General features: G+C 42.6%; 6 protein-coding genes across 6 annotated transcripts; 3 read left to right on the forward strand and 3 right to left on the reverse strand.

The window, feature by feature from the left end:
* Positions 1–5358: 5358 nt before the first annotated feature.
* foxl2a (forkhead box L2a) lies at positions 5359–6282 on the reverse strand (the record flags this gene model as incomplete). Its single annotated transcript, XM_083984689.1, has 1 exon — positions 5359–6282. One exon carries the CDS (start codon positions 6280–6282, stop codon positions 5359–5361), a length of 924 nt encoding a protein of 307 aa, XP_083840815.1.
* A 68096-nt stretch (positions 6283–74378) lies between these two features.
* mrps22 (mitochondrial ribosomal protein S22) lies at positions 74379–81239 on the forward strand. Its single transcript, XM_083984438.1, has 8 exons — positions 74379–74510; positions 75131–75288; positions 75385–75549; positions 75680–75823; positions 79036–79119; positions 79270–79415; positions 79512–79620; positions 80856–81239. Exons 1-8 carry the CDS (start codon positions 74384–74386, stop codon positions 80946–80948), a joined length of 1026 nt encoding a protein of 341 aa, XP_083840564.1. The 5' UTR covers positions 74379–74383; the 3' UTR covers positions 80949–81239.
* A 129-nt stretch (positions 81240–81368) lies between these two features.
* On the reverse strand, positions 81369–95977 carry LOC310995449 (coatomer subunit beta'-like). Its single transcript, XM_083984516.1, has 22 exons — positions 95855–95977; positions 95158–95295; positions 94987–95073; positions 94177–94303; positions 93919–94067; positions 93540–93686; positions 92046–92145; positions 91787–91929; positions 91095–91294; positions 90008–90118; positions 89626–89714; positions 89422–89528; positions 89183–89326; positions 88804–88934; positions 88041–88248; positions 87595–87705; positions 87059–87273; positions 86857–86949; positions 86410–86590; positions 85976–86047; positions 82404–83435; positions 81369–82295 (listed from the first exon to the last, which is right to left on the reverse strand). Exons 1-22 carry the CDS (start codon positions 95855–95857, stop codon positions 82212–82214), a joined length of 3672 nt encoding a protein of 1223 aa, XP_083840642.1. The 5' UTR covers positions 95858–95977; the 3' UTR covers positions 81369–82211.
* A 1840-nt stretch (positions 95978–97817) lies between these two features.
* Positions 97818–100060, reverse strand: LOC310995381 (retinol-binding protein 2-like). The gene is made up of 4 exons (XM_083984430.1): positions 99882–100060; positions 98551–98729; positions 98350–98451; positions 97818–97979 (listed from the first exon to the last, which is right to left on the reverse strand). The coding sequence occupies exons 1-4, from the start codon at positions 99952–99954 to the stop codon at positions 97926–97928; spliced, it is 408 nt and encodes a 135-aa protein (XP_083840556.1). The 5' UTR covers positions 99955–100060; the 3' UTR covers positions 97818–97925.
* Positions 100061–133082: 33022 nt separating this feature from the next.
* Positions 133083–134582, forward strand: LOC310995324 (lysophosphatidic acid receptor 6-like). Its single transcript, XM_083984340.1, has one exon. It carries the CDS (start codon positions 133139–133141, stop codon positions 134012–134014), a length of 876 nt encoding a protein of 291 aa, XP_083840466.1. The 5' UTR covers positions 133083–133138; the 3' UTR covers positions 134015–134582.
* Positions 134583–145187: 10605 nt separating this feature from the next.
* On the forward strand, positions 145188–426708 carry LOC310996161 (calsyntenin-2-like; the record flags this gene model as incomplete). The annotated part of the gene is made up of 17 exons (XM_083985517.1): positions 145188–145251; positions 248849–248971; positions 306615–306810; positions 318611–318819; positions 328826–328975; positions 355572–355757; positions 357594–357851; positions 359440–359561; positions 392041–392203; positions 399530–399696; positions 403119–403267; positions 411010–411221; positions 417759–417929; positions 418076–418221; positions 420136–420259; positions 426213–426397; positions 426487–426708. 17 exons carry the CDS (start codon positions 145188–145190, stop codon positions 426706–426708), a joined length of 2847 nt encoding a protein of 948 aa, XP_083841643.1.
* Between the last annotated feature and the right edge of the window lie 4698 nt (positions 426709–431406).

Here is a 431406-nt window from a genome sequence, read left to right on the forward strand (position 1 = left end):
GGCATTGGGAAACCTGCAACCTGCGTGTGACATGACCGGCAGGGTCGCATCGCCGGTGCCCCGTCGAGCATGCAAGCTGTCAAACCCGGAACGAGTCCAGGTACACTCCTCTCTTTCTCTCTCTTTCCGTCTATGCTGTGCGTGTACAAGTGTGTGTGTGTGTGTGTGCGTGCGTGACGTTGATGAAGCGAGAGGTCAAACGCGTTGCTTCTACAGTCGGTTGACCTCATTCGTCTTGTTGATTATAATCTGTCATCTCTGAGAGCGCAACAAAGGATACAATCGTGGTTATTCAGTGCGCGCTCAGCGGAAAAGACGCATGAAAACAAAACCGCACATCGAGTCAAACCTTTTCACCTCGCGCAGAAATAATTGAGGATTAGTGTGTGATTGTGTGTGTGACTGGGTGAATGCGACGTATGATGTAAAAAGGCGCTTTGGGTATCGTTGCAGGTATAGTAAAGCGCTATATAAATACAGACCATTTAATAGAAACCTCACTTCATCACCTATATGGACATGCGCCTTATTCAGCACCGTGCTCTAATCCTCAGGCCTGTATTGCACATTAATACACTTATATGCAATTATAAATTAAATGAAAAAAAAACAAAAAAAAAAACAGTTGGCCTCTGCTGCATTTAAATCTGCACACTTAGTGTTATTGATTATTCGTTGTTGTTATGAAAATAATTGTCCACAGCTGGCCTCCATGCATGGTTTTGTTTTTGTTGTTGTTAAGGTGTAACTCTCTCTCCAGGCTAATGTCATGATAAATCCTCTGAATCATGCAGCATGCAACCAACTCCAGAGGCTAGAGGTTTTATCAATCACACTATTCACGAATGCAATTATTAATTTGAATGGCACTAAATTTCAGTATAATTTTGTTTAATTTAATACACTAAGCATCCTCTTTTTCTCAAGCAAAACAACATGCACATCCAAGCTGAAGCAAACTTAGCTGAACTTTAGAATAAAAGAAGAAGGAGAAGACAATATGGTTAAAAAGCAGCGCCTGCGTTTTGGAGCCACGAACCTCGGCTGCATGGCCTTATCTCCCTGAGCCCCTGAGACATCCTGTATGCAGGCCCATTGTTCCCGCTGCCCGGCTGAACTGTCAACCTTTCTGCGCAGATGCACACCTGCCGCGCTACACACACACATACACACAAATACATGCAGCTCATACAGCCTGCACAGAGAAGATTGGGAGCTCAAAGTTTGAGAATAAAAAGATGCATATAGGTTTATGTGCATGCGCGCGTTGGTGCCGCATGGGAGTGAGGACTGGTCAATAAATAGCTACAGGCGGTTAAATCTAAAAAAAAAAAAGAATTATATAAATAAAATGCAAACAGCTACTTCAATGTCATCTATAAACAATAATCAATACATTAAACATGTGGACTTTGTTTTTCTCTTTGTTAAAAAAAAAGTATAAACTCGACTCCCAACTTTATAAATCCAGAGCTGTTGAAGCAACAGATCTGCCTGTAGTTTATGTAAAGGTTACTTACACTCGCCGAAACATTTCTTGTAAAACACTTGTGTATTTATTATTTTTCGGAGAGTGTTTAGAATACACTTGCCTTTCAAACGCGCCCTTATCTCCTTATTGTTTACAAAACATTAATGTGAGGAAGCGGAGAATGTACACAGCTACATTTCAGACTGGCCTGGACGGTCCCTCCGCTCCGCGCGCACATGGAGGATGGGCCCCGTGTCTGTCGGTGTTACACACACTGCGGCTGCTCATCAGCATCAGTCCCGGTGCTGCTGCTGCTGCTCTGCTCTGCTCTGTGTTCCCATCATACAGCATGACGACGGAAAGATCTCGTTTTTTTGCTCATTGATCTCGACTGTTCGTTGCTTTTGAATTATCAGCGCGAAGGAAAAAAAAGAAAAAGAAAAGAAAGACTCGGTTTACAGCAGCACATGTGGTGGACTACACAAGTATCCAGACTTCCCCTTTATGCCTTTTATGTTGAATCTGTCTTGAATGGTGATGAACTGAAAAAATGTTCCAATTGAATTCATGTGAATCTCTTATTTAATGATAAAAATATGTATCCGTCTATAACCAGTCAGCAAAGGATCAAACGTGAAGGATCCAGGCGCCTCATTCACATGCATGTCTGTCCACAGAAAATATAAAGTCTTAATCAACAATAATAAACTATATAGAGAGAAAAAAAATGGCGTCGTTCTGTTTGGTTAAAAAATAATAATAATAATTTTGGAGAATGCAAATTTGAGGCTAGAACTTTAGTTTGCATTTAAAATGTGTCAAAAACCCAGCAAATAGACGAAGCCAAGATAAAACAATCTTATTTTGATCTTTTCATAAGTGTTTTTTTGTTTTGTTTCTATACTAGTTATAATAACGAGACTGTTCCTCCTGCGCTCGCTGCATTTATATTTCTCCTTTTACATGAATTTATGAAAAATAAACAAATAAAATAAAGTCTGCTCTTTAATAAGGTCCCCTGTAACAAAACGAAAAATCTTTTAGATAATTTTCATGTCTTTTCTAATTCAAACGTCACCTAATTAGCTGTAATTAACGAAGCCGCAGAGCATTGGCGCTGTGTATGAAAACATGTTAATGTCATTCAATTATCGTCGCTGTGTGTTCCAGTTATATTACACGTAACGTTGGGTCGGTGTTTCCCGCAGCAGCTCAACAGACATGTGCGAGTGAAGGATTGTTTTTCTTTTTTTCTTTTTTTTCTTAGTCCTCGGTGATGAGCCAGTGTTTGACAGACGCTGTGGGTGGATCAAGGTGAATGTGTGGATACACCTCCGGGCGCTCTGAAGTCACATCAGGAGACTTTCGGACTTGTGCTGCTGCTCCGTGAACTCCGGCGCCAGTATCCTGTGTGATCTGTGAAGAGGGGCGACTCCACTCCACAATCTAATTTACAAACGGGGCTATTAGATGTGCGGACTGGAGGTATAATATTGTGTAATTGGTCCACCTTCTATAACGTAATCGGTCTAATTCAATGTGCACGATGGGCTGTGACGTGTTGTCAAAACAGCGCATATTTTTGCAGAGATACAGTGGAAACCAGATGGCGGTGTAATAGTATCGATCCGCTGTGATAATGTGACGGTGATCGTGGTGCTGAGGTCAGCCGGTGTTAGAAGCCTTTCACTCGTCAACATGTCTTGTTTTACGCAGAGGTTCTCGCCGGGCCTCGGGGGTCTGGGGATGGTCCTGTGGGGGCTCTGCACGCGGGGAAGAGTCGACGTAATTCAACAGGCAGATAGATACAACAGAGCTCAGCAGGAGGAGCTGAGGTCTGCTCTGCTTTTTATACTGTAGCACTCTGTCAACAGACGTCAATAGTTTGTTTCTCACAGGACAATCTGGCCTCAATGAGTTCATGATCCATCCTCCAGTGTGATGTCACGTTTTGTAACTTGAGAATTAAATACACACTGTGCCATTTCACACCGTTTTGTTTTGCCCATTGTTTTAAAATCACGCGTTTCCTCCCTACAAATATTCAGTATTGCTATATTTACTCGACAATTAAGTAAACTGCATGAACATTGTTGTCCTTCTTGTTGGCAGCACTCACAAGTAACAGAGAAGAAAAATACAAAAATGTAGCCTAATACAAGCAGCTTCTGAGATTATAGTAATAATTATCATTGTTGTTATTATTATATGGCTGCTGCTACTGCTGGTTTATTGTTATTGAGAATAAGATTAAAGTTAAAACAATTGCGCTGATCCACAACTTCGTGGTCACATGTTCAGCACAAGTGACATATCAAATTGGAATAGGAAATTATAGCCTACATTTGTATTTGATCAGATATTTTTGTTTTTTTATTGTTGTTGCTGTTGTTGTTTTTTTCTATTGCCGCGCTTCAAAAACGAGCCCTCAAAAATATAATGGAATATCTGGCCATGCATTACCTACAATTTCCACGCTACTGACACGCAACCATTTGTGAACTGTGCTTAAGATAAATTACATTAAATATTAATTTTTTTTAAATCATATTTATCGTGAAGCTAATTAAGGAAACACTGAATATTTTTTGAATGTTTGTTGTGGAGCAGCTGTGCACAGAAACAAATTATCAATGACACTAGATGCAAATATTATTATTATTGAAAATGAGAATCTCTTTGTCATTTATTTACACTATACAGATCAGCACAATTTAAGATAAATAATGACCAATTGAGTGAATAAAATGTAATTTTCTGAGTGACATTTTACAAAGTAAACTGGAATAAGTGCAGACCCAAAGCTCGCGCCTTAACTCTGCCCAAACAAACTGCATATTAACAAAATGCTGCTTCACCTTCACAGAGCTGCTTACTGTTGGTTGCTGTTTGTCAACAGTGGTTATCACAGCTTATAAAGCATAGAACAGATTAGTTCATGACCACTGTTTTACTTTAAGAAATACAAGTTTATTAAGAAATTCACAAATCTAGAAAAGAGGGAAAAGTGCTAATTAAAATGAAACATGGCCCCAACATGAAGGAGACAATATAAGCTAATCACGTTTATAAAAAAATAATAATAATTAGAAAGATTAACAAAACCTGTCACTGGCTGGCGTCATATTGGAAATCATATCATACATACAAATGGGATCAAGAAATATGGAAAACCCTGAATTGTGTTTGTGGTAATCTGATGGATCTCTACCCACACATTCACCTTTTCTTTCTTTTTTTTAAACTGAACAATTCACAACCATGCAGACCTTAATGCTCAGTGAGTGTTACTCAGAAGGCCGAACAGCTCTGATTCAATGACATATTAAAGCATTGACTTAATTAGGGTATGTTATGTTCACGTTTCATTTGGCAAATAGTCAGAGGAGAAGCCGTGCGTAAAGTTGAGAGAAATCATTACGCATACCAATAACACACAGCCGAGGCCGTGTCAGCAAAATGTCTATCCCCGGCAAAAAGTTTCTCAGAGGCACAATTTTCGACTCTACAGGCTGAGGCCATCAGTCCAAAGTGTGTAACACAGGCGCACGAAATGGCTCCCAGAGGTTGTGCTACCTGCTGTGTCCTGATGACTTCTTTACCTTCCTCCTTTTCCATTTTTTGGTAAAAACTTGTGTGTTTTTCAACACCAACTCGCGCGCATACCTCCTCGTCTGCATTTACAGATGTCAGCTGGACCCACACAGCTCATCAGAATGGTCTCTTCAAAAAAAAACAATAAAAAAAACAAAAAAATACTCTTGGTTCTGTTTTGAAATCACAGGAATTAACTCTCTCCCACTCAGAGTCCCCCCATTTTTTTCTTTCTTTCTTTCTTTTTTTTTTTTTAAAACACAGACCGTTTGGTAAACTTTTTTTTTTTTTTTTTAAATATCAATCCTCGTGTGTAACGCTGAGTGTTTGGTCTCGTGTTCCCAGTAAGAGCAGTGCATCATGGAGAGCTCCGCCGGCTGACGCGAGCAGGCGAACTGAAGGCCCGCTCCGTTACTGGAGGAGACCGGGGGCGGCGCCGCGGTGGCCGGGCTCAGCTGCTGGGCATGGTGCGGGTGTGCGGGGTGATGGTGGTGACTCATGCCGTTGTAAGAGTTCACCATGCTGGGCAGCGCCATGCTCTGCACCCGGGAGTAGGGGTTATACGAGGAGGGGGGTGACAGCCCCTTCACGTTGACCGGACTCACGTTGCCGCTGGCCATCTGACAGGACGTGTAGGACATCGGGGTGGGCGGCTGGCCTAGCGACCAGGAGTTGTTCATGAAGCTGGACTGCAGGTACTTGGGCGGGGACAGGTAGCCGTAGCCGTCTCCTCCGAACAAGGACTTCCCTGGCTGGAAGTGCGTCGGCGGCGGTCTGAACGGCCGCTTCATCCTGCGGCGTCTCCTGTAGTTCCCCTTCTCGAACATGTCCTCACAGGCCGGGTCGAGAGTCCAGTAATTCCCCTTCCTCTCCCCGCCGCCCTCCCGCGGAACCTTAATGAAGCATTCGTTGAGACTCAGGTTGTGTCTGATACTGTTCTGCCAACCTTTCTTATTTTTCTCATAGAAGGGAAATTTGCTGATGATATACTGGTAAATACCAGACAGAGTGAGGCGCTTCTCCGAGCTCTCGCGGATGGCCATGGCGATGAGAGCGACGTAGGAGTACGGTGGTTTCTGGGACGGGTCCGGCTTCTCCACCACTTTGTCCTGGACCACCGGCTCCTCTTTGGGTCGCTCCTTCTCCTTGTTCGTGTTCGTGTCGTGGATCATTAAGGCCATTGCGTCATCCTCCGAGTTTTGGTAAGTGGCCATCATTGCGCACACCAAAACAAAACAAGTCCAGTCCAGATGCCAACAAACAAAACCTTCTCTTAATGGCGCTTGTAACCTCGATGAGCAGCAGGATGCACTGCAGACCCTCGGGATGCACCGCCGGACTCAAAGTTGTCCTCCAAAACTGCGCGCAGGAGAAAGATTTATTTTGCAGCTCGGTGGGTGACGTGCAACAGACCTTCCTCTCTCTTCAACAGGGATTTTTCTAAACTGGTTAGTGATGCAGGCGCAACCCAAGTTGTGGTTTGTGAGTCAGTAGAAGCCCAGCCCTTTCCTCTTTTTTCACTTCCACTGACAGGCTGCTTCTGCTCCAATGCTCTCCACGCTGCGACGTAGTGCTTCGTGATTTGTGCGTATTTTGAGTTCCGCCTCCGGTGGTTACAGTATAAAGAAAAAATAATCAGCTTCCCCTTAACCTGTTGAAATACGTGTGTATCAGACCCGGGTCAAAATAATACACTCTGGACCCTGGACATGCAATGTGTGTTTACATTAAAATAGATAAGTACTGAGAAAAAAATATGGATATAATTGTGCTATTATGATAAATAACAGGAATCAATTCAAGCTTTCATTCCGCCTTTACATTAAAATCAATATCATAAAGAGAATTTTATGTTAGAAGGAAAGAAAGAACTGATTGATAAACATGTTGCCCAATCCAGTCAAAAATTAAATATTTAATAACTGAATAATTATTCATATCGACAATAATTGGCTACAGTTTTACGCATCTCTATGAATTATGGGTCTTTTGTAGGTGCATTTTCTCGCTTGGACAAACAGTTGTTCCAACAAAAGTTCGTGCCAAACACCTTAAGTCAAACTTGAGCCAAATAATATATCTGCCTAAACCGTGCCAGATGGACGCTCTCACATCCTAACCTCAGTCCAAAGACATGCACATTTGCAAACGGCTGCATGTCCACAGCTCTAAGGAAAAGTCTGGATAGATAGCGCGGCTTAATTAGCTCACATTGAGAAGGGAAGTGCACGGAGAGGTATACATTTCTTTGGCCACCCATGAGGGTCCCCTCGGCTTTCCCTGGGAGTGTATTTCCGTTGCTCTGGGAGTCTGTGCAGGTGGAACAGCATTGGCATGTGTGTCATCACCCTGCACCCAGTCTGCAGCCATGGCCGCAGCAGCAGCAGCAGCAGCAGCAGCTGAAGCGCGGTGAGAGCCAACCATCTCTCAACGTGCAATTACCACAGACTCACGGTTTCAAGCGTTACGACGCGATGTTGTTTCTTGTTTCAATGTCTTTTTCACATGTTTAAGACGGACAGCATTTCCAGATAATCTCAACAAGCGCCATTATGCCATTGTCGGTGTAAGTATTTGGCTTGGGTAAAACATTACATCATTCAGTACATTAATTAATTCAGCCATCAAACCACACAAGATGAGGTAGGCTATAGGCCCACTGCAGAAATGATTAAAAAAAAAAAACGCTTTCTGACCCTACATTTACAAAACGATTTTCCAGTTTAAGAAATGCAATATTGAAAACATTGAGTCTGCCCAGTTGAGACATTTAATTATTTTTTTTTGTTTTAAATGTGCTAAAATAATTCACAGGAGACACACAAATCCACAGAAATATGGTGGAGTGGTTTGTAAGTTTACTCAGCTTTACAGTACCTCGAGAGTTGTTTAGTCTTGTTTTATTGTTCCAGAGAAAGTCTGTGGTCTCCTCGTCTTCCCCCGCTTCTGCACTCAAACAAAAATAGAAGTAAAAAGGAATCACTCAACACAACAGACGTCTGAGGAAAGACCCAAATAGATTGTTTAAAATTAGTCACATCGTGTCTGGTTGTGTAATAATTTCATTATTTGCGTTGTCATCATGAAAGATTTCACACACACACACACACACAAAAATGCAAATATGAAAATAAACTAGCCTGTGTATAGAGGTCAATGTAAACATAATTGAAACGTAAACCAACGTTAATAGCCAATAACATCCTCTAAGAGCCCCCTCAAAGGTCCCTCGGTGGACCCCGTGCATCAACTTCAAAACACAATTAAGCTAGCTTTTACTTTTCTTTTCTTTTTTTAAAGCTAAAAATCTAAGATGTGGACTGAATTTTCCTGAACACGTTTATAGGCTAATAGAGACATTGTCTCGCGAGTGAAGTCATTCCTATAATAGTTGCTAGACAACACTCGTGTTACCTGTTGAGCAAATATTTCCTGATAATTATCCCAACATTTACATAACCTGAACGACATAAACATGAACTTTATGCCATTTCAGACCTGTACCTATAGCTACAGCCATAGGCCGGCCGCCTTGTGTGTCTATGTGTGTGTGTGTGTGTGTGTGTGTGTGTGTGTGTGTGTACGGCTAATGCTCTCTGGATGTTTTATTATCTTTTCCCTCCTCCATTACCTGTAACCTTCCCGCCTCGGAGCTGCCGCAGTCACGCGCGTCACGTCACAACAAAGCAGTAAACTTGCATGTCGACAATCCGTAAACAAAACAAGGAGCCTGAAACTTGAACTGCTTGTAGGCCTCCGCCAGGCGCCCAGGAATGTTAATTTGATCGCCTGTTTTCGTTTGCAAGCCCTTTGATAAGTAATGAACAAACAAATAAATTAGTAAATAAAACAAATGATTAACAGTAAAAAAAAAAAAAAAAAAAGGATGGAGGAACCAATGTGCACATTGATATAAGCTATTGTATGCTAATAAGTTTAGTGTAATGTGATGTGAATTTTTTTTTATTTTATTTTAACTGTAAAATGGTTAGGAAAAAGAGATGACTAACTTATTATTATTATTATGAATTAGACCTGAGTTATAACGGGGGATCCGTCCCGTCCTATGTCCTGTCAAAACGAAGCGTTGACGTTGTATAAAGTGGGGTTTCTGGACTGCGTGAGCTGAGTGAGGCAGTATCACGCACTACTGCAGCAGCCTATCACAGACAGAGACGAGTCCGTGTTTTTCTCTTAAATAAATACACATCCTCCAAAAGTCTTTCTCAAGTTATCGCTTGATCCCCCTCAAATAAATAAAAACGTGCCCTATAAAAAGATCCGACACCTCTCACTGCACCGAGTCACAGCTGAGTGGGGGGGAAAAAATCAATCTGCGTTCATGCAACTTGTAGCAAATTGTAGTGTAGCTATCACAGGCGGCCTACAGGAAATAATATTTCAGTCCTCATGCAGGCTACAGCAGAGCACGTGCGTAAAAATAATAATTTAGCAGAGATCAGTTTTCATTGACAATATTGTAGCTCTGTATGACACAGTCGTCTGCGTCTTCCCTCCACAACACTGACGTAAAACCATAAATGTTCTGTGTTGAACAACCTGAAGCTTTTGCCGCTTTATTTGTCTCACATCCTGTCGGACCTGTGATTTGATACAGGTCAGCTCCAGTGTTTTCTCCTCCAGTGTGCGTGTGGCAGGCCCACTATAGTGAACTGAGGAGCCATCATTGTAACGGGCCCTAATGTAATTTGAAAGAGTGGAATTCCTGTCCTCGCGCACTTCCTGCCCTCGCGGGTCCGGGACTAGGATGTTTATGATAGCGCGTGCGGGTGGAATGCGGCGGACGGATCCACCGGGTCAGTCCGGGACCGGAGAACAACCACCCGGGCTGGAGAGGCTTCAGTCAGCAACTAGATATATAGGACCAGGCGGAGGGAAAACACAGAAGAGAGGTTACAGTGTTTCATTTATTTAATATTTATTATATGTATAAAAACGGTTAATATTGTTAATAAAATTAATATTGAATAGAAAACAAAAATATCTGCAATAATAATTATATTATTAATAAGCATATGACAAGAAAACATAACTGTGATATTATTATTAACAATAATAATAATATTGGCATGCTAGTTGAATATTTTACAGTGTTTTATTTGGCCCTTTATTAAAAATCTATATTACTATTAATATTATCATAATTATTATTAAAAGTAGGCTAATGTTTTTTTTTCTCCCTGATGATAATAAGCTTTATTTTTCGCAAACAATCGCTGCTGTGTAAACATAATACATTAGATAGAATAAGATACAATAAAGTATTTTACCTTAGATGCCCGTTGTCCGAGATGTCCGGGAGTATTTAACATCTGATTCGGATAAGTCGGAGAAAGTCACATGGACATGAACGTGTTGCAAATTATATATACAATTATAATTCTTATAGATGATAAAGTGAACTTCTTTCTGAAAGAGAAATGAACTCAACAGTAGGGGATCGACTTAATAAAGCCAACAAAATGAGCTTATAAAAGGATGAAATGAACAGCAGCCTGCCAAAGACTTTGGTAATCTTTGTCTTTATTTGAATATATGACGCTCATGAAGTGCGCTATGTTAATTTTAACTATCAGGTAGTTGTATGGAATATATAGATGTTAAAAAAAGAGGCCTTCTTGTTTTGGGCAGTGTGGTCCGTGAGCACCGGTCCATCAGAGAGACATCTTTCATTGGTTGTCCCGGTTTGATCTCACAGGGTCGGCCTCTGGTTCATTTGCATCTGGCTTGCCTGCGTGATTAAACATCAACAAGACGCTGCCTCTCCTCAATGGGATCCTTATGAGGTGCAAGGAAAGAGATGGATGATGGGGGATGGAGGGAAAGAGGGACTAGGTGAAGAAGAAGAAGAAGAAGAAGAAGAAGGATGTACCCTCAGCCCACATGCAGCGCATCCAACATGGCTCCTCTCAGAAAGAAGACAGGAGAGATAGAGCAAATAAACACACTGACCACCAGATTCTCATCCCCCCCTCCCATCTCCTTTACATCCCCACCCGCATGGATTAAGGCTCAGGGAGGGATGAGGATGAGAGAAGGAGGAGGGGGGGGGATACACACACAGACATAAACACACACATGGTCTCACTTTTGAGGTGTTGTGTTTATGCGAATCTGCCGCCATAAGGAGAGAATATCTCTATTTAAATAAAAAAGAAAAGAAGAGTGTATTAAGGAGTGTGCTCAGCAGGCGGCGTGTCAGGGACACTTCCTCACCTCGTTAAGTCCATCCCCTCTCCTTCTAACAGTCACATCATTGTGTGCGAGTATACACACAAACCAGCCACAAATCTAACCCACAACCCCCCCTCACCCCTGACCATCACCGTTCATTAGCTCCACTGTGGAGGGTGATGTGTTTTTCTGGTGGCCCGGTGTGTTTACATTTCTTATCGGCTGCAGGAAGCCTATGGGAAGCTCTATGGCCTCCTACAGTAAGTCCTGTCACATGGACGACGTGAGCCATTGGAAAGCCAGGACGACGGTTACTGCTTCTTGATTATTCTTATACACAACACCCCAAACAAACAAGAAGATGACACTTTATTTTGCATATTTCGCTTTATTGACGGGTTTTTTTTTATCTCTCGGTTCAGTAGAAAACACAAGACAGTATCAGCCTGCACACCTTTTTTCTGCACCAAGTGAAAAATAGAAATATAGTGTGAGTATATGTGGGTATGCGGGTGGATTCCAGCCTGTAATCAGTCTTTTTTTTCCCGGCAGAGCAATGGACATGGGAGCAGGAAAAGTAATAGAAGAGATAAAGATGGAAGAAGAGAGCACAAGAACGAGTGAAGAGTCAAAAGTTAAAGAGGGGAGGTGAGGAGCGAGGTGAAAATCGAGGGCAGAGCAGAGGAGAGCCACATTGTGTTCGCGCTAACCTTTACCGAGAGGTGAAGTGCTGCAGCCTCCTGCCAACAAGATTCTCTTTGAGGTTTTCTTGAACTGCTGCCAGGGTTTAAATGATTCACAGGAGCAGACGAATGAACGTACGTACGTGTGCGGCTGTAAGCTGAGGGAGAGCTGTTTGAGTCAGCACGTTGGGATTTTTTTCGTGTTTGTGCCATTCTATTTACGCGAAAGGGTAAACAGTGAGATAAGGAGTTAAGGGGGAGGGAGAGAGAGAAAGAGAGAGAAGGTAAACGGGTGATTTTCAAAGCTTTAGGTGGATGTGACTGCAACAATTCAAACTCACACTAAGCCAAAAATTGTGTAAACTTCCTCAAAAACTCACCGGCTGAACCTTTTCACCTCTCCGAAAACAGCTTTGACGACTTTGACTCACACTCGCAAAATCTCCCAAACCTCCAGACCCATTTCCACATCTTCGTCCCGGGCCGGGGGGATTAGATTTCAGGCCAAATCAAAACAAGTCACTTCGTTAGAGGTAATTACACAGGTAGCCTACCTCACAGGGCAAACAAACATGGCTGCCAGCTGACACCCTGAAGACAGATCAAAGTGTTGGGCCCTGACAAGGAATGGGGAGGAGAACATTCAAACATTGGCGTCCTCTCTTAACCGCTCTCGTACTCAACATCTTCTCTTACATGTTCACGGCCTGGCTGCAGGAATGTGTTCATGGGAGTGTGTGTGTGTGTGTGTGTGTGTGCCTCTTCACACACTTCCTTTTTTTTTATAGGCAGGGGGATTGTGCAGTTGAAAGATGGAGAGGAATCAGAGGTGAACAGAGTGACCTTTACAGTTGAGCTGCATGTGAGAACAGTGTGTGTTAATGGTGCAGAACAGCAGAGATGTGCTGCGTGCACACACTGCTAAGGGCGGTGGTGCTCTGCTTTGGTGGTCTGCGTGAGGAATGATATCGGACATGGTGGATGCCTTACCTGTCAATGTGGCTCTTTTCTATGACAAGTGCATTATAACGGCCACTTTAAAGCCTTGTTTCGTGTCATTTTTCTGTTTTTCAATCTTTGGAGGTATCGCCATGTTTTTTTTTTAAATGTCTAAAAAATGTAGTACAGTAGTAATCTTGTTTTTTTGTGTGTTTTTGTTTGTTGTTACCAAATCCTGGCCCATATACTTGAACACAACCGTGGCCAAAAATACTCGACTAAAGATGTTTGTGTTTCTCTTTCTGTTTCTCAGCCTCCGTTTGAACCACAGGGTGTTGTTAGGGGCGACCAGGCAAGGTTATTCCTCCCCTTCTCTAACATGCCAGCCTACCCGTGTACAATAGAGCCGAGCGTATGTGGGTTGCAGTGAATAAGGTAAGAGATGTTATCTAATCGCTGCATGGAAAGAAGAGAAACGGGAAGCCAGAGGGTCTGAACGCCAGCTGTCCGTTACGGCGCCTTTCTACCTGTTTTCTGTTTCTCTCTCTGTCTCATCAACATTCTGCATTGTTCTTAGCTTCCTCCTTTATCTCTCTATTGATTATTAATTCAGCATAGGTATACCTTGGGGGTTGCCTTGCTATGCTACTTTGCTGATGACAATCTGATTGATTGGTGCAACAGAGGCTGCATTGGGGCTGAAGCGCTGCAAGGGGACATGGTATGGACATAAATGAGACATGATTTGGTTTTACAGACGCAGCGAAGCAATATGAAATATATTTTGTAAGCTAAAAGTTGAATGTGTTGACAAAATGTAGAGAAAAACATAAATCAGCGAGGAAGTAGGCCTGTTGCTGTAGTAAATGACCACATTTTTGGATTTGGTCATCATTTTTCTCCGAACATCAAATTTGCAGACGCTGAGAGATGATGTTTTGGGGCCACTGCTGCCGACTTCAAACACATCCAGTGAGTATAGTTTGAAGATGAGATCGCGAAACCACACGCACCACTAAAACACACTGAGCTCGGCCAACAGAGGCTCGCTCTCTGTAGGATCCGCTTGCACACAGCACACCACACAAACCTCCCCAATCCCAGCTCTCCTGCCTCCGTCCTGACCTCAATAACAAACAGGAAAACCAGGCAATGGAACACACACGCATGAAGAGACAAAATCACTCATATAAAAACACACACACACACACTCATTGCGCATACAGTGGCTGTGGTAACCTTGACGATGGTTAAATGAGTGGGCTAGCCAGGAGCTGGGGATAAGAGGAGAGATTCAAGTTACTGTTTCCAACTGGAACACAGCAGAATCCCCTCTGGCTTCACTTGGACAAATCATAATCACCTAATTACTGCTGGAAAATGTGGAAAAAAAAGGCTGCGTCCAAAAAAACAAAAGGTGAAATCTGGGTAAAAGGAATATTAATCCATCACAGTTTAGCGCTCCAACATAGTATAAACCACCCCCCCCAGGAGACGCCATATTTTTCTCATTGTATACTAATGCTGTGCATTGTGCATGGGTGCGGGTGATAATGCAACTTTTCCTACAAGTTTTACATTGTTCTAGCACAAAAATATTCTATTTCTTTTTTTGGGAGAAAATATAAAGAAAAATGTCAAAAAAAACAACTAAATTAAGTGCCATAATAAAAGGGTTCCCCCAAATTATTTACAAGTAATCATGCGGTTTTACATTTTTTTGAACAAGATATTTTATTTAAGTTATTTATGCTTTTGAAAATTTTTAAATTGTTGATGACTAGATAAATACTGACACTTCATTCTAATTTAATCACAGGTCTTCTATCTTAACTATAAGAGTGATAGTAATGTTTTGGTGTTAAATGCTACACATTGCATTTTTAAATGAGCAAAAGTGCTATTTATTATAGCAGTGGTTCCCGACCTTTTTTGGCTTCCGACCCCATTTTTACATCACAAATTTCTGGCGACTCCGCGATCACGTGATTTGCTGTCAATCAAGATGCGCCAGCTCAGATGTTTTTATATGCTGCATTTTATTTGAACTCAATTTATATTCAGTAAAGTGAAAGTATAGAATACAATTCTTTATCAATTATAGACATTTCAGGCGACCCCCTATTTGAATTCCAGGCGACCCCACGTGGGGTCCCGACCCAAAGGTTGAAAAGCACTGGATTAAAGTGTGGAGCCTGATTCTTCAACTACTACTTCCAGACCAACTATTACCACTGCGATGAAGAATCACAGCCATGTGGTGAGAAACAGGTGGCTGTCAGAGCTGCAGATCATGCAAGGTGGCATCCATCACTGTTTGATTCAGAGTCGGAGAAAAAGAGGAGTGTTGGAAAGGAGAGCACGTCCCAGAAAAGGGCAGAGCAGGGCGAGGTCAGAAAAGGGGGGATAAAAGAAGACAGCGAGAGAGAGGAGAGAGGGAGAGAGGGAGAGCGCTTCCTTTGGTGCATTTTCCCCCGAGGGCAGAGAGGAGGAGAGGGGCTGCTCCCCTGACAGATCTGAAGATGTCCTGTTTTGCTTTTCCTTCTGCTCTCCCTCTTCCTGCAGGAAGCAACATCACGCTGGGCACCAAAGCCTTGGCAAGCGCTGGCTATTCAGATCTGGTACTGATGTGTGCTTCTACACACATGCAGTGGAACAATAATGGACAGACATGCAGATGTGCAAGGAAGTCAAATGCAATTGTTGTGATGTGAGACGCTTAAGAAGTGCTGCAAGTTGGTTCGAGCCTCTTGCATATGCATAGTTTGATTTTTATAGCGTGTCACTTCAATAAATAGCCCTCAGGATGAAATACAGGGTCAGATCTGCAACCGCCACTCAAACATACAGAACAACAGACACAGGATTTCATGTCGTACTGTATGTGTTTTCAAAAATGACAACGTGATATCAAATGTTTAAACGAAAACAAGTTGGAAAAATACTGATGGATGCAAATTGGAGGGGGAAAAAAAAAAAAATCAGATGTCACTTTCTTGTTACACATGTGCACCATATTTTTCTTTGTTCTAAATACAGATTTAAAAAATGTCCAAAATAATACAATACAAATGTCATTGTGTGACACTAGGCAGAAATATCTGATAAAAAATGATCTGTGACTGTGATTTGAAGTAGTTGAAACAACAAAAGATTAGTAGATTAACTGGAATAACGATGAGAACACTGGTGTCGTATTTTCACTGTTATTGTAAATACTGCATTGAGTTGACGTATTCATTAAGTGTGCATAAAAATGGAAATGTATTGTTGAAAATTAGCAAAAAAAAAGTTAAAATAGTAGAATAATTGTAACAGAAAAAGTAAAAGTAGCTGGAATAACAGTTGAAATGGAAATACTGAAAAAGCCAAAGTGGTTAGTGAGAGAATAAAAACACTTCTCTCATGTTTTTATCAACATGAACCAAACGCACTCACACTCACACACACGTAACACTCATTCATAAAAATTTGGCTACATGCACACACGCACACACACGTATATATACACACCGAGGCCTGTGGTGACTTTTGTTCTCATATCCATCCACACGTCTGTGATTCACACTGACATCATCACCAACACACACCCCAGTGCAGCCGGTGTGGAGTCTCCAAGGACCCACTCATGCTCTTTGAGTCTCCATCCAGAGCCAGGCCCTCGTCCCCCCTCTGTCTCCCCCTCTCTCTCTCTCTCTCTCCTACGTACATGAGCCACATCTCCTCCGACTATTCATTCACACTGGCCACCTCTGTGTGTGTGTGTGTGTGTGTGTGTGTGTTTTCCTCTCATTCTTAGTGTGAGACTTTATCTCTGAATCAGATAAGGCTCCGGTACTGGTCTTAAACCTTCAGCAGATCTGTCCAAACACATGAGCTCATGTCAGAGAGCTGCTGCTGCCTGTTAACTCTATGAGCTAATATAGAGTCCATGTGTTTGTTGGTCATGCTGTGTGGAGGTGTGGTGGCTCCTCATCGCTTTCTTCATCCCTCACGTCAGTTTTTTTTATTATTATTATTTCCAATCATTGAATTTTGATCACTTCCACCGAGTCCTTCCATCTTCTTTTTCTTCTTTTTCTTCACCCTCCTCTCCTTTCGCTATCTTTCCTGATGTCTCTTGTAGCTTGAATTTGATCATGGTAACAGTATCAGGTAGTGAGATCTCAAACACAGGACGTTGTCAAGACAACAAAGCTGAAACCACACTGGCAGAGTTTGGCCGGACCTGCATGTTGGTCTCTTTGGTAATGTGTGTGTGTGTGTGTGTGTGTGTGTGTGTGTGGGGGGCTAGGTGACCAAAAAGGGCACAAATGTACGTGTTTCACAGAGAACAATAGCTGGATACGTGAGTTTTTGTGTGCACACGTGTGTTTCATCACCCTGTGTGGCTGTTTGGTGACTGCCTTGCGTGTGTATTACGTCCCTGCGGTGGTGGTGGTGGTGGTGGGGGGAGGAGGGGGGAGGAGGGGGGGTCCGTTAGGAGGAGACTAAGGTTACCCCCCGATAGAGGCAGCGCGGGGTCATCCCGCGGCGGGACACTTCTCGGGGGCGACCCCATCGCCCCTCGCGGCCCCCCGAGCAGACGGGACTTCTGAGGAGAGAAAAGGAAGGACCAGAGGAGAGAGACCCCCGGAGAACAGGACCCCCGGTCTGCCCCCAGACCCCGGACCCCGGCCCCGGCAGGGCCCGACCCAGGCCCAATGTGTTCCCAATCAGGAGAAACACAAACAATACTTTTATTAAAGAGAGCAGACCGCTGAGGCCATTCACACACAGACTCACACTCACACAGGGAGAGACCAGCGCACACACACACACTTTTTTTTTCTCTTAATATAAATAGGAGCCAAATTTGTTTTATTAAGACAAAGATTAAGCAGCTGTAAATCAGCTCTGGCAAATAGCTGTCAAATCACTATTATCACCGTCACCCATGACCCCAGATCCTGCCTTCCCTTTCCTCCTCCGCCCGCTCGCTCCTCCATTCTTCTTGGTCTCTATCCGGGAAAACAAACGGAGGGATTAGGGATTTGTGGAGGGGTAATGGGAGCCAGGTGGAGGAGGAGTGTGACTGTGGGGGTCTCCTGCCAGATTAAGTTGGGGAGCTGCAAGAACCCCAATCCCTCTCACTCCTCCTTCCTAAAGGCAGCTAATGTTTCTTTTGAAGAAATAATCCCGTTTGGCCATCTAATAGCACTTGGCAATTATGAGCCTTTGCAGGGCCGTGTTTGGTATTAACCAGAGCTGGCTACCAGCGAGGGGAGACGGAGGGAGTGGGTCCGCAGGTAGAGACATTAGAATTGATCTAATGTAACATAACGCATGTTAAATGAGACATTATACTGTAAATATCCTGATAGATACGGCGATGGAACCGTTAGTATTTGTTTCCTTCTCAGTTCCCACCACCAAACTAGCTGCGGCACGGTATTCCCAGTTGTGTTTCTTCTGAATTTAGATGTCAGTTTAAAACGTCTTCATTTTTGCCTTTTGTTGTAAATTGAATAACACTGAGCCTGTGGTCGTAGCCTGGTGGGAGGAGTGAGTTTTGCGGCTGTCGCCTAAAAGTTGGAGTGAAGAAGCTCCTTCTATGTCGCCTGCAGTAGTTGTAATGCAGCTGATTAAATAACACAAAGCAATTACAGTGAAGAGATTATGTTATTGTGTTATTGTTATGTTGAGTATGTTTTGCTTTGACCTTGAAAAGTGATAAAAGTAGTGTCACTCAAACATGCCCATACAATAAACAGATTAAATCTGCTCCGTTTGAGATAGTGCTCCAATTACACACATACTAATTCTCCACAGTAAAAAGGCATGCATGCTCAAAATTTGGGATTTTTTAATTTTACAGAAAAACAACATTTCTTTTTTAGATAAAATAAAAATCTGCAAACTATTAGATTAAATTAAAAAAACGAATTATCACAGGCTTTGCTCGTGTATAGTTGAGGTTCTGGAGTTGGTAGACAATAACTAAATTAAATGTACTTTACAATATGTACTTTTGCATGTACATGTACTAAAGCATTACATTTAGATTTAATCATTAGCTGTCTGTCCTCTGCTGGCTTCCCTTTATTTTCATCTTTTTTTTTTGCAGCTTTGAACATCTCCTAATTCTTCTGTGCATTGTGGGAAAACAATGTGCACCAGTGTTACACTTTAAAAAAAAAATCAATATGATCACTGACTTCTTCTCCTTCTATATCTAATGAAGCCATCTTTCAGTTGTAAACACTTGAACTGCTGAGGATTAGTGTGTGTGTCCTGTGGATGTGGGCCACAGCCTTGTAATTATGTCACACATTTGGCCTACAAACGTTGCCCCCTTGTGGATCAGTGCAGAGGATAAACTGACGCACAAAGAGCTTTTTTACTGACAGCCCCGTCTGACTGACTGATCCCAGGCTGATAACAGTTTGTTTTGTTGGTTTTATGTGTTATTTCAAACAGGTCCGGCCTGTTCAGAGACCCACTGTAAAAACACGGAGCGCTCAACGGGCTGCGGGAAGAAATTATTATCCTCTCTGTGTGTTCATTTTTTATTTTTACTGCACACGAGGACGTGGGGTTGAAGTCAGGATGATTAAACAATTACCAGACTTTAGGTTGTGGGTGGATGACTGGATCTCAAGAAGGAAAGCTCCTTCCCTCACACACACACACACACATACGGAGGCACGTTTATACGTCTGTTGCCACTCCAGACCCCCTTTTTCTTAAATCCCAAGCAAGCCGGATGGAAAGGAAGAATTAACCCCTATGCAGAGGGAGGTGAATTAGAAGTCAGACTTTTCACACCTTCTATGCTTTGCGTGGACACACACACATGTGAAATGCAGGCATTCTCCACAAGAGCTCAAGCGTAATATCCAGCAGACTATGGAGAAGTGTGTGTGTGTGTGTGTGTATATGTGTGTGTGTGTTTGAGGGACTCATCATGTCACACCACCTTATCGGCTTCTGTCTCTTCATCATCTGTCTGTTCGAGCTGAGGGGGGGCCTTTTTTTGGTTTTTTTCTTCTATCTTTCAATCAGGTCTGAGCATAATTTGCCACGAGGTTTTGCACATCTCAGAAATCATGTACTTTTCTGTGATTCACCGTCTGGTCTAGACAAATAAACAAAAGACAAGATTGAGTGGAGACATCAGGTAAAAATCTGTGTGAAACGAGTTCACGGAGTGAGAGAGTTTCCTGGTGAAAAGGAAGAAAAAAAAGAAAAGAAAAAGAGATTGTCATTACAAGTCTAACAAGTCGGAGCTAAACTTAGCAGTGGCCCACATCAGCTCCGCTCTGTGTGCACAAGTTGAAAAGTTCATTGTCGCATCAGCTGATTACACAGAGCTCAGATCAGAGCCGTGCTAAATGAAAGGCTTCTGGGTAAAACATTTGTCTGTAGAGGGGAGGGGGGGGGGGGGGGGAAGTTTATTAGTGATTGAAAAGGAAAGAAAACACTTAATTTCTCTTTTGTAGTCTTCCCTTCTTCCCTGCTCTCTACACACTTTTGCCAAGGTTCATTCAGTAAGAGGGGTGGCGAAGGCGAACGTTGCTGCGTTACACATCAAAGGCCAGCACACGCACACGGAGGAACACGCCTGAAATAAAAGGCCTGCGAAAAAACAAACACCGCCCTTTGTTCTGAGAGCCCAGAGCCTGTTTCAGCCGTGATTAGAGAAAGGAACGAGGGAAGAGGAGGTTTGTGCGAGCGAGTGTGAGCGCGAGGTGACGTAATAAGCGGCCATATTTGTTTCATCTGATTCTTTTGAGTGGGATCTGTAAACGGTGAAAGAACCGGAGGGTGTCAGTCAGTAGAGCCCCGGCCGCCAGGAAATGTCACTGTGGTGGGGTTACGACGATGGCACGACATAGCTAATCACTAATTGCTGATTAGCTCTTCCGTAGCGCAGAGATAGCCGCTGGAGGTGGAGCGTGCAATGGCTGCTGGGACGGAGAGGCCTTTAAAAAAAAAAAAAAAACGACTGGAAAATTGTGTTTTTAGTTGTTCTGCAAAGGCGCAAATCTAATCATGAAAGCATTCATATGTGACAAGTACATTGGAATAAATGGAGTTATGTTAGCGATTAAATATGCAAATTGCAATAGGATTATAATCCTTTGATTTGAAGAAGGCAGCATAAAATTTTAACATAATGATCTAGTTTGGTTTGGTTTATTAAAATCCCCATTAGCTTTTGCGAGGCAGCAGCTATTCTTCCTGAGTTATTTTCATTTTCATAAGCCATACCATCTACAAATGACACATACTTAATACATAAAAGCAAAAATACATACAGAAGACACATACTTAATACATAAACATACAAACAAAACATCCAAGACGAACACCAAACATAAACATAACCAGCTCCTACACTGAATCATTACACAACATTTACTATGTATCCTGTCACACAAGGATGCCATGACCCAATTTAGTTCATCGGTGGAATTGAAACCCCAACAAATAAGGACTGTAAGGACATAACGCAAGATATAAAAACAGCAAATTACGTTACTGAAGTATACATAAACTTATGAGAAGAGGAAAATAAGTGGATTTGTTGCAGAAAAGAGTAAGTTGAACAAACAACGACTGGTGGCAGACGACTGAATGAACTGAAGCAGCCGTTTCAGCAGATGCTCACACAGAAACAGGTCAAAGTTGTCTGATGTCTATTTAGCATTCTGAGGTTGCTGCAGTCAAATACAAATGACAGTGCTGTATTTTATGCCGATTCTGTTTGTTGAATTTATGTAAATGAGTGCCGAGCTGTATAGGCGTCGTCGACAGATTCTGCAGTCATTATGAAAATGCTCCTTTAAACCCACCAGAGCAACTCTTTCTTTTAGAAGTGGACAGTTTTCCATGTTAAACAGTCTCAAGCAAATTGTATTAAAATTAATGCTTTTTCCTATTTCCCCATATGAGAGAAACACAGTGAATACAGTGAAACAGTTACGGTTCAAAGTGTTCGTGTGCACGTTAGCAAAACTTCAGTGGAATACGTGGTGCATAAAGTGAAACACTTGATAAACAGCTCAAAATATCAACCAATGCATAATGGTTTTATAGAGTGAAGCCTGGATTTCCAAGTGGCTTTTTGCTAAATACCACGAGTCTTGACGCTGCATGTATCTCTTGTTTTGATATCAAGCATGGATCAAATTACTAATTCTCTATCTGTTTACATTGGACTTGCTTACAGCATGATTTCTTCTTCACCTACATTATCCGGCAACACACTTTGTCTTTTAAATAAACAAAATAAATCCCAAGCGTCTGACTTCTCGCGTCTTTGATGTCTAAATGCCACAGCCATACGTTTCCTATACCGCAATGCTATTACCTCCTTTGTCTCATATCTGTAGTCGGATATCAAGACCAGGCCTCATCCTATGTAGTCCTGTTTGAGCATATTGATCTGAAAAAAGAGTTGTATCTCTCTCTGGTCAGGGAGATTATATCCGACTGCTGTAAATCAGACACAGGTGGATGAACTTCCTCCTTCCTACGTCTGCCTCCCAGCTAACCTCTCCTTTACCCTTCCTTTCTTTCCCTCTTTGTCAGTCTCTTTTTTTTCCTTCCCCTTGACACAACCCCCTCCTTCTCTTTCTATTGTCCAGCTCAAGATATGAAAAAAAACCCGGCTCTAGCCACGTGAGACTCTCCATGCAAGTAGTAGCTGATTCACTGTAAATACATGTACGTATGCTATTTTGTTTTGTTTTTTCACACGTTGGACTTTCTAAATATATAATTGTCATGAGAAATGAAACCAAGAATGCTCAAAATGCGATAAATAAACATACTCGTGAAGGAATGTCCTCTAACAGTAATGGACAAGCAGGCACACATTCACGTCAGCACTGACGCTTTATCAAAGAATTTCTGTGGAAAGGGAGCTGAGCGTTAGAGTTACGACTCTGCTGTTCGGGTTTACAAAAGCCTCAGTGACACGGAACGTCTGACTCAAGTCCCATTCATCTGGGGAAACCTGCAGTGGAGAAATGCGTCGCTCTCTAAACCCCATACATCAGTCGGCCTCTGCAGCTGCCTCAGGCCATTTAGGTTCATTAAAGACGTGCAATGTCGGAGACGTTTATAACTTTTTGGGCATTTTGAGGTAGAACCTGGAGGATGAGTGCTGCTCTGCTATCAGGTTGCAGGAATTAGATGGTAACACAACCTGCTTTGTATTGAAACAATAAAAGAAGAAAACATTCTCTACATTTTATAAATAAAAAGTTACGTTGATGAGACTTAAAACAGTAGCTCATGGCGGCTAATGATAAATCATGTTCGCAAACTTTGCACGTAGATAGAAATACAGCTGTATAACTGATAATAAATGCATTATTCATTTGTTTTTGTTTTGAGAACAAGCTGTAAACACAACTTACAGTCTTTTGCATACACAGTTTTAGTAACAACTGGTTGCTGTACACAGAGAGAAATTAGCATCAAATTTGAATTGTTTTTGTAGCCAAATTTATAATATTCAAAAGTCTTTTCCAACAACTTCTGGCGCTAACTTTGTCTGTCTGCAGTTGGATGCTGCACCGTTTGCAAATATATCACAGTCATTTCACTATGACCTTTAACAACCAATTGCTATTATATTTTTTACATTTAATCATTTTAACCCTCCTTGGAATAAAAGAGCTTGCTTTAAAGACTCATGCGTACTGTATGGTTGTTATGCTAGTTTTGTAATGCTATGATTATGCTGTAATAGCGGTCACTGTACCTTGAGGGTTTACTTTGCCACTGTTTTTCTAACCCTCGTCCTGTGCATTTGTTTACAACAAAGCCAGCGAGAAAGGAAACAATAGAGTGGTAGATAACGTTTTTTATTATTGTTGTTGTTTTTATAAGATGTTACGATGTGTATATTTGCGTGGTTTAATCTGTCATAAACAAGAGATTACGGGTTATGGAGAGCATTTGTGTAGCAGTGCCGCAGAGACGAGAGCTGGGACACCGGGGCGGCGCCCCCCCGATCTTACAAAGATGTTTTTCAGTCAAGAGACGCAATAAGTGACACGCAAGTGGAAGGCAGAGAGCCTCCGTTCTCCCTCGTAACAAGTTAAGCCATTTATTAAACCATCACAATTAATCCAAAACTGTTTAGTTAAGGTAAAAATGTAGAATAGTTAAGCTACAAATCCTGCATAGTTTCTCTTGAAACTCATCATAATCTTATATCTTATATCTCATATTATGGCCCTTCCTTCTATTTCTGTTATTGATAAAATAAAAGAAACTATTTTTAAAGTTACAAACATTGTCCTGAGATGTTGTTGTTCCAGAGCTGAGGATAAACATTCCTTGGTGAAGGCCATTGCTGCCTCTGTCTGTGCGTCCTGTGACAGGCAGCGTATCCGTGGCGTGACTGAGACGGTCTGTCACACAGATCAGGTCAGAGAAGAAGCAACTGTTCTCCAAATGTTTGTTAAGGATAAACATTTCAGTCTTAACTCATGATCATTTCAGTTATTTAAGTGTTTTTGTAGCTGCAAATGTAATCACGAGTTAAAAGTCACACTTTTGTGCAGTAAGTTAAGGAAAAAGCTTTACAGTAAATAATAGCTATCACAGCAATGACTTAAGTGTTTCATATATATATATATATATATTTATATATATTCAAATGATAAAGGATTACAAAGTACATTAACCCAATACGGACTCTCCCTATTATGTAACATAATTTACCATGATTGTTTCTGTAACTCTATCACCTCTAGACTTCAATTTCTGACACCTGACTGTACTTATCATGCTTTGTTTTATTAAACACACGCTTCTATGTATTATTTGAAGCTTGACTTAGCAAGTAATAGACCTTGTAGTTTTTTTAAGACACATAAATGCTGAAGGAATGATTGCCAGGGTAATCTGGGCTTCTTCTTTTTTCTTTCTTTCTTTCTCAAAACCACCGTAGGCATAATACGCCGCTAGATGTTATGACAGATGTAACACCAATATTATGACAGCACTATCATGGAGGGTTTAAAAAGATGTTTCAGACGTAATAGGATAGAGAAGATAAATTCACAATTTCAATCAGTTTTCATTGTGTTGGCCTTCACGTGTGGATGAGTAGAGTCGAGTTTGTTGTATTCCCCTCCGACACTGCACAAACACAAACAGACTCACACTCACAATCATATAATTTCAGTCGTCCTTCAATTGGACTGTCAGGTCACAGAGGAGCACGGAAGTAGAGGGAGCAGCAAGAGAGTGATACGGCAGAAGAATTTAGGCTGAAGCAAAACACATTCAGCAGTGAAGGACACAAATAGATAGTGATAATGAATAACAACAAATAAACAGAAACACGCAGCAAAACACAATTAGAGACGGTGCGGAAAAACAACATGGGAAACAAATCAGAGGTGCAACAACAATAACATCAACACTTCAGACTGAAAACATGTTTCATAAACCAGCAAATAATAGATCATCTATTTGTATATAAGTACATTCCATGATATCACAGGAATTCAGTATAAAGCAGACTAACACTATATGTTAATACATTACAGTCATGGGTAGTTTTAGACCTATTATAAAAGTCTTAAAGGGATACTTCACCCAAAATCATTAAATTCACCAATTTTCTACTCACCGTCATGCCAAGGAAGGGTTTGGAGAACTTTTGGAGTCATCAAAACGCTTGACTGGCTACGGATTTTCATATAATGGCGGCGGATAGAGTTCATTTTTGAATTGTCCAAAACACACACTATGAAACATCCAGATAGCTACATACTGCTCGTCCGTACTGACCCAAGTGCCCTGAAGCCGCCACATGAAAAGGTTGTTAAGAAAAAAATACGTTGATCTCTGTTTTATAGCTCCCAGTGGCTCTGTTGATGTTTATGTGAATGCGCAAGATTTGCTGCGAGATGTTCGTTTGTCGTTGTAAACCATTGGGTGGATGATGTAAACACGGAACAACATCTCGCAGCAAATCTCGCGCATTTTTCATTAATTTAACTTTTTCATGTGGTGGCTTCAGGACACTTGGGTCAGTATGGTCAGTACGGACGAGCAGTATGGAGGTATCTGGATGTTTCATAGACTGGACGATTCAAAAGTGAACTCTATCTGCCGCTATTATATGAAAATCTGTTGCCAGCCGGACCCCCCCTGAAACTCCAAAAGCAGTTTGATGACTCCGAAAGTTCTCCAAACCCTTCCTTGGCATGACGGTGAGTAGAAAATTGGTATTATTAAATTATCGATTTTGGGTGAAGCATCCCTTTAAGTTTGGTTCATCAAATTACAATAAAAGTATGTCTTCTCACCAGGTCCTGGTTGCTTCCAAATAAAAATGTCTACTCAGCCACAGGGGTTTGCTGTACTGTGTTTAGTTAGTGATTGTTTGGTTGTTTTGTGTAAGTACGATGCATCATGATGCTAAATTCCAAATCGAATCTACCTCAGTTGTTTTGAAGTGATGGCAGGATTTGTCAGAGGTCTCTCTCAAGACCTGATCAGGAAACAGTCTAACTGTACTGTAAGGCTGAAGAAATGTATTTGTAATTTTAAGGGACAGACCATATAGAAAAAGGGTTTCTATGAAAATGCATATGATCAGAGTTTAAACTTTGTCTCTATCACAGAAACTATCTCCTGTCTGTCACATCCTGACCTCACCCTATCTGTGCCTCTTGAGGTGTTGACACTCACCATGTTCCTGATATCTGGGAACAACCAATCCCATAAACCCCCCCTTCCTCACCCTGAACGCTTCTTACACCCCCCAACCCCCCACCCCAACCCCCCCTCCTCACAAACCCCACAACCCCCCACCCTCCTTTCCCGTTGCTGCCGAGGCCACAGGCCTCCTGGGAACCGCCTATCTCCACCGAGCACCCTATCAGATTGTTGACACGAACAGATACCCTCGCAATGAAAATATTTTGCTTCTCCTAACACTGACATTGGCCTACATGGACCTACATCTCTGCCCCCGTCGGGATAAACAGCTCCCGTGTAGCGCGTGTGTGTGTGTGGGTGTGTGTATTTGCTGACAGGTGCATTAAATAATCAGCATAGTCATTCTTGATTTCACTGTGTGTGTGCTTGTTTGGTCAGGGAGTCTTACAGTCAGTTAAGGGTGTGAAATGGGGGCAGAGGGTGCAGTGAGGGGAGTTGAAAGGTGTAGGTTGCTATCTCAGCAGGATGAATGTTTGGCCTGAAGTCAGAGTGAGACTGTTGAAGAGTGAAACGATAGAGGAGGAAAAGAAAAGAAAAGAAAACTGAAGTGGCCGGTGGAAAGTAGCTACTGTAAAACTCAACACAGCACAAGAGAAGGCATTTGATCATGATCAACACATGACATGATTACAGCAAATGTTGTTCAGTGGATGCTGCTCTTCAAAAACTGTATCATAATTCTGCCTGTCTATCATTCAGGCTCTTATCCTCATCACCACATGTGGTCCAGCGACACTTGTGCAATAGTTTCCATCAACCACCACCAGTGTCTAGACTCCAGGTGATTAAGTGTGAACGTGATTGATTGGTGATCAAGATCAATGTGGCCAGAAACATTATTGAACAGATATGGTGACGATGGGGTTGTGAGTGGAGGAATTTGATCATGTGAGAAAGCAGAGGTGACAGAGAGACATGGATCTGGAATATACTGCTTTGCCAAAGTAATCCGAAACAGGATTTGTCAGGAGTTGTTTTCGAGGTAAATTCATGCAAAACCGCTGATGCACGTTCCCGTCACGGGCAGTTTTTCATCAAGCAGTCTCTGCATTTATCTCGAAAACAACTCTGTTTCATAACGTCCCATTATTATCTCATAGCGTGGTGAATGTGCAGGTCACAACTTGTCCACCAGAGCGTTTTGGAGTTGTTGGATTGTGTATTTGATGAGTTTGATGAGGGAAACCAAGAAATCCCATTAGCCTCCGTAGTGTAGCTCTGAGCAGCTCATGGCTCTGCTCCGCCGTTCTAAAAATAGCTTGCACCGACAATTAAAGATAATAAACCTACTCCTAAAACGATAGGGATTATGGAAATGGGCCAAGCCAAGCTATTTCTCACCATCAAGGTATCAGGCTCTGTATGCACATAGTTTTCGTTTTATGTGCTGAGATTTTTGATACATGATGCATCTGATAAACTTCTACCACAATCCCAAAACAATCTCATCTTTGCTTTGAATCGTCAACAGAAACCATTTCCAAAGAAAGCATTAAAGGGATAGTTCACCCAAAATTGAAATTGCACTCATTATCTACTCACCCTCATGTCGACTAAGGGCTGGGAGAAGTTTCAGAGTTATCCGTGGCTTCTCTGAGTTACAGGGGGTCTCGGCGTAGCAGTGCATGTCCATATAACGGTTGCAAATGGATACCAACTGTCTTCGTAACAAAAAGTCACACCAAAAAACATCCAAATACCTCCATGCTGCTCGTATGTAATATCTGTCTTGTATTGAAGCCCCGAAATGCAAAATTGTCCCGAAAAAAATTAAATAAGTCTATATTTGAGCTTGAAAAAAATTTTTTTTTGGGACAATTTCGCATTTCAGGGCTTCAATACAAGACAGACATTACATACGAGCAGCATGCATTTGGATGTTTTTTGATGTGTCTTTTTGTTACGAAGACAGTTGGTATCCATGCATTTGCAACCGTTATATGGACATGCACTGCTATGCCGAGACCCCCTGTAATTTCAATTTTGGGTGAACTATCCCTTTAAGAAGTGGGACTTCTCCAGAGTGACAGAGAAATTGTTCCTGTTGAGTTTTCAAATACAAACATACAGTTTATTGTATCTGGGGTGAGGCGAATGTTTGATATTTACCATCAGACATCAGGTAAATTGCTATTTTTTTTTTTTTTTACCTCAAGCTGCCATTCAGCATAGCCAAATGTGGTATTTTGAATAACTAACTGAGGCCAAAATGACCCATATTGCAGCAGGTAAGATGAGAATCCAGAGGAGGCGACGGCCACATTCCTGCCTACAAAGCTAAAAGCTAAAGTCACTTCCTCTCTGTCCTCCCCTTCATCCAACACATTCCCCTGGAGAAGCTGCACTAAAACCGAATCAGCCCTACAGGACCCCCGAGGACCCCGGTGGCCAAACGCGTCCGACGTCCGTGGTTCTGCTTGATTATTTTTACCTGACACAGGAAAGAGCCCACTCATAATAAACGCAGGGCGAGGTGGTGACAGATCTCATTAACCCTATTATGAATGAAAGGGGGGAAAGCGGTACGTCGGTGAGGGAGGGTGTAAGGTGAACGTGTGCCTGGACGTCTCCCCGAGGTTCAGTCCTGACCTTTAACACCACCTGATGGAGAACACACATGCAGATATGCATGCTGCTCATGCACCGGCAAGTGTGCACGTACAATTTTCTTTTCTTTTTTTAATGCTGTCCCAGTAGAGAGATCTCTCATCACAACTCCTAAATCAGTACAAACAAAATAATCTTCATCTCTCTCTTGGGTTTGCTTTAACTTCCACGGTGTGCACTAATGTATTTAAAGAAGTTAAGGAAACTCAAAGTGCCATGGAAGAAAACCTCGTGTCCGGCACATGTCAGTTCAGCCTAATACTTTAGCAGCTACATCAACAGTAAGCTCAGCCAGCCCGAGTCACTGACAGATGTTATGTGTGAGGTCAATCATACCTGATTCCAGCAAACAGACACAGAGCATATGGTCACAATATGTGATGACAGACGAGACAGGCCACTGTTCAGACCAGTGCTCATGTATCTGATGGCAACATACCTCAAGACTGTTGCACTTCACAAGACATGACTGACACTGCTGTAGCTTTGTCTGGATAATAACAATATCATCACATTAAACCATTATAGGTCATTATAAACTAAGAGTTTAGAGTCGTGCTAATGGCTTTGTAACACTGCACCATAGACTTATGGTCTGTCAAGATTGGCTGTACTCCATAAATCACAATGGCAATGCTAATATTTAGGTGTAAACTGCAAAAACTCAAAATCTTACCAAGAATATTTGTCTTATTTCTAGTCAAAACAATCTCATTATACTTAAAATAAGACTCATCACATTAAAAAGTAGCTTGTTTTTAGACACTTTTTTGAAATAAGTAGAAAAATCTGATAGTGGAGCAAGTTTTTCTTTCTTATTACAAGCACAAAAAACTTGCTTTCACTGGCAGATTTTTCTACTTATTTTAAGTAAAAATTAGTTTGAAACAAGTGAAAATGATCTGAAAACAAGTTATTTTTTAGGTGACGAGTCTCATTTTAAATGAAAAGAGATCAGTTTTGACTAGAAACAAGACATTTTGACAAGAAATAAGACAAATATTCTTGGAAAGATTTTGAGTTTTTGCAGTGTAATGCTTACCATGTCCACCATGTTGAACATTTACTAGTTAGTGCAAATATATTATAAAAATGTTGACAGGTTGTATAGCTGCATGAAATAATTAGGACATCACCAAAGTTATTACAGCTCATTCTGAAGGCATATGAATGTGGATGTACTAATAAAGTTAATGCAACCCATTTCACTCCAAACTCGCAAATGTCAACGTCATTGTGGGGTGGCACAGGATTCACTATCCGGGAACTACGCAATCTGGTGCGTGCAATCTCTCCAGTAATCTGCGATGTACTGTTCCGCACAAAATAGTGAACAAAAAAAGAAATAACACGCAACATGCAATAGGTGGAGAATCAAACACAATCAAGCAAAAGAAAAGGAAAACACGTCACATTAAAGCCAGTGTGGAGTTGGCAGTCGGCCATTGTTCTAATGAGTGCCCATTGGGAAATGGACTGATTCCCTCTCAGAGACTTTAAACCAATTTCCTGAGGCCTTCTGACTCCTTTGAAGACGGGGAGGAGGAGGAGGAGGAGGAGGGAGGAGGAGGAGGGGTGGGCACTGAGAGGCTGCATGTGCCACTGGGTCGCCAAGGTGACGGGACATCCCGGCAGGAAAAACAGGAAGTGAGGGTAAGGAGGGACTCTGATTGAACCCCTCCTCGTTCGCGTGCAGTCAGATAAGAAAAGCACTGAGTGGCTGGCTGGCGGCGGCCCCGCCCCTTTCCCCTCTTTCATTTGTGGAAGAACATTAATGGGACTGTGTCACTTAAAATAAACATGGCGACCATACCAACAGGATTTGAATGCGGAAGAATGACTAATGACTCCTAAGGAACGTTTAAAACCTATAAACATACAGAGACATTTCATGATCATTACAGTATTTTGGACGTAAATCCATGTTTGTCTTTTCCAGAGCTGGAGCGATAGGGTGTAAACCTGCAGAAGGTCATTGTTAATCCAATCTATTCTCTCGTGTTATCTCCCTCCCTCCCTCCCTCCTCCTCTCCCACCAAGTCCTTGGACAAGCGAACAGACAAAACAGCTGCTTGTCTACCCAGAAGACACGTTTTCAGGTTCAAGTTTACAGAATCCAAACAATATGCAAAATAGGGCAGGATGCATATTTGCCTATTTAATCATGGCTCGGGGTCTTTCTGTTGCTTCAACAGAATCAATCAGAGCCACTTGTAGACCTCTCAGCCTCTTTGAGATCATTGTAACCCGGCTTGACCCTTTGAAAGAGAAACAAAGTTTTTAGGCAGATAAATGTCAAATTGTTTTCCTCAGAACCTTGGCCATTGGTCTCCACCTCCTCTGAAGTTTCAGTCTGATGTGTGTATAAAGGACACTGTGTTTTGACATGCATAATATGTTTGCTATTTCGTCCCGGAGGAAGTTATACAGGATCCCCCCAGAATGAGAGATGCCTGTGAACACAGCGGTGACACACTTCAACTTAGAGCATACTACATCATATAAACCCCCTGTTATGTATGGATGGAGCGGAATAAGTCCATGCATTGTGTTCTTTCTGTTTTACTGATCTTTGCGTTGTTTATTTTAAACTGCATTGATGAATATTTCAATGTGGGTCACGTGAATGTAAAGTATATCATGTGAGGTGTTGTTTGTAACGATAGACCCCTTAATGAGCTATAGGGATCCATTTCTCCCCGGTTTTATGAAGCATTTTAACTTCTCTCAGATCCTCGTTGTGGTTTTGCATCTCACGACTTCAGTGTTATGGTTCAGTCTCACGACTCTCATGCGTGATGTTTACAGTCGGCAGCTGGTTTTGACCAGAGGGTGCAAAAACGAACTTTTATGTAACTGCAGAAAGATAATAGATGACTGTTGAACAACGTGGCTCCAACCAAGCTGAATGGAGGGTGACTATTGGATTTACATGCATTTGCTATGGTTGACACACAAGCCAGATGCATCATTTTTTTAATACAATTTTTATATTGTGATAACATGTTGTTTGTCTGTTTCCTCTACGTGGCAGAAAAAAAAATTAAATCAATACAATATGAGATAATGACCTTAGACCTGCAGTAATTGATTCTTGGCCTGTGAGCAGCAGAAAAGAGCAGCACTGAAATATTCTCACTTAAATTAACATTTATTTAGTCACATCATGAAAGAAACCATGACAATAAGCCCATTATTAAGTTGTTTTCTTCTCCATTATTGTCTGTGAGAGTTGATCTGGGCGCTAACTCCTGTGATATGATCAGCTCGTTGATAACTTTGCCTTCTGTTGTTCGATGTGAACCAACTATGATCCATATAGACCATAATTATTTTCATGTTTTCATGTTTTACAGGATAGATTTATTTAAGTGAATGGTGGATTTTCGTTTGTTATTCTGGATGCATTTACAGCTATCACTTAGAGACATAAACTAATATTACTATCAAAATGATCTTAATTAAATTACCTGCTTGAATAATAAAAAAACACAACTATCCAATGGTGAACTAAAGAAAAAGGAAAAACAAAACCAGGGAGTCCAAGTTAAAGGCTTTGACTTGTGAAAAGTGAAGTTCATACTTAATCTTCACTGCCCCCCACCCACCCATCCACCCACAGTCTCACCTGAGACCCTGCTGCACCTGAGAGAAGAGACGTCAAGGTGGTTGAGGGTCTGAGGGCTCGTCACAACACCAAGCTGCTCACACATGTCCAAGGACAAAGACCCCAACACCTGTGGGTGCAGAGGTCAGGGGGGAGGAGGAGGAGGGGTTTGGGGTGGGGGTGGGTGAGGGGTGGGGGGGGCTGTTTGGGTGGATTGCGCGGAAGCCGAGAGAAGCGTATTAATGTTACGGAGACATGCATGGTAACCGAGCTAAGTGCTTGAAGGCGTTTAAGAGGATGTGTGTGTGTGTGTGTGTAGCATAACTAGAGAGGGAAATGAATGAGAAAGTGTTGAATGGCAAGTGTGCCGCATGTGTGTGTGTGTGTGTGTCTCTCCACGTCGCTGCCTTTCCATACAGTCCAGGTGTGCGTTGGGGTCTATTGTCATCTAACTGGACTTATCGCCCCCTCTTCTCCCTGTCAGCTACCTGCCCTTTGATGTCTGGGAAGTCTTTCACCCTCTTCCCGTGTGGGTCAACATTCCTGCAGACACACACACACACACACACACACACACACACACACACACACACACACACACACACACACACATACAAAAACACACCTGCGTGTACTCACACACACACACACATACATAACGAAGCATGTGCTGAAATGTGTACACATATAGAAGAGAGGGAGGGGAGGGGAGGAGGAGAGCAAAGGGAGAGGGGAAGGGAGGAATAACAAAAGAAGAGGAGGGGAGTGAAGTACAAGTAAACACTTGTTCTGTATCAAAGAAACCGAGTGTGCTGTGTGAGAACAAGACAACAGAGCATCAACAGCAGCATCAGTGGAAGTGTAGCCTACAGTCCAGTGTTATTCAGTGAATCCGACACAGCTTGGAGGAATGCTGCACACTGTATTAATGTGGATAAAATATAATGTCTGTGGTGGCTTCTGTTCAAGTGTGTGGAAATGATTATGAAACTGTGAAATTATTCAAACTAAAAAAATACTGAAATTGGGGAAAATTGAATTTGATAATATTGAAGATAGTAACCTAGTTATTCGCAGCACTTCTTTACAGTATATATATATACAAAAAACATGCGAAATTGATTAGAAATAGTGACAGGTGTTGAAAGTACTAAGATATTTTACATCAATAATTCATTTGATAGTACTTTTAGACAGTTTAGACAAATTGATCTCTCCTTTCCTTCCGTTAAATATCAAGCTAGGGCTTATCTTATCTTATCTTATCTTAATAGCTATTTAGCAGCTAAATTAGCCGTTTTAGGGAGTTTTTGTAAGTTTTCTCTGCCTCTGGTGATTATTGTGTTTTCAAGACAGGAAGTGATCATACATCCTCTAAAGCAGTTCCGGTAAAAAAAAAAAAAATATTATGGGTAACACTTTATAATAAGTACACACTATTAAGCATTAGTTAAGCGTTAATAAATCCTGAATTCTTCATTTATAATGCATGAATACTCATTAGTATGTAGTTTATAAACACAGTTAGTGCTTATCAATGATGGGTAAAACATTTTTACTGTGTTTATAAACTACATACTAATGAGTATTCATGTGTTATAAATGATGAATTCAGTAGGCTATTTAATGCTTATTATACAACAGTTAGTTCCGACCGGTCCCAACCGAGCAATTTGATTGGACAACGAGACATTCCATAGTGCTGATATACAGTATAACAGCACTGGGACTTTTCACAGACATAATCACTCCGCTGTTCAGCTGGACAGGAGCTAAGTCAGAGCCAGGCTCCCCATACAGGAGCTGCTCCATCTCTCTGCTGCTACTGCTGTTGCTGCTGCTGCTGCTGCTGCTACAGTTATAAACGGACCTGAACATTAAAACCTGGACCTGACCTGGACCGTCTAATTGGCGATAAATCTCTACTAAACCCGGCTGGGGAAAAAATCGCCGCGGGGGCAACTACGTTTTGACGGTGATGTGTTTTGATATTAGCATTAGCTGTTGTTAGCCACGTAGCTCAGCTACTTAGCTTCAACTGTGTTTATATTGATTACATAGATGATAAACAAATGTAATACGGTATCGATAACGTCTCTGTATGTCTTCACGCTGGTCCTGTTGCTGCGGTGCTAATCAGACACGGGCTCAGAACCAGAACCAGCACTGGAAGCAGCTCGGTGGAGAAGCTTGTAGCTCGTAGCAAGCTAGTATGAAATGTTTATGTGTTGCCTGGCAACAGCCTTGTCTCCCTTCCAGTTGCAGAACTATTTCTGTTGGCGGAGCCAAATAAATGATTAAATAAACAAACAAATCATAATCTCTTGTAGTTTATTACTGTTCTAAAAATGCGCTCGTAGCACTGTTGTATAAAAGCAATATCACACTCGAGGTCGTGCTGTTGTACTGTATATCAGCACGGTGTGATTATCTGCGGCACTCGGCCTGCGGCCTCGTGCCTACGACCGAATCACAGCCGTGCTGATATACAGTACAACAGCACTCCCTCTGTGTGATATTGCTTAAATAGTGTGTACTTATTATAAAGTGTTACCAAATTAAGCATCATTTTAATGTCATAGCTGGCTGAAGTTGAGCCAGTCATAGTTTCTTAGCAGGCTAACCAGAGCAAAAGTAGCAAATAAATTAAAATAACAGAATATACAGAAAAAATTACTTCAATAAAACACAGAAATATTCCGCTGACATGTGATATACAGAAGTCAGTTGTTTATTTGTAAGAGCAGATTTGCTGTGTCCACGCTGACTGTACTGTAGATATGCCCCATAATATTATATCACCATAGAAGCACAATGTTTAACCAGAGCCTGGTCTCCTATAACAAGTCCTCGCTCCTCACATCCAGTCTGTCTGTGTCTGTGGTTGTTTTCTCAGCGCTCTTGATGGCTGGCGCTGACAGACGACAGACTGTCAAGGGCCTCTGATCACACAAACAGCTTCACCAGCACACTTTCACTCACTCTTACACCCAGCTTGACTGGCACTCCCACCGCTGGAGTGCAACAAGAGGAAGGGTTAAATATTCAGGACTTCATCTGAGTTTATATACATTTATTAACATTTATTTACAAGTCTTTACATTCACTTTTTAGTAATTGATGTTCAGCAGTGTTGGTAGGAAACTGTTTTATTCTGTCAGGGATGAAGAGAATTAAGGGGTGGTCCACAGGTTCGGTGTCTCCATTTGACCTTTGAGCTTGATGGTGTAGTTTTACATTTCAGGTTAATTGGTGCAGAGATGATGTCTGTGTGTGTGTGTGTGTTTCTGTGCATGTGTGTGTGTCAGGGTTCTGGCCATGCCTGTATATCTTTGTCTCTCTCTCCCAGCCAGGTGCATGGCAGTGCTGTAGTGCTTTTATCCCAGGCAGATCCCTGAGAATGTAGGGAATTTCTCCCAGATGCTCCTGGTCACAGTGCCCCGGCAGCTCCTACTCACACACATACTGATACCCACACACACACGCACACATGCACACACATTCACACTCTCTACTGCCCCCACCCACCCACACCCACACACACACACACACACACACAACCCCCGACACCATTGACAGACACAGCCCAAAGAGCAGACACCTGGCTTTACATGCACACACAGACACACACCCTGGGGAACTGCGGGGAAAGTCAGGGATCAGCAGAAACACTCTAGAGAAACAGGAGAAGACAGAAGGGACCAGATGCAAGATAGTTCTCAACAAGGGAGAGAAGGGGAGAGGGAGGGGAGGGGGACGAAAAAGTGAGACTGAAACAAAGAAGCAACGAGTGAAAGGTCAATGTGACACAGTGAAATGTCATAAAATTCACACGTAAAACCACCTATAAATATTTAAACACTGTACATGACAAGAACGTTTATGTTCAACATCACAGTCAAGGTCGATGTCATTTTGCGCCTCGTTCAGCTTCTGTCTTGGTTCAAAAGGTTGAAACAAAACATAAAAATCAAAGTGTTTATTGAGATTCTGGGCAGCAAAGAGTTAACTGGCTCTCTCAGCGCCTGTCAGTGAGGGCGCGGCCCACCTGTCAGTCAGGAGTTAACACCACCTGAGAGTCCTGTCAGCCGCACTTCCTCTCCTTCCCACCGCCTGCCAATCAACCCATCACACCACAAAACCACAAGGTGTGTGTGTGTGTGTGTGTGTGTGTGTGTGTGTGTGTGTGTGTGTGTGTGTGTGTGTGTATGTGTGTGTGTGTGTGGTTTACATGTGGATTGAAAATAGAGATAACATAAGAATAATAAGAAGAGGCTCTGGTTTTTACTGGATGTCATGCTATTTAAAGGGATAGTTCAACATTTTGGCAAATTGACCCATTGCCATAATCCCTATAGTTTTAGCAGTAGGTTTGTTACCTTTATTTGTCGGTGCAAGCTGTTTTTAGAACGGCGGAGCAGAGCCGTGAGCTGCTCAGAGCTACGCTACGGAGGCTCATGGGATTTCTTGGTTTCCCTCATCAAACTCATCAAATACACATAAGATAATAACAGAACGTTATGAGACAGAGTTGTTTTAGAGGGAACGCGCATCAGCAGTTTTGCATGAATTTACCTCTAAAACAACTCTGTCTGGTAACGTTCTGTTATTATCTCATATGTGGTGAATGTGCAGGTGACAACTTGTCCACCAGAGCGTTTTGGAGTTGTTGGATTGTGTATTTGATGAGGGAAACCAAGAAATCCCATGAGCCTCCGTAGCGTAGCTCTGAGGAGCTCATGGCTCTGCTCCGCTGTTCTAAAAATAGCTGGCACAGACAATTGAAGGTAACAAACCTACTGCTAAAACTATAGGGATTATGGCAATGGGCCAATTTGCCAAAATGTTAAACTATCCCTTTAAAAGAGTGAAGTAAATTGAAAGTGAAATACGTGCATCAGATAATGTGACAACAGAAGAGCGTTGCCACAGAAACCTGTTGCTCGCAGCTCTTCCGTGGCGTTTCTCCTTGTTGTATCACTGACTGGCATGTGCGATAATGTCTTGTCTCAATTCACACGCTGAAAGAATGAAAATCATTTAGCTGGTGGGAAGAGAATCCACATGCTCACACACACACACACACACACACACACACACACACACACACACACACACCTACACACGCACGCACGCACACACACACACACACACACACGCACACACACACACAGCTCATTATCCAAACACTGCAGGATATGGCTCTCCACTCCTCTCCTCTTCTTTCTCTGTCTGTGTGTCTGCACCTCTGAGGCCAAGGTAAACACTAGGTGTGTGTGATACACTCATATCTCAACACACACACACACACACACACACCTCGTCCCCCTGCCAATTCCCCAGATGTGCTTCAATCTAAAGGCAGGTGCTGTGCAGTGCAAGCAAATAGCATCATATCTACTGAATCATTTAAACTGTTTGTTGCCTGTAACGAGCATAAAATCTCTGTATTATACTTTATGTGAGTCCAATTGATTATCGAGAAAAGAACAGAACTGCTTGTTTGCAGATCCGGCCTCAAAAGAACAGCGTCTGTCCCTCGTTGTCTTCAGCGACCGCTTGAACAAGCAGATTCAGCTGGAAGACGGGATTGAAAACAAAAGAGTGAGAGAGAGAGAGAGGGTTTGAAGATGGAGAGAAGAGAGAAAGACGGCGTGTTCAGCTCGTCTGCAGCTGTGTGGCGTCTCTGTCAGTCGGCCGCTCTCCGTTTCACACAGAATTCCTCTGCGGCTCTCTAATAGGTTGACAACACCGCCCCCCGGCCTCACAACGCTGACCTGCTATTGGTTCCTCCCCCGGGGGGAGCGTGGACCTCCCCCCACGCTCGGACAGATACAGACCCCCTTGCACTTTAAAGTGTGTGCATGGATTGAATAGTGTGTGGTGGGTGAAAGAAAGAAAGAAAGAAAGAAAGAAAGAAAGAAAGAGGGAGAGTCGGTGTAGCCTACACCTGTCTGCTGCTGTGCTTGTCATGTTTAGAGGAATGTGTGCGTAAAAGGAATCTCCTGTGAACAGTCGCTCAACACACATTTGTCAATCGTGTGGAAGCGAGGCTGAAATTTTGAAGCAAAAAAAAAAAAGAAAGAAAGGAAGAAAGAGAAGATGAAAGTACTGGCAGTGCTGTGTAGTTTAGAGTCTGTCCTGTTTTATGCTGCGGTCACATCCTGTGGGAATAAATGCCTTTATGAGGCAAGACTTTGTAAGTGATCGTGCATGGGATTCACTGTTGAGACCAACAAGAAGTTCTCCGTCGGTCCTGGATGCTGCTGCTCTGCTGTTTGCGCTACACACACATCTGAGTCCAGATTGTGCAGCAGGATGAAGGCTGCTGTGTCACTGTGTCCCGCCATCGCACTGTGACACAGAATAAAACATGATGCACATGCACTGAGTTGCTTTTATTCACTCCCCATGTGTAGAATATGAACAGATCTGAAAAAACTCCACAAACAAACTGTTTTGTGCAGTGAAATCTCCCACATTGGTCTTTAACAGCTCCTTCTCAGCCCTGATCTATACTGACTTCCTGATTACGACAGTGTGGGTGTGCGTTGGATAGTTTGTAGCCTACATAGCTGAAGTTTGGTTCCACCTGTTCCACATCCACATCAAATTGCTGACCTCTCGGCACCCCAAGCTCAGTCCTGCCTATCTTCTACCTGAGTGAAAGGTCCGATCAGCTGATAACCAAGAATAAACTAAAAAACAACAAGTTCTTTGTTGAACGTGAGAAGATAAATAACACAAGCAACAGCTTCCTGGTTGCAATTGGCTTTTATTTTCACCAATGCAATGACAGAAAAGCACAGATGCAGCCAATAACAACAATGATGGCTCTGCTCAAGTTTGTTGTGCAGTGTTGAGAGTAAACCAGCGATGATGATGTTTACACCACATTTACTTTTAAAGGGTTTTATAATCCTCTCCTCTCAGTTGGAATATTTCAAAAGTACAACATGTGGTGGAGCAGGGGCTGGTGTGTGAAGGCTTAGCCTTGGGTGGAGGTGGGTACAGAGAGACAAGGTCTCACTATCCACGGCTGGTACAGATAGTAACAACTCTCAGGGCGCTGACATGTCATATGAGGCTGAGGATCAAACTGTGTTGGATAATAATGAGTTTAAACACATGGTATGTAGTGTTAAATAATTAAAGGCCAGTTTTATTTTAATAACCAAATAGATACACTCATTATAGTTGATAATAATTTGCCTTTTTCACTTGACATGGCAGGGCTCCAGACTAACTTTTTATAACCTAAAATTTTAAGAGTGCAGGCGAATAATTTAGGGGAGCACACCATAAATCGACTTCGAAATCAAATATTCACATTTCCTTTTCATTCATGATCCTCACACACATTGGCAATGCATCACCTGTAATGACAGATAACACAAATTTTCTGGTTGCACATGCGCAAGTAGATGAAATATTTACTTGAACTTATGGGCATGTTATGGGAACTTATGCCCCCCCTCACCATTTAGGGTCAGTCGGAGCCCTGCATGGTGGCTCCTAAGGATCAAAAGATGGATGTGACATCAAACAGGTGTGTCAGAAGAGCAGTTGTGAGACTCAGAGTTGGCTCTCCACCACTGATGCCTTGGCAAGGCAAAGAGGTGGAGCATGTGTGGAGCAGAGACTTTCAATTTAAAATTCATGCTCTGTAGAGTTTTCATAACTGAAGAAATTAGCACTAGAGACCAAAACTTTTTTTTTTTTAACCTTTTATAAAGTTGGACTTTGAATGAAGAAGTCATTGGGGATTGAGTCTCTTTTAAAGCCACCCTCATGTGGTCATTCAAAGAACTGCAGTATTTTTCCCCCCAATATGAACAATGTTGGCAAAAAAAAAAAAAAACATCTTTGCAATTGTATCCACAAATGAAATGTATTAAAGTTTAAACTGATATATTTCTATAGGTAAAGTAACACTTGTCCTCATCCTTCTTCTTCTTCTTCTTCCTTGTTTTGGCTACAGGCTCAGTGAAAAGAGGAGGACCAAAACTGTCTAACATCTGTGGATCAGACTGAACAGAAGTTCATGGTTCAGCCCCAGACTGAACCCCCAGACTGTCAACAGCAGCCCGATATGGGTAAGAGTTTAACTCCACCACTATGTAAGAGCCTGGGAGGAAACTGCCTGCTTGTAATGACAGTAAACTTTCAGCCAAACTCAGCCGGCGTCGTCCGTACACAGCTCTGTTTGCCAGAGCAGGATCGCATGGAAAATGATAGAGGGAATTTAATGTGCAGTAGGGGGACCACAACAGTTTGTACTCAGTACTTATAAGGTCACTGCGAGAAGAAAAATAAAGGAAGAGAGGGTCAGAGTGGAGGTTAGTGCAGAGGACAGGGATCTATCACAGAGATTGGCAGTGACAGGGCACTGACAGGAGAGCTTACAACACAGGGAATGAAAGAGAAGGTGGAGTGGAGGGGTTATCTGTTGCTCCTGTGCTGCTGACAGCAAGAGGGTACAAATAGTATATCACTTTAACCCAGCAGTGACGGTGAAACACGACTGTACAGACGCGGGCGAGAAATGAAAACAACAACAACAGGCTCTCCATGCAGAGTCACGGTGATGCTGGGAGCAGCAGCGCTAATTAACACAAACAGGAAGAGGGCAGATGGACGCGGAGGGGTCGGAGGGGTGAAACGAAAGAAGGGAACGTGAGGACTCCACAGCGAGCGCTTAACAATCTCTCCATCATTGTCATGTCATCACTCAATTAAAAGGTTAGGCCATGTTTATTCTTTCTATTAGCAAGATTTGGAAAACATCAACAAGCACTTATTACCAAGACTCACCGCCTCCGGGCAAAGCCACTGCTAATTGAACTTGGTGTGTGTGTGTGTTAGAGAGAGGAAGGGGGGAGAGACGATTCTCAAGAGACAATAAACTACTTTTCTAAATTATATTAACCAAAAAAAAGTCACTTTAACAAGTTTTTTACTCGGCTGCATGAATAAAAAAAATTAAAGGTTTGCAATCAGCACTGGAGGTTCAGCACTGTTTTGATTTGTCAATCTCTTGCCAGGAGTCAGATGAGAAAATTGATCCCTCTCTTATCTGTTAAATATGAAGCTATGAAGCCAGGAGACTGGGAATGAGGGGGAGCGGTTAAACTGGCCGTATCACGACTCCTTACTTTTAAGGTTCGGTCTTTTACATTTGGTTCAGTCATTTGTGAGCTTTAGGGTTCACAGTTGTGTTTTCTTTACACACAGCAGAGCTTTTCCCCCCCGTTCTCAGTCCTTGTGCTAAGCTAAGATAACCAGCTCCTCTCAGCAAGAAAGGGATTTAGCCATTTTCCCATGATGCCACAGGGATGAGTCTTAAACCTCAGGGATGATTTAGCATTTTAGCACTTTCTGTTCCCTCAGCCAGAAATCTGTAGAGTTTTTTTTTAAACTCTATTTTGGTTAGATGGCTCAAAATAAAGTCTGTGATTAGATCAATGTGTGTAGCTCCAGTTTTATATACGACATAAAATATGTCAGTAAATACACCAGTTGTGATTTTACGTATCTGGTTGGAAGGAATCCACTTAGCTCCAGATTTACTGCCTCATTGTGTTTGGTGAAGTATTTCTAACTTAGGAAGAGGAACGGCTTTTGTAGAGCCATTAAGCACTAAATCAAAATACGAGTTGGGAGTTTAGTTGTGACGTTGAACTCTGTGACTGCACTGTAATTGTTTATATTCTAACATTACCTGTTTACCTCTGATTATCGTAGTTAGGCTGCGATAAGGTTCAATTTTGAAGATTTGTTTTTTCTTGCAGACAAAAATATCTTGTTGTCATAAACTGTTGTTGGCCACAGACAGAGTTTATTTTCTGCAGTGTAAAAATCCCCTCTGCTTTTTAAAATTTTTTTATTTTAGGGAACCAGGATGATGCTCGATCTATAAAAACAGGTCATCCTCGCAGCGCTGTGCATGATGAACCGTTTCTTTGACAGTGTCGGGGCTGCTCAGACTCAGACATTAGAGTTCACAGATGTTGGAGGCAGACTGTAGGTGTGTGTTTATGAGTGTGTATGGTTGTGTGTGTCAGTGTGACCACATCAACGTGATAAGGTGGTAAATTTGGAAGCACAAGATAAAACACCTCAGCCTGTCTCTGTCTCTGAGTCACTAACTCCTCTTTTCTGTCCTCCTATCTCCCTGTTCTCTCTTCCCATCAGTCGTCTGCTTAAATCATCCTGTAGGGTCCAGATAGGCATCTCCCCTAAATCTCAGACAGGACACACACACACACACACACACACACACACACACACACACACACACACACACACACACACACACACACACACACACACACACACACACACACACTACCACCACCACCATCATCATCATCCACTGCAGAGCGAAGTGAGTGTATGCCTTCGTCTGAGGCCCGTGTGTCACAGTGTGTGTGGGTGCACATAAATTTGTGTGCGATCGAATCTCGTCAAATAAGATAACGATGATGCTGTTTGTGCAAAAAGAGCAAGAATGTGTTGTGGCAGTTGTGCGTGCACGCCTGTTTGCAAGCACACATCAGTGCGTAGATGTGTGCGAGCGGAGCAGGAAGCGAACTCCTCTGCAGCACAATGCTGGCGATAAGGGAGGGTGCATGTGTGTGTGTGTGTGCACTTGTGTGTTACCAGGGAGGTGGGACGGGGTTCAGTGGTAGGACACGCTTGTCCATGCTGGTATTCGTGAGAGGCTCCCAAATACCAGGGCGGGATGTGGAGGAGGGAGGTGGTGGGGAGCCGTGGCAGGGAAATGCCCAAATCCTGGCGTTTTTTTTTTTTTTTTTTTAATCTCTGCAGGCAGAAATGGACAAAATGGACAAAAAAAACAGTGCAACGGAATTATAGGTTTACTTCCATACTGTGTCTCTGACTTCCTGTTTCTTCCTGCAGGGAGACAAATTTATTTGGCAGATGTTTTCGCTCCAAGAAGTCCCCGAGTCTCTGCACTGATTATCATTATAGAGCAAAGGTTCAGCTCCACAGAAATAGAGTAAATATCTGGAAAGACGAGTCGAGCCAGAGCTGACCACTGAGCAGTTTCTGTACTTTGAAGCACACGATCTTCAATCTGCATGTTTTTTTTTTTTTTTTTTTTTTTAGCTTCACTCTCTTTCTCCTCCACTCTGCGCCACATTGGAATGATTGTCGTGGTTTATGGAGATAAAGAAACATATCATGGTTCAATTGAGGCAAATCAACATTGAGGTAGTTACATCCTCAATATGAATAAATAAAAATGAAAATAAAGAAAGAAGACAGGGTATTTGGAATAAGCAAAATTCACTGGCCACTTTATTAGGCACACCTTGCTCGTATCAGGTTGGACCTTCAGACTTGCTTTAAAGGAGAATTCAGGTCATTTTCATCTGTAGCTTAAATAAACACGCACAACCATCAAATTCAAATCTATCTATCTATCTATCTATCTATCTATCTATCTATCTATCTATCTATCTATCTATCTATCTATCTATCTATCTATCTATCTATCTATCTATCTATCTATCTATCTATCTATCTATCTATCTATCTATCTATCTATCTATCTATCTATCATCTGTCTATGAAGACAGTCGACTGTCAGGTCTACCCAGGAAGCGAGCATGAACAGAGCTACGTGACAAAAACACACATGTACGTAGCACTGCTCTCTCTAATAACAGAGTTTATACACAGTCAGTGTTGTGTGGTAAGGAACTGGTGGATGTTGCAAAGCATGTGTAGTGATATTTTGAGCATAATAGAGGCCAAAGTCACGATTTTAAAGTTCTGCCCCCATTGCTTTGCTGTTTAACTGCAGTGTAGCTCAGCTAGCAGGAGGAGAGCTAGGTCCGGGCTGCACAACTTTTTCTCGGGTCTTTTCCTATGGTCGCACTCGGGGACCTAGAGCTGTAGGGCGTTATTTAAAAAATTACCGTAATTCTCCTTTAACTCTTCATAGCAGAGATTCAATGCGGAGCTGGAAACATTCCTCAGAGGTTTTGATCCATATTGATGACGCGATAGCATCATACAGTATCTGCAGATTTGTCGGCTGCGTATCCACAATGTGAAATCTCCTGTTATGGAATATGGCATCAGATGGTTCACTGTGGATGGACATGATGGTCAGTAACAATACTCAGGAAGGCTGAAGGCTGTGCTGTGGTGTTGATGCTTAATTGGTGCAAAGGGGCCCAAAGTGAGCCAGGAAAGTGTGTGAATGAATTAATATTTATTTTCATGTCATGCCACCATTGTGAATTACAAGACACATTTACTGACAAATCAAAAACTAGACAGTCCTTCCTGTTGGTATTACTCGCCACACAAGTAACTAAATAAACATCTTAAAGGTGTTCAGAAATGGTTGTTTGTCCTGTTTGTCGCGCCTCCTTCTGCGAGTTCCCACGAGTTGCCGCACAAGTTTACCCGAGTAAGGAAAACAAATTTGATTGGTCGTTATCGAGCGGGCGGGATATTCAATGTTTGGGGCGAGACCGAGCTCGGTGTGTGTGTGTGTGTCTCACCCGTTTGATTGACGGATGACAGATCCAATATCAGTGGCTGATGAATCGTGAGCAGGCTGACGTATAATCTGTGTGCCTGCACTATTCAATGTGAAAAAAAAATACCCCACTTTCATCCCAGATTCACTCGAAAATAGAATTTTGTACAAAGTTTTGGCTACATCGTCTGATAGATGAGTTAAGACCCACAGTGGGCTCAAATTCAATTTTCTTTTCTGAATACCTTTACGTAAGATTACTTTCAGTAGCCTACTCAGCTGTATATCGCTCTCTGTCTCATTGCCCAAGCCTTTTCAAGAAATAAAGAAAATGCAAATATTTTCAACTGAAAAAGATGTTTTAGCTTCTCAGCATCGCCCAACCACACAAAGTCATTATTTGGATCTACCTTACTAAACAGTTTTTGTCTTATGAAGTCATAGAAAGGACAGTATAACACAAAATGAGGGGGTGGTGTTTGTTTTAGCATATTCATACGGACCAGAAACCAGGAGTGCATGATGCTCTCTGAGGAGGAAAATGCAGAATAACAGAAGTATAAATGGCTGTCAGTGTGTGTGTGTGTGTCCTTTTTTCTTTTTTGTCAGTGCGTGTGTGTGTGTGTGTGTGTGTGTGTGTGTGTGTGTGTGTGTGTGTGTGTGTGTGTGTGTGTGTGTGTGTGTGTGTGTGTGTGTGTGCGCTGCAGCAGGTGTCAGTAGTGACAGAGTGGAATGTCTGTGTAGACTTTGGCTCAGCGCTGCAGTGTGAAGTGATACTCAGCTCTAACTAACACTCGACCTGATTGCTGTTGCTCTGTGCAGCTGTTCTCCAACAACACACACACACACACACACACACGGCTCAGTACATGATACCTGTACTTTATATGCAAATGAAATCGCATAAAGCTGAGTGAACAGAACATTGATACCAGCAGATTCACTCACCCACATCATTTCTTGTGAATCTCAGTGTGCGACTCTTTGTAAATCAATGACCCACTCATTGATGTGATGTGAGAAACAGCTGAATTAGGAACAGTGACGATTTTCTCACACATTATAAACCTGTTTGGGAAGAAAAACACGTCGGTGACACACCTGTGTGCTTGTGTCACGGTCCATAATGCATTGCAAATGTGATTAGTCATGAGTTTCTGCTCATATATGATGACACGTGTGTCCATCGTGTGTGCACATAGCAGCTTCATCAGCTGCACACCTGATGTTGATTAAAGAAAACACACAGCCCAGTTACACACTTCACATCACTAAGTGAGACACACACAAGCACACATGCACACACACACAGACACACACACAGAGCAGACATGGTACAGGAAGAGTATGATGAGGCGGCTGACAGGAGCAAACAAAAGCCGTGCCCCTAAAAAAACACACAAACACAATGAGCATTGAGAGAGCTGCACACACACACACACACACACACACACACACACACACACACACACACACACACACACACACACACACACACACACACACACACACACAGGCGCGCACACACACGCACACACGCTTACGTGTAAATCTGTGCATTGGGCATTTAAAGCCAAAGCATATCCTTCCTCCTCCCACCTTCTTGTCAGTATGTGTGTGTGTGTGTGTGTGTGTGTGTGTGCCTGCGCAGGCATGAGGCTGAGAGAGAGAGAGAGAGCTGGTTATGTTTTATTATTTTTGAAACAAGTATGAAAACAAACAATCAAGTACTTCCTGAGATGTGTGTGTGTGTGTGTGATAGTAGCCAAGACCGTTATGAAAACATGTGTGCAAGGTGCAAGGGTGTGTGTCTGTGTGTGTGTTTGAGAGAGAGAGGGAAAGAGAGAGAGAGTAGCCTTTTCATTATTTTGAAAATAAAGATGAAAACAAACTTAACTGTGTGTGCGTGTGTGTGTGATGCAGTTTAATACCTAAATGCCACCTGTTGACAGATATTTATCCATTCACACACACTGAAACACACAAAGGCGTGATCCCAAACACTAGGGGCTCCTTCTGTTTGGTCCAAATTATTGATAGTTGGAGTGTGTGATAGGCATCAGGCGGCGTGTGGCACGGCGAGGTGAAAGAGAAGCCGAACAGAGGGATGAACGGGGGCGAAAGGTAAATATTTGGTCTATAGTTGAAGTGCTGGTGAAGCTGGAGGTGAAGCTGTTTGTTTGAAGCCTCTCTAGTGTGTAAACTTGGCCACCAGATAAAGACCGAGGCCCTGAGAGATGAAGAGCCAGAGAGTGAGGGAAGGATAACAAAATAAACACAAAACAAATGAAGGAGTGCCTCCTATCTCTATCAGAAACATTTACTGTTCCGTGGCACAACAAATAATGAGGTGACAAGTGAGCAAAACATAAATAGCAGCGCTGTAGTGCGCAAACCCACACAAGAGGGACCAAGACAGAAAAAAGGGGGGGGGGGGAAGAAAATGACGCAAAAGGTAAAAAAAGGGTATGCGACGAACACGCCGATAAAAAGATCAGCTGAAGAAAATATGTCAGTCCCACGAGTCCACAGCTCTCCATAAAGCCACGTCCAAACCGTCCTGTAAAAATATGTGTTTTGGCCGAGAGAGAAAATGCAGGAAAAGGTGATAAAATGAGGCATTACTGGGGAAAAAAGGGGGGGATAGATGAGGACAGGAACATGCAGCGATGGAGGGGGGGAGAGTGGTGGTGTTGGGGTGGGGGGGGGGTGGGGGGGGGGGCAAAGAGACGGCGATGTAAAGATAAGAGCGCTGGCCAGAAAATGGAGAGGTTCAGCCGGGCCAAAGATGGAGAGATAGCTCAGCCAATAAGATCCAGAGTGTGAAAGAAAGAGGCTTTCTGTGGAGTTCAGAGAGGCTGTCAATCCTGAGGAGTCCACGCTCCAGCTGAATATTTATTCAGCAAATAGAATAAAAAGAGGGAGGAGGAGGAGGAGGAGGAGGAGGAGGAGGAGGAGGAGGAGGAGGAGGAGGAGGAGGAGGAGGAGGAGGAGGAAGGGACAGATGGATGGAGGGGAGTTTCTATTTATATTCCCATGGACCAGGGCTGCTCAGTGTGAAGGACCCTGCAAATCTACTGTAGTCCACATTCTCCTCCTATCTGTCCACCCATCAGAAATGTTCAAGATGATCTGGATTTCAGATCAGTTCTTATTGAGCAATAATAACAATTTTAATAATTCCTCTTACACCCTCAGACAGACATCGCTGCACTGTGAGGAAGATGTTGAAGCTCAGCTACAGTACAACTGATACGGAGCCACTTTGAACTCAGCTGCTCTGAAGCTCTTTGCAGTTCATATAATGTGTCATAGAGATTCATTCTGGGATGCTGATGAGACATCCGCTCACCAAGCACTTTATTAGAAACACCTGTCCACCTGCAGCAGCCGTGCAGCGTGTAACAACCCTGCAGATGCAGGTCAGGAGCTTCAGTTAATGTTCACTTCAAAAAAAAAAAAAAAAAAACTCATCTCAGTGACTTTGATTGTTCTTTACTGAGATTTACACTCATAAAGTTTTTACTAAGGCACCTAAAATGTGAGCTGATGGAAGCTAGTTGATGAGAGGTCAGAGGAGAATGAGCAGACTGGGACAGAGAGAGTGGATGGGTTTCTACAGCAGGTGCACACAGGTGCATTTATTACCTATTAGTCTAAACACAGAGCAGCTGTTCGACAGACAGAGCTGAGAGTAGGAATACAGTGGTTCTTATCGTATATATTCAAAATGAATTGTACACTTAAACAGATTGTGTGTGCATTTGTTAAAAGTGGCTAAACCATTTATTGGCTGACCCCGTCCACAGCAGCTCATTGTAACTGTAACTACTGACACAAAACTGTCACTTCAAAGTAAATCTGCTGATGAAGACCATAAGTTGAGTTAAACGTTTTGGACACTGCTTTTTGTTTTCAAAAATTGGCCACATAACATCATTCATGATAAAATTATTATAATTATTTTTTTACCACTAATGATGCTAGTAGAAAAAACTATCAATATAAACCATGTAACCTTCCTAAAATCATCGATTGTTTTAAAGAAACCTGATATGTGTACTTGATTATGATAATTTTGGCCAACTTGTGTCATAGCATATTTTGGCATAATATTATTGACTGTAAATGAAAACATAGGTTATTTTTTTTTTTTAACACCAAGTCAGCAACTTTTTCAGCCCTGAGCAGTGTCTGCAGGTATTGCTAAGGCTGCATACAGCGAGGGTGTAACCTGACAGTCTAAAACCAGGGCAAAGAGCAATTGGCTCTCTTCCTATAATCACACTCTGTTTTCCCCAAAGCAAATGTCCACAAATGTTGCAGTAATCCCTCAGCTGTGCAGCCAAAAATACAGCGACACAACACGGCTCAACCGGCTGATGTGATACACACACACTAGTGTCATGTGAACAATCCTCAGACCTCACAACCGTCTCCTCAGAGGTCCTTTAACTCACCTCAGTATTCAGTCAATAAAAGATATCGCCCACTTATTTGACCCAGCAGCCTCTACTCTCAGGCTTTATTCGAGGCTCTTTGATGCTGATGTATTTTGATTGGGAATTAGTTTTCCTGCCCCCACCACCCCCCTCCCCCTCCCCCTCCTTCGATCGAGTCAACCAGCTAAACAAGAGCCAGCTGTACAAGCCTGTGATTACATCTCATCTCCCCACTGTTTGCCCCAAATTCCCCCCCCAACAGCAGACACATCGCTCCCTGTATCAGCCGATAGGAGCGGAGCTGATGCAAACAGAAGTGCCAGGATTTAAAAAAAAAAAAAAAAAAAAAAGGCAGATTATCTGAACAGGTGTGCATATGTGTGTGTTATATCTGCAGCAGTAGTGTGTGTATGTGTGCCAAAAACCATATTTACGGATGAAAAGGTGAGGGTGGTTCTCTCAAAGCAAGGGTGTGTGAGAGACACACAGTAAGAGATTGAAGCTGATGTTAAGGCAGTGAGCTGTACACACACACACACACACACACACACACACACACACACACACACACACACAGAGCATGCAAAGTGAAGGGCGAGCGCTGCAGCCTGCGCCCTGAGTGTGAGCCTATACACATTCTCCAGATAGCTGGGCTGCTCATATGAAAGGTCCTCGCGTGGCGGGGCAGCACGCTGATTCAGCTGCAGGTTATTGTCCCTCAAAGACGCTTTCTTACAGTGAAAATATTATGATACATCTGCACATATTTAGCTCTCGGCCCTCGCTCACACTCGCACGCAGACACAAGCCTGTAGAGACCTCAGCGGTGCACACACACATACACACTATACTCCCACATCAAAAACACACCTCACGCGTCTAGAAAAAGTCCAAAGAGAGGATTCGGGGGAGAGCTGTCAGACATGCTAAAATGTTGGTGCAGTAAAAAACGCTATCTGCACGTCATCAGCAGCCCATCAGCCCCTGGGGGAAGCCTATTGATCCACATGGCGGCTAATCCGAAACCGATTTAACCCGGAGTGAATTCCCTCCCTGAGAACCACGTGTGTTAAAGCTTTTTGTCATCGCAAAAAACAAAAATGTTTCAATACCAACACCCCTTTGGACATAAGAGGGGGGGGGGACTCTCTGTCTTGTACTTTGAAGTCCACTCACACACACATGACACATCCTTGCATTGTTAGTCATTCTGTTGACTTATATTGTCTCTTTAACCTCCAGACTTGACATGAGCAGCAGGCCACCGCCGACCTCCGGCCCCCTTTCTTTTCTTTTTCTTACCGTATTTTAACCTAAATTCAGCCGCAGCGGATAAAAATAACGTCCGACTGATGTGGTCTCATCAAAATTCATCACAATCGACACTCTCTGGATGCTCGGACCCCACGGAAGAATAAGAAAATCTTGTCTAAATCTTCCATGAACCACAAACACACATGCAGTCAGACAGACGCAGCCCATTGGGAACAGTTACAGCTCTGTAAGTGAAAAGAGAGAGAGAGAGAGAGAAGAGGCTTTTACAACATCCAAGCAGCATCATAATATAATGACACACTTCATTGCGTCTACTGGAACTGTATGTGGTGCGAGACCTCGGGATAACCCCGCGTGACCTCCTCTGGGCCTTTGGACTGAGGCGCCATCAAAACAAGGCCTCATGCAGCAGTCACCTCTCTCTCTCCCTCTCTCTTGTTATTTGTTCAGTATGTAGTACAAATTTCCCCCGTGTTGCAGCCATATAGGAGATCAGCGCGGCGAACTGTGCCCAACCTCGGCTTTACCTTATGGAGCTCGTTACGATGCCACAGAGTTCAGGCCTGACAGATCCAATAACCCCTCCACCGTCGTTCAGGGGAGAAATTGCTCGGAGCGATCCACGCCGAAAAACGCCCCGCGCCTCACCCCGCGTTTAAAGTTATGATCCTTATCGTAATTAATTCAATAAAGCGGTAATGTGCTGCAAACCCGGCACCCCCCTGCCTTGTTCAGCGTGCAGGGGCGTATAGGTTTTCAGGTCCGGGCTCTCTCACTGACTTCAGTGTCGAAGGTAATAGGGAGCAGACAGGAGTTAGACAGCGATAGGTATGTCTGCACCGGTGTGAGTAAAGAGCCCTAATCGAATTTGTTTTAGACTTTAAAAAGATACTTTCAGGGGTTTGTGTTAATAACCTAATAATAATAAGGAGTGGAAAGCCGATCCAAGGTCAACAGTGGACGGGAGGCCATTTTTAATTTGGAAAACTGAAGCCGGCTCCAAATAATTGGCTACCATCCTGTGTGATGCACACAGGGTTGCCACAACATCACACGGCCGATGGGATGTTGAAGTTAATCGCCGCAAACTGGTGAAGAGATCTGAAGGCTGACGTTAATACAAATACACAAACAACCTGTGGAGGGAAGCCCAGGAAGTTTAAATGATGGGAAAGTTGTGGGAAATTAGAAGGAGTGGGAAGGAGTTTAAGTGGTGGAGGGAAGAAAAAAAAAAGTATATTTATTTACACGTTTTGTATGATGAGAAAAAATATTAGGACAAGTTAAACTGAAAATCAAAGCAGCTTTTGGTTTAATTATGTCAAAACCTGAATCTGAGCCGCTGTTAAGTCTCACCATCTTAGTCACTTCCCGTTCTGAGCCACATTACCTGGAATAATATCAATGTTTTCAGTGAAAACACAGAGCATGTCCTCACAACATTTTAGAGTAATTGGGAACGTGACCTGGATTTAGATGAAAAATAATCACGGGTCGTGTGTATTGTTTTACTCCTGCCTTAATTAATTCAACAGACTTCTGCAGATTGAAACACTGATTAGATGTGAAGCGTTTCACACTGCAAGGCTGTGTGTGTGTGTGTGTGTGTGTGTGTGTTGGGGTTGTTTTTGAATGTATTATTATAACTGTATCATGATTGATGCGTCAGATGTCAAGCTATGATTTGACTAATCTCTATGGCAACATGTTTAGGTTTTACTACAGAGCTACTCAGTCTCCACAGTGACAACGGTTTCCTCAGTTCTTTATGATTCATATAGCTAATCAATCTTTTGCATTTCCTCCTCCTCATGTGTATGTGGCGTGTTGTTGACGAACAGTGTCGTCCTGCATGGAAGTTCAGGTTGAACTTCAGATTCAGCAGCCGGGTTTGTTTCCAATACTCTATAAGGATGCATCTATTACATAATGGACATAATTAGCTGTTGTTATATTACCATTATTCATATTGTAGATTAAAGGTCATAGCAAAGGTCATACGCACAGATCATAATTTGAAGTGACGCTGCACACAAGCTGGTGGAGATGTGCGGCTTGAGTTTGACCACACTCTCCGCCTCAGTGGAGACTTTAAGGAAGTAAACACAGACTTTAAACAAACATGGTCGAAGCCTCGGTGACGTCACCGTTGGGTTTCAGAGGAGCAGTTCTGAAGCTCAGACCGGGACGCTCCGTCGTCGCCATCTTGTCCGAACCTGACTCCACCAAACTCTGCATAATCCAAACATACACTCACCTGCCTGTCACTCAGAGCCACTTGCAGAACTTTAAGCCTTTAGAAAAGTGAATTATAGAAAAATTCACCCCGTACGTCATTAAGGAGGAAATTATTTTCTGTACCAGTGTGTAAAGATGTTTATTTTTTTGACATTTTTACTTGGCAGTCCATGGGGATTGACTCACTTTAGGACTCAACCTCTAGTGCCCATTTGAAGAAGTGCAGTTTTTGGTACTTACATGTTGGTTGCGCCACATAAACGAACACTTCTTTCTTGTTGTGATGATTTCTTTACAAAAATAAACGGTCGAAGGTATTATGGACATTACCACTGCACTGCTCGACCGTTTATTTTTGTAAAGAAATCATCATAACAACAAGGAAAGAGTAAGAGTTAGGCTGTCTGAGGTGAGTGACAACATGCAAAAACACAAAGTTTCTACTGTTTCTACTGTACACTATATGAGTTCAGTGGTGTGTCATAAGGATTCCAGTCATGTACCATAGATATTTGATTGTTTTTTGAGTGTTTGTTGTGGTTGAAAGAATTTCCCCCATAACTTAGCGTTGTAGCTATCCCGAGCGCCGGGTAGCCACGGTGTAACTCCGGTTTGCCTGCATCAATTTAAGTCGCGTTTTTTGCTCCCCCCAACACTGGTTGACCACCAGCACAACGATTTAGGGGTCAAAAAGGGCCAGAATTCTCCTTTAATGATTGTGCAGGAAAACAGGTGTGATGCATTTGTTTGGAACATTCATTTTCTGAATATGTGCTTTACTTTTGAATAAGAGTGTAGATGGACCAACTTAGAAAACAAAAATATTCAATGACTATGCCTTGCAAAGCAGTGGGATTTTTACCTATTGGATATTCTGAGGAGGAAGACATGGTGTAAATAGACAATAATGGCACCGTTAAAAAATGGTGCTGACATATTTACCTAAAATTTGAATGTGGTAATAATTCTCCCTCATTCAGTGTTGTTTTTATTTCCTGGTGATTCAATCGGTGGTGGTAAAAGCAACATTTGTGAGGTTGTCGACTGAAATCTATGCAAATTTCTTAAAAAAAAAAGAAAGCAGCTATGGAAATGATCGAATGTTGAGGTCAATGTTTCTGGAAATTGTGTGTGAGTGCGATGACACGGCTGTGGGTACAAAGTGTGTGGTTGTTAGTAGAGTTGGGTTGGTGGGTGGGTGGGTGGTGATGGGGTCGACAGCTCCTCAGTCAGCTCAGGATATTTGACCAACATTTGCACCCGCCTGATACCCCCCGACCCCCCCCCCCCCCCCCCCCCCTCCTCACCCCGAGTCCCCCCCTCAGATTGATTAAATTGGATCAAGATGACACCAATAATTGGCTCAAGCTGGGGCCAGCGCGCAGACCCAACGATCCATATCTAACTCCTTTTGTTGCGATGGTGTCCCTTTTCCCGCGCCGCGCTCCATTTGGAACGGTTTACCTTGGCTCTGTCACAAATGTTTTAGCCCAATCCCCCGCTGAACGCTGAGCGGCCCGCTGACATCATGAGAGCGACGGAAAGGTTACATTTTTCGCAGATGTGTGGGAAATTATCGGCACGCCGGCCTTTTTACGGTCACCCTGTTCACCCCCCCTCCTTTATAGTTGAATACCCCTTGGGTGTGGGAGGATGGGGAGGGGAAGGGGGAGCGACGTATAGAGTGAGCAGTTGAGGTGCTTTGGTGTGAAGCGTTCCCGTTTGATATCAGTATCCGAGACCCTCAGAGAAAAAAAAAACTAGATTAAGAACTCCAGGAGATGATTTATTTGAGTGTCTGAGTGTTAAGACACAGCGATAGGAATCTGTGCTCGATCGATGTGTAGATAACGAAGGAAATAGTAAATTGGACGCCTCACAGAGAGTTTAATATTGGCAACAGTAGAAAGAAGACAAATGAATGTTATCTGTGTCCTTTCCAAATCCATGGGTTATTCACTCCACCAAGCAGAGGACAGACGAGAGAGCTAATCAGCTTCAGTCCCTCCACAAAGTGACTGATTTATTTTCTATGGAGATGGCAAAGCAAAATGTTTGAGGCTCTAATGAATTTAAAGTAAATTGTTACAAAGTGCAGCAACATGAGCGTAGAAAAGCTTAATCAGAAACAATATACACCTCACAGCTCTGGCTAGTGACCTGTCGTCCTCCTGCTAAATTGGTCTGACATGTTTGTTATGCTTAGAAATTCCTGACTACTGGAATCTAAATTCATCCTTCAGGTTGCTGATTTTCCTGGCCGCTGTGTCGTCCTGGCCCCGCTCCCTCTACGCCCCTCTGAAGGCACATAAACATGTCAAGAACTCTGTGAAATTGATATTTGGAGCGGCAGATATCCAATCATCCCCCACTTGCTTTTACACAGATGAGGCATTACATGGCACGGTGGCGGCGGCAGCGATGTGAACAGTGAATTCAGGTAAGTGGTGCAGGTTATCAGTCCGCAGTCGGCTCATGCATTCAATTAGTCTCCGTGGCGCTTTATCTATCGCTCTGCCTCGGCCTCACAGGCGTGTGGGTGAAAAAAAACTCAAGCCTGTCACATCTGATTGAAGCAAAGCCTCGAGGATCCCATCGCGTCGTCACCAAGGATACTAATCAGATTTCCATCCAGTACAGCCACATGCAGGATTTCCTGATCAAACGCTGCGACTCGGCCCCACCGGCCGGCCCCGGCCCATTATCTAACATGTTTTCTATGCGGCAGGGTCAAGCACAGTGTAAAGCTCAGGGAGAAACACTATACCTGTCTCTTGGAGCAGGCTGGAGGTAGAGAGCCACCGACAGGTTAAAAAGGAAAAGGAATTGATCTCAGGAGGGTCAAAGTCGGGACTTGGCTCACATCAGGGGACAAATCCAAATAACACTGGAAAATATTAAGAGCTCTATCAATCTGGAGGATTCTGAAACACTATATGGTTGTTATTAACTGGACCTTCATCTATTTCTTCCTTTTATTAACTATAACTACATGTGTCTGTGAATCACTCATGTATAAGATATTTTATTTATCATAAATTCTATTTTTTTTGCAAATCTCTCGACTAAAAGAGAAGTTCAGATGTGGTAGCGTGGATAAAACAATTAAAGCGAGCTACAGTAATGCTTGGAGTCACTGTGGAGCCAATCACATGGTCCCATGTTTATTGACACAGAGCTGACCTCTGAACCCGGCCTGTGCCTGCCAAGAGCTACGGTATTAGTCATGGTAACTCGGTATGTGTGTATTAGTGTGTGTGTAGTGTGTGAGTGTGTGTGCACGAGTGCATATAAGTGGACGTGTGTGTGTGTGTGAGTGGGATAGTTGGCGGTGGCTGAGCCTCCTTCAACAGCAGCCAACACCAATACCTGTCTAATTTTCCAGATCATGGGAATCAGTGGAGGTGTAAACACACAGGCCTGAAATGATCAACAGATTAAAACTCTGATACAGTTGTTTTCAGGCTGAGGGACGGTTCTCAGCCGCAGGAATAATTATTTACTTTTTTGCTTTCTTCCCGACAGCAAGATGAGGAGATCGATAACACGCCTGGAGGCTAAATACAGTGTGAAGGGTTACACCCCGCCTTTCCGAAGCCCCGCCTTTCCGACAATAGACTTCCATTCATCGTAATAGCGGGGTTTTCTATTTTTTCTAAAGACCCCGCTACTCCGAAAAGGCTATTGGGGGAAACCCCCAGTGCGCAGTGCGCATTGATCCTTTTTTCCTTTTTGGGGTCAAACGGATCATGTGCATAATTAACTGCAAAACAAGCAAATAGGCTACTTCATATTAATGACATATAATGTTCATTATGCTTCTGGCCTGTCTAGCCTCTACCTGGTCTTTTTACTAAACTTAACCAACTCCTTTCTTCATTGCCTAAGCCCAACCAAAGCATCTCCCTCAGTCAGCTGTCAGTGCGAGCGGCGGCTGCAGCAGCCTCGCGCCCGTGTGAGCTCAGGCCGGCTTCAGCCGCGCTCGAGCAGAGCAGGGGGGGAGAAAAAGAAAAAAAGTGTACCGGTATTTCTTTTACTGTGTGGGAGATCTCCAACAACGGAGTCGGGGAGAAAGCAAGTGGGACAGATCTGCCCAGTCCCTGAGCAGCGCACGTTTCACAGACAAGCCGCAACACAGAGTGTAAACAACGTCACGCGGTTCAGCACCTTGGACAGCTGCGGGGGGGTGTCGGAGTAGCGGTGTTTCGAAGTGGGGGTATTTCGGAACAGCGGGGTGTCGAAGTGGAGGTGTGTCGGAATGGAGAGCTGTCCCCAGTGTGAAGCTATAGGAGCTAGCTACATTAGCTTAGCTTAATAAAAATTAGGAAACAGCTTGTGTTGTTCTGTCCACAGTTTATAAAAGTTACATAAAATATAACTTAAAGGTCCAGTGTGTTATAATTGGCAAGGTTTATTGGCAAGATATTTAGATAATTGATCATTTGGGTCTCAATATCTTTGTTTTAAAGTGTAAAAACAGCTCTTTGTGGTTTTTGCAGAGAGGTTGGCTGCAGCTTGCAGGACTGATGTGGTCCAAACATCTGAAGATTCATTGCACGCTGGAAATGAATCATGGCAGCAGACGACACTGACGGAGAGACTTTTTGTAAGTATTGTGTTTCAGCTTCATTCAACAGCTAGGTACTACATCTGTTAGACACTCATCATTAAAACCTCAAGTTTTCTTTTTTTTTAAGGATATTTTTTGGGCTTTTTGTCTTTAATTGACAGTAGGCCTATTGTTGAGAGAGACAGGAACCAGGGAGGCAGAGAGAGGGAGAACAACATGCGTATAGATCGAGGCACTGAAATGCAGCCTCTAAATAACTCATTATCTGCCACAAAACTCATTCATTACACCAATATTTTGTTATGATTCACTAGTGCTATTCCACAAGAACACCACCAGTTACCATCTATTCGTGGACGTGCAGCGGTTGTTCTCTGGCCAGCTGTTCCTCTCTCTGCCTCCGCATCCTCCTCTCAAAGAGCTCCTCATCCGTAGACTCTGGGTCAAGACGGTGAGGAAGTCCATCATATTCAAAGTCGTCGTCCACAAGCTCAAAATCTGACAAATATTCAGCCATGTTGCACAAAACTAGCAGTAGCAAATATCATGTAAACAAGCTGACCGTCACAGAGTGAAGGAGCCTTTTTTTTGTAATTGCTTTATTAACAATTATATACAGATACTGTACTAGCCAGGGGTATTATAAAAATGATATACACAGAGGCAGGGTGAATGAGCCATAGCCTACTGCGTGCGGCACTCAGAGATGACATCATCCAGTTCAGAGGTTAGGAGGTCAATCTACAGACCCCGGATGACGATAACAGGCAACTCCGGACTCAAAGGGGAATAGCACTTGCGAATCATAACAAAATATTGGTGAAATGAACAAGTTTCGTGGCAGATAATGTGTTACTATTTAGAGGCTGCATTTCGGTGCCCCGATCACTCCCACTATATGGATATACACGGCTCTCGAATGGATCTAAATATTGTCCGAACTACTCCTAATGACACCAAAGTTTTTATACCAGAAATAAGGCCCAGGTTGTAAAAAACGACACGTCTCCTTTAACCCTCTGACAGAGCCTGGTTAGCTCTTTTCCCCTTTGCTTTCAGTGTTTATGCTAAGCTAAGCTAACCAGCTGCTGCTCATGCTTCATATTCCCCGGACAGACAAGAGTGTGGTATCAAGTAATCCTCAGAAGGACAGACTGCTCCTTTAGGTATATTTATTCATATCAGAAAAGCGGGATACTTCTTTGTCTGCGAGCTGCAGAGGGAACATCAAAGGTATGACTTCCAGCAGATGGATAGCAGGGGTGAAGAGGTAAAGGTGGAGGTGAGGCGTAGCTCCACTCCCGCCAGATGTTGCAGTACTGGGTGCAAACTGCAGGAGAGGGAGGCAGAGAGCCAGAGAGAGGACGCAGCCTATTTTACCAGCGACAGATGTGATGCTGCCTGAAACACTTCCGTTGTTTTGAAAGCTCGCTCCACATGGACTCAGGAGTTTGTGCAGTAGTGGCCCGACGCCGCTGAGCCGAGCTGCCCGGGTGTCGAGGCCGATAACATTACCAGCATCCGCCGAGAGAGCAAAAGCAGCGAAAAGCCAAGGAAGGGGAAATGGTGTTAGAATGACTAAGATGCCTCAGTGACTGCGCAGAGCATGATGAAGACTGATCGTGGAAAGAGTGAGAGAGAGAGAAAAAGAGGCAGACAGACAAACTGTAGAGACAGAGGAGAAGACAGAGACGGAGAGTGTTGAGTGGTGAGCGTTAGGCCGATTCTGTTTCACTTAATGTAACCGTGGAGGCCTGGGAGCCCCAGCGCTGCCCGCTCTGGGCTCTTTAATGTAAATAGCCGTCGCTGCCCCAACGCTGAAGCACATGTGAACGCACCGTAGCCGTGTTATATGACTCTGTTTAACCGAACAGCACTCACAGACACAGAAATTCCTGCTCCGGCTCTTTTCCCATCAGCCGAGTGAGACAGGCGGAGTGGTGGGGTGGCGGGGTGGGAGGCGGGAGGCAGACGGACATAGAGACAGAAAGAGAGAGAGAGATGAGTGCGGTGAGAGAGGAAACATTTCTTTGGCATGAGGCAAAATACAATTACCAGAGAGACATAGTTCTCGAAGACAGAAGAAAAGCAATTTATGGAGCTAGAGAGAGAGAAGGAAGCAAGAGATCTCCTGGAGTGAAAAGTTCATGATCTCCTCAGAAATGTCCTCTGCGTGGAGTTCAGCGGTCTCTCGGGGACCTGAAGTGCCATGACCTGATTGGCTGTCAGCCTGAGATTGAGGCGCCTGATTGGCTGTGGCACATTCCACATTCTAACCCACTCCAACTTACATTCCCATTGATGTCGCCCTATCGAATTATACTCGGCTGCCGCTGCAGACAGTTGAAGTGTGCTAAATTTGTCCGAACACCGAGTTTAAGAGGATCCAAAACACTCTGCTTCATAAAACTGTGGCCGTTTCCTTCTTTTGGTTAAATATGTTTTGGCAGCACCTGCTCAATATTAGTCGTTTTCACAACCTCCTCTCACAACCTTCCCCTCTTGACCTTATTATGTCACTGATAAGACGCTGTTACAATAGGCTGCAGGGAAAAGTTCAAGTTCACGGTTTGGGTCCTGGTGCAGCTACTACTACAATCAGTCATCGGCCTCATCACATGTGTCAAACGGCAATGTTCGGCCTTGGCAGCCCTCGCCCTGTTGCCCCACGGTCTAAAACAATACACCACATCCTTCCATTGTTGCCCGCCGTGCCCGCCTTGGCAACCGTCTGGCCCTGCATCGCGCCTCCTGCGCCCTGGCGATGTGGGCATATACACAGTATGTTGTGTGGGTGCCCATCCTGTCCCAGGCGTGACGCGTGTGTGCGTGGTCACGCGTGTGTCTCGGCGGCCGGGCCAGCGGCGAAGGGAAGCGGACGTTCACACATGCATGCATAAGCGGGAATCCATTAAGCCCCATGTAAAACAAACTCAACATGTGCTGCTTCCTTTTCCTATAATGGAGAGCTTTTATCCACGCTGACCCACAGGCTGCTGCTGCCGCCGCTGCTGCAGGGCCCGGGGCCGGAGCCCAGTTGAAAGACAAGGCCGGGACCCCGAGGTGACTTCATGTAGGTGAGAGGTCAGAGACGATGTCAGAGCAAATTATAGCTGCTGCTTGATGTGACAGACAGATGGATGGTGACGCATCGGCCATCACAATGAACAGATAATGGTGCATATCTATTGAGAGAGCTGTCATAATGTTTGAGTGACAACATGTTTATTTGGAAAAAGTCAAATATTAATTAAGTTTAAAGTCCCCCTAAACCAAAAATGGACTTTTTGAAATTATTAACATATCAATGTAGTGTTTGGGTTCCTGCTACAAGACATTTCAGCAGCAAAATCGCTAATGCAGCCACAACTGAGCATTTTAGATTTGAAAATGCAGTTTCAAAGCCAGAGTCTGAAAAAGTTGGATTCAGTTTTTCAGCAGTCACAGGATTAATACGTCACAATCCCGAGCAACCAATCCCTGTGAATTTGTTTTGCATCTTATTTGTTGTTCACTGTGATGTGATCTACTTACACAGCTAGATGTTCAAGCATGTCATCATTAGTTGCCGTGGCCCAGAAGTTTAGTCGCCGCCTAGAATGTGGGAGACCAGGGTCAAACCCCGGCGCAACCCTTGTGTTTTGACTTCGCTCCTCCGTTTCTCCTGCCTCATTAACGCACACCGCCGTTACTTACGTAGCAACACGGTGGCGGTGGGTGGGCATGAGTCATGATGCATTTGCATACTCATCAGTATTCATAAGATCTGGATTTTACAATGAGGGTGAAATAGTAGACCTGTTTTTAGCCTATTTGGGAGCTTTTTTAAACAACTTTTTTGTGGGAAAGCAATTTTAATCAAAAAATTGTCATATCACAGCATTTTTTTTTTTACAAATTTTAAAATGCCTCTTTAGGGGGACTTTAATGACTACAACTACTTATACCTGTTAATTTATATATTAATAATATCATTTACCTGCTGTTTATCTTGTAATTCTCCCTGTTTGATGCTTAGTATTCACAAAAATACATTTTATTATTAATTATTTTTGGGAAAAAGTTAAATTATTATGACTTAAATTTTAAGATAGATATAGACTGCCAATTTGAGCAAGTAGGGGTTTGCAATTCTTTTTGAAATATTGAGTACTTTATCTTAATGTTATTTGCCCTCACCACTTCTTAGGCAAATATATTTTCGATCATAGTCTCTATGAGTCTCTATGCAAAACAAAAACAAAAATTGATAAATTGTTGTGTTCCTACAGCGCCAGTATTTCCCCTTGTTATTCTCTAACATCAAGTGATGCTGTTAGATAAGAAAAACATGTAAAGTTTAGAATAACTTTGGGAAAAAAAAGAAAGTCAGCTTTGTGTCAGAGGTGTTCATACTGTATAAAAAGAGTCAGCCAGGCTGTGGCCGTGTCCACGCTACGTTTCAGATAAACAAGCACAACACTTGACTCGAGTTTTGCTATGCAAATGCTTTAATCTGCCACGGTCACAAAAGCCCCCACTGAAACGTAGTCCAGGGCCGTTCTACCTGACGTCCTCTCTGCAGCCGCGCTGAGGCTGTCGAGGCGCCATGAATCCTGTCGTCTCTTGTTTATCAAACCCCAGCATCAGTAGTAACCCTGCAGCTCATGCAAAAATCCCCAGTGATCCTGAAGTACCAAACCCTGGGACTTAAGCTGAAGAGCTGGCAGAGCACCAACAGGAACTGTTAAAGGAGGAGGAGGAGGAGGAGGAGGAGGACGGGGACGGACAGAGGCCATAGTCAAGAGAGAGGTGGATGAACAAATGAGCTCATGCACTGAGGAAAGTGATGAGAATGAAAGGAGCAACATGTGGAAGGAAGAGAGTGTGAATGAGGAAACAATGTCTTCCATGAGTCAGGGGTAATACGAAGGGTAGATTGGGCAACACCTTCTTTTTCTTTCTCGACTGCCCGACAGCGCTGAATATCCAGCCTGTCATAACTTCACCTAAACAAAGGGGCAGTCGGGGCTTTTCGGGGTTTTTTTTGCGAATCAGAGATAACAACATAAACCCCTTCACATTACGTCATGACAAGAGGATGAAGAGGTTTAGTCAACCGCCTTCCGCCAGGTTATAAGGAACAGAAACAAATGAAACCCAGTAGAAACAAAAATTATCTGCACCGCACACTTCCACCAACAGATTGTGGAAAATTGGGAAAGCACTGTTTTACTCAAACCACTTATGCTAACATCCACATCACAACAAAGAAGCTATCCACAAAACCCAACTGAATATTATTCATAACAGTCCCTAGCTGGAGACTGTGGCTCGGTGGTGCGCTAGCCTGAGCACAAATTTCCAAAACAGATATGGATCTTATCTATTCCACATTTCGGATTTGGAAAATTTTTGAAAAAATGTCCCGAAAATTATTTGTCACTTTTAATAAACACTTTTTTTTTATTTTGCTCATGAATCTCATTGGGTTTACATGCTGCAGTGTTAACCACATTAATAAGGCATTTAAAGCATTTTTTTTCTCTTTACAGTTAACACACACACAGCTATACACAGTGTGGTACTAATGCTGTCTCTGTGGTAATCTGAGACCGGAGGGGACTTTTCAGAGGAAAGCAGCTCAAAGCTAAGTGAGAGCAGCTGATGTTGCATCATACTTCAAACATTCTTCAAATTAACAATATGTCAAAGGCTATGGAGCGCTCTCCGGCACACACACATGCACAAACACTCAGATCTCGCTTTAAGATAAGGAACAATGCAACACCTCTGCAGAAATGTCCACGCTCTCTGTGACAGAGAGATGAGGGACTCTGGAAAACAGAAAAATGCATCATGGGACATAAGAAGAAGAAAAAAAAACGCACACACACAAAGGGGGAGGGACGTGATGTGTCGATATCATCTCTAATCCACCACCTCTATTATCATAAGATTATGTTCTGAAGCTGCAGGGGGGTTGAGGGTGTGGGGGGTTGGGGGTGTGGGGGGGTTCTCACCAGTGGCGGACGTCGCAGATGTTTCTGGAACCGTCCGAGGCCAGCTGTTGGAATGTTTTCCCACCGCATGAGGAGGCGAGGGGCAGCGACGCTATTGGCTGCACCCATACTGGGTCACGTGACCCCGGTCATGTGACCGAGGAGGACCTGCCTGACCGGTGGTGGTTTGTCAGCTATGCCCCCCCACCAAACCCCCACTCTCACTCCTCCTTTCCCCCCTCTCGGTCATCTCAACCGGGGCTGACAGAGAGGAGGCGACTGTCAGACACATCAAACGCCACCGGAGCCTCCCACTCACAAGGGGATGGATGGATGGATACACACAGTCTGCAGTGATACACACAGATGGACACACACACATTTAAGGGTTTTGTTGTTTTATTATCATCATTTTATTTTATATATAATTTTCTTTTTCTTTTTTTTTTAAAGCAGAAGTAAGATCCGGTCGTTTTGGCTAACTTCTTGTCAGCCGATGGAGTTAGCATTCCCCGCCCTCGTCATGGATCTATTGGTCCTCGTCTCTACGTCACCACATTCAGGCGCATCCCTTGGCTGCACACACAGCCCTGCATGCCGTTCTCTCTCCTCATTAGATAAAGCTTGTAGGATACAAGAAAAGTTTTCTCCTCGGCTCAGAGCAGAGCAGAGTGACTGACAGACCCGTGTTTCGGTCCAAACACTTTATATAAGTGATTGCTGTCAGAAGATATAACTATTTAAGACTTATATTAACACAAAAATATCGCTTACTTCTGCTTTAATATATACATATTCTATTCCTTCGGCACCTTTAAATTGATGCTGATGGTGGAGTTCACACATACGAAATGGTGCAATTAAGACCCAAAGACTGTGGCAATACTGAAGCAAGATGCAATATATAGAAAGTGCAATAATTATTACTTTGTATGAACCATGAACTTAGTCGTACTGTCTGTAAGTGATCTCTGTTGGTTGTGTGTGTGTGTAAATATGTGAAATGGTGTATGGTTTTAAAATCTGTCTTGCAGGATGTACAGCATTGATTGTCCAAGACAATTTTCCCTCCGGGGACATTAAAGTTTATTTTGATGATTTTGATTTGATACTGTAGACACACATGCACATGCACATGCAAACAAACTCCAGTGCATCTTCTCCGTCGCTTTTACCTGTGCCCGATTCAACAGGTGCAAACTGGGTAATCATCAAAGGAAGGAGGTTAACTGCAGCTGATTGGTTGGAAACAAGCTCGGCTCTAAGTGATTGGTGCTGACAGACACGTCTAAACATCTCTAATGTTGGCTGCTAATTAAGATTAAACCGCCCCACCACTCCTCCACTAGCCCTACCCCCCCTACCCCCCCTGCACGGCTCTGACATGCAATATAATATATGGGTGTAGTGTGTCTGGGTGTGTGCATGAATGTGTGCGAGAGAGGGAGAAGAGAGTGCATGAGTGATGTAAGATGTGTAACGTGGAGCACAAAGTGATGGAGTGTGAAACATCTTGTGACGTTACATTTAAACATTCAGACTCTGCTACATGCTGAAGCTTAAACATTTATTATTCTCATGTAGAAAAACCTACAAAAACACTCATCCTCACACTGCGTCCAGTCAAAACATCGCCATGACAATTACTCCTAATGTCTCTTTTCTGTCTAAAGAGAGAGGTTTTATTCACATATAAAGCTTTTCATTGTGTTTAAAGAACTGTTTTCTACAGTTGCCTGTGATTGTTTTTGGAAAATTATTCTGATAAAAGAAAGAAAATAACCCTTTTTTAATGAGCTGGTTAAATCCAGTTTTAACCAGAGCAGATTCACCAGTGTGTAACCGGCCTTAAGACATAAAGTGGTTGGAAACCACTTGTGGCTCCAAAATATCATCTTCAAAGTAAAGAAATAACTGCACCACATGAATTATCAAATTATCTGTAACACCAAAGAATGAAGTAGTGAAGTAGCTTTAAAAACAAACTCTATGGGCCTTTTTAAATTAACAATATTAGTGGGAATCAGGTGATTATGGTTCCCTCTGACCTGACGCCCTCTAGTGGTTCCTGTCAGGAAAAAAAAAATTACACACATACTGTACAGCCATGTGTAATAATATTTATATGATATATCTATTGTAATAGCAGTAATAATGTTTTTTTTATAAATAAATGATAAGAAGAAAGGACAAAACTAAAATACAGATATGAATATATTTCCACACACATACACGTGTGCATGTGTTTGTCTGATTAAAATGTAAAAATAAGAAAACGTTACAGAAGATGATGACTTTTTTTACCGAAAGAAAAAATAAAAACTAAAGAAGTGAAATGTAGTTGTGATCTGATGTGGATAGAAGTAGATACTATGTAAAATGTGATGTCAGCAGCAGACAGGTAAATGGAAAAAAGAAACTGAGGAGGCTGTCAGAGTGTGTCACCAGCTGCTGTGTGTGTGTGTTTATATGATATGTGTGTTTGTGTTTTAGTTGTTTCACCTCTGTCAACACCAATTCAACCAGGACACAAACTGTCACTCACATTCACATTTACATCATAATTAAATCTCACTGACGCAACAACATGAACTTTTCTCACTGAGCAGATCAATTCATCTGTAATTGTCCTGCTCTGTAACTAATGCAGTAACACACACACACCCTCTCTCCGGTCAGTCCCCTCCCCGGACAACACCAACAACAACAACAGCTGTTAGCATCTCGCGTGTAACTTCACCCCCCCCCCCCCCCCCCCCCCCCCCCTCCAGCGTCAGGGCAGCGGCCCCCCCTCCCCTCCCCTCTCGTGCACGACTCTGCCGTGACAGACATGACAGTTATAAATCACCTCGTCTTCCGCCTATTCCCAACCGGACCCGGGGGCTGCTGGTCGGGAGCTGGAGGCCTGCGGCTAAAATTAGAGGCCGTCTCAATCAACAGGCTGATTTAGTGCTAACAAGTGTGTGTGTGTGTGTGTGTGTGTGTGTGTGTGTGTGTGTGTGTGTTGTGTGTGTTGTTTGTGTGTAGGGCAGATCAGACGACTGATCCCACTGGACTTCCTGTTCCTCTGGGACACTCATTATGTTCACTGTCACCGAGGAAAACCATTTTCCCTCCAATATGAAATATGAAATTGTTTCAAGATGATAATGAACAAAAATAAAGGTCCAATCCACTCAATCCCCCCACCCCATCTCACACACACACACACACACACGCACACACACACACACACACACACTACCCCAACCAAAGCTCATCAAGCAGCGCTGACCTCTGCCCTTTTAAAAAGCTGGGTATTAGCTACCTTATCAGTGCCACGCTCCCCCTGTCACCCCCCAGCCCAGCCCAGCCACCCCAATCCTGAATTATAAAAATAACAAAGTGAGAGTGAAAGAGAGTGGTGGGGTGTGGGTGGGGGGGTTTACGGGGGGTGGCGATGGGGATACAGGAGTGTGTGCTGCTTCTCGCGTTGCATGTAAACCCCCGTAAACCCGGGGCAGGCCGGGGGCTTTAGTTGGAAACAAATGCAGCGCTGGAGGTGTGTGGGCCGCTGTTGGGGAGACTGGCAGTGGGGGGGTGGGGGTGGGGGTGGGAGTCACGGGGGACGAAGGTGAGGCTGAAGCCGGGTTAGTGTGAGCATCTGCATGTTTTTATGTGTGTAACAAGACGAGTTTGTGTGAGAGAGAGTTTCCTACCTAGATATTTACAGTTTATCATTAACTCAGGTCCTGTTTTTGCATCTGTCGGCACCAACACACAAAAAAAACTTCACTACAGAAAAAGTGAGAAACACAAGTGAGTTTTTAAGCTCGGCCTCCATGTGTCGAAGTAAAACCCCCCCCAAAAAAGAAGAAAAACTTTCAGAAAAACTCAAGCGCACGTGGTCGAAGTTAAAAGTTTAATCTGCAGCTTTACTTAAATCCTGTCGTCTTGTGCGTATTTCCACATCACAGTGATCAACCTAGTGATTATTAATCAGCTGGTAGTGGAGGAACTCCCTCGGCCTCTGTCCTAAAGCCACTGACAAACATTTCCAAAAACTTTGGGACACACGTTTTAATACGTTGTGGAAACCAGTGTTACAGAAACCAGCTCTGTGTCTTCTGACAAAGAGAAGTAACTTAATGATCTTTATACTGTATGTTTTCCCCATGTGGATCTCTTCTGTTTTTGGTTCAATTTTTTGTTTCCTTTTTTTTTCTGTAAATTAAAAAAAACACTCAACGCTGTGCAATATCAATTTATTTCGGCAAGCTTTCGGTCTGTGACCTTCTTCTCCTTCTCTGTTTTTGGAGTGTCTAAGTTCAGCTCTCAGAAGAATCCTGCCTATAGAGGAGCCGTGGCCATTTTTTTCATTGTAAATTTAATGGAAAAATATTCTCACATGAAGTCAAGCATCATACCTGGTGTGATCACAACAGCCTCAGTCCAGTTCAGTCAGTGTATCTTTATTATCCCCTTTCTAATACAGGAAAAACACAACAATGACATCATAGCTTGAATAAACCACAGTTATCTTTAATAGTATTTTAAAGTAGTCATTTTATTTAACCACAAATTATGTATATTTCAGTATTTAGTTCATAATGTGAAATACAGCAAAACGCACATAAGACATTCTTTAAATGCCACCTGTTTAAAGTCTCCCTCTCTCTGTGTGTGAGGCAGGAATCAGTGAATATAAACAGATGGATGGAGGTCAGTGAAGGTCATGAGGTGAGGCTGCGCTCTCCTGCCACAGGCATTCGTTCCTCCTGCACTCCCCGACTTTGACCCCTCCACACTGCCCCCTCCCTGACACACACATACACACGCACACACACACATGCACACAGTCTGATTCCCTCGGTGTCAGTCAGAAGCTGCAGCATCATAAAGGAGAAGAGAAACATTTGGTCAACTGGCTGACATTACTCCATGTTAAATGTCCTGGTGGCCTCGTTGGTTCAGACACAAACCATATGACCACAACATCTCCAGTCTGGCTGCAGCGGGGGGCCGTTGTTGTCACAACCCTTCTCTGTCTCTTCACTCATTTCCTGTCTCTTTCCCTGCTGTCAGTTTCAAACTGAGGCCGCATGCAGCTTTTTTTTTTTTTTTCCACATTCAGGAATTTATTACTGTAACTATTCGTCCTGAAATGACGGGGAATTCAACAGATCACGTCGCTGTTTGATTTTCTGTAAAATGCTGAAGGAGTTTTTTTCTTTTTCTTTCAGTAACTGGCTGCATATTGGGAAAAGAAAATCTCTCTCTGAGTTGTAAAGTTTCAGTTTCAGTCCAGAGTCAAGGTCGTTGGAGGTAATGTCACCGTGCCCTCTGCCCCTCCACACCCCCATCCTCCCCCTCCCTCCCTCCCTCCTCCTCCTCCTCCTCCTCTTATCGCTGCGTCTCCTCTGGCCTTCTATCTGCCCTCTCTCCCATCCTCGTTCCTCTTCAAAGGCTGGGAGGACAGCGAGACTGGCCTTGAGCGCCCGCTCCCAAGCCATAACAGCTCACACACAGGTGCACACACACACACACACACACACACACACACACACACATACAACCGTAAGAGAAAGCTGATATGTCACCAAATGATAAGACATAGTAAAACTTTTTTTTTTGACCTTACAGTGCAGAAATTTGGAAATTATCATGTAGAAGTGGTTATTATTAATAATATTTTTCCACATGCAACAGTGCCAGTGTGATAAGAATATTATTATTATTAATATTAATATTATTGTTTTCACACCATTTAAAAATGACACTTACATTTTTCCATCACGCCATAAATAAATCCCATAAGTCAGATGTGGCGAATTTACCCTGTTCCATCGCCTCCCATCAAAAATCCTGCGTATCTGTCGGTGCAGTTGTTTGAGGACAGACATCCTCTGCACACACACACACACACACACACACCTTTCCGTTTCACCCTGCTCTGAACCCATTCTCCGTCCACCGTGCAGAAAGCTAAATAAACATATGTGGCGAGTCATTCCCAGAGTGCCCCCTCTCTACCCACCACCACCACAGCCGCTCAGCCCAGCGGCCCCGTCACCCTCTTCACCCTCCTCTTACACCCCCTGAACCCCTCCACCTCCATCCAACCCCTTCTTCTACACTCAGGTTTCACCTCTCAGCTTCCTGCTGCTCCCAGTCACGCTGACACACACTCTTACACTCAACCTATTGACTGTTGGAGGAGCAGCAGCGGTGGAAGAGGTGCTCTTATTATTGACTTAAGTTAAAGCAGCAATACCATAATGTAAGAGACACAGAGAGAGATATATACTGCATTACAGGCAAACATCTGCAGCATCACAAGTAAATATTCTGTAAGTGCACAAAAAACTCTAAGCAATGCACTGTATTTTAAAATTGTTTGATTATTATTTATATCGATGCATTAAAAAATGAGTTGCATTGCATGATATTGCAGCTGCTTGCTTAATTGTAACAACTCTATGCAGTAAATCATGTGCTATTTATTTTATAAAATGATGATGAAGCAGCAAAAAACAAAACAAAACTGCAAATAAGTCAAGTGCAAATATCTCAAATTTGTACTTTAAGTAAATGTAGTTACTGAGTCTGAGTCTCATAAACTCTTCAGTCTTTAAGCTGTTCAAATCAAATCAAATCACTTTATTGTCATTGTGCAGTTTAGAAAAACAAAAACAGCACAATGAAATTTACTTGTGCATCCAAAAAGCAGCCTCAGGAGTTAAATAATTAAACTGGTTTTTTTTTCATACCAAATTCATCCGACTTCACCAAACTTTCTTCACAGATGCTGAAAACATCCAACAATGAAACACCACGCAGCGACAGTGGAAATTGAAATGTATTATTTTTCTGCCTGAATATGACATTATGAAGACGGTATAACCTTTTTTGTTGCAGCGTGTGTGTCTGAGTGTGTGTGTGTGTGTGGATCCACCGCACTGCGCCGTCGACTCTCAGGGTCAATTCAATCTCAGTTCGGGGGGGGTGAACGGAAATTCCAATTCAGCTGCGAGCATTTCACATTTCATACCTGGGAGCTGAAGCTAAGGGGCACTTCAGGATCACTTAGAGGGGTCGCACTCCCCCCTTCCTGCACAAATGTCAGCACGCGCACACACACACACACACACACACACACACACACACACACACACACACACACACACACACACACACACACACACACACACACACAGATAGACAAATAGACAGACAGACAGATACATAGATGGATAGCTATAGGGTTGGATGCATGGATACAGATATAGATATCCCTCCACAGCAGAGATACTAATCCTCCCTCCATCTCTCTCTCTTCCTTCCTCTCCCTCTCTCCCTCTCTCTCTCTCTGTGTCTGGCAGTGGGTCGGGGCGGTGGGATTACTTTCTGTCAGCAGCGTGACAGCTGTGTACATCTGGTTGTGTAGGGGCCTCTTACAGCTCAATCCACACGTCGTTTGGCCGGTGTCTGGGCCTCCGGACTCGCTGCCACTGCTCACCTCATTACTGAGCGAGCCACACCTCCATCTGTCCCCTTAATATCTAAATCCTGCTGCAGATTAGTGGGGTGGGGGGGTAGGGGAGGAGGTGGGGGGGAGAGGAGAGGAGAGAAGGGGAAACAAGATCTAGGAGGAAGGGGTCTGTGCGTGGCACATGAGGTCTTCTTAATGATCTCTAGGGCCGTGTGGTGGTTGAGGTGGTGGTGGTGGTGGTGGTGGGGGTGTGTGTGTGACTACTGTACATTTGTGCATGTGAGGGAGACAAACACACACACACACACATAGAGGTGACATCATATGACCCCCCCCCCCCACACACACACACACACACACACACACACACACACACTCGACCACTCATCCTTATATGACATGTGAAAAGTTCTCACAACGAATGAAGCTCAGTTTTAGATCAATCTTCCTTTATTTGCTCGTCTTTTAAAACACATTGTCGTTTTTATTATTCATTGTTTGTCTCAACTAATTCCTTGAAAATACCGATTCAAAATTCTGGGACAAAACTTTATTCCTCTTCCTCGGCTTTATTGTCGTTTAAAGCTATGAAAACATGCTGCAGTGGGACAGTGCAGTTTCTTCTCTGTGAAGAATCCCCAGCTCTAAAAGACTATTGAAAAATAGTTTCCAGCGGTTAGAGATTTAATGGCAACATACATATATATTTATTTTTATTTTTATTTTTTAACTTATTTTTAAGATTTATATCATTAGTAGAAAAGTGAAGTCTCTGGCACACATTTTTCCCTGTTCTTGTGATTTGTTAAGAATAAAAAAGTAAAACTGTTGATTATATAAAACTTGGCCGATAGGTGACACATTACACAGAAGTTGATCTTCAGCTTATCAGAAGTGTGTTTGTGTATTATTAATAACACTTTATTTAAGTGTTGAGTTGTACTAGAGGAGGAAGTTTTGCTATCTGAAAACAAACGTGTGTGTATCGCGGGGTGATAACAGTGATTTATAGAAACAAGCTTCACCTCAAGGTCCACATAGTTTATAGCAGCAATAACTGTTGTATAAATATATAAACTTTACAAAAACAAAAACAAAATTCCACCAGCTCTGTGTATGCGCTGAGATGATATGTACATGTGCAGCCTCGACAGTATACAGAGTGCTGTGTATGAAAATACAATTTCAATCACCGTTTGAATTTACAGCAGCTTCGATTAAATACAGCAGTTTAAAATTAATGTCAACATAAACTATGTTCAAAAACAAAAATTATCCCAATTTTCTTGTTTTTTATTTTTGATATTTTTCTCTTTATTATTATTATTAATAAGATAAACACTTCCTGTCAGTAATAGTCAATCTTAACTTTTACTCCACAGCTTTTGCTTGTGAATTTTGGGGTTGAGAAACACGTGGTTCAGTTTTTAGACATCAGCGTTGGAGCTTTCTCAGCGTAGCTTCATAAAAACGGAATCTCTACTGTTCAGGAGGCGTTTGAACTGTGTAAAAATTGTTGCAGTGAGAGGCAAAAATTCACAATTTTAATCTGTTTTATTTGCAGCATGTTGAAGGTTTGAAGCTGAAACCAACCAATGCTTTGAACGTCATGTGAGTATAATGCAGATTTTGTGCAAAGCATATAAAATGCATGAATAGAGGTTTGCAGCCTCTCTTATGTCATTTTTCTCAATCTTATAAAATCAAAAATAACATAATTTATACGTTAAATACATAATTCTAATACATTTAAATGTCAAAATGTCACATTTAATTATGATTAAAAATCAATAATGATAAGTCTAAAACCATCAGAATCTTTCAGACACATTTTTATTTCCCTATGTTTATAAGATGATAAATTTATTATGGATTTATGAATGCGGTTTAAGCAGGCTATTATAGAAATACACTTTGGTTTTGTTTTGTTCATTTGTTTGTTTGTTTTTGTCACACCTCACACACTTTTGTGTTGAATTGGGATAAAACTAATCTGTGGTCAGATGGTAAATGTTTTGAGAGACCTGAGATGTTGTAGGCTATGTGAGCAGAAAGTGTTTTTCTTTATAAGCAGAGCGTGTAACGTCTTATCTCCCCCCAGACAGATTATACAGCTATCAGACAACTGGAGAACACACTGTAGTGACAAGTCAGGAATGTGTCTGTGAGTTATAGCCGACATATCACAGATAGGGCAGAGAGGCTGCCTGACTTTAATACAAACATACAATATGTTTATATGGGGATTATGTCTCGCACTGTCCTCACTGAGAGAAATATGCTTCACTATCATTATATAGTGCAACAGCATGTATGCAGTATAAATGATAGCACACTGCCACCTGGTGATCAAAGTAGGATTTCAAGTCAAGTCAAGTCACAGTTTGTTAAAAAACATATTTAAAATGAACCTCAGTCGAACAAAGTGCTGTACAGTTATAAAAAGTACAATAAAGTTAATCATGGACAATATAGCCTAATAATAAATAAAAACATCACTAGAACTCAATTTCAAACAAGAAACAGTGATGCCCTTTTCTTTTTTTGTAATAAATAGGCTAACACATCTTAAAATCAATATTGCTATATTATTATCTCGATTAATGAATTTCATCAGTCCAGGTTGTGTATAGGAAACTGGTCCAAAGCATAATCACATTCAACACAATGACAATAAATAATTAACAACTTTTTAAAGCTCATGTGAATTTATTTTGATTTTAATATTATTATTGTTACTTCACAGTTCATATCTGTTCTTTTTTAGTTATTTTTTCCTTCTAAATACCTTCATTTAGTAAGAAAATATTTGTTTGTCTGATGTTTACCAGAGATAATAATCACAAAGCAAAAGCCTGTAAAAAAATTTTTTTTTAAAATTAAAAAAGTGTTTTTTCTTATTCATTGTTGATAAAATGTCCAAATGTGCTACGTTGAGGAAGTAAAAAATAAAAACGTTATCCGTTGAGACCATAGACGAAAACTACACTACATTTCCCATGAGCGCTTGGGAGACAGGAAGGTCAGGTCGCGCTGATGAGGTAATAACAAACATGGCGGCGCTCGGTACAGCACGGTGTTTGCTCCGGAGCTGCTCGCGGGTGAAAAACGTCCAGAAAAGCAAACAGGTGTTCTTGAGGTGCAGCGTGAGGCCGCTCTGCACCGGAACACAGGACCACGGTTTGTTTTTGATCATTTTAATATCGATTTATTGGAGTTATTGTCCTGAATGTATCACTGACCTTGCAGCGTGTGTCGCTAGCCTCCACACTCACCCTGCGGATGTCAAACCCTCATCACATATCTGAGTATTTTAGTCTAAGGATGAGATATTAGTGCTGATATAGATGTTGTCGTTTGTGTTTTATAACATTTCTACATCTTTATGGGTTTTCTATGAAGTTTGCATCGCTGTTGTGTCCATTATGTGTCTGCAGCTGTGTCATAAATCCACTAAATATTGGTTTAAGATGCTATAACTTGTGAGACGTTTTGTTTTTACATTGTACACCTGCCGTTTTAAAGAGCTGGGCTGTATAAATTGCATTACTGTGTTTCATCATTAATAAATGAGGCAGCTTCTGTCAGATATCGCGATATTTGTGATGAGTGTGTGATCTGAACAGTGCAGATTCCTTATAAATGTAACTGCTTTCAGTCCAGTCTTGACCAGAAAATCTTGTTTTAACAGTAAAAAATATCAGCCAATAGTCAACTATGTTATCAATGAATAAAACCATGTATGGATCTGTAGTTTGTACCAACTATAAACTGATGTAATTGTGTAATTGTGTCCACAGCCTGCTCAGACCATGCAAAGCCCCAGTTCACAGATGCAGCGGTGCAGGACATCCTCTCCAGGATCACAGGCCTGGACCTGCAGAAGGTTTTCAGACCCGTCAAACAGGAGCTGAAGCCGCCGACGTACAAGCTCATGACTGAGGAACAACTGGAGCAGGTGACCTTTTAAAGAAAGCATCTCAATCAATTGGACATGTGTCACAGTGGCAGTGGTGTCACACAGTCGATTGTGTGTGTTTGTGTGTGTTTCCAGGCGGTGGAGTTGGCCAGAGATCAGGCGAAGAAGCTGCTGCAGATGCCTCCCGTCCTGCCGGAGAGGAAGCCCATCAACGACGTGCTGTCTGAGGACAAGATCCTGGATGGCATGGACACGGCCAAATACGTCTTCACAGACATCACCTACAACATCCCACACAGGGTACACACACACATTACCTTTATTTTATGTGAATGTGTGTGTGCATGATTGGATACTGTGATTCACATTGCCTGTTCTGTCCCTTTCCTTTATAAAAATGTATTCCCTTTGGGGTTATTTTTGTGTCCAGGAGAGGTTCATCGTGGTGCGGGAGCCTGATGGGACTCTCAGGAAGGCGACCTGGGAGGAGAGGGACCGGCTCGTCCAGGTTTACTTTCCGAAGGACGGACGCAAGCTGACAGCTCCACTCATCTTCAAGGAGGAGAACCTCAAGGTGGGAAATGACTCTTATCACCTCCTCCCTCCTCAATCACTGAAACAGTCACAGCTCTCATGTTTCACCTCAAACTCCTGCTGCAGGCCTTTTCCACAGCAGATATTAGTGAAGCAGAGGAAGCACAGGGCACTAATGATAACAAAGCTTCTGCTCTGTGGAAGCCAGTGGTGAAAGAAATTATTTCATGCATCTTTTTGATGCTGGACTCGAGGCAGAGGATATCCTGATGACGAGAGTCGATCTCACTCAGTGCCTTACTTGAAATCTGAGCGTTAGAGTTGATATCAGATCAGAAAAAGGTCTAATTTTTTTTTACAGAAGCCTCGCCTACACTTCCTCTTTGCGGTGCATTAGTGTTTTTGTTAACACACCACCATCTGCAAATCTGCATCATGTCTGCAGGTCACATCAGACTGTTTGATGTGTCATGGCAGGAAGAGTGGGGTGTAATTAATTTACATTTCAGCCAATTACAGGACATTGGTTCATGCTGGTTCATTGAAATATGAGATCCAGGGTTTCTGAACTAGTTTTGGCACAACGCAGGAGCTGTGTCCTTTCTTCTATGATTTAATAGTTGGTGTTGAACTAAGCTCAAACACAACACTTAAATTTAAAAGTGTCTCTCTGCCTGTGTTTTTTTTTGCTTTCATAACTTGCACACAGTGAATCTGGGGATAGGATGGACCATGAAGGATCCATCCTTTGGTAGTTTTTACATGCAGCTCAGGTGGAAATGTAGAAGTGTAAGTTCAAGCTTCTACAGAAGAGACTGAAAAGAAACAGAAAACTTAAGCTCTCATGTAAACGGGACAATGATGAAACAAATGCAAATGTCATGTTTCGACCATGTTTTTTTTTTATTGTTTATCATAGTTGGGGTAGTTTCCTCTTCTTCTGCTGTTGTTTTAATAAGGTCAGATACTGTATGTGTGGAGCTCAGACTTGATGGATACTGGAGTTGAAACAGAAACGCTGGTTAGAAATCTAGTCTAGTCTTTTCTCTGTTGCTGCAAAATGTCGCCATGTCACATGATGTCAGGCCCGCACAGCTTTGTTCTGATTGGCTTAAGGCTTCACTTTAAGAACTATATTATCTCCTGTGTTTTTCTTTCCCAAAAGAGATGCAGTTTATTTCATCTCCTCCCTCTGGCAGCCCATGTTTAATAGATGAGAACCCACATTATAGATTCAATATCCAACAAGGAAGCTGTAGAACAATTCAGTTCAAGACTTTTGTTATGCGAAAAGATGTAATGTTCATATTTTTATCCTCAAGATTTTATTTTCACCCTCCTGGCAGCCTGGTGGCTTCTTTTTCCTTTGTTACTGACATGTTTTTCACAACTGTCTGACATATTGAGGAAAACACTCATATTTTTCAAATCAAAAAAGCCACAGAACAGCTGTACGCACTGTGGGATGTTTGCATGAGCTCACTCACGCTACGAGGAGTAGAAAGTGTTCGACTTGACGGTGGTCTTTTTTATTCTCCGCGCCTGCAGTCACCAGCTGGTGGTGTTGACCGTCCAGTCAGGCGAAGTCGACAGGGAACACAACTGACGTCACCGCACCGGAGTGTTATGACCACCAGCTGTTTATATCCACAGATCTGCTCCTAATATTCACATCACAGCAGTAGGGGGGAAACCTGCTTTAGTTAAGTTATCTCAGTGTTTTGTTATAAGTTGCATTTTAAATGGAAGAAACCAACGCATTCACTCGATGTGATGAATGAACAGAGGTGAAATTCAGAGGAAAACAACAGAGTGGAGGTGATCAGCATCATCACCACTGTGGTTTTATTCTAGCACAGATGTATTGAAAACATCTTCACACTTACTACTACTAGTGAATGTATGTGAATGTGTATATTGCAGAACAACACTATATGTTTGTTAAAGTGATGTATAACTGGTGCAATGTGGTTTCCATTGCCATTTGCCCTACAAAGGAAGAAGGCAGTAACTTCCCAAAGTGAATAACTGAGAAAAATGACTGTAAAGTTTTCTAGTTATCCAGCCAACTGGGTTACAGGTAAATTTTTTTTTAGCTCTTTATTAGGTTATTCTTCCTACATATCAATTCTGATCTCTGATTTGACCTTTGACCCTTATTTGGCAGTTACTGTAGGCTAATTTATGGGGAATCCTTCAGTGGCTTGTGAACACCCTGATCAACAGTGAGGAGTGTTTTGCCTTTATTTTTTAAGTTTTTATTTCAGCGTAAACTGATGGCACATAAGAATTTAACACAAATGTTTGGATTGTAGGAAAATGTTTGAATTTGTATTGTGAACAAAGCCACCTACAGCTTGCAATGGACCACATCCCATGTTTCACACTCAACCATACATACACACCTTCTCTTCCCATTTAAACCAATTAACTTCCCCTTAAATTGTGCTATTGACAACATTTAGAAAAGGCACTTAACACCAGGCTGAAGCTGAAGTAAAGCCTGGACAAGACAAACTACCGGTACACATTTATTTTCATGTCATGATGGTTTTAGTCCTGCAGTGATAAGGACACTTGCAGGAATCAGAATTTACTTAAGACAATCTATTTCAGCCCACATCTGGAAAAAGTCCAACATGCTTGTTAATGAAGGCTTAAAGGTATTTTCTAATGTCTAATAGTGGTCCCAGATGGTGATGCTTTCTATCTGTCCGTATGTTTGTAATTGTAAAGCACTGAGCTTCCTATCTTGTATGAAAAGGGCTCTTTAAAAAGTAAATTATTATTATGAATGAATACATTTATGAATGTTTGTATAGAACATATAATAAAACATAACACAAAATAACAGTACAATAAATAAAAAGAGGAGTGGGATGAAGCACTTGCTTATCCAGTCCCACTTCTATTTTTATTCTTTTCTAGTCTAGGCTATTATTATATTAGAGTTCATACAAATTTCTGACAGACACCTGGAGGGAACATTTTCAAGCAGAAAGACATGAGCAGAATATTGCTGCATGTAATACAATTTTAATGATAAATGGAAGAACTGAATGCAGAGCTTAAATCTAATGATGTAGGTATAATTCATTGTCCCTGACAGGCAGGGGAGTAAATGTGTGATGTTGTGAGCTCTGAACACCCAGACACATTGAGAACAGGCTTAATCAGGCAGATTAAGTGAAAGCACCTCTGTGTGTGTCTTTTGGCTGAATCCATACGATCCCTCTCCTTCTCTCCTATCAGATGGTGTTTTCCCAGGATCGGCACGAGGACGTGTTGGACCTGTGTCTGGTCCAATTTGAACCCGACTCTTCAGATTACATCAGGGTAAAGACGACAGCGAACCTCTTGTTATTTCGACCCGATCGCCGACTGCGCTGAAACGTGCAGAATCATTAGAGCCTGTTAAAGCATGAAATTAGCGCTGAATGCATGAAGAAAATCACCGTGACGTCTGGTCTGTGCCTCGTTTTCCAGGTGCATGCAGCCACCTACGAGGACCTGGACAAGCACGGCAAGTACGAGCTGCTGCGCTCCACCAGACACTTTGGAGGACTGGCCTGGTACCTGGTCAACGCTCGCAGGGTGGACGGCCTCGTAGTGGACACGCTGAAGAAAGAGCTGTGAGTTCAAGACTGTTTTTTAGTATTTAGTCAAATTCCAGCACTGTTGATGTACCTGCTCCCAATTAAACCTCTGCTGTGTGTGCGTGTGTTCAGTTTCCAGGATGCCGTGAGCCTGGTGTCTCTCTTCCACATGGTCCACCCCCGCAGTGAGTCGGCTCAGGAAGCTGCCAGCCAACAGGCCACTGGCACCGACCTGCTGAAGGTGAGAAGCTGAACAACTCAGATATCTGCCGACTCCCTCTTTTTATATCCACTTTAGTCATGCGTTAAAGGTACACTGTGTAAGAATTACTCCCATCTAGCGGTGCGGTTGTAGATCGCAAGCAACTCAGTCGTATTTTTCATGCTGCATTCACGTGAAATCGGTTAGATGGCAGACGTACAACAGCCACTGCAGGTAATGGCTTAAACAAGCCTCTATGTAAACAAGTGGTCTGTCAGTGTGAGGCAAAACAATACACGTGACAATATATTGTCATGGCGATGTCGTATTGTTGACCTGACCCACGTTTTACCGTCTTTCTCTGGACTTCTGTGACTAAAATGACACCTACCGACGGCCGTTTTTCCGACTGCACCTAAATGCAGCATTCACGTGCAGTCCTCACAGTCCTCACTGCACCTCGGTGACTTTTCACAGACGCCACCTCGACCTGAGCCGACAGCTCCGGTGTCTCCGCTGAGTTTCCGTGGTTTCCTACGGTCAGCTGCCACTGAACTTAAAAACATGCCGATACGACATGTCAGCCACCACGAGCTTACCCGCTCGATGGAGATATGAATGATATGAACGGCAAATTCATAGCTTACCGGAACACTTTAGCTTGTTGATGGGGTAATTATTGATGAATGAAAAACGTACTTTTGAACGAAATAATCGATTTTCGGGATTAGATAACAGGAGAATTTACACAATGTACCTTTAAGGAAAAAAAAAACACTGCCACCTGATCCTGCGATGGTCCAGGTCAGAGCAGTTGTGTCCTCGAGGCGTAAGGGCGCATCAGGAGTCGGCGCTGAGGTCGAGTCGAGGCCGACTCCTCTAAGGTTTCCTGCGTGAGAGGCTCGGGGTTTTTACTCCAAGCGTGAGAACTGGGGGGCCAGACTCAGGACACATCAGGTCTCATTAAGACTCACGGCCCCGTGGCCTTGAAGCAGCGAGGAGGGACATTGAGAGTGACAGCCATTTAATGCGAGAGGCTGGCAGCAGGAGACACGGGTGTGTGAACGTCTGCCGCGGTCGAGACCTCCCGTTTTAGTCACGGTGTCGTTCCTGAAGTTTGGTTTTCCAGGTTTGGCCACTAAAAATAATAATAAAATAATTAATTCTGTGATTGTGGTCTTAGAACATCTTCACACACAGACTAATTGGAGTGACCTTTTTTAACCTCTCCTCCTCCTCCATTTTTCTGACCTCTTGACTTCTCTTTCCTGCAGATCTACGCCCAGAAGGAGTCCCAGAGGTCGGGCTACATCGAGCTGGCCCTGCAGGCATGTGAACAGACGGCTGCTGAAGGCTCTGCTGCCTGACACGCTCTCACACACATGTAGAAATACACCAACGCATCCCAAATCCACCAGGAGGGCCAGTAACCACAGACTGAAAATCACCGCCCACCATATTTAAGCCGTGACAACATTTAGCAGTCGGAGGAAGACTACGCTGTCAAAGCCATCAAGTCGAAGAGCTGCTTTTGAAACATCTTGTACGATGCACCAAGTTTGTCATTTATTCATGTAGAGAGATGATATGTATGTGTTTGCAGCTCCGAGTCAATTGAAATGATGTACATAACAAAATAAAGCACTGCTGTATTTGTACTTGTGTGATGTGCTGTTGGAGTGAAACAAACAAGCATCAAGACTTCTGGATAAAACAGACGACATGTGTTTTAATTCATCTTTTCAAGTCCCGATACACAGTCCAAGAGTAGGATACTGGTGAACTATGAAAGCAGCAGCTCGAGTGTTGGCCCCCGGCTTAGAGAGAAAAAAACATGCACCAGGATGATTAGAAGAGGTAACAGAGTATAACTAAACAGGGGATCGTACCTGGCTTTTACTTGTAAAAACCTTTTGCATATTTTCTAGTTATTTAAAAATACATGACATTTGGGAGACACACACTGCTCTAATTAACAAAGGTCCAGCATTTATGGGGAATCCTTCAGTGGCTTGTGAACACCCTGATCAACAGTGGTGTTATATAAAGTATAAGGAGGAAGAAGAGATACTGATATAGTCAGATCATAAAGCTTATAGCACCTACAAATGAGGAGTGTTTTGCCTTTATTTTTTAAGTTTTTATTTCAGCGTAAACTGATGGCACATAAGAATTTAACACAAATGTTTGGATTGTAGGAAAATGTTTGAATTTGTATTGTGAACAAAGCCACCTACAGCTTGCAATGGACCACATCCCATGTTTCACACTCATCCATACATACACACCTTCTCTTCCCATTTAAACCAATTAACTTCCCCTTTAATTGTGCTATTGACAACATTTAGAAAAGGCACTTAACACCAGGCTGAAGCTGAAGTAAAGCCTGGACAAGACAAACTACCGGTACACATTTATTTTCATGTCATGATGGTTTTAGTCCTGCAAGTGATAAGGACACTTGCAGGAATCAGAATTAACTTAAGACAATCTATTTCAGCCCACATCTGGAAAAAGTCCACCATGCTTGTTAATGAAGGCTTAAAGGTATTTTCTAATGTCTAATAGTGGTCCCAGATGGTGATGCTTTGTGTCATTTGGTCACTTTAAAACTGTAAAGTCTGTCCCTTCTATTCACTCAAGAGGTCTTCATCCAGGTTCACATCTGAGGTGTCGATTTCATCCAAGTCGAAATTGTCCAGATCCAGATCATCCTGCAGATACAAAGTATTTATGAGCTTTGTTGACACATACATGCAATCATATGTTGAATATCTGGGCCAATGTTGTTGAATTTTCACCAGACTTGAAAACAATTTTACCTCCTCATTCAACTCCAACTCGAGGTCCTCTGCTGGTTCTTCTGCTGCCTCCTCCTCCTCCTCCTCCTCTGCTACCTTCTCCTCTGGTGGAGCCACTGGAGGTAAAACTTCTGGGTCAGCAGGCTGCAGGATCTCCTCTGGCTTCACTGGGAGCCCCTCCTGTTCTGGTTCTTGTGCCGTGTCTGGCTTTAATACTGGCATTGAATCTCCAAGTGGGTCTAGCAGTGGATCGAGGACAAACTCTGGAGAGGTTTGGACTTGGAGCGGTGCATCCAGCAGCAGTGAGCTCTCTGTGCTTTCGAAGGAGATGAGCTCCTCCACTGCCACGGCTGATGATGCTGTTTCCAACACAAGTTCCTGGGTAACAGGAGTTTCATCTTCTTTTTCTTCTCCTTCTTCTTTATCTTCTTCTGCGGTGTCTACAACGGGTGGTGCATCTACAGACATCAAATCAATCTCCAGCTCGTCATAAACATCAGTATCAACCGTTAATGCAGTGGTCACCAGGACATCCTCTGTTGCCGTGGTTTCTGTTACCACTGTCTCACTTGGTGCTTCTTCTGTTGCCATGGTGGTCTCTGTTGTTGTCTCAGTAAGACATGTTTCGGAAACAGAGGCAGCAGGAGCAGCTTCTGTTGCCATTGACGTCTCCTGAACATCGTCCTCAACCAAAGAACTGGCGACATCTTCCACTGGTTTGGACTGTATCATCTCAGGCTCACTGGGGGTGTTCTCTATGTTGGACTCCTCCACAACGTCCTCCTCAACAGAGAGTGAAGTCTTCTCTAATTTAGTGATGATGTCTTCCTTGATTGCCGTCACCTCTGGCTCTAATGCAGACACCTCGACTTGCTCTTGTTCGACAGGAAGTGGGGACGCTGCTGTTGGGAGTGATTCTACTTCTACTGCTGAAACAGGAGCGGCGATCTCTTGTTGAACTGGGATGGTCTCCTCCACTACTGCTGCTTCTGGGGTCACATCTTCTGTTGCTGCCACTGATATTAAGTTTTCATCCATGCTTTCCACCGCTTCCTGCACACAGACCAGATAGAGTGACCATTTTAAAACAGCTATACTGCAAATTTTATATTATAAGAATTGGTTATGACCATATGTGCCTACAGGACTGCTTGTAGAGATGATTTAGAGATTATTAATACCTGGTTTAGCAGTCCAACCACAAGCTTTATGGCCTCTTTTAACTCACTGTTCTAATTTTCCTAACTTTTTTTTTGTTCAATATATCTAGGCTAGAGCTAAAATATTCATTATAATGTACAACAACAGTGTGTTCACCCTAACAGCTTTGTAGAGTGATGATATATACATTTTTTATTTAACCTTTATTTAACCAGGTAAAACCTGTTGAGATCAGCACACGTTGTCAGCAAACATTCATAAAATAGAAAAAGGCCTACATTACAATAAATAGGGCCACAATTAAATATAAGTTCAAACAAAGTGCAAGGAGCAAAGGAGTCATGGTGGCAAAAATGACTAAAAGCGAGGCACCGTTCAATTGATTTTTGTTATTTGTCCTTTAGGAAACGATGGAAGACATTAAAAGATACGAGTTCAGACATTTTCAGTTTGGCCTTAAGATTTTTCCATGTTGATGGGGCAGCAAAGGGTTAGGGTTAGGCGACCACAGCCAGTGAAAAACCTCAACAATGTATAGCCTATGTCAACAATGTGATCCTCTGTTCCCAAGAAACCAAAGAAATCTGATATTGAGGGTTGAAATAGTTGTAAGACCCAATTAAATGTGAAGAAAAAAACAAACAAACCCCAAAATACTCTACTAGCTGTGTCAAATAATTCACTGACTGGCTTCGTGAATTTATGCAACACATAAATAGCCCTCTGCATAACATCATCACTGTTTATAAAAGTGCAGTCTTCAGGCCTTGTGTGACTGTGGCTTCAAACAGATTATTTATGGAACAAGAAACAATGCAATACAGTGCAATATTTGTCTCCTGAGGCACAAGAGGGAGCCGTGGCACTGCTAAAAACAGCCCAGGGCCTTACGTTGCTCATGCCCTATGTACAGTGTTTGGAAATGTCTTGCTGTGAGCAGGGATGGAGGTTACAATATCCTCCTAATGTCTGCCTTGGTTCTGAACCAAATTTGAATACATTTGCATATGTTAATGATTTAAGATTATAACAGAAGAACTATTAGGCTAAAATATATTCCTGAGAAATCATTTGAAAGGTGACCTCACCTTTTTTTTTTTTTCAATGAGCTTAAGGTGACCTCACCTTGTTTCTGTGCCTGTTTTGCATATGACACAACATAAACTACATAAAATGTAATATTTTATAACCTTGGGTTATGGTTATGATTTAACAATAGAAGGCTCCGAAATATTTGGAAATGTTAAAAACTAATAATAAACTAAAACGTTACTTATGCATTCAGATGAGTGTTTTAGTTCCGTCAGTGTCAGACGACTAATACATCCATGGACGACACTCACTGCAGATATTGAGCGCGCGCGAACAGGTGTAAACAGGAAGTAGATCGTCCACTCTTTCGTTGCTGAATTAAAAAAAAAAAAAGGAGAGAAACTAAAATACGCAATTTAACCGGACAGCAGCTGATAGCAAAGATGAAACAAAGTCGGCAATATTTTTTATTTCATTATCCTGATATTTTCACCACTGACAGTTGAGGCTGACGAGCCAATCAGGGAGCGCGGATGTGTAGCCTACGTCATCAGTTTTCAAAGTGAAACGCGGTCACTTTGACTTTACAGACCTCACCGTTTTCGGCAGTCGGCAGACTCGGCACTTTAGCCAGCACGCAGAAAAAGTCCGCGTGGCAGTGTGAAGGTAGTGCTTCATTCAACTCTATTCAGCGTCATTCGGAAAAAAAAACAGACTTTTTCATCTGATAATAGACTAGTTGTCTTGTCTCAACCCTCCTGGAGTGAAAGCTAATTGGAACTTTTCAGAGAGATCGCCATCAGACAGCTAACAGAAAAAACACCACACCCAGAAAACAAGGCCCAGATGCAACAGAGATTAGAAAACTGAATGAAAAGTGAGGCAGAGCTGGTTGGGATAAACAATGTGAATTCTCATGACGATATCCAACTTGGAATACTTTTGTGAAAACACCTTTTGTTTTGATTTTTGTGATATGCGGACACTCATGGACCAAAGGAATATAAATGATGGAGGATGACAGAAGACTCCAACTTCTAGACTTCTGAAAGGTACGGTCAACACCACTGTGCTGGTGTATAAAGCATAGTTATTTGCTTATCATAGACAAAAAAAAAATATTCTACACACTTTAACTGCTCTAATGAAACACAGCTTGTCTAGATATTGACGAAAGTTTAGCTTCACAGAGTCAGAACCCATAGAGAAAGTTCAATGGGCAGATGTGTGGTAACTGGACAAAGCAGAAATGATAGGCTATATTATCATGATATATTATTGTTTGGTTTTCTTCATGCTCATTGGTTTCTGTATGTTTTATTTGAACCTGCTGAAGCTTTGACAACACTGGGTTCATATGTCCTGTGATGAGATGTGTAGAGATGCAGAGTGATCCTCACCTCTTGTTCACTGACCTCTCCTGTGGACACAAAACCTGCAGATTCCTCCAGGACGTTACGCTCCTCATTTGGCTGAAAAGCAGAAAAAACAGGCCAAATATGATCTCATATTTTAAATTTGATTGATGCCTTAAATGAGTTATATGCAATTATTTCTGCTAGAGAGCCCGGTCTCTTGCTGGGAGCAGGTGGTGGTGATGGTCGATGCCAAGAGCTTCAGTCACGGTTGCATATTTAAGACAAGAGGTTATAATAGCCTACGCCCTCTTGTTCAGGGTGGACTGGACGCTGTAGTGACTTTTCTGTCTGAAAATGACACGTTGGGCTGAAGCTATCGGGTCTAAGCATAGTAGCTTTACCTACTTTGGGCCATGTAGCAAGAGTAAAACATATTTATCAAATAACAAATTTAGGTTCCTCTGACTTTTACTGACCATGATGAGTGGGTACTCTGCGGCCGGTCTGACCCTGACGTGAGTCTCCTTCAGATACTGCTCAGCCTGCAGGGCTTGCTGGAGGCCGGGGAACAGGTTGCTGTACTGGCTGGGGTCAGCCAGAGCATCTGCTGCCTTCTGGTTGACCTTGGACAGACTCTCCTTCCACAGCTTCACCACCCTGAAGGAGAAGTGTATAGCTACAGCTCACTGGTAGTATTTCCATTCATAAACTATTTCAGTTTAGCACATTTTTCTCATTGATTTTCACCTTGTTATCCTCTGAGAAACAAAAAAATGTATATAGTCTATTTTTTTGGCAAACTATAGGCAGAGTGGAACATGCAGAGTTTCTGAAGGACAAATGCGGATTAATATACGTTCACAAACACAGCACAGTGTAACACTCGGGCACACATGCTTTAAACTCAACAGAAACTACTTTACCTTGACACATGGCTGGGCAGATATGTCCTTGCCAGGAATGCAGCCTCTGGCAACCGGTCTGTTTTGATGAGAAGGTCCAGACATTTGTCCAATCTGGGCAAACACACAAAATTGGTGATGACATATATAAAAAAAACAACAACTAAATATAAACAAGTTCAAACAACTCCACCCTCCCCCCTTCCCCGGCTTGGACACTCACTTTCCTTGCATGAAGTAGGTCAGGAAGGCCACATTGGTCTTCCCATCCCTCTCCGCCCCCTCGGCCAGTTTGCCCACCATGTCCGTGTTGCCCGAGGTGGTGGCCAGCAGCAATAATCCCCCATAATCCTGAGCTTGGTGCAGACACTCTTGGGCTAGGCTAAACTGGCACTTTGTAGTAGCGAGCTCTGCCAGCTGCTTCCATTTGTGCTCTGACTGGAGCCCCCAGCGTGTCAAAGTGCCAAAGAGACAGGAGAGAGGATTATCACAACACAACAATACACTGTGAAGCAGTTACTCAGTGTGAGATGCCAGGCTTGTGACTCACCCTGTCAGACTTGTAGAGGAAAAAATGACTGAATCTATACACATTATCCTGCAGCGAACAGTGAAGCTCTTGCGTCATAGGTGAAATTTTTGCTCAAACAAGATCAGAAGCAGTAATCCAGAGCTGCATATTTACATTTGCTTATCTCCTAGCTATGCATGTGCGGTGTGTGTGTGTGTGTGTGTGTGTGTGTGTGTGTGTGCACTGACCTCTGCCTCCAGGGCCAGTTGGTAGGCTATCTTGAGCTCACCCAGCTGCAGAGCAAGTTCAAACTTGTGTTCTGGGTCGGTGGACACGGCCAGGGCCTGCTGTTTGAAACCCTACGCAACACATGGAAACACACGATTAACGCATTAACAGTTTTTTTATTTTAATTTTTTTCTGCTCTGTAAAGCACAGTGGCCCACGGTGTTAAGAGGTTAGATGTGAAAAAAGCTGAGTGGTAAAAAGAGACTGCGTGAGAAGCGAAACCATTCCCTGCATAAATATATCTTAAAAGAAACACACAAAAATTCAGCCAGGAGGTTTTTTGCTCCATCTGGCTGCCTGATGTTTTGAAAATTATGCACCAAACCCTGAATTTATTGTCTCCTCGAGCACAAGAAACAAGACGTGGACTTGGAAGTTGGAAAGATAGCAGAGAAGATAACTGTACCTGTTTCTCCAAGAAGTTGGCTACCCTGGTCCTCTGCTCCTTGGGGATTGTGGGTAGGACTTTGTCGGCCGTGCTGAAGTCCCTCCTCATGACGGCCGTCTGGTACTCCAGCACCGACAGCAGCAGGGAGTAGCTGATGATGTTCAGCTCCTTGTCTCCGAGGTAGAGACGGTCGTCCTTGGGGATGTAGCCGAGCAGATACATGGTCCTACGCCAGAGGAAGACCAGTTTTAAGGAACTTCAAGAAGAATATCTGATGGTTCTGATTTATTATCAAAAGTGGACGGTACGAGTAGATCCTCAAGGGATCCCGATCGTGACACATTTGTGCTGTGCTGCCTCCATGAATAAACCATGACATGCATCTTTGTGTGACATTTTACTAGGGGTGGGAGAAAAAAATCGATTCACATAAATATCGCAATACCTTTTCTGACAATTTTTAAATCTATTTAAAAAAAAAAAAAGATTTTTTTTTTGAATTTTTATAAATATTGTGCAATGTGCATTTGTTAGCCTTTTTTACATACAGAGAATACAGGTTTTGAAAAGGGTTTAAGTTCACTTTATAATGGAGTATGTTAATTTACAGTATTTGTGTGCAGATAAATGTTAAAAATGCAGACAAAAAATCGAGAGAATCGGCAATATTGTATAATCGCAATTTAAATCGAATCGCCATCCAAAAAATCGTAGAAGAATCGAATCGGGAGAAAAGCGTATCGTCCCAGCCATACATTTTACACCTATGAACGCCTCGCACCTGTCCATGTGAGCGATGGTGATGATCTCTCCTCCAACGTAGTAGTTGAGTCTGTTCACAGAGCTGGTGTAGATGAAGCAGTCTCCCACCCACACCCCCGTCTTCACCACCTCCGGCACCTCGCCCTGCACCTGGCCAGCGTGAAGTTACAAGAAGAAGAGCAGCGTAAATTCATCCACAAGCTATCTGCATTCTCCACAAAGTCACATTTCAAACAAAAAGGCACCAAAGGAAAAGCAGTATTTGAAAAAATGAACGTGCGGTAGCTGCTGGTAAACCCATTTTTTCTGTTTTTCCCATCATGTGTTTTTAGAGATTACTTTCTGCAAAGTGAATTATATATTGTGTTGGCTGGAATACGCCACTATGGGTCTCTGACCTCGAAGGCGTCCTCTATGCCGTCCTCAGAAATGCTTTCCTTGGATTCCTGGGCTGCTGCCACTTTCTCTGGCAGGTAGCGCAGCACAAAGAAAGACTCGTCTGTAGCGATGCACACCAGCTCTCCAGAGTCGGACCAGAAGATCTACAGACAGAACGACAAACCCTTTTATAATGGCATCAATGCAGTAAACACGGAGGACCGAGAGCCGTCACAGCCGTGACGATGGTGTGACTCACGTGTTTGGGTTGGATCTCGATGCGGCGGATGAGTTCAACACTCTCCCAGTCGTAGAAGGCCAGGCCGCTGTTGGACCTCACGCCCAGTAAGAAGCCGGCAAAGATGCCTGTGTGGGTCGGCAGGATACTCTGCATTACACACAACCTGACACATATAGACTGTATGTGCTCACACAGCAAAACAGAATTGCAAATGAAACCCACCTTCAGCCCCAAAGTCTGGTTTAAAAGCTTTCTTCTCTTTAAAGTTCTTAAAGATTTTGAGCATACTGTTGCCTTCCCTTACGGCGTACCTGTAGATGATATGTACACAGTTTAATATAGCACAACAGAGTGACATTAATTATACTTACAAATATTGTACTGTAAGGACTGTTTAAAGTAATAGTTTTTAGACTTTTATATCAATATCATTTTACTTCTGTATGTTAAATATTAAGCTACAGCCAGCAGACAATCAGGGATATAGCTAGTAGTATAGCTCTGTTCACAAAGCCAAACCCTCCAGCATATTGGAAACTTAACAGTTAAAAAAAAACAAAAATCAAACAGTCGGACAGTTCCTTTAAGGTGTTTACAGACTTACTGTGAGGAGTCATGTGCCCAGACAAACTCCAGAGCTGTGCCAAAGCTCTTGTTCCTCAGGGCCATGGCGGTGTAGATGATGTACTCTCCATCTCCACACACCACTACGAACCTGCACATTCACGAAAATACAACATGCATTCATATTTAATGTGAAATCTATAAGCATACCTGCTGTGCAATCCTGGTTTATTATGGACTTTAATCACTCTGCTCACGAGGTGGTCGAACAGGAATTTGTTAGATAAAACCTAGATTTGTTATTTCTCCAGTTTCCTTTAAACTATAACTATATTTTCTAGTGTTAAAAATGTGAGTTTTGGAGGGGAACGCTACTTGGATGATTATGCTTTCATTAACAGCTGTGTGAATAAATGGATGGAGGAAATTATCACTTAATAATATTGTCAATTTAATTTTATTCAGTGTTATTTCTTTGGTTTTTAACTACATTAAAGGAATAGTTCACCAAAAATGAATACTCCGGACTAGTTTTTTTATTCCTCAAAGTGCATCTGGAGATTCGGGAGGCCGGTTCGTAGCCCAACGAAAACTTTATATGAGAGTCAATAGCGACCGACACAAAAAGGTCCATAAAACTACACAAAAACCTTGTAATCTTCCTCCTTACTGCTCGTCCACTGCAATCCAAGTGTCCTAAAGGGATATAGTCCAGGGTTTACTCGAAACTATGTAATTTAAGACATTTTTACAGCCTAAACAGTCCTGTATTGTGCTCTAATGTCCATACGCATGAACACGAGAGCGCGCCCCAGGCAAATTCAATACATGACTGTTAGGCTGTAAAAATGTCCTAAATGACGTTGTTTCGGGTAAACTCTGGACTATATCTCTTCAGGACACTTGGATTGCAGCAGACGAGCAGTGTGGAGGAATATTAGAGGGTTTTTGTGGACTTTTTGTGTTGGGCGCCACGCTATTAATTCTCATACTGTATAAGGATTTCCTGGGTCTCCAGATGCACTTTGAGGAATAAAAAACTACTCATTTCTATTTCATTTTTTGGTGAACTGGTAAAAGTGAACCTCAGAGGTGAATCACCACAGACCCGCAGGCTGGTGTCTCACCTCCCGTTGGGGCTGTGCTGGATGGTCTGGGGGTAGATCTCACAGCTGCCCATGTCTTTGACACCCAGCGCCAGTCTCTCCCCATCACTGATCTCAGCCTCTCCCATGGCTTTCAGGTTGGCCTGCTGGACCTCGGAGTGGCGAGCCCACATGACCTTCCCGCTGGCGTCCATGGACATGGCCGGCTCCTCCCGACCCAGCTGAGACGGCGAGGGAGAGAGAGGAAACCAGAGGATGAGGTGAGGGAAGCAAACCGTATTAAAGAGGAACTTAAATGATAAGGAAGTGGTGGCAACAGGAGGAGCAGCTTTTTTAATAACACAGGTCAGTAAATATTCCTCCAGCTCACACAATGCAATCCGCTCATATCACACACTCCAACTGATGTTATATGATTTGGCTGCACAGAGCTGCTGCTGCTGAGGATAAAGAGGTCGTGTCCTCTATTTTCTCTGGGGATTTCTGGGTATTAACAACAGAAATTGCTATTTTTTTTACAGTTTACACTCGAATGTTACCGTTCAATTTTCTGTTAACAACAGATTACTGACTTTATTCTCTCAGCCAGAGGTTCACAGCTGCAGGGCTTCAGGCCCCAGGAACAGAATAGAGGCATAATTGTAGCTTTATCCTGAGGTGTTTTAACATTTTACTCCCGTCAGAGCCAGAGACTATGCCGTACGACCGTATACCTTGATGATGATGCTGCCTTCATCATAGCCTAGAGCCACGCTGTTGGAGCCGGGCTGGCCGCATATACACCACACCCTCTCCATGCCGTAGTTGAGTGTGTTCTCCAGTCGGTAGGTGTTGCAGTGCCACACTCGAACAGTGCCTGAGGAAACAAAGAGCTTGTTTTGAACAAAGGTGCTGAGCTGACTTTGGGCTGTAGCTTTGCTCTGTGTGTGTGTGTCTGTCTGTGTGCGTGCGCGTGTAGTTTTCACAACCCACCATCCTCAGAGCCGGTGAGGATGATTGGCAGCTCGGGGTGGAAGCTGACGCATGTCACGTTCTGGGCGTGACCCTCCAGGGTCTGAACGCAAGTTTTGTTCTGGTAGAAAGAGACAAACAGCACAAACACTCGTCACTGTGTCTAAGCTGCTCATGTGTGTATGTTGTCGATATACATCACTGAATGATATGCTCTGGTGTGTATAGATATCAATTGCATGCTCAACAAATCTGAACCCAAATATATAGTTTTTTGCAAACGCATACACAACATTGCAGAGAATTATATTCCTGCTTTTAGGGATGCATAACTATTGGTACAGATATTTATCAGATAATTACATTTTACAAATACAATTTTTGCCTATTACTAGAACCAATTATAATCAGCCAACATTGCCTTGATTTTGCTCATTTTCAGTACATTTGGCCTCTAAGATGATTTGAAACATTTACAAATGTTGATTTTTGAAGAGTCATAACTGTTCTTGTTTTTGTTGGGATTGGAGTAGTGATGTCGGTTTTATTATTTGGTTAAGTCAGAGGCAGAGCTATAATGTTGAATTCATCTTTACTAACTTCCTAAACCTCAGGTGTGTATGTAAACTATTAAAAATGTTATTGGATATATCGACATCTGTTATGAAAAGCAGATAGTTTTCGGTATCGGTGGAAACTCCCTACCATCCCTACCTGCTTTCACTCCTTCTCCTTCTGCTGCCTTTGCGTATCATATCTGAGCTGAGAGGATGCACATGCCTCGGTTATTGAATCAGTTTCTTCAACTGAAGAAAGCAGGCTCACAGGCACATGTCTATTTGAGATAAACAAATAACTGTGTGGGCATTGTTCTGCAACTGTGAGTGTGGTGAGGCGCTTTTAATACAGAGCAGATCAACACTCGTCTGTTTAGAAAAGTAAAAGAACACTGTGAACATGGTTGTGAAAACGATGTTGTAAATAATTGATGTGAAGAGCAAAGATTTCCATGTGGTATTTTATCACTTCATGTTGAAGCTTTGTTGTCAGTCTGGAAAAATTACAGTGGATTAGTTCAATGTGCTTTTCTAATTTACATAGAAAATTACTTCCACTGTGTTTTCCTATTGTTACTTTTTCACAGGGAAGTGTGCAACACTTTTGTAGTTAATTAAATACACAGTGTGCGGTTGATACACAAAGGCTGTCGGGCATGTCTGCTCATACATGAAACATTTAAATTATTCAGCCACTTGGAGAAAACATGTGAGATGAGAGAAATCAAAGCTCATAACTATTCTTTTCAGTTCGTGTAATGATTATTTCAAATGGACTGGAGCATATTGTTGTGCTTATGTGACTGGAGAATGTATATTTTTTTAATTGGCTTTGTATTATAGAATAGTAACACTTCTGCTATTGCCAAATAGCCAGTAAACAAGTCAGTATACAGTTGATACTAGAAAGCAAATAAAATAAAGTCCAGTGTGTGTGTGTGTGTGTGTGTGTGTGTACCTGATAATCCCAGATCTTGACGAGTCGATCATCAGCCCCTGATATGAGGTAGGGCTTGTCTCCCCCACTGTAGTAATCAATACAGTTGACTCCCTTCTCATGGCCTTCCAGAGTGAAGTTAGGAAACTTGGAGCCGAGCTGCCACACCTACGTCAGCCAGAGTGGAGTTAGTGACCAGTTGTGTATCAATGTTTCTTTGTTATTTTGGAAATTACGCAAAGGAAAACAGCTCGTAATTGAAACCACATTACCCATAATCTCCGGCTGTGACGTTTCCATTCAATTAAAACAGGAATAACGACACCGTGTTCTGTTTGTGCCCTGCAGACATTTGCCCTTGTGCGCCTTTGCATGTGTGTGCGTGCATGTGTGTGTCTACCTTGACGGTTCTGTCCAGAGAGGCGCTGGCAAACTGGTTGTTGTCTTTGGGGTTGATGACGATCTGCATGACGTAGTGCGTGTGCCCCTCGAACACCTGACCGCACGTCCACTTCCTGTCCCAGTCCCACAGCTTGATGGTCATGTCATCTGTAAACACGCACACACACAAGACAAAAAAGACAATGATATGTGTGTTTAAACGGCTAAAAGTGCGAGACGCTGTGTGTGTGTGTGAGTGAGTGCAGCTCTGTCCTACCACTGCTGGTGAGGATGTAGGGCTGCATGGGGTGGACGGCGATGCAGCGGATGTAGTCGGAGTGAGCCTCGAACATGTGAACCCTCTCCAGAGTGTTGTAGTTGAACACACGGATGTGCATGTCGTCCTGGGGGAGGGGCAAAGACATTAACCAACAAATTTGTCCATAAATATGTAAAGAAAATGACTGATGATGACAGAGGAGCGGGTGGAAATTAGCCCAGCATGGTGGGATGTTTTGACCCTGCTCAAGCTTTACCTTAATGCAAATGTATTATATGACTTGTACAAAACAATAGACATGATGTTCAGTTGTGTAAAAGATACACATCGATCTCGAACTAGCTACAGTATGCAGCTATCTCTTCTACGTCCTGTTTATTCTAGGAGGAAAAATAAAGATTAACCTTTTTTAACAGGAGCACAGTGGCCCCTAACTTAAAATGTTAGGATGGCAAGCAGAAAATTTAGGGCTGCACACCGTAAATCGTCTTGCAAAGCAAATATTCACATTTCCTTTTACTGCAAACATTGGCCTGCCACCTTTAATGACACATTCCTGATACTTTGAGTCACTTCTTCCATTTTTTACCATAGTTAAATAGGAAAATGTACTGCTTGCATACTGTATGTGCAAGTTGATTAAAATTTACTTGCACTGTCTAAGATTTTAGGGGCAAAATGCCCCTGTTCAGGGACAGTCTGGAGCCATGAAGCGACTGAATCAAACTAACTTTAGATAAATATGTATTTCTTAAAAGCTCATATGACTAATATGTGTTGATGCTCCGTTGGAGTTAAAGTACTCACTGCTCCAGCGATGATCCAGTGTTTCCTGGCTACGAACTTGGCCACTCTGACGGGCAGATCACACAGCTCAAAGGTTTTCACCATCATCTGCACACAATGTCATGTTATAATAATGTGATTATGTGAAGGATCATTCATGTTGATAATGTGAGTGGTTAAGCGATAGTGAACCTGTGTCTCATGGTTCCAGACCACCACGCCACCGCTGTAGAGGCTGACCACCATCCACGGCTCGGTGGGGTGCAGGTCCACACTCTTCACCCGGTCTGAACGGGCCGTCAGCCTCCGCTTGATGTCCAACCTCAGAGGCTGTGGACAGAGAGAGAGGAAAATATAATCCACAACATCTCTGATTGTAAAAACACATGCTAAATAGACTGTAAGCAGTTCTTCAGAGGTGTTTAAATGCAGAGTTGTGATGCAAACATCTATAATAACAGACTGTACTGTGGTCTCTCTCTCAGGTTTTGGGGATAGCTATGAATTTGGCTCGGGGGTGTGTGTGTGTGTGTGTGTGTGTGTGTGTGTGTGTGTGTGTGTGTGTCGGTCTGTTGTTACTTCCCATTCCACATTTCATATGCATGCCTGCTCCAGAATGACTGGCTGCTCTCAAGTCTCCTCATGTCAGAGTGAAAACTTTCAGCTTTCACATTATTAATCTTCACTTTTGTGCATGTTAAGTAAAAATATTTACACTTTGTTGCTTTGAAATAGAAAGCACTTTTTGGATTGTGCTTTTGCATATGGTTTCTGAATGGATATGGTTTACAGTAGGAATGGGGTTGGACCGCGGATAAAATGACCCGAAAACGTCAAACAACACACAAAGTTACGTTAGATAAATATTTAGTTTGTTTGTTCCGCCTACCATGTTTCCACGTCAGTCAGTCAGTCACTCAGTCCCTGTCAGGTCCAGTAAAGAGACCGGCCTCGGTGCTGCCCTCGTCGGGCTTTCCTGCTGGATCTCAGCGGACAAAGTTTGGCAACCAAGCGACCAAGAGTAAAAACAAAGTGATTTCCGGTATTGATTTTCACAATAAATCTCACATCGGTTAAAGCTCTGAAAAAGGAAACAATTTACATAAAACCACTGTCATGAATAAAACTTCAAAAGATTGAGGCTAAACTCTGACAAATTAAAAACTGTAAATGTGTAAATTTGAATTTATAATTAAAAAATCTGAAAAAATGATTTGTCATTCAATCAATGCAAAGTGCCAGAAATACAATGTAACTTATAATACATATGATTTATGTTCCGAATAACATTGATGCCTATGCACATTATAGATTCACATGATGGAGACATAGGCTAATTAGTAGGCTACAGTCTGCTGCACAATGTAGCCTATAGGCCCATGAAACTGTAGGCCTATCATGATCCATTATGTTTAATAGCAGTGTTTGTCAAAACTGTTATTCAGTGGTGAACACAAATTAATAAGTGTTAGAAACCTTTATTTTCGTAATATTTGCTATTTTCATTCTATTTTAAACTTTTTAGTTTTTTTGTCCGTAAGTGTGGGCTTTTACTTTGGCGACAAAATCAGGTATTTCCGGTCCGTGGCTACCTGTCACTTCTCCGGTTTGACGCAACATTTTTCTGGCGACGTGGATCCTCCAGCGCTTCCTGTAGAGGAGCAGCTCGAGATCCGGCAGAGAAGTAGAACATGTTGTACCTGTGAGTTTCTACTGCGCACAGCGCTCAAACACACGGTCACGTTTCTATCTCAAACCCTGTAATTCACTAAACGGATGGAAAACATAGATACATAAGGGGCTTTTGTCTTGTGAGTCATGGGAATCTTCAGCTTAAATGAGAATTTGAATTTAATTTTGAATTTTCCCCCCACTGCTTCATAAGAAAACTTTATCATTGTTATTAAATATTCATCATGTCATCAGTTTCATACCAGGGAAAACTTTTATTTTAAAGGGCTCATAATGTAGAAATTGATTTCTCAGCTTCTAGCCTAGTCTTTTTTATAATCAAGCAGAGCTATGTTTAACATTAAAGGAGACCTATTATGCCCCTTTCCACAAATTAAAATAGGTGACGTGTCTTAAAGCAGAAGTAAGCGGAATGTTTGTGTTAAAGCAGAAGTAAGCAGAATATTTGTGTTAATAAGTCTTAAATAGTTATATCTTCCGACGGCAATCACTTGTATAGAGTGTTTGGTCTGAAACACGGGTCTGTCAGTCACTCTGCTCTGCTGTAAGCCCAGGAGAAAACTTAGGGAGTCTGAACATTACAGATTTTTGTCAATTCTCACATTTTGGGGGCTGGAGGCAAGACAAACACCCAAATATTGTGAAAGAGCCTTCAAAAAGTGATATTTCCATAACATGTCCCCTTTAATGCTGTGAAAGTATCAAAATGCTCCATGGAAAAAAAAGAGGCAGCTATCAGGTCTTGTGTAACTTTTATTACCGTATGTCACCACCCTGAGCCGTGACCCCACCGCTGCCAGCTACCCAGGCCCACCACCCACCCATCCTCTATTTTTTTATTGTTTTAATTTCCCATGACAATTAAATCCATCTTTAAGCTACGAGACAGAAATATGTACAGGAACTATTGCACAATAGTTTGCAAAAAAATGCACATTATTGCACAGCTGTCCCGTTGAGACTAGTGGCTAAAGTGGGTTTTTACTGAAATACCAAGACACAAGTGTGAAAACGTCAACTCATGTCAACACATTTGAACAATGTTGTTACTAGAGCTCCAGAGAGAAGCCAGAGAGAGGAGCTGTGAGACTACACTGAGATGGTTTTTTTTTAACTCTTAAAACCAAGACAATTCTCTTTTTTAAAAAAGGAAAAAGATCAGTGGTATTAAATCATTTTATTGCACATCTTCATTCTTACATTATAAATAGACAGCATCATGCAACACAGGACAGGACAGTTTGCAGCAGATGAGGTTTGTCTCCAGGTTATTGTGTCTTCTTGAACACTTGGTGGCAGACTTTGTCGAGCACCGTGATCTCCTGAAAGGGAAGAGGACACAGACCTTTGGCATAAATACCGGGTCCAAGGTGATGCAACAACTGGATCTTACACTGTACTGTACTGTTGCATAATTGGGTTGAGCTTAAATTTCCAGCTCAAAATGCTGATGGTGTAACTTTTTTTTTTTTATTGCTATTGCCCAAAGATAGGAGAGAAATCTGAGTCAGATTTTCTTTTTTCAGTGGTTAAGATGTTTACTTTGTTATTTTAGTGTTGATGCAGCTGTTGCATCTGCAGTCAGCGATGTCAAATGTTGTTTCCTGGCAAACATGCACCAAACATTCACACCTCTGTGTGTTATGTGGTAACCAAGGTGCCATGCTCTTTCTCACTCTCTTGTTTTCTCACCAGATGTAGCTGGTCTCCCTCGATCCAGTGCTTCCACCCACGATTCTCCTTCTCGCCCTTCTGAACACACACCAGCTTGTCTCCATCCCAGGTCACCAGCGTCTGTCACCACACAATGTACAAAACCATGGCAGATGCATTGTATATTTGCTTGTTTTTCTTTCTTTCTAATAGTAATAATTCCAAGTAGAAACATTTTACCTTGACTTTTCGGTTGTCCAGGCCCTTGGTGAGCTCCTCGAACTCCTCCCCTATGTTGAAGTTGACTTCATAGTTTCTGAAAGTGCTCAGTGTCTTTGTTTCGAACTTGTCTCCGTTCTGGACGATCACCTTTGTCTGGTGCAGGTGGGAAGCGATCTTTCTGGTGGCAAAGTCGATGTCTGCAATTAAAATAGCAAGAAAAGAAAGGGTGATTAATGAGATGGGAAGTTGGTAGCCATTTAGATTTTTATTTTTCTCTCTCATGCTGGTTTGGTGCGTGTGGTTTTGTACAATTTTGCACCTTTGCTGCTTCATGACCACATCCACTCACACACATGACACCACAGGCCACTTATTATGATTCCTCTCCTACTGCTCCTCTTGACAGTTTCATTTACCCTTTAAAAACGACCTTGCTCCGAGTCAGAGTAGCCCTTTTTTAAATGAGTTCCTCCGCCCTGTTCAGCCCTGGGCCCTGCCAAAAGGAGAACCACCCACCCTCGCCGTTTAGATATTCATATCCCATTTGCCCCAAAGTGAGAATTCAATTTCTTCCCATTTACTTTTACAGATATGGGCCCTATATTTACCCATCTAAGTGATATTTTTGACCCATTTCCATAAGGATGTCATTTTCCTATCCGCTTGATGGAAATGAGTTGCAGGCATTCAGGATTTCCGTTTTTTTTTTGCAAGAGCCGAGTGTAGCGGGGTTGTTGTATGAATTGCAGATAGAGTCATGAATAATGGAGGTGTTTCTGGGCCTGATCAATGACGCGCCAAAAAAAGGAGGAGAGCCGGGCCAAGCCAAGCTGAGTGCTGGACTCCGTCTTTTTTTTTTTTTTTTGAATGATTTTTTTTTTTTTTTTTTTTTTTCTATTTTTGAAGTGATGACCTGGCCCGCTGCCTGATCCACGGTCGGGAATCTGTCTTCCTTTTCCCCCGGGAATCGGGATGGAGGATGAAAATGCAGAAAGGAGTGAATCAATATTTATTTGGCGTGATAACAGACGGCAGCCGCTCACAAGAGTGGAGGTTAACTTGGCCTGACAGCAGCTCAATGAGGAAATGAAGCAGTGCCACGACGTTCCTCTTCCTCACCCCCTCCCCTCCTTCTCTCTCTCCCTCTCCTTCACTCACACTGCAGCTCTCTCACTCCTTCTGTCACACTCGCTCCAGATTTAGCCCTCGCACTGTACTTTAAATGTAACCCTCTAATTAATCCCATCTTTTTTAATGATGACTTACAAGCCACAACCCCTCACCCCTTCCCCCTCCAATAGTCTGATATGATCAGGCACAGGCAGGTAGCGTGAGGAAGGGAGACTCACCCAGGGCCTTCATCACCTCCTCGAAGTTGTCGTTGGTCACCATCTCCCAGCGTCCATTGTAGTCTGCAGGCATTGTGGCCGGTGTGTGTGTGTGTGTGTGAGAGAGAGAGAGGAGGTAGGAGTGTGCCTGTGGGTCTGTTTGTCTAAGTGCAAGAGAGACAGTTCAACGCTTCAGCCCTTTATATACACAGTGTGTGTGTAGACCAAAGGACAGGGTCCGCCTGATAATTCCCTCAAGACTGTGTGTGTGTGTGCGTGCGTGTGTGTGCGTGTGTGTACTATGAGATATAAAGTTCAGACTTACATGGTGCAACACACTGCTCTATTGCCTGCGGTGATGTAAATCTCTGCTCAAGCATCTATATCTGTTTGTTAAGAGTGTGCGCGCTCACTTGGATGCACTTAGAAAGCGTGCTGCACGATTTCTTTTCTTTTTTTTCAATGCTCATTTCCTCGACTTGCAGCAATAGCTTCATCAATTACTCATTCTAATGCACTGACAACTGAACTGAAGAGAGACAGTCAGAGACAAGAGATGAGTGGCTCATCTCTGGGCTTTCAGCGGCAGCAGGAATCCTCTCATGTTTCACGTCAGGGAGCAAAAAGGAAGCAAATTTTTTTAGTGGACTGAAATGCAACTCCACAATAGACTGAAATTCAAACCTCATTTCTCAGACGTACCCAAAGGTTGTTGACTTCAACCTCCTCAAGAACCATTTCAAAATGAAACGCCAGCACTTGAATCAGCTGGAGCTACTTCAACGCTACTTTAGCGTGTGTGCACAGTCTCTATTTGTACCAATGTTTTTTTTGTGTACGTGAGAGAATATCTTAGCCGCAAAGTTTTGGTTAAGGTCAACTGCACAACGTGTTTCCAGGTTAAAGTTTCACCACCAGTCAGACCACATTTTCTTATCTGTGTTAGAAATTGATCTTGAATTGTCATCTAATCTTCTCTTTATCTCGGTTGTCAACACAGAGCGTTGCTCAACATCAGCTGGAATCAATACAGCTCGCTCTCTGGATCTGTTTCAAAGGAAATGAAGCGATTTTAAAGAGCATGCAGTGGGGAAAAAAAAAAAGATAAAAGAGACATGTCTTATCTGGCCCAATTACATTACGACACCAATTTGATCTGGTTGTAATGTGGCTTGTATGTGGAGGGTCAAAGGTCATGTGTCAGGAGTCTGAGTAATAGTTTATTGGAGCTGATAAAGTGTCCAGATTTAAAGAAACACTTGTCTTTTAGCCACAGTCAATTGAATCACACTGTCTGTTCCCTCATTTGACCCATGTACCGACTTTGACTGAGGCAAAATGAATGAAAATGAATATAAAAGTCATGTGCAGACAGTAGATGTAGGGTCAAGTCAGAGGCTGAGTAACCCACACAGACTTGTTTAGCTGCTACATTAGTGTTTTAGCATCCTCCAGCTCATCTTTTGGTTTGCATGGACTAAAATTAGCTGTTTTATCTCCTGCCCCACCCCCACTCTACTCTATATGACTCAAGCATTCAGCAGAGAAAGAGCTAAAAGTAGAGTGAACATTGGACAAAACATGTGAGTGCACACAGGTGGTGGTGTGCTAACATGTTCTTTCTAACAACTTAAAGGGGTAGTTCAACATTTTGACAAATTGGCCCATTGCCATAATCCCTGTAGTCATAGCAGTAGGTTCGCAGTAGGTAATTGTCGGTGCTATTATAATTATAAGCTATTTTTAGAACGGCGGAGTAGAGCTGCGAGCTGGTCAGAGCCAGGCTACGGAGGCTAATGGGATTTCTTAGTTTCCCTCATCAAACTCATCAAATACACAATCCAACAACTCCAAAACGCTCTGGTGGACAAGTTGTGACCTGCACATTCACCACGCTATGAGATAATAAGAGAACGTTACAAGACAGAGTTGTTTTCAAGGCCCCTGATGGGAACGCACATTAGCAGTTTTGCATGAATTTACCTCTAAAACAACAACCCTTTAATAAGGTGCCTGTGTTGTGCTCATTGACTGTTGGCTGCCCTCAAGTGCCCAGGAAACATAAGAACACAGCTATGAAGCCAACTTTTCATACAACAATTGTGTTAGTTTTTTGCACATAGCAAATTAATTGAAATCTGAAAATGACATTACTGATAAAAATCAGTAAAGCAATCTGTATTTTGAATAATATTGTCACTTTAACATATGATTCTTGTTACTCATGCAGCTCACTGACACACCTACTACTCTACTCTACAAACAGATTCATGTACTGTAACCCTCTGCAGATAAAACTCAGATGTCTTGTGTGTTGTATGTTGAACTCTTTTCTCAACCTTCACCTCAACTCAACTTTGAGGCTGCTTGAACAGATTTCTTATCTCATCTGACCACACAGGGGCAATGTTGCTACACATAACTCCAGTGCTCTTCCTGAGCAGAGGAACCTACTCTACACGCTGTGCTCTCTGCAAAATACTACCACGTTATACTGTGATCAAAGCTGAGATGACACCGAGCCATCTGGCGGCCAAGAGGCCCGACTTGGAGGAAATCTGTTCTCTGTGGCTTTTTGCTTTGGTCAGGTGAATTAGAGGGAATTTGTAACTTGTAGGAGCAGGTTAAAGACACAGATGAATCTGTGCACAGTAAACGAGAAACAACAGATAATCATCTGAATTTTCACTTTATTGTCAAGCTTTAACCTTTATATGCTGCTTTTACTGACTCAGTGTGTCTAATGTTATGTATTTCATTGCTTTAATTGTTTTATTGTCCTTTTTATTGTTCCCAATCATAATTTTTTATTACTGCTTCTCTTGAAAATGTTGTCAGTATTTGTTGATAAGAGTTGTATTTCGGCTGCCCTTGAACATGGCCTTCCACGTGTAAATGAAGGGATGAATTAATGAATGAATGAATGCATGATTTAGCGAATGACAAGTAATCCTTTAAAGCATTGCAACAGTTTGCACATACATGCTCGCAGAGCCTTGTACACTTATGCAAATGCAATTAGGCTAGTTTTAATAATGCATGACAGCAGATTCATTTCTAATTCTGCCTAATTCACACCTAATGGCACATCCTGTGCCCCGTAACCTTGGAGGCACAAATGTGTACGCGCACACTCCCCGCATTAACATTTTGCAAGTAAGTTGTTCGTGTTGCAGAATTTCTACACACTTTGGCTGCATTTCGCTTCTCTTAGCTTATCTATGCATTTTGTGTAGGCTGTTAACTCTCAGCGCCTTATTTTTCGTTAGCATGCTTCACATATTGTGATTGACAGGCTGTGAAGTAATCCCTCCTGCGCTTCCGCTTCCTCCGACTCCTCATTTGTCCCCTCGTCCCTCCGAGAGTCGACTTTCCGTCTATCCAAACCTAATCTCCAAACAGTAGGATGTTGTGCATCGCCTTGTGTGTGTGTGCACGCCCTGCCGTCTGACTCTGCGCGTATACACTTTCAATATCCTGTGTGATTCAATTCAATTTGGTTCATTAGCGCGCCATTCAAGGCGATGCATTACTGAGTCTTTACATCCCCGTGCAGCTCCCCGAGCGGCGCCCTCGTCTCTGCCATCTCTTCCTCCTCCCTGTTGTTTCCAAACATCAAAGGTTAGATTAATCACAACCCTCAGAGGAGACAAATGACTGAGAAAAAGTCTGCTCTTTGTTATGAAACCTTAGTCATGGATTTCAGCAGAGACTAGATATATTTGTAATATATTTTCATCCCACCCATGGACTCTAATAGTGCAGTGTCTTGCTGGGAGCTTTGATGTCCCTGTGAGAATCGAAAGCGCCCCAGTGTTCCCACACGATTGAATGATTTTTGCTTTTATCCTCCTCATGGAAGCCTTTCTGAAAAAAAAAGAAGCTCAGCAGTGGTGTAACATGCGTCAGTACAAGATGAAAAGTTGCCATGTTAGAGGAGATTGTACACATACACAAGAAATGTGTCACTATACACAAACACACACACTGTGGGGACTGGAGGTGTGTGTCCCATGTCTATCCACTCTGTGTTAGTATGTGCACACGCTGAGATGTAGTCATCACAGACGCACATGTTGGACTTTGGGTAAATAATCACAAGACCATATGTCCCTACGTCTCCCCCGCTACTATACGTCTCTTTTCACCCCCCTTGTTTCATCCTTTATGCCTCCTTTTTCATACACGCATGTCTGGTTGTTAGCTGAGCTGCACTTATCATACACAGATGCACTTGTACACACTTGTGGGACTGTAAGTAGATAATCAAGAGCGTACGTCCCTACTCGCCTCCTGCACACACACAGAAAATTACATTTTTACACTCAGAGACCTTTCAGACTGAGGGCAAAAGCTCGGGGAAAGAAAAGTCCATTGTATGAATATAACTCAGAACAGTGTGCCGTCCTTTGGAGAGAAGAAAATAACAGGCCTCGAGCTCGGACAGCCTTGATATCAACGGATGATGCCTATTCAGGTGCCACACAGACGTATTCTCAAAGCGAGGTACCTGTGGAGGCACATTCTGTGTCAAGGTCACCCTGTGCGCCGGCCCTGCCATGAATGTATGCATGCACTATACACGCTCGCTTCGCCCGCGGTTGTTTGTCCATTTATGCATGCTAAATGCCTCGCCTCGCCTGACCATCATCACTCTCCTACACGCACGCTTTGATCCGACCTATACCAGCCTGCCACCCGAGCCCATTCACTTCCCAAGGAGCATAAATCAAATCCCATGTTCCACCTCTGTGTGTGTGTGTGTGTGTGTGTGTCATCCCATTCCCTGAGGGGGAAACCTCGCGTTTCTAACATCCACCAATCCAATGTGGTGTTTCCTCACGCATCCATCCGCCCCGAAAGGAGCATCCAGAAAATCATAGGAAGAAAACACACTGTAAGCTCACTGCCATCTTTCACTTCTTCTTCTTCTTCTTTTTTTTCTTTCTTTTTTTTGACTTTTTCCCTCAGGAAGTCGGAGCTGGAAAGTAGAGAGGAGAAGAAGGGGATGACAATGCTAAATATTTCATGTTTTCCTCTTGGTAATTCCGTGCAGTCGGAACGAGACCTCGTTTTCCACAGAAACATGAGCAACTCTGGGACTGATTGCGGGAGCCTGGTAAACTCTGTGTTTCTCTCTATTTTTTTTTGCTTCTCTGCTCTGAAATAGGGCCTGGATGGTGATGCATAATGCATGGGGCTTCCTATGTGGAGATGGAAAGGGCTGTGGGTCCTGAGGGATCAGCCAGGGAAAGGGTGATCAGATTCGCATTCTGCAGTGGAGGGCCGAGCACGTCAAAGGAAAGAGATGGAGGAAAAAGATTAGTTTGCCCCGTACTCACTCCTGTGTTTTTGTGTTAGTGGGTTCAGATTACTGTAATCCTCATGTAAATTCTTGTTATTCTGGTTTTTCCAAATCACAAAAGGCAAATACTGTGGAACAGAATGCACAATTCTAACATTGTTTATTAATTTGTTTGCGTCTTTATGTCTGATAATGTGTATGTATTCATTTAGGAATTATATATTTAAACTGTGTGTCTCCACAGTATTTTTTTTTTTTACCACTTTAGTTTCAAATATAAAGATTCCCATTCACCACTGACCAGAAGCAACTGACCTGCATAGGACACTGTGAGGTCACAGAGTGTGTGTCTCAAAGCGTTGAAAACAAACTTCTAGAAAATGCTAATAAATGAATATGGATTATCACCATTATGCAAATATCTGGAGTTGGTTGGTCAAAGTTAATAGCTCTTGGTGGAAATTCTCCCAAAACGGTGCAAGCAACAAGGTGAAGTAATGAGAGGACTGCAAACACTTAAAAACGACATCTACTCCTGATATCTCAGCAAGCTTCAACTACATCTCAAGTCTCATCATCAGGTTTTAGAGCTGCTCAAGTGGCTACTTCCACAATTCATTAGCTTGGTACCATATAGTCTAAGAGGATATCATTACATCTTATTTGATCTGGAAAAATAAAAATAAAACTCATGAGAGTAAAGAGTTCTACTAGTCAAGAGACATTGGGGAACCAAATGAAAACATCTAAGAAAATAAACGTGCAACATTAATGTCACCTATACCGGTGTGTATATATACATACACATTTTCACCATGTTCTATTAAAGCAGAAGTAAGCGATCCGGTCGTTTTGGCTAATGCTGCGTTCCAGGCAGGCTTTTGAAACCATAAATTACAGCTTCATGTCACCCACTTGTGTTTTTCCGACCTGTTTTACCTGTGAAAGTCACTATAACGGCCACTCGTAACTTCCGACCCGTGAACTCGTACCAGATCGAACTGGTATGACTTCACAGGTCGGAAAAACACGAGTTACGGGCTGCCTTGAACGCACCATAACAGTCCTCGTCCCTACGTCACCACATTCACGCGCATCCCTTGGCTGCACACACAGCCCTGCATGCCGTTCTCTCTCCTCATTGGATAAAAACTGTAGGATACGAGAAAAGTTTTCTCCTCGGCTCAGAGCAGAGCAGAGTGACTGACAGACCCGTGTTTCAGACCAAACACTCTATGTAAGTGATTGCTGTCGGAAGATATAACTATTTAAGACTTATATTAACACAAATATATCGCTTACTTCTGCTTTAAGTTCACAGCATATATGACCCACCCTTGAAATAATAATAAAAAAATCTATATGGTGATTTTCATATGGTTATAACGTCATCCATCCATCTGCCCAGTGGCTATACTGGTTGTCTGTGCAGGGCCCCTCACATGCTTACATTCACACCCACGGGCAATTTAAAATTGCCAATCAACCCAGTGTGCATGTCTTTGAACTGTGGGAGGAAGCTGGAGATCCCAGCTGCTGCCATATGGTATAAACACCACATATATTTGTTTCACATTTATTAAGAATATAAAGGAATCCTATATGCTTAAAATGTCTTTTCACTCTGGTAAAGTAACATAATCTCAATGTATACAGGATACATATTATTTACATAACATCTGTCTACAGTATAATCATACATATTTGTATGTGCTGTATCCTGTAGATAAATGGCAATATATGAAATTGTTCCAGACTGTAGGAGGTTCCATACATCATTTTATATGTACTTTTATTTTATATATATATGGAAATGCAATATATGTACATATATTACATTTGTACATGGGGATCAGGATGATCCTGGCTTGGGTTGAGAGACAGCTAATGCATGTAATTTATTCTTATGTTTGTTATATTCCCAAACAAATACTTAGGAATTCATTGGTGCCACTTCTTTGTGGGCAGAGCAGAGGAGAGGAGCTGCTGGTGGGAATGAAAGTCTGTTCTGCTGAGACAGTTGCCAGTCCATCTGGGTAGAGACGGAAAGTGCTCCAGTTGTCACAAACATTCTTCATGTCTGTCTGTGTGCCCTCCATAACAAACTCTGATGGAGACGGAGGAGAGGGAGTGGGGGCGACAGGAACCGAGTTGAAAAATAAATAAATAAATACATAAGGGGGCACATGAGGCTACGTGGGAAGGCAGGAAAGAAAACAGAAAGAGAAAGGTGGGCTTCACATTTCCCCGCTCATCGTAGGTACGTGAGCGTCGCCAAGCGCCTCTGATGTGTGGCGTGGGAGTGTAATGAGAAAACTTTGGCCCAGGTTCACGTCTAATTTCTCTTAGTTATTTGGCCTTTCCGCATGTGAAGCTTTCAATCTCAGAGGCCCCCGGGGGGTCCAGATTATCTCTTTCGTTTGGAGAAAATGAGCCGAGCTGGAAGCTACATTACCTCCTCTGCCTTATGCGCGAGCTCATTTTTATTATTTTTTTTTCTCCCACACCACCATTAGCTCACTAAAGCCATTTGGAGATGCACAGTGGAGTGTTTCCATGTTCATCAGTAAGTGCCTGGCATTCCTTCAGTCGGTTATCACCAGAACTGTCTCTGTGTGATACAGTAATTCATGCCTCCGGCTTGTGTTTCTGCGCCAGGATGATTATACAAGGGACATTTTGATGGAGTTGAGATTTCAAACTCAGTGCAGTCTTCAGTCATCACTGCTCCACGCTCACTCTGGAGCTCGGGCGAGACAATACAAGTGTTATTATTTACTGTAAGGAATGAGCTGTAACTGATGCGAATTAGTTAATTTGTGGTTTCATCGTACAGCCAGGATTTCTTCTTTAATCAAGAGAGAAAACAGAGAAATATAAAACAAACTGAAGTATTCTATAGTGATCGAACATATGTTGTGAAAATCTGTGCTTGAATATTTATGTGTATTTGTAATCATATGCAAATGTAATTCCTATGAATGCAGCCGATTTAGATACTTTCTTCTACTTCCTATTTTAACTCCTACAACTTTTAGGAACAGTTGTAGTCGTGACTGATTCGGTGACACCACCCAGTGGTTGCTGTGGCGATGGGATGATTTGTAGCCAAGGCAGCAACCTCCATGTCTGAGGCTGTGGTGAGGCTCTGTCGGAGAAAGCTGGACCGCTCACTCCAGGCTTTGGATTGTGTCAGCAGCAGAGATGGCGGGAGGGAGCAGCACTGGGCTGCCATGACTGAACAGGGCACCAGGCCTGAAGGCTAAAGTTTCAATCTACTAACCGACTTATGTTCCTCACAGCCAAACTATCTGGAGCGATGGGTATAGCGAATGTAAGAATGATGTCTGACGATACGAAATGAATTTACTCTGCTGGCTATAGCCGGGCCCACCCGTACAGATAGGGACCTCACAAAGAAAGGAGCTTTGGAGTATGGAAGTGTGTGGCTCTTTCATGAATGAAGCCAGCTGAGGTGCTTCCAGCTTGGAGGAGGAGGCCCTGGGTCAGACCCAAAACACGCTTGAGGGATTACATGTCCCATCTGGCCTGGAAACACATCCTCCAGGAAAAGCTGGTGGATGTGGCAGGGGTGAGGGAAGTCTGTGCTACCTTGCTCAGCCTGCTGCCACCTTCAACCTGAATAAGCAGCCAAGACGGAAGGATGGATGGATGGATGGATGGATGGACTTCTGTTTGAACACCAAACACTCCTTAAGCACCTACTCATTTAGAAATATAACAGAAGAAAAGCAACTCCTGTATTTAGTTTATGAAAACAAAACTTGTGCACGCTGAGAGGATTCATTGTGTTACATTGTCTTAAAGCCTCTGGAAACATGGCTTGAAATATTAAAAGTGCTTATATTATATCAAAGTCAGGTGTCTCATTACGCATCCACAAAAGTTTGGTAATCGCAAAAAGGAGTTGGCTCAGACTCAAAGAGGCAGATTGAGTGGGAGCAGAACGGTTTTGTTGCGCCGCCACTGGGGGGCGGGGTGAGACAACTGACGTGGATGATTTATGATTGGTTTGGATTTATTGCGTAATAAATCGCAAAGATAACTCCGCCCAATTCAACCCCAATTTCGAACATGTACAAAAAGTTAAAAGACACATATTTCAAATTTGAATGAAAACTGATTTCTAATATTTTACATGTTTAATATTGTGTACACAAGACCCTAAATTACATAGTTAGTAGACTTTTGTGGATTTGGGTTTCCAGAGGCTTTAAAGGTCCCAGGTTGTATAAAGGTAGATGTCTATATCTCTCTTGATTATAAATCTGATCTAGACTCTATACTAATACAGTGAAAGTATCAAGCCTGTATTCAGAAACTGAGGCTTAAATGAGCTGTCAGGACTTCCTGTAACCTTGTGATGTCACAACAAAGCAGGCGCAAAGCCCGCCCACCTGGACTGCATAAATCTTTTATATTCCTGTGCAATCCCTCAGTCTCCTCTCTTCTGATTGGCTGACACCTACCTGCTGTTACTTGAGCTCCACAGAGAAGCCTGCGAGAGGACATTGAGATGATTTTTGGTTCTTTATTATTTAATTAATTAGTTAATTATTATTTATTATATAAATTATTAATAATAATAATAATATTATTATTATTATTATTATTTTATTATTTATTATAGATAGAAAGTTATGTAAAACGGGGAATTTCGATGCAGCAGAATCAAAAACAAACAGTGTGTTTACGCTACTAACCAAATGATAAAACATGTCTGTCATAAACAGTGCTGGACATTGTGTTTGATATGGTGAAAGTTTCAAGGATTATAAGTTTTCTAAAACCATGCTGGTAGAGCACATCCACCTGGGGAAAAATGTAGCAGACACATTCCAGTTTTTCCACAACAATATTCAGACTGAGCACCAAACACGTACGAGGAACTGATCCGACATCGGGGAACGCTGCTCTCGCAACACGCGCGGGAGACACTGTAATACACAAGTGTCTCTCCACAATAGCTGCCTGCTTGTTCGTTGTTTCCACTGTTGGGAGATTTCAGAGCAGCTGCGCTTAGTTGAGGTTATCAATGATTGTGGCACTTGAAAGGTATCCATAGTAACAAGTGTCCTTGGTCCAACAACAAGTGCTGAAATCCACAATTTATGTCCCTTTTACATTTCTTTACGTCTATTATGTCTTTCAGTACCTGGGTTCTGTTGTTAGCATTGAAAACCGAAGCTGGTGATCCACCTCATGCCTATTGTACGCTCTCATTACTATCATCTAACGTGACAGAATACATCGTCTTTGCCTCTATTTAGAAAAACAAAATAGAAAAAAAAAAACTTGAGAAAATAATTAAATCACAGAAGATTACACCCCAGCCTGGCATGTTCCCACAAAAGACGCATTGCTCCTGAGCCAAGTGATGAGTTTTCAGGGCCAGTGTGTGTGATACCGAGTGGCTTCGAGCGCTGTTATTCTCGCTGAGCCGATTTTGACGTCGCCGTGGGTTTGTTGGGGTTTCGAGGCGGCATTGTGTTTTCCCAGATTGTCGCGCGGCTAAAGTGGCACATCAAACGCCGGAGAGGGCTTTTAAATGTCACTTCTAGGCCTGAACTATAATTGGTTATTCAGCTGTTTTTGTCCAGACTTTTAAATTTGTCCCTCAGTAACAGCTTCTAACCTCACTTTTCTGTCTGCCCTCTTCGCCAGGCCTGCACTGTCTCAGCTAACATTTATTGCCAGTTATGGACCCTATGAATAATTGATCCCGATTCTATTTAAGATCCTGACGAGGACAAATGGTACAGGGCCACACTGGCCAATATTTCTCCCTCCACTGCCCTAATAGGAGCCCTCTTTACCCGCGCCACTGCAGTCATTTTTCCTCCCTTTCATACTCTCTCTTGTCTTCCCCTTGGTTTCCTTTTCTCTTAGTGTGCTGTACCAAATCCCTGACACTATTTTAAGAACTGGAATCATTCCAGACGGTATGAAGGGTATTATAGAGGCGTAGCTGCAGCACCATGACGGATGATGCCAGCGTCGGCCAATAGTGTGGAGGCTGTGTTGAGGATTTATCTCCGTGGTTTTGCAGTGGACTGCTCCTTTATTGTCACAACCAGGGAGATCATTTGGAAACAGCGACGCAGGACCACAGTACATCTATTAGTGATATGAGGCGAACACGACGATCAATGCTTATTACATTGGGCTTTTGCGCGCGTGTGTTGGTGGAGTTGGTCCAATTTATTAAAAAGTGTGTGTGCTGTGTGTGTGTTGTGTATGTGTGGCTGGAAAGGAGGCAAAGTACAGTAGATCATCATGCACATGAGTGTGTTGCTGGGCCCAGACCAGAGAACGGGGCTGGATCCAGCTTCAGAAGTGATGGCAGATCATTAGAGTGTGTACATGCTGTAGGGAAGACAGAGGATATGGATTCAATGGATTGTAATGGACACACACACACACACACACATACACACACAGGCAGGCAGGCAGGCGTGTGATTCACACCAGCACCAGACATAATGAGCAGCTCACCCCGTGTTGAAGCGTTTATCTTTTTCTTGGATGAGTTCATTTGAACACAAGTGTTTGTAACTCACTACTGAGAGCGACTGTAGAAGTTTCTGCTCTGTTCTAGTTGGATTTATGACGCCTTAGACTGACTGCACTGGCGTTTGCTCAGCAGTCTGATGTGACATACATGCAGTCTGAGAGTATATGGTCGAGAGGAAGTGGCACACTGACAGAGTTCAGCAGCTTGGTGCCTTTTTTTTGCTTTATTTTTTAGAAAGAAAGCCAACCTGCTTAGTATCAGTATCAGGTATCAGACTCACTGACAGTTGAGTCCTGTCAAGTCGACCTGCACTCACAGTGTTGTAAACAGAGAGATAGCTACACTGATGAATTACACACAGAGTTGCTCTCTTTGTCAGTCTCTTCCCCCAACCAGCTTGTGGCTTTCTCTTTCCTCCTTTCCTGCATCTTCATCCACACACCAGCCAGAAATCTCTCACTCAAAGATTTTGAGTACATTACAATGTAAAGTGAGAGGGCTCTGTAAAAGTAGCTTTAAGTGGGGGAAATGAAAACGGACCGTTTCCAAGTCTGATTTGAAATCTGTCCATACCAAGCCTCTGTGCTTTGCTGTGTAGGATAATGCCAACGGCTCAGTCCCAACCACAGCACTCAGCAGAGACATACGGAGACGTATGCTGAGTCTTAATTTGCACACTTTCATACTCGCGCTCCGCTGTTTTTAAGGAGCATCAGTCCGTTCACATTGAGGGAATTTGGAAGATGCAGATGCAATGCAGTGAGTACTGGGATGGTGCACTCACATTTAGTATAAAAAAAGATTCAAGATGTTTATTGGTCATACACTCAGATGCAATGAAATCTTGCATTGCCTCTCTTCCCATTAAAAAGATAGATAGAATAGGATAAGAAATAAATAAAAGAGACTAAGAAGACACTGAACTAAAAACAATCTATGATAAAGTGCATGAGTACATGTTGGAACGGTGGCCGAGTGGTAGGAGAGCACATCCCATGTTGGCGCATGCCTGAAGCGACCAAGACGATCCTTTACACATGTCGTTACCCCAGTCTCTCTCCCCTGCTTTCCTGTCTCTCTACACTGTCCTTTCAAATGAAGGCAAAAAGGCCCAAAGCCCCCCCCCCAAAAATAAATAAATAAATAAATAAATAAATAAATAATGTATACTTTTAAAATGTATAAAAATCACCAGACACAGGGCCTGGGATCTGTGTGTGTGTAGTTTGCACGATCTCCCTGTGCTTTAGTGGGTTCTCTTCGGGTTCTTCAGCTTCCTCCCACAGTCTTACGCCGGGTTCACACCGGACGCCGAAGCGCCGCGAATAGCCGCGGAGCGGAGTCCGCTTCCATTCGGCGCCCTCGTTAACTGGTGTTGTAGTTCAGACTAGACGCGGAGCGTCGCGGTCCTCCGCGGTCGGCTCGCGCCGTGGAGCGCCAGTTTCGGCGTCTGCTCTATTTTGTGCGCGAGCCGCGAGCAATCGCGTCAATCTTGGCAGGAAGTCACACATGAAACAACGAGAGAATCCGGTCAATTTTCAAAATAAAACACTTTTCAAAATAAAATACAGCGATTGACAAATGCGACCGTATTTATATTGGTCAGACTCTCAACAGAGAGCAAGAGAGATGAAAACACACACACAGGATAGGGAGACACGGAGTGGGCTGGCTGCAGGGAGGAGGAGGGGGGGGGTCAAAACACACAAACAAACAGGGAAAGAGAGAGAGGCAGAGACGAGTTGTTGTAAAGTGAAGGACGACGTGAAATTAATCTTGGAAGTGAAGTACAGGGAGTTGTTTGACCCACAGCACATGGTGTTATAATTATATGAGGTTATTTACTTATCCATTATGTAAAAAAACAGCTCTGAATGTGAGTAAACAACAGCTGAGGAGCAGAGGCGCTCGCGACCGCCGCGGAGAAATCAGCGTCTGGTGTGAACTGGAGGGACGCGGCTCGCGCGCGATTTCCGCGGCCACTCCGCTTCACGGCGCTTCCGCGTCCGGTGTGAACCTGGCGTCATGGTGCATTCCAGCCAACCCGTAAATCGTGTTTTTCTGACCTGTTCCTATGGTTAGAACATACAATCAAACTCGTAACTTCCCACCTGTGAACTCGTACTAGATCGATCTACTCCTAGTTCCCAGTTGTAACTTGTAACTTGCCTGGAACGCTGCAAACTCCTAACTGCTGACTTGAAGTCGTGACTTACAGTACGGGTTCAAAAGCCTGCCTGGAACGCAACATAAATGCATTCACATTAGATTAATTGTCTCTGTGTGTGGGGTTTTATTTGTATGAAATGTGGGAATGCACGTAAATGTATGTAGTTCGAGGCTGTATGTATGGAAGGTGGAAACAATTCTCCTGAAAAGGACAAATCTGTCTGTCTGTCTGTCTGTCTGTCTGTCTGTCTATACATCTATACATCTATCTATACATCTATCTATCTATACATCAGGCCCTGTGATAGAATGGCAACCTGTCCAGGATGAACCCCGCCCAGACTCAGTTGTGTAGCCGGTGGTTAGTTGGATGGATGGATGGATGGATGGATGGATGGATGGATGACACAGGGAAATAAAAGACCTTCATTGGACAGGCCTTCAGATGTACTGATGGCAACCAATTACATCCACGTCATCTTGCCATCATTTCCAGGAAGTGCACAACAGCATTGTTTGATGTGGGCGAACACTACCTTGCGGTAATTCACTGCAGTACACTGTGTACGTGTTGTACTACACGTGTGTGTGTGTGTGTGTGTGTGTGTGTGTGTGTGTGTGTGTGTGTGTGCTCTCTGGGGTGGTGCTATCTAAGATACAGCAATGGGAACAAAGTATTCATTCATGTTTTTGTGGTGTACTATTTCTGCTTTCACATCTCTAGCAGAGTCCACTCCAGTCCTACTGTGATTACAGTAGGTAAAGACTCTCAGCAGTTTCTCTTAAGGGAACAATTTAAACAGTAAAAGGTCATTTTCCTCACCACAGAGAACACTACTCACTGTGCTGTATTCACTGTGCTCCGGCCTCACTGGAGGTTTTTGTTGCTGTTCCTGTTCAACATTATGAAGCTCATTTTCAGTCTGCACTGTTGGAAGCGCACACACACACACACACACACACACACACACACACACACACACACACACACACACACACACACACACACACACACACACAGTGTTGCAGAGACTTCACTGCCATCTAGTGTCCAGAGGTTGTAACTGCAGTCTGACGCAGACACCAGTGCATCATCGGCATCAGCCACTTGCCTAGGCTGCAGCTTAATAATACATGTGCTCTGCATTAATCCCATGTATCTCGTGTGTGCGAAAGCCTTTTCTGTGGATCTTGCAGCAACTTTAACCCTGTGAAATAGAAGTGTGACACAACCTTGGTAGGATAATCAATGGCGACTGTGCTGGATCCTTGGATTTGTGTGGAAATTGAAATTGAATGTGCTCATTGGGTTCATTGTAGAAAAAAGAAAAGCAGCCATCAACACATACTTGAGCTTAACCCCGGTAGACACTTCTGCTTCAGGTTCACATGAGCACATTTGCTTGTACTGTACGTCCCCCTCCTATTGCGTTTAATGTCATGTTCGCCATAGGAACATACATATTTATATCCCATGTCAGCCCCAAACAATACATCTGCCTACACTTGTGTCAGAGTGATTATCACATTCAGCGTGGCACACCGTTATGAAACATGTTGAAGTGATTTCTCAGCGCTCGGTGCTAATCACTAGACCTCTCTGATAACTCCTCAGACAGACAAGGAGCTGTGTTGTAAAGCTGCTTCATTTGCATGTGAAGTGTTTTTTGCGGGGGAGGGGAAATACCTAATGCATACAGAGAAAAAGAGATAACTTAACAATTAAGAATTCTTGAAGTGTGATCACACCTTGAGTTTCACTTATATCCGTTTTCCCAACACAAAACACACCATTGTGTTTCCTCCTCTGTTTATTTTTGGAAACATTAAAAAACTTGCAAACTAACTCCTAATCTGTTTTTCCTCCGCGTTCAGATTAACAGCGTTGGCCAGACAAACACCGTCTGCCTCATTTAATGTGTTTGATTGTTTTCTAAAGCCATTGAAGGCCTCCTATGTGTGAGAGTGTCGCTAAATATACAAAAACAATCAGTCACAACATTAAAGTAGGTGACTGGTCTATATGTTTGATGGTTTGTTTGTTTTTTTGGGACGTGAACCAACCAATAAGTTTCAAATCAAGTTGCTAATGATTTACCATAATTTCCTGTCACCTGTCTGATCACTGTAGGTACCAGATGTATAATAGAATAAAACATAATGTTAATATGTTTGAGCTCCACCTCAAAAGTCTACACTGGTAAGATAAATAAGTTTAAATAAAAGCTGTTACCTTTTTTTCTCTTTATTTAAATATTCAATGTATACAAAGTGTCAAACACTAACACAACACGAGAGCTGTCACATTCAAAAGGTCAATGAATAGAATAAATAAATACAGCAAGTATCTCGTATAAAATAAAAATTAAACAATAATAAAAAAAAAAGAATAAAAATATTGTCATGTCAACACATAGACGTATGTAGCCTAATAATCTCTCTCATCATAAATTTCATTAAATGCCGGGAGTACATTAAATATCTTTTCATAGTTGTCAAAAAATGTTGTATTCTTTTTATTTTTAACTAAGGCTAGGGATTTATAAAGTGAATAAAAGCTGTTATACCTGCCTACTTACCTATAGCAGTGATGTCATCACTAAGCTCCACCCCCCTTCTCCACACCTGCACCTCGTTGTCCTAATCAGCCGCCTCAGTGTATCCCCTTCCCTTCTGTCCTTTTATCACATACTGTAGCTGTTGTGCTTTTGTTTTCTTTATACACACCTCTTCGTATTCTTTTTCTCTTACGTCCTACTTGTTTAAATTTTGGCAAGTCATCATGTGAATTACGTTTGATACATAAGAAAAACAGTCCAAGGTGGATTTATGGATGTTTATCCTTGATGGACATGATGGAGAGCACCACCACTGCTGAAAAAGGGTGAGTTCATCTGTTTCCAACACTGTGTGTGTGTTTCAGAGTCATGCTTGGGCAGATACACAGTGTGCCTGCTGTCTGCTACTGTCTACTATACCTGCTTTTCTCTGTATTGATGTTTATTTTCTAACATGTTGTATCTACAGTGTGAGGCCGAGTTTAACTGCTGAGCTAAAACCGTTGAAGCTTGCTCGGGCGCCGCCTGTATCGACAGCGTGTTTCCCCTTCAGTAGTAGTAGAAGTATTTCAAGCAGAGAGTGGTTGTGCGCACCTTACAGGGCCATGTCACGTGCTGTTATCAAGTTGGTGGGGGTCGGGGTCTGCACAATGTGATCCAATAATCTCATGTAATATGAAGCTTTTGCTCTGTTTGCTGGATGCGTTTGTTCACTTTTTGGTTGGGTGCTAATTTCCTTTTGTTGATCTGGAGATATGTGAGGTTGTGTGTACGTGTGTGTGGTTATTTCACTTTTTTTTTTGGCTGCATGTAAAGCAAAGCACTAACCTGTGAAAGAAAATAGCCCATAGGCTACCTACTGTAGACGTGTGTGTGGGGGGAAGGGATGTGTGAAAAAAAAATCAATGCAACCTCGGCGTGAGGGAAAATCCAACTGAGCAAAAGCCACGCTCTTTGCACTAGTTTCACATTTCTGTGTACGGGTCCCTCTGAAGTGGTTTATTTATAGAGCCATCTGCATGTATACATACATGCTTCCATCTCCTGCAACACAAACTCTCTATCCCCTCACTGCTCCAACCATGCTGGCTTCTAACCCATCAGAATATTTTGGGTTCAGTTGTGACAAGCGTCTCTCCTCCAGCATCCATGTGGGTTGATGTGTGCCTGTGTGTGTGTGTGTGTGTGTGTGTGTCTGTGTGTGTGTGTGTGTGTGTGCATATGCATGTGGCAATGTGATAAAAGACAGATGTCAGACCTAGACGGAGATAGCACGAGGAGGAGGAGAGCGGGCCGACCTCGGCCAAGTCGCTCGGAGTGGGTGGAGACGGAGCGGAGCTGCAGTGGCATATGTATAATTGACAACCTATGCTTCCTCTCCATAGAGTTTATGACATTTTCTCTCTGTAATCTACTTTCTCTGGCCGGCACAGGCGATGGTAGTGGGCTGGGCTGTGAGCCGGCAGCTTGGATGGAAATGGCAGGGCAGAGCATAAGCTTGGCAAGGAGAATGTGAAGAGGAGAAAATGCCAAAGCAGCCTTGACATTTTTTTTTCTTCCCCCCGTCAGTGTTGCACTTTTAGCAAGAAGCAGGTCTGTCACTGATAAAAAAGGAGAGAGGCTGGTGGTGGGAGGCAAGGGGCTGAAGAGACGCTATGCCAAAGCCCCCTGTGCAGGTATTTTGTTTCAGTGTTGTGGGTGGGATCTAAATAGGTGTCGACGTGAATGATGGGAAGGAAAGAGGGGACGTGAATAATGGAGGGAAAAAGTTGCTGATTGAGAGGAGCTGAATATATTTTCTTCTCGCTGCAAATTCTCTCATCGAAGCAAACAAATGATGGGAGTCTTCGAGTTCAATCAACCAACAGCTCAACCACATTATCTAAACCACCGCTCAAGGTTAGAACCCCACAGGATGTCGGCGAGGTCATCTGCATGCAGCTGTTTGACAATAAACATGACGGGTTAAAGTTAAAATCTATTTTATTTTTTATTTAACCAGGTAAAGCTAATGTAGAATCTCTTTTTCAAAAGCGACCTGGCCAAGAGGCAGCAAAATCACAATTACAAGCAGTGATACAGATAAATAACAATAGTCCAATAAATAAAAATGAAATTATCCGGGATAGATTAAAGGAGGTGCAACATCTGATAAAACAGTGACAGAGCCCAATGCTTTCGAGTTCCTTAGTTTTAAGAATCTTAACAGGGTTATCAAGAGGGATCAGGGGCCGTATTCACAAAGAATCTTAAGGTTAAAAGTAGCTCCTAAGGGCCGAATTTAAGAGCAACTCCTAAAAAAAGTGGGCGTGTCAGTCTTAAATTTAGGACTCCTAGTTTTTTAAAATAAGAGTAATTCACAAAGTATTTTAGGCCTAAAAGTAGCTCCTAAGTCTGGGAGAGCTTAAAAGTCCTCGTGAGGACTCCTAACTCAGTAAGACCTATTCACAAAGAATCGCAAATGGCTGCAGCCAGGCAAATGTTTTGGAGACAATGGAGGACTGCGAATTGCTGCAGAGGGGGGGTGCTGGAGCACCTGCCCCTTTGCCCTTTGATGCCCAAAGTGCCTTTTTGTCTGTGTTTTCTTTTTTTGTTACAGCAACAGTATCTACAACATTTTTGCTATAAAATGGTAGTAGTGACGGTGATGGACTGTCTAATATAGGCGTTGCAACGGTCGGACCGAGGTGACTGCAACCGCTGCGATGCAGTCGTGCTGATGTGAGCCAAAAATATTTTTAAAAAGTTGGTGGGTGAGCTAGACACATATATCAGTTAGTAGTAATAGCTCATGTGATAGGGCAGCTCCCCCAGTAATCTAAACTTGTTGTCAGTCTGGGTTCAAATCCTTCTATAGGCTACAAATTCGGGTAATGCATTTTCTTTTCTCATCATTATTTTGATCACCATATATATAATATTAGGGCTGTCAACGAACGTGAAAATTAATATTTGAATGTGGCAACCAATCACCGTGTTGAGCGCCTCGAATTCGTGCACGAGAATTGACGTAATCCATAGCAACGGGGCGTCACCAGTGCGTCACTCTTAGTTTGCTCTTAGTGATTTATCCTTAGTAAGAGTAGGTCTCAGCGGCTTTGAGAATAGCTTTTAAGAAAAAACTCCTACGTAAAAACTTTTAGCGCGAGTTAGGAGCACTCCTAGCGGTAAGATAAAAGGCTTTGTGAATACGGCCCCAGGTTCGACAATTTTAATTCATCTTGCAGAGAGTTCCATGCAGAGGGGGCAGCAAAACGAAATGCCTTTTTCCTCAGAAAACACGAGGGACAGTTAGAGTAAAAAAGCCAGTGGAGCGTAGCCTGTAATGTCCATGATTCCTAACAAGGTGAATACCGAGATAGGATGGGACCATCCCAAGTAGAGCTTTATAAATAAAAGTCAGCCAGTGAGTGGATCTCTTGACAGACAGGGATGACCATTCAGCTTTTTTGTACAAGGTGCAATGATGGGTCAGATTTTTGCATCCAGTGACAAACCTCAGGGCAAAATGATAGACAGTATCCAGAGAACGTAGACATATGACTGGAGCATGCATGTACAGTACATAAACTGTATATAAACTGTGCATTAGAGTGTGTCTGTGTGTCTGTGAGTCTGTGTGATGCTCTGACATCTCCCTCCAGTCACTGTCAGTTGTTTTACCTTAAAAAGGTGTGTGTTGCAGAGACTTCCTTCTGCCTCCACACACAGACACACACACATACTGTATAAACAAACACGATGCCCTCTGAAATCTGTTAACACAATGAGCAATTTTTAAGGCCCAAAAAACACTTTCCATTTGAATACTTCTTACTAGCGCTCACGGAATAACTTTATTTTCATCTTCATTGTGATATCAACATGCACGATAAACACTTTGCAAAAAGTTTCCTGAAATGCGATGAGTACGTTTTATTTACAGGCGCGATGCCTTTGCACTCACACGTAACAAACGTAACAACAATGGCAGACTTCCTTCGAGCAGCTTATTTTTTCTGCTGCGACTTCTCGTGTTTAGTTGACTCATAATGTTTGGAGTTTGTTCACAGCGCGCAGGCTCTCCACTCTTCTTCTCTGTTTATGGTGAGTTTGTGTGGCAGTGTTAGAGCGCAGGCCTACTACAGGCCTGGTTTATGTACTACACTGTGTTGAGACTGTATGGTTGAGAGTCACACCTGAATATTTTCTTATTTATCGCAAGTCATATCGTCATTGCAAAAATATCACCTTAAAATCAAGTTTCCTCTCGTAAACCATTACATTCAGAGCTATTTCCAAAGCTTCATAGCATCGTTTTGGCTCATGGCCTCAGTCAGGGTCGTTTAGTTCTGTTCACTTGCTGTTGGAGTCTTGACCTCTTTAGACTTTCTCCTTTCAGCACTTTGGAAGTGGATGAAATGGTGCCTGAATCCTCCACTTTGCTTCAGAAACACTAAAGGTGCTTTCAGACAGTGAACAGTCTGCTGCTGCTGCAGCTTCGTCTTGCTCCCTGCCATCGTTGGGCGAGCTTCTGTATTTTTTGCAAATCTCACCCAAGCCTTAAAACACAGACGCTTAGTCTGTGTTTTAAGGCTTGCGTGAGATTAGTCTTAATAGAGGAAGTGGTGAGTGACGTGATTTGATTATTGCAGCCAGTATTTTTGCTAACTATAGTTTCCAGACAGGAGGTGATTGAGGAGCAGGCGATGTGCAATTCAGGAAACTCAGATTGTGGAGTAAAACTCAGCCCCGGTTCTAATGTGAAGTTTTCAAAAAAAGTTGAACTGACAAGAGCAACAGCAGAGTGTGTTATTTCCACCTCCCCAGTAAAACATACACATGAAACTACAATATGATGGATTTTTATAACAGAACATTTGGGTAGTAGTTGTACATTTCTTTCAGTTCCCCTTTCGGATCCGATCGTCTGGCTGCCTTTCACTTTAACTTCACGAGAGTCATTTTCAGACAGGAAACTGAGAAAATATTATTTCTGTTGTATGAAACCATGGAGTGTTCTTGCCACAGTCGCTTCCCCTTCCTGTGTTTTCACAGAACAGTTCTGCTCTGAGTCTGCAATCAACCGGTGTCCATCACTTCAATCAGCTCACAGCACCATCTGATACCCACACACAGATACAGAAATGCACAAATTCATGCTCACCAACACATCTGACTCACCTCATGTCGCCCTTATCTGAATGCATGGGACACACCAGAGACAGAGAGAGAAAGAAAACAAACGCATCAAGAAGATTAACTAGATTTTCTCTTTTTTTTCTCCATCTCACTTGTTCCTCTCCTCCTCCTCACTCCGTCTCTCTCCATCTCTCACCCAGGCCCAGCCTCACTCACTTTCTCTCACCTTGTTTTGTTTGGTATTCCATGCATCGCAATTTCTCTCACCTCTCTGTGTTATTTCCCCCTTCGACTTAGCAGCTACCTCTCTGCTTGCACCTATTACCTTATCTGCTGTTTCTTCTTTCACACCAACGGCTGCCTCACTTCCCAATTTTCCTTTCTGTTCTCTCTCCTCTCCTCCTCCACCTCCTCCTCCCGTCCTTTTTTGCTTTCTTGAATCTAACTCATCATGCTTCTAACCATGCAGCTAAGCGTGCATTGTTTTTGCACCATGCTGTTCCACATCACAGCATACAGTGCCAGTGTTGAACTCCCCCGTCTCCCTCTTTCTCAAATCATTTTTTTTATTATTATCTCCCACTACAGAGCTTATCTGTGGTCTCTGGGAATTGTATGAAGCAAATTGAGCAGGTGGAGATAGGTAGGGATTTTTGTATCGCTTATTTTCCATTTTCAACACAGGCATTTAACGTTCTTCCAGGTTCACCAATTAAGTTATGCTATGCGCCCAATTAGCATAAGTGGTGTGGTGTGCAATTAAGCCTTTTCTTTTGTTTCCCCACCTACAGGAGCGATGATTACGAATACATGAGTGATGAGTTCCTGTCTCCTTCTTGTTGTGTCTCTCCTCTTGCATCAGTCTGGCTCGCCTGCACGGATGCATATTTATAAAGGACTCGAAGGCATAGATATAAGCTATATGATTCTTAGCGTAATGCGTTCCTTAAGGGTGTGGATGTACTGAGCAAACACACAAATACGAGCCACCCACTGACAGCGAATCCACCGAGGCCGTGTTTCTCAGCATGCACGCTCCCACACACACGTACGCGAAAAAGGCACACGCACAGACTTGAAAGAAATGAAATTTCTGATGAAAGCAAACATGTTAATCAAATAAGTTCAATTTTCAGACCAAAGTAAAAGGATTTACCCCCTGGCAGGCTGGAGAAGGTTATTTGATTTTTGAATATGAAGTGATTTTTCTCCCTCGTGTTCTCGCAACATGTCATCCTCCAGTTTGAAACACAGCGATCGGCTCAGCTTGACTGAAGGAAGTAATTTACACAACAGTAAATCATTTCATTTTGTTAATAGAGAGTAGGCAGCCCACCTCCTCAAGCCTTTTTTATTGTGGGGGGAAAGAAAAAAAAAAAAAATAAATAAAGGGCAGATGAATGGCTGACACTTTTATTGCACTTATAATGCGAAAGCAGTACAAATCGCTTTATGGCATCTCATGCTCACCCACGCCAATGGCTGCAGAGCTGCCATGCAAACTGTTGGCCTGCTCTTCATAAGCGGCTCATTGTCTTGCTCAAGGACACTTTAACATGCTGACAGGATTAATCTGAACTGAATCACTAAACCTGCACACACACACACACACACACACACCGACACACACACTGGTCTCACACCAGGTGACGCAGCCACGCAAAAATGTTTTCTAGCTTTCCTCAAATCACTGCATGCTTATACCTGTAGAGTGGCGAAGTCCCGCCCCTTCAGCTGCACATGGGACCTTTCAGAGCGCAAAAAAATAAATGGTGTTCAATAGGCAGAAAATAATTATTTTCTGATCCCCCAGTCGTTATGCCTTGGATTACACAAATGTTGTTTATAGGATTAAATGATATTTTTTCATGTCAGGAGTTTGATTGTTTATTGTGCCATTGTTCAGTTAAATGCTGTTGAGAAAACACAATGAGAAAGACCACATGTTATGTCGTGTATGTCTGTGACGTCATGTCATCACCCTTTCCCTCCCTTCCTTCTCTTTCCCCCTCTTTCTATGCTCTTATCCTGCCCTTTGAAAAAGGTGGTGAAGTGGAGCAGAGAGATCGCCATGACTGTTGCAGAGTTCAAGTGTGGGTGGTGACCATGGATGTATTAGTAGATCCATGATGGTGACATATACAGCGACGGCTGGTATCAATAGGCTAGTAGGGCTAAGCCCTCCCTGCATTACACAGCAAAACATACAAAAGATTGTTATAAGTCTTAATGAAATCTTAACTGGCAACAGTATCAAATAGTTTCAAGAAAAACAAAGGATATCTCTAAATGGGCTAATTTTATGCAGCCTGAGCTCACCGAATCTGCTCTCAAAATTATCTTTAAATATCACAAACAACATGTGAAATCCATGGCACAAATCTACCCATTGAATCTCATAGTTTTTCACTTTTGAGGGCCCATGTATCGCAAATAGAAGGGTGGGACTTCGCCACTCTATATACACAGATTTTATTTTCAATATGTGACCTCATGTTACCCGACAGAGCAACATCTGAACATCTGAATGCTTTCTGTCAGTTTGATCCGAGTGGAGATCCGCACTGTACAATCAGCCTCCGGGGAACAGCTGTACCGTCTGCAATTTAAGTCCAACCCTGACAAAAGCTTTTGCCTTCTCCCACCCACCCAGCTTTTATATGTTACCAAGCTGTCGTATAAATAAAACATCCCAATCTTTCGATATTGTTACAAACTCGCCTGAGAACCGGACGACACAGTTTAGCTCTGAGCAGTGCAGGTGTTGACTGACTGGCCCTCCAGGCTTACCGTAGCGGCCCTTGACACTTCCCGTACATGCCAAACCTGCAGCCTGTATGCAGAGGACATAGACTGCTGTTGGCCTAGTAGCTTGTTAGCCTGTGGATATCACTCCCGCTCCCTGCTGACTCTGGGTTTTGATTCGCTTCCACGGTTTTGTTATTATTCAACCTTTTGAGTGGCTGTGTGAGAGTTTCCTCGTGTTTTTACATATTCAGCCTGTTCATTCCCACTGAAAATGTAGACCTTTGATTAAAAGTCTTACGGGTCATCCTTTATATGGGAGATTGAATTGAGTCCTTGAGGAGTTGGCTACTTGAGGAGTCCTTGACTGTGAAGAAACTGTGCTGGTGAAGACTATAGGCGTGGGAAACTTAGGAGACATAGTAGTTTAAACTTCCTCTGTGGTTGCTTGTTGTCTTGATAAACTTAGTATTACACAATAATCTTTCCATCAGGCAACATGAGTCATTATTTCAGATGAACAAAGAATTCTCCAAAATTTTCTGCAGGTGGTGCTTTTAATGTGAAAGAACCAGGACATATTGGTATTTTTGTTGCAGCTGGAGAATTCAATAAGAGATTGAAAACATGAAAACAGATACCAGATACTCTCACACTGCCTGGACTATCACAACATAACATTACAGTCTGGTAGTATAACATGCTAACATCTGTAAAGCAGCATAAGCTGAGATTGTTAATGTTCCCTCAACGCCAACACCGGCCATGTAGCAACAGCAAAACCTGTGTATTGCACGCCTCAGTGAAGGATTGCTTGTGTTCTCTACAATCAATTGAGCTGTTAACATAAACCCTTTGTTCCAGCTGTAGAGGTGCTTCAAATAACCTCAAACAAGGAAACAAATCGAGGGGGGGGGGGCGGGGGGCTGCTCCTACATCACGAGGAGAGACCATGCAGGTTACATTTCAGCAACCTAACCCGCCCCGGCCCAGAGTCCAGCCCAGAGGTGCGTTCACAAACACCGGTCGCTTTCGAACTCCAAGCTCTCAGGAGTGCTGTCGCTCTCTGCTCGGCCCAGCGGGCAACGCTCAAGATTGCAACGCTCTCCTCGGTTAAACCCATTTATTTTTGTTGACAGCTTTATTATAGCTTTCTTCTAATTTGCATAGGTAATCAGCCCGGACTTTCAGAACCTGTTAAGATTTAAGATGGCAGCCACTAATTGGAAAAGGGAAGGCAATAAAGCAACGTTTGAGCTCCAGTTTCCAACTTCCACTCTGTGCGTGGGACTAATAAAGTGAGGTCCCCGCAGCTTAGGACAGATTAACTTGTTTTGTTTTTTTGGCCTCAGATGAAACATATGAAGCGGGTTAATTGCCTCGGCCCAGCTGGTAATGGCAGAGAAATCGTCTAAAGCATATAATCTTTTCAAATCCGCAGCTCCTCCACAATGCTGACTTGAACAGCCAGGAGAGAGAGAGAGAGAGAGTGACAGATGGAGACAGAAAGCAGACTCACGCTCCACAGCCGTATCGACTTTCTGTGTTTACAGCGGTGGTATTTACCTGAGAGCAGCAGCACAGGAAAAAGCAAAAGAAAAAAAAAACCTTAATTTGTCCATATTCATAACAATCCGTGCTTGTCAAACACTTACCATCCCACTTGATGCACGCTCGCACAAGCGCCCGCCCGTCCACCGGCCCTGTGGGTCATTGTTCAGGCATTTTCGGAGCGACCAGCAGCATACTGATGCCGGCGCAGACGCTCAGACACGCGTTTGCTCTGCAGGGCCGCGAGAGCACGGCTCATTGTGACTCCTGCCGTTGCAGAAATGGAAATTTTAATGAAGTGAGCGCAGCGGTGGTTGTCTCCTCAACCCGCTGTCTGGTGCGGGAGAATGGCACTTTATCCACACTGGCCTAAAAATGGACCAGAGATTTCATTAGGAGATGGAGAGGGAGAGGGGAGACGGCGAGTCGACCCCTCCCTCCCCTCATAACCCGCGGTCCTCTTTGTTCTCGGAGACACCGTGTGAGGCAGAAGTGAGCAAACATTCAATGACCTTATTATGTTGGCAAGTTCCCCTTTCATTGTTTCTCTTTTTGTCTTGTTTGACTTTTGTCTGCGGTGTTTTTCGCGCAGGGCACCGTGAGGTCATCCTGTACTTCTCAGGGAACTCACACACTTTCTGTTTGTCACTTCAAAACTTGACAACCTTTTTTGAAAGGTACATTTGGAACTTCCAAATATTTTGATGGTGCGCAGATGTGGACACAGCCGCCTGAAACGCCGGCATAAAAAAAGAAAATAAGTCAAAATAAATGTTGCCACAGTTGTGTCAAGTCAGGTTTATTCATACAGCCCCCTCGTCACAGATGGAGCATCTCTGTGCCTGCCTGTAGATCTGGACTGACTCATGAACAATCAATTGTAACAGAAAGGGATGCGACGCCACACACTAACAGAATATATCCCTATAAAAATAAAAACAGAAGCAAAGGATTGGTATAACAGGCCTAGACCTGAGGGCAAAGAAATGCAAGAAGAAACAACAGCGAGAGGCTTTGGTTAAGTTGGAAACTACATTAAACACGTAGACTACAAGGGGAAACAGTAACTGAAACTGACAATGAACTCGTAGTAGAGGAGCCACAGAGTGCGTAAAAAATGAGAGGAACCATGTTTACGGTAAAAGGAAGGAGGTGACACTTCAGCACAATCAGCTCCAATCATGTCGTCTTTTCAGAATTTTGAACAGGAAATGTCTGCGGGTTTATCAGAAGAACCGCTCCTGTCACATCACACTCTGGATCTGACTGGCGATTAGTGAGCGCTTCACAACTGTACAGATTTTCAAACGTCTTGATGCGATGTGACCACAAGGCGACAAGAAACGCCGGCTTTTAAAGGATCCTCTGCAGTCCAGGACTTAGACTGATGTTTGACTGGTGGAAATTTGCTTCATCCACTTTTCTCTTTGCCTGATTAGATGTGCGACTCTCTTCATTAACTCTGGCTCTGTGGTGTTTTCTGTGCTGACAGCACTGTTGGCTTGAGCTCCTGTGCTGGGAACTCACTGCAAGTTCATATGCTACAGCGGGTTAGAGCTGTCGAAGCTCCACCATATGGCTGGAAGCAAAACACGTCTTTCACGAGTGCTAAATAACCAGTGCTGAGGAATTAGCAGTGATTTAATTTGACATTCATATTCATATTCATATTTATTCATGAATGAATGAATGAATGAATCTATGCATTTAATAAAAATGATATCTTTAGCACGATCAAACCAATATTAACACCGATTCAGATGATAAATAAATCAAAGCAAGTGTGATGGAATATAATTGGGCAACAACACTATAGGGAAAGTATTTCACTAAAAACTGACCAAAATGATACCAAAAATAATCAAAATATTATTTAGCTCAAAACAGGATGGATTTATCAATTTAAATGTTCATTATGAGCAGAATTTAACAATTGACATCAAAATGAGCAATAATTCATGAACTGACTAAACCCTAAACCTGAAACTCACAAAGGAAATCAGTGAAACATTCAAGATGTTGGATATGAAGCCAAAATCAAAGTAAACCTGAAATCTTAAATTATAAATAAGTAACAATAAATCACTTAATATTTATTTATTTCTATACCGATTTACTATACCAATAAATCACTTAATATTTATTTATTTCTACTGATACCAATAAATCACTTAATATTTATTTATTTCTACTGATAGCAATAAATCACTTAATATTTATTTATTTATTTATATACCGATTTACTATACCAATACAGTAAATCACTTTATATTTATTTATTTTTATACCGATTTACTATCCCAATAAATTACTTAATATTTATAATACAGTATGTATTTTTTTAAAGATAAATAAGAATAAAATAAAATAATATAATATGTAATATAATATATATAATATAATATAAAGGAATAAGAAAAAGGGCAGTTTTCAAACCAGTCTCGGACACATTGCCCCGCAACTGTTGAAAAATCAATCAATCACTTCAACATGCCTGACTGTTTCTGCTCTAGATCGGCGACTCTGTACCTCCGGCTTTACGCTCCAAAACATCTCGCTTGACAACCCTGAGATAAGCATCTTCGTTTTGTACATTTCTCATAAGCGTACCTCATCTTTAAGTTGTACATAGTTCATCAAGCGATCTGTGGTTGAAACAGACATGTACTCCCACCAGCACAGCAAGCTTGCAGGCTACGTGACACAGCACTGTGTTAACGGTCAAAATGTAGAGCTCGGTTTGGTCAGACCACAACTGTTTCACAGTTTTATAAGGGCCCTGAATCTGATACTGTACATCAACACGCAGCTAAAACAAAGAGGCAGGGGAAACAGAATGGGGAAAAGAGCAGTATATTAAACAGCACAGACAAAGAAAACAATTTTTTTCTATTTATTTTAAACTTAGCCTGTTGCATACAAACACACGTCTGCCTTTCTCCCACCTTTGTTCTCCCACCTCTCCCCTCCATCGAGCTGTCGACACCAGCAGCAGGCGCAGCATTTTAAAGCAGTGTTTTTACTTGCAGCACTAATGTCAAAGATTATCTGTCTTGAGAAGCACTCAACTTTCTTTAATATTAGGGCCTAGAAAGAGAGAGAGAGGTGGGGGGGGGGGGTACTTGCTTTTACCAGAGAAATCAATTTAGGTCCTCGTGTGCCCTGCATGCATTGATGAGCCAGCTGGTGAAATACTCCCTGAAGGATCCACACCTTTATTTAAGTGTGTGCGTCAGGCAAAATCACATAATTGCTGCCATTACAGCAGCCATTTTGATTTCAATCTTTCAAAAGGTTAATGTCTGAGAGGGTTTGAAGGAAAAGGACCGTAAGTGGTAAATTGGAGATTGGGCGTTAAGGTGAAAAGTTTTTTCAGCGAGTTGCTGCCGCTGCCGCTGCTGCTGCGGCTGCTGCTGCTGCTGCTGCTGCTGTGTGATTGTACACAAAGATCTTGCAGGGCTCTCGTCTGTGTGTGTGGGTGTGTTTGTGTGTGTGTGTGTGTGTGTGTATTTCAAGACTGTATGAAGATTTATTTTTGTGTTAATAACGAATGTGTTAGCAATCTAATTAAGTGTTCTCACAGAACAAACATTTTGTCGTCATGTGACATGTAATCCAGATGGATCAAATCTATGGAGAATATTTCAACATTGAGACTGCATAATTTTCATAGATAGTTGTTGTTGTTATTGTTGTGGCAGAAAGAGGTGAAACAACTGAGGAATCAGATGGTCGAGACACAGGCATCAGATGGGGATCTCTTTATTTCAACACGGCACTGTAACCAGCGTAGGGTTGAGACAAAATCCAACATTACAAAGAATGACATGCCTTTTTATACCAAACCCAGGCTATGTGTGTGTGTTGGGTGTACCAACCTCATCCTGTTTACCAGACGATTTGGCAACCTTAACCCAAAAGGGAAAAGAGGGGGAACAGCTTAGTATCATTTATCTTGGACTTTGGTTCTTATCAATGTTTGTGTGTGTGTGTGTGTGTGTGTGTGGTGTATTTCCCAATATTTGTTCTGCACTTGTACGGGTCATGGCAACCTAGTTCAAATCTCGGGTGTCCTGGGTTTTGCAATCCTAATAGTGCCCTGCCAAACATGAGGTGATGTGATTTGCACTTTTATTCTCCTACATTATATTATTATATAAAATCTTACAGTGTATTGAAGGCATTTAACTCCCACAGTGTTGGATGAGAAGATCACTACCAAATCTTTAATGCAAATTTGAAGATGGAACTATAGCTACCGTTGAGCAACAAAAACAAAACGGGGGGGGGGGGGGGGGGGGACTACTAGGTACAAAGATTTCAAAAGGACCAAGAGGTTATGTGAAAATTACTAAATGATGCAATGCAACACAAAAAAAATGACTCAAAACCAGAACTAGAACTGACTACAGATGCAGATGAGCCACAACCAAGAGATGTAGAGAATAGAAGTTATAAAAATAGACTCAGAACAATCAGGTTGGTTGGACTGATGCTAGTTTTCACACAGACAGTCACGTACGCACAGCAACACTTTAAAGTTCCCTTTCTGTTCAAAAACCACTCGACTCTACGCAGCCTGAAACTGGTTTGCACAGCAAAGGTCAAATATCCAGGTTAGGCCAGCCAGAGTGTAATGTTCTGTAACTGCGCTGAGTTTGATACATGAAGGTTATTTCCACATTCATCTGCTCAAGGAGGACTGTGTGTCTGTGTGTGTGTGTGTGTGTGTGTGTTGGGTGGGTGGTGCTTGGTGGCATAGTAACATAATATAACATCTGCAGGTGTAAGAGTTTTCCAGGAAGTCAAGGATGTAACAAGTTTGATGTGAAGACTTGACACGTCCTGTCTACTAAGAAATAGATTTTCTTTTTTTTCTTTTTTTTAATCTTTTGCATATTTGACTGAAGTACAAGGTCTAAATATGATTGTAACCCTGCTGAAATCCCTACCCATAAAATTAATAATGAATCATAAACAGGGAGCAAATATGTATGTTTTGGTTAAAACTTTTATTAAAAGTATTAAAATAATATATCATGAAGGTTAAAGAGACCACGACGAGTTTGCTTTTGGTTATAAAAGAGTCTTATATTAATGTGGATGAATCTACGTTACCCACTTGTTAATGGGTCCATTTTCGATATATATATTGTTTTGTCTTTATAGTTATTTTGTTATTATTTAGCGGCCGACACACCCAGCATTTCCTAGTTTCGGTTTCCCCCACGCTGCCCGGCGGGTCGGTAGTTGGCATCCTTCATGGTCGGAACTACGACGGTATCTGATCATCTTCTAACCTCCGACTTTCATTCTTGACAAATGAAAACATTCTTGGCAAATATTTTTCGCTTTTGTCCGTCTTGTGCCATCCAAGAATTTCACCGTGTGCGAAGAGGCTCATGGGAAATGTAGTGGGAAAACATTTCGCTTTCCAAAACTCCTCGTAGTCCCTTTAAAATACTTTGATGAAAAGGTTAAAAGCAGTTAAAAAGCATTATATGTTTATTGTTTTATTTAAAAGACAATGAAACTGTCTAAACCAGCATTTATGGGGTTAATTACGGAGCGTCAGGTCTCAGGTGTTTCAGCACTGACAGGAGGAGTGAGGGTCAGTCTACGAGAGCGAAGAGTGTGCATGCATGGTACAGAGATTTTCTGTGTTAATTTGTAAGTTAGAAGTGCACAAACCAGTGTGTAACTTAACTTGTGTCTTGTGCACGGCAGTCGGTGAGAACTGAAGAGTGACAAGCTGCATGTTGAGAAACAGGAATTTCTACACTACTACCGCTAATGCTAATGCTACCTTTAGGCTACAGTCTATTACTGTACAAGTGAACTGACGTTTTCCCTCAGTTGAAGACTTTGATGGGTTCATCTGCTGCTTTCGACCTGAAGACAGAGAAGAGAAGAGACCCAAGATAATATTTAAAACTGATTTAATCAGGATTGAAATACATTTCATAAATACCTTAAAAGAACCCAAAAGCCCTGGCCTCATTAATAGGACTACTGAGGGGAGCGCTACATATATTATTTTTAATAGAAAACTATGTTCTTAGTGGGGGATTTTATTTGTCTTTAACTCATCTGCTCAACATTTTGTGATTCATACTGTAAATGAATCACAGTCACATCAGCCGTAGGCCTACTAATGCTAGTCAACATTTAAAGTCTTTATGTATTTGCATGCTAATACAGATTTTTTTATACTGCTGACATTTGCATTTATATCAAAGCACCGTCACAAATTCTTTCTTTTTCTCTCTCTCTCTTTTTTTTACTCCAACGCAAAAAATCATGGTAACGCAGAGATTTTCTGGAACCCATGCATTTCTGCCCTCTCATCACTTTTTCACTTTGACTGTGAGATCTTTTTGATGTTTTGACACCTGCTCAGTCGGTGGCATGCTCCCAATCAGGGGCACACAGATTTAGTGATACCGAAAGCTGCAATACGGTCGCACAGTATACGTAGTTCTTACTTACTTTTCCATTGAAGTGCTGCTTGTGCTCGTCCCACAAAATGCAGATAAATTGGGCTAAATTGGCGATTTAACATGCATGGAGCCTTCGTGTTCAACAGGTATGTCCAACATAAACAGCACATATAGCAGCATGTACACACACACACACACGTGCACACGCACACACACACACACACACACACACACACACACACACACACACACACACACACACACACACACACACACACACACACACACACACACACACACACACACACACACACACACACACACACACACACATAATATTGGATACGTTTACAGTGGCAAAATAATCATAGTCACTTTATCCTTCCTACACACTTGGTAATTACTGTAGTGTGTGTTAACTGTGCTTAATTACCATGATTGTCAGTTCAGGTGAATTCCCAACACAAGGTATCTGCCAGTGCAGCACAGATGGTGTCAAGACACTGAACTTATATTATAGTACAGTTTTCCCGCTTCACTGTAAGGATCTTGTTAATACTGTGCATGTTTAAGGCCTATTAAGTGTGTGCACATATTTTTGAGAGTTTTGGAAAGACAATGTCTTCAAATTTAAAGAGAATTTGTGCGAAATTTGCAGACCACAATATTTTCAGTCTTCCTCAGTAATGTTAAAGTTGCTTCCTGTGTAAATGTTTTCTCCACTTCTGCCTGTAGAGACAACCTTTGTTCACACTGATGCTGCAGAGTCTGACTGGCAGAGGGGGAGTTACTGTGGTTTCTGTCACGGCTACATTCCCTCGCTTGCACTTCTGCATTTCACACAGACGCCAAACATGTGCAACGTCAATCTGACACGGAATGTAACGGCATCCGAATTGAGGAACCCGGCGTACGCTGCGGTGTTTGGGTCCGTTATCGCTGTGGGTCTGCCTCTCAATGCCATGTGTCTGTGGATCCTGGTCCGCCGCCACAGCATCAAAACCCCCAGCGCCGTCTTCATGGTCAACCTGGCACTCTCAGACCTGCTGCTCACCATCTCCTTGCCACCAAGGGTCTACTTTTACGCCACGGGCACCTGGCCCCTGGGCAGCATGTCCTGCATCTGGATGACAATGCTCTTTCGCAACAACATCCGCTCCAGCTCCATCTTCATCACCTTCATCAGCATGGACCGGCTGCTGGCTGTGGTTTATCCTCTGAGGTCACGGCACCTACGGACTTCGTCCAACGCCTGCAGAGCCATCGCTCTGATCTGGATCTTTGTGTTGATAATAAACATCCCAGAGAGCGTATACATGAAGAGATTTCTAGAAAAGTGCAATATCACAACCTGTTTTGAAGTTGGTCGCCTTCCTCCATCTGCATCTCCACTTAGGTATTTCCAGCCCGTGTTAGTGTTCACCATGCTGGCCATCAACATCGTGTGCACCATCCTGGTGTCTTTGAAGCTCAACAGGCATCTGAATGACTCTGCAAGGATCAGGAACAAGGTGAACGTCATGCTGATTTTTGCCATGAACTTGTTCATGTTCACCATCTTCTTCTTCCCCGTGTCGTTGGCCGTCATGTTGCGAATCGAGGGACTTATGAAGCCACTGCTGTGTCTCGCCAGTGTGAACTGTTGTCTGGACCCACTGTTGTACTACTTCTCCTTTGACGGCTTCTGGAAGAGATCAGAGGAGGGTGACAGTTCTCTTGCAAGAGAATAGTGTGTTATAACAACAGACATATGGCATTACCCAGTCAATACTATTTAAACAGTATGCATTATTTGTTGTGTGTGTGGCATAAATATCACAAATGGGAAAAACTGAACAAGGTATGTTTTTTTTTTAAAATAATATTCTCACAGTTTATATTCATGAAGTCTACAGTACAGTTATAAATCAGTGGAAACACATTTTGATCTGATAACATGATGGTGAAACTTTCAGTGGTGGCAGTTTTTTCCCTCCATGTGACACAGATCTGATGTTTCAGATCTGTGACCAGCAGACGTAGATGCCGTACATGTGAAACCGCTGTTTTTTTTGTTTGTTTTGTTTTTTGGATCAGTTCCCGTGTGAGCTTCAAAAACTCAGTCAGAAAAGCCTAGGCCTCTGACGTCTTCTTGGCAGCTTGTGTTTAATAAACATATGAAAACTTTCTCAATTTGTGGACCGTAAATCTTATACGTCCGACCTGTTACATCTGTGTCGACTGCAGCAGGTTGTCGACATAACAACAACTACACAACAAGCGAGAGAGAGATGCAAATGGCCCGGAACAGAGGTGTATTAGGAGCTGCCTCAGTAACAACATTGTGACAGTTACTTTGTGCTTTCTGATGCATTTGTGCAGATGTTTTACAGGCTGCAAAAATAGGACCTAACAGAACTAAACTCAAAAAGTGCAAAGTCCTGGATAGTTTTTATAGAATCAAGTTCAAATAATAGCTTGAAAATGTTTCTGCAAAGAAAACGTGCATTTTCCAAGTGACAGTTTGTTGTTTAGTTTTGTCTGCCTGCTGTCGTGGAAACGAGACAATAACTTTACCCGCAGTCCATTTCTTCCTATTACTATAACAGGAAACCACCATGATTTAACATGTGTTGATAGATTGTGAAAGAAATCTCTCTCAGCTCCATAAGCATCATTGCATGCATGCATGCATAGAAGTCTGCTAATAGCAAACTGTAATGTCATCTCTGATAAAGACATATTTAAAAGCTTGTGTTGCATTAAATCAACTAAAATAAAATAAAAGCAGTTGCAGTCGGTTGCTGTGTGGAATAAAATGACCCTGCAACCTTTTAAGTTTTTACCTTTGTTGATGGCCAACATATGGTCATATCTTTATCTTTAACATAGATGCAGCCATATTTTTTTATAATCTAGAGAGAAAGTATGTTTCCGTAATCTGAGGATCACTTGTACACCAATGACGGCCCCCCACCCACTCACACCTACTGTATCACTGCAAGGTCATGTTGTGATATATCGAACATTAAGCCCAGGCTCTGTGCTACAGTTATCACACATATTAAGTTTAAATTCAGTGTTTCCTGTCAGGCTTACTTATGCTTCCTTGAGGTCTGACAGATGTGTTGAATGCATTTTTTTTCCATCAAAACATCTGAACATTTGTTTTTGTTTTTTTTTATTAAATGTTTGAAATTCTTTCTGCTTTCAGCTGTGCTTTACTACTCCATTTGTTGGTGCATTAACGCGGTCGACTGTAGATGGGGTGCACACAATCAATGTAAACCATCTGTGTGGGGGTGTTCTCAGAAACATGCAGACCAGAGCCCCACAGCACTGTTAATCAAATACATCAATTCATTCATTTTATATCGCAAAACTTCAGAGGAATTGGAAAATTTTAGAAATTTAAAAAATCGAATGAACTTATATTATGGTTACTGGTGCTTTTACATTTGTTGCCCTGCAGGGTTTCTTCATGTTTTTACTTATATACATGTATGATAAATATGCCACACTGCAGCTTTCTCTCAAGATGGTACAAATTTGAATTATTCAAAGTTTTGGTGATACTACACAGTAGTATTCAGTTTGTGTGTGTGTGTGTGTAGACATGCACAGAGGGGTGTGAGGAGGCAAACTTGAGAGAGAATGATGCTGGAGTGTATCAAACTGGCTGTGAAACATGCTGGGGGCAATATTCGAGTCTGGGGGGTGTTTTTTTTTGTTGCACCGAGCTGACTGTACAGCCCGACTGAGGAAGTATAGCGCTGCGTTCTTCAGAGACGTGCTACGCCCTCTGGTTTGCATTTCTGTGGAGAGGGATTCATGCAGCAGCAGGATAATGACCCCCAACACTCCTCAAAGCTTCGCAAGAACTACTCAAAGACAACAAAGTCCAGGCTGTCGTGGACTTCCCTCCTCCACAGGCACCTGACCCCCCCAACCCAACTGAAGATTTTCAGGGGCCCTTGAAGTCTGAAGAAGCCAAACACTGAGATCACGCAGGGATAAGATGGGTCATTAAGTTTTCAGTCCTTGCCAGCTTGAGTGTGTGGCATCATCAAAGCCAAAAAAAGAGAAGGGAACACAGTAAATACTGATCTCCCCTGGAACACGTGTGTGTGTGTGTGAGAGAAGGCCGTCGTCGACTATTGGACTTCACGTTGCTCTGCTGGTTTTTATCATTTTTATCCCTCTCCTTGATAAAAACACATAGAGCTAGATGGTGAGTCATCGGCCTGTGTGGATATGAAAAGACGTGTACGCTCACACAGACCCGACACGATGTGGCGAACCCAGAGCTGCTGGTGAGCGGAGGTCAGGATGTAGAGTATGTAGCGCTATAATGAAGATCTCCAGTGATACGGAGGCCCTGGCATCACTGAACCTCGTTTTAATTACACTTGCGAAAGTTCCTCACAGTAAAGTCATCTTATATGTGTGTGTGTGCAGTGGATAATGCAGATTTAAGCTTGAGGTAAAACTTCCAGTTCAGGGCAAAGACACACTCCTGCGTCGTCCCTTTGTGGCTCTTCTTTTGATTGCTTTTTAGCCCCGCTTGGCTCCGTCCTCTGTGTGTCTTTGGTTATATTCTGTGGTGTATAGCGGAGGCCGTTGTGCTGTTTTGTGTCAGTGTCTCAGTTCAGGAGCCAGCAGCGTTACTTTGCCAAAAGCAGAAGCATCTATGTGTCTATGCTTGTAAGACACTGATCTGATAAAGATCTACATTTGAAACCATCCGAATGTGGTGTCTAGAAGTCAAATGAGGGGCATTTGTTTTTGGCAGTTGAGCCATGGCCACATCACAATTGCCTGTACAACCCTGCCCTCACACGTACACACACATCTTTGGTTCTCATTTCTTAACTAGGCCACTGATGGAAAATAACGAAAAACCACAGAAACCACAACCGCTGGTTCATCGTCAGCAAGTATTTATATGCAAAAGTTCACATTTCACCCACAGCCCCTTTAGCTTTGGTCGAAGCGTTCACCTTCTTCCTCTCTATACACGTGAGTTCCCTTTTAAAAACATCAGTTATTAGTATGTTTTCAGTGCTGCAAAGTCAGGTGATCAATAGCGCTGCTGTGCCTGACCAGATCCCACTTTAGCCGTGACCCTTCATAGATTGGATATCCCGCCATGGCTGCAGCTTCCTCCCTTCGGGGCGGCTTCATATATGTTTAATGTGACCTTTACCTGTGCCCTGTGCTGTGGGAAGTTGGACGCTGAGAGGCTGAACAATAAAGCGCCCACTTCTTCATACAGCTTCACCTCTGCGTTGACCTTTCTTGCCCATGATACACCACAACGCTGCCGCTCGTTCACCCACGTCCTCGTTGCGCTGAGGCGGTGGAATCAAATAACTTTCAGCGGCGATTTAGCCCCAACACCAAAGGAGTGCACTGTTTTTGTGCACGCTAGAAATTGACCCGATTCATGCTAATTTCTGAAGTTCATCACAATCCAGTGTTTATGTAGCTTTTCCATCCATTTGTTCAGATTTGATTTCTCCGTTTGTGGTGATTTATATTCATGTATGTGTGTGTGTGTTTGCATCAAAGTTGAGCTCATGTTTGTTTCGAGCTCTGTGCCTGTACAGTAAGTGACAGATATCCCAGATGTGGGGAGGCGGCAGAGTCTGTCATAGTCAGACCGCACTGAGCTCCTAAATGTAAAAGTGTGTGAATGTGTGTGTGCACCCTTTCTCTCTTATCTTATTGTTTTTCCTTTTGCTAGCTCATGCACACTCACAAAAATTAACATTCACATTCTGTAAGTGCAAGAAAGACGAGGTCAAAACCCAGTATATGGCTGAACCACGTCGTAGGTTATTTGCCTTGCGCCTGGCGTCAGCGGGTTTCAGCCCTCTTATCTCTCTGTGTTCACACATTCAGTTGCCAAAATTCAATATAAAGCTGTTCTCAATTCACACGTTTTCTTTCTCACGTTTCTGATGTGAGACACTAGGTCTGGTGTGAAAAAATGACTGATTGTGGTCCAATAAGACCTATACATGAGTACCATTTCATGCCACTTCCCCGCGGCTGCCTCTGCACTGCTAAAAATCCTGGCGCCGATGAACTCAGATCGAAAGTTCACTGTGCGTTCAATGCTGTCTGTGTGTTATCTCCTGCACCGCTGCTCTTGTCAGCTCTGTCATTCTGCAGAGTATTCCTGGGATAACGGTGATCAACAGGCCACGCTAATGTGGGATTTATTGCCATTGTAAATTAATTTCTGCTTCATTTTTGACAGAAAATGTCGTTAAAATGGCACAGTCTCCACATGCCTCTGTCATATTCTGGTGCAGCCTTGACATTGAAGCTCATTTCAGGCTTAGCCTACAGTACAGTATGTTACGTTGCCAACTTCACACTTCACAGATTAATCCTATAGTGACAATCTCCTGCAGAAAGTTGCTTCCTTTCTCTAAAGTAATGAACTCTAATGATAATGAGGGAAACTCCAGGACTCAGTCAACCGACCAATAGTTTAACTTCATCACTCACTCTCTCAGTCTATGATTCACATTTAGAGCGTAGGCCCCACTGCGGTCCAACCAAAAATACCCTAAGCAGGTACATTCAGGTCTGCAAGCATTTCTGCCAAGAACCACAAACAAGCCTGCTATACTGCTGCCAAGTCTGCCTTGGACCAGAGGAGGACTGCTATTCAAAGGCAACGGCGGCTTTGGTGACTACGGAGAGTCAGGCAGCACAAAGAGCCAAAAGAAGAAAAAAACTGAGCAAAGCGGGAAAAAAAGGGACAGTCAAAAACAAATGTTGAGCTACTGAATGGACAGAAGAGGAACAACAATCCTCCAGCTTCTGAGGCCTTGAGAGAAGCCTGAGATCATTTGAACAGACAGAAATGTGCAGGAAGCTTCAGCAGCCCCGAAAAACAAACGCAATGCTTTTTTTTCCCTGAGATATACGATGAAGGAGGATGCTGTAAACAATTCATATTAAAACAGCATCTACAGAGGATTGAATCCCAATCACTGCACTGTAGTTTTGATTGGAAATGTTTCACCGTTCATTCCCCGTGGCTTTAAGGTAAACATCAAAACATTTTCAATCAAAAACTCCAGGAAGTGATTTGGATTCAACTCGTGCAGACTTTAAAATCTAAGATTAATGAGTTACATGTTGTCTCTTCAACAACCAAGATGCACTTTCTTGCAAAATACATATAACTGGGGCCATTTTCCTGTCAGTTTAGCTATAGCAACAAACAAGCAGCCATGTTTAAGTAAAGCTCATTAACTGACTTTATCACAAAAACAAAGCACAAACCGCTCCGGTCTTGAATGACCCTCTGACGTCTCATCCAGTTGCCTGGCAACGTCAAGACATCAGAGCCAGGCTAGCCGTTTCCCTTTGTTATTGAGCCTTCATGCTAGACGATGCTAACAAGCTCCTCGCTGTAGCTTCATATTAAGAGTACAGACGTGTCAATCTTCTCATCTCTTGCCAAGAAAGTGAATGAGTACTTGCTACAGTATAGAGCACTGGAAAGTGTTTTTTCTTATTCATTTCCGTAGAGCATGGAATGTAGTTGGACCCTTAAAACCTTAGCTCGAGCTGTTTAATTCCACCGATTCTGGTGTCAAACTCAAACGTGGCGAAAATCAAGTCTGTTTTCAGTGTTGCTGCTGATTGTAAATTTGAGGGCTGGATTATAGGCTATAACCTCATGATGATTGTGTAAAAAAGAAAGCGTAACTTCAGTGAAGATGTCACCGTATTTTATTGCACAAATTACTGTAGGTTGCACAAATGAATGGGAACCAGTGAATGCCTGGGTAGAAATATATATTAAATGTGTAATATATGTAAATTTATACATTTAACACATCTCCATGCTTTTGCAGCATGTATTATTGAACTGTGTATCTGATTTCTTATAAATAGCCTAAAACACTCAAAACCACTGGTGTGATGCTTCACTGTTTTAGTGGGAAAAAAACAAGCAGAGAGCAAAAATTAGGTTGAGAGAGGGTAAAAAAAAATATACACAAGTTTTTAGATGTGAATTCTCATTGTCTGGCTGGAGAGGAAATAATATTTGCTCTCAGTTTTCGGTAATGGGATTGAGAGATGTGAGAGACTTTGAGGAGATGACAACCTCTGGCCCAGTTCCTGCCAGCGAGGCGAGGCAAAACGGGGCCAGAAGGCATTCTCACAGCTTCAGACCTCTGCATGATGTAGGCGGCATCAAAGCGGCGCCACCGACACTTCCTCAGAGAAGAGCCGGGGGGAAACGCCGGGGGGATGATGGTCTATCTCTTTGCCTTTCTCTACCTCCTCTCTTATCACTCCCCTCCTCCTTCCAGCCCGAGCCAGCTGTCAGTGGGAGCATGCGGAGGCGCTGCACTCTGTCACACAACACTGCGAGGAGAGCGAGGGGCGGATGGAGAGATCTGAATGTGGTTACAGTGGAGTGATTAGGCCATGTATGGAGGGGAGGAAGACAGAGGCATTGGGAGAGGGAGGGCCAAAGAGGATGAAAAGATGGGACAAGTAGAAACACAGGAGTGAGATCACTTGAGTCAGAATGACCTCTCAGGTGAGGGACAGATAAGGAGGAGGGGGAGGGGGAGGGAAACCGCTGGTTGATTGTCCAGAGGCACGAGATGGAAGATGAGCTGTCGTATTCAGGAGCAGCTTTCAGGCAGGAAGGAGACTGACAGGGACAACAGCAGGGAGCCATCTGTCTTGGATCTGCTCTGTGATCTCAAGTGGCCAGAGAAGGAAAAAAAAACAAGAACTATTAGATTTTATTGTAAATGTCATTCCCCATATGCTAATGTTCAAACACTGGAATTAGACCCTGGTGTAAGAAACGCACACATAAGAAATTTCACTCGTCTATGATTATGCACCAAATAACAACACAATGGACCATTGGCTTCCGCAATGAAGGAAGATGGCTTTTCCATTCTCTCCATGTGTTCAGCAAATGATCAAATTAAGATGCATGACTGTGCTTTTCTATCTGTCACACTTGCTGTGCACAGAGGGATCTCCACCCAGGCCTGCGTGGCTGAAAAAATGCTGTGTGTGTTTGTGTGTCTTTTGTCTATGCAACCACATCCTTGGGTGTGTGCAAATCCTTTTACATAAAAGATAAATGTAGACAATGCTATCTTCTATGTAGATCATATTGTTATACAGTTGTATAGTGCATATAGCAGCGACAGGATGGGGACAAATTATACAGTATCGTGTATATTGTTATATTGCACGGACACTCGCTTGGCCATTCATAATCCCTACATGCATTGTCAATGATATAGTATTCTGTGTTCAATGATGCTGCTGTCCGCTCTCTGTAACTCATAAATCTCTCAAAGGTATAGCATGCTTTCGGTTATTAGTAACTGCACTCTATACGTTCTGTCTGAATGAAATGTCACCTGGGTGCGCTGGGGGGTGACTCATTAAGCACGGCGGCGCTCTGCAGCAGTGGGTCATACAGTAAATGGATGTGCTGATGAACCCGGGGCAGCCTCGAGACTTTTGCTCAGAGAACAGAAATTGATGCGAAACAAAAACTATGATGTCGACCTCGTTACAGCGCGATGAATTTATGATCAGGCCTTCTGCACAAAGTTGAGCTAATTTGATGTCGCTCATGCTGTTTCATGGGCACTGTGTGAAGCTTTTTTTTTTAGGTTTTCAAAAGTCTGGACAACCTCAGAGCGTCCGACTGCGCTGCAGCACTGAAGGAAGCTTTACTTTGAAAAACCTCTTACCTAAAAGCCCTATTGATGCTTTACTGGGCCTGGAGGAGCGACATGACAGCTCTCACAGCGCGTTATATATTTATTACTCTCCACTGCAATCACCAATTTCAAACTAATATCCTCATCTTCTTATTGTTTCCATCATCATTTAGCAACCTGCACTGCAAATGGCCTCCTATAACTTTTGCCACTAATATCTCCCAAAAGTGAAATCCTAAGAGGAGACGAATAGAATTGCACATTAAACTACCCAGCCAGGTTAGATTGCCTAATACTCACAGTATGAGGGGAAGCTTATTTTTGTTTGTTGTTTTGCTTTTTTTCCTCCGGACACCGAGCAGACGGACGGACACAGTGTGCTATCACATTAGTATCGCAGCTTGCAGTTCACTATTCCCGGGGTGGTTTGCTACGGTATAGCCTAGAAGGCATAATGTGTGTCAATAATGAAAAAGCATCCAGGACCAGGAGAGCAGAGAGGGAGCTCAAACAAAAATTGGCCCTTTTGCAGGGAGGTTGTAAAATGAGAATAGCCTTGATGGAGAGAGAGAGAGAGAGAGAGAAAAGGGAAAGCGTTTTGCCTGATGCAGCCCAGTCACTGAAAGAGAAAGTCATATTAAAGTCAGAAAATAACTGGGGACGGTGACTTTTCCTTTAGATTAAGATTAGTTATTCTGCGTGTAGCTTTCCTGTGTTACCATATTTGTTTTCACTGATTAATGGCTGTAATTTGTGGATCTGTGGCTCAGCTGTAAAGCCTTGAGGAATATATTAGCTCACTCTGCGTGTGCTTAAATGTTACAAAGCCGATGGAAGAGCAACAGTTTTATATTACAGGAAACAACATATTAAAAGGGATCTACATATTCATTGCTTTTTATGGAAGTGCTGGTGGTAATATCAAAGGTCCCATATTGTATAAAAGTAGATTTCCATGCAGTTTGATTATAAATCAGCTCTATGTTCTATATTAATACTATGAAAGTATCAAAGCTTCAGTTCAGAGAGAAATGTGAGCCTTAAAACCAGCCGTCGGGAGTTCTGTGACTTTGTGATGTCACAACTAAGCAGACACCAAGCCCCGCCCACCTGGATCCACCATCCAACACTTGCAGGATTTGGTTTCTCTTGAGTGTTTTACCTGAAATCTTCTATATTCTTATGCAATTCCACATAACACAGTCAACCAATTGGAGTGCAGGTTTTAGAGCCGACCCTCTTCTGATTGGCCGACACCAACCAGTTGTTGTTGGAATTAACGCGTATAAGAGAGGGGATGTAAAACTAGACGGTTTTGGGTTCTTAATGCCACAAATATCCTCTTATAAACTTCAAATGAAACAGGAAAATGTAAAATGTGAAACCTTTTGAAGTAATATTATGACAGTGAATAGATTATACTGTAACGAGACAAATACAAATATTCATCATGTTGCTTGGACCCCCCGGGGTCACTGCACCTCAGCTCGAGAACGGCAGCTCATTTTCTCTCTGGACGCCTTTGTTGTTGGCGCGACACCACTTAGGTCATTTCCCATAAAAGAAGACCAAATTTAATTTCATCACTAGATGGTGTGGATTCAAATCTCTGCATTGTCATCTGTTTGTATTATTACCCCCTCTCCTCTCCCCCTCCTCCCTGTAGATAACACTGGCAATATTTTTCTCTGCCTCCTAGAATAATCCTTAACCAGCAAGAGATAGTCCAAGAGAAAAGTTCCTTTGAGATAGGCTCCTCAGGAAAATTGAAAAAGTTATTATTAATCCTATACAGCCTGGGACCAACAAACACGCATGCACACACACATACACACACATGCCAGCAACACATGCCCACACATACACACACACACACACCTTCAGACAAACTGAAAGAATGAAATGAGGATTTTGAGGATGTTTTTTTCTTTTTTCCCCCATCGTTTTGCCTGTGAAACGTTGGAAACAGAAACGTTCTCTCTGGCAAAATGAGCCTTGTCGCGCAGGGATTTTTAATTTTATTGCATATTTGAGAGCGAGAGAGCGAAAGGGAGAGAGAGGTGAGAATATTTGAAATTTAAGAAGCAAGTCTAAAGACTCCCTGTGATAAGATAAATACCGGGTAAATGTCTTGGCACTTCAGTTATATTAAACCCTGAATATCTGTGAAGTTAAGTCACAGTCCTCCAGCTTAGCGCATCTGAAACCTTTTAATGCAGAAATATGACTGCAAGAAATTCAAAATTATTAATATGACTGCAAGAAATTCAAAATTATTTTCTTTTTAAAGAATTCACATGGAGTCTATTTGTGCTTAAAATATTAAATTCAAACCGTTTCATAAAGACAAAAAAATTGCTTACATAAACACCAATAGTGTTATCCTTATTGTGTTTCATTGCACATGCATGATATAGTGAGACTTTTTATTTAATTTTAGGTGATTTATAATGGTCTTTATTTGGAGGGCTGTCAATGGGGTCGGTTATTATGAATTATGAAGACGGTCGGTGCTTTCTTCCCAAAACTATCGTTTTCATTATGGATCCCTCCTCAGCGTGGCAGGCTGACGGCGAGTTGGAGTGGGCTGGGATGCTCCAGAGATAGGAGATGGGAGGAGGAGGAGGAGGAGAGAGGGGAGGGGAGGGGAGGGCGGCGGATGAGAGAGAGAGAGAGAGAGAGAGTGGGAGAGAGAGAGGGAAAAAAGCGCCTGAATCCATCTCTCTCCTCCCTGTGACGTCGCGGGCTCTGGTCCCGGGGTGCGCTGCTCTTTGGTCCCGTCTCAGCAGAAACCACTTTAGTTGTTGCCTCGTCCGTCCACACACACAGACACACACAGACCTGCGGTGCGGTGCGGTGCCGGTGGCTGCGAGGTGCGAGGTGCGTTGCGGGTTCCCGGCGTCCTTCTACTTCCACGCTGCCAGATCTTGTCCCACATATCAGTGAACAGTTTCCACACTCTGCCTGAAGAGGAAGGCGAGAGAGAGCCCGAGTCGCCGAGTAAAGAAGGAGAGAGGGCGGAAAGGAAAGAAGGAGCGAAAGAGAGAGAGAGAGAGAGAGAGAGAGAGAGAGAGAAAGAAAGAGAGAGAAAGGGAGAAAGGAGAAAAGAAGAGGAGGAGAGAAGAGGAAAGAGGTTCGCACTCCGCACTCCCCTTCTCCTTCCCCGGGCTGAATCTCCGCCGAGAAGATGCTGAGGATAGCCGGCGTGCTGGCTGTAGTGGCTCTGGGGTTGAGCGCCGCTCACACCAAAGGTACGTGGGTGAAGGGCAACTTGCTTTTTTTTTGTGAGTGTGTGTGTGTGTGTGTGTGTGTGTGGTGCGCATCTGCGAGCGCGTTACGGCTTTTCCTTCAGAGAAACGAAGTGAGAGAAGCTGCGTGGAGAGGATGGAGAGAACCGTCCATCTGATGCTGAGAGCTGTTGGTGCTGAGTCTGACTGAGGCTCAGTGTTGAGTGTCTGAGGCTCCTTCATCAAGAAAATGATCTGGCTTTGCTCTGCAGTGGTCCTCGTGGACTTGTGGGAGACCTGGCACTTAATTACTGTACAGCTGCACAGCCCATAATAGCCCCTCAGTGTATTTGCTTTATCTTTTAATGACATCCATAGACACCTCTATGGAGACTTGTGTTTGGTGTGATGCTCAACACCGACTGACTGTGCTGCGACCTTGTTACAGCCTTTTCCTTCGGGTTCATCTCCAGTTGCATCGCTGTGATATTCATCCAAGGACTTTTTTTTATTTTTTTTTTTATTTTGTCCATCAGTGATATGTTTGGTTCAGGGGGGGCTGCATGTGGGTAAACACATTCCCTTGCATGGTCGTCTGCAGGGCTGCTGTGAGACTGATGCTCCTCACTGTTAAGGTCTGTTTTGAGACTGATACTGTAGGTGAAGGCAGGTGGGAGGAAAGTGGAGCAGTTTATCTGTGAAGTCGGGTCTGGGGTGTGTGTGTCGGTGAGTTTCAGGTTCCAGTGAATTTCCGTCGACTTGGGTAAAAATATTCCTGAGCACATGGTGCCGTTAGTAGCAGACGCATGATTGTGGATCCACTTTTCGCACATGCTCACCTCTAGAGAGGAGCCCAAATCTATCAATAAGAACGATCAAATCCATCAGCAATAGACCTGCGTGTGCTCTGGACATACCTGTTAGCACCACAATAAAAGTTCAGCTCCTCATCAAAATAAAAGCTTTCTCAGATCCACCTAAACCCCCTTGATGAAGCCATCTGCAAACACGCACATTAATCATATATGCAAATTAGGCATATAGGTTGGATTTATCAAAAGGCTAATTTAATTCACAGCTGCAATTATCTCATTAAGATTCCAAAACGCGTGGATCCTAATCCCCAAAAGCCTCCACAGATATATGATAACGACATCCAGATGCAGTAAACAGGCGCCACACTGTTGTGTTGTGTTGTGGTGGCAGTTTGTGGCTCCAGCGCCGAGCTAATTTTAGGTCTACCCGGTGCCGCCACTGCACTGGGGACCGCTCAATCCTCTAATGCGCCTGCCATGTGCTGTGGGTGAGCAGGTAAATGCGGCAACAGGTTCTTTGCTAATCAACTCCCCGCGGGCCGAGGGGTCGGCTTCTTGGCGCAGCGAAATAACAAGGTGACACCTGTCAGTTTCGTCTGGCGGCCAAGAGACGACAGCACGGGCGTAATAAACTGTTCGCCCTCGTCGCCTCCTCCTGACACAGGAAAGTGCCGGTCGTCTGGCCAGCTGCACCTGCAGACTTTGCTGTGTGTGTGTGTGTGTGGAGGGAAAGCATATGCTGATGGAGCCGATGCAGGCCGTGACCTGGCCCAGAGGTCGAGCTTTTCCCTCGCACGCACTTTCATTTTAATAAGATTTACTTCACACGCTGCTCTTGAGGATCTGTGTCCTTGCAAATTCATGCACAGTGTGTTTTGTGCTCTCACCTGTTCATGTGTGTGTAATACAGCAGGAAATAACAGGATAGTTGCATTGGAATGATATTTTTTTTATTATTTTTTTGTACCCAGAGCTTGACTGTGAAGTAAACAAACAAATTACTGCCAAGTCAATGGGAGAGTGAAAAACAAAAAAACAAAAAAACAATCACACCATGGTACTAATTGATTCCCCAGGGCAACTGTACAGTGCAGTTAAATCCAGGGGAAAATAAAAGTGTCTTGTCGATCTGTTGCTACGCTGACCCTGTCACAGTTGGCAGGAGGCTGAGGCTGAACCCAGACCTACATCATCTCCCATCCCTCAACCCCCGCTCCGTATCTGTTTCTCCACTTCGGCTTTCTTCTCAAATGACAACTGAAATGGTGCATTCATGTCAAGCGCGGTGAAGGATCTGCCTCCGTCGTGCCAATACGCCGAGCTGTTTTCCAGATAACTTTGAAGCGGCTGCTAACCCTGTCATTTTCTGTTTAGACGACGCTTCATTCCAGAGAAAGCGTGGACGTGCGACTTCCTTTAATCACCGTCGCCCTCGAGTCATCCATTCAGACTTGACGTGCACGCCACTACACACACGCGTCTTTATCTACTTAGTATGTGTTTCAGACACGTCGGTAATCAGCTAACGCAACGCGCTAACATCTGTGTGTGTGTGTGTGTGTGTGTGCATGGGCTCGGTCCCCCGCCTCGTGCACGGGCAGCGAGAGTGATAGAGTGCAGCCAACGTGTTGACAGCCGCCAAGTATGCAGAAACGGGCAAGGAGGTGATGTCGTTTACAAAGGAATTATTGCATTCGCAGATACACGCTGAGGCTCAAACGATTTCCCCGGGACTGACTGTGTCGCCGCTCGACAGGGAGAATCTTCTGGCAGAGAAGCAGAAAGAGCTATAGAGTTTTTTGCCAATGCTGCCCCGGAGCCCTGCTTTTGTGTAATTCCAAGTAATATGAACTCTGAATTTAGATAGCTCATTACCAGCGCAGTGTATTTTAATTCAGCTACCCACTGTGTGTCTCGTTGTTGGTGGAACCTTTTTGCTGCTTTATTATATCCAGATAAACACACTGTACATTTTTCTCTCTCTCTCTCTCTCTACCTCCCCTCTCCCTCCTCCTCTGTCAGTAAGCAGGTCCTTTGGAACAGGCCAGGCCTCCTGGTAACGAGCTTTAGGCTGTGGCTTTCAGTCTGACGCCTGCTTGTGAAGTTGCAGGATTAATTGACACAGGTTTTTATAATTTATGGTTTTCTATATAGGGGATTGGCCATGTGTGTGTGGCTGGGTGTGAAAGCTGCTGCTTTTGAATGTGAGGGATAAAGAAAGCCAGGAGGATAGTCATTTGAGGATCCCATTAGCAAATAAAAAAAGGGGGTTGACAAAAAAAAAAGTCAGATTTATGTCCCCCCCTTTCGGAGGGAGGAAGTGCATTATGGGAGCACACTCTATAAATCCTCCAACGAGGCTGTGACACTGGATGCGGCACAAATCCTGCCTGGCCTGCCGCGGCCAGGCTCAGCGACATGGAGGAACATCACAGATTTTTTTTTTTTTTTTTTTTCCTTTTTATACAAACACTTGCTTTGTCCTCTGTTTTCAAAGCTCCGCTGATCTCTGTACAGCCCGGTGCCATTTGACAAGTAGGAGGGCTTAGTGGCGGCGGCGATAGAGCGACGCCAGGGGCACTGATCCCAGCACAGTCCTGCAGTACCGCACAGAGACAAAAGACAGAGGGGGGGAAAAGGACGGAACAAGTTTCAGCTGTCGTCCTCCCAAACAAGGAGGAGAAGGAGGGTTCCTGTGATCCCGGGGACGACCGACCCTAACGTCTGCTGCATCACACGGGCTCCCCCCTCACTGAGCATCAAGCCAAACAGAGGCTGTTTTTATTGCTAATGAGAAATCAAGCCTTTCCTTTTAGCTTCAATTTCAGATATCAGATGAGTATAAGAGTGGCGCTGAGTGGGCGTTTGTTTTCTCTTTTCAAACGTACGCAGAAAGTCACAAATGAAAGCGAGCTTTGTCCCTGAAAACTATTATCAGATCTTTAGTGTAGCTGAGGTATTCCACTGTGGCCCGTGTGTGCACGTCTTCCTCCGTCTTTACACTATATACAGTATCTGACTCCTTTTGTTCCACCTCTTGTATTTTTGTCTCTTCCGACTCGATTGTCTTTTTAGATGTGGAAAAGGGGAAGGAGGTGGATGTGTGTTGGGAGTGAAGTCAGCGTGTGCGTGTGTGTGTGCAGGCATCAGGGTGCAGTGTGGGTGTTTCATCTCTCTCTCTCTTCCTTTTTCTCTTCCTGTGTTGGTGTCTCTGAGTGGTCACGGCTGACCATGCTTGGAGGCAGATATTCAGCCACTGATTTACCCTATAAAGTGGAAGAGAGAGACATGGCCGGGGTAGTTGGTTTTTTTTTTTCTTTGGCGCTGAATTAGGTTGGACTCTCACTTTTGGAGATGCATTCGAAGACAGGAAAGGAAAAAAGGAGAGAAATTGTTGAGCAATTTTCTGCTTTTGCACCATCTGCGACTCTATCTACGTTTGCAGACGGAGTTTGTTCAGCTGTCACGGAAAAATGTTATGTTCAAATATCCACTTTTCTTCCTGAGCACCTGCAGGATTTCACAGCTCTATTAGCTTAGAAAGCGAGTTAACGTCGTGCTGCAGCTTGACATTTTACCTCGTCTGCTTTCGGTAAACAATGGTCCCGAATGGTAGATATTTGAGGAAGAACTGTCATAAAGTTGGCACGGTTACATTTCTAGCTATAAATACCTATGTACAGTTGGCTAGCATTACCTAGCATTAGCCATTTCCTTTAATTGGACGTTTTTCTGTCCCTGTATAGGGTTATCAAGCAGATACAAAATCTTAGTGCTAACAGAAACACTCTTGGCTGAATACTTCTTCTTATAATCAAAGAAAAATAAAAATAGGATAGGGTAGAGTGGGAATTTCAAGCCACTTGGACTTAACAGTAATTATTTTCTCATAATATATTCAAAACTGTACAACTGTGTGTGTGTGTTGCCACTCTAGTGCGACACTTAGTCCCCACTTCTTAAGGATAATCAAGTTTGTTAGATGTTTTAAGTGGCTCGCCAGACTCTAAGCATGCTCCCCTGCTGATTGGCTCTCACGGCCCCACAGTACATGCAATAGACGCCACTTTCACACACAAACATGCGTGCGCCCAAGAGCTCTCCAGGATTTTCAAGGCATTCCTTCTGCCACCACTTCAAGTCCTCCTCTCGTCCAATTGCTCCTGTTTTCTAATCACTTACTGCTAGTCCAATCTCACCAGTGGACTCTCCTCTATTTTTCAGCGTGAGGTGATGACATATCGTGAGACGTACACACACACACACACACACACACACACACACACTGATGATTAAGAAGGGGTTACACAGACTGACAGTTGCCTGACCTGTCCCTCTCCACCAGCTGGGTCCGGCATGACCTCAGTGGAAATGATCAGAAGGAGAAGATGGAGAGAATTAGAGGATGAGTGAGAGGAGAGAAGGTCAGAGAGAGAGAGAGAGAGAGTTGCAGATCTTTGTCTCCGTGACTCATAAATCGTCACACTTGGCAAGTGGAGCACTCAAGAGTTGAGTGCAGTAGACTTACTTGGAGGCAACTCTCTGCTATCTGTGTTGGTGTTTTACTGTGGGTGTATGCATGTACAGTTAGTAGCAAGAACAAAATTAAGTGAATTAATTAAGTCGAGTATGAAGTTCAAATGTGGAAAATAAAAACAACCTGTTGCAGCCAGTGATGAACTGGCTCCAACTGGCACCACTGGCATGTTTGACAGAGAGAGGCAACACATTGCACAATATCTTTAGCAGTGATCAAAATGATGATGAGAAAAGAATAAATGCATTGATCACCAAAATTGCACACTAACAGGAGGAATCAAACTCAGACTGGAACAAAGATCTGACTATAGGGAGAGATGTCCTACCAGGTCAGCTATACACTGCTACTGATCTCCTACGTTATTGTGTCTTCAGTCTTTCAGAGTTGGTCGGCCGTAAACCAGCTGGCCCCGACCGCCTTGTTCTTCTTTTTTTGTTGCGGCCACATCAGCATGGCTGCATCTTCACACGGCCACCTCGGTCGCATCTTCACAGTGCTGTTGTGACATTTGCCCATATTGCCCTATGGCCGGTCCATCACTGGTTGCAGCTAATAACTCATGAATCATCCCATTGTAAGTGTCCATACTGATGGCACATTTGAAAAGTTTCACAGTGTAGGCTGGAAGATGCATGTGAACCCCTCGGCTCATGAAGTGAGCAAAAGCTAAGTGCAGTCAGGGATTATCAACCCTCAAGTCCAGTGAGTGAAACCAGAGCTGAGTTATGAGGTTAGAGACTCTTTGACTCATAAAAAAAAACACTTCAACGTTTTGAGTTTGCTCTCCTCGAAAAAAAAAAGGGCGTCAAGCTGAGATGACTCCAAGAGCACAAAGAAAAATGATCAGTGAGGCGAAAGTGAAGTAATGGCTAAAGGCCTGAAAACAAGGCGCTGGAGCTGCTTATCGATATTCATTCATCATGGCACGTCTATCCCAGAGTACAGTGGTCTGGACATCTGGACTTTATCAAGGGGAAAATGTTTATCAAAGCATCTTAACTGGATGATATCAGGGCGACTGTTCTGCTACTGAAGGTCAGAGCTTGGACGATGAACCTAAACACACAAACAGAGTGGCTACAAACAAAGACAGAACAACCTGTTGGAGCTGAGCTGAAGTGTTTGCCTGCAGGTTATTGCTGAGTGGGCTGGTAGTTATTAAATCCAAAGATTGATTGGCTTTTTGCAGCAGCACCGTGAATGTTTGTGTGATATTTGCTTTTTTAGCTCTCGCAATTTTATTTTCATCTGAACTTGCTTGAAACTCAGATTAGATTTCAAATCAATGCAAAAGAAAACCAGGTCATTGTAAAGGGACCACATTCATTTTCCTGCCACTCTATATTGTTAGTATTGACTCTATCTCCACTTTGATTGAAACTGATCGTCTATGATATTCTCTTTAGGTTACATCTGGTCTGGGTTTGCAGGTGCTGGAGCTTTTTAGAGGTAGGGAAGATGATATATAGGTTAGTATTTGGTATAAACTACATTATTCAGTGGTTGGTATGACTCTTCCTGCTCCTGTGTGCCCTGTTGGGATATTAAAAATAGAGTTAAAGGAATAGTTCAACACACTGTTGGGACTATTTCCTGGGCAGCCAAAAAAAAATAAATAAATAAAAATAGAGCAACTCTAAGTAGCAACTTTAAGCTTTACAGGTGCTTTACTTATAGATAGGATCCGGCTATTTCCCTCCTTTCCAAGGCTTTTTGCCAAGCTATGCCAACTGGCTGCTAGCATCGCATGCATATTTAGCGTCTGCAGTGATACCAATGTTTTCACTGAGCTTTAGCCTAAGCACGGAAGTGAGTAAGCATATTCCCCTAAAATGTCAAGCCGTGCCTGGTAAACCTGTGAAATGTCATCGAAATGGAGACAAAATGATGCGCCGCCGTGCTATTTACCGTGAGCATTTTTCACTTCTTGTCTCCTTGTTGCTACAGTATATTCTCATGTTAGCTCCCTCGCAGCCACAGTGTGTTAGAGAGGCAGTTTAAGGCTACTGCAGTGTCACTGCTGAGGACGACTCCGTATTCAGGTCAGCCCCTGCAAGAGCGTCGGGGGTTGCCTGTTCCAGCACTGCAAGGCACCAACGCACGCTCTTAATTGTCAGTCTGCACACACAGGCCCATTAAAAAGTGTTAGCACCACAGATCTGCTAATGGTTTGCAAGGTTGGTGATTATCCACAGGTATTGGGGCTGCCGGTACACGCACACACATATTAATCAACCAGTAATTGTTATTTTCTTCATTAGTCTACATTCCTGGCGAGCTGAGCACACACACACATAAATGCACACACAACACAAGCAGTCCCTGTGTGATTTTGTCTTGATGATTGTGTTAAGTGCTCATCACTTGCGTGTCTGTTCTCCTATCTGTGCTCAATTTCAATTAATCTGTCCATTTCCCCATGAAGGCAACAGTTGTCATCCCATATGCTAGCCACTTACAGGCTGAACAGGAGCTGGCAGAGCGTATACCGATACATGCACACCCCAAACATTCACAACAACACATGCACACACACACACACACAAACACATATGGACACTTTAAGGAAAAACATGACCACATAAACATTTTTTTTTTTTGCTTCTACACATCTAGACTTGGTATAGCGCTCTGGGCTCTCTTGGCAGCCGGAGCTCCAGCAGCAGCAGGAGGTCCAGGAGATACAGTAGCTACGACGCGCCCCCCCCCCCCCCCCCCCCATAAAAAGCAGTGTTATTTAGTGCTGGTTGTTGTGAGTTACAGTACCGGTGTCAGCACCCCTGGCGTTAGTCCAGACCGAGAGACACTACTACTGTAAGTCTGTCACCCGCTTCTGTGGTGTTGATGATGGATAGTGACTGGAGACGAGGCCTGCCTGTTTACCTGCATTATCGCTGTTCAGCTATTACACTGAAATATGAGTCATTATGTATTTCTAAAGCAAAGAACTGGAACCGGGTGCCAAAACATTTAGTCTTTTTTTAACACTGTATTATCAAGCTTACTTATATCTAATATGTCCTGATGCAGCCTTGATTGCTATAAAGGCTTTGAAAGCATCACCACCACCACCGCTGCCGCCGCCGCTGTTGTTTTGATGGCGGAAAATGTTGTTTTTGTCCCCCCCTTTTAGATATATTATGCGCCGCTCAGTGAAAATTGCAAGACAACAGACGAGTTATACACACACAGACGCACACACACACACACACACACACACACACAAATGCAGACATGAGGTGAATGCGTGCGGCTGTCCTTGGTCCAATGCCACTCAGCAAGAAACAGCAGCGGAGCTATCCGTAGTGCTGAAAGCAGACTCACTGGAAGGAATCTGTCATTTCTTTTCTTCCTTCCATTGTGGCTGTGTAAAGTGTGGGCATTTTTGCATTTGCATACAGCAGCAGCATGCGGTGGAGGTACAAGCAGAGGAGTGGAGACATGTGAGGACACACCAGGGACCTGACAGCCTGTCACAGCTATGATAAGGCTGAGCAGTGATTGATGGGTGACAGATGGACGGGGGGGGAAATGGCCTGGAAAATGTGCAGCATCTCAATGATGATGATGCTAAACAGCCTTGTTTTTAACATGTTGCTCTTACATAGCCAGACATGATGCTATGATGGCATCTCTTCATTTATTTAAAGGCCATAAAAAAACCTATTCTCACAACAACAGACCTCCTACATGCACACTTTGCTGCTGAAGTTAAAATAGCTTTTGATTCTTTCATAGGAGTGGACGGATTTCCCTCATCTAATAAGGATTCAGCAGCATTGACACCTCTGTAGAAGTGCAACAACATGTGTTATGTCTAATAAAATCCTTCAAGTGATGTCATGTGACTCAGCAATAGTCGGAGCTGTGGGCTGCGGGCTGGAAGAGTACAACAAAAACAAAGAGGCTGGTGCAGAGAATGAGAGAGGAGGTGGTGAGCTCTGGAGCAGCTTGAGGCTAAAATAGCTGCTGTTGAACCTCTGACACATGCGAAGCTGCGTTGTGGCTGATGTTAGGAAGAGAATAAAAGATGATCTGCTTTTTTTGGTTTTGTCGACTTTTATAAAAAATAATTTTACATGAGACTTTGACTTGGAACGCTGATTGAGGATCCTCACACAGTGCAGTTTGTGTTGTTTCGGCGTCTGGCTGTGGCTCTCCGCGGCATCAGGGTGGGGGGGCCACGGAGCCAAGAACCATAAAGCATCTAAAAATAAATAGTGTTCCCACAGAAGTGTATTGAGTTGTGGCCAGCGACCCTCACACACACACCGGCTGCTCGGCCATATTTTCAACCTGCTATAGAAATGGAGGCACAATGATCCATGAATCCTTTGGCTTTGTGATGAGTTCATGGTGAAGTGTGTGTGTGCGTGCGTCTGTGTGTGTGTGTGTGTTTGTGTGTTATGACTTATGGAAGGCGAAAGGCTCAGAACTTGAAATAATATGTCTATGTAATATAGTACCCTTCCTTCCAAGACATCTGTAACGCTTGTTTGCCCACCCAGACGCACACATGCATGAACACACACCGCACTCTCTCTCTCTCTCTCTCTCTCACTCTCTCATACACACACACACGCCCACAAACCGCACACACACAGGTGGAGCATTTGAAATGAACAGGTGGGACCAGCTTTGTGTATATGGCCTGTCACGGATGCAGCAATTTTATCCTTGTGCTGTGTAACTGGGCCACTGACACACACACACACACACACACACACACACACACACACACACACACACACACACACACACACACACACACACACACACACCACACACACCACACACACCACACACACCACACACACACACACACACACACACACACACACACACACACACACACACACACACACACACACACACACACATGCATTGTGAGCTCTTCCACTCTCCTTTATAAAGGTGCACTGCAGTTTCCTGTGACTGGTGCACAGGCTCAGTAATTGCATGCCTGTGTGTGTGTATTTGTGTGTGTGTGAGAGCCTATAGGTTGTGCTCTCTTTCTGTGTGTGTGTGTGTTTACCTGCGTCTCTAGGTCAGATCCTCTGGGATGTGAACTCTCTGCTGAGTTGTTTCATTTTTAACAGGACGCTCAGGGCCTCATTTGTCCCCGTGTGTTTTGGGAGAAACCACCAAGGTGCTCTCCTCCCCCCCCAGGAAAGAGGCAGGTGATGAGGATGGTGGGTGTGTTGTTGTTGTGGTGGTGGGTTGGGGTGCGTGTGTGCGCACTAGGGATGTCACGATTATAGATTTTCTTGGTATGATTATTGTCAGAGAAATAATCACGGTGTTATGATTATCCCGATTATTACTGTATGCATCAATACATTTCACAACACTATGAATGTGTAAAATCGAATATAGTCAAAATATAATTACATTAGTATAGGACCAGTTATTAATCCCCCGGGGGAAGTGTTTGAAATATTTAAGTCATTAATTGTCATCTATACCAAATATTTAAGTTAATTTTAATAATTTTTACATGCTAACATTTAAATTCCAATTCAGCGTTACGTTAGATAAATGGACCAGTATCTGTGCATTTACCTTTACTTTGGCGCACATCTGCCGATATGGTTCTATCTTTTTCGGAAAGGGACGGTGTTTAGGAATCTTTACGATCAATTAATTGTTGCATTTAATACCACAATTAATTGTGAAAACAAGTCATCGTGACTACCCTAGTGCTCACTGAATAACTGTCAGCTCTTATAAAAGCCCAACAGGCTGTTGTAGTCAGGAGAAAAAAATAGAAAAACATTTCAAATCAAATCAAATCAAATCAACACAATTTGCCAGATTGTGATTGTTGTTGCGGGCGGCGGCGTGTGGCCACATGTTTGCTGTGATGTGCAGCAGCTGCGTCACTGGAGCTGCTGCACTCACTCATATCTGCTGTGTCCTGCATCTCCTCATCCTCCGCTCCCGTCCTGCAGCTGACAGCAGCCTGGCCGGAGCAGCTCCCCCCTGTGTTACTGCTGGGAGGAGGAGGAGGAGGAGGAGGATCTGGGTCACTGTGTACCTGCTCCTCACACTGCTTTGCACCCCCCCCCCCCCCCCATCCCCACCACCACCTCCCACTCCCACCACTATGTACATCCTCTGTTCTATCGTCCCTCCATCTTCCCCCTCCATGTCTCTTCCTTGTCTAATCTCTTAGCCAATAATATAAATCTGTCAAATTAAATCTGGCCCTTGTTTTTTTTTTTTAAAGGGACATTGTGTAACTTCTCCTGTTATCTATTCACGAAAATCGATTATTTCGTTCAAAAGTATGTTTCTCATTAATCAGTAATCCCCCCCCATCAACAAACTAAAGTGTTCCTTTCAGCTCTGAATGAGCCATTCATATCGTTCATATCATTCGAGCGGGTAAGCTCGGTGCTGGCTGCCATGTGGTGTCGCCATGTTTTTACGTTCAGTGGCAGCGTGCCGGTAGGAAACCACAGAAACTCAGCCGAGACACCGGAGCTGTCGGCTCAGGTCGAGGTGGCGTCTGTGAAAAGTCACCGTGGTAACGCAGTGAGGAGGAATGGAGCGTTACACTGATGCTGCATTCACCTGCAGTCGGGCAGACGGCCGCCGCTAACAAACCAGATGTCATTTTAGTCACAGAAGTCGAGAGAAAGCCGGTAAAACGTGGGTCAGTTAAACAATATGACATCGCCATGACAACATATTGTCACGTGTATTGTTTTGCCTCGTGCTGTTACGTGCAGCGGCTGTCGTCCGTCTGCCGTCTGCCCAATTTCACGTGAATGCAGCATGAAAAATACGATTGAGTTGCTTGCGATATACAACCTCAACGCTAGATGGGAGTAATTCCTACACAATGTACCTTTAAATTGTGTGTTTTTTTTCTATCTCTGGTCCTCATCTGTTCCAGGTTCCCTGCTGTGTTTACCTGCTGCAGCATTAGTGTGGAGATGATGACCAGTGGCGAGGTTTATCCAGGTCTTATCACATCGCTCTGTCTTTTCCCTCGGGATCTGTCACTTCCTTTTCTCTTTCACTTTCCACCCCTTTTTTTTCCGGGACCCTGTGAAAACAACACGAAGCATCAGGTTAGAGACGTTTAAAAGGTTAATAAGAGAATATGACTTCTATTGACTTTATTAAGGTGGCTGAGGCTTCATCAAGAGGCTGAGAGCGATGAGGAATAAAAATCACAAACATGCAGACATGCACACGTAATAAACTACATGTATACTCTCAGTGTAATTCTCTCATGTTCAATCCGATGTAAACATGAAGGATGTATCCTGAACACACATATTTTAATCATAATTTATTCTCCTACACACATGCACACGCTCTGACACACTCTGACACACTCTCTGGAACATGTTCGGACATCACAGGCTAGATGCTAATTATAGGGTGGTGAATAATTAAGGTGCAATATTCATTCATTAAACACTCAAAAATGGTTGGCAGGAGACACACACTCTCACATACACACACTCATGCACACGCACACACAATCTCTCAACCCCCCCCCCCCCCCCCCCCCCCTTCACTCCCTCCATTTGAATATCTTGTCACTTGGATACACTGTATGTTAACATGGGTGTGCGTGTGTGTCCGTGCATGTGTGTCCATGCATTTGTGTGTGTGTGTGTGTGTGTGTGAAGGTCACACATTCTTCTAACCAGCACATCATTATTAAATCATGAATCAAGCCCTGCTCACTCACCACTCGCCGCCTCTCTCGCTGTTTGGTTCTCCTGTTGAGTTGCGGGGTTATACTGTATGTGTGTGTGCGCGCTTCTACTCGCTCATGTGTGCGCGTGGAATGGAAGGTGTGTGTGTGTATGTGTGTGTGTGTGTTGGCTTGGGCCCCCTTGAGTTCTCATTATGGTGAGAGTGGATGACCGAGCCCAGCCCTAACATCTGTCTCTGAGAGTGGTGCGGCCCCACACCGAGCTCCTGGCCGGGGAGCGACCTGAGACCAGAGGCCGCTTCCTGCTACATAACGAGCCACGCCGCGGAAAAACTTCCACCGCTGTATCCAAATCCACTCTTGGATAAACATTTTTTTATCCCGTGTGGGGCGTGTTTTAACATCACAACCTGCTCATCAACATCTCGATATATCTCTGTACAATATGTCGGATTTTTTTTGTCGTTATCCTCAAGATCGGATATAAATAAAATCCAATATTAGCTCTCGCTTTAACGTTAATTTGACTTTGTAGAATCAAAGTACAACCAGTGCCAAAGCCTTTCATTGCTCCTCAGTGACAGATGGTGGAAAAAGTAAAAAGCAGACTGGAGAGAAGAAAAAGAAAAAATCACTTCCGACAATGTTTGTCCTCTTGAGAGAAATAAACTCGGTGACACCCACCAGAGAGCGGGGACATATTTCAACATCGTCTTTGTGACATGGAGCATGAGCTTATTAAAAATGTGGTCTTATTTAGGAGCAGCACAAATTACTACACACAGAAACTTTTAATATTTAAAAAGATGACATTAAAATAATATGACAAGTCTGTGCTGCGAAACGCTCGGATGTCTCTGTGGAGTTTATTCTCCTTTGTTTTTTCTCCACATTCACTAAAATAAGATCTCACATAGTTTCTCTTCTTTTATTTATCAAGGGAAGAGCAATTCATTATTTCCAGCAGCACCCTGGTTAATATTTACAAAGCTTGAACACACTTCGGTTTTTGTATTGGACTTTCCTCCGCAGTTCTGCTGCTGCTGCTGGCTGTGAAGCTGCATGGAGACGCTGGAGGTTTGCTGCTTCGCTCAAGGTCACTAAGATTGTAGTCGCTGAAGGAGCTACTTATTCTTTAAAAAAAATTAAAATAAATTCAGTATTGTACATGTCCAAAATGAAGTGCATGAACAGCCAAACATTTCATGTAAATGTGATGTTCAGTAGGTATTAACATGAACATTCCTTCTGGGATGACCTTCCACAATAAAGTGCTGCCTGGTTAGCAACTGGTGAGCCACTTGAACCCAAATATGTTGAGTAGAAGTTTCTTTTTTACCTTTTCAAACCTTTTATCAAAAGTTTTAACTATTGAAATCTGGAGTGAAAATTAACTATTGATGTTTAATCAGCAGTTTTACTTTTAAAAAATTCTCTCCAAAACATTTCAAATCTGTTGAATGTGAAAACTAGTGCTGAATGGATGCTAATGAAGTCGTCTAAAGCTGGGGACACAGTACTCGATTTCTTGGTCGATTTTACCCACAATTCACAGCCCGGCCTAGTCTGCACAAGACGGCACGGCAAGTTGGCGCAGGAATCTGTTGGTGTGTGAGGTGAACAGACCCCGCCCAACTTCAGTTGCAGCATTTCAAACATGTTTGACTTTTCAGGCCAACTCTGGACACATTCATGTCGTAGCCTAGTCTGTATCGATGGAAGCACATGTAAGAAGCGCCAGAAGCCGACGTCGACTCCTACACAACTTGATCCACACCTGTTTTTTTCTTTTCAATGGATTTCTTACAGCAGATAGCTGCTCAAGCAGCAGCAAGCTGTATGTCATCCAAGTTTGTTTACACTTTGTAGAACGTGTTGACATGGTTGTCTAGCAACAGGGTTCAAGGGTGGAATCTCCGCTAACAGGCAGTTTGCAGGTTAGTTGCTGTAACGTTATGATGTTGGCAGGAGGCTCATAAAGAGTTGCACACTATCTCAACTAACCCCATCTGTGGAAATCACTACACATCTACACTCCATAAACCCCTGTCACTCCTGCGAGACTTTGGTGTGTTCATGGTTTGACAAATCGTTGGAGTCTGTGCTCCCTCATCTGGCGCAATCTTTAATACGAATACGAATTACTTCCTACCTCGTCACAAGGTGGCGTTCTCCAGACTTTAGTGAAAGAAGCTAAAGAGGAACTATTTTTACCTTAGGTCTAACTATGCTACATTTTTACCTGAGTTAAACAGCTTTGGAGTAATTCTGATGGTTAGATAAATGACTTGTAACTTGATACAGGGATAACGGAGGCTCTCTGCCTTCCAGACCTTCTATTTGTGTCGCTGTCGTTCGTATCGCTCCTTTGTCATCGCTCTGTCGCTCAGCTGCAATCGTTCGTCAGTTTGGCATAGACTCGCCTTTTCGCTTTGATGGTGTCATGACCACTACGATGTCTCTCCACACCGGCACCACTGGGATTACGGCAGCAAATCAGCGTTGAGTGACAAGCGAGTGACGACCAGAGAAATGACGTTGACTTGGGATTTCCCATCTCGAGCGACAGCAACGAAAATAAAAGGTCCGGTGTGAACGCACCTTTACAAGATCAGAGCCTCCGACCAGGTGCCATAGCTCTCGTCTTGGTGGCACCACGACCCATAATCTCTTGTTTATGACAGATGAGACTACACAAATATACACATCATAACGTATGATAAATAACGTTATCCACCACTCCATGGCATAGTTTCCCTTTTAGATGTGTGATCCCCAGTTGTCATTAAAAAAATCTGCTGAAGCCAATCGGTTGGTGTGTACTCCAAGTCATTCCTGAATTGGCAACAACTGTGAAAATTGTGTATTCGTGCATCCTCAACTTTCAAAGTAGTTTTGAATTCAACATGGCAGAGCTGGGAGTTGATTGTTGACTCCGTACATTAACATTAAGACCTAAGGTGTGGTCTGAAAATGTGTTGTTAGATTTAAAGCCTCAAGCACAAACACATGGTTTTCTGAAAGACCTGGATGTTCACTAAAACCTTTTATTGCTCTGTCTGAAGCAGACATGAAATGAAAAATAAAAAACTCCCTTTTTTTTGTGAAGACCTTGCCTTGGAAAACCAGCACAACATCAACATCCTCAGTTGAGTTAAATTCTTTTTAAAGCTGCATTTTTTTTGTTTATGTTGATAGACATAGTGTCATTTCCTATGTCTGTCCGTTTCAGGGACTGAGAAATAAAGGTGTTGGTGACATCTTCCATACTAAAGTCAGCATTTGTTGTTTTTTTACCCTCTTACCCCCTCACTCAGCTACCGTCTGCAGCTGCAACCTTAAAAACTTTTGTGCAGGCTAAAAAACAGTACATTTCCCATGAGTGATTTTGCCCTTTAACACAAATTTCAGTGACTCAGAATAAATGCATTTCATCGGCCATTAGTCTTGGACACACAGTAGGCTACTCGTATACTACAACTCCATATCTCATCAGTGTACAGACGTCACGGGTCCGTATGGTTTAACTTTAGCATGTTTTAAGCACTGAACGTCAACTGCTGCCACTCCCATCATCCCCCTGTGCTGCGTCAGAACATCGTCGCTCGTCATCGGCTGCAAGATCTAATGACTAATAGGAATTTATTGGCTCCATCATCCACTTTACAGAGGATTAAAAACAAGCCGTAGTTTGCTCCTTTCGACTGTGAACGACAGAGCTAATAATTATCCGGCGCCTCGGCTTCCTCCTCAAACGGCGAGATGATTTGTACAAAATGTTTCTCTATCATTTTATTCCCTTCGTTTCTCCCTGAGCTCTGCTGGAATTTATTCAGAAGATATGAGACAATCTATCTCTTGCTTCTTTGAATGTAAAGATATATCAGCGCTCTAATCCTTCACTACTTCTCAGCGTAACGCTTTAATGTCGCTGCAATACAAACAGCTGCTGCCTCCGCTCCTCTTCGCTCACAGCCACACTGATAATACATACATGCACCATTTAAATGTCAATGAGTCCTCTCCTTTAAGGCTGTGCAGCGGCTCCCAAAACTGATTATATCTGGCTGTGTGGCATTCGCCAGGTGGGATTTTCAAGCACTCGAGCGTCCGCCACCTGATGCTCAAGAACATAGGGAATGGCTTTTTTGTGTGGTTTGTGTGCGAGCATGCGTGTGTGTGTGTGTGTTTTTGGTCTCCGAGTGTGTCCCGGTCCTGGTGGGTCTCTCTCCATCTGTCTGAACGGTGGCAGTCGTCCCCTGCTGTCCATTGCCAAGAAGACTGAACACCTGTAGAGGAGCTGCAAACACACATTTACCCATTCACGCACACTCGCCTGCAGACACACACCATGTCTTGGGGTGCTCGTCTACATCTGAGCCCCCCCCACTCTCCTCCCAACCTCCGTCTTTTTTTTTTTTTGTTCACTCACCACTTTCTCTTATTTACCCACCGTCGGTTTGTACCTTTTGCGCTTTGTGTGTACATGCTGGGCGTCTTGAATGTTTGTTGTGGTGTAGCAAATGACTTGTCCCCGGTTGGGTGGGTAATTTTCCAGTAGCATTGGTGCTTTCATCCATGCAGTCTCTCAGGGCGCGGTGTTTATGAAATGACATCGTAATCACGCCTTTTCCACTTTCTCTCCATTTTCAGCCCCTCGGGAAGGAAAGGAGGAAGGCAGGCGGGTGGGAGGGTTTCAGGTTTATATGCAGATGCTGGAAAACAAAATGATGGAAATCTGTGACAGGCCGCTGCAAGGGGGGGGGTGGGGGGGGGGCAGGAGAGTCAACAGCAGAGAATAGGTGAGCGGTTGAGTGACAGGTTGAAATTGAAATAGGACAAACACACAGAGGCCAGAAGAAAGAGACGTAGGGAGAAAGCAAGACCTGCAAGGCAGTTGTGGCCAAATTGGAGGGATATTTTGTTGAATCACATTTAAATTTCTATACGTGGTATTTTCATTTGAAGAAATGTTTAAAATTTAGTTTTCGACCTGTTTCCTCTCTTCTACCTCTTCTTCTTCTTGCTGTGGTGACATTTATGATCTGTAGCTGTCAAAGGAAATAAAAAATACCAGGGGTACCGGTTTTTAAATGTGTATAAGAACTGGGCGTACGAACAGAAATGTCTGTATTTGGTATTCATACCTACACAGAACGAATAATAAACCTCACTTGTTGACACGCAGGCTCATTTACATACACAGATGCCCAGAGTTTATATGTATATGGTCAAAAAACATCCCTCAGGCCCAAATCTTCTTAATGTAGATTCAGTTTTTGTGGACAAATGCAGCAACGGTGGAAAATAAGCACTAAAAAAGTCAGCAGATAATGAGGTTAAGATGCTGCTCTGTCACCCTGGGAGCTGGTGTTTGGGGAAAGCTTCCCAGCATGCACTCGGGCAATGGACTTGAGGCTAATTGTATGTGTATGTTGTTTTTGTCCTGTTGTGTGCTGCAGCATTTTCACCCCTTTCTCTTGTTGTCACAGAATTAGACTGTGTCGTCTCCAACATTAAGAAATTGCAGAGATGAGAAATTAAGACGTAGCTAAATGAAACTGGTCTAGACCCAGCTGTGTTTTTGGGAGTGAAGCTTCAGCACTGGGACAGGTGTTTAGGACCAGACCCACTAGCTAACGTTACGTCGGCTACTGTGATTAGATTTTGCTCTGTGCAAAGTGGGTTCACAGACGTCGTGACTCTTACGGCTACAGTCAGTTTTAGTATTGAGCATTTTTCCCTCCACAATTGTCACTTTTGGCTGAAGCAGCAAAAATTACATAGTCCTGCAGATCGTTGTCATATCCAATACAAAATTTGATGGTCTTGGTGATGCAGCAGCAGAAAAGAGAAAATTGGGCAATAATAGGCCGCATTTTACTCCCAAAGAAATGATCATATCACATCACTTTTTTTTTTTTTTATAAATAAAACCACAACTGCTGGTTCCCAGGGATGATAGTTGAAAGTGACAATTGTCTTGTGTTGGTTGTGTAGTATACTGGCTGTAGAATATGGCATTTGTTTCGTAGCTTTGCTTTTCACTGTGCAATTCTGATGCAAAGATTTGTGGGGAAAAACAACAGTTTAATTACTTTAAAAAAGGTTCTTTCACACCATATGTCATAAAATGTTTGTGACAAATGTGACAGATTAAAAAAAAAAGACAGCCAATTTGATAAATCAAGTTAAAATACCCTACTTCCTCATTTATACATTTATCTTCCTTCCCCAGAGTTGTCACTATATATCATTGTGTGATAGTGAATGTTGTAGTTTTTTATTTAGAATATAATAATAGGACTGTTGCTCCACCTTATCATCATTACAGTATATCAACACGATGTCTTCCCACCCACACAGATATACAGTATACTGTACACACACAAACACACACACATTACTTAATCCTACTAATCTAATCTCCACATGACTCTTATCATACATCGTCAGATTGTAGTAGATGCTTTATGCTGTTGTCTGTATGTTTGCTCATTATGCGATGCGATATGGTTCCAGGACAATACTACGCTGAGCACCGTGAGGCTGCAGGAATAATCAGCCTGAGCAAGAATAACTCCGTCTGTCTGGGCTCGTGGTGAAGGTGAAGAACAAACATGAAATATTAAAAGTCTTGTTACATAAAATACTGATAGAAATTGAAGTAGGGCATGGTTGTTTTCCTCTGTTTGGCACTGTTGTGAAAGCAAGGTTTCCATTCCCGATGGGGGGCAGTTGGATTACCTTTTGTTTTCAAGCGTGCCATGCCACTCCCAGTTGCTGCAGCCGAGCCTCCAGTCAAAATAATAATAATACTAATAAAAAAACCCAGCTTTGTTAGCTCTTCTTACATTCAAACTTGTTTTTGTCTGTCCTGTATTCTTTGGAGTCTCTGAAGCTGCATGATGAAATCCAGAGGTATGGTTAACAGCGTCAAGACGCAGATGCAATGGGTTAGGGATTAAAAACCTTCGCTCTGTGACACTGTTGAGAGCAGATGCCTTTTGATGTGAAAGCACTTGGCTCATACAGTGTGGTACAGCCAAAGGAATGAAGGAATAATCACACTTATAATGTCTGACACCCAGATATGCAAACACACTTTAAAATGTGAAAAATTTCATTTCCTGTCCTCTGATCTTTCCCTCTGTCTCCTTCTCTCTCTTTATATCTACGTCTTCCTCTCCCACTCAGCTGTCTTGTTTTTACCTCACTCCCCTAAAGGCACGGGGGGCTTTATTGTTTACCACAGAGTGGAAACTCTCTTTATTTTGGAGAATTAAAGTTATTATGATCCACAGCTTCCCACCGCAGATTCATGATCCCCCCTCTTTGCCAATGTCATGGCCACAGTGGCAGACAAATTCAAGGTCTCACTGAACAAATACTGTTAATAAAATGCCACCAGGAGAGGAAAGAGAGCATTTAATAGCAGAGAGGATTTGAGCTGGTAGCAAAAGATTAGGGTGCAATGTTTTACTGGGCCAATTCTCTCTGAGTCATTCTCCGTCCTCTCCTTTCCATCTCCCAGGTTTATGGACAGGAAGGTGTCCATAAAGTTACATGGGTGAATGGACGCTGGATGTAGGTGTGTGTGTGTGTGAGAATGTGTGATGTTGGATGATGTGCGTGTATTTGCTCGCCCCCGGGTTCAGCTGATGCAGGTTTTTCAAGGATGATACTAATGGTCTTTTTTTTTTTATCTGAGGTTTGCTGACGGCAGATATTTCATGGAAATATAAAAATGTACTGAAAACTATTTTTATTTAATGTGGCACCGGTGCGATAAAATCTTTTCATTTATGGTGGAAACAGACGATGACCACACATAATTAGACTGTTTTCTGAGTTGAAATCTGTAATGAAAACAGAACTTATAGAGAGCTAAAGATAAGACAGAAACAACAATACTGTATATGAAACGTGGGAATTAAAAAGAGGCCATTGTGTCTCAATGGGACCGACCTGGTTAAATAAAGGCAAAATAAATAAAAATAAAATAAAATGTAAATAATAACCATAGATAAACAATGATAAAGTTGTGAAATATGCAAAGGAAATAAATGGGGTTTTAAATGCTTCATAAAGATTAATAGCTAACCATAGCTAGCCATGTTGCTTCTGTCATAGCTTCTCAGTTGAGTGTGTGCAACTGCCTTTACATTATAACATTAAAGGAGCTATCTGTTGCTTTAGCATTAGAAGTGTTTATGTTGCAAGTTCAGCCTCAAATGTAATTCCTGATCTCTCCAGGAGCAGCAGCAATGTTTACCTCTTGTCAAGCTACAATCTCCACCACCTGCTCCTAGAGAGAGACCATGTGTATTGGAGAAACCAAACAACCCCCTCAACAGGAGTGCATAGACACCACTTTCCCCTTCAAGTGTTATATTGATATTGGATTTTTTTTTCCCTCCCTAAGATCAGTATCGGCATCTTCCACTATATTCCAGTGTCAGTCGGGCTGTCATGTGGCAACAACTTCACGGCCGCTTGTGGCCCCCGGGCCGCCATTTGAACAGCGCTGCCACACGGTATAACTGAGATGAAAGTGTGTGCGTGTGCCACATGAATGCATGGTTTGGTGGCGACCATGCTCTGCTCCTTTTGAGCCCGTTCAGCGTCACCAGCACCGGCACCGGCTGCCAGGGGCAACGGGTCGGCTTCACGGGGTTGGAATGCGGCCGTGTGTGTGTGTGTTTGTGTGTGTGTGTGTGTGTGTGCAGCAGGCAATCTGTCGCTTGTTTACACTTTATATATCACACTCTGGGTGCTGTAAATCTCTATCGGTGTCTGTCCATGACCATCTCCCTCCTGGTTGGATTACATCTGCTTTTTTTTTTGCTTTTTTTTGTTCTGCTTGATGTGTATCACACCATGAATCACTGTGTTGACACGCTGTTGCTTCTTCAATATGGCGTTTTTTTTTTTTTTTGGATCGCGCCCCACTCCTCCTGACATCTGTTCAACTTTGACAGCCACGGCTCAAATCACTATTGATCTGCGTAATGGGAAGCGTGATGCTCCTATCGTTGTGGTGATGTCACAGGAGGAGATGCAGACAAAAACGCACAATCTTCTTCCCGCTTGCTTCCTGGAGAAGACGCCACCTTATACACCATCGATCTATCACTTAAGTGTCACTTTTTCCACCATCGATCGACCTCCTCCACCTGAAAATCTGGCCAATGTCCAAGGGAAAAAAAAGAAAAAGAAAAAGACTCAAAATTACAGCTGAGAGGGAAACGATTTTGATCCAGGCTGCTAAATATCTTGTGCCTTCTTAACAGGCACACTTCACAGGTCACTGAGAGGCCAGTGCTGTTATCGTGAAAAAAGAAAAAGCTGGCTTCGCTTACGGAGCACCATCTTATCAAACGACAGCAATGGCTCCAACAGGAAAATCAATGCCTTTCCACCCCCATCAGAGCGAGTACCTCTAAAAGCATTTTCTATCCTGCTTTTCAGCTGCATTTATTAATCTTTCAGCAGCCGATTCTTGTCTCCCTCTCTATCTTAACATCTGGGATGAGGCTTAAGTGGTTACGAGCTCCCTTCACTCCCCGGCCCAGAGAAAAAAAAAAAAAAAAAGGCAAGCGCTAACTGAAACTGCGTGTTGTGCTTTTAAGGTGCAAGAGGATTGAGCTTTTGTCACAGATATGGATGGTGCTCGCTGTTCGCTAATTGTTTCTAATTCTTAGTGAAGGCAGGCGGTGGGGAATCGCTGCTTCTGTGCTCTGTAAAACCTATTTTTAATAGGAAAAGTGCAAACAAATATAGCCGCTGTCTTGCCGCTGGTGCCATGAAGAAAATATAAAGCCTTTATCAATATTCAAAAAGCTTCCTTGGCGGCTCGTCCAGAGTAACTCAGTGTAAATAGGGAGATTTTCCGACCTCCTCCTCCTCCTCTCCTCCTCTTGACGTTCCATTGATAGAGGCAACTGGAAAGGTCTGGGAAAATATATTTGTCAAGTCCTTTCAGTTGTGAAGGAAGGCGAGAAGGAGAGAAGCGTTTAAGAGTGTCTGGCTCCAGGCCCAGACGACTGGCTACGGGCTGTTTGTCCAACTTGTCTGATTCAGCCGTTGATGGAGGTATTATTTGCAGTTGGAGTAAGGATGAGTTGCAGCAGATTGTGTGGAAAACGAGGGATTTTCTCAGCTCCTAGCTCAGGGGAAGGGCTAAGAGACAAAATAATCCCCCAACAAGTGCAATATGAACGAAATCCTCGATGGGGGGGGGGGGGGGAGAAAAAAGCTCATGTTTACTTGGACATACAATCCCATCGCTTCCATTACTGCTTTTTTTTTTTTTTCAGAGAGTGGACATGTGTAGTTTTATTTTTGTATAATGTCTCTGTCTACCCATGAACTGCACTGTTTGATACGTAGCCTACCAATTTGAGAAGGACTGTGGAAATTTATGAGGCAGAGACTGCAGGTCCATTTGCACTTGTGGATATAAAAAAGTCACACAAACACACGCAGACACACACTTTCCTGTATTGCTATTGTTCTGAGGTGCCTCCACTTACACACACGTCTGCTTATCTTAAAGGCTAAAGTTAAACAGCATACTACCACAGAAATAGTAATGCTTAGCCCATAGCGGTAATGTGAGCGCTTTACAGATTCAGTCTTACGTAAACCCCCCCCCATGCCGCACAGCCCGCACACTCATCGTAGCTGCTCCGATGTATATCAAACATGTTCGGTAATTAGGATTTAAAATCAGCATGATTACGACTGTGATTATGTCGGTCCTGGAGCAGCTGACGGTGTTGCCAACCGACAGTAATCAGCGTAGCGCTTCAGGCTAACTATAACTAGCATGCTACTGGTGATAGAAATCAAAAGTAAAGAGTTCAAATCCCACTGAATCTGGAGTACAGACATACTCATGTTGACTCCTCAAACACACAGTCTCTGTGTTTTCATCTGCTTTCCCATGAGGTCATGTGAGGTGTGAGGCTCTGCTCCCTGCAGCAGGCTGGGCTTAATAATATCCTGAAGTGTGTGTGATGCACAGTTATTTTTTAAAGTTTGTAGTGTGAGCGTGTCTGAGATTAGAGACGTTTGTGTGTGAAGCAACTTGATTTTTAAAATCAGTTTGGATTGTAAAAAGCTCCTGCAGTTTGAACCAGCAAAGTGAAACTTCTAACAATTTAATAATTAATAGCAGTGAAAGTAAAGGTAGTATAACTGTGATTTCAAGAGCAAAAGGAAGCACTTTAGACCTATTCAGACTAAAGACTTGTTGAATATAAAATAATAAAGAGTGGAGAAACTCAAGCTGCACTGATATTTTGAAGTTTTTAAAAGTAATTTGAAGACACATCTATTCAAGATTGCATTCATCTCAGTTTAAATTGCCCATATGTTCTGTAGGGTGTCTTTCTCTTTCTGTGTGGCTCATGGCTGTCTGTGTTTTTTGTATGATGAGGTTGTTGAATGTTGTTAACACTGTCTTCATTGCATGGAACTGTTGTTGTTTATTAGTTATCATTAACTAATATTATCATCATTTTGTTTACTGTTGTACTAATTGCTCGTTGAACTGTTATTTTGTGAAGCACTTAGTGAATTTTATTTCTGTGAAAGGTGCTATACAAATAAATGTATTATATAATTGAAGGCCACACTGCTGAATGAATGAACCTTGTAAGTCACCATTTGTGTATAGCTTTTAGCTTTAACTATAGACTAGAAGTGGGATAATATCCACTTGTTTTTATGCACATTTTCCATTTACACATTAAAAAAAAAACTTAAATGAAAACATGTGAAATTTTAAAAAAGCTGAAGGAAAAATGTGTGGGTTGATGGGGAAACTGAAACCTTTAACACACTGACACAGGAAACAAACTTTAACTCCGTGTTTCTGTCACACCTTTCCTGTTGATGTCACTGTGATCTCTTATTTTCATCGTCTTATTGCACGTCTTCTTCCACAATAGTTTAATTATCATACTTGAATTGGCATAAACTGTTTAAAGAAATGCTTTCATTTGCAATTTCTTTCATCAATATTCTGCACATTTGAGCCAAATTTTTGATACAAATGCACAAAACGTTTGCACAAATGCACAAATAAATGCTCAGCACTTTGGTTGAGGTATAGCTGCACCTTCAGAATGATTCCCACCAGCTGGGAAGCACAGCTCTGAAGGAGCACACACCTCAGAGGAGGCTTTCAGGTAGACTATAAGATCCTGATTCAATGCAGCGCTTTCCCACAGAGATAGTGCATCTCCTGCTGCCCGAACTGTTTCCCTGTGCTGTTTTAATGCCAGTTATATTCTGTATCAGAGTTCCTCTCTCACACACGCCTCCCATTCGAATCTCTGCCGCTCATTTTCTGATGTGAATTTTATTATTATCATTACCAGGAATATGGATGATTATACCCGCAGTGAACTCTGTCTGAAGGCGTTTTCATTCAGTGGAAGAATTACAGCTAAATCTAGCTGTCCTGTGTAATCAAGTTACGTGCACCTCTCATACAGCACCAGCTCATCTGTTAGTTTCTTTTTTTGTTTCTTATACATTTTCCATACGTGACCATCAGTGTGAAGTGGCAGCAGCAGGAATATTCCCCTCATTTGCCCCAGTTAAGTTGCTGCTTGTTGCTCCGCCACTCCGCTCCGAGTTGATGATATCACTGTGGCGACTGTGTCCGTGGAGGCAGTGACGTGATGAGGCCGCCTGGATGGAGCAGGGATATAAGGAGGGAGGGAGGCGGCCGTGCTCTCTCGGTTTAAATGCTGCAGAGCCCCGGGGATGGACGCTCATGCTCAAAGTGTCTTTCCATGTCTGGGCAGGACAAGCTGCTTTGTTATTGGATGACTAAAAATAAAAAAAAACCTCGACTGACCTTGACTGGCCCTGCTGATGACAGAGTGAAGAGGAGAGGTGATGAGAGAGATAGTCAGTGTGTTTGTGTGTGTGTGTGTGCGTGTGTGTTTGACAGAGAGTCGGAGAGACAGGAAGTGAGGGAGGATGTGGGAAGATTGTCGGAGTGAGCATTAGATGTGGCAAGAGCAAAACAGATGGGGAGGTCATGAAAGGGAATGTGTTGCAGAGAGAGGGTTAGGAATATGATAATTGGATATAGATTCTGTACATCAGAGAGCTGGGAGACCTCTTAGATTTTGCAGCTCAAACTTGTTTTGAAATGATTTGAAAACACACGTTCTACACTTTGACACCGCACATCTCGCATCTCCCTCCCTCCAACATGTGCTTCTTAAAACGCTCTCTTGAATAAAAAATGCTGCAGTTTGAGCAGTAATGTATTGAACATTACTGTGTAAAACACGTACAATGGAGTGATTGGCAAAACGTTAGAAAGGAAAGAACAGCTCTACGTAATCTTGGTTACTAATCGCCATCATTGCTTCGTCCATTAACATTAAGTACAGGTTCTCTTGTAGTCAATTAAACGAACATTCAACACAGTGAGTGACAGTTTTATTATTGTTCTTTTCATCTACACACGTTGCTGTAAATCAGGTTATTGAAATAACAGCTGTTATATCTGCATATTTCTTTGATGGATATGAAAGCCGTTAGTTGTCGAGCAGCGTGACGTCTCGCCCGTCACGAAAACAGAACAGACAGGAAGCAGCTGACGTTGTTGGACGAATTATCAGGCCACCGTCTCAGCCCAACAAGCAGTCTACCTAGTCTACCTACACACTTTACTTAATGTTCTATAGACACATCTCTTGTTTCTATTTAATGCAACAGAATCAGAAAAATGTGTCGCTGAGATTGTTTTTTTTAAATGTATTTTCCGCCTCCTGAAATAGGCTACGTGACTGCAGACACACAATATACTCGTCGAACCTCCTGAGGATTAACATCCATCAAGATGTTGATGATGGCTGTAAAGTGCGTTTGGTTGTTTTCCAGCCAAAGACTAAGGACGACTCTTGTCTTCATTTGTATGGAAAGAGCATTTCTAATTTAATCTATGAATGTGTGGACGGGATCTATAAGAGATAAAGCGTGGATTATGGTGAAGATGTGACTGCCACAATGTTGTTTTTTTTTTTTTTATAGGTTTCGTGTTTTCATTACATCACAAAAAATGCTTTAATCTCATGGGGTCATGGTTAGTGCAGTGACTTCAGGCGATGATGTATTTTTACAGTGCAGTGACGTTGCTGCACTGTTGCCAGATTGTACTTTGATATTGAACGGCGGACGTCTTAATCTTATTCATAACAAGATATATTTGTGGTTTTAAGGGCCACAAAACGTAGTTTTACATCTAGGCTTTTCTCTGGTGCTCTTCTGACTGTTTTCTGAGTGAATTAATAAAAGTAGAGCAGATTTCAGCTAAACAAAACAAACAAACAAAATACTACAAAGTTGGATGTCTGGTCATGGTGGGCGGGGCTTGGGGCATGGTTGCGTTGCTGTGACATCACAAAGTTGTGTGCTGATGGCTCATTTTTAGGCTCAGTTTCTGAATTCAGCCTGTGTGCATTTCTGTTAACTGAGGCTTTGATACTTAAACAGCAATAAATATAGAAACTAGACCTGCTTTATACTAAAAAAAAAGACATGGACATCTGCTTATACAATGTTGGAGCTTTAAGACAATTTGCATCAATCTGTGTTGAGTAAATTACATATAAATAGTGGTTGATGTAAAGAAACGTGGCTTAGCCTCCATACCCTCACACTTTCTTCTCTACATAAATGGGACAGTGCTTTCTGCACGGATACTCCATTTTTTTTGTCACTAAATTATGACCTGTGGTGCTGCAGAGATGAGCTCACATTGCAATGCACATTCAAACAGTGATGCTCTGGCTCTGCAAAATGCCTTGTGAGTTCTGCACGGCCTGTACCTGTCTCCCCAGCACTGTGCAGGACACGGAGCATAAGAGGGAGACGTACAAATGCTATTTAAAGCTTGACTGACAGCGCCTGAGGAAATACACACATACACATTAAAAAGGGCAAGGGAAAAGCAGTGAAACACGGGGTAATGTAAAAGGGAGTATAGTTATGGCAGAGAGGGGAAAGCGATGGAGTCTGTATAATAACAGATGCACACATTAGCGGTGAATCCGCTCTTCACAGTGTCTTTCATGTAACCAACTCCAGCCCATTATATACGTAGCTCTGTCTGGGTTCTCTCTCACAAATTTGTGGCTAATGCAGCCTTGGGAGTCAAAATGTAACCGGGTTACTGCGGGACTGTGACGATGTCATCTGTCTCCTTTCATCAGTGACAGGAAGAGGAACTGGCGGCGGTGGCGGCGGTGGGCGCTGTTTACGAAGGCTGTACAGATGTTGCTTAAAGTTTCATGGCTCTTGATTAACATGAGGAAGAGTCGTTGCTTCACTCTCCCCCCCCCCCCCCCCCCCCCCCTCCACTGTTTGTGTGCAGATGCGGCGCTGATGTGTGCCTGATTGTGTTTGCGAATGCCTCAACACTGATATGTCATAAATTGAACCAACAAGGCTCTTGTCATTTTTAATAATGCACATCAGTGGCTGTGCACGACATAAACTCGTGGGAGTGAAGCGGCGGGCAAACACGTTCGGGTGTTTGGCGACACTCTCGACAGTGGTAACACAATTACCGCCCTTCCCGTCCCCGCGGCCAATCACGTCGTTTCCACTCCAGTGGCACATTATGGCGGCACGCACACAGCGCTGTCAGCTGCTCGGTGTATTTACCCACTTTTTTTTGACATCTTAAGAACATTAGGAACAATCTTTCATTAAAGATGAAAACACCTGTCAGAGCGGGGGGGGATGTCTGCAATGAGTTCACTCAGATGGGAATTTAGACTCCAAAGTGAAAACATTTAAAGTGATTGGAGGCTCAGAGGAGAATTTATCTCTCTGCACAGTCTGACTATGTGATGCAACTTATGACAGATTAAAGTTCAGCAAGAAACTTACATAAAAATGACTGAATTTCTGTGACGAATTTATATAGCAAAAAAAAACACCTCAAACAAGTCCATTATTTTCACTCCCAGGATGAAAGTGTAATACGAGTCGTGCCGAACCGCCTCCCCCCGTCCTTGCATTGTAGCAGATTTTCTTCGGCTAAGGGATTGGACTCATCAAATACAGTTAAACAAGGGTCCTGTCCTTGCTCTCGGTCATCTCTGGGGAGGGACAAAACAGCCGAAATGTGCTGAAGCAAATGAGCAAGCCTCCACTGCGCAAACGACCGCTAGGCTAATTGGCTGGCTGTGAGCCGTTAATGTGAAACCGTGCGGTTCTCCTCCTTTTCTTCAATTAAACTGCCAAACACAGAAACCTCCTCCTCTTCCCCCTCCCTCTCTCTCCCTTTCTTATAATGGCATTAATAGAAAAATAGAAAATGGTCTGGTTTGAGAATTAAGGAAATGTGATATGTGGTCTACAGTAATTAGGGCCTACAGAGTGACGACTGTAAGTGCTTAGCGCGAGACAATTCCCATGTGGACAAGGCATAATTATGATGGGATTTCTGCTTCTTCTTCCTCCCCATGATGAAAAGGTTTTATTGTTCCTCTGCTTTAAAAAAAAAAGAGAGGAAGGGAGCGAAGGGATCAGCAGCAGTTGATGAAAGGAAGCTCTCTGAAAAGTGCCACCGCTGCAAAAAAGAGCTTCATTTCTTCTCTCTGCAGCACCATCACTCTCCTCACTTTTTGTCTTTCCCTCTTCTTCCTCCTTTAACTCGCCGTAAAAGTGGCGGCGGAACCAGTATTGGAAAATTTAGCAGGAAGGTGTGTGTGTGTGTGAAGATTTTGAGTCGGTGCTTTGTGATCTCCGGGGATTGCTGCTCCACAATGGTTGACAGCTGCACATCGCGTTGTTTTGCTGCGCTTTTGAGAAATGTTTGTGCGAGCGTGGGTTTTTTAATGTGTGTCTGAGCCGCTCTGCGTTATTATTGTGCCGCCCGCTCTTGGCCGACAGCCCCTGCCGTTTCTTAACGGCGGATGTGGCGCCCACCCCTCCCCACCCCCACTGTGGTGTCTGTTTCAGACAGAGCGGCGTAATCCGGCCTACTTTGCCGTCCCAAATGCACAAAAGAGCTAAAGTCAGGGAGAACTTTGCCAAAGCCTGACAACGCTATCTACACTCAAAGCCCTTGTCCCCGTGCTGCAGTCTGTACAAAAAGGATCCAGTTCTTGACGAACTACCCTACCCATAACCCCCCCTTCATGAGCAGCGGCGGCAGCAGCAGCAGCAGCAGCAATCGGCCAAGCTGCACCAGCATCTGGACCGGAGCAATGTTTACACAGTATATTACAGTGACAAGCATCATTACACAGAATTCATAATGGAGCCCCGACTCTTTAACATGGGGCCATTACTGCTACAGTAGCGGCTCCACTGACCTGCAGCATCCTCTCCTCTTTCACCTCTCACGTCCAGTCACTTTGCGTGTAGTTGTAGCGTTGACTTGGACGCACCGGCAGGAAGAGAAAGTTAACAAGAGTTAGATGTGGCTGCGACAAAGCGCTCATGAAAGACGCAGGGCGAACTCTGTGAAACTGCACAGCTGCAGAAGATGGTTAGCATTTCAAACAAAGACAAGGGAATGCTGGAGTGTCGGGTCGCCTGTGTGTGTGTGTGTTTGAGCAAGGCACAGGCTTTTTGTAATGGAAAGCAGGGTATAAATAATCCAAATATGATGAGGGAGATGGTTAACAGAACAAAACTAAAAGGGTTCATGGGTCCACTTATTCTCCCCAGATAGTAATGAGAGGACTGATTCAGCGGCTGAGATTTACAGGATGTCTCTGTGTGAGATGGAATTACAGGCCATAAAGATGGTATTCGTGTGTGATGCGAACATTGTTGTCATTTGTCTGCACCCACATACTTTGGTTTTGTAACTGGTCTGTTTTTTGTCCTCCTTCCTCAGTTAAAGCCTGGAGAGCAGAACAAGAGATGTGGGTCTATATTTTCCTGATGAAGCAGAGTGCGGGCTGCTCTCCAGTCCTGGTTGGTTGAGCATGAGAGACTCGTGTCATTTCTTGTTTTCACTCCCCTGTCAACTCGCACTGATGGAGAAGTGGTTCACACCTAATTACTTGTGAGAGCGTGTCACGTTGTGTGTGATTTCCTTTACAATTACGCACTTTGACATAAACAAGCGGGAAGGAACGGGTGTTGCGTTGCCGGTGTGGTAATAATAATAATAAGCCGGTTTTACCTCCGTGTTGTACATGCATCAGGAACACGGCTGCCTTTTAAACAAGGTGTCCTTGTGCACATTTGACATGTTTACAACTCTGCTCAATTATCTAGATTACACCTTTCCAGCAGGCTTGTTGCTGCAGAGTTGGTCTATGATTAATAAAAGGTCTCCTCCTGAGCTGCAGTGGTGTCACCTGCTGGTTTGTGAGCGAAACCTGCGACTCCGCTGCCGATAAGCGTTAATGACTGATGGGTGTGGAATCGGAGTGAAATCAGAAGTAATGGCGGTTTTAATTAAGCGAACAGTGCAGCTTTGTCTTGGACTTTTCAGGTGAGTGTGGTTTTATTAAAGGGCCTTTGCTGTGGGCTCGGCTCGCCCCCTTTTATTGAAACGGTCTGAGATATAACATGACATTTTAAATTGGAAATTCAAAACGGGCTCGGGAGTGGGCTCCGCTTCCACCGAGTTAGAACAAAGGCTGCACTACACAGCCCACCTTGAATGCACCGTGAGAGGCCTTATCTGGACTAATTAAGCACCATAAAATTTACTTTAAAATCGCTCCATCTAACAGAGCGGCTTACACCGCAGCTGTGCAGCTGCTCAGCTGCTCAGCTTCTCTTCACCTTCCACGGGAGATCAATCCTCATAGATGTGACTGCTGCGATAAAAACCCGTCTTGGTGTCAGAGCGATGACATTGACCCTCTGCTCGTCGCAGGCGCTTGTTGAACCCTCCGTCGCTCTTCTTGTCTTCTCATCATGACAGAAAGTGAGGAGGATCGGGGCGTTTATCTCCTTGGGATTAGGGCTTTTGTGCCGGAGGTTGGTGACACCCAGTGGGACAGACGGGACACGCCCGCCCGCCCGCCCGCCTGACGCCTCGTCAGATCAAACACACACTCCACATCACGGCCCCCGGAAACGAGCGGCAGGCCGTTTTCTTAATACTCCCCTGCCTGACTGGTAATTGTTTGATTACTGATGGCTGGTGGGTCGTTAGGAAAGCGGGGAGAAGATGGACGAGCCTGTTAAGCAGGGGAAAGAAAGAGAAATGTGCCCAATTGCTCTTTAATGTAGATGTCACTACAGACTGGCACCGAACAACACTGAAGGCTGTTGTGAATGTGACTCAGATCGATGCCACGCAGTAAAAGCACTTCAAAGGACAGCGTTGGCTTCATTGGAGGAGAAATATGGTTTTATTATTATTTTATGGCCTTTTTGCTTTGTGTAATAGTCAACTAAGAGTCGGAGAGAGGCAGAGACGTGAGCTCCGACCCGGATCACTTGTACATTCAGCCGTTTGATGCACATTGCTCCCAGAGGAGCAACTTCCTGCTGCATAATGCCACTGCTGGAGGCAAAAATTTATCTGTCTTTAAGTACGTGAACAGAACCACATGAGTGTGCATCATACTGAAAAGAAAACCTGTGTGTAATGTTAACCCTTCATTAATTCAGCTTTATTTTGCAGCTCATCTGAGCTTAAATTAACCAAAGATCATTATTATTAGTGTTATATACTCTTTGAAACTATGCCACTATATATCTCTGGGATTTGTTGGCCATTTAGGGTAAAGATTAGAATTTTTTGTGTTCATAATAACCATTGAAATGTCAATATCTCAGCTCTAACAATGCCTGTCCCCACTTTACCTTCACACATTTACATACAATGGAGATCTGCCCACTCGCCTACCTCCTGCATCAGCAGTTTTGCAAATGATCCATGCAGCTGAAAAAATGGTTCCCACTAAATATATATCTACATCCTTCTCAGCTGTTTGCCAATAGCCATATATCCTGTTTTGGTGTTTGGCCTCATTAGCAGAGTAAGCAGCGGCTCTGATGCTGCTGCAGCTCTCGATACTTTTGGCCGAGTTCCCACTCATGAAAGTTCATCCTCTCTTCCTCCACTAAATGAATCCGATGAGCCGTCGGGAAGCTAGGAATCTCTCGCCCATAAACAATAGAAGACGGTGACAGAAAATCCTTGAAAAATATTCAGGCAGCTACGGTTAAAACTGCTGATCCAAGCTGCAGAGGTCACGGAGCGAAGCCTCCGCTGCTCAGCTCCGTGTTTCACTTGACACACCTGACACGAGGCTTACAGGTGAAATGATAAGTGAATCAATATTTTAATTTCATCTCGTATTTACTTGCGGCTTCAAAGGATTTAAATCAATACTGAGAATCTTTGTTTTCTTTTAATACAGGGGTATAAAAGGAGCAAAAATTCTCAGTGTTTGGTATCTTTTGTTTGGATTGGTTATCCCACTTTAATTGCCAGAAATTCTGAAATTTATAAATAAAATCTGCCGAAAAATCGACACCGCCTTCAGAAATGGGAATAACTCCACTGCATGAAGACGTGTTGGATTAAAGAATCTGAGTCACATGAGGACTGTTGTTGAGCCAGTCCTAGAAACATGGTCACAACATTCAGGGATGGATCTCACTGGATTGGTCATATTGTATTGTTAAAGAACCCTGCAACAGTTTTCTTGTCTGTGAGTTGCTGGTGGCATCTGTTGTTTCACTTACAAGGGGGAGCGTGTAGGGGGGTGGGGATGGGGCCCAGGGGGTGACAGTACTCCATTACTGTAACAATGCCTCTCCTGGGTCCATTACATGGGTGCGCGTGTATTAAAACACACACCTCGGCATGTGCGCGTGGGGCCCGAGATGCTTTAAAAGTCCCCGGAGAATTGGCTGTGATTATTGTGGTTAGCGTGATTGCTATCATCGTCTTCCATCTCGGCCATTATCAGCGCCGCATTTCCCTGTGTGCTCCTTTCAGCTCAGCGCTCTGTTTACCCTAATGTGAGCTGGGGGGGACATAGCAGAGAGGCGTCTTCCATAAACACCTTGTTATCTCTCACTCCTTCTCTAATTTTCTCTCCATTCTATCATTCTTGCTCATTTCAACCCCCCTCTTTTCCCCTCTCCTTCTCCTTTCTCTTCTTGTGGGGGCTACTGCTGAAATGAAATGAAGGAGACCAATGAAGAAAAGAAAAGCTATCGGCTGTGGTATTGTGTGTTTGTTTTGGCAGCTGTTTGTCGGTCGTTGGTCGTCTAAAGTTGTGCAGATTCCTGCTTCGGCTGGAGTCGCACAGGCGTCTGCGATTTTTAATTTGCCTCCCATCACCTCAGTAAAATGGCCTCAACCTATTTATAGTTAAAGAGGTGCCAAAATGTAGGAGTGGAAATAATTTTCTGCCGCTGATGCCCACACGTTTCTGCTGTTTGGCTCAGACTTTATTTTTTATTTTTTGTTATTATTATTATCTGTCTCTGTCTTTGCTCTCCCCCTCATCTGCATGAGGCAGCCTCAGCCAAAGCACTCAGTCAATTCTGCACAAATGGGATTCTTACAGTCCAAATAGAGAAGATTGAAATCCGCAAGCCACGCGTTTGAAGGGTGTTAAACATGTCACACAGTTAATGCCTCTTCAAACACAAGGAACAGAGAGATTCCAGCTCGTATTAAAACTTGATTTCCTACAGTGTTCGGCTGCTCTGTCAGGCTCAGGTAATAACCTCCACTGTTCCTTTATTGCTGGTCAAATACATGCAACTGTGGTCCCCGGATCTGATCAGAGGTAAGCACTTGCATATGTGTGATTTCATGAGCACCAAAGCCTGAGTGATTCCAGAGTAATGCTTACCGATAGCTTGGATGAAAGAACCAATCATATTCCTTTATCATCCAAAGCGTTTGTTTGCACAACACAAGTCGCACAAACCTGCAGGAAAGTTTGGCACATGAGTGGGTTGGACTTGTCTCACATGGTCAAGGAGGCTTGTGTGTTTGTGTGTACAAAGTGTGTGTGTGTGTGTGTGTGTGTGTATATGTGTAAGTCGCACACCCCACAGTGACATTTAATCAGACTTTGATCTGTCATGTTATCCCCCTGTCAGTCGCCGAGACACGCACGTCAGAGGGAGCGGGATGTGTGGAAGAACGTGCGAATGTTTCATTGTGAGAGGTGTGAATCTGAGATACTGGCTGGTTCGTGTTGTCGTGTCTGAGCTGCACACACACACACACACACACACACACACACACACACACACACACACACACACACACACACACACACACACACACACACACACACACACACACACACACACACACACACACACACACACACACACACACACACACACACACACACACTCTTCAGCTCCCTCCAACCTTTCTTGCCCAGAGCTTTTATCAGCAATTCATTTCCCAGTATCTCAGCCATCAATCATTCCAGCTTGTCCTCAAATGCAGCCGTCACTCCTAAAGACGGAGACAGGGAGCGATGTATACACAAGGAGACACGGGCGCGGACAGGCAAAGAGAGAAGGGGAGCTTTTTAATTAAGATTGCAATCGACAGGCACTTTTAAGAGATGAAACTTTGCCTCATTTTTGAGAGTGTTTGAGCCTGTGTTGACTGTGTGGTGGCTCTGGCCCTGGGTCCTGTTTGTCCTTACAGCTCTGACTGACTCACAATGAGAGCCACAGTTTGGGAAGTTCGGCTTAAAGCCTCACATCAAGACATACCTACTTTTTTTTTCAAATTGTATTTCTCTTTGACTTTGTTTGAATTCCTCCAAGCGTCTCTCTTTTACTTGGTGTGCTCACTTCAAGTGACCGTCGCTGCTCACGATATCCACTCCTGCGTCTGCGTTTTCTCAACACAAGGCCAGGACAAGCACAAACCTCCCGACAGCATCTCACAGTTTCAGACAGTAACCTGGCTGCTGCTCTCAACGGTTGCAGGTGAACTTCAAGTGAAAAAGGCAGCAGAGGCCGCCTTTTTTTTTTTTTTTTCCTCGGACGTTAGTCAGCAAGGTGCAGTGAGAAATGGGGGCACAGAGCACATGGGAGAAATACTGAGCATCTAATGTGAACATAAACTGGCTTTCTGGGAGCCCAGAGCACACTCTGGCCCTGAACTGCGTTGTTCAACACATTCAGCACACTTGCTTGTGTGCTTATTCAGACCGTCACCCTCACAGAGCGGTGAGAGCGCTCTCTTGACTCTGGATACCAGGAGAAGAGCAACCTGGTGTTAACAGCGGTAGTGAATGCACCTTGTGGCTCCCAGCTGCTATAAACCAGCAGAAATGGACTTTCTGAGTATTTTTAGCTCAGAAAGGGAAATATCTCATGGAAATCACACTCGAGGTGCTGTTTATTTGTTTCTTGCGATGTGGAACCTCTTGTTTTCTCGGAGGAGGAGCAGCCTGGACCCTCACCCCAGACCACTGAGGGGTTTAAAAGGTGGTGTCGAGGCCCACTGCACTCACTGACTGAATTTGCTATAATGTGGACCTCTTAATTCAGATCTGCTGGAGCTCCTCTGTAAACCAGAATTTAAAATAGTCAGATTAGGTTTAAAGGTCCTGTGTGTAAAAATTGTCAAGGTTTATTGGCAAAATCTGAATATACTAATATATTTGTATAAGTGTATAATTGCTATATATCCCCCCCAATGCATTAAACATTTTCAGGCACAGGATTTTTTCCTGCTTCAAGCCCTGTATATAGCAAGGGTTCTGCTTTAGAGTGAGTGTTCTTCATCGCCATGTTTGTACAGGGAAAATCCAGCCAGGCAGAGAGCGCATAAATAAACCAATGAAGAAGAAGAGGAAGAAGGCGGAAGGAAAAAATAAGGAGGAAACAGCAGACATATCGTAAAATGGTCCTGAAATACTCCCAGTCATGGTAAACAAGTTTTTTTTTATCCTCGGAGGCCATCGTCACTTTGCCGACGGGAGGGGTGCAATCTAGAATCTGAACGCTATATCATGGTTTTACCCCCATTTTACACACTGGACCTTTAATTGATGTTCAAAATGACAACTTTCAGGGATATTTGTACAGGAACTAAGGCACAGTTTGGTTAGTTTAGTTCTGAACTGGTAAAGGTTTAGTAGCCAAGCTAGCTCTGTTGTGAATAAATGGCTTAAAGCTCCAAACACTAACCTGAAGCAGAATGCTGTTTGTGCTTGGTGCAGTGGGCTTGAAGTGCTGGGGATATGAAGCTAAACTTGTAGCAGTTGTGTTTTTAGTTTATCTTTATGTTGCAGTTGTGTTAAGTTTTCTTGTGCCTTCTGCAAAGGGGACTCATGTTTATGTCATTGTGAAAATCATAAAGGTCAGGTTATGCTCAAAGAGAACTGGGGCTCTGTTCAAACAGTGCAAACTGTGTAGTGCTAATGCATTAAGGGTGTGTCTACATCGCTGTTACTATGGACACACCATGTTGCAGGGTTTAAAGAGGTTAGTAGGCTACTCTTAATTCATCACAGGATCGTTTTGGGCTTAACATGCAATGAATCAATCACAGTTAAATCTCCCATTCTCTGAGGCATGTGTGCACCCAGACACATCATCATTATAATCCTGCAGCGTTTAACACACAATTAGGTTATTTTTGTTGCAAAGCTGATCAGATACTACTGTGAATGACCAGTGACCACAGTGTGAACAGTGAGATGCAACAATAAATAGAAACACACATGTACAGTACAGGACCTCCATACACTATGTGGTGTTGAAATAGACATATGGGCGCACAGATGGGGACGAGTGAGTTGGTTTTTAGAATGAAAAAAAGGATGTGGTTTAAAACTAGTTAAGATACTGTGAGAGGTATAAGCTGGGGCCCCTGGTTTGTACCATTTTTAATGTCATCAAACTGAAGAATTTGGTGGCAGCAGCTGTTTATCGTTTTAATATTCACATAGGCCTAACGGTATGGCTTTTTCTTTGTCTCTTCAAATCTGCACTTAATTTAGATGCAAACCCACCATCTGTCAACTTAATGGTCTTCGTTGCTGCGTACTGTAAAGGGCAGACCGTGCACTAACACTGAACCCAGGGCTTTCATCACCTGTCCAACATGAATGTGCAGGATACAGGACTAAATCACATGTGGGTGGTTATTTGAAGAGCCTGTGGAGTTTCATACGAGTCATCCGAACCTTCACGTTGATGTGATTTCCCACTGAAAGTTTAATTAAACCCCCCACCTCTAAGATAGGTCAACACACTTTGAAGATTGAGCCACAATCTCTCCGCGGTAACAGCTAGTCTTAGCTAGCCGGATTTAGCTAATTTGCTCCGACTGCCACAGAGGAGATTATTGTCGTCAGACTCGTTTCTCTCCAAAGCTGTCAGAGCCTCCTCAAACCACGCTTGGGTGACAAATAAGAAAATCTGCAGGTTGAAAACACTCAGCGAATCAGCTGGAGCCCACAGAGTCTGAGTGTTTGTGCATTATTATCGCTTTTATCCCGCTAGGTGCAAAGATGGAAAGGAGGACCTCCGGTAAAAGATTATGCTGAGAGAATAAAATGGTGGAAAATCGGCCTCTCGCTGTGTGCAGAGGTCACATTTCAAAGGAAGCCAGGACGTTTAAATACACCTTTGAGTCGGCGCCGTCCTTCAGCCGATGATGGTGTCGGGCTGCATAATGACAAAGAGGAGCTCACTTTCATCTGTCTCCATTTGTTCCCGCTCCCTCCTTCTTTGTGTTATTACTGTGGCAGCCCATTGTTCCCCTTCATCTCCCTGTATGCTTGATTTGTTTGGTCTCAGAGATCTGTGGATTTCAACTCTTTTGTTCCCACTGTTGGGAGACATTAGGGTTTTGATGTTGGCGGATGCTAAACCTGTGTTAGCGCATGCTGCAAAAAACAAATAATAATGCGCAGTGGGCGTTTCTCCTGGAGTTGAGTTAGAGATGGAAAGAAACTTCAGCGTTGTCAACAACTACCTGGTGACATCCATGCTCCTGTTATATGTTCACATAGCCTATTAACAACTCTCACATTTCCCAGACATCACCTGTCAATCACATTCTTTTCACCTGCACTTCTGCTAGCGACATTTCCCATAAAGGTTCTTTTTTAGAGCAATAAATGATGTCTACCTCGAGTCGGACACATTAAAAGGGGGAATTACAACAGTATTTCATCACCTTTTACTGCCATGATAATTGTGCGAACCGTGTGATGTCTAGTCTCGTATATCTATATAGCCAGAATCATCTTCACAGCACTGAAGGAATGGTGTGACTGGCACCATTACCAGGTGTCTAATCAGCCTTACATCCGCTTATATTAGCTGTATTAGTTCTATTGCAGGGGAGTTGAGTTGAAATTGTGGAAGCTACTAAAATCTTTCTTTTTTTTATTCTCATGCTAACCTGAGCTTCAAAGCTGCTGGTGGGTGGGTGGACGGATGCTGGCTGTTTCCTTTTGTTTCCAGTCTTTGCACTACATCGCTAGTGGTAGCTTCACATTGAAAGATGATGGGAGCAGTTTGTGTAACTTTTCACTAAGTATTATTTTACAGATTAGTAAAATGATAACTGAGCAGATTAGATATATAAATATCAAATAGCAACCCAGTTTTGGCTCATGGTCAGATGTGTTTTTTTCAGAGCGGTGACATGAGCAGGGAGGATGTTCATGACCTTTAGTATTTCTGTCTGGAGCACAGCTCGAAATTCTTGTTTTCCCTCACGACGACATGACGCGAGTCTCTTTCTTTTACAACATTGTGAAAGTGCACGCTCGCACATCAACCTGACTCACTGGAATTACTGAACACCACAGTCTGGTTTTGTAATTATTAGTTATTTTCACTCCTATCTCCGTGTCATTCTGCACCTAATCTCTGAAGCTGACTCCATCTCCCTGCAGGGATCATTCACATTCCAGTTAATTATCTAATGTATTTACACATCCCTCCTGCAAATAACTGTGGCGTGTTGGGTGTTTTTTTTTTTTTTTTGCAAAAACCGATCTCTTTCCACACATGTAATTTTCTGTTGTGTTTCACCCCTGAGTTACAGTATCATGTCCAATTGTCACACGGATCATTTACATTCAGACCGCAGCTCTACAGTCCATTCTGCTCACCAACATATAGCCAGGCAATATCAATAAACCACAACACAATTACTTTACTCAAACAAGGTGGCTCCAATCAGAAAAAAAGGAAGAAAAAGAAAAAAAAAAAAGCAAACAGCAGCAATAAACCTCTTTTTACCCCACTCCCAGTTCTTGGCTACATCAAAGAGACCTCCCCAGAAATGCACTCTGTATTTTTTTGGGGGAATCAATCTGGTTAGGGCCAGATAATTATTGTAGTAAGGCACAGGAGCCAGCTTCTTTCACTATGGCAATTAACAAGGCTTGTTAACATCAAAGGCAGAAAAAGACCAGAGGCTGAATTTCAAACCGAAAGTGTAGTTGAACTCGCAGGGGGATCAGCTTTACGTTCGCAGCCGGCCTATCTAAATGTGGTTGACTTGAAACCAGCGAGAAGAAGATTTTTTTTAACCAAAAATCTGATCGGTGAGAATTTTACAGTACAGATTGAAAATATCTATATTAAACCTATTTGCCCTATACCATGCACATAAGTCCATGAATGTAATCTTGTTGTAGCCATGCATTATATATCAATCCTATAGCCTGTCAATTTAAAGCATGCTCATACAGTAGGGTCCAACAGTCTGAGACTACTGCTTCATAATTGGAAGATAAACATCTTTGAAACTGATTAAAAGCATACAGAGAATATGTGAAACTGTTTAAAAACCAATATGTGTGTGTTACATATAAACTTACATCTAGAAGAGGATGTGCACGTGATGATAATATATCCTCTTACTATGGCAGCATCACTCTTGATAGGGGTATCTATGTCTCATATTGAATTTCCATGTGGGTGGCAGAAGCTGCTCAGCACTTAAATATGGTTTGTAAATAAGTTTAAACTCTGAAAATGTTCTATAAATAGATACAGAGGTCACCACATTGAGAAACAACAACAACAAATACATCTCAGCGCTTTCCTCGCCAAGTACATTTGACAGGGACAACGCAAAGCCTCTTTTCCTGGAACCTCAATCACTCATGCGTTCGTCAGAAAGTTTTTTTTTTCTTTTCTTTTTTGGCTCTCAGACACATTTTCATCTAGCTTCAACTTTCTGCGACAGAGGAAATGGGTAAATGTAATCCCTTTTCTGATGGGCAAACAAGGTAATCTGCTTACTCCCTCCTTTGTGGACTGACTCGGCGATGGCAGAGGAAACAGGTGATAAAAAGAAAAGTACAGAGAGAGAGAGAGGTTTATTTGACTTCCTCCACTTCAGTCTTCCCTCTTCCCCTTCTCTCCTCTCGGGAGGCTGACTGTAGCTATAGCAGGATTATCCTGACGGCACCCTGTTCTCCATCTCTCTTCTCATTCAATCTGTCTCCCCCTCACTGCACCTCCTCTTGCCGGGGTCAGCATTGATCCCCCTGCTCCTGGAAGTTTCTGTGTTTGTTACGATGTAGTCTGTTTTGTTTTGACGCCTTATCTTTCACAAGAGTGCAGCGAAGGGGAACACGACCTTACCAATGTGTTTCCAGCCTTCCAGGCTGTGGGTGGTAGATAGAGTTGTGTTCATGTACACACACACACACACACACACACACACACACACACACACACACACACACACACACACACACACACACACACACACACACACACACACACACACACACACACACACACACACACACACACACACACACACACACACACACACACACACACACACACACACACACAGCAAGCTGTTTTGTATTTGCTGATACAGGCTGATAGATGAAGCAGAGAACATATAGAACTCAACCCTCTATAGCAGGAAGGAGCCTTGATATAGCAGTGATGACATATTCGCAGGTGCAAATGACAATACCGCATGTGTGAACCAAAGGGGAGCGATGTCATTAGTCACTTTGGTATTTTGTGCACGCAACAACACCTTGTTGAAGTCCTTGGAGGATGCGACCCTTAATCTCTGCCACTAACATCACTGACCTCAGTAAAATCTACAGATGAACTCCCTACTCTGTCATTTCATGATATATAGCTTTACATGCATCATGTTATATGCATCAGCCACAGAGGTCGGGAAAATGTTTTAGAATAAGTCTCCAAAAATCAAAGCTGCCATGCTATATTCTTACTGTGTAGCCGAAGATGTTTTTCTGGAGGTCATCAGTTGGACTCTGACAGATTTTGGGATGGACAAACGTTAATTTAATCACCTATATTAAAATTGCATATATACTGTAAATGATTAATCCCAGGCTTGGGAATGACTGTGTCACAGCAACAGGCAAATAACACATGATACAAATAGAAAAATAAGAGAAAAAAATAAAATAAAAACACAAATTTGAATAACAAACATATACACATAATGTTAAAGCAGAAGTAAGCGGAATTTTTGTGTTAATATAAGTCTTAAATAGTTATATCTTCCAACGGCAATCACTTACATAGAGTGTTTGGTCCGAAACACGGGTCTGTCAGTCACTCTGCTCTGCTGTAAGCCGAGGAGAAAACGTCTTGTATACTTCCTTGTATCCTACAAGCTTTATCCAATGAGGAGAGAGAACGGCATGAAGGGCTGTGTGTGCAGCCAAGGGATGCGCGTGAATGTGGTGACGTAGGGACGAGGACCAATAGATCCATGACGAGGGCGGGGGCTGCTAACTAATGAAGTTAGCCAAAACGACCGGATCGCTTACTTCTGCTTTAAGCAAAAGCATGTACAAATGAGTTTAAAGTATCTATAAATGAAGAGTAGTACAGTATGTTTGCTAATGTGTTTTATGTCAAACATAATCATATGTATTTGCATAGCCTGGGCATACACGACAAGATACGTTTTCACAGGTTTGATATTAAAAATAATGTTTGATTTTATTCTATATTTCATATGCGGATATTCAATACATGTTATAAACATTTTGTGTATAGTTGATATCAGTTGTAGAATATGGACTCTCTATGAACTTCTCATACACTACTCCCATGTCTTGTTTTTCTATCTTTGGAGTTTAAAACTGTTTGCTTAGAGATCTATTTACCCCTCTACAAGGTCTATGTAATGTCACTGAATGACTTTTATGGCAAATACAATAAGTATTTTTTCATATAAAGCCAGTGCAGTGCAGTGGGCTTTAACAGTGCCTTATTATGATTTTGGTATTTTGTCACTTTAATTAAACGTGTGAACCCCTGTTTGTGGCAAAGCGAACGGTTCACACTGAAACACTTAAAATGATCTTTTGGGAGGTGAAAAACAAACCATCAACACATATCTGACATATTGCAACCCCGTCTCCTAGAAACGGTTTCCAACTGTACCAACACATTTTGTAAGAAGACCATGAATATTATCCCACATGAAAAAAATCTTAGTAACTTCACACACTACAGGGTTATTTACATGTTTGCAGTTGCATATTGTCACCAACAGTAATAAACTGACATGGTGAAGTAGTTTTGGAGAACTTGATTAATTTAATTACAACATTTAGCCTACTCCTCTTTGACCTCTGTTTTGGTCTCTGCTAGCTTTAGCTGCTAAATGCTAAACAATAAAGACAAATGGCTGATGTCAATAAAACACAAGGGTTAAATGTTTTTTACTTATCTCATCAACGTTTAATCCAGATACAGTTATTGTAAACAATGGCTTTCCATTAACAGGCAATTTTGTAATTGGTACTTGAGTTTAATTGGCACTTAAGCTAGTAAGTAAAGCATGTTATTTAATATAGTAATTACTGTTTAGGAGTCAATGCTCCCGTCATCAGAGCTGTGACATCAGTGCAACTCATGATAAAACCCAGGTCCACGGTCATTTGCAATGTCTATAATTTCTTCTCTGCATCGCACAGGCACCCCCAATTTATTCAGAGTGCCATTCAGCAGTATCAGGTCTGAAAATGGAGTGAAGCTCAATAAACTGCATATAATTATGCTTTGCCTCAAGGACAAGAGAAATGCAGTCAGGGAGAGAGAGAGCGGTTATTGGGCGGGGGGTTGCAGGGAGCGTCCTAGAGAGGGCAGACAGATGAACTGCAAGAAGCTTAATAACAATATGTGAGAAGATAAAGGAAGGAGGGAAGTGGTGCAGCCTGAAGAAGTCCATCTTAAGCGCCTGTGACACTTTATTGTGCGAATCACTCCTTATTCTTTTGGGGTTTCCATAAGGAATCTAATGAAAGCGGGGCTGTAATTTTGAGGAATGGGGAGGCCTCCGACGGTTGAGATAAATGAGCTGTAGTCGAGCTTATCAGATTTAACAAACCATCAATCAACAGCCGGTTTTAAATGAGAAGATTGAACATTTTTTTCCCTTTTTTCCCCCTCCGCATCATTTATTTCACCATGCAGGCTGAACATCAGGTGGTCTGTGGTTCTCATTGAGTGTTTGCATATATCTGTTTACCTTTTTGTGAAAAACTACATTTCCTTGAGTGAGCGTGTCCGCATGCAGCGGCAATTATCCTATTGAGGACTTGCTTGGCACAATCCAAAACATTTTACACCACGTTGTCTACACTTACAAATGCATAATGCTGTCGCAGGTGATTGTAAAGTGCCTCGGCTCTGCTTTGGTAAACATGTTTCCTGACAACGTAAATGAATGGTGATGTCAGCCGCCCTCCAGGGAAGTGAAATAGACTCCACTCCATTTAATGCTAATGCTACTGTATATTCCCTGAGTGGTTTATTTATGTATGTATTTATCATTTTATTATGTGGTGTTTATTATCCACCGAGGCTCAGTGAACCCGGAAAGATTAAGATAAAGAACATTAATAACATTAAGGAAGGATACCCTTTGGGATATTGTTATGGTAATATAATTGTATCTTTGTGTGTTAAAGACAGATGTAGGCTTAGGCTACCTGTTTATCAGAGGGATTATTCTAAAAAGGTTTACGTCTTTGAGGAAATTGAGACCATGCCTCTACTACAAATCAACATATCTGAAATTAAGAAATCTGACATCGACATGAATCTGATGGTCACTAGAAATAGACATGTAATGATTTCGACAGTTTGCAGCAGATAATTGTGAATATGTATAAATTTTTTTGTGGAAAGGCCTAGCAGTTTGAAACTACATAGGATAGTTTGGTTAAACTTGTATCACTAATAACCAAGTAGCCTAACCTATAACTACTAGCCTGTGTGATCTCACTATATATTGAAATTAATGTCTTTCAGAGTTAGACGTATAAAGTTTAGGGTTCCATAATCTACCGTGACATTTACAACCGATGATATTTAGCATTGTTGGCATAGCTGTGATTTGATGAATTTGTATCTTGGATTATAATTCTGTGAAATATGATAATATTAAATCTAATTATTATCAAACAAGCATTTTCATTCAGTACCAGGTCAAACATGTCAACCAAGTTTATATTGCTGTTTTACTCTTCATTCAGGCCACATAGCTAATGTTAGTTTTATCCGAAACTATGCAACAGTTAGCCTGCACTTCTACACACCAGTTTACTGGTTGTAATTGTAAATATTTAGTGACTATAAATCAAATACAAATGAGTTTGTGTGGTTATAATAAATTAAATCCACTCAGTTTAAACACAGCAGATACAGAGACTTGTTTTCTCTGACTCATCTCGGTGTTTTCCCGTCCTGGCGTTGCGGAGGAGGCTGTGAAACAGCACTGAGACCATCAAAAAGGGAAATAAATTATTCACCGAAATATGAAAGAAATACTTCATTTATCAAATTACCTGTCTGATATAATCAAAACAAACAGATTTTGACGCCCGGTCAAAATGCATTTTTTTGCAGAGTGGTCTCCTACACCAAATACATATCCATTAATCCTGGTTACAGCCTTGAAGCTAACAAACTTCTCTGCTGTTTTTCAGCTCATACCAGGATCAACACTGACAAAGTGACACACGGAGACACTCACACACTCGTGTAGCTCGGGGGCCCCGGTTGAGTATCAGTCTAAATATGGATTGTGTCAGGGTGAGAATGCACCTAGATGCCTCTAAACAAGTGAGCTAAAAATACCCAGAAGCCTTAAACGACCAGGGTGGAGGGGGGGAGCTGGAGGAAAGGACGTCTGCTCCCTCTCATGTTTTTCCTTCATCTCTAAACATTATGCAGTTGTCTGGTGCTCTGCCAGCTCAAACAGATATTCACTTCAAAAAATATTCTCTTGTGGGATGCCAGTACAGCAGCTAAAGCATGTGTGAATACATCCCGAGCTTTACATGTAAGTGTGTGAGCCACCGTAAGTTTAGGCTATGTGCATCAGAGTCCTGCATGTGTGAGCGCATGTGAGTGAATAACATGAATAAAATCCCCAGGGAAATTGCTGTGTGGAAACACTCGCGTGTATGTCCTCAAGGTCAATGTGAGACCAGAGTGGCTCCTCCATAACCACATGCACACATGCACACACACACAATGTATACACAGAGAGCTATAAAGGAATAGCTTGTGGGACACATTTGAGTCTCTACTCTCGCACTAACTATCTTGAAAACCTTGAGGGCCTTTCTTGTTAATGTTGTCCATTACTCCCCCCCCTCCTCGCCTGTGCTGGATGGAGTTTCTGTCAGCATCACACTCTCCCATGTGGAGCATTTTGGGCTAAGTAGTCCAAATGACATGGCTCTAAAATCCTTGAGAACGGCTTTTACAGCTCGCCTTTTACCTTCAGAAGCCTCTGCTCTCATGACCACTTTAGTCTCCATTTCCTCTCCACTTTCCGCCTTTTAACCATGTTAGAGGGTCTCTCTCCCATCATGCATTGCAGTGTTATCAAAGTCGACCACCCGCCGTTTGTTAATCACACTGATGAAGGTGTGAAATGGAGTGTTCACACTTGGCAAAGTGGCCCGGGAGCTGATGCAGCCTTTTTTAACTTTGGTTATGGTCGGCCATTTTGGAAAAGTGCAGGTGACTTTTGCACACCTCCGAGGCGCAAATAATCTGTTGTGGTTTAATTACGGTCCATTAATTTATCTGTTCGGCTTGTCGTTTGAATATTGGAAAAACAAGCTTTCATACAGTTTCATTTGGAGTAGTTCAGTGGGCTGCAGTTCCTGGCATGCACAGGCCATAATTTAGCTGCTGCCTCTGGCTTTAAAAAAAAAAAAAAAAACGGAGATGAGGGAGAGTTTGCAGAAACAGACGGCACAGCGGTGGAGTTGCTGTTATGTTGGATCACTGTTGCATTGTCCCTGGAGACATGTTTTCTCTGCTTGTTTTTGCCAACATACAATATAATCATATTAACTATTTTTCCTCAGTGAATGAGAAGGGTGAGTTTTGGCATTGTCATCATGCAGACACATATATTTTGATTTATAAACTGATTCATAATGTTATCGGCTGAGACGGAGGAGTTGAATGTTAGCCTTGGAAAAAAAAAAATCAGATTCTTCTCGAAACATTAATGCTCCACACTTAAGGATCCAGGCTCATCTTCATTCTGGTCGAGTGTGTTTTTTTGGCTGCACCTGTTTGTGCAGCCGGTTACTCTGAGCAACAAGGTAGACTTTCTGTTTTGTCTTTATTTCTGGAGATTTTCTATCCATTCCAGGGTCAGATAGAGAAAAGAAGAAGTTGTAATGTATTTTTGTGAGATACAGGTGTTGACTCTTTTGTGCTGTTGGCCTTTTTTTTTATACTGAAACTGGTCAGTTTGTTGCTGCACGAGATGGAGCTGGTTTGTGTGGTTTGGTTTGTGGTGAGTTGGCAGTTGGCTGTGTTCAGCCTGTGTGATGATGATTCAGATGGCGAACACGTGTGGCCCGATGACGGTGTCTGTGACATGCTCAGTTTCCGTCACCCTCCCGGCCATCTGTAGCTGTTGTGCCAAAGTGTTTCCAGTCTTCTCCGTCACTCATGAGCGGCCCGAGCCCTGACCTTCCTCAGGTACAAGAGTCAGTCACCTGTTTGATTTGTGTGCCTGCACCTTTTTGCAGTCCATTTCACACAGTGAATTGATGAAAGAGCAACAATGATCCTTCCCTCAGGAGACTGTTTGAACAGGTCTTTCTCTCTATTGAGGATTTCAAAATGTCTCTCTGGGATATTTTCTCTCGAGTGATCCTCTTGTGAGAAAGTAACGTTCCTCGTTGTGACAACTTCCTGTGCCTTTCCATTTAGAAATCTGATACCCAACATATTTCTTTATATCATCATGAGCAATATTGCCTTAAGGGGATATGTTATTATGCATACATCTTCTGGATATATGAAGCTATAATGTAATAATGACATATGACACACCTATCGTATAATGTATATGCACATATTACAATATAATATTTATGGTATAATATATCTCAATGTGATATTTTATGGATATTTATTTAATATGTGTATTTATTGACAACATAATGATAATTATTATATATTATATATATATTATTATTATATATATTATGATCAAATTAAATACAATTTTATTGTATATAACTACAGTATATTTATTGACAACAAAACATGTCTGTGCAGGTCTATTTTCCCATTCTAGGAAGTGGTCTCAGACATTTAATCCTTCATAAAAATAACATAAACATACATATTTATTGTGACACTAAATGAAATGGTTCCAATTTCTTCAAGACTTCCGGTTTCATTTTTACATATTTTTATTTTATATACTTTATTTCAAATATGAAAAGGAAATACATTCATGTACGGAGGTCCACGGACGGACACGTCACATGGCGATAATGTGTTGGGACATTTCGGCACTATCAAAGCATGTTCTTCCTCTCCTTCGGTTGTATTTACATTTAAACTTGTTCCAGCCATCAGTCAGCTGACGGACTACTTGATTGTGGATTGTGTGCGGCCGCTGCCTCCCTCCCAGCCTGCTCCCCCTGTACCTGCTGACAGTTATGTGCCCGGCTCCACGCTCTCCTGCAGACCAGGCCTTTGTGTTCCATCACAGCAAAGTGAGTAATTAAAGCCCTGTCTCACTTCCTGTCAGTGCTCGGCGTTCCCAAAGTGCTACAAAGTGATCAAGGCTCAGATTTCACTTCAAAATGATTTCCACAGGCTCTGCAGCAGCTCTATGTAAAACACAATCCAGCATCTGCTCACTCTCCTCCAAAAGAACTGGGGTGCTTCACACTATTTTCATCAGACCTTGAAGTCACTGTGTAGCTCAGCCTGTACAGGACTTTGCTGAGATTGGGTATGGGAGGGGCTGCCATGGCTGTTTGTGCAGGAAAGTACTGAGTTTGGTCCAAAATGATGTGGTAAAAACCAGTTTCATGCTGCTGCAGTCACATTGCAATCACCATTTCAAGCTTGGTTTTCTACAGTTGTTCGTCAGGTTTCTGAGCCGAACTATTGAATAACTTTACCCAAATATGAGACCAGCGTTTGTCATGTCGGCCTGGTGTTGCCCTGATATGTTTATGTGTCTTCTTCCACTGGTTCCTATTGGCAGCCACCTTCTTTAAAACCCTGCTCTTTGTGCTAGAAATGCTGGAAACACTTCTGCCGTGGAGGCTGGGGGTCAATGGTGGCAGTATAACGTTGTAGCCGGTGCAGCATTGTTACAGGAAGTTGATAAGCCAGACGGTCTCTTCTCCAAGAAGCTCAGTTCTTCTTATCAGATGAACTGGTGCCTGATTGAACAAGAAGCACCCGCCCTTATTTGTGCTCTTCAGTGTGAATGTGAACGTCGCCAATTGAACATCTTTTCCTCAGTTTCTATTTAGCTGTGGAGAGGTTTTGAAGTGTTCGTCCACTTCTGCCTCAGTATTTTGAATTTTCTTGCCAGTAATGCATTGATATTAACATTTTTGTTTATACTATTAAGAGGTTATTTTTCTTCCTAGTCAATGTTGTCCTGCTACATACCCTATTGGTTTCTGATATAGTTCAGATTGAGCTGGGCCGTGCGACTGACCCAGGTGTGCTCGGTGGCATTTGATGATTTGTACCTCACAATCTTAATTTATTTATAGAAATATTTAATCAACTACTTTGTGTTTTTGATCCCAGCATGGGTGCCCTCCCTCCTGCTTTGTCTGAACTTTGAGTTGGTTCGTGACAAGGGGAAAAAACCACGCTGTCAATAGGACTAATTTAACACATGCCAAGATGACTGGCCTCAGAACACGCTGCCAATTGCGGCCAGTTAGGAAAATAACAAGACGGTCGATTTGTTTTTAACCTCCAGCTGGCACCACTGTTTATGTCCAGGAGGCCGGCAGCAAGCTTTAGCTTATTATTTAGTCAGGTCATCAGTCTAAACGCTAATTAAAGTAGTCTCCCCATTGGCTTGAGTGTTTGTGTGTGTGTTGTTGTTGGAAACAAGAAAGGGGCAGAAAAGCTCACATTTCTTGTTGATGGACGCTCTTAATTGTACATATTTGGATATTAAATATTTTGCCCTCTTCTTCTTGGATGCGAGTAAAGGCTGCGGCTGGTCGTCAGGGGTGATAACACCTCATTTACCACAAAAGGAGGTAAAACCTAAAGAAAAGCACCTTTTTCTTTTACATTTTTTTTTGTAAGCTCTGTGTTTGTTGGTGTCAGACTGAGAAACAGAACACGAGTAAAAAATAGATGAAATAGATCCAGTGTTCGTGATGATTAAGAGTCCTACCTCTTTTCCCCGTCTGCCCTGAAGCCAGGAGGTTAGAGACCCCAGACCAAAGTGAATTTTAATTCAAAGTTAAAATCACATCATCATCATTATCCTCATTCTCGAAGGTTACTGGTCCCTTTACTCTCTCTTCTCTGGTGCTGCTCTGAACCACCATTAAGGATTTCTAATAGGCGGGATGTGCTGGGTTTCAGGGAGCAGAGGAAAAAAAAACAACACAACCCACATGACAACTGTGAGGATTCAGGATGCTATAAGCGCAGATGTGTCGTGGAGAGTTGGTGTTTGTGCATTATCGTTGCGCCGCGTATACAGAAGGTGCAAAATGTCACATTTTATAATTCAGAAACATGTTCTCTCACGGAGCAAAGCAGAGTTTGTTTTCCTGTTGAATCGATTGCAACAGCCCGGGTTTTGAGCAGACTGTCTTGAAGACAAATTCACCTTCATCGGAAGGTGGGGGGACTTATTGATGCAAGCAGGATTTTATAAATATTGAGCTCATGGATACAAGCAGCTCTTCCACCTGAAACACCACACCTCTGTGGACTGGTCTGAATTTATCTATAAGTGTAACATATTTTACTGGAAATGGATTAAACATTGGTATTAAATTTGCACGAAGAGCTGCAAAACTCAGATACTGAAGTCATAACTTAAGTGGCCTCAGTGGCAGCTATAGACCTGCGTGTGTGTGTGTGTGTGCACTGGAAGCATAGGCACTCTGTCAACTGGAGAGTGTGCATATGCCAGTTTTCCTGCACAGAAAATGTTTTGCTGTTGCTCAGAGGTTGGTGCTGTCAGTCAAACCCTCGCTAGAAGGTGTCTACTGACAATTTCAAATGTACAGTATGTCTTGCTGCTGGGGTGTCAGGTATTGGAAAAATTGTTTGTGTCTGTCAGCATCCAGACAAATCTGTCTTTGAAAATTGTTGTCGCTATATGTGTGTCTGAGTGTGAGTGTTTGTGTGTGTGTGTTGACTGGACCACAGTGCGGCATTGACAGTTGCACTGTGTCAAATGTTTGCAGTCATGAGAAGAAGCCGGCGTGTCTCACAGCGGCGGTTGTGTGTTGATGCTTGGCGTGATTGGGATTTCACTTCACGACCACGGGAGCGTCAACACATTCACATGCTGCACTCCATCAAGGCTCGGCGAGGTTAAAAGTGCAGCAGACTAGTTCAGAATCATTTCAGATGAGGTGCGCAAGCTCGCACAAGCTACCTCAGCGGTGAATATAAAATCCGTGTCTCTGAGCTGAATTTTAAAAAGTTGACTCTAACGCACAATTACACTCCAAATGTTTACACTGAGGCAGTAAATACTATGTTTAAAGAGCAGGGCTTCATCTCAGAAAGGTTTCCTAAGGTCAAGATGATTGTAAAACCAATTCAACCTTCTTAAAGGTCCCATTGTATCCATGTCCTTATGAATATAAAGCAGGTCCCGGTTTTATAATACTCCTGTTGAGGAATCAAAGCCTAATGTTCATTCATTTGTGTTCAAAAGCCTGAGCCTTAAGAGAACTGATTGGCAGAGTGAAGCCTGGGAGAGGAGATATAAAACTGTATTAGTTCGGGGTCAGGTAAATATATCTTCTTGTGGATCAATACTTTAAAATAAAAGATTGAAATGTAAAACATGGGAGCCGTGTCCTAAAATCACCTTTAGCTGCTTTCAGATATGACTGTAAATGAACGAGTGCCTTGTTTCCACTTGTGGGAGAGCATCTTCAGAGGTTTCTAGATGAGGAACCAAATTAGCATAAATGTAATTGAACAACAGATGTGCACAGTTGTTCTGGCAGTTCCTGTCAAGTTCTGATGAAACAGACAAGTTGAGTGTTAAAGTTGTTATGAATAAATAAATCCCAGGGATGTTTATTTTATTTTTATTTTTTTATTCTCACATTTTAACATTGACTATTGCCTTTTTTTCCCCTGATGAATATTTAATGTTGCAGAGAAGTACTTTAGAATTGAAACAAAGTTTACAGGGGCTTTAATACCAGTAATGTTTGCCTCAAGCAGCAGCAAAATCAATCAAAGTTTACTTTCTTCAACTCTCACGCAGTATATTGCATCATAAAAGGGCGGCAAGCTGAACTAAGTGGTGGCTGCACATTTAAGATTCATGTTCCTGCTGATTTGTTTCATTTGCAAGATTTATGTATTTCTAGTTATATAGAGAACATATTGTATCTCACTTACAGACAATCAAATAAGCCATATAGTACTTTAAAGTGGATCTAGCTCCTTTCAGCAACCACAGACAGCTGCCATTAAAGAGGAACCACACTGATTCAAATCAAAGACTGTTTCCAGGGATTTCTACTGAATGTGTGGGGAGAAAAAAAAAAACTTGTGTAAAGCTTTTTGTGGCTCCAGAGGGAGCAATGTGAGATCCAATAAATTGCCTTAAGTGATGACTCTTGATATTGATGGCGGTTGGGGATGAAGACTACAAGTATGAAGATTTTAAAAAATAAATAAATCTGGGGGTGTGGAGTTGGCCTGCTTGCCTGGTCAAAGAAATAACACACTCATAATGTGTGACCAAACTGCATTGTGGGTAAAGAAGGCGCTAGGGAAAATGATGCAGGGAAAAAAAAGAAGAAGGGTGATGGCTTTGGTTCTGCTGCATCACGTTTTATCTTTTTCCTGTCTGAACTGTGCACCCCGAGCCAGGCGACGTCGCTCAAGTGTTACACTGAACCGGTGGAGGACTCTTTCATGTGCTGCTTTGGGAAATGTGCGTAAAAAAAAAATGAAAGAGCGTTCATAGAGACGTTCTTACAAAACACACCCTTAACTTCAATCAGTCGGCAGCAGGGAGCAGAGTCCAGATCATTTCACACAAGGGAGAGGAGGCAAGAACATCACAGGTGAGAGAAGCAGTATACACTAGACGAGCTACAGTGGAGAGAATCGCCTGATACTGGTTTTTAAAACGCTGGTGCCGGTTTGTGCTGAGATCAGGTGAATCTGTTTTATAAATCAAAGCTCGAACTCCCCTCGCAGCCTAAGTTCAAGACGTCCCTCTCCGTAGAAGGAAAGATCAGTCTTCTCCAAGTATGAGGATATGGCTCGGTGCCATGGATGCTAATAAAGTTACAATGTATGAGAGGGTCAAATGGTTGATCCCATTACCCTTCATAAGGGAAATGACAGTGATGGCTGGCCCCAGCGGCCCCCGATGAGAATCAAAGCAGCGAGGTAGCACTGTGAACTGCAGCCGCTCTCCTTGTTAATAGGACCTTAAATCACTTTATGGCCTACATTATTTAACAAGCCTACATCTTTTGATGCAGTTATGTATCCGCTGATGTTCATTTACATCCTTCCTTACTTCCTGTTTGATGTCCTTGACATTGAACCGCCAAGACTCGATGGTCTGCTCGTCCGCTGTAGCGTCACACGTGTCAATGACATTCCTTCGAAAACTGATAGCACTGCCAGTCAATACTACCGTCATGTCTCCCTTCTCTAGCATCTCATCACTGGTTCACACAGGTGAATGCAAAATGTCACCAGTTTTTTTATGCTACTCTGCTATCGCCATGATTCCCTTCTGCAAATATTTATAATTATCAGCCCAGCTTTTCCCATCAAGTCTAAAAAGAAAAAAACCCATGCACAAGTGGCGCGTTTGTTTCATTATAGGCTGCAGAGGGAAAGGTAGATGACAACACACTCCTGACGCACCTGCTTATCCAGCATCTCATCTCCCCACTTGCAATAATATTCTGACAAGACGTCCACGATTGCTTGAGCGCAAGTCAGGAAGGAGGAGGAGGAGGAGGAGGAAGAGGGGGGAGGAGGAGGGGAAGAAAGAAACCAGGGGAAAACAGCAGGTTTATTATGGCAACTGATAAGGAAAGTGAGTGAATACAATACGTGAGCACCCTCAACCTGGATCTCCTGTTTCTTTCTTTTTCTCATTTTCCAATACCCCTCCCTTCCTTCCTTCCATCCCCATTTAGAATTGCAAATCAGCCCATGTGTTTCTTTTACAGGCGAGGTGGGAGATAAGGAGCGAGGTGTCGGACGTATCAGCAATCTGAGCATGCTGTTCATTTTAATTTATTTATTTTATTCCTGGCGTTTATTTATCTCTCTGTCGCTGCATGACTGTATGGTTTCTTGTTTATGTATGTACGTATGGATAGCAAGAGGATTCCTGCTTGTAAAAGTGGTAAAGATGGATAGCTTGCTTTGTGTGTGTGTGTGTGTGTGTGTGTGTGTGAGATCTGGCTGGGATTGTGGTTGTATTCAAGCATGAGCTCAGGGGATGGGTGGATACAGAACATTTTGTTTCCCAGACATGTGCGTGTGCAAAGATATGTGTGTGTTTCTAAGAGGATTTCTGTGCGGTGTGTTGTTGCGTGACTGTGAATCCACAAATGGCTCAAGGCGGGAAGGGTTGAGAAGAGTAGATGAAACTTGTTGAGAAAAAACAAAAAAAAAGAAGAAAGAGAAGAAGAGGGGGAGACACTGTTTGGGTTTGGCTTGAGTCAGCAGCAGGCAGTGATAGATGAGCCCAGAGCGCCGCCTGGAAGATGGACTCCAGGAGGGACACAGAGTCATTCACCCTGTGCTGATGCACATGGAGACAGCGCTGGGCTGCTGAGCTCAGAGATGGTGGAGAAAACAAGATAAGATGTACAAGTGCACACGCGCACATATAACATACACACACACACACACACACATAGACTGTCTATCAGTGGAGGTGCAGTTGGAAAAACACCAAACTCAGTTCCATCATCAACAGTAAAGAGCAGTAGACCTATGGCTGTTGGTGGCCGGCATTCGTTCAGACTCTGTGAAATGTTCACACAGTGAAATCTAATTGGTTTGTGCTGGTAGAATCTGAAAGTAATCTCTTTTTTTTTGTTGTTGTTGCTGTTACTATCATCAAACTATTTTCTCTGGAATAACAGGCAGCTGCTTGTTTGAGGTTTTCGTATCTTATAAATAGTCTGTTTTATTTATCGCACATTAGCATATGCAAGCTTTTTCTTGATCTCTTCTGGGTGCACACACCAGACTGCAAGTTGTTCTGCGCTTCCGAGCTCGAAACACACACACACACACACACACAGACACACACACACACACACACACACACACACACAGACACACACACACACACACACACACACACACACACACACACACACACACACACACACACACACACACACACACAAACACACACACACGCACGCTCATGGAGCTCAAGCCTCTTTGGCAGAGCGCAGAGTGCCGTGTCCACTCGACTGCCTCGGTGCCAGGTCTGATACAAGGGCCGGGCCGTGCCAAGCCACTTGCCCTCCCCCGACGGGTGGCCTGAGTCTGGGCTTCCATAGATAGCTGTGACCGGCACATCATCATCCATCGCCATGGAAACTGCCAAGTGACACCACCGCCGCCGCCGCCACCTCCGCCCTATCGGTCTGCGTCCTTATTCACACCAATAGAGAAAGGTCGCGTATCGTGTCCTTGTTCTGTCTGTAACATTTAAAATCTGCAGGAAACAAAAACCGGCAACGCGCACACACACTTAGTAGTTCAGGTAACACACACCTGCTCCGAGTCCGAGCACACGCTTTCCATAAACTGACGGAGGATGACATACTTTGCTTTTGTCATTTTGCATTTCGCGCACACGCAACACAGAAAAGGGCCTCGGCCTCGGCGGAGGTAAGTGTCGGGTATAATCAGCTGCTATTGTTAGTGGAATTATGTTGTCCAAGAGGAGATGGTTCTCACTGACAATCACTGTAATCCAAATCCACACAGCTCAGAGTTCAGCCCATCAGAGTAATAAGGTTGCTCGCAAACTGATCCTTTTGCAAATAACCTCACATCCACCCACAGACACACAAACACACACAAACACACACACACTTTGTCGAACTGAATGTACCAATAGGTCATTTCAATCACACAGTTTATAGGCAGCAAATGTTTTATTATGTCAATACTGAGTAGAGTTGCGTTGGCTTTTACACGGCTGGAGTGTATTGTGTTGGACTCCATGTTGAAAAAAGTGCTCAAAGTAAAATGTTGACACTCAGAAGTGAGGTGAAAACTTAAGAGGTGTGAGACACAATAATGGTTCAAATTCGTTCTGCGCACATTTTTCTGACAGTTCTTTTTGTAAGTTGTACAGAGGGAAGGTGGAAAAGTAGCTCAAAGTAGAATAAAGGACGAGCTCAGGCTGCAGCACCGGCTCAGATAAATACATCAAAACTATCATTTTGATCCAGTTTCTGCTTTTGCATTTATTTTTTTTTTTTACAGGAAACATTTCAAAGATTCTCCTGGCAACTTTTTTTTTTATCCCATGCAGCCTTCATCACCTGTCAGTTGGACTCTTGTACCTCACTGCCCTCTCACTCTAGAGTCTCTCTCTGCCTCTCTCTTTTTCTCAGTCTTGTTTCCAGCTGATTCAAAATTCAGCTGCCACGTTTCACAGAAGCTGGCATCCCTGCAGCGGCTCCCAGCTGCTTCTTGAACTCATTACAAAATTGTATGGATTTACTTTTTGGGACTTCAGCCCAAATGATGTGTCTGAACTTTTAGCGCCTCATGTTCCTCAATCACTCAGGATCTAAGGCAGCGTTTTTCAACCATGGGGTCGGGACCCCATGTGGGGTCGCCTGGAATTCAAATGCGGTTGCTTGAAATGTCTAGTACTTAAAAATATTCTTTAACTAATTATTATTCTTTTTAAAATTCTGATTAAAAGCACCACACACAATCTTAAACAACTGTATTCTATACTTTCACTTTCTCGAATATAAATTGAGTTCAAATAAAATGCAGCATATAAAAATATCTGAGCTGTTGCATGACTGACGGCCGTGATCACATGAGTCTCCTGAAATATACACCTCTACTAAAGAGCTTCTTATTGATTCATATACTTGTTGTTGCGCTAATCAAGTTTAAAGCACTTTGTGTTTGGAAAGCCTTGACACAAATGAAACTGCATATCTGGCTGATCTTTTTATGAAGTAAAAGTGAGTGGTATGTGGTTTTTTGAGTGAGATGGCTGTTTCCGATCAATATTAGCAAATAGAAAAGGGAAAATTGGTTCTCATCTCATTCCTAGGTTGTTGCTGATGTCATTGTGTGAGCTTCAATGTGGTCGGGACTTTATAGTGTTGTTGAAACTTATTCCAGGGCTGCCGCTCACTCATTCATCCCTGACCTCCGTGTAGCTGCAGTGTCTCGGCTCAGTCTGTTTGCATTGTGCTCTGAAAAATGTGACACACACCACGGAAAAAGAAGTGAAAATTAGCGTGTTCACTCAGGTGTTGTTTATATCTCTGCCTGGAGCTGATAAATACCCACGTCAATGCTCATTGTACTGTTTTGTGCGCTGCAGGAAAAAGCTTGATGTCAGTGGGTCTTTGTGGGTTTTTTGACAAGTTGGAAAAAAGAAAGGGGGCTGAAGCAGCGTCAGGCTCTGACTCACGTGAACACATCGTGGGGTTGGGTGGGTTTGGGGGGGTATACAGGTGGATGCTGGGTGGGAGGTTGAGCGTATAAAGTGCCATCTGAGCAATATGTCAGGAGCCAGTGCGGCTGCACAGCTTGTGCCGCCTGCCTGAAGTGGTTTGTGGGCTTCACTCCATTTACGCATCCATTTTCAGCTCTCTCGGCTTTCTCCTCCTTCTCTCCAAACTGCTCGACAATTCCCCCCACCAGACCCAAATCAATTTCTAAATCCAATTAGTCATTGCATTAGACTGTGAGGAAAAACACCAATGTGCACTGTAGCTTGACAAATGTTTGGCTGCTGCTGTTGTTTGTTTGCCATGTGAGAGCTATTGATCAGAGGGTATGTGGGCGAGGGGGGGAGGAGGATGGGGCAGATGGGGGGATGAGTGTTATTGTAAAGTAAATGTGAAGCACTTGTGTAGTTTCCGGGGCGAAGGAGAGGGAGATGAAAAGGATTGATAGGCAGAGAGGAAGTTCTGCTCGAGGTGAGGAGGGCACGAATCGGACAAAGGTGCATGAGTGGGAGGTGTGTGTGCGTGCGTTGGGGTAGGGGGGGGTGGGGGAGATATCTGGCAGCAGCTTCAGAAAGAAGCAGGTGAGGAACAGAGATAAAGAAGGGGCGGGAGGTGGGGGGGCGGGTTGAAAGAGAGATTTTTTGGTGTGTTTGGAGAAGGGAAGGTGAGTGGCACAGAGCGAGTGTTATTGCCCGAGGTTCAATGTGTCAGAAGCAAAAAACGATGATGCCAGGCGAGGCCGGGGGGCTTCCGGGCTTTCTGGCAGCTTCCAGCACCATGGGGTGAGGTGGGGAGTGGGAGATGGGGTGGGGGGGAAACATTAAAAAGAGCGAATAAGCTGGATGGAGAGTTTGGGGACGAGAGCGAGAGGAGAGATGGAGCCTAATTTAGAGGGGGGGATAAACAGAGAGTGATGAGGACGGAGTGAAGGAAGATCAAAGGGACGAGCAGCTTTACAGTTTTACCCAAATCATCCAGAAAACCCCCCCCCCCCTTAAAACCCACCCCCACTGATGGTTTTGAAGGGTATCGTAGCTCAAGTGTTGCACCACAAAAACACTTGGAGAACGTTGCTTTGGGCGAGAGCCTAGAGGGGATATTTAATAATAATAATAATGATAATAATAATAATAATAATAATAATAATAATAATAATACAATAACACACAAAATGATGGCATTTATTAGTCCAAGGGAAATGGAAATTCAAAGGCCAGCGTGATAGCAAGAGTACACATCCACCAGCACACTTCCCAATAGACAACATAATATCCAATTAACAGCCTTAACAGCTACGGACGCCTAATCAGAAGACAATGTACTCATTCATGTGCGCGGACAATTTATTCATACATACATCATCTTCTTTTCACGGGGTCCACAGGGTTTCACATGTTTGCATATTAGATTTTCAGACGCGCAGCTCGGACTGTTTTCCATCTCGTCGCCCTTTTTCTTGAAAGACGAGAAAATGAGTTTTGAGGAAGTACATGCGGTAGCGAGTCCCTTCTCTTCATCCTCCTCCTCCTCCTCCTCCTCCTCCTCCTCCTCTTCATCTTCTCTTTTCTGTGTCGTGGTGTTTCTGCCCCCGTCTTGTTTGTGCCACGGTTTTTTGCTGCTCTGTGTTGCAATTTCAACATTTCAATATTTCATCTAATATTTCCAGAGCAGAGAGCAGCGTCGCTGAATTATTTAGCAGCACCGGAAATCTGGGTGAAGGAAGTCTGACACGCCAATACACACACACACACACACACACACACACACACACACACACACACACACACACACACACACACACACACACACACACACACACACACACACACACACTCACTCACTCACTCACTCACTCACTCACTCACTCACTCACTCACTCACTCACTCACTCACTCACTCACTCACTCACTCACTCACTCACACACACACACACATACAGTATACACCAGTGCTAATAAACACATATAGACTCACCACAGATTTATGCCTCTGTGTGTATGTGTGAGAGGATTTTTACCAGTGAAAAGTGTAAAATGGTCATTCTTGAACTGTGACCTGGGAAGCAGAGAGGTAGATCAATCAGCAGGACTGATCCCTCCCTGCTATAATCACCATCCACAGTCCTGTCCTGCAGCTGATGGATGACCACTCTCTAACCTACCTCCTCTCTCGCTCATCCACAGATACTCACACACGATGCATACTTTACACACACACGCAGACACACATGCAGGGTTGCCTATAAATCAAGACAACACAGACTTGGTCACTTCCTGGTGGCGACCGTGCTGGTGGATGTGAATGTGGATGGTGTGACATTTTCCTCAGGATAGATTTGAGGAATCCTGCAGGTTTTTAATCTGGAGCTTCTCCGTGAGCTCATGCACGCGTCGCATATGTGCACAACTTTTGTGCACCTGCTGGGAGAGTCATTCTGGCATTAATGCACATGGGCTCAATTTGCATGAATTCCCTCCATCCTCATATGTTTCAAATAGACTAAAAAACTAATCTTCTGTTCCTCTGTAGCAGTGAATTGCTGGTTATTACTTAGTCACTGTATTAGAAACGGACTTAAATCTGTTTTTCACAGCATATTATGTCAAAGGGAGGTTGATCTTTGACCTTTTCGATATAAAATGTCATCACTTGATTTTATCTGAATGGGCACTTGTGTCATGATTAGCGTATGAATCATGGGAACTGGTTTTGTGAGATCAAAGTCACCTTGACCTTGACCTTTAACCTTTGATAACCACATTTTTAATTGGTTCATTTTTGAGTCCAAGTGAAGGTTTATGCCAATTATAAAGAAATGACCTTATGTAGGGGTAAAGATCGCCGTGACTTTGACCTTTGGCCTCCGAGATCTGCAGTTTACTTCAATACTGTACAAGTCAAATTTGTGTTTTGTGACCACCAAGATTTAATTAGCTCATTCTTGACTCCAATTTTATATCTGTGCACTGAAAAGAAGACTTTTCCCCTCAAGGCTTTGGTGAGATGTGGCGCTCGGGAGAATGGGACGTTTGACGGATAACCGGAAAAAGTACAGTAATGGATCCTACTGGGAAGATAAGTGGATGGAAAGATTGAAGAAAATTGGAAGGGGGGCGACTTGGACATGAAGGTGTGAGAGCTGGACAGGTTGGGAGAAAGCTAAAGAAGACAAAGACAGTCAAATTGAGACTCAACATGAAAAAACTTGGACTTTATTTATGGCTGAAGTCCATTTCAGACTGTGACAGGCTGCACAAAACCATACAATCAAACTTTAGCAATTCAGTTCTTTAACAAAGAAGTGTGCAAGGCAGAAAAAAAGCTCCTTTTTTTCTCCAAGGAACCAATTGTATATTATTGAATCTCAATCATCCTCAATTACTGTATTTGCATTTGTAATGCTGACAGGCAGGGAAGGAGTACAATCAGCCTTTCTGAGCTTGATTACATGCCTTCAACTGCAGCGCATTCAGACAGATCGCCTGGAACTGTTGTGATGGAGGTGGAATGAAAAGGAAATTCAGAGTGCATCAAAAATACTGTGAGCTGCAGGTGAGAAAGCTTCGGTAGGTAGATGCAGTGTGCGTCTTTGTTGTCAGGTTGACACTGAAATAGTGCGGTAAAGAAAGTTGAAAGAAGTTGTGCTTTTTATGCAACGATAACCAAACCGCACTCAGAACAATAACATAACTACAGATTTAACAGCAGTGTTTTTTTTTTTTTTTTACTGCTTTACCTTTTTATCCTCATTCCCAAACCACACAATACACTGATGTCCTGCAGTTGACCTGTGTGTCTCTGAGATAAGATAAACCACAGATTTAGAGACGATACCTAAAATAAAAATGTTGCTGTTCATCTTCCCCTTTGATTACAGTCATAACTCTGGTTTCCTTTGTCTCGTTAAACTTTACAATCAAAAAGAGAATGAGATATTGAGCTAAATTTCCAGAGGCACAAAGAGTTTTTCCTTGCCAGCTTTATTTGTAGACCTGCCTAAGCACCTGTTTTTGAGCCATAACAGCTGTTGCGGTGATGTGGAGATCCTGAAATGCTTTGGATAAATAGAAACAGTGTGAAGACTGAGCCCAAGTTGCACCTCAATTAGACATGTCACATCAGAGGTAATGCTACCAAAGCACCAAAAGGTCTCCATGTGGTGAGAGTGGATTAAACCAATGGACAAGAATTGCATTGTTTTCAAAGTTGAATTAAAATCACATTTAAAGCTGAGATATGCACAACACCTTTCAAATATTTCAATGGTTTCAGTTTTAGTTGCAGTCACACGTTGCGATTAAATTATCAACTCTTCTCACTCTGACGTGCTTGCCAGTCGTTAACGTTATCACATGCAGGAACAGAGCACACACATACGCGTCACCCCCATGTGACACGTACTGTATACAGTATGTGGATCCTGTAAGTGTCAGTGTCTGGTTGTTGACAATCTTGTCGTTTTTTTGTTTTTTAAAAATCTTGTCGCACCTTCTCACAGAAGGTGCAGTATCTGTGGTGTTGCTGGCTTTTTCAGCACCGAGCAGCAGCAGGTGACAGGTCTGTTTATAGTTATTTGTCTGAATGATTGCGGCTGCCAGTCTTATGAAATAAGCATTTGCACTCTTGCATACAAAACTTCCTCCCATGCTCTGTTTGAGAAGCGACCTCATGCTGCACCATGAAACAAAATACTCAGACTACTGAATGTAACTGAGCAGCCGTTTCAGCAGGAATTAAATCACATTGGAAGAGGTAATGATACCCATTTAGTGTACTTTGATAATTCCAATTTATATTTAACTTGATTTATTGAAGCAATTTAGATTTAAATGCATCAAAAACCTGTTTTTTCTTGTTCAGTTTACTCTCAGAGAAGGAAACAGCTTGATGTGGTTACCTTTTTTTGTTTTTTGTTTATATTGAGTGCACTAATCAGTTTAGCATTTGAATTACAACACATTAACAGTTGATGCTCATGTTGCCATTGATGAAGCCACATCCACACTGCCCTGATGAAGAATACTATAGTGAATAAATGAAAGGATTTGTCCCTGAACTTCATGAATATGTATTCAAACATACATGAAAGCTTAGAGGCCGTTTTTCAGGAGCTCTAAGTTGTTTTTAAATGCCTACAATTAGTCATTACCTTGACATTTCATGAAAAGCCGCGCCGTGCTCGACAATCCACTTTCTTGACGGACAGTTTACATAATCTAAATGCACTGATTTCTGTCTGTTATCCGTTTAAAGCCATTTCACAAATCTATGTTGGCTGAGAAAAAGGCTCCACTAATCCAGACCTACACAGGGCTCTGACTGCATTAGCACACTGACTGATACCTCACTATTGACTCCCGCCAGCTTGTTGTGTGTGTGTGTGTGTGTGTGCGCGCATGAGCCTCTTCCAAGGCGTCTGATCAACTCTCTAGAGCTTGAGCTGATGCATACCACGATCAATACCTGGCCTCCAATACCAGCCTTCATACACTCGGCAGTGTCTGAGGCGTGGCCCCTCTCGTTCTCTTTGTGCCTCACCCTTTATGTGAAGCCTGTAATACAGCTCGCTTTCATAAAAGGAGCCGAGCATCATAATAGGCGGCATTATCAGCCGGCTCTCCGGGAATTCATAGAGAGCCTCTCACTCTTATGTTTGTATTTATTTATTTATTAATGTCTAATTTCTATTTCTCTCTTTCTTTCTCTCTCTCACTCCTCCTCCCCCTGTCTTTCTGTGCATCACTTTACCTGTCTCTCCCTCGCCGCCTCCATGCTCCCTCTTTTCTTCTGTACCCACCTATTACTGATGAGTCGATTTCACGAGTCAGTGATGCGGAGAGGGTACAGTAGAATATGCCGTGTGCGAGTGTGAATAACAATAGCTGTCTGCGCCTCATAAGCGAAACAATAATTATATGCAGCGCCGTTGAGCTCACCAGCCTCATAAAAGTGCAAATGGTCATTTCAGCCCCTCCGGAGACGCATTTCGGTGTCGTAGGTGATTTTTTTTCAGCGTTATTGTGTAAGGAAATCATCAAAGCTGGGATCATGTGATCAGCCCTGATTTGTTTTCACTGTGTGAAGACTTAACACTGCTGTCATCCACGATATTCACGTATACGCTCGGCTCATATTCCTTTCCACTGCTCTCATCATCATCCTCCTCCTGTGCAGAAAAGAAATTAGAAAATGAGCAAATCCACATTAATTATGTTCTTATTGTATGGCATAATCAACAGCTCATCTTAATAATACCCTATTGGCTTCATTTTCCTCACTTATGAATCAATATTTGGTCTCTAACTAAAGTGGGAGTAATGTAGATGCACAAGCCAAGTGAAAGAGAAGGCATTCTTATATAACACCCTGTGTTACTGCACATCTCGGCTCAGTTCAAGGCCCCGCTGCTGAATTGAGATGAGAGTAGAAATTAGTCGACTTTATTGCCTGTTGCCATAGAAATGTAAATCAACTTATCTTGCAGCATAACAACATAAACCATCTGCAAAGCGCATCTGCCCATTATTCACAAACATATGATCTGTCTCTAAGGTGTAGGAGCCGTATAGAATCAACTGGGAGGTGAAGGAAATAAAATCCCCCGTGTGCATTTGAGAGGAGGTTGTGCTGCACTGGAGGCAAAAAAAAAAAAAATCCAAAACAGCTTTTGAAAATGTTTTGAGCAGATATCAGAGAGGCAATTAGGCTATGGACCCAGTTCTTTTGCATTACAGATATAAGGGTTTTCAGCTCTGATGTAGGCCGCCGTATCAACGCCTATTCATCACTTACTGGTGCTGCTTTTTGTCGGTCTGCAGCTATTGGAGAGTGGGCTGCAGAGTGGCCTATTACAGCTGCATTGTCCCAGTAGAAAGGGTGCCCAAAAGCTGCCTGATGGCTCCCTCAGTTTTTTTTAACATATATATTTTGCAATTTGAAATTTTCAACTAAAGCTACTGATGCATTCAGGTGCAGGTGGGAAAACGTCACGGCACCGAAGCTGAATAGAGTCAGTGACTAAGAGCCTTTTCCCCCGGTCTATATCCAGGCTTGTTGTTGCTCACTCTCCGTCATTTCACACCTGTCCATGAGGTTAGGTTGACCCGTTATTGCCTCTTTTTTTGGTGGGGAAGGGGGGGGATTCATCACTATTTATTTTTTCTCGTCTGTTCTCATGCCTGACTGTGACCTTCTCCAGCTCTGATCTCCGATCACCATCTCACGTTTGTGTCAAGTTTGGCGTCTGCGGGCGGAAGATCCTCCTGTGACATTTTGAAGAGGCTTCTGGGTTATGACTCTGGCTTATTGGTACAGAGCGATGCTGCTCCTGCTGCTGCTGCCGTCGCGGCACAATCCTCCAGCTGGCCTGGATACACACTCACACACACACACACACACAAACTCACACATTTTTGCAGACATACACAGGCTGAAACTCCCAGGAATTCAGATTATTATTTGATGTTCTCCTCTCGCCCTCTTTTCTGCTCAAACACGCACATGCTCTCTCCTCTGTCATGAGCTCAGCGCTGCATGCTTAAGTCAACACAGTCATACATTCCCCCAGGTCTGGCACGACAGAGTTGAATTAACTCTGAGCACTGGGGACCTGAGGACGCAGAACACACACAGAACGAGCAAGAAAAGTCATAGATACGGTAGATTCTTAACCGTGGAAACCATCCCTTAGCTGCCATCTAAAACTCCAGACTAAAGTTTCCACGGCTCGTCGCTCATCTCTCCCCCAGTCATTAAGGGACCGGAGGACGACATCGGCTGTAACCATCTTCACAAACACCAAGTGACACGTCGCCATCAGTGCTCTCTCCTCGCACTGCAAATCTTCACTGGTTGCTGCCTTTTAATGGGCTGATGGAAGACAAAAAAATAATTGTTTGTAGGAGAGCTGAGCTGGGTCCTAATTCAATCTTCTCACCACCCAAATCCCTGCTCAAATACACTAATGCACGTTAATGAGATTTCATAGCTCTTAATGGGAGACAATGGCAGCATGTGTGCAGGTTTTTTTTTTTTTTTTTTTTTACTGCATTCACTCAAGTGTTTTGAGTTGATCTCGTACGTGCGTCTGTCTGCTCTAAATCTGCTTTCATTAGCTGTAGCATGAGATCATGCATACTTATCCATCTGCTGTGGGGGATACATGCACAGTTAGCAGATCTGACACATACAGTACATACCCGCTGGGTGTTGTGTGGAGAGCAGCAGCAGCCGTAAGCAGCCTCTTCCTCTCGCTCCATTCATCCACCTAGGCACCCCACCCCACCACCACCCCATCCCCACCCCTTTTCTGTCTTTTTGCTTTGCTTTGTTTTACACACAAGCGTCTTCTGTCCTTGAAGGACGGTAATAATGAAAGTCATTGAAAAAAATGAATGTATGTTATGCAGAGTGAGTGCGTGGGTGGAAGAAGCCCAGCGTGGGATGGAGTGTCGGGTCTCCTTTAAGTTATGGAGTCATTAACACGGTGTCGCTCGTTGCACACGGTGATTTACCAGGACTTCGTCAGACAGTTCAAATCAAATAACCATCATGGCTGACAGGCTCAGTATATTTACTTCTTAACTTTATTTTTTTTCCCCAATACACAACCATGCCGCCTCTGTCATGTGAACTTATGACTTCACCTCGGTGTTTTGGCGCGTGGTCTATTTTCTGGCTTTCAGATCTTCCACACACAAGTCTGCACAGACGTGATAACAAAGCAGCCTCATTACACACTCTTCAAAACACCTGACAGCACTTATTTGAGTTCACAGTGTATATATAATATACACACATGCTGATATGTGCCATGTTAACGGATGACAGGACGGTGTTGCACTGTCTCCACACTGTGATGCCATGCAGCGTATCTCATAATAACAGTAGTTTAAAAAAAAGAAATGTATTTGTGCAAAATAAAAATAAAAACAATGTTTGTGAAACACAGACTGTTCATTTCGCTCTGACTGAGACGAATATTACACTTGATGTTTTCTAATGATTTACTGTGGTTTCTCCACTCTGTAGTTTTACCACTGCGACTTCTGTCTACATGGATCTGAATATCCATAGATATTTTTTCGTTATTAACATCAATAGTCTAAGGATTTATGTTGTGGATATTCTTGGCAGTGCTTGGCAGTGTCTTCTTTGACATTTAAACATTGGTGGAGTTGTTTCTGAAATCACAGCTTTGACAGGATGATTTTATCTATATAGATGCACAGTTAAAAGTAAAACTGAAACCCTGAGCATGTGTGTGTAGCAAAATGTGATTGAAGGATGCTCCTGTTGGTGCTCAGCGACCTGGGTGAAAACAGGTTCATCTCACCTTAAAACTGCAGGATTGGATGGAGGCATGATGTAGCGTCGCTCTCGGGCTGACAGCTGGAGAACCCACACTTTCACATTTTAGAGGTTTTTTTAAACTTTTGTGGGTAAAGCGCTGGATGGCAAAGTGAACTGGCTCGATGTGCTACAATTCAACATCGTCGATTTTTGCTCCAGTGCCATCGACCAGGTGCGACGACAATGTGACAGCGAGCCGGCATGAACAATAGCTGGACCCTGAAGCTGCTGCAGCCAAATGAAACTCACCCACACAACAAAAGAGGCCTGTAATCATAATAATCTCCAACCTGTATCTCGCCCGTATCTGTATATTTCAAAGCAGTATTTAGCGGCAGAATAAGGACTTTTAGTGTTGATAACGAAACATAATTGTGGTCCTGTGGTGGTGCACATCAGCAGTAAATTGCACTTGAATCGTAAACCAAACTCATAAACCTCCTGTATGGTCCTGCACTATTATCTTCAGTGTTCATTATAACAGTAGCACTCAGCGCTGATGAAAGGAGCTGGCGTGCAGTTATCGACTAATGAGAGAGTGGCCATTTTCAGACTTATCAGAGTGCATGCAAGCAGAGACACACAAATATATATGCACACAGACAATGTCCCATGCTTAATCTTCCTTTGCTCTCTGGCCTGAGGTGTTTTATTGTGCATCAAAGCTCGTCTCACCTAAAAGATAAGTCAAGATTTTGTATTTATGAATCACAAATTTGCCTCAAGGTGCCCCGTAATCTGACACCGTGTCTCCTGTCGTCTGTCTTTTGTCTTTTCTCTTCTTCACCGCGGCTTCTTCTCTCCTCCCACCTCCAAAAGGGATGAAGTGAATCTTAGATGGACACGTATTTGTTCTCTTTCCCAGATACTAGATCAGATCCAGGTCTAAACCCTCACTATCGGTCACGTTGATGCTGAGCCTGCCAGGCTTCAGCGCCCCAATCGCTGCAGGGATCATCTCGCACACATGTCCACACAAAAGACGTCCAAAAGCGAATTACCCACCACCACACCAATCAGCGTCACCAATCCGACCGAACCTGGTGGGGGCTATTAGGCGGCGGTTGATAGCCGAAGCATAAACCCCAAACGCCTCACCCCAGAACCATTACACAGGACATGTCTGTGCACGCAACATAGGTAATGTTCCTGTGACTCCTTTGCTGAGTCCACAGCTTCATCATCATTAGGGCCGCTGCAGTGATAAGACAAAGTGATAGAGGGATGAGGAGAGGGATGGGAAGAGAGGGAGAGAAAGCGATGCGGTTCTGCAGCACACAGCAGCGGTATCATGGGGATTACCTTCACAGCTCCCACCTACCTAATAGACTCTCTCACCAGGTTTAATGACACACACACACACATGCACACATGCTCCGTCTTTTTTTTTTCTTTCTTTTTTTTGAGCTCCAACACTTCAAGGCATATCGCGCTGATGGGTCCTCACAGAGAAAAGTAATGAAGTGAGTGCTGTGAAAGCCAAAGTAGAGCAATCTGGAGAGCAGCGCTACCTTTTGGTTCCTTGTTATTAACACCAAATAAACGTATTTCAGGCTCCGAGATGGAATTAGCCGCCACCGCCCTCCTTTTTCTTTTTTTCTTTTTTTTAATGTTCTCCACATTGCTCTTATCTGATTTGCCTTCATTAACAGCACAGCCTCGTTAGGGTTCCTTGAAACGCTAATCTCGTTAAGAACAATCAAAGCGGCCCTTGCTCCGAGTCGGCCTCCGCGTACTGAGCGGGGAACAATGGCAAAGTTGTTTCCCTTTGAACTCGTTATCTTTTCCCTCCTTTTGTGTGTTTGGTTTTCTTTTTGTACTTGATATTTCAAACATTTAGCCCCTGTTTTTTCTTTTTTTTAAATTCATTTAAACATAAAGTGTCTTTGCTGGATGAGCTGCTACGTCGGGGGGGATCAGTGTCCTGCTGAAACCTCAGATCTTGAACACCGTTGCTAAAGCTGCGAGCCCACCCCAGGATTAGTACGTTACACAGCAATATGAGGTGAGAGTGAAAGAGAAAAAAATCAAAATAGAAAAGTGTAATTTGGAAAACTGTTTTTTTTTCTTTTTAGAGAGAGTTGTACTGTTCGTGTGTGTGTGTGTGTGTGTGTGTGTGTGTGTGTGTGCACCTTCATTTCCATATTCATCAAGGTTGCTTTTAGCTTTGATTTTTATCTCCTGTCATTAGGCCTGGCTGCATTTTACCAAGTCCTTGGGAGCCACCTCTCCGTTTTCCCCTTCCCTTCCTCTCCCTGCTTCTTCTTTTATCTCCACGGAAACAGGCAGAGACCCTGTGTTGATGATTTGGACCTTCCATCAAAGAGATGATTGGTTATGGCTCTTGACAATGATTAGATTTTAATTGATTAGTTACAACGTAATTGGCTGATAGGCAGCAGCTTAATGAAAACGAGGAGACTCAAAGGGAACTCGGCTTCAGTCTTCATCAGCGGCGGAGGAGGAGACGTCCGTCCATGATGCTTGTGTTGCTGATGCAAAGTTGGGTTGTGGTGGCAGGAAGTTAGGAAGGACGGGTACCATAGACTGTAAAAAACATGGACGTAGCATCCGTGACGTCACCCATTGGTTTTGTTGAGTCGTTTTTGTGACTCAAATATGACGGCCTGAACAGCGCCATGTTGGATTTTGGTGGGCATGTACTTTCCATATTTCGAGGAGAGGCGGTAACTCAACTGGTCAACCAGCCCACTGGCCTCGAAGCAACTGCCAAACATGCTCCGGACCTATCACTCAACGTTTCCACGCCCTAATTTATTTGAGAATTTTAAACCTAATAATAGCAAAACGGTAGAGTTAAAAAAAAATTCACCCCCCTCAGAGTGTGTGCAGGGGTAGAAACTATCGGTTGAGACCAAAAAACGTGATGACACCAGGCTTTGATCATGTTTATTGAGGATGTAAAGTCGGCGATTTTAACATGGGGGTCTATGGAGACATGCTGCTTTCTGACACCAGCCCCCAGAGGAAGCCGAGGGGATTGCAGTTTTTTGAACGCGGAAGTGAGCTTCACTTCTCAGACCAACAACTCCCCCCTTGACGGGTACTAGTGACATCGTCCAACTTCTTCAGGGAGATCCTGTTGGACATACGTATCTGGATTACCTCCAGTGGACATTATCATCATCTGATGTCCACAGCAACAGGCAACAGGCAACAGGCTCCTCCTCCTCCTCCTCCTCCTCCTCCTCCTCCTCCTCAGCTGTTTGTGTTAACAATCTCATTCTCTCTGTGGATTTCTGGAGGTCATGACCCTGTGTGTGATCTGTTGAAACCACATCATCTGCACAGAGCTGAACTGTGAGTCTGGGGTCTCCAGATGCAACCAGATACCCCACCTCACCCAGACTGTGCTGTAAGATCTTGTAGGCTACATGATCACAAATACAAAAAGTGTTTGTTCACCTCTTGTTCAGGTTCTCAAAGGAGCGGTGGGTCGGTCGGTCGGTCCTAAATAGAGGAGACATGTTGACATCTGCCAAAAAAACATCCTATTGTGATTATATGGACAGTTATTGTGATTTCAGGTGGAAGGGTCTTGAGAATATGATTTGTTGTGCAGGGCGTCTCTATAGCAACACAACACTGAGGGTGCTGACAATGCACAACAATGTTATGAAAAAAAAGCAGCTCCTACAGTACGATCTGGATATTGCACTGCGATATTGATGAGAGAAAGAGTTGTGCATCCCTGCCTCTTCCTGTGTGTCAGTTGAGGTATCACTCATCGTCTGTGGGCGTCAATTTGCATTGATTCATTTTACAATATGAGTTGAGTGTGATATTGATTAGAAATTATGAATATTGCACCACTGGAATATATGTGTACACTTTGGAGCAGATTTTTGTAATGAGGTTCTTGATGGTTCTGAGTAGGAGGATGGGAGGACGATGATGATGATGATGACGACAACATTTGTGGGCTTATTCAAATCAATCCGTTTTACTGATTCCATCTTATTCCTCTTTTGGTCTCCATGGCAATCACCGACGGCCTATGTATGGCATTCGTTACATAGAAACAAATAGCTTGATAGCTGTTTTCGGCGTGACTGCCCTCTAATTGAACAAGATTAGCAGCAAAAAAGAAATGTATTGATGGGAACATCAGTGTGTGTCATACGATGGAAAATTGTGTATATGTGCCAAAGCCAGGAAGCTCAATCCTGTACCACGCACACAGCATGGTTTCATAAGCAGCATGTACGACAGGCAAAGGGACAAACAGGGACACTATAAAAACATATTTTATTTTGACTGTCCACTAGGATTTGTCTTTCCCCTCCCTGCTTGATGGTCTGGGGATCAGCGCCGTAGGGCCGAGGACTTCATCCTCAAAACGCTGAGTAAAGACGGTCGACGCTGTTTATCGTCACAGTCTGTCTCGCACGAATAAAGATTTCTCTGCGATCATTAAAGAGATCACGATGTGTGAGCATGCAGTTGTGGGGACGCGGGGAAGTGAAAAGAGCAGTGGTCTCTGTGTTTCACAGCAGGGAGCCTACAGGAAGGGCGCAGGCTGCTCACAGCAGGCACACCGGTCTGCTCTCTGTGCAGCCAACACCGCGCGGCTATGATCTTCCACCAGCCGTTGTCTGCGAACCCTCATGGTAAACCCTGTGTTCGCAACCTCGGGGGTTGCAGTTCAGACAGAAAGCTTAATCTCTCTCAAGATTTCCACCGTGTTGTTCACAGTGATGTGGTTAAACGTGAAGACCATTGTTTGTTTGTTTTTTTCCTTGTGCACAGTCGACTGGCATCTTACCCTGGAAAAAAAAAACAGCTGTTTTCAAAAATCCTTGATGTAGCACGGACGGGGAAAACAAATACAGCAAGTCTGCCAACCTTTCACACACACACAAAAACCAACATGCTGCACTTTCCCAGGGCTTATTGTAAATGTCAGTGCAGCTGATCAGACCTCTAGACTTTCTAATTTTTAGTATTCCAGTTAGTAGCCGGGAGAAAATTGGTGCTGTTGCATATTAAATCAACCAAACTTTGCTATAAGGCTGTAAAGGAGCACTGCTGTGAGTTTGCTGAGTGATTTGAAGTCACCTCACAGAAACGATCCTGCTCAGACTCACCTGGCCACGGCAGCAAGTACTGTAGTTCAATAGCATCCTGTGAAAATGACAGTGGATGAACTTCCACATATTACAAATAATGGTGATAGAGCCTGGACCCCCGCTGAACAGGCTGAGATGTTTTTTTCTTTTTCTTTTTTCTTTTTGGAGCAGTAAGACAGAGGGAAACAAAGCTCTGTAAAGTGGAAGAGAAGCTCCTCCTGCCTACAGCAGAGTCCAAGATCCATGACAGATAAAGACTGCTACCACTTTTTGTGAAATAATGTCATTGCCTCTTTGTTTGCTGAGTTAATAACAATATTCTTATTGTGGCTTGATCTTAGCTCCTCCAGCAGTCCTCACTAAATCATGTTGTGACACCGTCTCATTTGATTGAGGGTTACGATGCAAAGAACTGCAGAAAGGCTGAAGACATGTCAGTGAAAACAGCGGTTATATAATTTTACAATTAAATAAGCAATCACACAGTGGCTCGGGAGGGAAGAGTAACTCACTGTCTTTGTTTGTTTGCCAAAATGATAAACTGGATGTAATCACAGTTCAATTATGGCAGAAATGAAACACTCTGTTATTTACCAACTAAAAGTAAAAGAAGTTTTAGGATTAAACGGTACCGGTATGTATATCAAATGACCTTGCATGTACTGGGCATCTGTGAGCAATGTAAACGGGAAGCAGGTTGTTAGTGGCAGGAAGTAGCGTTAAGATGCTAGATCCAATTCCACAAAAACCAAACAAGGTCAGTCATGCTTGTTTTATCGATGCTGTCTTCATGACCCAGTCAGAGAGCAACTCATTTTATGCCAGGGCAGATTACAACTCAACCCTGGACTCAAACGACTACTAATGCTACTACTACTACTACTACTACTACTACTACTACTACTACTAATAACTTTATTTATATAGCACTTGACAAAAACAGGAACGTATATGAACCTCAGAAGACTAACAAGTGCCATAAACTCATAAGAGAACAGCCTAAACAGCACAACATAATACGAGAACCCAACAACAACAAATTGAGACCAGGAGGAGCCAAATTAAAATGTAAAATGCAGTTAATTAGATAAAAAAAAAAGAAATGGGTATAGATGATAAAAGTGGATAAGAACAGATAAAAGAGAACAAGTTGAGGCATAAAAGTAAAGTTATAAAAACATCTGAATAAAACTGTGAGGTAAAAATAAGACAGGAGTGAAGGGGAAACTAAATGTTTATTAGATACAGTGAAACTCCTAATAAATAGAGACAAGTTAACAAGTTAAGAAAGTAAGAGTTCTTTAAGACGGGAATAAAAAGAATATAGAAACTAAGACAGGACCAGCAGCGTCTCCAAAGTTTTCACTATCCCTGCATCTTAAAACTGAAGTGTGGATGGAGAGTCTCAGTGTGTTTGGAGCCACTAATTGCCTCCTTCTTTATTTTAATTTTTTGTTGATGTTGCAGTTTTCTTCACATTATTAGGCGGACGAGTTGATATACTGTACTGGTAGAGCAGGAAGCCATCAGCCCCATTCTCACACCCACTGCATAAGATATGGTCCATTCTTTGTTGAGTTAGAACACTCCATGGCTCTGATATAAAACTTCTAGACTTCACTCCACTTTACAAATACTTTTAAATGTACTTAGCACCTACTGGCATCCCCTTTTTACAGAGAGTTCTCATTTATTTTGCTTAAGTCATGTGGGTGAGGATTTATGAGTGTGTGTTTTATCTGCTGGAAATTCAATAATTAAGGAGACCAGAGTTTGCATCTCATCAGAGACTTTAATGTTTCTATTTGCACAGTATTTCTCCAACTTCAGCCAACTGTTACAGTTGCCGTATTTGCCTTATTTCCCACAGCCAACAGTCTTTCCCCGTCTTTCACTAATCTCAGTCTTCACATGCAGATACTGTAGAATGCCAGAATTTAAATACATTTTGGCAGCTGATGTTAAAATTAAAAAACTGTAATCTGGGATTTTGCAGTATATTCTTGTTTGAATAGAGAGTTTAAAGAAGATACTGTATATCCCATTTTTTCTTGTCATGGGTTGAAAATCTACAGAAAATGACCTAAAGGATGCAGATTTCCACATCAGTCCACATCAGTCTGGACGTGGTATCAGATCGATATGTGCAGCTGCGACCTCCCAGCTTTTCATCCTCTAACTGCGCTCGCGTCCTGACACCATTTAGTTAACACCAGATGCCCGTCACCATATCAACCATACCACCCACACCACTTCACTGCGTGCATGTCTGTTTGTTGCCTATAAACCATCCATGTGCATCAGATGGAGGAGAAAGTCCCTGCAGCTGAATGTGCACTCTCTCTCTCGTCCTCGCTTCCAGCCCCTCATCTGCTGCAGCAAAGTGCCTCAGCTCCAAGTTAAATATGGCTGCACTATGTTCATTTTACTGCATCCTCACCCCTCCGCCGGCTCCACTCTTTCCATGGTAGCTCCTTTTCTTTCCCCCCAGAGGAGATTAGTGTCTCCTCTATGAAGTACAACTTGACCTTAACCCTCCCTCATTCTCTCCCACACTGGCTCTAACACTCCCCTCATCACCATTTGATGTAAATGCAAATGATTCATCATCCTCCACTGATACAGTATCAGCAGCCCATGTCTGGGGTGAAAAAAAGAGGGACTTTTTATGGAGTGGTTCTCCTTTCTGACAAGTCAAGTACCTCACAGGGGCTCTTTTAAACATCGCTGGAACATAATTTAATGTATATAGAGTTAGCTGAGACTAGAGGTATGCCAATGTCTTCCAAGTGAAGTCTCTAAACACTAACCCTACTGGCTTTCTCTACAAAATACAGAAAGAGTAATTGTTATTCTTATCCTTTCTCAGTTTCCCCATCTCTCTCTGTTTTCCAACCCCCCTTTTCTCTCTCCCTTTTGCCTCCCCCTCCATTGTGGACAGCAGGCATTCAGTCTCTTATCAGTAGAATCAGCCAAGCACAGCCACTTTTGGGCCGCAGATAGGCAGGAATTGGCTGACAGTGTGGAACGGCGACGGAGAAAGAGAGAGATATTAAAGATGAGGATGGGGCAAAAAGGGGAGGGGAAAGGGGGGAAGCAGGAGAAATGACTAATCACAACAACAACAACAGGAAAAAAGAATTAAAAGGAAAAAGTCAAGATGTTTGTTTTCTTCATTGAAAAATACCTGGAGATAAGGTGGAACTTTTTCTCGCAGTCACAACGTCAGATGCAGTCTGCCTTGTGTACGCCATAACATATCTCCCATGCAATCGCCAGAAAAGTAGCGAGCCAGCATTTATGTGTGACTTTCAGAAATCCTTGAGGCTCCCGGCGCCTGACTAACTTTTCTGCCTCACAGTTAAATTCAAGTCGTACACAATTTGTTAAGTCCTCCTACATATTAATCAAGTCTGGGCTCATTTGAAAGTAAGATCACATTGCAGCTAATCAGCTAGGAAGCTGATCATCCCCAGCTGTCTGCTTCGTCTCCTCCAAGGTAAATACAGTCATATTTGACAAGGTAGCTCGCTAGCCGGCGTTAGCAACCGAACCGAAAGCAAACAAGAGCTTAGGAGGTAAAACAACGGTGCGAGAAGACGGGTGTCAGCCAAACGTTTGAGCAAACCAACAGAAGTTTCTCCATCGTGTGATGTCACTGAAACTCATTTGTGTGTTTGAGGATTACGGGAGATTAATTTGCAGCTAAGGTGTAAAATATATCAAATTAAAGGCTAAATCAACAGTGAAGCGCGCAGGCGTTAGAAAACTGTGGATGAACTACTCTCCCTCTGTGGCTCGGAAACTTTCAAGGTTGTTACAGCCCTGTCAGGGTGGGATGGTTCAGTTTACACCAAATAAGTAATTGTTCTACATCATCACATTGATCTCCCCACAGGGAAGTAACTTTAGACTTAACTTTAAAGTTTCTGTGGCTTGGATTCGTCTCGTGGTGTCGCCGGCGGTAATAACTTTGAGCAATAATTACACCACTATTCATCCGGCCTCCTCCTCACAAATTGTTTCCTTTAACTAGTGATTAACTGCTACTCAGGCTTCGTGGGGAATCGTATGTAGTGTGCGGTGCTGATATTGCAAGGTCGACGCCTGCGGAATATGAAGTGCAGCCAATTGTGGACACGCTAACATTGAACGGACTCTATGCAAGAGGGAAGAAATATAGGTGGGGGAAGTGGCGGTAATCTATCCATTTTAATGCATCTCATTAATAAGGAACAAGAGGCCTTGTAATATGGAAAATGGTGGAAGAGGGGTAGCGGTGGAGGAAAGCAGAGGGGAAGGGGGAAGAGAGGGATGAGGGGAAGATGTTGAGGTGTAATCAGACTATAATTAAACTACTCTCTCAGCCACATTGAGGGGCGTGCATATGTGCAGAGATATGTAGTCATGCATGGGCACGCTGTACCGACAGTTCCTGCTGCCGTACCGCACTTCTGCTCTGTAAAACACCACAAACAGGAGATAAACATTAACATGGACCGTATTCTCTCTTTCTCACTAAGTGTCTGAGCTGCATAAAGACTGCAGATCTTCAGCATGTTGGCATTTAGTTGACCTTGAAGTGCAACCGGCCTGTTCATTTGATATTTTAATGCCCTGCACACCTGGCATAGCCAAGGGTGAGAGGGGTGTCACAGCAAAACAGTTGTTGCATGTAAATTAGGTTGTAATGTTGGTATTTTTTTTAATAAATATATTAGAGCTTAATGATTGAAGAAACTCTTTGACCCGAGGAGGAAAGACTCCCTCCAACATGAAAGATTGCATACTTCCAATCTCACTGAGAGTGAACACCAATTCTGTATTATTACTCCGTCCTCATGGGTCGGTCGGACCACACTCAACTTCAAACTCAGTCTTCACTTTGATCTCAATGACCACCTGTATCTTGCGCAGTTGTGAGGCCTCAGGCACTCATTTGTGTAAGTAGCCCTCCAGTAATACACCAGCAAACAAAACAGCATTTTCAGTAAATGGTCACTTGAGTGCGGCTCTAAAAGTGAATAGAAAGTCAGAATAGATTATACCCCCAACTTTACAGCAGCAATAAACCTGTTTATAGCAATAAAATGCTTTGGGCTTTACAGCTAATTTCACATATCGAGAGCATGTCGACTTTGAATGACAGGGTCTCGGCTCAACTTCTTAATGTATTTTAGGAGTTAGGAGCAGAGTCTTGCACTGCCAAGATGACAGTGGTGGAGCAGCCCACTGTGAGCTTCAAAGCTGCTACAGAAACAGGTGATGTCGCAGAGGCCACATCCATCTTTATTTAAGCAACATATTTTGTAGTGTTGTTCATACTACATTTTCATGGTCTTGGTCTTGTCTCGGAATGGACTACATTTTCACTTGGTCTTGTCTCGGTCGAGCTGGACTGTTTTCTCAAGACCAGTCAAGACCACAGCTGTAATGACATCTCTTTTTTTCCAACAGCAAATGTCTCTGTCACTTGCTCACTTTGGTTTATATAATGTAATTCAATAACTTTAAAGCAGAAGTAAGCAATCTGGTCGTTTTGGCTAACTTTGCAGTTAGCAGTCCCCGCCCTCGTCCCTGCATCACCACATTCACACGCATCCCTTGGCTGCACACACAGAGAGGACCGCCCCTTTATGCCATTCTCTCTCCTCGTTGGATAAAGGTTGTAGGATACAAGGGAAGTTTTCTCCTCAGCTTACAGCAGAGCAGAGTGACTGACAGACCCATGTTTCGGACCAAATACTCTATATACAGTAAGTGATTGCTGTCGGAAGATATCACTATTTAAGACTTATATTAACACAAACATTCGGCTTACTTCTGCTTTAAGATAATTAAAATTGTTCAACAAAAAAGATATGCTTCTGAAAAACAGGGTATCACCAGTGTACAAAGTGGGAAAGACTTTAGCAGATTATGTGCTCAGTTATTCTGTCCAATCCAAACATTGTTTGTAATTAAATATGGATATGATGGATGATGTGTATCGATTTTATATGAAATTATCTTTTCTTTTTAGCTAAGGAATAATTTAAACATCAAGCCACAAGATTATTATAAGCACTGGTACTGAATACAGTAATGGTCTTGAAAATGGTCATGCATTGGTTTGGTCTCAGTCTGTTGCCCCCCTCCCCCTGGTCTCGGTCTTGACTCGGTCTCGGTTTAGATGGTCTTGACCACAACATGGACATGGATGTTAGACATTATGAGACCACAATGGTTGAAAACCCCCCAAAAGCAAACACAATGTATAGTACAAGTACACAGGAACTCACTGGTAGATGTTCTACCTTCTATACCAAGCCAAACTAACTAGACCCAGAGCCAGAGCTGAAAAACCCAGGGAGTAGTAACCTGAGGTTTGGCAGGTGGAGAAAGAGATTTTTTTCATTTTCCCCCCACGTTTACATTATTAAACACTTCTCCATATATTTCCACCAGAACTCTCGATATATTTATCCAGAGTTGCCAGAGCTGCAACAACCGCATGGCTGAGCTCCTCATTTCAAACACGTCTCGTACAAGTTGCATCTGAGGTCATGTATTTTTAATTTGCAGTGGAGACACATCTCTCCGGACATTCGCGTAAACAGACTCTCAAGACTGCGAGTCCACAATCAGCAGTGTTATTAGGGAGGGAGCAGTTGATTTATCTGAGCGTACCAGCACGTAGGCTTTTATTTCACAGTTGTGAGCTTAATGACAGTGCAGTCTTATGAAAACAGCCAGGGAACCATTTAATTAAGACGCCACATTACAACAAACAAAGGCTGCACAAGTCATGCAAACAGCCCTGTGAGGCTTTTACTCAGATGCAGTCATGCTTTTTTTTTTTTTTTTTGACCCTGTGATGCCACCGGAGTGCAGACAGAGCCGTGCTGCTAGCATGACTGGTGCTAACCCTCAGCAGCCTCACCGCTCCTGTTCCCCTTGATACCACACAATCCTCAACCCTGAAAATACCACTAAACATAATTACCACCTGTTGCACATTGTTTTTTTGTTTTTTTTCATCACTCTCGTTCTCCATCACGCGCACCGGCGGCTCACAGCAGCTCACAGAAACCAGGGCCCCGGTGCCGCTTTCTCACCGACCGCTGGTGGCTCAAATGTTGCATTAGCATAATCTAGCACGGGGAAATGTGCAAGTCATGAGGGGAAAAGATTATCATCTGAAAGGTTATCCGGATTCCCAGCGACTCGCGCGCTCACATGCACGCCCAGCCCCCCTGCCCCCGCCGACGAACACCGAGAGGAAGATAGTCCGTGAGATAATATAAATGATAATAATAAAAAAAAAAAGAGAACTGGTGTATAACTAATGCATAACATTTTTATCAGATGGTATCAATTTGCAGGTCTTGTGGCCTCCACCGCTGTAATCAGATTAGTTTGAACAATTAATGAACAGCAGGTACGAGGAGATGATTGGATTATAGCTTCCATTTTCAATTTTTTTTATCGCAGTAATCTCTTGCTGATGGCCGACTTCCTGCTAACATGACCTCCAACGCCCGCCCTCGGGGGTTGGCTCAGCTGTCTGAGCGTGACTGACAGCAGCTTGACGTGCCACTCTCAATAGGCTGAATAATATATATGTAAAAAGTGCACATGCGCTGACACCGTGGGCTTCGACGCGCACCTTCTGCAAGTTGCACGGCTCTCGGCAGCGGATCAATTTAACAAGTGAGCTCTCTTTTGGGGCGATCAGTGATTGCTGCGCAGAATTACAAGCAGTCAGAAGCAGAGGTGTAAATTCAGCGGACAGCTGACTGGATCAATGCTCGAGCAGAGGAACCTTGAAGACGGAGCTGGCGGCAGGCATCAACAGGAAAAATAATATAGAAAATAAAACATTATAAAACTCCGGCCTTCTCAGTGAAGGAAAGTTTAGTAAACATGTGAGGACACCAAAAAAAATAGAGGATTCGCTTGTATTCAGGAAAAATAAGAAAACACTACCTCCTTTTCTCCTATTCACCTCCCTCTCTCTCTCTCTCTCTCTCTGGTCCATCAGGTTCATCTGCAGTGAGCAGACATGAAAAATGGATGAGTGTTTCTCTCTCTCTCTCTCTGTCTCCCACTTCTTTCTTTCCCTTCACTCATCCCCTCTTTCTCCCTCACTGCAGGCTGATCATGCATGGCTGTAATATATTTATTTTGTCAGTAACGAGAATGAAGGACAGAGTTTCTTTTTCTTTCTTTTCTTTTTTTTAATCTTGTCATGGAGAATGACTTGAATAGATTGAGCAGAGACAAAAAAAAAAAAAGCCATCACTGCTGCCCACAAAACCGTGAGCGGGCCAACACAAAGCAGAGCGGGGGTCCATGAAGATTTAGGTTTTTATCTTTGTCACACCTGGAGCCCTCTTCTCCCCCCTCCACACACACGCATGCAGTAACACTTACACAACACCCAACGTGTGAGCCGATTGTGTCACCTCACAATCTCTGACACCTTCTCAATTCGACACTTGTGAACTGTTTGATTCAATATTTGGATTTGTGGGAAGATTTGTTTCTCTCAAAGTCCCCAAAATCTCTCTGTATGTGTGTGTGTTTGCGTACATTAAACATGAGCAGATGCAAAGCTACACTGGCCTGACTGAGCTACAGCAGCTATAGCTTCAGCTTTTAACCATTAGCTGATATTTATCCAGTTTTTACAGATGAGGAGTGCTGAGAGGGGGAAACTCTGACTGACTGAATTTGATCATCGTATTCACATTAACCTGAATGACCTGATCTGACTACGGATCAGTGCTCTGGCTAAGATGATTGATGAATACCAACCACGAAGGCGAGCTCAGAAAAAAAGACTGTGCTGACTACAGGTCAATCTTTATCAGCTGCCAATAAGATGCGCTCTCCCTTTTTTTGTCATTTACACCTACACGCAGACAGAACACATACAGGGAAGCGCTATTACCACTTCCATTTTATTTTAATGTTCTGTTTTTTTGCCTCTGCTGCACCTTAGCCCCCTCCGCAACCTCCCATCATGCCCCCACCTCTTCGCTAAAATTGCTTCGGCGCTGTATTTCTTTTGATGCTAAGAGGCCTTTGAACCGCGGCCAGCATCTTTACGGTGCACTCAGTGACGACTCAAATATTCATAGGGACCAGACCTCACCTGGAATACTGATGGACACAGTTACTATACTCAGTGGGGACGGGGACGGGGATGGGGACGGGGAAGGGGAAGGGGAAGGGGGACGGGCACATGTGTCAAGCCAAGCATGGACCAGAGATCCGGTACTGTATGTGAACTGTGTTATGGCACCAGCTGTAAAAACTGGTCACATGCAATAGCTGGGTTATGTCATCTCATCGCAGTGTGTGTGTGTGTGTGTGTGTGATGGATACTGTTGCGAAGTGCAAGGACTTTCTTTTATTTCCGCCAAGGTCGCCGGCGCGGGTCGTCCTGCCCTCTCGTGTTATAGGGGTGACAGTAAACATTGTTATAGGGGTCGTCCAGAGGTTTGCACTGGAGTTCATGGCGAGGTCCCCGGCAGAACAACGAGGCTGTCATCATTCAGTTTTACAGTTTCCTTTGTAATCTCAAACGATGCTGGATAAAGGCCCAAGAAACTCAAAGGTGCATACGTCTCCGAGTCTGTGTAAAAGCAATTCTCATACGCCTTTTATTCACACTGAAACTGTTTGTAATGGCTGTATAAAGATCCCTCCTTAATGCACCGTCAATAGTGGTGATGGAGGACAAATCCACAGTCCTCATTTCTGCATAAATACAGTCTGAAGTTTATCTGGAGATGTTGTGAGGCTGCAGGAGTCTGAGTTTTTACAAATCACACAGATAGAGATGTTTTTGATAAGAGATTCTTTCTTGTCAGGCTGGAGTTGAAGGATTTTGATTTTTTGTACAAACATGAACCTTGGTTTGGTCGATTTAAACACAAAAAAGACATGATAGGTTTTGGATGGGTTAGAAGTCATTCATTGCCTGGTTACACACAACCATGTTGGCTATGTTGTCACATAAATCAATACAACATGACCTATGCCCCTATCATAATAACTATGGCCACTAGAAGTCTCCTAATAATAAAACTATAACTAAAAAGGCCTGATATTAGCTCCAGATAGAATTTAATTGCATGAGAATAGTATTACAACAAGTCAAATCAGTGTCATTTTAGATGAACACCTTATTGTTTTGAGGTTGTCCTTATTTGTGCCAAACTTTTGTTCATCTTCTTCAGTAGCTATGACGTTAGCATGCAGCCACTGTCAGGTGGTACCCGGCCGCACCAAAACCGCAGCCTGGTGTTATGCCTGGCTGTGCTCCATTATTCAGACTCTGGCTTTAGATTAAAGCCATTTTTCATAACCAAATATCATTTGGGCTGATTATAGCACAATAGGTTCTTTTCTCCCCTCGTGGTATTCAGCTCAATTTATCACACACTTGACAACGCAGGCGTTCTGCAGTTGATTACCAGTAGCTATTGTTAGGAGTACGTATGTTTTCAGCGCTCTGTCAACTTGAGACTTGAAGTCGGGTTTTTGTGCTTCTCCGCGGTGGCAGATCCCCGGCTCTCGGCTCTGACATTTCCCATTGATAGTGCATGATAAAGAACACACTGAGCTGTCTCTGTTTAGTTTGAGATTTTGATTTTCTCCGCACAGACCCACCCTGTACATGGTGTGTGTGTGTGTGTGTGTTTATGTATGTATGTATGTATGTATGTATGTGTATTTGTTCCCTTAAATGTCTTTTCACTTTAACTCATTTATGATTCGTCTTTTCTTCTCTGCTTTTTGTCCCACTGAGTGCTGCAGCGGATACTTTTTTTCCCCCCACAGACTTTGCTGGGAGCAAATGAATAGAGGTTGTCAAATTATGAAACATTTAAGCTTTTCTAACATTTCAATAATCACAGCCATTTGAATGAAATTACCCCCTTTCCCTCTGTGGCTTGGCAAAATAATTGGAACCAGGTTGAGATGGGCGTAACCTAAAGGGAAACCATTCAAATCAACTGGAACCAGGAGGGCTGTAATAGGATTACTGAAATGATCAGAGGCCTGGGAGGGAGTAATAATGGTAAATGTTGTTTTGTTTTTGCATAGATAAACACACAGACTTTGAAAAGGCAAACAGAAAAAAGACACACGATGAAGTTCACAGTGGAAATAAGAAAGCAGATAAATATAGATGAATAAGTCTATGAATATGGATCAATGTGTAAGAGCATTGAGATTCATTATAGAGTCTGATTGCAGCAGGCAGGAGCCACCGCCTCTACCTGTTCCCCTTCACAGTGGGGGGGGTATGAAGCTGTCGCTGAGTGTGCTCCTATGGTATGGAGAGGGGTGGGTAACAGGCCAACCTCCAGTTTCCACATACATACATTTCTGTTGCTGTCTTTGTAGAATGGAGGTGTTGTATCATAAAACGTTGCAGTTTTCTGTCTCTGACTGTCTCTGACTATATGACTATTTTGTCTTTATCCATGACTTCCTGTTAGCTTTAGCCCCCTCTGACTGACTGGTGGGTGACTCATGGCTTGTGCCAGCAAGTGTGACTAAGGTTGACAAAGTGACAATTTTATCATTGTTATCCATTGTTTTATATTTATAAATTTACCACATGTCTGTGTGTTTGACTTCCTGTTCGGGGTGATCACGTCTAAATTGGCTGAGTGATACGATGAAAATAGACGGAGTGAGTATTTGTTCATATCTCCGACATGCCAGACTGAGACACAAGGGAGTTTGGAGTAATGGGGTATTTGGAAATTGGGGCTAACTTTAACATGGAGCCATATTGTCCAACACGTACGTGAACTCATTTCAGGGTAATTTATTTGTGGCATAAAGATTAGGAATAGTTCTTTTCGAGAGCATTGCATTTTTCTCAGATTGCTGTATAGGAAGGTCAATCATGAGGAGTGTGTTTGTGAGTTCTAATCAGATAGTCAACAAGGCCACAGACGGGCTCGTGGGCAGCGACTGTCTGAGCTGTGCCTTGTTTCCTTTTGTGAATATCTTGTTTGTTTGTTTGTTTTCCATGGCCATGCTGATAGATTTCTCTTATTGTCTGAGATGTTGACATCGCCACAGCTTTCTGTTTGGGTCTGCATCTGTCTATCTGTCTGTCTGTCTGCCCCACCCACCTCACCAGACAGCCAGTCTGTTGCAGTGGGTCAGAAATGATTGGCTTCTGAGCTGGGCCAACTGGTCAAGAGGGACGAGGAGCCAAATGCCGTATGTGGAGAACTTATTTTAGAGAGTGCAAGAAGAGTGGCGTCTAAGCCTGTGTGCCCTCGCTCACTAATCCCTCTACATCCACAGAGCTGCTTCTCCGTGACTGCAGCTGCTCTGTGTCTGTCTCTTATAAGCTTGTTCATCTTAAGGACACTTTATTACCTATTCTCTTAGGTTTAGACGTCATCTTCATTCATCCTTTTAGGGCTGCTTGGTTGCTGGAGCCAATCCAGGCTTACAAACAAACATCCATTCATGCTCACATTCACACCTTCAGGCAAATTATAGACAGCTTTTCAGTGAAGAGAGAGTGAGATACTTCAGTCTGAGTCAACAGATGCATTCTTTTTTACCGCCATGTGCAAAACAAGAAAGTCTTTGGTGATTAGAGAGTAGAGGGAACCCCTAGAGTCTATGAACTGATATGATGGTGGTGATGGGAGGAGGAAACTGACTATGGAGATCTAGGGCCTCATTTATCATTATGGATACACCTTTTTTACACCCTTTTTTCCCCATTTTGTGCGTACATACACTTTTCTCCACCAAATTTGGGATCTATCGAACCAAAACCTGACGGGAAAAAGTGCGGAAATTTTGCCTACACCCAATCTTACCATTGCATACTGTGATATACTGTAGGCCTACAACCTTTTTGAAGACAGGAGGAATTGGCGACGCACGTGCTGAGTCAGAGAATTGCAGAGTGTGAGGGGAGAGAGGAAGAGCGCGGATATATTTAAAAGAACACAATATTTGTGTGTGTTGATGGTGGCAATCCTCCCACTATGGATTTATTTTCCACACTTGGCCTTGCTGCCTCAAACTTGTCTGCGTAATGATTCTTCTTCTTTCCTCGCTTTCTGTCTATTCTCTTCACTGTCTTCCACCGTGTCACTCCACAAATGCATACAGTATGGCTACTTTATATGCAGGTGCTAATTTGCATTGACCATATATGGTTGTGTTTGGGCGTGTAGAGGGCGGCCGCACTTCTCTAGGGTCAGGTGTGATTTATAAATGGAAATTGCGCAGTTTGATAGGTCTGAAAAGGGTGTAAATATTGTGGGTGTACGCCATTTTTGGCATTTCGTCGAGTTTTAATAGCAGTTTTACACCCTTTTTGATAAATGAGGCCCCAGGATGTGAAGAGTGGAGGTGGACGGTGTGGAGGAAGGCCTTTGATCTTCGGTTTGTGGTAGGAAGCTGCAGCACCCAGAGGAAGCCAATGCAAGAACGGGGAGAATGTGCAAAAACCTCCACATACATACAGTAGAACGGCCTCAGGTTTTTAAACACAGAACCTTCCTGCTGTTATTTTTATTCATAACAATAGTGGATCACTCACTGAGTCAGGTGCTGAGATGAGGTGAAGCAGCATCACTGGAAAAAAAAAAAAAGAGAGAGCAGAGAGGAAAAGTAATTAGAGCATCATGAAAGTTTGAAACAAACGATCAGACCAAGAAATTATACATCAGGGTTTATAGTTAACTTCCTGATTCGGACCAGCTGTACTTACCTACTTTTGCACACACACAGTTTTCACTTTGTTTTTCAAAAGTAAAGTGGAGATTTTGTAACTATAGCTTCTCCTCCTAACACATTATAATTAATTGTGCCGACATCACCACAGCTCAGTTGTTACCTTGACTTTTATTATCATCACAACCACTAGAAATGAAAACCACAAAAATTGAATCCGGTTGTATGAACCAGAAATTATCAATTAATTGAAAGAGTTATCTCCAAAGTCACCTACTGTATCGTATTAATGAAAGAGTAAAATAATAATAATAAATCCTTCAAGATTTCGGAACTAGTCAGAAATTAAATTAAATTAGTGTTATAGAAGTTAAACTCTTTAGATTCTCTGCAGAGTGAGTGTTATTGTCACAGTTGGATGTATTTGGAGCAGCCTGTCCAGGCATGATTGTAGCTTAAAGTGGTGATATCTGAAAAACAGAATGTTTTATGGCTATTATTCATTTTTTTCCCACCTGTTTTTCTCACTGTAATTAGTTTTTTCCTCACTTTTTCCATTCCTATTCACATTTCCTTTATCTAATGTTTATTTTTTTTATTTTTTTTTAGTGTGCATTAGTGGCCTATTGACCCCGCATTCAACGGAAAAACATAAAAGTATCTGTAAAGGAAAGTGAAGTACACTAACCTGCATGAAGGGTTTAATTGACGGATTGAAGTGTGTTATCGTTTCCAAATGACGAAGCTTCGACCTGCTGTGATCCACCGTGCATGCGCCGCGGCAGAGAAAATATATGTGTGCAATCTGCCTCTCGCACGATCTGAATGAATTTCTTAGCACACATGTACATGTAGTATTAATGTGTGGGTGCATTTGCACGTCTGGCCTCGCAGCGAGCGGAAGAAGAAGCACTTTTCCCCACAGAGATGGCAGCAGACAGCCAATCGCTGAGCCCACCTAGGTTATCTCCAGTTCACTCCTCCTCGTTTGAAAATGTCGCTCCTTTCATCTTAATGAGTGAAGGTGCCGACAGTCAGTTGCAGTTTTAAACAGTTTTTTTTTTTACATATCCTCATCTGTGTGGCTGTGTTTCTTTGCACCTGTGTGGGTTTTTCCTTCTGCTTAGTGTGTGTGTGTGTGTGTGTGTGTGTGTGTGTGTGTTGTTTGATACTGTATGTGAGGAGGACTGTTGCTCAACTAGCTGCAGATGAGTCTCTTTGTTTCAAGTCAAGGCTATACCAACACAGTGCAGGAGCTCGAATCACTTCCCCCGTACAAACCGAGCACACGCCGACTCTCCCATTATTCACGATACCGCTGCTCTGTTCCAGGCTAACAGCAATTTGGCTTTTTATTTACAGACTCCAACCAAACAAACCACAGATCTCAAGGCTAAACAAGACCGAAATGAGGGGTCACGGGGATAATGAGGCTGCGCTCCAACATGTTTTTGTGTCAGTGCTGTGAAATGGCAGGAGCATGTTGCACATTGTATTACAAGCCAGGTGCCGTGTTCCACTGCGTCTACAGTACAATACACCACCACACTCATCCACATGTTTTCCCACCTGAATTAATTTCCTGCCCGAAACAACATAGTGCGACTTTTCAGGAAATTATGTGCGATTAACAATGTTGTTTTTTTTGGGTTTTTAATCTCTCTCTTACTCTCATTCTCTACAGTAGTGGAAATAAAAAAAATGGCCACTTGAACTTTAGCTGGGTAAAAAAAAAGAGGTTGAGAGGTTTTTGAAAAGCACAAAAACTTTTTTTTTTCTGAATAAATGACAGTAAACCCAAACACAGTAGGCCGAACCAGGGGTGCCAACCGAGACCCTGAATTTGAAGAGTGCTGGTCAGTAGGAGGAATGACACAATAATAGTTGTATATTTGGAGCGGAGACTGTGGGCGTGTGTTGTTGTGGTTATTTTAGCATTATTTATTTATTTGTTTGTTTGTTTCAGCAGATCTACAGCTGACTCTAACATTATTAAGATGTTACTGCTTTTTCCATGAGCCCACCTCTACCACTGTCATTTTACTGCATAACACACACACACAGACACACACAGACGACATGAAAAGACCATCTCCACACGCGCACATGTTCCTGTGCCTTTATGTGTATCTCCTTGATCAGTCTCCTGGGAGGTGATAACTCTCCTCCTGCCTTCATCGCCTTCAGAGAGGAAAGTAGTTGTCAGTATGTCAGACGTGTCCAGAGCTTAAATCCAACAGCCAGATTGGCTACTACCTCAGTGTTTGTGTGTGTGTGTGTGTGTGTGTGTGTGTCAGTGGGTGATCAAGCATATACTCCCCAGATTGGTGGGGGTTAAATCGTATTTGAAGCATTTTTTCCCTTTCATGTACATCGCTGCCCTCTAGGCCTCTGTGCTCTCATGGTTCACAGTCAGGGCTCGGTGGTCGTGAACCGCAGCTCCTCAAGTTCAACCCATTACAGGAAAAAAAAAACACTCTGCAGGACGGGTGGAGTGCACGGCATGGGTTTAAAGATTCACTCCAGTATGATGGAGAATAAAAAATGTACCTGTGCTCTGAGTCTGCACAGATGTTTTCTTTATTTTTCTTTTTTTTTAGGTAACTGTTTTTCTTTTGTAGAAATCAACTCTGGGGCCCAGTTTCTATTAGCCCGTCCATTTCTTTTTACCAGAGGCAAGTTATTTATTCAATATTGTCTCAGACTATTTTATTGCCCTCCATAAACCACCAGGGCTTCAGCTCAATTAATGAGCCAATAATCTGCAAATAAAAAAAAGGAATTGAGAGATATTTTTTTAATTTTTTGGTGCCAGTGCTCAGATGGCAAATCAGTGGCTCTGCAGGCTGTTGCACCACCAGCACCATGTGTTCACTAAATTCTGATGTAGTTGAATTCGACTGTGTGAAGCTGAAGTTATAACTTAGTAGAACTTGATTACAATTCTGCACCCAACCACCAAGCAGGAGCACACACTTCTCATTACCTGCTGTGCGTGAAGTGGGAACAGTTAGAAAGGTGGCGGAGACGAGTCAGAGGGCGTATATTTCCGATCATGACTACAAATGTTCCCTCACCCTTCACCACATGTTTATCATTGATCTTTGTCAAATACTAACCAGGTAAAAACCAAAACCAAACTTGAACCACACAGGGGTTGCTCAGTGGTCAAGTGGTTGGACCACATCCCATGTTTTCATAGCCAAAAGCAGCGATTGATGTCAAAAAACAAACAAAGATAGCTTGAAAATCACTGTGCTGTTATGTCAAAAAACAGATCGGCATCCATGTAGTGACAAACAAGGTGTTTGCAGTTCCTCAAATGGCCACTTGAGGGTGGCTTCAAAAGTGAGTCAATCCTCATAGGCTCTCATGTTAAAAAGACAAAAGTTCAAATTCAACTTGTTTACAGCCTGGTACAAAAATGTTTTGGTCTCGTCTAATCAGCTAATTTGCTTTTAAGTATATGGAAATTGAAATTTCGCCCATTTTTTTTGTCTATTAGCAGAAAACTGGGCGGAGCCATGCAGGCCCTGTCCAGATGGTGGAGAGTTTAGACGGAGGCTAACCAGCTCACAGTCAAACTTTAAATCCAAACTTATGTTCAGCTGCTGCAACAGACGGCAAGTGTTTAATACTAATAACCAACATTATTATCCAAAGTATTATTCAAACTTTCTTTGAAACAAGAGACTCTGCAGCATTAAAAATGTAAAGCTTTCATCATTAGACCACTGAAGAAGAGCTCATCTCTTTTTTTACACTGAAAGTACAAGCTGGATAAATCATCAATACATTCTCACTGCACCAACACATTGTAGTCTAGTCAACCATCTCCTTCCTCATCTTTAGAAACTATTTTCTTCTTTTCATTACATAACTCACAGATTAACACAGCGAAAAATGTCCTTCAGTTTGTTTGAGAGAAACACACATTCATCCTCTGTGCTGGAACAAAGGATGGTGGGAAAGGTCTGTGATGTCAGACTGTTTTGATAATTCACCAGAATCACTTGACGTATGTTTAAGCAATAGCCTGTATCACAACAGGCCATGTATGCACTCATTACCACGGCTAAGGGGCGCTCTTCGGCCCGATGCGAAGCAGAGGGACAAAAAAACCCATAGCGTGGTATAATGAGTGTTTATCATGGACTGAAGTGATATATTGCTTTTAAAAATGGAATACGCAATCAATTTCATGTAGTTTTTACTAAACCAAAAATACATTTATCTAATAAAATAGCCCCACTGTATAGCCCCATCCTTAAACGTGTAAATTCAACTAATTTAATCTATTTGTTAACTTCGTAACAATTAGATTCGTCTTCGTCTTTTGCTACCGACTGCAACAGTACATTGTCATGGATACATGACAACAAACTTCCATTCATACGTGCCTGACACGGAGTGATAGCCTATGCTGTGATATGGCTTTAGAATAGTATCTGTGGTATATGCTCATTATATCAAAGTTAACAACCAATCAGATCACTGGATTTCACCTCTGGTTTCCGTTGTATAACTATTATCACTGCACATGTGACCAATAGGCTACAACAGCATCACTCTCTCACTCTAATATACGTTTCTGTCACAGGTCTTCTCCCTCACCATCGTTACAGTAAAACCTATTTCCTCCCATCACCTCTTGGCGCACCCTCACTTCCTGTCTTTCCTCTCTGCGCTCTCCTCTGCATTATCTGTTTTGGGAAATAAGTGGCACTGGAGGGAGGAGGAGAAATTACAAGGTTTAGTTTGCAGGCTGTCTCTCTTTTCTCCTCCCCCCCTCCCTCCCTCCCTCCCTCCCTCCCTCCCTCCAGGATGAGGAGAGATGAACTAGTTCTATGTATGTGAAGTGTGTGTGGTGTGTGTGTGTGTGTGTTTTACAGAGGTCCAGAGAGAGTCCCAGTAGGGATACTCTCTTCCTCTCATCACATCTCCTTGCCCACTTGCCTTCGATTTTTAGAGTGATATGAGAAAGATAGAGAGAGGCAAAATGGGATGGACTGCCAGGAGGAATCAGGAACACGGGCTTAGAAACGCTGGGGACTAAGTGCTGTTGAGAACCTAAGTGCGTGCGCATGCATGTTTGTGCGCGCGACTGTGTGTGTGTGTGTCAGTGTGAGGGGTGGGTTTGTGTCCACGGCATAACTAAGCAACTAAGATGAAAGAGCGGATAAAAGTGAGCTTTTGATTGGATGTATTTGAGTGATGAAAGGGTACGCAGAGGAGAGTGAAAGTAAAATAAATGTAAAGATCAATAGGAAAAAAAGAAGGATAAATCTATATAAATAGAGACACAAGGACACATTGTTCCCTTAAACCTGCTGCTGCTGTCAAGTGTTCAATCAGTTACACACACACATGTTCAAGTAGCCCTCACACACGCACACACATGTTTCTTAACCAGATTAGAGTGTATAGTGCACCTCAAGTTCCATAAGACGGCGGCCTTCTCTTCAAAAGCCCGCCATTCAGGAAGGATTACACCGCCGATACCTTTATTTGCTCAATGTGTTTTCAGCCCCCTGTTTCACATCTGGCCTGAGGCGCCACATAAACTGGCCAGGACCAAATTTCTGCAGGGATCAAAAAGACCCGAGAACCCATCCCCTTGACTAACACACACACACACACATGCACACACATGCTGTACATGCAGCGTGCACACTTCAGATCATCTGCAAACATAAGACTCTCACTGAGCAGCACGAGAGAGTAGAAGTGGTTTGAATCAGCACGAGTGTTTAACTGTGGACGTTTTATATCAGTGTTTTCTCTCTGTGCACATGTGACCAATGTTGTCTGGTCTGTCCTGAGCAGGTTTCGAACCCGGGTCTCGAGCGATAATGCTAATCGTTTCACCAAGAGGTCAATGGCCACTTGGCAAGTGGGTTAGCACGTCTTTTATAGGCGAGTGAGTTTGACTCCAGTACTGCTAACCCACCGCCACACGCTGTCACTTGTCCTCACTGGTACCTCGTGACTGTGGCTATACCCGCGGACCTCCGTTACACACATCCACCTGATGTAATATGCAATTTGTGCAAAGAAAAATTAAGTTAAACAATCCAATAAACCAGATGATGTCGCTGAGTGTTGTGCGCCTCCACTACCATCAGAAACAGAGGAGCAAAAAGAGCAGAGATGTTGGAGGTATAGGACCCTTCCTGTTTGCTGCTGCCCTCGTTAAATGTCACAGCTCCCTCAGACATCACAGTGGCAGATAAACACACAACAGGACACAGGTGGATCAGAGGAGACAAAGTCGATTATCAAAAAAAAACAATATTGGATTAGCCTTGTTTCAGATCTCTGGATTGCCCCCCACCACCAGTTAGGCCGAGTCAGGCTGAGATGCAAAGATGGCGACAGCAGAGCGGCTCAGTCTGAGCTTCTTCAGAAACCTGTGGGTGATGAACTCACTCAAACTGTGCAGATATTGCTGATAGTAAAACCCACAAAGTGATATAGAGTTACAGCAATAAAGGTCAAATCATGCATTGGAAAAATAAGAGAAAACACTTCCAAATAGTTCTAATCAAACTTTTCTTCTTTTTTTAACATTTGTGCTCTATCTGCTGTCAGTGCAGGCAGGATTTATCGAATGGGGGAAGCTAGATGTGAACATCAGTCCTGACTACAAAGCTGAAGGTAGACAGGATTAAGGATGAGGATGTTTTCTTCTTGAGCCGGAGCCAAAGCCTGAATCCATTTAGAGCAGAAATGTTAACAACTGTGGGTGAAACTGACGCCGTCCTGACACCTTAAAGTTAATGACTTTGACTTGAAAAAAGCAAGTAAGTTGCAATGGTTGCGACACCTTAAAACAGAGAAATCCATTAACAAGAACACATGAGCAATGAAATTAGATTACTAAAAGCAATGAAATGCTGCCGTTTCACAGCTTTTTGTGCGTTGTTGATACTAAAATATGTAAAAAACGGTGCAAAATAGGTCTAAATATTGAGATTTTGAGATAAATGCACCATCATTTGTCTAATGTTTCAGCTTTTCAAACTCTGCCAGTACTTTGCTGTGTAGGTGTCTCTCTTGACATGCTCCCAGCACATATGTGTGTGTCTGTGTGTGTGTGTGTGTGTGTGTGTGAGAGAGAGAGAGAGAGAGACAGAAGCAGGAAACTGTAAATGCCATATCTCAAATTGCACATAGAAGAATGGACCAGGATAATGGCTCTCAAATGACGCACAGAGGGAACATTTGTGACTGCGAAACCATTTGATAAAGAGGGGTCATGACGGTAATGGCAGCAAAAGTGCATTTTCAGCTCCTATACATCCACTCCTGGTAATCTGGATGTGATGCTTTCAGTTTTTTATTAATTTTTTTATTAATTTATTTTTTATGTGTATCGCTCACATTGTTTTTCTGGCCTGGGGATGGGGATGATGGTGGTTGTGGTGGGGGAGCGTCATGGTGACTGCAGTCAGCCTCCTCCTTATCTCTGTAGTTTAATAAGTCTCCATCTGAGAGAAGAGAGACACGCACAGTAACACTGCTGCACAGTCACTTAAGGCACATGAGGCAAAGTCAAACAAATTGTAAAGAGCTTTTCTTTCTTTCTTCTTCCTCTTCCATTCGCCTTCCTTTCTTTCTCCATCTCCTCTTTGCTTTTGCATCCTTCACCTCCGGAGGGGGGGTTTGTACTCCAGCCAAGGTGGATGGAAAACAAACTCATGATAAAAGCCTGACCTTTGTGTGAGCTCTATCATTTTGCTGCAGGGACAACGTCGAGGGGCAGAAGGGAGAGAAATGTCAAAACAAAAATGCCATTGTTCACTGAGGTGCAAATAAAGCCGGACTTTGATGCAGTGTGTGTGGCGGTTGCTCGGCTCCTCTCAGAGATTCTCTCCCATCTGTGGTAATGCACCGTTATGACCGTCATCCAGCTTATAATGACCAGTTGTTACCTTTTATTATAAGACAACCTCTTCAACCATTGTAATTATGACAGGAGCAAAGGAGGAAGCTGCGTAATATCCATTATTACGACCCTGACGCCATTTCTACGGCCGCATCTATGGCTTGAATTAGAGGCTGGAGACAAACAACCTGTATGGACGAAACTTCACCTTTTTCTGTATTTTTCTGCTCATCTACAAACCTTTTGAGTTGGAGCCTGTTGTGTGTGTTTTGTTTACTGCGGTCCTAACACTCACCGGGTGGTTTCACAGGCCGACGTCTGCTCTCGCTGCTTTGGATTTGTCAGGCTCAGATCCTGTGGGGTCCTGCTGCAGCGCTGCTCTGCCCTCCAACTGGTCACTGAACCTCCCCCACTACAACCCTGCCATGTGCTACACACACACACACACACACACACACACACACACACACACACACACACACACACACACACACACACACACACACACACACACACACACACACACACACACACACACACACACACACACACACACACACAAGCAGTTGGATCAGGTCCAGGTTGCACAAAAAAAAAAATGCCGTGGGGCCAGAAGAGCTGTACACACACATTCGCAGAGATCCAAGCTTGTAGGTTTTACACACCTACACGTTTACGCACACCGAGGGCAAACGCAGGGTGAATTGTCAGGTTCATTCTTCACTCAACAAAACTAAAAAAAAAAAAAAAACGCTCAGTGTGCTGCTGCTTTATCTCACCCTGCCCGAGGCTACGAGCAGCTCATAATCTCAAGAAACTAAATCCAAACAAAAAAAAAGGTCTAACTCGGGTGCAACAGGTGAATTATTTTCAGGCCGCGTCATGATTTTCAATTACATCTCAGGAGGAGGAAACAAGGTTTGGTGTTTGGCTTTTGTGTGTTTTTTCTTTTTTCCTTTTTAAAAGAGATGGCATTAAAGTGCAGAGTTTAGTTTCCATTGTGTGTCCTCCAGACGCTGCTCTGAGATGAGAGGACAGCAGAAGGAGCTCAGCATCGAGCACAGCAGAGGTCAGGGTGTCAGTGTCTGAGAGGAGCTGAGGAGGGGCGGCCTCGCTGTGACCCAGGTGTTTTGGCAGGAACACGCTTTCCTTTTTGCCGTGTGCTCTGACTCAGTAATGAACTCACTTGTATTCTTCCCATAAGCACATGAAGCCTTTCTCGTATTTATTTGTGGAGCTTTGGCAGCTGCCACAGTTTTGATCTCCGCTTCGGTTTCCTTTTTTGTCATATTTAACATTGCAAACACCGACGTGATGGTAAAATGAGCCGAGAGTCACTTCTCATCCTGCTTTTGAGAAACAGGTTATTGTCAAACTCCATTATTTTCTGACTCGTTATTATAGTAATAACATTTCTGCCACTCAGCCTCCACTTCATTCAGGAATTAGTACCTGTTCTTTTTCCATTTTGTTCAATTTCCCTGCCGTTCTCCAGAGTGTTAAGCTCACAAATTTCACGTCATATAATGTGAAATGGAAAAAGAACGGGTTATATTTGTTGGTATTTTGCACAGCAGAAACAGGGTTAGTACTGTTACTAGGAGCATTATGTTTTGACCCAGGACTTCACGGCTCTTGGGTTGGATCAGATCCTGATGGTTTGCAATGAGTCGCCACAGGTTTACCCACAATGCAAGTTGAACCACCTTAAACCATATGTATCATTCACAAAACTGAATAAAGAATGAATAATGTCATGTCAAGTCAAATAAAAGCAGTCATAGCTACGATTTATCAGTGAGCGGTAGACAGGCGGTGGTATGTTGCTCAGGTGGTCAAGGCTTCTGCAGCAGCGTGGGTTTGAGTCTGACCTGAGCTGTTATCCTCCCTCCCTGACTTTCTGCTACTGATTTGAAGCATTTGTCTCCATGAAGGTTCATTCAAAGCTTCTTAGCACATAAAAGATGTGCTTTGGCATTTTCTTTAAAAACCTTGGTAAGATGTATCTTAGACTACCTGTAGTTAGTAACTTATACATAAAAAAGGTGAAGGTCCACTGTGTAAGAGAGACAAGGAGGAAACATTAACAACATGCACTGTACAATAGTAGGCTACTATGCAGTTAATGTGTTAAAAACCAAGTCTATTTTCTAGGCCTTTTCTCGAAAATTGCATATCCATAATGCAACCACAAGGTCTATTGAAAACTTTTGGTGTCATAGTAAAGGGGAAAAAAATTTGAAATTGCTGAGATGTGTAAATTTCAGTTACTGGTGAAGAGTAAATGAAGATGGCTGCAGTTACGCCTGGCTCTATCTCTGCAGCGGGTTGGTTGATTTGAGTGATTGACAGCTCATTCGAACCGTAGAATCAACCAATAGAATGAGGCTATACCCACGTTGATGTGATTGACAGTACTGGCAGCCAATCAGAATCAGCCAAATCCTGCCATGTGTGATGTGCAGGCTGTTGTGCGGCGCTCACAAGGGTTCCCCCGGCTCCTAAAGCTGGTCCAGACCGATTTAGATGTAACAACGGTCAAAGTTTAAACTGGAAATATTGTGGATTTACCCATAAAACAAACTTTTCACGGCAAAACAGCAAAGTAAGACAAAATTTACAACCATGTTTTGGCCAAGCAGTGACTGTGTTTGCTCGACTTTGCTCGTTTTTGGCTTCTCTCTCTGCCGTGCTTCTGTGTAGCCGCGGGTGCTATGTATCGTTCCAATCGCTCTTTCAAATGAGCGGTAGCTGATGTGTTTTGCATAATGTACAGTAGTATACGAGCCCGAAATGTGGCGACTTGGTCCACACAGAGGTGCTTCATGAAGTTTGATGTTTAGTTGTTTATTTGAGTAGTGTTTGGGCTGTGTTTGGGTCATATAAACATGGTTTTTACACGTTGCAGACCAGCTTCTGCTGTTTAATTTATATTCTTTCATAATTAGTGCAGTGGTGGCGCTGTGATTGTTCTGCATGTCTTCAAGTCTTCCAAATGGGGGACAGAGACTAATGTCCCAGTCCAGGGCTGCATCTTTGTAAGGTCGGATTAGAAGACTGTTTGCGTCACAGTGCAGGGACAAGGCTGTCTGTGGCTTTCAAAAGCTCCCTCGGAGAACTGTGTGCTTTCTTCCCCACTCGGTACAAACAATCATCATCATGATGAATCACATCTCAATAAGAGAATAGACCTACTATTAAAAAAAAAGACAGAAAGAATGAAAGAAACAGCAGTGGAGGCTAAACGGGAAACCCTTTGTAGACCAGACAGTTCGGCCTTCACAGTCCTTTCTGTTGGGTCATACTTTCATAGAGTCTAAAGGCTTTAATTATTTTTTATTGGAAACACGATTTCTCTTAAATGGAATAAATTACCAGACAAAATTGTTATCTGAACTACAATAATGATAAGATCACTAGATTTCCTGTGAGAAGGAACACAACTCAGTTTACAAAAACCTTGATGGGTTTTAAAGATGCAAAACGGGGCAGGTCGGACGAAAAACCATCCCACCATGACCGCAGCTATCTTCAACCATCATCCTTTCTGGGTTTAATCCATCTCCTCTGACTCCACTGGCTCCTTAAAAACGTGCAGCACTAAATCACTGGAGTGCACCTCCAATACCCATAAAGCTCAGCTAATATATTTCATAAATTAGCAGTCAAAATAAAAATTTCATGCACACTGTTAATGTCAGTTTTATTAGCTTGCAGACTGAAATCTCAGAGGGTCGAAGAAGACACGCATCACTGCCACAATGAAGTGGTTGAGTGGGAGGTGAAAAAACGAAAGGAGAGTGGAGACGTGCAGCTCGACGTTCACGGCGCCCGGGATGTTTCTCGATGATTCGCTGTGACCCGCTGATGGACGTCTCGGAGCCTCTCTTGGCTCCCAGCCCGCCGTGTAGCTGTAATTGCCTGTTGGTTGCAGTAATGGCTAACTGTCTGCGCTGCGTTTACTTTTCATTATGCTGATGTATTCATCACGGCCCCTCTCGTTGTTGACCTTATCAATCAGAGTTTAATTCCCTACAAATTTCTTTTTAATTACAACTGTTTCTCTTCCTTCCCCTTGTCGCCTCTGGGGTCGGTTCCTTTAAAAAAAAGAAACACAAAAAAACGACGCACCCATCAGCGTCAGTTACAGTGGCACACCTTTTGCCTGGTCAGAGATTAATCAGCCATTACAGCGCCTCAGAGCCTCAAGTCAAACCCAGGACTCTGGCTTTAATTGACAGTGAAGCGGCAGAGGGAGATAGTCCTGCAGTAAAGGGCAGCCCAGCTCCAGCGCTCACCTCTCAGCTGTCACACAACCTGCTTATATTGGCCTGTACAGGTTTGATAAGTGGAATCCCTCAAACCCTGTAATTAAATTGATTTGAAGAACAAAAATGATTCAGTGGCCTTTAACTCCACTCATTTGTGCAAAGACAAAAATTACAAGGCTATGGGTATTATTGAAACTCACGAGTAATACATTTTTATTAATTCAGTTGCCAGAGCAGAGAATATACTGCAGCTGTAGGCTGTAAAAGTTGCTTCTTATTAAAAGAGAGAACGAAAAAAATGAAGTTAAAGGTTAAAATGGGGTTACATGCTGAACTAAAAAGAAATTCTGCCAAAGCCAGATAACTAAATTCACCCGCTCTCTGTGTGACACGGTGGCGAAAGGTCACGGTGTTTGAATCAGAGCTCAGGTCTGAGTAAGAAAAACACAACAGTTTTCTTCTCCTTGTTAACACACAAAGCAGAAAACTGTGTTTTTTTTTTTTCATTCCTGCTCGGTTCCTCATGTTAAAAGTCGGCGCGCCTCAGCCGGTCGTGTTCCGCCTTAAGAAGCCGGCGAGTCGACCTCCCTCCGCTCGCAAACGGGGGTTATCGCTCGCCATTTACTGAGTGCTTTTAGTAGCCAATGCAGGTGTTTGCTTTTAAAAATTGGGGTCACTCAGAGTGCAGCTCAGGCTTGTTTTTTCTTTTTCATGTGTGTGAGTGTGTGTTTGCTGATATTTTTTTCTTCTGTTTTGTTTTGTTTTTAAGCACACATCCCATTAGCGGCTGTCTGAAGCCTGAAGGCTGAGGTGTAGATGAGCGCTGCAGAGTTCAATCAAAGTGTCACAAGGACAAATCCTCTCATCGCTGCGCATCGTTACCACAACGTGGCTCCAAGACTTTCATTTTTTCATTTCTTTAAGCAAAGAGAGCAGCTGTGAGTGAGTGAGTGAGCATGCTGTGTGTGTCTGTGTGTGTGCGCGCACGTCTGATTCTGGCTGCAGAGTGAAGGGATGCAGACGAGCTTTAGCTGCGCGTGGTGTCATGTTCCCTTCACATCGATGAGAGGATTAACAGCGGTTTCAGCTCCGATTCAAGTGGCCGTCGAGGAATAAGGAGGTAGAGCTATCGCTGCGTGTCGCGGCCTTGCAGCCGTGACTTCAATGTTTCCCCCAGGAGCCTCTGGGACTGATGGTCTGGCTCATATCTGCCCCGCCTCATCCTCCTATAGTCAGCATTATTTGCAAGAAGAGGGGAGCATATCCATCCATTCTGGGATAATGACTGAGGGGGGGCGGGGGGGTTATGTCTCAAGCTGTCAGTTCACGGGCCTTGTTCTATTAAGACGGCGTCAGCAGTAGCAGCAGTGTTGTATCTCTTTGGATGAGCAGCCCTCTTGGGTTTAGGGGGGTGGGGCTGACATATACAGTAGGTGGCACCCCATCGGGAAACTGTAGTGATACCTTTAATGTCATCATCACTTCTGGTGAAAAACCATCCCATCCTGCCCCCCCCCCACACACACACACAACCCAGCGAGGCATTGAGACGGTGCTAACTTGCTAGCTAGGTCACGCTGACTGATGAGAAGATGCACCTAGATCTTCTGCACCTGCGATATCACAAAGGTCAGCTGCGGCGAGGAGGTGGCGAGATTCGGTTCGTCGTATGTAGCCAGGCTACATACGACCAACTGAGAAGAGTCTGGTCTCTGTTAAAGCTGCGTTCACACCGGACCTTTTGTTTTTAGAACGAGCGACGAGTTTACATGTTAAGTCAATGCAAACGAGCGATGGAGCGTTTTATCGCCCAGGCAAAAAAACGCTGGGGCTCGGAGCAACAGCGAGTCAGCGACGGAGCGTCGGAGTGTTTTTTCGCTCAAGTTGCTCCTGCCGCTCGAGATGAGAAATCCCAACTCTCCGGCCAGCAGTCGCTTGTCGCTCAGCGCTGATTGGCTGCCGTAATCCCGGTTGTGCCGGTGTAAACAGAGGCACATGGCAGTGGGCATGACGTCATCAAAGCGAAAATGCGAGTCTGTGGCTCTGTGCCAAATTGACGAGCGTCTGCACCTGAGCGACGGAGCGTTTTTTCGGAGCGATATGAGCGACAGCGACAAAAATAAAAGGTCCGGTGTGAACGCACTTTTACTCTGATTTTTTTCTGCATTCTGGTTCCAGTCTTGAGAGCGGATCCGAAATTCACCAAATTCACCCTAGTAAAAGTGTTCACCAACATAAAACTTATAAAATGCACAATAACTTGTAATACAATGAAATACAAAAAAAAAAGGTTAACTTAATGGCTCGGGGATATATTCTTTAAATTAAAAAGTTTGACCACATTTTATTAGCTTGGTGCTACTTTTATTTTGACAGAAAGGCTTGTCTCTCTTGCCCTGGTTCCAGTTGCTTACCAAAACAGCCACTTAACGGCCCCAGACTACGTCGTACGACTCGTGCAGCGTGAGAAAAAGCAGCTGTATCTATCGAGGCGCTGCAGCTGGATGGCTTCATGACAATAAGAAATGTTTTGGTTATGCCGATAACGGAGCATTTAGGTCAGTCTGACACTGCTAAGTAGTCATAGAGAGCAGCGTTAAGGCTTCAAGGATTTAAAGGTCAAGAGTGCTCTTTAGCTGCGTGCCTTCAATTCTCCAGACTCCTCATTAGCTGTCACGCATCCTGCTCAAATAGTGTTATACCCTGTATTACACATTTATTGGGGTTGTGCACTTGTCCCAAGAAGGAGCAGCACGGAAGATTAGCTTTTTTTTATTTTCTTTTCTCCCCCTTCATCTGCTTTCAAACTTCTTTGCTTTCTTTTTTTTTTTTTTTTTTTTTGGCCTTCATTTCCACAGTTTTCTCACTCGTTTGGCTCCGGAGCCACGTGCGCTAATTGTTCAGCAGCTGTATCACGACACGTTCCACACAAAATACCCACAAAAGATCCTTTTTCTCGACAGGTTTGTGTGCGCAGCTTCGTGCAGCAGGGGCGACACGCACGCACACACACACACACACACACACACACACACACACACACACACACACACACACACACACACACACACACACACACACACACACACACACACACACACACACACCAACCATGTTTTCCCCCTTGAAGTTCCTGAACAGCAGCGTCAGCAAGCTATTCATTCTCAAAATGACACGGTTTGGCATTTAAAGTTGAAATCCAGTCGGCCTATCATTTTACCCCTCACTGTTGCAGCAAACTCATGCATATTTATCACGTCCTAATAGACTAATGTGTTCCTATCTCTCTTCCCCTGTAAATGATCTCCTCTGACTGTATCAGGGCTCTTAGCCATGCTTTCTGCTGACACTCATGAATATGGATCTCTGTAGTGTTTGCATGTTTTCCCCAGGTCTCTCTATAGCTTTGTAGCTGCTACCCACCGTCCTCAAAAAACACAACAAAACAATCACATTTGTCCCTTTGTCGCACGTCTTTCCTTGGATTTTTTTTTTTTTTTTACACCTTTATACCGTGTGCCACTGTTGTTATGCAAAGTGAAATAAGTTGATTTTTAAGTGTGGTGACAAAAAGTGTGATGGTAATTTCTTTTCATACGACTGATTTTTCACAGTTTTTTTTTTTGCTAATCACACTGTGTAATCAGCATCTTGGTGTGCCACACCTGGTAGACGGAGTATTTTGGCAAAAGGAGAACTGCTCGGTGCTCGCTAACACGGTGCTTAGAAAACCCCCTCAGATATTTCACTTCATCATACAAAAAGTCTTGTTTTCAATGTTTTGTTCTGTGTATTTAACTCAGACAACAAACAAAATTAGCTTCATGTAACTTTCATTTTAGATTGATTTATTCCTTTTTTTTTTTTTGCTAAATAATTTAGATTTCTTTTCTTGGTTGCTAACCAGAGTCCATGCTCTGTGTTGAAAACATTTATAATGATAAATGTGATTCACTGAGGATGTCTTTTGTTGTCTTGTGTTTCTTTTTTATTTATTTTTTTACTTCCATCAATTTCTTAAAAAGTGACAACAGATGTGGCTCCTACATTGGGATTCGCTAATCAGATTAGAGCTGTGAAAACATTGTATATCGACATAATGGAAGTAATAAAAATGCAGCTGCATTTGTTTCACAACAGCAGCAACACAAGTGTTCTTTGTGTGCTCAAATTTGAAAAGAGTTTGTCTTGTGGCACTTGTCGGGCTCCTCTGGAAAGTGCACTGTTGAGCTCTGCCAAGTGGCTTTTACTGGCATTCAGGGAATAATTGAGGTGGTCGGTAACAATGGTAGCCTGATTAGTGGGCCTACTTAGAACAAGTCCACAGTCTTTGGATTTCTTTTTCGCTGAATGGAGAGTAATTATTGCTTATGCACTTCATTTAAAGCATGTATTATGTTTCTTTTTTTCTTAAGCGATGTTTCACAAGGGACCGTAAATAACAGCTTTGCTTTGTGTCGTTTTCAATCCATCAATTTGAATTTGAACTTGCTGCCAAGAATGTAATTGTAATTTTTTTTGGCCCAGCTAAAAAGCACAAAGAAGAGGTCTTGAGGGTTGTAGTTGCTTTCTACCTTCCCCTTTTTTCTTCTGTTACTTCTTCTTTTGAATAGAAGATGGAGAAAGAAGTGGCGAGTGGGTCGGCATGGTGCCAAACTCAGCCCGGAGGGGGGGAGGGGCGTTACTCAATTATGGCCCCTTAATCAGGCCCTCAGCACATGAACTTTGTTTAGACTTGGCCTTGGATACAGTTTTCTACTGGCAGCACATTGGTGGTCATTGATCAAGCATGGCACTGGTGCTTTGAAACCTGCAGGGAACAGTTGAGCAAGGAGAGAAGAAAAGAAAGAGGAGAGGTGGTGGTGAGGAGATTAACTGAATAAGAATGTCTTGTAGGAGGTTTGTTTGCCAAGAACAGAATGAAATGTGCATGTGTTCGCTGTGCGTGTCTAAATCACTTACCTGTGGACGGCTTTTCGTGGGGGGGGAAATGAAATTGAAGATGTTATATCTCGGCGTATTCAACACAGACACTCACGTCTCACACTTTTGCTTCCTGTCTGTCTCCGCAGTGAATAAACACAAGCCGTGGATTGAGACATCGTACCATGGAGTCATCACCGAAAACACCGACATCGTTCTGCTGGATCCTCCGCTGGTGGCCCTGGACAAGGACGCCCCCATCCCCTACGCAGGTACGACACACACCTAACACCCAGCAAACTCAGACCGCGTGGCGACGGTTGACGATGACTCAGGTGTTAATCCACACAGCTGCAGGATACACTTCCAATAAGGACATAAACCATATAAAGCTGTCTCGTGATGTGATGTGATATCACGGCGAAGGGGCTTAAATTGGCTTCATGTAGTAGAACTGCTACATCACAGCTTTTTTCTCTCTCTCTCTCAGTGCTTCTCCACTGTGCTTCAACCATTTAATCCAATAATACCCAGTAAGCACAGCACACATCCACATACTGTACAGGACTCATATTTATTTAGAGTGTAAAAAAAAAATGGCCCCAAATAAAGCCCATGGTGGCTGAGGACACTGAAGGAAAAAAAAAAAAAAGGAGAAAAAGTCAAACCGGATTAGATTCCTCCCACTTTATGACCATTCCAGCTCCAGCTCGTCTAAAGGGTGCCAGCTCTTGTGGGAGGACGTTAGCTGGAGGCTGTCACTGAGCCCCAGCCAGCCTATCTCCTGCCAGGCTGTTAATGTGGCCAAGGCCCATGCATGGGGCTGCAGCATGGGGGCTGGAGCCCACTCACAGAGCCCCTTCAGCTGGGCAGCAAGGATGGATGGATGGAGGGAGGGAGGGAGGGAGGGAGGGAGTGAGGGAGTGAGTGCATGTGTGTATGTTCACTAAAAACATTTTTTCATTGTTTGCTCTATATGTGTGCATATGCTGTGGCATGGCCTGAGGGGGCTCACTGTAATGGCCACTCTACAGGGAGAGAGAGGGAGAATGATGAGACAGTGGGGAGAGTAGCTGGCTGACCAGCATATGTCCTCTGGCTCTCCACAGACTGACAGCCACACAATGAGAAACACACATACACACACACACACATACACAGCAGGCCAGGCTCAACACATGGGTATTTCCTGAGTGCTGCTGCTGGGAGAGACTCATTAACAAACAAAAACATCAACATCACCAGCCTGTCTTGCATTTTCCGCCTCCCTCCTCCTCTTTCATTTCCTCTCATCCCCTCTTTCGTTTCCACGTACCTCTGTCTCTGTGCTCCAGCACCTGTCACCCTCATTTCTCCACCTCCCTAAACAAGTGATTTCCAGCCCAGGCAGATACAGTTCAGGGCAGAGACAGTTTATCCAGTAATTAGCAGAGGTGAAGCGCATACGCTCGTCCGGCGAACTGCCGGGGCGGAGTGGCAGGGCAGCGCTCAGGTAGCGGTTAAGCCTCATTTATTAGGGCCAGCCAGGTTTTAATTACAGAACATCTAAAGCACTGACAATTGAGGTCTGACTGATGGTGGCCACGCTGTGCGATGGGTGATGGCAAGAAAATGCCATTATATTCATTCATTAGCTCATAAAATTACCACCTGCTTTGCTTGCAGCATATCAACACTGCACACATTTTGATGCTGTGATTTTTATAGACATATAATCCTGGCAAACATTTTGATATCATTTGATTTGAAGATCTATCTCAAAGGACTCTGCGCTAACCTGAAAGGACCTCAAGATGCAGTGTAATCCAGTGGAAAAATACCAATAAACCCAGACTACTTCCTGGTCTTTTACATAACTCCAAACCTGTCCAGTAATCGTCTCGACTGCTGAGAAAGGAGCAACCATTCGACTGCACTCGCTAGTCTGATACAACAGGAAATGTGGCGGTGCTGTGCCTGAAAGCTAAGACTTAAGACTGACACCAGCCATCGCTGCGGCACTGCTGCAGCTCCTGAGCTTCAAAATCACAGAGACAGCATGTCAGAAAGAGTGAAAAGCACGAGTATGGATAGACTCATTGTTTTATGCATGAGTGCATCAAGTGTTGTCTGACAAAATGCAGGTGTTTCGCCCCGAGAAACAAAGAAAATGCTAAAAGCCATATGCTACCGATGACATCGAGAAAACAGAGTTTCTACTACAACCAGGACTGTTTTTATTCATGAGTCACACGTGCATGAGCAAAACTTGTCTTAGGCATATGCCTCTAGTCTGTCACAACATATAGTCTTATTAGTTGACAAGAGCCTGCATGAACTGTCAGTCATCAGCTCCAGTTTTTTCTGCTCCAGTGACAACTATACATGGAGTCATGTTGTTGAGAAAGTGCCAGACTGGTGGAAAAATACCAGAGTGATGTTTCAGCTCTGTACAGGAATAATCCTGACTCCTGACAGCATGGATACAGGACGACTATGCAAAACTCCAAATTAAATGTCAAGGTCTTGGCAGTTTAAATTTATTAAATTAAATTACTTAGACATGCATGTAGTTCAATGGTCATACAATATCCATAATGTGCATTTATCCAGACACAGTGTGGTCATGGTTACTGTAAATAGACAATCAACCATAGTACAATCATCCAAGAGTGGGCTGCTGTGCTGTTGCCATCTTGGCAGTATGTGACTCCACCAAAATCCTGGAGGTGGGATGCATGTGGAGCTGAGACTTTGGCGAGCGAATGCTCCACCTGTCACTTCCTGCGACACCTCCACTAATTATGGATAAGTTTAAGTCTTGATAAACTATAAATAGGTGAATTTCTAAAAAAAAAAGAAAAAAAAAAGAAGAAGAAAGAAAAAAACACAACCACAGTGCAGACCTTTTTGCACCAGGCTTTAAACATGTTTATTTCTGCTGGACAAGATGTGATCTCAATGTCTTCCTCCTGCATCTTTACGATGGTGGAAACTGAAGCTGAAAAGCCGTCAGTCATCAGCCATGTGCAGCATTCAGATCCATCTCCCAGGTTGTCTTTACAGTATTTATTTCTTCTTTACACGTCTGTTTCTGTCACCTTTTGTCTTCACCAATACTCAACATAAATAATGCCTTGCTGGAATGACTGTTGGCATCACTGCACTATTATCCACTTATTTAAGCAAATTTCCCTCTCAATGATTACAGGCTTTTCACCCTGATTGAGTGAGAACACCTGGAACAACTGTAAGTGTTTTGCCTTGAAAAAAAATGAAAAAAAGTTGATTGCTCTTATAATGTGACAAAAGAGTTTGCTAAGTGGTTAGAGATCTGTCAATTCAAAGCAATTCCCTTGATGTAGATTGTTATAAATCACTTTGGTTGACATTTGGAGTTAAATGGTAACAAATGTAAAGAACATCTTGAAATATTCATTTTGTACTCTGTGTACTCTGAACAGTGGATAATGTGTGAGGCTGGCATGGTGCTTGTTTAATGGGGCATATTATGGAAATATCACTTTTTGAGGGCTCTTTCACATATATGTGGGTGTTTGTCTTGCCTTCCGGCCCCCAAAATGTGAAAATTGCCAAAAAAAAGCCGTAATGTGCAGACTCTCTAGGTTGAAATCCACGTTGTTTTAAGAGCTGTTCCCTCAGTTGTCTTACAGTGATGTAACTAGGACTCAAATTTGCATAACCCCACCCCTACTTGGTACCAGTAGAAGGGGCGGGGCAAGCAGTGGTTCATTTGCATTTAAAGGGACAGGCACTGAAACCAGCCGTTCTGAACAGGGCTGTTTTTAGCAGATGAAAAGAGCTGTGATGTTTTGAACCTTGGGGTATTTTGACCGGAGCATGTCTCAGATATGTCTTTAAGACACGTGGAAACTATTTTAATTTGTGGAAAGGGGGCATAATATGTCTCCTTTAATATGGACACTACACCCACTGTACTGAGCAGGTCAGGAGGGTTATTGGGTAAAACCAGTTCAGAGTGCTGCTATTTGACATAGATAGGTATAGATGGATGTCACTCACTCCTGGTTTTTGCCTGCAAACATGCGCGCTGACACCCACACTGCCTTCTCTTGGCGTGACACGCTACTCGTGTGTAAATCCGTCACATTCACTGGTCCCCAGAGACCCCCCACCCCCCACCTGCAGATTTTTGTTTGAACACCAAGCTAATGTCCCGCCAGTGACCCAAGTATGCACATGCTGCTCAGTCAGCAGCACTGCTGGGAAGACAGGCTCATAAAACCTCACACACACACACATACACACACATACGTCCACACTGCATAAATCATGTAAACCCCTTTATGTTGGCTCTGATGTGTCACATGCACTCTGCCTTCTCTTGTGTTTCTGACTGACAGCGATTCATCACACTCCTGAATGTACAATATTTCTGAATTCATTTTTTCTTTTTACCAAATTTACAAACACGTTTCAAGACGTTTAACAAAAATCAATTATATCTGACCTTGGCTTTCTTCTTTCGAATCCCAACAGCTTCCCATTACTCTGAAAACAGCAGGCGATATTGCATAGTCACCGGCTGCCGTAAAACAAAGGAAATAGACAGGAGGAAACATACAGGCTGGCTAATGCGCTGTGATTAATTAGCCTCTCACTGTCTGTCTGATTGGGAAACAGATCTCGAGCTAATTATGAAAAGTATCTCATTAGCACGGAATCAGCTAGCTTCGTACAGTGTGTAGGTGGAGCAGCATGAGCGCTGCGATGTGTTTATTAACAGGAGAGATTGAGAGGGTTTTGTTTGAAAGGTGAAATGCTCGCCGTGACTCAGAGCTGGTTTAAATGTGTGGAAGTGAGATAAATTGCATCTCGAGAAGAAAAGGATAAAGGTTAAGGATACAGTTAGTATCTTCCTTTTGAAAATGACGAGTAAATGTACTCACTTCAGATTGCTTTGAAGAAAACATGCACATGTTGACGAGGTAAATCCAACAGTACTGTATCTGTCTTGATATGACAATAAAATGAATTATGGAGATGGAAACTTAAAAATAAACTGAACAGGCAGAATCCATAACATTTTTAATGCCGATCTGATTAAAGCAGCAGCTCTAAGAATTTTCCTCGACATAACAAGATTTTTTCAACATGTGAATCAATTTCATGTGAATGTTGATATAAAATATCAGATATATTCATGGTCTTCAGATCTGACTGTTCAGTTTGGTGTGGATCCAGATAGTGTCGGATTGTTTGGCCTTGGGTGCAGGTATATGTGCTCTGCCGACTGCCGCTCCAGCCTGATTAAACCACGGCATCCTTCAGTTTCCTAGCTTTCACAAGCTAAAATGTCACACATTATGCAGAAAGCCCCACAGTGATCCAATAAGTGTGGAGTCTAAAATGAACTCATCCACTGTCAAACTGTATGGAAACTACGTCACTTTTATCCCAGCCCCATCACGACTGAAAAGATAAAGATGTGAAGTTTAAGAAGGGACTTCCTGATGGGAGACCCTCTATGCCTTTTAAAAGTCATTGCATGAGCTGAATGAGAATTTGCAATGGGGGAGCAACAATAATAAGGCAACAGGTTTTCCCCCTCCTTTTCTCAACCGGTGCTGCTGTCTCAATTCCCTGAAAAAGTCCACCCTACTTCAAAGCTGTTGCTTAAAACCATGATTAAAAAGTAACAGATTGAAGTAATAAGTCATTAGTCATTGGGCTTGTATTCTGTATTCACTTTCTACCTTTTCCTATGCTCTTTTTGTTTTTTTTTGTTTTTTTACTTTTTTTTTGTTTTTTTTTTATCTTCAAATAATTTCCACCTGTCAGATTCCATCCAGCGTCGGTGCATTCAGGGGTTAGAGTGACAGTCCTTTATCCTCCCTTCAGACTCGGCACTGTCCACAGCAGATGCATCATTTTCCGGCAGATGACAGCTCTGTCTTTGTGGAAGATTTCAGTCTAATTACAGACATTTCTGGCCGATGGTAAACAGACAGACAGAACAAACGTTTGTCCAAGATAAAGGATTTAACAGCTAGCAGGGGTGAAAACCTGCAAATTCAATCTCAAACACAGTGTTAATCAGTGATAATGTTAATTCATGCAAACTTATTTCTGCAGAGTTTGGAGCTGAAAAGTGCAGGCGGCATAATGACGGTCTTGCTTCTGGCATCCTGAATGCCTTAGTCTTTGGCTTCAAGACAATGGAGCCATCACTCTGCCATTGTTCACATACTCATTTATTAATGAAGTGCTGAAATGCAATCTGCTTCCTCACTGAACCACACAGATGAGGGAAATAGTCTTTGTAATGAGATTTTTTTTTCCAGGCTTTTAGCTTTTTTGTCTTTTGATGAGTTACAGAACTGGCAGAGGGGAGCAAGCGGAGTCGGTGCCGCGACTTACCCCTTTGTTCTTTTAAAAGGAAAGCGAAAAGGAACACGTGTTAGGTTCTCTCGAATGCCATTAAGCAGAATTTCCAGTCAACTACCTCCTCATCCCACTGAGAAGCAGAGGTGCTTGACTGATGTAGTTGCTCTCAACCTGAGGTGTATTCACTGCCGCTAAAAACACAAACAGATTCTGAAGGCTTTGTCCTTCGTTCATGTACCTACTTCACATCTGAAGAACATTTAATTCTGTGGAGTCCTGACATCCTGTGCCTCAAGAAATATTAAAGGTGTTGATTAGCAGATCTGTATTTTCAATATATTTTCCACTTTAAGCTGCTTGTTGCATCATTATTGGCATTTGATAAATTTAACTTAGATGTGATAAGACTTACATTGATCGCTGTATTATTATAACCACTAGAGCCACCGTCACCATTTATGAGTTATTATTACAAGCCATAATGTTGTATTTCATCTCTATTGATCAGTTTACAACCTCTGTCTTCTAAACTTTGAACTTGGGTTTTTCCGAACACTTGAAAAAGTGCAATCCAACGCCACCTCATGTCGGAGTTCCCACCTGAGAAAGTCAGAGAAAAAAATTGTCTGACATCACAACAATCTGCACCCGCGCAGAACCACACCATCAATGGTAAAACATTGCATGACTTTTTAAATGCTAAAATGTTATGTTATGTTATGTTTATTTATTTGATATGGACATCACAAATACATTAAGACTGTTCCAGTGGACAGACCAGATGCTTTGCTTGAGTGTGTATAGCACAAGTGCTAATTTTCAACACCAGTCCATAGGCGGCTAATCTAAAAATACAGAACATATTATCAACAGTATGAGATAAAACCAAGTGCATGACACTACATCATGACAGTAACATACTAAAAAATACAGAAAACATTATGAATATACGTACATATGCATATACTACGGGTAAAGATTTCCCACTGATGTTGTGGAACACAGTAAATTTATGTTGTTATTTCTCTTATCAGACAAACCACACAACAACTTAATTTTGTTGTGAAATAACAGCTGATGAACTTTAAATATGAGAAGCCTGCTTACAGTATAGAGGGCAACATCTGGGTGTATTAGGATGTTGTTTTTTTAAAGGGAGACATTGTTAGGCTACAGCCATCCAACACCCTCTGTTCTTTGAATTACTCAGATTGTATTTTTCAAGCAAGTGAGGCCATTGTTTCTTAATGCTTCTAGAGTTATTCCAGTGAGGACTATAATATATGCACAGGAGCATGAGGTGTGAAACTCACTATAGCATTAACATAATGTTAGACTACATCTGTCGCTGCATTTCTTTGCATAATGCGTTGACATACTGTGTGATCAGGAAGTGTCAGGATCACACTGTTCAGAGAGCGTGTTTGATGAAACCAGTGACAGTATATACAGTGTGTTTGAAATCAGTGTGTTTGTTGAGATCTGTATTCGAGCCTCGAGGTCTCCCATTACAGTGTCAACAAACTGTCACTGTGGCTCCTCCCGGGAGGCGAGCACACAGTGACAAGGTCAAAGGTCAGCGCTCCGAGTCGTCACAGTCTGGTAGAAAGAAGACTGCCGTTTCAAAGACTCTGCACTGAAGTTAACTCTCCGTGAGAGCGATCCGTGTTTTAGCAGTTTGTCAATATCAGATTCATCACTTACCAGAACATCACAGCCGCGCTTCAAAGACTTTCAGCTCCGCTTTTGATATACAACTTAAATTTTGGAGGTTCATCCTCTCTACCCTTGAATACTTGGGTTTTTCTCTTCTGCGCCATCTCTGATCTCACTACGAGTGCTCTCTATCAAACCCTCTGACTTTCAGCCCTCTTTCTGTCTGTTTTCCCTAAGAGGACCTCCCTTTCTCTTTGAATTTTGACAGCTTCCTCTCAATTCAATCTCCCCCTCCTTTTGTTCTCTGTCATCACTCCATCGCCTAGCTTTTTCCTGCTTCTTTCCGGAGCTGAAGAGATATCCACCGGACACACACACATGCCAATATAAAACACAGCTCTGTAAACAACAAAAAACTATGACTGGATCTTCCCAGATTCAAGCAAATACCTACTGTACAAAATGTGTTGGCTTTTGATTTCTTGTCAGAAACCACTCCTTCATTTACCTATAGTTTTCATGTATGAATCCCTCACTTTTTCATCCCCTTTAGACCTGTACTGAATGGGTACAGTCTTCACACAAGGGCAAGAAATTGTCTGTCACACTGAATAAAAAAGCAATGAACTGTCGTTATTAAACATCACCCGAGAGAGCATGAAGAAATGAATGAAAATCTCCTTTTGATAGAAACCTAACAGACAAGTCAGAGCTTTAAATTTAATACTAATCCAGCACCCACATCCATGTAGTTAATTCTGGGATTGTCTTGGACCTGTTGCCTGGTATTTCAGAACGCAAAAGGTTATTAAAACATCATTCCACCAAATGTCGTGCAGCCTTAATCACCTGACAGTGAGATCATCGCAGAAATAATCATCCACCGCTTCCTCCGCTGTTTTATACCGAACACATCATACTAATTTTTCAAAGTGAGATGAGGCATCCTGGGATTTGTGCATCCGTGACTACCTCGGGGGATTCGCTGGTAATCAGCGGCCTGCATTTAGCCTCATTGGGCTCAGCTTGCTGTCTCCACGTCGGTGTTTTCTCTTCTTTTCTTCCAACACAGTCTCACTCCCAAGGCGTAATAAACGGACGTTTGGTCAGGGCCCTTTCGCGTTGTTTCCAGACGCTCAAGGTACCCCTCAGCGTGGGACCGGAACGCACAGGGATTTCAATTGATTTTAATGCAATCCCCTCCGCGGCGATATGTGACGCTCAGAGCAAGTGCTCCAGCCATCCATTCACTCCTATTCCGATCCGGCCGCGGTGCTGAAAGACGCCGTGAGCTCCCCTCCCATTGGATAACTGATCCTCGTACCATTTGCAGCTGAATTCGTATATTTATACAGCAATTTGGCCGCAAAAATAACATTTCAACATATTTTTATGACATTTCTAACGAGAAATGTGTGTTTTACTTTCAAAATCTATGTTGAACGAATTCAAATTATATTTTGTTTGGCAAATTGAATCTGTTAAAATGTGTACAATATGTTAATTCAGCTTTCTGGCCATAAAAACAACATTTCGGGATATCTGGCATTGTTTGAGGACATTTCTAGCGAGAAATGTATGTTTTACTCTCTAAATATATGTTGAATGAAAGCAGATTGTGTTTTATTTGTCCTGTAACAATATCACAGCTTGTGCTTGTGACTGTAGAGCCGCTTTGGGCGTCATGTTGCCATAACAACGGCCCGCAGAGACTCCGTTCCGGTGCAGCTTCCTCATAATCTGATGACAGATTATGAGGAAGCTGCACGCTTTTCAAACCTGCTCAGCAATGTAAACTGCAACGTGACCTCATTTTAACCGACAGTATATTTATACGAAGGATTCAAACGATTTACAGGCCGGACCTATTTCTCCAGCCGACAGGCGGACAGCTTCCGCGTTGTTGCCGAGGATGTGACGTCATTGCAACGGCGCCACCATAGACTGCGACACTGCCATCTACGGTGTCTGGACGGAACTACAACAGTGTGTTTTGTTAGTCAGTTGTGATCATGAGGAGTGGAAATTAAGCCATGTTGATTTAATTCAACAACATGTGAATAAACAGTGAGGAATCAGAACAGTTAGACAGCTCTTTTTCAACAAAGTCCAAATAATTCAAGTAACTCAAGTCATATAGGCCTTTTTTTTTAAATTCCAGAAAACAACATTTCTCCCCCCTTCTCCCTCCTCCCGCCCAGGAACCTTAGTTTATAATATAGTGTAGAATGAACCCATCCACTGTAGTAATGTTTATGCACAACTGCACCACTTTAGCCAGCTCCTTTATTTCTGGTTTTACATTGGACAAACTGATTAAGGCTCCATTTTCAGGAGACACAGCTATTCTTTAATAACTTCCACATTCGTTGGGTTACGTTCAGAGGTTTATCAGGGCAGGGCCTAGGGTCATCCAGTGTTAGCAATTACAGACCCATCTGACCTTCACAGGGGTCACAGGTCAACTTTTCATGTGAAATTTGACGATATTTGCTATTATTTCAGGCATAAAACACCAATACTTGGAGCCGAGAAGCTGAAATGTTAGCTTCTAGTCCAGACCTTTGAGCAGATTGAGCGTGCCAAATATCAGGGCTGTGTTCCACTCAGAAGTGTCCAAAATGGCCAAAAAGCAGTGTTCATTTCTAATCCTTCATTGTGTACAAGACTAAATTCAACAGATAGTCTTTAATAACTTCCACATGCTTTGAGCTGGAAGTCTGAAAGTTTCAGGGTTTTGTCAGGGGCCTAGGGCCACCCATTATCTGCAATTTCAGACCAATCCCACATTCAGAAGGGGTCAAAGGTCAAGGTTTAGTGTGAAATTTGACGATTTTTGCTATCAATTCAGGCATAAAACACCAATACTTTGAGCTGGGAAGCTGAAATCTTTCGATTCTAGTCCAGACCTTGGAGCAGATTGAAGATCAGAGCTGTGCTCCACTCAGAAGTGTCCAAAATGGCCATGGTAAGTGTCAAAGGTCACAGAGGTCGAACATCAAAGTTAATCCTAACAAAACACACACGCTTTAAGTAATCATCATGAAATTTAGATGAGTTGTATATCAGAGAGTCCTCTATCATTATATTGTATTCCCATTGCTCTGGGGGCCACGGGGGGCCCCTGGGGGCCACTTCGCTTTCCCATGCTCTCACAGATTTGGGTGTCGGGGTGATGGATAAGGGCCTCACAATGAGTCCACCGGCCAAGTTTCAAGTGATTCGGTTGGTTTTTATGGAAGCAGCGGCCTCCTGGAGACAGAGGAATGCGGCTGTTTGAAGCCCCGCCTCTCGAACAGTAATGGCTCAATCAGGACCGAACGCACATCAACGCGTTCGTCTTGGGCCCCCGGAACCACTGATATCAAATTCAGAACTGTACGACTTTTAGAAATATATTTCATCCATTTCAGCTTTTCTGACTCAGAAGGTCTCTCAGGCATTAAGTCTGAGAGGCTCTGAATCTGAAAAGCTGAAATGGATGAAATATATTTCTAAAAGTCGTACAGTTCTGAATTTGATATCAGTGGTTCCGGGGGCCCAAGACGAACGCGTTGATGTGCGTTCGGTCCTGATTGAGCCATTACTGTTCGAGAGGCGGGGCTTCAAACAGCCGCATTCCTCTGTCTCCAGGAGGCCGCTGCTTCCATAAAAACCAACCGAATCACTTGAAACTTGGCCGGTGGACTCATTGTGAGGCCCTTATCCATCACCCCGACACCCAAATCTGTGAGAGCATGGGAAAGCGAAGTGGCCCCCAGGGGCCCCCCGTGGCCCCCAGAGCAATGGGAATACAATATAATGATAGAGGACTCTCTGATATACAACTCATCTAAATTTCATGATGATTACTTAAAGCGTGTGTGTTTTGTTAGGATTAACTTTGATGTTCGACCTCTGTGACCTTTGACACTTACCATGGCCATTTTGGACACTTCTGAGTGGAGCACAGCTCTGATCTTCAATCTGCTCCAAGGTCTGGACTAGAATCGAAAGATTTCAGCTTCCCAGCTCAAAGTATTGGTGTTTTATGCCTGAATTGATAGCAAAAATCGTCAAATTTCACACTAAACCTTGACCTTTGACCCCTTCTGAATGTGGGATTGGTCTGAAATTGCAGATAATGGGTGGCCCTAGGCCCCTGACAAAACCCTGAAACTTTCAGACTTCCAGCTCAAAGCATGTGGAAGTTATTAAAGACTATCTGTTGAATTTAGTCTTGTACACAATGAAGGATTAGAAATGAACACTGCTTTTTGGCCATTTTGGACACTTCTGAGTGGAACACAGCCCTGATATTTGGCACGCTCAATCTGCTCAAAGGTCTGGACTAGAAGCTAACATTTCAGCTTCTCGGCTCCAAGTATTGGTGTTTTATGCCTGAAATAATAGCAAATATCGTCAAATTTCACATGAAAAGTTGACCTGTGACCCCTGTGAAGGTCAGATGGGTCTGTAATTGCTAACACTGGATGACCCTAGGCCCTGCCCTGATAAACCTCTGAACGTAACCCAACGAATGTGGAAGTTATTAAAGAATAGCTGTGTCTCCTGAAAATGGAGCCTTAATCAGTTTGTCCAATGTAAAACCAGAAATAAAGGAGCTGGCTAAAGTGGTGCAGTTGTGCATAAACATTACTACAGTGGATGGGTTCATTCTACACTATATTATAAACTAAGGTTCCTGGGCGGGAGGAGGGAGAAGGGGGGAGAAATGTTGTTTTCTGGAATTTAAAAAAAAAGGCCTATATGACTTGAGTTACTTGAATTATTTGGACTTTGTTGAAAAAGAGCTGTCTAACTGTTCTGATTCCTCACTGTTTATTCACATGTTGTTGAATTAAATCAACATGGCTTAATTTCCACTCCTCATGATCACAACTGACTAACAAAACACACTGTTGTAGTTCCGTCCAGACACCGTAGATGGCAGTGTCGCAGTCTATGGTGGCGCCGTTGCAATGACGTCACATCCTCGGCAACAACGCGGAAGCTGTCCGCCTGTCGGCTGGAGAAATAGGTCCGGCCTGTAAATCGTTTGAATCCTTCGTATAAATATACTGTCGGTTAAAATGAGGTCACGTTGCAGTTTACATTGCTGAGCAGGTTTGAAAAGCGTGCAGCTTCCTCATAATCTGTCATCAGATTATGAGGAAGCTGCACCGGAACGGAGTCTCTGCGGGCCGTTGTTATGGCAACATGACGCCCAAAGCGGCTCTACAGTCACAAGCACAAGCTGTGATATTGTTACAGGACAAATAAAACACAATCTGCTTTCATTCAACATATATTTAGAGAGTAAAACATACATTTCTCGCTAGAAATGTCCTCAAACAATGCCAGATATCCCGAAATGTTGTTTTTATGGCCAGAAAGCTGAATTAACATATTGTACACATTTTAACAGATTCAATTTGCCAAACAAAATATAATTTGAATTCGTTCAACATAGATTTTGAAAGTAAAACACACATTTCTCGTTAGAAATGTCATAAAAATATGTTGAAATGTTATTTTTGCGGCCAAATTGCTGTATAAATATACGAATTCAGCTGCAAATGGTACGAGGATCAGTTATCCAATGGGAGGGGAGCTCACGGCGTCTTTCAGCACCGCGGCCGGATCGGAATAGGAGTGAATGGATGGCTGGAGCACTTGCTCTGAGCGTCACATATCGCCGCGGAGGGGATTGCATTAAAATCAATTGAAATCCCTGTGCGTTCCGGTCCCACGCTGAGGGGTACCTTGAGCGTCTGGAAACAACGCGAAAGGGCCCTGACCAAACGTCCGTTTATTACGCCTTGGGAGTGAGACTGTGTTGTTTCTTCACATGTCATTATGGCTAATATGTTTTCCTCATGTTCTCTCAATTAAGCGAGAAAAGCCTGGATGGTGTGGGTGAGGGGAGGCGGGGATGGGTGCACTAGGAGGACAAAAAGATTGCTGATGGAGACAATACTTAAGATAAATTGCAAAAACATAAAAAAAAGCCCTTTAATGTGATGCAGCTTAACATTCCTTCATTGTAACTGGCAGCATGTGGAAAGAAGGCGCTTTAAAAGTATGACTTTATATGAATTTGCTTATGGTGCTGGGAGACGGGAATCTCCTGTCTGTATTATAATGAAACGCACGCACAGACTTGACACTTAACGCTTTGCTTGGTAATTGATGGCGGTCCTCAAGCAAACATGGAAAAATGGATGTTTTAAATAAACAAAGATTACACAAAAACATGACAGCGAAGCGTCAGGGATAATTAATAGCTTCGGATCACTCCAGATGACAGACAATATCCAGGAGGCTGCACATCAAGGTTATTTACCTGAGAGGAGAGAATACATTAAATGCATTAGGGTTTATATTGCATGAGGTGGTTTCGGTCCCAGATCATGCGCAAACACACACACATATGCACACACACACACATTGAATGACTGAATGCTTCTGGCAGATTCTCCCTCTGAGAAAACACGACCACTGCAACTCCACATAAGATTCATATATTACGAGTATTATATTAATCCTCAAGAATTACAGCGTGTTCCTGTGGTCGCTGACTTCAGACACTCACGCATGTATGCCCTCAATCCCGAAACAAAAAAACAAAAACAATGCCATTACTAGATTTGTGTGAGGCAGAGAATACGTGTTCCTCTAAACGTAGCTGAGGTTTGAGTGCAGAAGAAAATATAGTTATATGACAGAATGGGAACAACAGGAGCCTCCAGGGGGGAGGCTCCGTCCCCGTAGTCATAGAGGTTTTTAAAAGGTACAAACAAGACGAGTCGCATGAGTATTGAAGGGTCTGGTTGAGATGGGGGTAATTGGGTATAGAGAGAGAAAGAGATGAGGCAGAGAATGAAAATGACAAGACCGAAAGTCTCTCTCCGTCCCTTTTTTTTTTTTTTTTTACCTCTTCCAGCTGGTGTATATATTCTTGTAAGTGGCATGTCGCAGGACCCCGCTGTGAGACGCTTGCAAAATTACTGAAAATTAAGTGTACAAGATTGGCCACCAAAATCCAATCTGCTCCCAGCCTCAGTCATTTTGTAAAGTTGACGATGCCTGGGAACTTGTGACAGTCCAATTAAGGGCATTTGCATATCGGGAGGCTTAAATTATTGTCATCCGCTGGAGCATAAAATGGAGGTGCAACTCAGGAGGAGATAGTGGTGATCTGCACTGGTACACCATGGAGGAGTGTGCGTGGGGGCTGAGGGAAGAAAAAAAAAACAAGAGAGAGAGAAAGTGCTGCTTTTGGTATCTTACATGCAGCGTAAATATTCCCTACACTCATTCTCCGACTCGTCCGTCTTCCTTTATTGTCCGCTTCTGTCTTTTTCTCCTAACACTTTCATCCCTTGCTCCATTTAGGGTCTCTGCTTTCTCTCCCCAAGCTTCCTGTCTTTCCTCCCTCTTGAATCCCTTCAACTTCGAAACCTCTTCTTTCCACGAGTTCGCCGTTCAGCAGATGTTAAATTTTTATCTTCTAGATAAACGGACAGACAGCACGGGTGTGGATCACAGCTATAAAACGCTTCATTGCCGAGAGTAAAAAATAAAAGTAGATCTTTACCAACCTCGCACGGTGACACCGTAGGAAATCCCTCTTTTATCTGTCTCACTCTTCTCCCGTGGTTGCCTGGGGCAGCTGGTTTTTGGCCCGGTGTCATGGAGGCACACGCGGCAGGAGGTTTTTTGACACATGTAAAGGTATCTGTCAGGTGAGAGACAGAAGTGAGGTCGTACAAAGACTGACTGCAGGCTGTACGTACAGGACACAGAGACATTTTTCTCTGTCTGTCTCTCTTTGTCTTTGTATCAGCGCCGATCTTCCTTTACTCCCCTCTTTACACCCTGCATGTGTCAGAGCCCAACTGCAGGTATTTAAATCACATTTCAGCAACTGTCTACCTGAATGGCACCTGAGTGTGTGCGAAGCGTTATAATGTGGTTAAAAGACTTGCAGTGTGTAGAGTTTTGTACAACGTGTTCCTAAGGAGAAAAGAACATGACCTACTTGCCCTGTCACCCCTTGAATAATGTGGTTTATACTGTAGCAAACAGAGGCAGAGGCCATATATAAGTTATTTATGTTCACAGTGACTCATGGTTTCCTGAAGTTTTGCTGCATCAAAGGTGGAGTGGAGTGCGAGGCGAAGGGACCATGCAGTTCTTCCCTTCAGGGCAGGGCACTGACGTTATCAGATTTCTGCCTCATCACATGCTCATTATTTTTTATCAGCCATATACAAAGATTACCTTTGTACTCGTGATGTATTGTTTTGTTGTATACTCGACTGTCTTAACTTCAAATTCTCAAAACCCGCCATGAAGTTGCTGTGACTTTCTGAGTTAGAGTTCATGAACTTTAAATGAACTCAAACCTCTATCCAGCCGCATAGCTCCGTTTTTTTTTTTAACCAGTGTTTTATAAAGAAATCTTGATCTATAAGAAGAAATATTTATGGCTTGCAGAACTAAAAACCATCTGTAGTTTTACCTCTCCTCTCACAGGCTTCTGTCTTGAGCCCTAGTAACAACAGACGGACTGTTGGAGTGAATAAAAACACAGCATATTTCATGGAAACACTCAAAAGGTTGTAGGGGGGTGCTTTGTTGTGACATCACAAAATTTTAAATATCTTGATGGCTTGTTTTATTATGAATTTCTGTGTGGACTGAGCACTTTGATACTCTAATTGCAATAATATAGATTATTTACTTGCTTTATCAAGAGACGTTGACATCAACCTTTTATACAATATGGGACCTTTAACCATAACCATTACGGTAGTTTACACAGTTTTTTAGACTGGGCTGCACCAGAAGCTATGTACTCCTGTGGTTGGGGTCAACAGAAAACACCAGTTTTAGCCACGTAAATGGTGTCTCAGTGCTCATGTCAACTTCTCCAAACTGGAAACAGACCCTTCCTACTGCAGCCAGGTGATAAGAACCTCCAACCAACTCTAATCAAGTAACCAAATATCACTTAAACCAAACTTACTATCACTCAATGCCCTCTGGCTCTTGTACTGGACACACGTTAAACACAGCAGTTACATACTGTGGACCGGCTGCGTGCTGCTCAGATATAAGCATCTTGCACGGCTACAAACGCAGCTTATCGGAAAAGCCCTTGAAACATCAGTAAACTTCAGGTTTCAGTGTCAGTACATCAAAATCAAAGAGCAGGAGCCTCTAATCATTTTACAGAGAGAAAATGTTTTGTAAACGTGACAGACATTTCTGTTTCTCCGCTGTCAGCTGGCACGCAGAAATCAGTCAGTGGAATATAAAATACACTGCTCTCTTTGATGGGAGGTTTTTTTTTTTTTTTTTGTAACACAGTTAAAGCACCTTTTACTGAGGAGCTGCTGAATAACCCAGTGTGCGTCTCCTGCACAGAAACATGTCTGTGTGGCAGGCAGCCAACAGGGTGGTCAGTACAGAAACACAGGACATTATTAACCCGGCTGTCACTTTAAAATTACACCTCCCACTTATGTTATCACACCCAGGTCAGGTCCTCGGCGATCGCACTCTTCACACACATCTTGGCGAACTTCAGCTCAAAAGCCCAACCCGGCACTGATGATATAGACCTCCTTTAGTTTTATTACTGTAAAGACCGTCTCTGAGCTGGTGCCAGACCAACATGCATTAACATATGAAGGAGAAGCACTCACTTTAAAGAGATGGAGAGTTGGAGTAGACGAAGAGTTTCAACTCAGGGCCAAGTGCCTGCACTATAAGTAACCCCCCCCCCCTCCTCCCTCCTGTGAGCCCATGGCCCATTTTATTGAAAGCAATTCACACCTTTATGCCAGGGCTGTATAGACGCCTCTGGATGAGCAGATTACGAGATGCTGTCAGTTTGCACCTTGTAATGTGCTACCTCAGCAGCACTCAGGTGGTGAGAATGTACACATATTAAGTGACTGCACTCTGCCAATGTCACCCAAGCCGTTGCAATTTCGGTAAAGTGTCTCGCAAACATGCAGAATGTTTGAAACTACGCACAGATCTCCAACGCTGTAATGTGTCACTCAGTAGTCATCGACCTTCCCTCAACAGCATAGTGATGAGTACCCACCAGCATATGTACTCTAAAAAGCCCATCTGGAGTGGCTCCTGTGTCTAATTAGGCACCTGCATGGGCCTGGAGACTTCAATATGCATCGAGCTGAGTGCTTTTAATATCATCTTACAGGGGGATTTCATGCTAAATACCCATGTGGATGGGTGATTCATGCTCTGACACAGTCCACAAGCGGAAGGGTCCTTGAGAAAGACGATGAACCTCCAAATAGTAACCAGTAACCAGGCCAGTCTTCTTCTCTGACACCACAACAAAGATGGCCGCTTCCGGCAATTTCTGCAGCTGTCCAAAACTGACAATCCGACAAGCATGCCCATTTCACGCACCGGTTGCCGAGGTGTGCAGTGTACGGGAACTATACCCCGTGAAAGATTTGAACTTCTCCTCAAGCTCTTTTTGTTTTTTTTTCTTCTTTTTATTCGTCTTCTTCTTGGCCAAACCACCTCCAGAGGTAAAATTCAACACCATGACTCCCTTCAAGCAGAGACTGTGCCAAAGTATTCATTGCTTCTTATGCTTCTCATATGGCTTTTTGGAACAGGTATGAACACATTTGCTTTCAGGCGTCATGCCCTGTTCAATCTAGTTCATTTTCAGCATACTGAAGCCTGGAGGTGAAGTGATACGAATCAAAATGTGCTCTGTTGTCTAAAGCCTGACAGTGTGCAGCAGACATACTCTGTGTTTCTGCCAGCATGCTTATATTTTGTGCATCTGACTCTCTACATGTTAAAGCCCAGTATTTTACACTTTTTATTTCAAGTTTTGATATCCACACTAAGATATGTTTATGGTTCGGTACCAGCGTTATTTCACATCTCTTCTCTGAAGGCGGCACCTCGTATTGTCTGAGGGTGTGATTGAGTGTTGTGACATCACAAAACAGCATATTTTAAGTTCAGTCAATGAATAAAGGCTGTGTGCATTTCTTTGTGGATTAAGCAGTTTGATATTTTCACAGTAATAATATAGAATGAAATAATATGCTGTCAGAAAATAATTATGGCTACACTTTGTTTGTATAGTTTTCTTACATTAATCTCCATATTTCACATTCTAACTAATGTCGACAAATATTCAACGGACCATTTTAATGGCCAGAGTTATGGAAACACTGCAATTGCTGAATCTCAACTAATAACCTGTTGAAATGTTACAAATCCTCTGCAAACTCTCTGTGGGCGGACTGTCCAAATAAAGTGTTACCGTGATTACAATTTTCTATGTTGACCAAATCCCTGTCTTGCGAGACATCCCTCAGTTTAGCCAATTATTTCACAAACAAGACGGCAGATCCACTTTTCACAGCCGTCCACACATTAGAGTTACAGTTACCCAGAACCCCCCTCTGCATTTCACTATGCAAAACCACATCGCCACAACCTTTAATCAGACGTGTTTTATAGGGGTGGCCTGCTCTTGATAAGTAATCGTCAAGTGTCTGCGGATTTTATCTTGTGCATTTAATCACAGGCTTGAGCTTTAGAGCCCAGATCCTGCTTTACCTCTCAGCTCTCCCCAAATAAAAAGGACGGCTCATTTTCAAGGAGCGCCTGGTGGCTTATCAGAGGTGATATGCTGTCTTCACTTCCCCTCAGGCCTGTAAACTGAATGCATTAGTAATGAATCACTCCGCAACCGTACCCAAGTGGACAACAATTTGTGTCCAACCCTATCTGCTAACACGGTCTCTCCCACAACCCTTGTGTGAAACCTGAGGGATTTCTGGGAGAGACCAAATCGGGTTAAAATAGGGGGAGAACGGCTCATACGGCGTTGTCAGGAAGGACGAGAGCCATCTTAATACCATATGCATGTCAGACATGCAACATAACCCTGCCCATCAGCATTATTGTAGTTTATTAGAGTTGCACCGTCACTGACAGCTGAACAATTGTGTTTTACTTCTGCTGTTGCCCGATAGTGTCATTTTCATGCTCCTAGCTCTTACCTGTCATTTTCTCCTTGCCTGATCCCTTTCAGATACTGACGGTTACACACAGACCGAGGAATATGGAGAAAGACTCAGTGCAGCGCGCTCTTTCATTGGAGCTGTCATACTTCATTGAAATGAAAAGTCAGTAGGAAGCGTACGAAACAGCCGAAGCTAAAAAAAGAATAAGGAGGTTAAAACGGAGAAGTGAGAGAGATGAAGGGTTTGAGGGCGTTTATCATCATCCACTTGACACACAGGAAAGGTGACAAGCGCTGGTGATAAAACAGACATGGAAAGTGATAAATGTGGCTGGAGTGTAAACTTTAATGGCCCAACCTTGGATGGGAGCAATTTGCCAATATTTAATTAACTGTAATGTGATCAATCAGAGTGTTAAAGGATGGAGCTGTTCCGGTGGGGCACTCTGCAAGCTGCACTCATCCTATAGCTCATTTAGCCTTGAGAAAGCTCCATGGAAATGTAGCAATCAATAAAAGCAGCTCTGGCTTGTGTCTGGAGGATCCCATTGTCATTAATTTTGGTTCAGTCATCCCTCCTAAGGTGGAGATGATTATATGCGAATGCACAAAGAGTACACAGCTGATACTTGGCTCTGATGTTGTCACTTCCAGCTCAGCGCAGCAGGGATTGACACAAGCGGCGAACATCATCAATTCCCACTTGGAAACAGAGACTCAGAGTCCACAGGTGGATGCTGGGAAGAGACGGAGCTGGTGAAATGTTGGATGAGCAGCAGTGGCGATCACTTTGATCTCCACTGATGTGCACTTTTGTTCGCTAATTAAAATTCATAGTATGTTTGTGACTGCTCTTTTGTTTTCAAACTTATGTGGCAGTGGTTGTCAAGTTAGTTTGGCCTCCGGCAGTATTTTTTATTAATCCACAATGATGGGCCAGAACTTCATAAAAGGCTTACACAAGAGATTAATGGATAAAGCTGGAATTTGCTTGGTTACATGTGTCACATATTATACATTTGACTGATTTCACTGAACTTTTTTATTCATATTATACATTATATTTATGCTTTTTTCCAAAAAGTTAACACCTTGAATAACTTTAATCCTTCAAAAAACTTTATTTTGAAGATGAAATGGCCAAAGGGAAGGGATTTAGTGTGTAACTATTGCTGATGGAGATGCTTTACTGACCATAGTGCTGCAAGGATGGATTAAGTATGAGATAAGTATGTGGAAGTATACTACTGTATATTTGGATTAAAGGGCTGGGTGTTATTACTGACGGGCCAGTTGCCGACCTCTGTTTTATGGGTTTCGACAGAACCATATGAAACCAAAGTCCCAGCCGTGATTTATTCAAGTAAAAGGTAACAGTAAACAACAGTATAAGGTCACTCACCTGGGCCGTGCTTGACCGAAGATGCCATTTCCGCATCCTGCAATGAGACCTCTCCAAAAAGTCTGACAGCTCCTATTTTTCAGATAACACCTCCACGTATTTGGAGATAAACCTATTTTACACTCACAGCACCAGAACCGCATTCGTTTCCCCGCTCCTCCAAGGTCAGTTCTACTTTTCTGAACACGTGTGCTGTTGTTATTCAAAGCAGCTTCTTCTCCTCTGATGGAAAAAATAAAAAAAATCTGGCAAATTGTGAAATTAATAAATAAACTCCAATCTGAAGCCCAGCCATTATTTGACTTTGGACTACGGACAAAGATCCCAGAGATGCCCACCGCTGTCAGTCAAAAAATTCATTCCATCAATGAAATGGCACATAAAACTGTTGAGGAAGATAGACAACGGCTCGGGCTGAGTGGAAATGAAGTACAAATTGATGGCATATATTAGCCCAACCTCAATTTTCTATTTGACCTTTTTAACTCACCACCACAAAAAAAAAATAAGGGGCCCCGTGCTTTCGTTTCGGTTGAGTTCCCAATCTGTCAGAGACAAGCAGAGCGTCGGCGAGGTGAGAGCCCTCTGACAAAAAAAATATATGAATGAGCTAATAAAAGCCGGGCTGATTAAATTAAGAAGGTAAATGGATTCTTGCATGTGTAATAAAATAAAGCTGGATTGGGTGTAATGAAATTGTCTACTCGAGATTTAGTTTCTACACTGTTCTTTTCTGCGCCTGTTAGAGCTGGAAGACGGAGGAGGAGGAGGAAGGAGGAGGAGGGTTACAGTGACAGGCAGAATGAGGAACTGGGAACAACACAGGTGGCTTATAAAATGGAAGGAGACACTCCAACGACCGCACAGGCACTCAAACAGCATTTAGTTCAGGTTTCATTCTCCAAATCTATAAAGATGGAGTCATTAGTTAGAAGTGCAGTGACCAAAACACTAGAATAGCAGCTTGATTATCTGCGTTTTCTCATCCAAATGAACAAAACCACAGGGGTGAGTTAAGGTTATGCCAACACTTATAGACTAAACACTTCTTACATACTGTACATGTGGGTTTAATACTTTGCTCAAACTCCCAACAGGAGATTTATCCTCCTAGTAGAGTAAACTTTGTGCTCACTCAGACTCACCTTATGGAGGCAAATTGTCCTTTTCACACCCCATAACACCCTGATACTAATAAGTTTTTGTTTTTTGGCAATATTAGACCTACTTTAATTAGTTATGATTAGATTAGTACCTGCCCTCTGGTGGATGTATTGCTGGTGATATACATCATCCACTGTAATCTGAACCGTCCGTGAACCTGTATATGGCAGCTAAGAAAATACATTTGAGAATAACTCATTGCAGGACTTAAGAAGGAGTTTCATTTTATTATTTCCTCTTGTATTTAATGTATTCCTTGTGTTCATTTCCTAGGAGAATTTGGTCTGTGCGGTTTGTGTTCGCTTAATGTCTCTGTCAGTCCACAGCCGACGCCTCAGGTCACACTATCACAGGGCAGCAGCAGTTTTATAATGTCGAGCGGGGCACTTTTAGTTCAGCTCACCTCAGGGCCTGACTATCACTCCTTCAACGTTAATGACCCAATAACCTGTATGCACACACACTCACACACATACGTTACTGACACCACCAAAACAAGCGATTCATCAATAATGATTTTTTCCCTGAGGGAGTACTATGTGTTAATTGCAGCTGACTAATCGATAACTTCCACTAAACGATGGTTGAAAGGTGTGTGTGTGTGCACCTGTTCATGCATGTGTGAAACCCCGAGGGAATAAGTACAGTCTTCGCACCTGCATGATGGATGGTGCGAGTGTTTTAGCCATCAGCAGTGTTTTACAGGCTGTGAGTGGTCGTCTCTCTGAGCCGACCCTGTGACTGGCAGCCTGGAGCTGAGCCAGCAGCTGGAGGCCCGGGACACAGCTGGACCAATGGCGGGCCAGAGCAGTGAGGAAAGCGCCTGCAGTAGAGGCGATAAAACATCTTGTGGAGTGTAAAAGACATGCATTATTGGTCGAAAGACTTAAAAGGAGCCATTTGTCTGTGTTGCTATTAGCACAGAGCAGGATTAGAATCAACAGCTCTTTAGTTACAAGTCTGCAAGAGTTCAACAACTGTTTACTTAACAAGAGCTGCGTCCTTTATCACATCCTCTTTGCTGCTGATGTTAACATGCTAACCAGACCCAGCCTGTCTTGTCACCTTCCAACAACGACTCACTGGCCTGAAGACGTGGTGCTGCTCAGAAAGCACACAGGGCTCTTGCAGATGCCACAGTGGCTGCAGCTCTAACTATAGCCTCTTAGTAAGAAACTGTATTAAGTAGCAGAGGAAACTTAACAACCCGTTCATTTCAGTCTCAGACGTTTTAGATCTTGAGGGTTTAGGTTTACAGTTCATGGATCAAGTCAAGGTTGGAGGTTTCTGAAGTACAATGTATAGCATATGTATGGCCATTTAAATGTCAATTGGTTAGCATGCTAACAAAGTAACACACTGCTGCTGTGGCTGCAGTTATGTTTGGAGTTAAAGACCCAACAGGCCAACTTTTCTGTTAAAGTTCAGTTTACTAATTGATCTAATAGATCTGGTTCAGTATAAACAGGGATAATGACGACTACCCAGTACAGTTTTGATCACTCCAGCTGTGGTAGGGACAGAGGCACAAGCACTTCCCCCACTGAGTTTCCCTTCAGTCTTGAACACCAGTGTTTGTCCTGTGACAATGAATGCAACCATCAAATTTTCCGCCTTGCATTTCCATTTGTATCTCGTGCAAATAAAAAGCAATCTCATTAGTATTAATAAATTAACTCGGGTCAAATAAACACAAGCAATAGAGCTGAATGGAATTGAAAAACTACTAGAAGTTATTGTAACATTAATGCATCACCACCATTCACCACTTTTAAATTAGTCATCAGACCCCTGCTGATGATAACGATGAAACAACAAATTAGTCCAACCCTGCTAATCAACAACATCATTGTCTACAGAAAATACGGGGCCTCCTACTATTGTCTGAAATATTGTCAGGGCTACTATTACCACGGTTACACGCTCGTGCTGAATTATTTGATGGACCCCCCCCCCCTAACTTTTTATTTCACTGCACAGGAACAAACATAATTTCTCTTTATAACTCACTACCTCTAAACAAGATTTATTATTTTATTTCTATGTGAGCTGTCTGTTATTTGGGATGATTGAAATAGACATGCTTAAAGACTGTGCCTTTTACAAAGATTGGGAAACCACCAACTGTGCATCGTAGCTGTCATGGATGGAGGAGAGTGTGCCAGGGGAGAGGATAAAAACAATAAGGGAAAGACGAGTGGAGGGTCGCCTAGGGAGTGGTGCTAAAGCACTAATAATGCTGTAAGGAATTTTGGTAATTTTCTGGATGAAAAGCATCATTTAGCTGCAGACAAATTTGCGTAATACTCCATAGTAATTAGAATCTCTGGGACATGATTATAGAAGGGCGTCAGCTTGAGCGATGGCTGGCTTTGAATCCAGCAAGTCAGACGCGAGACGGCAAAAGGCTGCAATAATAACAACAACAAAGGGGAAATTAATGTAAACACATTAGCAGAGTATTATAATAAGAGTCCACGCTTATTTGGAAATTTTAATTATCATTCAAAGCTGTGGGTCTGTTATTACTAAATGTTGTTTCAGTCAACACGTTAGCATTTGCATATCTGTGATTTATCAGGCCTCAAAGTTGTCGGGAGTATGAGGCTTAGAGGAAAGTTTCAAGATGAAGAAAAGTTGAAGAAATGTTAAGTTATCATTTGCTGTGACTAAAAGTAGCATTGTTGCAATATCAAAAAAAAAATGCATGTCACGACCTTCAGTTTGCTGTTATACTTGGAAAACCAAAACAGCTTTTGTTTTTGAAGACTGTGAGGTACAGTAGACCTTGGCAGGAGAAAAGAGAAGCTGGCGAAGGTGCCAAGCAGGAAATCCCAAGCAGGATTTGAAGCAACGAGATGTTCAGAGTTTGAAGTTTGTGCTCTTGAGGGATTGTGCACATGCGTGGGTGAGTTTGTGCTGTATATGTCTCTCTAATTTTAAGTCATGCTTTTCCTTGCCTATACTGCAGTCTGTCAACGGTGGAATCAAAACTACTGTTGAGGGTGACTCAGGCCGTAGTGGACTGTCGACCACAAAATTGTACCATCGCTCAAAGCAGGCATTTAGTGACTCAATTTGTCAATCCTCTAAGCCTCATGTCCAAGGGCCATCTAGCACTCCCTGCCCCTTGTAATAGAAATCAAATTTAGCTTGACAGATCTGCAGCTCGCCAAACGCCAGCACAAAGAGTTTTATAAGTCTCACAATGTTTTGTGATGAGCATGAACTCTGGCAAACAGATTACACGTCATGGAAAAGCAAGCATTAAATTCTGTGACAACACAAGGATTATATCCTCTATTGTGTGTGGGTGTAACATGTATTGACCTCAGTGACTGGTTATATAAGAAAGCTGAGAATATTTAAGCAATAAAACAGCTTAATATAAGGATAGGATTATATTTATGTCATGGTCTAATAACCTTTTATTGATGATTAACACTCACAAGGTTAAATGTTCCATTCTCTAGTCCCATCTCTACAGTATGTTGATGTTCCTACCAGCGTGTCAGGCACTCTTCACCAACTCCACAACATCTGTATCTCTAGAGCCAGTACAGCACATCTTAAGAGGCTGATGGAGTCTGTCTCAGTCCTAAGGACTTCTCAAACATGAGCAGCACTTGCAGGAAGCTTGCAGTATAGACAGCGTTGCCACCAAAAGACACTTCCATAAATCTCTAGTACAAAAAGCTCTCAGTTGAGGGATAACAGTAAGAGGCTTAGACTAGACTTGTAGTTCTCGAGACCGGTCTTGGTTTCAAGATCGGTCTCGAGATTTGTAGCCTACAATATCCAGGCAGGCACGTTTTTTTTTTTTTTTTGATATTATTATTCATACGCCCCCTTCAAGTGCTACCAATCGCGTTGGCTGAACCCAGTATGGTGTTTATGTTCTACAACTCATGCGAAATAGCAAAATTTGGTGTAACTAGTTTTTTTTGGGTCTCGGTCTCAGTCTTGAGCTCAACTGGTTGACTTGGCATGTCTTGGTCTTGGTCTTGGTCTTGGTCTTGGTCTTGGTCTTGTCTTGGTCTTGTCTTGGTCTTGATACTCTCTGGTCTCGGTTTAGGCGGTCTTGACTAAAAGTCTAGCTAAGACACCAAAAAGAGCAGTAGATAAAACAAACAAACAGCCTGCTTGCAGATGTTTCCTAATAAAACCCAGTCAGTGGAAAGAGCAACAAGGGACAGTAAGAATAACCTAGCAGCTATTGCTAATGCTAGTTTTCAGTGCAACCAGCCATGTTTCCTCTTGGACGTGAGGTCACTATGCAATATGAACCTAAAAGAACGTGTAACTTATACTTATAGGACATCATCCAAACACAGTCTGTCAGCTCACCTGGTCCTGATGAGAACTGGAACCAGGAAGAGAACAATTGATTCATGAATGTACCTGAACCAATGCTAATGTCCTCCCCTAAGGCCTAAGCCCTGAATCCTCACTGACTTAACTGATGTCCGTGCTTCCGGGCATCCTCCGGTAACCGTGGTAACCTTGTGCTTGATATGGAAACGCAATGACCTGTGGGTAATTTCCTTGGGCAAAGTCTACAGAAATGCTGACTCGAGGGAAAGTGAGCACAAAAGGCCCAAAACTATGCCTCATGTAAATGTGCCTCAAGGCCGGTGAAGGCTGGACACTGGGACTGGACCCATGTGTCTTCCACTGCAGCTGATTTTATTTCACTGATTATGTGCAGTATTGGTGTAGAACATGTACAACCAGCATGGGAAATTTACCACATGAACTCTACTGCAGGATGTGCTGCTGTTAGATTAACAGCACGCAGTATATTCAATGTACTCCATTCAGGTGAGTTTCTACGCACTTGCCACTGTTGGAAGTAGCAGAGCATGCTGGTGTGTTCAAATGTAGCACAATGTGTCTTTTCTTGTCCAGACCTGTGTATACGGGCAGGTTGTGCCCTCTTGAATGGTCCCTGATATGGGGCCGGATTTACTAAAGGTTTGCGTGTATTAAAACGTGTGCAAACGCGATTGCACGCGCAAACACATGTGGAACCTGATCTACTAACCGGACGCACCGAGGATTGCGTCCCTCACACGGGCAGAATAGCACGTGCGATCCATTTAGCGTGTTTGCCTTGATGAATATGTAAATATGGGCGTTTCAGCCAGAACGTGCAAAATACTGGGAGGAGTAGATGCAAATAGATTTATTTAGCGTGTGCAATGTGATTTACCAAACCAGGAAGAGATTGCTGTGGCTGTTTTTGCGTCTTTATTCACCACGTCTGAAAACCATGTACTAACTGATACAACTTTGTGAAAACGTATGCGTTTATTGATTTGATACCTGTCAGAGCCTCGTGATCTTACATCTCTGCATTTCCTCACGTCTGGGTAATTCTGTAACAGTTTTTCAGCCGTGTTAAAAGTCATTTACGCGCCGTTACGCACGGGGCACGTCTGTCCTGCAGTGCGCTCCTCTCCTCTCCTCTCCTCTCCTCTCACCTGGCTGCTCAGCTCCGTCTCTCAGTCCCGGTCCCGGAATGAGACACGTCACCGCTGCCTTTGCCCGTCTTTGATCCCTCTGCTCAGTGGTCAGAGCGTTTAGATCCGTGTGTCCCACCTGAGCTATCTATTAATCCACTGGATCATGGGCGGCACACACATATTATAGGTGCGTGATTGTGGCTGCAGCTGCTGCCTGTTCGTCACTATATGACGAGTTGGGCCCTGTAGCGATTTGTGTTTATTTATCTAAACAGAGCGCGAGAGAGATAAACACACATGCTGTCATATGCATCGGATCAAATGTCATTCTGTCCCTTCGTCCGTCCAGCTCTCTGTCCACTCTCTCCATGGCGGAAACGATTACCACGCGCAAAACCCTCATTTACATATTGCGGTTTGCGCGTGTTTTCATTTAGCGGGTTACTCTTAGTAGATCACCTGTTTTGCGTGCACTAACCAAACTCGCAATATTATAGGGGGCGCAAACAATATAGCGCCCGCTATCTGGGATCTTAGTAAATCCGGCCCTTAGGCTATTAATTTATATATCAAACAGTTAAAAAACAGTTTGGAACATGTCCGCGATGTGGAAAATTGTCTTTATGGAAGATTGTCAGAGGTGCACTTGAGATTATGCAGGTCCAGTCTTATTCAGAAATGAGTCACACTATTTTGTTCTGAAGCAAATTTGATTTGAGAGAATTTGAGCAAATTCAAATAGACTCTCTGTTAAAGGAGCCGTGTGTCAAAGATTGTGGATTTAATGGATGTGATTTAAGCAGCGAGTGTAGGCAAGTCATCTTTTTGTCCACTTCAACAGGAGTGCACTTTAGAGCCTTAGGCAGGAAATAAAGATGGATGTTGTTTCCATGATGTCATCCAGCGGTTTCTGAATCAAGTGGCTCTAAAGACCATATTTTGTACCAGACTGTGTTTATTACAGTAATTCAGGGCAATTTTAAACGAGAGCATAAGGGGATTGACTGACTTTTGGAGCCACCATCAAGTGGTCTTTTGAGGAGCTGCAGCCTTTTGAGTTTACCACTCATTACGAGCCAATAAATTGTCTTCATCTTAATTTCCTTAAATAGTACAGTATAAGTAGTATATTTGTGTACTTGTTGCACTCCTTTGCCTGTGGGAATGATGTACTCTAAATGTGCCTCATTACTCATCACTGATACTGTGTTGTCCATAGCGAGCACGCCGAACCAACTCAGTCCTCTAAAGAGGCAGCACTCTTTTCCATCAAGGTCCTTTTACACAACCTTCTTTCCCTGTGCTGCCTTTCATTTACACTAACTGCATGAACAGTACAAGCACAAATGAAATGCCTCAACTGAGTAATGGCTGAGGCTTTTCACAAAACCACAGCTCGATGGCTTTTAATGCAAAGCTGAGTCATAAAAATAAGTCAAGGGCGAGCAGAGTATATGAAACTGTACAACAGGCATACTGAGAAATTTTGGGGGAACAGACTTTTTGTGTTCCATTCAATGCATTTCAATGTTTCTTTTTGTGTGTGTGTGTTTAGTTCAATATCCACTCTGTGAGTTGGACGAGACTGGATTCCCACTGTGTTGCCATATGCAACATCAAAAGCTGCATTAATTCAGCAGCTCCCACCCTGGAGTACAAATACATTTAGGATGGAAATGACTGTGAAATCCAGTGCTGCACACAACAACGTATTATCATGACCTGGCAAGCAAACATACAACAATTTGTATGTAAAGACATGTGTGTGCATGTCCGTGAATGTACAATATATAGGACAGCGTGCATGTGTGTGTGCATGCGTGTGTGTGTGTGCATTAAAGAGATAAAGAGAGAAGAGAGAAGTGTCAAAGGCAGCGACAAAGACAGAGATAGCCTTGGAAATCCAACGGCCTGCTCATCTTTCTTAATGATACATTTGTGACGATACATTTGTGATGATGATATCTCTCATTGTAATTTGAAGTGCGTCCGCCTGTGTCAGAGCTGAACAAGACAGGGTGTCAAATTGGGGTCTCAGAATGGGATGTTTTATTAGCTGCTGGATATTGCCAAGGTGGTTAAGATAGGCTATTTGATTTGCACTGCTCCTTTCATTTACTCAGTTTGATTTGCGATAAGTGACTTTTCCTCAGGAAGAAATCAGCAGTAATTTCACAGTTTGTGCTCTCTTTATGTCTTTGTGCCTCTGTGTGCACCTCTCTCTTCAACCCTCTCTCCCTCTATCTCTCTCTCACCCAGATATGACGAGCCTCGCAGACCGCTCTCACTTCTCAGGCGCTCCCACGTGCAGCCCCGTGGCGTGATTGCGGTGAACGACACAAATGAATTGATTCCAATACAAATGAACTCATGATAGTAATCCCATGCTAAGTGGCTGCTGCTTAATTTCATATTGATGAATGAACTGCCTCAGCCGGTCCTCAGAACAATGGTTTCTAATTAGAGCGACACTAATTGCAGACGCATTGATTGGCTGGCAGAGCGATCTTGTGAGGTTTCTATTGGATCAGTCGAAGAACCGTTCCTGGAGACGTGAGTTTGTCGGGCTGTAAACTTAGAACAGTGACTTTTTCAGCTTTGGAGGCCTGTGTGTTGCTAATAATCCTCAGAATTCAAATCATATTACGGGAACAGCAGGAGGTGTTTGAAATGTGAAGCACAGTGCGCTCATAACACTGGCTTCCAGACTGTTAAGCAACAGAAAATAAGACAAAACATGGTGTGTCGCTGCTGCTGAATATGAATTAGTTTCATATGCATGCAGCAGACCTTCGAAACGCCACTCCGCTGACCCTTGTGAGGCATGTAGCTTCTGACAGCAATGAAAACAGCAGTGAAATATAAATTGGTGACCCTGCTCCTTCAGCGTCGACTCTAAATCATGAAAATGTAGGCAAAAAGATTAATTAGATGAAAGTAAGATGAAGGTCAAACTTAAGACGTGCAGCAAAGGTTTAGCGTGACAAAGAAGGTTTCAAGAGAATGGTATGACAAAGACAAAAGAGTCACTTCTAACATACTATATATACAGTACATATTGTAATACAAACAATGAAATGGCCTTGTCATGTGTGTGAAATCCTCATATCTTCATACAGTATATCTGTGTCTGATTTGTTGCACGAAGTTAGTGGCAAACCAGTATGATTTGATTGACATTTATTCAGTAACTGGTGATTGACAACTTGCCAAAATTTACTTAGAAATTTTATTAAAAAAAACAGATAACGAGTTATTCAACTTTTTAGCCAATTGTACTTATTTTCCTTTGTTGCTGAGAGTTAGAGGAGAAATTCACAACTCTCTGATCAGTTCATCAAATATTAAAGGAGAATTCCGGCCATTTTTAACCCCTAAATCGTTTTCCTGATGGTCACCCAGTGTTGGGGGGAGCAACATCAGGAAAATGATTTAGGGGTCAAAAATGGCTGGAATTCTCCTTTAAGCTAATGCAGAAATGAGGGTAAACAGTTAGTTGGTTCCTGTCCAAAGATGAAATCAAAGGCCTCCAGCTCCTCATTTATTTAGATGTTGTATGTCTTCTTATAGTCAACATGAACAGTGACATGTTTTCTAAAGCTAAAGTTTATGCCGATACAGTGTTGCAACAATGTTGTGATCTCACCTGAGTGCTACCTGGCAAAGCTTGACTTTGATAAACACAGTGCAGTGCAGGTAGTGAGTGACTGACTGGCTGATGCTGAGTTTACCGTGGCTGTAAATTCTCCCTGCTGAGACAGTTCGGTAAAACAAACCCACACTTGATTCTGCTTTGATTGCTGTTCAATCCGAGTCTGGTTCACACTCACTGCCCTGTTCATGGTCCGACAACTAGAAATCTTTGGGTGTCTGACAGTAAAGTGCATGTCTGCCTGAGGAGATAACTCCTAAAGCTGCTGTCTGCTGACTCACTGCTGCAAATTTTAATGCCTGTTAGTGTTAACAGTTGTTTTATCTGTTATTTACCATGATAAAAGGTCATTGAAAATATCTTGACTGTAATGACTCTGACAGTAATAGTTCATTGTGCGCCTGCTCCGTCGTCTTTCATTGTGCATGAGGCTTAATCCGAGCTGAATGTGATAACGTTTTTTGTTTTTTTTTTGCAGCGGCGGCGGCTCGTACAGTAGCCGGCGTTTCCTCTTGCAGGGCAGCACAGCTCAGCTCTGCTCAAATCATTTGGTCTGATCCAGTGGAATGAAATGGAGTTAGAGAAGGTCAGCCCGTGGTGCTGTGTTTCTCACTCTGCTCTAATGTAATAAGAGCACACTGAGAGAGGCATGGATTAGGCTGTAATCCACCTGCATCTCTCTCTCTCTCGCTCTCTCTTTCTGATTTGTTTGCACCACCTCTCTCTCTCTCTTTGGCTCGTCTAGTCCCCCATCTCTCTCCCAAACTCAATCAATTTATCTCAACCTCCCCCCTTCTCTCCCTTTCAACCTCACCCGTACTAGGTTATTAGGATTCAGCTTCTCTCTTTCTCTTCTCAGCTCCCTTTTACTCATCTACTCACTGGGTTTATTAACGCTGTCAGTCCGTCTTCGGTTGGGAACACGCTACAAGTTTTTGATCAATTTCAATGTTTTGATCCCTTTAAACCACAGAATTCACTCTAAATTACTGGGAATCCCCATTAAAAAACACTTGATCTTTGAGGTACATCCTCTACATTTTGTATATTATGTATGTGTCTTACTACTATAGTGTTGTACAGGACATTTCTGAAGGCTGAGCCCGGGACCCTCAAATTTCCTTGACAGTGTGTTCTCATAGGAAGCTCCTGTTCCTGCCGATGCTCTCCCCCGCTGAGTGTTGCGTTGTCTCTGGTCTCAAGTATTAGACTGAGTAGAATGACACAATGTACATTTTGCAGAGCTGAGGTCTGATTCTCATAAGGTTGTTAGCTGATGGCCTTCCATATATAAAGTAATGATGAATCATCCTTTTAAAACCTCTTTAAACCCATTTAATGTAGGCCTATAACTACTGCTTATAATAGGTCCATCAGCCCTTCAACCATTTTGTTCCAGACATATCTCAATAAGTAGCCTATTGAATGAATCACACGCATGGTTCCCAGAGACTGGGACACAGTTGTGTTTTTTTGAGAGAAAAGCCTCAACAAGTATTGAATGGATCGCCGTTAAATCTTCTACAGACATTCATGTTTCCCTCGAGAGGTTTCACTTTCAATTTTATATATGATGAAAAAGCTCAGCTCTACATTTAGAGCTAATTCCCAAAGGTTCTCAGGTTAATATCCTACTGTAAAGGTGAACATGGTGAACATTATACCTGCAATGAATCAGCATTTTGGCTTCCCCATGGAGGATATGTTAGCTTCACACAGCAGCTTCTATGCACTCTAAGAAATGTTGGGTTATTTTTTCAACCCAACAGCTGAGTTGAGACTGTTGGTTAGTTTAATTGGGTTGTTTTCATCAAGTTGGGTAATCTAAGAACCCAATTTGCTGGGTTATTGTCGTTGGCAGTTGAGTTATTAGCTGTTGGGTTGTAATTTCCATGATACTGTGTTGGGTCATTTCGGACTACCCAACATGTTGGGTTGACGTTCGGTGGGAGGAGTTTCCCAGCATGCTTTGGGACAGTGTGTTTGTGATTCTAAGTTTAGGTTATTTCTGTTACATATCGCCACAGATGTTACAGCTACACAATCTTTAGTGATACTGTTCTACACACTAATTTACTAATTCAATGTTCTACTCAGTTTACAATTACTGTTGTAAATAAGCACTTTGACACCATAAGTGAAGTTATGTTTTTGGTTAGTGGTGTCCCTTCCTTTGTGTGCAGTTTGTCTGGTGGTCTGAGGATAATAAACAGCATTCTCCCTGTAGTTAAGTGGTGTATGAGCTGCTACAACATCTAAAGTTTGTCTCTGTTTGAGTTTATGTTAAATAGAACCCTAGCCTGCCACAATAGTTGTTAAGTGCAAGTTTGTGACACACTGTTGAGCACTAGCTTCAGTTAGCAACCCAACTTGATTGGTTTAAAAGAACCCAGCAGTGTAGTCAATGTGAACCCTTAATTGGGTTATATGAACAACCCAACTGGGTTGTATAAACAACCCAACTGTTGGTTTAAGGAAAACAACCCAACTTGTTGGGTCAAAATAACCTAGCATGTGTTCTGTCTAGAGTTGCACGATACCCACGGTAGCCACGGTACCCCGCGGTGCCAAAACGTAACGGTTCCTACTATACTAGAAATTCTACACGACGGTGCTACCGTGGATTACTACTACCGGTGCCAGTTTCCGCTACATAGCGGCCGCCTCTCCTCTCCCGGCTTCTCCCTGCATGTTACTCCCTTGTAAACAAAACCCACATGCACCCACTGCAACCTAACTACACAGCTGCTGAATGATTGGCTGTTTGCCTGTTACTGGTGATGTCCGGGGATATGATAGGCTGTTTCCGCACGCTGGGTCCGCCCGTCTGTTATCTGATTGGCTGTTCGTGTGTTCATGCCGGCAAGAACGGACTCTATGAAGACAGCTGAGACAGCTCCGCTTCGATAGAAACTCGCTTCAAAACAAACAACGAGCTAAAGTTCTGTCTCACCCAGACGCGCGCACGGCTTCACAAACACGAGACAACACACTCACCACGGCAGAAGCACCGGGCGCGAGCGGCGGGTCTGCCGCGGTGTCGTCGTCAGTGGCACTTAATTAATTTAGCTCTGTTTATTTTCTCATTTGCTCATATCAGGCTATATGCTCCGTGTACAGGCTGAGGAATAAAGAGTTAAAGGATGTCCAAGTATAAAGCACCTGGAAAATGCATTAAAATGTAGTTTTCACAGGGAATCAGTTCCTGTTCATTGTATTTTGTTCTCTATGGTTTATTATGTTGGAGAAGAAGCATTATTGTCAAATAGATTTTTTTAAAAGACAGTGGATTTGTTTTTATCCTAAGTTGATTATTTATATTTGTTAAACATAAATTAATGTGCAAGAGACTGAATGGTTATTTATTTTCAACCATATAAGTTCTAACTTCATTTATTTGTTTTTTATTGCTTATTTCAGTCTAATTCCTACTTCACCAGTATTATGTTTATCATGCATCAAACAACATAAGTAATTACTAAGTATTTATAACTTGTACAAATACATTGCAGTTCATAAAAATAATAATAATAAAAAAAAGGTTGCAGTATCGTGATAATACCCGGAACCGTGATACTTTGTCTGGTATAGTACCGTGGTTACTCATTTTGGTATCGTGACAACTCTAGTTCTGTCCAATATTTAACCAGTGTTGGGTTAAAAAATAACCCATATTGGGTTGTTTTTAACCCAACATTTTTAAGTGTGTGACCATACATACAGTAGTCTCTTTGAATCCAGTGAAACCCTGTAAAACATATTATTATATAAACACAGACATAATATGACTCAGTACTCCAATCAGAGGTCTGCTATTGTTGTTATTAACATATTACCAATACGTATTGTAATTTGAATGAACAGAGGGAAATTACTCTGACAAATTACAGTACTGAGATTAGATCAAGTGTCATGTTGCAGACAGATCAATCCATTCCACACACGACTCGATCATGTCTCTTTGATATTATCTCAGGACATCATGAATCAATTATGCAATAAATGTGTCATAGAGAAAACGGCGCTATATCCATCACTGTGATTGGCTAGGATGGGATTATCAGTTTGTTTTTACGCCGATCTGACTTTGCTCTAAAAAAGGAGAGAGCAAAGTTAAGTTCCCACAGTTTACAAAAAAACCCAAGATTGTTCTTTGTAGAGTCTCATTCACCCCCCCCCCCCCCCCCCCCCCCCCAGAGAAATAGACTCTGACAGCTTCCTACTTCTTCCAAACTTCCCAGCACTGAATCCTATCTCTTTCCTCACTAAAACAACAGAGAGAGAGAGAGAGAGAGAGAGAGAGAGAGAGAGAGTGTGTCAGGGGAGGAAACGGTCCTTTCCTTTGCTTCTTCCTATACTAACCCTCCTCATGCCAAGATAGAGACAGCTGTTATCATGTTCCATCAGTGGTATCAAGGCTGAACACAGTGAGCAGAGAGCAGATTTCATTCTTTAAACAGTCCTTGGGGAGGGTCGGGCAGGAACGTGATGGTGGCAACAGCACTGAATCTGTTGGGAATAATGAAGATGGTGTGTCTGTGTGTGTGTGTATGTGTATGTGTGTGTGTGTGTGTGTGTGTGTGCAGACATGTGATGTGCATCATTATGAGACAATGTGACAGGAACGTATGCACATGTCTGGAAAACAATGGAGCACTCAATCAAATCTTTTTTTTTTTCCCGGTATGTCGTCCTACTTAACTCTACCTCAAATAAACCTGTGAACCAATAATATGCACAAATTTGAAAGACAATTGATTTGCATTACGACCGCGTGTGAGTGGTACACACATCCTATTGAATATGTATGAGTTGTAATACAGTATGTTTGTCTTCTTCCCAACTGTAGAATCAAATTACTTTAGCCACTGCAATCATCTGATCCAATTTGGAGTCATGAAATAGGCCACTTGACATTGATCCTGTATTAAAACAACCCTGGGATGTCACTCAAAATACAGTGGGGAATTTCAGCAGGTCCGGATGGGATTTAGCGCTAATACCATCTGGACAAGGCCAGAGATTTTCTCTGAGTATTATAGCCCTCTCAGGGCAGCATTAGTATTAGCAGAGGAGGTATGGTAATGCAGTTTTACTGGGGAGTGGGGGAATCAGTGATTCCAGTCCCCGGTGGGTTGGACAGAGCCACAGTCAGGTTACAAGATTACTGGATGGATGGATGTGCGTTCAGCAGTGTGGCTGGTCACAAGATTGTAGTTAGATGATTTTGTCAACATAGACTTTGCGGCTCAGGTCATCAGCTGTCAATCATGACGTCATCTCCTTTTACGGCATCAAGTAACTAAGAAAAAAAAGGAAAAAAAAGTGCTATGACGTACTGAAAACATCTTTTGGTAAAAATTGATTTCTGTATATTTAAGTTTTTTTAAGTCTCATTTCATATACCTTTATACAAAAGACAGTGATGCTGAACACATGGTAAATCAATATACAGTACAGTTTGTTAAATGTTTTCATGTTTTCATGTTTCCATGCTTCCATGGTGTATGCTAATGTTAGCTAATAAGTACCAAACACCAATGTTTGGCATGGCGATGCACTAGATTAAACTCTCTGGGTGACTATAAAATAATAATAACAGTAATAATGATAATAATAATGACTTATATAGCACCTTTAAATGACTTCTTTATGAGTGTACAAAGTGCTTGACCGAAACGAGAACATGTAGAAACAACTAATGACAAACAAGTGCCATAAAACCATAAGAGACGAACAACCCAAACAGCACAGGCAATATGAGAACCCAACAACAACAAACTGAGACCAGGAGGAGCCAAATTAAAATCTAAGATGTAGTTAATGAGATAAAAATAAATAAAAGGGGATAAGAAGAGATAAAAGAGAACAAGTGAAGGCATAAAAGTAAAGCTACGAGAGCATCTGAATAAAGCTGTGAGATAAAAACCAGACAGGAGTGAAGGGGAAATAAAACAATAAGGACAAATAAAACATTTATTAGATTTACAGGGAAAGTCATAAAAATAGAATGGGGGACTGAACAAATGAGAAAGTAAGAGTACATTGAGACAGGGGATAAAGAAATGACAGAAAGTCATTACAAATACCAGGAATCGTGGATACATTTACATGGAAATTCACACGTATTTATTGAACCATTCAATACAGCCTTGTCACTCAGGGGTCTGAGCAACTTCCTTATGAAATGAATGAATAAATAAGAATAGCTCAACTGTGAGAACTGAAAGCTCATGCTAATACGCCAACATTACACAGGTAGAGTTTCATGTCCCCAACACGACATGCTCTTAAAATAATGTCAAATGGACCTGGCTAAACACAGCAGTGTACAAAATCACTGTGGTTAGACAGCATCTGAAAAAGCTGAGGGAAGTACCAGTAACATTTTTTCATCCAAACCAACAAGTCTCAAATGATATGCTCTAGATTGCTGTGTGCATGTGTGTGTGTGCAGCTTTACACACACACATTTCCCAGAAAACCATGTATCACTGACAAACACATGCTCCTTAAGCTTTTACCCCGGTGTAGTTATATGACTGTGAGTGAAAGGCAGAGCGATGGGAATGAAAACACCTCTAAGTATGTATGTATGCCTACTTCTTTCCACACACGCACACACACATAAATCTGTCATATTCACTCAGAGCTAAATGTTCATGGGTATGACTGACTGATTTAGAGCTGATGCACCACACAGTTAAACGGGGGAAGTTTGTGTCTCCTCGCTTGTACCTGTGTGTATGTGTGTGACTGTGTGTTATTTCCCATTCAGCAGCCTATAAGAGGAGGGGATTATTCTTGTATCTACGACTTTGGCCTTGTCATGTGTGTGCTGGGTCGAGGCGGACGGCCCCCACGTGCCACGCCAGGATATTCTGTGTCACTCCTCGCTGATATGCTGACATTTACCGCACCGCTGCTGTCTTTGTGCTGCTCTCATCACCGTGACAGCGGACTTACAGATCGCCAAAAATCCCAGCGCAGTATCAATTTGCTCAGCCAGCTCACAGTGAATGGCAAGGAGCACAAGTACACACACACAACTACACATGCACACACATGCACATGCAAGCACAGATTTCCTGAGCGGTGGTGAAGAGGCAGCGGTGGCAAAAAAAAAACACACACACACACACACACACACACACACACACACACACACACACACACACACACACACACACACACACACACACACACACACACAAACACACATGGCTGCTGGAGTGGATAGTGAAGGGCAAGAGATCTAAAAACCCCAAATTGGTTGGTGTGATAATACCCTCAAAGGAAAATGATTGAAAATTACTGTGAGTGACATTTGTGCAGACGGGAGCCCCGTGATTTACATCCCTGTGATTATATTATCTGGTCCAAAAAAAAAAAAGAATGAAAGATGGATTTCAAGGGAGTAAATACGACAACATGGCTGCTGTGAAGATGCATTGACATGCATGAAGCGTTTCTCATTATCTTTTTCAATATTGATCCGGCATCAAAGGAGCGTCCAACAAGCATGCAACTAAGACTTCATCCACTGTCTATCATCTGATGTAGGCAGGGGATAATGCATTATTAATCTCCTCTTGACACATGGGCTGTTGTTGTCATAAATAGTTTAGAGAGCCTCATGACTGACTCTAATGAATCAGTGTTCAAACTTAACTCATTAATATTAATCAAGGGTAACATATATTTATTGAATTAAAGAGTGACTTGCTGTTTTGTAGCATATTATGTTGATATTTAAGGTGTTTATACCCTTTAACCTACACTTTTGAGACAAACATTCAGTACTTGCTTTTTTAGTCTGTAACATAAGTGTATTTATGCACGCCTACAGTCACTCTGCATGTTTTCTTTCCCCTATATTTCACATATTATATCGGTATGTGCTTTACTTTTTGTTGCCAGCCAACTGCAACAGGAAGCAACCGCACAGATTTCATAACACGGCCTTTACTCTCTGTGTTAGCTCACAGATTTCACAGGAAATACCTCCAGGCACTGAAACAGGAGTATCTGATATTGGCTTTTATCCCCCTCGCTATTGTTGTGTGATGATATTTACTTGAGTGAAAATGCTAAGAAATTTCATGGTCAGAGCTATTTTGATGTTTACTTGAGGAGGCTTTATTTCTTGAGCAATTGTATAACAAACACGGTAACTGAATTAAATTCCCCTGCACTGTTTGATTCAAGGAGCTTGAGCAAATAAGGACAAATATATAAAATAGACCAAAACTCTGATAGAAGAAACCAGCCAAACGTTGGCTTACAGCAGAGGTTGCAGAGGCAGAATAGGAGATGTAAATAAATAGTAGCTGGAAGCTGATTAACACATTAACCTGGAGCAGAGGTGTTATTTAGGTTATCGACATTTCATCTCCGTACTAACTGTAATAACTAGGAGTGCAAAGAGCTAGATACAATTTATGTACTTGTATACTGTATAATGTCTGTATATAATAATGTTGCACAGATGCAGTCGGGTAGGTAAACTCTGTAAGGTGACCTTGGGTGTCATGAAAGGCGCCTCTAAATTAAATGTGTTATTATTATTATTTAACCAATGCACATTACTGCCATAATTCAGCAATGTACAAATAAAGGAAATGAGAGTTGCAAGAAAGTAAACGATAATGAATCCAACTTTTTAAAACACTGGCTTTGTTATATGAGCAGCATCCATTCAGCTTCCACTAGAGATTAATGATTCACAATATACAGGAAAATATCAGGGTTTTTTTTTTTGCAGGAAGCCTCCCACACCATATTTTTTACATCAGTTGTGAATCTGTCTTGAATATATTATACTGTATATTATATGCGAGGCTTTGCAGCGATTATGGCCCTAAGTAGACAATTAGTGCTTGACTTAATCACAGTGAATGATGCTTTATTTGATGTTATCTCTGTTTGTAGTTACACCGAGTGGCTCAGCGTTACCTATGGCTGTTTCCAGAACAGCTGACAGCGTCTATTCCGCAGTTAATGTGGCGTGCCGAGGAGCCACAGTAAAGATAATGTAAAGGTTGTAAAAGTGCTAAAGCTAATTAGCTCGCTGGCAGAAGCTCCCCAGGTGAAAGGAGCTGGTTGACATGAAGGACAGACGGCGGGGCTGGAGAGTCTTGAAACGGAGAGAAGGTCTTGAGTAACGAGCTGTGGCCAAGACCAAGAGAGAGAGAGAGAGAAAAAGACTGAAGGTTAAAAGTGTCATGTAACCCGTTGCCTAGTATCAAAGGAGCGGAGTAACGAATATGTGCATCTGCCTCTCAACTATTGATTAGCCTCTGGTACAATATGACACTGTCAAGGAGACGGATCAAGCTCTGCTGTGCAGCTCTAAAAGTCATCATGCGCCATCACTCTGTAATGCAGCCCATCGCTCTACTTTGCATCACAATATTGTTGTGGAAAGAAATATGAGCCATGACTGGAAATACACAATTTATAACTCAACTCATTCGGTGCAGCTGCTTGCTCCCAATTAGCCTGTGTTACCTTTAGGACCTGAACCTTTTTTTTTTGGTCTATTTTTGTCGCTCTCGTTTTCAACTTTGACACCAGAATGAAACAGTTTTATCTTTGTTTTCGGCCTCACAGCAACTAAACACACGTGTTCCCATGTCGACTACTTTTTTTCTTGGCAACAACACTTTTTGTTGTGGTTGTGTTTATGGAAAGATTGTGCGTATGGCAAATAAATATGATTAACCTGTTTAATCCCAGCAGCCACAACAGACAGTGTAAAGGTAGAAGACACTAAAATGTTGCTGAATGTTTTATTTTTACATTTGAATAATGTTATGTCCCAAGGGGAAACTGTAACATACAGTAGCATGATTTTAGAGCCCCCTCCCTCCTCCCATCCCCAAGAAGTTGACCACGTCTTAGTTGAGATTCTCAATGCAGCATTTTATTTGCTTGGAAGTGAGAACATGTGCCCAAAACAACAAACATAAAAGCTAAAACCACCCTTATCTGCCTTGGTCAAACAAAAGAGAAACAAAAGACAGGGATCTACCTTAATTCCTAACTGAAAACAGGAGAAAAAGGCTCACAAAAGAAAAAGGGATTCTTAATATTTACAACAATCACGCACGGCTTTTAAACACAGCAAAACACGCTGCTCATCAGCAGGGTCACTGTTGGAGATGAGGAAGTGAGAGAGAGAGAAGGCCGACACTGGTTGGTTTAAAAGCCCTCCATCCACCAATCAGCTTGCAGCATCCCGGTCATATGGTCCTGCACCTCAAAGCAGACACACACTGATTGCAGACACCCACACAGGAGAGGAGAGACACACATCAGGCACAACACACACAAAACAATCACAACAGCATGACCTAATACAAGAGGCCGTGACAACAAGAAAGACTTCAAATCAAATATGGACAGTGTTGTTTTTTTCTTCTAAATTGTACAATCTTTCAACCAAAAGATAAGGGAAATATTTTAACAATATATAGAAATATATCCACTTTGAAGATAATGTGCACAAATTATTGGTACACATCATTACCCAAGTCTGAGAAAAAGATGAGATTAAATGGGTTAAGTAATAGGATTATTTCAAAGGAACATTTATGAATCTTTTATGATTTAGAAAAAGAGCTGATAATGGTTTAAATGGTCCATCAGTCGGTATACCAGCCAGGACCTGGGCCATCTGTGTAATTGCATGTGAGTGTGTGTGTATATATGGGTCAGTTTCCTGAGAAAATGTTGCATTGTGGGAATAAAAGTAGCCTCATGAGCAACCCTGTGTTGTCAGGACTTAATGGTCCACTAAAGGCTGAAAACCTGAAAGCTGTCGCTTTAATAGGCTGTTATTACATGAAAGAGCTTAATGACAGTACACACGGCAACAAGGTATGATCACACTGCACATGAGTCTGCAGAGGAAGGATATCGTTGTGGTTTAATTAGTGCTGGTATGATATGAAGCAACATTTCTCCATGGGAATGGAGTTTGAAAATGTGAGGGTCATCTTATGAGGACAAACAGTTGTGTATTTACTACATCACATATAGAGTATAAGTGTAAATAATGTCTGTTGGATTGTCTGACTGTCTAAAGCCAGGGTTCCTTCCACATACTCCATGTTTGCTTTGACAGTTTGCTCCCACTCAAGTCAGTGAGAGTATTTCCACCATGTCGCTTTGTCAATGGAGATGCAACACATGGAGTGGGCGAAGGTTTGATACGTCAAATGGATCTAAACCGCAACAAAGTACCATATGTGAAAGTTGGGGGTTAGTCAGCAATGAAAGTGTTTGGTCAGCCCAGCTCAGTTCCTGAATGCTGTTGCAACGCGTTTTTACCGCCACAGAGAAAATAAACTCATGACGAGCAGGAAACAAGTTCATAATATCGCTTGCAGAAATTGAACTAGGGAGGAAAATCTGTCAAAACAGCCAAGAATTACAGCTGTCACAGGCCATGAGCCGAGAAGTAGAGTCTGAAAAATGCTCACTGTGATTCAAAGAGAGGGAGCTGGAGTCGACTCTGCAGGGAAGTGACCTGCCTGCGGACGTCTGAATGATCAGAAGTTTTACATTGTGAGAATGTGAGACGGCTGCAGGCTGCACGATTCACTATAAGCTTCATTTTACCAGTGGTGTTTTGCGTGGTGCTGTTGCTCCTGAGAATAAGAAGGATTACCTCAGGACTCTGTCACTGAGCTTGTTTCTGTCTTCATGATGAAGTCTGAGTGTACGGAGGAAAAACAACAAGTAACTCCTTAATACAACCAGCAACCCCCCCCTCCCATTATAATCTTTATTCATTTATTTATTTATTTTTGGTGAAATAACAAAATAAGGAAAAAAAACATGGAAGAGCCTGAGGAAACACAAAAAGAAGAACAAGAAAATGAGACCAACAACTGCAATAATTGGATTTGATATAATACTAATACTTATTTGTGTTCATAATATATATTGTATACATGATATTCTTTATAGCATATTTGCTATACATTGACATGTAAGATCCAAAAAATCCAAAAGTTTTTTTTAATTGGAAAATAACAGAAAATGATATGGTAAGATTAAATATCATAATAATACCATCATGCATTAGTTTTCCTTGATGATAAAGTCCATACACATAGTCTATTGCTCTTACACAAGCTAAACTTTGTTTGATTGCTAAAATATCTGTGTAGATGTGAGCAGCCGAAGAAAAACTGCTTACCAAAGCCCAGACACACACGGGTTATTACTGATTCTCAGTATTTAAATTATTCACTGAGACAAAGTGCATCTGTGTTGTTGGGACATATATTTTCATGCAAGCTAAGCACTTTTTTTTTCTTGGCTTAAATCTTGCTTTAGCCCCGGTCCACAATAGTAATCAACATTCTTGTAAAGTGGAAGCAGCAGCAGCGGCAGTAGAAAAAAAACCAAAAAAAAAACCCGACCTCCCTGATCTATCAAGAAGAAAAAGATTTCATCACAAATCAGCTGAAAGCTGTGTTGCCAGGTTTAATCACTTCTCACTCAACTGGTGGTGGGCCTGCTGTGCTTTGAATACCAGGAGAGTACAGTCTGACTTCCTCATTCGCTGAGCCCAAGCTGAGTTATCCAGCCACAGGTCCTTCCGGCAGGGATCAGACGGGAGGCCAATGCTGGAGTGGAACGGACACAACAAGCTTGGGCAGGTGGCTGTCAAGTTTAACAGTAGCCATATTCATAATACATATATCTATAATAATACTGGAAAGACCCTCCATTCACAAAGTGATGCAGTTAGCATTGATAAATGTTACCTCTGCTCTATTCTGGTGCTTGATGTGCCGCTATTATGATAGGTCATTGAATCAGCCTTTCACGAAGGTCTGAATTTTTCTTGGCATTAACTGAACTGAAGGCTCGGTGATTAGATGGTCTCTGTCATGAAAACTGTTAAAAGCGTAAAAAATGTTCCCTTTGAGCCGCGCGCACAAAACAAGTCTGTCCTTAACATACCTGCCTGAATAAAAGCTTAGAAATCCAAGTTCAAAGCGGCAACACTGAGTACTATTTCTCCAGCAAGGTGAAGCCAGATGAGGAAGAGGAGAAAATAATGGTGTGAAGGGCAAATGAAGGAATGGAGAAACGCAGCGCCGCCGTGGACAAATGGCAGAGATGACAGACACTTAATAAGACGCTGAATTTGAGAAATGGCGCGACTGAATGACAGGAATAAATGAGAGAGCGAATGAGAGGAATAAATGATAAAGGAGGAGGGGGGGGTAGAGCCGTTCTCTGGCTCGTGTCGGGCCACAGCCAATCACAGAGCGTGTGCAGGTTTTCTGTGGTGGAAGGTAGCGACGACGACGACGACACACTGAGAGAAGAGAGCGCAGAGACACCTTTACAATTTTACTTAAAAAAAAAAAAAGGAAGCAGGTGTAGGAACAGCAAGACGCCGGAGCAGAACGAGCTGTTGTCAGTGTTTCCATCCAGATCTCGCTCTCTACTGCTCACACGCACACACACACACAAAGACCTACACAAACACACACAGGTGCACGCACACACAGTTGTTGGAAAAACAGGTGTAGACAGCAAGAAATCAAGTCTGCAGGGTGTTTTTGTGATGTGCATTGTTCCTCCCATAACCTCTCGCCTTTCATTCTCACTGGCTCCGACACACCTACTCACTCACCCACACACACATGCACATACGCACACACCCACTTGCTGATACACACATTCGCACACACATTCTCACATTTTTGGCAGAGGCTGCCCTACCTTCACACTCCCAGGTCCCTGGCCCAATTTGAACAGTATCAGTGAGCGATGGTGGCCCACTGGTGCCAAAAGACCTGCATGTAAAAAAGAGAAGAAAAAAAAGAAAAAAGAAAGAAACACACACACACACAAAAAAAGTCAAGCCATTTTTCACAACTCGCCTCGACACAAACTTCTCTCCAATGAGAGCTTTGGAAAAACATTTTGCCTCGAAGCACTTTTGGTTTGTGTTTGGGGGAGGGGGAAACAAACACGCATCTGACTGTTTGCACTGTGTCTTGGAGACGCTCCCTGACTATGATTTTATAAAATGACACACACAACCTGAGGCTGCCACGAAAATCACCTGCTTGAACAGAGGAAATGTCAGTAACCATGATGCATCTCTGTCTCCCTTTAGTTTTGTCTCCTGCATCACCCGGTAACAGATGGTTTCTCTCCCCTCTCGCACAATTCAGATTCGGAGCTTTTATTGTCCCACAGGGGGGTGGTGAGGTTGTTTTACAGTTATAGTATAATAAAAACAATAAAAAGTTAGGTCCATAATGGAGGACATAAGAATATAAAACAACCAAACAATAACAGCAGTTACTGTTGTAAAGCGCAAATTAAGAATTGTGCTGATTTATTGCACTGATTGCACAAACTACTGTATCCACCTTAATTAAACAGCTTCAGAGTAATTGTGATGGTTAAATGACTTGTTACAGGGAGAATGGAGGCTCTCTCTGCCTTCCACCTGGCGTCTCTTGACTGAAAACCAACCTTACAAGATCAGCGCCTCCAAACCAGTATCCCCGATCTCGTCTTGTGAGAAACATGAACTGCTTTACGGCACTACAACATAAACACGCCAGATAATCTGTAATCTTTAATGATCACCACCTCATTAGACATCGATCCTTCTCGCCAGCCAGGTGTAAAGGGAAGAGGAGGGTCAGCTGTGAGTTTTTATGACAATGTTGTAAAATATGCACTCCGAAACTATAGGGGGAGCTCCATAGAGAAATAAAGCGATCAAAACAGCGAAAAAGTAACCGAACATGCATAGTTTCCCTTTAAGTTAAGCACCTAGACAAAATAGCCTGAACACATTTTGGACCTCCTATGGAAAACCTTTAAATGCCCATAACACAATAATATACAGAAATTCCCAGACCTTGCACCAAATTAAAGGTGCACTCCACATCTTTTACACATCTTTTTTTTTTTTTTTGAAGATTTCACAGAACAGAAAGCCTGTGAGTGGCGCTTTAAGTTTCACCCCTGCTGCTAATTAGCATTTATAAGCATGTATAAACACTTCATGAATATTTAATAAGACGCTGGTCTAGTTGTAAGCGACTATCCCACTGTCTCTTGTGGGCACTCGTAAGTGGATGCTTATGGATTTGTAATACATGATGCTAAGTTGCAGTATGGGAATTATAATGTGTTACCCTCTTGTTAAAATATACATTCGTTCATGTGCCTTTCATGGAACCTCGTTTTATTTTTTTTATATATATATAATTGGTGCTGAACTGACTGTTCCAGTTAGAGCTGAATTGCCCTTGACTGTGGAAAAGGAGCATTTCTTTATCTGAGTTCTCCTTCTCTCCATATCTTGTTTTTTTTCCCTCCTGAGAATTTACAACCACCTGTCTGTGCAGAGAGACATCAGCAACAGTCACATCCCTGCTCTCTCCATAGTATAAGAGAGTGCATTGTTCTTGTGTTGGGAGCTCTTGCCTTTAGGGGACCATTGATCTCTGTGTAAGTCCTGAGCCCATTTGCAAATCATCATGCCTTTGTTTGAAAGATTTCTACAGTGGTACGATCCAGCGCGTTTTGGAGCTAAAACTCAGAACATGTGGGCCTGAATATCTCTCTTTTGGCAGGAATTCAGAGGGACTAAAACTATGATTTGAGCATGGTGATCTTTAAGGATCCAACTTTACTTTACAGACCCCTATATTTCACTGTTACATGTGTGAGTCATATAATTCTCTTGTTGTAGTACATGCCCATAGGTTGGACTATGATTCTGTTGATTCCACTGAACCTGATGAAGCCAATTTGGGTTTAAACTGTTAAACTTTCTCTTATGTAACGAAGTGGAAATCTTTAAAAGGTGCGCTGAACACTTTTCTGACTTCTTGACAGGCGGAAATCATCTCTTCTGTCACATCTGTCGTTGTTTTAGCAGCCTGCCATGATTGCACTGTCTTTGCTAGTTCCCTGAGGAATAAGTACAAAATTATACCTCCTCTCCGGGGACGTCCTGCAGACACAGGAACATTTTTTTTTTCCCCCTGCGGCCATCCTCTGCCACGCTGTACACGCCTGCCGTCTCTGTATTCACTCCCTCTACCTTCCTCCTTCTTCTCTGTCCCCTATTTTCTCCTCCTTTCTTCCACCCCCCCGCCCTCCCCGAAGGTAAACACTGCCAGCAGCAGTAGTAGAAGTGTCACCCGAGGCTGTCGTGTTTCACAGTCTGCAGCAACTGCTCCGTGGCGAGCTCATCCATCCTGCACTCTCACTGCGCCATCAGACTAATGCACTCATTACGGCAGACTCCACTAGAAAGGATAGGTCCCTGCCTCATAATCGCTGTGGCTGCTTGAGCAGGGTGATGTAACTGATAGCAATTTACATATAGAATACACCAGAGATATGGAGGCCATGCTGAAGCAGCATCAACCTTTTGATCTTGTTTCCCCCACTCTCAAATCCCCCTAAAAGAGAATAAACAAGATTAGCATACACTTTGTGTTGTGGTCAGTTGGGACGTGATGTGTCTAGGGTTCTTGTATAATGACCCAATGGAAGTATTGTAACTGATTTTCTGCTAAACCAATTTTTCTGTGGCATTTACTTAAATCAAAACATAACTCAGCATCCATCTGCGTCCGGGCTCTTCACTTCTTGTTTGATTTCGGCCCTGATTGCACTGGACAAAGCCGTCCTTCTTGACGCTGGCCTCGGCCCAGGTTTTGTTGAGTCATGAGCAGATTAAGGCAGGCCGAGTGGAGCCATACCCATTGTGTGGCTGGAGCCGAGCCTGTAACACTCAGTGGTGATGATGGTGAACAGCTGGGCCCGGCATGCCGGAGCCGCCGGTGTGCGATGAGACGATCGATCGCTCAATGGCAGAATTTCAGGCCCGTCTTTTGGCCGGTGTGGCCGCAACGTAGTGGGGAGTGGAGATAATTATTTCATCACAGAGATCTGGAACTTCTACTGTAGATTTCCACCGGGACTCTGTGGAGGGCAGTAGGTGATGCCTTGTGGCGAGATTGGCCTGGATATCAGCTAGTGCTCTACGGTTCGGGGTCCTTTTTTTAATGAATAGACTTTTACCATATGTGCTGGATGGACTTACTGACACCATGAGAGTGAGAAATCTACAAAGAGTCAGCTGTCCTGTCCTCTCTGCTTTTTCAATCACAGGTTTTATCTTCTAGTGGATAAGGAATGTGATTCTAAGACTAAGAAAGTCTATACTAAGCTGTCTTACCAAGACATTTATGATTTTGGGGCCTTTTATAATGATAGGATAGTATGAGAGGCAGAAGAACAGGGGAGAGAGAGAGACATGGGTGACATGCAGCAAAGGGCCACTATATACTTACACAAGATGCGCTCTATGGGGTGAGCTACTGAAGCGCCTATACCAGGACATTTTAAAGGGCCCAGATTTTATATATTTCCATGGCTTTTATTTAAATTAAATGCGGTTCTAGGTTCCTCAGTAAGCCTCAGTCCAGAGATCATAAACTAAGCCTGAAAATGAGCTGTTATCACCTCATGAACTTTGTGATGTCACAACAAAGCAGTCACCAACTATGACCCAAGCTGACCTTTACCAAACAGTTAAAACACAGATCATTAGAAACAGGTTATTGACTGACCACATCGACCTTTACAATGAGTGATCACAGTTGGAAATGACAGAAATTAGTTGAGTTGGGAAAAAAAATCCATACATGTCCAGTCACTTTCCTCCTGCTCTCTGGTGAATCTGCACTATCTTCATTCATTCATTCATTCATTAGCCATACTTTAGAGTCAGTTAATCTAACCTGTGGGAGGAGCCAGTCAACTCACTGTGAGGTGACAGTGCTAACGCTACGTGACAGCAGACTGTGCATTAATACAGGCCATGTTCACACCATGTATGTTTCTGTTTCTGCTCTCAGGCAACAAAACAATTTGGTGATTTATTCATAGTTCATAAATACTCAATGTGATCTGACACAGTCTGACAAACTCAGTGTTGTAAGTATCAGCACCTGCAGCCAAGAATGGGTTTTAATACACATCCACTCCAGGGACCAGTGCAGGACATATACGAAGAGTGTTTAGGAAAGAAAAATACAGTTTTATTCTAAATAAAGCTAAAATTTTAGTTTTAGTGTTCACTGATGAGGAACTGATTTATTCAGCACAAGAATCTGTTCTGTTTTAGTATCTCAAACAGGTTTCTCCTCTGTATGACCTTTACCAAACTCTTTCATATACTTTCAGCTGCAACAAATAAAGTTAACTTGATTTCTTGTTACTGCCAAAGCAAATGAAGTTACATGACTTTGCTGTGTTCAGGAAGAAAAAACACTCTCAATATAGTTTGTTTTCCATTAAAGTTGTATTTCCTCTGAGTCTGAGTCTTGAGTGGCTCTCAGGCAAATTTACACTCACTCTGTATATTCTATTGTGCGGCCGCTGTTAGATTTGTTCTGCTTTCTTGACCTTAGATCTAATAAACCTTATCCGTGGTCAAAGAGAGTGTCAGCGAGGCGGTGGTCTTTGTTTCATCATGTTGCTCAGCTGAGTGGAGAACGTCCTCAGGGGCATTAATGGGGGTCATAAACTCTGATACGGATATTTGAGCACATTGAACTCTAACTGGCCTTGCTCAGACAAGGACACATGCTCTCCCCTGAGGCTATTTCCATGAACAGAATTAGAAAATAGTAACTATTGATTTCTGCCTGTGTTTAATGTGATTGCCTTGGCTGTTTGTTAATGTTTAGCAGCGTTTTGTCTACTTTTTGGTTTTTTCCCTTCCTTGTTTGGAAGTCAAAACATATAAATGGTCGCGTTCCCTATACGTGACATAGCAGAGTTGCTTAAGCATACGTCTATGGGGGCTCAGTTATCAGCATTAAACTGGAGCTATAATTGTGCATAATCTAACTGTAATCCAGCGTCAATATGTGCGGAAAAAAAATTAATCCAGGCTTAGACTTGTAGGCCCTATTTACTGTTAATGGCCTAAATCCAGTCACTGTGCACAGTAGTGACAGACAACAATGATGTGGCCTTACAGTATTATACAGTAAATCACATAAAGATAACGCACAGAGGGTTGTAAAGACTCCACAGAGGCTTTGAGAAGAAAAAAAAAGGCAGTAAAGTCGAAGCCATGACACAAAAGATTAACGTAAATCATAATTAAAATCCAACACTTTATATTGCATCATGTCGTTTCCTCACAATGAACACTTTATGGATGCGGTTTACAACTTATGAAGGAAATAGGAGGGAGTTCATCATCTTGGAAGAAATGCATGTTGTCAGTTTTATGTCGCCGCCGTGAAACTCGATCTCCTTTTGGCTGGCGTGTTGGTTTGTAAAGCATCGAGTGAATAGTTTGGAGCAGATGGAAAGCAGTGGCCCAACTGATTAAATGGACGTGTTTGTGTTTGCTATAATGTTTTAAACTTGCGCTGCGTTCGGTGCCAGTTTGTTATTGATAGTTTGACACTTGCGCAGCGGAGCGTTTGGCTCTGTTCCATATCCGAGGGTGAAGTAATTGACATGTCGTCCCACTGGGGTTTGTGATTAACTTTATTGACATATAGGAGGGGGTTGGTGGTGGTGGTGGTGGTGGTGGTGGTATTGCACACAGTTGGCAGCACTAACAGGCCTTTCAGGCTTCTGAGACAAAATAGTATTGATGCTTTCAGGACCCGGGACACCGCTGTCCAGTGAAAATGCCTGGAGAGAGGAGATTAAGAAGCATGGGCACGGAGATTTGGCCTAAAAGCTGCTGCCGCTGGTTTTACTCTGCATTAGGCTCTCACTCTAATTCACCTCCTTTTACGATGCCGCTCGTCTTTACTCACGTGTTGCAGAGGAAGAGTAAGTTTGGAAACAACTCTCACAAGACTCTCACTTTAATCTCAACCCATGACACTAGATTGATCTCATCTTGGCTTTAAACACCACAGATGAACAAAAGAAAGCCTGCTCTACAAACTGGCATCATGGTTAATGTTTTATGTGAATATCCGAGACAAGAAAGAGAACAAAGAGACACTAGAGAGTTGAATTATGATGTGTTTATGAAACGCAAGTTAAAACGTCTTTAACTTCTGCACTCTAACTTATTTCCCGGAAAAACAGAATACACAGGCAGCGTATAATTTTGCAAGGGATTTAAATTAAATCCTTCAAAATGCGAATGGATTTCTCAAAAGTATCCGGCACAATATACAGCTGCAGAGATTCTCATATACACAGACTATCAATTTGACTTTATAGTGAGGATATCTCAGCCTCTACTGCACCCATTATGACCATGTTTTATGTTTCTTTACTCCAGCTTTATGGAAGCGCAATACTAAAACAATGGAGCACTCCAATAAAACATTTTAATATTTACTGTAATACAAGAGTAAGAGACACAGTATATGTCCATCCTGGTGTTCTGCAACATGGTGCCTTATATATTTCTCACATCTGAGCACAGTCCAATACATCCCGCGTAATAAATATAGATGTGTGATGGACTGCTTATGCATATATTGCAAAGTGTGGTTTCTTCGTGCACTGTCAAGCTGCAAGAAAACAAACAAAGAAACAGCACATCCGTAGGAAAACATAGTTTATTTATAGGGAAGATGAAAAGAAAAATAATGTATGACTGTGATGCAATCAGAAATGTACATGCACATCATTTCTGCTGTCTTATTGGTCTTTAAAAATCTTTGACAGGGCTGGTGGAGCTCAGCAGACTCAGACTCAGCTTCTACTGCTCTTACATCACTTATGAGCTCATTATCTACTGTCACGTGCGCATGTCACGACTTTCACTCAGAAACGTAGACGACAGCTTCTGTCACGGCGATGATTCAGTGCGGGCCAGGACCACAATGGAAATGAGCTGCTTTAACTTTTAGCACATCATCATTCAATTTTATGTTGGCCACTTACTTATTATGGCGTTTGCTGTTCCTTCATGCTCATGTGTTGAGCAAGGTTGTTTGGATTTTTGTTTCTTTGTTTTTCATGTGCACATGTGAAAAAAGGGTTGTTTGGTTCACGATGGAATAAAAAAAAAAAAAAATCATAGATAAATGAGAGCAAACAGAAGCTCCAGAAGATGTCAGCTCTTGTAGATATGCTCTCTTTCCCTTGTGTGCTGTTCCAGGGCCCCTGAGCAGCATGTTTGACTCGATGTACAGGTGCCATGACATGAGACTTTGATTGACAGGTTCAGTCCTCCAGCCTACACCTCTCTCAGTCTCACCCTCTCTCTCTCTCTCTCTCTCTCTGACACACACCCACACACATACACACACAGAGGGTGGGTGTTCACTTTGTTACAAGACAGTGGGATGTCATTAACTCTGTGAGAGGAGCCTTTAATGTAATTAACAGAGAGGAGACGATGGATGGGAGGTGGTAACCACGAGGTCGAGTAAATCATCTCACACCCGCTCCGCAGTCAGTCACACACACAAACACACTCCCGCCCCCGTCTCTAAACCCCCGTTGAGAAAGTGTGTCTTTAATTAAAAATCCTCCATCCGACACACACGCACACTGAACAACGCCACTCTAAGTTGCTAAGTCTCCCGCTACAGTCAGAACATGCAAGCTTGATTAGTATTAATCCTTATCTCCAAAATGGACAGCTTCTCAATTGTGTTTTTTCCTCGGCTGGCTAATTTCATGAAGAGCATAATTACAGCATTTTCAATTTCAGCCCTCTGCAGAGTTATGAGGCTGACAGTCTATCTCTGCACTGCAGCTGAGAGGACTGGAGTGTGTGTTTGCGAGCGAGCGAGTGTGTATCCCAGAGTGCCTGTGGATGCGCGATTCAGTTTTTTTTTTTGCGACTTAAAACGAGAAGGAGAATTAGCAGGTTATGTGGGTGACTAATACAAGAGATAATTTGATGCCAAAACCGAATTGGAAAAGAGGCTGAAATCATGACAACTGTGTAAACTGCATGGTAGACGGCAAACAGGGTTGATTTACTAATAATGGCAAGTGAAAATATTAACTTAACGTGAGTGCAAACATTGTGGTGCCAGCGAACCTCTGCCTGGTCCAGAATGTGTTCAGTAACAGTGTGATATCCAGTAATCTGATTTACTTGCTGTCTATCCGGTGTGTGTTCCAACAGTAGGAGGATGAAAGGCATGTCAGCTCTGATTAGAGCTGCTGAACTGGCACAGTTTGACTAAATGTGTGTGTGTGTACTGATGCCTGTGCTTTGGTCACTCTCCAGTAGGGAGATGGGAGCTGCCCTAAGGCAGTGGCCATGTTCCCATCCTCCTCAGCTCCTCCTTTCATCTCCCTTCACATCTTTCTCTTTCCTCCTCCTTCCTCTCAGCGGTGCGACTGTTTCCTACCTGATATCTCCACGTTCACTCCTTCAGTCAAACGCTCGGTAAACAGCTGCCACGCATATCTATGTGCGTGAGCGCCTTCTTTTTTGCAGGAGCAGCCTGTGTGTACATCCGCACGCAGGCGGCTCATCAGCGATGCTCTGTCAGCTTTGATAATAACTTAGGGCCCTGAGGCGCTGTGGCCCCCCAATACTTTGTCACACTCCTCCAGCTCTGCAAACACAGCCCATGCACCGTTGCCAGTAAAGCAGCTCTGCCTTCACTGATAATGAGCTCTGTGTCCTCAAAGATAGTCGGCTGTGGACAGGTGCCAGGTTTCCTCGAGGGGGGCGAGCGCTGCAGGACATCTGACACCAGCAGGACAGCAGCTTAGATCCTCAGCACACATTCCCACTGACTAATAGACAGTCATTAATTTAGACTTGATTAAATGAAAACGTAATGGTGCCCAAAGGGGGAAGTTAGTAATCACAGGCGGAGGAGAATAAGGTAGAAGGAAGGAGCAGGAAAAATAATGGGAATCTCAAAAAGTCAAGGAAGTCGGTGTCAAAAGTTTGGATCGAGTTGATCAGGTGTGCAACTACTGTAAAACAAAACCTATTTCACTGCTGAAGATCATAAAGACGATTCATTATTCCAAATAAGCAAACAGCGATGATAGCCGAGCAAATAAAGTAATAAAGAAACAACACTGTGGCGGCCATATCCATTCATTTAGGACCTATTAGTTTTAAATACCCCCCTTCGCCACCTTCGCCACCTTCGAGGCGACGACTTCCTTCTGACCATAAATCTACCTTTTAAAAGCCTAATGTGACGCGGAGACACATATTTAGCTAACAGTTTAGCGCAGTAATTAGCGTTGGTGAGTTCTCTGCCTCTGCCAAGTACCAGCCAGCCGCCCAACATCTGTTCCTGCGCTCGCTGCCTCCGGGATGAGCTCTCCTCCACCCTCGTCCCTCCCTCCTCCACCAGCCACATCTTTGGCTCTCAGCGGGGGGGAGTGTGTGGGGGGGGGGGTGGCAGAACACTTATCAGGCCTGGAGGGAAGAGGTAGGCGGAGGGGGAGGAGAAGGAGGAGGAGGAAGGCGACAGATCAGCAGCACCCCACCTAACTGTTGATTTGAGTCTTAAAGAAAAGGGGAGGCCCTCCCCCTGCAGTCACCTTGACCCCCACTCTCCACCATCAGCTACAATTAAACCACCGGGAGTGTGCGTGTGTGAGTGCGTGCGTGTGTGTGGGGGGGCCGTCCGGGCTTGTGCGCCATCAGCACATCAGCATATTCACCCTGATGCGAAGCTTCTGCACTTGCCTGTGTATATTGGATTTATTTCCCGCTCCAGCGGTGATGGATTTTCCATTTGCTTGTTTTGTACGGTGCTGCACTATTGAGAGAAGCCGCACACGGAGACTGTTGCATCTTCCGTCACTCCCTGTCGCACACCGTTTGCTCAGTGCCATTTTATGATTTCGCCTCTCCCCCGGCGAGCCATGCTTCTCCATATTGTGGGGGCCCATTTAACTCTGATAAGTCATTGTTCAGGCAATACGGAGCGGGAAGTCTTTACGGCGCGCAGACAGCATCGACACCCCCTTACGCCTCCCTCCCCTCTTCCCCTCTTCCCCTATTCTCTCATTTTCTGCTCTTCCCTTTTCCCCTCCTTTACTTTTTCTTCATCATTTTGCCTGTAGCTCCTCTGTGGGCAAAATGTCATTTCAGAGCCCTTGCCCACCCCTCCCTTCCCTCCTCCCTCCAACACAACAGGAAGGGAGGGGTGGGGGGGGGGGGGGGGGGGGGGGGGGGGTGAGGTGAGGTGGAGGAGATTATGACAGAAACAGGATGAAAGGGGAGAGAAAGGGGGAAGCGGTGGAAAATAAAGTTGCTCTTATCAGAACTTGCCAGGAGCAATGCACACACAAAGCTGCTTGGGAATCCAATTTAGTCTTTCCTGTTAGTTTAAGTGATATCAGTGCAATTAGCCGTCACAGGTCAGAGTGTGAGCCCAACACGTTAAGTGATTTCCTCAAATCCCACTAGTGGAAGCGCGAAGGAGGAGGTGGAGGAGGGGGACAGCTCTCCAAGAAGAAGAAAAAAAACAACTAAAAAAAACTTCTTACACCAACTCCACAAATGGACCTCTTCTTTATACGGCCCGCTAATAAATGTCAGCCGCCTCTGGGCTCTTTTGTTTTGCCTTTTGTCAGCTGCTCACTCTGGATTTAAATGGATTTTCCCTCTCTGTATCTCTACACAAGGGTGACTTTGAGCCTCATGTAACTCAATTGCACAGTGTGTTCTTTTTTGGGAGGTGGGGGGAGAGTGGGGGGCTGAGCTGCAGAGGGTGTGGACATGTCAAAGGGGGGAGACGGGCGCAAACAGCAGGAGCGTGCTCGGTGTTTTTCATTACAGCAATTACACAGCGAGCTTGTTTATGAAAGTCAAATGTATCGTTTTTTTAATATAAGCAGTTCCCAACCTTTGAATGTTGGGTACCGACACGTGACCCCATAACAACTGTGCGGCCGAATGGTTCGTTCTGAAAGAGCTTTTTATTTTAATGATTTATAATGATGGGAGATTCAGGGCTGAACTGAGAGCAGAGGGAAGCTCAACTCTTCCTTTGTGTTTGACGGATGAGAGCTCACTTGTGGATCCACCATCTGTCTCTCTACTCTCTTTGCTTTTAAGTCTTCCTGTTGCGAACCAGCCCTCCATGATGATCCACTCTGTTATCTTTTATACACTATGTGGTCCAGCTTCCTCTTAATTATGTATTATTTATTTTTTTTGTTGTTGTGTACATTAGTTTTTTTTTATTTCAGAAAGTTGAACTGTTTTGTAAATGACCTCCGCTGCCCACTGGTTGGGAACCGCTGCTCTGAATTAGTGAGTGATTGCGCAAAGTGACTGAGCAGAGTGGAAACTCATTCATGGTGGTCCAGCTCTCATCCAGGATGAATAAAAACAGATAGTAACAAACTAAAGTTGCTTCCATTTGCATCTCAGGTTTACTTTTGGACATTTGAAAGAGAGAAAACTTCACTGAAGTTATACATTTTGAAGTTTTTCTTTCTCAGTGCACATGCTCAGAGATCGTCACCATCCAGCCTCTGTTAAACTGATACGAAGTGTCAGGTTCACAGAATGGAATAAATGAGATACTGTCAAAGAAACAGAGCAGGGAGTCTATTATGAGGCGGGGATACAGAGGAAAGAGAGAAATAAAGAGAGAGAGAAGGATGTCATTATACAGATCAACATTCTAATGTAATACCACATATTTTCCTTGTGAGCTTCTTTCCTATGACTGATTGATTTGTTCTATGAAGAGGGAGAGGCTGAATACTTTCTGTATTCCAATTTCAAATGTTTCTCTGAATGATATCTTCAGAGAAACACAAACATTACAGTCTTATAAATTCATATTATGTCCACCAGTAATAATTATTTCAACCTTGTTTCAGTGTGCGAGCTGTCAGCCAGACAGACACTGAGTCCGCACGCTGGGGGAAACATGTACTTGTTGCTTGTCTGCATTACAAAGGAATACAGACATTTACAAATGTGGATTTAAAGGGATTTTTTTATTTGTGCAAACCAGATTTCTGCTTTTAACACACCAGGTAAACATTGTTGACGGTGGTAATTCTTCACTCTCTCCGCTCATACAACACAAATCCAGCAAACACTCAACCTAATTTACACTCACACATCATTTATTCTCCACCTGGATTTCACCTGACTGACAGTGATTAACAGTGACTTCATCCCTCCTCCTTCTCTTCTCCTCTCCCCTCCCTCCCTCCCTCTCTTCTTCCTGGTCTCTAGGGGAGATCTGCGCATTCAACATCCACGGGCTGGAGGCTCCGTTCAAAGCAGTGGTGCTGAACGGTACGTCTGGTGAGGGCCAGCTGAGGGCCCGCGGCCTGGTGGACTGCGAGTTACAGAAGGAATACACTTTCATCATCCAGGCTCACGATTGCGGTTCAGGCCCCGGGGGTACGGAGGGCAAGAAGTCCCACAAGTGAGTAAAAAACAGACAGCAGGGTTCAAACAAAAGGGGCTTTTGAAGTCTGACAGAATGGAAAAGCACACGCACAAAAACATATATATGCATAATTCATACAAGAGTGACTTCTAGGTTTGACTGGAGAGAGAATTTCAGCATCTTTGCTTCTAAAAAAAGGCAGTTAAAGTGTCAACGACTGCTAAACTAAATAAATGAGCTTTTTCATAATGCATATGGAAATGCTCGGGTTAAATTATGTAAAGCTATAAATGCGTGTTGTATAATTCATCATTCGTTTTAGACAATGGCTGAAGTCCAATCACATCGTCAGTCAGCTGTGCTCAGAGTTCCTCTGATATTTCAGGAACTTTGTGCGCAGCCTGTGAGGCAAAGTGCTGGGTAATAACATGCTGCTGGTTCAGTTTAAATCTCTGAGCACAAGGAAAGAAAATTGAAGGAGAGTGCGTCCACCTGCAGGGCCACCGCCAGGGATGTTGGGCCCCATGAAGAGATATCACACTGGGCCCCCACAACCTCAGCACCACAGGCTAGATGAACCCTGCAAGATGTGAGTCTGTGCAGACATAGATTCATGCCTGTAGGCTCTCAAGGTGTTTCTAAAAAAGAAAAGATAAAGAAACTCGTCTGATTTATCAAATATTTTAATAATGATGACAGATTAATTATAGAAAATGTACCAAAGTGTTGCAGTGACTTCTCAAGGACACCTGCCGGTCACATTCCCCTCCACATGTGGCACCACTGTCCACTACAGCTTGAACCCATGCTCGCTCTCCAAACACACGTCCACCTCCGCAAACAGCACTGGACTACTTTAAGGAGGTCAACTGATAAAAACAATTTGTCACACTCGTTGGCTCGACTGAAAGCAGCTTCAGTCTGAAATTGCTCTCCATGCAGCCTCTCAGACAACCACCTTTGTCCGCTTTACGCCGCACATCTCCCCTCGCTGTGTTACCTCTCAACCCCCTCACCTCAGCCAACAATGGAGCCAAACACAGAAATCCATCATCTTGTCTAGCGTATAGATGCTCACACGCACGCGCACATGCACAGCACCAGCAACAGTAAATACAAGATGCGCGCTACTGATTTTAAATTTTCACTGACGCTTGAAGACTCCTGCTGCTATAATTCGAGGTTTAGTGTGTATACAGTGAGTGTGTGTGTGTGTGTGTGTAAGTGTGTGTGAGTGAGGCTTTGGCGTGTACAAGGCAAACAGGGTGATGGATTTGAGCTACGATTTCCCTGCTGCTGCAGGGGTGGATCTAGAAACTTTTGAACGTGGTACAAGATTAAGTGCACGGATGCAAAAAAGTGGAGCCTGTTTGGGAAAACGAGTGAAAATCCAAACCCCTGGATGTTGGAAATGATAAACATAAACATGATCAGATGTTGTAGCTAACAGTTAATGACATATACGGGCAGAATGGTTGTAAAATATGTTGACATTTCTGTCTGAAACTTTTCAAAATTACTTCCATGCACCTGCTGCACCTACAGTAGCTACATCTGCAACAGAAACAGAAAACGAGTAGTGTAGCTTCAAACATCAAGAGGTTAAGTGTTATAATTCGCTCAGTAGTCCATGTTCGTTGTAACATAACACAAATTACTGTCAGTCGTTTTACTTATGTGCACCAGCTTCAACAATTTAACACTTCACAGTAGATCTATTGTTGTAGCTGACCCGGACTGTAGCCATGATCTAGCTGACAGCTAAAACATTAAACTCTGCCAGAGTGCATCAAAGATATCAACGCAGAATCACGGTAAACATGATGCAAGTTCAAAGATTCAAAGAGATGTCTGTGTGTTTCTATATGTGTGTTTGTGTGGGTGTATTATTGTAACAGCTGACCCAGGCTCTTGTTGCTATGAGCTATGTACTCACAGCTAACAGCCACAGGTAAATACTGAAAATGTATGTCTTCTATGTGTGAGTCTAAATGTACAAACGGACGTATGTTGTCGTGGTTACTGATGGAGACTTTTGTCACCATGCGCTAACTTAACCCACTTAACCCACCGCTAACAACTAAAACATGAGCTCTGCCAATCAAAATTAACGATTATAGACACACAATAAATACATTTGCCTCCTATGTGTGTCTATATGTATTTTTGTATGCATGAAGGTATTATGTACTTAATTGTAACGAATAACCTAACCTAGCATCTAAAATAGCCCCACCAAATAGCATGAAAGGAATCGACATTGACACAATAAACATGATTTAAATTTGAAACATTCACAAAAAGTAAATGATGCACTATTTTCTTCTGAATTAATAAATATTAATTATAAACTGAAATATTTTTTCTTTCTAAAATTAGCTGTGTCTGCCACATGGTGCTAGTTCTTTGTATGTGGACTAAATTGAGCGTAAAGAGTGAAGCAGGTGATTGATAGCTTGTTCCTGATTGGAGAAATTGGAAGTGTTACACATGACCTGTGTTACAACCATCCGTGGTCTCACCTACATCCAAGACAATGAGTTCTTGGACACAGACTTGTACAAGGTCATTTGGTGTCTTGGATTTGAGAACCGTTGACCGTGTTTAATGCCCCTTTTTTTAAACACCCAGGTATTCCTCTTTGCCACACTATTACTTTCTATCAACATGCCTCACTTGCTGCCATGTTGCAGACCCTGTTTGGCTTGGCACAGACAGACCCCTGGCGCTGGAGGGCAAGTGAATTTAGGGGACACTTTAAATGGCCTGTCCTTTCGCTGGCAACCCTCAAAGGACGAGGCTGGCCTTTCGCCGCGCCGCTTCCTTGCTCGCTCCGATTTAGAAAAGAAGAGGGAAGAACCTTTGCTCGAGGCTGTGCTCAAATTACACATGACACATCAACAGCGGCGAAGGAAGGCAGTCAAGAAAATTAGCAGCTAAAGAGGACAGGGGAGAGGATCAGGAGTGACACGGGATGAGTTTAAACCTATTCTTCCCCTGCTCTGCTTACCACTGGCTGCTGGCCTACTTCTTCCTCCTGTAGGCTTTTTTTTCCCCTGGCTGGCTGCAGCTCAGCTCAGCTCCTGCTGTGTGACTCCAGCCTCCTCTCTGTCAGTACTTCTGTCTCTCTGCCCCGGCGGCCGTACAAATCTCTGCAACCGAATGAAATATTGTTTCCACTTTGAAATAACATGCCAGAATTTGAATATATGCATCATGCTGCAAAGCCAGTGAAAACGTTATATTCCTCTTGCTCTCTGTGACTTCTTCAGACAGCGGGGTTGATAAACACTGACATTAATAGCTGGCTTTTTCTAAGTTAACAGCGATTTGGCAGTTCTGAATCACGTTGCTTCACTCCTGCCTCCTTGAGATGGTTCGAGTCGACCGCCCGTGGAAGTTTTAGTCACATGTCAGCAAAATGTAAAAGCTGGATGAATTTACCTTAAACTGGATGAGACTGTTTCTGCTCAGGTCAGCTCTAAATGAAACGCAAATTAATCTACAGTACTGTGGGGCTGACATGTGCCAAATGAACTATTTGTACTGAGCTGTGAAGTGTTCTCAGCCTTTTGTTGTGAAGAGCCATAAATATTCATTTAGCTCCTCTTGATGTAATACAAAGGTGATTCAGCCTAAACATTAACAAAACCTTTTAAACGCGTGTCAAGTAGTCCTCTCTGGTATTTTCAGATGGATCTCTGAAGCTTAGAGCTTTTTAATACATTTTTCCTGCTAATTTTTTAAAAATCAAAAGTACACACCTACACATGTTCCCATAATTATTTGATTTATTGTCATTTAAATAGAGAGTTTCCAGCCAGACAGGGTAAATAAAGATGGACAGTGCAGTTGTCATAAAATCGTTTTTTGTACCGGGCTTTAAACATGTTTACTTCTGATGTTAAAGCAGAAGTAAGTGATCCGGTCGTTTTGGCTAATGCTGCGTTCCAGGCAGGCTTTTGAAACCGTAAATTACAGCTTCAAGTCACGACTTACGACTTTGTAGCGTTCCAGGCAACCCACTCGTGTTTTTCCGACCTGTTTTACCTGTGAAAGTCACTATAACGGCCACTCGTAACTTCCGACCCGTGCACTCGTACCAGATCGAACTGGTACGACTTCACAGGTCGGAAAAACACGAGTTACGAGTTTCCTTGAACGCACCATAACGTCTTGTCAGCCGATGGAGTTAGCAGCCCCCGCCCTCGTCATGGATCTATTGGTCCTCGTCCCTACGTCACCACATTCAGGCGCATCCCTTGGCTGCACACACACAGCCCTTCATGCCGTTCTCTCTCCTCATTGGATAAAACTTGTAGGATACGAGAAAAGTTTTCTCCTCGGCTCAGAGCAGAGCAGAGTGACTGAGAGACCCGTGTTTCAGTCCAAACACTCTATGTAAGTGATTGCTGTCGGAAGATTTAACTATTTAAGACTTATATTAACACAAAAATATCGCTTACTTCTGCTTTAAGTTTGGCATTTTATCATAGAAGTCTATTGGGATTGACTCACTTTCGGAGTCACCCTCAAGTGGCCATTTGAGGAACTGCACATTTTTAGCACTTCTGTTTCTGGCCTCATTTTTCATCTTTCAGCTTCTGCCTCTTGTTTCCAACTCATGTATCTAGATACCAACTTCCCTCTGATCTCCATTTGTTTTGTTTTTTCTTGTGAAATATGAAATATCAGCTGGAATAGCCTGTGTGGCAATTATTTTTCACCTGAAACTGCTTGCACTTCTTACACAAGAGGGCACAAGTATGAAGTGAAGAGGTATAACATCACAGTTTTAGGGCTAACATCATTACCAAAGAGATCCTGAGGTTTCCCCATGGCTCACCTGAAAATTTGAGTAGGAGTCTTTAGATTCACCATTTTGAATCTGGGGTGGAAAAAAATTATCTTGCTAATTAGAATCTGAAGATTAGACGTTTCTCTGTACTATTTGTGCCTCACGGTTCCCCACACACCTTTCTCTGTGCAGTTGCTATGGAGTAATTAGCCATAAGGGACATCTCACTTCCTCACCAAACATGTCATGTTCATAATCCTTCCTGGACGTGCACGTAAACGCTACCCAAGCCTGACACACTGGCCCAGGGTTATATGCTTGAAGGCCCACCTACTACCCCCTGGGGTGGTGTGTGCAAATTTTGTGAAATGTAACTGTGACACACAGATGTTTTTTCATGTCCGTGCCTCCACACATTTACTTACACACACACATACACACTCAGTGCTTGGCAGCGTGGCAGTTATTAAAGTCATCATTAGTGAATCTTAGAGGCCTGCATGTCCTAACCTCGCAGCAGTTTGGAGAGGCTAATTATCTCAGCGAACAGCGAGCTGAAGGACAGCCATGCAACACAACTCACATACACACATATGGACAACACACAAACACACTCGCAAAGTCCCAAATGCTGAGTCAAATTCACACTGATATACCAAAATTTACATATAAATAAGACAAATACCGGAGCTGAGGATAGATAGACCGATTTTGCATCTCATAACCACATGCACGCGAACACACTCATACACTCACACACTCACACACTCACACACTCACACACATACTGTAGACATGCAGCCAAAAACAAAACAAAACAAAAAACCACAGTAAATATTAACAAAGAAAAAGTCACTTTTTTATGATTGAAGAACTAGGCCAAAATCTGTTCCTTGTTAGCATAAGCTGACAAGATAAATTTCTGCAGTGAGAAGACCAGGGGACTCCGTGCAGACGGTGCAGCCCTGTCAACGTGTCGTCGGTGCTTTATTCTACCAAGAATCTTAACTTCTCGCTTGTCACATTTGATGCTAATATGAGTGAAACCTCATTCTGTCAAAACCTGTTAGTAGACGTGATTATTATTCCTGGTGAGAGAGATAGAGAGAAAAAACACCTAGTGTAGGAATATGTTGTTTATCTTCAGCGAACATAATGTAATGGGAGAGTATAGTCTCTGTGTTTCAATTATGAATATGCACCACCAGGAACTGAGCCATCTGTGCTTGTCTGCTTCATTTACCGGACGAAAGAAAGTGGCACCCGCTCCCCCATCCTGGATTCAAACCACGACTACGTCAGATGTTTATCAGCAAAGTCGAGCAAATGGACATTCAGTCATTTAATTATGAAGAAATGCTCTTAAAGATGTATTAAATGTGAAATCATCTTTTCCACCATGTGGTTAAATGCATTGGAGATTGCAGCTTTCCAAGTCCTTTGTGCTCCTCCGCTCTGTTACATGTCGGTCCAAGCCATCCGTCAATGATTTGATCCATACTGCCTGCCGTTAAGTAAGCAGGATCTGGCATGAAGCTAAACACTGAACTGGATTACCATGCATTATAATCACCTTGTATTGAGATTACATTGGCTCCTGTGGAGCGCTGCGCTATAGTGCCTCGGGGCTCTAGCTGTTGTGGAAGTGGGATTCCCTTGCATATTGATGAGGTTACCATCCTGTGTTGTGTTGTGCATTTGATCCCATTGGTATAGTTAGGGTTGTTTATTTCCATTCTAGTCTTACACAAGGAAATTGATGATTCAACCTCTCGGCTAATTCTTGACAAAGATTAATTGAGTCCTTTGCCTTTGTGCTCTGTGTGTGTGTATGTGAGTGTGCATGGGAGACAGTCAATAATGACTCTGTTTGAGTGGCTGTGTGTAGCTGAGTGTTGATAAGTAATGACTGCAGATGAATATGTAATAAGCCGGGAACAATACTAACCTTGCATTAACATGCATCGACTGGCCTTAACACGCAGCTGCTATCTGATTGTGTCTGCATATGATTTAGCTGGACTGAAATCACACCTGGCACTTAAATACGTCTCGGCTGCACTCCACTGATGGAAAACATCTCCTTATCTTTTTATCAGATAAACAGCATTTTGTTTTATTTGTAAACGGTGCTACTTGTATAGGGAGCCATTGGGTTATGTAAGGTCCCCATGAATCGAGGATATCAACTCTTACACAGGTAGCCTGCGAGCAGTAGAGCGGGACGGTCTCTGTTTAAGAAAGTGAAACTCTAGCTGCAGCATCTTGTATTAACTGTAATTTTCTTCTTGTAGAGTTTGTTGGTAACTTAATAACAAGAAAGTTGTTGTCATCTGAACAACAATTTTCGTGAAACAGATGTTTTGTGCCCAAATCTGCAAAGCCCTGAACATGGGCTGGCAGTAAAGAGAGGGGCTTGACTGGTCAACAAATGTCTCTTTTTTCTGTCAGTCTAGATTTCTGTTAAAAGAGAGATGCCTTTTTCTTGCCCCTCTTCAGACTAGACAATCTGGAACTTGTTCTATGTAAAAAAAAAAAAAAAAAAAAAAAAAATATATATATATATATATATATATATATATATATATATTACTTATGAGTGAGGAAAAATGCAAATGAAACAGAAGTTTAACTGAAACTCAACTTCCTTTTGTGCTTTCCATATAATTGCGTGTAACTTTGTGGATTAGCAGTTCAGACTGGAGAATTTGCATCACAGTGACATCTGGACTTTGACCCGTCTCAGCTGACTCAACCAGACAGTGAACTGAAAGTACATCATATATTATCTTTGAATCAGATCGTTTTATGTACAGTAATAACTCTTTCTCAGTAAAAGTAGCACACAGCTTGACGCCGGTCCAACCGTTTCATGTTAGCAATCCTTAATGTCATGTTCAGTACAGTCGGGCACTCAGTCATTAAAAAGTCTTAATGTTTTTCTGGCTGCAGAAACACTTACTGTAGCTTTTTGAAAACTCTGCTTGACATGAAGTTTATATATATTTATTTATTTAAAAAGGTCTTTTTGACTTTATAAGTATCTGATAGAAACTTTATTAGCCACATAGTTTGATGAAAGGTAATAGTTACAACACTTGAAATTAAATGTATAGAGACCACCAGTCATGTCATATTGATGCTACATCCTCGTCACACCACTCACTGTCTGTGTGATTTGGTTTTTGAGGCCGTCGTAGCTGCATTTAAACACATAGTCCAGATTTGAGTGTAAGTGGAGACGAGGTCCTAGATTTGATTTGCCTCACTCCCTCGGGTCATGTAGCTTGTTTAACCTTTGACTCTTCTCTAAACACCTGACCCCCCCCACCCCCCCCTCTTGGCTCTAATTTTTGTCCACTTTGTCCAGTAGTGTTGTGATCATTCTCACACCCCTGGGGGGTCACTTAACCCCCTGCTGTCTCTCCGTGTCACCCTGACTCATTGTGGACCCTCTGTTGATGAGCTGTGGCCTGTCACAGGGAGGGATGGCGGCCATGGACATGGCTTGGCAATGATCCAGCAACATGAAAAGACACACTTGCAAGCACACTTACACACACACGCACACATTTGCCCTGGAGAGCCAGACATCTGTTTCATCCAGATGTGAAGCCATCAGCAGAGAAACACCCTCTCTCTCTTGCAAACTCACAACGAGACATATTCACAATTATTGCATTTAGTTTTATGTCATGAATTTGTGCGTATGAATATAAAATTGCACACACACGCATGAATGCACACACACACAGCAGTCCTTTCCATACAAGCCCCAGAGGAACTGAACATGTGTTTCCTCCCTCACCACTGGGGAGTGCGGCGAAGCGGGGGGGTAATGTTTATGAGCGTGTGTCATTAATATGACAAAACAAGGCTGGTTGAGGGATTTACTGCACACACTGGTGCTGCCATCATCCGTCAGGTCTTCGTCTCACCATCTTCTGCTGCTGTTAGCATCACCATTAACGTCCCACCAACCCTAATCCTAAGTGATTAATCACGTCGTGCAAATGTTCACTTGTGTTCTGTACCTGTTTCAGGTGATGGAACAAGTATTCAGTTCCTGTTAGAGGTCCCGAAAAACCTGTTTTCTCCAGCAGCTTCTGATTATGACTAATGGTCCTTCATGAACACAGTTTTCTGCCAAAGTTGGGACGGCTTTGCTTATTTCACGTGACAAATTCCTGTATATATGGCCCCATGACACTGGTGAAGTGGGCGTGGCCCAGACAAAAACATGAACGTCACATATACATCAGTGAACAAGTCACAATTTAGCCTCATTTGAATTGACTGTGAATCAGGAGGGAGCTGAACTTTCAACTCTTTGTAACACTGAAGCATGTTCATCTTTAAACTTTGAATTTAGTAATTGCATCATGACTCATTAATGTTATAATTAAAAAAATATATAATAGAGCTTTCATGCAAATGCAAATTTACACAGAGAGAAATTGGAAATACAGAAATGATTAAAGGCAAATCAAGACTAGAGAGAATGAAATAAAATGAAGTTGATGTGTAAAATAAATTAGGTTTAATTAATTTCATCAACTGCTCGGAGGTCAAGCAGATGTGTAAAGCTATAGATTCTTTGCACTACATTTTAATTATTTAACTGGCTCTATTATTTATTGATGCATCCAGTTACATTTTGTCTGGTTATTGGCTAGATGCCCTCATTACTTAGAAAACTCATTCAGTTATAAATGCATTGAAAAATGACACTAGTTACATTTAATGATGCAGATAATAAAGAAAGAAAACGAAGATGAAGGAACGTGTAGGAGGAGGTTTGTATATATCTGGCTGATGATAAGCTTATGCAGGTTGGAGTTAATAACCACACTGCAGTAACACCACAGGACTTCGGAGTGCAAATGTTATTTGTTCTGTCTCATAAAGTGCTTATAGTTTTTTCTTTTTTTTCTTTTTAAGTGAGGGCCAAGTTTTAAGATTCCTGGCAGAGCTCATGATTTAATTACTTCATATCCTTTAGGTTTAGTTATTATAATAATATATTGCATTTTCCACACTGATCATACGTTTTATATGAAAAATCTTAATGTGCAAAGTAACTAAATGTAGTTGACTCAAAAGTACAATAATTACCTGAAATGTAATGGAGTATCTAAAAGAACACGATGGAAAGTTCAGATTGAATTTGAGTAAATTACTTGCCACTCACTGTGGCACTGCCACCACTCACTTCCACCGCTGTCTGTCCCATAACTATCCTTTTCCCATTTTTTCACCACCTTGTTTATGCATTTCGGTTTCTATTAAACCATGTAACTGTGCATCTGCTTGTGCACTGAGACTCAAAAAAACAAAACAAATGGTTTCCGATGTTTGTGTACTTGTGACAGGGACAGATAAGCCAGTGTGGAAATTCATTCTGCCTGAGCTCAGCCTCCCCACGGTTCCTCTCTTTGTCGTCCAGTCTCCCATCTCCAGCCGACCACATGCTGGAGAGATATACACAGCTTCTTGTAATGGCATAATTTCACCGTCATTACCGTACCCAACAGCAAATCCCATAAACCACATATTCTTCACTGCTCCTTTGTCTCTTTAAGACAAGCATCACTTTGGCTTTGCAATGCTAAATCTTAAAAAAATATTATTATTCCGAGCCCAGTGTCATCCATCACCAGTTGTCAGTCAATTAATCGAAGGATTGATTATGCCTTCTTCTATTGCCTTCTGGCTGCTGTAGAGTATTGATGAGGACATTTTTAAAGTGATGGATCTTTTTTTTTTTTTTTTTTTTTCCTACTGAACATGAATTGCAGCTGATAGATCGTTTATGGAATGATTAATAAGTGCATTTTACTGCACATAGGGTCCTGTGTATGGGCTGCACAGCTGAGGTGGAGGAGGAGATCCACCAGATTATTTTACCAAGGCAACACAATCAAAGCGATCCATTAGGTCAGGTCAGATAGTGTATAACATAAAGCACATTGTGACTGCTGGTTACCAGACTAATTAATCACTGGCAGTGAACTCTGCCCTTAACGATCCAAACAACTATTTGTGAGGCTGCAGCTATTAGACATTGTGCCTCCTCTTGCCAAGCATCCAGTCTAATGTCAGGGATGGACACTGTGAATACTGCGACTGAGTGTGGGCATCAAACACATATACAGCCTTGTAAGCCATTGATGGTAGAGCTTTGCAACACACACAACCTTTCCCCATCTCTAAAACCACTTTGTTCTTTGTTCTTTTTTTCTTTTTCGTCTCTCTTTTTGTTCTTTTGTCGTAGTGATATTGAAAACAAAAACAGAAAACCTTAATTACATTTGTTGTATTTTTCCTGATACTGGCCAAGAAAGATTGTGGCAGCATGACATTTTGGGTTAATGCATTAATAATTCAATTCATGTGCAGCCAGTGGTGAATGCTCATTGGATGTTTTGAAATGTCTTTAATGCCATGCTCTAGTGATTTAATTTTGCATTTCCATAAAGTTGAAGGACCCACAAATTAAAAACAATGAATGGTCAAAGTTGAAGCATTCGTGGCAGAGATATTCTGTACACAACCCCGAGTCTCAAACGTTGAGCCTCTGCCAGTAAGAATCAAGCTCCTACACTGTTGAGCCTTTGCCAGTAAGTACAGTACACAACACTAGGAATTCAAAGCAATGCTGGTTACTTTGTGAAAAACTGTGGAAAGGAAAATGTTAACATGCATCTTTTTTTTGTTTCTTTTCTTGTTTTTTTTTAAAAGCATGTTAGCATTTATATTTAAAAAACATAAAATATCAAATGTCAGTGCAATTATTCTCTAGTAAAAGGCAGCAGTGGGTTATCAGTCATAAGGACTCATCCTGAAAGTTTATTTTGTGCCTATATGTAGCTGATAGATGTCTGCTGGTTTATTATAATTACACTCTATGCAGACGATAAACGATTCTACACCGAACCTCACCTTCCCTAGATTCACATGTTGACACTGTATTAGTGTGTGTGGGTGCGAAATAAACATGTTACATTCCCTCCCTCTGTCGCCCCCTATCGTCCACAGGGCTGTGGTGCATATTCAGGTCAACGATGTGAACGAGTTCGCCCCCGTGTTTCGGGAGCCCCAGTACCACGCCGCAGTGACAGAGGGCAAGATTTATGACAGCATCCTGCAGGTGGAGGCCACAGACCAGGACTGCTCCCCCCAGTACAGCCAGATCTGTAACTACCAGATCACCACAACCAGCACACCCTTTGCTATAGATCGCAACGGTGAGTAAACAGAAATGTTCGTAATAACCACAAAGAAATCATGTTATGTTATGTCACCTGAATGATGATCTGTGCATTGCAACGTGTTGTTGTGTACCAATTTTTCCTCTAACCTGCCTCATTTTTTGCTGCTCTGCATCATTTATTGAAATGATTTCCCACATGTCCAAGATCTTCCAAATCAAATTTGAAGTTGTGTTTTCTTTTTCCTTTTTTTCTCGCTCTCCCTCTGCTCTCCATATTAAGTAGAGAAGATGCAAAAACACATTTCTGTCATAACACAGGGACACTTAGGATATAAAAATCCCATCCCTCTGCACACATCCTCTTTACAGCCACATGGAGAAACACACAGACTCAGTCCTAGCGCTCATACACATACCTGCATATACTCTGGCAACCAAACTTAATACTCTGTCAGATGTTTCTCCCTTGGGTAAAATGTGTTCTTTACTCTTTCCAAGGACAAAGTCAAGCTTTGCCCAGAGAGCCATCAGTCTCCACAAATCAGATCACAGAAGTCTGTGCACAACATAAAAACACACAAACATTCACACACACGACAAAGACAAATGTGAAGTAAGATCTTTGTTCACTCTCAGATAGCCTCTCAAATATACTTGACTTAACTGTGTTGCTGCTTTTTTTGTAACTTAGTTCTTGAGCATTTTTCTACAAATAAAAACAGTGTCACTGCCACAAGCATAGACATGTGAGAGACCCACAAACTACTAATATAAATGTCTCCTACTGACCTTCCTGACTTCCTGACTATGTGTAGTTGACACAATGGAGGGTAGGTTTAAATAATACTCCTTGAGGAATGAGGATACACTTGAGTCTTACCACTGTTAGCTATTCAAATACAACAACTGGCAGACCCAAGCCTCCTCTGAGACTCGTTTTTTTTGCTTCGGATACACAAATGCAAAGGACATTACTGTTTACATTTGTGTTGCCGCCGACCACTGAACGTTGGCGACTGCTTAGGTTTTGCAGTGAAAAAGCTGACTGGATGAGGTCAGGGCACCGTGAATGATACAAGGGCGGCGGTGTGGTGGGGTGTTGGGGGGGTTGCCACTGGAGCATTCTCTCTTCTCTCTCCATTTGAAGGGGCCTCGCTCGACTATTGACCGCTGAGGAAAAGGCTTTGAGAGCTCTTGAATTTGAGAGCACCTGAGGGAGAGAGGAAGTAGACGTAGGGAAGAAAGAAGGACATTAGCTCTGAGAGGAAAGCATAACTGCTGCAGTATAAACAAACAGGAAGTATGATGGAGGGCGATATTCTTTATTTTTCTTATTGTCTATAAATTCCATGAAAATTACTTGAACCCATTAACGAGTATTATGTGTGCAGCCTGATATATCATATTCCTCTGTGCCACAGAGCTCAGAATGAGCCACACTGTTGTCTGGGTATCATGATCTTTCATTACCACAAACACTCACTCTGTAGCTCATTTGAGTCAAGCCCACACAGACCATTATGCTACTCTGTAATGAAACAAAATAATAACAATCGGCAAACCTGTGTGTAATATTTGCTATTAACTAGAATACCCTGCTTTTATTAAAGCTTACATTTAATTATCAAAACAGCCTATCTCTCACGTGCAAATATTAGCATGTAGCATGATTAGCAGCATGTAATAGGCTACTTGTTGGTATTTTCATTGAATGTGTGGAGAACAGAATCAAAACAGAATAACTAGGTGTTTTGCCTAGATGTATTTAGGCTTAGTGCCATTAGCATGCTAACATGCTCACAGGGACAATGCTAACATGCTTATCTTTAAAGATGATCAATAAGTGTTAGTATTTTAACTAAGTTAAAATCTCGACCTGATGATGAGTAAAAAGAAAAGCCAAAGTCACCACAGTTCATTCTGAGGGGGGCATGGCTATCTTTAGCAAATTTTACCGTTACAAATCCAATAGTTGAGGCATGCCACTTAAAACTCTAAATGTTAATTTAATGGTGTAGCTAATAGAAAAGTCAGTGGAACCTCAAACTCAGAGGTATTCATCCTTTGGGACTCATGAATGAGTCATACATTTTTCATGGCAATTCAAGAAGTAGTAGAAATTTGACCTAAATGGTGGACTTACCAGAACCGTGCTGCTTATTCCCCCATATTCCTACATGGCCAGTGGAATGTATTAACACTTACTAAAACCTGAACCCTTGAAGAAATTTAACTGTAGATCTGTTAAAACTTCCCAACTTTAACAGGAGAGCGAGGGGAAGTTGGAAAGTGTTGAGAGATGAATTAATAAACAGGTTGTTTTCGTGCAATTTGTTGACGCCACAAAAAAAGTTGTCCTCTAAACAAAGACCGGTTGACTAAGCAGTGTTAGGTAAGAAATGCTCTGTGGTAACAGTAATTATAAAGTGATGATGGAGGGAATTCACAAAGACAGATGTGGCGTTGGTTTGTTCCTTATGTGTGTGTGTGTGTGTGTTTACGTTCCTCTGATGGAAGGGCAAATAGAGAAAGCAAGATGGAGGGTAAAGTAGTCATTTACTAGCTGGCCACCCTTGCCAGCAGTCACAGCACGCACAGCCTGCTGACACGGATAAGTTGATGTAGTAATTGAAGGAGCGGGAATAGGAACCTCCATCATGCGGAAAGGTGTGAGCGTTCACGCATATTTGTGTGCGAGTGTGCGTTAGGAAAAAAAAAAAAGGAGAGCGGCGAGCACGACAGATGAGGCAGCAAACAGTGAAATGGGATGAGGCTGCAAAACGGTGAAGACAATGATGTGCATTGAGAGGGAATGGGAAGGCTGGAAAAGGAGAGAGGAAGGAATCCTAAACAAGCTGAGAGGGAGACAGAGAATTGGCGATGAGGAGGAGGAAAGGAGGGCGAACAATGCTGTCCTCGTATGAATCATATTTAATCCTCCCACTCACACACTCACATTCAAATATACCACATTATCAGCATCCGGCTCCCTGTGCACCTCTCTCCCCACAATACAACAACCTCAAGAAGCATCTGGGTTGTTATACAAGTCCGATAAGTCATTCCAGCTCCGTTTCAACTCGTAGCCAATGAGGCCGACTGGTGTCTCTTTTTCAAAGCTTTTTGCACTCTGCGAGGGTTTTCTGTCAGGCCCTCTCCCTGCTGCGTGAATAGCATTGTCATTCGTCTGTAGTGGAAGATTCATCAAATATTAACAAACACATTAGGACTACAAGCGGCCCCTTCATGCGCTCAGGCGAGGTAGGAGACGCTCAGACACTGGATGTGGTCTGGATGCTGATTGTACTGTGGAGACAAGTCGGTTATTTGTTTCTTTTTTTGCCTTTTTTCCCCACAGCATTATAACACCAGGAGATAACATTCAAATCACAGCCATGTCCATTTTGATACACTGTTATAAATATATATAAAACCCTCTCTTACACAGCTGAGAGGTTGTACTGTAGTTTTATTTTGTGGGCTTGATTTGTTTAATAGCACAAATGGCTCAGCTGTGAATTCCACCTCCATGATTTTGATTATTTCAGACTGAACTTTGAAAATGTGTGACTACATTACCCAGACTTTTAAATCAAGTGCAGACTGTTAAAGGGATAGAGTTTGGTTTTTTTTTGGTGTGGGCTCATGTAAGGTACTCATGAATAGTTGGTACATTGACTGAAGTAGTCTATTCAGCATAAATGGGGCAACTAGAGAAAAAACATGTTTGAGACGCTGCCAACGAAACAATCATTTGTTTACATGTGTGCTTCGTGTTGTTTTTTTGCACTTTCCTTAGGCGCTATGTTTTTGCAAAGCTATCTTATACCTACACACAAGCACCCTTCCAGAGTGCACCGTAATAGAAATAGGTGCTGTCGGTAAACTCTCCTAATTGGCAGTGCACACAACACGAATCTACTGCAATTACAGTAGCTGTACCGACTATTAATGAGTATCTCACACAACAGTACATGAAAAAAACCTAAACAGTCCCTTTCTTGGAGAAGAAAGATGGACGAGGCACTATCAATTTTAATGTGCAGTATCTAGCAACTTAAAAAAAGAAAGAAAAGTGAGACAAGTGTTGGCGTCAGGAAGCAACAGGATCTTAATGGAAACGTGGTCTTAATTCTGAGAAATATTAGCACTAATCAAAGCACTTGTGAGAGATAGAGGCCACCTGTCATCCCGACCATGATGCCATTTGTTACAGTGATTATATTAAGGCATCACAGCTAATTTGACAATGATATATAATGATCATTTGAAATTAGAATTAAATACCCATTACTCATGTATGCAAACACACACATGCAGCGCACTGTATAGGATAGACAAGGCAGCAACACACAATCAGTGTGTGTTCGCAAAGTAGTCAAAAAATTCACAAGGCTGCACGGCAGTGAAGCTACAACTCAATTTCCTCAAGGCAGTTTAAAGTGTAAACTAAAGTTTAAAGTCACATAAGTCAGTAAACAGAAGACAAGTACTTCTCCCAGTCATTGGGCTGAAGTAGAGGCCCATTAAGAATAAATGTGAAAGTTGAGAGGAGCAGTGAATATGGCAACATGTCTGTTGCGCAACGCTTACAACTACAATAAACACAAACTCATTTAGCTGTAAAAGCTCACACAGCCGTTTTATGGCTCCATAAAGTCAGACTCCAAATCACTGATGACTGAGTAACTCGGCTCTGTTCCTGTGCAGTATTTATGACAGACAGAAAAGTTTCTGAATCACTTAGCTTGTTCCACCGTCTTCCACAACTTATGTGAAAAATAGAATAGAATGTTCTGAATTAATGGTTTTATTCCAAAGACATTAAACTACAGTACATCAATTTTAAAGCTGCAGGTAGATCTTCACCAAACAGGCTTTTTACCTACAGACTTTTTTGACTTATTGTAGTAGAAAAATACAGGTGTCACTAAGGAAATAAATTGACAATTGGCCATGACAGTGAGCCAGTAAACAAAGCACTAGGGGCTATATTCACAAATTCACTTCTTTTAAGTGCTGCTAAAAGTTTTGGGACTAAACCTGATAAAACACTGAGGGGGAGAACTTTTAAAATGGAGCTGAGAAAACAGACGGATTGATTTCAGTAGCAACTGTTTCACAAAGGGGAAATGTCGACTTTCCGCCTGAAATGAAGACTTATTTAACCTAAGAGTTATTCATTTATACATTGATTGTGGGAGGTGGTAAAATAATGATTTGTCGAATAGACTGAAGAATAACTCTGATAAATTAATCAGTTCTGCAAGCTGCTTTTGATTCAGTGGATCAGTAGCATTAAGTTGCACAAAAAATAATGTTATCATATTTTTTAAATTCTTTGCATTTATTAAGGAGCTTATTTGACCCTTATTAACTCTCCTGCTAGCAATAGTTGTTTTAAAAAAGGAATTAGCATCATAAGCCTGTGAATATTCTCATTCATCCAGGTCATAGTTATCTCAAGGAAATTTAAATCAAACGCAACTGGACTTGGTTATTCTATGTCTTAGAAGACGTTTCACCTCTCATCCAAGAGGCTTCATCTGTTTATACTCGCATCTGACCAGGCTGGGACTGGTCTTATAGCATCATAATTTCCCAAAACATTGAGACACACACACACACACACACACACAAAAACAAAAAAACATTAACCTGTTGCAGCTGCCTGAATGTGCGTTGCTCTGACTCCTCATTTAAACTGTGATCAGATAAAATCACCAGATGAGACAGGAAACACTTCCATTTACACTTTACATAGGCTATCTGTTTCAATGGGCCAGATTACAAATCTGCCTGCAGTCGGTGTGGTGACTCCTGAGCTACATGCAAATCATTGTTGGCTTCTCTCCAACTCCAAAGACTGGTGGTACTTCAGCTTAGGATGTTTGAAAACTGAACACTTAAGTTACAGTAATACCAGTCTATCAAGCATTAATTATACCATCTACAGTATATAGTGACATCAACATGTGGATGAGTGGTATTTATGAACTTAGAGCAACACAAATATTTCATCACGCTCACGGGCTCTAACTCGTGCTGATTAATGCTCTCTCACCCACACATATCATACTCCCACAGCTCAGCTCAGCTCTCATATCAGAGTTCATGTGTAGAAGTCACTGGAGCTGCTTTTTCCCCCCTCTTGTGTTAATGAGATAGATAACAGTGGCCAATTTCAGTGTAGCATCATCTGCCATTATCACAAGGTAAAAACTACACAAATAACACAGTATAGATTAAATATGCATTTTAGGAAGGTGGATACATTCCAACTATTTCAGCATCTGACTACAGTGTGGTTTTAATCAATCTTGACTACTTATTGGATGCTCTTAAATTGTGAATAAGTGTCTTTAAAGGAGCTATTTGTTAGTTTTTAATCTTGCAAGATAGCGAATGTTAGCATTAAAGCAGAAGTAAGCGATATATTTGTGTTAATATAAGTCTTAAATAGTTATATCTTCCGACAGCAATCACTTACATAGAGTGTTTGGACCGAAACACGGGTCCGTCAGTCACTCTGCTCTGCTCTGAGCCGAGGAGAAAACCTTTCTCGTATCCTACAGTTTTTATCCAATGAGGAGAGAGAACAGCATGCAGGGCTGTGTGTGCAGCCAAGGGATGCGCGTGAATGTGGTGACGTAGGGACGAGGACTGTTACGGTGCGTTCAAGGCAGCCCGTAACTCGTGTTTTTCCGACCTGTGAAGTCGTACCAGTTCGATCTGGTACGAGTTCACGGGTCGGAAGTTACGAGTGGCCGTTATAGTGACTTTCACAGGTAAAACAGGTCGGAAAAACACGAGTGGGTTGCCTGGAACGCTACAAAATCGTAAGTTGTGACTTGAAGCTGTAATTTACGGTTTCAAAAGCCTGCCTGGAACGCAGCATTAGCCAAAACGACCGGATCACTTACTTCTGCTTTAACAGTGTTTACTTCCAAGAAGAAGACACAAAACTTTACTTTCTCACCGATAGCCGCCTCCGATAATGGAAACCAACACTAATGTTAAAGCCTTTGGAAACCTGACTATATATAGTAAAAATGCTTATATTATATCAAAGTCAAGTGCCTCATTAAGCATCCACAAAAGTCTGAGTGACAATAACTATTCATAACTATTAGAAAACTTGTTTAAAAACAGCTCATTTTGCTATTGAGGCACTATTGAGGCCACTGGTCAGGACAGTGTGGGCGTGGCAGATAACGCTATGATTGACAGCTCCATTGTCATAGCAACACGTCAATGGCGACCGTTAAAAAAAAAAAAAAAAGTCCTCACCGGAGGACGTGCATCGATTGATTGATGCTATTTAGCAGCTAACTAGACTACCAGCTTCGTTTTGGAGCGTCATAACCGTCTTTGGTCGTAGTCTCACAGAAAAAAAAGAAGCTTTTAACAGTCACTCAGGTCTGTGTGAGCGCCAGGAGGGGCTGACTGACACACACACAGAGACAAGGCAGGTCGCGCTGGAATGCTAATAAATGCTAAAAGCTAATCGCCAATTTCAGGGGTGGAAAGTAACGAGTTACATTTACTCAAGTTACTGTAATTAAGTAGCTTTTTTGTGTACTTGTACTTTTTTGAGTAATTTTTAAAATCAGTACTTTTACTTTTACTTGAGTACATATTGTTGGAAGAAATTTACTTAGTTACATTTTAAATAGCTTAAGTTACAAAGTAAAAAATATATAACTCTGTGTGGGTCGTCAAAAGTAGCTACGCTGCTGCCGCCTCTCTCACAGCAGCAGCAGGTAGCTACACACCTCTTTCCCCCTCCCTGCTACGTGAGTTAGTGCATAACAGGGCTCGTCGCTATGTTGTCGTCTTAATATTAGCCATTAGCCACAGCTAGCGGTTAAAAGCTGACGTTAATGATTAAAGACAACGTTATCAGGCATGTCCATCTATTCGGCTACGTTTATGGTGACCGTGCCAGACACACCGGGGCTGAAGGCCGGACCGGCGGTCCGTTGAGTTAAATGTAGGAGCCCAGTCAGATCCATGGCCATGCTCAAAGGAACAGACAAGCAGCCCCCTGCTTCAGAGCAGTTACAGTAAAGAGGCAAGAGAGAGAGAACCTACAGTAACCCCCCCCCCCCCCCCCCCTCCTCCTCCTCCTTGAGAGCAGACAGGAAAGACAGTAAAAAAAACAGGTGTGTGTGAGTGAAAGAGGGAGAGAGAGATTTTTCTTTTCTTTTTTTATTCGTATTGAAAATGGTATTGAGTATCGAATATTTTCCTTAATATCGATATTGAGTTGAAAATGTTAGTATCATGATCATGATCGTGACAACCTTAGTGCCAGTAACTGTAACTGTCCATCTGATTGGCTCTGGACAACTGCAGTGTCAGAAGGTCAGAATCAAGTCAAAGATGATGGAGACAGTGTATCGATGGAGAAGGGACAAATTTGGAACACAGAGACATGCACAGAGAATGTTAGGCCAATCTCTGGCCAATCTCTGGCCATTATACCCCCCCCCCAAAAAAAAAAAAAAAAAAGTAACTAAGTAACTTGTACTCTGAGTAAATTTTAAATGAACTACTTTTTACTTTTACTTGAGTAGATTTTTACACCAGTACTTTTACTTTTACTTGAGTAAAATTTCATCAAGGTAACTGTACTTTTACTTGAGTAGATTTTTTTGGTACTCTTTCCACCCCTGGCCAATTTACACACACACCCTCCCTCCCTCCCTCCCCTCACCCCCCCACAAAAACCGGCTGTATCGGCTGCATGTAGAGAGGAGTTGTGAGGAGTTGTGGGCACACACACAGACAGACAGACAGACACAGACAGGGCAGGTCGCGCTGGAAAGCTAATAAATGCTAAAAGCTAATCGCCACACTGGTTGCCATGGCTCTGCTTGTGAGGACTTGAGAGGAGTGGTGGAGCGACCGTTAGCAGAACGGTTTTGTTCGCAGCCACTGGGGGGCTGGGTGAGAGAACTGATGTGGCGATTTATGAGTGGGTAGGATTTATTGCGTGATAAATCCCAGAGATAACTCCGCCCAAATCAAACCTACTGTACAAAACCTTAAAAGACAAATATTTTCAATTTGGATGGAAACTTTTTTCTAATTATTTTTACATGTTTAATAATATGTACATAAGACCCTAAAATACATGGTTAGGAGGCTTTGGTGGATTTGGGTTTCCAGAGGCTTTAACTCTTGTCTCAATCACATCTTGTCATCTACTGAAGTTAGCATGCTAACCAGCTAGCCATATGTCCCTTGGTCCTCCCTGTCTCTCTCCATTGTCCTAAAAAAAAAAAAAAAAAAAAAAGGCAAACTGCCCAAATAAGATGACTTGGGGAAATAAAGTTAAGAAACCATGTTCAGCAGCATAGAAAACTTATAAATAGCCCCTTTAAGTTATAGTTCACGTTCCCCTTTTTCACTACATCAGCTGGTTAGAAACTACTTTCGGTGATAAGATGATTTATAAATACAGTCCAAGAGTCCAAAACCAAAGTAGCTCAATGGAGTCTCCTATCATTAATTTTACTGTGACATGTCAAAATGCTGTGAAGAAGGCCTATTGCTGCAGACAGTGACAATCCCATCTGCCTTAACAAGATGCCGCATATTCACTTTAATTTGCTAAATTAATTTCAGTTGTCAGTTTGTTTGTTTTTTTACTGATGGGCAATTTTGGTGCATAACAAAAATAAAAAGTAGGTTTGGAAAATAAAGTGTACAGAATGATTAGCTGGCCACACCAACAACAATTAGACCACTTCATCTCTTCCAGTGCAGCCAGACAATAGGAAGACATTTTCCTCACTGACATTAGGTGAAGTTTTAGCTTTTGAAATTTTAAACCATCGAGCATTGCAATTTGTGGCTCTCAATGTGCCAAACTGCTCGGCACAAATTATTTTCATTATGAGACACAATGGAGGCACTGAATTCACTCCACAATACTTCATAATGAGTTTGCTTTTTTTTTTTTTTTTTTTTAAAGAAAGCTAAAAAGCTTCGGGTAGAGTTTGACCTTGAGCGACTCTCCTCTCCTCCATCAGGTAACATCCGCAACACAGAGAAGCTGAGCTACGACCGGCAGCAGCAGTACGAGATCCAGGTGACGGCCTGGGACTGTGGCCAGAAGAGGGCGCTGCACAGCGTCCCCGTTCGCATCGATGTCAAACCTGTCTGCAAACCCGGCTGGCAAGGTGAGACTTCATTATATCTGTGTGTATGTGCAAAGATTTCAGGCTGTGTGATGTTTAAACATCCAGAAACAGTATATGCGTGTGTGTGCTGTTGTGGTTCATGGAGTAAGAGCAGTGTGGGCTATTATTGTGGGATTTGCCTTATTACATGTCATTACTTCAGTGTGTGTAATCCCACTTATCTCTAAATGTCTAGTCTGAATACCTCATTCTTCTTCATTTGTGTTTATCATACAGTCCGGGTTTCTACCTGTACTGTTCTATATTTCTTTCTCTCCTTCTTCTATACAGTATTTCCTTCTCTCGCTCCCTCCCTTGGTTTTCCTTTCTTTTCCCTTCCCTGACCCTCTTTCTCTCTGTCTTTCCCTCCTTCCCTCCCTGAGGAATTGGGCTGTCAAGAGTAGCTGGTGTGATCAACTGCACTTTACTAAGAGCAACGTGACACAGCCAACACGGCTCTTAGTACATCAGAAAGCAGCCGCGGCCTTAACAAGGCCCAGAGTAATGCAATACAGTGTTACAAGAGTACAAACAGATCTCGAGGTACAGTAACTGTGGACCGGATTTACATTTGTCAGGAATGGGATCGGCATCTTTGATGAAAGACGAACACACACACACACACACACACCTGTATGTTCAAATTGTGTTGTTCTGCCATTAGGTCAGAAAGTACGCTGGATTTCTTTGGAATTCAGCCATTTCTTGTCCCTCAGGACGCGATGTTAGCGAGCTGGTAATAAACACCGATAAATGAAGAACCTGGCAGGGGCTCAGCGGCAGCCAGTAAACGCTGGAGAAACTGTTAAGTCGTTTGGCTCCTATTCAATCTCCCAATCTGTGTTTTCTCAAAACAAGTGACAGCACATGCCTGTAGTTATACTCCTCAGTGCATTCAGAGAAGATGGACCCCCCTCCTTTTATATTTGGCTCTGGTTATGCCATATGCTAAAACCATTTTAATAACGTTTTCCCTAATGAATCTACACTCACTACAAATCTATTAGATAAGAAAAAGTATTCAGACCTTTTCCTAAAGTGCCTGCAGAGCTCAGAGACAGGATCATATCGAGACACAGACCTGGGGAAGGCCATGAAAACATTTCTGCCTCACTGACGGTGGCACAGTGCACTGTGGCCTCCATCATTTTCAGATGGTAGAAATTTGAAACAACTGCAATTCCTGGCTAAACTGAGCAATCAAGGGAGAAGGGCCTTGGTATGAGGGGTGACCAAGATCCCGATCATCACTCTGGCTGCTCCTGTGTGGAGATGGGAGAAACTTCCAGGCAAGGCAATCATCACTGCAGCACTCCACTGATTTGGGCTTAATGGCAGAGGGGCCTGGAGGAAGCTTCTCCTCTGTGAAGACATGAAAGATGCTTGGAGTTTGCAAAAAAGCACCCAAAGGACGAGGAGATTCTCTCTCAGTCATCACCTGCCCAGTACTATCCCTATGGTGAAGCAGCTTGTACTTCTGGGGTGTTTATCATCAGTGAGGAGACTTTCTCAGAGTAGAGAAAAAGTTGAATGCAGCAAAAGTACAAAGATATCCATAGTGGTAAACTATGAGTGTGCAGTACCCCACCCTCCGACAAGATAAAGACCCTAAGCCTGATGTCCTTGAGTGGCCCCACCAGAGCCCCCCGACATGACCCCAATCCAACATCCCTGGACAGACCTGAAAATGGCTGATGGCCCTCATTCAACCCGATCGAGCTTGAGAGGATCTGCAGAGAAGAATGGCAGAAAATCCTCTAATCCAGGTGTGCAAAGCTCGTTCCACCAGGGTGCCATCACCGCCAGAGGTGCTTCCACTAAATACTGAGTAAAGGATCTGAATACTTAATGAAGGTTTATGTAATATTTTGGTTTCCTAAAAGATCCTAAAATTCTGCTTTTTGCTTCATCGGGATAAAGTGTAGGTTGGTAAAGGGAAAAATGATTTTAACATGAGAGGAAAAAAAGTAAAGGGGTTAAAGAATAATCTGAGCACACTGCACAGAAATTTACTTTTCAGATGAATCTTTAGTGACAGGATCAGGTTCTTAAAACAAGACAGAAGAATCTAAATCAATCCATTTTGCATTAAGAAAATAAATGATTCAAGGAGGTCTTGAAACTCTAACATTAGTGCTGTCTTATCTAAATTATTTCTTAAGATGGGTTCTTTTTGCAGGGAAGTCGCAGCTCCAGCAGACAGGCAACAGATTTTAAAATTCAGAGGAATTAAGGTCACTAAATCAAAAAGCAGCAATGAAAGAAAGAAAGAAAAGGGTCAAAAGTTCATCTTCTGTTCTCTTTTCCTGAATGAATACATGTAAGACGAAGAAAGTTGGTGTGGCAGCATCTTGTGTCGTCTTGAATTACAAGGACAATGGCAAGTTTAATCACATACTCTATCAGTTCCACATAAAAATGCCCAAACATTACAGATGCACATACTGTACAGTGGCTTCAGAAAGCGCTCAGACGCCTTCACTTTATTCCACACATCATTGTGTTGCGGATTTAAAATAGATACAATTCCCATTGTTATTCTCTTCCATCAATCTGCACTGAATGACCTCTGCTGACAAATTGTCAAAGTTTTTTTACGATGTTTTAGCAAATACAAACCTGAAATTTGTAATTCAAGAGAATATTCAGACTCTTCATTTCGTACCTTTGGCAGCTTTGATTCTTCTACCACCTTTATTCCTGGCTTTGGACAGTTTCGCCCATTTTTCCCGGCAGATCCACTAAAGATGTTCAGTCAGATTCAATGATAAGTGCTTGTGAACGGTCGTCTTCCGTTCTCTCCACTGAGGGGTTAGGGTTATGGTGAAGGTCTGGGCTTTTAGAGGCAAGGCAAGGCAAGGCAATTTTATTTGTATAGCCCGTACATGGCATCGTAACAACATCCTCTGTCCTTAGACCCTCACATCGATTGAGGAAAAACTCCATGGAAAACCCTTTTAGAGACTGATCCTGAAGCCACTCCAACATTATTTGCATCAATTTGTTGTCGTTTGAAAGGTATAGTATAGTAGGCTACAATGCTATAGCAACATTGTTTCTTTATATGGATATGTTCTGACCAAAATATTCGGATTTTGATCTTCTTCATGCTCCCAATGTCCTTTACATGCTGTTTGGCCAACCTTTAGCAGGCTGTATTGTGACTTATACTTGGTTACATAGTTTTCCACCTACTGTGCGATGGAGGCCAGATTGATGGAGAAAGACAGCCATCCTTTTGGAAAATTGCTCCATCTCTGCAGAGGACTTCCAAAGCTGTGTTAGTGCGGGCGACCCAGTTCCTACCTCCAGGTCCTGCTGGTTCCAGACTTATTCCATTTCACAATTATCGACAGCTCCTGGGGAAAGGAAACGCTTTAAAAATGGCTTTGTGACCTTATCTGTGCCTCACCACTGTTTTGCCATGGAGGTCTACAGAGAGTTCTTTGGACTTGAACTCCATTGTTGTTGCTCACTGATTGTGGGACCTTATGTACACAGGTGTGTGCCTTTCCTGAATTATGTCCAATCAATTCAATTTGCCACATGTGCACTCCAATCTAGTTCCAGAGACATCTGGATAATATAATAGGACTGCACCTGGCCACAAATTGGTCATTAAGGGCTATTGAGTGTACATCGATGTGGAAAACTGTCTGTTTTGTCCAGTTAAATTCAGATCTACACAGTAACATCAACAAAAAATAAGGGTTTTTAGCACTGTCTGAAGCCAGGGTGCGCTATAATGTTACTATGAGCATATGTGTGACTTTGATATGAGCATACCATACATTAACACAGAGAGCAGCCAGGGCTGTCATTGGTGTAGAGGGTGACATTAACTCCCTCTGTAGGCTCTCAGCGATAATCCTGTCTTTGAAGCCTGTTTGGGAGGTTGAGTGCATTTTTCAAATTAGGATTTTCAGCACAAGATTATGGTGAGAAGATACATACACACACACACTGAGGCACAGATATACTCTCCCTCGATGAAAGAGCAGTCGTCCCTGTGAACATTGTTTGGCAGCGAGGATGAAGGGAAGGATGGAGAGGGAGAAGTAAATGCCATGGCCACAGATCAGGGGATATTTAATGGGGCTCGTGTTGAATTAAAGGCAGGCATCCGTCGGCAGGAGACTGTGGGAATGTCAAAGACACACACTCACACCAAGTCACATACACACACATGAAAAGATGGGCTTTCTTTTGGTAAAAAAAAGCCCCCAAAAAACAGTAATCTGTCTGTTCAAATTAGCTATGGCCTCTGGCTCTGGACAGCAGGGCTCAGCTGTGTGTCTGTCCTCACTAATCGCATGTCCTCACTCAGCTGGTGGAAACTCCTTTACTGAAGGGTATAGTGCCTGCACACATACAAAAACCACAAACAAATCCACACAGACACTCACAAAAGGTTTGTAAAGCCGTTTTCACTACCGTATCAGATTCGTTTTTTTTCTCTTCACTGACTCTTCGACCTTACAGTTTATTTCAGCAGGAGTACTTGTCTTGCTGTTTCAGACATCAAAACCATGTCTGCACTGAGTTCTGTTTCTGCAAAGGTGCCCGCTCACCCGAACTGCTTCCTAATAGGTCAAACTTCAGCTACAACTCTCAGTTGGTAGCAAGAAGCCCACGTGATGATCTTCAAGGCAAGGGAAGCCAGCTTTATTTGTATAGTGCATTTCATGCCCAAGGCCAACTTGACATAAAGACTAATTATCAGTAGTAGCCTACAATTTGGAAGCATTAAAAACTAATGATAAATAAAGAACATAAAATAACAATTCACATTCAAATGATCTGAAAGAACATACAATGCAAATACATAGGTCATCAATAAACACAACAAAAAAGAAATGTTTTTAAGATGGATTTAAAAACATTCACATTTGGGGCTAATGGGCTCTATGCACAGCTCCACTACTTCCTGAACTTAATGCTGCTCCTTTATTTCCTGTCTTACATTATTGGACAAGAGCCCATTGTAGTTCTGTTGGTGCTTTGTGTGCTGTTTCACCCCAGTCCTGTCTGGGTTTATATTCTAATAACTCATCATTCATAGACTTAAAAGATTTAAGAACTGGAGTAAGTACTAGTGTGACTTTTCCCCCATCTTGACAAAGCCAGTTGTCTTCCTCATTGTGTAGGCCTATAGTTATTTGCTGCTGACTCTGCCTGTGTAGATGCTGCCTGCTATTCCTCACACCTGGTGGTGATGTTGTCATGCCCTGAGTTTGCCGCCACGCAGTGGCTCGGTTTTTGTGTGGCTTATTGACTTTGGACTCTTGGTTTCTGTGTTAGTTAAGTTTAGTTTCTGTTTTATTTTGAAGTTCTGTGTTGTCCTGTGTCATGGTCTGTGCCTTTCGTTTCCTGTTAGGTTCCTGTTTTAGTTTGAAGTCCTTGTCCTGTCTTCCTGTGTGCTCCCTGCCCTTGATTACCTAATGTGTCTCACCTGTGTTGATTGCACCACCTGTGTCTTGTTCCCTCATGTATTTAACCCCAGTGTCTCCCTTTGTCCTCGTCGGTTCATTGTCGTTTTTCCACCTTCCATGGTGTTTCCTTTGTTCCTGTGTTCCGTGAGGTAAATAAAGCCTTTTGTTTTCATCAAGTCTGCATTTGGGTCCTGCATCTCCCCACTACTTGACAGATGTCTGTTGAGCGTCCATTTGCCAGGTCCTTCAGAGAATAATCCTGTCTGTCACCTGTCCTGTGGTTGGAATGTCGTATCATACTGTGTCGTATCGCATCGCATCGCATCGCATCGCATCGCATCGCATCGCATCGCATCGCATCGCATCGCATCGCATCGCATCGCATCGCATCGCATCGCATCGCATCGCATCGCATCGCATCGCATCGCATCGCATCGCATCGCATCGATTTCAGGGATGGCTCACTCTGCCACAGTGGGTACACCTGAGTTTCTGTTAGACCCCAGTCAGAAGAGATGGATACCAGTAGGAAAGAGGTGTTAAGAGTGTGTTGTTGCTTCATCCCTGCAGCCTGCTGGCTCATACTTCTCCACCTTTGTCTCTCCTCAAAAACTATGGAAGCAATTACAGTAATTGATTGTGAGTCCACACCTGGCACCTGCTGAAAAGAAGGGAGGAACTGCAGAGGTGGTTTTGCGTAGTTTGATTTTGTCACCATGATAGCGTCTAAACTATAACTATAATAGGACATCAGTGTTCCATGTTCGGTGTGGTCCAATGTATTAATTTTGAGTAATACAAGTAATAACACCCAGGCACTTGCAATCAAGTCATTCCTCTAATTATAACATTGTCACAGCCTGGCTCTTACAGCCATGACAAAGGAGGGAGCAGTATTTATTTAACAGATATTCATAAGATAAGGCAACAGATCACAAATCATGAAGTGTGGATGTCAGTGGATAGGCATGTGAAGCATGTTGTGTGTGAGTGAATGTGTGGGGGGGTAGGGTGCATAAAGTAATAAATGTTCAACAGAAGAGTCTATGGCCGCTACATCGCCGTCAGGGTGCCTGCAGGAGAGGGGAAGAAGAGAGAGAGACAGAGCAATCACTAGCCTGGCTTTCATAACCTGGCCCAGATGTCACCAGCAGGCCTTGATCAGCAGGGGCATGACCAGCCAATTGATAGTTTTCATGTGACGTCACGGCCCGTATGGAACGCACCCCTGGCGGTCAAAACGATCCACTTCCCCGCTGTCCGCTGGCTTAAGACAAGGCAGAAAAACACACACTGCTCCCTGCTGCTTCAAAAAAAACCAGTGTTATGGCCCAACTGGTGTCTGATTTAACTGGTTACCGTACCGAACAACAGCTGTGCTGCGCTTCCGTCCGCAGATTTGTCACAAATTCACAAATCAAGCCGCAGTTCACACATGTTACTGCAGTGAATATGCTTTTGTGAGTGAGTAGCAGCCTGCGCTTATTCCTCCAATCTACGAACAGTCAGCGCCACACTACTCTCACTCTGCACAATACTGCACACTATGACAAAGCCTGTCATGTTGAAAAAGTTACGAACTAATGGAAAACACTCTGAAAATACGCTAAACGATATGAAAAGCACAGCTGCAGTTGTGTTGGTACTGGTAGGCTCTGGTTGAGAAGAGCAACTGTCTGCTCTGCTCTTTCCCAGAGAAGCGGCGTGAATTTGTCATTACCGGCGAAAGTTACAGGTACATTTCTACCACTTCAATGAGTTGAGAAACATTATTTTAAGTTGGAAGAACTCCAAAATGGGGCTTTTAATCAGAAACCAGTTGGGCCATAACACCGGAAATATTGGTTGCAAGCGGTGGAGGATGATGGATTCTCCACCAGGTAAATGTAAACATGGCCCAGCTCGAGCTTCGGCAGGGAACTGGTCATTTTAAACAGCTCGTATACAGCAGCTGGTGTTGAATATGGGTCACAAGTGCCCAAAACTTCCAAGTTGTTTTTTATATCTTTCCTTCTCGGCTGCTGACAGATGATCTAAGTCATTACTCGGTTGTTTGTCAATAGAGAGTCCGTTGCGCCGCCATTTTGGAATGTTGTTTTTGACCGCCAGGTGACCGCCAGGTGACTGAAAACTATCAATACAGTATAAGACGCATTAGACGCTGATTGGAACAACGCAGAGAACCCAAGAATGTTGTGATCCGTGTAGACGAACAGAGAACCAACACCACAACCAATATAAACTTTGAAATGTTGAAGCGCAAAGGATGTCAGCAGGTGGAAGGGAGAGAGAGAGAGTGATCGCACATGGTCCAGCCTTTATAACATGGAGCTCAGGTGAATTGTGCTGACGACCCTCAATTGGCTGCCAAGTCAGCCTCCAGGCCTGTGAGAGGGTCGTCACAATATAGTGAGTTGTTATTGTGGCATGTGAACATGAAACCCTGGCTTTGTAATCATCAGACATGAGGAAAGACCGAAATCAAGAAAATATTGCTTTTTATTTTTCCCCTTTTTTTTGCTTGTCCATAACAATTTGAAACTTTTCTCGTCAATATCCTATCTTGTCTCTTCATCTCTCTCCCTCCCTCTGTCCAAACAAAAACTCATCCACATGAACATACACACAGTAGAAAAAACCAATAATGGAATGAGTGGACAGAAGGGAAGATAAGTGACAGAGTAAGCGGACCGCTGTAGAGCCTCTTCTCTTCATTCGATAGGATGGTTATCAGTTTTATTTGGTGTAATGCAGTTTGTTTCTAACAGCACAACAGGCAGTTGGCAGTGACAGAACACTTTATATCACTGCTACAGCCCAGAGACGAGCAGTTTGAGAGAACAAACGGCATCTGAAAACAAAACCTCCCTGTTTCTGGTTTCCTGTTCTCTTTCAGTTTAAGTGTTAGAAACAGTGGTTATCTTTAGATTTGTTTCAACACTCGACTTGTATAACCTTAAAATAAACATTTAAACTGTTAATGTAACATTTTCATTGAAGAAAATAGGAAAAAGGATGCAGAAATGTTTCCGCTGATTCTATATCATGCACTGAAACCTCATGTAACACCCTCCCTGTGTTTTTCTCAGTCAGTTAATAAGGAATCTACTGTGAAAAAATAACAATGGCACAGGCAGTTTCTAAAAAGAAATTGCGTTTGTGATTTCAGCAAACATAGTCAGTGATACAGAGTGACATAAGAGGGAGGAAGTTAAAACGGTGGCAAATACTTTACTGCTGATGCAAACTGGACATTTCAGACTGCAGCTGCCTCACACTCAAAGTGCTGAACTGCTGTAACACACAGCGGAAATGAAAACATATTTGTCACTGACTCTAGTATCCGCGACTGCTCATCAGGGAAATTGATCATTGGATGTTTTTTTTTTTTGTTTATTTATTTTTTTGTCAGCAGATCCACCAACACTGTCGCTCCACGTCTGTCGGACTGTGTGGGCACAGACAAAGCTTGACTGACAGCTGTCTGATGCTGCTGTTTGTTTTATTCAGTATCTATTTGGATGGAAGAGGTTGTAGCTTTCACTTATACATCAGACTTTTCCTGCCTCATCAGTTCGTAGAGGAAGAGCCGCAGTGTGTCGATGTAAATCAAGTTAAATATCATATAAATTTCATAGTGTGTATAAATGAATTCAAATACTGTTTATATATTTGATGTGTAGCTTGATGTGCAGCAGCAGTAGTTTGGATGAAAGCTGCAACGATAGCATCTAGTTTTTCTACAATATGATGTAATTAACTTTTTTTTAAAGTGGAATTACATCATCTTTTCATTCTCAGAAGATTTAATACTGTTCTTCCAGCTCATTAGTGGCTTATTTGACATGCAGAAAGAAAAACAACCACACATTAGTGTTCAGTAAAAATGGCCACAACACAGTCAACAACCCACAAGTTAACACAGTTGTTTTTGCAGACTGAACACGTGAAGGTGAACCAGGCGTTTTCTCAATGAGCAGCTACATAACCTGGGCCTGGTGGTTCAATGTGGGGAGAAATAAAACATCACAGAGAACGAGTAAGAGGGAGGGAGAGAGAGGGAGAGAGTTGGACATGGCTGTGTTGTGGCGATTACCCCAGTGGAGCAGCCTCCACAGCCCATTCTGGTTTTATGTGGCCATCATCTCCCTCACATTTGTCTCCCTCTGCAGCAGAGCTACATTAGCTTCGGTGGCAAAGCTCTGCAGATATCATGGTTTAAACGCTGAGGCAGCAATGGGCTGTTGCTGGCTGGGTTTACATGAATAACACAGTTTTTTTTTTTTAAAGGTCAATCCTCAAGCTTGTTATGGCTGTGCATGTGAACAGCAGGAACAGGAAGCAGCTCCTCTGCCAGTCTGCCAGAGTTTATTTGGAAGGATTATGGTGTATAGCTTTGTTTCCTCCTCTGCTTTCATAGGAGATTATAATATGCTAATTTAAGTACTGTCTAAGTCTGAGTGATTAGCTCAGATCTATAGACTCTAATTACAGACAGCCTGAAATTAAAGTGCGTCTGGTGCTGCGTTTAGTGTCTGTACTGTCCAGTCTGATCTCTCACCTCTCTCTGTATTAACCTTTAGTTATAGAGGTGGTGTGGTGTGGTCATTTTTGCTTATAAGGTGCTTCTCGAACTGTTTTTCTTCATGAACAACAATTAAATTAGCAATCAGATGATACCATTATACATTTCTATATTGACTCTGCAGGTGTTGATATTGCATTTTTCTACAAACAATCATACAGTAGTTGATTTACCTCTGTTTACTGCATGATTACAAACCTTTAATAGACCTGTCATGGGTCAATTTATGTTCTCACTCCACCCATAGGATCTGTTTAGTTCTGTCCCCACCAATCTGTTTTAGGCCATATTTTACTTTTATTACAATGAGGATAGTTAGAGAGAGAGACACGAGGAAATTAGGGAAGAGGAAGAAAAGTACCTGAGTCAGGTTCAAATCCAGGCCGCTACAGTAAAGACTGAGCCTGTATGAGTCACCTGTTAGAGCACATCCACCATCACCAGCCTTTTAAATCAAACTGCACTGAGCACAAGGTCACATCTGATCTCTTCTCTGAATATGTGAACCTGCTCCTCAGTTTATGCTGCACAACTTTAAAAACAAAAAAAACTCTTCTTAATGTGATTAAACCTGCTCTGCTCACCTATAAAATACATGTAAGGTCCAGCTCTGTTATGTACAGTACTACAACAGCTGGAATACACCCACCCACACACACACACACATATAGTATATCAGCAGTACACACACACACACATACATCTACAGTCAGTGCCACACGCAGCTCAGCACATGCCTCGAGTGGCAGATTGTCACACTGACGAAAAAAAGAAATCTGCATATTCATATCCATCCTTTGTGTTTGGAGAATGGCTCTGAGCTGTGTGTATGTTTGTGTGTCCACATGCATGCGTGTGTGTGTGTGGTGGGTGTGCACATGTTGTACAGAAACATGTTGTTTTACTGCAGTTCTGGATTTAGACTGTAAGAGAATAATTAGAGCAATGTGACACGGGTTTTAATATTTCAGATTAGTGTTATTTTTTCACTCTTCACTCTCATGAGACTTTATAACATGATGAGACTTTTTTTTTTCTTGTTTGTTTTGACAGTGGGAAACTTCACCCTGACAGCAGCATTATGTTGGTTTTACATATGTAAACCTGTTGTATAAAAACATCCATATGTTTTTTACATACATACAAAAATATCAAACAAATCATTTCACTTTAAAGGATAAAAAATGACAACAAACAGACACAGAGCTCGACAGCAACGGCAAATAAATGAAGCATTTTTCACACTTGATTGTTTTGTATTTTTGGAGGAAACGGTGTTAGAGTCAGCAGGACAGAGCTGACCTCCGGTACAGACTCTGAGATCAACGGCCTCTCTGGCTTCTTCTCTCTTTGACTTGTATTTTCTACTCAACTCTCCAGGAAGCCATTTTAGTGTGTGTGTGTGTGTGTGTGTGTGTGTGTGTTTTTGTGTGTGTGTGTGTGTGTGTCTGGCAGCCAATAGTTGTGATCTCTGATAAGAGTAGGAAGAGGATGAATTAAAGAGGAGAAGAAGAAAAATAAATGGCTCGGCACTTCCTTTTCCCATTTCCTCTAACCACCTACTCCTCTCTTGCCTCCTCTATAATCTCACACTGAGGCTTTCTTGCTGCTGCTCTACTTTCTTTTTTTTCACCCCCCCCCCCCCCCCCCCCTCTCTGGTTTTCCATTATTACTTTCATTGTTTTCCTTTTTTCTCCATGTTTCTATGTCCTGATTTTTTCTGACTTTGTTCACATCCCTTTTCCCCTTTTTATTCTGTATTTATCTCTTCTCCCCATTGAGGGTTTCATACTTGCCTCTGTCCCTGTTTCTCCTTCTCATCTCTATTAAATATCAGTTCACCCCCATGCTTTTTTCTTCCACTCTCTCTCCCTTCATCTGTCTTCTCTGATACAGTGCTAGTTTGAAGTAGGGATGCAGTCGTCTCCGGTGTAAATCACAACCGCCACTTACTCTACTTTTCAGTCCTATTGCATTACACCATTACACACTTGTACACACACACATACACACTTTCATGGGGACATGATCTCTTCCAGCCCTTGTCACTGGTTTAAGGCAGGAGGAGGGATGGGGGCCAGAGATGGGAAACAGCCTGTTCACCTTATTCTGTCAGAGGAGGGCAGTAGCAGAAAATGTGTGTGAAAAAGCACAATCCCCCAAAACATAAATCATTACATTGTGAGGTCAGAGTCAGGTTAGGCCGAGGTTAAGGTTCAGGTAAAGGTTAGTTAAGTAGGCAATACAGTAGTTATGGCTGTGTGTGTGTGGGATTCAGACAGAAAGAGGATGGGGAATCGGATAAGAAATACATACACACACAATTGCACACACACACACATACAGAAACCACCAAGATGCACAAAGCACAGACACACATACACAACGCACACGCCTGCGTAAGAGTGATTACACTTCTCCAGTCCTTGTCCCGCTGACTGTGGAGATTGGAGTTTCCTTTATAGTGCCACTTCAGTGTCAAGGCGACATTGAGCGCTCATGAATCCAGAGACAAAGACAGAGGAGAGACATGAGAGAGAGAGGAACAGGAAGGAAGTGACTGAAGGAGGAAAGTGTCAAGGAAACAAGCAGAGGGAAACGTTTCTATACATCTGGGTCTGTTACTGTAGCATTTCATTTAAAGTTGTGCAGCACTTTGACCTTCACCTCTGCAGCAACCTTTGGTAACTACAGAGCATCATGTTGGAAAGCTGCCACAGAGCCTGTTGCAGACATGCTGCAGGGATTTAACAGCATGTCCCAACAAGCCTTTAGATCCCCTGGGGGTTGCCCTGGGAGGAGATTGAGGACGTGGACATGTCTCGGGTGGTTCACTCAGTCTGCTGCCACCGTGAGCTCAGTGAGAGAAGGTAAAGCACCTTTTTTTCTTTTTTTTTGCTGAACAATTTTCAGTGTCTCAGCTTTAACCACCCAGGATTAAGATGTCATTTTCACTCAATCCTTAAAGAGGAGCAAAATAATTAGTCTCAGTCTGGACATGAAATTGGGGTCTTTTAGGAGGCTTCCCACACAATCCAGGAAAATGAGAGATGATGTCATTTCGTTAGAAATCACCCCATTAGACTCTTTATAAGACCACTGTAATGGAAATATGTCTCTGTCACCTCAGGTGAGTCCCTGCACATCTCAAATTCATGCTGCAAAATTTTGTGAGATGTAGTGACGAATAATTTAATTTATTATGTTGCCAAACCTCTTTTCAAAGGGTATTGTCATGACAACGTGTTCATGTTTTCTCTTTCGGTGTAGGCTACCAAACTGTCCTGAATATAAGACCCCAAAACCTATTTTTGTCGGACTTGTTTTGTGGTTTAGTGAGTCTTTTCGGAGACAGGAAACAGTTATAAGACCTTTTAAGATTAACTTAACGCTGTTCAAAAGTTACAGTAATGAGTTATATCACTCTACAGTGTTGAGCTTGCACCTAATCTTGTGTGTTTCCTTCAGCGCTAGCATCTTTTATCTCGTCATTTTCCTGCCTTGTTGCCAACTTTATTTCCGTCCTCAAAAAGCTGGTCACACAGTGTAAACTACACTGACACATGCACACACACAGTTAGCAACAAGCTGGTGAATGTGAAAAAGCAACAACTAGAGAGCTACGAAGACCAAGGTCGATTTGTCAGACAAGTTATAGGAGCCTGTGAAACCAGCAGGAAAAATCACATCTTAAAGCAGAAGTTAGCGATCCGGTCGTTTTGGCTAACTTCTTGTCAGCCGATGGAGTTAGCAGTCCCCGCCCTCGTCCCTACGTCACCACATTCATGCGCATCCCTTGGCTGCACACACACAGAGGGCCGCCCCTTTATGCCGTTCTCTCTCCTCATTGGATAAAGGTTGTAGGATACAAGGAAGTATAAGAAGTTTTCTCCTCGGCTTACAGCAAAGCAGAGTGACTGACAGACCCGTGTTTCAGACCAAACACTCTATATAAGTGATTGCCGTCAGAAGATTTAACTATTTAAGACTTATATTAACACAAACATTCCGCTTACTTCTGCTTTAAATATGTTAAATTCAAAATGATGCATTCGTGTTGCATTTGTAGCCATACCATGATAACCTACATTTATCATTTGTCTATAAATCAGCTACCAGTCACTTAGCAATACTTGGTTCTTGTTTGAAGGGACGTTTGTTCTGATGTTGTTGATTCACTCAACTCTTTCTAGTTTCAGCTTCTTTTTTTTTTTTTTAGATTTACCGTTATAAACGAGGACATTTCTGGGGACAGCTGCAGCCAGGGACAGACCACCAAAAACGGGGACGTCTGGTCACCTTAGTTTTGACAGATTTACCACATTTTCTCTTCCTTGGCTACTTGGTGATTTAGTCTCTGCCATGTCTGTAGCCGGTAGTAAAAATGTTCAGAGAAAGATTTAAACCAATCTGGTAAAATAAATCAGAACATATGGGAGTCCTTGGGGCGGGGTGGCTTACTGATATGTAGATTTTTGCCCAAGAACGTTTAAAGAAACAATCTACCTCCTTTCATTATGGGTCTTGTCAACTTTTTAGAGAACAGAAAAAAGACCAAAGTGTCTTATATCACAGAGAAAAAGAGAGCGTGCATGAAAACATTAAAACGAATGCTTTTGGGGCATTGTTGAAAAAGAAAGAGAGAGAGGGAATGACGGCCAAGAAAGAAGAGGGGAGAATAGAGAGCGAAGGGGGCAACTTTCTGAAGATAGATGAGGACATAGGTGGAGAGGAGAAGGAAAAGGGGAAATAAAGAAGGGAAAGAGGAGGCGAGTGCTCTTTTAAATGGAAATTGGCTCTCCCACTGATGGCTGGGACGAGTAATGACGACCCCCCTGACTACTTGAACATGGTGTCAGCATTTTTCACACACACACACACACACACACACACACACACACACACACACACACACACACACACACACACACACACACACACACACACACACACACACACTATTCACATAACCATCATCTTCAACCTCCACACATCTACATGCAAGTAAAAACATGCAAGAACTGACTGATCACACACACAAGTACACACACTCATGCACAGCCCCCAGTGCTGGAGAACAGCATGAAAGTGTGATGATGCATCATTTTCTTAAGCACCTCTATCCGTCTTCGTTCCCTCATGCTCTGCTTTTCACAGCCGTCAGTTGAAGGAAGACGCTGGGAACTTACCTCAGCATGTATGTCTGCACATACACATGTGGACATGTCTATATATACTCTGAGTTTATGCTGCAAACACAGAAGAACTGAATGAACATCGACTGGATGTGTCAGTTTTACAGCCACAGCGGTTGGTGAATCTCAGTCTGGTGGAGAGATTAGAAAAAAAATAAGACATGTTCCCTCTCACAGCAAGTAGGAGTCTGTATAAAACGGTTAATAAACTGGAAATCCAGTTTAATGATGACTTTTTAACTGGACCTTCCAGAGCTCAGTGGCCATGCTACGATGCTTCTGCAGAACAACTTCCCAGATTCTGCCTCCGTCTACTCGAACTGTGAGCCTGTGTGCACTAGATGCCTCCAACAATTTGATTAGACTCCAAAATACCACAGCACTGATGTCCTTAATCCATTTCACACAAGTATAAAGCTGTCTGTATTATAACATAGAAACATTTAAGGTTCAGAATCCTTCAAAGAAAGCAGAAGATGCAGGCACTTAAGGCAGAAAGACCAAAGATAAAGCTTGTTACTGCAGAGTGACTCTGACTCCAAGGAATTATGTTTATGTGCAACTAATTTGCAATGGAAAATATTTGTTATAGAAAAGACAATTATGACTGGATTAGTTTTCTATTAGCATAATGAGATTGTTTTGTTAATGAAGAAAGTTGCAAACACATGAATACCGAACATTTTACCAGACAGTCAAAATATCTGATCTTACAGTACAATATTCACATGGAGTTATTATAAACAATTTCTGACAGGGTTAAAGTTTAGAAAAAGACTGTGAGGATGGCGTTGTGACTGTGGATGCAAACTCTGATTTCTGGTGTAATAGTTGTGCATTTTGTTTGACCACAATCCATTGCAATGACATCTTGTCATCTCTGCTGGCATTAATAAACGTGGGCCTTCATGAATTAATTTTAAAAAAAAACAACCTTTGAACACAACCCAGGCTACCATGAAGATGGTGAAGTTGCAGGGTCAAACAGAGAGATAATTAGCCTATATTTTATATACACAGTGGCGTTCAGTTGCAACATGTTTTGTTTTATGACAAATAGAAAAAGCAAAACTTGAGATCATGGTTCACATCCTGTGTGCCTTTTCACCCAGTCAGGTGCTGCAGGAAGTGGGTGCACTTGATGCATTGTTGGCTTCAGAGATGTATACTGTATATATTTAAAAAAAAAACAACAACAGCAGATACAGATCGGTGTGGTGTGAAAGAGAGTGTGAAAAGCTGTACTTCAAAGTACCATGATTCAGCATAAAAGCATTATAAATAAACTGTTGGTGTGCTTCAAACACTTGCTTCCCCTCATGACATATAATGATAATAATCAGTGCAGTGCTGCTCGTGTCAAATACAAGCCATCTGCTCTGTCATGTTTGTGCTGTTGGCAGATCATGTTGCACGTTCCAACTCTAGATTTCCTACCTACACAGAGACGCTGGTTTGATCACGTCTTTCACTGAGGAGGAGACCTTGACTTGTCAAACACTGGTGTACTAATATCATATCTTAACTGTAATGTCTCACTGACATGATGGAGTTAATTGTATTGTCTTGCAGGGATATTGCAAACACTGTAAAATATTCTTTGTTTGTCTAATGACTGACTCTTACCAATATTGCTACTAAATAACTTAGTTTTAAACTCCTCTCTATATTAGTTAAATGGATAATTTCCATCTGGAGCCCTGCGATGAGTCCAGAGAGTTTACTGTATTCTCCCGGCACCCTCCTCTTTTGTTGTGTCTCCCAGGAAACACGAGTAATTTCCATGTCCTTCACTCTTTATTAGAAATAATCCTCGAACACGTTTCATGTTTGCCTGACGATATCCAAGTTGCCAGATTGTGTATATGACAGACAATTTGCATGCATACGTCAAATCATCTGTTACCGCAACCTGGCAACCTCACAGCCCCGATTCAAGTGGTGTGTGTAGCTGCTGCTCTTTGTGCAGGCAGTAGAATATCCTGCATGTTAAAAGCCCCGAATGTTGGCAGCTGTTCATGTTTTATCAAGTGCAGTACATTTACACTGACAGGAGGCGATGAGTCGAGCACCCTATAGATACAACACAGAGAAATGATGACGGTTACATCAAAGTCAAGTTTCAGATCATAAAGCTGTTGACATGTAACATCGTCATTTTTTCACATGAAGGTTACAAAATAAGCATAAAAACAAGTTCACTTATGCTGCCACTTTTTATTTTATTTTATTTAATATTTTCTTTCTGCAGCTGTTGTTGTTGTTTTTTTAATGATCACAGGAGTTTGTACTTCTGCACTGGTGAACCAGCTCCGCCTGGTCGTTTTCATGTGTGCCTCACTTCCACTGCCTCTTCCTCTCATATTCACAAAGAAAGGAACTCTTGGGTGTGCTGTGTGAGTTCCGTTCGGTGTACTGCAGGCAAGCACACAACTCAATAGAGACCAAATAGCTTCCTATTAAACCCACACTGCTTGTAAGACAGCTGGGCTTAGTGCAAGTCTGTGTTCTGAGTTATTGTGCCTGTGCACCAGCAGCGATGTGTGTGTGTGCGTGTGCAGTGAGTGCATTTGTACTTCTGTCTGCTTGTATGTAGGCATCTGAATCACAAGGTGCCACTTCTTTTTTGTCAGATTTTTGTGGTTGGAACGGAAGTCTGTGTGTGTGCATGTGTTTGCCCTGTTTGTACTGTCAGGAAGCTCCTGCTGCACCTGTGAGTGATCATCACCAGCAGAGACGTCCCACAGAGTCTCTTAAATAGGAATAAATTATTTAGCAGGGGCACAAATGCAGCTCAGCAAGATTACAGGGCCCACTGGTTCATACATGAAAGTAAGCCTTGGAAAATAAAGCCTTTAATGATGGTTGGGTGTGTATGTGCATGGTAACAATGCTTGACATATAGAAGCCTGTCAGCCAACAAACTCAGCATTACAATATACACATCAGCTAGATGTGAAATGGTAAGGTAATAATATCACAACGTAAAATGCATCATATCACTCAAAAATCCCAACGATCCACCGAATTATTACATTTTTTGTACTGCAACATCCGCATTTTGTAATAATTTGGTGCATTATGTGAATACGTTTATTACATATTGTGATTTGTATTACAAAATGCGGCGTTATTACATCATGAGGTTTTTATTTTTTATTTTTTGAGTGATTACTGTAAATAAGAATGAACAAAGTTTCAGGTAAAACCAGAAACCAAATCCTGCAAGTCTTGGGTGGTAGGCCCAAATGGGCGGGGCTTGGTGACTGCTTTGTTGTGACATCACAAATTAAACAATGCCTTGATGGATCATTTTAAGGCTCAGTTTCTGAATACAGGCTGTGTGAATTTCGCTCTGGACTGAGGCTTTGATACTTTCACAGTGGTATATAGGACCTAGAGCCGCTTTATGATTAAAAAAAAAACATGGACATATGAAAGGATATATTATGGGACCTTTAAAGTATCATAAAAGAACAGTTATTAAAAATGCATTCATGTTTAAATAGCATTTTACTTTGAAGTGATGTATACTGTACAGCTGCCTATATTGCATAGAAGCTCAGGCATTATCTTATATAAATGTAGCTGTGTAAACTGTATTTATTTCCCTATATACTGTACAGAAGTATAGAGAACCATAAAATTAAAAAAAAAAAACTCACATTAAGCACAAGTACCTCAAAGTCCTATGGACAGTACTTGAGCCAATACACGACATAACACCAATATGTTTACTCTCCTTCCTTGCATTATGAAATGCTTTTACTTTCAATATGGTGTGGGCTTGCATAAAACAGTCCATAAAATAAAAGTCTATAAAGCCTTAGTGTACTTAACACAGAGAGCAACATGAATACGATGCCATTATGTCACACAGTCATAAACCGGTTAAAGGCTGAACTGCCAGCAGAGCAGAACAATTCATTACAGTCGTCTGCATGAAGAAAGAAAGTAAATATCTCTCCAGCATAACAGAAAGGCACAGTATTGGTGTTGGAGAATCAATACAGTGCAGCAAGACATTGTGTTATTTCATGAACTAATACAAGGTTTCGCTGGAAAGTATCTGTGGATAATTTCTTTTATAACCAGCTAAGGACAAATGCGTCAGGGAGGATGTTTGTTTATATCTTCCAGAAATCAAAGTGCTGATAAAAGGTGTCACTATATCAAAGATTTGGTACAGATTCAAGACGTGGATATGCATTTTTGTTTTGTCATTGGAAACACACTTCACCACAGTCCGGTGGGTTTTTGGCAAAACACCTTTCCCATTACACCGCTGCAGTGTTTTCTATTATTAAAGATAAACGCCACCGTCAAACATTTATCAGTGGAATGAGGCTGTTTGTACGAGCCTTATCTAAAACTAAACTGCTTTGCTTGGTTGTGAGTTTGTCTCTGTTCATTTTCCTTTCTCTTTTTTGTTGTTGCTAACAGCTCATATTCATACTTCAACACCCCCCGACCTCATGTCTAAACATCGAGGGGAGTTGTGTCTCTAAAAGAAATGTTGCCTCGTGGTGGGAAGGAACATCTGCTACTCTACTCGGTCTTGTGATTTGTTGTCATGATCTTCTCCGGCTCTACTCCTCATTTGCCTCCTGACCGATGACCCCCATCCCTCATTATATTTGAGGCAGTGCACTTCACACCCTCTGTTTGCATTCATCATGGCTTCTGTCACAGTGGGGTCACTCCATTGCTGAACTGGGTCCATTACCTAGCGTTTTACAGTAAACCTTAATGGGTGCCGTCTAATGGGAATCAGTGTGGCGTGATAAGGTGTGGCACTAGCTACACTCATATGAGGATGATTTGAAGGAAGTGTAAAATATCATACTGGAAGGGTCACAGGAAGTTTCTGGCCACCTGGCAAATTTAAATCCAATATTCAGTCTCTTTTTGCTCTGTTTTTGGTCTCCCCCACCAGAGCCTAAGATGCTGAGTCTATGAGAAAAGTCAATAAAACACAACTGTGATTGGTCATATTTCCACTGAGTGGTGATAAGTACATTATCTGAGGGTTTTCTACTCTTGCTAAGACCGATTGCTAATATCTGGCATCAACAGATGCTGTTTCCATTTCAATTTAGTGATGTCTTAGCTGTTGACGCATGGCAAGAAGGTTCCTAGTTCTCTGTGTTGAGTTTGCATGTTCTTCCTGTGCCTGCATGGGTTCTGCAGCTTCCTCCCACAGACTAAACACATTATGCACATTAGTTCAATTGACAATTCTTAAGTACCTAGGTGTGGATGGGAGTGTGTGAGGTTTGTCTATATTACTGTGTCTCAATTTGAGTACTTAATACTTAAAGCAGAAGTAAGTGATATTTTTGTGTTAATATAAGTCTTAAATAGTTATATCTTCCGACAGCAATCACTTACATAGAGTGTTTGGACCGAAACACGGGTCTCCCAGTCCCTCTGCTCTGCTCTGAGCCGAGGAGAAAACATTGATCGTATCCTACAGTTTTTATCCAATGAGGAGAGAGAACGGCATGCAGGGCTGTTTGTGCAGCCAAGGGACGCCGTGAATGTGGTGACGTAGGGACGAGGACTGTTATGGTGCGTTCAAGGAAACTCGTAACTCGTGTTTTTCCGACCTGTGAAGTTGTACCAGTTCGATCTGGTACGAGTTCACGGGTCGGAAGTTACGAGTGGCCGTTATAGTGACTTTCACAGGTAAAACAGGTCGGAAAAACACGAGTGGGTTGCCTGGTACGCTACAAAATCGTAAGTTGTGACTTGAAGCTGTAATTTACGGTTTCAAAAGCCTGCCTGGAACGCAGCATTAGCCAAAACGACCGGATCGCTTACTTCTGCTTTAAATTAACTATTTTGAGTATGTAAGTGTGTCTCAATTCACAAGTCAAAATGCAGTGTACTGTAAGTACCCGGATGGTTCACTCAAAACGGTCCAAAACCAGGGACATTTCACACCCTCAACGATTGCCGTCGTGGGTACATAGCGGAATATAATAAATCAACATACGGGCAGACAAATATTATCCGCCAGTAAGTGGAGCCAGCTGACGAGGCAGCGACTGCATTATCTCCCACTCGCATTAAACAGGTGGTGCACACATGCAAAAAAAAAAAAAAAAAACATAAGAAAAAAGGAAAATCGCTATTTAAAAAAACAAACAAAACAAGCTGGTAGATGTGTTGACAGGCGATAATAGCGGTCCAAAAAGAATGAAAACATCGGCAACAGTTGTGATCGTTACATGTAGCTCGGTAAGTGCACAACGACAGTATTCAGATTCAGATTCAGACAACTTTATTTATCCCCGAGGAGCAATTCGGTTCAGCAGACTCAGTTTCGTTAAAAGACGATTCGATTTCGATTTAAGACAACGCTAACCGTTAAATTTGTGCACGACAGAAGTAAGTACTGTACATAATGCGCATACTGTAATATACTACATTACAGCGTACTCATGGAAGTATTCAAATTGAGACACAGCATCAGTGTCGGCCCTGTCCAGTGATTTGCTCCAGCCCAACCACAACCCTACACAGATGAGCTCTACAGCTGATGGATGGATCCTTTGATGAATAACTCCATTTTCCATTTTTCACATTTTAGTTTTTTGGATTTTATGTATTTCAGTTACTTGTATTGAAGTCTGTGGTTTGAAATTGTGCATTAAGCTCTTCCCTCACTGTGTCCGTCTGCTGTTTAGTTCAGAGCAGGTAGCCTACTGTAGTTTTCAGCTTTTAGAGGGTTTTCTCTGTAAAACAGCTGCATGGATGTGATGCTTTGACAGCTAAACAGTGAAGTCACTGCAAGATGTGGAAAGTTAGTGGGTGCCACGGAGTCTGTGTAGATTTATCACTGTGAGTGACCCCTCTCATATTGTCACGCTGTATTGATTATCAAGGCTCAGTCTGTCAGGAGCCAGTGAAATAGAAAGAACCCACAGCTGAGACGAGTGTGTGGGTTCAGACCGACGCTGGCTCAAGTGCAGCAACATAATCTCACTGTTAATCAATTTTTCATGCTCTGTTTTTTTTTATATTGCTCTAAGCTCTCTATTGTACTAGGCCCCTCCAGTAATGTTGGATAGTGAGGGGTAATGACATAGCAAAGTAAGAATTCCCCACAACACTTAAAAACCACCTGGAAATAAACAGTGTCAAGCTTCAGTAAACGATTTGATAGGCCCACAGGTGATCCCAAAAAAAGCTTTTCAATTGGGGTATGAATATGTAAATTGCATATTCTAGCATTTTTGACAGAATATATCCATATGCCTGAAACTAGTGGGATTAGTGTGAATAAATGCTGGTCACTGCCTGCTGCAGACAAATAAACTCCACTCCACTCTGTGTGAGATTAAAAACTATTAAAAGGTGATGAGAGTACAACCCTCTTAATCTGTCCTCGGAGTCCGCACCGTTTATTATCCCTCATGTTTGTCCAATGCTCTCCTACCCATAAACCTTAATCATCCACTTCCACACTCAACCCAACCTTTCCTCAACCCATATCTATATGCACACTCTGTCCGCAACCCATTACCCCCTCATTTATCCTCCACTTTCCCACCAAACCTTCCCATGAATCCGTAACCAGTGTCTGCACCCTCCGCACCCTCTGCACCCTCCCCTCTGTGGATGTGGAGCCAGCTAGGCGGCGTTAAAGCTGAGTCCTCAGGTCATTTTACTCCCAGTTGTCCGTGGAGTGTGTGATTACCAGGGCAAACTGCTACCCACCACCACCCCCCACTTCCAGCCTGAGTCTGAGAGCGGCAGCGTTGCTCTCTAACTCAGCATGGTCCGGCAAAACAAAGGCCACAGAACACATCCAGCTAACTCCCACTGCCTATCATGGTGTTAGTAGCTTTTAGTATGGACTAATAATCGCTGCAATCATTATAATAATAGCAGTAGTTTGGACCAGAGTGCTCTGGCAATGATTGCTGCTTTTTAAATTATATGCAGGGAAACAGTACGGTCGATCACCTCATAAAATTCACAGATTAACATGTTTTAATCCCTGTTTCCATTATAACATGTAACTTTTCCACATTAAAATGTCCAAAGATGACTGTTTGAGTTGTGTACTTAAATTATCTGAATTTTTTCTTCATCATTTCCTGCTCACCTGTCATTGACGCCTTATCCCCTGTGAATTTTTAATCCATTTTAAGCCACATTTTTAAGGTACAAAGTGAAAAAAAATTATTTGCATCTAAGTTATCAGAGGAAAAAAAAGCCAGCAGGCAAATGTTAGGCAGCTCAGCTCTAAGACATCCTGTCACCTTTTTTTTTATTTATTTTTTATGCCAGTTTTACCCCCCTGGTGATTATATAATACTGTTTATAATTCAGCTGAAGGGATCTGAACTGAGAGAAGTTTACAGTAAAACTGGCGAAGACAACAACTCCCATGATGCCACACTACATTACACTGAACAGACAATGGTGTCGATCTTTTCATCTGACTCTGAAGCGACAGAAAGAAAAAGTATTATTATCCAAAATGTCAGATTATTCCTTCATTGGCACGGTGGAAAATTTATCAAGGTCTGAAGCCAGGCCTCTAGTTAATGGTGAGAGTAGAGAGAGAGAGAGAAGCTATTGAAAGAATAATCAATGAAGCGTTTGCTGTGAAAGTTACGAGGAATCTTTTTAAGAACTCTCTCCACATCGCCAAGGTTAGCGATCCGCTTTAGCATCAAACACAGCCTAAATGCTGCCTGCTGTTGTTGCTTTGAGCTTTCAATGTGTGTCATCAGTCAATGCTGATGCAACCCTCTAAGGGCTCCGCAGGATAAGGTGATAGATATATAAAGGAGCAATCAACAGATGAGAGGACAGAGGTGTAGACAGCGCACACAGGCACACAGAGCGATGTGGCTACAGAAATATACAAATCAGCAGAGCCTCTCCTTTTGTGGTTGTGTCCCTTTTTTGCGCTCATGAATGTGCTTTTGTTCTCGTTAAGCGCGCACCATTGTTTGTGCCTATTCTCATCACAGTGGCTGACAATCCCATAGTAACAGTGGTTCGGCAGCCCACGGTAATCGCAGCCTGGCTGAGGTAAATCAACTACAAAACAGATGCAGTGTGTGTGTGTGTGTGTGTCGGTGCTAGGTGCTGAGTGTGTGTGGAAGCGAACATGGCAGATTTAACAGGTCGCAGAGCAACAAAGAGCCATTCCTCCTCCTTCTCCTCCTCTTCCCCTTATTTTTCTTCTTCTTCTTCTCCTCCAGTCAGTTCGCCTTCAAGTTTATGGCCCCAGCTCCTGTTTTACAGCTGGACAGACAGAAGGACTGGTGGCAGCAGCATTAAAGGGAAAGAATGGTTGAAAGCTGGACGCCCACTTACTGACTTCCATATGTTTTTTTTGTATCATTTTTATTATAAAAAAAGGTCTAGGATCTAGTAATACTGTGAAAAGGTGTCCACAGAGCTATGCACACAGCCTGTATTCAGAATTTAAAACCTGCCGTCAGGATTTCTGTTACTTTGTGATGTCACAACAAAGCAGTCACCAAGCCCCCCTCTCCCTATCCCACCTTTAAAGTCCCCCTAAAGAAGCATTTTAAAATTTGTAAAAATGCTCTGGTATGACTATTTTTTGAATAAAAGTGCTTTCCCACAAAAAAGTTGGTTGAAAAAACGCTCAAAGAGGCAAAAAACATGTCTACTATTTCTCCCTTATTGAAAAATCCTGATTCTATGAATATTCATGAGTATGCAAATGCTTCATAACTTGCGGCCACCCAGAGCCACAGGGTTGCTCAGTAACGGCAGTGCGCGTCAGTGGGGGCAGGGGAGACGGAGGGGCGATGTCAAAACATGAGGCTTGCACTGAGATTCGAAACCTGGTCTCCCGCATTTAGGGCGGCAATAATACTTCTCAGCCATGTAATCCACTGATACTGTTGTTGAACATCTAGCTGTATACGTAGATGTGAAGTGTCACCATCACAGTGAACAACAAATGAGATGCAAAAAAACCCCATTGGTTACTAGGGATTATGACGTATTAATCCCGAGTGGATGCTGAAAAACTGAATATAGACACTGGCTTTAAAACTGCATTTTCAAATCTAAATTGCTCAGTTGTGGCTGCATTAGCGATTTTGCTGCTGAAATGTATGGTAGTGTAACGGAGGTCCGTGGGTATAGTCACAGTCACGAGGTACCAGTAAGGAGAAGTGACAGGGTGTGGTGGTTAGCAGTACTGAAATTAAACTCACTCATCCATAAAAGACGTGCTAATCCACTCGCTAAGTGGTCATTGACCTCTTGGCGAAACGGTTCGCCCGCGGCCATTAACATGTTAATAATTTCAAAAAGTCATTTTTTGGTTTAGGGGGACTTTAAGGATTTGGTTTCTGGTTGTTTATACTTTTAATGAATCACAGAGAAAAGAGTCAGAAGAGAGTCAAAAGGCCATCTCTCTTCTGATTGGCTGACACCAACCTGTTGTTACTAGAGTTTAAGAGAAGTTTAAAGAGGAGATGAAAAACCCACACTGAGATGTTTTTTGTTTCTTCAAACTGAAATGCCATAACATACCATGTGTGTCAGGATATAAAGAGTGATGTCATTGTATTTGTCACAAGGAGATACATTATTATCATTTATACATCCTCTGGATCTATCTAGCTGGTACAATTGCAGTTGCAATTTCTAGAGTGTTTTATTTGCATGTTGGATAGAAATGTGGGAAATAAAATCTTGGAAAAGTGTTACATATAGGACCTTTAGATTTTGAAGTGCTTTTTAAATAACGAGTTTCCTGCAGTTATCATACAAAGGAAGGGAACTGGAATGACAAGCTTTCTGGTAAGAGATATGCCAGGTGCTCCTTTTTATGGAGATAATGAGTGAGATGGGCCAACTGTAAACAAGAATCATAAAAACACTAAACTGGCAACATCGTTCTGCAGCTCAGTCTCACGTTATCTCTGCCAGAGACTGTGCAGACAAACACAGATTCACACCAACAAAGGCAGGGAGAGCGAAAACATCATCGCCGCGCAAAATAATAGCCTGGACGGAAAACACAATTCACATCTGACAGGACAGACAGTGACAGGATAATGACTACTGCCACTAATGCAGGTACTGGACTGCACTCCAACAACAATGCAGCAATTTTATTAGCCGGGGCCCATTCTGCCAGAGGGATATTGAGTCGTGATGCCAGAAATATTGGTGACAGTGAATGATCAGAAATGGAGTCTTTTCTTTCCTTTTTTTTCATGGAAACTTAAATGGATAAAATGAGGCAAGACGGTAACAAAAACATGCAAAATAGGCTTGTGACAGTTGGATAATAATCTGCACCGTTCAGCTCCTTCTCTCTGACTATCCTAACACTGTCAATCCCTCCACTCCCCCTTTTTTTCCCACAGGTTGGAATAAACGAGTGGACTACGAGCCTGGAACGGGCAGCAAGCAGCTGTTTCCTAAGATGCACCTGGAGACCTGTGGCGGGCCGCTGTCGTCGGTGAGGACCACGGTGGAGCTGCAGACCAGCCACATCGGGAAGGGCTGCGACCGGGAGACTTACTCTGAGAAATCTCTACAGAAACTCTGTGGTGGGTTCTGCAAAAAAAAAAAGACAAGGGTTTTCTATTATAAGATGAAAACCGTAATCATCCTTGTGTGACCAGACTGAAAAACAGAGTGCATATCTGGCATGTAGCAGTGAATCACATGAGAGCTGGACCTGTGGCTGTTTGCATGGTGGTGGATACTGTATGTAAGAATACACAGCACACGGCCGATCAAAGGTGACGTCAGACTGTGGCGGCAAACAGAAAGTTAACGCATTCAATTAGAAGTAATTTAATGCGTCGAACCCATGGTTTGAACGCCGGGGTCAGACAAGGCCCGCGGCTCCGTCTTCTGCCATTTTTAAACCAACATCTAAAAGCTCTCGGCCGGTGTTGGCTTCTCATCTCCACTGGTGTCCCTGGTAAACCCCTGTGCTAAATGAAGGCACCAGAATTTCAACTTAAAGCTGTGTCACTAATGATGTGACAGAGCGAGGGCATTAGCCGCCCCAGATGCTACCACGCTTTCTCCTCAGTGACTGATGAGCAGCCAAGCTGCCGTGTCGGTGCCCAGAGCACCAACAAAGCAGCCGAGCCTACCCACTCCCCACTCCCCGTCCACACTGCACCGCCAACAGGGGGGCTGGAGTCATCATCTTTGACTAACGGCCTTCACGAGCCCCATTCCAGCTCATCTGAATGCATAACATCCCCTTGCTGCCTCCCCAGGCTCCCAGTCCATGCATGGTTTACCACTAAAGAGCCCTTTTCAGGTATCTCATAATCATTATCTGATAGGGAATAGAATAAATTGTAATTGCTTTTTTAAAGCGCAATCAATTTGAGATAATGTACAAAGACATCGGGCAAGAAAAAGAGGCTGTGACTGCGTCCCGGAGAAGTCGATGCGCATTTATTTACTGAGGGAATCTAATTACTGGAGTCACATTGGCATGAGTAAGAGGTGGAGAAAAACGCAGCTCTAAAGACGAGACAAAAGCATCAACCAGTGTGCTAATGCTGTGTTATTAGCAGGAACAAACAGCTGCATGTTGCATTTGTTTGCCTGGACAAGGGGGGACATGGCGAATTCTGACATTGGTCGTTTTTCCCCCCCCTCAGAACAGCGTGTTTTTTTCCCCACGCTGCTTTGATTTATCACCATCCGTAAGCTGTTATAAATGATTTATAAATGTGCTTTAAACACATGAAAAACATTCTTCATTGTCGCACGGTGGCAAAGATCGATCGGCAAGGGCACGTCAAATACGTCGAGGACCAAGGTGAGCGCTTCGGCCAAAAAAAAAAAAAAAAACGTTTGTCAAGGTGACAGTCTGAACACACAGATCGTTCAGGACGCTACGTATTGAGGTTAGTGTGTCAAAAGAGTGATGGAGCTGCTTTTAAAGGGAAGAGGAGCAAAAGGGAACGGGATGAGTCAGTGCAAAAGGTGATGATAAGTGTGTTTTGTCAGGACATATAGGGATCACTCTAAACTTCCAGTGATTGGCCCGGCTCACAACAGACACTATATCCTCCTCCTCCACGGCTCCTCGCCGCGTCCTTTCTCCTCCTGTTATCATAGCACTCGCTCAATGTGTCCCTCTGTTTCCAAAGAGGCACATTTTAGTGGTGAGCTATGTTCTGAATTTGTGAACGATGACTCACATCTCTTCCCCTTTGAAAGTCAGTTTCATTTGCTATGAATCAATAGCCACATCCTCTATCCATCTCGCCCCATTGATTACATATTAAGCCCCGCCATCTGCCTTACTCATAAGTAATCATAGCCAAGGTTAGGCCAATATACGCTGCATATCTGCGGTGATTGTTATTGACACGTCTCTTCTGTCGCACCTCTTATTTTGTGACCCGCAGGGGCGTCATCGGGCAGCACTGACCTTCTCCCTGCCCCCAGCGCCGCCACCAACTGGACGGCTTCCCTGTTGACCGACAGCGGGAGGGACAGCGACCTGATCTTCCGCTTCGACGGTCGGCAGGCGGCGAAAATCCCCGACTGGGTGGTGCCGCAGAATCTGACGGACCAGTTCACCATAGCGACGTGGATGAAGCACGGGCCCAGTCCCGGGCTCAGGGCGGAGAAGGAGACTCTGCTGTGTAACTCCGACAAGACGGGTGCGTAGGAGTCACTGCCTGGTGTTCTTAACAAACCCCCATGACAAGAGCAAAGCCAATAATGAATTGATTGCACCTCTTTGTGCAGCCACTGTCTGGTATAAATTGTGTATAGCTGCCTCCTCAGTGAGTTGCATTGTTGCACAGTGTGACGCGTTCTTTCATTTTAATGGATATGGCCACTGTGGAGAAGTTTTAGTCAATCTCTGCCAGCAGAAATACTCAATAACACACCAACTGTGTATTAAAACAGATCTGAAAACAGTTCCCAGCTAATTCTTTGTTTACCTATTTGTGAAAAATGTGATTGATTTTGAAAATATAGCTTTCTATTTGTTTGCAGTTTAAATCTGAAGTTCCTAAACAGAATAGGGAAGTGCAGTCTTCAGCTGAGTGTCCGTCCAGGTTTCATATCGGCGTTTTCTCATGCGAGCCTGTAATTCTGATTACACCACACACCACAAATCAAGTGAGTGGATTAGTCGATGCCGGCCGGGCCTGTGATTTGGGGATTTTTAGTACACAATTACCAGGACGGTCCAATAACTGGAGACATGGTGGCACATCACCAAAACATCTGGGAGCAACAGGAAGTCAGTCATTCTTTTCCAAATGCAGCTCACGGCGGCGGACAGAGATTTGGGCTCCATCAGTAAACAATGACAGGGCGAGTGGGGCAATAAAATATTCTCTTATTGACCACAGTCTGTCACTGCCTCTTTCAGTTTATTCCTCTGTGTCACAGGTAGTTAGCAATGCATAGGACAGATTATTCCACATACGTATACACGCAGAAGAAAATATTCACACATTTCACACAATGTAGTGGCTAATTGTATCCTAATAGTGGAATAATGAGGTTAGGGTAACTACAGTACATGTTATCATCTTACACATCATACATAGGCCTACTTGATACACATATATGAACAGGCAGGTTCAAATACGTGTTTCTGTAGGTGGAGAGAATGTATTTCCATGATAATACTGTCCATAAGTAATAATGGCAGAATGGATGATTATTTTCATGATGGGCTTCAAACACTCTCTGTAATAATTAGGCCTGTCAAAGTTAACAGGATAATAACACGTTAATACAAATTACTTTTAACGGCTCTATTTTGAAGCACACTTAACCCACGTTCTGTTATATTAACCTTTGATCGCCTGACCCATAGTTTGAATCAATTGTCTCACAGCTAAACCGCTTGAGCTGACAGTTTCCACTCAGATGGAGCCGGCATGTTATTATTTGAGCGTATGTTGTTCGTTTGAGGGTTTCTGGACAGTGTTCGTCATTGTTTTTCATTATTATAAAGTTACATCAGCACATTTGACCATTATTAACACTTTGGCAATTAACTATTTTAACCAAATGACAGTGCCATTTATAATATAGCGCATCAGATGGGGCTCTGTGGTCAAACAGTGTGAGAACCACTTCCCTAAGTCAACAACATCATGACACTCACACCAAAAAAAGGACGAGTCTGTTATAAATATCCCAGTGAAACAAGTCGATGTGAGTCTGTTTTAACCCTGACAGTGAGAGGATGTAATGATCTGATCGTCCTCCTTCCTCCCACAGAGATGAACCGTCATCACTACTCGCTGTACGTCCATAACTGCCGCCTGGTGTTTCTGCTGAGGAGAGACTTCACACAGGTGGACACGTTCAGACCGGCCGAGTTCCACTGGAAACTGGAGCAGGTAGGATGCAAATGTTTAAATAAAAACACATACAGCAGGAAAATCCACATCCTTGGTGACCTCGGTTCGTGTACTTCTGCTCACCTTTGCAGATTTGATAAGTAGGTCATGAGTCAATCTCTGGATTAAACATCCACTGGGATTTCTTATCCACTTACTTTAAATCTACGTATGTTCGTCTGTATCTTGCACTAATGCTACAAGAAATAACTTAGTTTGCACCCTTCCACAGTTTGTGTCTTTTTGTGTGTGCACACACTAACTTGTGTGCATGACTACTTAGAGCTTGGTTGCGCTAAAAAGCCCGACCTTTAATTAACCCCAATTAATACAGAGAACTCTTGTATCATTCTACTTAATAACCGTGGAGTTTTTAATGACTTTAGTGACTTTTTTAAATATTTAAAGCCTTAGTTATTTTTTTATTTCTTCCTCTCGTCTGACGCATTATGTAAAGATTTCTCTTATAAATTAAATATATCTAGAGATAAAACGCTGCGTTCACTGGCATGGGAACAAAATTTGAAATAATTGATTGTGGGGTCTTTTCTTGGTACAAAGACGTTGGTACTGTATAAGTAGAGCAAGACTGGAAAGACGTCCAAAATTGGATCTCTGTATTGATATTAAAGTTAAAATATGCAATTTTGTCGTCACTTTAGATTCAGATTCAAGAACTCCAAACAGTGAGTTTATAAAGTGTGTGCAGTACATGACAGAAATGTGCTCTCTCTATGGACATGTTCGTGTATGTGTGTGTGTGTGTGTGTGTGTATGTGTGTATGTGTGTGACAGCAGCTGGGTGCTGATGGAAGATCCTGTCTTAAAGTCAGACAGGTCACCTCGACATTTGATCTGGGGGGGGGGACCCACAGCTGAGCCAGGGCCAGTGTGATCAGACAGATCACTGGTGTCGCAGCGAGAGAGGGTTGTGTTGTGGAGGCGGATTGTGTTTTTTTTTTTTATTCAGATAAATTTCAATTAATTTGGAGGAAACATATTCACACAGTGAGTGTTTGTGTTTGCTGACCTGGTTTGCTAGCAGCTTCATACAGTCCAAACACAGAGTAAATTAAATTCGATCCGAGCTGAACTGATAATGAAGTTCTTTTTTCTTTTATTATTGTTTCTCTAGCAGAGATGGTGACTTGAAAACCTACATTCAGAAAATTTACATTAGATCCTGTATTAAACAAAACACAAAGATTCTTGAAGCCACAAAGTTAATTATCTTTCACTGAGAGGTGTGTTTGAAAACATACGTTAAAATGACAGACATCGATAGCAGACGTGAGGCTCATCAGCTGTGAGTGCCTCTCCAGTCGACTCTGCTGCTGATTGCATCACTTCAATTGCACGACTCACATTCTCTCAGTTAATCTTTCATTCATGCCGTAGAAATAATTCAAGCTCATAAAAACATTATTTCTGGACAGGGCCCTTTTGGTTTTTCGATCATGTAGCTGGTAAAAAAGAAGTTGAGTCACATTTAGTTGACAACAGCTGTTACTTCAATATCAGACACAAAAATACTACCGTATATAACAAATGTATTATGTTAAAAATGGAAATAAACAGACTCAGTAATATTAAAGAAATGTCATTTATTTTATTTATTTGTTCAATTTGATGCCTAATAATTAGTCTCTACCAAGGCAGCAGCTACAGGCCTCTGGCAATAACGATAACAACACAAGCAAACGGTAAAATAATGATGACAAGTAGCCACACATCCAGACACACAACAGTCAGGAAAACATTTTCTTAAATACAGAAATACCTCTGAAAACAGCAAGTTGAAAATATATCTATGGGAAATATTCTTGCATATTGTGTTGTGTAGCAAGAATATCGCTAAATATACTGTAAGTGTGTTGTGGTGTCCTGCGGGGGCGTGTCATAGAAGGAAGGTACTCCTATAGTGGTCGTCCAAGTTGGAACTACATTTCCCACAATGCCAAGGAAAGCAGACAGGGATGAGGGATTGGGAATCAAGGCAGAGAGGAGACAGACAAAGGGAATCTGGGAAACACATGTGAGGAGATGAAGAAGAGACCAGTAAAAGGAGCTTTGAGGCTGACACCTTGTGACTGGAGAAAGTTTTTGAGTAACTGTTGGTACAGGACTGCAGCCTTTGAAAAGAGACTTAAAAGAAAAACCTTATAATCTGAAATAGAGCTATAATTGTTTGGTTTAAACAAAGACTGGTCATTTTGAGTAACTAGAGAAGCATAACTAAAAGCTCTACTTTCTGTTGAACCCTTCTTTTGGTCCGATTCCCTCACACTCTCCACATGACCAGATGTTACAGTGTACCGTTATAAAGTACCCTATGGTCTATTGATCAAGTAGACCTACTGTGTTAATGTAAACCTTTGTTTACACTTCGATTCGGTGGATCGAATTGAATGCATAGTTTGACAACAGTAGCTTGTTATGCTGTTTATAAAGACTTATTTATAGGTTATTCTTTATAGCTGTGAAAAAAGCTGTGTTTGGACTTACAGTTGTCATATTGGTTGCGGACTGAGAAGTTGGTGAGTAGATGATGCATTTTATTTCCATTTGGACTCTGAAGTTAACATGAGGATTCACAATTAGAAAAGACAATTTCTGGTTTTAGATTTGGTGTACCTAGCGTAGCCTGCAGTTCATGAACCTTCCTCCCACCACTCTTTCCAGAAAACTCCCTTTAAACTCTTTTTTTCATCTTTGTTCTCTTGTTTGTTGGAAGTTAACTCTCTTAAGTTGTTCTAAAGTTTACACAGTCACTGCTTTAACAGAGAGTTGCTGGAGGTGAGTTCACTCGTAGCGTAGTCTTCAACTTAATGTTTTTTTCTTTCTTTGATTAACTTTAGGTGATAAAAGTTTCTAAGGATGGCTGCGTTGTGTGTGTGTGTGTGTGTGTTTGTGTGCAAGCTGCACAATAGTAAAGCACTTTTTAAAAATCTCCATCTCTTCCTTTTTTTTGTTACATCCTCTTCTTCATCCTCCTCTTGTTAATGGTTGTCTCTTCAACTCCAGGGCATGAAAGGAAACTTTCATTAAGTCGCTATCTCCCGTCCACCTTGTCTCCACTTCCTCCTCATCTGCTAATGTCCTTTAAAACAAAATGAACCTCTGAATAGCTCCAACCCAGAGAGCTCCTCCACAGAAGAATCTCCTCCTCTCCCCCACGCTGGTTCATCACAGCAGTGATAATTAATTTACAATCCAATCAGGCATTACAAGCCACAATATAATGACTGGAACAGGAGGAAAAAGAAAAGATAACTGCAGATATTAGTTTTACCTGCTAAAAAAAACAGAGCATGCTATCTCTTATTACCAGACGCAGTGGTTAGAGGCAGTGTGGCTTTATATGTACAGGCCTATTGTCTGCACTGTGATTCAGTATTTTTAAGCTTTGTTATCTATGCTGCGAGCATTGTTGAGCGAGATGGCCTGAGGTTTTTTTATTTTATTTTATTGGCTTCATTGAAGAGCTTTTGCATTGAGCTCGTATTGAACACGTCTTTTGTCCGCCGTTTCGCATTCTTTAAACGCAGACTTTCATTCAGGCATCTCAAAGAAGTAGGACCGTCAATCTTGAACATGTTCTCTGCATGAATGAGCCTCTGCATGTGTCGGAGCTGTGTGGAAAATTGGATGTGGTGTACACATCAGTCTGAAAAATAATATCTGCCACACGCAGGTCATAAGAAGGAGAAGGGCTCTGTCCCACTGAAATAACTCATTTAATCACAAATTGTCTGGAAGTTAATTAAAGAGCACAGTCTAGTCGCAGTGTGGAGGAAGCTGCCTGATGTGTATGTGCAAGTTTGCATGCGAATAACATCATACAAACAACTACAGGACATACGTACAATAAAAGCTTCCTGTAGATGTCTGAGACACACTGATAATAGATAATAATTAAGGAACCACTTATTTGAACCAGAGACAGTTCAGCACAGAGGTGGTGAATTTAGGATTAATTTAATTTAAAATTAGCTTATACATCTCTCTTCCTATTCCTTTATTGACATTATTATGATCATTATTGAGCAGTTTTTGCCTTCAATCAATAGGGACAGTACCACACAAACAGAAGATTATTCAGATTTACCCATGAATCCTTTGATTTAAAGTTAAAACTGAAATAAAAACGTGTTTCTCTGCTAAACAATGTTCTTATTGTTATTGTTGCGAAACTATTTTGGGAGTGTAAAAAGAGACTATCATTAGACTGATATTATCTTGTACTGGGTTGGTCAGATATTAGCTAGCAGATAAAAACAGCAGACAGAGAGACATTTCACACCTTTGGTGCATTTTGTAATTTGTTATAATCTTTTCTTTCAGAGCATCTTTGGCTGAAGCTTCCTCTGTGTGACTCACGCAGACGATAATGTGCCTACAACAGTTAGACACAACAGAAAGCCGGTGTTTCCAGTGCTGCAAATTTAAATACACTGCATAAACAGCATGTAACAAGTTAAGATTAAATGTGAACAGAAGAAAAATAAAACAAGCTTTCAAATGCAAACGATATAGGGAAGAAAAGGACACTGGTTGTAGTGCATTAAGTGCAGGCTCTGCAGTGGAAGCATCCACTTTCTCGTAATTGGGCCCAATTAGCGTGACTAGCGCTGAAAAGAGCGAGAATTATCATCACAAATAGAAATGTACCAGCATTTATATTAGTCTGTGACCTAACATACATACAGGTCAGTGGACACAAAAGCTACTGGAGCTCAGAAAATCTCCCGAACATCTTCATGCACCACACTGAGGAGGATGGAGCATACCACTCTGAGAGACGGGGGTGCAGAACAGTCTAACTGGTTTAAAATGAAGCATACATGACATGCAGAAGTCATTTAAACATTTTTTCATGGATGTATTCATGTTGAAGAAAGAAGCAGCACTAGTAAATGCAAATACATGGCACAGGTTTACATGAGCCGAACCTGGTTAAACAATAACTGCCCATAAGACAGATACGTAACTTTACATTCAGACCAGTGGCAGAAAGGCTGGAAAAACACTGTTCAATTAAAAAAAAACTGTCCTTTGTATACTCAGGTGTTAGTTAAGATGCAGTCTAGGCCTGTTTATTATTTTATTTGTTTTGTTTTGTGTCTAAGTTTCTGTGAGTAAACAGTGGCATTTAGTAATTTTGGGCATTGCAAATATGGGATGTGCTCTTAACCACTGAGCACCCCCAACAGTCATTACCAGGTCACCTGGACAGGAAGTTACTGACATAGGTTATTGTATTCACCACTTTTGAGCAAAGTGAACACATCCTTTTTTTCCATTTTTCTACCTGAAGATTTACTGGATGTGGATTACAAACTGGACTGTTTCACAAAAAATCCAGGAGTGAGAGCAGAAATCTGAGAGCAGATGTTTCACCACAGCACTGAAGGACTCAGACTGAAGCTCAGGACGTTTGTGCAGCAACAGTGTGTCTGAGTGTATACAAACAGTTTTGTGCAGGAGCAGAGAAGATTTACTCTCGTGCAGGGTATATTTGAGAAAGAGGGCAGGGTGCTCAGGGAGGAAATAGTGCTCTCAAAAGGAAACGCCACGCTCTTGAATAAAGATGGGAAAGAAACTCCATATTTTTCTGTCATGTTCCACATTTCAAGCCGCTGTTCAGTGGTTCATGAAATGCTGGTAGGATACATGTTTGGCCCATTAGACCCATAAAAGATAGTATTTCTGTTTGAGGCCAGCAAATCTTGGTTGTCAGTGGTGTTTCATTGCTTCTGTGTTTCTGCAGAGTTTTATAACATGCCCCACGCAGACAGATAAATGGAAATGCGGGGTGTACAGTTTGAACAAAGCCTGTGCTGTTTCCTCATCTGACAGGGCAGAGTGACTTTGGCAAGAGGAGAAAATCAATGAGAAGTTACCCCGAGCCTTGAAGCTGCCAAAAGAGCAAAAGGAGGGGGGGGAAAAGACTGAGATAATTGAGATCTAAATGATGTCTCCACCAGGAGTCTAAATTGAATGTGGAAGTGACATTGTTGCCTTCGGCCTACCCGTGAAAAACAGTTTAGTTTTTTTTGTTGTTGTTTTGTTTTTAGGGAAGCAATCAAACAAACTCTCATGGGGGGCTTTTTCTGATTTCACAGTGGTCAGGAAATGGGAAATTTAATCAGTAGCCTCCCATGTGGTGTGGTACATATGATAAATCTGCCCTGTGTGTTCTGAATGAAGACGAGAAGGTTAAGTAGATGAGACAGCGGCAGCACGAGTGAAGGTTTACTCACATTGTCTGGTTTATACTCCAACATTTAGAAAAGCCTGTATTCATGATGTGAGGACTTCCTGTAACTTTGTGATGTCACAACAAAGCAGTCACCAAGCCCCTCCCACCTGGATCTACCATCACACATGCGCTAGGTTGAGTTTCTCAGAGCATTTTACAAGAGATTTCTCACATGAGCCAATTAGAGCGGAGCCTCAGAGCTATTTCTCCTCTGATTGGCTCCTTGGCCTGTTGTTACTTGAGCTTAATCTGCTCTCATGTGATCCATTGGAGGCTTAAAGTTACACCTTTAAAGATTAGTTTTACAGGCCTTTGTTGAGATGATGCATTTCACTATACAGTACAGTATAAAATACATACAGCACATAAAAGTGATGTGATGAGTTAATTCAGTCCTGGCGATGTCTAATTTAGCCTCTTGTGGCCGTGAGGCCTGATATCAGTAAACCAGGAAAACGGTCATGAATTTCCTAATACACTATTTTGTGTGAAAATCCTGTAGAAATAATCGAGGCTCATCTCCAACTCCTCAGAGATTAACCTCACTCCTCCAACTACAAACGGTCTGTGAGGATAAAAGCTTCAAATCCAAATGATTTCCCCCCCAAGTTTGAATATTTTTCTAGTTTCACAGCAGCATGAATTTAAGATGTGGATGAATTTGAACATCATGGACCAAGGCATCATCCTGTGAGAGTAAAATACAAAAGACTTCCCCCGTCTTCATACTGTACCATTGTAATTCTGTCTTAAACAATGACAGAGTGTCCCTTCAGTCGTGACAATAAAATATTGGAGATGGCGCATTTCATTCTTCTCTCTCTTTTTTTTTTTTTTTTTACGAGCCACTTGGCATGATCTTCCTTACACGGTTGGGGTTGCCTCGTAACAGGTCCAGGTTTATTGTGGAAAGAAAGATCTCCTGAGCACCATCCAAACACCGAGCATCTGGCATTTTCAAATTGCTGATGTGCTGCTGTCGGCTGCTGTCGTCTGAAAAAAAAAAACGCTTGTTAGTAAACTACGGGACGTTCGGGGACCTGCTCCTCCAGACGAGCTTGTGAAATGATGTTGTTTTTGCCACGATGTTGGTGGTGGTTGTTGTTGTTGTTGTTGTTGTTTGCATGAAAATGGTGGCGGTCTACACAACATCTGTCTCGCCAAGAGAAGGAGGAGATTGTGAGAAACACACACATGGGAAGTCTCCGAGGACCAGACTTGCTACTATGGAGCTCACACACCAGCACCACAGGCGGAAATGATAGCACATGCAGCTGTCTCCGTCTTTGCACCAGATTAATGTGCAAATGAGGTTGGTGCGTTTTTTAATCCACAAACACAGCATCACACACACATGAGTGAAATAAGCAGCATGGTGGTGATTTTAATAAATGTCCAAAATGTGCAAAAAATACATAAAAGAAATCACAGTTTCTGTGTTTCCTTCATCTGCTTTATCCTCAGACATCGGGCTACAGTAGTGGCCTAGTTAACAAAGAACAAAGAGCCTCAGTTTTTCCGTTTTTTTTTTTTTTCTTCCTTCCATGTTTCAGCTCAACAACCGACAAAGATGTTTTAGATTTCCATATTTTACACAAATCCTGCAGCTGGTGTCCAGCAGCAAGAAAGAAGAGACATTTATCAGATCCCTGTGTGTTGTCTCTTATCTGTGCTGCTATTTTACCTTTTCTCAGTGACACACACACACACACACACATACACACACACTCTCTCTCTCCTCATGGGAGGGTGTGTGTTGAATGATAGATGACTCTTACTAAAGAGCTCGCTAAATTTAGAGCTCTGCTGCACCACTGGGCTCCAAAGTACATGATGGGCACACAGTGACACACACACACATGCACATCTCTCTCACGCACAAACACGCACGCAGGTTTTTGAAGGGTCATCCTGTCTGTCTGTTTGAAGTGCATGCAGTCTTTTGCCTCATAGACTTTCAACCTTCGATACTTGTCCTGTCACTCCACCTGAGCCATTTGTCCACGTGCACACACGCACATACAGATCTGTCATACTTTAACTTATTTGTTTTTTTATTAGCAAAAATCAAATGTTACTTTCATAAATACGTAGTCAAATCACACCTGCATACAAATGAAAGCTTTCTCGTACCTTAGGATGAGTTACAAGTTGTTACAAATACATAAGTGGGCGACGCACCGAACCGAGGCGGCCATGTTGCATCGCCATTTTTTACGTTCAGTGGCAGCGTGACCGTAGGTAACCACGGAAACTCACCGGAGCTGTCGGCTCGGGGAGAAAGTTTTCCAGGTAGCACCTGTTAAAACTGTCACCACTGTGTAGTGTGAGGAAGGACGGAGGCACTGGTGTTGCATTCAGGTGCAGTCAGGCAGACGGCCGTCGGCAAACCAACCAGATGTCATTTTATTCGAAGAGAAAGACGGTAAAATTGTTTTGCCTCGTGCTGGCGGACCACTTGTTTACATAGACGCTTGTTTATCCTGTTACATGCAGCGTCTGTTGTCTGTCTGACGTCTGCCCGATTTCATGTGAATGCAACATCAAGAATACGTTCGGATATGCAACCGCACCGCTAGATGGGGGTAATTCCTACATACTATACCTTTAAGCTGTGTTTCCATGTGTCATCATCTAAATTTGTATATAATCGTCCACACCTGGAAACCTCCTCCTCTGGTGCTTGTGCTGCAGATATCCACATTAAAATGGAGGATTTATTGTGAGCAGCGGAGTCGCCATCCATGGATTTTAGATATTGATTGGTCGGCCATGCAAAATAGCCTTGTTTGTATTCAGGTGGAGGTTCTCATTGACAGCAGGGATCGATAATCAGGGAAAGATGAAATGACAAAGAAAAAGGAGGAGATAGGGGCTGAGAGAAGGAAGAAAAAGCGTCAGAAAAGGAAGATGAAAGAGGAAAATAAAGATGGGGAAACTGCTCTCTGATTGGTACACATCATCATAGACATAGATCATATTGGAAGGGGATGGCAGAAAGACACAGAAGCAGTAGATAACAAAAGATTGATATCAGTCTGATATCCCTCAAAACACAATCTGCGCTCCATTTGAATAATAATTAAATCATAATTTCATAAGCCTAATTGAAGCAGGCAGGTTTTGTTGTGGCGATCCTCTCACAGTGATTTTACTCATTCATCACAGACATTATCTCATCTCATCACATTCTGCCGTTCAGCGTCTCTCAACCTCCGCCATCACCGTCTGCATCTCAAATGAAATCAGCCTTTTATTACAAACAGATTTTGCCGAAACTGCATTCATGCATTTTCCCCGTCATTTCTATTTCTTTCACATCCCACCTCTCTGCAGATAATATTACCTCTGCTTTATGAGAGTGGGAAGGGAAATACTATAGATCTGAGATAGGTGGGGATGCTGGAGAGGCCAGTAAATGACAGGGTGGAGGAGCAATGGCTTTTATTACTGTGCCTGGCTGTGAGTCTCTCTGTCTCTCTCTCTTATTATGTGTGTGTGTCTCTCTCTCTCTGTGTGTGTGTGTGTGTGTGTGTGTGTGTGTGTGTGTGTGTGTGTGTGTGTGTGTGTGTGTGTGTGTGTGTGTGTGTGTGTGTGTGTGTGTGTGTGTGTTATGCAAGTTCACACTTCACAGGAGCTCAACTCAAACTTTAGTTCACACTTTAAAATGAACTAGTTTGTGTTCATTTCTTCCATTTTTTAATGAGCTCCTCTCAGATTTTCTCCAACCCCCTATTACTCCCCCATCACTGACACAATACTGCAGAATCATAGACAAAGAAAGTGCATATTTTATGACTTCATTTACAAATATTTATTTTTTGTTATGGGGAAGTGATATTTCTTGCTACGTCCAACAACATTAGGTGACAAGCTCCAGTCTTGAAATCTGTATTACATTGTCTGAAGTCAAGTGAATCTGTTTTCAGTAAAAGTCCCTCCAGCGATTTAAGACAAGTACCAAGACCAACTCCAAGCTATTTGAAGAAAGTACAGCTTCCTGTTAAGTCTTAAGCTATCTGTGATAAGTTTGTGACAGGTGCAAATCCCCTGTGACAGTTCATGTCAAGTCTTAAAATGGTCAAAGTGTGAAAAATCTTTCTTCCTTTGGGACAAGTCTCAAAACACCTGTCCCAGCTCTCGCCTCGGCGGCACCACGACAGAAACATAATTCATAATATCTTGTTTATGATAGATAAGACTACACAAATGCACTATATAACATTATCCAGCGCTCCATGGATTGCCTTACCGCAGGCTTGGTTGAAATGAAATGCACATGGCTAGCAGAACTTGCATAGTTCCCCTTTAAGGCCCAAATCCTCCTGTGGAAAATCCAAGTTTTAAGTCATTTGGGAAGTCTGTCTTTTATGATTTATGTTATTTGAGATTAGTTTGATAATATTCAGTCATATCTTAAAGCTATGGTCAACGTTGAGAAAGACGATGAGAAAGTTTTGAAAAAAAAAAAATACTATACACTGTATGTCTATGGCTGAATTGATCAGGGCCTTACAGTACAAACCGCTCGTAGTTTCAAATGCGGAAGAGGGTCAGGACAAGGAGCAGGACGGTGTCAACTTGAGCGAGGGGATTGGATGGAGGGTACGAGAGAGAGAGTGCAAATTTGAGCATGGAGAAACTCCAGACTGTATGGCTGTGATTGGTCAATTTTTTTGCAGGCCTGCAGCCGCTAGAGAGAATGGATTTTTTCTTGGTTCCTTTTGCTCTTCAATCCAATTTATTGGGCCAAAACCACCACCTAAAAAATGTTAATGATAATGATCAGTCTTTCTCAACGTCGACCATAGCTTTAACAGGTCAAGTCACAACCATGGCATTATGTTTAGGTCTCTTTATTCCAACTTGAGTCAAGGTCTCCTATCTACGTACAGCTCTTATATATTAGTTCTGTGTTTGTGTCAGTATAAAGGTTGAATTATATGTCCATTGATTAGAGCCGATTCTTTGTGTCTTCCATACAGTATGTATAGTATCCTGTGTGTGCGTGTGTGTGCTTTGTGAAGCAGTTGTTCACTCATTGTCCTCTCTGTGTGTAGGCGTTTGTTATTGAGCATCAGAGAAACTGGAGAGCTTTGGTTTCACTTTGTGGTAAACAGGAGCACAAACCCCCAAATAAAAGAAAATAACAGCCCAGTAAAAGCTGCTACTCGCTGCCATTCATCATATTAATCTGGACAAAATGGGTTCAGTGAATCCCCTCTTCTCCCACAGAATCTCTCCTCTTACCCTTCGCCCTCTCCTCTCCACCCTTTTACTTTCCATGGGTTTCTCTTTTTTTTACTCTCTCCACCGATTTGTCTCACTTTCTCACCAAATAAGACTCTCCAAACTCTCCTCCCAGACTTTCTGCCTACCCAGAAAGTTTTCAAGAGGGGAAAAATTTATGTGCAAGTGTGGCTCTTGCCTCCGACTGGCTAAAGCACTTCCTGAATTGAGGGTTGCTGTCAGAATGTGCGGCGAAGATTTATTGTGCACATCCCACCCTGACCTTAAGTGTGGTTCGAGAAAAGGGGTGAGAAGGAGAGAATTGAAGAGGGGGGATGGAGATGGAGAGGTGGAGGAATAAGTGAGCCGAGCGGAGGGCTGGTAAATTTGCCGTAGGAGTATCGGCAGTGCACATGTTGTCAGGGTTTGGGTAATCAAGACGAGGCGTGTGATGGATGTGGTGTGGCACCAGACGAGATGGCACGATTCTGCTCCCCCCAACAACACCCCCCCCCCCCCCCAGTCTGTCTCCTCTCACCGCTCTGTTAAAGGTCTGTGGCAACTTTCACCGCTGCTTGGTTTGTACTGACAGTTAAAGCCTATGGGACCAAGCCTTCTTTTTTTTTCTTGCTGAGGTTGCTGTTGTTTCACAATCTCTTCCCACACACACACACACACACACACACACACACACACACAGTCGTACACATTACCTCAATGTCACAGTCTTTTACTCCATTGTGATATGTGCTGCTGTATTTAAAGTAGCATGTGCAGATATACTGTAGCCACCAGGAGACAGTGACTCACTTCGTCTGCCAAACTGATGCAACACACAAACTCGGCATCGTGCATGCATTAATAATGAGCGCAGGCCTTCCTGGGAAAACAGCAAGGTTTTACCTTCTACACTCTATGATTACTGCACTTGTGTCGACCGACCAACAAGTGTTGAGCAGCATCGGCACGGGAACCACCAGGCAACATGAAACTTTTCTTTGGAGCTCGAGTTTATTGATTCATTCTCTATGTCTCTGGAGAGTGTCTACATGGAAATAGGTGCAAAGATTTAAAAAATGTTCAAAGCAAGGAGCACTACGTGGACTCCTTTCTCAAATCTAGAGGTGCTCTTTGGAGAGGGATGTGGAAAACAAAGAAAAACTCCAAGGCACTCTATTGAGTTAGTAAAAATGCCTTTAATTAATCTGGCATTGTTACAGTGACATGTTTAAAATGACTACGACGTGTTTCAGCATTGAGCCTTCATCAGGGAGTCAAACAGATAATTCAGAAACACCTAGGTCTTTTGTCTTGGTGTTCAACCAATGACAAGCTGCCACTCAGTTGCTGTGACCCATGTGGTCAGCAGCAATTTCCTGCAGAAGGGGCTTGGCCATAACCCACACCACAGGTAACAAGGCTGAATCAAGAAAAAACAATGGTCAGTATAGATACATTTCAAATGCATAAAGGGTGCAGATAATCAAAATACAACAATAGATAATGGATAAGATACAACAATCAATACAACAAAAGATACAATAAATATAATCATGGACTAGATCATACAGGTGCAAAGATTTACACAAATAAATGTATCAGGTGCAGTGCAGTCATTATCAACACTGTCAGCATGCGCTCACATGCATAGAGCACTTTATAGGAACACCATACTAATACTCAGTAGATCCTCCCTTTGTTGTCAGTACATGCTCAGGCCTATTAGATACAGTCATGTTGTGTTAGTCAGACTAAAACCGACTTTCCTGAACCATACAGTACATGTACATACGTACATTCACATACATTCCTGCATAACTGAGAGAAGCTTAGGAAGAGGGCATATCGCCACCTATCGCAGCAGAGTGGGACTTTGGTGACTAAACCCATTCCCCTGCTGTACTTGAGACATGGACAGAAGTCTAATTAAATTCCCTAGTTGAGCTCTAAAAAAGATCTAAATGCACTGACTGGCTGTGGACCATTTGGTTTCTATATCAACAGGTGGAGTTACACTTTACTGGCCTCTCCAGCATCCCCACCTATCTCAGTTCTATAGTATTTCCCTTCCCACTCTCATAAAGCAGAGGTAATATTATCTGCAGAGAGGTGGGATGTGAAAGAAATAGAAATGACGGGGAAAATGCATGAATGCAGTTTCGGCAAAATCTGTTTGTAATAAAAGGCTGATTTATTTGTGTAAACATGTGGATCTAACCAAAAGTTACCAGCCATCTGAAAAATAAAATGTAAATGATTCATGTATTGAATCAATACGGTATGAAATTCATCCCACATTTTTATAAAAACGTCATGTCTTACTTTACAGTCGGCGAGTGGATTAGAGAAGTTTGTCGATGAGCAGACGGATGAGATCGGTGTGCAACCGGCAGCTGTACATATGATTAAAGAAACTATGATTGATTGGTGCTTAGGGGCCTATAAACATTCACCACATCATTACACCAGCAGCAGCAGCAGCAGCAGCAACAGCAGCAGCAGCCAGGACTGTTAACACCAGGCAGGTTGGCTCTGTGGCTTCATGCTGTAGAAACTGCTGCTCACTGGGGTTTTTTTTTTGGTTTGTTTGTTTTTCTCACCATTCTGAGTGAAAACTCCTGAGACTGCTGAGTGTGAAAATCCCAGGAGATCAGATGTTTCAGAAACAGTCAAAGCCGCCTGTCTGACACCAGCATCCCCGTCAGTCACTGACATCACAGCTCGTCTCCGTCCTCATGTTTGATGTGATGCTCCTTTATCCACCGCACAGCTGCCACATGATTGATTGATTGATTGATTGACTGGATAGTCTCATTATGTAGCAGGTGTGCAGGTGTTCCTAATAAAATGCTCATTGAGAAAAAATAATTTATCCGCGTCACACCAACGCCAACTGTTGCCATGGCACCAGTTGGAGCTTGTGCAACGAGTGGAACCAACGCCACAGAGGAAGTGACCTGAGGCGACGCTGTGAAGTTGCAATTACTCAAACAGGAGAACAATTTAAAGTCATTTTCACTGTGTTCCACAGTCCAAACAATTTTCATAAATAATGAAAACAGTATGATCATTTCAACCACTTATTTTTTTGGCAGTCTTTCTTCACAGAAAGTTAAAATGTCTCACGACGCCCACACGCACATACTGTACATCATGTGCACCTGCACACATGCAGCGCCTCACTGCAGACTGTGTCTTTCTAGTTTCACAATGAGTGGAAAGAACATTTTTTGTCGTCTTTCTTCTATCTGATACGCTTCTTCCCCAAGGTAGGGGGGGCGAAACACGCAAAGTCATGCTGCAGTGAGAGTGTTTTTCGAGGGCACTCCACAGAAAGGTTAAGTTGTTTACCGTGTTCAACGTGAGCTGGTCACAAACCACAACAAAGAGCTTCTCACTTCCAGAGATTTTTCGGGCTCAGTGTCGCTATTTATGTCTGTACCAGTCCTCCCTGCAATATATCAAACCTATGTGCTGACCAGACAGTGTAGAATGAGAATCTGTCCACATCTGGCTGATTAGACCTGTTTTCTATTAATACTAATGAAGCTAACTGAGTGACAAAGATGTTGTGTTTTCTGCCTGTTCTCTGCCGAGAAGCTTTTATTGTGAAGCAGCAACATTTTGCATCAATGGTAACTTCTGTTCCTGACTGAACCTAAAGATCACACACAGCACACCTTTTTTCTTTTTCTTTTCTTTTTTTTGGTTAGTTCAGGTTGTTTGAGGTACTTATCTATAATCATTGTATTACCTGCAGTAGATTCAGATCAGCATGCTCCCACTTAACAGAAGCAGCAGGGAGCATCGGCACACTGGAGCTGAGCTAGTAGCCTTTTTTTTAAGTGTGAGCTTTATTTTGAAAGTTTTCACTGCTTTATCCTCCTGTCAAACAACTTTTTGCCTAGAACTGTAATTTTTTCAAGTTAAAATTAAGTCAAGTTAAGCTTAGATGTGATAGGTCAATGGTTGAAAAAAAAAGAAGTAGTTCCAGCTGTTTAACAGAAAGATAAAGTGGTGGTTATTTTCAAAATAAAACATACCATTTAGCTTTTGCAAATGAACCTGCAGCTATGGGAGCATGCTGATCTATAAAACTCTGACAATAAATAAATACCTCATACAATCTCACATCAAATAACCCAAACTATTACTACTAAGGAAAATAATACAAAGCCAGTTAGCCTGTACTCAACAGTATGCTTGGAAACTTCCCATAAAACCGGCATCTAACGTCTCTGACATTATTTCACCGGCTCATATGTCCTTGGCGGACATCACTTAACCCAACTACAGCCAGGATTTTGATTGTTTTGCTCTAATTGTAGCCTGAAGGTGTGATTAATCTGAACACTCCCTCCAGGCTCCTCTGAACCTTCAAGGCCTCAGTTAAAGTCCTGCGCATACTGTACACAAAGTCAAGCCCCCGGTGCCAGTGTGGGACTTTAGTGCTCTCCTATTGAATTTAAAGCAGTGAAATAAATGCTGCGTACTTGCCTTTTTTTACTTTATAAGTCCAGACTGGAGAATAAAGGAATTAAAGGAAGATTTTTTGGTTCATGTCATCTACCTCAGGAACAGAGCTCCTCTATCCCATCCATGCAGCATTAACTCAAATACTAAAAACCCAGAGCACTGTCTCTGTACAACCTGTCCCAGAATATCATAAAACACTAGATGCTGATACAGACGCTGTTAATTCACAGTGGAAGCTACAGCTGCAGCTCGGCGTTGTGGGACAGCTGCTGAGACGCTCAGCTGAGTTTCCAACCGGGGGTGAAATGAGGTAATGACAGTTTCTGTGAGTGAATATTCTCAGTTTGCTAACAAACCCAAAGCGAAATACGTTAGGGACGCTTATATGTGGGCCAAAGTGCTCCCAAAACTAGCAGCAAGGAAATTGTGGAGAAAATGTGTTTGTGCAAGTGTTTTTAGACTGACTGATGGTGTTGAGGAGTTCAGTGTGATAGACACAAACCACAGCTACAATAATAAAACACCCATTAGGTTTAACATGTTCATCATTCAGCGTTTATTAAATCCAGCGGTAAACAGAGTCACGCCCTCATCTGTCTTGCATATGAACACAACAAAAAGCAAAAATCGGTTCTGGATCGTAAGCGGGGCTTTGCTTCTTTATTTACTTTTCCCGGCACAGAGAAACAATGAGATATTCTGAAAGGCAGAAGAGTCAAATGAGGTGTCACAGCACAATGAGGTGGCGCACTGATGGGGAAGTTATCGTCTCTCCATTTGACTTAATGCAGACTGAGCCCCAATCTGCAGTTTGTGCATGTTCCTGTATCTTTTGTTTTGTGTTTTCCTGATTTAATGTCAGCCTGGAAATGTCCTCCTGTCGGCTTTTAAACCTTCTCTATTTGTCTTATTTGTTTTCCTCTGATCATCATAGCGCTTTTGTTCTTTTATTCTTCCTGGTTTTCAATCAGCTGTTGCAATCCACTGCAAATTATAAAAGAAACATTAAGTCTGATAGGAGGGAATTAGAAGTCGGCTTCAACTGTGTTTGTGGGTTTACAGTTTACATGATATAATGTTTATATTCTTCATATGCCAAACATACACTCCATGGAATATTTTTTTTAATTGCCTTTTTCCCCTATCATGCTCCCATTATGATATTATAGTTTTTGTATTGCACCGTTGTTCCATTGTTCACTCTCTGTGCCCTTTAAATTGCCCCCTAAGGGAGAAATAAAGTTCATCGAATTTAACTGATTTAGATTTTGGGCAAATAGTGTGACGAAATAAGTATGGTGAGTATGCCTAATAACTTATTAGCAGTTCATGTCTCCACTATTCTGTACCCATGGGCCTACAGACATATCACTGGATTTCTTCTGAATCTGATCAGAATCATTGATACCAATGAAAACTTCAGTTCTGCCGTTGTCATGTGAACATGTTTCTCTGCAGATTTACAGATGCTTACTTCCAACAGCTATTTGAGATAATCATATGTTTGGAATAGGTTTAAGCCTCCTTGAATCTAAAAATATCCTGTATAGCCTAATGTCCTCATGTTCAGATTGAAAAGAGTTATGATTCCCAGAAGGAGGTCGCTTTTTGATGCAAATTGCGGCAATTAGCTGATAAGGGTTTTAAAGTACCTTTAATTGCCTTCATGAGCTGCAGGTCACAGACTCCACTGCAGCCGCTGACCGTAATGAAAATGCAACTCAATCAATGAGCCAAACTTTAATAAGTGACTTCCAGTTTATATAACACCGCCATGCACTCAGCGTTTTCTTTGCCTCCGATGCTGCTTTTCCAGGAGAGCGTGGACCACAGTGAAGGTTTTGTGCAAGAACAGACTAGATATGATATCAGTGAAGCTCAAAACATGGTAATAAGCAGGAGCATCATCATTTTAATCTTTAATCTAGGTTGTTGTAACATAATTTTCATCTTACATCTTGATTGCTGTGTTATGACAGGATGCCAAAGTGTGCTGATTTCCCAAGACGCACGAAAGAGACAAAAAAAATGGCACAGGCTATTGTTACTGTACTTCCTCATTTTTACTTTTTTTTTTTTTTTTTCCCAAAACATTTGACAGTAAAATCATGGCACAGATTGAGTGTGTAGAAAAAGTACCAACAAAACAAACAGGTCCTACAGTTGCATATGTGTCCGGACCAGAAATAATAAAGCGTTCAAGGACAGAGACGTTGCAGGATGAGCTGCTGTCAGTTACCAGAATGAGCTGTTTTTATTTTCCGTTCCCACAGGACCATGTCCACTGTCCGCGTTGGTACTGATGAAAGGAGATACTAAGTAGGTCACCGTATCCGTCCAATGAAAGTCAAACATCAGCCCGTGTGGATTCGTGTTTACAACTTACGCTTCCTTTGTAGCAAATGAGCCTTTAATGAACCAAGAACAAGGAAGCTGGTTTATTATTTTGTTCTTTTCATTATGGAGGAAACAAGAAGGTTTTTAGGGCAACTTAGAGTAAACAAGCTCGCAACCAGTGGTGTCAACTTGACTCAAACCCAGGACGCTGAATGTATACATAATACTATACATGTATGTATGGTAGCCCACTGAACCACCATTGCACTGTATTTTTCTCCACTCAGTTGCTCCATATAAACCCAACAGGGTGAGAAAGTCAATGTGATCAGTCTCACTAAAATGGGCATGCAGCCTAAAAACCCAGTGGATGTTTGCATGCTTGTGTGTGTGCGTGTGTGTGTCTGTGTGTATGTGTGTGTATATGTGCCTGTGGCCCATTATGAGCTTATGAAGAGGTCATTTGGCTGTTGACTCCCAGTCTCTGCTGGGAGCGGCTGTATAATTGCCATTCTAATTAGTCACTTTTGCCAGCCGGTAATTCATAGTCACCTTCAAGTACTTCTCCCACACACACATGCACACACACACACACACACACACAGAAATGCACTCAGGACATCCTGTATAGACACATATACACACACACGTATCAGAAACTATTCCTCTGCTTGCACTCTCTTTTTAATTGTTTCTTCTATTTTTGTAATTATAGGCTCTCAGACACCCAATTTTGGATGCCCACAACAACTGACATGATAATAGTTTCCATGTTGACACTGAGCTGATGATGATTTATGGCAATTATGTGTTAGTAAACAGCACTTCTGCTAATGAATCTGGAGATGAAGTATTTTTCAGGCCAGACAAATGGGCCTCTGCTTTTCTGCTTTTACACAACAATTTGTGACAACATGTCTGATTATTTTTAGACATAGCCACTTCATAGCATCTGGGGTGTAGCAGATGTTGAAAGAGATTTAGCTTCAAAATTATTATTATTTGGTGGCCCAGTTTTCCCTCAGTCATTCACTATTTGCTGTAGTGCAGTGGTGCACTGTCAGAAGAGGTAAGCAAGGTGAATATTATGGGTCCCCGAGGGGGAAAAGGGGATTAACAGGTGGTCCCTCATATTGGCGATAGCTGCACTGACAACTATAACAACTACAGACACAATACTGTTGGACAGAACCCTCCTCAAGCAGGGCCCGTTGGCAATGTGTGCTGTAGCTGGTGTCTTCTTATTGTCTGCACATGAGGCATCCAGGGAACATCTGTAAATGTTACAGTCTTCCAATAGGCTAAATGAGGCATTTAGGGGACGTCTATAAATTGTAGCATCTGCCAATAGGCAGCATGGTCAGGAGAGAGTGTGAGATTGAATGTGTAACCTGACTTTACTGACATTTTGCTTTTCCTAAGCTTCACTTTGTTAGATTTAGCAGGAGACAGATGAATACTTAAATGGTTGTAAATCTCCAAAGAGATAAGATGTAGCTAATTGAGTAATAAGTACCTTACCGCTGTACCAGGAGAAATGTTTGTTTGTATTTGGTTTCACTTAGGCCTACTCCTGGTCCAGTCATTACCAATACGATACTGTCTGTAAAGCAACAGCTATTTATACTTGTGGTCACAACATTAAGCAAAACTTACAAAATGTTATCACCAGCTATTTAAACCTTTAAATATGACATGTTAAATCATGAACTTAACTACAGTAGAAGAGGTCCGTGTACTTCGCGGCCATTCGATTTTTCCTTTAAACAGAACTGTCAAAAAACGAAAGTAAGCTGGTAATTTGGTTTTCCGTTTCAAACCAAAAACCAAAAAAACTAAATTCAGGCTGGTTTTTTTGGTTTTTGGTTTTAAAACGAAAAAACGAGTAAACCAAAATCAAATTACGGTCAAAATTGGATTGCCTTTTCATTTTTGATCTTAACTCATTGAGTGCCGCGCTCCTTTCCAAAGTTTTAGTCAAGTGTACCGGCAATTTAGACCATTTTTGACGATTTTTGTAGAGCCACAGTGTATTCTATTGCCACCAACACATACTGTGGCTCAATTGAAAGGTTTACCTTACTGCTTTAAGTGGCCACAAACCGTTTGTTTCTACGTGCCTCTGTTCCTGAGAAAAGTCAAGCTAAACATGGCTGGGTTTCACCAAAATCCCTCCTTTTTTTCTAGAAAAGGAGATAGAGCGTCTTTTATGAAAGGTGCGCTGTTCGTGTCTGTCGCTCTTCTGACACTCGCATTTCTGGATCAAAGGGCTCGTATAAGATAAATATATACAACACTTGTTGTTCTATTCACAAAACCACCAGCGGGGGCGGGGGGGGTGCCACTAAACAACAATAACACAGACGCACCGTGCCGTGTCACAGCTTCTCCCCGTGGAACGTGAGGGTCAGTCGGCCACCGCGGCTCGGGAAGACCGGTCTCGCCGGTGGTCGCGGTCCTTCTGTGGTTCGGGTCGGTGATGCCGGTCTGCTTTGGCCCAGAGACCATCAGATTTTACCGCGGGAGGACTTTGGGGAGGACACGGTGTTGCTCCAGATGAAGACCGGGCGGGACAGTCGGCTGAGAGCTTCCTGGTTCAGCTCCGAGCTGCTGCAGCCTCGCGGGTGAGAGCGGAGCAGCTGCGGAGCAGCTGCGCTGCATCTGCGCTGCCGAGTTATGATAAAAACTTCCAGATCATGAGCTGTCATGTGACTTTGATCGTCATCTATTTCAGTTCTGCTCGTCGTAGAGTCCCCAAATTTACATATAATGTGTATTAAAGTGTCTATTTTCATAATTTAAAAAAAAAGCAAAAAACGTAAAATTACGTTTTTGGCACTCAACGCATGGGAACGAAAAACGAGAAATTACGTGGTTGGCACTCAATGAGTTAAACAACACATTAACGCCGATGACAGACCGGAAATGTCTGAACTTCAAAATAAAAGCCCAGTGAATTGCGTTATAGCCACAGACTGTAGATGAATGGCCTATAAAATCTTTCTTTCTTTTTTTTGTAAATGTTGTGTTTTGAGCACATGGACATTTTCACAGCTGTGTTTATTTTTTCACACAAGCTGATCGTTAACTCATCTTCCTTATAGCTACTGCTCTCCTCGCTGCGCTGGGTCTCTGTCTCTGTTGCGCTGTAGCGCTTTGCTTTGCTTCCAGTCAGTCAGATCATTTTCACAGCGGACTTCTTTGCAGCCTGATCTGGTCTGTGTACCTCTGTGTAGGCTCCTCCGTGCCATGAGACAAACATGCAAGAAGTAGCTCAGTTTATTGTGTTTCACCGGCGAGGAGCTGTCATTACGCGCGACCATTACGCACAGCGATTCCCCTCATCTAAGCTGCCAATTAGAGTGCCCTGTGCCGGGAAGGGAGCCTGATGAAATCCTGGACTGTAGCTGAGGTCTGGGACTGGATCTCATGTGACTGAAAAGAGTAGAAAAGAACCATAAAGGGGCCGCTGCCACCTGCCAAATATGCCCGGGGTTGGAGACCTCAGGGTTGCGTTGAGTCTCTGAGAAGAGCTGGTCTATCACCCAGCCCCATGCAGCATTATTCCATAAGGTGGCGAACGTTACTGCAGCAGATCGTATATAGCTATATTCCTCAAATAACAAAACAATCAGCCGGTATTCAATTAATAGGCGGGTCTCATATAATGGCGTTCAAGCCATTAAAAAAAATTATTAATTAATTAAAAACTATCTGCCGCCGCCTGGGACAAACTGAGGAGGAAATGTTCAGAAGCTCTTTGTGGACTGTCTGTGAAGACTGACTGGAGTGAAGCTGACCTCATCACGCTGTGAAAATGCTCTGACTGACCTGGGAGCGAAGCGCTGCGCCACGGACAGACCGAGGTCAGCACGTGAGGAAGATTAACTAATGATGAGCTTGGCCGCTAACATGTAAAGTGTGTTCACACAGTCGTGAAAATGTATCCGTATGCTCAAAACACAACATTTACAAAGAAAAAAAGATTTCATAGGCTATTTATAGGCTACAGTACAGTGGCTATAACTCAATTCACTGGGCTTTTATTTTGAAGTTCAGACACTTCCAGGCTGTCATCGGCGTTAATGCAGGAGTGAAGCTGAGCTCACCCTCTGCTTCAGAGAGGGACAGCCTGTCCCGAGCCCGGTTGGGACCGGAGACGGGCCGCAGAACACGTTGTGAAAATGATCTGACTGAATGGAAGAAAAGCGAAGCGCAACAGCGCAGCGGAGACAGAGACCCAGCGCAGCGAGGAGAACAGTAGAAGATGAGTTAACGATCAGCTTGTCGCTCATGTGTAAAAAATAAACACAGCTGTGAAAATGTCCATGTGCTCAAAACACAACAAAAAAAAAAAGATTTTATAGGCCATTCATCAACAGTCTGTGGCTATAACGCAATTCACTGGGCTTTTATTTTGAAGTTCAGACATTTCCGGTCTGTCATCGGCGTAAATGTGTTGTTTAAGATCAAAAACGAAAAGGCAATCAAAATTTGACCGTCATTTGATTTTGGTTTAGGGTTTAGGCTACTCGTTTTTTCGTTTTAAAACCAAAAACCAAAAAACGAAAAAACCAGCCTGAATTTAGTTTTTTTGGTTTTGGGTTTGAAACGGAAAACCAAATTACCAGCTTACTTTCGTTTTTTGACAGTTCTGTTTAAAGGAAAAATCGAATGGCCGCGAAGTACACGGACCAGAAGACAGGTGGATTTTGACACAGAACCAAACTGTTTCCTGTCTTTCTGCTAAGCTAATGCTAACTGGCTACTGTGTGTAGCTTCAATGGGCAAATGACATCAATAGAGATGACTCAAGACATTTTGTGAGAGAATAAAAATGACTTTAAAAAAAAGAAAAAAAAACTTGACCTGAATGAGAGGCCAAAATGTGAAACCCAGGATAGAAACGATGGTGCATTGATCAATTTTTGTTTTATAGGGCCTAAAGCAAATCACTGGATCATCTCGGACTGATTTAAATCTTGTTCATGTCCATCATCTTGGTCAAGGACAACAGTAGCTAAGAGGACAGTTTACAGAGGCAGTGAAACTAGAGCAGCTGTAGGAAACTCATATTGAAGCAGTGAGAGCAGACAACTCTCTGAGGTGACGATGCTAACCACTGATTTAATCTGACTCCCGATTGTTTATTTTTGTAGATTTTACATTAATCTGAAAGCTGCTTTTACACACAAAGGGTTATCTTATCATCATTACATTTTTCTCCCTCGCCAAACTGTTACAACATTAACTTCACTTAAATGGTACAAACTATGTCTCATTTCTTATAATGTGATCATTTCTAGGTCCATTTGGTGCCTTACCACCCAGACCCCTGCCGCCACCCCCCACCCCCTTCAGCCCGCCCCTCCTCTTAGCCAATGCAATACATTCATTTTACACCTCTGCTTTCACTTTGCCTGCACACTAACTTTCTCATTTCCTCCCTGGCTCCTCCTTCCCACCCCTCCTTAAAGTCACCTTGTTTCCAATACTCATCAATCTCTGTTGTGGATCTTTCTTCCAGGAGGCCCTATAGGACCTCCTCCCCCCCTTAACTCCCTGCCTCAACCTCTTTTACTTCTTCCTTCTGCCATCCTTCCCTCCCTCTCCTTAGTCTTGTTCTCCATGTCCACACTGGATGCTAAAAATAACCTCATGTTTAAAGGCATTTTTATTGTCTCTGTCTGGTCACTGGTAGGCTATGACTTACCAATTCATTAGAGAAACCTGCATGGTCTAATGCGATAAACAAACTCACTCTTTGTTAAGCTTATTAATTGTCAAGTTTAGTGTTCAGTTTTACTTAAAGCTGATTATTCTAGATACTCTAGTGTGTTTAATCCCTGGCAGTGAGTTTGGCATCTGGTATTTTTAATCAGGATATAAATAAAATGTTTGATGGATTTCCAAGGGACCTTCCTGATGTACAGAGCATCTTGGCATACAACAACAGGAAACTGTTTGGCTGCTCTTCTTATGCTTTCTTAAAGGTTAGGGTTCATTTGTATGAAGTATCATCTGGCCGTGTCTAAAGGCAAAAATGTTTACACCTCTTTCAAGTATAGCCTCACTCAAAGACCATCATAAAGAGAGGGTGCGGCGTGATGAATGGAGGATAGGAATAACAACACACACTTCTGGACAATCTGTCGTCATTGGCACGTGTGGCGTTGCATAGTTTGCGTTGGATGCACACACTTCAACTGTGATGTTAGAGAAGAAATATGAAGAATTCGGCACTTTAAGTTTACATAAACAACAGGTTTGATCATTTAATATATCTTTAATATTTCCTCTTACAACTACAGTATTCTGTTGTGGCCAAATAACCAGAGCTGACAGTCCTCTCCCGTAACTTAACGTGGAATCAAAGCTGGATGTTGTGGGGTTTTGGAGAGGAGGTCAGACTGGATGACCCACCATACCACCAACAATGTTACTGTGCTATTTTAAACCACACATCAATTTGACATTTTAGGACTTGTCGTATCTTGCACAGCTCGTTAGTGACATTTGAAAGTGACACCTGAAAGTAGCCTAAAGCACTTTAGATTTTACAAACCTGGAAAAACAAAGTCAGTTTCTTGTGGCCTTTACTATACAGTACTTGAAACAAACTCCTCTCAAAAGGACTGATCATCACTGTGGGAATTACATGTTGTTTGTGCTTTTGCTGAACATGAGATGAGAAGATCAATAGCACTCAGATATCCTATGAGGCAAGAACCAGTATTGCTGAGAAGTCCCTAGATGACTGCTGTGTTTACATACAGCCACAATTTTCAGAAAATAAGGTAAAAAGAAAATCAACATCAAATCTTAATCACAAGTATTTATTATTTTCAAGCATCTACTTTGGCATCAATATACATCTAAATTGATCTCTAGTTTTTTTATATTGACTGTGAAAGTATTATCATTAAACCAGAGAATTCAAGTCCTGGAATGAACTCCTGCCAATAAACTATGTATTTGAGGAAAAATGTAATCATTAACTTTGATTTAATCCTAAGAAAACAAAAGAGAAGTAGTGACCAAATGATGAGTGACACTTATGGCGTTTTTCCACTACACAGTCACGGCGCGGCACGCGGTACGGCTCGGAACGGCTCGGTTTTCCATTACAGCTGAGTTCTTCATACTGTAGTTCCTCCACAGCGGGGGCGGGGTCGTCATATCATGGCGGCAGCGTTGTCTCTCTCTCTTTTTTCGATCGTCATCATCTCCAAACACACCTGTCTGCACCTCGATTACGGACCACAGCGTGCTTTTTCCACACAGCAGTCATTTAACTCACATGAAAGAACAACAAAAGTCTCAACACAGATCAGCGGGTGCTACTGTTGGTGTGTTTTTAAATTTAGCGGGTTGATTCTCGTGTCAGAAGTCCCTGTAGTGACTCTTCCAGCAGTGACAACGCTCTAATCAGTGGAAGGCAGTTGGCTGACATCACGTTTAGTATCGCTTTGGCTCGCTTGGAACCAGGGCTGAGGCGTTACCACTAGTACCAGGTACCAGGTACTAGTGGAAAAGCAAAAAAAAAACAAGTAAAGCCATTCCATGCCGTACCGCGCTAGTGGAAAAGCGCCATTATTGCGAGCCTCTTCTTTCTGGCTAGTAAGACAAACTAGCAAAACTGGCTATTTTTAGAAGATGTTAGCTCATATGAGTATAAAAACTAGAAGCAATGGAGAGTAGTGAGTTGAGATTAACAGAGGTTTATTACACTTTGACGGTGTTAGCTGGCTAGCAGTTATTTCAACCTTTCGACAGGACCTGGCTAAAGGCGCCCACATACTCGGGCGTACTGTGCGCGTACTGTGAGCAGCATGGACTGTCCGTGGACTTTTGAGGTTTCATAGTCGAGCGTACGGGATCACATTTAAAACAGGTCGATGTGAAGATTTCCCACCGAGCAGTCTATTGTGTGACACCAATATGTGTACGTGGAGTCCGCACGATCGTAAAAAGTTAGCTTTGTGCCGACGGGTCCGCCTTGAGTACACACGGACGTCCGTGGAGTCAAGTACGCCCAAGTATGTGGGGGCCTGTCTTCCTCTCTAGCTAAGCTATGCTAACCATCTCATGTTGCTATCTGACACTTTAAACTCATGGCATGAAAGCAAATAAGAGTATTTATGAAATGTCAAACTTTCTCTCTAATAGTTTTGATTTTGTTTTTCAAAGTCGTCCTTCCTCACTTTTCCTTCCCCTCCCTCTTTCTCTGATATTACAGTATTTACCCCCCACCCCCATCTCTCTATCTCTCTCTGTCTGTTTCTCTCTTCTTCCCTCTCTTTCTTTAATCTCCGCCCTTCCTTGTTCCCTTCACCATCATCTCTTCTGCTCCCGCTGATCTCAGATCACCCTCATCCCTCTTCATTCTTCTGCCGTCTCTATCTCGTTCCTCCATCTCTTGTTTGAAGCTAGAGGGTTGGGTTAGGTGACAGATCTCTTAAAGACTTTCAACTCCAAAGGACTTCAGGCAACAACTCCCACAGTCATGTTCTAATGGAGAGACAGGCGAGAAGAAAAGAGACCAAACAAACTGCAGAGAGAAAACGAGAGTGAGATACAGGGTGGTGATGGGGAGGTTGGCGGCGGAGGGGGGCAGATAGCAATTTTGTTTTCTTCTCGCCGTCGAGTGCCCCAAGAGATGATGAGGGATCTTTGATGTGTGATGTTTCCGTTCTCTACCTCCTTCACTCTTGCTTTCACTTTCTTTGTCCTCTGGTTGTTTCATGTCCTCCTCTACTTTGTTTGTGTGGTTATTTATTTCATTCATTCCTTCCATCTGTCAATTTGCATCAGGCAGAGACACAAGGAAAGTGGAGGGGTTTGGGAATACAAAACTTTTTGCTTTGCTTTCATAAGCAAGGCGAGCCAGAGCCGCTGCTCTCCGTAACTTCAACTTCGGCTTTGAAGTTTTTGAAGTCGACAATTAATGGCGGCGGATTGATGTCTCCGCACTCATGTATGCGTGACTGTTAGTGGGTGGGTGTTATTACAAGGCGTATATCCTTGTGGAATCGCTGTCTCACGCTTTCTCACACAAACACACACACCCCTATATACACTTAAGACTTTGCACACACACACTCGCTCTCAGTGGCCTGTGGCTTTATTAAGATGTGATGTAGCTTTGAGTTTGTGCAACAGCAGATGATGATCCTCTGTGTTATTTCCAGATCTGAAGTGTTTTTTTTTTTTTGGACACCACCAAACAATAATCACAACAAAGTTTCGGCAGTTGTTTGTGGCTGGCGTCTTCCCCATGTGTAGCTCTGCACCTGTTCTCTGGAGTTCAAATCATTTTTCTAACAAGATGCTGAACTTTGTGACATCTCTGTCAACTGGAGTCTGAAACTTAAGCGCTCACACTCCGTTCAGACCGACTATGACTAATTTAATTGTCTGAGCCAAGTCTCTCATAACCTCTTGGTTTTTTTTTTTAGTGCTGAACATTTTGTCTGGCTGTCTATTGAGTGAGTTTTTAACAAGACTTACAGTTTGTCTTCACACAGGCTCTGAATGAATGCACTACACATGAGGAAACAAAATTGTATTAGTAAGGGACCCAATCCAAGCGAATGATTGGGGGGCCTCCAAGTGGAAAATGGGCCCCTGATGCCCCTTTGTATTGCCGCTTTATGAAATGACAGCCATAAACCCACTCACACCTCCCATAAAGACACTACACAATGCACTGCTGTTGCCCCCAAACCTCACTTCAGTGTGATCTGCAGCTATCGATTTCCTGCAGCTGAGGGACATCTGTAAATTTTAGCCTCTACCAATAGTCGGCATGTGGGGTGTTTAGGGGACATCTGTATATTGTAGCATCCACCAATAGTCTGCTATCAGCAGCATTTTTCAAAAGGTCTTTGCTTGGGCCTTAGGTAGGATCAATGTACAGACAGGAAACAACCCTACATGAAAGAAAACCTCAGGACTGTATTGGCGTCGGCTCAGATTCAGGAGTATGTAGAAAAAAACGTTGACTCCTAAACTGATGCTTTTATCAGTGGCTCACTTGATCTTCCACTGTAATGATTGTGAGATAAACCTCAAAATGACCACATTCCCATCAGAAGGTGAACCACCACAAATGTGCATATGCACAGTTTAAACCATCACAGCACTTTTCAAATTGATGACGCATTGCACTGCAGCAGAAATGTAGCTGCAGGTTCAACAACCAGAGACCTCTGCACCGTCCTCTCTGCTGTGCCGACACAGAGATGAATATGAATATGAATATTTATTTAAATCAATAAAAGGTGCTGTGTTTTCTCCTGCAGTGCTTTTATCTGTCTAAGGCCACTGCCGGCCACAACTGTTCACTGATTTATTTTTTGTTTGTTTGTTTGTTTTTGCAAGATGACATTCAGAATACCAGGCAACAGTCTCATTACCACACTAACTATGTCAAAGGCCCATTGATTTTATGTTGGCAAAGTTTCTTAGCTCTTGGTGTTGCTGAACCCAGAACATATCCTGTTAGTAGAAAGTATTGACCCCTACAGTAGTAAGTTTGTTCCTCAACATTTGCTTCCTACTACTGTATAAAGAAAAACATGTATTCAGCTTTAATTATGTCAAATGCAATAATCACCAAAGCATTAAAACATCTCAAACCACTAATGTTTCAGCCAAAGCATCAGTTCCTCCTTGTTATTTTGACTATTTATTTATTATTTTACACATTTGCTAAGCTAATGAGTCATGTTTATGTACTGGACCTTAAGGAGATAAAGTCTACAGTAATATTTCCATGGCCTGGGCAATTTCTGTCCAACTTAATATATTGACATCATAAGTAGCTATACAGAATTGCAGCTCTTTGCCACTTATCTAAAAAATATTTAAAACCAAACTGCTTTCCTCTTTCTTTTCCTTTATCCCCTCTGGTTTTTTCAAAAGAAGTAGCGACATGTGTGGCCATTTAATTTTCTCCCTCCATATCCCGGAGAGGGATCTCCAACTGGGACCCCGACTGGGCAGAAGCCACCTCCTCATGGGCGAGAGCGCCGTGCCGTTTCCCTCCTTTGAAGCTTGCGAGAGGAAGTCACCCACTAGGCGTTCAGATCCTATGGGCCCCGAACTCCCATTGAAATACAAATACTGAGCAGCAGAATCAGGGAAGAAAGCAGCAGAGCACGGAAGGGGATAGTCTGTCTGCATGTGTAAATGTCAGAGGGATTAGCGTATGCATGTGTGTGTGTGCTCACGAATGTACATAATGTTCATTACATGTGGCAGCTGGGTAATAAAATGTAACCAGACCGAGAGAAAAGTCTTTAAAATCCAGGTGATAATGCGACAGACACGTTAAAGATCAAGAGCTCAAGTAAATGACAGGATGAAGCCATATCCTGGAGACAAACGTACTGTAGATCATAATGTGCAGGAATTGCAGGTGGAAGAATACAACGTGTGTGGGTACAGTGAATGTCCTAATATCCTAAATAGCTAATCAGCTGGTTATCACATTATCAGTTTCAGTCTTGTCTGTATGGCACCATTAAAAAACTCAATTTGATTATCCCCCCATTCACTCTGAGCTCTGACTCAGCAGCTCAACATGCTGCATATGTGTTAAACAGCTGTGCAGAGCCATCACCAATAGGCCAGATGTTGTATCTCGCTCCCCCAATAACAGCGAAAATGAACTAGATTGATTAGAACTCCCATCTGCTGCACTAGCACAGTGTTAATAAGCAGGTTGTGGAGCGCCCTTCATTAGAGTAGGAGGTTACCCAAGGCTAAGTGTGCAAAGGCTGTCCCGTGTTACATGAGAGGGAGCTGAGAGGAAGAGGTGAAGCACCGGCCTGCCGAGGGGAGGAAGAGGAGGAGGAGGAGGAGTAGCTGAAAGCAGAGAGAAGGAAAAGGGAGAGATTGATGCACTCAGACAAACAAGCCGACACGAGTGGGCTTGTTGCAATCAATTAAAATGCACAGAAAGTGGCAGGGGAAATGGTCAAGCGTGCCGGAGAGCGCCACAGTCAAGCATTTTTCAGGAAAAGGTGAATGTGTTAATGTGCTAATGCATTTGAGTGAGTGCTCAGCACAGAGGAAACCATTCAGCCTCTAAACTTCACCAGCCAAGAATAAATGTAAAAAGAAATTACTCATCCATTCCCAAGGTGGAGTTCTAACAGAAAAAAAAAAATACATTCTTTCTAAACAAGAAAATAGACCATGGATTCTTCTTCTTATTGGCACAAATTGATCTCAGGCGGAGAAATAATAAAGTGTGGAAGAAGAATGGTGGAGAAGACAAGGCAGGGAAAAACAAAAAACCTCAGTTTGTCATGTCGATCCATCTAACATCCTGCCTGACATGAGCTGATGAGAAAACACTCAGACAGACAGACAGACAGAGAGCCAGAGACGGGCTCTGATACTGTCAGAGTTGTGCATGGAAGTGTAACAGTGTTTCCTAGTGTGTTTGTAATGGCTGACTTGTTCTCTGGTTGTGTAGATGTGGAGCAGACAGGAAAACAAGTTAATCAGTCTGACACCTGTACACACACACATACACACATCATCATCATCATCATCATCATCATCATTTAAAACCCCACATTAATAAGAAGTCAGTTACATCACCATCAGCATTAATCTGTCAATCAATCTGCCGTCTCCAACGCAACAGGTTGTTGCAGCAGCCTGACATCAGAGTGTGTTGTTGGGTGATGATCACTGAGTATTTGTTCCCAGAGGAAGCCCAAGGCCAAGGTGTTCTTCAGTGTTGTCAGTCTGTGAGCCACACTTGGTGCAAGCTAATGGCGTCAGGGCTGCGTTAACCTTCTTCTGTGCCTTCATTATTTCGTCTTTGATGCAGTTTCACAACAGCAAAGAGGAGAATAAGAATTTGTCATTATTCACACATTATATAAGGTGCTATGTGGAGTTTAGTTTTTTCTTTGCCAGTCTGAAAGAAATGTAATAAATCAAACTTCATTCCTTCACTTGCGGTAAAAGCCGTCTTCAGAGGTGGAAAGTATAACCAATTTATGTTTAATAAGGGAACTATTGGTTCTAGATCGAGGTCAGGAAGAGGTGAGAAATCTTTGTACTGACTATTAATAGACAGATTTACATGAAGTGGGTGACAGCGGTGCATGTAAACATGTTCGCATTAATGTTTCTCTGACGATCGACATATTCTGGTGGTTTCTGTAGGTAGTGTGTCAAGTTCCTGATTTTTATTTCGAAGTGTTGAACCACAAGAATATATGTGATTTTGAGAAGTAAAAACCGACTCAGTGTAGTTTTACATCTCCTCTCTCAGCCTCTCTCTGGAGATTTAGTAACAAAAGGTTGGTGTCAGCCAATCAGAAAAGAGGAGGCTCTGAGCCTTTACTCCAATTGGCTGGCTGTTTTCTGAATGATCCAATAAAATATAGATCCGATTTCAGATTAAAACACTCAGAGAAACCAAATCCCGCAAGTGTTGGATTGTGGGTCCAGGTGGCTTAGTGACTGCCAAAAGCCAAATCAAATAGACTGAAAAACTCATTCATAACACAAGCCATTATCCAACTTAATTCAAATACTAAACAGTTATGATACACTCCATTTACTTATTTATTTATTTTTTTTACCTCAATTGTATGGAACAGCTCCCAGTTTGCCCTCTGGGGTACTGCCATTTCAATGTTGTTCAATGTTGTGTAGAGTTTGTGTGGATGTGCTCTATATGTTCTGTGTTTTTTGCCTTTCTGCAGCATGAATTTCCCTTTGGGGACAATAAAGTTGAAGTTGAAAGTTGAAAGTTTTGTTGTGACATCACAAAGTTACAGGAAGTCCTAGTGGCTGGTTTCATGGCTTTGTTTCTGAATACAGGCTGTGTGTATTTCTCCGTGGACTGAGGCTTTCCCAGTATTAATATTGAACCTACTGTAAGCCTGGTCTGTAATCATACAAAGACATGTTGAAATATCAATTTTAACATATGGGACCTTTAGGTTCACACATAGTGGAGAAGGTTTATCATAGTAACATATTTTAAGGTGTGTAGAATCTATATGGGGCCCCCCATCAAGAAAAATATTCATCTTACATATTTTATAATTTATATTCTTGCACTCCTGAACCTCACTTTGCAATAAGAGGACCATAAATAATACTGTTTTATGACTCCCTGTTTCTTTCTCTCATCCTCAGATCTGCGACAAGGAGTGGCATTACTATGTCATCAACGTGGAGTTCCCAGTGGTGACGCTGTATGTGGACGGAGTGACCTACGACCCCTACCTGGTGACGGACGACTGGCCCATCCACCCCTCACAGATTGATGTGCAGCTGACAGTCGGGGCCTGCTGGCAAGGTGAGTAGGGCAGAGCCAGGTAATGATGATGATAATGCAGATGCTCAGCAGCCACTTTTCTTTAGCAAAATGCTTTTGCCCTGCACATAATTAAAAAGTGAAACAGTTCAAGTAAGGTAAAAGTTTTAATATAAAAGTCGGAGGTATTTTGGCTTTTGTGTCGATTGAATACCGCAAGCAAGTTCAAGAATATAAATAATACCGTCTGACGTATTATTACTAAAGGAGTCATTGAGTGTTGAACATGTTCTTTGGCCTTGAATGAACAATGTAATTAAGAAGAGCACTTAGTCTGCCTTTGACAAACGATTGAAGCGGCCTGAATGAAGGCGTACAATTAAACTGTCCTCCAAACTGATAGCTGCCACTAATTGCGCAAGGGTAGAAGAAAGGGCACTTTTTTCACACGGCACAGCCTACCGTTGATTTGATAGCCTAAATGAGACTGCTCACTGATGCTTAGCCTCAGATAAAGAGTCAAGATATCTTTCTGTGCGGGAGCAGGAGCAGGTCATTTCGTGTCGCTTTCATCTGCGGCGGTGACTCCTCCACCCCGCCCTGCGCTCTTCCTCCCTCCGTCCCCCTCCTGCCCACTTCTCCTCCTCCTCCTCCTCCTCCCCTTCCATTTCTTTCATTGAACACTGCAAGCCTTTAGGAGGATTAAAAGGGCCTTGAATAGAAGAGGGAGTTCAGAGACTATTTCTGCTTTTCTAGTTTGGTGCTAAGCCGCAGTAAAGAGTTGTAAAGGCAAGAATGAATTCTTAACATAAGCCATTAGCCACAGAGACTTGCCTTTTTAAAATAACTCCAGCAGCATCTTGATTGCAAACATGTCGCTGTGTGTGAGCTTATTGATCACCCAGCAGGCTCTTGAAAAGTCTCGACTCTGAACGAGCTGAAAAAATAAATGAACATCTGCAGAAATTCATACACTGGCAGTTTTGGAGAAGCTCGTGGAGATGTGACATGATATACTCTACACATGGATGGCAGTGTAAATAAAAACATTTGTCAGCTCAAAGCAGTTGGGGTTTGCACGCAACAGTGATATTTTGTTTTTGTTGCAATATTTAATTAAATTTCATGATGTAGTTTCATGGTTCATAACACTTAACTGGCCAGTCAGCATTGTCTAATGGAAATAGATTCTATCCTGACCACAGCAAATAAATATAATTTAGAATAATCGTAACGCAGATATTTGTCCAAAGAAACCACTCCAGTGTGACATGGTGAGATGCAGCCAGTGCGTAAAAACCTGCCTCAACCTGTCATTATGGGCTGCCACATCACATGAATCAGTTTTTATTTGTTTATTAGAGTTTTACACAATGTCTGCACAGAAGGCGTGAGCAGCACGATATTAGCAGCAGCAGCAGCAGCAGCTCTGGTGCTTCACATGTGTCTGCACAGGAGGCGTTCAGGTAGTTACAGTAGTGAGTTAGCTATGTGCTTAAAATGTATGAAAATAGACTTGTAGCATTACAGTATGGTTCAGGTTGTGTTATATGAACGTCTGTCATGTCTGAAACATTCAGTTTCCAGTGTGAGCTACTGTTTAAGTTTAAATAGTAATTTCTGCCTCTGTATAAGCCATAGTTGCATTTTGTTGCTAGGCGACATCTAGTGGCCATAGTGATTAGGACAGGTGCAAAGGTCCGGTTGGTTGAATAAAAAATAATAAAGTTAGACTGAGGACAATGTTGTGTTGGATGGATGAGTCAGTACAACACAGGTAGCTACAGTATATGACACACCGAGCAGTGTGTGAGACCTGTTATCTTAGCGTTAATCAAAGTTTTTAAGTAACAATGACAAAAAGGATTGTCTTATTTTAATCGAGATCATGATTTGGACTCATGATCTAATTGATTGACAACTGGGTGAGCACATGGACTGAAATCTCAGCTCTACATAAACCCTACCGCTTTGCTTTTTCAGTAAATAGCCAGGAGTCAGTCCACTCTGAGCCTGTGAGAGTGTTAATATATGCAGCAATGAAGACATACAAAATCCCCCCAAAACCCCCCAAACAAGAAACAAAAACATATTTAGCTGATCAAAGGCTTCATATAAACAGCTTAAAAATGAGGAAATACTGTTTATTTTTTTACGTCCATGACATCAAAGCTTTGGTCTCAGAGAGTTAAAACATAAAACGAGTGTCATTCTAACCTAACCTGCAGACACCTGTTTGTGGATTGCATTGCTCATTAACACAGATGACGCACAGTTGTTACTGTGCCTCCCTTCAGTTGCCAAGGCGTTGATTTCTCTGGCTTCACTATGCATTTCCATCCGCTCCTATTCTCCAACAGAGGTTCTTGCCCCCACCCATCCGTCTTCCTTCAGCTCAGAGAGTAACTGCTGGCGTTGCACTTTTCACGCAGTTAACTTATATTTTACCCCCTGACCTGGCGGAGTGTGTCCGCGGGTGGCAGTCACACAGCGAGGAGCAACACACTCATCTCGTCTCGTTCGTCTTTTTTTCCCCCTCAACTGTGTAATCACAGGCTGCTGCTGCTGCTCTGCCTCCTGAGCCGCCAGCAGGAAGCACGAAGGAAGACGTGTTGATCGTTACACACATGCACATGCACTGAAACATTAATAATATCTCTGCATATGTGCAGTGTAATGAATAAATACAGACACACGGGCGCTGATACAGGTAAACATACGATAAATCACAGAGCTAAGTGAGGCCATCGCTCACACTTCCACTTAACTAATGATGCTGTATCCATCTCAGCCGATGCCTCTGCAGTCTCATCTGTTGCTCTTTTGGGAATGACGCAAATAAAGCAGAGGAGAAGAAAAAAAAGGGAGGAGTGAAGATCTATAGAGCAAGGAGGGCTGCACAGAGCACGGCAAAGAGAGCTGACACCATGTAAAAACCAGCCTCTGTAAAGTGGAATGATCAGCGGTTTTATCACCCGTATCATTCCCGCTCCGCAGCGTCTCCGTAATCCCCTCTCCCTCTGCCTCTCTTTTTTCACCCTCTGTCTGAGACCCTTAATGGTTTCTCTGGCCACGGCCTAAATTGATAACATCTGTCAGGGAGGGACTGAGTGTATAGGTGGATATCTAGAGAGAGGACAGGAAATCGGGAAGAAAATAGCAACTGAGTTATAAGGGAAGTAGGGAGAGAGGGAAGAGGTGAGGCACAGAGGAAGATGAAAGAATGGGTTTGGCGTATTTGGTTCTGTGAGAATCCAAATGTGATCCTGTGTTTTTATCAGGTAGACTCTGTTCCCCTGATTATCTGGTACCTGCCCGGCATCAGTAAAAGCAGGAAATATGCAGGAGACGGCATTGAATACACAAAATAACTGTAGGTATTGTACTGAACTGAAAAGCAGAGTATGGTGACAGGCATCCCAGTGAAGGAAAAGTGAGATTAGTGAGGACCAACAAAAACATTTCTTTAGTATGGGCACTGATATACAGTATCATAACAATGAAATGCATATGTTAGCAGTTTTTTTTGCAGAGCATAGAAATGACTGATATGCATGCTAAGCTTTCTATTGTATATGGCACATAAAGCAGTTTATAGTGATAACAGTGGCAGATTTACCACCACTGAATTTCAAATAGGTCTGGAAACAATGGATCCATATGTGGGACAGTGGGCGACATAAAAAGACGGGGTCACTTTAGTATGGTAACTTATTTGAAGTGCTGATCCATAAGATAATATTCATGGATTTAAGAACCCAAACCAATCAAAATGCAGAAATTGAAGCCTGCAAAAATTGGATGTTAGGTCTGGGTGGGCGGGGTTTGGGGGGCTGTGTTTAGTTTTGGCATCAAAGTTACAGAAATCCCAACATAGGCTACCTATAATTCAGACTTTGTACATTTCTCTGGGGACTGAGGCTTTGATACTTTCTTGTTTTGCTTTATAATAAAATAAATATGGAAATCTTAATTTAAATAATATGGGATCTTTAAGTTCACATTGTGTAAAATATTTATCTCATTGCAGTACCTTTATAGAATATGGGACCTTTAAAGAAAATAGTGCTGTTGTCTTACGTAAAAATTTAGTAGAGCTACTGAAGTCCTACTGTAGTATTTTCATGTATGCTATATGGCAAGACATGAAAGCTGATTCTAAGGATGAGTTAAGGTCATTTCTATTTATAAATACATCTATTTCTGTATCTGTCCGGTCAAGAAAAAGTCTTCATTAGTCTCTCTTCTATTAAGGCAGACAAGCAGATGACAAGCCACTGGGTTAAAAGGGTCCCCTGGGTGGATCACATCAGCCGGTAGGACTCTGTTATCTGCTCCAGAGGGGGATAAAGGAAGCTCTACCCAACTCGCATTAGTGCACAATATATAGCTGTAGGTCAGCAGTCGTAGGGATGACTCTAAGCTGAAGGTCCGTCGTCCATTTCTGTCACGTTTTCACACCAGGAAAGTAGGGCATGATAAAGAATTTCCAGCAGTGGTCAGCTGTGCCTCCACCTGCACCGACTGACTTTTCCACACACCCTGGAAGCATCGCACAAGGCCAGTGATGAATGTGCTTGTACCATTAGCAGGAAATTATGGGGTACCTGGGTCAAGCTTGGCAATGTCTGATGAAGCCAAGGGGTTTTCAAATGACTATTTCCGAAACTCCTGTTACTGTTGGATACAACAGAGCAGCTCATCAGTCACCAGCCGGATTGCCTGGTGCACAGACTAAAATGAACTCCTCCAGCAAGCAGTAGGAAGGACAACACTGGGTTGATTGGAACTGGATTTGCTGTAGTAACCTACAAGAAGGCATTGAGAAGTGAAAGAGTCCCTCAGCTCTTGGGGGACACCTTGGATGGCGATGCCTTGTTCAATCTAGAAGGTTTTTACCTCATCAAGCTATAAAGGTTTTGCAAGAAAGCCTCTATTGTCAAGGTTATAAGAGGATGTGGCGCATAAATATATGTATTTATACCACCGTCTCTGATGTCTTTTATCTTCACTGATAGTGTTTTAATCGGATCAGCATATATTGAGATAAACGTAGACAAAGCTTGGTCGGTTTTTTGAGAAAATGTAAGGCTTCCTCTGACATTTCCTGCAGCCACGTGGTTCACATGAAAGCAAGTCTCACTCCTATAGTCGCAACACTTTAAAGCCATGAAGGTCATGCATGCATGGGTGAAACACTCCTGTGTTTGCTGCCGGCAGAGCTGAGGTACTGTATGGGTTTGACTCATGATAGGGGAGCAGAGTAGCAACTGACTGAGACAAATTTCACTGTCAGTGCTTTGGCCTCTTGTGCATCTATCATCCACAGGTCCTCCAGTGCCCACATATGACCCTTCAGGTTGAGGCATGGGCACCCATCTGCCACCATCCCACAACACAACTGTATAGTTTGTCAACCAGAGAGGCCCACCTAGTGTTTAAAACTGTGACTGTGCAGAGCTATGAGGAGGGGTTTTTTTTTTTTATGGCCACAGAGACTCTGGAAGAAGTAAGACAGATTGGTCCCATTACAGCGATTAGATGGGAATAATCAGAGAAAAATTGGCAGAGCTGGCTGAAGCAGATATAAATTGTACAGGAGGCCTGTAGAAGTAAAGTGATCACTACAGCCTGTTCGCCATATGCAGGGTTGTGGCAGTCCAAGTTGTTTAGCCGTAAAGGGACGTTTGACCCAATAAAATCTGTTGTATGTGGCCACTCAGCACATACATAACCCCCCAAAACCTAGTGTCGTCCAGCCAGGTAGAAAAGTCAAGACAGGTGTCCACAGGATGCTGCAGGAGGGTTCAGATGGGATCACATGCCAGAGCTTCTGCTCATCCGATGCTGGTAAATACCATCAAAGGGATAGTTCAACATTTTGGCAAATTGGCAAGTTGTGACCTGCACATTCACCACACCATGAGATAATAACGAAACGTTACGAAATGGAGTTGTTTTAGAGGTAAATTCATGCAAAACCGCGTTCCCGTCAGGTGCAGTTTTTCAGCAAGCAGTCTCTGCATTTACCTCGAAAACAACTCTGTCTCATAATGTTCCGCGTGGTGAATGTGCAGGTCACAACTTGTCCACCAGAGCGTTTGGAGTTGTTGGATTGTGTATTTGATGAGTTTGATGAGGGAAACCAAGAAATCCCATTAGCCTCCGTAGCGTAGCTCTGAGCAGCTCGCGGCTCTGCTCCGCCGTTCTAAAATAGCTTGCACCGACAATAAAAGGTCACTAAACTATAGGGATTATGGCAGTGGGCCAATTTGCCAAAATGTTGAACTATCCCTTTAAGACTGTTAGATGATTGAGCTCCTTCCCAGCTCGCAGTGGCTCTAAAAGCAGTCTGCAATGTTGTGGGAAGTCATGTCTTTTCTTTTAATTTGTAGTAAACACAAGCATGCACAGGATTATAAACACAGCTACTGGCACTGGGACAAAACAGGATTATGGAGAGTTGTTGGCTTTTAGACAATGACTACTTTACTTTACTCTCACTCCCAGCAGCGGAGAAAAGTCGAAAAAAAGAATATAAGTGATTGTTGCAGCTTGCCTCCAACAATCAATTGGGAGCAGATGTATGAGGGTACAAAGTGTCACCGACGTGTGATGAGAGAGGCGAGACAGATAAATAGATAAAGAGACACTTTCTTGGTACACACCCCGATTATATCTTTGCCCATCGCTCATTGCCCCACTGCATCCTCCTAATGTATTTGATCTATGAACAAGGTCAAATTTTTGTTTGGGGATAACAAATGTTATTAAATGAGTGAGTTCTATACCTTTAGTGCTTTGGTGGATTAAAGCCAGGATGGGAGACAAGGGAGGAGGAGGAAGTTAAGAAATAAATAAAAAGAAAGGAAAGGTGATGTCTTCATAGCCAGAGCGTGTAACCTTTCAGCTAATGAGTGGTTTGGAGATCCTTCATGGTTGTATTGGCCTTTCTGGAGTTCAGAGGACAGACTTTAAAAGTGTTGACTTTTTCCTGTTCAGCTAGGGTGGGCCGGCTCGCTAACACTTGCACTTTTGCAGCAGCACTACAAAACATGCATCTTAGGGCCAATTATAACCATAATTTGGTCTTCAGGGCTCATAATTGATAATAATAAGACTTGACAAGGTCACTTTGAGTTTGATGATCTCATGTATAAATGTAACACAACGGTGGTGATTACTGTAGATTAACCTTAACCCGGGAATTTAATATCTACTGTGAGGTCTCTGTGACTCATTTTAATGGTTTATTAGCTCGAGGAGCATCAAGGTATTCAAAATATGGTTCACTGCATGTGTGTCATTGTGTGTGTGTGTGTGTGTGTGTGTGTGTGTGTGTGTGTGTGTGTTGTTGTTTGTGTGTAGGTGGGGAGGTGACCAAGCCACGATTCACTCAGTATTTCCGGGGCAGTCTATCCGGACTGACCATCCGACCTGGGAAGATCGAGAGCCAGAAAGTCATTTCCTGTCTGCAGGCCTGCAAAGAGGGACTGGACATCAACTCACTTGAGAGTCTGGATAAGAACATAAAGGTATTACACATACACACACAGACACACACACACACATACAAGAGCTGCTGTCAGACTTCCAGTGCAGTTCCATTGATACAGCTCATATTAGTCCACAGTGAAGAGGAAAAGCATTTAAAGAGACGGAGGCGATGCTCAGAGGACAAAACCATCCTGTTGTCACACACATCCACATGCCAGTGCACACAAACACACAATCTGGTGGTATGCACACTGTTCTGCACACACAAATGCAAAAGACTCATTTATTTTTCATTGCTACACACATCTCTCCTGGAATACAACAAAACAGCGCCGGTACTTCAGCACTGAAAACACCGTCCCTCCACTCTGTGCCACTTCACAGTTGGATCACCACCAGGCAATTTTCTGTATTTCTTCTTCAAAGTTTTTTTAGTCAAAGTTTTATAGTATGCACTCACAGTGTTTTACCTGAAATAGCCTCGGTATATCCAGTACATGTTTGTTCTGTTGGTAAGTTAATCTTAAAGGAACAGTTTGTCATTTAAGTTGATATCACTGTTATTTGAAAACAGGAACAGACAGTGACAAGACAACTCCAGGTAGTTACTTCTCCTAGCTGGAAATTTTAGTCCCACACACAATCAGTCATAATAATTTTATAGATGCAAGTGATGGTAATTTTGTTATTTTGGGATGAGCTGTTTCCCTTTTTCTATAGTTTTTTAAGCCTAGCTTCCCAGCTGCTGTGCATAGCTTTGTATCTACCACGTATGACAGTAGCATCAATCTTCTCAGCTGACAGCAAATAGCATGTTTGCATATACGTATGTTGCTTGTTCTCTTCAGCAGCAAGAAAAGTCAAATACATTCTGCTCTGGTGTGTGCACAAGCAAAACATAACAAAACAAAAAAAACACAATGTATGATCCTGCACTACTTCTTGAAATCACCATACGTAAATGTGTTGCAACTCCTCAGTTACCCCACCTTCCCACCCCATTCACCGGCTCAGCTAATCCATCTCCCTGCATCGTGGAAGATAGAGGTCAGACAAGATGGATGGGGGGTTTGTGTGGACTCAAAGCCCCACCTCCTCTCCATCCACCTACCCACCTACCCACCCAAACTCAGCCCCTCTGACTCTTTTTATATCTTCCCCTCTCTCTCTTTACGCTTCCCCTTTGCCTCTCTCTGGCTGCTCTCTCCCTGCTGTGATGCAGCACAGAGATCGTTGCCAGCCTTTTGAGGAGACAAGGTGGGATGAGGTGGGGGATGCAGGAGTGGAGAGGAGGACAACCTCTCGAGGGCCTGTGTAGTTTATCTTTTGAGAGCTATTTCATTTTCTTCTTCGCCGCACACTAGTCTGGCTCCCATAAGTCCTCGGGGGGCTTAAGGACAGCATTTAGCCAAACAGATGGAGGGCTGGCACAGCACAATCAGAGGAGAATAACACGGAAAGGAAAGGAGGAGGTAGAGGCAGGTGGCAGCAAGTATAGTGACAGAGAACGTAAAATGAGAGGTGGCAGCAGGAGAAGAAAAGGTGTAAAGGGGAAAATGACAAGGAAGAGGGAGTGTGTGGAGAGCCCCATGGAGAGCTGAAATACTGCCAACCTGCTGCTGAGAGCCAGTTGAGGAGATGGGAGACCTCGGCGTAGTTGAAGCAGGAGACCACTTAGCCGTCCTCAAAAGAAAGGCCTCAAATGCTGGAGAATGCATGCCCCCAGTCAAAGTACACTTGTGGAGAGAATTCACTGACTGTCCTTGAGTACAATGACTTAAGAAGCTGTGTTTTCTTCGCATTTTAGGGCTATTTTTTTATTATTATTTTTCCATCATGTCTTCTAGGCACACGCACTTTGCTTTCCATTCATTTCCATCCAGGATGAAAATCCATCTACAAAGGCCTGAAACCACCTCCAAACAGGTGATCCATCACAGTGAATAGCAGAATCCCACCGCTGCTGCTGCAAACAATGTTTGCTTTGATGGATCATCTGATGCAAGCCACTTTCAAGTCTGCAAATTGATGTTCATACAAGTGTGGAGTGAAATGAATTGAAATCAATGGCTACAGGAGAGTCACCATCACCATGTGGGTGAATGGTGTTGACCTTCAACTCCTGCACTGTGCATAAACACAAGAGTCCAGAGTTCTGCTTTTTGGGGGGGTTCTTGCTAGCCTGATGCATCAGCCGCTTATTTCATTACATTTCATATAGCGTCTGAACACGAGCCATAGGGATTCGTTTGCTTCCGGGAGGCGGTTGCTTACATTTGCTTCAACTAATCGCTGCTGCTTGGTGGTCACGTGTGCTATACACCGGTTAAACTCATAGGTTAATCTTGAGCGCTTGAGTTCAACGTCATCGCCTTCACTTACCCGTCTGTTCGCTGATTGGTCCACCGAAACGCATTGCTAGTTCCCTGACTACATGGTTGAGGCAAATGAAATTTGCCGGAACCAGTAGGCGGCGCTAGCCTGGCTAGGTTCTTGCAAGAATCTGCATCATATCTAGAGATTTTTGTACATGACATGTTACATTACATTACATCATATCCTGCAGTATTTTGCACAGTAACAATACAGGTTGTGATTAATTACACTAAATGAGGTTTTGCTCTTAGTACACTTGGGTTTCTATATCAAAACAGCAAATTCTAGTTTTTGAGATTATAAAGGACAATAGAAGCAATTACGTCAACTGTCTTGAATTCTCCCAAATGTTCACACATGCTCTTCATTTCCTGTTTTTTGAACAGTTAATTCATGTAATTTGGGGATATGCTTCAATAAATCACAAATCAGCTGACAAGATAAGAGCCTTAAAGCTCGATTCAATATTTTTGTATTCAGATCTTTACAGTCTATGATTCAGATGGATGATATAACTGTGTAGAACATGCAATTGGTTGCTTAACTCTATACTATAGTGTCTTTCAGCTCATTGTTCTGGTCCATTCAACAACCTTTGTAACAAAGATAAGCCATGAAATTAATGCAGATGTTTTGCTCTGCATCTGCTGGATGTGAAAATCACCTAATATTATTTCTTAGACAATGTGTTTAAAGTGTGATGCAGTGCCCTCTAGTGGCAAGAAGATCAATTAATGCAGGTTTAAGACGTTCTGCTCCATTAACATTTTGCTGTCTAAATTCGTTTCTTTCCATTTTTTGCTTATATGTGGCTTTAATTTCTCCAAATGAATGTGTTTATTCAACTAACCACACAGCAGATCTGGGCTCTGGTTTTATTCCAGCACAAACAAACAGCTCAGATTGGAAGCTGTGGGAAGAAACCAGCTCATTCTTGCCAAAGGGGCTGCTGCAGGTTAACTTGGCCATGTAATTGGCTGTGCAGTTGTGTGCACAGATTTCCTGCCAATTTCACCACCTGACACCGCCCCGTCAAGAAGAACTCACCATCAGCTGGTTCATCTGTGTTTCCTCTCTCCAATAGTTCCACTTTAACCCGGCCCAGTCCATCCTGGTGATGGAGGGAGAGGACTTGGAGAACATGAACACCGCCGTGAGGAAAGTTTCCTACATCAACTCCCGTCAGTTCCCGACACCAGGCATCCGACGTCTGCGCATCTCCACCACGGTCCAGTACGTAAAACACTTTTTCTTATTTATTCTATTCTTCTACTACTTTCATTCACCCTCTTTATCTCCCTTCTTTATCTACATTGCTGAATTTCTGTCACTTCCATCGTCTCTCTTCTCTCTGATATGAGAAGTATTAACCCTCTTCATTGCCTCTGTCTAGCGTTAAGGCAACACTAGAGATATCACAGCCTGACTGACACATCTCTTATCACACAGTGATCCAATCTCCTCCTCTTCCTCTCTCCCAGCCTCCTCTCCCTCTCTCTCCATTTCTCCTTTCCTTTGCTGTCACTTTCCTTTTCCTTTAATACACCATTTTCTCTTCTTTATTGCCACCGGGGGCCAGTTTTTACATTTTCATGTCATGTATTAATAATTCTGCCTGGATTTTGCCAAGAATGTGGAATGAGATGAGAGAAAGAAGGATACAAAAAGAGGGAGAGATTGTATGGGGAGAGAGGAAGAGAGAGAGAGGAAGAGGCTGGCTGGTACAACAGCCTCCCTCAGTGGGTTACCATTAAAATTCATGATTGTTTTAAATATATGTAGACCCCTGCAGCAGAGCCCAGGGGGTTCACTCTCCACCCTCCTGTTGGGTTCGATGTGCGGCTGCAGGCCCGAGAACTTCATCTAACACAGCAGAAGTGTGTGTGTGTGTGTGTGTGTGTGTGTGTGTGTGTGTGTGTGTGTGTGTGTGTGTGTGTGTGTGTGTGTCTGTGTGTCTGTGTGCATGTGCATAGGTGTGTATGTGTGTGTGTGCTGCTCAGGCTGCCGGTGATGAAGCACAGTCCTCGCAGCGAGAGGCACACCAATTATCAAGGAATACATTATGCTAATGACGTCTAAGCTTGCATCATTTCTAAATGTTGTTTAAATTAAGTTTTTCTAGCCGCCTGCTAGCTACCGTAGCCGTGAGCACGTACGAGTGTGTGTGTATTTTTATATAAGGCATGGAAACAGCGTGGCTAGCATGTCCGTACAAGCTAACCTACGCATAAGTCATTGATAAAGTGCATTCGAACTCCCATGCTGTTGCTTTTACACTCACATCCAGCAGAGAAAATAACTTCTCCTCAACCAAGTCATTTAAAGTAAGAGCCAGAAGCATGGCCTCTTGTCATAACATGTCAAAACTTGCCTGAAAAAAAAACTCACCTCCACTCACTGCTACAAAAACATCAATCCACAGCAGTAAAATCAGGTGCTAAATAAATCCCAGCGATGCAATTAAACTTGTTTATGCAAACACATTATTATTGCAATTACTGCAGGTACAGAGAAAATACTGACAGAGTTAGCTAACCCCTATGAGCTCCCCTGTCATATTTATTTCTTCATGACCGACTCATTCCATTTTATATTTGGAGACTACGTTCAATGTGCTCATACAGACACGAATAACTACTCCTGCTCACCTACTGTACACAGGTGTTTTTAGTCCATTGTCACCAAACTCCGTGAAGGAACAATAAAGGCGCGAGTTTCTCCTCTTTGTCATCGTTTCGTTTGAACAACAATTCTATTCTAATCATGATTCGTGGTTACCGATACGATTCAAGGACGATTTAGATTCATTTAGAACGATACGATACGATACGATAGGATACGATACGATACGATACGATAGGATACGATACGATAGGATACGATACGATACGATACGATACGATACGATACGATACGATACGATACGATGCGGTTCGGTGACTTGAAATCGATTCAGTAACTTTTTAGCCAAAAATTCAACCACTGTGAGTGTGAAATAAATACCTGGATAACGGACAGTTTACGAAGACAGGGAGCAGTAGTTCAAAAGCTGCCAGGTGTGTCGAATATATTCTGATATTCACAACAGCAAAAAGCAACAATAACAAAGAGGTACACAGCAGGAAAGAATGTCATTGTCATCAATACCATTAGTGCAGATTTTTAACCCCATCTGCAAAATGTTCACAAATGCAGCTGTCAGCAGCATCTGGACAACCCTTCACCTCAAGAAGAGCCAACTGAGAGACTGTGTGAGTCATACACAGAGAGAGAGAGAGAGAAAGAGAGAGAGAGAGAAGTGTCAGTTTGTCACTCTCACTGTTGGCATGGTCCAGTAAACTTGCCAACTTGCCGAGCACGGATTGATGTAGTTGGAATATAAATCGATGCATTGATGTAGTAGATGAATCGTTACACCCCTACTCAACACACCCATGCAGTACTCTAGTAGTAGTAGGGGTGAATAACTGGGTGGGTAAGTGTAAAAGACGCTAAGCACATGTTTTTATTTATTTATTTGTCACAGTCCAACACCTTTAGCCTTATTACTATACAGATTAATACTTTGCTTTTAGACTTGTCAGATCTCTTATATGTATGCCTGACATGATGTCATAGGTGCATCAACATGATCAACCTGTCAATCTATTTATTCCAGTCTTGATATTGTACTAGACAGTGATATATTAATTACAGTACTAACGTCAACGTGTGCATGAATGTCAAACAAGACGGCACAAACTGTTAGACCAAGAAACAGCCAAACAGATCCCTGTGTGTCATTTTATACATTCATTCATTTTTAGTCCAATTAAAAATATTATACAGTAAATAAACAACACCAAAGACCAGTAACAAAACATACAGGTGACAATGAAATGGTGTTAAGTAATGTAAAGAGTTGATATTTGATGTGATGCAGGTAAATTCATAATATAATATGATATCTAATACAGCTTGATCCTGGATATATCATAGTCAGTAAGCTAATAGACATAAAGATAAACTGTACTCACATACTTGATAAACATGCACACATCTAGTGTTTGCACTGTATATCCAGAATGTTAGAGATAAAAGTTAATGATGCGACGTGGTGAAGTGAAGTGGTCCAGGTGCTGAGACAGTAAATCTGTCTGTGTAATTAATGGAATTAGATTTTATGAGGCATTCACAGGCGGGTTTGTAAAGATTGTGTTTTTGGCTCTTTGTGCTGCAGCGCGAGATAAAAGATTGAGTTCAGAGATTAATCACAATTCGTCAGTAAAATGAATGTAACATTTTTTCAGTTATGCAAGTGGGCATGTTACTTTTTGAAGCACTGGACTTTGCCTTTTTTTTACATTTCACTGTCATTGTCCAGCTTTAGGTATTTCGCGTTTTATATTGTGTTACAAATCACAGATCTGCGAAGGCTCCGCTTTTGTTTGCTGTGTGTGAGCGTGTCAGCCGCCGAGACTGTGTCTGTCTGTGACTTCTGCTTACAGCAGCAATTTCCTGTACAGAGCCTCATTGATAACACGAGTGATTGAACTTCCAATTTGTTGTTTTAGTGCTCCATCCAGAGCAGACAAAATCAGAAAAGATTCCCCTTCACTGAATTACTCACCCTCGGAGCTTGAAACATGGCCTCCCGCCATGACATGTCAGCAAGTGCTGGGGATAAAAAAACAAAAAAAACAACTCCCCTCGCTGCTACAGACATCAGTCAACACAAATAAACAGAGGTGTTAATTAATTCATCCAAATGCAATTAAATTTGTTTCGTGCTGACGCCTAATAACTGCAATTACTTCAGGCAACTAGAAAATAAAAGTAACCAGTGCTAATCTTTGCAGCGGCCCTTTTAGGCTCCCTCGTCATATTTCTTTATAATTAAGTTGGACCGGCTCCAGGTTTTGTTTTGTTTTTTTGTTGGTTTTTTTGGGTTTTTTCCAGCCCGGCGCGCCCATGCAGCAGCCATCTCTCTGCGTCACTGAGTTTGTATCTCCCACTGCTGTCAAGAATGGCTTAGTGCCTGAACAGTGAACAGAGACACACACAAACACAAACACAGACACACACACACACACCACCAGTCACTGCCACAGGAAAGGGGAAAAGAGACAACACGATGCCCCGAAATGCTGTGTTTGTCTCCAAACGTGGCCTCAGACAACTGTAGAGGATTATAGGGAGAATAGTTAGTTTGTCATCCAGCTGTCAGGCATCATCAGCCCGAATTAATGCTACTAAGTCCGCTTTGTGAATGTAGAGCTACGCCGGAGGAAGGTCTTTCATGAATTTTGGTCTTTAGATGTTTTGGTCTCTCTGAAGACAAAAACAAAGGAAAAAGCTTTTGAAAATGTTCTAAACTTCTCTGTGGTAGGGCCGCGGTTATTTCTGGTCATTTCTACTGCCCCTGAAAAAATACAGTAGATCCAACAAATGGAATAATTAGACCTATTATAACAGTGGTTTCGAGCCGTTACTAACTCATGGCCCACTTGAAATTTTCAAAAAATAGTTATAATAATGAGCCTTCCGAGTGGTTTTTCCTATAATCAGTAATTTAGGACTGGAATGAAAACAGGAGAAACATACAGGTAGGAAGAGGTAAGGGTCACTTCACCCTTTTTACCATGGAAAATATTTTAGCACGTAATCAGGCTGAGATGGACAAATATGATAAAAGGCAAAAAAAAAAAAAAAATTCGGCACAAGAAAAAAAAAATCCGGCAAAAAAAAATTAATAGAAAAGGGCCAGGCATAAAAGTAAATAAATTGAAAAAATATCAAACTAGTCAGTGGCCATAGCTGCCTCTACAGATGCTTTGATTAAGCTGTACTTCAGAATCGGCTTCAGTAATAAGGAAATTATCTTTCTTTTGGCACATAAACACGGTGTGGTCATAAGTTTAAGGAGGTTGAAGAGACTGTGTCGGAAACTTGGTTTGTTCAGGAGGTGGATAAACCACACAAACCTGGAGGAGGTGGTGGCCGCATTCGTACAAAGTGAAATAGCTGGAACTGGACAGATGCAGGGATATCGATGGTTGCACCTGCGTGTGTTGTATCACAAGATACAATCAGGCAGAGATGGGGACTCGAGTCACTGTGACTTGGACTCGAGTCGACTCGAGTCGCTATTTTGATGCGACTTGACTTGACTTGACAAAAAATAAAAGACTTGCGACTTGACTCGGACTTGAAGGTTAAAGACTCGGGACTTGACTTGACTTGAGACACGATGACTTGAATGACTTGAATGACCAGCCGCCACCGCTGAATTTTTCACCGGCACGGCACCAGCTCAGTCTGTGTTTTTTTTTCTTCCCCCCGGACTTTTTATGCATTTATTTTGAAAGGACCGCTGGAGAGAGAGAGGGAGGGGGAGAGAGTGACTGAGTGAGAGGGGGGGGTTTGGTACGGAGGGGCCTCCAGGGTCGCTGCAGCGGGCGTGCTACATGGATCTATTATAATATAATACATCCATGGAGCGCAATCACGCTCGCAGCTCAGTGTTTTTAAACGGAGATTTCATCCGGAGTTTCAGTGACGGTGAGCGGCCTGACGCTGCTTCATTAACGCTGCGTCGCCGCCGCTGTTCAGAGTCGGGACAAACGCACAGTAACCAATAGACATATCAGTCACCTGTTACCAGCGTTACCATAGCGAGAAGCTAACGTGTCCTTTTTAAAAATAAAAAAATCTCCTCTCCTTCAGCCTCACGTTCTCACTGCTGCAGAATCTGCATTGACTACACAGCTGTTTGCCTGTCACTCATAGCATCCAGGAATGTTTCAATGGTACACATTCTTTGACTTTTGAATATAAAATATCAAATTAATATCTAACTACTTGGTATGAGTGCAGGCTGAGAATAGTGTTGTCATGATAGAATATAGCTAATAGATTTTCTATTTTATTCTATTGATGGAGTTAACCTTTTGTGATCAGATCAGGTATGAAGAGGCTCATTAATGCATTATAAGACATAAGACATAATAGATGTTCTATTCTATTCTATTCTAATATATTGTCTTCACTTTATTTAGATTAGATTCTGCAGGTGAAATTGCAATAATAAGGTGACTTGACTTGGACTTGACTTGACCTATGCACGACTTGACTTGGACTTGACTTGACATAACCTGTGACTTGACTTGACTTGACTTGCCCAAAGAAAAATGACTTGGGACTTACTTGAGACTTGAAGGTTAAGACTTGAGACTTACTTGAGACTTGCACATGTGTGACTTGGTCCCATCTCTGCAATCAGGCAATTGATCAAGTTGATTTACAGTTGCACCACTTCAGAAAACCACTTTTACACTCCAACTGCTGTCATTGAGCTGTCAGTGTAGGTACTAAGTTGGTTGTGACTGGCCCTAATACTCCTTCATACTGTAGGTTTCACAAGTGATTTGCCAGCGGACTGGCAGTACCTCCCTGTGCCACTAGTGGGCCACAGGTTTGAAACCACTGCTTTACTCCTTTTCCATACTTAAGTGTCCCTGTTAATAACCTTCAATGTGCAGCAGCGTCTTTAAAGCAGAAGTAAGCGATCCGGTCGTTTTGGCTAACTTCTTGTCAGCAGATGGAGTTAGCAGTCCCCGCCCTCGTCCCTACGTCACCACATTCACGCGCATCCCTTGGCTGCACACACAGAGAGGACCGCCCCTTTAAAGTAAAGTATGCCTTTATTCATCCCACGACGGGGAAATTCACGAGTTACAGCAGCAGTACATATGCTTACTGCGTACTTATGCCGTTCTCTCTCCTCATTGGATAAAGGTTGTAGGATACATGGAAAGTTTTCTCCTCGGCTTACAGCAGAGCAGAGTGACTGACAGACCCGTGTTTCGGACCAAACACTCTAAGTGATTCCCGTATGAAGATATAACTATTTAAGATTATTACTTATATTAACACAAACATTCAGCTTACTTCTGCTTTAACTCCTCCACACACCTCTCTGAAAGCAGAAGTCTGTAACCTGGATGTTGCAGTTAACATTTACACATATTTACAAGTCTGGAACTCACTATTACAGTAATTCTGAAATGACTGGAATGCAGCGTAAGCCCTCGGTGCAACACATTTTCACATTGGTTGCACAGGGTGTGTGATCACTCGTCAGCTGAGCAAACGTTTCACAGAAAAGAACCTCCACGTCCACCTGAAGTTGAGCCAAATCTCTTTTTACAGCCATCTCCCTCCAGTTTTTCCAGCTATTCATAAAACATTTCACTCAGCGAGCCAGGGATGGGAAAACATATGGAGATTTATCACATGGATTTATGCATAGTTCACATCAGAAAATACTGGATGCATAACACCGGCACGGCCACCATCATCACGCTCAATACCCTCCACCCCCCAATCACACTGATTTGTGTGACTGTGCTCTCGCTGTGCGTCCGTATTGTGAGCTCAAGTCCTAGGAAGTCGATATGTGTTCACGCATCCATTCAAAGCTGCCCGGTGGACGCTGTGCATTTAAACACATGCTATCACACTGCTGACAGACGGGCAGGGGAGGCAGACGTGCACGTATGAAAACACAGCGTGCAAACACACCGCTGCCCAAGCACTGACAGAGCGTTTTACCCCCTAAATATCTGCATGCACTGTGGTTTGGACCACGGAGCTTAACAGCTGTGGTTTTAGTGCAGCCAAGAGGTCTTGTTGCTGTTGATAAGCTTTATTAGCTGCTGTAATGCTCCACAGTTTTACATTCTGATGCTGTCTAGGTGTAGAGCAGCTCGTGTGAGGGCCAGGGCTTTTATAGAAGTCCTCAAGTGCTTCTCTGTGTCCTCTGTAACCTGCCGGTGCCGTGTATCAACTCAATGGCCTCTTATCTTGTTTCCACTGAATATGGTTCAGCCAGGTTGAGCCGCTGCCAGCGGAGAAGGTTTGATCTTTTTTTATTTTCTTTTTTTAAATTTCTCACTCTGCGCTTCTTTTTTCTCTTTTCATCCGTCCACCTGCAGGTGTTTTGGTGAAGACACTTGCATCACCATCCCCGACATCGATGCAGTGGTGATGGTGCTGCAGCCCAGCGAGCCCAGGATCACCATCACTGGGGTGGAGAGAGTGAGCCGGCCGGCGTCCGACCTCAAAGCACCGAGTGGCATAGCTCTTTTCCAGGACCTGCACATCATCAGCACAGTGACCAGGGCAGACGCCACAGCACATCACACAGGTATATGGACTGTCATCAACATCTATACCACCTAAGGAATTCATTGTAGGATACCTATCCCATTGAGAAGTCTACTCACTTCGCTCAGAGGTTGTTCACCTCTTACGTTCTGTTTATATTGGTCACTTATACAACTTTTGAGGGTGCAAATGATACAATTTTAATTGCAAGACATTAAATTTTTGTATATTTTGTATATGATGCTGTCCCAATTACAAGTTTACAAGCTGAGCACCCCTTTTTCATATCACTGAAATGTTGAGTGATTCAAAACTGTTGCATCTTTCAACAACTATAGTATATGTCAGGTATAGCTATGGGTTTTATTATATCACCGAATTATAGTATTATTGTTGTATATTGAATTTCTATTATTAATAACTATTACTATTTACTGCTTATGAACTGCTTGACATCTTAATTGCACTTCAAGGATAAATAAAACACATGTTTCCCTTTGTCTAATTAAAAACCAACAGGTTAGATGGACTGTACTAAAAATATGGGGCAACTAAAGTGTTGACATGTGTTTTCTAATTAATTTTAACAGTATAACCAAGTTTATAAAGGAACCTATGAACAGCACAACTTCTATAGTTTTGGTCTGAGTTGCATCAACATGGCTCAGCAAGTAGCAGATTGAGAGGATAGTAGAGGTAACAGCAGCACCAGGAGGCTGCTCAACATAAAACCAATAACAGGAGGTGCAGTGGAACATCCTTGAAAAACGACGCCACACAACAGTTCACTGTTTACACAACCTTCGACTGAAAAAAAAAAAAAAAAAGACAGGTAATTGTTCATCTGTGGAAACTGGTGTCTCGGTGACTGATAAGACGATGTAAACCACATTGCATGAAGTCAGCTCTTTGCGGTGGGTGACCGAGAAGAAAAAGCATCACTCATAGAAACAACACAAAAATGGAGAAGAGGAAACTTTGCCAAGTAACATGAAAAGAGGCTCGATGAATGTTGGCAGCATGCTCTATGTTCAGATCAAAACAAAATAAATGTGTTTGGATCAGATGGGTCCAGTATGTTTGGTGTGGACCCAGCCAGGACCACCACAGTGGCTGAACAGCAGCAACCACCGTGAAGCACGAAGGTGGGAGTACGCTTGATTTGACTGCAGTAGAGTAAAAGGTGCAGGGGATATGACAGGTATAGGGGTAAGTTTTATACCTCAATACTGAATGAAAATATGGTTTTCAGTCTCTTGACAGTCTAGCTTGACAGGATAGGAAATTTCCAACAGTGCAGTGGTAAAGACACTGGAAAACCACACCGCACCAAAGGTTTTAGAAGGAGATAACAGTGAAAACTATGACCTGGTTGAGTGTGTTTCCTGATTTAAATCCAATAGAGAATATTTTAAAAGATAAACGTAGAGCCACAAAACACTGCCAGCAAAGAACAGATGATTATTTTCAGCTGTGAAGAATAGAAGAACATCAGCCATGTCCAGGAGGCTCAGATCTGTCCTCCAAAATAAAGGTGGAAATACAAAATATGTAATAAAAGGAAGAAAAAATAAGAGTGGAAGAGCTGCCTTTTGTTGCAGTTGGCTTAATTACTCAGACATTTCTGTTTTTCAAATCAATTGGCTCCATCCTCCTTCCTCTAGCTTTTGGCAAAAAACAAATGAAACTCTATTAAATGTGACCTTTCCGTGATATTGACCAGCGGCGTTCTCAGTTTCGTAGTATCACACTCCGTGAGGAAGTCTGAGCGAACTTCACAAAGTGTGAGGTACGACGTACCGCACCCCCCCCCGACAGGTAGAAATCTGTCTCAACTTAATATTTCAGCAGTTTTTCATATTGATAATGTGCTCACTCATTCATGAAGTCCCATAGCCTATGCTGTGCCACCTGTCTCACTATCAAAATAAAGCTTCAAAGAAAGCAGAGCATCTCCTAACGCCTCGCGAGGCTGCAAATCAGCAGTCATCTCTTTCATCAGGTAGGCCTGCACACACTTCGAGAGAGAAAACAAAAGTTGCTTTGCTCTCCCGCATTGTCAAACTTGGTTGAAGTAAAAACTTCTCAAGACTCTGATGAAGTACATACTTGTTAAGCAGCACGTATCTGCACATTTCCTCTGTGTGTTTGCAGCAGAAGTGGGAGACATATTCAGATCCTGCTCTTACAACTATGTCACATGACAGAAGATAAACACAAGCTTCTGTTTTATTGTGATTTGAATGCAAGAGTTTTGCTTAAAGGGGTAGTTCAACATTTTTGGCAAATTGGCCCATTGCCATAATCCCTATAGTCTTAGCAGTAGGTTTGTTACCTTTAATTGTCGGTGCAAGCTATTTTTAGAACGGCGGAGCAGAGCCGCGAGCTGCTCAGAGCTACGCTACGGAGGCTAATGGGATTTCTTGGTTTCTCTCATCAAACTCATCAAATACACAATCCAACAACTCCAAAACGCTCTGGTGGAAAAGTTGTGACCTGCACATTCACCACGCTATGAGATAATAACAGAACGTTACCAGACAGAGTTGTTTTCGAGGTACATTCATGCGTTTTGGAGTTGTTGGATTGTGTATTTGATGAGTTTGATGAGGGAAACCAAGAAATCCCATTAGCATCCATAGCGTAGCTCTGAGCAGCTCGCGGCTCTGCTCCGCTGTTCTAAAAATAGCTTGCACCGACAATTGCTATGACTATAGGGATGATGGCAATTTGCCAAAATGTTGAACTATCCCTTTAAGTGTATGTGCAGTGATACAAACAAGAATTAACAATTAAGGCCCTTACACACCAGGGACATGACAAATAAAAGACACAAAAATGGAATGGTTCGGTGGTGAATATTTAGCATCAAAACCATTTATACCGGCGGCGACACAAATCTGTGACAAACGCGACAATAATAAACCAAAGGTTCTCATCGTGTCAGGTGGTCTTTTACAGTACAGTACGTACACCTACTACTTGATTATAACAGCAGCTCACTGTCCTGACAGTGACAGCTGAGTTGTTCAGCGCTTTACTTAGTTGACTTTGTAATGTTTTTGTTCCTTGTCAAACAAGACAAGATGGTGAGAGACACTGTTTTGACATTGTTGTCATGGTGTTGTGTTGGTGTGTATTGTAGGGTTTTGACGTACCTGCAACATGATTGGTTGAAGTGTTTAGTTGCTGGGCGGAAGCTCAGGAAAATCAACCTCAGTCCAAAATAAATATGTGGCATTTTCAGGTGCGTAACTATAGGCTATAGCTGTGCTCAGGCTAAGTACAGTATAAGGTACAGTATTTGACTTTAAAGTGGTGGAAAATTAACATCAAATGTGAGCAGTGAAGTACCACAGGAGTGAACCTGAATACAGTCGGCTACTTGAGTAAATGTACCACAGCTGAGGACAAGTGGTTCCTCTCCTCAGCAGCAATCTGCAGTGTAAGCGAGAGTCTTTTGTTCCATGCAGCTCTGCTGGCCTCGCCAATATGTTGAGGAAATTAGTCCATCCTTCTCCATTCAGGCCTGTGAGTATTAGCCTCCCCACTGTTTCTATACCCTCCATCTACCTGTCCCTATACGCTCTCCTGCTGAGTAAGTCCTGCCCCGACCAGACCACTCAACTCTCCAGGTCGCACCACCTTGACCGACAGTAAATGAGTGTGACATTTAAATCCTGGTGGCTGCGGTGTTGTCCGGCGATCTGACCACCGAGGCAGGAGCGGCCCCAGCTCAGCCTGCGGGGGCCGCCGCCGCTCGCAGCAGCCAATTAGACTCAGATAAGCAGACGGAGAGGGAGGTTTTAGCCCTCCATTGTGCATAATGCAGCGCAGGAAGGAGAGCAGGAATAGGGATTGCTTTCAGGAGTTGGTGGAGCTCTTTCTGCTGGTGAAATAGAGACTGCAGCTGGGGGGAAGAGATTAGCTGAAAGCCAGAGAAAGACACAGAAATGGGAAGAAAGAGAGAAGAGGAGATGGGGAGAGGGTGTGTGTATATGCGTGTGTATGTGTGAAAGGCAGCGGCGGCACGATGAAGTTCCATAATGAGCAGATTTTGTGTTCTCTCGAGGCTTAAAGGATTCAAGATAAATCACATATTTCTTTTGCAGGGCATGCAATAAGTTTCTTTTGGACCCTGCTAATCACCCCCTCGCCCTCCTCCATGCTTTGTCTCTTCCCGTCATTCATTTGTCTTTTCATTGAGCCTGCTCAGCACAGCCTCATTCCCCTTTTCTCTCTCTCTCTTACACTACACCGTCTATTCAAAGCTTTATTCTGATGCCTTTACTCAAAGCAAGGTCATCAGTTCTGTCTTTAACTCATCATCTTTAATGCTCAATGTTTTCATCCAATTGTTTTGAGGGTCATTTTCTTCTTCTCTCTGTCCTCTTCTGCTTTTAAGTTTTATTTTTTGTAGTTCCGTAGCATCTATTTTCCTACTGCACTGCACTGGCTCTGTCTTCTATGTAATTACTTTCTAAGAAACACTCAAATTTTCTTTTCCATCCCACCCACGCTCAGCCTCTTTTTTGACCATTTTTATTTAATTTTCAGATGATATATTGTTCAAGAAACAGGCCTTCACAACTTTTACACCCACCACCACACCACACAGTATATAACAGTTGTAAAATAGTATTACCCTTCTCACCCAGAAGACCATAGTTGGCAGTACCCACGACCACACAAATTGTTTCTGGGACTGTCCTGCATCCAGGATTTATTACAAGCTTGTGTCATCTATGACACTTTTTAGTTTTCTGTTTATGTCAAAATGGCAGTAAACACCAAGCAGGGCACAATCAGTAGCCTACAAGTCAAGTTGAGTAACAGTCAGATATAAGCCCCAGCTGGTGCAGCTGCAAAGAAATGTTGTTTTTTAAAACAGATAATATAACAACGTGTTTTATTATTATAGTTTTTATTGGTGTTATTGATATTTTGAGCATTTGGTGTAGAAAGTTGTTTTTTTGTCATTTTGAATTTAAATTAAATTAAATCTATTAGTCTAAGCACTGATAGACAGTAAAGCTTGCTAACATTAGCTAATTTAGCCTTAAAGTTGTTTTTTTGGTAACATGTTAGCAAACTTTTGCCTGTTCATACATTTGTTAAAGTAGCCTAGGTGATGACATCTCCACATAATATTTCGTGTTTACATTTCTGTTTTCATATTTGACAATTTTTCCTCATTTGTGGGACATTTTAACTCATTAATCTCAGCTACACCTTTGCAAACATAGCAACGAGGTCGTTTTAGGTAATAGTAAACATTTGCCTGCTCATGCTTCCATCAGTAACCTGCCCATAGATGACTTTTATATTGTTTCCTGTGGCAAACATTTCCCTGCTCATGCATCCAGCAAACACCATTAGCAACACCTTGAAACAACATTAGCATTCATGTGAGAGTGTGTGTAGCAGCCAAGTGTGATTCATGACCTTTTTTTTTTTTTTTTTTTTAGCTTTGTCATATTCTTGTAGGAAAATATCTGTTTCTTTAGTAACTAAATGCTCCAGTGTTTTCACCAGCTATAGCAGATAACTTTGGCTGCTTGACTACAACTTTCTTGCTGCTAAATCAAAGCAGCCAGCTAACGAAGGCTAAAAATGTTCCCTGCTGCTGTTTGCACCTTTGAAGAAAGAAATGCTTTCTTGCACACAAACAACACAAACTTCTGGAGCACAACTTTACTTCTACCTGTGTTGTTCTTTTTTTTTTTTTTTACCCCCCCCCCTCTTCCAGCTCATCTCCGCCACCCTCAGAGACCCTCCTCCAAACACACACACACACACACACACACACACACACACACAACACTCCACATACATCTGTCTTTCACCTTTGGGAAGCTGCTAAATGGGCATAGCCGGTTTCCTCCCGTGGGAGCAGAGTGAGGGAGACGGCTGGGTAGCAGTGAGAGGTGAAGGCTGGTGCTTAGCAGACTGTCAGAGCGGCCCAGCAGCCACCCAGCGCTGCTGTGATGGGAGGCGTCTGAGGGGACTTATTACTAAAGCAGCTCATGGCGCTGTCTGTGTGCTGAGGGTTGTCTAGTAATTGGAGCCTGAGAGTCAGAGGAGGTATATGTTGTGTCTTGTAGTGTTTGAATTATGATTCCTCAAAGTATCCAGGGGTTTTCTTCCACTCTAACATCTTGGTGTGGCGATAACTGGTAAGACCGTCATGTGACAATTAAGGCTTTGTATGTCTGGAAGGTTATTATTATTATACAATTTGGTTTAATGCATTCGTTTGGTTCAATTTATGAGATGAGAGCAAAGGCATCTGAACAACAGGAAACACACTGAGGAGTCTGGAAAGTGCAGTGCAGTTCATTAGGAGCGAGAACAAACTCCGAGCCAAATATAGCAAATGACCCCAAACACAAAGTTGCCAACAGTTCCTAACGCTTCTAAAAAACTAAAAAACAGAATAACAAAACAAGGCGAGGGCAAACTCAAGCTGATCTTCCTCAAGGCAAAAGTGTGTAACCATTTGTGTGTGTGTGTGTGTGTGTGTGTGTGTGTGTGTGTGTGTGTGTGTGTGTGTCTGTGTGTGTGTGTGTGTGTGTAGCCCGTCGACCCGGGGTCCTGGAGGAGATCATTCATAACTTGGACTACTGTGATATCCTGGTGATCGGGGAGGAGCTGAGGCCAGGCCAGGAGTCTCTTCAGCTGCAGCGGAGCGCTCTGCTCGGAAAACACCTCGACGCCACCAACTCCACCTCTGGCATGTCCATATACGGTAGGTTGCCATGATAACAACAGCATCAGACATCTGGTTTTCATGGTAACAACTCTCCTCCAAGTTACCAAACTGACAAACATGCAACCGGTCGTCCCGCCTAAACCCCCCTGACCGTCCTCCGCCGGTCTCTGTCGTCCTCACAGGTGTGGACTCCATGTCCAACTATGAGCAGGTGATCAGACAGGTGCGATACTATTACTGGCAGACCGGACCGCTACTAGAAAGAAGATTTCGCCTCACCTGCTCGGAGCTTAACGGACGCTACACCAGCAATGAGTTCAACCTGGAGGTCAGTGTGCAGCACAGCTGGACTGATGTGGGGGGGGGGGGGGGGGGGGGGGGGGGGGGGGGGGGGGGGGGGTTAAAGCTCAGCAGAGGAACAGATCGTCTTTAGGAGTCAAGTTGCAACGATTTTTATGCCAATGTTTCATATTTTCAATCAATAACCACTCTAGTATTAATCAGTGCAGTGAAGAAAAATGTGTCAATGCATACCCAAAAGATTGGAAGTAGACAAATTACAACTGCAACAACAATGAGTTAATCAGCGTTAGTTTATTGAGAGACAGAATATTAATTTGTAATTACCTTGATTTCTCATGAATAATTTTAGATTAATTGGTTCTAGTTGCACATACATGAAGACGATGTGCTGTTCTTCATGGTGTGTATATATGAATTAAATGAATATTTTTACGCGTCAAACTGATTGTTGGGAAGAAAACAGGTAATTTGAAGGTGTTAGTTCAGTTTTACATCATGTTATATATAAAGTGTTATGACTTGTTGACGTTGTTGATTAATGGAGAAAATAAATGCTAGATTAGGTGAAAATTGAAGTAAATTGTTTATTGCAGCCGCGCTGGTATTAAGAGTAAAGTCATAATGGATTTTTTTAAATTATGAAACGTTCTGCAGTAATCAAAGTGTACACCTTTAGTTTGATGTCCTGAGTGCTGTCAGTAACAAGGTAGGACATAGAAACAGCAGATCTAACCCAACCTCTTTTAGAATAAGAATTTTCAAACACTTCTTTTTAACACTAGTAATGACAGTCAACAGCAAAGTGCTTAAACTGACAAAGTGATGGAGCCGACACAGCTCAGGTCCCCGGCAGTGTTTTCACTCACGGAGCAAATTTACAAACCTCAGTAGGCAAAACCCAGCAGCTACACTTTCACCCTCAGTGGGTTGAAACATGAAATATTCTGTGAAAACTAAACATGCACAGAAAGACTTTTCATTTCTGAGCAGCTCAAACCAATGGGTGCAAAGTACAAACCTCAAACAACAGAGCTTCACTCGGTAAATCAAATACAACCAAATCAAATACGCAACTATCATTGGATTACTTACTTTCTCTGATTTCTAAGCAGCTTTAATGGACATTAATGTGCAATGGTGTTATATGTTTTCATGTATTTGACTCTGATGTGAATTTCTAGATTTTTCCGACTTTTGGATGTTGATATTCAATCGTTACGTTTTCGTATTCATCAGATTTGGTTTAGAGACCGAGTTTGAGTGATGTGAATAAATGTAACCAGACATGAGTGCCACTCAGTGTAAGAAAAGGACTGGAGAGACATGGTCTATTTATTACCAACCAGTCGGTGTAAACCTTTCTGCATCACTTGAAAACAACCAGGGACGTGTCACCCTGACGCAGCCTGGTCCAGCATCAACAACAGAGAGCACTTCATATTCCTAAAGTGTCTGTGAACAGCTCCACAGTGAATCAGGCTTTTCTACCAGTCACACACACACACACACACACACACTCCACCTGTCATACACTGTTGAAAAACGTCAGAATCAGCTTGATATGTCAAGGCCCTGAACCCCCCACCACCCTCCTCCCCTCTCCAGTCTGCACAGACTTCTGACCAGTTTATACATTTGATGGTGTTTACTTGAAAGTGTGGACAAAATGTTTTACCAAACAAACCTTGAAAAGTGTCGAGTGGAATCTGGTTAACATTTCACCTCCCTGTCTTGGTGTATTGAGTCCCCCAAATACATTCACTTTTCTCACTGCCTCCTTTTTTTTTAACCCTGGACCTTTAGGCGTTTATTTATTTCATTCAGAGCCAGAATATTTCAAATGCATGAGTCAAGGTGAGTGAGCGGATAGGACTGTAAAATGTAAAAAATAAATAAATAAATAAAAAACTCACTTGTACTTCATCTGTTTCCAACACAGGTGAGCGTACTGCACAGCTCGGAGCCGGGGGAGCATGTCAATCACATGGTAGCTCCGCCTCAGTACATGCAGGTGGTCCACCATCCGTCCATGATCCATGGCCTTTACCCCAGCCACAACTCAGGTAAGAAAACACACACTGTAGTGTCTCCAAGTCCTTTGTAGCTAAATAAACTTGTTTGATCCATAAAAGGTCCAGTGTGTAATAATTGGCATGGTTAATTGGCAAAATCTGAAAGTGTAATTATTCTTTTATGTATACATATAGCAAGGGCCTTGCTTTAGAGAGTGTCGCCATCTTGCGCTGCCATGTTTGTATGGCAACCCGAATGGAAAATCCAGCCAGCCAGAGAGCACGTATTGCGTTCATAAATAAACCAACGAAGAAGAGGTCGGAAGGAAAGAAGAAGGAGTAGGAAACAGCAGCATTGTAAAATGGTTTAGATCTCGTCACTTTGCCGACGGGAGGGTGAGTGCAAGCGAGTAAGTGAGCGCTGCAAACTAGAACCTGAACGCTAGATATCACGGTTTTCCCATCATTTTACACACTGGACCTTTAATTTTGTCTTTTTATATCTCCTATTTATTTCCTGGTGTAGTAATTATTACATAACATAACAAAAAAACATAATTAAGTTAATTAATTAAGTTAAGCATAATTAAGTTTCTAAAAACTTTAGAACTGTGATGACAAAAACATCCTGTAATAATAAGAAGTCAGTTTGTTGTCTAATAAGCTCTTAAATTTGAGCACAAAATATGTAATGTTTACACGAATATATTGTATATGTTTCTATATAACATGATATTTATTCAAGACATTGTCAAAACGCTACATTGACACTCAAGACATAAATGTTTGCAAATGTTGATGACATCCCATGGCTTCTCATGCAATGAAATGGAGAGACTTTATAGAATCTATCTGTGGCAGAGTCAACTAATCAATAGTTTATTTGATATAATACTTATTAAAGATGCAGAGACAATGTTTTTATTCAATTATTGTAATTCTGCCAGTAGATTCATTTCTATGTGGTGACCTCTTACCATGGTTTTATTTGTATATACAGTATGTATATATATTTTTTTTCTGTTCCTCTGTGGTATATAACATGATAGATTATACATGTCACTGTCAGCGGTTGAAAGACAATACAGTATACTATAACTGTCACACTCCTGAGCACATAGAGTAGAACAGGAGGGACATTAGATGTTAGAAGAACTGTTGAAAATAGATAAAGGACGAGACTGAAGCGACACCTGCATCTCCTACATGAAGATGAACGAATATCTACTCTGAGCAAAAAGAAAGAAGCTAGTTTTACACAATATTCATGGGCCTTTGGAAACTGAGAGACTGAGGGAGACGTGACCCTGGAACAAACCTGGTGCACCCACTGTAAGAGTTTTTATGACAGCCATCTATCCTGAGGTAAACCTGGATCGAGCAAAGGGAAACACTTGTCTGGTTTGTTTCTATTGTTGTTGTGGATGAGACTGCAGCTGATACACAGTGATCCTCTGATATAGAGACAGTGTAAACCTGTCAGATGATGCATCAGCCTCTTCTGTACATGACTGATATGAAGCAAAGAGAGCACGGTGAGGAGGCGGTGAGACCTTCGTCTGTAATCTACCACATGGGATTTAATTATTCATTAGACTCTAATGGATTCTACTTACAGTCCTGCTGGAGAGTTGTGTGGCTGGTGCTGTTAACAGCCCAGAGAGCTGGGGGGTGGTGGGTGGTGGGGTAGTGGGTTGGTCTGTCTGGGAAAAGGAGGTCAGAGGAGCAGAGAGGATGCTGGGTGGTTAGACAGAAAAACGGAAAAAGTAGTCGTGGTTCCAGCCATGGCGACTTTTTAGGCACATGAGAATGTTTCAGCCCATACCACGCTGTATGTAGAGTAACATCGTGTGTGTGTATGTTTGTGTGCGTGCGTGCGTGTGTGTGTGCAAACACTCAACCAAGTTACTCGGAGCGGCTGCGTGAAGCTTCACTCTGGGTAAGATCAAAGAGCGTGGATTTAGTGTGAAATTCTCGGGAACTAGACTGAATCAAATGATCATCTGAGAAATCCCCTGCGAGTTTCACCCTTGTTCATTAAACACACACACACACACACACACACACACACACACACACACACACACACAGATAACCACACACACACACAAGCAAGCAGAGGCTGGTGAAGAGAGGGCAGGGCGAGAGAAGTTGTGTTATTTCAGCAGGCTGGAGATCAGAGCAGACCAAATAAACATTTTACATCAAGTGAAATCCCTCAGAGTATGTTGTGGTTATGCTGCTAAATAGAGCCTATGATGATACACCCCTGCTCTTATGTGCTGCACAGAGACCAAACCCTAAATGTGTTTTACTTCTCCAGACATGAATTAGAAACAATCTGAACAGCCGACACACAGCTGAAATCAGCTGGCTGCGTCCTGCAATCTCTCCTCAGGTTTTATTTGTCCGATTCCAACTGGCAGACCTTGGATACCGATGGCATTAAAAGTGTAAACACGAGGAAGGTCATTGTGTGTCTTCTGAGGAGAGTTCACTTGAGACCACTTGGTAAAAAAAGCGATCTACCATTTTTCAGCTATGCACTTAACAGTATTTGAAATACATAGACGAATACAGATCATTTTCTTACATGCCTGACTGAATAAAAGTGAGATTCATTATGTCAAACAGCATTTTATCATACATCCCTAATATTTAAACTATCTTACACATACCCACACTAACAGCTCATTAAAGCTCTGATGTGACATTAGCATGCTAACATGCTCACAACATGGGTGTAGAAAGTTTTCATTAAAGGAAAGGTGGATGAAAAGATTTCTGCAGAAAGACTTGGTGGATTCTCTGAGCTCATCCTTTTCAAATCTAACTTTTAGCACAAGAAGCACAAAAAATGAGAATGGCCCAGTATTTCTTTAAAAAGAAAAAAAAATATGGGTTTTCACAATAATTAAAGATCACAATCATCAACTGAGGACCCATTGTGTAAAAGGTTAAAGAGCCTTCCTGCACAAATACATCAGGGAAAAAAAAAATCAATAGGCTATTACAAAAAGCAGTCGATGTCAAAGAGCCCAGAAAACCATAATAACAGGCTGAGACAGTCCTCAGCAACAACAACACAAGAGAAAACTGTTATTTCGGACACAATATAGACAGTGTATTTCAGTCTGGAGCGTCAGGCTGACAGACAATCACTGCCGCTGTACTGTATGTCACTGATAACAGAAATATATAGTTGCACTTCAATCCCTGTGTTTTGACATGTTCTTTATTGTTTGGGCTCCGGCTGACCTCAGTGCCCTGTTGTGTGAAAGATTAACAATAATAATAATAATAATAATAATAATGATAATACATGTGAGGGTTTATTATTATTATTATTTATTTGAATCTGATCTCACTGACATCAAACACTGATAAAATACTGAAGGGGAACAAACTGCTCATCTGATGTAGGTGACACATGTAAATGATAAGAAAACATTATATTTACACCAGACACAAATAGATTTCTTGCCTAGTGACATTACTCATCTTGGTAACACTTTATAATAAGTACACACTGTTATGTATTAGTTTAGCGTGAAATACTGAATTCATCATTTATAACACATGAATACTCATTAGTATGTAGTTTAGAAACACAGTTAACTCATCATTGATGAGCACTAACTGTATTTATAAACTACATAAATGAGTATTCATGTGTTATAAATGAAGAATTCAGAATGCTGAACTAATGCTTAATAGTGTGTACTTATAATAAAGTGTTACCATCATGTTTGATGTCACCTCCTGTCCCTGATAAGTGTTAAGTGTTTTTAAAATTACAATAACTGAAGTCTTAATAGACTTATTTGGGAGAAGTAGTGTAACATATACAGTCTTACTACAACCATTAGAAATAGAGGATGAAATGTGTTGTATTTAATCAGGTTTGCGTGGTGCACCAGTGGGAATTTCTTACAACTTGAGAATCAATTGTAAAATGCAATTCTCATTAAATTAGAGACGCCCAAGTATCACTGTGACAAAAATTATGTTCAATGTATTTTGTGCTCTGTTAAAGATAGTTAGGGAAATTGTGTCCATGCACATTAACAATAAATATGAGTAAGGGTTGTTACATGACTACAAATAAAAGAAAAACAAAGCTCATGGACCTGATCCTCTCCCTCCTGCTGCAGAACCTGCAGCTCATCATCCGTGTACTCACTCACACTGGTCTCTGGTCTGTCCAAGGATGTGACCCCCAGTCATGGTAGTTTGCACAATGACTGCTTTATTTATCCAGAGAAACCTCCGGAGAAGCTCTCCCTCTCTTCTCCAGGAGAACTGAGTCGTCCGTTTGCAGTGTGGGCTAGTAGTATATATAAAGAAATACTTCATTCAATTCAGTTTTATGAAGAAATAAATTCTCAATCACGTTGAAACTGAGACAATATCCTTTTTTTTCTTTTAATGAGCTCCCCTGCCTGTGAAGAAGTTGATGTATTTCTCTCTCTCAATATATCAGTCGTCTAATATTAGGATGTGACATTTTGGATCCGTTATGACTCTGTGATACTGATATCCAAATAAACAATGTTGTTGATGAGTATGATGAATAATGAAGTTATTAAAGATGATATTTTTAAGTTTTACTATTGCTACGTAGCTAATATTTGCATTAGCAGCTGTTCACTCAGTCTCGAAAGAAACGTTTTGAGTTCAGCATAGGGATGTACATTTAGATTTTTTTTTCAGACCAATAACCAACGCTCATTAACAGATTATAACCGTTAACAGATAGGATTCAAATGCTTTATATTGTCTGACACTAGGATGTGCCGATTTGCAACCCGATCCTCTAGCGTCAATTGAGAGGACGATTGACAATGTTTTTTTTCTAAACTATACACGCTTGCTGCTACAGCTTTGCAGCCACATCCATTATGCTTTGGCTTAGCTGATTGGTGCTCAGATGGCGGCTAGATCATCACATTTTGAACTCTTTTTATACGTAAAGTGCAGCCAAACACCAGGCTGAAGAGAGAGGAACAGCAGAGCGCTCAAACTTTTCTCTTTTTTTTGGGGGGCGTCACCGTCCTAACAGGTGATGTGTTTGTTGTCTGACCTCCCATCACGGGGTCTGCGCTGCATGACTGGCACATAAGCTATACGTCTTCTCATGTAACTTGTTGCTGCTAAATGTGACTGACACACACTGCATGTGTCGACACGCCCCCATAAATTGACAACATAAGAAGCTACAAAATAAATAAAAAAATAACCGATAGTAGCTAACCTGTCAAAGTTCTTGTTATTGGTTAAACGGTTAATCATGTGCATCCGTAGTTCAGTATCAAACATTGTTCCTTTTTTTACCTGTTGGAAAGCAAAACAGCAACATTAACTCTTGTCCCCATCACATCCTTCTTTCTATTGAAGTTAGCATGCTAACCAGCTAGCCTCAGCCTCTCTGCGGCCTCCTGAAGACGTAGCTCTGCTCAAGAACCTGTTGTCTTGTAAATGTAATGATTGAAGCTCTCCTGCCAAAACAAACAAAAAACACTTATAAACAGACTTTTTTTTAAACGCTGTCAGTCAGTGTATCATGTTGAGAGTAGCTGCTTAACTACATGTAACATATGAGTCCAAAGCTGTTGTTCAATGTGATGAGTGTCAGCTGGTGAAGCCGATCGCCACCGGGCTGGATCTACACTTCCAGACTCAACCCCCCCCCACCCCCCCACCCACCATCGCCTTTATTCTTTCATTACTCGAGCGTCGAAGCGAAGCCGACAAATTTCCTCAGTCTGGCAAACTGTCTCCTTTGCTCTTCCTACAGGGTATTGTGTATCAAATGCTGAGCAGTCTGAGAGAGACACTGACATTTGGAAATAACAAAATAAAGACTCAACAAGTGTCAGAAGCTTTACAGAACAAAACGGCCTTGAACACAACACAAAAGCCCCTCATCCGGCGACTGCAGTTTTTCTGTTTCCTTTTCAGTTTCTCTCACCCCGTCGTCTCCTCTCCTCCTCCTTGTTTCCAGGCGTACCCAGCGCTGCCACGGTGGTTATTGTCATGTGTATCGCTGCACTGGTGGTCGTCGTGGTGCTGGGCATCTACCGCATTCACCTGACCCACCAGCAGGAGGTCAAACTGGCCGAGACGGCTAAAGAGGCGGACGCGACCTGGAACGACTCGTCTCTGACCATCACAGTCAACCCAATGGAGGTAGACAAGAGGAGATGCTGAATCACAGGCAAAATTATTGTGAAATCTTGTTTTTAAAACTAATTTCTAATCATTTGTCCTCATCACAGAACCTGCAAGAGCCCCAGGCTGTAGAGGAGGAGGCCAGCGAGGAAGAGGAGGAGGAGGAAGACGACGAGGAGGACGACGATGACGACGACGACGAGGAAGAAGATGACATCACCAGTGCTGAGTCGGACGACAGCGAGGAGGAAGTGGACGTCCAGCTACCCAGGATGCAACGCTCAAGCAAGAAGGGCCAAAACTGGGACAAAACAACAATATCTTATTGAACCACACACACACATACATGCAATTAAACACACACGCACACGCACACAAACACACACACACACACACACGTCCTGCAACACGTCTATAATCAAAACCTCAAATCAGACGGTTCAAACAAAAAGACTTTATGTGATGTTGATGATCAAAAAATGAGGTCATATCTCTACTAACACACACACACACACACACACACAAACACACTCACACACACACACAGTGCAATGATTTAACCATAGCCTTGTCAGAAAACCTCCCATTTTCTACAGCCGATAAGAAACGATATGACACTAAAACTGCTCGTCAATCTAACGACTTTCATTCTTCTTATAAAGGGACAGCTCGGCAAAATTTAGCTCACCCCCTGACAGATGTTTTTCCTCTCTCTCTCTCTCATTACAGTCAGCTCCACAAACGACAGTCTTAAAACGAAACAAAGTTGTACAAATCCCATCTCCTCGATTTAAACCTCCGCAAAAAACATCCAGTTCAGTTTGACGTGTCAGATTCCACAGTGAGATTTCTGATGTCCCACGAAAAATGCAAAACAGTCTTTTTATTTAAAGAAAAACTGAGTTGCAAAAGTAAAGAAACTGACTATTTTTTGGTTTGTATACTTCATGTTATTTATCAGTCTTTATTCTAGCCTCTGTGGCAAAGCCAGGTGATTTTACAGAAATAGCATATTTTCAATGGTACTCAAAAACAAACAAAAGAGAAAAAAAAAAAGATAATCGGTGTGCTGTCGCAGACGTCATGTTGAACTAGCCGAGGGGTCTGAGTTCTGGGTTTTTGGGAAAGACAGAGGAGTCTCCTTGTAAATTTTTATACGCTCCTTTCTTGTAAATACTGAGTATAGTAGGTGACCCTCCCACCCCTCCTCCACCCAGAAACCCCCCCTCCCCTTCTCCACCTGTACACAACACACGTCACCTCTCCATGTATATGTACACGCCCCCCCCCCCAGCCCGAACCCCTTAGAGAGTCTTGACGGAAACGACCCCTCAGTCCTCTGTGTGTGTTTCTAGCTCAGTGTTCAAATCATTCCAGCTGACGGCGACTTGGGTTTTGTTTTTTCGGATGGATGTGGCCGCTGCCTCCGCGGTGGCTGAGTCAGTCGGCAGTAGATGTGCATGCAAAGAGATTTCCGGCCTCCCGAGTCTAAACCAAACAGCAGGGACGCAACAGAGAAGGGAGTTCCTCTCACTAACTATCCATGTTATGAACCACGATATTTACTCCAATTGAATTTTTTTATTCTCAGGTGCATCTCAGTTCTCAGTGAGAGGGAAAGCTAACACCTCTAATTCCCCAACCTCACCCCTACTAGTCATTAATGCTGCATTGCAAAGATGTTGGAAAGTCAGAAAACCACATCCCCTCTCTCCATGAGGAGTGACGCAGAGTTGGACGTCCACGATTTTTTCCCCTTGAATTACACCGCCAATAACAACTGTAACTGTACATTTTAAACAGTAAAATATAAACAATAGCAAAAATATTATATCAAATATTTTAATTAAGATCTTTAATTATATAGAACTATAATATATATATATGTGTGTGTGTGTGTGCGTGTGTATGTGTGGACAGGCCTGGACCATTAAAGCTGCACTAGTCAATATTTTTATATTAACAAAGCATAAATTAACTACAGTACATGTAATGTGGGAAAATATCACCGCACTCGAAACTCTACAACTCTGTTGCAAAAAGCAAAAGATTTGCAGTAGAATTTGTAACATGAATGTTTTTGTTCATCATCATCTCTTTTAATATCATCACTGTATGACGTCCAGCAGCAAACTGACATAATATTAGCAACTAGCTGGTGAGCGTACCGAAGCGTTTAGCAGCTAAAGCTGCATTTTTCCTCAGGAGTTGTTGGAAATCAAAAAGACGCTGAAAGAGAGTTCTTTAACAGACTCCAAATGAATAATTATGTGTCTTCTGGCTGTGTAATTAACTAATAAATGTAACATATCAGCTTAGACTGCCCCTAAGTGGCCAAAATATATCCATTAATCCATGTTTAACTTTTTTTTTTTTTTTTTTTTACTTATCGACTGACACAGAATTTAACTGCCCACCTGCGAAATCAGTCAGGCTCAAACATGCACCTTTAAAGCTGCTCTTCATTTCACATCCATAATAATCTCTACCCTTTAATAAATCCAATGAGTGGCTAGCTGATGCTGCCGAACACCACCGACTCAAATTGACCTGTCCTGTGTGGCAAGGGAGGTAAAGAAAACTTAACTCTCCTGATTTCTTTTTCCAAGTTAGGCAACCAGAATGCACAAAGAGTGCAATTACAACTCGCCGGCAAGAAACTCAACTTTCCCCCAAAACTTCTAACTTTGAATGAAATGCAGCATTAATGGAAAAGATTTCGGTCTAGGGAATGAAGTCACATTACATAAATCCCACTTCATTAGCAGCACTTTGGGGCCACAGACTTGTGAAGTTGCCTGGTGCAACTTAAAGATAAAGGGAGCGAGAGGTGAATGCATTTAGCAGCGTCACAATTGACATAATGAGAAAAGAAAAAAAGAAAACCCCAGTCAAAGGTTTTTATTCACCTTGATGTGAACGGGCATTAATCTCTGGCTGTGGCCATCCCGAATCTAGTCTGCGTGTATTGTTTGAAAGCAAAGGCTCAGACAGGAGCAGACAGATGTGTGCAGCTGTGGTCGATATAGTTCTGTCGCTGATGAATCAAGGTTTGGGTTAAAATAAATAAATAAAAAAGTCACAAACACATGAAACCTGTAGACTGCTGTCCTGTTGGGTGTAGCTGGGAGAAAACCTACTGTATGTGTATACTGTAGCTCTATGTTCATGTAAAGATCTCATATGTTGTTTGAGAGTTTTCCTCATCTATTGTGACACCTGGTCTTGTGACGTCACCTCATCACTTGCATCCTCCCCCCACCCCACCTGTTCTCGGTGGGTTTTGCATCAAGCCCAGATCCCTAATGTTGTCCTGATGTTTGTTTTAGATGAGAAGGACGGTGAAATTAACATGAAAACCTTGTATAATGTGTTGTTTTATTTTTGTTTGTTTGTTTTTTTTGTTTTATGTTTTGTTTTTATTTTTTTTTATTTTTTTTCTTCTCTGGACTCTTTGGTCTGTTTTCCTTTGGAATGGTCACTACAGCACTTTCTGTAAATTGGCCAATAAAAAGTTGTTTTGGAATCTAGCTGTGGGTCTCATATTTGTGTGATCGTGGGAGGTTTAATCTTCGGAGTCTATTATTTGATTATGAAAGTTTAAAATCTTATTATAGAAGTGGAAAAAGGAAAAAAAAAAAAAAAAAGAACTACAATCAGCGTGGGATAAATGTGTGCAATCAGATTCTAATTATTTATGCAGAGATGCTTTGTACGTTAGCGAAGTTGAAAATTACTTCACTGAGGATATTATCTCCAATATTATCTCTGCCTGTATGCTTCCAGATGAAATAATGTTTTGCTGACCTTGTTTTACAGAGCCACTTGTCTAATGACTAAAGTTTTATTCACATAAAGCCACGGGCACTTGTCTTCAAAGACATTGTTTTAATTGAGTGCGTTCATCCATTCATTCTTATAACTACTTATCCTCTTTAGGGGAAGGTGCAGCACTGATCCCCACTGGATTATCGACACCTTTTATTCCACATGAGGATGATGACGAGGGCAGGAAACAGTTAAAATTGTGCATTTTTTCCCCCTCCCTTTCCCTCCTTTTTCCACCTGTCTACGCTCCTATACTGAGGTTGTACAGTGTTATTTTTATTTCATTCAATCGCGTGTCTACAGTTGTACAACACCTCATGATTCTGCCGTGAAGACTTTGTACTGAAGACTGTCATCGCCAAGGGTGGTTATTGTTAGTATTACTGTTATTATTTCTAAGCCCCAGCAGGGGGGCTCCCTCAAGAGAGAGGAACAGGGGAAGAGCTGGTTGGACAAATAAAGAGTTGGGTTTTTTTTCAATTTGGGAATTAACAACAGGAGTCGCTGTGCTCAAAACTGTCTTCTGTTCAGTGTATTTCATGATGTAGTCTGAGAATAAATAAAAGATTTGATTAGATTAGATTAGATAAAGGTGTGTTTCTATCACAGGATGAAGGATCCTTCTGAGGAACTTTGAGCGCATTGACCGCAGGAAGCAGAAAAAGGGTCCCTGGTGGGTGGGTGGTGTGTTTTTGATTGGTACATCATTTGATCTGATAATAGAAACAAATTTCATGCTGTTTTTATATCACTTCATTAAGTTTTTGATGGTTTTTCAGGCAAGACAGTGATAAGACCATTAAAACTCCTTTAAGAATGCCTTCAGTTTGTCCTAATAATACCCGTTTGGAAATTTGCCATTTGGTGCTCATTAAGATCTCATCTGAACAGATTTTTGGAAACAAAAAATTGTAGTTTAAAACTTTAATTATAACAGACAAATAATAGGATAGACTGGGATGGGCTTGGGGAGAATGAGTGTAACAGAGGTGCACTCACTCACCCATAAATGACGTGCAAACTGGCTGCCAAGCACTCATTGAGCTCTTGGCAAAACGGTTTGCATTGTCACCTGCTGTGCAGGAGACCAGGGTTTGAGCCCCACCTCAGGCAGTCTGTACGGAGAAAACACAACGCAGAGGGCCAGATTGACATCGGCTACACAAACAGGGTATTAAAAAAAAGGTTGGACTGCATTT

This window comes from Trachurus trachurus (genome assembly GCF_905171665.1).
Source record: "Trachurus trachurus genome assembly, chromosome: 13".
Lineage (NCBI taxonomy): Eukaryota > Metazoa > Chordata > Actinopteri > Carangiformes > Carangidae > Trachurus > Trachurus trachurus.

Excerpts from the sequence above, each read along its gene's own strand:
- LOC310995324 (XM_083984340.1), top strand. The coding sequence starts at position 133,139 with ATGTGCAACGTCAATCTGACACGGAATGTAACGGCATCCGAATTGAGG.
- mrps22 (XM_083984438.1), top strand. The coding sequence starts at position 74,384 with ATGGCGGCGCTCGGTACAGCACGGTGTTTGCTCCGGAGCTGCTCGCGG. Across the intron at positions 75,550-75,679 it reads CCTACAACATCCCACACAGG|GAGAGGTTCATCGTGGTGCG; the intron begins GTACACACACAC and ends TTTTGTGTCCAG. Across the intron at positions 75,824-79,035 it reads TCAAGGAGGAGAACCTCAAG|ATGGTGTTTTCCCAGGATCG; the intron begins GTGGGAAATGAC and ends CTCTCCTATCAG.
- LOC310995449 (XM_083984516.1), bottom strand. Across the intron at positions 94,304-94,986 it reads ACTGGATCATCGCTGGAGCA|GACGACATGCACATCCGTGT; the intron begins GTGAGTACTTTA and ends CCCCTCCCCCAG. Across the intron at positions 87,706-88,040 it reads CCAACTTCTTGGAGAAACAG|GGTTTCAAACAGCAGGCCCT; the intron begins GTACAGTTATCT and ends TGTGTTGCGTAG.
- LOC310995381 (XM_083984430.1), bottom strand. The coding sequence starts at position 99,954 with ATGCCTGCAGACTACAATGGACGCTGGGAGATGGTGACCAACGACAAC. Across the intron at positions 98,730-99,881 it reads GGAGGTGATGAAGGCCCTGG|ACATCGACTTTGCCACCAGA; the intron begins GTGAGTCTCCCT and ends TTTTAATTGCAG. Across the intron at positions 97,980-98,349 it reads AGGGAGACCAGCTACATCTG|GAGATCACGGTGCTCGACAA; the intron begins GTGAGAAAACAA and ends CTTCCCTTTCAG.